The 576716-nt window shown below is 49.1% G+C and overlaps 1 protein-coding gene across 2 annotated transcripts; it reads right to left on the reverse strand.

Moving 5' to 3' along the window:
* Nucleotides 1–14647: 14647 nt before the first annotated feature.
* On the reverse strand, nt 14648–319055 carry TMEM132C (transmembrane protein 132C). 2 transcript variants are annotated; one of them, XM_047697856.1, is made up of 10 exons: nt 318762–318805; nt 228535–228608; nt 213715–214603; nt 118800–118946; nt 76678–76861; nt 40676–40819; nt 25724–25929; nt 24017–24290; nt 22645–22836; nt 14648–17675 (listed from the first exon to the last, which is right to left on the reverse strand). In XM_047697856.1, exons 2-10 carry the CDS (start codon nt 228539–228541, stop codon nt 16527–16529), a joined length of 3192 nt encoding a protein of 1063 aa, XP_047553812.1. In that variant the 5' UTR covers nt 228542–228608; nt 318762–318805; the 3' UTR covers nt 14648–16526. The 2 variants fall into 2 exon arrangements, with proteins under 2 accessions (XP_047553812.1, XP_047553811.1); XM_047697855.1 differs by lacking the exon at nt 228535–228608 and having other exon boundaries at nt 318762–319055.
* Nucleotides 319056–576716: the final 257661 nt, after the last annotated feature.

Genomic DNA, 576716 nt, shown 5'->3' on the forward strand with positions numbered 1-576716 from the left:
GCGATACTGTGTGGTAGATCTCCAGAACCTTATCCTGCTTTGCTGAAGCTTTGTACCGCCTTGACCATCACCCCCATTTCCTCTGAGCCCCAGCCCCCCGCCATCACCCTTCTCTGCTTCAGTCAGTTTTGACTATTTTAGATTGCGTGCAGGAGGGAGATCACTACGGGATTTGTCTTTCTGGGTCTGGCTTATTTCCCTTAGTAGAATGCCCTCTGGGTCCATCCATGCGGTTGCAAACGATCAGGTTGTCTCCTTTTTAAAAAGCGGAATCCTACTGTCTTGAAGGCAAGACCACATTTTCTTTATTCATTTATCTGTCAATGGACATTGAGGTCATCTCCGTGTCTTGCCTGTTGTGACTGAGACGGTAACAAACATGGGGACACAGATAGCTCTTCACGTAGTGATTTCATGGTCTTTGAATACATACCCAGAAGTGGGATTGCCGGGTCACAGGGTAGCTTGCTGTGTTAACTTGCTGGGGGAGTCTCCGTACTGTCTTCCACAGTGGCCGCACCAGTTTGCACGCCCACCAACGGTGGAAGAGGCCTCCCCTCTCTCCACATCCTCTCTAGTACTTGTTTCTCGTCTTGATGAGAGCCATCCTAACAGGTGTGAGACGATAGCTCAGTTTTTTTTTTTTTTTTTTAAATGTGCCATTCCCTGATGCTTAGTGATGTTGAACACCTTTTCCTATAGCTGGTGGCCATTTGTCTGTCTTCTTTGGAGAAATGTCTCTGTGGGTCTTCTGCATGTGATTGTCCGGTTCTCCCAACATTGTTAATTGGAGACCATCCTTCCCCCATTCCTTCATCATGGTGCACTTGTCAAAGATTAGCTGGCTCTCTTCGTGTGCGGTGAGACCACCTGTGTTCTGTTCTCTTGGGTGTACACCCAGGAGCGGACTCTGAGCCAGGGTTTGAGCAGCTCTGTCTATCTGGATGCCTGCTGAGTCTGTGTTTCCAACCAACGACCCTGCTGATACATCGGCAACTGACCATCAATCCATGATCCATGGGTCCAAACCCGCAGAACTATTAACGAAAAGCACTGTTGGTTCGTACCCACCCCAACCATTGTCTGGTCTTCCTCCCCAAGGTGCTGACTTCTACCCATTCCCAATGTGAGCTGTCGGTGAGGATCCCCGTGGTCCCCCATTGTACCCCGTGATTTCTTGTTTTCCCAACCTCAGACATTCCCTAGACGCTCCCAGCGATTTGAGATCCCCCTTTCCTTATTGCATACCACCCCTCCCACCTTCCCCCTCAGGTTGTTGATGGCTCTGTAGGATTTTTCGTTCTTGAGTTGGTTCTCTTTGTAACATGAATAATATACAGCAATCTCTACCTCTTGATACAGCCACGTCAAATTTTATTGTCACGTCCCCATGACGGGACGGGACGCCCGGGTCAGCTCTGCAACTTTGCAGGACCCCCAGCCTCCTTACGGTTCCCATCACTGTCCCCACCGCAGGTCACGTCTTCAGAAATGGGTGCGGCTTGGGGGGCGCTTTCTGTGTGAGGAAATGGCTTCATTTTTCACTCATCCGTGCATGGCTGTTTGCCTCGGCTTGAATGTCAACATCCAAAATAATTTCCACGTAGACCTTTGAAATAATTATTCCACATTTTTGTGGCATTGAGCATTGCTAATGAGCCGTTTACTGCAAACCTGATTCTTAATTCATTTACAGATTTTTTTTTCTCTTTTGGAGCTTCAAGGATTTTCTTTTTGTCTGTCAAGTTCTTTAAATTTCCAAGCACGTCCTACATGTGGGCGTCTTAAAAATGTGCTGTGTCTGCTTGAGGTGAACTCTCTTGTTCTAAAGATTCCTATCTCTCTACTGGGCTGGCAACTTTTCTTTTATTATTTCTCTGATATTTTTCTTCCCTCCAATGTCTGGAGTGTCTCTCGAGCATCTCTTGAGTTCTCTGTAGCTGCTGACTCACTCTGTAGCCTACAAAATCCCTGCGGCGTGTCTTCGAGCCATTCAACTTAATTTGTAACTTCAGCAAGGCTACTTTTAAATCTCAAGAGCACTTTTTTGGGGGCGGGGGTGGTCATTATTGGTTTCTGATGGTTTCTTCACCTTATTCTTGTGCTCCGGGTATGGCTGGTCTGAAAATGTTCAGGCGGGATTCTGGATTTGATCTTCTGTTCTCTGAAATACTTGTTTCCCACACGGCCAGGTGATCGGCTTGCTGGCGGAGCTCGCTTCTCTTGGGCAATCCATTCCCATTTTGAAACAGGTTATCCACATTTGCAAAATTCGCCAGTTGCTCTGCAGATGGTTCTAACATTTCAACCCCTGTCAGCCCGTGGGGTTGCGCTGGTCTGGTCCACGCCCCTCCAGCCCCCGGCTTGGAGCCGCTTCCGTGAGACAATTCAGCAAAAATCATTGCCGCTCCGGAGGAGCGGCCAGATGATGGACTGTTCTGATTGCGATCATGATTGCAATCATGTGGCCATTTTTTAGATGCTCATCGATTCTTTGTGTTTCTTCTTTTTCCAGTTAGGAACCGGTCAATACACGAAAATGACATCCACGTAGGGAAGAGGTCGCTGAGAAGCTGAGAAGAGAAGAAATTCCCCAGCACCTCCGAGTCCGCATTAAATACCGTCCTCTCTCCGCGCCCCCAAGCCTGAACGGGCTGTGGCCCCCTTTTCTCCCTTCCTTCCCCGATAAGTAGCCATCCACGGTGGGGAGTAACTGTTCATCCGGGGAGGGAGACACATTAGTCCAGCCCAACTGTGACTTCCGCGGAGTTGCAAAACATGCTCGGCTAACGGGAACGGAGACCTTGCGGTGGCTCTTCTCATTCGTGTTCTCTGCTCCGTCCGGCCGTTTCTTCAGGAATTTCTACCTTTTCCATTAAAGTGCTCCAAATGAAGGCAATTCACCAAGCCACGGAGCGCCTCTTTGGAAGCCACAAAGCACACAGGCACAGTCTGAATCAGACGAAAAGCCCTCATTACCTGGGCATGCTTAAGATGGTCAGACCCGAGTGCGCGGATTGCGGTCAGCAGCAAACGCGGCGTGTCTGCAGACGCCTGGGTCCACCGTCCGGGGCCCCCACAACTCCGCAGGGGGAAGGCAGATTAATGAGAGAAAAACAACCCAAGTTTATTAACACGTGCGTCCTCCTGATGCACGGGAGAACTCAGTGATGAATAACTCAACGGGGCGGTTAGAACTTGACCATAAAGCGTCTTAACAGAAAGATGACAGTTTTTGCAGAAGGGACAAGACAAAGGGCGGGGACTGCGAGCTTCTGGGGGGCCTCTTGTGGGAAGGCAACTAAGTGAAGGAAAGTGAGGGGGAGATGAGAGTATCTGGGGGGGCGTGTGCTGGCTTCCCTCGGTGCCATCGCTCGGCCGGCGAGAGTCCAAAGCTGTGTCCCGTGAGGAAGATCACCCGGCCTCCCGCTGGAGGAGAGGGCAGAGTTGTTCTTGTGATGGCTTCTTTCCACGTGCCTTCAGCTCAGAGTAATCGGGGTGCCGTACTCTGAGCCCCTTTGCATGCAACTGAGTGCTTGGAATGTGGCGAGTGCAAACCCAGGTGTGCTCTCAGTACTTTCTGTGGATTTACTGTGTTTCTACAGTATTTACTGGATTTTGAAGACTCGGTATAAAAACACAAAATCTCCATTAGTAGATGTTTTTACTGATTGCATTCTAACAGGATACCATTTTAGGTAAACTCGGTTAAATAAAACATACCACAACTAAGTTGTTGTTTTTTGTTGTTGTTTTTTTAATAAGATGTGGCTCCTAGAAAATTGAACATTGCTCGTACAACCTGCATTATGTTTTCATTGGGAAGTGCTAGTCTAAGATCGACGTGGAGTATCTTCTCTGTTCACACATCGGACACATTATCGAGACGCTACTGTGTGCAAAGCACAGGAGACCCAAGAGGCAATAAGAGTGGAGAGAACGACCCTCTCGCCGGCGAGGACCGTCTAGGGAGCACACCGGAGCAGGAAGCCGGCGCGGGCTGGTCTGTGTTTCCGTGCGCGCCAGCGCGGCGTGCCCAACTGTGTTCCGTCCAACCCCGAACGAGCGGAGGGAGCAGCCTGGAACCCAGAGCCATCAACCTCCCCAGCCCTCTCCCAGCTCCGGCCGCAGCAGCCCGGGGCCCCTCACGACGCTGCGGGCAGGCGCGGTCGTCGACTGTCTCGTCAGTCAGTCCAGGAGAAGCTGAGCTCTCCTGAAAGTCCGCCTGTCTTTAAGTAACCAGAGAAAACAGGGGCCCAGCCAGGGCACTGCTGTCCGTGCACAGTGGAACGGGACGCAGGAGGGAGGCCAGCAGCGGGGGCGTACCAGGAGCCAGAGATGGGCACCATCGTCAGGTTCAGCCCCCACTCTTGGCTCTGGGGTTTTCTCAGCGGCAAAGCGGGGCTGTTCCCTGCAGCACTGGAGCAGGGGCCCACCCTGAAGGACCTGCCAGGCCGGGAGAGTGCAGGAAGGCACGGCCCACCGGGTTGGACAGCACCTTCCCCCAAGAGATGCACTTGTGCTCCACGGGGAGGAGAAGTCCGTGACCAGCTGCCTCCTGTCTCTCCCTGATTCAGGAGATCAGAGCAAACGCACAGGGAGCCCACACTTCTGGAACATCCGTCAGGCACCTGGTGCTCAGGACGTAACTTGTTTCTGAGACTGTTCCTGCGTGAGGGGCAGGGAGTGCTGTGGCCAGGACGGACGCCAGCTCGGGGCACAGAGGGGTGACCATCCCTAATCAGCATGGCCCCTCCGGACTCGTTCTCCTCCCTTGCGAAACTGCGTCTGCAGTCACACTGGGACTTCTCTCCTGACGTTTTGGCCTCTGCTCCCATCGTCACATCTTCTCCTGTGTCCCTCGTTCCCTTATCGGGACCCTTGTGAGGCCGGGTACAGCAAGATATTCACAGTGTCTGGGAATGAAATGCAGACACCCCTGGGGAGTTGTTACTGCAGACGATCAGAGGTAGACAGTGCCACTCCGGTTACCCCGGGCTGTCCTTCTGTCTTCCTTAACCGTCCCCGGGAAGGCTTGTGTGGCCTGCAGCCCACCGAGGGGACTGCCCGCGGTCCGACACAGCCGTGCTGTTGCAGAGTTGGTCCGGAGCGGTCCTTCCTTTCAGGACGGGGATGTACATCCTAACCCATTCGAGTGGCTGAATCGCGGTTTTTACCAGGTCTGTCTGGTTCCTGAATCCACACCTTCACCCCCATGCAGGTGGAGAAGGGGTTTTTACGGTCACATGAATGCGGACCAAAAAATTAACAGAGGGCCAGTGACTCACCTGGACTCATTCTCATTTTCTTTTAAAGTTTTTTAAAAAGATTTTGTTTATTTATTTGACAGACAGAGATCACAAGTAGGCAGAGAGGCAGGCAGGGGGAGAGAGAGGAGGAAGCAGGCTCCCTGCTGAGCAGAGAGCCCCATGCGGGGCTCGATCCCAGGACCCTGAGATCATGACCTGAGCCGAAGGCAGAGGCTTAACCCACTGAGCCACCCATCGCCCCATTGCCATGTGCTCATTTTTTAAAAATAAAAAAATTTTAAAATGTTTTTCCCTGGAGGCATTTTAGGTACTGAGTGTAGTGCTGAGAGTATAAATGCCACATTCGTTGGCAGAATCTGTCTTGTCCTTCTACCCATCCCCTCTAACCCTGAGTATTTTGCTCTATAAACAAATGTGCTCCGGTATCTTGCGTGCCCAGTAAATCACATTTCAAACACATCCTCTGTGCCCTTACTTTTTACAGACTCTTCTCGTGGGTCCTTTTGCAAGGCAAAGCTCTGGGGAAGGTGACCAGCCCCGTGCCTTGTTAAAAAATTAAATGGAGCAAATACAAATTTTCATACTTACACTGGAGCCTGTGCGACACATGTCTTAGTTTGTATTCAACAAATTTGATTTCTGCTGGGGTGGACGTCCCTACAAGCCTACATCGGCGAGTCCCCTTACGCTCGAAGTGGTTTGGTCCTAATGGGTGATGCATGCAGAAGTAGCATGGGGGTGGGGAGTGGTTTTAAGCAGCCTCCAGAGGTCTCCTTCAGGCCCCACAGGGGTTGGGAACCCTGGAATGCTCCTGGGAATTCTAGAGCAGCCTGGGAGCAAGTCCTGAGGGTGTTGTGGGGGGTTTAGGAATGGCCCAGCAAGTGCCTGTGTGGATAGACAGGGAGCCTCCCAGATAGGCCCTCCCCTCACATCCTTAGCCCATTAGACCTTAGGTGCATTCCTGGGGAGCAAGGAGGAAAATATGAATTGTTGAAATTAAATTCTTGTTCCTAAAGGTAAAAGACTTCATAAGAAAAATTAATTTCAGTCCTAGCAAAAAACCCCACAAAAAACCACAAAAAAGGAAATTTATGTTTTTTTAACATACCTGAATTTGTGGCTGGAAATAAGTTTTCCTATCTTGAGGTCGTTGAAATTGGAGGCTCGTTTTCTTTTGCTATATTAAGTCATTTATATATCGTGTTGGTTATTTGTTAAAAATCAGAGGATCCTGGGGTGCCTGGGTGGCTCAGTGGGTTAAGCCTCTGCCTTCGGCTCAGGTCATGGTCTCAGGGTCCTGGGATCGAGCCCTGCATCGGGCTCTCTGCTCAGCGGGGAGCCTGCTTCCCCCTCTCTCTCTGCCTGCCTCTCTGCCTACTTGTGATCTCTGTCTGTCGAATAAATAAGTAAAATTTTAAAAAGAAAATCTGAGGACCCTGGAGCCTTCCACGTCTGCCTGAGGCCATGAGCATCCTTCATGCCAACAGCGGGCCGTCCTCAGAGCAGGGGTGAGGAACACCCTCTTAGCTGCTACTTCCGAACTTGACTCTGGGTCATTACAGCTTTCTCGCTCGTGGAATCGATCACCTTCGTTGGAAAGAGCCCGACACGTGTTCGGACACCCCTGTGCATCTCAGTCCTGTCTGTCCCAAAATGTTTTCGTCCCTGGGGAGTCTGCCACAATTGCGTCTCTTCTCCTGGGTGGGAATCTGCTAGCGGGCTCCCCTGGAATAAGGACTTCATCTGCCCCCAGTCGACAAGGTCACAGGGAGAGTGAAGAGAGGAGAGTCATTCTTAGGCAAAACCAGACAAAGTGCCCAACACAAACATGGCCACGCTGCTGGATGGAGGCCGCTTACCCTGCTCCCACACGGGACCGGTGTCCTGCTACGGTCTGGGTGAGGGCCCTTCCCAGAGGTGTTTCTGCAGATGTCACTTGGGGTTGCACTCGTTTTCATCATTCTGTCATGATCTTAGTGCACGGATGGACCGCCTGCCCGTAGGCCCACGTGAAAATCCCAGGCTCTTTGCTTTCTCTTGGCCCTAGGTGTGATGTGTTAGCAAGTCCCGATGGTCTTCTGTCTTAGGAGCAGTGCCCGTGGGAGCAGCGTGCAGGACAGAGCTGGCCTCGGATGACGAAGTTTGTATGTTCTGGGTTGAATTGTGTCCCTCCGAACTCCAGATGGGGTCTCACACAGAAAATGGGTCTTTGCAGATGTGACTGACTGAGAAGACACCAGACTGGGTGAGGACGGGTGCTGGGTCCAAGGACTGGGTCCTGTATCGTAAGAAGAGCAGAGACGCAGACGGGGGCGTGCAGAGAGCAGACAACGTGAAGACAGAGTTAGAGACTGGGATGATGCCACAGTCAGGGAAAGCCTGGAGCCTTCCAGAAGCCAGAAGAGGCAAGAGAGGACCTTACCTGGAACCTCCAGAATGATTTTGGTCTTGCCGACACCTTGATATCCCATTTCTGGCTCTCTGACCCATTGATATCCCATTTCTGGCTCTCTGACCCATAAGACTGTAAATTTCTGTGATTTTTCTCCCTCGTGTAGTTAACATACAGTGTTATCTTGGTTTCAGGCGTACAATATAGTGAGTCAACAAATTCTATATGTTGCTCATGGCAAGTGCATTCCTTAATCCATATCACCTAGTTCCTGCTTCCTCCCACACCATCCTCTGGTGACCATCAGTGCAGCTAACATAGTTAACCATAGTTAACTATACAAAATGCTTTCGGTTTGTTTCTTTTCCTTTGCTCCTTTGTTTCGTTTCTTAAATTCCACAGATGAGTGAGATCATACGGTGTTTGTCTTTCTCTGATTGACTTATTTCACTTACCATAATACTCTCTACTTCCATACCCATCATTGCAAATGGCGATTTCATTCTTTTTCATGGCTGAGCAGTATTCCATTGTATAGATACACAATATCTTCTTTATCCATTCATCCATCAATGGATATCTGGGCTCTTTCCACAGTCTGGCTATTGTGAACATTGCTGCTATGAACATTGGGATGCATGTCTCCCTTTAATTTAGTGTTTTCATATTTTCAGGGTGAATCCCAGTAGTGTGATTACTGGATCGTGGGGTAGCTCTATTTTTAACTTCCTGAGGAACCTCCATACTGTTTTCCAGAATGGCTGCACCAGCTTGCATTCCCACCAACAGTGTGGAAGGGTTTCCCTTTCTCCACACCCTCCCCGACACCTGTTGTTTCCTGACTTGTTCATTCTAGCCACTCTGACTGGTGTGAGGTGGTATCTCACTGTGGTTTTGATTTGCATTTCCCTGAGTGATGTGTATTTCCCAACTGATGTTGGGCACCTTCTCATGTGTCTGTTCTCATGATGTCATCTTTGGAGAAATGTCTGTTCATGTCTTCTGCCCATTTCTTAACAGGATTATTTCCTGCTGAGTTGTGTGTGTTGAGTTGTGTCAGTTCTTTATATATCTTGGGTACTAATCCTTACCAGATATGGATATGTTCCTTGCAGACATCTTCTCCCATTCCCTAGGTTCTCTTTGTGAGAGAGTATGTTTCTGTTGTTTTAAGCCACCCAGTTCATTACAGAACCCCAGGACTCTGACACATGCTGTGTTTCCCCATCTTCATGACATAAACATTCCTGTGATGGCTGATTTCCAGGTACCAACAAGATATCCCCAAATGAGGACTTGGGACAAGAATCCCACAATCAGATTTTCTGAGCTGGTGAAAGTTGGCTGCAGGGCATCCCCGGATGGTGCTCAACATGCCTCAGAGTCATCCTACCCCAAGCACACAGGTGCAACGGTTGGTTATCTCTGGCTGCATGATAGATCACCCTAGAACTCAGTGGCTTACATGGCAGACATGGTCTTACTGGTCCTGTGGGTGAAAGATCCGTGAGCAGTAGAGCCGGGTGTCTCTGGCTTGGGGTCGGGTTGTGCGAGAAGCACTGACAAGGTCTGCAGTGTCCACACTGCAAAATGCATGCCTTTTCCTCTACCTCCCCTGCCTCTGCCTCAGGCTAATACCCCACAGTCTTTCCCCAGGACAGGGGCAAAAAGCCTCTGGATCCACTGCCTTCCTGATGCTCTCTCACAGGGGCATCCCCAGTCCTTTTGGACGATTCAGAGACTATCACCTCCTGCCCCAAGCCTCTGGGGACCTCCCACTCGTGCCCCCCTTACTATACACTGTGCTTTCACCCTTGCCATCTCCTGTAGGGCTCATGGTTTTCCAGCCACACTGGCAATTTCTCCAAGGCAATATCAGCTTGTTCCTGCTACAGGGCCTTTGCACCTACCCTTCTCTGTCTTGAACCTATTACCCAGTTTAACCCTGTCCTGTGACTACAGCATGTGAAGCAGTCCCTTCTGTGAGTGGTGTCCGGTTATCCTTCACCACATCTGCTTGTGTCCTCCATGGTACTATTTTTTTCACAAGCCGATAAAATTGTTGGTTTTGTTAATGCTTGTGTTATGTTCTCCCCATGAGAATCCAAGTTCCAAGTGCAACTTACAGAGTTGCGTTTGGAAGCACAGAGATGCTAGTGCTCCTGTCTCCGGTCATATCCTGGGACAGAGGCTGGCGTCTCCTCCATGGACCAGTCTCTGCACGTGTTTGTTGACGGGTCAGGTCAATGTACTTTCTTCTATGTCTGGGGCCCCTTTATCTGTCCCGTCCCAGTCTAACCCCGTACCGTCCCACTGAACATGATGATGCTCTCTCTCCAGGGCTGACGCCGTGTTCTGAAGGCCAAGCGCTCAGACAGTCCTCCCAGATCACGACGGCCTGGCCTCCCCACCATGCCCTCACGCAGAGGACAGAGAAAATCAGAGAAAATGTAAATCTTGACCCCGAACTTAACCTGCATTTTTAAGATCAATGAAATTTCACAGTCTGGTAATTTCTTTCCACCCAAATGCCCTTTCTGACAGGAAAAAAAGGTTTTCGGACATTCTAGTCGGTGGAATATAAATTGAGAAAAAATGTCCTGATTTGCTTCATTCTTTGAAACATTATCTAATGTTCTCCCTGAAAGAGAAACGGTAATAAGATAACCCGACTTTCTCCTTCTCAGTTCTACTTTATAAACTGGCTCAATCCAAATTTTCAAATGCGTCTCAAAGAACTCTGACGTCAGAGCCCCCTGGGGTTTCCTTTAGTTTGTCTGTGGCGCAAAGGAGTGTGTGAGCCTGTCCCAACAGGCAGACTTGTAGGAAACCCACCCGGGGCCGCCTTTTCCAGCCGGAAATGTCCAGAAAAGCAATGCAAAACCTCAGTATTTGGTCAAAGGTTCAACTGCCTTGGGCTACTCTGAAGGCCGTGGCTCAGATGCGCATTTGGGACGCTGCCATGTCTCGTGCACGTGGCCTGTGGTCCCAGCAGCGCCTTGTGTGAGGAAACTGGCTTTCACTGGTGTGAGCCGGGCCCTGTGCTGGTCACTCCTGGCTCTTTCCTGCCCTGCAGCTCCCGGGACATTGTCCACGTGAGCCAGCAACTCGAACGCACGTCGTGTCCCCGGAGCAGCTTCACTGAGCTCCGTTGCCACCAGAGTGCCCCTGTCAGAGGTTGTCTGGCACCTGCCTCTGTGGACAGGTGTCCCGGGGAATGGTCGGTGTTGGTGATGGATGGCCGGCATGCCTGCCCAACTCCAGAGCTCTGGGTCTCACCCAGGGACTCCCCACTCCCTGCTCTGTCTTAGGGGAACCCCTGCTGCCTACCTGCGTGGAGGCCAAACAGTGTCTGGGGATGTCCACCCTCCCAGGGCAGCCCCCCACCAGAAACATGACTTGTCAGCTGAGACTTCTGCTCTTCTGTGTCTTCAGTTTTGCTTAATTTCTTAGTCATCACTGCGTGCATCTCCAGCACAAGGACCTGCAAAGGTCTTAGGACATGTTACACGCTTCATCAAGGGCTCATGTCTCTGCAAGCCCCTTTTCTAGGGCATCTGGGGCCACAGGTACTTGCTGCCTTCCTAGTCCTGGACGTCACATTCGTCTGTGCCGCCTGGGGACCCTGCTCCGAGTTCTGGCTTTGCCTTTTGGTTCAGTCTCTGAGCTCTGCAGGGTGAACCACTAAGGCCCCAAGCAGAAGTGTAGTGGCAGACAGGGACTCAGTACACGCCCCACCTGCCCGGGGTCTTTGCCCTTCAGGGCCGACCCCTGCGTGGCTCTCCGTTGCCACAAAACAGCTGCTTCTCAGCCTTCGTGCGACTCACGCCGTTATTCTCTATGGAGCGTCAGTCCGATGGAGTGAACCTTTCCTGGGCCACAGAAGCTGAGTCTGGCTGTCACGGTGACCCCCCGCCTCCAGCACCTGTTCTGCCTCTGGGCGCAGAGTGTGGCCCGTAGCCTTCTCCGGGCAGGTGCAGACCACATGCCACACTTGGCAAGCAGATGGTGCTCTTGCCCAAATTAGTACCATCGGTCTCTCCTCCAGGAAGTCGCTCACTGACCAGCAAAGAGGGGGCTGGATTTCCATCCCCAGGTCCCCCCCTCCCCGGTGAAACCCCGCGTTCACCTCCTGGCCTGTGCCACCACCCATGACTTACGTGACCATCCATTTTCCTTGGAAGGCTGCAGAACTTTCTGTGTTCATTATGCTTAAAAATATCAATATTTGCACTTTGATCTCCACTAGGGAAGAAAAGAGAAATCTGAGAGCAAAAACCTGTAAAGCCATATCCAAAGCACCAACACAGGCGAATGCAATCATTTTTATAAATATTTTACTACGCTCGTGGGCTACTAAAATTGAGAAAACAATTTAGAAGTCTGCAATGGTACACTTTCAAATTATAAAGCCAACCAGGCACAATTGTATGTGCTGTAAAACAACAACAACAACAAAACTCAAAACACCAAAAAAACAAGGAAGGGTACAGAAGGCAAGTTGCTAATTTTTATTTCTGGGGGGAATGAGGCTAGAGGTCTTTCCCCCCTTTATTTCTTTTGCTTTTCTTTGTTTTCCAGATTTTGTATACTGAGCCCAAATTGCTACTTAGACAGTTTTATTACATTTTTGATGCCAGAAAATATACATCAAGCTTGTTGGAGTATAATAATTAGGACCATGGTCTTTGGGGATCCGAGCGTGGGTTTGAGGCCCAGCTCGGCTACGCCCCAGCTGTGACCTTGGGAAGGACACACTGAGCCTGTTCCCCACCGCCCCCCGCCCTGTGACATGGAGGTCACGCACCGGCCTCAGAGGGTGGCTTCGAGGGGACAGACCAGGCCTGACTTGTGTGAGGGAGCATGTCACCTTTATGATCATAGTTAGGGTTAATATTTAAAAAGCATTAATGTTAGTAAAAATAGTATCCATCCAGGATTGCCGATATTAATAAAGATGAATGCTAATGCACTCTGATATTCAAGATGTGTCCACATGTGAGCTGGAATGGTTTTGTGTTCTGAGAGGCCGCACGGGGCGGCTGGGGCACGCAGCAGGGAACGGGAGAGCAGGGGTGGGGAGCCCCGGCCCAGCACGCACCAAACCTGTCGCTGCACCTATCCCCCCGCGCCGTGTGTGTCCGCATCTCTGCCCTCTGACTGCGAGCGCTTGGAGGTCCCCTTAATCACTCCGTCCTTTGCACGCTGTCCCAGGCCAGGCACAGAGCAGGTGTCCAACAGGTGTGTGCTACGTGAATAATGGGACCAGCACCTGAGAGACGAGCTACTCTTGTTCTCGCTGATCATTTGGGCAGGAAGCATTACGGCTTGGGTGGCTGAATGGTCTCCCCGCAGCCGCCAGCGGCTCTCCAGGTTCTGACACAGGGCACTGTAAGGAGATGGTGCCTTCCAGGAGACCGTCCTCGCACATCTCCCTGGTGACCTTATTTGCAGGAGGAGCTGACACACAGTCTTGGGGGTACATCAGAGGCCGTGTGTCTACCGACTTGGTCAGTGGGGACGCGGGCTCAACTGTCAGGGGGCGGGTGGGCGGCTTGCAGGGTGGGTGGAGAGCAGGGCGCTCAGGAACGACGCTGGGGAATCCTGGGAATCCTGATGACTGATCCAGTGTGTTTTAGGGTCGGACAAATGGTTTTAAATTACATTTATTTAGCACAGGGACACGTAAAGGAAAAATCGCCCTCTGACCCCGCTCAGCACAAACCTGAGGTCTGTGCACCGGGAAGGGGCTCTGGCTCCAAGGGAGGGGCTGGGATGGTGCAGTCCTGTGTCACCGCCCGTCCGGGGGAGGGCAGGACCGATGTCGTGGCTGGTGGCGGCCCCGGCTGACGACACAGAGTTTACACGGGAGTTGGTGTTGCTCCCACAGACCAGGCCGGCCAGCCAGCCCAGCCTCCCCAGAAAGGCTTCACGGGACATGGGTCTTCTGGTTTATTTTTTTAATTAATTAATTTTTTAATTGAAATGTATTTGGCATAGAACACTGTAAACTTACGGTGTACAGGACGTTGACTTGGAAAATAAAAAAGGTGCTCTGCTTTTAAAACCAGGCCAGCTCCAGGGGACTCGGGAACAGGCTGCCACCCCAGCCTGGCCCTTTAGAAGCCCACCACCAAGGGCAGGTGTTCCTCGAGCCCCTTGCCTGGGGAGGAAGCCTTCCACTGCCTTCGCTGTCTCAGGAGCCCAGAGCCGGTGCAGCCCAGGGGACCGGAGTGGACCAGGGGGCTGTCTGCCCGGGGCAGGTGGCCACGGGGGGTGGGGGTGGGGGTGGCCGGGACGTGGCTTATTCTGATCCGTTTGTAATTTTGGGGCAGAGATTACGCAGCCAGCATTGGAGCCAGCCACAACCCTCCTTCCCGTTCTCTGGAGCCTCCGTCTTTTAAAGAAATGTATGAGCTAGTGAGGTCACTAGCTAGATTCAGAAGTGGACACAGAAGGTCTTGAAGACTGTGCCGGCTCTCCCCCCGCGCCTGACCAGCTGTGTTGAGGCGCGCAGAGATGCCCTGGTGCCTTGATTAGGAAAATGTCACCACGCATGAAACCATCAGCCCCCCATAAGAGCAGCTGTCCCTTGAGAACGTTGTGGGGATGACGATCCCACATGGGGAGTGGTCAGGAGTCTCCCAGGGGGATGAGACAGCAGTGCATCTGGGCAAATTCCACGGAGATGGAGAGGAGACTGGTGGCTGCCTGGAGCTGGGGGTTTCCAAGGACTGGGGAGTGATTCTTCTTGGAACCATGAGAATGTCCTACAGTCAGTATTGTGCCCTTGAAATGGGTAAATGTTACAGCCTGTGAACTGTGTCTTGAGTAAAGCTGTTACTTAAAAAACAAAAAACAAACAAAAAAAGCCAATCCACCACCTTACTTTGTACCCCAAAATGCTCTACCCCCAGCTAACCATCAGCAGCAACAATCCCATGAAAACCTCAAATGACAAGCACAAAGACAATCAAAATCAAAGAAGACCTTTTCCCTGGCTTTCCACCCTCCCCCTCTGGTGGGATCTCAGACCGGCGGCCTCCATGTCGTCCTGGAACTTGGCAGAAAGGCACACTTTTGGCCCCACGTCAGCAATCTGTTTCATTGGCCCTCCTGGCAGTTCTGGGCACGTGCACGTTCGGGAGCTGCGGGTGCCCAGGATGGCGGTCGAGAGATCCCAGGAATTGGGGCGGCTCCATCTCAGAACCGAGAGGAAGAGAGAGAGGTCAGCCGCTCGAGCCCAGCGGACAGGAGGTTTCTCCAGCAGGATGTCCATTTGGCGGGGGAAGAAGAAATGGGCATCAAGGGAGAAAAGAAACACCCCACGAAATACTTGTCAAGCCATGGAAAAGCATTTTAATGACAATCGGCATCACAGGTATAAATAAATATCTTCTCCTTTCCGTCTATAACATGTGCTAGAAATATCTCTTTAAAAGGTCCAGCTAAGGTTATGAGGCTTTCAAGGACCCTTTCTTAGCTACTGATTTTAGTAATTAAAAAAATAAAAACAATGAGCGTCCTGGTAGCCGCGAGTGCGACCTGCCGAGAGCAGGACGAGCCGGCCGCGACCCGAGCCCGGCCGTCTCCCGAGGGCCCGACTCACATCACTGCCTTCTTCTCTGCCGCGCACAGTCGACTTTGGATGAACGCGTTTTGCAATGTGCTGCTACACAATTAGGCTGTTAAAAACCACCGTCGATTGACAATCTAACATAGATTTTAATCTCTCCGGTTCATGCTGGTAGGCTCCGCCCAACAAAGTCAGAGAAACAACTTGAAAACCCTCCAGCAGTTTTCATCTGGGTTCCTTGCTCCGTGGTCAGGAGGTCCCGTGACAGCTCTACCACGGGAGGCTGCGCAGATTATTCCTGGGTACGGCCTCTCCCCATGGAGGGGACCTGACCTTCCCTCATGTGGGGTCTCCTCGCATCCCCAGCGATGGTGGCACTGGGGGCCGGGCCAGCTGTGTCCCCTTGGAACAGCCCCGGGCAGCGTCCCGCCCACTGGCTGTGGCCCTGGGGCCCGGCTGGTGGGGATGGTCGGGGGTGGGGGGTCAAGGCAGCGCCCCCTCCCCCTCTGGTGTTTAGACCCCCGCAAACATCAAGGCTGGAGGGCTACAGAAAAGCATTGAAACTACTACTTCAAGGATGGATTCCTTGAGACTGTTGCTAAGGATTCATCTAACATATAGGAATATAATGTACGTTTAATTTAGGAAAAATATACCATTTGACCCTCGGAAATGAACATTAAATACAAATCAAGTGGACTTGCAGGACACAGAAAGAAAACATGGTGGGGGGTGGGGGAGACAATGTGGGAGCACAGAAGAGTCATGTGAAGATCGAAAACCCTCAGGTTCACCCCGAGAAGGTGCTGGGGCTCTGACCACTCTCCTCCCGCGTCCCCTCCCTCTGGGCTGACGGATCGAGGCTTGTCCTCCCAAGGGGGCACGGAACCAACACGGAAACTGTGCCTCCGCAGGCCCTCGCTGTGCATTTGCTCCTTTATTAGAAATATAAAGAGATGATTGCTTCTGTCTTTTTATTTTGTGTTTTGCATTTTTTAACAAATAATTTTTGGTAGCTTGTCTGTGTTCTGTTCTGACTCATAAAATTGCCTTCCCATGGTGGCCTTGTGCGCAGGCTGGCGTCTTGGTCAGCCACCTGCCCAGAGTTCCTCCGCTGACTCCTGGAGCTCTGCCGTCACCCACCGCTGAAAACCCTCGCTGTCGGGAACCCAGGGCCCTTCCCGGCTCCGGGACCTCCGCAGTCTGTGGCCCCAGCACGGCCTGCTCTGTGTCAGGCGTCCTCAGACCCACTCTGGGACCCAGCGAGGCGCCGGGCGGACGCGGGCACCTACGCCTGGTCTGTGAGCTTCTCTAGGTAGTCTCTGAGGTCCTCGCTGCCGCCCAGGATGGAGTTCACGGCGGGGCAGCCGTCGTCCGGCGGGACGGTGGTGAAGGTGGAGAACTTCACCTTCTTCCTTTTGGAGGTGGGCGAGTGCAGGGGGTCGAGCCTCGGGTCCCTGGCTGGCCTGGCCGCCGCGTCCGGCCGGTGAACCTGCCCTTGCACGTGCTGCTGGACGCCGCCGTTGAGAAGCAGACAGCTGCTCTCCTCGCTGCCGCCCGGCGCGCGGTCCAGGACCGTCGTGTGCTCGTCCTGCGGCGGCGACCCCCCGCCCGCGTGCTCCAGCAGCTCCGCCTCGTTGCCCAGCCACACCCAGTCGTGCGCGTGCGTCACCGAGGCCTGGCCTTCCGGGGGCACCTGCTTGTGCCGGTATCTGAGGGCGAAGGTGGTACAGTTGACGAGGAAGACGAGGATGGCCAAGCAGAAGACTCCCAGCAGCGCGTACATGCCGATCTCCAGGTCGCTCAGGCCCCGCGGCGTCTGCACCAGGTCGCTGGCCCCCAGCCCGCCCCCCGCCCGGGGCAGGTCCACCTGGGCCGGGAAGTTGGTGAAGTCCAGGGGGATGGTCTGCGGCTGGCCCTCCCCCGACGGCCTGCCCGTGTCCGGCTGGCCGCTCTTCACCACCCTGTTGTCCAGCAGCGGCCTGGCCGTGGTGCCGCCTCTCCGGGGGGCCCCTTCCTCGCGCTCCCTGGAGGAGCCGCCGTGGACGGGCCCCTCGGGCTCCTGGCCCTTCGGCCGGCGGTCGCTGGCGTGGTTCTTGATCTCACCCTCGTCGCTGTCCGCGCCGCCACCTCCAGGGCTGGAGTCAGCGTCGTTCCGGCCAAACTTGACCCTGACGCTGCCCACACCCACGGCCAGGACGCTCTTGCGTTTGGACTTTTGGCAGGCCTCCGCGATGGTCATGTCCACTCGGACCAGGGGCCCCTGGCCTTCCCCTTCGGCCATCACCACTGGCCACCTGGGAGAGCGGGCCTGGGGAACGGACACGACGGCCTCGTCCAGAGAGGTGGCGGTCAGAGTGAAGTCCCTGGTGTCGTAGATGTCCAGCGGCGTCACCGAGCCGTCGCTGAGCTGGAGCCAAGTGCTGAGCACGGCTTCCTGCGGGGACAGAGGCCGTTAGGAGGACATAGCGTGGAGGCCCGAGAGGCCTCTCCAGAACCTGCCTGCTCTCCCAGAACAGAACCCAAGGAATCAGGGGCTGGACTCCGGTCCAGACCTGGCGGCTGATGAATCGAGAGAAGACATGCAGGTCTTACATCAGGATCAGAGAATCGCTGTAATTTTATAAGAACAAATGGAGACGTGCTGTGAATGGCCTGCGTCATCCTCACCAGGGACACCCACAGGGACGCCTGGCCGAGACCCTTCCCAGGCTCTGTCCGCCCAGACGCTCCTGCCTTCCTGTGTCGGGGCTCAGCCCGTCACCATGCCTGGATCGTCCGCGGTAACCTCCCTAGCTCGGGACGTCACTCCCGTCTGCAAAACCCCGTCCCTTGAGCAAGGTTACACACGCCTAGGGTCTGGGAGCTGGGACGCGGCCGCTCGGTGCAAGGCTAACCGTGCCTCCTGGGAACCGAGCACGGTCCTCAGTGTCATCTGTGCACGGGCTCCCTTGACCCTCACGGCCACCCCCGAGGCAGATGCTGTGAGCATCACCGCTTCCCATCCTGCAGGCGAGGAGACCGGATCGTGGGGAGGCGGGGAGCCCGACCGAGCTCGCCCAGGCAGGTGGCAGAGCTGCGGTTTGAGCCCAGCGCTCTGGCCTTGAGTCTGGACGACAGCGGCTGCCCTGTCTCCTGCCAATGGGGGCTCTGAGGTCACTGCGCGGGCCCAGGGCTGAAGGAGATGATGTCGGTGGGTCTGGAATTTTCGCCTGTTGTCTAAAACCAGGATTTAGTGATGTGTGTTAGAAGCCCATGCCAGACACCCAGGGGCCTTGGAGAGGCTGCCAGGGCCAGCGGGGGAGAAGGGGCACCCGCGGGTGTGGGCCTTGGCGGGCCGGCAGCCAAGTCTGCGCGGGTCTGAGTGTGCTCGCTTGTGCATGTGATGCGTGGTCGGGGAGCCCTGGCAGGGGAGGAGGGAGGGTGATGGGAGGCCTGGAGGGACGGTGGGGGGGCCCTGGCCATGACAGGGGCCTAGGCTGACCTCCGTGGGACAGTCCTCTGGGGGTGACGGGGGGAGATACAAGGAGCAGAGTGGGGAAGGGAACGGGTGAGGTTTGCCAGGCTGGGAAGAGCAAATGGAGCCCCAGGGGTCTGTTCTGGGAAAGGATCCAGGGTCTCCTCTGGTCCTGGCTTCTGGGCATGACAATGAAGGGCAGCGGATTCAACACAAGTTTTGAAATCGATACACAGACCCACTGCTTCTCCTGGTCCAGTTTTTAAAAATGATCTTTCTGGGCCTACTTCCCTGCCTGAAAGTAGGAATGTGAACACTTTGACCACAGGGTCTGAGATGGACATCTCTGGGGCTTGGCCACTGTCGATCCCTCCTTCCTGGAAGGGACTAGAACACCAGCTTGGGAGAACCCGGTCTTCCCCACTCAGGGCATGTGCTTGTGATGCAGTGGGGCTGCACTGGCCCCTCCAGGCCCGGAGCTGGGCATGCGACAGAGGTCTGGCCCATCGCAACATTCCACCACCCTGTCCACAGTGACTGCTCTGGGCAGGGGTGGAACCAGCCATGCCTGGTTGGATAGAAACCAGCCAATGGGACGGGATCCCTGGGCTTTGGCTGGAAACACAGAGGAGAAGCTCGCATTCCCTGGGCTGCCGAATTGGGATGCAAGCCAGCGGTGCTCGCGGCCTGAGACTTAGGGGGGATCTGCCGGAACTGAGGGTCAGCACAAGGAAAGGAAGAGTTTTGAGATGGAGAGAGAGAGGGAGGGAGGGAGACTGTTAAGAACACGTTCCAACAACAAAGACTGAGGATCAACTATTTAAAAAACTAGGTAAAAATACACAAAAAAAGCAATGCTAATTCCCGAGACTCAGAAACAAAGAGGGAACGCATACCAGAGGGGGGCTTGCAGACCAGTGCTACTGAGGGGGCCTGGCGGCAGGTGTCAGAGCGGCTCAGAAGGCTCGCCAGCCAGTGAGGGGGGGCTACTGATGGTCACCCAGGGACTGTCAAATGGGGATGCCTAAGGCCAGGACTGCGGAGAGGGGGCCATGAGAGAATCCTACCCCCGGGCCAGAAACAACAACGAAGCTCATCTGTGCTCTGAGCATGGCTGGGGAAATGTGTCCCCTGGAAATCCAAACCCCACTGCTTCCCCACATCTGGGTGTGGGGTCTGGGGTTATGTGACCTGTGTGGGGCCATGGGCTCCAGCAAAGAGGGGCCCGTGCAAATGCAGGCCTGCAAAGAATTCCTACCGGGAGAAAAGCAAAGCAGCCACCAGCTCAAGAGGCACTCTGATTAAAAAAGAAAGAAAGAAAATTACACTCCCTGAGAGGGAGGGCTTTGCCATGAGAGGAGACCATAAACAACTCATGTCGATCAGCACACCAAGGATTTTGGACACTAGAACAACTGAAAAAGATGACAAAGTAAGATAAACCAGCAACAAGAACAAAACGGCCCGTGAAATAAAGCCGTTCACGGGACATGGATGGAGAGGAGGGCCAAGCAGAGAAAGAACAGGATGGTGCACCTAGACCTTCTAGACCTTCTAGAAACAAAGAAGGGCTCCACTGGAAATTAATTAGCCGACGGCTGGCTTGCAAAGTGGAGTGGAGTAGACACATCTGGGGAGAGAGTCAGTGCCCGGCAGACAGAGCCAGGGAACTGACCCAAAACACAATCCCAGGATGAAATATACAAAAGACAACTTGGAAGAAATGAGGGACAGGACGAGAACGGCCAAGAGTTTTCGGTGACAAGTTCCAGAAGGGAACCAATGGGGGAAGTCAGGAGTCCACGAAATAGTGGCTGGACATCTTCCAAACTTGAGAACAATTGTGGGTAAGAAACATGAAGCTTTTGGGGGGCACTGAGCAGCTGGATCCAGCTTGACCTGAAGGTACAAATCCCCAGGCACGAACTGATCAATGCTGATGTCTTGGGCCAGCCTCGGTTGGGTCTCTGTCACTGGTACCTGAAAGCCCAGACCGATGCCGATGCCGGCGTCCTGAGAGGGGCAAGTGAGACCACACCTGGAATCTGGGGAGGGCGTGGTGCTCAATGTTGGCACCTGCCCACTCCCCCATGGCCGCTGCCTGCTCAGCTTTCAAGGGTCAGCTCTGCAAGATGGTTTTGCCTGAGGACATTCTCTGGCCTCTGGAACCCAGAAGCGGTCATGCCTGTAGCCAGAAGGGCCAAGGAATTAACACCCTGCAAAGGCAGCCCTCGGCCAGCTCCCTTGCCCCTGGTCAACACTGGCTGGTGGTTTCCCCAGCAGCTGCAGGCTCTGGGAGCCACAGTGGTGGCCGAGTGGGAGACACACTCTACTGACTGTCCTCCATCCCCGGGAGCAGTTTCCGATTCCCTCTGGGGGCTCCCTTCACCACTCGAATTGAGTATTTGAGTATGAGTCTTCATGCCAGGCTCTGCTTCTGGGGGAATCGAAGGTGAGACAGGCAATACGGCTCAGTAATTTTGCTTCCCACCCTCGTCCCCTCTGTCCATGTCTATCGGCAAGACCCCCTTCTAATGCCCAGGCCGAATGCATGAGTGCCCGGGGACTCCTCACTCCACTTCTCTGTCCTGGCTTTCCTACAACAGATGAGGCACAGGGGAGGCATAGGCTGCTGCCCTCATGTTTACGGGTGTAAAAATCTTTCAGCTTTTGTATCTCAGAGTTGAAATGCCAAGAACAAGGTGCCAGCCTTTTGCACACCGAGGGCTGACATAAAACACAGTTCACACGGTCTGCGGGTTCATCTTGGTGGACTTTCCATCCTGAATTAATTTTTCTTCACAAACTCTAGATGGAGAAAGAACTTCACACAGAGCAAGCCCCCGAAAGGCAGACGATCCAAGTCAAGTCCCCCGAACCCTGCAGGCTTGCGAGCTCCGTCTCCATCAACCCTGCCGTGCGGCTGAGAGCAAGTCCCTCCGTTAGCTCGTTACAGTGAAGCCGGGCCACGGGAAAGCCAACGCATTTCCCCAAAGATGAGAAGTTCTGAATGACTTAAAATAACACTTGCCCAGAAATGATTTAGAGCTCCATCCTTTTGAGAATCACGTCTGCAAGTCGAATGAACTACATCCTTAGATCCCCCCTCCCCGAGGCCGTGCTGGGACCTCCAATTACCATGAGCCGATGAAGACGGATGGGAGACAGTGCCTGGGGACTGGGGCCTGCCCCACGCCAGCGAGGCTGCCGTGCCAATCCAACCCTAATGAATTACCCCTGCTTTGTCTCCCCACTCCTCTCCGCTCCCCTTACTTTGCTCTTTAGGAAGCAGAAAAGACCACGCCCCCAGGAGAGAGGAGAGGGAGGCCAGCCATGGGGGCCAACGTGGATGGGAACATGTTCCAGGTCCCTCCAGCTGATGTTCTGGAGCAAAGTCAGCGAGCAGCTGCATGATTTCTAGAATGACCCTGCCGTCATCTTTGGAGCCCGGGGCTATAGGCAGATCTCCTACATGATGCTCTGTTACGCGGCACAGTTGACGGAAAGATAGGGACCTCTGCCTGGATGCTCTGGGTGAGCCCAGGGGAGTCCCGTGAGCCTTTAAAAGCAGGAGATTTCTCGGCTGGCAGCAGAGAGGGGGTCAGAGATGAGAAGCATGAAAGGCCTCCGTGCACACTGCCGGCTTTGAAGATAATGTGGAGAAGGGAACGTGGGTGGCCTTAGGGAGCTCAGCAAGGGCCCCAGGGACAGCCAGCCAAGAAAGAGACACCTGTCACAGAACTGCAGAGAGAAGGACCAGCAGGGAGGCTGATGAGTCCCCAGAACACCCCAAGAAGAAACCCGCCGGCCAACGTTGTCCCGCGGACTTCCGCAGCCCCCATCGCTGTGTTCTGGAACATGGTTTGGCTCCTCTGACCCACTCCTCCCTCCTCCCACCCTCCTTGCCGAGTCCAGCCCAGCAACTTCCCTCCGGCCTCGGGGACCCTACCTGTTTGGGGGTCCGCAATAGCTCCTCAGCTGTGGCCACAGCGGTGATGGCCTTGCTGTTCTCTGTGCTGGGGTGGAGGGTGACCGACAGCCCGGCCACGAGCTGGATGGCCAAATCCGTCACTGACACCTTGTCATCTAACACGGTTACCGTCTTCTCTGCCAGGATAGAGTCGGACAGTGGGGACAACACCTGTGGGATTAACAGGACAGAATATTCCCAAATGTGGGAATCTCCCCCAGCGACACTTCCGCCTTGCCCCGGGCCTGGGTCCAGGATACAGGGCGAAGGGATCACACACCTTCTTCACTATAGATGCACCAGCCCATGCCATGCCGCTTTGCAAGAATCAGATAAAGCCACCCTTCCCCAAGACACTTTATCTCTGTCTGTTGGAAAATTGCAATAAATATTAAAATCCATTCCGCTTTAAAAGAAGATGTCCCCTCCCATTGAGATGCCGTGCTCTTGTACACCACACAACCTGGTTAACTGCACATGGCCATCCTGCTGACTGGGCTCACGAGGAGTCACACACAAATTGAATTTGTGCAACCTGAATCACATTCTAAATGAACTGTGGAACTAACTGGTGAGAGCTGAATTATAAATAATCTACTCCCCCCTCCTCAGACCCCCCCCCCCCCCCCCCCGCACAATGTATCCTCTGCTGAAACCTTACTTTTGGCTGCCTCTCATAAACCAAATGTCACCCTGGAGATCTCCAGGTGAAATGATGGAAACGCCCCATCGTTCCCACATATGGCTGTGGTCTCAGGATCCAGAATGATATCCCCAGAAGGTGCAGTCACGGGGGCACAACTTGAGGGTTTTCGGGAAAAACCATCTGACATGATCTGCCATCTGATCCGAGATCCCACCGTACTATGCATTTCCTTGAACAGAAGGTTAGTAGACTCTGAAGAGAGTTTGTTGGATGAGTCCACGACAGAAAGACTAGAAGCTTTAGGGGAAGAAGGGACGCAGCTTCCCAGGGCCCCGAGCAGGAGCAGCACAGAGGGAAGAGGGAGGTGGCTTCTAGGACATGTAGGAGGTAGAAATGTGGGCGGCGGGATGAAGTGAGGGGAGTCGGAGGCAGGATTGGGAGTGCTGGAAGGTGTCGGGAGTGGAGGATTCAGGAGGTGGGAGAGGGGACATGCGGGGTGCTAAGGCTGTATGGCCACCTCCTTCTCCATTTGGTTTGCAAGAAGATTGGGACTCCCAGAGCTGACCCAGGCTCACATTCTGGTGTCCCGAGGATGCCACTCTGGGGGCCAGGAATTGGGCACAGTGACCTGCCCTTCCTGCGAGCCTCCCCCAGTGCCTGGCAAGGTGTTTGTGGCTGAGCACACAGAAATCCTGGCCTCCCTACCTGGATGGTGGTCATCCCGACCTCCTGCCCGACCAGGACCCTGCTGTCCTGGAGGGTGGCCACGTGGGGTTCCTCCAGCTTCATGAAGTCTGCCACCAGGTGGGTGACGTCGACCTGCCAGTCAGGGCCCAGCATGTAGCTCAGCTGGCCCCACGGGCCGGCACCCTCGGCCACGAACTGGGTGAGGACGCCCACGGTGGCGTGCTGGTACTGCAGGGCACAGCCGCGGCCCCGCCGCTCCTCCTCGTCTTCATCCTCGCTCTCCCGTGTGGGCCTGCGGGGAGCCAGAAGAAGCTCTCAGGCCCTGGGAATGGATTCAGAGACATGCAGGAATCCCAAGCCAGACATGCAGGTGCCTGCCTCCGCCCCCAGGGGACAGCACCCTGGGCGGGAGCCTCAGGACCCCACAGGAACGCCAGGTCCATCACAAGCAGCGCGGAGGGTCGGACATCTCTTTCTTGGACATAGTCATTGACGAAAGACTTAAGAGCCAGCATTGACGAAGTCTACGCTGTCCAGAGAAGAAGTGGCAAACAGCCACGTGTGCCTGTTTCCAACTTAATTTAAGAGAGTAAGAACGAAATCGGGAAAGTTGAAGTTTCCTTGTCACAGAAGCTCTATGGCAAGTGGTTCACAACCACACGTGCTAGTGGCAGCGGACAACGTGGTTCTAGAACATTCCACCACCGCAGCAAGGTCTGGTGAGCAGAGCTGTGCCATGCTCTTGAGATGAGCCCGTCTAGGCTCTCCAGCTATGGGCTCTTCATCTCATAACCCTGTGAGGCAGAACTAGCTGTTGTTATGTTTTGGGGGTGTGTGTGGGGGGGTTAGGGACTGTGGGCAAGCTCACAGAGCTAGGAAGTCTCGGGTCTGCCGTCCCCAGGGACACAGCACACTCGTTCTCTTGCTCCCTCATGACCACATATCAGTCATGACCACATATCAGCTGTCCCTCCACAGTTGGGTCAGATTCTTTCAAGCTCTCCTTGGGGAGAGGGAGGCAGCTTCTTCCCGAACGCATGTTGGCTTGCCCCTTAAAATGAAGACCTCGTGTCTGGGAGACTCCAGGAAACAGCCCCGAGGGTTCACGACGGAAGATCCCAGGCAAGAGAGATAACGGATGTGACATCAACTCATTCGCTGACCGGGGGCGGGGGGCGGGGCACAGGACCGAGGAGACCAGACCCCAGATCCTACATGTGGCAATTCAGAGTCACACGGAATAAATTAGAGCCTTGTTTTGTTTGTTTTGATTTAAGAACAAATAGTAAGACCATGGTCCAGTATAAATGCCATCACATTTTATGCAGGAATCTCTATGCACAGAACTGATCAACTTACGGATATTCATAAAGCACAGAAAAAGAAATCACTGCTTCACTTTGAGAAAAGAACCCCAAACTCAAATCTCCCTGGGGGCTGAGGGGCTAGAAAAATGTATCACTTCTGTGGCTTCCTTCTGGGGGAGTCCTGGTCTACCAGACGCCCAAGTGCAGTGTGCAAATGGTCTGGGGTTGATGAGATCATACCCTGTTTAGACTCTTGCCTGGTTGGTTACTCTGGGCCTTGGTGAGGCTGGAGAGAATGTAGTTTCACGATCATACCAGCATCTACTATGTGCTGGGCCCTGTCCTGGCTCCGGCATAGGGTCAGTAAACAAAACCATTGAGATCATGGCCCTGGTGCATCTCCCCATCCCAGGCTTACCTCTTACTGGCCACAATGGGGACCCTCCAGCCTTTGATCTGGCTCAGCTCTGTGTCAGAGACCTCAATCTGCAGGGGCAGCCGGGGCACCCACACGGTGATATGCAGGGAGGCACTCAGATGCTGGTAGGTGAAGTTCACCACCGCATCCACCTTGCCCTTCATCTCCTTGCCATTGACAAAGATGTAATCACAGCGGTCAGACACCTGCAAAGACAGAAAGCGGGGTGGAGAAGTCCCCGGGCCCTGCAGACCACTCTTCTTCCATTTGTCTTTTTCTCCAGCAAAGCACACATGCTTAATTTAGGGTCCTCCCAAGGCAGAGACTGAGACAAGGATACTGTGCACCTGGTCTCCTTGGGAGATGGCCCCAGGGAAGAGGGGCTAAGGAGCAGACTGAGAGAGACAGAAAAAGAAGATAAGTCAATATAAAATAGATAGGTCAATAGAAAACTACATCTTTATTTTCTTTTACTTTCATTTTTGTCTTTTTTGCTATGGATCAGTTTCTCTGGAACCTCCTGAAAGCCTACAAAATTGTCCCCCTGAAGGATAAGAGGCAGGATATTATCTACCATGTGGTAGATATTATCTACTAGCCTCTATCTCTCAGTACCCCGTGTGTTAACCCCCTGGCACTTCCAGGCTGACACCCTAGCCCCATAGCATCCGAGAAGAACCTGGGATAGAAAACAGTAGTAGCTTGAGCTGGAGTGTGGTCCAGTCACAAAGCGAGCTGCAGCCGAGTCTGCCGTCTCAGGGGGCTCCAGAGGTGTCTGCTCCCCAGGCTGATGTCTGCTCATGAAATGAGCCACATCCCAAGCAACCTCCCAGGACCTGAAGGGCTTGTGCTACCTTCTTCCTCTGCAGCATGAGCACTGATCTCCTCTGATCATGCACAGTCCTGACAGTCTGAGATATCCAGGCCTCTGCATCTGGGGCTCCCTTTGCCTAAGAACACCCTTTCTTCCCTACTGGCCTGGCCAGGCACCTCCCCAGCCCCCGGGATCCTTTATATATTTGTATTATAACTGCTTAGCCTGTGAATAGCCACAGTGCATTAGTGACTACCAACCTATGTCCCCTCCTCCTGCAGTCCTCCCTTTGCTTTCCCCATTCCTACCACATCATTGCCTCAGGAGAGGGTTGAGACAGAGCACAAAGCAGGATAAACACATAGAAAATAAAATAAAAGTCTGCAAGCATTAAGATTTTGTGTTCCAAAGTCTAAACCCTTAGGGAGATGAATCTGTACACAGCCCTGTGGACATTCTCATGTGGGGAAAAAAAAAAAAAAAACCAACGACAACAGGAAGACACCTGTGTCCCCTAGGAGTGGGCTGGAAGAGGCACCATGGACAGGGGTGAGACCATATGCGAGGTAACTCTGGTAACAGATGCTCGTAGGGACTGTAAGCAGAACATCTGGAGACAGAGAGCATCCCCCCCCCATCCCAGGGCCTTGGCAATATTTACATCTTTTGAAAATTAGACTGGGATTATGTTCTGTAGCCCTAATGAATTGAAAACTGAGACTAGAAATCAACTAGTGTTTTCAAGAAATGACATGACTGTCTTGCATATTCAAGTTGATAAAATGTGGTTTACACTGGCCCCATGTGACCAGATCAACCACCAAACTATGAAATCCTTGAAGGAAAGAAGTACATCTTTTAAATCCTTGATCTCTTGGTTCCACACAGCAGATGCTCATAAAACAGGAGCTTAGCAGAGAGACCACTGAATGGACAGATGAATGAATGTATGTATGCACAGACGGATGGGTGGGTAGATGGATGGATGGATGGATGGATGGATGGATGGATGGATAGATGAATTGGTGAAGTATGTATATTTGGGTGTGTGGATGGGTGGGTGGTGGATAGATGGGTTCATGGATGGATGGATGAGTGGATGGATGGATGGGTGAGTGGGTGGATATATGGATGGGTAGATGGATAGATGGGTAGTTGGGTGGGTGGGTGGGTGTATGTATGTATGTATGGATGGATGGATGGATGGATGAGTGGATGGGTGGGCTGATGGTTGAGTGGACAGGTAGGTGGATGAACCAACAGGACCCTTTCTTCACGGAGATGCCTGCTTCAGGACAACCAAACAAGGATCTTGGGGTGAGGGGAGATGTGGTTAGAAACTGAGATATGACAGAGCCAAGAGCAATGGAAATACAAGATATTTATTAAAGGTTTCCAGAAAGTTCTCAAGCAGTGTTTCCTAACCTTTTGGGGGCCACTGACTCCTTCAAGAACACATGTCAAGCTAATTCTTGCTATGGGCATGCATATACATACAGTTTTGCATAACATTTTGGAGTTAATAAAGTCACACATGGAGTCCTCACATAGCACTTACCATACTAAGCCATAATTGCCAACTTGCTCATCTGTCTCTTGTCAGGACTGTGTACTCTAGAAGGAGCAGTGTCTCCTTCCGAGGGTCTGCAGACCCTGTTAAATCACATCAACGCTAAGCAGTGAACTCGTGTGATCACCCTTTCTTTTCTCAGCTTCTGGGAGCCATGGATGGCTACTCTGGGCCCAATTTTCATCTCCCACTCTTGCTTCTGTTTGGAAGGGCAGCTGGTGAGGGCTGGGCTGAGAGGATGTCCCCCATCTGCTGGGGACAGTGGCAGGGGCGGCTGGGAGGGGAACACAGGGAGGGATCTTTTCACTCATGGTCCAGAGTGGTTTAAAAATGTTTACCTACTGATTAAGGGCGGAAACCAATTTTAGCTGCTGTCCCAGACTTGCCATTAGCATGTAAACACTGCCCTGGATCTGGGCAGACATTAGCATAATAGCCGAGCAAGAGTTATATCAGTAATCACTTCTTTAATCAATGTTGTAATTTACAGACCATTGACTTCGCTCATTTATTACCTTCCTGAGCTGCGGTGGGAGGGAACCTGACCGCTCCAGAATATATAAATAATTAAGACGAACGCCAAGGGTATGACGTTGTGGTGCATGATAGAGCCATTGTCACCGCTATTCCTGTAGGTGTCATAAATGTCTGGGGGAAGTCTCGGGATACATTAATCATCTCCTAAGTGGCTGGAAGTGAGAACCACAATATCACAAAATGAGTTGGCTTATCTGCAAGATAGGAACCGAAAAACCCCACAGGACTCTCTTCAGTCCCTTGGCTTCGTTTCTGGGACGCTTTCTCGTCTTTCATGGTGGGCGGGCCGCCCACTGGGAAAGCTGCCTGCTGGCCTCTGCCCACTCGGACATTTAAACTCTCCTGTCCAAATGCACGGTGACCACTGACCCCACCACCAAGTCTGCTCTTAGGACTGGAGGGGCCAGGGTGGGTCTGGTGGAGCGGCACGTGGTCAGTGGACATCTTCTGTTGTCACTCGGGCCTTGGCGACTTCCTTATGACATCGCCCACCTCTTGCCCATGGGGAACCGCTTGGGGAGCACTGTCTGCGGGGAGGGCAAAGCCACCTGCTGGCCAACCATTGACATCCAGTACAACTTCTGCCTAAAACAGCAGCCAAGCAGGTTCCAAACTCAACATCCGAGAGGGCAGGTCAATACACAGACGGTTGGACCCACCCCCAGCGTCTGCGACTGAGCAGGTCTGGGGAGGGGGACCCACGACTGCATTTCTAACAAGGTCCCAGGTGACATGGATGCTCTAGGTCTGGGGACCACATGTGGAGACTCGCTCCTTGAAATAATGCAATCATCCCTCCTCCGTTTCCACGGAATCTTCCGTTTCCGGTCTTAGCGCATTCAGGCTGCTGGAACGGAGTGTGGCAGACTGGGTGCTTCCAGGATGGATGGCGGTTTCTCACATGTCCGGAGGCTGGAAGCCCCAGCAGAGGACGCCAACGGATCCCTCGTCTGGTGAGGACCCGTCCCACCTCACAGATGCCACCTCCTCGCTCTGTCCTCCCGCGGCGGAAGGGGTGAGCGAGCTCTCTGCGGACTCTGTTCTAAGGTCACTGATCCCACCCCACCCACGAGGGCCCCCACCCTCACAACCCGGTCACCTCCCCAGAGCCCCACCTCCTCACACCATCACATTGCAAGTTAGGGTCTCAACCCAGGAATCAGGGGAGGGCACAGAGACATCCAGTCCATAACACTTTCCTTCCATGACTACAATCGTTCCGTTACAATGCTTCCAACCACCTCTGTGCCAATGACTCCCAGAAGGCGACCTCCAGAACCCAGTGACCTAATGCCTTATTCAGCATCTCCCCCCGGATCTCTAATTAGCGTCTCAAACTTAATATGTTTGGAAATCAAACTCCTAGCATAGTTGTTTTGGTTTTGGTTTTTTGTGGGTTGGTTTTTGGGTTTGTTTCTTTGTTTTTTGTCACTTGGGAGCCTGAGGATGGAAATAGAAATTAAATTCAGACACAAAAAAGTCAGATTTACATTTCTTGTACTCCTGAGTTTGTGGCCTCGCTCTGTTCACACAAAATATCGCTCCATCTTGTGCGGCGGCAATGCCTTCTTCCAGAAGAACGTCTGCAAGGTGCTTTCCTCATTTCAGTCCTTTTCCAGAGCTGCAGGCGGCCATCATTTTCCCATTCTGGAGAAGAGGAAGCTGGGGAGCTGCGGCTCGTGGACGGGGGGCTGGCCTCAACAGCCTGAGACTGGGGCCTTGGAAGTCACCCTTGTGCTGCAGTGGGTGTTGGGGTCATCTCCGTTCCTGCCGGCAAGTGAGCGGGGAAAGGAAGGAGCTGAGAGGCCGCTGGCCGGAGAGTCTCGGAGGGATCACATCTGCTTCCTCTCCATAGGCTGCCCTTGCCGTCCGTCCCTTAGCGCATCCCAAACGAGCCCACTTGGACAGGCTGGATCGGTCCAAATCTGGGCCGGAAACAGACGCTACATGCGACCCGGAGGAGAGGGTGACAGAGGCACTCTGGACAAAGCTGTGGTCCCGACTCCGGGAAACTAGCAGGAGACAGCACCGCACGCCAGACAGACGGGGGGGGGGGGTGTTCAAGAGCATCCTCCAAAATCCACGTGCCCCAGAACCTCAGACCGGGAGCTGGTGTGGAAATAGGGTCTTTGCAGGTGTCATCAGCTGAAACGAGGTCATACCAGCTCGGAGGGGGCCAAAGAGGGCTCGTGTCTGCACAGGAAGAGAGGTGGATGTGGAGGCAAGCACCCAGGGGGTGATGTGGGGACATCGGTAGAGATGGAGAGGTGCTGCCACGCACCAGGGAACGGTGAGGACTGCGGCCGCCCGGAGCTGGCAGACCCAAGGCAGGGATCCTCCCCCAGCCCCCTGGAGGCTTCAGAGGGAGCAGGGCCCTGCGCACAGCCTGATTTCAGACGGCTGGCCTCCAGCCCTGGGGGAGAAGAGCCTCGCTTTAAGCGTGACCTTGGCGGAGGGTGCGGCTGCTGTCAACCACAGGCTTGCGGGAGGGGCCCAGAGGGATGAACATGCTGACGTCTCTCCCCCTCCCCGAGTCGGCCGGAGCCTCCCACGGCCTCAGCACGCAGGGAAACCAGGGACGGCTGCACCTGGCAAAGTGACCACAAAGGTCAGCCTCCCAGTGTTCCGGGAGGAGGTGGTACAGGGATCTGAAAGGGTGAATAGGAATTTCCGGCACAGAGACCGCTTCTCCACATTTTCCCATCTTCTTAATCAGGGGCTTTGTGTGAATCACAGAACTCTTTTTAACTCTGACAAAATCCTTCGGGGAGTACGAGCTCTTCCCTGATGCACGCCTGGGATCTCTCCCGAGCATCCTCCATGCACCCCCCCCTCGTGCCCTGTGTCCTTGCTGGTCCTCCCGCTGCAGGACTTTTGCATGTGCTGTTCCTGCTCCCTGAAGGCTCCTCCCCCATTTGCCTGAGCGATTTGTTCCTTGTCTCCTTTAGGTCTTCCACAGAGTGGCTCCCAACCAGGGGCCATTGTGTCCCCTAGGAGACATTTGACAATCCTTGGAGATCTTCTGGGTTGTCACCACTAGGGCAGGGGTTGTCATGGCTGGAAGACAGGTGACTGGTACCTAATGGTTGAGGCCAGAGCTGCTGTTCAACATCCTGCACCATACAGGACAGTTCCCAGCAAAGGTCAGCAGATCCCAAATGTCAGTGTGGCTGAGGCTGGGAAGTGCTGCCTTACCCTCATGTCCACTCCCCAGAGGCCCTGTCTCTGACATCTGTACGTGGATGGCAACTCCAGACCCCTCCCTAGCTTTATTCTTCTCGTTTTTCCTGTATTACTCTCTCATATGCTACGCATTTCAGCCATTTATTGTGGTTATTATTAGTGCTCTATTTCTAGAACATAAACTCTAGGATGACAAAGCTTTTTGATTCCTCTGTTCAATGTTTGTGATTTTTCAGTGCCTAAAATAGTACCTGGTGCTCAGGTATGGGGCTTACCACACCCCTCCTACTGGAGGGGACACTCGGGGCTACCTACGCCCCCCCACTGTGCACAGGTGCACACACACGCAGGTGCATGCATATACAGGTGCACACACACAGGTGCAGGCACAGGTGTACACACACAGGTGCAGACAGGTGCACAAACATGTATGCACATGGGACACGCAGGTGCATGCATTATAGGTACACACAGGCACATACACACATGTATGCACATAGGTGTACACACACAGGTGCACAGCACAGGTGCACACAGGCACAGGTGCACATACAGGTGCCCACACACACAGGTGTTCACACATACAGGTGCACACACAGGTGCCTGCATGCACAGGTGCCCACAAGGAGGCGGGCTTTCACGGGTGATTGCACACTCTGTAACAGCAACAGCAAACATTTGCTGACTGTTTACACTAAGCTAGGAGCCACTCTGACAGGTTCCCATGGATGATGTCACTGAACTCTCGCCATGAACACATGAGACAGAGCTGCCTTATCTTTCGAATCCTATCCATATTTCAAGTGAGGAATCGAAGGCACAGAGAGGTGATGTAACTCGCCCAACATCACACAGCAGGTAGTCAGTGAGCCACACAGGGAGTCGAACCCACACCTCGGCTCTCCATCCCGATGTCCACCAGCTCTGTGACAATGGACCTGTTTGGTTTTGATCCTTCCCTCTTTCCTACTGTGGGCGGACACTATTTCCCTTCCTGCTGATGTGGACCTGGCCCTGTGACGAGCTGGGCCAGGAGAATGTGAACGGAAGGGACAGCGGGCCGGTCCCAGCCAGGCTTTCGGGCGCCACGAGTGTTCGGGCAGGCCTTGTGCGCTCTGCCACGAGCGGCTTTCCCTGACGTCGCTGCTGTCCCTCCGCTGCCCCAGAACGAGACCCGTGGAGCCTGTCCTAGCCCCGCTGCACTGAGGGGTCCACTCGGCTGAGCCCGCAGACCGCTGGACGCCTTCTGTCTCTCCTCCTTGGGAAGCAGAGAGGCTGCTAGAGGGTTGGGAGGAAGAGAAGACGGGGCGCCCTGCTCCCAGGTTTAGGAAGGACACAGTGGATTCGGGAAAACCCCATGGAGTGCCTCTCATTCTAGAGCGGTGGCGTTCGTCTGGACCCAGCTTTGGGATTGGACCCCCGTCCTTTCTCAGTGGCCCGTTCCCCACGGCCCTTCCGGTCTGTGGTCTTCTCCCACGGTGCTCACGGGGAAGTGTCACGTTTCCAGGAGGCCGGGTTCCCTTGTCACTGAAGGTGTCACATGAGCTGTTCCAACTTCTCAAGGAGACAAGGACAGGGGACTGGCAGGGCCTGGGGCCAGCCAGCATTTCCGAGGCGAGGTCTGGGGGCCTCCCTCTTTTCCCTTCCTGTCCCTCACTGTGGAGGCCTAACGGGACTCCCACCGCTGCGGAAATCTTATCACCGATAACCTGCACTTTATCCCGCTGACCTTGAGGAATGCTGCTGAGACTGGGACACACCACGCAGTCTCGGCTCGGGAATCCTGTCCTCTCGGAGGTAGCTATGCTGGGCCAGGCCTGGCTGGGGAGGAGGGAGCATTTACACAGGGTCTGCTGTATACTAGATTCCGTGTTGAGTGTGCACAAACACTTTCCAGGCTAGGACACTGGGGCACAGAGAGGTTGAACAACCCGTCCAAGGTGCCACAGCTAGGTGCCCTCGGCCTTGGATGTGACAACCGTGGTTTTGCCCCAGAAAGGCTCTCTCTCTCTCTTCTTTTTTAATGGTCTTTCCCAGTGCAATTGGTGAAAAGTTATCTCTGTTCTTTCCCTTTGGAATTAAAAAGGACAATGGATTTAAAGACATTGCTTGCAGCCTGTGGTAACACGGTCTTCCTTCCCTGACGTCTCTGAGTCAAGGCGCTCGTGGACTAGAGTCTTAGTAAACCCAGTTTCTTCCCTTCTCTTTTCAGAAGTTGGTCTCATGCCGTCATGTATAGTAACTCATGTAACTTTGAGAGCAGAGTCACAGCTCTGTTCCCTGAGCACGTGGCCCACCATGGACGTTTAGGAGCAATGTAGTTTTCTGAAGGAAAAGAAAGGCTTCTGTGGTATTCTCTGAGACTTAACAGAGATATTTTCGATGTGTCTCAGTTGTTAGTGTTTAAGACGTCCGCCCCAATGCTTTGTGCACGTCCACAGCGTGAGAAGATCGCCGTGGTCCAGCTACGCAGTGTGCACGGGCCGCTGAAACGGTGACATGTCCCATCACAGGTGTGGACGTGTGTGTGCAGAGAAGGTGGAATTCAGTGTCTATCCTGGAGCAAACGCCCAGAGCTCAGCACGGCCCCTTCTGCTGTGCGCAGGCCCCAAGGCGGGGACCGGCCTGTTGCAGAGGAACAGGGCAGCTGGGGGATCCGTGTCCGGGAGCCGGCTGGGGCGTGTGGTACATGGAGACTACGGCAGCTCAGATCTGCCAGGAAGGTCAAATGAGAAATCCTGCAAATGCAGGAATTAGCCCAGTACCTGGTACACGGCGGGCGGGCAGGTCACGCTGGGCCGGGGAGGAGGCATCTGCGGAGGGTCGGGCAGACGGACCACCTTAGCCCCAGAAGTGTCTTTACAGAGGCTCTGGTTGTTCCTGCCTGGAGGAGGGACGTGGAAAGAAGTTTCCAGAGTGACAGCTTTGAACAGATCGGGCCTATCTCTCCAGGAGTTCATGCCGAGTCACCGACACCTCGTCCTGGGGAGCCGTCTGCCTCATTTTCCTCCGGTGATGTCACCTGAGATCCCAAAGTGCCGGGGACCAGGACAGAAGGCCCGGAGCAGTCTGGTGATGATGCGGCTGGGTGCCCCATGGCTTCTCTCTGAACTCCAGGCCTGGCAGAGCTACCCAGGGTGGGGGGTAGCCGCTCCCTGAACATGGGGCTGTCTCTCTGTCACTGGGGGTGAGGAGCAGAGGGTGTAATCGCAGGGGTGTCCAGGCAGCGAGCACGGAAACAGTCCAGCCACATGTTGGATGGGGGCATATCGGGAGGGGTGTCCTGGGCCCGGGGACCAGGCCCCCTGGCTGTGACACCCTTGTCTCCCCTCTGGGAGCTCGGGGGCCAGAGGAAGCTGGGTCCGAGTCTCAGGCAAGCCTGCTGTATTTATCTGGGTGTTTTCCTCTTCTGATTCAGGATCGCCCCACTCAAGCTGTCCACGCGCCAGGCGTCTGCTTCCTTGGCGATTACCCGCTGGTTTCAATAGCCAAACGCAGGGCCATGTCTTCCTGGGACAACCAGGGACACAGGCTTGCCGGGAGACTCCCAGAGAAGTCAGACTCCTCTGCTTCCTCCTGGCCGGTGGCTCCTCTGGGGCACGTCACTGCTCTGACTAATGTCACCAAGAAAAACCAAGGAAGGAAAGTGATTCACGGACCGGGCTGGAGTGGTGCTTTCTCCCGACCCAGGCCACATTAAGAAATGGGAGGAAGGTCCTGGGACAGGGAAAGGCCAGGTGGCAAGGAGTAAGGGTCTGGGAGGGGAGGAGTCCCATTCCAGGCACCTGTTCTCTCTCCTGGCCCAGCCCTTTTCAGTGTCCGCCCATCAGTGGGAGGAGCGCACGGAGCCCCGCCTCTGGCCTCAAGAGTAGGGTCACGGGACCACAACCGGGGCTGCGCATTCCCCTGGCGGCAGTGGCTGACTCGGGTGAACCCAGGAGCTACGCTGGTGCGGACGGAGTCTCGGGCGCTTTGCGGGCTGCACTAAAGGCATTTGTACATTTTTTCTGGGATGTTCTACATGTAAAAATGAGGTTGTGTAGCCACTTGCAGCCATCCCGGGACGGGATGACTTGTCTCAGAATTCAATCAGCACAAAAGAGACAGAAAGTCAAAAATGAAATATTGATTAGTTCCCGTGAGCCCCTGGGTCCAGCCATTGCTCTCGTGCGGGGAGCGTCCTCACTGGGCAGCGGAGACGTAGCAGGAAAGGACGGGGCTGGTGCCGGGCGCCCGGCCCCCTGCGGGCCAGGAAGGCTCTGTGCGCCTGGGTCTGCTTTCACTCCGTGGCTCCTGGGGAGGAAGGTGCTTCTCCCAGCGCCCTCGGGCCTGAGTGCGGGGCCGCTCTTCCCTCCCAGGGAAAGCCTGCCCCACTCTCCCCGGGGCCCAGGGGCACCACCCACAGTGGCCCGGCCTCACAGACAGACCCCCGGGGGCTGCTGCCCAGAACCCAGCTTCCCAAGGACTCAGAGCTTGTGGATCCAAAGCACCTCCAGCAGAGAAGTTGTTTCGGGCCCACGGGGGCAGCGCCCGGAGGAAACTGAGGCCCCTCCCCGAGCGAGAGGACAATGCCCCATCGTTGGCTACAGGACACGTCTTTTTTTCCAACGATGCTGGGGTGTGGACAGATGGGGACAGCCAACACTCCGTGGGGGTCACCAGGGCCCTGGGGCTGCTCAGTCAGGTCCCACATCCCCTCCCTGTTCCTGTTCCTGGAGACTTTGTCCCTGGGAAGCCGCTCTTCCTCCTGCTGGACGGACATCCACGCAGACGCTCCCGGAGCGCTCAGCCTGCCCCCCACTCACACTCGATGCTTGCAAACCCACACTCGGTGCTGAGCGCACCCCAGACCAGACTCTCGGCACCGGCGGCTTCCCTTCCCCAGACGCCCACCGCTCAAGGGCACACCCGGGGGTGCTGCAGGCGGACGAGGGAACAGGCAGAACAGTGTACATGCCGGGGCCTGTCTCGGCACAGGGGGACGGACCGTGCTTCTGTGTGCCTGATCATCCATGGGGAAAAAGGGACAGAAGGAGGGCGGGTAGGTCCACACTGACCCCCGGGGGCTGACGGATATGCAGGGGTGTGTGTGTGTGTGTGTAGATTTGACAGTTACAAAAATTGTGGTGAAGGAAGTTTGTGTTTCGTGATCTCATGTTTCAAAAATTATTTTTCTATATATGAATACGCATCGATGTGTCAAGAGATGTGTAAGAAACGCTCGCTGAGCTGCTTTAATAAGAGACCACATACTGCAGGATTCCATTTCTATGAAATGTCCAAAAAAGGCAAATCTATAGAGACGGAAAGTAGATTAGTGGTTGCCCAGGGCTAGGGGTGGGGACGGGGATTAACGGCAAATTGGGTGACAAAAATATTCTAAAACTGGGTCATGGCAATGGTTACCCAGCCCAGGAAGTTCACTAAGGTATCGCTGAACTATACCCACGAAGCGAGTTGCAATTCTAATTATTTTAGCAACATCGTGCGTAGCACATGGGCCCACAGCCCCCAGTGTCCCTCCCGGGGCTGTCGAGAGGGTGCCTGAGCGAACCGGGCTCAGAGCTAAGCCCTTCCCATGTGTGGGCTACTAGGTCAAGTCCTTTTTGTGATTGATGAAACTTGATAATCGCCGCAGTGGCCTTCTGGACTAGGGACTGTGACGGTCCCCACTTTCCGAAGGAGACCAGGCAGGGGAGAGGATGTATGAATTGCTCAAGACTACAGAGCTCAGGACGGCGAGGTTGCGAAGGCTTTAGAAGATTTCTCCATGGGTCTCTTGCACATCCTATAAGCAAAGCCTCTATTGCCTTTGTCTGAATGCTGTTTTTCAAGGATGTCCAACTAACGAGCAGCCTTGGAAGGCAGAGACAGGGTCCCCTTAAAGAGCACAGGGCAGGCATGCTTGTGGCCAAGCAGGACAGAGACACACTCTCTCCCTCTCTCTGGGGTGAAGGACAGGTGGGCTTTTTGCCTCAGTCCATGGGCTGCTCTGACTGGGTATCTTGGATGTTCCTGGCTCCCATGGTTCTGGAAGGTGGATGTCTCAGATCAAGGGGCCAGCATGGTCCGGTCTGTAGCCTGTTATTAAGGACTTGGGCCCCCAAAGCCCAGGGCTCTTCTCTCACAACCGAGCCTGCATGCACAGGTGTCCCTGGCGTGGCCCCTGGCATGACCCCGTGGGGAGAAGAACTCAGGCATCTAGGGCAGGAGACACAGAAACACTGGCCGCACTCCGTCCCCGACCAGGGGTCGCTTCTTCCAGCAGCAAACTGGGGCATCTTGTTTTGCCCACTTGTGGACACTTGAGGATGTCAGAGCCTTCGGCATCGTCTGTAGAACTCAGCTCGGTCCAAATCCAGACCCTCCTGCACCTGCCACAGGTTCCCTCCCTACCTCCTCCCCACGGCACCCCGAGCTGTGTCCCACTACCTCGGTAAGTATCGCTGACGTCATCAGACCCTGAACCACAGGCTGAGTCTGTGTCCTGGGGACGGAGTCCGAGTCTGCCCAGCCCGCTCCCACATCCCCCCCGGCTTCTGCTGACCTGGGATGACCCGTTGCTTTGTCAGCAGCCCGGGGCAGCGACTCCAAAGTCGTTCCAGGTGGCAATTTTTAGTTCGGATACATTTGTTTCTCTAAAGATACTGATCCCATTCCTGGAAACGCTAGTATATTCCTGGAAATACCAGGAATACTAGCTTTCTCTTTTCCTTTTCTCTAAAACGGTCGTAAGTAATGACTCCACGACAAACTCATTTAAGACGAGCTAAAGGTAGTTACGCCAACAACTACAGTGAAACTTGTTTCTGGGGATTTTGTCGGCTCACAGACTTTTTAACCCCTGTAGAGAAGTTGTCAGTGTGAACGTGTCCTTTCAAAGGGTCACACTTCCTTACCAGGGGTCCTGGCTCTTAGGGGAATTGTAGATTGTTCGTAAAGACCGAGGGTTGCCAAGGATGGGGTGTGTGACTGTGGCTGGGGCAGGGCAGGCTCCGGATCGAACCAACGGGCTCCTCCCCACCTTGGCCTCACCAGGAATGTGGGGTGATTCGGCCACAAGTGGGGTGATGGTCCAGCCAGAAAGAGAACAGGCTTTCCTCAGAGCACTGGTTCTCTAACATACAGACAGCCGCCCAACAAAGAATTACCAGGCACAAAATACCGCCAGAGCCGACATTACAAAATCCTGCCCCCGTGTTGAGATCTTTGTGTCCAGTGGAGGAGCCACTGGCCACGGCGGCCGGGGGGCCCTGGAGTAGAGTTGGGTCGGACACGTGCCCTATGTGCACATACGCAGTGGATTTGAAAGACTGGGTGCCAAAAAGTAACCAAATGCCGCATTCATCATTTTTATATCGATTGCATGGGAAATGATCATGGTTTTCATATGATGGGTTAAATACATGCACTTAAAACAATTAGCTTCACTGTCCTTCCTTTTCTGAGTGGGACCACTGGAGACACTGAAACCACGTGTGTGCCCCACGTGGCTTCTCTTGGACAGTGTGGCTCAGCACTTCATCCCCTCCCCCTCCTCCCGCAGGCCTCTCGGGTCTTCTGTAAGGCACTGTGGGTTTGGGACCGCCATTACTCATCAGTCACTCTCGGGGGAATTAGGAAAAAGCATCTCTTCCTTGAGATGCTGCCTACAATAGTCAGGAAGTGGTGAGAACATCCTGGTGTTGCTGGGGTCCCTTGCCGCCACCGGGAGGTTGTCACGACCCACAGCTTGCATGCCACACTCTGCCCAATGCTCTGAGAGTGATGGGCGGTCGGAGCCGAGTGGGGTTGCGGTCTGCAACCCTAACCCTAACCCCCGCACTCAGTGATTTGTTCTCTTTGACGACACATGCCGCTTTTAACCCCAGAGAAAAGACTCTGATGCTATGTGTCAGACCCCAGTTGAGGGAAAAAACCCATTATCCGCTTGCTTGCCTTGGACCTTTTATGTTTTCTTCTGGGTGTGTTTCCAGGACTACAAAACATATGGAGAAAGACCAGATGGTTCATTTCGGGCTTGGAACAGCCCTTGTGCTCTCTTATTCCTTGAACAAGCATTGTGGGCACATCACAGCGAATATTGGCGGGAAAGACCAAGAATTAGGGTCATTCCACCAAGAAACTTGGTCTCTAGGGCAGGGCTTTTCTAGGGAAATTTTTCCCTGGAAAGGCGAACGAATAGATGTGTTAGTTTTGTAAGTCATCAGGGGACCCTCCTGCAGTTATGCAAAAGCCATCACAGACAATACAGAAATAGGTTTGAATGGCCACATTCCAATAAAACTTTATTTACACAACAGAGGAGGGGGGCTGGATTCGACTCACCGTTCATGATCTGCCCTGTCAGTGGTTCCAACAACTGCCCATGGGCCCAACTCACATTGCAGATGTATTTTTTGCCCATGAATAAAAATTATAATTGGTTGTCCATGGGGGAACACAAGCGATCTTTACATAAAATCCAAATCTGTAGTTTCTTTTGAGAAGACAGCAATACTGACCCGGGTACTCCCAGCCACGACTAGCAGTAGCCGAGGACGGGCCGTCCTTCTAGCCCAGGGCGCATCTGGCTTACCACTGCCCCCCGGGCCATCACCTACTTGCTTCCTCTGCGTATTCAGGGTTTGAACCGCAGCTCAAAGCATACTCGATGAATACCGGGTTGGGAGTGATGCCGATACGGAACATCGAAATAGAAAAATTTAGTGGAGCGACTGAAAGTGTGGTGTACGTAAACCCACCAGCTGAACTGCTCATTTCTGGGCAGGGGGCGAACCTTCCCAGTGAATGAGGTGCTCAGCGGAAGTTCCCATCCGTCCAAGCAGGTGATCAGTGGGGCGCTTACCTTGATGACGTTCTCGTCTGTGGACTTGCACTCCACCGACTCCGAGATATCCGTCACGGCGCTGTTCTCCTCCACGGAGACCACCCTGATGGGCAGGGATACCATCTTCCCTGTGAGTATGGCGGTGTTCAGAATTTCCGTGTCCTGGCGGAGGAAGCAAACGTACCTGGGTCAAGGGAGCTAGTCAGTGCTCTGGGACACTAGCGGGAACCTTCCAAAGTGTTTGCCAGGTGGTCCTTGTCGAGAACCTGATGCCGTAGCCCTCCCCTTGGGCAAAGAAAGGCCATTCTTGGGGATCATTTTCCAAGAACATTTAACAATTTGGTTTTACTTAGGATCATCTTCTTAGGGACCCACTGCAATGGTTATCAGTTACTTTTTTCTTCCTTTGCCGAGACTGAGGGGAAGTGACGTTATCAGTCGGGTTTGGGTTGTAGGCAACAGAAAGGAACTCTGTCTAGTCTGAGCAAGGTGTGGCGGTCGTTTGAGTAACGCGCCTCCCCACCCCAAAGCCCGAGCTCTAATCTCTGGAACTGGAGAGTCTATTCTGTTATGTGATCTAAGGGCCTTTGCAGTTGTGATGAAGGGACGGATCTTGAGACGGGCAGACTGTCCTGGGCAATCTGAGGCAGACCCAACAGAATCATGAGAGTCCTTCATAGGAGGTGACCATGAGGGTCAGAGGAAGAGGGGACAAGGCGGGTAACGAGGCAGGGGCCAGGGGGATAAGATCACGACCTGGGAGATATGGGGGGCCCCCAGGGTCTAGAAAAGGACCAATCCTTGCCTACGGCCTCCAGGCAAGGAATCCAGCCCTTCTGACTCCTTGATTTTAGCTTTGTAAGACTCACTTCTGATTTCTGATGCCCAGAACTGTAATATAATAGGTTGGGATTCATCTGGTATGGAAGTAGGGAACTAACACCGGTTCTTATCAGCTGGGTCCTGGGCAGCTCCCAGGGTCGCAGGAAAAGTTGCAGCAGGCCTTGGAAAAGCAGGCCCCTGACGTGATTCCAGGACATTGAAAACTGGGAAGTCGGGGAGCGGAGTGAACGGCTTCAGCCATTTCTCTTCTGAGTCCCTCTGCTGAGGAGCTACATTCTGGGGGTGAGTGGGGGGGGAGGGCAGTCTGGTTGGTCTCGTGGGGGCTCAGTGCCCATCCCTTGTCCAGGGAAGGATGGCCTCCCTGTGACTCACGCTGACCCAGGAGAAAGGCCACTCTCGGAAGAAGAGGGAGTGAAGAGAGTCCTGGCCAGCAAACCAGAGCCGATGTCTGCTCCAAGATCAGTGAGTCAGTCACTTTTATCCCCCGATGCCCAGGATCGCTAGACCTTGGTGACGGACGCTGGACCGCCGGGTGCCATCTTTCATGCAGACTTTTATGCAAACCAAAGGCTCTTTCTCCACTGTCCGTGGGAGCCCTTTCCATCCCAGCTCTGGGGACTTCGGCTCATTCCGTTCACACCACGATCGTGCAATACAATTAGCATCGCGTCTCCCACCCAGGGAGGGATGTTCAAAGTGATAAGAGAGTCTCTTTTCTGTCTGGAAGCCCTTTGGTCGTTCTTCCCTTTAGGGCCAAATGAAGATTAAAAAAGAAAAAAAGAAAAAAAAAGTCTGTGGCTTTGGGACGTCTGTCCGCGCCTTTTACCTCTGGGTCAATTCATCCCAAAATCTGGCTCCAGAAACACCACTCCTCTTTGAAACTGGAGTTGTAAGGAAAGAGATTTCCTCATTTCTTTCTCCAGGGAAGCAACGGACCCAGAAATGACCCTTTGCATTAAACAGGTGCACATCTGAAGGAGTCATCAGTTAGGAGCAGAGTCCCAGCCTCTCTCTGAGGCTGCTGCCCACCCGCCGGTGGGGACATAGCCCTCTGCTGGGGCTTCTCCTGGGTCCGCAGGATTCCCAGAGCTGGGGCTGCAGCCTGGCGGCTCGCACACTGGCCATTCCCGATGCTAAGAATACCACGGAAATTCCCCAGTCCATTTTCAGGTTCATTACAGGTAATGCACTTGGAGCTCAGTCTTTACATTTTCTCTCTCAGAATGGTCTTTGGCTAATGGCTTCATTAAGCCAGCAAGCTCCCTCGTGGGTTAATTGTGATTAGGTTCCTAATGGTCATTGCAGGTACACACACGCACACACACTCCCCGCCCCCACCCGATAACACTTCCTGGCCCGAAACAGAATCGTGTCCAGATTCAGACTGGGTGGACATAGTAGCGGTCTCCCTGGCCACCCAAAATTCCAGGAGCAGAGAATTAACTGTCACAGAGATTCCAAATGGGTAGAGGAAGTGTTGGGGGGTCAGTGGCTCAGACTGAGTCGAGCGTCTCTGTTTGAACTGAGGATGTGGGGGCATAGGCCCTTGGGCTCGGCTGGAGAGGTGCTGGGGAGGAGTCACATGCTGAGTGTCCTCTGTGGGTCCCTCCAGATCCACTCTGCTCTGTGCTGTGTCCCACAAGGCTGACCCATGTGGACAAAACTACAGGCCCCCTGCCTTCTGGATTCTGGCCACCTTTGGAAGGTATGTTTCACGCACAGAGTCCGTGCGGCTGGCGGGAGCTACATGACTAATTCTGGCTGACACAGCATGGGTCACTGCTGGACAAGGACAGTTACCCACATTCCTCTAGGGACTTTTCCCGAGGCAGAGTGACCAGAAGTATTCCAGACGGCAGCTGCTGCGACAGCCTGGGGCTCTGAGCTATGAGCGGGGACCAGCCCTGGGGGTAGAGTCTGAGCAAGAAATAAGAACAGGGCACCTGGGGGGTCAGTCGGTTGAGTGTCTGACTCTTGGTGTTTGGCTCGGGCCCCCATCTCAGGGCCGCTGGGCTCTGTGCTCAGAAGGAAGTCTGTTGGAAATTCTCTCCCTCTGCTCCTCCCTACTCTACGTGTACTCTCTGTCTCTCAAATAAAGAAATTACACCCCCCTTTTATCAAAGAAGTAAGAGTAAATCTGGAGAACTTGGGCAAGTTTGTCACTGTCATACATCCTCCTTGCTCCCGACACGAAGGGAGACCATCTGATGAAACGGGAGGCACAGCCGGCGGGAGTAAGTTCAGTTGTGAACGTTTTTACTTCAGGCGTCTGGTTACTGCACCTATAACCACAAGGCCAGCATGCAAGGGCACGTTTTGATACTGGTTTTCGCCACCCATGCCCCCCCTTGATGAGCTGATGCTTGTTTTAGTGGTCTAGGTTAGACGTGGGATTTCTGGAGCTTGGGATCTGCGTGTGCTGCGGACTGAATCGTGCCTCTGATCCCAAATCCGTATACTGAAGCCTTAATCCTCAGTGTGACTGTATTTAAAAGTAGGAGGTATCTTGAAAGGGGTAATTAAGGTGCTGTGGGGCTGTAGGGTGACCCCAAGCCAGCAGGACTCATGTTCTTTTAAGAATAAGAAGTGACACCAGGGACGCAGTTGTCTGCAAGTCAAGGAGAGACCTCGGGAGAAACCAAGCCTGCCAACACCTAGATCTTGGACTTCCAGCCTCCGGAACCGTGAACCCTGTTGATGAAGCCCCAGCCTGGGGTCGTGTGTAGCCCTAGAAGCCAGTCCTATGCCTTAGCACAGCCCTGGACATTGAGTTACAAAGCGGGGCCAAGACTTGTCCTCTCCCGGGACCTTGAGAAGCAGTCTGTGCTATGATGAAGAAAGGGTAGAAATCGTGGGATTACAGAAGGCAACAGCAAACGCTGCGGAAGCAGGGAGAACAGAGAGAAACTCAGGCTTGGGCTGGACGCATCAGCCAGGTCTGGCAGGAGACGACATGTGTCTGGCCCCAGCGACCCAGGAGAGGGGGCGTGGGGATGGAGGGAAGCTTTCCTAGAACCAAAGTGTGTGGTATGTGTGTGCATGTGCCTGTGTGCATGTAGGTGTGGTGTGGGCGTGCATGTGTGTGTGCGTGTGCAGTAAGCATGTGCACGCCTATACATGAACTGACACAGCAGGCCCAGAGGGACACATGATGGGTTGTCCTCCCAAATCCCTTTTCAGTCAAGGCTAATTCAGTGTTTAGATGTGATGCCAAGGACACTATTGAAATGCATATGACTGTCCCATTTTCAGAACCTACCCAAGACCCCGACCTGGGACTCAGGGGAGTGTCTCCCTGCAGAGCTGGTGTCCCCTGCTTGCTGGCCCTCGCTGCCCTGAAAGCAGGTCCATCGCCCCGTTTCCCAACCACCCCAGGATGACAGAGGCAAGACTCTGGGAAACATTTCCTCTCTCCAGCTCTGGGGTTTCCCCGTCCTCCATCTCCTTCTACCACAGTCCTGTTCTACTGAAAAGAATCAATAAAGTTGGGGACCTTAAATCACTGTCATTTCAAATTTGAAGAAAGCCCGAGGCTTCGGAGAAAACATGCTTTGTTGTGTGAGGTGCCCTCATAAATGTTAATTGCTTTGGCTGTTTCCTGTATTTTTACAAACTGTATTTTAAATTTTTAAATAAAGACAGATTCTGGAGTGTGAAACAGATGGAGGGGTGTGCACTGATCCGGGCGACGCTCTCGGGAAGGACAAGAGGGGACACATGGATTCACCCAGCGGTGGCCAGCAATGGCCCGCAGACCCATATCAACCATGTGAGGGGACTGAGTACAGGGAGACACATGGAAGGCCACATGGTGCTGGGTCCCATCCATGTGAGATGTCCAGGACAGCAAATCTGTGCAGATGGAAGGTTGCCAGCAGCAGCGGGGGAGGGGAAGGCGCAGTGATGGTTCAAAGGGGAGCAGTCCAGTCTGTAGACGATGGAAACCTTCTGGGACTGGGTAGTGGTTGTGGCATCGTTTTGTGAATGTCCTGGGAACCACGCAATCACGGACCTGCAGACGGCGACTTTGATGGCATGTGATCCGTCTCTCAGCACAGAAGGAGGAAGGAAAGCAGAACCACGGGAAGGCCATGGCCAGGGTCATATCTAGCTTGGCCCCAGGCGAGCCACCAGGCCTCTGAGGAGCACCTGGTCCAACTCACCCACAGGTCACGCACCCAGAAGTGGGATCTGCAGCTCTGAGGCAGGACGCCTGGCCTTGAAGCCAACAGTAAGGGTTCAGGACCACGGACAGACCCCGCTGATTGGTGAGAACTTTCCAGACGGAGCACAAACAACCCCTCTCAAGGCAGATGTCCCTGCAAGCCATGGAGAAGCCTCATTAGTAAAAACCCCAGGTCACTTTTGGGGAGCTCTTGCTATGAGCCAGGGGTCGCTCAACACCGTCATCTCTACCCCCAACGCATGAAGCAGGTAGTCTCACTAGCCCAGGTCTGCAGACGGGGAAACCGAGACCCGGAGCTGATTGAGCGGCTTGTTCGGGGTGTGCAGCACGAAGGGGACCTCAGCAGGTTTGAACCACCTGTTCTGATGGCGTAAGAATCCCAGGAAGGAACGGCCATGAGTCCTGGCTCTGCCCCCTTCCTTACTATTATTTAAATTCTCCAAGCATCTGCTTCTGGGCTGTGAACCTGGGAATAATTAGTATCGTTGTGAAGACTGCCTCTGATAATGTTTATGAGCTGCCTGTCTGGGCTCGGAATAGAGTCCGCGTCAACGGGGAGGGCAGCTGGTCCGCGTGACTGGGAGGGGTGCGGGGCAATCAGCCCACAGAGGCGAGCCCAGCCTCTGCGCCGTGTGTGCGCGGTGTGCGCATGTGTGTAAGGATAGAAGATTACAAATAGGACACGTGTGTCGCATGCATGGAACATGCAAAATCTGGAACAGAACGTTACCGCGTTTTGTGTTCACTTCGTATTTTTCCTTTTGTAAAAGAGAGAAAACAGGGCTTATGACTTTGAAAGCTCTCATTTCCGCCAATCCGGTTTCCAAATATGCTCCCCAGAGGTACCTGCCATCGGGAACTTGACGTCCATCTTTGATGTCTGTGATTTTGAGCTTTTATCAGATTCCCACATACATAAAGAAACTACAGCATCGTTCCCTCCATTCACGTTTTTCGCAAACATGTCTTCTATGCCGTTCACGCCAACGTCTCATATTGGACTTCCCTCTGCTCGCTTCTTCATCTCGCTCATCGCTACGTTTTCCCCATCTACCCGTGTTCACCTGGCTGGACCATAGCTCTAGTCTGAGAGCCACATCTACACGCTGATCTAATTCTGTCTCAGAGAGCAACCGGATGTCCATCATATGCCTTCTCTCTGTTCTACTTTTCCATCCGCCCACCGATGGGAGTTCAGGAAGTTTCACACTCTGCCATGACAACGAGCTCTCTCTCTTCTACGCACGTGTTTGAGATCCCCCAGCACCTCTTTGTACCCGTGGAATTGCTGGGCTGAGCGGCACACACGCTTCCCCTTTCCCCTGCCATACCGCCGCTCATAGTCATGTTCTCCGCTAAACTCTGAGCAACAGTATGTGAGAGCGCCTTCTGAAATTCTTGCCGGAACGTGGGTGGTTGTGTGTCAACATCACCAGGTGACAGTCCCCAGTATTTCATCAGACACTAGTCTAGGTGCGACTGTGCTGGTAACTTAGCAGACGTGATTCATGCCCGTAATCAGTTGACTATCTGGAAAGCAGATTATGTTAGACAATCTGGGTGGGCCTGGTTTAATCAGTTGAAGACCCTTAAATGCAACGTTGAGCCTTCCGGAGGATGAAATTCTGCCTGAGGGTTGTGGCTTCAGTCTGTGTGCCAGAGAGACATCCTGTGGGTCTATGGATCTCCCTCTCTCCAGATAGAAAGATCTATGTATCGTACATGCCACATGTGTGGTTCCTTCCCTCTGTACTGCACTGAAGGTCTAGAAAATGAGTCAGTGGTGGGTTAGCATGGGTGTGATGGACAGGTGGCCCATCTTGCCTTGGACTCCAGAGGACACACTGGATGGGGGCATGAGGATACTTCCCATTTCTATCCAAACCCTGTGCTAGCTTCCAGTAACTCAAACCCAGGCTTCCCTCTTTCTGCCTGTGGCCAGAGAAGCTGTCCACTCCCGTGAAGGGTGGAAGAGGAGCCAGCTGGTCTGAAAGCCACATATCCCCCTCCTGGCTTTGAGGGAGAAGCCGTGGAGGGGAACCTTCCAGCAACACAGATGCCGACAGACCCAGTATGTCTTGCTGGGATCTCCTCCAACTGCGGACTGAGAGTTTCACCTCTTCCCCGAGGAAGGCGGCTCAGAAGGGACTGGATTAACGGGAAGTCTGCTGTTTACTGATTCATCGTCGACGCTGCGGTAGAGATGGCAACCATGTGCTGCTTCTTAGAATGGATTTTTTTAAAATTTATGTAATTAATTTAAACATTTGCAGGAAGGGAAGGTTGCAAATACAACCTCGCACATACATTTCCTAGGACGTTAGATTTTGCAGACCAGTCGACAAGATCAGGGGCCAAACCTCGCCCTCTGTCTGCTTTTATATAGAGTCAAGTGCCAAGAATGGTTATTGAGTTTGTTGAAGCATTAAGAAAATGTAACAGACACTGTATGTGTCCCTATACAGCTTAAACTGCTCGCTGTCTAGCCCTTCCTGGGAAAAAACGATGCCTATCCCTGGACAAGAAGGTCATTTTCCTAAAATGATGAGGCTCTCAGTGCATCTCCTGGGGGCCTCTCCGGTTCCCGTCCAGTTCCTCTGGAGGTCAAGTCCTTCTGCTTCGCTGGACCGATGGGGCCGGCATCCCTGTGGATGGGAACTCCCGTCATCCTGATGGCTTTACTCTGCCTCAGTTGTAACCTGCTGTCCTGCACTGGGTCCCCAGCCAGACGTCAATAGCCATCCCACAGCTTTACCTGCTCTGGACTTGGTAGGTATGCTGTGCAATTGCCAGCACTGGTGCAGGAGTCCTGGGTGCTCTGGACGCTGGAAAGCATTGCACCCAGGGAAGAGCAAGGACTTGTGCTGGGCCCGAAGGACGTTTGAATGACAGCTGTTTTTACAGGTGGATCCAAATTCGCGGTAGTGGTTATTTTTGTGATATTTGCTTCCCTGCATGGTTTTGGCTCTTGCGGGGGGGTGATATGTTTACCCAAATAATAGGAAGATCCTTCATCTGGCCCTTCCAGACATCAGTGTGGAAGACAACATTACAAATGACTGCTCCCAGAGGAAAGATGGAGAAAGAAAGTCAACAATGTCTTTCTCCAGGTCAAATGAAGCGTGGTCCGTTGGTAAAGCACGCCAGGGGGCTACCAGAGGCACCCTCCTGGCAGCCGGATGGCACACTGGCTCAGGCAGTAGACTCTCAGGAGATCAAAGGTCCAAGTCTGGAAATCAAGAAGAAAGTCCAGCTGCCAGCATTTGAGGGGCCGAGACCCTCATTGCTTCCATGAACACAAACTCAGAGCACCCATCTTGCTGTTCGCACACTTGCTGTGTGGCGTTCTAGGTCCTGCCTTCTCTGTGCTTTGTCTCCCTCATCTGTGAAATGGGATAATCCCATTTTCCTCCGGGGACCTCTGAGAATGTGAGAAGGTACGCAATCCCTGTGGTTCAGTGCTCGGTACAAAGATGGCCCCTCCATGAACATTAGCTCCATCCAGGAAACAAAGTCCAGGAGCCGTGACTCTGGATTTCAGTGTTCTATGTCGCCAGATCAGCCCCGAGCTCTCAGCTGTAAGACGGCATGCATTCAGCTGTGACTGAATTGGGAACTAATTTAGCATTGCTTGCAAGTCGATGGAGGACCCGTTTAACTAAGCTTTCAGTTCGATCTGGACAGATCATCAGCAGGACCCCCAGGAGTGGTGGGAATGGGCTTTGCTTACAGGCTGCAGACCCTTGAAGTTGAACCCCAGGGTGCGAGCAAGGGGGAACCTGTGGGTGCTGATCCCTCAGTGTATTTGGGGTCTAGGACTGACCTTCCAGGGAGTGATAAAGCTCCCCCTTCCTGAAGTAAAGAAAAAGATCCCCCCCACCCGGCCACCCCACAATCCATCAGCCTAGCAATGGTGAGGCCAGTTGGCAGGATAATATGTTGAGAGATTCGAATAGTTGAGACATTTGAGCAGGCAACACGGACTCCCCAGATTCCCAAGATAGCAGAGAGTTCGCAAATATTGACAAAGCATCTTGGCCAAAATCAGGAGAGAAAGGGGGTTCCCCCTTGCCCCATCCCTCTGGAGCAGAACGTTCTCTCTTTTGGTGTTTGGATTGTGGGAGAGGGAGCAAGCACCCGGTCCTGGATGGTCCTTCTGGGAAGTGGCAAGATGCTGTCTAGTGTGTCTATGCAGCAACACACACACACACACACACGCACATGCACATGCACACGCACACGCACACACCACCCTCTGAATCCCAGAAGTGGCCCAGAAAAGACAACGGAGACAATAGAGAAATGAATTGATTTGGTTTGGAGGAAATAAACATGAATGACATTGTAGCACAAAGCGGCTGTTTGCCACTTGGCACCCATTCTCCTCTTTTTCTTTACTAGCAGAGCTACAATGTTTTGGCGAGTGGGGTGGGGGAACAGGACCCCACTAACACACTGAACTGCTAGGTCTCCCTTGCAGCAAGGGGTGATCTGGTGACCCAGTCTTAGCACAGACCTTCTCAATGTGTGCTGCCCAGACCAGCAGCTGCAGCATCACCTGGGAACTTTAGAAATGCAGAATCTTGGGTCTCATGCTGCACATACTTAAGTCAAAACTCTTGGGGGGCAGAGCCCATTAGCCTGTGTTTTAACCATCTCTCCAGGTGCTGCTCAAAGCTTGAGAAGACTTTTAGTGTAAATGTAAGTGGAAATATTACGTAGCACTATAGGAATCTGCTTTGTGGGAGCTGGACTCCATTCTTTTTGTCCCTTTTCTAGCTACCTGGAATACAGATACAATGGCGGGCACATGAGCAGCCCTTTTGGACCATGAGGCAAACATGGAAACGACAACCACTCCCTGGGCATGATCGGGTAGAGAGATAGAAGAAGACTCAATGTGCAATAACTAAGGAGTGGCCCTGGCTTAGGTATGTGAGATAAACTTCCTTTTTGTTGTAGCTGTTGCTTTTCAGAGTCCGTAAACTCAGGCAAACCTAAGGCCGCCTCGGGTGGATGTTCTTTGCGCGCTTGAGCCAATGCACAAAGATTGCTGTTTGCCATAGTGGCAGTGGCATTTCTAGTGGGGGAACCATGAGAAGGCCAGGGTGCTAGCTGATGGCCTGCACTGGGAAAGGCAGAGGATGGCGCTATTGTCATTCCTATCAGCCAAGCGAGGCTAAAAGCTGGGCGTCCTGAGAGCCAGCCTCTGGCAGAGACCAACAATTCACCCGCATTTGCAATAGCGAAAAGTAAATAAATAAATAAAAATAAAAGACTCCAAAAGGGTCCTCATTTTCCCAAATCAAGGCATCCTAGTTAAAATGATGCCCCTACCACCTAGGAACCAATTGGTATGCTGATTAGTGAGGGTGCTTGAAAGAAGGTTCTGGATTCAGGGCAGAGGAGTCCAGAGAAGAGCCATCCGATGAACAAACTGACTTTGTTAGGGGCGAGCAGCGATTTACATAATCCTGGTTAAGAATATCTTATGTACACACAAGGGCGTTGCGGGCGGGGGGGGTCTCTCAAATGTGATTTTTCCCTCTCACCAGGCGAGACAGACACTCAGCTCTGCTGCATGGCCGGGTCTCACGAGCTTTCTCTTCAGGAAGGGAAGGGGAACTTTATCCCCCGTGGCTTGTAGGCGGCAGGCCTGATGGCACAGGCCCAGCTGGGACCCGCCGCCTCCTCCCTGTCCATTTCCTAATGAACCGCTCCCCGAGTTCCACATGAAGTTCTGGTAAAATGGATTTTAAGAATCCTCTGGGAGACCCCAGTGGGGAGTGCACAGCTGATGGGGACGTGGACGCTAACACGCTTGCAGCCACTCTGAGTCCTCTGGGAGCAGCCAGGGCCCGGAGGTGGAGGGGCCTAGAGGGGACCTGGGAGTGTCTCCCCCCTGATACAGCAGGAGCTCTGCCCCCTGCAACGTGTCAGCCCTTCATGTGCAGTTGTGCTCAGCTACACTTCCTCCTCTGCCTGGCTTCCACCGCGGTTCCTTCCAGAAATCCTAGCATGCTGCCATGGGGCCCCAAGGAGGGTCTGTGCCCGAGGGCAGGAAGCCTCCCAGCCACCCGCACCCCGTCCCTGGGCAGAGCGCAGAGAGCACGCTGGGGCTGAGCAGGAAGACCCTATAAGGCCGCGGATCCTGTTGGACTATTTATGGGGTGCCTGAGAGGTCGGGGGCACACATTCAGCATCCTGAGAGATTGGGTATAGTCTGGGAGGTTTTAGGGCTGCTGTTTCAAGTGCCACACACGGGGCGCCCGGACCGCAGGAAGGTGCTCTCTGACCAGCCAGTGGTCGAGCAGGGGATCCTGCCTCCCCTCCCACGGCTTTTGGTGCCTCCTGCCGTGTAGACGCCCGGCTTCCGACTCTGCCTCCATGGCCACTTGGGCCCTCCCTGTGCGTGTCTGTGACCAGGTTTCCCTTCCACCCTGCGGACATGGGTCATCATGGACAAGGGCCTCCCAGTGACTTCATCTGGAACTGATGACATCGGCACAGACCCCATTCCAAGGAAGGGCACATTCCAGGGCATCGAGGGTGAGGACCTCCACCATCTCCTTCTGGGGGTATGAATCCCTGGGACGCCGCTCCATCCTCCTCGGAGAACATCTGTGTGGATCTTTGCCACATTTGATCTTCATATGGCAGAGTAGAACACATTACTGTTGCCATGGTGGGGGAAACTGAGGCCCAGAGGACTTACACTCAAATCGTCCTGCCTCCTGACAGCCAAGCCCCCTTCCGTGAGCTACTTCCTTTATGCAAACAGCCCCTCTGGACCCACACTGAGCCTGGATGTTAGTACCGTCATCAGTGGTGAAAACACCAACCCCCCCCCAACGGCCACGTCGTGGTTCGGAGTCTTTCCAGGCTGCTCCTAGCACCTCTGCATGTCCTACTCTAGTCACTCCTCCTGACAACATGGGGAGGCAGGTACTCCGGCGCCCCTGACCTCGGAGGTAGGGCTCCCCAGGGCTGTGGGAAGGGGGATCTGCTGTCCAGGAAGGTATAGCGGGCAGGTGTGCCTCTGGGGGAGAGGTGGCCCCTACCCCCGCCGACACCTGCTCCCTACAAACACTGCGACGTGACTTCGAGAAAGCAAATGCATACATTAAACCTTTCAGGAAAGTATCTTAGAAAACTCTATGACTCATAATAGTATATAAAAATAAATATAAATTATACATGGAGATATGAGTCAGGCACCTGACACCTCTCAGGCCACAGACAGACCATCAGCTGCATCTAGTTCCCGAACATTTCCCTCCTCCCAGAAGAAACCCTGGGTCCCTTCGCCGTCCCTCCCCAGTGCGGGTGGGGTCATCTGTGACCAGCTACTCTCACTGGCCACCACGTTTTCGAGGGGCATCTGTGTTGTAACGCGTGTCAGCACAACACTCCCTTTTGCGCCCATAGCCTCCCAGGGCGCAGACAGAACATGGTTCGTGAATCCCTTTGCCCCCCGACGGACATCAGAGCGGTCACGAGAGGCCACTGCTGGGGACGACTGAAGCACATGGTTTCTGTGGGACGGAGGTTTGCATTTGCACCTGGGGTGGGGGGTGCAAAGCTCCTTCTTAGGACCAGGTGATGGGCCACACTCTTCCCTGGGACTAAGAATCTTTAACTCTTCTGACCTCAAGGAGCCAGCGGGAGCCGGAGGACTTGTGGCTCCCCGTTCCCCTCGGAACCCTTTCCTGAATGCCGTGCGACCCACTTCTCTGGCATCTGGGCAGAGGAAGGTCATTTCAGCGGGTCCCTTGGTCAAGCAGCTGAGGCTGTGGCTGGGCCATGCTCTGGGGCCACGGCTGGGAGGGCAGATGCTGACCAGCCGGTGGGGGCTCACCCCGGGGCGCCCCGTCCCCACCCCGAGAGGCACGCGGGCGGCAGCTCCCTCTTTTGTCCGTGAATGCAGCTTCTTGTGACTCAGAACGCCGTGTCCCGAGCCCGCACGTTCCTAGACGGTGTGTCATTAATTACAGCCCCCGCCTGCGGCTGCCTTTCCAGCTGCATCTTAACGAGCGACCCCTCCTCGCTGACCCTTTGTCAGCACAGGCGTTCTTTGTTGGCGCCCGCGTCCCTTCCGAGTCTTGAAGCGCGGATCAATGGGGTGTTGTGAAGCGGGCTTGTCTCACTTCCCATCTCGGGGGAACAGGAAAGGGTCCTTGTATGTGATGTGCACAGTCTGCTCCTGGCACAGACCCTACCCCACGGCCAACAAGGGCCCCCTTTGATGTGCGGGGAGGATGGCGCTGGCTTCAAGCATTAGCTAACCTATGTGGCTGGGCCATATTTCAAGACAGCCTAGTCTCCGCACAGCACATGGGGGGAGGCCCTTAAAGCTGAATGAGATCATGTCCGTGCTCTGCTCCAACCTCCCCCTGCTTCCCACCTTCTTCAGAGCCAAAGCCAAAGTCCCCGGGACAGATGTGGACCCCTGGCACCTCCTTGCCTCCCTCTTCGTCTTTTCTCCCACCCACGTGCCTTCCAGCCACCACGGCCTCCGCAGTGCCTTGAATGTGACCCAGTCTTCGCATGGGCTGTTCCTTCTGCCCGGCACGCCTTTCCCCTAGATGTTTGCATGGCTCCATCCTTGCCCTTGCAGGGGTCTTTGTTCAAATACAACCTCTCCACACTCCCCCATTCCCTGCTGGGCTCCCCAGGGCTCTGACCAAGAGGGAGTCTGTCTCCCTGAGTCGGCCTCCCAGGGCCCAGGCGTGTGGCTTTTCAATGAGGACAGCTGTGCTAAGCACATCAGTCACTAAAGCTAACAAGGCTCGTTCCCGAGCTACCGCAGGCCCGTGTCCCCGCCAGCACCTACCCGGGGGGAGAAACAGACTCACAATAGTAAACCATTTAGCAGATCAATCCTGGGGAGTAGCAACTTGTCTCCAACAGCAGCAGAGAGCAAATTTCCCTCCCTCCCCGAGGATGCATGCTAACAGCTCCGCGGGCTGGCGGGAACAGACCAATAATTCTGGGTTCTGTCTCTACAGGGAAGCCCGCCTCCCACCTCATTTACTTCCAATTCATTCACGGGGCACCCGGGGATGCTGGCGTCCAACTTCACTTATCCATCAATTTACTTCCAACACAAGATGGAGATTCCATTCCAGAACGCTCATTCAAAACAAGAAAACAATTCAATTTAAGAAGGCACACGTCTCCGGAAGGTCCAGCTCTGTAACCGAGTTATTAAATGGGACTGTCCTTTGGGATGGCACGTGGACTCTGCGGCATCCACCTCCCTGAGAAAGGTCACATTTTTACAATGTAGCTGAGAATGGAGGCAGTTGAGAAACATGGACTATTTCTCCAAAGCTGGAGCGTCTGTTCTCCATATGCTTGCATCAGGTCAGCATGTAGAAACGTTACTGCCATGGGGGGCCAGGGTGTTCTGCCCCAGCAACGTGATGGAGGAGGCGGACGTGGCCGGCAGTCCCGGGGCTCCTTCTGCTCCTACGATCCCCTCTCCTACCAGGAGCCCACACACACCCTGTGTACATCCTTCCCTCCAGCCTCTCCCTTTCCTGAACTCCTGGGAAGAACGTGTGTCCCAGACCCCTTGCAGCCAACACAACGTGAGGGCAAGTGAGGCGTGTGCCTTCTGGGTTGAGCCGGGTAAGAGCGTGCCACTCTCTGCTTTCTCTCTCTCCCTGGTTGGGGTGAGGTCAGATGGCGGGTGGCTTGGGTGGTGTGGGTCAGATCCCTGAGTCACCAGATAGAGGAGAGCACAGGACGGCCCCAGTGGGATTTAGGGGGCTGTGATCGGCAAACTCAGCCCTGTTGACTTGCTGATGCCAGTGCTGTCTGCTGTGGGAGGTAGTGGGACACACGCCGACAGGTCATGCCGAGAAGCCAGGTGCGGTGTGCACGTGGGGACGAGAGAGCTCGCCAGTAGACCCCTCTACATTCAAGCACGGTGGACAGAGCTAAAGGGTCGTCCCCCACCAGCGGTTCTGGGTTTTCAGAAGGAACCACAGACGCAGAAAGTTCCTGCATCCCTGTGCCCCGTTCATTCCACCGACGCTGTTGGCACAGGGGACCGCTTTCCCCTCGAACACGGCCTGGCCACACCCGTCACAAACCCATGAGCCCCACGTGGCCATTGTTACGAATCAACCATGGAGCATCTACAAGGAAATCGTGGAGGAAACCACACCTAGTGGCAGGTTCCGGTGACACACAGTGGCCCAGCATGTGCCGGCGGCTCACGTGGGCACACCGGCCACGGCACACACCGGGCTCCGAGCAGAATGGCGTTTAGTCCCTGGGAACTGTTGACTGCTCCAGGGCCCTGCTCAGGTGAGATGCGTCTACTGTAAAATTTAACCATTTTTACCTGTGCAGTTTGAGGACTTTCAGAGACTTTACCCAGCGAAGAGTCACGGCCACAACAAGCGTTAGCCCATTTCCACCCCCCGAAGGTTCCGTGTGACATTTACAACTACCCTCTGCGCCGACATCAGGCCCCAAGCGAACTGCCTTTTTTAGGAAAGCACACAGCTCCTGTCACGCGTCGGATTTTGATGCTAAGCTTCTTTGCCCCCAGTTTGCGGGCGCACTGCTTGCTACTTTCCCCCTTTTACCACCGGACGGTGTTCTGGTGCCCGGCTCTCCCCACCGCTCAGTCGCGCTTGGTCCAGCTGAGGGAGGTTTTCGTCGACTCCGGTGTCTGGCAGTCACGGATGCCTCTGCATCAGGACACCTGCCTACCGGTCTCCTCGTGGGCACGTGCTTTCCCGTCTGCGGACACCCGGCGTAGAACTGCGGGCTCGTGAGCGTACGAGGGAACTGCCCAGCCGCCCTCCAACAGCCGCTTGGCGTTTCACACCCACATCTCATGCACGCACGCTGCCTCAGTTTCCCCGCATCCACGCCAGCACGGGGCATCCCCCTTGTCTCTGTTTTGGCCGTTCCCCTGAGCGCGAGGCACAATTTCGTCGTGTTTTGTATCCCATTTCCCCGTGACTGGTAACACCGAGTACTGGAACTCTCCTAAGACTTCAGATTAAAATGAACGACTGCGGTTAAGCCTCAGCTCAAATTCATTGGACCGTTGCTCGCTCCGACATTATTAGATGTAATCTTTAGGATGTGGGAAAAAAACAGGTAACAGGACCACAAGGAGGCATGTTGGCCCATCACACACACACACAAAAAAGACAGGAAGGAAGGAAGGAAATGAAAATAGTAACTGGGAGCTCGGTGATGCACACCTAAAAACCCCATTTTATGTGGCCAACCATTTCAATTCATTACCGACATATAGATAATTGGAAGTATCCCACAATGCACTATCTCACGTTTTCTTGTAAAACTGGGATTTCACAAAGATACGTGCCCCTCGTCTACACCCGCGGAGTCAGGGTCTGAATAATGAGATTTTTTAGGGCACTGCGGGCGGCGGGCGGGCGGGCGGGCACGGGCATCACCGCGGCGGCTGGGTGGGCTCTCTGCCCCGCGCTGAGCGGGCTCCGCACTGAGGTTTCATTACCTCCTCCTTAATTGCTCACGAGGGTGTCTGCTCAGGCATCTGGGCGAGTCCCCGGGAACGTGAGGTCCTCATCAAAAGAGCACACCCAGACAGCCACCGCCGAGAGGCTCCCTCGATGCTCCGGATCTCTCAGACGAATGCAAACCTTTTGCAAATGAGTGGAGGAATTTTCCAGTCTCCTCGGCCTCGGCCCAGCTTTGCAGATGTAATTGCGAGCACACACGCAGTAATCTGGTGGTCAGATCCCTCGTCCCACACGGCGCTCCTGACGCAGCGGAATTTTCCAGTCTCCTCGGCCTCGGCCCAGCTTTGCAGATGTAATTGCGAGCACACACGCAGTAATCTGGTGGTCAGATCCCTCGTCCCACACGGCGCTCCTGACGCAGCGGACAGATAGAAGCCCGGGGGGAGAAAAGAGCATCTTGCCTCTCTTTTTTTTTTTTTAAAGATTTTATTTATTTATTTGACAGAGAGAGATCACAAGCAGGCAGAGAGGCAGGTAGAGAGAGAGGAAGAAGCGGGCTCCCCGCTGAGCAGAGAGCCCGATGCAGGGCTCGATCCCAGGACCCTGAGATCATGACCTGAGCCGAAGGCAACAGCTTAACCCACTGAGCCACCCAGGCACCCCATCGTCTTGCCTCTCTTTACGGTGATGAAGGAGAACTAGGTTGTTTCTTGCATGGCTTTTCTGGCAAATTCCAACAAGGAGCCTTCTCCAGGGGTCCGGGAGAGACGATCCCGATACGAAGGACCCGAGTGGCCTTGGGAGATGGGGGAGCGTGCCGCTCCCTGTTTGTAAAGTGCTCTCCAGGATGCAGGTGGGGCTGTGGGGAGGATCACAGCACAGACCCCCGAGTCAAACCCACCCCTGCCACGTACTAGCTGTGTGTCCTTGGCAAATTACTAAACCTCTCTGTGCCTTAGCTTCCTTCTCTTTACACAGGGGAGACACTAGTGTCCGTTGGTTTTCTTGTCTGGGTTTCCTATGGCTGCGGTCACAGAGCCTCACACCCTGGGGGATGGGAAGTCCTCGCTCACAGCTCCAGGGGCTGGAATTCTGACATCAAGGGGTCCGCTGGCCATGCCCCCTCTAAAGACCCTCGGGTGGGACCCTTCCTTCCTCTTCCTCCTCCAGTGCCAGGTGGTAGCCGCGTGCCTGGAGCTTCTTGGTCTGCGATGGTCTCACCGAATCTCTTCCCATCTTCACAAGGGTTTCTTCTCTCTGTGCCTCTGCGCCTTCTCCCTTTCGGTCTCTGATGAGGACATCCTCATGGGTTTAGGGCCCTCCATGCCCACCATGAGCTCATCTTGCCCCTCTTCACTTAACCCTATGGGCAAAGACCCGAGCCTCACAGGGATGCTCAGAGAATATGTCGGCCATTGTTGGCTGACCGTTCCTGAAGGAGCTGCTGGTTTGGATCAGCGAGCACATGATGGGCGGCATGTCTGTGCAGGGACAACGGCTCAAGCAAAGGTCTGGAGGTAGGGGCTGGTCATGTGGGGGCCACCCAGCACGTCAGCCAGGCTGCTGCTAGAATGTGGGAGTGAGCACATGGGGGCCAGTGTGGTCTGCGCGTCCTGGGGTCAGGACAGGTCTCTACAGCCTGCATTCCCACCAGGGACTGTTTCAAGCCTCCCCCAGAGAGCCCTCTGGGTGTTTCTTGTCACCTCTTCACCCTTATCTCAGAGAGGTGTGATATTTGCAGTATTTGAACTAGGCTTTAACACTCTTTTAAAAACCCCGGCATTTTGAGATACAATTCACGTGCCATACTGCTCGTCCCCTTAAAATGCATAATCTAGTGACTGCTAGTAGGTTCACAGGGTGGTGCCTCCATGCTCACAATCAATTTTAGACCATTTCCACCACCCCGAAGGAAACCTGGCATCCCCTGGAGGACACCTCCTCATCCTTGCAGCCCTGGGCAGCCACAGCGTCACTTTCTGTCTCTGCCTTCTCCAGTAAATAATCTCTGCTCAGAAATCAACAAAACAGTCTTAAAATAACTGCAGTAGATGACACACACCCTGTTTGTACCCCCAAAGTCAATTTGGGACGAGAAGTGACCAACTCCTCCTGGTTTACCAGACTACCCCACTTTTAAGACCGAAATTTCTATGTCCTGGGAACGGCCTCCCTCCTAGGCAAACTGGAATGCTTGGCCACCATATTGGACAGCCACAGTCTGTGTTTACGAGGTGCCCGTGTCTGAAATATTGGGGCTGCTCACCCTTGGGAATTACTCTGAGTGGATTTATGGGCACAAGGAAGGAAAGAAATCAATCTCTGTAATTTACTCACACAACCATTTGGATCAAAGAACGGTTTCTCTTTCCCCAACTTCCTCATTCAGCACATGTGACTTTCAGCTGTTTTCAAAGATGATCTCATCACTATTACCGTGACCATCACCCCACTATAACAGGACCACTACCACAATGGCCATCATTACCACCATCATCATCACCACCAGGACCATCATCCCAACGACCATTGCCATCATCATCCTCATCCCCATCCCCATCATCATCATCACCATCATTACCACCAACACCATCATCATGACCACCATGACCATCAACAACATCCTCATCCCCATCACCATCATCACTATAATTATTACCACCATCATCACCACTATCACGATCACCATCAGCAGTAGTACCATCGCCATCATCATCAACATTAATGTCATCTCCATCATCATCATCATCATCATCGTCAACATCACGGTCATCACCATCACCACCACCATGACCATCGTCAGCATCTTCTTCATTGTGAGCGGCCATGATAGCCATGTCCCCAGGCCTCAGCCCCTCCCCCATAAAATACAGACATTATCAGCGCAGCCGGTGTGAGGATTCAGTGAAATGGTCAATGCAAAGCACTTAGCCCAGAGCCTATCGATGCTAATTATTATCATCATGAAGATGAACCTCAAAGTGATTCAGCAGATTTTGAGGTTCTACATTTGCCGAACCAGGGCAGCTCTGATTTCTGGTGGTTCTTGCTAGTTCTTACCTCTGACTCTCCCTGACTGGGCTCCCCAGGGTGACACAGGGTAACACAACCACATTTTCAGGCAGGTCCTGATGATGACTGCCTCTAAGGAGGGCGGACGCCGAAAACATAAAACAAGACCAAATACAGGAGAGCATGATAAACTGTCAAGTGCTGAGCGATGTTGGGGAAGGGGAGTGAGACTCATTGTTTAGGCTCCTGCCACTCCCACGACCAGGAGTGCTGGCCAGTGCCTTGCCCCAACCTCTATGCAGAACTGAGTGCAAAACACCCACAGTCGGGCCTCCCACATGGAACTAGAAGCTTCTAGAGGTTCTGCAGAAAATGAAGAAACTCTCAGGTTTTCCACGGTGTCCCCCTACAGGAAATCCATTTTATAAATAATCTCAATTAAAAGCGTTCCCAACGCTGTAGGTGATATTTTCGCTTGCTTGCTCGGAAGGTCCCAGAGTCCCCACCTAGACACTGAAGACAGAAGAGAAATCAGGTCACAGAGAGGCAAGTAGTCACATTCAACTCGGCTCAGCTCTGTTTCTGGAATTTCCACTGCACCGGCGGTGGGATCCACCGGGGATGTCTGTCTCAGGGGAGGCCCTGTTCTGTTTGCTGCATTTCCCAGAAGCCAGTGGGGAGAGGTGCCGGGGGTGGGGGGGGGGGCAGACGCCCTTTGTAAACGAGGCAGCAAGAATGATGGAGGAAAGGTTGCAGTAAAATAAATATATTTGTGGTTCCACTCCAGCTCGTCTCACAGCCTCCCACGGGTCACTAGGAAGACAAAGGATGTCAAACAGACCGAGCTTCACATCCCACAGCTGTAATTCATAAGCCGCGTGATTTTGGGAGAGTGGCCTCTCCCCTCTGAGCCTCAACTTTGTCATCTGTGAAGTGGGAGCAATGACTCCTACCTTATGGGGTTCTGAAGGGCCTTACGGAGATCCCACATGGAACAAGCTGAGCGTGTGGGAAACACCCCACAACATCATTTCTACCTGCTGTGGGTGAATGCAGAGCATGTGAGGGTTTTTTTTTTTTTTTTAAGATTTTATTTATTTATTTGACAAAGATCACAGGTAGGCAGAGAGGAAGGCAGAAAAAGAGGGGGGAGGCAGAGTCCCTGCTGAGCAGAGAGCCTGATGTGGGGCTCGATCCCAGGACCCTGAGACCATGACCTGAGCTGAAGGCAGAGGCTTTAACCCACTGAGCCACCGAAGCACCCCGCATAGGAAGGTTTTCTAATGACTCTTTGACAAAAGCAACCAAGGGAGGGTGACAAGACCTCAAAAAATCAAAAAAATTAAAAAATAAACAGAATTTCTGTAGGGTTCAGTGATCCCAGCTCTAGGTATAGATACAAAATAATTGAAGTCAGGATTTTGGAGCGATATCTACACCCCCCATGTTCACAGCAGCATCGCTCTCCACGGCCAAGTTCATGCAAATCCCCAAGTCCATCAACAGATAATGGGTAAGGACATGTGTGCGTGTACAGTGGAACCATATTCTGCCTTAAAAAGGAAGGAAATCCTGCCATTTGCAACAACACGGATGATCTTGGAGGACATGACATGACGCTTGGGCACATGAGCCGGTCACACTTCTCGGCAAAGTCTGAAATGGTCACCCTTGCTGGAGCCGAGAGTAGGACGGGGGTTGCCAGGGGCTGGGGGAGGAGGAGGGGCAGGTGCAGGTCATGGGCCAGGAAGCTGAAGCCACGGGGGACAAATTCCGTTCAGAGATGTTCTGGATGCTGCAGTGTCTGTGGTTAACTGTACGCTTTACACTTTGTTAGGAGGGCTGAGCTCACGTTAAGTATTCTTAGGACCAAGGAAACCCAAACCCAAAACTCAGAGACCAGGAAACTTCAGGAGGTGATGGAGATGGTCCTTACCTCAACTGGGGAGGTGGTTTCCCCAGTGTATGCCTGTGTTCCAACTCGTGAAATTTTATACATTCAACAGGTCCTGGCTTTTTTTTTTTTCTTTGTGCATCAATTATATCTTAACAAAGCTGTTATTTTTTTTAAAGGCCGCTGAAAGGGATCTTGAGTATCCCAAGGGCTTGAATCCCCTGGACGAGTGGGAGGACAGAGCTGAGAGGGGAGGTCAGAGAAGGGTGGGGTGTACGGGGCCACAGGGTGGCGGCTGGACCACCTGCTGGGGCTCCGTGGATGCACAAAGTGCAGAACTTGGTGCCTTATCCTCGGCGTTGACCATAGCTACCATACATGGGCAAAGGGAAAAAAAACTCCCACTCGGGGCAGGATTTGGGGCCAGACGGGGAAGGGGGGGATTGTGTGCTGTGTCAGCGGCCCTTGCTTGGTCAGCCATGGCTGCTGGGAAGTTCTTTCTAGATTCAGAAACGGAGCTGCGAGTTGCCAAGGGCTCTCAGCATGTTCAGCTCCAGCAGAGGAGAGATGCTCCCTCCGCCGCAGGTCACCTGTAGTTAACGGTGGGTCTGTTTCAGGCATCTGTGTAGCCTGGTGGCAGGTGGCCCCTCAAAGGGAGAATGAGAACGTTCCCGTATGTGCATCCGGAAGGCAAAAGAAACACTGCTCCAAAAAATAAATGAATGTGCTGATTTTGACCTTTTTCAACTCCATGGCAAAATCCAGACGGAGGCAAAAAACAAAACAAAACAAAACAAAACAAAAAACCCCTCATTTCATGTAGCTGTTCTTATATTAATTTATAAAGCAAAATACCAAGATTAATTCTCATTCAAATCTGCACCCACCTAAGGTTCTTGAAAATGAAATCCCATTAACAATTCTCTTTCATTTTTACTTCCAAGAATTTTCAGCGTGCAGGGACCCGGGCTCTGGTGAATTCCGCACGGGCGCTCAGCGGGGATTCTGTAAGTGCCCTGAAAACTTATTTTTCTCCTCTTCCCATTACAGGACACAATGCAGTCTCTTACAAAGTGTGTTTTTAAGACTCTCTTAACATTATGCAATTGTGTATCTGAGATAATATTCTGAGATTAATTTGTAAATGAGTTTTAAGTCTGATTCTAGGGAGTGGTTTAAAGTACTTGCCCAGAGTAACCGGGTCGCTGACCATGCTTGTGGGCAACATGCACACTCACAAAGAGCATTTGGCGGCAAGCTGAAGACGTGACTATGACCCCCCGACAGTAGTATTTGGAAGAGGAATTATACACGGCTCATGTACTTATTTTCTAATAAATCCTGCCTTTTTGAGGCTCCTTCAGAAGGAAAGGAAGCAAAAGGGACACCACAAATCTCAAGCCACTAATGACAGTCACTTAGGACTCTGGCAAAAAAAGTAAACAAACAAAAACAAGAACAGGAACAAAAACAAAAACGAAAAAGCAGAAATAATGTCCTTGGTTTGGTGCTGAAATCTAAGACGAGAGGACGGGAAAATAACAAAGAAATGAATATTAGGGAGATGGCATCTCTTCCCCTGCAACTAAGGAAAACGGGTTTTACTTGGTCTGCGGGTAAGTGAAGGCACGACTGTCAAGTACAGTCGGGCAGGCTTTGCACTGCACGAGGGCTCCACACTCAGACTGCAGATAGAGTGAATTTCTGATAGAGGGAAGTCAAGTGCCATATGGAAGGGCCCCTCTTTCTAATATGCATCGAGACACTGCTTGGGCCAGTGGTCTGGACCTTCCCTTGGGACATCATGAAATACGACGAAGCAGCACGCAGATATTTCCCGAGCTGTCTTCTAAGACAGAGAAGAACAGTTCCTCAATCTAGCCTTGCCTCTTGACTTTCCAATTTCATTACTGAAGGGCATGTTGATTCATGTCATGTGTAAGTAGAAACCTTGATTATTTTGTTCACGCCTTAAACTCCAAGACCAGAACGCTCACCTGGCACCCTGTGGACACCCAGTAAATGTGTGCTCAGTGAACAAACTGGTAGGTCATCCTCTACCTAAAGCCACTTCTACAGTCAGCTTGACATTCTGCCCTTCACTGCTTTCCCATCACCTTGGGAATACAAGCCATTAGTCATGAATCTGGGGGGCAGGGAAGGTAACACAAAGGAGAGAATGATGAGTGCAGCTGGAAGAGGATTCTAGGTGGAAAGTGTTGGTAAAGAACTGTCCGGTTGGGGGACTAGGTTTCTGTGTGAGAATCTGAGACGCAGCACCACCCTGCCCCTCTCCCAGACACCTGATCAGCCCTCCTCCCTAGCCTGGGAGTTCTCAGACATGTTGGTCTCAGAGCTGGCTCTCAATTCCTGCCCTTCATTGCTATTCGAAGCCACCACATCCTGGGCAAATTGTCAAACATCACTAGCTAGCTCCTGTGGTATGATTATGAAAAGGCTCTCAGGGCCCCCCAGGGGTTTCCATATCCCCTCTGAGAACTACTGCCCAAGGGTGTGCGGAATTTAAGGAGATGCATTCCATATATGCCTGAGGGCAGGGGGAGCACTGGACTGGAAGACAGGCATGGCTGGACACCGAGGCTGCCCTTGTCCCTTCCAGCTGCTCGGCTGTGCACATGCACCTGAGGAGCAAACGTGCTGGCCACTTCCCTTGGGCTCTCTCGGAGCCCAGAGAGTTCTTCCTACTCTCTTGTCTGCTCATTTTCACAGTCTCGGGTCTGGCGCTCCTCTAGTAATGAAGGACGCAGTTCCAGCAGATGTGTTGGGGCAGAATTTGACATAATATTCATGAACTTGGAGTAGGTACTTAAAAAGAACATTAATAAAGTCTGTATGGATCAACAAACATCAGGAATTTGCTCCTGTGTAGCAAACAAGGCATTGTCCTGTGAACGTGGAGCAGAAGCTAATTAATTGTTACTGTTACTACTGCTATCATAAATAATAATGACCAGTATTGATGTAGCATTTACTATGCAACAGGCACTCTCCAAAGGGCTGTGTATATATTTGCTGGTTTTTTTTTTTTTTCAAGTAGGCTCCACGCCGAGTACTTTCACTATGCGCCCACCAATTCTTTGATTCCTTTTGGAACTGGCCTCCTTCTGGGGCACACATGCCATGTCTGGCCAGTCATACTCAGTGCGGTCACCTCAGGAATAGAATGTCAACACAAGCCAGACCCAGGATAAAGCTGGAGACTTTTGCCGCAACTCCTGAAGAAAAGGCAGACTTTCTCTTAAAAATGCTAAATTGCTTGGGTGTGAACCGGGATCTACCTTTGGGAAACCCTGCCTGAGAAGGAGGTCTGCAGACAGAAAAGCAGAGCTGGGCAAGAGAGACAAATGGCTATAAGCATGGACTGAGTACCTGGATCCAACCGTGCCTGAAGCCATGTGGACAATCTAACTACTCTCCCTTTGGAGTTAAGCTGGTTGAGTTTGGTTCGTACCCCCTGCTGGAAAATTGTGCTGATAAGATACAAGGAGTTAAAAGACCCTTCATTATGCCCCCCCTTTTTTTACTGGAACATATCAGATCATAGACAATATGGAAAAAAAGGTAGACATGCCATTGGCAGATCCCACAGGAATGACACTGAAGTGTGGACACATGAATAATGATGAGACGAGACTAACTCACAGCAGAGCTGGGGCAGAACCTGGACTGACACTGACATTTCCCACTTAGCCACCTCATTACCATCACTCTGTTACTATCCCGTCCATGAATGTGGCACTTAGCCATGGATGGCTATTTCCAACAATTAATTAAAATTAGGTGAAGTTAAAAATTAAATTCCTCTGTCACTCTAGCCAATTTTAAGTGCTAGATGACCTCACGTAGCTAGTGACATACTGAACAGTGGAACATTGTTACAGAAAGTATAATATAAAGTGTAACAATTGGGTTAGAAGCCTCAAATAGGAATGTTTCCTTCCCAGACCATAATTGAAACTATGTAACACTTAGGTACACATAGAAGCTATACACATTATTTTAACTCAGTGGTTCAATGTGGATATCTGTTGACCATCCACCAGGTGCCGAGCCCCATTCTAGAAGCTGGGGACACAGCAAGAGGAGCCAGAGCGGTGATGGATGGTGGACAGGTCAACAGAACCACACTTAACATCATGTCTGGTGGTGATGGGGCCACAAGAGGAAAGCCATGCAGGGAAAAGGGGATGATCTGCAGGAGGGCCTCATGGAGGAGGTGGCTTTAAGCAGAGACCTGCATGGAGCAAGGGCACAGCTCAGGAGAAATCCAAGGGTGCCTGCTCTTGATCCTGGATATGCACCTGAATCACCTGAGGAGTGTTGGAACACAGAGGCCTGACTCTCCAGACTTGGGGGTGGGGGTGGCCAGAAGCCTCCCCCTCCCCCACTGCACCCCCAGCCCAGGGGATTCTAATGGGTGATCCAGGCACCACACCCCTGATCCAGGGAAGCGGTCTCCAAGTGCGCCGACAGCCTCTGTGTCGCCTGGACTGGTTAGGGGTTGGTGCAGATTCTTGGCCCAACACACTGAGTAGGAAACCCCGAGTTTGCACCAGCCCTCCAGGGGTCCTGACCTTGCTCAGGTTTGAGAGCCCCGCAAAGAGCCAATTCACTGTCCTCTCTTAGCTACAACTGGCTTTTGAGTTTGCAAGATGATTAATAAAAGAGGAACAAAGGACTCTGTGCGGCCCGTGAACTCTGTTGTCGTCTGAGAAGTGAACGGGTAATGCTGTCAAATGGGGCCAAACATACATAATATTTGTAAGGGAGATCAGGACGACGCCACAGAACCCATTACGTCTACACAGACACACGGTCTCTGTTCCTTCCCCCCAAATATTTCCTTTTCCCTCCTGTTGGACAATTACCTACAGTGAGTTACAAATTCATTCCCAGATCAACACGCTCACATGTTTCCCTCGTGGGTGTAGGCAGTCATGTTGGCCTCAGCATCACGAATCACGCACCAGACAGCAAGAATAATGCACCTGGCCTTTGGCTGGATACACGGGAGCAACAGGTGTTTATGGGCAGCTTTCGTGACCAAGTAATGGAGAAGACAACAGTCCTTTGCCTTAAGGGGATTATACTGCTGGATGGGGAAGACAGACCCGGGTATACATTCACTCACTATCAGCCCCTTATTAAGCGCCTACTGTGTACCAGGCACAGGCATAGATGGTACTGATGGAGTGACCCCTGTTCTCAAGGCACTGAAATCCCCATGGGGAAACTCAGACCAAGTACTTATAAATAAATATATACACAATTTTCATCACCTTGTGAAGGAAAATCAAGATGGTCGAGGCAGAGAGTGACTGAGTTGTGACTTTAGGTAAGAGTCAGCCAGAGAAGATTTAAGCGGGGACATGCCTAGTGCAAGGAAAACCGCAGTATGGAATCTGGGGAGAGGCTCCGGGCACAGGAAACAGCCAGTGCAAAGGCCCTGGGGCTGAGGTGCTCAAGAAAGGGAGGCAGAAATCACTAGCTCAGAGAGTAGCCATGGGCCAGACATTGAGGACCATTGAGGTCCTGGTGAGGCCCATGGCACAGAGCAGGACCCCGCACTCCCTGGATGTGGAGGCCTGACTCCCCGGTGGCTGGGCACCAGGACTTGGATATCAGCCCAGCCCTGCAGTAGGAACATGTCCAAACCATCTGGGGTTAGAGGCATAGGAACAGGAGAACCCGGCACACAGGGGACTTCCAAAGGGAACATCCAGGATGATGTCCAGGAGGCCAGCACACAGGCACGGCGTTTTACACGTGTTCTGTTCTTTCTTTTTCCCCAGCTGGGCGCTCAGCCGGCCTGCAGTGAATAGAGGGCAGAAGGTGGTCGAAGGTAGGGGGGCTCAGGCCACAGAGAAGTGGATTTGAATCCCAGCGGCCACACGGCCCACGTTCTGGGAGGCAGGAGGGCGGTGGAGGCAAGCGGTAAGGAAGAACCAGAGAAGGAGAGTCAGGTAAGGATAAAACAGTAATTTTGTCAGATGTGATGGACCGGAGACAAGGAGCCTCCACAGATGGGATCCCAGCGGGCAGCTGTGAATATCGTCAGGGTCAGGAGGGTCCGAGGAGACCCTCACGCAGTGAGTGAGCTTTGAGCTGAGTGTGGAGTGGTGAGAAGGAGCCTTTGGGGGGGGGTGTGCCCAGCAAGGACAAAGATGCCCCGTGGGGCAGGCACAGCAGCCCCCAAAACACTGCCTATACGCGGTGGGTGCTGAGGAAGAAGAGTTTTGTGCTGGTGCCTCCCTTCTGCCCCCGGGCTGGGTGATGTGGGGGCTGAGGCTTCCCCCAACCCCGGGCTGCGTGTAAATAGTTGAGGGTCCTGGCAGGTGGGGTGACAGAGGCACTGGGGTGAAGTTACTTCTCCATGGCCCCAACTTTTAGCCCATTTTGGGTCACGGGCTCCTCTCACTGGCTGGTGAGATCGAAGAAGCCCTTCCCAGAATGAAGATTTTCAATGGATCCAGTAACAGATAGGCTTACAGAAGGAGCTAATTTCAGGTGTAGTAATCCATGTCCTTCTGCGTTACTGCAAGAAGTAATAAGATCTAGGGTCGAGTGTAAAAATGAGCATAATTTCAAATTAGTGGAGAGTATGAAGGGGACTTGAAGATATCTTTGTCAGCCGTCCTTTGATGAAAGCCCGGAGAGCTCACTCGGTGGCGGCTGCCGCAGCAGGGGGGTTGGAGGGGGGGCCGTGTTCCGTGTTCCCTGGGAGGGAGAACTGGGCTTGGGGCCCAGGTTTGGGACAGAAGGTCCAGCTGTCCCCAGGCAGTTTTCTCAGCCTGTCTGAAGTTCTCTGTGGGTCCCTAGGGGACTGAGGTCCCTATGGGGATCCTGGGTCTTCTCTGTAGGGTCCCTCCCACCCCAGACCCGACTTTCTCACCCTCCAGGCGGAGGGCTGGGGTTCAGCCCTCAGGGGAGAGCATCTGGTGGGTGGGTGGCTGCATCTCCTGGGTGTGTGGGGTCCGGTTCACAGTGGGGGGCGCAGCAGACCTGCTTCTCCAAGTGTGCACCCTCTGCCCCTGCCTCTAGCCGAGATGATTCTAACTGGTGGGCCTGTGAACATTTCTGTAATAACCGCCATGGGTTTCTTGTAAAGTGAACAGAGGGACAGACAGATTGAGTTCCTCATCCAGGGTCACAGCCACTCAGAGGAGGTGCTAGGATTCACATCTGTCTAGTTGGCTCCCGATCCTGATTCTATTCTGAACTCAGAGACAATACTGAAGGAATGACGGATTCTGGGGTGCTGGGCATGGTGCAAAGGGAGAGTCTGGTGGGCAGAGGGCGTGCAGTCAGCCAACACCGTGGGGCTGGACTCCTGGCCTGGGATCTCCTTCCCGCATGTGGGCTCCTGGCGACTGCCCGCGGTCTTCTGCTCATGTTCCTGGGGGGATGTTGGATGATTTTTCCTTTTTTTTTTTTTTCCCTCATTTCTTTGTTGCTTCTATGTTCCCCAACTCTATGTCTTCTCCCCAATGAAGTTATAAAATCCTTTTTTAAAGTACTTATTTATTCATTTTAGAGAGTGGGGATGAGTGTGAGCAGAGGAAGGAGTAGAGGGAGGAGAGAATCTCAAGCAGACTCCCCACTGCATGGGGAGCCCGACTGAGGCTCGATCTCTTGACCCCAGGATCATGACCTGAGCTGAAATCAACAGCCGGATGCTTACCTGACTGAGCCCCCCAGGCACCCCTGAAGTTACAGAATCTTTAACGTTAGAATACACATTTTACTTTCTAAGTAAAGTAAGTAAAATAATGAGAGGGGCGCCTGGGGGGCTTTGTCGTTAAGGATCTGCCTCAGGTCATGACCTCAGGGTCCTGGGATTGAGCCCCGCATCGGGCTCTCTGCTCAGCAGGGAGCCCACTTGTCTCCCTCCTCTTGCTTGTGTGCTCTCTCTCAGTGTCAAATAAATCAATAAAATCTTTAAAAACAAAAGTGAAATAACAGGAGGTCTCAACTTGGACGCGGTCCCAGCATCCCTGCACTCTGTCCCGGGCTTTCCTGCTGGGGAAACCCAGCGGAGCTACTGGCTGTGGCGGGTGAACACCAACGCCGACCACTCCCTTCGTCTGGGAGTGTCCTTTGTGGTGGATAAGGGATCATTCGTCGGACAATTAGCCGGGAATCCCGAAAACATTCCTCCCAAGTCAGAAGCAGCTTCAGATGCGTCACCAACTTGCTTTTTAGACAGAGACTCATACTCAGCTGGAGGGAGGGGTATTTCTAAATTGAATTCCACAGTAAATCTCCAGCTGTGACAAGAAAATACTTCTTCTGCCCGTATAGTTATTTTTCAACACAGCAAACATTTTTCAATTGCCCGAGAGCATTGAAGCCATCCTTAAAACACTCTCGGGGGAGTCAGGATATATAATTTCCAAGTAGGAAAAGGAACATGAATATCAGGGTAGATGTTTCTGGGAAACAATAAAACATTATTTTTCCATTGTCTCTTTAAAAATAATCTTCTCCAATCCCCGTCAAAAGAGATGTCTCTCAGTTCTTTGAAATGCCTGCTGTTGCCTTCTCGAACCCGGATGATATTGCCAACACGCTTCCCCACGGACCCCCAAGCTGAGCGAAGCCATTCATCACTCGCAGATTGACAAGCGGGTCCAAGAGCATCTCGGCAATGCCCCCTGCCTGCTAATGGCCGTTCTGTCCCCACTGTGGGTTCTGTGAACTTAGCAGGGAAAGAATGTCAAAGAAGAGTTGCCCTGGATGCTGTCGGGCAGAACAATCCAACTATGGGGTTCAGAGAGCCCAGGAGATCCCATAACCTGCACTTTCAGTGTTAAGTCTCTATGAAGAGAGGATGAATGTGGTCAGGGCCCCTTCCTGACCATGTCTGCTTCTGAAGACCACAGTGCTGGGTTCCCTGGGAAGAACTAGAAGGGAGCATGGAGTCTGCATTCCTTGGGGTCCTGGCTGGAGACAGGAGGCCCCCTCAAAGGGCTGGGTCAGAGGAAGGGGAATGAAGGGCTCCTGACAGAGCCATGGGCAGGAGTGAAGGAAGTGGCCAGGGATGATGCAGCTGGGAGCTCCTAGGAGCCCCAGATCCAGGGGCAGGTGGAGGCGGCCAGTTCCTGGAGCCCAGAGGGAGAAGAATCTCGGAAAACAGGGATCACCCCCGCCCCTGTAGGATAGGAGCTATAGGCAGAGAAGACCATGCCTCTGGCAGACTTGCACAAGACAGGGAGGGACGAGGACACCAACATAGCTTTTCGGGGTCATAATTCAACCCACAACAGGAGGCTCTGTTTAGTCACCTCTGGCGCCTCCTGCTGGCTGGACCCCACCAGAAGCCAGAGGGCCAGGGAGGCTGGAGGCTGTGGTCCCCAGAGGCCAGCCCTCCCAGAACCGGGAGCTGGGCAGAGCAGGAGGGTGAAATGCTGCCATCTCCCCCCCCCCGCCCCCCTCCCACTGCCGGCCATCCTCTCCTGCCGCACAGACTTGGCCCCGGGGCTTCTGGCATTTCTCAAACCTTAATGAATCTCGGGGACGCCCCGGAGAGGTGGGGATTAAGACCATCATTCTGCAGATGTGAGAACAAGTAGCAATCTCTCCTTTAAACAGCCCTGGCGACAGCCACTTCATTTTAAATTTGATTTTATGCGGAGAGATATGGACACGTTCTAGGAATTTTGAAAGCTTTATATAAGGAAAAAAAAAACAACCAAGTTCCCACCATGTTTCAGGGGTCAAGGAAAATGATTTCATCTTAAAGTCTGCAAAGACAAAAAAGGGCCATTGTTTGAAACTTCAAAATTCGGGGTCAATCTCGCCACCTTGCAGGAAACTCAATCTGGGACTTCGTCAGTCCTGGAGCAAAGGGCCTCTTCCTACACCTGCCTGAATGAGGGATTCCTGTTTACTCCAGAGACTATGCGTTAAATTTAGTTTTTTTTTTTTTTTTTTAAATAAATGCTAGGGAAAAGCACAGAGGCACTAACAGAACGGGAAACACTTACGCTCCACTCCCTTGCCCTGTGTTACTTTTCTTCCCAGCAGCACCTTACCCGGTCCTGTCCTGTGAGCTATCTACCAGTCTGCTGTCTGCTGGGATCCTCAGAGTGTCGGCTCCCTAGACCTTCAGCCTCTCCTAGAGTGAGAGCCCCCCAAAGCATCAGCATCCCCAGAGGGTAGGTACTCCCAGACTGTCGGCATCCCCAGAGTATGCATGCAGAGTGGGCAGGGGCTGGGTGGGGACTGGAGGGACGGGTGTTTGAGGCCACAGAGCTGAGATCTGCGGCTTTCCTGCCTCCAAGCAAAGAAAGGGCCCTTTGGCAAGAGAACAGAAAAAGGGGTCAGCAAATGTGAGCTTTGTGGGTCAGGGCTCACCACACAAAGTCATGCCAAGGGACCGCGTGGCTCAGATACTCTTGCCTCAATGGCTCACTTTACAGGAGAGCTGAATCCCTTCCCCTGTCCCATCTCATCTGCTCCCCAGAAGCTGGAGCCTGCAGCCGAGTGGGACCCAAGGCCACTGATGAGTCGCTGGATCCCCTCCCTTCTCACCTGGATTGAGGAAGGTGTTGGAGAAGGCCTGATTTGAAAGTGAGAACTTTCCCAGTGAGGCGTATTTCCCAGCAAGCAATCCTTTATTTAACCTTTCTGACATTTGTATTTCTATAGAATGAGTGACCGTTGGGGGGACTTGACTGAATTTTTCCCAAGACTTGACCACTTGACTCACCAGCCACAAACAGTAACATATGCGTCTACTTTACTTTTTTTTTTTTAATCTTCTCTTCTCCTAGTCAAGCTTCAGATCTATTTGCTAGTTGCTTCCAATAAAACTTTACATTATGGCTGCTTAAAACTGTACTAAAGTTCATTCTAGGGGGAAAAACAACCCTTTGAAAATACTAAAACTGAGACTAGAAGTTGCTCCAAACTGCCTCACTGACTGGCTGCCTGTCATCAAAGTTCCAAACGTCCCACACCGCTTTGCACAGCTGAGGTCAAACCGTACCTTGCAGAGGACAGAACCTGAGGACACCCCCGGGCCCCAGGCAGCCATGTGAGCCCGTCAGAAGTCGTTCCAAGGAAGCTGGTGCGAATTCACACAGTTACTTGCAAACAATTGGATTCTGTGTACGACCTACGTAGTCACTCCATTTTACCTTAAAAGCATTACAAAAACACAACAACCGCAATAATCACATCTTGTCTGGAAGACGGCTTTCTTGTGGCCCCTTGAAAAGTACGGCAAGATACTATCTCCTATCCTCACCATGATTTCTCTTTTCACGGTATCTGAAAGCCTTCCCTTTTTAAACTAAGTAGGACAGGAGCTAAGCACTTCCAACCCAGAAGTGATGTTGATGTTCTGGGTCACAGGCCTGTTAACTTTCTTCCTAAAGGGCCAGATGGAAAGTACAGCCAAGAGGCAACACTGAGCCTACGAAGAAGCTCCTTATGTAACCACTTCCAATGTAGCGGCTTGGAAACATAGAAACCATTCCCCGATGATGTCACCACGGAAGTTGATTGGCTCGGCTCGTGTCACGTGGCCAGCCTGAGGCCAATCCCGGAAGTCAAAGACCGTGATGATGCTCTAATTGGCGGAGCCTGGGGAGCCTGTCCCCTCCCCCCCCCCCCAGCCTCCCCACCCCACCCCCACCCCCGCCATCGCAGGTGCAGAGTCTAGGAGCTGGGGGGCGTGGTGCATGATGGGAAACTCCCTGGACAGGCACAGGCAGCGCAGCCTCACTGCAGAAGGCATCACCTACCAACGGGAGCTGCTAATGCGTTGAGGTTGGACAATGATTCCTCTTGACTTTACAGGCCCAGGAAGAGGCGTCAACAATCTGCAGCCCGTGGGGCAGGCTCAGTCTGTCTGTTTTCGTCCACCGTGCAAGCCGGGTCCACGCTGCACCTGCAGCCCCGCAGCCCCACCGCCTGGCATCACTCAGGACTTTAAAAACCTGCAGCTCATACCTCCAGAGTGAGACTCTGCGTGCAAGGAGAATCTCCGGGAGGCTAGCTTGAGAACACTATTCTAGACGTCCCAGTCCCGTGAACCGCTGGAAGTCGGGCTGGGGGGGACGTGGGACCGGGGAGCCCCGATGGGCGCGCTTCCTGGAACCGTCCTGTGATGCCGCCCGCGCTCGGTCAAGGTGCTGACAGCGCTCAGGAACCAGCGGCCTTTGAAGACCCAACCCGAGCTTTCCGCTTCTCTGTGTCCAGGTCTGGCTGCCTCGTGGGACCACCCACGGCTGCCTGCTCCCCACGCCCAGGGATCCTCACGGGATTTGTCCGGGTGCGGCCCCGGCAATCATTTCTAAAGCCTCCCAGGCGATTCGCAGGGGCTGGCCAGGCGGGGACAGCACTCTTCCAGGTCTTCTCCAGGAGGACTGGTGCGCTTTCCCCCGAAGGAGCCCTCAGCGCATGCTTCAGCCACGGTGGACCGTCTGGCACCTGCCACGGCTGCTCCTTCTCCCTGTGGCCAGCGGAAGTGGCTACGGACCACTCAGAGCTGGATGGGAGTGGCTGCGGCCCCAAAAACTTGATTCAGGGAGATAAGCAGAGGCTGGGTGTGGTCCCGAGGCTGTTCGCTTCAGAGGCCCGTTTGCAGATGGACTTCGTTATTTGGATAAAAGGCATTTCCACTCCTTGCATCCCAGGTACTGGGAGGAGCCCTGTGTCCATTTGCCGCCCGGTGTCTGTTCTCATGTTTTCTAGCGAAACGAACCCAAAAGCTCTCTGCTCTCAAACTCGTGTGCTTTGTGTGGCTGACCTGTGCCTTGGTTTGGGTTTTCCCAGAAGGATTCCGTCACAAGTGGTTTATTGTGAGGTGCAGGCCCCATCGGTCGGGGACCATAGCAGGTATTACCCCGAAAGCAACCATGGGCTGTGACTGCAGCCTGACGGCTCTGGGGAGGGCGGAGGTGCTGATGTGGAGCTCCCGCCTCAGAGTCAACGCTCAGGTGGGCCTGGGGAGCCGGACTCAGTGTCTGCCCGCTCCCGCGAGCCACGGTGCAGAAAGCGTCCTGGATGGGGGTGTGCTAATCCCTCGGGGCTCGTGTCCTGGACGTGAGACAGAACTCTCAGGTGAAAATGAGCGAGTGCTGGAGGTGGGAGGCAGAAGGCGAGGCGAGGGTATGGAGGGAGGTCCACGCCGTCTGCTGCCACCCGTGCAAACTCTGGGGGTGTAACACCTCTGCCACAGGGACTGCTCAGGGGAGACAGCATGACTGCCAGAGGAGTCCTCGCGGCAGAGAAACCTTTGTTGGGGTTTCGGGGAATGAGCCAGGTGCCCTTCCTGGGCTCGAGGCTTGAACCGTTTGGCAGGAACGACGGCTGCGATCATGAGTTGACGCAGACGGAAGCCAAGAGGCAGGAAAAAAACCAGTTCTGGAGACGGAGCTGAGTCCCGATCAGGCGGATGGGAGGCCAGGATGGATACTGGACTTGGAGTCACACATGCGAGCGGATTCTCACTGGGCTTAAGCCAACGGGGTGGTGTTTTGTAACACGAAACCCAAAGAATCCTAATTGATATATTTCCCAGCTTGGTATCAATGAAGCCTGCTTGTGCCAGAGCTAAGCAGAAATTGGTTTTACAGTTTCCATGCCAGGCTCCACGTGAGGGCAGGCGGATTCTGGCAAGGACACTTGTAGCTGAACATCAAAGGACTCTCCACGTGCCTCTGCCATGCCATTCCCTTGGACCTCCAGGCAGGGTGTCTCCGTGGAGCCAGGCAGGTAGGTGCAGGTGAGCGACCACAGAGCAGAACTGCCGTGTGGCTTCCCACCATTCTCTCTTCCTTGCTCGTTCTCAAGTGGCCACGGCGTCGAGCCACAAGTCCTGGCTGGGTTTGTGCGTACCGTATCTGTGTCGTGGTCCGTGTGGATCAAGGCCATGGTGAAGCACCACAGAATGAGGCACAGACCATGGTGTCCACCCAGCCCTCCCCTTGCACCCTCTGGAGATCTGACGGGGCCACAGGACTCCTTCGGACCAACAGCGTGTGTGTGTGTGTGTGTGTGTGTGTGTGTGTGTGAGAGAGAGAGAGAGAGAGAGAGAGAGAGTCACATGTCCCCTACAGGCCATTGCTTAAGAAAGCACGCGACTCTCCAGCTGCTTCTTCCTCTATCACGGAGACCATGAAGGCCACGTGTTCCTGACATTGGGGCTACAAGACGGCAAAGGGTTCATCCATCAAGGCCCCCGAGACCCTGCATGGAGCAGAGCCCCACCACTTCAGCCGTGCAACGTTCAGCCAGGATCACTGAGGTTGTGCGGAGCACCTGAGCCTCTCGGGTGGTTTGCTGTGGCCTCCCTGCCTAGCTTCTTGGACAAATATACAAAGTGGCCTCTAGTCTCCTTCTAAAAAGGGAACAGGAGGTCAAATAGGACTGGCGTAACTAGAGGAGAAGGAGGTCCATAACAAACTGGGATGCAGTTAGAGCGAGTGTTGGGGGGAAGCAGGAAGGTAACCCAGCTTGACAAATGATACTGCGATGCCCTGAGGTTGGGGGGGTGTCGGCGCCCCCGAGGCCCTGGCGGCTGACATCCTGGGACAGAAGGAAGGCTCCAGGGGCACCGTCGGGCCCACGTGGGTCTTACCGTGGCTAGGGGAACGATGGCGGCCAGGTCCTTCTGGCTGATGAAGATCTCGGACACGGCGGTGTCGGTGGTCCTCTTCCGCGGGTACTCCACCTGCCAGGTGATGGGCTGCGTCCCCGAGAGGCTGCTGAAGCTGGCTATTTCAAAGTTCATCTGCACGACCTCACTGAACAAGCTGCTGCTTCTGGAAAAGGAGTGAAGGAGAATCGTGTTGAGCTTACTTTGCCCCGTGGAAGGGCCCTTCTCTCCCCCTCCCACCACCCCTGCCACAGCGGCACCTAGAGTCCAAGGTAAAGGTCAACACCTTTCCAGGGCAGCACCTGGACAGGGAGTCACCTCCACATGAGGGACAAAGATGCCTGGGACGGAGCAGCACCCACGGGGGAGGAATAGGGCAGAGACTGAGCACCAGGTGTGGAGCGGTGAGACCAACAGGGACCCATCGGCCGCACCCCTGCAGGATGAGCCTGGAGAACTAAATGGACTCCTTGTTAGCTCCGTTCCGCGGCTGTGCCCGATGCTGCAGGCCTAGCGTTTCCTCCGGTTCTCGAGAGGCAGAGAGGCACCGCCGGGCTCTGGGACTCCCCTGCAGCTACAAGCAGGTCAGGCCCCATCCTCGGGGACGCACACTGGGAAGCCAGGGAGGACGCGGCTGCCTCAGGGGGCTTCCGGGCAGGTGTGTGCTCCTGGCTCTTGTGGGGCAGCCGTGGGGGTGGTTTGCGCTCATGGGCCCTCGGGCACCGGGGCCAGGTCGACGGGTCGGCTGTTTCCTTGCGGGAACCTGGCAGAGTCTGCCGGTTTCTTGCCTCTTCCATCCCTGGCTGCCTCGTCCCGGCCCATGCCGGCAGCTCTCCTGGAGACGGTGTAAACCACCTCACATCCTCTAACACACCCCCTTCTGCTTCAAGGGAGGGGCTCGTTAGCTAAGGGGGCTCTCTGGTCCCCAACAGAGGCTTCCAATCAATACCCTAAATCTGGGGGACCCCCCCAGAGCTGTACTTGGAGCAAGCTTGCCCCAGCGATTGTGATGCTTTGGGAACTAACGAAGTTCCAAGCTTCTAATTTTTCAGACAATGAAATTCAGGCCCAGAAGGGGTTTGAAAAAAAAGGCCTGCTCACCACCACACAGAACCAGACGGAAGGCGGCATCTCAGGACCCCTTGTCCCTATCCCATGTTCTCTGCCACAGCAGCTGAAGGTCAAGTGAGGAATCACAGGCAGGACCCCAAGCGAGTGTCTCCTGTCCAGTGGACAGCAAACTGTGGCCTGGGAGCCAAACGGAGCCTGCTGCTCGTTCCCATAAATCGTTTCATTGGAACACGGCCCCGGGCATGTTTACCTTGGTCTCTGGGGTTTTCGTGCAGCAAGAGCGCGGCTGGGCAACAGCATTAAGTAACGCATGGCCAGCAGAGCCCTGAGTCTTTGTTATCTATACCTTTATGGACAGAGTTTGCCAGCCCTCATTTAGGAAGTCAGGAAAGGGGAACTTGGAGAGGTTCTGGGAGCTGCTGAACAGATGAAATCATTACTGGTGGAAAGGAGAAGGAAAGCCTTTCTGGGCACACAGCGGGGTCTGCGGGGTGGACAGGATTCTGGGGAGCTGGGTACTGCTGCGTGGATGGGGGGCAGGTCGCAGCATCTCCTGCTCCATCTGCTGGGAAGGCTACATGGCTTCAGGCGAACTGTAGGGAATTTTCTACAGCACGTCAAGAAGGAAACAAGTATGCTTCAGAATGCCATCCCCGCCGGGTGCGGGTCCCACTCTGAAGGGTGCTGGGGAAGCCCTTCTCTTTGCTGAGGCCATAAGGACACACATGTACCCAGTCTCTGGGGCACTTGCTCAAGAGCCAGAATGCTAATTCTCCACCTCATCACCCTCAGCTCCGCTTGGGGACTGGGGCAGGAGGCGACAAGGAGGTCGCCACACTTCCCAAAGCCCTGGGACTCCTGAATCTGCCTCATGCTTTCTAGGCCAGAAGCGGGCCCCAGACAATCACGATTTATGAGATGCTGGCTAGCACTCTGGGAGGGAACATCAATCCAGCATCTGGTGCATCCATCCATGAGCTGTGCGAGCTCAAGAGTGAGTGACTTGCCTTGGAAAATGAGGGAGAAGTGTCTGGAGTCTGGAGCGTTTCCAAACTAAGAGCCTTGTACTTGGTCTGGCAGCCAAGGCCTGCGGGGATCTGAGCCTCCACAAATCCTTCCCACCAGCTCTGGCCCAGTCTCCCTCTTCCCTAGGTGACAGACATGCTTTTATTTGGGGTGGGGGGCACTGTTAACCTTGCTCTCTTAGCAAGAACACTCGCCTTGGCATCTCCATATCTACAGCAGAGCTGGGCACGGGTTGAAACATTAATGGTTGTTTGACGGCCTCTGCTCAGCAAACTCACTTAGTGATGGGTGAGGCATGAGTCCAGCTGTCTCAAGACCCACTGTGGCCCCACTGGGACACCCAGGAGCTGGCAACACACCTCAGCCTACACCCATCTTCATTTCATTATAAAACTCTTTTTTGACCACTGTGCCTGCTGATGCCACCTTCTGAGGCTCAGTTTTGTCATCTGGACAACCGAGATGATGGGATTCCCATTGTCCAGGGAGGAAACGGGCAGGCAGAAGGGGCCAGCATGACTTACACCCTGGCTGTGTCCTCCTCCATTGTGGTTACGAGAAGGGAGGCAGTCGTGTTGGCAGGAGGAAAGAGAAGCCATGTTTGCCATTCTGACTTAGAAAGATGCTATGTTATATGATTTTTGTGAGAAACAGGGTTGCCTTCCTGGGGTATTCTGCTCAAGGTAATGTAAGAATAAGGACATCAAGTCTTTGTGTAGGAAATGTTCTTTGTGCACCAGGCACTGGACCAGGTTCCATGCATCCATTATTTTAAATCCCAATAAAAACCATTTTGGAGATAATTATGGTTTCTATTTTGCACAAGTGTGAGAGCAGAGACTGTCTCGTGTTCCCACCCCGCAGGGAGGGTATTCACACTACTTGGCTCTCAACCACGGATGGAAGGCGATGACTGGGGAGGTGTCTGTTGGAAAATTACCACAGCCCCTATTCCCCTTCCTACCATGTGTGAGTCAACTAAACTGACTCATGGTTTCAAGATAGAAAAATTTTCAAAAGCCACAATTTGGGGGAAACTCCAGCTTCCTGGGAGTTTCTGGGAAACTCCAGAATCCTGGGTCAGAGGGACATCAGGATGGTGCGGGGGGGCAGAAGTCCGACCCACTCTTGCAGGAGGCTGCCGACCTCAGGCCAGGAGAAGAAGAAACTGTTCTGTGTCCGCAGTGACCTCAAGAATGTGCACGAGTGAGAGAGAGAGAGAGAGAGGCCAGGTGGGAACAGCCCAACAGTGCCACGAACCGTGGGGAGGCCCCTGATGACACATTCTGACTCAAGACAAGGAATTCCTCTGGGAAGAAAGAATCAGCTTCCTTGCTGGTTCACTTCCATCAGTCCTGGCTCTTCCTACTCCCCTCCCCCTACATGGCTTCCAACGGTCTCATCTCCAAACACTGCATAATGGAATATATCCAAATTAAAATGAACTGAGCCATATTTTGAAAGAGAAGACTTCAGCAGCACTAAGGGGAGAACGGGAAATGGCTGCTGTGGTCTATGGCTGCTGTGTGGATTGTGACAGATTTTTTTTTTTTTCCTGGAGTTTCTATATATAAAATCTCTGAATTTTAAAATATAAGAACCTTAACCTTGTAGCCACGATGTGGCTCAAGCAACTGGCTGTCAGTCTGCTCTCCTCTGGCTTTGGAAAGGGGAGGGGGTCCTGCACTCTGAGGCAGCATTTCATAGAAGAACTGCACGTGGATGTGGCAGGTGTTGGCCCCAAAGACGATACAGAGGGTTGATGATTTTCAAACTGTGATCCCAGGACCCTTAGCACACTGAGGCGGTGACGGGGGCAGCCGTGGGACTGGAGGTGGTCCTTAATGCCATTCCCTTATGCCCTTTACTCCTGCAGCATGAAAAGCAAGCCCCGAGCTGAGCTGTTGTAATCCTGGGCCTCCAACAAGTACTGGGTTAGGAGAAGAAGGAAGAAAGAGGGGGAGGGAAAAGGTGGGAAGGAAGGAAATGAGACACAGGGGGAGGGAGGAGGGAACTAGGGGGTTGGAACCAAGACTATAATGTGGGACTTTGCGAAGGAAACATGGCACGTGGTATGATCACACTGTGGGCTTCCAAACAGACTTTCTGAGTTCAAATCCTGGCTTCGCTAGCTGGGTATCAATGCACAACTCAGCCTCCTTTTGTCTATTTGCAAACTGGGGATGTGGCTCCTTCCCATTTCATGGAGTTGACATGAAGGATAAGCAAATGAGTGAAAAAGTACCATGCACTTAGGACAGCAAATACCAATAAATGTGAGCTGTTCTCATTTTTGGCAGGACTTGAAACTATGCTTATTCTCAGGGACTCGATGTCTGACTGTGTGAAGTCACCTTTAAAACATGTCCCCTAGGGCTGGTCCGGGAGCTCTCTGAGAACAAGCCACAGTAGAGATGCTGTTGTCCGCCACTCATTGCAAACTGGGATTCATTCCGATTTACATTTACTCAGTAGCTGTCCCTGTCAGACCCAGTACCGTGGTATGACACATTTCTCTGGAAGATGGAGACCAAGAAAGGAAGAATTTTTCTGCAGTTCCCTCCATGGTCAGTGCTCTCCTGCTATCTCTGAGCTGACGGAAACCTTTGCTAAGCTTCTGTCTTAAAGGGACTAAGAGCCCTTGATGCCTGCCCATCTGGGGCTTGTGATACCATTGGAGTAGTAAAGAGAAGAATTTAAACACTTAAGTGACTCCAGAGAGCGCCCATGAAACACCACTCGCTAAATCAATAGTGTAGATTTATTGCAGTAACTCTTGAAAGAAATTTTCAAAATTGGCTTAAAAAAAAGCTCTGTCTCAAAAACAAATAAATTCCCCCAATAGTCATAATAAAGTTTGGGCCACTGGAAACACAATTTACGAAATCTTTTAGCTATTGAACTCTATCTTGTAAGAAAATGGAGTCTGTGAATGTGTGTGTGTGTGTGTGTGTGTGTGTGTAGAAGCTAGTAGGGTTTTACCTCCCTGCTATGGGGTGTACGAGACTTTATCAACCCCTGTTGACAGCATAATGCCTATAGAGAGAAATGAGGCTAACAAAATGAAGAACTCAAACTTGTAACAGGGAAGCCAGTCCAGGAGAATAGAAATTCAGCCTGGGCTTTTATTTTATTCATTCTAGTTCATGTGAATTTCATGAAGGGAAAGGACACAAACTTCCCCACCAAGAAGACTTTATTAGGTCATCCCGTTGACCCCAAGGTCAGTACCGATGCCCTGCTGCTAACTGGGGGCTCTCTCCATGGTGCTGAAGGATAGCAGTTCAGGATGCGATTTGCAAGCAACAGAGGGCACCCTGGGCAGAGTGACAAAGAAAAGGGAATTTAACAAATGCCTTAAAAGGACTAGAAAGTGTGGGAAAAAAGACATGGAGAGGAGATGGGAGCAGAGGAAAATTACAAAAACCTGGACAAAACCAGTTTTGTCATCAGAACAGATGGTGCCAAAACTAACTGTCCACTGTTTTCGATTCTTGGCATCATACATTCTAGGGTGGTGTGGAGATACCTGACTGGCTGGGGTCACACCCCCTAAAATATGCCAAGACAGTGGGGAAAGATCTGGCCTGCTCTTGAGGGAGTCTCCTCTTTCATTCCTGCTCTTTGCAATTAGCGTGGAGGACAGAATTCAGGATTCAGGTTCGCGGTGAAGGGCAGACAGGAGAGAAAAAACCTTGAAGGTGGCCCTATTTCTAAGCACTCTTGGACTGGATTATGAGCTTGGACTTAAAAAATATTTTACCTTCTCTTTATCTCAGTCCCCAAAGCGTTAAAATGTTACAGGAGCAGGTAAGTGTATGAAGGAATGAGGAAAAAGAGTGTTCTCCTGCAATCACATGGAAACCAATGACATTGCTTCAAAGGAGAATCACAGCCCTCATGGAAATCATCTGAGCCTTCTCGTCCTATAAAGCAGGGCTCTCAGACTTGGCCAAATATTATAATTATCGATAGCTGGGTCTACCCTGGACCAACAGATCAGAATGATAAGAAGTGGCTCTCAGACATTAGTGTTTTCTAGAACTCAGGTGATTTTAAGGTCTGGCCATGGTCAACGATTACTGCCATACACAAAAAGTTTCTCTCTCTGTGATTACCAAGCACTTCACTCCTAAATGGTCATTACTTTTTTGCTTCCTAATGTTTATCCAGCAGTTGTGCTGGGGATACATTTCAACCATGGGCTCTGAAATCAGACACACAGGTTTGAATCCCGACTTCATCCTTTCATGGGTTTGGGAGGGATCCTGGATAAGCTACGTGACCCATTAGTTCCCAGCCTTGGTAGCAATCTCGAATTATTTGGTGGAGGAGCTTTAAAGAGCTGGTGTCTGGGGCTCACCTCTGGGATTTTACTTTCATTCATCTGGAGTGACACCTGGTATTCTTAAGGACTCCCTCAGTGACCCTGATATGCTGCAGGGTTTGAGAACCACTAACTTCACCTCTATAAGCAGTTTCTTGATCTGTGCTACATCGACCTCCTGAGACCACTGCAAGGATCAATGGCATGACATGTGTGTAGAGCTTAGAACATACAAAGCAAGTATCTGCTAAGTGCACGTTGTTACTATGATAATATTTCTGCTGCTCAGTAACCTGGCAGGACCTGCCAACCTTGGTCCTTCTGAGATCAAAAGTCCTGGGATTTGCCGAATGCAGCACGTGGGGGAAATACAGGACCTTACCCAAGCCTCTCAGGTCCTGACCTAACCTTCCCTCTGGGTCAAGTTCACAGTCAGCTGTGCCCCTGAATTTGGCTGGGCCAGATCCTGTCACTTATTTTCCTTGCCACATTATGACAGATGGATGGGAGCCCAGGCTTTGCAGACAAAGCCCTGGGTATAGATTGCATACCTTGCTTCAGATCATTGTTCCTATTACTGATGTCCCCAAACCTCAGTCTCCTCATCTCTGAAATGAGGATCCACACACCCTAGGAGCTTGGTGCACAGACAACTAATCCAATTAGCAAAAGAAACCAGGGTATGTGAGAGAGACACAGGTCAGCTGAACAGAACCATGGAGAAAGCAGAGTCCTTCATAGGTGTGGAGAAGAGCATGGAGGCATCCAGTTCTGCTAGACCCTTCCTGGTGGAAAATTTCCCCACCTCGCCTCCACGGCTCCAGGGATCCCTGGGCCACAAAGTGGCTCCGCTGTGGCCATGCATTCCTGCTAGCTTTTATTTTCCATGCAGCCTACAGTTTCCTAAACCTAATACACCGGAACCTAATATAATTCATTCTCAAGCAGCTAAAATTTTAGCTAAATTAGGTCACACTTCAAGAAGTGCAGTTGCCAAGAGGACATCAGGGGTCTGGGTAGAAGAGACACGAATCCATACCATTTCCTGAAGTTCTTGGGGTTCTTTAGCAACCATGGGGGGTGGTTCCTGGTGCTGCCACGGTGATCTCTACACCCAGGAAAAAGCACTGAGTCCATCCCATCAGATCCTGTTGGGCCATGAGGATTCCCAGATGCAAGACTGTATGGAGGGAGAGAAGACCAGCCATCCTAGCTCCAAGCTCCATAAGAGAGCTTCAGGAAAGCCAACAAAGGGATTGCACATAGAAGTCCTATAGATTGTGAGAAAACATAGTTGTTTGAAGACAGTGAACTTGGGACAGTTTGTTACACAGCAACAGAGAAGGGAATCGGTCCCTGACTGATACAACTCTTTCATGACCTCAGTTTAACCTCTGTGCCTTCCCAGCAGAATATGGCAGAGGTTGAGCAAAATCAGCTTGGGGTGTTGTGGCAGGGAGGACCTGAGAAGCACACCCCACTGCCTGGTCTCCCAAGGCCCTGAGTGGTGCAGGGGAGCCGTAGGATGTTCAGCTAATTCCAGGGAAAGTCACTGAAGTCCGCTGCCAGAGAGAACGGAAGCCGACCCAGACCTGGCCTCCATCTCCCGCAGAGGGGCACCTGGGGTGCACTCAGAGATCAGGGGAAACATGGAAATGTCATGAATGTCAGCCCCAAACAATGATCACACCCAGCACAGGATGGCATCCCTGCGGACGAAGCCAGAAGACAGAATATCTATCTGAAGACCTAACCCCACAGTTCCAAGTCACCTGACTCTTCCCACCTGGGCCAGTCTTGACAGAAACCAGGCAGAGCTCAATAGCCCGATGGGCAGGGTTTAAACACAAAATGTCTTAGCAACCTTGGAATCAACCAGATTAACTTTTTTGCTACCGAGCAGAAGGGGGTTTAAGGCAGGTGTCAAGTGCAATGACAGAGGAAGGAACAGGGCATATATGCTATTTGACATCCCAGAGTTTGCAGACTGGAAACCCACTCAGTACTGTTTTTAGCAGATGTTGAATAAGGCATAACAACTGAGTGACTTCCGGAACCTTGTGTTGGGATTAGCAACTGGGAAGTTGCTTCCATCCCCCACATCTTGATAATGCAATGTCTCCCCCCTCCCCCCCCACTGCTCCTTGTCTACCATTTTTGTCAGTTTTTTTCTGTTCTGGCCTCTGTAGGATGACTCAAAGACTCCAAGCTCCTTTCTACCTCAGTGCCTTTGCAGTTGCTTTCCCCAGACACCACAATGCTCACCCATCACTGCCCTCGCCCTATTATCCACGGCTCACTCGGCCACTTTATCTGTATCAGCACACGACACGTTAGACATTTACATGCATCTGGTCCTTCACCATCTGCCTCCCCCTCTCCAGCATGAGCCCGGTGACAAGGACACTGTGCTGCTCACTGTTACAGCCTCCCGATACACCACAGCACTGACCAGAGGAGGTGCTCTGTAAATATTTGTTGAATGAATAATGAATGAGCGATTGCTCAGGGAGCCAAGTTCACCGATATTCACACTTTTCTTTCCTTCCACTGGTCAGGTTAATATTAATTTCCACTCAAGGAAGGAGGCGGAGTCCCTGCTTAGTGGAGAGACGGGGGATTCAGAAGCATCCTTTGAAGCTATCAGCCTTTCCAGAAGGGTTGAACTCCTTCCAAGACAGAAGCCAAAAGCAGAGCCCATTGGAGACCTTCCAGGAAAGACACGCTCCAAGGTCCACTCCTAAAACTTTGCGTCTTCCAAATATCACAGAAGACAGAAACTGGATCTGCTCCAAAGCACGCTACTGAATTTTATGCCTGCTGAGCTCCGCTAAATACATAATGAGAGCCCGAATTAACTATGCAAAAGTATAATTTACGGTTAATGTTTGTAATTGATGAGCTGAGGGTCTCGGTGGCAGCAAGAAATGCTCAAACCTGAGGAACCAGAGGGGCTGGGGGCAATTTCACTTTTAAAATGGAATGCGTGCTCTGCCCAGCACCAAGCCGCTCATCCGTCCAGTGTTTACCGAACACCTGCCTTGCGCCAGGCAGGGTCCTTTGAGATGCTAGAGACACGGAGGGAAGGCACGGCAGTCCTCAGTGGGTCACAAGCTTCCACGGGGAGCTCCCCCAAACCTGCTGTCAGTTCCCACGCATTTGGCTAAAGGCTCAGCGAGGACACTGACCAGAGTGAGCACAGATGCTGCCGCACATCACGGGGCTGCTCTGCTCCCGTCCCCGGGCCCCTCCTGCCGCTTCAGCTGCCGTGGGATTTTCCGAGCACTCAGGGTCACAGTGGAATGGAGAAAGGAGTCTAATTGTCGCTCTACTATGTCTCTGCATTGAGGGATCTACATTTTCCTCGGGAGAAAGCTACACTACCCATCTCTGCCCTCCTATTGCATATCCTCAGACCCAGCTGCACGATAGAATTACTGGTGAGCTTTTAAAAAAAGCAATGCCTTTTAAAAATACCTCTTCCCCTGTCCCCCTCAGATTCAACGAATCTGCAGCAGCAACAATAGCTCAGACTGAAAGCACCAGAGGGGATAGAACTGTTTCCTTCGGATAAGTCTTCCTAGGGTATCCTTATGTGCAGCCAGGGTGAAAAAGAAATGTTTACTGGCTTATTTTTTGTTGTTGTTTTAAGGGAATAGCTTCAGATATAGAGACCTGGTTCCCACAGGAAATTCAGCTGCAGCGAGACAATGGTCTCATCCAGAGCAGAGACGCGGGGGCTGGCCCAGGTGTCCTGGTGCCCCATCTCTGCTTTGGGCTCCCCAGGGCCATGGGAAGCCCCCACCTAGCCCTGCAAAGGCTCATTGCCAGATGGATGCTTCTTACGCTGTGGTCATCGGTCTGAAAATCGAGCCCCCGCCGGGGAGTTCTGCGAGGGACTTTAACCGTAGTGATAAAGGCTCTGGGAGGGCAGAAAGGACTATCGGGCTGCCAAAGGCCTGGGAGATTATTGATGGGAAGAAGATATTTCTACAAGGGGCCCGGGGAAAAGGTGGAGCCCGCAGGAGCCAGGGCACCGGGGAGAGCTGCAGCCACATCGAGAGCGTCCCCACAGGAACTGGAGCAACAGGGAGGGACCCAGAGCCCGAGACCCCCAAGGGAGCACGGAAGGCACGACATACCCTGACTCCTTCCCTCCATCCGGTGTCTCTCCAGGGCCTCCCACTGACTAACCACAGCCAGACCCGGTTGGCATGGGATCCTGGAAACCGTTCAGTGTGGCGGGGTCACAGAGCGAGGGAAGGGTAGGAAACGGACTGGAGACAGACAGGCAGACAGCTGGCACACATTCCCTCCAAGGCCGCGCCCAAACACCACCCGCTCGGCAGGATGTGCCACTGCATTCCCCGGGAAACCGCTCGGCTCTGCGGCTCGCGACAGCGGAGATCGTTTTCCAGCAGACATTCCGCCCGCTCCTCTGGAGAGCCTGGTGTTGTGCTGGCCGAGCCTGAGCGAGGAAGGCCAGGCTCTTGCCATGACCCTGGTTTGACCGTAGGACCGGAGAGGTGGGCCATCAGAGGGCCGCCCGAGAGGCTTGGAGAAGGCATCCCCGAAACAGTGATGTGTGAGCTGAGGCTGGATGAGTGGGGGGGATGCCAGGGGAACCAGCAAGGGGTATGTGAGGATGTGGAGAGCCTTCCTGGAACCAGGGAAGACCAGCGGGCTGGAGCCAATGAGCACAGGTGTAGACACAGTTCCAAAATGGGGGGAAGCAAGCTCAAGGCAAGGTCAGCACCCTGTTGCTGCCAGGGGTGCAGGTGGTTGTGGGGGGTCACTCGCACCCATTCCCCCAACATTTTAAAATTCACGGTGTTAGTAAGAGCTAGATCCACATTTTATGTTAAAAAAAAAGGGGGGGGGGACGTGGAGAAGGCATCACCCTGGGTATGTGCGCTCAGGGAATGGGCTGTTCTCCTCAGCCAGCCCCCAGCTGGTGTCCAGGAGGGGCAAGAGAGAGTGTGGAGTTTGAGATGGGAGGACAGTCAGGACAAGACCCAGGGGGACGGTGCAGCCTTGAGGGAAGGATGTGCTGGGGCTACTGCTGGGCTTGCACACGAGGTCGATCCCCACGAGCAGAGTGGGCAGCTCAGAGGACAGTGATGGCAGCCGGCACGCAGAGGGGTAAGAGCTCTGCTAGTGCTGGTGATGGAGGGAACGTGTGGGCATGGCTCAGCACGAGGAGCTCTTTCTTTACCACTTATTTGCACACTTGTGTGTGAGTTAAAAAGAGGAACACTCTGCCTGATAGGAAGGGCTCCTGGTTCCTCATTTAGGCTTTGGCTCAAATTCCCATCCTCACTCCCCAGTCTTCCCCAGCACAGGAAGCGACAGCATACCCCCCACCCCCCGACCAAATGTCATCCCTTCCAACATGCCCTGCATCTGTCCACGGCTCTGTGTCCTCCCTGTGACAGCTCTCATCCAGGCCGCCGTCCTCCCTCTCCTGGACCACTGTGGTTGTCCGGGCTCCCAGACTCCAGTCTTGCCTCTCCACAGTCTCTGCTCAGCTCAGGAATCGGAGGCATCTCACAAGGCCATGCACATCCTTGAAAGTCTCTCTGGTTTCCACCCTGGGGAGATAAAACCTAGAGCCCCCTCCTGGACACGTCCTCTCCCGCTGATCTCGTCTCCTGCCTTCTCTGCCTCAGTTGCTGCACTCTGGCCTCTCCGGGACGCTTGCAGCTCCATGGACATGGTGAACTCATTCCCACTTTTGTGTCTGCTGTTCCCTCCAGCTGCTCTAGGCATGGCTGGGTCTGTCTTGTCACTCAGCCTAGAAGCCAGGACCTTCCAATGCCTGCACGCCCAGCTCAAGGACGCGCTCCGGGACCTGCACTCCAGGACCGATCCCGTGGCTAGGTTTTCATTTCTGCGATGGTCCCTGCTGGACACACTGGCGTTCCTTTGTCCCTTTTCCACCTTCCCCGCCACAATGTGAGCTTTTCGAGATGAGAAACTTCATCTGTCTTGGTCTCTGCTGTACCCCCGGGGCCCAGAGTGGCACCTGGTGAGGCAGGAGGAGATGCCTACATCTTTAGCAAGTGAATGAATGAATGGGCTGCTCGGCCGTATCCCTGGCTCCATCATTCCTGGCTCCATCATTCCTGGCTCATGTCACCCTTCCCGTCAGCCATCCCTCCTGGAAACTCCCCATTCTTTCCTAACAACATTTCCCGGGAACGCTGCAGAAGGGCACATCTGACCGGCTGAGCTGATTCAGGGAAGCTAGAGGGAGCGGAAGCCATGGTGGGGGGTGGGGAAGGAAACTCACTTCTGGATGCGGACTGTGGGGAGGAAGTGCTAACTCTGCACGAACCCACACTCTGTCACTGCCCACCGTGGAGATCATATGAGGCCTAGGACCCGAGGGGCGACTCAGCTTCCCTTGTAGACTTCCCATGTGGCTTCCAGAGGCCTGTCCGCATCCCAAAGACAGGCACGGGGCCAAGCCTCCTAACTCAACTAAGTGTGTTTGCACCATGCGGCATGTCCGGCTTCGGAAAAACATTTATTGAGCGTCCCTCAGAGAAACTAGATGAGCTGAGAAGAAGTACACCCTCACAGAGAGGAAGGTCTTCAGTTACGCCAGGGGCTGTTCCTCGGGGAGGACGAAGCCTTTCACTCCGTCAGCGTTACAGACAGCTTCAGCAGGAAGAGCTGGCGAGTGGGGAGGGAAGTTGGGCGGGGCTGTCCTGCTTGGTACGGGGGGAGCATGGGTCCCTCAGGGCTGTGGCTCCCGTCACCCCAGGACCCACATAGAAGCAGCCCAGGTTGACAGGACACTGGGTCAGGAATCAGGACGTGGCTGTGATCCTGGGGGTAGTGGACAGTTCTGAGTCAGAGCTTCTCAGTGTCCATCCGGTTTATACGATTTGATAGCACGGCGTTCCCTTTTGGAGAAGTCCTCCCTCCACGTATACTAAGCTGTGATGGGAGGGTCCCCCACAACCCTTGAAAGATGAAGTGGCTGAGTCCTCCTTTGTCCTCTTCTCTATGGCTGGCCTGGCCTCACCAGCAGGACGCGTCCCACGGGGACCATGCCAACAGGTGTGGCAACAAAGGGACAGCTGAGTGAGCTCATGATTCCAGCCGATGCCGGCTGATCTGCCTCGAAGCCCCCGTTCCCATCACTGTCACTTGGCTTCGGTCTCCCCTTTAGTAAAAGGAGGATGTGGGAAAATGGCCCACTATCCCTGGGCCGTGCTTGCATGCTCAGGCACTGTGGGGCTCACCCCTCAACCGATGTCTGCGCTTCTGGGAGCCAGAGCCGCTGCCTCCCCCGAGCTACCTGCGAGTCGAGTCTCCCTTTCATCTCGAAAGGGTTCCTTGTGTTCCTGCACCGGGGCAGGTGGCGTGACAGGCAGGCAGATGCGAAGAACAAATGCCTCCCCTGTGAGCCTTCATCAGACACAGCAGGAGAACCAGATAACGGGGAAAACGCAGTGGATGGAGAAAGTAACAGAGGATCAAAACCGTGTTTCCCCACCGCGTTCTCGGGGGAGCGGTGTTTGTCTCTGGGCTTGGCGGGGTGCACGGACCCGCCGTAAGGAAGGAATGCGAGCGTGCTGGCGAGTGGCTCTCTCCCTCCTCGGATGAGAGGGAAGAGTCCTGGCGAATCTGGTCTTCCTCGAGCAGCTGCTACCGGGAGCCGGGGAGGGGGTTTTGGGGGACGGTTTTCAAATCAAAGGCACTGAAGCCGGGACCGTTTAGCTGAGGTGATCCAGGAGGACTTGCAATTTAGAAAAAGCCATTCTTAGGTGTCGGCAAGCTGCCCGAAGAGAGAGTAAAGATGCTGAAATGAACCGCGTCCTTTGAGAAATCAGTTTAAAGGCTGCAATTTCATCTTAGAATAAGCTCCTCGGAGCTGGACTCCCTGGACAGACGGCTGCGGGGAATTGCGGGGAACTGAATAATACTGTGTTCACACTGGCAATGGAAACATCATCCTCGCTGAAAAATAATTTCAATCCCGGGGCCCTCATGTGCTCACGCATCAGGAAGCCCCCACGACAGCTGTTTTGCTCACTTGCTGCAGATCTCAGCCTGGCCCGGGAGGGCAGGGGGCTTGGAGCCCTCGAGATGCAGGCGGGAGGTGTCCGGGCCTCTGCCCAAAGCACCATGTGCACCCTTCACCAGAGAGCTACCGCAAGGCCATTTTGTAGGAACGGAACCAGGAACAGAGCACAGCCCCTATTTCTGCTGGAGCTTTCCTTCCCATGCAGGTGCGCTGGGGGCCGTCTGGGGTCCGGGAGGAGGCTGACAGCACACACACCCACAACAGGAGTGCCTGCCTCTGGGGCCGGACAGGGGGGAGTCCAAGTGACCAAAGCTGCCCAGGTAGGTCAGCACTAAAGAGAAGTGCTGTGAGTCCAAGCACCTGCTGCTTGGGTGGGAGCCTGGCGTTCGGGCTCGGCGGGCAGCCGTGACAGTGATGATGGACAATCGGCACCCATGCACCCAGGCAGACCTTGCCGCGTGTCAGACACCATTCTGGGCATTTTACAGGACCGCTTGGTATTCATCAGAGCCCTTTGAGGCAAGTACTGATGTTATCCCTACTTTCCAGATGGGGAAACAGAGGCATGAGACGTTCAGGTATGCCACCTGAGGCTGCACTGGTACCAGGGGGGAGGGACTTGGACCCAGGCTGTCACGTGTTCCCGTGTCAGATAGCTACTCCGAGCTCCGCGGAGTCAGTGTGGGGGAACGCTGCTGCTCCCTCCATGTCGGGAGCCGATTCTGCATTTCTGCACAGCCCGACCAGTCTTCTGTGCTGTGCAAAGTGCCCGGGAAGCTGGAGGCAATGGACAGACTGTTCCCTGGACAAGAAAATGAAGACAGTGTGGCGCTGCATGGTAAGGTCTGGACAGGTGTGTCAGCAGCCCCTGTAAGTGTCAGGGTGTCCTTATAAACTCTGTATTTCTCAGAGACTCCCCCGTGTGCCCTGTTCCACCCAGGACCGCTCTGCATCACCAGCCCCATAGACCGGCAGCTTCTCAGTAACAGGAATGCATTTCCCACAGTCCAGGAGGCTGGAAGTCCAACACCAAGGCACCTGCAGATTCAGCGGTGAGGACCTTCCTCCTGGTTCATGAGGCAGACGGGGCAAGGAGCCCCCGGGGTCTCCAATTCCATGGCAGGTCTCCACCCCCATGACCTGACTCCTCCCCAAGCTCCCACCTCCTCACACCATTAGGATTACACATTAGGGGTTAGGTTTCAGCATCTGAATTTGGGGGGCTACAACATTCAGTCCACACACCCAGCCACCCCAGCCTGGGATCCAGAGGCAGGACGGGGACACTATTGAGAGTGGGAAGCTCCGGCTGCACTATGAGTAATACATTGTCTCAGTCTGTTTGCGTCCATTGTTTCCTTACCAGTTGATTTTGCCGCAGCGTGGCAAGCAAGCCTTAGGTGTTGCTTTCCCATTGCACATTCAGATTCCTGAACTGATGACAAAAATGGGCAACGAATAACAATGCAAATCTATGATGATAAGCTGGGACGAACAGCTAGAACGAGGAGGTACACAGGGAGCTCGTCATAATGGGGTGGGAGATGTGGGGAAGAGCAGCGAAGATCAAGAAAATCCAAACTGCAATCTGGGGAATGAACAGAGGCTTGCTAAAGCACAGCTAGAAGCAGGGACAGCATGTGCAAAGGCCCTAGGTGGGCGGGACAGACGAGAGTGAGGGTGGTTGTGGATGAGGTATAGACAGAGGGATGCATGCTGTAGAAACATCTGGCCTCGATCCTGGGGCAAGGGAGGCCATCTCGGGGTTGGGAGCAGGGGAATTGCCAGGAGATGGTTACTAGGAGAGTCCTAACTCTGTGCTAACTCCCGCTTTCTTTCTTGTGTCTCTTGCCTTTGCGCTTTGCATCAGGAGAGCTGCCCGTGTTTTCTGTCCACCTGGGGAGTCTGTTGACCCCTCTGCATGTAAGGAACGAGCACCCAGCACCCCTTGAGGAGCATGACACCTGTTGACATCCTGTCGGCCATCCAGCACCAGCTGAAGCCCAGCGGGTTACACAGGCCGGCTCCCATTATTCATCCATAACTTGGTAACTAGATCGAGAAGTACACACATACATGTCTGTTTGGAGGGGGATCTTAAGCCATCCATTGCTGGAGCTTTATTTCTCGATCCTCTAGACTCTGGTTCGTTTCTTCATCTTGAAGACGGGACACATTACAGTGTCCACCACACAGGGTCTGAACCTGGATGAAACGGGTCGACATACATCATGAGCCTTGGACAGACTCTGGCCCAGAGCAATCGCTCTCCTGGCGCAAGAGAGCCAGCCGGCTCCACACTGGGGTCCTTCTGTGCAGGTCCCCAAGCTTCAGATTCAGAACACACACCACGGGCATGCCCTTTGGCCAAATCTAGGTACCCTGTGTTCTACTCTTTACTTTGTTTTCTTCCTATAAATGGTCTTGTCTTTTTCTTAAACTTACATTCATGTATTGAACGCCAGCATCAACAGGGAATGTTCTGGAAGGAGGACACATGGAGAAACCAACTCCATTCCCCTTCCTTCTCTGTGGCCTAAAGGATCTGTGAGTCATGCCCTAAGTGAAGAGCAATGAGCACAGACTCAGAATCAGGCTCCCTAGGTCCCTAGCGCTGGATATCCTGTCCCTCCTACTTCCCTTTTCTCCCATGCTGTGATCTCTGCACCCAGAGGCCATGAGCACCTGCCAGGAAAACTCAATCTGTCTCAGAACTCTAGGAGGCTGGTGCCGCAGACAGGTCCCCAGGATGGAAGCTCAATGCAGCGGGGGAGATGCATTCAGGAGGAAGAGAAGCAGGGGCAAAACCAAGAAGCCCATCAGCCCAGCCTGCTTGCCGCGTGGGGGTTTCCCTACAACGTGGGATCAAGTGCCTTCAAACCCGCCATACCCGAGAAACACCCTCCTTCCTGCTTCACTTCGCTTCCTGTCTAACCCTGGCCTCAAGTTTCCTTACACAAAATACATGATTGTTTCTCTTAAAAAGAAAGAAAACAAAACAAAAAAATAAATAAAAAGAGGAAGCTGTGGGGGAAACATCTCCCCCATCATTAAGGAATTCTGACGTCAGGAGACGGTTTGGCGGGTTTATCCGCTTATGTAATAGTGGGAAAATGTGAGTCGGATCCCAGTTCACCCTGGAGCTGATCATCCTTTCTACCCACAACAGAGCAGAATCCTGGTCTGGCAAACTAGGTCAGAGATTGCTAAATATATACCGCTAAGTATATCTTCATAACGTACACGCTGTATTTCTACAAACACAGTATATCCACATAAATACATAATATAAAGTATGTATCAGCATGCCTTATGTATTTATAACATACTTGTGAGGGTATATTTGGCTACTGTAATTATTTACCCTTTTTTGACACCTTGGAAAGATACTGTTAAAGGCAGCAGGTGCACGCGGCAACAAAACATCAAACACCAGCAAACAGAAGATGTTGAAAGGGAGTTTCGCTCCCGTCCCCGACTCTTCATTTCTCAGCCCCCTTCACATTGGCGGATACACATTCATCTCATTTCCACCTTTTAAATGTTTCATTGCAGTTAAATACATGTAACACACCACGTGCCATCTTGCCCACGTTTCGAGCGAAGAACATTTGTGGCCACCACCACCTTCGTCCCCAGGACCCATTTCATCTTGGTAAAGGTAGAGTGTCCCTGTGAAACACTACCTCCCCACCCGCACCCCGGCCCCTGCTGCCCCCCGTGGAGCTTTCCATCTCCGTGACGCCTCATGGACATGGGGCCACACAGTCTGTCTTGCCGCGACTGGTTTCCCTCACTCCGCATCTCGTCCTCTAGGTTCATCCACTAAAACGGATGCTGAAGCAACCTTCACTTTGTTCACCTGCCGTGTTCACATGCCACACCTACGGTGCGGTGCCTTACTTGTTTCACTTAGCAATATTCCCTAGAGAGCTTTCCGGTCAGGGGATACCCACGTAACTCATTTTAAATGGCTGCGTAATATTCCCTTAATGGAGGTGCCAGAATTTATCTGACGGGTCGTTTCCAGCCCATTTCAAAGCACGCCACAAGGAGTGCTGTGCGTACGTGCAAACCTATGCATTCCTACAAGGGGACCTGCTGGGTTGTAGGTTTGGGGCCTTTAACATTTCGTACTATGGGACTGCTGTCCAAAGAGACTGTGCCAAGTTATGATCGCAATAGCGATATCTGAGACCATGCATTTCCCATATCCGTGGTTCCTTGTTTGCAGGAACTCAGGCTTCAGACAAGTGACCAGCCTAACTCACGGTGACAAGCAAGAAGGCAGTCATGAGCCCTGCCTCCTGGATGCAAGCCTGGTTAGCTAGGTACCCCCGAACCTGGGACGGATTTTCCCAAAGAAGACATGGCATGCACGCGCGCACACACACACACACATACATAGTCATGGTAAGAATAATAGTGAGGGAGAAAACTTTGGGAGGTGATGGGTCTGTCTGTCATCTTGGCAGTGGTCATGGTTTCACGAGTGTATTTCAAACTTATCCAGTTGTACACATCATGTGTGTACAGCTTTTCCCGCGTCAGCCAAACCTCAGTAAAGTGGCTTAGAAATGAAGGGAGACATTGTAGCTCCTGCTTTGTGCTCTGGGGAAAGCCAACCCCTGACTCCCCAGGGACCGCTGGGGGGAACCGCCCACTGAGCCACAGGGAGCCTCACAGAGACCTGAGGCCCCTCACCCCTCTCGCCCCAGCAAGCTCTTGGCTCTCAACAGCCAGCCCAGATCAGCCAGCCGTGCGCAGCACGGGCCCGTCTCGGATGCTACAGGTGCTGGGGAGAAAACCGTGCCAATGCCAAAGGGACAGCGTCAGCGGTACCCCCCCCTGAGGTTACCCCAAATACAGAAAAACAGGATCTGGAAATGAAAAGTGGGGCTTCCTGTTGGGTAGCAGTAATTCACAAATCATTCAGAACAGAGTGGAATATGTATCAAAGGCAGAAAAGGGACTCTGACCCCCCGTGGCACCAGCGAACCGGGACACGCTCTCCATGCTTCTTGTCCTTAGCACGTTCTCGCCTCAAGTACTTTTTCAGGGTCTCTGCTCGCCTGACCGATGGCACTACCATTGCTCAAAAGCGATTCGTAATTAGAGACACAAAGTCAAACGTGTTTGGAAGTCAGTAGTATATACTGGTTTAATTAGCTGTTTCCCTGTTGTGGAACATTTGGGTTGTTTGCCGTGTTTTACAAATAAAGCCTCAGGGAGTCATGTCTTGACATCTCCTCTGAATTGCCCAGTGCGACCGCTGGAGAGTAGAATGGTGGCTGCCTACGAGCCGGACACTTACTTCGACACTGGACAGAAAACTCCAAGTTGTTTTCCATGGAGTCTGAGCCCACTTCTAGGCCCACGTGGGGGTGCTGGGAGTCTGTTTTTCCCACACTTCCAAGGGGAGAGATCATTAAAGGCTTGAACTGAACTGAACTGACCTGACCGGCCTGGTGAAAAACAGGACCCTGTGGTTTTGATGTACATGTGCCTGGTTCCCAGAGAAGCTGAGCACGTCCTCTGAACTTTATTGTCCATTTCGATTTCCTTTTCGGCAAATATCCTGTTCCAACTCTGTCCCTGTTTTCCATTGGGTTTTTTCCCTTTTTCTTATTCTTGATATACTACCTCAAGTCTGTTACCTGGGTTGCAAATACCTTCGACCTCTTCTTTACACTCCTGGGTCCCCAGCGAAGCCCTGTGGTCCCTGCGGCCTGGGGTTGGGCCGCTCTAATCCTTGCCCCTCGGAGATCTGGGTCCCCGTGGGCCACATGTCTTCGTGGTCAATGAGCAAGTGAAGGGAGGAGGTGCGTGCTTGGGTCCACTCAGCTTCTGTACCTTTCCTCCGCGCGTACAAACCGTTCTACATCATCCCCCATTCATCTCTTTGGGGGATGTGAATAAAACATCTGGTTTCTCCACTTCCTCCTGACTGTGTCCTTTATGACTTGGCACCACATGGATCGCCCTGAAGCAGAGCCCCCTCGGGCTATCGCAGTAAAAAGAGAAGATGAGAAGCCGGGGAAATTGACATCAGCTGCCTTGCTCTGAAATGCACGCCAGCTGGGTCCCAAATGCGTCTAATATCCTGGCTGGCCCCTAGAACAGCCAACTTTGCATTTTTGAAGACCGGGGAAGAGGTTCAGATCCGAGGAGCCTGGGATTTCTTTTTTCCTAACTGCTCTGGCGAGGGTCACCCCTCTTCAAAAGCAAAGTGAGCTAGGCACCATCCCACAAGCCACTGATGCAGAGTGCCCTTTGCAAACACACGGAAGAGGGACTCCTCTCTCATGGCTGGAAGCAGCAGAAGGTTTCAAGGGGCCCCATCACCCACGCAGGCTGCACAGTTTCTCCAGGACTGGCTGTGTTTTGGAGCGCGTTGTGATTTGCAATTTAAACGTTTCTTTTGTTCCAGAGCAGTTTAAAAAGAAAGAAAACAAACTTCAAGAATGGGGACCCCTACTGCACTGTGATAGAGTCTGCAAGACCCACCCACTGGCCCTGTCCACACTGCTCACTTGCAATGCTTTTTTTTTTTTTTTTTTTAAAGACTTATTTATTTGACAGACAGAGATCACAAGTAGGCAGAGAGGCAGGCTGGGGGGGGGGGTGTGAGCAGGCCCCCCACTGAGCAGAGCAATGCTTTTTATCTGCCCATCGCCCCACCCCTCACCCCTGCCCCATCCCTGATGGCTTCTCCTATTAACTTGACTTCCCTTTACTTCTCAAGAGCACCCTCAGCTTCTGGAGAGTAGAAGGGTGTTTGCTGCAAACTACTGGTTCTCAACCAGGGTTTAGTTTGCCCTCACACCCAGGAAACCACTTGGCGATCTCCGGAGATATTTTGCTGGGTCACAACTGGGGTGGGGAAGTGCTTTCCGCACTCAGTGGTTAGAGGCCAGGGATGCCGCCCCAAAGCCTACAAGACATGTGAAAGCTCCTCATGGCGAAAGAGTATCCTTCCCGACGCGTCAGGAGAGCCGGAGTCCAGAAATGCTACCATTGCGGGTGAATCCCGTGACCGAGCGTGGCAAGGTGCGTGGGTGAGGGGCGACCCTCCTATTGGGAAGGGGGGGCACTCTCAGCCCCTGCCTCCAGCCCAGTGCATCGCTGTCATGTGGGATGCTTCTCTGTCAGGTGGGATGCTTCTCTGTTCTTTCCAACAGACTCCAGAAATCTAGAATTTTTTAAGGCAGAATGTGTTGATTTAAAAACCTTTGGGTGGAATTAATCAAATGCCTGATTCCCCAATCTGGACTGAGAGCTTGGGCTGCTTCTCTCCAGGCTCCGGGGAAGTCAGACAAATCTGGGCCAGGACCTTCACATAGGTGACATCCTTCCCCCAGGCCTCCCCAGTGTTACTCTGTTCTTCAGATGAGCAAGCCGAGGCCTGCGGAGGTCAGTCCTCTGCACATGCCTGCCGGCATCTTTCCTCACTGCTTGGAAGGCAGTGCTTGGTGGTCTCTGCCTGAGCTGTGGCCTTCTGCTGGCCTTCTCCTTCCTCTTCACCGAAATCTAAGCTGCACATCCAGCCCCGAACTAGTTACACTTCCTCCAGGAACCCTTCCCTGACTGTACCCAGGCTGTCCTCATCTCCCCTTGGATTCGTGCAGCCCTGTGGATTGGGACAGGCATCCTGGTTGATTTTGGTCAGTACCATGCCACCTCACCTCCCCATTGACTGAGCCCTTTAAGGCAGGTGCTTGTCTCCTCATCCTTCTCTCCCACCTGCCCCGCATGGAGCGTGGCACAAATAGGGAATGCATCATTTCTCTGAGTGGGCTCTCTGGGTGTCGCTTTGAGCCAGTGATCCTGTCACCCAACACATTTGGGAAGCAAGAAGCTTCCTTGCTACAGGACTTATCAGAGACTTGCGGTGTACTGTGCCCCGGGACGCTCCAAGAAAGGGGGTAAATTGCATGATTTTCCAAACTTCTGTGACTAGCGAACCAGGGGTCAAGGTGTTTGCTTGGAGGAGTGGGTCAGGCAAGAGGATTGTTCACGTCCTCTGTGCCCCAGCATTTTTGCATAAAGTGGCAGTTTTCCAACACATTTTGGAGCAACAGGATGATCGATACATACTGAATGGAAGACATTTGGAATGTTTAATGTAGAAATGTTTTATTAATAAGGTGAGCCAGGGTTTGCAGTGTGGGCAGAGCTGGGGCGGTAGGTGGAGATGTGCAGGGAGGGAGGGGGTCCCTTCCTTGGCACTTGCTCTCCAGCCCACCAGCGGGCAGACCCACTCTGGGGGCTGAGGGAACCCCCCACTGCACCCACCCCCGGTCTTACAAGAAGGTACGCTCACCACCTCCACGCAGGAATGCTTTCCCCTTTGGTAGTGTTTCCCTCCTTACTTCTTTGTTTGCTTGGAGTACCGGCATTCTACTGAAGAGACTCTGGGAAATTGATGTAATTTTTGGAAGGTGGGGTGATACGGGTAATCCCCTAAACATAAAAATCCCCAGTACCTTCCGTTTGGAGTAAAGCTTTTAGTATTTTGTTTTTGCCTTTTGCTTTCCTAATTATAACTGTCTTTATTAGTTGTGTTTGTTTTTTTTTTTTTTTTTTTTTTTTTTAGTAGGCTCCAGGCCCAGCGTGGGGCTCAAACTCATGACCCTGAGATCAAGAATCACATGTTCTACCAACCAAGCCAGCCGGGTGTCCCTGTCTTTATTACTTATTTTTTTAAAAAAACAACTTACATTTCCCATCCAGAGGTAAGCTTAATAGGAGGAAAGGATATACTTGGGAAAGAATTTGCATCTGATAAAATAATCAGATAAGAGGTAGGCTTAGAAGGGAGAGATGACTTTGGATAGTGGGGAACAGAAAGGAGAGGGTGTTCTTGGTGGGGAAGCAGGGTGAGCCAGGTTGTGAGTGGGTACCCAAGAAGGCTGATCGGGTCGGGGACAGGCTAAAGGGAGGGTAAGTATTCATGTTCACTTGTTGGCTGTGGCTGTCTGATGGGGGCCTGGGAGGTCGGGGCAAGACACCGCCATCAGATCGCCCAACACTTCCCACGGTGGGCTGTGCATACTGTACTGAGATGATAGCAAGTGGGACTGTCTAGGGTTGGGAGGTGGGAGGAATGCAGCTTGTCTGGCTTCGAGGCATGACCTACATTCTAATTTCAAATGCATCCTTCTGTTCATACAAAAGAGAAGGATTAAGACGAAAGCTCTCTTGGGGCATCAGCGAGGAGGAGGGAAAGCTTTTAGGATCGCAGGGTTCCACTGGAGTGGGGAGAAGTGGGCTTCAGACCAAGCGTTTAATTGCATTTACTTGTATGTTTTCCTTCTATTTATGGGGAACGGTACCGGGCTTTTCATATCCAGTAATGGCAAAGTTTCCCCTTGAAACAAATTTATTTAAGTAGCAAAAAAGATGAGTTGACTTTAATATAAAACACTAAATAGTCATAGTACTTCTAATCTGTGGATCCGGCAAAAATTGTGAACGGTATTTAGGGAACTCGGCCTCCCGTACCTGGAGGGCCCCCCCTGCCCCCTACCCCTGGACCTGTGTGAGGTCAGCCGGGAGGGAGGCGGGGCTCCGAGGCTTCCAACAAGGCCGTGAGGACTGGCCCCCAGTGCAGAGAGCTGCTCTGCTGGAGGAGGGAGGGCTCATCGCATACCCTAGGGGAAGTCAAGGCAACATTTCTCTTTGTAACCCCGAGATGAGATCATAAAACTTAAAAGATCAACCACTGCTTCAGGGGGGAAAGGCCTGAGTGGAGATCTGAGTTAATAAGAACAGAGTGCAAGGTTCCCGGAGGCGTGGTCCAATCCCTTTATGGGCCAATTACTTTACAAGAGGCCTGTTTCCAGGGCTTGGGAACCCATGCTCATCTAAGAGCTCAGTGCATCATTTCACGGAAACACGGCTTTGGTTCCAACAGACGCCTGGGAGAAACAATGCTGCTGGGGGGTGGGCGTGTCCCCTGGTGTCTCCCATTCCACAGGAGGCCAAGGGCCACAACCTCTGGATAAACATGGCGGTGTACCCCATCTTCATCTGCCAGGTTTTTCTCCCCAAAGTGAAAAGAAGCTGTAAAGAATGGGCTTAGGAGCCCAGGTCTGTGTGGCTGATGGATACAGATGTGACGGTCTGTCTACACTATGGGACATTTCTCGGCTGTGAGAAAGGGGGAAATCCTGCCATTTATGACAACACCAGGACCCGAGGGCCTTACACTAAGGGGTGTAAGTCAGACAGAGGAAGACAAATACTGTATAATACCACTTAGATGTGAAATGTGAGAAAAACAAACAAAAACCTAGAAACAGAGTAGCTTGGTGGTTGCTGGGGGCTGGGCAGGGATGGTGAGACGTGGGTCCCAGGGTACAGACTTCCAGTTCTCAGAAGAATTCATCCTGAGGGCGTGATGTACAGTGTGGTGGGTATGGTTACGAATACCGTGGTGGCAGGTGACTGTCCTCTGTGTCATCCCACATCACGGCTGCCCAGCCCACTGTTTACCCGCTGACCCCCTTGGAAAGGGGCTGTAGGCACAGGTGTCTCCACACTGCAAATGGCTGGGCTTAAAATAATACACAGTGGTAAGGACCACTGGGGAATGCGTCCTCTGCCTGAGCCGGCCAGACCAGAGGGACACACGCGGTCCGGTTTCGGTAGTGTGGTCTGGTTTCTGTTCATGCATCTGCTGAGGCATCCACAAGGGTCACACACGCCCAGAAAGAGAAGGTGACACAGACGGGACTCTGGAAGGAGGTCTTACCCGAGACCCATTCATCGGGGGGCTCTTCCCCAACACACATGTCCAAACAAGAAGTGTGGTCCGTGAAGGTGCTCCCGTGGTGTTATTTGCAAAGGGGACAGACAACAGAAGCACATCGTGAATGGCTGAGCTCCCACATGACCCTGGTGTGTGTGGGTGTGCACCTGTGTGCTCACGCCCGTGTGTCCCCCGTCCTGCACCTTCCTTCTTGGACCTGTCCAGTCCTTGTTGGTGCAAAGGGACCTCACAAGGAGAAAATGACCCCAGCTGGATTCACTCCGGCTTGGGGGCCTTTTTCTGGTTTTTGCCTAAGATGGCCAGGATCTCCCATCCCCGCCTTCGCGCGCATGGGCACAGCCTGAAAACGAGCATGAGCTCGACAGGGAATGTGGTCAACAGGGAATGTGGTGGACGAGGGGCTCCGACGGGTGGCAGCGACGTCACTGTGTCTGAAGTTAGCCTTTGCTTTTACTCAACTTCTTTTTACCCCCCTGGTCTTTCACGATTTTGGCAAAAGACGGCGCGCTATCAAGGTTCTGTGCGAGGCAGCTGTGTAAGCGATCCTCGTTTAATGGGAGACAATGAAAAATTAATCCGAGCCCGACGTGACTAAGTTTTCATGGAAACAATGAGACCCCTTGGATATTATCACCCTCCACAGAAGGTTGCTGACTGTCCTGATTCACCGGATCGCCTGTCAGGTTTTACTACTGTCTGCTCGAGCCGCACCGGGAGTGGGCTCTGTCTGGGGGTCACCCAGCTAATAGAAAACGGGTGGTATAAATGGAAACTGTAACTCGTGCTTCTGTTTTCCTTCCATCCGCCGCCCCCCCCACCCCCACTCTTCCCTTTGCTCCTTGGGTGGAAAACCCTCCATCCTGTTCTTTTTGTGTGTGCGTTCTTGGGAAACAGACATCCATGCCCTCGGGCACCTTTGTTAAGGAAGGTGGAAGCACTTTCTCTTTTCCTCCCCATTTAGGAGGTCATGAGTGTTTCTAGCACCCATCGTTGTGAGACAGGGGCGTAAACGCCATGCTTGAACTGAGTTTTGCTGAGGCGGGGAGGCTGTAAAGGAACCAGGCCCGCAACCCCATGACAGGCTTGTCCTGACTGATGACATCACACATGGTCCCTACTCACCTCTGTGACCTTGACACCCTCCTCCTGTCTGTCCCTCTGCTGGGAACGCTCTTCCCCCACAGGGCCAGGAGGCTCATTCCGGATTCATTGGGGGGTCAGATGTGACCTTATCCAAGGGGACCCGCCTTACTGGCCCGGCCATGCTCTGCCTCAGTATCCCTCATCGTGCCTACCTCCTCCTGGCACAGTTCACACTGACGGTCCTCTCTGCCCTTTCTAGTCCCTCTCCTCTGTCTTCCCTGGACGGTGAACCACCAGAGAGAAAGGTCTCAGTCTCCCTGGTGCATTCCAGCCTGGGGGAGGAAGTGTCTGGTGCAGAGAAGCGTCTGGAAGCATAGGTGATAAAGGGGTTCATGAAATTACCCGCTGTGGCAGTTTGTACGGAGTCACGCCCCAAAGCAATTCCTTCCAGCTCTCCCCTTGACTGTGTTTTCTCAGGCAGACCATCTCCGTGTCTCAGAGAGACTGTGCCTTCGCGTCTCGCAGCTGGGAGACGTGCTGGCCATCTGGGCTGCAGGAAGCCTGAACGGCCCATTGGGCCACTCCCAGCAGAGGTCCCGAGTTACAAAGCATCTGTTTCATGTACTACTCAGTCTCCGGCCTTGACCCCACTTTCTTGCCATCATCGTGCCCCTGTGAGTGTCACCAGTAGGCAAGCACCAGACTGCGGGCTGGGCTGCCTGGGGCTGAAGTCTCCACTCGGGGCTCACCAGCTGTGCAAACCAGGCAGTTTCTTCATCTCTGTGTGCTTTGGGGTCCCGTCTGTGGACCACACATGATCATCACAGCAGCTACCTGGTGGGGACATGGACATTCAAGGATGGTGTATAAAGGATTTGGAGAAATGCCTGGTGTCTGGCAAGCTCCGTCAAAGAGTATGCTAGCCTTATTTGTTAGAGATTTGCCTTGGTTTCCTATAATATTCTACACCACTAAAACCCCTTTGTAGAAGAGAGCGTGAGTGTGAATAATGGAGCTGCTCGGGAGAAGCCAGAAGCCACACCCTGGATGGTTTGTTTTTCTTCCCTTTCATACACGGGGACACGGGAACCACCGCCTTCCACGAACGGTTACACTAAAGGTCTTTGCTGTGACCTGAGAGGCATTTGGTCTGCCACTTCGAAGACTCACTGTTCTCCAGGCTGCAAGATGGCGTTAGTAAGGGATGTGTCTGGAAGGACACAAAGCACCCACACTGCTTAGCAAAGACATCCCCAGCATCACTTTCCCCTAAATCCGACCCCTCCTGAAACGTCCGTGCCTGTGGTCTCAGCCTGGGACTGGCTGTGCGATCGACGGTGGTGCCTGCTTTTTTTACCTTGGGGTTCTTCCCATCCCTGCTGCCCTATGCACGCAATGTAGATGCAGTCCAGAGGTGCAGGGTGTGCGGGACACATCCACAAGGTGCCAAGTTTAGGTCACACACAGGTGCTCAGCCTGGGACCAAAAGGGACCTCGAAGGTTTGGCCTGGCCACTTGAACACAGCTTCTCTCTGCTGCTGGACTGGCCCCTGGGAAGTCCTAAGGCTGAAGGTGACATGGCCGTCGTGTGACAGCATGGAAGCGAGAACGACTCCAGCAGAGGGGAGCGGTAATAAACCCAACACCTTCAAACAGAGGACACTGTTTTCAGTTGACATTGGCCAACTCTCTTGTGTGGACGTGAGTTGACGCCTAGCGTTCTACTTCTCTTTTTCTTTTCTCTTTTTTCTCAATTCAGTTTGGGGTGGCTCTTCCTTCTTGAATACAAAGAACACTTTTGGTAAAGCCAGCTCTGGGTGGGCCATTCCCCGAAGGAGTCGTTACACGGTTCTGATGTGGGGAAGGGTCTCAGAACACGAGTCCCACTTGAGTCTCCCCGAGAAGATCTGGAACAGGGACCGGATGTCCTCTGCAGGGTCAGTGAACCGAATTTGCTCTTCTAATGATGCACCCATCTGCTACGTGCGGAAACAGGAGTCTATTTCCGTTCATCCTCAGAAATCATTTTCTAGTTTTTGTTTGTTTGTGTTTGTTTTGTTTCTGTGGGAACCTGATATGCCCTAGCCCAGGGAAAGCAAAGGTGAGCACTAGCTTTCCAGATCGGTTCCCAGATCAGTGGGTTGCAATCAAGGTTGCAGGTTGCAAGGTACAGGTTGACCCAACCCAACACAGTTAAATAAAATGAGGAATGAGACAATGTGTTCAGGTCCAAAAAGTCAGGAAGTTCCTTAGGAAAAACTGCCCCAAGCAATACGGTTGTCGGAAATACGTGTCAGTCATCGTTCTGGGCACTAGATCCCCGTTCTTACGCAACCTCGTCTCGCAGCCTTTTTTAAACTGAACGCCGACAATGCAGGGTGTCTGAAAGATCAGAGGTGGCTGTCGATTTCTTTAAAACTTTTATCTACTCAACTTATGCTTCATCATTGACCTTCACGTGGTTCTTAGGCGTCAGTCAAATCATGGCCAAAGTTCTGCGCTCAGTTTCGCAAAGAGGAATCCCCAAAGAGGAGATGTGTTTCTCAGAAAGAACAGAGGATTCCGAGGCAGAATATGATTTGCTGCTCTTACCCTGCCGGGTGCTGCTGGACCGATTCCTTCAAATACCTTTGAATCTCAGTTTCTTCCCCTGTAACAAGAAGACGATAGCCAGGACCCTATTCGACCCTCAGTGGTTTGCCGTCACAATCAGATTCAATTTATCCGTCGGGGTGTTGTTGTAAATGATCAGGCTCCAGGAAGTCACGGGAACTTCTAGGTCTTACAATTTACATACTCTTATCCAGTATCATTTTTAATCTTAGCAGTTTGCACAGATAATCTTGGAGTGGATAAAATAACTCCATGTGAGGGATCTACCACCAGGCAAGAAACTAACTCCAAACTCGGTGGCTTACACAGACCTGGGCAGACAGCAGCGGCCTCAGAACCTCAAACACGAGACGGAGGAGAAAACTTCTGTCTTGCTCAGTCAGGGATTGGGGAGGGTCTCTGTCCCAGGCGCAGACCCTTCGGCCTGAGTCGATCCACACCTGCGTGGTGACCACCATCTGTACAGAAATGTGAGAATATTCAGGTGACTTGGCTTCTGTCTTTAACGTGAGCCTCGGCGTTTCCTTGCAAGGTGGAGAATTAAAGGCATGATGGATAAGGTGTCTGTGCCATTTAGCCTAGTTCGTACACTGCTGGCGAGGAAACACTGTACCCGAGATGGAATGAGTAGGGAATAATAAGGACCACTTAGGAAGAATTAATGTGACGTGGGAAACGGACAGGAAAAACGTATTAGGTTGCCCTGGAAAGGCCGGCAGAACAGCCCACAAAAGAGCCTGTCACCGGGTCTTTGGGAAGAGAACCCAGGCAGGGCTCTGAAGGACTCATTTGGAGCGATTAGGATAACCTCTCGGGGCTAAGAGACTGCCTCTCTTCCACACTTTTGTTTTGTTTTGTATTTTTTTCTCCAAGAACTGTTGCTGAATTCCCTCCTGAGCAAAGACCTCAAGTGTCCGGCCGACTGGGGGAGCTGGGCTGCCATTTCTGAAAGCGTGGTGCTCGTGGTGTGGTGGCAGAGGAGAGGGGAGAGGGGTCTGGACATGCGGAGACGCGTGCTGGAAGCCGTTGCTGGCTAATGCATTCCTCTCCCCTCACCTTGGCCTTCTATACTAGCTGCTTGTGTCCTCCCAGACCACCCCACATGGGTTTTCTATATATTCACCGACAATATTGCTTACAGAGACACACTGAAGAGTTTAAAGCCTTCCCGTTATTCTTCAGATACAGAAGGAACCACGTCTCCATGGGTGGACATCCCCGGCCTCCCTTGTGTCCACCTCCCATGGGCTGGGCTGCTGTGTGCTGGGGCCCATCTTACATCCTGCCAGGGAGGGCACCCCCAGTGGTACCGGCGCTGGAGACAAGGGTCCTGGGCTTTCGAAGGCCACGCAGAGCAGAGGCACCCAACCATCCCAGACCCCTCCATGACTGAAAAATACTCTTTAACGTCTGCGGCCTTAAACAAGGTTCCTTATCAAAGCAACTGACCCACAGCCTAAGCGAAACATGGTCCGATTATGAGTCCTCTCATACCACACGCCTCTCCACAGTGTCTGCCAGGGTTGCGACGAGGTATTTCCTGGCATACTTATGGTTGACTCCCTTCTTCAACTTTTCAAGCAGATGGTGAGTCCCTTGAGGTCAGGGTCCATAGTTGTCTGCTGAGCCCTAATATTCTCGGTGCCTGCAGGACCGTCAATAATTATTTGATTGCTGAGTACAAATACATAAAAATTCGGGTTAACACTCGGAGACCCTCCGGTCAGGCTTGGGTAGTCAGAAGCCTCCTTTCCGTGAGAGCTGAACAGGGATTTGGAAGGCAACAGCAGAGGACTCCCTGCTTCCCATGCTTTGGGGGAACAGCTGGAGCCCTCCTGCTCCCCGCAGGTCTCTGAGCTAGAAGATGAAGCCGAATTGTATTTCCTCCTGATCAGCAAGTGTCAGGCTCGGGCAAAGCTATGAAGTTCTTGTCAACTGGAAAGCCATCGCACGAAGATGTCTGTTTGTCCGGCAGTGCTTAGCTCAACACTGGCATGTACAAACGGCTTCATGAATCCCTCACTGGGTGAAAGCTATGTCCCCTGTCCTTTATTCCAGCCCTGGAGAGGATGAGAACCAGAGGGGACGGCAGGCGTGGGGGAAGGAGTATTGGAGCATGATAGTGGCGGGGTCTCCACTGCGCACAGCTCCCAAAGCCTGGGACACCCCGCCCCTGCCCCCGCCGCCACTGGCTCCCAGAACGCTGTCCTTCCAGCACATGCAAGCTCCTTGAACACATGTCTTTGTCTGCTCAATGGGGCAACATAACTCTAACTCAATATAGTGTAACAAGCATCGTTCAATTACCCGGACGTTCAGCAAATAACCTTCACATTCTTAACACAGGACCTTGTGATCATGACTATTCATCCAAACCACAGACAAGACAAGACAACCCCAGTCGACATACAGCTGCAAAGGCCATTCATGTGTTTGGTCACTCAGTATTTCAGACCCTTGTCTGTGCCAGGAACTGATCTAGAAAAGAATACAGAGGTGAAGACTATGGGCAGGTCCCTCACGCTGTCTACATTCTTGTGCAGAGGGACAGATGGTAAACGAACAAGGGCATTTCAAGGCGGGTGAGTTACAGGAGAAAAAGTCACTCAGGTGATTGGTGTGCAAGGTCACGGATTGCCACTCTGAGAATCGATATCTCAGCTAAGACCTAAAGATTAGAATGATCAACTCACACAAAGAGTCCAGTCAGAGGAAATGGCAGGTGCAAAGGCCCTGTGGCAGGACAAGTTTGGCTCATAAGGGACAGGCTTCCCAGAGGCCAGGGTAAAGGGAGATGGTGACTGATGAGAGAAGCATGGGGGTAAGATCAGGGGGTCATGTTCAAGAGCTGGGGTTTTATTCCTGGTGTGGTGGGAAGCCCTGAAGTCTGAGACCAAGAGAGAGCTGCATGATCTGATTATGCTTTAAAGGGAACACAGTACTCGGGCCATTTTGAGAAGAATGGATGGCAAGAGTACCAACAGTGAGCTCAGCTTAGGGGAGAATTTCCAGGGGACCTAACCAGGGTCCTTGCAAGGACCGGGTTTACAAACGGCTGGTGTTCATGGGCAGAGGCACCGCACACCCAAGGGAGATGCTCCAGAAACACCGCAGGTCCCACGGCCACAGATGCCACTCCAGAGCTTCCCAGGAGGGACCGGGGGGACTGAGACCAACCCCCTAAAAGTCCGCAGCATGACTCCCATGTTAAGGGCTGCTTTTGGGCGACTTGCTAGCTATGTCACCTGCGAGGAAACAAAATCAGAGCACCAAGAGGTCCAACGCTTGTCAGCAATGTGTGGGCAAGGGGGATGGCGGCGGGAGTCGGTGCAGGCTAACACGTCAGTGTCCTCATTTACCCACGCCCACGCCATTCTGCTCAGCACATTTCCAGAATTTATCCCACAGACAGAGTCACAAAAGTGCAAGACGGTGTTTGCACACGGTGGATCAAAGTAGCATCTCCAGGCAGAGGACAGAATCTGCTCAAGGCCAGTGAACGGGGGCTGCTTTAGACAATCGATGCTTTATGCCATCATAAGCAAATGCTTTTAAGAGGATGGTGACGGACTGATGTGGAGAAATTACAAGATGTGTGGGTGGCTGGAAGAAAGAAGCAATGCTGTTTAATGTTAAAGGGGGGAAGAAATTGTGTGTGTGTGTGTGTGTGTGTGCGCGCGCGCGCGCGCGTGCATGTGTGTACGTGCGCGTGCATGCACGAGTATGTGTGCGTGCATTTGTGTGCGTGTACGTGTGTGCACGCGTGTGTACGTGTGCGTGCGTGCATGAGTGTGTGCTTTCACATGCCAAGAATGTCTTTGGAAAGGGGATGATAAAGGGCCGATGCTGGTGGGCTGAGGGAAGGGAGCTGGGTAAGTAGAGGGCAGGAGTAGACTTCTGCATGTGGGCCTGTTCACATTTTGAGTTTGGAACTCTGTGAATACATCATCTTCCTTCCCCCACTCCTCCAGAAGAAAATAAATTAAGAGCCAAAAAAATAAAAGCAGAAGGGGAAAATGTGCCTCAGTAAAATGATGAGTTACAAGGAGCCTTCGACCTTTGGGTTGGCGTATACATAGTCAAAGCCAGGAACATTTGCCTCCCACCCCCAGGGGCCTGGAGGTTACCTCTGTCCCTCCAGCATCCATCTCCACCATCCCTTACATGCTCCGGCTGCACTGAGGATGGGAGCAAAGCACAGAGCCAACCAGCTGCCCAAACTCCAGGGAGCAAGTGAGCCCAGAGGACGGGCAGGGGGGCAAGGAGGAAGGGGAGCAGGACCGCTGGTGCAATGTTGGGGACAAAGTCTCGGCCAGCAGGACAGTGTGACTCCATGACTGACCCGTGCCACCAAGGGAAAGAGTTCTGTGCCTTGTCACAATTACAATGCCAGGAAGTCAGAGCCACGGTATGAGAATGTCAGCGAAGCTTCATTCCGTGGGGAACAGGAGAACGAACAGTCTTTCTGGACGTTGGCTATAGACTGACATCTTCAATACCCATGAGCTCAACACCCTAATAAATATTGTTATTTTCCCTCCCATTTTCACATGAGACCCAACTAAACAGACTCATTTGCACAAACCCACACAGGTCCCAAGGAGAAGAGCTGAGACTAGGACCATGTTGCCTGGCGGGCTCCCGAGGCCATGCTATTGCTCCTGGAACCATCTTCCTTCATGGGATGCTTGGACAAAATGTCTCATTTTGCACAAATTGACTCGTTTGCACAAAATGTCCAACACTGCGAAGCCTCTTCCAGGTGCCATGATTTTAACTCCCAGTGTCTCCTCTTTTTCTATAGAAGCTGATTTCCTCTGGGGGGGCTGACTCCCTCCACTGTAGGCAGGCTTGATGGGATGAAAATCCACGGATGCCGGACTCCCCAGCTTTTCACCATGGGATGGAGGAACCCAACGGTCACTGTAGACGTCAGATCAATGTTCAAGGCCAAAGCCAGCCCTTGGGTCTCCAGGAATATGTCCTCTTCTCTCGAGCTTCTCAAAACTTCTTCTCTTCCTGCTCACCCACCCCCAAGGGCTTCCAGCACATTCTCTTGGGAGAGTTCAGTTTCTATAAATGCCAGAACACACCAAGAACCTCAACCACTTGGGCTTTAGCCTTCGGCACAGGCTGAGTGCGGGAGAGAAGGGATCATTCTAAGGAGAGCACACACAGTGTTCACATCAAGAAATTCTCCTGCCACAGTGCTGACGTGAGTCTGTCGGGCCTGTAGAGTGGGCTGTGTGGGGACACGTCTGACATCTTCCTCTGGGGACCCGGACTGCACGCTTATGTCACCGACTGGGATATTTTCATTTGTGGCAATCTGTCTGGTGTATTTTCTGTGGTATCTTCAAATCTCTCTTCAAGGGAAGGCTCGGTCTGGGCAATTTCCTTCAGAGAAAAGCAGATTATCTTGGCGTTCCATTCCCCTAAGCTCGCTGGGACTGTTTATACGAAGCAGAGATGAGAACACTCCTGTTCCAGGACTCTCCAAAAACAAACACCTGAACGTGGTTACAAATACGAGGTCTGCAATCGAGAGTCCGTAGACGAACACCGAGGTGCATTCTAGTCACTGTTTTCTGTGACTTTTGCTTTTTGAAACGCTTCTATCCTTTTATGACCTGCCTGATTGACTTGTGTCCCCTGGGCCTGAGCCGAAGCCCAACGGGCTTGGGGGATGCTCAAGGGATGATGTTCCGGGGAGGGGGCATCAGCTGGTGGTCCAGGGATGTGCACGGACCCAGAGAACGCCGCCAGTGTAGACTAGCTAGAGAATGCCGCTGACCTGCCTCCCTGCAGAACAGAAGCTAGGTGACGAGGGGAGCAGGGATGAGGGACACCTGGCACATGGACAGGTATCCTGCAGGGCTGCCGCCCAAGAGAACTGGCGGTGAACAAGAATAAGGAACCAGAGGACGGACATGTGTCTACAACATCTGCTGGAAACACGGGAGTCTGTGCGCCTTCATCTTCAGGCGGGATCCCGTGGGGAAAATGGGGGAAGCTGAATGTCACAAAGGGTGGGACTCACTTCCACGTCTTTCTAAAAGAAGCAGACCGTCTGGGCCGGGAGGGCTATTTTGCCGCAGGCTTGACCCGTGGAGGTTAGAGACAACCAGCCCCCTAACGCACGCAGGTGTGCTTGCCTCCAACACGGAGTGCGCGACAGGCTCAGACGGGTCCGTCCTGCGCACGACTGGCTTGCTGGTGAGCGACGCTCCTCTACGAGGTTCCTCTTCCAGGATCCGCACGGTGATTTTACGAATCGGAGCCAATGTTTGCAAACTGGGAGATGTCACATGGTAGTCTGGAGTTTCAGCTTTGCTAGAGGTTTCTATAAACCTGGAGACTGGGCAACGCGGGGACTGCCTTTCTGCCCAGAAAGGCTCCAGAGGGAGGAGTGGGCACTCTCAGCAGGCAGGTGCTCTCCATCCTACTCTCCATTCAGCTATCCCCGCACGCAGGGCCACCCCCTCCCTTCACCTGGCTGGCTCCTGCCCGTCTGCAGCCCACGCAGATGCCCCTGACTTTGCTTTGCCATGTGGCCAGCCTCACAGCCTGCAGCGGCTGGACTGAGCACCCAGATCTGCCTATGTTTGTAAGTCTCTAAAGGACCCTGCCATCTCCCAGAAAGTGGGGGGCCCAGGCAGGGGCTGTAGAGACCTAAAGATGGGCACTACTGGTTTATTTCTATGAAAAAGTTAGCAACCACAATGCCCTGTGGCAGCAACTAAGTAAATTAAGATTCTTCACTTAATAACTTGCTAATCAGCCACGTAAATAACCAAGCTTGGGGCAGGAGCTTTGGCAGTGTTACTTTACAGGAGGAGACACACCACAGTCTGGTCCCAGTTGTATACAAATACTTACACACACAATAATGGTGAGCATAAGGTGTGGAATCCGGGTTGACGGAGGCGTTTTGGAACATGTTTTTCCAAGGCTGAAAGGGACATATGGGCATGGAAGAAAGGCTAATCAAAAGAGAAAGAAGCAACATAACGTCTCAGTTTGGAGCTAGTGAGTCTTTAACACCAGCAGAGCGTTTACTTGCCCTTCCCAGCCCCCAAGCAGGCACAGAGATATGGCTGACGCCGACAACACAGTTTGCATGTTGGAACTGTGGCTGTCCACGCTCACTTTAATTCGTGCAACAGACACGAGCATTTTCCATTTATTTATGGACATGCAAATTATTTCAAAACTTTTTTCTCATTTTCACAAATATTCAGTCGGACGCTTCCTCCCTCTGCCTTCATTTCTTTGCTTCACCTGCCCAGTGGCATGCTGACTCGGTTCAAGAAATCACCAGAAAGATTTACTGAAATATACAGTGTGTACAAAGCATTCTGTGAAACAGAAGTACACAGAGTATAGTTTTTATGCTCTCAAGCGTGACGAAGGATACAGAGTATTATGGCTACTTACAGTTTCATTTTTAAGATACTATGTTTGCGTCCTGGGAGACATTAGAACAGCAATATTTTAATAATAAAGCCCAACAGGAAAATTTTAAATGTCCAAGCGAAGCAATTTGAGTGAAGGTGTGCTGTACACACCAGCACGGGGTATGACGCCCCGTGGAGAGTCGCTTAGGTGGGCTTGGGGACCCTCCCCCGGGGAGTCAGCCTCTGGGCCATGGAGGCTCCATCCCCGATGGGAGCTCCCTGCTCACTTAAAAGCATGTCTGCAGTTCAAAGACACACGGACTCTCTGGCATTAGCTGGACTGCAGAGAGGGAGGCTCGGATAAAGCATCAGGTAAATTGCATCTCAGAAAAAAGTGCAGCTTGGGGTTGGGGGGAGTCATGGTCAGCTGAGCCTCCCTCCAGGCAGGGGTCACCTCCCAGCCTGACGAGGTTCTTGCTGGGTCAGACCCCAGCTGCTCATGCCAGCCCCGCTATCCAGGTTTAAATAAAGATTCAGGATGGGGAAGGAGACAGAAAGCCAAGCCAGAGATGCTCCCTCTGGAACATTCACCAAAAGTGCCTTGGAGGGTACCCCTGGGGGGCAGCGGCTGGCCACAGCCTTCACCCTCTTCCTGCGGACAGGACACAGAGGCATTTGCTTCCTGCTCAGTTCACTCAGACTCACGGCCCTGGTGTGGGGGGCTCTGGACAGAACGTGAATGGCTCTGTTGGCCTCACACCCTGTGAGTATGAAGTACGGCCTCAGAGGCCGTTAGCTGAGTTTGCATGATTTCGGAGACGCTCAGGCTGTTGAAATACTAATCTCGGGGTTAGAACGACATGCAACACAATTAGGTGTGCGTGTGGACAGCTGCCAACTCTCTTCCTGGATCTGAGGGTTTACGGACAGATGGCGGCAGGACCCCAAGCCCAGAGCTTCTGGGCTCCGGGGAAAAAGCCCTCCATCGACGTAAAGCCTTGGTGGGCGGCTTTCCTAACAAATTCTTCCTCCAAGTTGTACACGGAAGAGGCCATTCCACCAGGGAAGGAAGCGGGGGCCCTTATGTTTCTGACAATCCCAGACCCTGAGATGTGGCTCCATGTCTAAGTGATTTTTCAGATAAGGGACAGGGAAGACGGAAACCCTCATGTAAGGGAAAGTATATGGTCAGAGAAAGCACCCGCCTGCCCAGATCCCTGGGGAGCTCCGCGGCGTCTATCACAGCTGAGAACCATCTGTGCCAAAGCAGAGGGGGGCAGATTTTATGCTCCGCAACCATCCATCATGTGCAAGGATTGCCTCCCGAAGATGAAAACTCTCTGGCTTTCCCAAGAGTGAACCAAAGCGCCCCGGGGCCCAGGACTGTGCTCTGAAGGACGCAGGTGCAGGGCGTCAGAGCAAAGCCTGCTGCTGGGGACTGACTCTGTCCCCCCATCCGGAATTCATCTCTGGGAGCCCAAACCCTTCACATGATTGTACTCGAAGAGGGGACCGCTAGGGAGATAATGAAGGTTGACTGAGGTCATAAGGGTGGGGTCTGAACCTGATAGGACTGGGGTCCTTGTAAGAAGGGATAGCAGAGCTCTCTTGCTGTCCCTCTCTCCTTTTCTTTCTCTCCCCCCCACCCCAGGGCATGCAGAGGAAAGGCTACGTGTGGACACAGCTGGAAAGCCAGGAAAAGAGGTCTCCACCAAAGCCAGCCCTGAAAACAGCTCCATCTTGGGCGTCCAGCCCCCAGAACTAGGAGAGAATAAATGTCTGTCTTTTAAGCCCCCATCTGTATGTGGCATTTCTTTAGGGCTGCCCAGCTGTCCAGCAGCCCACGCAGGTGCACAGAGGCTGACAGGGGGCTTGAAGGGGGAACCTGCGGGGGTGGAGTGGGCACACAACACACTGGCCCAATTCATTGCCTTTATCCTACTACAACAGGAACATGCACCAATTATACCTCTGTTCTAATCACCGAGGATTATCATTTAAAATAAACCTTACAGTTTAATACTGACTGCAATGCACATTAGGAACAAGCAGACAATACATTGAAGGATATTATCACTAAAAATAAAGGTGAATTTAAGAAACCCAGAGCAATTTAAAGTTGATTCAAAGGAAAACTGACTCGAGCCCTGATCTGAGCGTCCACGAGGAGGTGTGATCCTGGGCAGGCGCCCACCGTGGCTGACAGTCCGTGGGGCTTTCCATTTTCCAAGCTGATTCTGCGGCGTCCCCCACAACATCCCTTGGATGCACTAGTCTCCTGAGCCAATGAACCAGGATCCTCAATTTTTAGTGCAACAAGTCTCGTTAATTGAGGCAGGAACCGTAAACTTCCTTCGGAATGAACTGCATTGAGTCAAATGGAGAGGGCAAGTCGGCTGAAGGAGGACGGTTGATGCTCCGCTAAGGGAAGGCAGGTTTAAGCCCCTGGCCTGGGATCCACATCCCTCTGTTTCGTGGCCCAGCTACTTTCCCGGCATAATTTCTGCAAATCTTTTCTATGTTACCTGCAGCCAGACCACACCCCTCCACCCGTCCTTCCCCCCGTCCTTCGAGGAGAGCTCACAGGCACCACTGCAGAAAGCCCTTGGGGGGCCCGGAAGAGCTGTCAGCCTGACACTCCCAGGGAGCACAACCTCCTGGCACCCACCCTCCCATGCACGCCCCTCTCCAGAGAGCAGCCCAGACTTGATTCCAATGAACAGAATACAGTAGCAGTGTGCGATGCCACCTGTGAGATTAGGTTATGAAATACTCCAACTCCCATTTGCTGGCATTTCTGTTCTCCCAGGACCTTCTCAAAGGCTTAACTTGGTGGAGGAGGGCACCCACCAAAGAATAAGAAACCGAGGCCCACGGCCCTCCAGCCCTCGAGGACCTGAATCCTGCCTGTGACCATGTAAGCCTGGGAGAGGGTGGGCTCTGCCGAGCCTTCCGATGAGACCATGGTTCCCGGAGGACGAGATGCCGACTGCCCCTTAGTGACAGGCCCTGGGGAAGGGGCCCCGGTTAGGATGGCCCAAATCCCTGACCCATGGAGACCACGAGATAGATAATACATGTGTCCCCTTCTGAACTTATAAGCTTGGGGGTGATCGGTCACACAGCAGTAGATAACAAGTGGGCGTGGCCTTTGCTCTATAGGGAGAGGGGAAGAAGCCCTCCTTCCCCCCGGGAGACTTGTACCTTCCATGACAACAAACGCCCTTATTTGAGTTGGGGGTCCTTTGGGTCCCAGGTCTCCACACAGAGTTCAGCTTCCTTGATGGTGGGGGGTGGTCAGGAGCTGACTCAGTGTTTGGTGGACATCCATGCACAGCTCCTCCTCCAAGGGGACCAACCAAGATTTTCCTCGGAGCTCAGTGAGGAAGGCAGCGAGCGTAGGACCCCCATCAGCCGTGTGCAGGGAAACAGGCTTTCCAACAACAAAAAAGAAGCTCCCCTCTCTGCAAACACACATGCGCCCACAGCAGACTTCCCAGAGACTCAGTGCAAACAGGGTCACCTCTGGGACTCCTGAGAATGTGTGACCATAGGGCTCCCCTCCTTCGCTCTGAGACGCCTCCCGACTGGGTCATGAAGAACGACGTACATGCGTACCTTCACCGTTAATGAACACCTTCACTTTTATTTGCCTAATCAACACCAATCTTACGGGTTTGTTAGACTTTATGTGTGTTGGATTCAGGAGACTTAATTTTGCCTCTGATCTCCTGCTAATACCAGGGGGACGCTGGCACACATTTTTCTGGTCCCTTTTTTCACGAGCTGAAACATTTGGACACACAACCCTCACCCCATGTGATGTACTGACATTCCTTCTTTGGGGGAGGATTGGGGGAAAGGTTGGTGTTTGAATCAGGAAGCTGCTGGGACACCAGATGTCTCACTGGCTACACATTAAAGGAAGGACCGTGGAGAGAGGGCTTATGATCAAAGAACTGGGTGTTTCTAAACCAAGAGGAGAATTCGCAGAATTATTTTCTTGGCAGCCGTGCAGCATTCAGTTAAGAAAACGTGTCCGATGATGGGATACGTTTTTCTTTAGTGTTACTCCCTTCAAGAAAATACACGAACAGAATGTATCGAGAGCCCTAAAAGTGATCAGAATTTTTGATTGTAAAGAAACCACCTTAAGCGCAAAGAGAATTGGATAAACCTTTATGAGAAAGACGGTTTACTGCTGCAGTGTTTGTAAAAATAAAAATAAAAAGAACCACCACAACGTCCGAGGACGTGGGCAGGGTTATTCACGCAACGTTAAATCTGCATGACGGAACGCCGCAGGGCCGCTAAGCCATTTCTGAGGACAATTTAATGTCAGGAGGAAATGTGTTTGACAGGAGCGAAAGTGTCTTAAAATCTGTATAGATTACGATACCGGGTTTGTGAGACAAATACGCCGACTGCACGTTTACCGTGTGTATAAAACACGGGAGGGGAATGGACCAACTTGTCAGCCGGGGGTTATCCTTTGCGGACAGAATACTGATGCATTCTTCGACGTTTCTCCCCTCGCTTAACTATGCTTCACAAATACTTTAAAGTGAGACTGTGTTATTTTTACATGCAGTAAATAGTTCTTTTAAATAATAATCCGGGTGTCTGCATAGAATCTCACATAGCGTGTCCTTGTGTCCTATCATCACTGATGGTCACCCCAGGTTTAAATGTCTCCTCACTGCCATTGGGGTCTAATCCTTCACGATTTGGACACCAGCTCCGACGTGGGCATTTCCCTCCACCACCAAGTGGCGCTGCCACACCAGCTGGGGTCCTCCAGTTCAGCGCCATCCTGAGCCGGTCCACCCGGAGAGGGCATGGGATCCCCCAGGGGAGAGGCGGGATCCCTCAGGACTGCTCCCCCACCCACAGGTGACAGTGGCAGGTGCAGGCTGTCCCCTGGGCTAATCATGAGATTAACATAGTATGAATTAATACTGTAGATCCCAGGACTCAGAGAAACCCTTACTGACCAGGGTAAAGGACCTAACTCAGGAGCAGGCAGATGGAGCAGACGCACAGGGCAGGGCGTGGGGAAGGGCACAGGGCTTCACGTCCTCTCTGGGTGCCACACGCCCCGAATCTCCATGGGCTCACCTACCTGCAAGCTCTCTGAGACCCATCCTTTGGGGTTTTTCTGGAGGCCTCATGACAGAGGTAAGATGGATGACATCCTTGGCCATTGATAACTGAAGTCAAACTCCAGGCCCTCTGCCCCTGGGAGATGTTGGGGGTGAGGTTCGGGGAGCCCGGGTGCTTTCCAAAAGTCACCTCATTAACGTAAGAAAAGTCACCTTTGCTGCCTCATCCATAAGGAAACTCTCATGGTTTTAGGAGCCCCATGAGGGGAACAGGGATGAAGCCCAAATACGTATTTCTTATTATAAAGCACGATGTCACACCCTCTGTGCAAAGAGTGAGCACTTGGAAGAAAGCAGCGGCTGCTAGTCCAGGGGGGGCAAGGAGAGGTGACACAGCCCAGGGACCTGAGCCCAGGTGGAGTGCATGCCTGAGGCTGGGAGGCAGAGCCAACCACGCTAACAAGCCTCTGCTCGAAGCCCAAACAGCAGACGCAGAACCAGAGCCGAGCCTGCCCCGCCTGGAGCCACCAGACGGTCCTGCCAGTGACAGAGGTGCCTCCAGATCTCCAGGCCGAGGGGTTCACAGCTCCGCTAAGCAGCGGGTAAATGTGGGCGTCGAGCAAGCCTTCCAGGCGGCGACCCGGTCCCCGGAGCCCGCGTCATCAGGCCTTACCTGTTGCGCGGCCCGGACCCCAGGCGCTGGCACAGCACGGTGGTGGTGGCGTGCTTCCCGCCATTGCCCAGCTCCTGCTTCACGTCCCACTGCCGGGGCTCGCTGGTCCGGGTGCCCAAGATGTTCACCCCCTTCTTCACCTTGGCTCTGCGGGCAGGAAGACAGGCAAGAGAGAGCCACGGCGTTAAAGACCTGGGTTAGCTGAGGGGCCCACGCTCCACGACCCTGCCACCCACCCCGGCTTGCTCCGTCGTCCGCGTTTCCGTGGCCCGTGCGGAGGCGGGTGGAGGGCAGCAGGGGGAAAGGGTCCCTGGGCACCCCCACACCGAGAAGCAGCCTTGTGAGGCATTCAGGGGGAACGTCCGCCTGCCTGGGATGGTCGATCTCATTCGGGGGCACGTGGCCATGTCAGGACACGTTTCTGGTTGTCGCTACCTGGTGGGGGCTGCTGTTTGGTGGGGAGAAACCAAGGACACAGCTAACCCTCCTGCCATGTCCAACCCGGCCCCCGTGACACAGGCCCGTTGGTTGGGGGGGGTGTCAAATCTCCCACCGAGGCTTACACTCTGGTTTCCCCACTCTGTTGCTGTGTGGTCTCAGGACAACTAATAACCTCTCTGGGCCCCAGGTCCCCCTCTGTAAGGGATCTGCTCCCAGAGCTGAATGAAGGTATGCATGCACACACAGAAAGAGATTAAAGCAGTGTGAGGTGTACAACAAGCACTTAATAAACGTGAGTTAGGGCTCCGTTCCCGCATCCTGCTGAGCGTGACCACCGGGCCTCCTCCGGGAAGGCACGGACCCGAAGGCACACAAGTCAGGATGTGGGAAAAACAAAGCTCTCCTTCAGGATCGACGTTCTGGTCGTGGCTCAGCCCCTGTGACCCTCACCGCTCTTGTCAGCAGACCCATGGGACGAACTGTAGGTGGGACACAGATGGCCACATGTCCTCCCTCCCTTACACCTCCCCCCCGAGTCTTGCTCCCGGGAGGACACGAGTGCTGTTTGGAAAGACAAGGTAGGGAGAGGACTTGCACGGCTGCTGCAGATTCTGGAACCTGGGAGAAGATGCAGGAGCAGGACTCCCACATGCAGCTGCCCATGGTCAGCAGGAAGAGGGAGAGCGCATAGGGCTGATGCCACAGTCGCCTGTCCCCAGGATCGGTGGTCCCAGCCCCAATGTGGGAGGAGTAGATGAGGCTAGAACAAGGAGAATTTGCAGAGTCTGCTGATGAAGCAGCTGGATGCAAGCGTTCTCCCCCTTCCCACCCAGCATGGGGAGTACAGAACTCTGCCTCGGGGCTGGGGGACCCCTGGGGTGGGGAGCGTGGGGTTGCTGTGGTGCAAAGAGACAGGCGACGTGACCCTCTATCAACTGATCACTGCAATTCCAAGACTCTGTCTCCAACACTGGACCCTCTCCCTCCAGGAAAAAAGCAAGGTTTGGTGTGGACACTGGCATCGGCACAGGACTCAGGAGTGACCCTGTCCTGGGGGGGGGTGCTCCCTTCCAGTCTGGCTGTCCCCGAGCTGCCCCATGCCACCTGCACATGCATTTATACCTGATGTCCCTGTGCTTTCTCAGCATTTGAAACCCAAACGTGTCCCTCCCTCTTTTCAAAAGGTGCTGGACTTGGGTGTAACACAGGGATGACAACGAGTTCCTTAAAGAAAATCAATGAGGAGAGCAAACTCAGAACACAGAAAGCCTAACTTTTTAAAAAAAATATTTTATTTATTTATTTGACAGACAGAGATCACAAGTAGGCAGAGAGAGAAAGAGAGAGAGAGAGAGAGGGAGGAGGAAGCAGGCTCCCTGATGAGCAGATAGCCCAATGTGGGGCTCGATCCCAGGACTCTGGGATCATGACCAGAGCCGAAAGCAGAGGCTTTAACCCACTGAGCCACCCAGGCGCCCAGAAAGCCTAACTTCTGTCCTCCGATGCATCTGTCTCACAGTGAGCTAGAGTCTGCACGTAACATGCTCTCCCTAGAAGCTTCTAGAAGCCACTGGCACGGCTGCTGCTGGAATGAGCATCTGTGCAGTGTGAGGAGGGGACGTGTGGGGTGGGGGCCGGGTACCACCTGGTCTCTGGCCCTGCAAGGCTGAGTCGGCCAAATCCGATCCGCAGAGTATGTAATAAAGGAAAACGTATAATTACTTGCTATTACGGGCCGGACGTGTACTTCCGTCTAAACCCACATGCCGAACCCCCATCCCCAGGACTGGAGAACATGACCTCACATGCACACAGAGGCAGTCCAGCTCACGGGCAGCTATGGGGTGGTCCTGTGCAAGGACCGGTGACCTCGGGTGCCCCAAGAAGGAGCAGCTGCTAGATGGACGGCATACTGGGACAACGCCACGGAAGGATGAAGCAGCCATCCGTGCATCCTGGAGAGAAGCCTGGGGCCAGGTGCTCCCTCAGAGCCCTCAGATGGGACCTTGATTCTGAACTTCTGGCCTCAAATCCATGAGATGACCCACCTGTCCTTTAAGCCACCACCTGGTACCTTGTTATGGAAGCCGTCGCAAATGGACACAGTTGACAATGTGAAAATAAAATCAAAGTTGGGGGGGGTGCCTGGATGGCTTGGTGGGTAGAACGGGGGACTCTCGATCTTGGGATTGTAGGTTCAAGACCCACGTTGGGTGTAGAGGTGACTTAAAAATAAAATGAAATTAAAAGCTCCCATATAAAATTCTGGATTTCTGCTTTTTAAGCTGCTGGGGTATTTAGTCGTTCAGCAAACACTGAGTGTAGTACATGGTGCCACGTGTCCTGTGCTGCGTTTGGAAGGTGCCCCATGATTCCAACCTCGCATCCCACGAAAGCGAAGCTAGGGGCTGCTCTCAGAGCCTCGTGGACGGCAATTAAAGACCCAGATCAGCCGGCCTCACACTAGGCAGCATGAGGGTTGGCCTGACCTCCTCGCCTCAGCCCTGCGTTAACAGATTTTTCTCTGGCTGGTGGCATGGGGGACTACCAGAGAGGGTCCAGGTGTGACGAGACGTGGCCTGCTGTCACTGCCTTTGAGGAGGGAGTGGCCTGCGTGAGCCCAGGGATGAATGGCAGTCGTTTGAGCTGAATGTGCGCCCCCTCCCCTGACAACCTGCAGGGACACAGGGTCCCCCCCAGTCCTGCCACCACTGGAATTGAGTTCAGCCAACAACAGCCTAAGGGATCTTGGAGGAAGAGTCACCCCAACAACCCCCAGGAAAGAACCCAGCCCTGACAACACCCGATTTCAGCTTCGGGAGACCCCAGCCCAGAATTTGGTTCACAGCACCTTGAGCTCAAACACAGCTGCTCTTTTAACTTGCAAGTCTGTAGCACATCCTGGAAAAGAGCCCAGTGTTGCAGGAGCAGCAATGCACTCAGGAAGGTGGGGGCAGAAAACATGAGAACAGAACCTGCGGGCTAGGAGATGGGGCAGCGTCCCCCATGGAAGTAGGATGTGTGGGTGAGTGTGACTGCTCCATTCAGCCTGCTTGCAACGCTGTTCATGAGCGCCTCCCCTGGTTTCCTTTATTCACTGACATCAGGGTTTCTCGACTCAAGCTCAACTGCTATGTGGGGACAGACATCACTTTGCCACAGGAAGCCGTGCATTGTAGGATGTCTAGCTGCTTCTTCCCAGAAGATGCCAGTAGCACCCTTCCCCGGGTGTGACAATTAGACATGTCTCCAGACACTCCCAAGTGTCTTTGATGGGGGGGGGTCAAACCATCCTTGACTGAGAGCCAGTGATTTTCTGACCCTTCTTGGCACAGAGCGGACCATCCTCACCCCAAGGCATAAACCAAGTGACCTTCAACGAAGAGGTAAACGTAGGGGGCTTGCCCCTCTCTGCCTCAGAGTGGGCGACTCCTATCTCTGACAGCTTCCAGTCCACTGGTACGTCCTCTTGAATCATTCCTAGGTTTTTTGTTATCAGGGCAGCCCTCTGCCTGCCTATGGGAGTGAAGTCCCCAGAAATGAGGCACAGACAGATCCAAGGAGGTGGAGAATGTTCCAGAGGTCATCACTGCAACTTCCTAGAAGGACTTGTGTGTGTGTGAGTGTGCACACGCGCCATGTGGGTCTGTGTGCACGTGCATGTAGGTGTGTGTGTACCTGTCCTCACACGTGTGTGCACACACATGTGTGTGCATGCCGTGTACGTATGCACCCGTGTGTACCTCTGCACGTGTGCACATGTATGTATGTGAGCATACATGTGTGCATGACCACTGAAAACCAGCTCCTCCTCCTCACCCCTAAATGACAAAGACCAGCGCTATGTGGGTCGATGCATATGGTAAATGTTCCCAGCATCCTGCATGCCAACAACCACCTGGTCTCATCGAACCACTCTAGGTGGGGCCTGCCTCTGGACACGAGTGCTAAGGACTCTCCAGGTGCATAGCCCCAGGTCTGGCCCTGCCCCTCGCTCTACTCTGTGCTCCAGGTGGCTGACTCTAGGGACCGTCTACCCTCACTCCAGGGGTGTCTGGCCACTGGGGACACGATACCAGATTGCAGGGCAGGGGAGGGACAAGTGGGGCATCTCCGGGTCTCCGTGCAGCAGCAGGAGCAACCCTGCGTCAGGACAGTCTGCCCCCAAGGCTCCAGGTCTCACCAGGCTCCAACAGCAGTGCTTCCCCACCCCTTCAGGCCTGGGGGTACAAAGCTAGTCCCCCCGTGCCTCAACCTGCCTGCACCTCTATGAACAGTCCTTCCCGTTGCAAACTATTTTCCATTAACCTTGCAGTGTGCTTTTTGTCTGCCGTTGCCCCCCGGTGGGGAGGCTTGGATGCCTTCCGTCCATGGCCCATCGCTTCTCTGGTTCTCTGTTACTCCCTCCCTCATGGCGGTGATGTTCACTCTGTTGTCCACAATGACAAAGAACTTCTACCTATCCCTCAATGACAGCAGATCTCATCATGTCTCCCCCGTTGCTTGGGGCTGGCCTTCACGTCACCATAGAATCTGCATTGTAACAGATCATACACTCTTCCTTGGCATTTTAGGAACACACTTAGGGCCATCTCTTGACTAAGTTTAGTGAACCATTACAGATAAACATAATTCACTGGAACCCAAACAGAAGGAAATACCATGACACATGTCTCTCAGGCTAAAGAAAGAGTTTGGTGCATGCACTTTCTTTGGTAGGTGGTCACATAGCTCTCACTTTACCATGAGAAAAATTTGCATCGTCCCCACCGTTTAGTAGCAACGATTTCAAGCGAATAGCGACAATGTAACACGTATCCCTCAGTCACTTTCAACCGCCATCCATGCACAGCTAACCTCGCTCAGTTTATCCCCTTCAATGATTTCATGCTGAAATATTTCAAACCAAAACCCAGATCCTGCACTGTTTCACTTGTGAATACCTCAAGATTTTTTTTTAAAGCATGATCATGTTCCCATTATCATATCTAATGAAATTAATAAGTTCCTAATGTAAAAATTTTCCTAATTATCTCAAAGATATTACTCGATGTAATTGGTTTGTTCCCATCAGAATCCACACAAGGCCAACTCATGGCTTTGGCTGTTATGTTCTTTTTTTTTTTTTGAAATACCAAGTCATTTGTCTTATTAGATTCACGTGCTGGCTTATCAGTTTGTGTCTTCGCATGGCCGGCCGATCAGTCCCTCCGGCCCCGTATCTCCTTCCAGTCAGTTGTTGGAAGTAGAAGGGGGCTTGCAGATGGATTGGGTGGTTTGGACACGAGCATCGGAAGAGCCCTGCTCTGGGTTTCCTATTGTATCACGGGCCGAGCCCAGATGGGGTCAGCGTGCACTGAACGGTCTTATGTAAGGATTTCTGGGAGGAGTACTGCGGTCATACATCTGTGTTCCCCATGGGGGTCGGGAGGGCAAGACGAGATATTCTTGTTACAAATGCCGGCTGGCCACCAGTTTGCCATGGCTTTGAGAAGAGGTATGGTTCTGGAAAAGGGCGGACATGTAGCTTTGAAACGAGGAGCTGTGCAGGATCCCCACAGTGGAAGGCAATTCTTCCTGAGATGGGGAATCCATCCTTACAGCCCCGCAGGCAAAGGTCTTCCATGCTGTGTATCATGAGGGGTCCCAGCAGCCACCTGCTAGAAACTCTGGGTGCTCCCAGCATCACTCGGAGCGAGGCTCCCAGGAAGAGGGTCTCATTCCGGGGAGAAAGTGGCATCTGCCAGGGAGAATGTTGCTGACCGTCTCCAAGAGGAGATGGTGCAGCCGATGTCTGGGGGGTGGCGGTCAAGAAGGTGCTAAGCATCCCACCATGTGCAGAACAGTCCCCACAACAAAGGAGGCTCTGGCCTTGGCTCTCCAAAGTGACAGATGGAGAAACCCTGTCTTCAGGCCAAGCCCCCAGCTAGCCGTGTGGATCCGGCACCTGGAAGACATCAGAATTGCCCAGAAAAACTCGCGTGTGCTCCCCCAAGACGCTCTATGTGCATCTGCTGCTCTGAGATTACCACACTGTGATCCCACATGTGTGACCGTAGAGAATGTTTATGGTCTCACCTTATCAACTTCAGAGAGGATGCTGGCACAGGGCTAATCTAATTATGGGGGAATCAACCATCGGGAGGGTAGTTCCTGTCCCAGGCCAGGTGAGATGTGATGCGGGGGGGTCGTGGGGAGCCGTGGGGGGGCGAGGACACGAGATCCCAGAGACGGGACTCGCCAGGCTCTGTGGGTATGCTGCCAACACAAAACCCAACCACGTTCCTTCTGCTACCTTAACACACTAGAGTCCGTGGGAGCAGGGACCCAGCCTGGCGCTCAGAGCTCTGCTGTGTGCGCGAGAACACCCAACAGCAGACAGCTGACGCTTACTACTGAAATTCCCAGTATCAGTGAGGCCGTCTGCAAAGTGTTTTTTCCATGCACTACTTAAAAAAAAACAAACAAAAGTCCCTTCCCAGGTCACCAGGGAATGTGCACGTTGAAAGAGCATTGCACGGTCACTATCTACCTATCAAAATGGCCAAAATCCAAAACACAGATGCCACCAGAGGCTGGAAAGGGTGTGGAGTAGTGGGAACCCTCAATCGCCGCTGGTGGCAATGCAGAACGGCACGACCACTCTGCCAGACGGCTTGGCAGCATCCCACAAGACTAAACATTCTCTCACTGTACGATCCAGCGATCACCCTCCTTGGTATTTCCCCGAAGAAGCTGAAGCTCACGTCTGCGTAAAAACCTGAGCACAGATGTTGATAGCAGCTTTCTTTCTAACTGCTCAAAGTTGGAAGCAACCAAGATGTCCTTCAGTAGGTGGATAGAGAAACTGGGACAGATCCAGACCAGGGACCATGACTCATCGCTAAAAAGAAACGAGGAATGCAGCCACGAAAAGACACGGAGGAACCTTAAATGCACATCACTAAGTGAAAGAAGCCAGTCTGGAGAGGCTGTGTATGTGTGATTCCAACTCCGTGACAATCTGGAAAAGGCACAGCTGTGGAGACTGTAGAACGATCAGTGGTTGCCAGGAGTGAGGAAGAGGGAGGAAGGCAGAGGCAGAGCTCAGAGGATCTTTAGGAAATAGTTAGCATGATACCATAAGGATGGATACATGCCATGATACGTTTGTCTGGACCCACAGAATGTGCGTCACCAAGAGCCACCTGTCCTGTCACCCGTGGGCTGTGGGGGGTAATGAGTCAGAGCAGTTTCATCAGTTGGAACAAGTGTCCCAGCTGGTGGGGATGCTGGTCCTGTGGACCCTGTGCAGCGCGGGGCCGGGGTGGGGTGGGGGAGGTGGTAATTTACACACCTTCCTTTCAATTCTTTTGTAAACCTAAAAGCGCTCTCAGACATTATCATCTTAAAACACAAGAAAGGCTTTGTAACCATTCGGCTGAGTGGGGTCCAGGACTATGCTCCTTTTTAAACAGGTGAGAAAAAAGAGATACAGAGCTGCAGAGAAACGAGCTCGGGATCACGCAGGGATCAAAGCCACAGAAGGAGTGTCTGATCTGAGCGGGCAGGCTCCAGGGTGAGAACCACCAGATTGTCCTGCCCCTTGGGGAAGGGGCTGGTGATCCATTGAGGAAGTGTTGGCTTGGAAACATGGTCCCTGATGCCACACTTTTCCCCTGGTGTTAGGCAAAACTGTCCGGGGATCACGTGCACACACGCACGTGTGCACACACACGCCGCTTTTAACTTGATAGGCAACTAGACTGCACGTCTGTCAAGACCCAGTGTGGAAGGATGTATTAATAATAAAACCCAAGAAGGGCAAAAGAGCCTACCCAGCAAGTGTGTCAGGGCTCTTAAGTAACTCCTTGCCAATGTCTGAAGTTTCCTTGAGCCTCGCTGGCCAGGCACGGATGCGCTCGGGCAGGGGAAAAGCAGAGGTGCAGCAGGTCCATCAATATTTCATGAGGCTGACCTACTAACTCGCCCCCGTGGGAGTCCCGCATCTTCCCACAGCTTCGCCTTCCCTGGCAACGCGGTGAAGCCTCCTTCCTACTGGCCGGCCCAGGATGACCCAGAACGCTCAGCCTCCCATGCCCAGGCAGCATCGCCTCCTGGCCGCTGTCTTGACCGCCCCCCTCCAGCACCCTGGGGATTCATCTTCCTTTGGCTCTTCTGTAGGGTGCAAGGTGGGACACGGCGCTCTCGAATCCCCGCACATGCTCGTCCACATTCCCTTCTGCGCTGCAGAAGAGGTTCTCCTCTGAGTAGGAGGACCTCCAGGAGGGGGTGCGGGCTGCGATCTCTCTAGATTGCCAGGAGGTCAGGCGTGAGAGGGGCGTTGAAAGCATGTGCTTTGGGCTCAGCAGCCTGGGTTTGAATCCTGTCTCTGGCCCTTCCTATATGCTCTCTACCCTTGTTTATTTATTCAAGCCCTGCACGGTCCGTTCGCCCACAAGCTCCCATTCACCTATTTCTTGACCTCATTTGTCAACCGTCACTCGCCACAACCCAGCTCTGCCAGGCTCTGGATACTTCTGCCTCTGAGCCTTGTTCTTACTGTTCCCTCCTCCTGCATGCCTTTCCTTCTGATGTCCACATGGCTGCTGTCCCGTCCCTCTTTGCTCCATGTCACATCCCTAGAGCACGGGACCTGCCATATCTTTTCTATCTCCGTATCCCACTCTATTTTCCCCTGTAGTCTTTATCCCCGCCTGACCTATCTAGTTGTTTGCATTTTGTGAATGTGTCTCCCCGACCAGAACGAATGCCTCTTCAGAGCAAGGACTTTGCTCCTTTGTCCTCTGCAGTATTTCCAGGGTATAGAATAGTGCCCGGGACATGACAGGTACTCAAAAATATTTACTGAGCAATTTTAATAAATATTTACTTCTCTAGTGATTGCCCGAAGGCTAACGTTGCACTGGGTTTCTGAAATACACAGATAAGACCCTAATTAAGCCTCTCCGGCAGGCAGCTCTTTCCGGGACATTCCACATTTCGGGTGAGCATCTGTTTTCTGCTCTCAGCGAAGTCACCTGCAGATGCTGGTGTGAGGAACTTGTCACCCTGGATCGTGAGCTCTTAAAAGGGAGCACCGTATTTCGTGGTTCCTCCATGACGTCCAACACAGGCCTTGCTGATGCCAATGGAGCCCTACGTGCCCTGGGCAGCCAGGGACCCCGCTGCACTGAGGACGTCCCAGCAGCCCCACCTGTTATCACGGGAGGCTTTCCCAGGTCCCGGGGGCTAGCTGTGCTGCTCATCGAGCCAGGTTCTGCCTTGTGCCCCCGAGGCACTGGGAAGTTAAAGCATTTGTAGCTGACAAGGGGCAAGACCCTTGGGCTCCAGAATCTACGTTCTTAATTCTTGCACTGCAAGGAATGACACGTCTCTTGAGAGGACGTGGACAGAAGTCAAAGCCTGCATTGACTGTCCTTGACAGAAAACACAGTTTTGGTGTTAGTGATGAGGAAGGCTTTGTGCTGCAAAAAATTAGTGTATGGCATACCTAAGAAAGAAAGAGCTTTAACCATCTCAAAGCACAGGGTGTATGGAGGTCAGCTCCTACGTGGTTGACATCTCCATGATGCTCTTGGGTTTTGTCTCCTTGTTCCAGGATAACTGCCCCAGGTGCTGGGGTCATATGCTTCAACTACCAGCACAAGCAGGACACAGAAGGACCAAGGCATAGGAAGGATGGCAAAAGGCTTTGTCTTTGGAAGACCTTGTCTTGGAGATGCCATAGAAGACTTCTCTTTGTATCCATGGGCCAGAAGACCATCCCAACTGGAACTGGAACTGGGAGAAGGACTAGCTGGGAAAAGAAAGTGGGCTCAGACGACCATGATTCCTCCTGAGAGTCAGCATATCTTCCTGAGATCAGGGAGTGTCCTCCTACAAGCTAAGCACGAGCAGACTCCCAGTCGCGGTGAAGGAAGGGAGATCACTCCTGGGCACTGGGGAGTCCGCCTCATCAGTACCCGGATGGGCTCCTCCAGTTCAAGCTACAACAACTGCCACCGTGGACAGAAGGGAAGGACCGTCTTACGCCCCACTCCTCAAGCAAGGGCGTTCTCATGTTCACGGGGTGCTTTGGGCTGGGGTCTCATGAGCAGTGGTGACCACCAGCATTTGTCATCTGGACAAGTGGGCAGTTTCATTTACAACCTAAGCCCAGATATGCATAGAGACCCGGCATGTCACCTACAGGGAACTCTGCTGCTGCCACATGGGCCCATTCTGTAAGAAACAAAAGAAAAGGAGAGCAAGGAAACCCAGCTTCCTTTCCCTAAAGCCTGCTTCAGAAGGAAGCATCAGCCTGACACCCCACCGTGCCTTTCTTACTGCAACAACTAGGCTTGTTTCCTCCCAACTGACAAATTACTATTTGTAGCCTCGTTTTGGATGAATTCTGCCCTGCAGTTTGTCCTCCAGCACTGGAGGGATGATCTTGGTGGAAAAGAAGGTGAACCAGAAAAGAAAGGAAGGCTATCTGGGGCCATAACTGACCCTGTGTCCATGAGCTATGTACGTCGCCGCAGCAGTGGAAGGGCTCTCTGCAGAAAAGCCACGTTGGATGAGGGACAGCTCCTGTGGCCCACACATGTCACGCAGCAGCACTGAAGTCCTGGGGAGAAGGCTATGCCACCCCAGAGACCTTGAGCATTATAAAGGTGTACTGGGCTAGTATAGTGCCCCACATAGTCCCCCATTGTTTCCAAAAGGTCCCTGATACCAAGGATACAGCTGACCTTGACTAACGTGCCTCTTCCATCCTAACTACAGAACGCCACCATTAACTACCACGTGCCCTGGCCACGGCAGTGAGTCATAACCCAGCCTTGGCCAATCAGAGTTTTTCATAGATTTTTCTGAAAGGGTAACAAGAAAGAAGTTCCCTTTCCAAGGCTCATCAAATTGGGGGTTGTGGGTCTGACACTGTTGGGGGCATCTGGTCTACCTGGTGGAAATCTTCCAAGAAACAGTGAAGGACGCAGAATTCTGACGACACCATTCGAACCCCTTCGTCCAGCTCCATTTGAATCTGGCATCACCTCCAGACTCCTTGGCTAGGAGAGTGAATCAGTTTCCTTGTTTAAAAAATGGTGGCAAAATGCACATAACAACATTCGCCAGCAAAACCATTTAAAACGCACATTTCAGCTGCACTGAGCCCATTCACGGGGCTGTGCAGTCGACGCCACCTTCATCTCCAGCACTTTCTTGTCTTCAGGAACCGAGACTCTGTCCCCATTCAAAAACAACTCCATCCTCCCCCTCCCCCAGCCTCTGGCACCCACCATTCCACTTCCGACCTCAATGAACGTGACTCCTCTAGGTGCTTCGCCCAAGGGGAATCACACAGTATTTGTCCTTCTGCCCCTGGCTTCTTTGACTTTGTAGGATGTCCTCAAGGTCATCCATGCTTATAGCAGGTGTCAGGTTCCCCTTTCCTTTCAAGGCTGAATAATATTCTGGTGTTTGGCTCTATTACATTCTGTTCATTCACCACCGATGGGCAGACTTTCGTGGTCTCCACCTTCTCACTACCATGAATGATGCTTCTGAGAATATCGGCGCACAGATATTTCTTTGAATCCCAGCTTTCAATTATTTTGTCTGTATCACAGGAGTGGGATTTCCTTTTGTTTTTGTTTGAACAGCTCGGGTTGGGGTCCTGCTGCCTGAGACCAAGAATGCCCTGTGGAGTAATACCAACGGTGTCCTGGCATCAGCAGCAAGGAGGGTAACAGCAGCAACGCAACCAGAGATGCGGCCCGGCTTGCCTTTAACAGAGCTCAGGAATCACTTTAGATCGACATCAGATACGTCAGACCTCCGCCGATTTCTCCTAAGCAGAAGCGTGTTTCCAAAACTGCAGGAACTATTCTGACATTTCTGTTTGCCAATGAAATGAGGAACAAGGTATCACCACGTAGATGTATGAGCGCACGAGAGAGTAGAGAAAGGTTCGTTATCCAAACATCGGACACACAAAGGATTCAAACTTCATGGCCTCTGCATGTGCTGGTCCTTTTTTCTAGAATGCTTCCTCACTCAGATCTTTCTGGGATCGGCTTATTCTGGTCATCTGAGTCTCCCAGCGATCACCCCTGATGACCCTTGTTAGCTTCCTCCCAGCACGGGTTACTAACGTTAGACGCCTTATTTATGTCTTTGTTTCTTTTTAAGAGTGTGTCTTCCCAGTCGAATATAAGCAATGAGAACAGGGACCTCGTTTGTCTCCTTCATGACTCTATTTTATTTTATTTTATTTTTTATTTTTTTTAAAGATTTTATTTATTTATTTGACAGAGAGAAATCACAACTAGGCAGAGAGGCAAGCAGAGAGAGAGGAGGAAGCAGGCTCCCTGCCAAGCAGAGAGCCCGATACGGGGCTCGATCCCAGGACCCTGGGATCATGACCTGAGCCGAAGGCAGAGGCTTTAACCCACTGAGCCACCCAGGTGCCCCCATGACTTTATTTTAAAATGGGCATTCCATCAGGACTCGTAGAAGGTGTGAAGGGGCATTCAGCGTGGGAGTAGACACTGTGCTAAGCATTGCTAAGTGTCACACATGAACTGCTGAATTCCCCATGACCAGGATACATTGCAGCTCCCAGCCCGGGGAAGGCGGCAGAGATGGCCCTGCAGACATTAAGGATTTGGGGGACAGAAGGGTGAAACAGCGTGGGTGTCAATGTGTAGGAGACCACAGAGCAGTCAGTGGTCCTTGAAGGTTGCTCTGAGGTGCTCTAAGGCTCCCTAAACCCTCTTGGGAATGTCCATGCAGTCACTCCTCCCCCGGCTACATTCCTCTGTGAGGCCAGAGGTTCAGCCCCAAAACATCCCATCAGCTTGAATGCAGAAGTGGGTGGGAGGAACGAGGTGCCTTTGAACATAGCAGCTTTGCAAACATGGAAGGCCGTGAAACTTCTCACTGAATTCGCTGTAATACTGTGAAATAGTTACTTCTCACAAGATATGTTATTTTGTTAACACGCAACAGGCATATATGGATATGTTGAATAACATATTATTCTTACTGGTTATTATAAAGTCCATTTTTTTTTTTTTTTTTTTTTTTTCCATACAATATTTATTTTTACAGTAGTCACAAACAAAAATGTCAGTAAATTTTGCATAGCAGGAAAAGTACAGGTTGCATTCTTTGGCAACAAAACTTTCAATTAAACAAAAAAAGAACACAACAAAAAAAGAAAACAACCCCTAGTGAAAGCTTATCACAAAATGTGAAAACTCTCTTTACTCTTGTTTTTTTTTTTTTTTTTTTTTTTTTTTTTATTTTTTTCAGCATAACAGTATTCATTATTTTTGCACCACACCCAGTGCTCCATGCAATCCGTGCCCTCTATAATACCCACCACCTGGTGCCCCCAACCTCCCACCCCCCACCCCTTCAAAATTCTCAGATCGTTTTTCAGAGTCGATAGTCTCTCATGGTTTACCTCCCCTTCCAATTTCCCTCAACTCCCTTCTCCTCTCCATCTCCTCTTGTCCTCCATGCTATTTGTTATGCTCCACAAATAAGTGAAACCATATGATAATTGACTCTCTCTGCTTGACTTATTTCACTCAGCATAATCTCTTCCAGTCCCGTCCATGTTGCTACAAAACTTGGGGATTCATCCTTTCTTTCTTTCTTTCTTTTTTTTTTTTTTTTTTTTTTACAGCTTTATAAACATATATTTTTATCCCCAGGGGTACAGGTCTGCGAATCGCCAGGTTTACACACTTCACAACACTCACCATAGCACATACCCTCCCCGATATCCATAACCCCACCCCCTCTCCCAACCCCCTCCCCCCATCAACCCTCAGTTTGTTTTGTGAGATTAAGAGTCACTTATGGTTTGTCTCCCTCCCAATCCCATCTTCTTTCATTTACTCTTCTCCTACCCCCTCGACCCCCCATGTTGCATCTCCTCTCCCTCATATCAGGGAGATCATATGATAGTTGTCTTTCTCCGATTGACTTATTTCGCTAAGCATGATACCCTCTAGTTCCATCCACGTCGTTGCAAATGGCAAGATTTCATTTCTTTTGATGGCTGCATAGTATTCCATTGTGTATATATACCACATCTTCTTTATCCATTCGTCTGTAGATGGACATCTAGGTTCCTTCCATAGTTTGGCTATTGTAGACATTGCTGCTATAAACATTCGGGTGCACGTGCCCCTTCGGATCACTACGTTTGTATCTTTAGGGTAAATACCCAGCAGTGCAATTGCTGGGTCATAGGGTAGTTCTATTTTCAACATTTTGAGGAACCTCCATGCTGTTTTCCAGAGTGGTTGCACCAGCTTGCATTCCCACCAACAGTGTAGGAGGGTTCCCCTTTCTCCGCATCCTCGCCAGCATCTGTCATTTCCTGACTTGTTAATTTTAGCCATTCTGACTGGTGTGAGGTGATATCTCATGGTGGTTTTGATTTGTATTTCCCTGATGCCGAGTGATATGGAGCACTTTTTCATGTGTCTGTTGGCCATCTGGATGTCTTCTTTGCAGAAATGTCTGTTCATGTCCTCTGCCCATTTCTTGATTGGATTATTTGTTCTTTGGGTGTTGAGTTTGCTAAGTTCTTTATAGATTTTGGACACTAGCCCTTTATCTGATATGTCGTTTGCAAATATCTTCTCCCATTCTGTCAGTTGTCTTTTGGTTTTGTTCACTGTTTCCTTTGCTGTGCAAAAGCTTTTGATCTTGATAAAATCCCAAAAGTTCATTTTTGCCCTTGCTTCCCTTGCCTTTGGTGATGTTCCTAGGAAGATGTTGCTGCGGCTGACGTCGAAGAGGTTGCTGCCTGTGTTTTCCTCGAGGATTTTGATGGATTCCTTTCTCACATTGAGATCCTTTATCCATTTTGAGTCTATTTTCGTGTGTGGTGTAAGGAAATGATCCAATTTCATTTTTCTGCATGTGGCTGTCCAATTTTCCCAACACCATTTATTGAAGAGGCTGTCTTTGTTCCATTGGACATTCTTTCCTGCTTTGTCGAAGATGAGTTGACCATAGAGTTGAGGGTCCATTTCTGGGCTCTCTATTCTGTTCCATTGATCTACGTGTCTGTTTTTGTGCCAGTACCATGCTGTCTTGATGATGACAGCTTTGTAATAGAGCTTGAAGTCCGGAATTGTGATGCCACCAACTTTGGCTTTCTTTTTCAATATTCCTTTGGCTATTCGGGGTCTTTTCTGGTTCCATATAAATTTTAGGATTATTTGTTCCATTTCTTTGAAAAAAATGGATGGTATTTTGATAGGAATTGCATTAAATGTGTAGATTGCTTTAGGTAGCATAGACATTTTCACAATATTTATTCTTCCAATCCAGGAGCATGGAACATTTTTCCATTTCTTTGTGTCTTCCTCAATTTCTTTCATGAGTACTTTATAGTTTTCTGAGTATAGATTCTTAGTCTCTTTGGTTAGGTTTATTCCTAGGTATCTTATAGTTTTGGGTGCAATTGTAAATGGGATGGACTCCTTAATTTCTCTTTCTTCTGTCTTGTTGTTGGTGTAGAGAAATGCAACTGATTTCTGTGCATTGATTTTATATCCTGACACTTTACTGAATTCCTGTACAAGTTCTAGCAATTTTGGAGTGGAGTCTTTTGGGTTTTCCACATAGAGTATCATATCATCTGCGAAGAGTGATAGTTTGACTTCTTCTTTGCCGATTTGGATGCCTTTAATTTCCTTTTGTTGTCTGATTGCTGAGGCTAGGACTTCTAGTACTATGTTGAATAGCAGTGGTGATAACGGACATCCCTGCCGTGTTCCTGACCTTAGCGGAAAAGCTTTCAGTTTTTCTCCATTGAGAATGATATTTGCAGTGGGTTTTTCATAGATGGCTTTGATAATATTGAGGTATGTGCCGTCTATCCCTACACTTTGAAGAGTTTTGATCAGGAAGGGATGCTGTACTTTGTCAAATGCTTTTTCAGCATCTATGGAGAGTATCATATGGTTCTTGTTCTTTCTTTTATTAATGTGTTGTATCACATTGATTGATTTGCGGATGTTGAACCAGCCTTGCAGCCCTGGAATAAATCCCACTTGGTCGTGGTGAATAATCCTTTTAACGTACTGTTGAATCCTATTGGCTAGTATTTTGGCGAGAATTTTTGCATCTGTGTTCATCAAGGATATTGGTCTGTAGTTCTCTTTTTTGTTGGGATCCTTGTCTGGTTTTGGGATCAAGGTGATGCTGGCCTCATAAAATGAGTTTGGAAGTTTTCCTTCTATTGCTATTTTTTGGAACAGTTTCAGGAGAATAGGAATTAGTTCTTCTTTAAATGTTTGGTAGAATTCCCCCGGGAAGCCGTCTGGCCCTGGGCTTTTGTTTGTTTGGAGATTTTTGATGACTGTTTCAATCTCCTTACTGGTTATGGGTCTGTTCAGGCTTTCTATTTCTTCCTGGTTCAGTTGTGGTAGTTTATATGTCTCTAGGAATGCATCCATTTCTTCCAGATTGTCAAATTTGTTGGCGTAGAGTTGCTCATAGTATGTTCTTATAATTGTCTGTATTTCTTTGGTGTTTGTTGTGATCTCTCCTCTTTCATTCATGATTTTATTTATTTGGGTCCTCTCTCTTTTCTTTTTGATAAGTCTGGCCAGGGGTTTATCAATCTTATTAATTCTTTCAAAGAACCAGCTCCTAGTTTCGTTGATTTGTTCTATTGTTTTTTTGGTTTCTATTTCATTGATTTCTGCTCTGATCTTTATGATTTCTCTTCTCCTGCTGGGTTTAGGGTTTCTTTCTTGTTCTTTCTCCAGCTCCTTTAGGTGTAGGGTTAGGTTGTGTACCTGAGACCTTTCTTGTTTCTTGAGAAAGGCTTGTACCGCTATATATTTTCCTCTCAGGACTGCCTTTGTTGTGTCCCACAGATTCTGAACTGTTGTGTTTTCATTATCATTTGTTTCCATAATTTTTTTCAATTCTTCTTTGATTTCCTGGTTGACCCATTCATTCTTTAGAAGGATGCTGTTTAGTCTCCATGGATTTGGGTTCTTTCCAAATTTCCTCTTGTTATTGAGTTCTAGCTTTAGAGCATTGTGGTCTGAAAATATGCAGGGAATGATCCCAATCTTTTGATACCGGTTGAGACTTGATTTAGGACCAAGAATGTGATCTATTCTGGAGAACGTTCCATGTGCACTAGAGAAGAATGTGTATTCTGTTGCTTTGGGATGAAATGTTCTGAATATATCTGTGATGTCCATCTGGTCCAGTGTGTCATTTAAGGCCTTGATTTCCTTGTTGATCTTTTGCTTGGATGATCTGTCCATTTCAGTGAGGGGAGTGTTAAAATCCCCTACTATGATTGTATTCTTGTCGATGTGTTTCTTTGATTTTGTTATTAATTGGTTTATATAGTTGGCTGCTCCCACGTTAGGGGCATAGATATTTAAAATTGTTACATCTTCTTGTTGGACAGTTCCTTTGAGTATGATATAGTGTCCTTCCTCATCTCTTATTATAGTCTTTGGCTTAAAATCTAATTGATCTGATATAAGGATTGCCACTCCTGCTTTCTTCTGATGTCCATTAGCATGGTAAATTCTTTTCCACCCCCTCACTTTAAACCTGGAGGTGTCTTCGGGTGTAAGATGAGTTTCTTGTAGGCAACATATAGATGGTTTTTGTTTTTTTATCCATTCTGATACCCTGTGTCTTTTGATTGGGGCATTTAGCCCATTAACATTCAGGGTAAGTATTGAGAGATATGAATTTAGTGCCATTGTATTGCCTGTAAGGTGACTGTTATTGTATATTGTCTCTGTTTCTTTCTGATCTACTACTTTGAGGGTCTCTCTTTGCTTAGAGGACCCCTTTCAATATTTCCTGTAGAGCTGGTTTGGTATTTGCAAATTCTTTCAGTTTTTGTTTGTCCTGGAAGCTTTTAATCTCTCCGTCTATTTTCAATGATAGCCTAGCTGGATATAGTATTCTTGGCTGCATGTTTTTCTCATTTAGTACTCTGAATATATCATGCCAGCTCTTTCTGGCCTGCCAGGTCTCTGTGGATAAGTCTGCTGCCAATCTAATATTTTTACCATTGTACGTTACAGACTTCTTTTCCCGGGCTGCTTTCAGGATCTTTTCTTTGTCACTAAGACTTGTCAATTTTACTATTAGGTGACGGGGTGTAGACCTATTCTTATTGATTTTGAGGGGGGTTCTCTGAACCTCCTGGATTTTGATGCTTGTTCCCTTTGCCATATTGGGGAAATTCTCTCCAATAATTCTCTCCAATATACCTTCTGCTCCCCTCTCTGTTTCCTCTTCTTCTGGAATCCCAATGATTCTAATGTTGTTTCGTCTTATGGTGTCACTTATCTCTCGAATTCTCCCCTCGTGGTCCAGTAGCTGTTTGTCCCTCTTTTGCTCAGCTTCTTTATTCTCTGTCATTTGGTCTTCTATATCGCTAATTCTTTCTTCTGCCTCATTTATCCTAGCAGTGAGAGCCTCCATTTTTGATTGCACCTCATTAATAGCTTTTTTGATTTCCACTTGGTTAGATTTTAGTTCTTTTATTTCTCCAGAAAGGGCTTTTATATCTCCCGAGAGGGTTGCTTTAATATCTTCCATGCCTTTTTCAAGCCCGGCTAGAACCTTGAGAATCATCATTCTGAACTCTATATCTGACATATTACCAATGTCTGTATTGATTAGGTCCCTAGCCTTTGGTACTGCCTCTTGTTCTTTTTTTGGTTGTGAATTTTTCCGCCTTGTCATTTTGTCCAGATAAGAGTTTATGAAGGAGCAAGTAAAATACTAAAAGGGTGGCAACAACCCCAGGAAAATATGCTTTAGCCAAATCAGAAGAGATCCTGAATTGTGAGGGGGGGGAAAGGGGATAAAAAGGGGCTCAGAAAGAAAGAAAAAAAAACTATTAAAAAAAAGAAAGCCGATAAAGAAATAAATATAAAAAAAGGAAAAAAATATATATATATTAGATAAACTATTTAAAAAACGTTAAAAAAAAGAAAATGGTAAAAGTTAAAAAAAATTTAGCAGAAGAAGAGAAAAAGAAAAAAAAATTGAAAAAGAAAAAAAAATTAAATTAACTGCAAGGCTAAAAAATCATGGGGAGAAAGCCATGAGTTCCGTGCTTTGCTTTCTTCTCCGCCGTTCTCCTTGGTAGGTGAACTTGGTCCTGGCTGGGTTTCCCGTAGATCTTCTGGGGGAGGGGCCCGTTGTAGTGATTCTCAAGCGTCTTTGCCCCAGGCGGAGTTGCACCGCCCTTACCCGGGGCCACGCTGAGTCATCCGCTCGGGTTTGCTTTCGGGAGCTTTTGTTCCCTGAGCGCTTTCCGTAGAGTCCGGAGGACGGGAATAAAGATGGCGGCCTCCCGGTCTCCGGCCCGGAGGAGCCGAGAGCCCGGGGCCCCACTCCTCAGTGCGCCCTCAGAGAACAGTGCCAAATGACTCCCGTCACCCTGGCCTCCGGGCGCGCTCCGAGCTGACCGAGCCTGAGACCGGTTCAAGGCGACCCCGAGCTGAGAGTCACTCCTCGGCTCTGTCTCTGCAGCCGGCTTCCCCGTTCTAATACCGGTAAGCTCTGCAACACTCAGACACCCCCGATCCTTCTGCGACCCTGCGGGACCTGAGGCCGCGCTTACCCCGCCTGGGCTTCACCCCAGTTAAGCCTCTGGAGCGATGTCCCTCAGCAGAACAGACTTTTAAAAGTCCTGATTTTGCTCCGTTGCTCCGCCGCTCGCCGGGAGCCGGCCCCTCCCCCCGCGGTCTATCTTCCCGTCGCTTTGGATTCACTTCTCCGCCAGTCCTACCTTGCAGAAAGTGGTTGATTTTCTGTTTCTGGAATTGCTGTTCTTCTTCTCTTCAATCTCCCATTGGATTTGTAGGTGTTTGCAATCTTTAGATAAGCTATTTAGCTGATCTCCCGCTACCCGAAGTAGTCTCAGCCTGCTACTTCTCCGCCATCTTGACTCCTCCCCTCTATAAAGTCCATTTTTAAAAAAAAAAAATTTCCAGGTTTTATTTTGAATACTGTGAGTATTGATGTATGGGACCCACATAAGAAACTGCTTTTTGGGGGGTTCTTAATGATTTTTTTAAAAGATTTTATTTATTTATTTGACAGACAGAGATCACAAGTAGGCAGAGAGGCAGGCAGAGAGAGGAGGAAGCAGGCTCCCCGCTGAGCAGAGAGCCCCATGCGGGGCTCGATCCCAGAACCCTGGGGTCATGACCTGGGCCGAAGGCAGAGGCTTTAACCCACTGAGCCACCCAGGCGCCCCTTCTGAATGATTTTTAAGAGTGTAAGGTGGGTGCCTGGGTGGCTCAGTCGTTTGGCACTGCCTCCGGCTTAGGTCATGATCTCTGGGTCCTGGATCGAGCCCCGCATCGGCCTCCCTGCTCTGCAGGGAATCTGCTCCTCCTTCTCCCTCTGTCCCTCCCCACTGTTCATGTTCTCTCTCTCTCTCTCTCCCTCTCTTTCTTTATATAAAATCTTAAAACAAAAAAAAAAAGAGTATAAAGGGGTCCTGACACCCAGGAGGTCGAGAACAGGGGTGTGAGCCTCTAGTAACAACAGAGGTGTCCTGTGGTCTTAGTGCCACATGCAAGGAAGTAGGACGAATGAATGGATGAAGCAAGGGAGAGGCACGCAGAGACCACAGATGAAGATGGTCTGCAGATGAAACCTAACTGCGGCACGTTTCTGCACCTGAGGTCCAACAGAAAATGGTCAAGAAGATATAGATAAATGGGAAAATGACACGAGCAGGCAGCATTAACCAGGGGCTCCAACAGAAAGGAACCGGCCACAGAGCACTGCACGGCAGCAAGAAGACAGCTCTGCCCCGGGGATGGTGAGCAATCTGGAAAGTTCTCATGGAGGAAGGCCATGTTTGGGGCTGATCTTGTGCTGGTCAGATCTAGAAACTGATTGCTCTTCCCAAAGCCGAGCTGCGGGGCTCCTGCAAGACCTGGAGACATCCAGGGGTGGAACCTGAGCTGGTCGGATGGGCTCCCCACTTGCCGGGTGCATCGCTAATTGCTGTGACAAGCTGTTACAAGAACGGGCATGAAACCGCTACTGGGAGCGTGCACCCTGGAGTTCTTGAGAGCGCGTGGGGCTTAGGGCCCCTCCCCCGTTGTCTGACCATGTGTCAAATCCGTGCGTCCCCGCAGTGTGGGTCTGGAAACAGTCTCCACAGTGCACACAGCACACAGCTCCTATATGATCGGGAAACCACTGATCTGTGTCCTAGCTATAGGTCAGAGCAACGACTCAGTCCTCCGTGAATTATTGATGCCGCTGCCCTTACCTTTCTGGGGAGCCTCGGGCAGGCATGATCCTGGGCTCTAGCCTATAAGGGATTGGGATTTAAAGCTGGCTTTGCCGCTCATCAGCTGTGCAACCTTGGGCAGGTGGCTCAGCCTCTCCGACTGTGTGTGTCAGACTCTGGCTGCCTCACAGAAGGAGCACAGGGACCGATGGAAGCAGCTGGCTGGCAGGCTGGATGGCGTCAAGTAACCGGGAGCTCCTGCCTTTGCTGTCCATACAAGGATCACAATAACAGGGGCTCCCTATGAAAAGACTCAGTTTAGAGGTCACCCCAATTCCTGCCTTCTCGGTGGATTGATTCAGGGTCCAACCCCTGCGCATCAAGAACCGAGTTCCACTTGTGATGAAGACCCAGGTCGTATCTCAGTGGGACTACACCTGAGGAGCGTATTTCCTTTAGCGGGAGGAGAATGACCTCCCTCTGCGGAGAGGGGGGCAAGTGTGGAACCAGCTCGCCTGGGCTCAAACCCTGGCTGTACTCCCTGAGACCTCTCTGCAGACAGGAGCTGGAGCAGGGGTGAGGGCACAGGGTGCTGGGGGTGGGGCGGGGGGGACAGGACAGGAGCCAAGCAGCCAGCCAGGCCTGCCTCTGAGCGCTCAGTGGGTGCACCCAAAGCTATTCCAAGTCACCCTGCCCAGTGGGAGGGGTCTTTGAGGACATGGTCAGGCATTACTGCAGGTGACAATGACATGCTAGCTCTCCCCCCATCACCACCAGGTAGTGGTCGGTGGTCCTTCCTCCGGGGAAACAGAACCCTGGGCTCTAATCAGACAGAGCTGTGCCTCTGGGCCCGGAAACCAAATGGATCCTGTCATTGGACGGAACAGGTGTCAGTCATCTTAGCTGCACCAATGAGCAACAAACGAGAGGGGATGGGGGCAGGCACCCGCAGGAACTTGGGGGAAGGGGAAGACCACCGAGGTAGGGCCAGGCCTGCCGGGGACAGGAAAGGGCCAGAGGCCACAGGGACGCTTAACGTGCCTACCCGACTGCCAACCCCTCATTCTCCCTTACTAGGGGACCCTAATTTTGTGCAAACTTCAGTGACCAATTCCTCCCAGGGAGGTGGGCCCCCCTCCCCCAGCGCTAGAGGAAGGGATGGTGCGGAGCTGTTGCGCACCTGCGAGCCCCCTTCCCTCTCCAGTGACTGGTTTAGAAACAGGGGTGCAGTTTTGGCCAGCGACCGGGAGGCTTGCTCTGCAGGGGCACACGACTTCTGGAAACAATTTCTTCACCCTCGCGAGTCGGGATGCGTTTTTCCTTGAGACCAGGCACGTGTCCTGTGAAGAACCTATGCACGGAGCCCCAGCAGCCGCTGCGGAGGCTGAGGGGCCAGATTTCTAGCAAAAGGCTACCGCATCAGGGTGGAAGAGGTAGACTCCCCCATGCGGGACTTGAACTCACAACCCTGAGATCAAGACCTATGCTGAGAGCAAGAGCTGGACCCTTCAGTGACGGAGCCACCCAGGCACCCCGAGAACCGCGTCCTTGAGAGCACCGGTGAGCCCTGAGCAAGCCACAGGGCACCACACCCTCACACCGCTGGCTCCCTGAGATAATAAACCCACCGGCTGTCAAAGCACTAGTGTTCCCTTTTCTCCTTCCTTTGGCTGGGCGCATGCCACTAGCGAGTCCTGCCAATCCTCGCTAAGGCTTCCCAAACCTCCCTAAAGTGGTGTTCTAAAATCCCACTGTCTGGTTGATCTGTGCAGAAGAGAAAACCTGTGTGCCCCCCTGGCCAAGAAGATGCATGGAAATCTATGGTAATATACGCTCTTTTAAGATTTAATTGATTTTAATTCCACTAGCAACACACGGCATATCTGGTCGTGAACATTCCAGTGTGTAAGCACCCAGACAAAAGACGACGGATTCCCTGTTCACGCTTCTGTTCCTCCGCACTTTGTTTGTTCTTGCTAATAACACTGTGGGTTCGGCGAGGCGGGGGTTATGATACGGCAATGACCGCTGAACAAAATGACGTTCTACCAGCCACAGAGAGGAAAAATGGGCAGAGATAAGGTTTATCACACCAAGCCCAACGCCCTGCCTGGTCCCGGGGAGCTTATGATAGTAGAGGGGACCAGCCTTATCACGCAAGTGCTTGGCAAGCTTTAAGTATCAGGTGTCATAATCGCCCAGCTATGCAAAAAAGAGGAGAGGAGAACGAAGAAAAAGAAAAATATTCACCTTCTCCGTATCAGGGAAATGAACAAGAGAACAAATGTGAGATACCCTTTGTCACCCTTCAAACAAGGAAGCACCGAACTGGAGGGCTGGTGAAGGTATAAGATAACAGGAGGGCTGTTCCTTGGCCGTCCGCGAGAGTTGAGGGTAAGGGGAAGCTGGCTGGGTTACGTAGGAAAGACACAACAGAGGGTTTGTTAAAAATAAAAACTCTGCCCTATGACGGGGTGAGTTTACTTCCCAGGATTTCATGCAGAGAGAAACTCTGAGCACAGGGATGCGTGCATGAACATGCCGCTGCTGCACAGATGGTGACGATCAGGGTGGGGTCACATCTGGTTTTCCCAGGACAGCCTCATTTACACATGCTGTTGCAGAGTAATTATTACTAAAACGTTCTTTCACTCAGAGAAATGCCCCATTTGGACAATAAAATACCAGTTTCTCAAGAGAAGAGCAGAATACCTATACTGTATCCATGGGATGGGTTCTCTGCCCCAGTTAGAGACCCCGAGAGGTCAGTACAGTGTAACACGGAGGGTTCTCCGGGACAGGCTGATGGGGAGGAAAGTCAAGTAAGGCCAAGGGACTGGCAAGACTGTGTCTGGCAGAACAGAACTAACACTGAAACATTTGATGTACAATCCACACATCACATGTAACAAAATATATACCGCATTCTGCTCTCAGCACACAAGACTTTTCCAAATTCTGTAAATACAGGAATACGTGTCACCCTTCCCGGAAAGCTCCCACACGACAGACGGGGAGATGGGGGCTCAGATGATCATACAGTGTGTAGGTCGTTAAGCTGGAATTCAAACCAGACAGTCTTCTGCTTCTGGTTTCTGGAATCCCAGGAATGTGTGGTGTACGCACGCACATGTGGGAGCCTGCGCACACACACACACAGACACCCCAACGGTGACTTCAAGGGTGTGACAGAGGGGATTTTTTTTTTTCTTTTTTGGGAAAAAGGAAAGAAAATTATATGTAACATTTTGAGAAATTTACAACAGTTACCCTCACCTCTTCTGCATCATTAAAAGGTAACAATACATCTAGTTTAAGTGGCTGGAAAGGGGAGGTGGGCTTCAGCAATGGTTCCTACAGACTGGACTCTGGTTCTGCTCACCAGGGGGCTGTGTCCCTCCGAATTCCATCTCTTTCCTGAGCGCCGAGACCCAGTGCTTTACTATGTAAAGTTCCAACATGCAGAGAGAACTTAAGAAACTTACAGGTTTTTTCTGGTCTCCTGAAATGGGAAGGTGGAGACTGCCTACAGGGTGGTCTTGGAGCCCCCTCCACGCGGACACCATCTCCGCCTTCCTGTCTCTTCCTCCCTGTCTGAGCCACAATTGGCCAGACTTGTGGGTTAATTGCAAAACAACCCCAGACCAAAATTAAAGGTTCTCGTAATCTATGCCCAGGTGCTTTCCATTTCAATCTCATTAATAGTCATCACATTATTTCATTTTCTGCACAAATAAATCAGTGGCCCAGAAAATAGAAGCATTATCCACCAAGGGCCCAGAAAGGGCAGGGCTGAGCCTGAGAACTTTCAATGCACATTTGTTTGTGCCACATAAGATGTCGATTCTAATAAAGGAGAGAAGGCTGGAGCTCAGCCATGCTTTCCCCCAAGGGTGAGGACTTCTGGTACCTGAATTTCAATGTCCCTTGCTGAAACTTTCAATGCCGCGTAATCCTGGGGTCGCTGGCTTACAGGTTTATTCTGGTCTTGGAGGCTAAGCTCATTTGGTCACTGACATGCCCCCTTTTGTATCTGTTGGAGACATTCCTCCCTGGCATTGCACGAAGCTTTGCATAAATAGCTCAGTCCCAAGAAATAAACTCCACCCCTGGCTCATCTAGACTCCTAGGTCGGGGTTGCATTTCCAAAAGCTGCATTCCCCAAAGGAAGGATGCTGCTGCCTTCCAAACACGAAACCTTTTATCAGTAGAACTTCCGCCGTGCCTCCATGAAACTCTTCCCTCCAGATTTTACTATGTAAAGTTCCAACATGCAGAGAACTTAAAAGAATTGCACAGTCAGCACTCGTCTACCCACTGCTTAGTTTCTACCACCAACAGCTCACCATGTCTCATATTTCCTCACCCACCGGCCCATCTATCCCTCCCTCGCCATCCACTGGTCACTCTTACTTGGGGATGCATTTCAAAGTAATGCACGACGTTTATAGTGCAACATCCTAAACACGGACTCGTGTGAATTCAGTCTTTGTTAGGTTTTTCTTTCTTTTGAGCCAAAATGTATACATGATGAAATGTACAAACCGTGGCAGTAACATTCTTACTCACCTATGCAGCTTTAACCTGATCCGGGTCCAGAACGTGGCCAGCAAGTCCCTTCAAGCCACCTGCCCAGTAATCCACCACACCGCTCTACATCCAGCCAGAGTTCTGACATTTTCCCCACCATACGTTAGGTCACTGGTTACAGAATGGTTTATACATGGCATCATAGGCGACATGGTCTTGTGTGTGACATCTTTCACTCGGCGTAATGTCTTTGAGATTCCTCCACGTGGCTGCATGAACACGTACAGGGTCCACCCCTTCTCATGGCTGGGTAGGGTCTGATCGTATGAAAATACCACTCTTCATTTTTTCATTCTGTTGAGGGATACCTTTGCTATTTCTGGGTTTGGACTACAGTGAATAAAGCTGTGATGAACATTTCAAACACATCTTTTTGGGGATATCTTGGTATCCACAAAGAGATCGGAGATGTCCTTGTTTTTAAAATATAGCAATTAAATATGCTTTCAACTACAAAAGAAACCGAATCAAAGGAGAGCATCATTGCTCTCTGCTGTTGACTCCGCTCCTTAGTGATCCAGGAACGGGGTGCATTCAGTGCTTGTGTTTGACCATTCTCAATGCCTTGTGCACTCTGGCTTGAATACTCACGCTCACAAAAAAGCTGCCACAGCTCCCGATATATCCTTCTGTTATCCTGGGCATCAGGGGCACAGAACTAGCAATGTAGGAGAGCTATCTGGTTATGTCTCTCTCCTTACGGATTTTCCAGAGGGCACCGATATATTCCAGTGACCAGAAATGGATTATGTGGCTTCCACTCCCATGCAAGGGAAAGCATGTTTGGTAATGGCTGTTGGTTAGCTAATGAAGTCTGCCATGAACATTTACTCGATTTTAACAAAGCACTTGGGCAGCAGGCTAGGGATCAAGTTACACACATGCTGAGACTTATATAGCTTTATATTAGAAGTGCCCAACCTCTGTCTTCATCCTGTAGACACTAGGCAAAGTTGTCCTATTCAAGTAGTTTGTTATTATCTTGTGTTTTATTCTGACAGGACTCAGGATCCACTGACGGTCTGTCCACTCTGTGTTCCCTAGCATGTGACATCTGCTGTGTCCACTATTACATCCCCAGTGCCCGGCACAACTCATAAATACTTGTGTGTTTGCCGCGTGTGATAATCGCACAAGGGCCCTCACGACCATGAATGCCTCGTCTTCCCAAGAAAGGCGGAAAGAGTCCCAGTTCCTGCATCTCATAATTGCTCCTTCCTGCTTTTCACATCATTCTCCCTCCTGCGAATATCCAACACACTGACCTCTTCTTCTGCGTGAAGACTTTGTACCTTTGGAAATCCCGAGAACAATCTCTGTTGTTGTATTCACCTGTCAGGGTCTTCCAGACGTGTGATCCTCAAAACAAGACCAGACCATGCAGTAAGTGTAGGGAGGTCACGTCTGACCATGGATGAAGGACTCTCTCTCCGTGACTCAGTTTCCTTGTCTTGGAGTGGAGAGAGCAAGAGCCGAGAACACAGCACGGGCTTCATGACTGCTCGTTCAGCATAAATTGAAATAAGTTTTCCCCCGTGATTCCCACTTTGATGTCTTCTGAAATATCCAATTATAAAATTCGTTCATAAACATTTCCAGTGCCTGGTGTCCGGGCTTGGATCGGGCTGTTCTCTCCTGCATTAATGGCGTCCCACCCCGCGATCCTGGAAAGAACTGGGATTTGTCTCCCCTGTGTGTCAGACCGCTCCCCCTTGGTCTTTATTCTGCCTGGGAAGCATCTGAGCCTGAAAACATCAGGAAAGGCAAAGCTACACTAGATCACCCAAAGGCAACACTGCCTTCACCGTCTCTCCTGCTGCAAGGGTGAGCGAGGCTTGGATGCCGCCCCTCCGAGTGGCTTTATCTCCATTCCCTTCCGGTCGCGGGCAAGGAAGACGGCTGAGCGATTCTGTGTCCTAGCCTGGCCCCCGCTGGTCATTGTGCATGTGTTGGCTTTGCCAAAGGGAGGCAAGACGATGTCTGCAGGTATTTGTTCTGTTAAAAGAAAAATCCTCCCAGCCCCTAGATGGTTCTACAGAGAAAAGAAATGTCTGCAGGGCCCACATCTCATCTTAATACCCCCTTCTCTCTGCCAATCAGCCCTGCCCTTCCTCCCTGAGGAGCAAAATTTCCATTATAATTGGAGGTGTCCTGGTTGCACCAGAGAAAGTCAGGATGCTTCCCTTTCCCTTCACCAGGGACTCCCTGCATGCTAACGAGGTAAAAATATTGACCGAGATGTCAGAGTCCCAGAGCTGAGAGTCTCTTCCGGAAGGTTCCGTGGTGGCCTTGTAGAAAGCAGTTACTCTACCCTGTTTTCCCCTCCCTGACAAATGCAGAGGAAAAGGAGACACAATATGTAATGAGATTATATCTGAATGTGTGACTCCAAGGCGTTTGAATTCCTGGTGTGGCCTGTTTTTGACCTTTCCCCTGTTTGGGAGCTGGGAGCAGGAGGCAGGGGTGGGGGGAGGCTATTCTATCCTCACTCCTCCCACTATTCCCCTCCACCTCCAGGACATTTCCACCTGCTGTTCCCTCGGCCCCCAACAGTGTCCGGCACTCAACACATGGCTGACGCCCTCCCTGCAAACAGGTGGGTGCAGAGCCATTCCATCCCCGGGGAGCCCACCCGGATAACAGCAGCAGCGCTGCTCACCTCCCCCTGCCTCTGGGACCCTCGGTCCCTCCCAGCACCTCTCACTCCCCACTCATCTTCTGTCTGGTGATAAACCCCTCCCAGGGGAGGGCAGGGCACAAGGAGCTGCTTTATCAACCCCTGCTGGGTGCACACAAGGAGGTCTGGGGGTGGGGTGGGGTGTGAGTGCCTTCTGCACAGGCATGATGGGCAGGTGCACCCCTCAGCCCTGGGGGAACTGCAGGAAGCCCTGAGCCCAAATGCCACGGCCAGGCCTGCAGGTACACAGTGCTCAGGGTGCACGAAACCGCCTCCACGTCTGTCGACCTGTTGAGGGAGGGGCGCTTCAGCAGGACCCGGAAGGGAGCAGCCGTAGGCCGGCAGACACGCAACCTGGAAGTGTTGGAATGCCGAGCGGCTACAGATGGGTCGGCGGGCACAGAGCCTAAATGCCAGGCCTTCCCCGGTCTGGAGGGGGTAGGGGAAGGGGCAGCAAGAGTGGTGTGCACTGACCGGTCCCTGTGCCAGGCGCCGGGCGGGGACGCCCCTCTGCGTGCTCCCCCCAAACCTTGGCATCAGAGGGGCGGGCTGGGGTCCTCAATCCCACCCGGGGCAGACCTCCAGCACACGCAGGATCACGCTGGCTCCCTCCCCAACCTGGCAGCTCAGTGGGAACTGTGGTTTTCCGATGGAAGGAGAACTGAAGCCAGAGAGCCTTGTGTCCGTTGCCAACGGACTCTGGTGGTGCAGAAAATGCACAGTGAGCCTTCTGGACGACAGGCTACCAAACTTGCAGGTGTGGGGGGAAGGGGGAGGGGTGGGCGGTATGCACGGCCAGTCCGGGAGACAGCCTGAAAAACAGGGGCCTGGGAGAAAGAGACCGGCCGATGACCAGTGAATCTTCTTATTTATTTATCTGAAAGCAATTGGGAGGCCTCCCTTGCAGCCAAGCCTGTCTGCCTCTGGGTGCACGGCCGACTTGGAAGGTGATCCCTGCGCCCAGCAGGCTTTACCAGCACCGTTCTGTCCGTTCTGTCCGCTGGAGGTGTAAATGCTTTTATGGGGTGGCTGCTCTCAGGCACATCAACCAAGAGGGATCGCAGATTTCAAAGAAAGAGGAAGTTGCCGCATAAAAGGAAGTCCGTAAATACCCCAAGCAAGCAGAAACCCTGACCCAGGCCCCTGACCACCGTCAGCCTGGAGAGCAGCCCAGAAGCAGCGTCTGAGCCCGGCTTCCAGGCAGGGCGGCTGGCTGGGGCTCGGCCCTTGCTGGGCTCCCTCTGCAGCCTCCCTCCATGCCCTCCTCCGTTCTTCTCTCCTCATGGGGGTAACTGCCTGACTCTTTCCCTGAGTTCTGGTTACACAGGAATTCAATTTCCACAAAATCGAAAGTTGGACACTTAAGATTCATACACATTTCTCTATGTGCATCGTATGACATAAGCATGTGGAGAGAATTTTAGGAAGAAAGCAAGGCCCACATCAGGAATTGAGAGGCTGGTGTTTCTGCTGGGAATAACTTGCACAGGAAGGTCTTGGGACAGACACCCGGTTCACAAAGAAGACAAACGTCCACAATCTCCCATCAGGCTCTGTCCAAGGAACCCCGAAGAGTGCGTTCACGCAAAACCACCCGAGAAGGGGTGAGCCGACCGACCGGACAGATGGGAAGGGAGGTCAGCGTTGCTCTCAGGTGGCCTTGGAGGAGGACGTGATGTGCCCTCCATGCTCATGCTCAGAAACTGGTAGCTGGGGCGGCACATGGACAAAGGGGGGGCGGACAAAGGGGGAAAACTAAGGATAGAGGCTCTGAAGGAGGAAATTCAAGAACAAGGGGGAGCTTGAGAGGGGAAGGGGGGTAGTTAAAAGGGAACTCGACACCAGGATGTCCTCAGGGGGTTCAGTACCCGGCCTTGCTCTTCAGAGGCTGGGGGGTGAGACAGAACATTCCTGCTTCAAGGAAAGAGGCCTTGGAGCGCCCATCCCATCCTTTGCCACCTCTGCAGCTGAGGACCGATGGTCAGAAACCCCCATCTCGAGGGTCATGAGGGCAGTCACTCTAAGACAAAGCGGGGCAGTCAGGGGGGCCCCAGGCAGTCTGAATGAACAGTGCTGTCCCCCCCACCCCCGCCCCCGGTCACCTTCAGCAAGGACCTGGAGAGCAGACGAGATGCCAGCACCTGGTGTACTGGACCGCTGAGAGCTGGCTGGGGATTTTCACCGTCTCCACAGAGAGGTTCCTCATCCCACTTTACAGAACAAGCCTCAGCCTCCCTGCCCCTGAGCCATTTCTTACCATCCACACGTAGGGTCTCTACAGAGCAACTCAGTCTCCGGAAACTCTCTCTCCTTCAAAGAAACGCTTCGAGGACAGTTTGCTTACTTCGCCCAGGACCTGGCGGGACGAGAGTTTTTCACACCTTTCAAAACGTTTAAACAGGGTGATTCCTTAGGGTGACTGGCTGAGCTGGAGGCCTGGGAAAGAAACACACGGTGGCTCCGAGTCACATCCGTGAGAGACGGGGGCCTTTCCGGTGTCTCGCTGACGTTTCTGGAGCTTTTTGGAAAAGACAATCCAAGGAAATGAGGCACACAGACGACACCTCGGGAGAAATCCTGTCCTTTGGATTCTCATCAGAAAGACAAAGCTGCAGGGACCGTTTGGTCTCGGGAAGAGAAACAGCCTGTGCCAGTATTCGCACACAGCCTTCTCCACTCTCTCCATCCGCCGGCCTCGTTATCACATTCCTCTCCAGTGTGGTCCAGTGTTTCTCTTTGCAATTAGGTCGCCCGGTGAAGTAGGGAGTAATGGAACACAAAATAAAAGAGCGTGGGGTGCCCTGGACTGGCTGGGAATTTTTTAACTTGTAAGCATCAGAAGCTCAATGCAGACTGATCTAAGAAAAAAATAAAACAGTAAAAGCAGGAAAGCAAAGGTGCTTCAGGCTCATCCTGGGGTCCCTTGGGCCATCAGTATAAGGACTCCTCTCTCCCTCTTGCTCTGGCTTAGGACATGTATGCCTTTCGGAGACAAACACAGTGGCCACTGGGAATGAGATGTGTCAAAGGGCTGATTCTCTGTCACCCGGTGGCGGGGACAGCAGTCCCTGAGTCACAGGGAGGGGAAGAGGGTGGGGTCCCAGCTGAAGGCGCAGTGTGGAAGCCAGGTGGGCGAGAGCAGCAGACGCCCCCAGAGCCTACAGCCACAGGTGACGGCACCCCATGGTGGCCTCAGTCATCAGACATCACCTTCCGAGTCCTCCCCAAGCCCCCCGCTGCAGTCTCCCTGCTATTTCCAGTAGCCGTCCAGAGCCAGACCATTGTCCAGCAATGGTGAAGGGACCAAGGAAAGGGTATAGAAAGCACGCTGTCCCGTCCTCACCCAGGAAATGTTAGCTATGGCTATTATGGTGGTCCTTTGGTGCACCACGTTAAAATAAAGCCACTGTAAAGGAGATCAGCAACACTGACAGCGAGAGTCAGAAGCTAAGAGTCTGGCCCATTCCCCACTTTATGGGTAGACGTACCACACCCACAGCCATAAACAAATGGTCTGCTGGAAGAAAAACCATGGCTGAACTTGGCAGGAACCAGGTACAGAAGAGGGTCACCAGACTATTCCCATCAAGACCAGAATCCTCCACTTCTTGCCTGCATTCTGAATTCCTTATTGTTTTGAATCAGGAGTGAGAGAATTTTCTTGACTCCAAAAACTGTACGTCAAGCTCTCGTCAGATAAACTCCAAAAGCCTCATGCATAGATAATGCCTCTTCAGATGTGAGAAACTCTGCTGTATTGAGGTCAATGATAGCCTTCAACTTTTCTTCACTTCCTTTAAAAGACATTATTATTTAAAGGTGGAAAGCATCAAAAGTAAGTCCTTGAGAGTTAATGGGACCGTCTGGCTTGATGCCATCACTTCTGAGAACCTGAAAAATGAGACACATTTTACCCTTCATGTCTCAACAATGCTTGAGGTAATGGCACTGCTATTATCCCAGCCTCTGACTGACACAGGCTTCTAAAGTGCTCTGCGACTGGTTAAGTGGGAACGAGTGAGACAGAACAAAGCAGGTGGAAAGTTCTATGGACGTGTGTTTTCTATTCAAAAGAAGGCAGCCTCCCGGGACTAGTGGGGAGCCACCAAACCCTCCACCACAAGTGAGGGATATCTGGATGGGCACCATCCTTTGCTGTATTAGTCAGAGAAACAGAACCAGAGGATAAATATAGATGTGCAAGAAGGGAAGTATTATGGGCACTGGCTCACGTGGTTATGGAGGCTGAGAAAGCCTAGAATCTGCTTCTGCAAGTGGGAGACAGAAGAATTCAGTCCAAAGGCCCAAGGGTGGGGTGGGTTTAATTCCTGGAGTCCGAAGGCCACGAACCCAGAGCTCTGATGTTCAAGGGCAGAAGAAGACGGATGAACCAGCTCAAGAAGAGAGAGGGAGAATCCGTACTTCTCCATCTTTTTGTTTTAATTGAGCCCTCACTGGATTAGATAATACCTAGTCTTATCATGAGGGGTCACCTTCTTTACTCAGGCTACACATTCAATTTCTAATCTCCTCCAGAAACTCCCTACCAGACACCCCCAGAAATAGGGTTTCACCAGTTCTCTGGGCATCCCTTAGCCCGAGTCAAGTTGACATGTAAAATTAACCACCACAACTGGTGCCATCAGAGGACGTGATGAGTCACTGTTCTTTTGCCCGAGGGATACCAGTTGCCACAATATGATGTTGTTTTCCCCATTGAGTTGTCTTGACAGCCTTGTTGAAACCCAATGGACTGTAAACCTATGGATTCATTTCTGGGCTCAATTCTATTCCACTGATCTCTGTAGATGTCCATCTCAGTGCCAGAGTCACTTGGTCTTTGGGTCACAAACTTAATACCCTTTGTAGTAAGTTTTTGAAATCAGGAGGTGTGAGCCCCTCAAATTTGTTCTTCTTCTTTGAGACATCTTTGGTTATTCTGGTTCCCTTGCATTTCCACAATTTTTTTTTAAAGATTTTATTTCTTTGACAGAGAGAGAGAGAGAGAGAGACCACCAGTAGGCAGAGAGGCAAGCAGAGAGAGGGGGGAGGAAACAGGCTCCCCACTGAGCAGAGAGCCGGGGAGGGCTCGATCCCAGGACCCTAAGATCATGACCTGAGCGGAAGGCAGAGGCTTAACCCACTGAGCCATCCAGGTGCCCCTCATTTCCACAAACTTTAGCATCAGCTTGAAAATCTCTGCAAAAGTGACAGCAGGGACATTGACAGGGATTGCATTGAGTCTATATATCAATCTGGGGAGTACTGACATCTTATCCATACAAGTCTTCCAGTCCCAGAACATGGAATGTCTTCACATTTACTCAGGATTTCTTGTTTCTCTCTTAATAATCTTTGGCAGGTTTTCAGAGGGCACACCTTGCCCTTCTTTAAAAAAAAAAAAATTCTAGGGCACCTGGGTGACTCAGTCAGTGAAGGTCTGCCTGTGGCTCTGGTCATAATCCCAGGGTCTTGGGATCGAGCCCCGCATTAGGCTCCCTGCTCAGTGGGGAGCCTCTTCTCCCTCTCCCTCTGCTTGCTACTCCCCTACCTGTGCATGCACATGTGCTCTCTCTGTCTAATAAATAACTAAAATTTTAAAAAATATCCTTAGGTATTTTATTCATTTTGATGCTATTGTCAAAGCAATTGTTGTTCCTTAATTTCATTTACAGATATTCATTGCTAGCATACAGAAATAATTTTTTAGATTGGTGTTTTTTAACTGTTTTACAGGTTCTCATAGTTTTTTTTTTGTTTTGTTTTGTTTTTGTTTTTGTTTTTGTTTTTGTTTTTGTTTTTGGTATAGATAGCTTTGCTCCTTCCTTTCCAATCTGAATGTGCTTTATTTCTTTCTCCTGCCTAGTTGTCTTGGCTGGCAGCTCCACTATGACGTTGAATGGCAATTGTGGGAATGGATATACTTGTCTTGACCCTGATCATCCAGATTCTATGTTATGGATCATAGTAAGCAAAGTACAAACAGTTTTCTGCCTTTATAGAGATCATTGTTATGAAAGGGGACTGTTCAACCAAAGTAACACAATGGGCATTAAGGAGGGCACTGGGTGTTATATGCAACTGATGAATTATTGAACACTGCATCTGAAACTGATGATGTACTACATGTTGGCTATGTGAAGTTAAATTAAAAAAAAACACAACAAATACTTTAGATCTTTGTAGAGCTTGTAAAACCTTGAGAGTTAACTCAAAGACCATAAGGATGATAGGGATAGACTGAGAACCATTGGTCCAGAAGAGTCCATTTGAAACATCCCTTGGAGAGGATTAGTAGAGCCAAAAACTCATTGGCAGGTCGCCAAGAGGAGGACAGCTAGGGTGGGGCTGACTGTAAGGGGAAACCTCAAGGTGACAGCCTGTGACACCAGAACAACCCAAAGTCCTTGAGAAGGAGCCAAGAAAAGGCAGTGCAGGAGACATGATGTCAATAAGCGCTTAAGTCTAAAACACAAGAATGAGCTCGTGGATGAGGCATGGTGGCCAGGGTCAAGCACACCAGGGCCTGAGTTGGAACAGAGCAAGTTGGCTACAAGGTGAAAGGGCCCTGAATGACTTGAGGAAAGCTTCTTGAGAACCTGAACCCCAGGGAGGATACCAGGATGCTCACAATTTAAATCTGAGCCAAAGAGAAGCCACTGATGTGTTTAGGAGCTGATCTCCAGCTGACCCTCCCTCAGCTGATGACCATCAACCCGCTGACCCTCCTGGGCAGGATGTGCTGCTCTGCACAGGACAAGGTGGGGTGGCTCGAAGCTAACCTCATGGACAGGATCAGCTGGCCGTTCCAAACTTATGAAGATGCCCAAATTGTTCAACGGATGCCAAACCCATCAACTTCAAAGTTGTTGCTTTCCAAGAAAAAGAATGGAGGCTCCAGGCAACTGAAGACCCTTATCAGTGATAGCAAGTGTCCCCATGCCAGTGTAGCTGGATTTTGTTGAGCACCTTCAAGGGAACAGCACTGCGGTTAGAAGTGTGGTCTCCAGGGCCAGTCAGTGCTAGGCTGGACACCAGCTCCACGCCTCACTGACTGTGGTCTGGAGACCCTTGAAAGTGAGCCTTGGCTTTTCTCATCTGAAAAGTGGGTATTTTTTAAAAGATTTTATTTATTCATTTGACAGACAGAGTTCACAAGTAGGCAGAGAGGCAGGCAGAGAGAGAGGAGAAAGCAGCCGAGCAGAGAGCCAGATGTGGAGCTTGATCCCAGGAACCTGAGATCATGACCTGAGCTGAAGGCAGAGGCTTTAACTCACTGAGGCACCCAGGCATCCTGAAAAATGGGTATTTTAACTGGAAGAGCTCATATGGTTGTGAACTCAGCGAAGTAAGATGATGAGAGAAGCCGACATACCATAACCACTAAAGAAAGGATAATGACGTTATCAGTGTCAGTGTCACATTATTCCATGAGAAAGGACAGAGACCAGACCTCTTCAACTCAGACTCTGATTCAGCAACTGGGGCTCGGGGAGGTACCTAGGATCGCATCGTACAGGACCAGAGCTAGTTCTGAGACCTCTGCTCTCCTGATGTGTCATCAGTGTTCTTCCCACTCCACTCCTTAGGCTTTTTGCTCTGTGGCTGGCTCCCTATTTAGAACTGATCAGTAGGTATGTCCACGCTAAAACCACTGCAGAGACTTTTATAAAGAGAATTGGTGGTGGTCTGCCATTACTCAACGTGACAGCCACAATTTGCTCCATTGTCCTGCCACCATGGTTCTTCCGGAGCTTACATGGCCCCCATCTGGGTCCACGGAGACCTGAGGCTGCCTCACAAAGCCATTCTCTCTCACTAGGAAGGGGTGTTCACATTGCCTGGGAAGCCATCAAGGGGGCCCAGAGGGTTTCTCTCTGGGGCAAAGTGAGGGGAAGAAAGCTCACCAGATGCCTCAGATCACTGCAGATCAAGGCTGGTTCTTAAAGCACAAGCCAGACACAAGCTGGGATCTAGAACCGTTGTAGAACCCAAGCTAGTTCTTGAGTCAATACTAAGCTCTTGGCTCAAAAGCCAGTTGCTTCCATGGGTATTCAATGTGGGGAACTGAAGGCTGACCAAGATAAGGTGACAGGAGGATGTCCTTTCTCAAATGACCTCCCGTTAGTGTTGCCCTGAGCCCTCCTGCTTCACGCGTAGTCCCCTGCATTGGAACTCAGCTTGAATGGTGTGTTGCAGGAATGAACACCACAAGAACGCTCAAGCCAGACTGGCAGGCGAAGGCCATCAGCCTCTTGAGGTTCACGGCACACATTCAAACACCACGATTTTGGTGGCCTACCAATGGGGACTTCTCGGTTCTTTTGATTGTTTGCTCATAACACATGGCTCGGAATGCTGCAAAAAATTCCAGGAAGCACGCTATTCCCTTGGTGGCCCTTTCCCAGGGGTTTAATCTTTGAGTGCCCCACCTGCCATGCCTTGGATGTCAGCAAAGTGCAGATTTCCCATGTCCTGGTAAACCTTTCATATTTGTTTGGTACCAGCTTGTGTCCCAGGCTGCTCAGCCCACTCGCAGAGACGTCATGGTAGCGGAATAGAGACTTTGCAGCGTCTGTGCCCCAGCAGTTAAGAACCACTGTACACGGTCCATGGTAGGGACCTCGTGTCTCTTGGCTCTTACTCACTGAGCGCCGTGGTCCCAGATACCAGCTCCCTGGATGGGGAACCCAGGAACGTGGCTGTGGGTGCAAGCAGCCAGCCCAGAAGTTGCCTTCCTGGCTCTGGACCTCCTGTGTTTCGACACTGTGTTGCACCTGTCCCTCCCCCATTCTGTCAACCTGCTTTAGGCAGTGAGATCCCAGAGCAGAGCAGGAGCTCACAACCCCAGGAGCATGATTGTTCCTGGACATATTTCCTTTCTTGGATCCACACTAGTACCAGCCATAAAAGTGCTGAACTGTGTGCGTGTGTGTGCACACACATGTGTACGGAAAGTGTCTAAAAATACATTCTTGAGGATCTTGCAATCATTTTGGCAGGTGTTGTAAATTCTACGTTGTAAAGGCTGTGTGGACAATGAGGCGCCATGCTAGCCAGAATACTCCCTGGACTGCCCAAGGGCTGAGGGGCCCTTCCTGCCACAGTCTCCCCTCCCACAGGGTAATTCACTCATCATTGTGTCTTCACAAGTAGGAAGGCTATAAAGAGGCAAGGGAGAAATGAAGAGGGAAGACACGTTGTCAAGGAGACAGAACTCTTCGGGAAGAACGAAGTCTTTTCGAAGTCTTACTGACCCACAGTTTCCACGAGACAGGGATCTGGAGAGTCCATTAGTCTAAAAGCATGCGAGGGAAGGCGTCTTGTTTGTCGGGAGGGAGGACTCTGCTGCTTAACTTGTAGGTACATGTTGGGTCAATTTCCACCCAATTTATTTTCATCCTAGTGTCCAATTTTGTGGGTTCTCTTAATTGCTTTTCTTAAACTTGAGAAATATGAAATTTCTCCAGATCTTGCTAACTCACCATGGTGTCAGCCTTAGAAATGTGCGGACAGGAATACCCAAATAATGCTGTCACTTCTCAAAGTCAGACTGTATCACCCAGGGCGCCCCAGATGAAGGTGACACGCCTCTTCAAAGCAGGAATACTTTGAGATAAGGCTCTGGGAAGCAAAAACCAGAGGGCGTGTTTACAAATGACTCACCACATAGCCAACCTGCCAATATCCTCGTTCCAGAAGGATAGTGGGGTGGAAAGCAACTTTTTTTTTTTTAAAGATTTTATTTATTTATTTGACAGAGAGAGATCACAAGCAGGCAGACAGGCAGGCAGAGAGAGAGGAAGGGAAGCAGGCTCCCCGCTGAGCAGAGAGCCCGATGTGGGACTCGATCCCAGGACCCTGAGATCATGACCTGAGCAGAAGGCAGCAGCTTAACCCACTGAGCCACCCAGGCGCCCGGAAAGCAACTTTTTAACTCTGTCTCTGTGAATTACGCTATTGTCCCATTCCCGAAATGAAATCAGACCACAGTGCGTCAATCTCTGTCCCCTAGTGATGGAGAGGGATCCCTGGGCATCCCCAGGAGAAGCCATTTTTTTTTTTCTTTGACCTGACATCTAGATTCTAACCTTGAAGCGTTATGTGCCACAAAAATGAGACACAGCTATCTGCTGTCCTGTTGGATTTAGTGGCACCATCCCCAGGCCCCACCTACTAGATGCCAGGAGCATTGCCACAACCCAAAACATCTCCAGACCTTCCAGAATTCCCCTGGGTGTGTGTGTGGGGGGGCAGAATCCATCCCCCGACCCTGCTGAGATCCACAGCCGTGGAATCAGAGCCTGGACCCCTTTCCCAGTGTCCTCTTTGGGCGCCCCAAGTCTTGGCAGACGGTGATTTTAGGAGGGAGAAGAGCGTCTACAGTGAGAAGCCCCTTCTTCTCCCGGCAGGCGGGACCCAGGAGGGAGACATGGCGGACACGCAGAACAAATGGAAGGTCCTGAGTGCTGCACCACCTGCATGGTCCACGAGCTCCTGGAAAACCTGCAGCAGCCCCTTTGCCACCTGCCGCCCATGGCTCTGGTTTCTTGTGGGGGGAGGAGAGTTCCTCCCAGCATTTTGCTCTGCGCCCTCTCAGGTTCAAGACTTGGCCAGATCTGTGAGCTGATAAAACCTTTCACACTGAGAAGTTAATGGTGAAATCAGCTTTAAATGTCATTCCCTCAGGGTCTCCGCACCTTAAAGAGGACTGTGGGAGACCAGCGGTGACATCATCCAGGGGTGTGTTGCGAAGAGATGGACAGCCAGCTCTCGGAATGCTGGGAAACCAAGCACATGTTCATGGTGCTTGCAATGTCTGGGGTATAAATGTTCCCAGGATCACTGAGGTTAGGCTGCCACCACGAGGGCTCAGACCCAGGGCCGGGAAGGGACACGGGGCATGTATCATGCACTATCTGCATTATCGGCATGCACAGATGTGAAGATTCTCAAGAGCACAATCACATATTGCTGGGAAGAGAGGTCTTTGATTACTTATGAATTCATAAGTAATTCACAAGTAATCAAATAAAACTTATTTAATGACACTTTCATGGGATTTCCTTCTTAGCAAAGGCTGTGTTACATGACCCGTGCAGATGATTCCAGAACGGTTCACCCTGGGTCCTCACAAGCCAGCACACTGGCTCCCACACACCATTGCTCTGCACCACAGAAACATCTAGCAGAGCTTAATGTGGGCTGCTCTGCTCTGAGTGCTTCCTCTCAGTCCTCACAGCAACTGTGAGGGGTAGTGAGGCACAAGGAGGTGGGGAACCCGCCAACATGCTCATGGTTATTAGGTGATGGAGCACAAATATAAGCCTGGAAACCACATGGTGAGTCCCACAGGCATTATCAGGGATGGAGAGAATTTCCTGGAGGCCTGTGGCTCTCTCAATGAAGACATTATTCCACTCAGTCCTACAACTCTTGAGCAAGCATTATCATTTTTCTGTACCCAGACCCTGTTTGCATGCTCATCCATCTATCCATCCCTCCATCTTCCCATCCATCCATCCATCCATCCATCCTTCCGTCCGTCCATCCATCCACCCATCCATCCATCCATCCATCCCTCCATCTTCCCATCCATCCATCCATCCATCCTTCCGTCCGTCCATCCATCCACCCATCCATCCATCCATCCATCTTCCCATCCATCCATCCATCCATCATTCCATCTGTCCATCCATCCATCCATCTTCCCATCCATCCATCCATCCATCCATCCATCCATCCATCCATCTATCCATCCATCCATCTTCCCATCCATCCATCCTTCCGTCCATCCATCCATCCATCCATCTTCCCATCCATCCATCCATCCTTCCGTCCATCCATCCATCCACCCATCCATCCATCCATCCATCTTCCCATCCATCCATCCATCCATCCTTCCATCCATCCATCTATCCATCCACCCATCTTCCCATCCATCCATCCATCCTTCCTTCCATCCATCCATCTATCCATCCATCCATCCATCCATCCATCCATCCTTCCGTCCGTCCATCCACCCATCCATCCATCCATCCATCCTTCCGTCTGTCCATCCATCCATCCATCCATCCATCCATCCATCTTCCCATCCATCCATCCATCCATCCATCCATCCACTCATATATCCACACTATGCTGAGCTCCTTCTCTGCATAAGGCTCTGTACTATGTGATGAGAGAACCCTCTGCCAAGAAATAAAGGGTCCTGTCTTCAGGATGCCAAAAGAGGCCACTGTGGGGAACTCGGGACTCTCCTTGGGTGGCCTCATCTCCAGAGTCAGGGGAGTCCCAGGAGGAAGAGGCTTCTATAGGTATGCATGGGGTGGGGTTGAGCCTGAAGAAATGGATGGCTGAGAAAAACAGTTCTCACTTGGGATGAGCCCACTATAGGCTCAGGGCTTCTGCCAAGGATTTGCAAGTACCCTGCTTGGGCTCATGTGCTTGAATGCCCATGTACCCATGAGAAAATCAAGCTCCCTCAAACTAAGCAGACTGTCCTAGTAATACAGCCAGCAAGCCAGGAGCCAGACCAGCAAGCCTTCCCACCCTCTCTCTGGGAACACTGTGCCATTCCCGGCAGGTCTGGATGCAGATGGTGAATGTCACACCAAAGGTCGGGGATGTGCCTGGTAAGGAGGCCGGATTCAGGTTCTGGCTCCAGAATCAGATAGACCAGCTTGGGGGTGGGTGGCTTGTGCTCTGCCCCTCACTGCCTGCACGACCTTGGGCCAGGAGCTGCAATGAGTCTCAGTCTTCCCATCTGCAGAGAGGGCACAGGAGGGTGCTCAAAGTCCTAACGAGGTTTCCAGGGGCTCATGCTGGAGAAGATCTCAGTGGGGGGCACAGGGGAGCTCTGCAAATGGCCCCTGCTCTTTGTCAGCATCAGGACAGCAGGCAGGCTAGGCATGGCGACCCTAGAGCCAGCCAGACAGTCGCTGACATCCTGGCGCCTTGCCTTCCGTTGGTGCAACCTTGGGCAAGCTTCCACACCTGCCTTGTGTCTCTATCTAATACAAGTCATTAGGGCTGTTGATAGGATTACTTGACCTTAATGTTGGACTTGCAGGTGGCACCTGGCGAGCCCTGAGTGCCTCTGCTGCTGACATGATTGCTATCCCATGATGCATCCCATTCCTTGTTCTAGCAGTGGCACGGCTGAGAATCCGGATACCCAAAGATAGCAGAAACAACACACACGATCCTGGATCCACTGGCGGGTCACAGGTGCTCCCTGCATTCAGCCGTCCAGCTTCCATTTATTAAACACCTGCTATGTGTCCGGCTCAATGCTGGGAGCAGGGGATAGGACTAAACCGCACAGGCTCAGTGCCCATCCTCTCTGAGCTGATGCAGAGGATAACACACCCTTTCCACGTGGCTGGGTCCTCTCTGACACACTATGTACTGAGCCATGAGGCACACACTTGAACCATTCCTGCTCAGACAGAGTGAACAGAGCCTGCCACAGGCTTATTTTTTCCCACGTGCTCTGGCCCCAAAACGAATGGCATTCTGGAGGCTGTTCAGGGCCATGGTGGTCCTCCTGATTGGAACGACGTATCCGTACCCTAAATGACAACGTGGGGGATGCCTGCGAGTTCCCAGATTCAGCCCTTATGGAGCCCAGGGTGAGCCCTGCCCAACTGCCCCGCCCCTTGCTTACACCTGCCGCTCCCTCGCACCTGCACGGTAGCCGGCGGGGACTCCAGATAGAAATCTGTGAACCACTTCTGATGTACAAGCCAAGGTGCTCATTACAGACAATTTTGGCCCAGAAACGGAGAAGAGATCTGGATCCGGCAAGGGAAACAGAGTCGCAGGAGCTGGCATGTATCCGACGGGCCAGCTTCTGCTGTCTGCGAATGCTGCCAGGAAGGTCAAAAGGAGATTTTGTTCAGAGCCTTTCCCACAAGGGGTGACACCTGGCACCACGTCCCCATTACCGAAAGAATCCTTTTCAAGCATGAAGAACTGTGTTAAGCCCTTCGTATATGCTAGTTCTGTCTTCCCGACTTCTACGTGAGAAGGATGTGATGGTTACCCCACCACTCCTGCCATGCAAATGGGGAGACTGATGCACAGCTGGGCTGAGGAACCTCAAGGTCACACCACAAGTACGTTCGCCGCGCTGGGGCTGGTCCCAGCAAGCCTGGTTCCCGACTCGATGCTCTTAGGCAGGGGTCAGCAAACGTCTCCTGCACAGGGCCAGATGGTGAGAATTCGATGTTTCCCGGGCCATACGGTCTCCACCGCAAGTTCTCGGCTTGGCCCTTGGAGCGCGGAGGCGACCGTAATCGGCACATGACCAACAAGCGTGGCCAAGCGCCAGCAGACTCTGATGCGTGGACACTGAAATTTTAATTTCATCTGATTTTCACTTGTCACAAAAGAGTTCCCTCTTCCAATTTGTTTTCAACCACTTAGACATGTAAACACCATTCTGAGCTCACAGGCTGTACAAAACAAACAAACAAACAAACAAACAAACAAAACCAGGTGGCAGGCCAGATCTGGCCTGGGGACCGTAGTTTGCCAACCCCTACTCTTAGCCAATATGCTAAGCCACCTGTATCGAGACACTGAATGATTTGGATTTGCTCACAGGGCATTCTCATAGTTCAGTGTTAATGCGATCTCTCTCTTAACTTTTTATTAGGAAAAGTCACACACGCACACAGCAGTGGGGAGAACAGCGGGCTACGTCCCCGGTCCCCACCGTCCGCATCACCCAGCTATAATGGGTGCCATTGTGAGACCTTGTAATACAAGCTACGGGTGCTGGGTAGAGGGGCTTCAATGGGTAGGAGCTCATGAGTCGTCACTGAGTCTGATGGGTGTGCAAATAATTTAGGAGACTCCCATGTCCTTGCCTTGACATTGCAATTTAGAGACAAGAGCCCTCCTGGGGTGTGTGGAGGCTAGGGCATAACGTTACCCACCTCCGGTGAGCTACAAGATGGTACCCAGGTCGTCCTGAACGAGGTAGAAGCAGAAGACAGGTGGGAAGCAGGGGCACCAGGCTGGCTTGGTCTGTGGAACATGTGACTCTTGATCTCGCATTATGGGTTCAAGCCCTCCCCCCCCACTGGGTCTAGAGATGATTTAAAAACAAAATCTTTCAAAAAGATATAGAAGAGGGGGTGAGACACACACACTCCATGGTCCAGCCATGGGGTAAAAGGAGAGTCGTGAGGACAGTGACATTTCCGAGTGCTCTTTGGGCCTATGCACAGGATGGAATTCTTCTCTGAAAGACGGCCACCGGGCTTTTCAATCCTGTGTGGATCTTTGCTGGCATCCTCAAGTTAAAGGGAGTGGAAGTAAGCCTTTGCTACTTTGCCACACAATTCATTTCCTTTAAGAACCATAAGTGCTCAGAGATTGAAAAAAAACAAAACAAAACAAAACAGTGTTTTTCAATAAACAGCTGATGGCTAAACTGAGGATGGAAATGCTGTCATAATCATCCCGAATGAGCATTCATTAAGAATCTATCCGCGTGTGCTACTGTGTTCAGGCTTTAAAGGAAATGATGCATTGACCTACTTTTCTCTGGTAGAGATGCCTCACCTGTTTGGGTTTCGGTAGAGTTTGCAAACTGAAACGACTTTGAAAACAAGTCCTCATAAACCCCGAGACTTCTGCCCGTAGGATCAAGAAGCTGGAAGACCGAGCAAGACAGTATCTCAGACTGCACACACCATCATTTCCTTCCCTGGATGAAACTGACCAGTGGCTGGGGACACACAGTCACACTCAACGTCTGTCACGGGTGACCAAGACGGGCTTCCTCTCTAGGACCTCCTTCCACACAGCAGGATAGCAGAGATCACACAGAACCTGCCCCAAGTCTGTACCCCTTCTTGGGGTCCCAACACGCGAGGTGTGGCCTTCGTCCCATGAGTGAGTGGGGAGAAGCTTCTAGCCCAGCCTTCATCTCTGAGCTCAGCCATACGCTTAGATTAAGAAGGTTAACAGATTAGATAAGATTAACAGAAGAAGGTGGGGATGACAGTGTGTCGGGTCCAAGAGACCACGGACTGTTGCACTCTGTTGTGACCATGATACGGACATTCTGAAGCTAGCGTGCTGGCCCCAGGGGGTGGCTGACATTTATAGTGTTTCTTCCACTGGCGCACGAGGGAGGCTAGTGAAGGTAAGCGGTGCCATCAGCAGAATGTCCAGCCCAGGCAGGCTTCACGGTGGAGAATGTTGTTTTAGGCCACTGCATTTCTTTTTGGGAGGGCGTGGTTTGTTACAGAGCAGTAGCTAGCTGATACACTTCACATGAAATGTCGGCAGCCCATAAGCAGGAAACTAATTTTGCTGGGGACAAGGATTGTAATATATTCTCCTCCTACTCATCCTCTTCCTCCTCCCCCTTCTTCTTCTTCTTCCTCTTCTTCCTCCTCTTCTCCCCACCCCCTCCTCCACCTTCTTCTTCTTCTTCTTGAGAATGTGTCACTAGGAAATGATTTTTTTTTAAATTTTTTATCTAAACTCAATCAGCTAACATATAATACATCGTTAGTTTCAGAGGTAGTGTTCCTTCGCGGATCGGTTGTGTTTAACACGCAGTGCTATACATTTTCTAAATCAAAGCCAATGTCAAGCTTTATTTTTTGTACAGGTCTGACCTATCAGGGTTTATGTGGATAATTGAAATTCTGTCCTATAGATTGTGGAAAAGTATGATAAAACTCCCTGCTTGAGGACTGTAGTTGCAAAAGCAACTATGAAATGTTTCTCAACACTTTTGTCAGAAGAGTTGTTGCCTCCCACTGCTCAGGAGTTCACCTGTCTGGGGTGAGGCACGGACACTTTTTACTAAGTTCCCGAAGGGACCGTGTAATGACCTAGATCACCCAATGCTAATGCTGGAGGAGTTCAAGTACGTGAAGGACCTTCAGCCAATTTTGTGGGTTTTTTGGCCAACACTAAGTGGACCTCAAAGTCACTGTCAATGTCAGAGAAGACAGGAGGTTTTCCCTACAGACTGTGTGATGTCTTTATGATGCTTTTAGGCAGGAGGCAGTGGCAAGCCCCACAAGAAATGCTCTTTTTGTCATCCGTTCTATCTCAGAAAAGTCTCCCAGCATCATTAAGCCTCTCTCTGTGGCCCAGCTCGCATTCTGCCTGGGACAATTGTGGAGCTGAGAGGATGATTCCCTGATGCTCTCTCTCTCTCTCTCACTCTCTCTCTGGGCCACCAGGAGTGCTCTGCAATCCCTTCCAGAAACTGCAAGGAATGCTACCCGGCCCTAGGAATGCTGAATCCGTATCTCATGGGCACAGACAACACACTTTGCTGTTTTAGTTCCAAGTAGATTAATGAACCGAGAGCCTTTTCTGGGGGCCCTCTGTGGGTCACAGGGAACTCAGAGAAGAACACTGGGCTTATCAGAGACAGGTTCGAAAGGGGAGTGTGCCCTTTGCTGCCTGCCAAGAGGGAGGAGGGTGCTCCATTGCTAGCTCACATCCTGTGGTCTAGACCGCTGGGTGGAATTATCTCCTGGATGAGGTTAAAGAGCTAGAGTCACCGGGGGTGGGGGGCAGAGGTTTCCACAGGCTCCTGAGTCCCCTGAATGGTATAGATGTGAAAAGGAAAGGGAGCCACCTTCCTTCCAGATGGATGCCATCATGGGGGCTGGCCGGCACTGGGACCCCGGGCAGGCCGTCTAACAGGGTGCCATAGGACCCACCCCTCTGGAAAGACGGGAGGGCCTCAGGGAGGCCCGTATGCACGCCCTGTCTGCCCTCCCTCTGCCTTTGGTCTGCACTTAGTAACTGCTCAACAGACGCTAGTTTCAAAATAAGTACTGGAAAGGGCCGCAAACACGTAAATGAAAAACAAAACAAAACAAAAAACAAACAAAATAAAACGCCCCACAGGATTCGATGCTCTCCCTCTGCATTTTGTGACCTGCTGGATAAAACGGTCTTCAGTGGAGTCACAAGCCTGGATAATTGTTTATGGAGATACACCCCCTCGCTCGTAGAACTCGCCGTCTTAAAGCGGATTCACTGTGCACGCGTGTGTTCACAGAGTCGTATCATCGTCCCCACCGTCTCATTCCCGAACATTCTCATCACCCCAGGACGTGACCTTGTCCCCATCAGCAGGCCCTCCCCACCTCCCTTCCCAGCACCAGCGACCCACTCGTGGACTTTCTGTGGATTCTGACCATTCTAGACATTTTGTAGAATGGGATTATGTATAAACGGGATGGAAATAAGTTCTGTATGTGGCCTCTGGTGTGGAAGCCTGAGTGATTTTTATCAGAAAAAAAGAGAGAGAGCAGGTAAACTTGCCAGATGCCAGAAAAAATGCATGGGGTAGGGGAGGACTGCTGGGAAGTACCCCTGTCCCTTGTCCTCTGGCTGTGTCACCTGCTCCCTCCACCTGCCTGCCGCATGGAATCCCGCAGCGGGCCCCTGGAACTGAACCCCGCCACGTGCTCTCCCCTGCCACTCTGCAGATATGTCGCCTGCTGGCCTTGCCCAACCCCTTTCGAGGCCTCACCCCTGCCCTCCTGCTCGGTGCTAGGAGCACAGACCTTCCCCTGCATTCGAGCGTGTCTGCCAATCGCTCACTCCCAGGAACCCTGTGGCCCTGGGGATTCCCATCACCTAACACCGAGCGGCTGTTTGTAAGAAAGGGGCAGATAAATGCAGAGACGTACTCTTTTGCATTTTGTGTAACTTGCTGCCATGCAGCTTTCAACAGACCGCTGCTCAGAGGAGGGCCAGAGTCATCATTCCTGGACTCAGAGCAGGCACGAGGGATGGCACGGGGTGTCCCAGACAGGCCGTATTGTAATCTCCTAGCCTGAGATGTCAGGATTTTCCCCCTTCAGTGAGCATTCTCACCAGGCATTCTAATTACTATGACGGATATCAAAATATTACCTCTTTGCCACTGTAATCTTACTTAAGAAAATGTGTTAGAAATTAGGAAGTGTTGTTCTGCTCCTTTGCTGTAAAATGAATGTGTCTGTAGGAGGGTGCTGTCTGGCGGTTGGAAGAACGATTCGACGGACCAAGGACCTCCTCAGCGTGACCCTTTTCTGGAGGGTGTGTGCCAAAGGCAGCCAGGCTTTTGGGCAACAACTGAGAGAGTTGGAAACATACCTAGGAACAGGGACCACCAGCAAACTGGGGGTCCACAGTCCGTGTGAGTTCCCTCCTAAAGAAGATCAGTCAGGCCCGTGGTTCTCAAAGCGGGGTCCCTGGAGATCAGCATCACCTGGGAAGGTCATAAAAATGCAAATTCTCAGGTCCCACTCTAGACTTGCCCCATCAGACGCTGCAGAGCAGGGCATAATAATCCAAGTTTTAACCTTGAGTGGGTTAAGCCCCCCAGGAGATGCTGCTTCCCGGCCAAGTTTAGGACTCCGTGCTTTACAGTTTTATAGTAAAATGATTCATCAATGTAAAGAATCAGTGGAAGGATCAGAGACATCAGTCAAGGCTGTTATCAATAGTGTCATCGATTTTCAAGATGGCACAGTGTGTTGTGGTTTGGCTGGTGACCCCCAAAGATACGTCCACCTCCCAGAAACTGCGTAGGTGACTTTATTTGGAAGAAGCATCTTTGCAGATGTAATTAAGTTAATGCCAAGATGAGATCATCCTGGCTTGTCCAGATGAACCCGAGGGCCATCAGCAATTGTCCTTTAAGAGACGCACAGAGGACAGACTAGGAGAGGATGGGGAAGCCATGTGACAGGGAGGCACAGATCAGAGGGCCAGAGGGAAGCAACCACAAGCCAAGGAAAATCTGAAACCGCCAGGAGCTACAAAAGGCAAAGAACAGGTTTTCCTGAATTGCACCAGCTTCACCAGGAGCTTGGGTTCAGGCTTTCAGCCCCCAGAACTGGGGAGAAGACATTTCTGATGTTGGAAGCTACATGGTTATAGGGTCTGTTACAGCAGGTCTCAGGAGTGAACACCTGGCCTGACCTTGTACATGCCGGACGGTCCCAGCCACATGACCAGTAAGAATGGTAACACCGTGAGGCACCATTGCATAATGAAAGGATGTAGGGTGAGAAAAATTCTTTTCAAGGGCATGCACCAAAGGGAGCTTTGCACACTTGCTCCTAGATGAATCAAGGCTCCTACAGACACGATGTCTGTGCCCACCCCCTCCAAATCCATATGATGAAACCCCAGTGTGCTGATTGCCTTTGAGAGGTGATGACGTCAGGGGGGTGGAGCCCCCATTCATGGGATTAGAGCCCTCATGAAAGAGTCCCTAGGGAGCTTTCTGCCCTTCTAACACGTGAGGACACAGAAAAGAGCCGTGTATGTACCGGGATGTGTGGCTCACCAGACAGTGAATCTGCGGGCTTCTTGATCTCGGACTTCCAGCCTTCAGTGCTGTGAGAGATTAGTGTCGGTGTTTAAGCAGTCTGTTGGTGCTCTGTTCTAGCAGTGCAAACAGACTAAAACAAGGGTCAAACCTGACACTTCGATGCCTGTGGTCCTCTGCCCCCGTGCGGTTCACCATCCGTGTGTCAATCATAGACTTTCCTAAGTCCAATACAGATATCACCCCTGCTGAAAAGTCACAGCACGGCCGAGACACCCATCATTAACACGAGGAATATGTTGTCATGAGGACCTGCCTTGACATCATCAAATCTCCCGCCCGCTGCCTCTCTGCACCTGAGTTCTTCCAGACATGGGGAAAGAGCTCTTAATGGTGGCCTTTCCCAAGCCTGGTGACATAAACACGTATTTGATGTAAGATAGGAGACCTCAACCCACAGCTCCCCACAGAGTCCGCATTGTAATGGCCTGCTAGGCTCTGGCGAGTCCGGGAACAGCGAACCCTGTTCCCTTTGGCTAACCTACTATTTCCCAAACTTGGGTGGCTGCAGGACCTTTCTTCTTCCCAAGAAAGGCCGCATCCCACCAAGCACAAGTGTTAGGTGCCACACAGACAGGGTTAGGCGGGCAGCCCGGACGGCGGCACACTTGTCGTCACCCGAGCAGATGCACAGGGCCACGCACAGCCTTTTCATGTGTATTCTCCCCCAGCGCCGAATTCCGACCTCCACACCAGTGTCGTGCATCAGCCCAGAAGCTTGTTAGAAGCCCAGGGTCCCATACTCCTCCCAGACCATCCAAATCAAGGGGCCCTGGACATGCCAGGACCGCCCTAGGGGACACACATGCAAATCTCTCAGGAAATGCCAGGGCTGGTGGAGGATGGGTATTCATTGGCATAACCCGCCCCCCCCCGCCCCCCGAACTACCCCAGCCTGTAACCATATCGAGTATTTCATTTTTAGGGCACTCGGGATCCTGCTTTCCACATCCAAGCAAACATTTCTGAAATTTCCTAAGTCAATGATGCCGGAAATTGGACTTCAAAGTGTCCTCCTTGACTTTGGCTTTTGCGTCATTCATGTGGGCCGACAGACCCTGGTGCGGTGCTTTCTCCAGCCCAGACGCGGTCTGAAGACGTCCCAGTATCACTTCATTCCATCTGCATCACACCCCACGTTCTCGTTCCATAGACGAGACACTGACGTGCACAGAGGTCTAGAGCTAGCCCAGGGTCACACAGCTGGGAAGTGTCGGACTCGGGGCTGCGCGCCGGGTGGCAAGCCCCATGCGAGGCAACGTCCCCTCTCCCTTAAGACTTCCCTCACCTTTTAAATCTGTGTGCAAAAGATAACTTCTAAAATTCTTATCTTCGGTACCGATTTCTCTGCCTCACAGCTGTGCCCGGGGCAGGAGCAGGGCTCAGCACCCCCTCCCATTTGTTCAGAAGACAGGAGACAGAGGAGACTGAGACCAGGATCGGGCTCAACCCGGCAGGCTACAACTGGGGACAGTCTGCACTTCCAAACCCCCAAATTCACGCCTTAGTATCTTGGCCAAAGGGACCGAACACAGGAATTACAGCACGGAAGGAAATGGTGGTCAGAATTTAAGGGAGGACTCCTCAGCCGGGGGTCAGTTTGTCCCCCCCTGGGACTTTTCAATATCTGAAGACGTTTCTGGTTATCTCCACACCGTCAGCTGGGGTTCGGGATGCTGCCAGCACTTAGTGGATAGAAGCCAGCAATCCCGCTAAACACACTGCAAGTCACAGGACAGTCCCCGGGGCGAGGAAGCACGTGGTTCCACACGTCAAGTAGAGGAGAAGCCCTGTTAAAACACCGCCCGCGACGCAGGCTCTTGCAGGTGTAAGCGCGGCAGAGACGCACGGCGGAAGGCGGAGATGGACGAGGCAAGGCTGGCGGGCCAAGCCCGGCCTGCCTACGACCCTTGTCAAGGAGGTCTTCTTGGAATGCCACCTTCCTTTGTTTATGCCGTGTGTGGGGGTGGCAGCCTTGTGACAGAGACCTTCTGGCCTGCCAAAGGTAGAAGTATTTGCCATTTGTCCCTTTAAGAAAAAGTTTGCCTCCCAGATTTCAGGGGCCCATCAGAATTCGAACACGTTTCCTTCTAATAGTCAGTTTGCTCTAACGGGGTCTGGGGTTCCTCCCGAGATGCGCTCCGCTGGGCGCGGCTCAGCCGTCCTCCGGCTCTTCCATACGTGGTCCTTGCTAGTTCGGAGAAGTGCACTGTCCCCTTACACCTGTCCCTCGCTGCCCTGTGTATTTTCCTTCCAAATTAACAACTGTTGGAAAACCAGCCAAGACTGGGAGGGAACGGAGAAGCAGGTGATTAACGAGCCATTGGAAGATCCTTTCGCCACTGCCTGAGCTCAACAAGCAAAGAGAAATCAATTAAGTGTCGCAGAAGCTGGTCCTGGGGATGGCAGGGCGCTGAGACGCACGTTCCTCTGCAGTCCGAGTTCACCGGTTGGAAATGATCCGTCCCAACGGCCAGGACAGAGTGGCGAGTCAGCAAGCCATTCTCTCTCACTCTCTCTGCCTGGGTGGGTGACCCTCCCTCCTCGGTCACCCGGCAAAAATGAAATGAGTGGCCAGCATCCAGTCTGGCCTCCAGCCCATGCACACTCCATGACGGCTTTCCAGAAGCGGGTCCACTTAGAACACGCAACTTTTCAGATCAGGGTTTGCAAACGGCAAGCCTTTCTGGCTTCTGAAATCAGCTGGGTGGCATCTCACAGCATCTCGGGCAGGTGGGAACGGATCGGTTTGTCTCCGAGAGCAAAAGTAAATAATGCTTTTTGAAACTGTTTCCAGTATGAAAACATATGTATAAGCGTGTATGTGTACACGGGGGTTGCATATGTGTGTGTCCATATACGCACAGTTGCACCCGAAATACAAACATACATATTCAAATGTGAAACGGATCCACACATGCACATGTTTCTGTGTATATAAAAAATGGCTGAGAAACCCTGCTTTAAAAGGTCCCGAGATGGTCTGGGATGCTAGAGCTCTTTTATAAACGGTGGAAAGGGCTGGGGCCAGAAGGAAGATGTCAGACAGAAATATTTCCATGCCCTTGAGTCAAGAAACCAGAGTCAGCAACTCCTTTGCTCCCCTTAAGAGTCTGATCTAGCTTCAATTAAGAGGGCGTGTTTGCCTACAAGGGACAAGTTCAATTCTTTGTGTTTCTCAGACCAAAGAAACCCAAGTATTAAAGAGCTAGGAAAAAAAAAAAAAACCTGGGGAAATAATGTCTAACAATTTCCACACTTGGCCTTTTGAGTGTTTTTATGCTTTTTTTTAGAGCCATAACTCACATTCTGTTATTTAATATTTTTGCTGATTTTTACGTTTGGTCCTAAGCAGTAATATCGGGGCAACTGCAGATTTTTATGTAATTGTTCTTTTCCTAATGCACCCACAACCAAATACATAATTACATCAATAAAAGGGTTTATGTGCTGTCGAAGACGGGTGGTACATTTGCTGCGTTTTGGGTAATCTTGACCTTGCCTGATTTGCCCCAGCTGTTCTCCCCTGCAACAGGGAGAAGGATCTTTTTAAAATGCAAATTTGATCCTTCCAGGGCTCAGTGGCTTCCAGGTGCTCCTAGCAGAAGGTCAAGCACTCCCAACCCCGCTCCTGCCTTGGTGGGGTCCCTCACAGGGTTCCAGGCAGTGCCTCTACACGGCCCTCACCCTTGTCACCCCCAGGCTGGTCCTTCTGTCTGGACCGCTGTCTCTCTGCAGTGAACGCCTCACCCTGCGCAGCAAGCACACACCTGAACAGTTGTACCAACTCCCGTGGACCCTCACCACTGACCGGAGATACATCCCTGCCCTGCTCTGGCTCCCTGTGTGGCCAGACCCCCCACCCCCCCGCACTTTCACCCAAGCAACACCTCGCACAGTTCCCTTTGCACACGGCATCCCAGACGGTGCTCACGTCCTCGGGGGGCCCCGCAGACCCATGCCTCTGTCCTCCACTGTCCACAAGGAGCTGGTCCCTGCCCTCCCACCGCACGTTTGTGGAACGAACGACCGGACAGACAGATGGACGGAGAGATGGCCATGTGCACTGTGCAGGTGGAGAAATGGTGGCTGCAGGATGCAGGGGCCTCGAGGTCACAACCCACCACAGCCTCTGACCCTGCTGTCTCGAGCACACCACAGGGGTCTGCGGAAACCTAAAAAGCATTCAGCCACGTGATCCAGGAACGCATTCCAAAAGCCCCAGGCCAGCGCTGGGGAGGTCCCTACTTCATCCGCTGATCCCTACGGCCGTGTCAGGGACCCCAGTTCGAACCTGACCCTGGGGGCCGAGAGGTTTGGAGGGCGGCTCAGAGCCGATTAGTTCCAGTTCACGGAAGAGCGACAACGGGGAAGGAAAGCAAAGGAAAACAAAACTTAGCTCAATTGACTCACAATCAGCTGCGACAATCAGCCTCTGATTAGCCACGACGATAAAATATAAACTAATTTAATTCAATCATTTAAGCAATAGCCCGAGCCGGCCCAGCCATTATCATCAGAAACTCCAGACCGTTCGCTCTCCGCAAGACATGACAATTTGGCGTTTTTATTAAGAATACGAATTTCCTGCTGGTGTGCAGAGGAAAATCTCTGGCAGCTGCTGTCCTCCCATTGTTCCCGCACGCCAAGAGCATCTTTTTTAATTTCCCGAACAAAGTGATTAGGGAAGAAACCACCCAAACACACCCGGAGTCTGAGAGGGGCGTGAGTATAAACAGTTCAGGAGGGGGATTTTCCTTCCAAGCGAGCAGTGCCTCTGAGGCTGGTAACCCCCACATGCAGCAAACCTCCCCGTGCCTGGAGGCTGCAGAGGGCGGTGGGGACAGGGGACGACACGACCTCTGAGTCCCCATGCACCCAGACCTCGGAGTCTCTGCACGACTTGCGTCCTGCCCCTGCAGCCCGCCTCCTTCTTCGCCGTGTTGAAATCCTTAGCTCTCAGCTCTCGGGGACACCCTGTCGCCCCACGCTCCGAACATGCACTGGCGTCACTGTCCAGGTGGGAGGACATGAGGTCCTTTCGGGGGAATCCGGCTCCCCTCCAGGTCCAGGAGACCCCCATGGTTTGGCATCTCTACATGTACACAGAACCCCGAATTTCCAAACGAAAAGTTCAAACGCTGACAACTAGATTACTAGCAAAACAGAGACTTTATATATTTATTTTTTAAATTATTTATTTATTTGACAGACAGAGATCACAAGTAGGCAGAGAGGCAGGCAGAGAGAGAGAGGAGGAAGCAGGTTCTTCGTGGAGCAGAGAGCCCGATGCGGGGCTTGATCCCAGGACCCTGAGATCATGACCTGAGCCAAAGGCAGAGGCTTTAACCCACTGAGCCACCCAGGCGCCCCCAAAACAGAGACTTTAGATAAGCTCAACCGAACACGTCTGCAGAGCAAAGGCAGCTGCTGCGGCCGTCTTCCCTCCGGCCACTGGAGGGGTTTGCTGACACGATGGTGCGGTCCAAGGGCCGCACAGACACTTGGGCCCATGGCTCGCGGAGGAAAGCCCCCTTGTCTCCTCTGTTTCTCTGGTGGTCTCTTTGCACATGAGCAACGATTCTCCATTTGACCCAAGGAGTTGCTGCCTCCTTTTTGGGCTCTTTTCCCCCTGGGAACCCCACCACCCTGTCCTGCCCTGACTTTATTTTAAATGTTGGTATTTCATTATGTTTTTTTTTAAATTGCTTTCAGTTTTTAAAAAATATTGCATGAAAACATTACCTTTATTATTGGGATTTTTGGAGGCCCCCTTAAGTTTGGGTCTGGCCCTGCTCCTGAGATGGGCCCTCCCTTCTCCGCGACTGGCTCTTGTCCGTGGACCCTTCTTGTCCAGACTCACCTTCCCAGAGCCCCGCTGAGCAGGGGGCAGCAGCCGGCTGGTGGACACACGGTGTCCTGCAGTCCCACTGACTCGTGCATTCTGTTGAGTTTTGTGGCTCAACAAAGGGCATGCTCAGTGGGGCCGGTGGGGTACCATTTTGCCCTGAGGCCCCTTTCCAATCCTCACAGCAAATCAGGGTAGATTCGTCCTCCACTGCTCACGAGGGCAGCCCTGCATCAGGGTGCGATCGCACAGAAAGCCCCAACAGTCGTTGACTCTGAGACCCTAGCGGACAGGTTGTGCGGGTCTCAGCTGACAGCACCTTGGCGTCCACCCCGCTGCTCACATACGGAGGCCTTGCAAACATGCGTTCTGGGGATAAGTCAGTGGAGCGCGGTCGGGATGAACAGTACATAGGAGTGGGTTTCCATTCCTGGGGGTTCTAAGGAGGTGCCTGAGTGGGAGATGAGGCATTGGTGCTGTACGGGCATGGCAGGTGTTGGTGGTGCATGATGGAGAAGGCGTACAGAAGCCTGGGGGTGGGGGGAGGCGGGGAGCTGGAAGGTCCCCATGCACCTGTCTTCCTCCTCCCACACCTCCCTCCCTCCTCTGCTGCACTGGAGTCTCAGAAAGGACCCCTCTCGGCTACTCTTCACCTGCACCCTCCTTGGCTCCCCCGAAGGCTGCCTGGGGCCCCTCCCAGATCCCTCATTTCCAGATGCCCTGAGAGCAACTGTGGAGGGCATGGTCCAGTGGGCTGCGCTCCAGAGGCTGGGGGAGGTGGGCTCTCCCTGTGCCTGCAGGTGGCCGCATCGGGCTGTGGGCAGGGCCGAACTTGGGGCACGCAGGTGAGACGGCTGCACCCAAGGCCAACCTTGCTGCACTCGGGCCTGAAGAGGACCTCCCCAAAACTGTGGAACAACCGTCCAGGGTGTGGGCTCCCGCACGTATGAGCTGCGCTCTCCAAGGCCAGCAGTGAGGGGGTGAGGGGTCGTGACAAAATGGAAATGGAGAATCATCAACAGGATCGACACCCAGGGGTGGGGAGGAGTCTGGGGGGGTGTGTACGGCCGGCGTTGCGGGCAGATAACTGGGTGCTATCTGGGACACTTTCCTTGCCCGTTGGTCACTTGTAGCAGCCGGGGGGAAGGTTAGCTTTTGGAACAAGCCATCGAGGTGGCCAAACACAACCCAAGTGGGCTTTCCGCTCACATCACAGCCAAGGCAGGCCCTGTGGCTGGCGGGAGAGTTTTTTGCACATGGTCATTCAGAGACCCAGGCCTCTGCCCTCCTGGAGCATGCCCACCCCCCAGAGCCGCAGTGTCCCCTTTGTGCAGCCCTCTGGGAAGAGAGAGTGGGGATGCGTATGGCCTGAGGCAGTTTGACGTGTGCCCATCCCATGCCCCCTCCCTGTCCGGGGAGCTGGGTGGTGGTCTCTGGGTGGGTGGCCCTCCTGGGGACAGCCTCATACCGAGAAGGAAGCTTGGATTTTTGGTAAAACCCCCTCTGCCGTCATTATAGAAGCTGAGAGGAAGGGGTACTAATTTCTCTTGCTTCTGTGGCCAGTGGATGGGGCCACATGATACAGCTGGGCTCAGTCCCCTGGAAGTGTCCAGAACATCTCTAGGCCAACTTCTGATAAGAGCAAACATCATGGCTGACACTGGCAAGCCTCCCTCCTCCTGCCTGAGATCAGCCTGGTTCCCAGAGCAGCCGCAGGCAGACCCTGCGCACACACTGACCCGCAGCCTCCACACGGAGGAGTACCCAGTGCGGGCGGCCACCACCCCACACATCGTGCCATGAGAAAACTATCCTAGCACCTGCTGAGACTGCTCTCGTGTTTGGGGGATGCCGAAAGCGTTCCAAAGAGACACAACCAAGCCAGGACAGTCGGCCCCCTGCCTTCTCCTCCAGGACAAATACCCCTAGACTCTAATCATGTTTGCAAATAACTGCTTTCTTTGCCAGATGCACACACCCTCGGCCCTTGGACACTTCCGTGCATAGCTACGCATTCGGGAACTCGTCTACAGTCCTAGATGAGATAAATGGAAAAAACAAAATGAGAATAAACAGTAGGGCTCTTCAGCCCTACTATGGGGGTTCTTCAGCAGGACAGCTCCACAGCATGGCCGAGCCCTGGCACATTCTCACCCCCATAAAAGCTCTGCTTCCTGTAAGTGGTTAGCTCTTACCCGTCACCGTACCAACAAGTCTGGGCAAACCAGGAGAAACCACACTAAAGGCACAAGGGAGGACAACGAGTAATCAAACAGGGAGATCTCCAGTGCAATTCCTCCTCCAGGGCTCACTCGGTTGTCTCTTGTAACTTGTCCTTTCCCCTCTGTCACATCTGCTGGGGTCCCCATGACCTGCTTTGCATCCTGCCTTTTACCCACCCTCCCCAAAAGGAATGGTTTAGGATGCTGACGCATGTCACCCAGTTCTGGGGTTCTGCAATACAGAGAATTCTCAGCAGCCCCCCCCCCCCGAATGAAGGACTTTATCTCATGCTCCATGACTTTGTGAAACCACTCACATGCCCAGTGGTGGCTGTCCATCCACGGTGTGCCAGCCCCTGTGTGAGAGGCTGGGCAGGAAGATGGACAGGAGGACAGGAGCTGGTCCCCGACTGTTGGATATTGCACGGTGGGTAGACTCATAGACTCACAGGGAGGATTTCGCGCAAAGTCACAGGCTGAATTCCTGGGGGTCCCATCAAGACCATGGCCACAGAGGGTGGAATTCCTTCGGAAAATCTGCGGCAATGCCATTGACATGTCTGATTCATGGTGTAGAAAAGTCTTCCTGGCTGCTGTGCGGACAAGAGCTTATGGACTGGAGTTGAAGCCAGGGGAATCCAAGGGGAGAAATCCAGTGTGACTCGTGAACTTGGGGCACAGGCAATGGGGTGGACAGTGGTGCCTTGACGTCATCAGCAGAATGGAGATGGAGAATGCAGCATGCACCGTTGTAGAGTTTTCTCTTCGGGGCGGGTGGGATGGCAGTGGGATCCTGTGGGCAATGGGCTAAGGGGTCTGCTTCATCTGTGTGGTCTGAGGTCAACAGAATAGCAATACCAAAAAGGAAACATCAAAGTTGAGGCTGAATTGACAAGCTCAGAGCTCTGCTCCGCACAGTGGACATAATACACACTTCCCACTGAGGCCTGCTGACTTTCTCAGTCTTCTTACACACCCCAGCCACAATTATCTTCCTGTGCGTGGAATATGCCAAGTTGTTTCTGCCCCAGGGCCTTTGCTCTGGCTGTTTTCACCAGCTGGTGCACCCTTTCCCCTCGGTCTTCACATAGTTGGATCCCTCAGGTTATCCACATGCTGCTGGAAGGTCATTTGCTCAGGAAGACCCCCCCCCCCCATTCTGCTTTCTTTTCTTCTAAACACTGATTGGTATCTGAAATTGTCATGTCTGCATTAGTTTACATATTTCTTGTACCCGTCCTGCTAGGAATGTAAGCTCCAGGGAAGCAGGGTTCACAGATGTGTTATCAGAGCATCTGACACACAGTAGGTGCTCAATGAATGTATGGTGAGCAACAGAGAGGCCCACGCCATTATCACAGACACTTTTCTGTATTTAATTCTGCTCTTGTAAACACAGAAGTGAAGCAGAAATGATTTATTCCCAGGGCTCCAAGGAGATTAGACTGCAGAGTGAAGGAGGCTTCCGCCGTCTGCTGAGCACAGAAGCTGGAGCCAGATGCTCAAGTCCAGGCTCTGATTGCCCTTTGATGGTGCACTTGACAGGCAGGGAGACCTCCCGGGTACAGAAGGAGGTGTTATCAAACAGCACAGGATTCCCTAACTCAAAAGCCTTTTTAGGAGTGGGTCGCAGACCAGGAACTATCCCTGGAAAATGGAGCTCAGAAGTATGAGTCTTGGGAAGTGAACCAAGCAAAAGTAGGAGCTTCCTTTGGAGCCTATGGTGGGGGAAGGCAGGCCACCAGCACATCCATTGCCATTGAATGATTACAAAAAAGTTTCCTCTGGGCAGACACGGGCTTTTGGCTTGGTGAGCATTTCAGTGCCCATCATCCCTTCAGCTGAGCCTACTTGAGCAGTGAACAACCTGTGCAACTGTGCCCAGCAGGCCTGGGGTGTGAGGAGGGAGCTCCCTATAATGAGAGGCAGTGAAAACTCTGATTTTCGGGGGGGTCTCTATGAACAGTCTTCAAGCCAAATCATTTTCCAGACCTCTTTCTTTCTTTGGGGAGGGGATGACCTAGATAGAATTTTTAAGTAACTCAAAGTGTTTTACAATGGGGCATGTGCTCACGATCAATTGTCTGTAGATCCTACCACTCCTCTTTGTTAACCGGCTCTTCCCAGGGCACCCTTAGCTCCCTGTCTGGTCTCTTGTGGCCCCTGAATGAAGAGAATCAGGAGGGAAAGAATTTAGAATGCCAATTGCTTTCCCCCTCCCTTCTAATTAACAGCTGCCAGGAGCAAACTTTCTAAGGTAAAACTTTCACACAGAGAAGATAAATGGTTTTTTAATTTGGGTCACAGACGAGGTTACCAATAGAACTATGTTATTGTTATTTCTTTCAAACATACCTTCATTAATTTATTTAAGAAAATACAGTACAAAGAAGTCAGAGATGCTTGATGAACGTACTTCCTCTCCCCGGCTACTCATTATCCAATTAAGTAACTGACGGCAGGCTGAGCCATCAGAAACCAAGGGCTGTCCCTGGCCTGCTTCCCTCTCTCTCTGGTAAGGTCTCTGTCGACCCAAGGAGATGCTAGGCTGTGAAAAACGCCAGTTGTAAGAGCCCAGGGCCCATTGAAGACCCAGAGCAGAGTTCAGGTAGCTTAGGGACAAGAGTGTCCTTGACCTTCCCCCACAGAGTATGAGCCAAATGAAAACAGCTCCTTCCTGGAGACGAGCTTCAGTTGACCAGTGTCTGCTGTGTTGGTTTGGCCAGCATCCACTCTCTCTTTTTCTGATGATGCCTTTTATTTTCTTTCCAGGCCATTACTGCTCAGTATAGGTTAGCTGGGACTGACCCACCCTATTGTTCTGGGGCTGGGCACAACAGTCAAGCCAGACCAAGACAATACACAGTGACTGCTTCAGGCACAGTCTTGTGACCCAATCTGGGCCACTGAGAACCAGCCCCAGGACTCTGGCTGAAATGATCAGACTTGCCAAGGTGGAAGGAGATAGGCCTGGGTGTGCTGGCATCCACCTGGCTACTGTGTGCATACAGGATGCCTGGGGATGGAAGCCAAGAGAGCAGGACGAGGGCTGAACATAAAGGATGTCCTGTACCAATGACATGGTTGTTGGCCTTGATCCAGCCATGCCTGAAGCTTGAACTTTCCTTGTACTTTTCCATTACACAAATCACTATTTCCTGCTCTTCCCTTTTCCTTAAGACAAAGCTTGATTTTGAGCTTCCACCATCACAACTGAAATAGTCTTGACTGTTTATTAAACCCCAAGCAAATCTCTTCTGAGAAATCCAAATTTGTAAGCCAATAATATGGGTCTCAATTACTTCCCAGTCTGCCCTCTCTGAGCTCCAGGCCTTCTTTTTAACACTTACTGGGTGATATTCAGAGATGCCAATAGTACCTCAGATTCAAGTAAATTTAAAAGAGAATCTTCCCCTTTCCCTCAAAACTTGGTCCTCTATCTGTTATTCTTTATTTTAATTAATGGCACTGTTATCATCTAGACTGGAGATGTGGGGTCTTCCTCTGTCCCCCCCATCACTTTTAACCCCAATATCCTAACACTACCTTTTTTTTTTTTCCTAACACTACCTTTTAATGACCAACATCCCAATCCTGAGAAGCCCATCTCCTAATCCTCCCAAAGGCAGTCTCCTCCTGTCTGCCCCAATAGCACTGACCGGTGCCACCCAGCTGGCCTCACTGCCTCCATCCCACACCTCCCATCACTCTACAGAGCTATTAGCACGACTTTCACGAAATGCAATTTTAATCACATGATGGTCCCCTGGCCTCCACAGTTGGGTTTAGCCGAGTCTAAGCTGTGATCAGTGGGACGTTAGAAGAAGTGATGATGTACAACTTTTAGAGGATACTCTTAATTTAGCACTGGGGAGGGGCCTCCCTGGACCAGCCTACACTGTGGGGATCTCTTCTCCAGTGCCCATCCCTGCTGGCCATCCCCAGAGGGACAGCTTTATGCCATGGCAATGGGCAAAAGCCACAAATGAATTCTCCCAGCCCCTTGTCAGATCCTGCTGTCCTGCAGGTACCAGCACGCCACTGCGTTAGCCCCACGGGCATTTCCTCTCCCTCTCTCCTCCTTTCCACAGGTTGGACTTAGTGAGTGGCTACTGGGCCACCTGCCCAACGAGGACAACACTCAAAGATGGCAGAGCAAAGCCTGTGTCCCCACCACAGGGACATGATCGTGTAATCCCACACTGCTCATCCCCTGACAGTAGGTGAGAAAGAAACTAAGAAAATAAATGGATACATTGTTCCCTGGGATACATTGTTCCCCTGATGGTAGGTGAGAAAAAAACTAAGAAAATAAATGGATACATTGATGTTTTCTTGCATATGGTAGGTGGGAGTGTACAAGGGGGTAACCACTTCAGAAAGCTAACAGTGTCTTAAGCAGGGAAAAACAGGCTTCCCTTTAACGGAGCAACTTCCCTTCAAAATGAGTGAGAGCCTACCGCCACGCAGAACCCTGTATGCAAATATTCACAGCACTTTTGTGCCTAACAGCCCACACCAGAAATAAGCAGCCGGACACACAAGTGTCATGTATCTATAGATGGGACTCTATCCGCTGTAACAGGAAACAAGGACCGACACGTGTAGCAACATGCACGAATCTCAACGAAGAAAAAAAAAAAAAAAGCTGAGTGCAAGAAGTCATTGGAAAGTGTATTACTTGAAAATACATTTACATGAAGTTAAAGAGCAGGCAGCCCTAATCGAGGGTGTTAGGAACCAGAACACCGGTTGCTTAGGTGCAGGAGAATGCTGGCTGCCCAGGAAGGGCAAGGAGAGGACTTTCGGGGATGAGGAATCGTGCTGTGTTTTGACAGGGGTGTGGGTCACAAGGGCACATGCATCTGTCCGAAGTAATCAAACCATGTCATTAAGATCTGCACATCTGAACATATGCAAATCACATCAATAAAAACATAGACCAGAAATAGGAAACATACAAAGAACCAGAATGCGGGTGGATTCCATACAGACAGACGGTGCAGCGGGGCAGAAAAAAAAGGGTAATAGTGGGTGTCCACTGCCACATTCTGAGTTCTGACACTAAGGGGTTGGCCCCTGCACGTGCACGTGGCTCGTGGGGGGGCGGCCCCCCTGGTGCACGGCCACTGGCGACCAGCGGAGCCCTCTCTCCGCTGCACTGAGCCACGGCCTCAGCACGCCCCATCCGCACCACACTGCAGCCATCAGGAGACCAGGGCTGCTGTGTTTGCCGTCTTGGATGAGAAGCGTGAGCTCACGGAATCCATCTCAGCTGTCTCCCTTTTACCAACACCAGGCACGATGCACATTGCCAACACAGCTGGTGCACGGGCTGGCTTTACTGGTTCCGCCAAGGAGCACGGTCCAGTCATCCTGGGCCTGGCGAGACCCCCGCGCCCCACTGAGCACAGGTGAGTCTCTGGGTTCCTCCCTAGACCCTGCCTGCCTTCTCTTCCTTTCCTTGCCTTTTATCCCCCGGGGCTGGGTGTTCACGACCTGCTTTGTATAAACACTGATAAAATGAAGATTGTGTTTACTCATTACCCACAGACCAAGGTCTTCTGATTCCACTTTGCTGATTAAAATGACAAGACAGGGGCGCCTGGGTGGCTCAGTGGGTTAAGCCGCTGCCTTCGGCTCAGGTCATGATCCCAGGGTCCTGGGATCGAGCCCCGCATCGGGCTCTCTGCTCAGCAGGGAGCCTGCTTCCTCCTCTCTCTCTGCCTGCCTCTCTGCCTGCTTGTGATTTCTCTCTGTCAAATAAATAAATAAAATCTTTAAAAAAAAAAGGAGCGAGGAGAAGTTCTTTAAAAAAAATAAATAAAATGACAAGACAACAAGACGTGGAAAATCTGCTCCTCGCAATGTAATTAAGGGGCTAGCCAGTTCACAGCATCGCTGCGCGAGAAAGTTACTTTCTCTCACGATGAATGACGAGGGTCCCACATTTCCTACTATGGCTTCCGTGTCATTCTGTGGGACCAGGATGTCACCTCGATGGGTGAGACACACATCATTCGTCCTTGAACCCAAACCGAGGGGCTGAGCCACACAGCATGCAGGCGGCTCGTGTGTTTTCCTGTCTCTTCTTTCTGAAATTGGGCCCTGCCATTCAGGGTGAGAGTCTGGCTGTAGTCCGACAGCAGACCCACTTAATTGGATTTGACAGCCCTGATTTCTTGACTGAGCAGCGTTTCCCTCCAAGCCATAATCACACACCTAAGACTCATCTCCAGCTTACTCCGAGTACCAAAAATTCAGGGTTTTCCTGACACTCTGTAGTCACAGGAGAGGAAGGGGAGGGAAGGAAGCATATCACAAAGGAATCTTAGAAAAAAAAAAAAAAAAAAAAGAACCCCACTACATGGCCTGGAATGTCTGCCTTCCGCGGTTGTCTGGTTATCCGCTTCGAGGGTATGAAGGGAGGGAAATGAGCTTTTACCACCGGTGCCCCACCTCTGAGCAGGCAAGCCTCCCCTCGGGCTATCTGAAGGCCTATTTCAAAGGAGACGGGATCAATCAGCTGCCTTCCTTGGAGGAGCGGGAGACCCCTCCCTCTTGCATCCTCAGGACCCAGCAAGGGCAGGGGAAACACATTTGCCCAGACCACCTTCCGAATATATCTGCACATTGTTGGTTTCTCATCCTATTTGGGGGTTGGGGCTGCCCAAGGGGAGGAGGGCTAATGAGAGAACCAGTGCCCCAAATCACTCGGGCCATGCTGTCTTTGGGGCAAGCCTGAGTGTCCATCCCCACCCCCCAACCCCGTTCTCTCCATTCACTTGCTACTAGATCACACCGAGATGTCACCCAACCAGGTGTGAAATCCGAGATCTGGCTCAGAACCCGGTTCCAGTGTAGGGCTTGGCAAACATCTCTGTGAAGGGCCAGAGGGGACTTGCTTTAGCCCTCGAGGGCCAGGGGGCATGTATGAGGGTGTTGTGTTGGTCCTCATCTAATAAGAGAGGAAATACATTTCCACCAAGGCTTCCTTGACACTGTTTCGGGTTATACCTGCATCACAGCGATTAGCAGGGTCCCAGCAGGGCCCCCGTGGAGGGGGGGGGGTCTCTGCCTATACTCAAGTCCGTCACAGCCGCGTGGAAGCAGCCAAGGGGGATGAAGGCAGGAATGGGCATGTCCGTACCCCAATAACACTTCATTTATGTTCTTGAGAATGACGAATGCTATGTAATTTTCATGCGTCGTGAAGTGTTACTCGTCGGATCTTTGAGTTTGTTAAAAAATGTACAAACCATTTGTAGTTCCTGGGCTTTGTGCTGGTAGGTGTCAGGTGGGATTTTGTCCTCGGGGCGTCAGCTGCGGACCCCAGGAGGATGGAAACCCCGGCTGTGGGATTAGCCACTTTTACTTCAAGCCAGTGTCCTGGGGCTGCCAGACTGTCCTGCTGGGTCAGCTAAGGGACCTTCGAGGAAAGGTCACACATGCACTGAGCTCAGCCTGTTCCTAGCTCTCCCCTTGTCTCCACCAGGGAGGATGGGTGGAGGAGACATGGCTGCATTTTTGGGGTGCTCCTGGTCAAGCGTGATACCAGCCACGTAGGACCTGCAGTAAGAGTTCTCAGGACAAGAGACTGCTTCCCAACGAGGTCTGCTAAGGGCTCAACTACCACTTTGCTGGGGATGAGGGAGCATGATAAAAATGTACAAGTCATTTTAGGTGACACTCCCAATAAATGAGAAAGGACCGTCGAGCCTGCAGTCCCCATCCCAGAAGGGGGAAGGGGGTACACGAGGTCCCAGGGGAATGATGCTAAGGTATGAGACCTGACAAGGGCTCTTGGCTCTTCAACATTCAGTTTCCTGGGACCGCTGGGGGGCACCTGTGCTGTGTTGGGGTGGGGCTCTTTCTCCCCATATCACTTCCATGTGCCCCTAACGCCTCGGGGATCGGAAATGCCAACAATACTGTCCACCCACCCCTCCCAGATAAAGCACCTCATCCAGGGAAGGAATGTCCAGCTTGAGTATCTCCTGGATGAGAAAAGAGATCTTCTGATAAAGATATGATTGCTCAGCACCTGTCTTTCAAGAATGGGTACCACACTGAATACCAAGACCCAGTGAAGACCCTCGTATGGGGTCTCTTGGACACAGCCGCACCTGCCACACTGCTGATAAATGTGGAAAACTTTCACATTTTTATTTGGTGAGGTGGCTCATATTTAATTCAACCAGATGAATCATCCACTTTTAAAATGAATTCTACAAAAGTCAAAAGGTGAAAGGATTCTGTGCGTTCCATTTTATATTCATTTAGCCCCACGTTTAAAATAGAAAACAGTTTCCTCTTAATCACCTTGACCTAATTTTGATTTTCCACCCGGCGATAAATGTATAGTTCCCCGAAATATCATTTAACCCTGGGAGGAAATGCTTGAAAACCTATTATGGCACGTGTCTGTAATGTTTTCCATCCTAAGAGCTCCAGGATGTGGGATGTGGGAAGTATGCAGAAGGCCCTCGGGCATTTTCAGTCATCAAAGCAAAGCGGAGACTGGGGGATAGGGATGGCAAGACGAACAGAGACAGAAGTGGAGGTAGGGAAAGAGGAAGAAGAAGAAAGAATCGGAAGGCACCCAGAAGAAAAGTAATAAGATGCATCTGGTACTTTCAAACAGCAACCTTACTCTTCTTAAGATTTATTTATTTATTTGACAGAGAGAGAGAGAGCATGAGCAGGAGGGCAGCGAGCGAGCGAGCGAGAGAGAATCCCAAGCAGACTCTAAGCTGAGCGTAGAGCCTGACATGAGGCTCGATCTCGAGACCCTGAGATCACGACCCTGAACAGAAATCAGGCATTGGATGCTTAACCAACCGTGCCCCCCAGGTGTGCCATAAAGTTACCAGATTTGATGGAGGTAGTGTGACAGTCCAAAATCCAGAAGCCGGGTCACCAAGGCTGGGCAAAGGCCACACCCGAGGTCTGCAAGGTGCCTATTAGGAAGGAGTGGACCATTTTCTCCCCTTCATCAATGTCAGAAGAGTTAAATATCTAGTGCGTTTGCCAAGGTGGGTATGGTGTACCCTACTCCCACTGGCTTAACCAATCAAGCAATATATTACCTCAAAAGAAGGTAGCTCAGTGGTTTCAGAGCTGGCTACTCCAGACATTTAGTCCATTATCAAGAACTCTACCTCCTTTCTTTTCTCCTACCTGCTACCTCCCCATTGGCTTTATCCTCAAGCTGCCACACAAATGGCAAACTGAATTCTAGGTGTCACATCAGACGCAATGACAGAGAAGGAAAGGGAACTTTCAGGTGACACAAACGGTGACCCACGTCCTTTCCTGAATCAACTCATCGTGAGAGATATGGATTTTCCATGGACCCACTGTGAGAGTTTTAAGATATGGCCTCAAATTCCTTGACATTCCTTTTATCAAGAGCCAGAATCTATGTGCCCTCCCCAGAACTTCAACCGATAGGGAACGTCAAAAAAGGTTGCATATGAGTTCCAAAGCTGGGTCTGAAAAAGATCTCTCAGGATGCTTTCTTGGAGGGAAGCCAGTCACCAAGTCAGAAATCTGACAACCCCGAGGCTGCCATATTGGAGAAGGGCAGCCGGCCACCGACAGCCCCCTACGTTCTCGGCCGACGGCGCCACCTGACCCCGTGGAGGTCCCAGATCGTTTTAGCCCCAAGCAACATCTCTACAACCTCAGGAGAGACCCCAAGGAAGAACCGTCCTGAAAAGCCCTGTCCCAACAAAATCATGAGCAAAACAAAACTGTTGTCTTAAGCTTCTATGTTTTGGGGTAATTTGTGAACAACAACAGTAGGCAGGTAAATAATCATATCAACCGTGGTGCTGGTAAAGGAACCAACCCTCCGAGGCACATGGATGGGTAAGAAGGGTAAACATACGAACTTGAACTGACTCAGGAATCTCTTAGGATAGAGCAAATGGATGATGTGTAGGCACCCAGCAGTAATTTGTACAACTTTGAAAAATTCAGTGCATTAACCTCCTGTGAGCTAATTTGTGCAAAGCATTAACATGGTTTCTGGCATATAATAAAGCCTTGATAAATGATAGTTATTTCTATTATTATTCTATGTGCAAATGTACTTAAGAGTTTCTCATATACCTTCCCAAGGAGTTCTCCAGCAAAATTTGGTTATCTTGTCTACTCCCTTGTTGATCTAGATGGGAAAAAATGCACAGGGGCAAAGACAAATAGATCTTCCTTTCAAATAAAAAGGACCCCCATAGCTAAGTCTCTTTATTGAGTCTTTTGTTTCTCTTTCTCTACCTCCTGATTCTGCACACGTTCTCCCTTGCTTTCTTTCCCAACATTCTTACCAGACTCAAGGAGTAAGATGTAGGATCTTGCCATGCTGCTTGGCCCATCTTTCTCGGCTTCCTTTAGATGGCCAAAGACCCCAACCTCCTCCCCTTCTTTCCTTCTTCCTATCTGAAAAGCTCCGAGCCCTGAGTGCTGCCTTGCTGCCCCTATGACATCCACCGCCATCCACGATCTTCCAAATGCTTCCTAACTTGCTGATGTCCAGCGCGTTTCCAACCCCAGAGGGTGGGTTGTTGTAGACTTTTACCAAAAGTGGCTGCAATACGGCTTTGCAGATCTTCCCACGGACTCACAGCCCCCCTCCTTGATTCTGGCACGCCCAGTGGCTTGCCTTGAACCTGGTGACTTCGACATTTGTTTGCTCGAAGTCCTGAGCTGCCACGTGAAGGAGCCGAGCAAGGATGCTGGAGAGACCACAGGTAGGGAGAGACGCCGGAGGCTGAAAGAGGACGGGAAGAGAGAAACCCCAGCTGGGAGACCAGACGGAGGGTGAGGCGGGAGAAGCCTGCAGCAGCCCAACCTGCAGCTGCGTGGGGAAGCCCAGCCTCTCCTATACCAGCGGAGCCCAGCACACCTGCTGAGCCCCAGCAGATTAGCCCAGGGGGTAATGAGCAAACCCGGACTGCCGTGGAGGCCTGGGTTTTGGGGGTGCATGTCAGGCAGCAACAGAACTCTTGATCCCACTGCAGTGACTGAAGAATCAACAAGGTCCCGTCTTGCATTTGCCCCTCAGGTTATTATTTTTGCCCACATGGCACGACCTCAGCTCACCAGAACAGCCAGGCACATGCAGTGGTCAGCAATGTTCTCATGTCCATACGCAAAAACTTCTGCACGTGACTTAATACTTTTCTTTATGACAACTGGCCTTATTTCCTAATCAATGTACTAGGAAATGAAACTTTATGTTACTATCAAGAATGGAAAACTTGCCTCACTTGATGGGAATGGGAGGGCAACTCACCACTAAAAATGGAGGACGCTGACCCAGGGACCCCCAGCCATGCACGAACTACACTTGGGAACACTGCCTTAAGTCCAGCTGTGGAAACGTCCTGTCCTTCCGTGCTGTGCCTCCTTTCTCTTTTTCAAATCATTTTGGATATTAGACGTGTTGAGAATATGGGAACAAGAGCTCAATTTTTGTTTTAATTTTTTTCTTTGCACCTATCACCATCCTTTTAAGCTACTCCATTTTGTGATCTGATAATTGCCCACCTGTAGGGTGGAAAGATCCATTAGGACACTTTCTGTCCGTTTTGCTCACTTTCCTACCTGTACCAGGATGGAGAGACCGCACTTAGTAGGTGCTTACCACACTAGGTACTGGCTGAAGGAATAAATGAACAAATTAATGATTTATGCCTCAAAGCCTGTAACTCCCCCCACCAATCAAGAGTAAACTTGTTTGATTATAAAGACTCTCCTGGGAATTTTTTCCCCCATAAATCAATACTTTTTCGCCGAAACCCAAAGTGAAATGCTCACTTCCCTTCATATTTTAGTTGCTAGCGCAATACATTTTTGATGGTGTATTTATTTTCTGCCAAGTAACAATGGGTCTGATGAAAAATGGGCAGGCCTGAACCTTGGAATGTGCGAGAAAGAATAATGCATTGATTAATCAACCTCACAAAATATGCAGCCCCCTCTCCTTCAGAGGGTGGCAGGCAGAGACACACACAAACAGAAAGGATGAAGAGAATCAATTTTCTAGGAACTGGAAGGCCAAGGGGGCTGGAGAAAAACTGAAGGCACGTTTTTAGCCTTCGATGCCATTTCATTTCTTCTAGCACTTAGCACAGCTGAGCAACAGAGCATGGCTATCCTGTCTTCCTCTGCTGCTCAAGGATAGACCATGGAAGTCTATACAGATAACTTTTTTTTTCGTGTTTTGTTCCAAAAGGGGGTAACACCTCAGTAGGAAAAAAATAATCTATGTTCTTTGCAAAAATAAACAGCAAATGACCACAAATCTCGGACACGGGTCTTTCAATGGGGGTTTCACTCTCCCACTAGAAAAACCACAAATGGAAAACTTCAGATCCATTTTTGTTTTCAATAAAAATCTTGTTTAACAGCGTCATGAATATTCATGCTTTCGGCTTACTTCCAAATAAAAACAAGAGAAGCTAAATGAAACAAGGAAAAAAAAAGTAGTTCACTCAGCTGCACAAAGGTTTGAAGGACAAGATTTTATGTTTTAAGACATGTGCATCTGTTAAAAAAAAAAAAGGAGAAAAAGAAAGAAGAAACTTAGGATAATCAGAGCACGAAAAGTACCAGCAGCCACATCAGCAGTTCTTAAGAATTCATTGAATCCCTCACTTTCCACATTTGCCTTATCGGAGGACCAATGATGGCATTGTTGATGCGATATTTCTTTTCGGCAGATGAATTCCATCCAACTGATTTGTAAATAATTTAGCCTCAACTCTTGTCTCTGACACTACTACTTTTATGACCTAATTATAATTTCTTATACATATTAACGCAAATGATAATTACGAAATGAAAGAAGCATGCCCAAGCAGTAGCTCAAGTTTGGTATACAGCCAGTGGTCTGCTCACCCTACTTCTGGAACGAATTATCCACCCAAACATTGGGCATTTCATTGGCCTCCATCTTCGTGTGGTCATTAATAGCAGACCCCATCTGCCGAGGGGCTTGGGGACAGAGCTGTGAGAACACTGACTTCAATGGCTCATCCTTCAGTGGAACTCCAACTATAAGAGGAATTGGGCCCACTCTACCATCTATTCTAGACATTGGACACCCAGAAGTGGCGCTGGAGGCCAGGTTCCTGAGTGTCCCACACTATCCAAAATGGTAGCCACATGTGGTTACTTTAGTGAAAATGAATTAAAATTAAATATGATCCCAAATGTAGTGGCCCCCATCTCACCAGCCACATTTCAAGTGATCAATAACCATCCAGCATGAGGGGCTGCTAAACTGTGCAGGACAAACATGCACAGGTCCTCTCCATCACTTGGCAAAGCTCTATCGGCCAGCTGTACTCCAGGAAGCATGGTCCATTCCCTCCACACCCCGGAGCTACTTCTAATAATTTGCTTGTGAAATTCAGGGCCCCACATCCTCTACGGGGAGAGGGGGATCCACCCCCAAATCTTCGTAGGCACTGTGAATATCTCCCTGAAGATTCTGGAACCTTCTGAGAGGTTTTCCTTTTCCCAGAAGTTGCCTCGTCTTGCTTCTGTGTGCCAAATATACCTTCCCCTCCTGGCAAAGTGTCCACATGGAACCTTCCCTAGGAAGCAGCAGCCTGATTCACTTTATTCTCACATGGTAAGACATGTGTCAAAAAAAAAAAAAAAAAAAAAAAAAAGAAAAGAAAACCACTGCTCTATTAGTATCTTGTACTCTGAGGGACACACTGTAATACATACATAGCCAAGCCCTGATAAGACTGCGTCTTCACACGTTACATATTGGAAAACTATTATCACTTCCTCCGTAATGGACTGGTGATAACATCAAACAAGAATGAGGTTACATCTTGGCTTCAGTCCAAATGGAGAAGTCATCCTAATAAACTGGAAACAGACCCAGAGCCCAGAGTAATGAGAAGCTCTCTGGTCTGCCTGTTTCTTGTGGAGGAGTCGGTTAACACAATTAACATGATGAAGCCGAGGACGGAAAGCAGAGCAGCCACAGAAATGCTGAAGTCGGGACAGGGAGTGCAAATGCCTCCAGCGATCAGGAGAGGAATTTAAGTAAGTAAGGAGGCTACGGGGAGGTCCCGGGGGAAAGTGGGGGGCTGTGTTGGAACACGGAACAAAACCCTCCCAGAGCAACCTCGAGTTGTCTCCGAAATCTCGGGAGCAGAAAAACGACCTCAGTTTTCAGATCTTCTGATTTTGTAAAGGGAAAATGGAAAACTGGATTCTTAAATAAAACTTGTTTTTAAAATTCTCTGCATACCCAACAAAACATGTCTGCAAGTCCCCAGACCCTAAGCCATGTACTAAATAACGGTTTGATGAATTGGTTCATCAAGGAGCAACAAAAAGAGTAATTTCCCGATTAGGTGGATCCCTCGAGGTGTATAGCAGAAACAACCATGAGACTTGCCTTCCCCACCTGGGGGGTCCCTTCACAAGGCAACTTGACAGCTCCTCTCCTGCAGAGGTGAGCTTTGTGTCCCCAGCTTAGGATTAGTCACATGCTAATGTCAGGCTGGGGCGCGCTCCCTGGAGCCCAGAGATGGCCATGTGAACAAGCCCAGGTGGGTCCCCCAGCCCCAAGACCCCATTGTCCCAGGCCCCCAGGCAGCCCACTCACAGATGACTGGGGAGGGGGCATTTCAGACAGGAGTGAGCCCAGCCCAGGTCACATAGATTACTGACCCAGAACATCACAAGGTAAGGAAGTTCTTGTGGGTGTAAGCCACTCATTGCTAGGGTGGTTTCTCATGGAAAAGTCTCCCATAGCTCCCCCATGGCTATGGTCTTAGCTCAGTGTCTGTGTCAACGGGGCTCATGCCCACCTCCATCAGACCTTCGCTCTGTGGCTTTGAAATGGTTCAATGTCTCAACTTCCTCCTCAGTACCATGAATGCAATAATAACAATAACAACAACAATAATAATAATAGTCCTCCTCTAGGGGGTCTTTACAAGGATTTAGTGACATAGGACGGTCCACCTGATGCATGGGACTGGAGCCTGACACACTGTAAATTTCCTGATGAATTGTTCCCCCTAACAATTTTGTTCTCTTCAACCCATTTTTAAAAAGGACCTCCAATCCTTTCTTATCAATAACGATTGGAAAAAGAAAAAAATGAAAGAGATCTTCATTTTACCAACTGTTCTCCCTCAGCAGGCAGCTTCTTCCAGAAATCGGGCACATGTGGGGGGGGGGGCTTGTGTTAGGGATTGTGTTTGTATGCTTTTTAGAAAGCAAGAGAAGTAATGACTGGGACCCAGGGGCATGCTGAGCTGGCCCATCCCAGCTCAGGAGCCCACATGGTAAGTGTTCAGGAATTCGATAAGCCAGACGGTCATGTGGATGGAGAGGGTATTTACACCACAGAAACCAGCTGATGTTACAAATACGGGTTGTCTTTCCCCCTTCCCAGAGAACGGTTATCAGGCATCAATCATCAGGCATCGATCGGCATCCCTCTGTGTGTGTCTGTTACACACCCAGACAGGTGTCAAATGCAGTCCCTTCTTTAGTAAGAATCTGGTGGCACTGGATTCCTTTGTAGGATTACCTCTGGTCCCCTCTGGGTAGTCTTAAGGGATTTCACAGAACTAGAGGTAGAAAGAGCCATATGCTCTCCTAGACATTGGAATTTGACATCCCATATATTCTGCATTCATTTATGTATGTAGCTATGGAACCACTTTTAGAAAAGATTAGTGCCAGCGAACCTGGGTGGCTCGGTCAGCTAAGCAACTGCCTTCAGCTCAGGTCACGATCTTAGGGTCCTAGGATCGAGCACCAAGTGGGGCTCCTCGCTCAGCAGGGAGCCTGCTTCTTCCTCTGCCTCTCCCCTGCTTCTGCTCTCTTTCTCTTAAATAAATAAAAATGAAATCTTAAAAAAGAAAGCAGTAGTGAGAATAGTCCCAAGAGGCGAACTGGGAAGGAAGTATCATTTTGATTTTAAGAAGGACATTTCTTGGGGGAAGAAGCAAGATGGCGGAGGAGTAGCAGACTGAGACGACATCGGATCCCAGGAGTTCAGCTAGACAGTTACCAAACCATCCCAACACCTGCAAACTCAACAGGAGATCCAAGGGAAGAGCAGCAGTTCTAGGAACAGAAAAGCGACCACTTTCTGGAAGGCAGGACAGGCGGAGACATGAATCCGAAGTGACGGGAAGACCGTGGGGGGAGGGGCCAGCTCCCAGCAAGTGGCGGAGCAGCGGAGCAGAAAATCCGAACTTTAGAAGTCCGCTCCATGGAGGGACATTGCTCCAGAGGCTGAGCGGGGGTGGAGCCCTTGCGAGGACAGTGTGGTCTCAGGTCCCTGGGGTCACAGAAAGACCAGGGGTGTCTGAGTGGCAGAGCTCACAGGTATCGGACTGGGGAAGCGGGTGACAGAGACAGAGCAGAGGAGTGAGTTCCCAGCTCGGGGTGACCTTAACCCATGATCCACGGCACAGTCGGGACACTGGTCTTCCAGCAGGGACCCCGCAAGCGACGCATCCGCAGAGACTCACCTTCTTTCCCTGAGGCAGGAATCCACTGGGTTTGCAGACTCCAAACAGGGCCGTGCGCCAGAGACAGAAATTCTTGGTCACAGGCCGGGTGAGCTCAGAGCGCGGCCGGAGACAAGGGAGCCGGGAGGGACTGATGGCTTTTCTGGCTTTTCTCCGAGGGCGCACTGAGGAGAAGGGCCCTGAGATCTCCGCTCAGCTGGGCGGAGACTGGGCAGCCACCATCTTCATTCCCGTCCTCCAGTGCTCTACGGAAAGTGCTCAGGGAACAAAGGCTCCAGCGCAACTGTGAGCAGATGACTTATCCTGGCCCCTGGCAAGGGCGGTGCAATTCCATCTCCGGCAAAGACACTTGAGAATCACAGCAACAGGCCCCTCCCCCAGAAGATCAACAAGAACATCCAGCCAAGACCAAGCTCACCGATCAAGGAGAACAGCCGAGCTCCAAAGATAGGGGAAAGCAATGCATGGAATTCATGGCTTTTTTTCCATGATCCTTTAGTCTTTCAAAGTTAAATTTTTTAGAATTTTATTTTTTTCTTGTTCTATTTAATTTTCCTTCTTTCCTCTTTTAACATTTTTAACTATTTTATCTTAACAATACCTTTCTTAAAAAATTTTTACAAATTTTCATTGTTATAGTCATATTTTATCCCTTCATTGTAGTCAACCTTATTTTTTGTATACATATAGGTTTATTTTCCTTTAAAATTTTGGGATACAATTTCTTCTAATAGATCAAAATATACCCTAAATCTAGAACATGGCTTTGTTCTAGTCTCCAGCCCGATCACATTCTCTCCTCTTTTTTATTTTTCCAACCAAATTATCTTATCAATTCCTTTTTAAGAATCTTTTTAAAAAATTTTCATCTTTACAATCATACACCATCCCTTCATCATGTTTACCCTTATTTTGTATATATATATATAAGTTTTTCTTTCTTTAACATTTTGGGAGGTAGTTTCTTTTAAGAGATGAGAATACCCTCAAAATCAAGTGCGTGGCCCTGTTCTATTCACCAGTCTAATATATATAATTTGTTTTATAATTTTTATTTTTTCTTCCTTTCTTCTCCCCCCAGTTTTGGGTCTCTTCTGATTTGGTTAACACATATTTTTCTGGAGTCTTTGCCATCCTTTTAGTATTTTATTCTCTTATTCATATATTCTTATCTGGATAAAATGACAAGGTGGAAAACTCACCACAAAAAAACAAAAAACAAAAAAACAAAACAAAACAAAAAACAAGAGGCAGTACCAACGGCTAGGGACTTAATCAATACAGACATTGGCAATCTGTCAGAACTAGAGTTCAGAATGACAATTCTCAGGGTGCTAGCTGGGCTTGAAAAAGGTATGGGAGATTAGAGAATCCCTTTCTGGAGAAATAAAATCCCTTTCTGGAGAAATAAAAGAACTAAAATCTAACCAAGTTGAAATAAAAAAAGCTATTAATGAGGTGCAACTGATAATGGAGGCTCTTACTGCTAGGAGAAATGAGGCAGAAGAAAAAATTAGTGATACAGAAGACCAAATGATGGAGAATAAAGAAGCTGAGCAAAAGAGAGAGACAAACAACGATGGGACCACAAGGGGAGAATTCGAGAGAGAAATGATACCATAAGATGAAAAACATTAGGATAATTAGGATCCCAAAAGAAGAAGAAAGAGAGAGAGGGCAGAAGTTATATTGGAGCAAATTATAATAGAGAATTTCCCTAACATGGCAAAGGGAACAAGCATCAAAATCCAGCAAGCACAGAGAACACCCCTCAAAATCATTAAAAATAGGTCCACACCCTGTCATCTAATAGTAAAACTTACAAGTCTTAGTGACAAAGAGAAAATCCTGAAAGCAGCTCAGGACAAGACGTCTGTAACATACAATGGTAGAAATATTAGATTGTCAACAGACTTATCCACAGAGCCCTGGCAGGCCAGAAAGAGCTGGCATGATATATTCAGAGTACTAAATGAGAAAAACATGCAGCCAAGAATACTATATCCAACTAGGCTATCAGTGAAAATAGAAGGAGAGATTAAAAAGCTTCCAGGACAAACAAAAATTAAAAGAGTTTGCAAACACCAAACCAGCCCTACAGGAAATATTGAAAGGGGTCCTTTAAGCAAAGAGAGAACCTAAAAGTAGTAGATCAGAAGGGGACAGAGACAATATACAGTTAGTCACTAGATTCATATTTGTCAATAGTTATCCTGGATGTAAATGGGCTAAATACCCCAATCAAAAGACACAGGGTATCAGAATGGATAAAAAAACAAGACCCATCAATATGCTGTCTACAAGAAACTCATATTAGACCCAAAGACACCTCCAGATTTAAAGTGAGGTGGTGGAAAACAATTTACCATGCTAATGGACATCAAAAGAAAGCTGAGGTGGCAATTCTTACATGAGATAAATTAGATTTTAAGCCAAAGATTATAATAAGAGATGAGGAAGGACACTATGTCATACTTAAAGCATCTGTCCAACAAGAAGTTCTAACAATTTTAAATATCTATGCCCCTAACATGGTGGGAACAGCCAACTATATAAAACAATTAATAACAAAGTCAAAGTAACACATCAACAATAATATAATAATAGTAAGGGACTTTAACACCCCTCTCGCTGAAATGGACAGATCATCCAAGCAAAAGATCAACCAGGAAAAAGAGGCCTTAAATGACACACTGGACCAGATGGACATCACAGATATACTCAGAACTTTCCATCCCAAAGCAATAGAATACACATTCTCCTCTAGTGCACATCGAACATTCTCCAGAATAGATCACATCCTGGGTCACAAATCAGGTCTCAACTAGTACCAAAAGAATGGGATCATTCCCTGTCTATTTTCAGACCACAATGCTGTGAAGCTGGAACTCAATCACAAGAGGAAAGTTGGAAAGAACTCAAATACATGGAGGCTAAAGAGCATCCTTCTAGAGAATGAATGGGTCAACCAGGAAATTAAAGAAGAATTGAAAAAAATTCATGTAAACAAATGAAAATGAAAATACAACTGTTCAAAATCTTTGGGACACAGCAAAGGTGGTCCTGAGAGGAAAGTATATAACCATACAAGCCTTTCTCAAGAAACAAGAAAGGTCTCAAGTACACAACCTAACCCTACACCTAAAGGAGCTGGAGAAAGAACAGCAAAGAAAGCCTAAATCCAGCAGGAGAAGAGACATAATAAAGATCAGAGCAGAAATCAATGAAACAGAAACCAAAAGAACAGTAGAACAGATCAACGAAACTAGGAGCTGTTTCTTTGAAAGAATTAATAAGATTGATAAACCTCTGGCCAGACTTATCAATAAGAAAAAAGAAAGGACCCAAATAAATATAATCATGAATGAAAGAGGAGAGATCACAGCCAACACCAAAGAAATACAATTATAAGACATATTATGAGAAACTATATGCCAGCAAATTTCACAATCTAAGAGAAATGGATACATTCCTAGAGACATATAAACTACCACAACTGAACCAAGAAGAAATAGAAAACCTGAACAGACCCATAACCAGTAAGGAAATTGAAGCAGTCATCAAAATCTCCCAACTAACAAGAGCCCAGGGCCAGACATCTTCCAAGGGAAATTCTACCAAACATTTACAGAAGAATTAATACCTATTCTCCTGAAACTGTTCCAAAAAAATAGAAATGGAAGGAAAACGTCAAAACTCATTTTATGAGGCCAGTGTTACCTCGATCCCAAAACCAGACAAAGACCCCATCAAAAAGAATTACAGACCAATACCCTTGATGAACAGGGATGCAAAAATTCTAACCAAAATACTAGCCAATAGGAATCAACAGTACATTAAAAGGATTATTCACCATGACAAAGTGAGATTTATTCCTGGGTTGCAAGGTTGGTTTGACATCTGCAAATCAATCAATGTGACACAATGCATTAATAAAAGAAAGAACAAGAACCATATGATACTCTCAGTAGATGCTGAAAAAGCATTTGACAAAGTACAGCATCCTTTCTTGGTCAAAACTCTTCAAAGTGTAGGGATAGAGAGTACATACCTCAATACCATCAAAGCCATCTATGAAAAACTCACAGCGAATATCATTCTCAGTGGGAAAAAACTGAGAGCTTTTCTCCTAGAATCAGGAACACAACAGGGCTGCCCACTATCACCAGCACTGTGCAACATAGTACTAGGAGTCCTAGCCTCAGCAATCAGACAACAAAAAGAAGTAAAAGGCATCTGGATAGGCAAAGAAGAAGTCAAACTATCACTCTTCGCAGATGATATGATACTTTATGTGGAAAAACCAAAAGACTCCACTCCAAAACTCCTAGAACTCATACAGGAATTCATTAAAGTGTCAGGATATAAAATCTATGTACAGAAATCAGTTGCATTTCTATGCACCAAAAGCAAGACCAAAGAAAGAGAAATTAAAGAGTCAGTCCCATTTATAATTGTATCCAAAATCATAAGTTACTTAGGAATAAACCTAACCAAAGAGGCAAAGAAACTGTACTCAGAAAACTGTAAAGTACTCATGAAAGAACCCTATCAAAATACCATCAATTTTTTTCAAAGAAATGGAACTAATAATGCTAAAATTTATATGGAACCAGAAAAGATCCCAAATAGCCAGAGGAATGTTGAAAAAGAAAGCCAAAGTTGGTGGCATCACAATTCCAAACTTCAAGTTCTATTACAAAGCTGTCATCATCAAGACAGCATGGTACTGGCACAAAAACAGACACATAGATCAATGGAACAGAACAGAGAGCCCAGAAATAGACCCTCAACTCTATGGTCAACTAATCTTTGATAAAGCAGGAAAGAATGTCCAATGGAAAAAAGACAGTCTCTTCAACAAATGGTGTTGGGAAAATTGGACAGCCACAAGCAGAATGAAACTGGACCATTTCCTTACACTACACACAAAATAGACTCAGAATGGATGAAAGACCTCAATGTGAGAAAGAAATCCATCAAAATCCTTGAGGAGAGCACAGGCAGTAACCTCTTCTACCTCAGCCACAGCAATTTCTTCCTAGAAACATCACCAAAGGCAAGGGAAGCAAGGGCAACAATGAACTATTGGGACTTCATTAACATCAAAAGCTCTTGCACAGCAAAGGAAAGAGTTAACAAAACCAAAAGACAACTGATAGAATGGGAGAAGATATTTGCAAATGACAAATCAGATAAAGGGCTAGTATCCAAAATCTGTAAAGAACTTATCAAACTCAACACCCAAAGAACAAATAATCGAATCAAGAAATGGGCAGAGGACATGAACAGACATTTTGCCAAAGAAGACATCCTGATGGCCAACAGACACATGAAAAATTGCTCAGCCTCACTCAGCATCAGGGAAATACAAATCAAAACCACAGAGAGACACCACCTCACACTGGTCAGAATGGCTAAAATTAACAAGTCAGGAAATGACAGATGTTGGAGAGGATGCGGAGAAAGGGAGCCCTCCCACACTGTTGGTGGGAATGCAAGCTGGTGCAACCACTCTGGAAAACAGCATGGAGGTTCCTCAAAAAGTTGAAAATAGAGCTATCCTAAGACCCAGCAATCGCACTACTGGGTATTTACCCTAAAGATATCAATTTAGTGATCTGAAGGGACACGTGCACCCAAATGTTTATAGCAGCAATGTCCACAATAGCTAAACTATGGAAAGAATCTAGATGTCCATCAACAGACGAATGGATAAAGAAGATGTGGTATATATACACAATGGAATACTATGCAGCCATCAAAAGAAATGAAATCTTGCCGTTTGCAATGACAAGGATGGAACTAGAGGGTATTATGCTGAGCGAAATAAGTCAGTCAGAGAAAGAAAATTATCATATGATCTCTTTGATATGAGGAATTTGAGAGGCAAGGCAGGGGCTTTGAGGGTAGGGAAGGAAAGAAATGAAATAAGATGGGATTGGAAGGGAGACAAACCATAAGAGACTCTTAATCTCACAAAACAGACTGAGGGCTGCTGGGGAATGGGGGTTGTGGAAAGGGTGGCTGGGTTGTGGACACTGGGAGGGTATGTTCTATGGTGAGTGCTGTGAAATGTGTAAGCTTGATACCTCACAGACCTGTACCCCTGGGGCAAGTAATATATGTTAATAAAAATAATTTTTAAAAAATGACATCACTTTTTAGGGAAAGAGTGAATGAGATAGAGAATTTCAGATGACGCTAAGAAAATGGTAAGACGGGCGTCCTGTGATCTGAGAAGGCTAGTGCTCCTATATGTGTGGTCTCTAAGGTCAAGTTGCTGGGCTTGACCCCTAGGACAGATGCTCAACACTCATTCCCACATCCATGTCGTGGGTTCCCATCGAGGCTCATCACATCTGCCAGTCACTGTCCCACTAGCTGGCGAGCCTGTGTGCACCCCTCATGGCCCAGGACCCACAGCTTCTCAAGTTGAGACTTGAACTCAGCAAGCCACTTCCCCAGAAGGCCCAAGGAAGGGTGGACCCCGTGAGTCTGATTTCTCCAGGAAGGGCGATGATTTCAACCAGGTACCAGGCAGAATCATGAGCGCCACCTGTTGGACGCGGAAATAACATCTCAGAAGAGACATCAACGGTATCTTAATAGATCTCAGAAGGCAAAAGCTCTTGCCTGGAGGTCTGCATTGGACCATGCAGTCCTCCTACGAAGCTTCTTATTTTTCATAGCATTAGGAAAAAAAAAACTTGATATACACGAATAACTCATTTTATTGCGCTTTGCAGATGTTGCGTTTTTTACAAATTGGAGGTTTGTATCAACCCTGCCTGGAGCAAGTCTATTGGCCGTCATGTTTCCAACAGCAGGAGCTCACTAGCGTCTCTGTATCACATTATGGTAATTCTTGCAATTGTTCAAACGTTTTCGATACTATTGTATTTGTGATGGCGATCTGTGGTCAGGGACTGTGAGTCGCTGAGAGCTCAGATGATAGCATTTCTTAGCAATAAAGTATTTTTAATTAAGGTATGCCCCTTTTTTAGACATAGCGCTCTTGCACACTTAATGGACTACGATATAGTGCAAACATTTTCCTATGCTTTGGGAAACCAAGAAATTCATTTGACTTGATTCACAACGATATTCACTTTTTGTGGTGGTCTGGAACGGGACCTGCCATGTCTCGGTGGCTGGCCTGTGTGGAAAAAAACAGCACTATAAGGTTGCTAGCAGCTCTGAAGATGACGGAGATTAATCCTCTCCCATTCGTTAGGACTCAATTATTATGGCTCTTTACTGTTTTGTGCTCTCTCCTTTCAAATTCTGCAAACAGGCTTGGCTGCCTGTCTGAAGATAGAACATTCTCAAAACCAGAGCAAAGTCCCCGGTGTAATCACTCTTGACTCCATTACAGACAGTTACTTCTTATTCCACACAGACTTTTCAGCCAGTGCCAGACCACGGACAGAGACACTCTAGAGAGTCTGCAAACACCAGGCGCTCATGGCGAGTCCTCCACACTCCAGCCCAGAGAGGGCTTCTCAGCGGCAGCCGCAAGGTGCTCCTGGTGAGACCAGGGACGGGCTGAAGAGCCAGAGAAGAGGGCTTGTCTACGCCAGTGTAATAGGCCAGTTCTTCTGGGGGACACCTGCACCCCACAGCTCCTGGCCTCTCTCGCCGATGCAGAATGCTCTAGGACCAAGACACACCACTCTGAATGTCTTCAACTCCGGTGACATCAGAGAGGTGCGTGGCTCTCCCTGCCCAAAGTCTGCGGAGGGCTCTGAAAGCACAGTGATGTGGCCGAGCTCAGGGGACGTCAAGCAACGAGGGGCACCGATCCTATAAACTGTGCCCTCTCTTTCTACCTGTTTCTTTGTTCTGTTCAATTAGAATGCACACCCCTTCGAACTGTTTCAATTAGATGGCCCAAATGATAGCAATCTGGAGACTAGGAAAAAAGTTGTAGGTATTTATGTAACATTTTAGGCAGGAAAAAAAAAAAGTCAGCCATTTCCATAGCAACAGGCGGGCTGCCGGAGCTTCTGGAGACAATTCAAGAGCCAAGGAAGAATCAGCAATGGCCGATGACTGAATTTCAGGGATTAGTAGAAGACTTTTTCCAGATTCAGGTATCCTGTTGGGGCAGGGTGTGGAAGGATGCAGGGATAGCTGAGCTCGGGCTCCCAGTGAGCAGGAAAGCTACATTCTGCCACTCCCTGGGGTCAAAGAAGCATGGACGTTGTTTCTTCCCGCAAGCACCTGAACAGAGCCCAGCCTGAAAGCCAGAGCCTAAGGTTGTGCACTGCTCCAGCCACATAAACCCTTCCTCCAGGACTGTCATTCACAAGCCAAGGACAGCAAAATCTGAATAATCACTTAATCCACCATGGGACAGGGGGGAATATGGAACGATTAACATCATAAATGTCTGTGTCACTTTCACCTAAATTGACCAAATCTGAAATTTTGCCATGCCTATGTTTGCTTCTCCGTCTGTCTCACTAGATACGCACCTTTAGAATCTCAAGGTGTTGGCAGAATTGGTTTCTTCTGAAGGGTCCTGGTGGTTTGCTGGTGTCTGTGACACAGCTACCCTGGTTTTCCCACGAGATGTCCTGGATTAGGTCCCCCCCCCCCATACTCCAGTATGACCACCCTTCACTGATGACATCAGCAATGACTTGATCCCCAAATGAGGTCGCTTTGTGAGGCACTGAGGGTCACGGCTTCAGTGTGTAGATTCTGCACATAAATGTGAGCAGTAATGCCAGGGAACTGGCTAGAAATATAAATTCTCTGGGGATGCCTGGGTGGCTTCATCACTGGGCGCCTGCCTTCGGCTCAGGTCGTGATGCCGGGGTCTTGGGATAGAGACCCACGTTGGGCTCCCTGCTCAGCGGGGAGTCTGCTTCTCCCTCTCCTTCTGCCTGCTGCTCCCCCTGCTTGTGTTCTCTCAAATAAATGACCAAAATCTTAAAATATATATATGTGTGAATATATATATAAATTCCCTAGCCCAACTCTACATCTACTGAGCCAGAAACTTTAGACATGGAATCTTGTGATTGACATTTTATCAAAACCCAATTATGTACTAGTGTACAGTGGCTAACTGAACACAATTAAAAAATTTTTTAAAAAATCAATAAAGGGCACTCTGGGTGATGTTCATGCCCCGTCTAAGTGGGGAACCACTGGATTAAGCTACTCGTGTCTGAGAGCTGCTCACGGCTGCTGCAAACCCCCAGTGGATGGATGCCCAGCCCAGCGGAGCATCTCCATTCCATGGGGGTTGAGGGCAAGTGGGGCCTGTGGCCCCAGGGGTTGACTAAGAATGGGGAGATAGTCTCTTGACCTCATGAGAGACTCTATAATCTCAGTGGTTAATGAGAAGGAGGCTCTGTTGTCCCCTGACCTGGTAGCCAAGAGCTCAGCTCAGTGAAAATGGTCCCTTCCCACTCTCCATGTTACTGTAGCCGCCTTGTTGGACCCTCGTCTCCCCACCATGCATTTCAGAATGGCGTAATTGGGGTTGTCAGCTGGATGCAATCTTCAGTCCTTCCATCTGAGAAATCCTGACACTGATCTATCAGCTGGGAGAACCAGTCCTGTGCCTAAGAAGCCTGTTCTGGGAAGTGCTCATTAACAGATAATGAAATGAGTGTAATTGAAGTGTGAGGCACTTTCTGCCAACGTGACATCAAGGATGGGCTCTGTCTTTGAATATACATCTCTGATGTTATCAAAGCACCCACCTCCCCTTGCTCCCCCTTTCCCTCCTCCTCCCCCTTCCTCCTCCCCCTCCCCTTCCTCCTCCCCCTCCCCCTCCTTCTTCTAAGGAAATTTAGATACACTTATTGTGACGTATAAACTAGATTAGGTCCTTGCTCTTTGGTAAACATGAAAATTGGCCTTGGTTCGGATGGCTTATTGCTGCATTAACTGTTGCCAACATCTGGGAGGCGTGTTTCAAAGAAACAGAACCTCTTACATTGCCAGACAACATCATTATGTTCCCAACAGATGGTTCTCACCACACGCTCATGGGCACCTACCTTCATGATTCACTGAGGAACACAGCTGGCTTCTAAGCCTGAGAAAAGCGGAGTTAAAACCCATGATCGCAGCCATGCCCTGGGGTACCAACGTTTGTTTTCCTCAGGGTTTTTCAATGCCAGCATCCCTGGTTGGCGTTTTGGGTTGGAAGAGCCTTTGCTGGGGAGGGGCAGGTTGCCCTGTGCATTCTGGGATGCCTCGCATCATTGCTGCACAATAGTGGAGGAAATGCTTTCCCAGCCTGGATAACCACGTATGTCTTGAGGTGTTCTCACATGTCCCCAGGGAGGGGGAGTAACCTGAGCCCTGGTTGAGGACCTCTGGTTTGGCCTGAATGAAAGCAAGGGCGTCCCTCCTCCTAAAGGATGTGGGTGTCACCCTAGAGATGGGAGTTCCTCAGTTAGCACACTTTGGGGTGCTTCTGGTGGCTCTCAACCAAGAGGGGCTGTGATGGGCTCCCTGTGTCACATCAGGAAAAACACACGTGATAAGACAAGAATAAAAATGCAATAATAATAGGCCATATTTATTAGGTGCTTAACTTGTGCCAAGCACAGGTTAAAATTCCATCCCGTCAAAGCCTCGCAATACCCCTACCCGTAGCTGCTATTATGCTTTTCCTCGTAGAGGAACCGAGGAGGAGGAATCCGTCTGCGTTGCCGAGGAGAGAACGGTGGATCTAGGACTTGAACGTGAGCCTGTGTCTCTAGAGCTTAGACCCCATCCCAATGCCACTGGTGGACATCTACTGTTCCTTCCTGCCCAGCAGGTAGACCTGTTGTCTTCTAGCAGCCGTTCCTCCGTTTCCCCTTTGCCAAACACTGTGCCTCTGCTCTCAGTCTACACGTCTTTAGCAAGATTAACCCAGCCCTTGTCACTTGAAGGGTAGCCGAATGAAGGAACCCATGTCATTTGCTGCTTTCTTCAGGAAATCATGTCCAAAGGGATCACAATACCAGGACAGAACGCCAGAGGATGCTGGCACTTTAGGGGAACGCGAGATACGGTCTTTATCTTCTCCTATGCATTGTCTTTGCGAGGGGCCCTGCCCGAGCGACAGCCGCCACCTGAGTCTGAGTGTGCTGGTCTGTCCAGCCCATGCTTCCGAGCTAAAGGGACAGAGGAAGAAAGCCCTAGGTGACACGAGATGGGCTAAAGTAGCAAGGTCAGGCCTTGGGAATAGAGGAAAGAGGGGAAGGGACAACGGGACCCATGGGACCCAACGGGACCATGTGGGATGCGAGGTCACTGGGCTCACCTGCAGAAATGGCTGGTACCGGGCCTGCACAGCCTGCCTCTCCCCCTTCCATCCCCTCCGACACCACGTCCTCCTCTTTGCCTTCACGTCCCCATTCGCAGGACCCCCTCCTTTCTAAATAAAAAAGTACATCACCCTTCTGAAAGTAGACTGGAGCCCAGCTGGCCACGGAGGACTCGTAGATACAAGAAAATAGACCAAACTTGTCTAGGAACACAAGGAATGGGGCAGACACAGCAACGAGGTTCAAAGAAGCTTCCAGATAAGGAACGGTAATGCAATTGGAATGCTTTAGAAATAGGTAAGCCTTGTCTCCCTACCCGAGACTTTAATTCACCCAATAACTCTTGTGGATGGCCCACATTTCCCGTATTAAGGAACCCTGAGGTAACGCCATGACACCACGCAAAATGGCAGCCACTCAACACTTAAAAGCGCCCCAGGGACTTCAGGTGGCTCCATCTATAGAGCCTCTGACACTTGATTTCAGCTCAGATCATGACCTCAGGATCCTGGGATCGAGTCCTGCTTTGGGCTCAGTGCAGAATCTGCTTGTCCCTCTCCCTCTGCCTCCTGCTCCCCCTTCTTGCTCTCCCTCTCCCCCCTTCTCTCCCTCCCTAAAATAAATTTATAAAAATCTTAAGAAAAAAATACACCAGTACGGAGGCTTCTGGCTGGTTCCGTTGGTGGACCGTGTGACTCTTGATCTCCGGGTCATGAGCTCATGCCCCAAGTCGGATGCAGAGATTACTTAAAGATGAAAATCTTAAAAAATGCCCCAGTGTTCTTGGACACTGGAGGATCCCACACTCTCACTGTAATTATTACTCACTCCCAGCCTGTCTCTGCTCTCTGAGAATGCCCAGGTAGACGAGCTTGCCTTGTGCACAGATGGAGCTGTGATCCAGGAAGCTCAAAGAAAATGAAGATGACTTTTATTATTTTTTTAAATTCTTATTTTATCTTATTTTGAAAACTAAGATGACTCTTAAGTCCGTTAAAGAATGTAGCATAAAGGAGGCAGGTCCCGGTCAGGAAGGTTCTGCTTCCTTTCTCTTTTCAGAGAGCTGGAGTCAATTTTATGTGTAAATGTTTTTCCCACAACAGTCAAATGTCTCACCAAAGCCGGGCTGCCTGGCAACGCAGACGTTGTTGTGGGGAGCTGGGGAGGGGGCCCTGGGCAGGAAACATTATTTCTTCACTTCTTCCCAAGCAGAAAGAAAATTGTTCCTTTTCTCTGTTCCAGAAGAATACATTTAAAATGACAAGCTGAACAAAATGAAAACAAACCTTTCCTTCGGAGACATTCAACAGGGAGATGAATTTTAGACAGAGTGTGGGAAAATGAGACTCCAGAATTGTCTGAATTACCTCCAAATTTGCAGTCAGTGCGAACCAGACTGTGTTTTGGGGTCTCCTCCTAATGATGGGTCCGGGACAGTCGGGTTATTCCTGCCCCAGGGGATGGATGCCTCGTTGGAAATGAAGAGCCAAATCATCCAGGGGTGAGCTAGGGATCTGGAAATTTGCCTTTCAGGCTTTTCCGTACCCTTGGACATAAAGGGGATCAAGGACAGAAAAAAAAAGCTCCCCCAAATTCACCTGGCACAGCACGGGTGCTGGCAGTGGTCAGTAATTGGAGGGAGGGTTTGAGAGCAGATGCAGGTGCACTGGGCACAGAAAGGCATGTTCTCCACGTGGTGAAGGCTCAGAGCCCCACTGGGACCTCTGCTCTCCCACCAGCTGGAGGGGCCGAGGGGCACTCGACAGTTCAAGCTTCCCAGGATGACATGGGGTAAGGCCCTGAAATGCATGCCTGTCCTCTCCGGTGTGGGTGGGAGAGTGGGCCTCCCCCACTGCATGTCCATGTGGGACCTCAGAAGGTGGCCTCACTGGGAAACAGGGTCTTTGCGGAATAACTAGTCCCAGATCTCCGGATGGGATCATTGCAAGAAAGGCGAGGGGATCGGAGACATGGACACTGGGGGCCAGAGAGGGGACAGCGTGTGAGGACAGAGGCAGGGCCGGAGCGATGCAGCCAGGAGCCGAAGCACCAGCTGAAGGAGGAAGAGGAGGGAAAGGATCCCTCAGTCCCTGCCCCACCCCACCCCCCGAGCTTCCGGTGGAAGCCTGGCCCTGCCAGCACCCCAATGTCAGGCCTCATCCTCCAGATCTGTGAGATGCCACGATTCCGATGCTTTACACCGCCCTGTTTGGGGTAGTTTGTTACAGAAGCCCGAGGAAAAAAATACACTCTGCTCCTTTGAGCCTTGACTTAGACCAAGAGGGGCATCTCAGCCCGGGGGCACCATCAGCTCCCCAGGCCTGTGCGGTGATGCTGGATGGTGATTCCGTTGTCCCACGGCATAAATTCAGAGACTGCACCGAAAGCCTGTGTTTTTAGCGTCTCGCCAAAATCGGCAACTTGGGAGCCGGAGTTGTGGGTCCCTGGCTTCGTCCCTCAGCATCACGGTTTCAAGACTCACCCACGCCGTGGCCTGGATCACGACCTCAGTCCTTCCTGCGGCTCCGCACTGTCCCAGGACACGGGGAGATTGCGTTTTGTTTACTCGTTTGCCGGTTGACAGACACGGGGGTTGTTTCTACGTTTCGGTCATTGTGGACAATGCTGCTGCGAACGTAGGTGTGTTTGTACATTTGTGTATGTTTGGGGTACAACGAAGTGTGAGGGGGCTGGACCGTGCAGGTCCCCGGTCGGCTTCAGTCAGGACAGACGTGCTCCATGGATCCCGCCAGCCGCCCACCCATGGGGGGACAGCACCGTGCCCTCCGCCCTGGACTGCCGGGAACTGGGTTTACCTATAAAAGGTCCACATTGCAGAATCCTTCTAGAGGAGGGGGCAGCCAGGCCACGATCCCCAGGGGCCCTCCCTCCTCATGCATTGAACTTCTAGGAATGAGTCACCAACAACACATCGCGTCCTGCTTGGAAAAAGAACACCTCTCCCAGCACCCCGTGTGCAAAGTTACTTTAGTTCATCGCTTTAAAAGCCTCTTCCCTGCTTCCGCCCTTTATCCTTTTCATTTATTTATTGGAAGATGCTGGGAACGTGGAGAGGCTGTTAAGGGCACGGACGTTGCATGGATTGGGTTGGGGCAGGGCCGAGGGACGCCGGTTCTTAGCAAGAATGAGCACACATCCACCAGTCCGACCGGGACAGGATGCATGAGTGGGGAGCCCCATGACCGAGCGCTGTCTGTGCCCCGGCGGAGGGTACCCACTTTGCCCCCTTCTTCTGTGATCCTGCCCCTACAATCACGGGCTATTAGAGTAGACACAACATAGAGTGTCCCTCCCCCGATCCCATCTCTTAGGATTTATGCCCTGAAGGCTGCATTACTGGTTCCAGCCACAAAACCTACCCAGGAAAGGGCAGAGCAGCCCTACAAACTGCTGCTTGATTGTCCGGTGTCCCCGAGGAAGCTCACAAGTCCCGGGAGAAGGAACAAAGACGGAGATGGGGAGGTTCCTGTGGGTGCTTCTGTGCGGGGCTGGCTGGTGCAGAGGGCAGCTGCCTTGGGGGACGGCTCGGTGGCCGGTCCTGGGCTGGCGAAACACAGCGGGACCACTCGAGGGCCACGGGAGTCCAGACACATGGGGAACCCCCTAGACCTTCAACTAGGTTGGCAAGCCTCCCATCACACACCGCTCATGTTCTGCTCTCGCTGATGCCTCCCTGGGCACGTGCGCGCAACCACAAAGTCCCTGGTCTTCTGAGAGACCCCGGGGAGCCCCCACCAGACCTCCAGAACACAGGTGTCCGAGAACGCTAAGATCATGACACTGAGCCGGGCGAGAACTTCTCCAGTGGTGACGGGGAACAGGAGGATTCATAAAGCTGCTAACCCAGGTGAGACAAAGCAAGGACTAACTACGGGAGACTGAATGAACGGACGGAGGGATTACAATCTCGGTGACCTCGTTTAAAAACATGGCTGGCTCTTTGATATTTTCTTTTTCCATTGAAAGGACCCTTTTCCTCCTCTCTTTTAAGGCATTTATAATGTACAGCCATTTGCTAAAGCCTATGCCTATAAACACAGATTGAAAACACATCCCCCTTTTCTCCCAACGGGATGTCTCCAGAATTCAGAAACTCTGAATGCAATATTCTCATTCTTCATGACAATAAATGTATTAGAATAAACTCAATGAGACTCTGTTCTCTTTGCAAGGGGACTCCACTGGACAAATCCATAGCCTGGCTTTTTGGCATGAAGGCACTTTAAAGGTGTATCAGAGATTCCTTGTCATTAGACACTTTTTTTTAAAGATTGTATTTATTTATTTGACAGACAGAGATCACAAGTAGGCAGAGAGGCAGGCAGAGAGAGAGAGGAGGAAGCAGGCTCCCCGCTGAGCAGAGAGCCTGATACGGGGCTCAATCCCAGGACCCTGAGATCATGACCTGAGCCAAAGGCAGAGGCTTTAACCCACTTTAACCCACCCAGGCGCCCCCATCAGACACTTTTAAAGAACAGAGGTTGACCTTAGAGAGCCCCTGACACCCCTTGGCTATGACCAGACTTTTTACTGAAAAAATACCATATTTGTGAATAGACATAGCATCAGTATCCTTCCTACACTGACGTCAATAATCCTATTCAATGAGTCTAGACTGATTTTTTTTTACAAACAAATGATATTTACTGTGTCTGTGATAAAAATGAAGTAACTACAAGAATTGTCTTTCAGATGGAAAACTAGGACATGCCCGTGATCAGTCTCTCCCTGTGAATCGTCTCCGAGGCTCCATGAGCTTCGTGTAAACTTCAGGGAAATCGCACGCAGAACATGTCTGGACAACCTTCGTGCCCACTGCTGGGTGGGAACGCCCATGACATCATCAAAGGGTCAAACTGCCAACAGGGGGACCCTCCCCCACACAGGGGACTGAAGCCGCCAACCTCATTCCACCATGTGAAGACGCTTCCAACTCCAGTCTAGAGATTTTCTCGACTGGCTACTGAGAATCCACTCAGATGATCCACCATTGCTTTCCTTACATTTCCAAAGAGATGTCTCTTATTCAATGGTGGCTGGGCTCCCGTCAGACAGAGACCTGGTTTACTCCTGACTTAGGACTGTCTCCTGAAATAAACCATTCTCGTGCACATCGGGCCCTAAATGATCTTGAGGAGAGATGGTTGCTGATACCTCGTGTTGTGGATTGACGTCAGCGGGTAAAACCTGAGTCTGATTATATACACTGGAGTCGCTTCGTTGGTTAGATCTCGCTTTCTAGGAATCTACTTTTGGCCACTTATTTTCTTTAGGTCATCTGACAGACCTCTGTCTCCTCTCAAGGGTTTTAAATGCCCCTTAATGGTCACTCATGCCTCAAATGACATCCATCGGGATCCAACACCTTGGGGAACTCAGTGATCCAACCACTCGTGTGATGGCGATGCACCTGTCGGCGCAAGGGAACCTGGGAGTCCTCAGCCTGGCTGCATTATCAGGGGTAGCGATGGGAACGCCGTACAAGCCTCTCACACTCTTAGTTCACTAGGGGATGGACCCAAAGCAGAGAGGATGTTAAAATCACACGCAAACCACAGAGCCAAGCCTTGAAAATTCCTTGTGCTGACAAACCCAGTTTAGTCATGCAAGCAAAGCTTAATTCAGCTTGTTTGGCAAGACAAGTGAGGCCAACTTGACCTGGGTCATTGCTTGCTTATCCCTTGGAAAATCATGAGCAAGACTTAAATTGTTCTCCTGAGTTGATAGGAGGTCACCCCTAACCCTTTGCCTTTCATTGAAGAAAATTCTCATATTGTAAACAATGTCCAAGAAGAATAGTCAGTCCCTGCCTCTGGGCTCTGGTACCTGCCTGTTTCCTAACACATATGCAAGGACCTCCCCCGCCCCCCACAGAACCCTCAATTCTGAGCCTCATTCCAGGCTTTGCTTCCAGGGTTCCCGGCATGCAAACTTGTCCTTTTGGTGTGTTCACAATAAACTTCAGTGATTCATTGGTTTTACTACTGGTTTTTTTTTTCCCCTGAACTTTGGACACAGCAAAGCCAGCCCATTCTTGAGTGCAGAAGACCCTCAGCCACCCCTCTTTGCCTTGTAGACATCAATTCCGGTTACTCAGTGATGAGGTCAAGACGCAGGGGCCTCCCCAGCTCCCTCCCCTAGTGGCCTGCGAGGTCAGGACCAGCCGAGCTAAAGTGAACATCGGCCCCAAACAGAAGAAGTCATGCAAGCTCCATCTAACGCAGAGCTTTGAAGAAGCAGGGGTCTGGGGCAAGTGCCATCCCCCGCGCCCGGAGGCCTTCATGACGTCCAGGCACGTGGGGGTGGCAATGTGATTTTCTGATTGTCGGTATATTCTGGAAGCCCTTGGAATAGAGAGTCATGCCTCTGCTTGCCGTAAGAATCTCAAGGTTTATTTCAAGAAGCCTCAGTTGGGCACGAAGGGAAACATCTAGGAAAAGGAACGTCTGTGATCTAGCTTTGATAGCGCGAAATCCATAAATATTTGCTGGGTCTTTGCTCCACACCAAGGGGCTTATGCTCATGAGTGAACACACTTCGACGTGTCCATGAAACACATCTGCTTATGCATTTTTCATCTATGTTGGCGATCACGATTTCTTATTTTCTCCCATAGTTTTCCGAAATCGCTATGACTACGGAAAACAAAGCTTCAACTTTCCACACCTTGATGCCCTTGAATTAAAGACATGAAGTCGTGAGCCAAAAGCTGGCTGCTTCCTTGGGCCCGTGGAAGACGGCATCATTTGTGAAAACAATCTTATAAAGGAGGCCTAGGCCAGGCTCCCAAATGGGCTACCGGCCCTATAAAAATCCCTAAAAAGTCCTGGCGGTCTCCAAATATAGCCTTGTCATCAAAGCCACCGTGCAAGGTGACAAGGGAGAATGCCTCTGCATCTCACAGGAGAGGTCTTTGAAGGTCTCCTGCAAGCCCCCCGAATTTCTCGGTAGAAAGGTCCCCACGACGGGAGAGATGGGTTTCCCTGCAGTCCACGCCACGGCCACGGCTGGGGGCCATGGCAGGCACGAAGGTCCCGTGGGCACGCGCCCTCACATAGATTTCGCTGTCTGCCTGCATCTGTGTCCTTCCTCTTATTGCCTATTTTATCCTTGAAACAATTCATTAAAAAGTGAACATTATGTTTAACTAAGTTACAATTAACTATGTTCTCTGGAAGGGAATGGCAGTGGCTTCCTTCTGCCTCCCGTCGTGATCCCACGTCCCTTCCAGCTCTCCCCCAGGACTCGGGTCTGTGGTCGGAACGATCGGGAAGGCAGAAACAGGGTTGCTGCCACTCACGGCCCTGCGCAACACTGACCCCAGAACCACGCCAGCACCGCCCTCTGTGCTCCAAAGTGCTTGTCATTATAAAACAAAACAAAACGGTTTTGCTCTTTAAACAAAATCACGGCGAGGCGGGGATCAATATGGCATTGAGAACAGACCTGGTGGGTATAGTTTTATGCAAGGCACGGAGTCCTTTTACTGTTAAAACAGAATTCAGCGCTTAGGGAAGTAGTGATGGATGTTTAAATACAACCCCTCTTCGTGATATTCAATGTTCACAGACACACTTTCATGGGCCAGGTGATGTCAGAAGCAACTTACAAATAAATAGTGGCCCTTGGGGGCTTCCCCCCTTCAGCAGGAGGTACCATGAGGACATCTGATGTGGGGACAAGGGGACAGAGGTACGTGGAGGTCGGCTGAGCTGCCCACAGCCCCATAGCCAAGGAAGTACAGGAGCCAGGCTCAGAGCAGAGCCAGCCGGTGCGGGAGCTGGTCCTCACCACCGTTCCTGCCCGAGATGATGGCAAATACAGAAAACAGCCCCACCTGTCCAACGAAGCAGATCTGGGGGTTCCCCCAGCAGCTGAAGGTCCATATCTCCTGGGACCCAGGCACCCAGTGACTCACTCAAACCCGCCCCCGGTGGACCACAGAGCCCGCGTTTCCGAAAGCCAAGTTAAGGCTCAGTCCAAGTTTGAAGGGAGAATGTTGACTCGGGAAGCATGACGTGTGGTGGTGGTGCCCTCCTGGTCTTCTGCATCTACTTTCCAAAGTCAGGGCTGTGTATATTTATTGTACAATGAAATGATCGGAAGCCGAGGGTGCCGAGAGACCCAGGGAAACCAAAATTCAAACCTTGTGGATCAGTGTCCTTCCCAGCCAAGGCAGGAGGAAGCAAAACCCGGACCCTCTGATCTGAACATTTGCTCTCCTGGCCCTGTTATAGGTTGATGCTTGCACCAAGCCACTGGCGCCCTGACGGGGAGGGCCGTCCCTCCTCTCACAGTCAGCCGGTGCCTGGCTGGCCACTGAGGCTGAGAGCGCAGACGTCACGGGAGTCCCCGTGGGGCAAACTTTGAATCCTGCAAATGATGGAGGATTTCATGACATCAGGGACCACAACGATGTAGAAGTCCTCGATCCTACCCAGAACACACGGGCGAGGGAGGATCAGGTCCAAGGAGTCCACTTAAAAGTTGAAAGAGTGCATGACAAGGACGGCGACCGGATGCGCATTCTAGAAGAGCACCGTTCGAATGAAGGATGAAGAGACGCTTTGAGAAGCACTGAAACCTTGGAGTGCATTTTGTCAAACAAACACAGACCCTTTAAAGATGACCGTTCTTGACCCTATACAATGGAACTTAAAAAGACATACGCGATAGAATGCTATCATTCTATTTCACAGATATTTTCCCAAGCAACTTACTCAATGTGTGATTAAATGTTTGTTTTAAGAAAGAAAACAAGGCAGAGTTTTAATCATGACCCCAGTCCTTCTACACTAGAATGGGGGGAGGCACATGATTTTTATCATCTTTATCTTTTGAACAAATCCCAAATATTTTCTCCTTATTATGAAATCCTGATCTGCATTTTAAGAGGATTCTCCATACATGGCTTTTCTCCAGTGTTAATAACCCTCGGAAACCAGACGCTCCCGGACCGACCTCAGAAGCATCTCACAACAACGGAGCAGCCCTATTGGAACTCGCGAAGTCTCCTGAGTCAGCAACCGTGATGACAGGTGGGTTATTCTGTCGTTTCAATTTACTTTCTGTTCTTTCTCTTTTTAGGAGAAGGAATACTTCCACGTGATGATTTTCTGTTGGACACACTCCTTTAATCACAGCTACGCCACGCTCAGGAACAGAGGTTCCCCCAGCCCTGACTTGGCAACATTCAACCTCGCCGACTTTTTTTGTTAAAGGGCGCCTCCTTGCCTTTTTTCACACACACACCCAAGGTAAAAATACCATAAATGTCATAAACCCTATGTCTCTTCTTGGGGTCTGCAAAAACAGACTCTCAATCACGCAACAAGTACCCATGAATCTACAGAAGAATTCAAAGCTAGAGAGAAATTGCATCCCTCTCCAAGTTCAAGGACAACTCAAGGTCAAAAGAAAGCGAGAGAGCGATTTGTTTATCCTTGCTTCTTTTGGATGCGGTTTCTGGCCCCCTTCCCCCGTCCCCTAACGCACGATGTGAGAGGCGCTGCTGAGTGCCTGTGGGCAGCTGCAGAGTTGGGCTTCACTGTGAAGCCGGAGGGTCCCCCAAAGGTAGGGAGACCCCAGACATCCGGCCCCACCGCACACGAGGCCCGCGCAGGACTGCCCGGGGCCACCCCAGGCACCTACCTCAGGATGAAGAGGTCCACGGTGGAATTGCTGGCCACGGTGACGTAGGCAGTGACCACGTCTCCTTGTTTGACTGGCCGGGAGGGCAACCAGATGACCACGTTGCTGTCCAGACGCAGCTCGCTGAGCTGGGCCGTGTCCTGGGCCCGGTAGAGGCTCACAGCACCGATCCTCTGCAGGTGGGGCATGGCCTCATCCAGCCCGTCCTTCCCCGGCCGGATGGCGTTGCCTTTCCGGAAGTCGCCGCCCGCGCAGTCCCCACGTGTGTCCCCCGGCTGCACGGAGTAGTAGAGCTCCACGGGGCTCCCCTCGGGCGGCCCGGGCGCCTTCTTCCTCCCGGCCACCACGCTGGGGGGCCCGAACCAGGCGGCCAGCAGCTCCAGCTCGGCCACGCACAGCCCCAGGGCCCCCTGCAGCCGGCAGCCGGCCCGCACCTCCCGGGTCTCGCGGAAGGCAAACAGGCGCAGGCACGGCAGCCTCTCGCCGGGGCTCGGGGCCGCCCAGTCCCGGCCCAGCAGGTGGAACAGCACCTGCACCTTGGGCTGGCTCAGGTACACCTTGTCCCGCAGGATGTGCACCTTCAGCTTCCAGTTGAGACCGAACTTACTGGTTGGACCTAGAAAGTTCGAAGTGACCATCAGCTCCAGAGGCACGATTTTCTGCACGGAGAAGGGCCCGTAGCTGGCGTTGAGGACCGGGGGCCTCTTGGCCTTGTAGGTGAAGAAGGACTCAACCCTGGTGTGCAGGCTGGAGTTGCGCATGACGTCCTGGTGGGCCTCCTTCAGGAAGAAGGAGGTCTCCGCTCCGAGGATGCGGTAGCTCACGGGCAGGAAGGGTGGCAGAGAGGAGAACCGCGGAACGTTGTCTGTGACCCCTCGGCCCTCGATCACTGCAGGGGGCAGAGAAAGAAAAGGAAAGGACAAAGATGGGGTTATTGCTGGACTCCTTGGACAGCAGGTCCATAAGCAATTTAGAAATGAGGAGGAACATTCCAAAGCCCACATGGCCAGAATGTCTATGGTCTCCTGGGATCAGCCAGTAAAGGACCATATGCTAGTTATACACTTGTATTAGGTTGAAGCCAAGAAAATGTAGATTTTCGTATGTTTGGAATGATTTAACAGTGATGATTTCATAATGCCACCGAGCAGAAAGCTGGCAAGATACCCATGAGTGTGGAGTTGGGATGTTTATTAATAATTTGCATGAGTTTAAAGCATTTTGATGGCATGGATACATGGAGAGAAAAACAGACCAATGGAATGGATGAGTCCGTAAATAAACTCACGTGTGCCTGGAAACATAGCATGTGATAAAGATAGCCCCCAAGTCATGAGTCAGAGAGAGAGTTTCTCATAAATGCTACTAGGACAAAGTGCTAGCCACTTGAAACAAAAGATACAACTTAAAAAAAAAAGATACAATTAGATCCATACCTCACACCATACACAAGAATAAACGTCAAGGGAATCAGAGATCTACACATAAGGAAATAAAATTTTTCCAGTACTAAAAGAAGATAAGGGATGAACTCCTTCAGGAGCTGGGTGTAGGGAAACCTTTCTAATGATGACTCAAAACCCAAATGCAATTTAAAAAAAGTGATTAACTTGCCTATGTAAAAAAATTTTTAAAAGTCTTCTGCATAACAACAAATTCATTAAGTCAAAAGGAAACATGGTGCCCTGGGAGATACTACAAACTGCTCGCTTACGGCACACAAACCAGCCTGGGCATGGGCTCTATTTGGTGCATGGTATTTTAGAAGACCGCTAAGAATGGGAACCATCTTGAACAAATGGGAAGTATCTGAGTTTCCAGCTTCTCTTTACACGTCAGAGGACCTGGCAACCTTTAGGCGTCACGTCCACCTGGCGGCAAGGGGAGAAGTCACTTGGAGGCCACGGGGCTCGATTCTGTTACCCGCTTGTATCAGTGCAGGTGCATCCGAGTTCCCCGACTGGAATCCACAGCCTGTGAGCCGTCCTGCCCTGGAGGCTGGAGCTCAGTGCTCAGACAGGCAAGAGCATCACCCCTGCCTTCCTGCCCTCCTCTGTCTATCGCAGACGTGGACAGCCGTACGACCAGCAGGCTCTTTGCCGCTCAAAGGTTCCCTTAGCTTCCTCTTACACTGTGGGAGGCTCACTGAGGACTTGCTACACGCACAGGGCAAAGAGGTTCAAGTGCCCAATGGCTGACTTTGTAAAGCCCCCCAGAGCCCACAGCCATGCCCTTGTCTTTGAAAACCAGCCCAGAAATGCAAGTGGGCCCCCATTCATATAGCTGTCTCTTCTCCAGCAGCTCCACCCTCCCCCACTGGCCTTCAGCCCATCTAGCATATGGGGAGGCCTGTGTGTCTCTCCTCTGGAAGCTCCCCTAATCCTCCTCCCAGCAGGGACACTGGCTAGCAGATCAAAGCTGCCTTCCCTGGTGCTGCGGCCAAACAGGCTTGGGTTGTCAAGATGGCTTTTCAAAGAAACAGCACCCTCCCTTGTTCTCTGCCAGAGGCTTTGTTCTGAGGCCCCCAGGAGCAAGGGTGATCCCCCTCTCTCTCTGAGGGATGTGTCTGCACGTCCATTTTAACCCTCTCCTTCCAGAACCAGGTAAAATCACCCTCCACATCCTCTGCCAAAGCAGAACCTCCCAGAAAGATCACTGGCTCCACATCCATCTAAGCAACTTAGAATATTTTGCAAAAACCAAACTAAATAGCCACATCAGATGTTTTGTTCCTGTGTTCTTGTCCCTCTCCAAAAAAAGCTCTTACACCTTGAAGTGTGGTGATTTAGAGACGGATCTGTTTGGGGATGGGGTTCTGATGGAGCAGGGAAGGATACACTCCATCATGGGAAGCACGACCAACAAGGCTTTTCTCCGTTCTTCACTCTCCCTGTGTGCACAGATTCATTTTTGCTACTACTTTTTTGCTACTTTTGCTACTACCCCCCCCCAAAAAAGCCTAAAATATGAATCTCTTATGTTTTAGTAAATGCTGAGCTTGTTTTCTATAAAATAAAGCTGGAGTGGGCTTGCTTTCCTGCTGTCTCCTTTCTCAGGATTCTCCCTTATTTAAGTGGGTCACTCCTTCTCCTTCTCACAGAGGAAAAAGTGCCTCGGTCTTACTCTCCTGCTGAACCTGGTTCTGAGTTGTTCAGTTCATGAGAGATTGAATGTTAGGAAGAAGAGACAGATAAGGTGAAGAAAGTGGGTCTAGAATGGTGGTTAAGGGCATGAAGCTTGTTCACGGAGGCATTGAGGGTTGACCTACTCAGCCATCATTGGATCTTGACCAAGTTCTTACCTCCTGGGAGTTTCAGTTTCCATGGATGGATGGATGGATGGATGGATGGATGGATAGACGGATGGACAGAGGGGTGGATGGATAGGTGGAAGGATGAATGGGTGGATGGGTAGATGCATGGATGGACACATGGGTGCATGGGTGGATGAAGAGATGGATGGGTGGACAGAAGGGTAGGTGGATGGATGGATGGATGGATGGGTGGATGGATGGGTGGATGGGTGCATAGGTAAATAGATAAATAGGTAGATAGAGTCAAATATATGGGATATAATAGAAGTTGTATAGAGCAATTAAAAACAGCCCCAATTCTCCTTCTGTATCTACACTTTTTGCATGTGGCTCTGTGGTCTTCCGTTCAAGAAGAGTCTATTGGCCTCCTTGAATCTATGCTAGTTTTGTGATTCATTTTGGCCAACGAATATGGCAGAGAGAATTTAAAGGGCAGCGAAAACACTATATGATACTGCAACAGTGGACATGTGTCATTATACATTTGTCCAAACCCAAAGAACCTACAACACCAAGAGTGACCTGTAATGTAGACCACAGACTTTGGATACGTGGGAATCTCTGTGCCTTCCTCTCAATTTTGCTGTGAATCTAAAACTGCTCTAAGAACATGGTCTCCAAAAAATGAGAAGTTATTGAGCACACGCATTTCCATGACACCAAAGAACATCTCGCTCCACACACAAGGCTTCCAAGTGAAGACAGTGTCTCCCCAACACCAGGCATTCAGATGCTACTCTCATGACATCAGCCAGATGTTTATGCATTGATAATCAATCAATGATTTTTTATCAATAATTAATACTTTATTACATACTTGATCAAACACCAGTGAATTAAAATACATGTGTTTATAGAATCGCAGCGTAAATAAAAACACAGGATCCCATGACCCCAATTGTTGCCAGTCTATGGCTCTGTGCCGGACATTTGCCATTTCTTTGTTAAATGGGGGTGGGGGGGCACATTCCTGTGAGGACCTCAAGATACAGTGACACCAAAATGAGACTCCCTCCTTGATGACATTAGAATAATTCAAAGAGAATTGAAAAGGGAATTGCTTTCTCATTTGTAAGACTCGGGTGGCTTCGTGCCACGTCCACACAGCCCCATGAGAATGTCTCCCCCAAGACCTGGGCCCACTGCCACCCTCCCAGGCTGTGAGTCTGTCCATCAGCTCAACTCAACTTCATCCCCTGATCCAGGGGATGAAGGAAGCAGAGGTGATTGCCAGCCGTGCCTGCATTTCTTTCTCTCCTGACACTTTGTCTGCTGATTGCCAGGGAATGATCTCCTGGCTGCTGGGACCAGTAGAGCCCAAATATGCCCCCTCGAATTCTCGTGGATCTGCTCACACTGTCTCTGCAGAAGATAGGATTATTTGGTCATTTTTACTGATCTGAAACAATAACCCTGCGAAAGTGCGATGCCGGTTTCCTAAGGCCACGGGAGAGGGAACGGGGGCGCCGGGGACAGCTGGACCTTTTTATCTAGGTTCCCCATTGACGGCATGTTCATTCGCCATCTGCCCTCCTGTTTATCCATTTTCTTTATCTGTGTCGCCTGTCAGTGCTGGGGAAATTGTGTCCTCTGTCACTTGCTCACTGGAGAACTCTACAGCAGAGCTGCCACCGGAAATTGAGTTTTTGAGATTCTGAGATAGTGAACCTAGGAGAACTCTGTGTCACTTAGCACCCAGACAGAATAATGCTGGGGGAAGTGACCCTGGGGCCTGCGGGACGTGTCACCTTCATTCCGATGCTCACTTGTGGATGTGGTGACGGGGATGGGTTCTTCGGAGCTGGTTCTCTCTGGGCTGGGTGGTGGAGCTTGGCCAGACTGGAGAGAGGACCCTTCCAAGAGAGGGTTGGGGCCTCGGCTTGCGAGGAGCAGGGAGGTGGTCTGCAAGCGTGGGAGGGGGCTGGAGTTTGTTCTGAATGGAGGAAGCCCTGGACGCCCACGAGGGGTTTGGTAAAAATCCAAGCTCCTGCTTTCCTCTTCAACTGGAGAATGTAAAAACCAACATGTGCCTTTCAAAGACAATCAGAGGGGAGGGGTTCACACCGTACTTGGTTCTACAGCCCGCATTTGATTTTAAAGCATTGAGATTAAAAAAAAAAAAAAAGTGCACATATCCGCTCATTTTACAAACAGGAAACCAAACACCTAGGAAAGTTAGTGCATTTGAACTCTACAAAAAAGAAAAAAAAATCACTGGAATCACCCAAATGTATAAGTGGTATTGTTTTAAGCTATGCAAAGGGTCCTCAACTCAGGGCGAATTGGTCCCCGAAAGATGCCTGGTAATGTATGGAAACATTTCTGGTTCTCACAAGCGGGGTTGGGGGAGCTCCTGGCATCCAGAGGCCGGAGCCCAGTGATGCCAACAGGACAGGTCCCTACCACAAAGTCTGTCCAGTCCTAAATGTCACTAGAGCCGAGGCTGAGGAAGCCTGGTCCAACCTGATTCCCGGGCGAGGTGTTCGTAGTGCATCCAAGGTACAGACGAGACAGAGAAAAGATTCTGGCCAAACCCTCTTCCAAGCAGGGAGGGGAAAGGTATCCTTGTGGGTTAAGGGCCTTCCTGATGTCACATGAAATCCAAGGAATCCTGCTCTACCATGTACTAAAGATTTCGTTGCTACTGTTATTTTTTTTTTTCTTTTTTGGCAAATACCTTAAACTTCTGAGCTTCAATATCCTCATTTCTTTCTTTCTTTCTTTTTTTTTTTTAAGATTTTATTTATTTATTTGACAGAGAGAGAGAGTGAGAGAGGGAACATAAGCAGGGGGAGTGGGAGAGGGAGAAGCAGGCCCCCACCGAGCAGGGAGCCCAAAGTGGGACTCGATCCCAGGACCCGGGGAATGTGACCTGAGCCGGAGGCAGACGCTTCACCGACCGAGCCCCCCAGGCGCCCTCAGCATCCTCATAGCACCACGACGTCCCAGAAGGCAATACGCAAAGTACCCCGGACAGAACGGGCCGAGCGCCGGGAAGGGTGCTGCTGCTACGGAATCCTTACCTTCTGAGCATGGTTCCTCTCACCATGGTTTCAGTCATGCTGGAAAGGTAGAGTAGCACGTTTCCAAGGCCACAGAGATGTGGAGAGGAACCGGCACCTTCTGTGCAAGGAAAGAGTCTGGCACCAAGAGTGGCGGGCGGGCCGTTCCACGAGCCCAAGGGCCACGGGCCACGGACACCTCCCACTGACCCACCCAGTGTCAGACCCCCCCCCACCCCACCGCCCCGTCGTAGGACAGAGTCTGCCTGCCCCCATTCACCTCAAGGAAAACCCTGATGGGATTTTCCTTCCAGGTCACCGCTGCTTCCCTGAAACCCAAACCGACCCGAGTGTTCTGAGATTTTTTCCCCCTCTCCTGGTGGGTGATTTATTAACATTCTCCAGACACACACTGTCTCTCTCTGCTAAATATGGCGCATTGTTTCTTTTTTCTTGAAACAAAAGGCACCTTGATAAATGGATTATTTGATTTCAATGCCTCTTCTGAACAACGCCTGAATATCCTTTACTGAAATTACACAGCGTGGTTTGCAATTTTGGAACAGAGAAGCTGTCCTCTAAAAGAGCCGGTACTTATCTCCCCCTCTGGGCCCCTGCCGGGAAACCCCCCCCTTTCCCGGGGAGAACTCTATCATCAGCCTGAGTGTGGCCCCATTGCTACCCCAGCCCCAGGAGAGCAAAAGACTTATGCCTTTCAAAGACAAATTCAGTAAAGGACCTGGAAGCGGGGACTCTTATCAGCATGAGAATAGTGCCTTGGGTATGCACACGCCCTAGAAATGTTTACTAGGAAGAGCCATAGATCTAAAATGCAATGTTTTACCTGCACTGCATGTATACTTCCTGAAGTCAAATTTGGCAAGTAGTGTGGGGTCCCTGTGGCTGCGGTTGGTACCCCCCACCCACGCCGTGCACCACCCCTCTCTGTCCCTGGGTGTGACTTGGACCCCAGCCCCACAGGGGGCTCCAGGGCTCCAGCCAGCCTCCCCCTAAGGCTTCTCCTAAGGGAGGGGCTACCCTGTGAGCTGGTGTATTGGTTCCCCATTGCTGCTGGAATAAATGACACAAACTTCACAGTTTAAAATGATGAGAGATAATTTTTTATGGTTCTACCAGTCAAAAGTCGAGGTGAAGGTGTGGGCAAGGCTGTATTCCTTGCAGCAAGTTCAGGAGAGAGTGTTTTTCCTTGTCTGTTCCACTTTTGAGAGGCACCGGCAGTCTTTGGCTCCTGGTCCCTTCCTCCCTCCTCAAAGCCAGCAGCCCAAAGCTTCAGGTCCCTCTGACCTCCTGCCTCCCTGTCATGGGGACCCCTGTGATTAAATCCCATCTCAAACCACCTCACACCAGTCAGAATGGCTAAAATTAACAAGTCAGGAAATGACAGATGCTGGTGAGGATGCGGAGAAAGGGGAACCCTCCTACACTGTTGGTGGGAATGCAAGCTGGTGCAGCCCCTCTGGAAAACAGCATGGAGGTTCCTCAAAAAGTTGAAAATAGAGCAATCCTAAGACCCAGCAATCGCACTACTGTGTATTTACCCTAAAGATACAAATGTAGCAGCAATGTCCATAATAGCCAAACTATGGAAAGAAACTAGATGTTCATCAACAGATGAATGGATAAAGAAGATGTGGGATATATATATACCATGGAATACTATGCAGCCATCAAAGATGAAATCTTGCCATTTGAGACAATGTAGATGGAACTAGAGGGTATTATGCTAATGAAAATAAGTCAATCAAAGAAAGACAATTATCCTATGATCTCACTGATATGAGGAATTTGAGAAACAAGACAGAGGATCATAGGGAAAGAGAGGAAAAAATAAAACAAGATGAAATCAGAGAGGGAGACAAACGATAAGAGACTCTTAATCATAGGAAACAAAGTGAGGGTTGCTGGAGGGGACAGGTTGCAGGGGAAGTAAGAGGTAATGGGGTGATGGGCATTAAGGAGGTCATGTGAAATCATGGCGCTGGGTATTATGTAAGACTGATGAATCACTGACCTCTACCTCTGAAACCAGTAATACATTATATTTTAATTAATTGAACTTAAATTTAAAATGTTTAATAAAGAAATAAAATAAAGAAATTTTTTAAAAAGAAAAATAAATAAATCCCATCTCAAATCCTCAAATTAATCACACCCGGGAAGTCCTTTTGGTCATATAATGTCACATATTAGTAGGTTCTAGAAGTGGGGGCTCTTCAGCCCAGCACACATGGTATTTGGGGGACCTTGGAGGCATTTCTGGTTATCACAAGGGTTGGAGGAAGGATCCCCATGGGCATGTAGAGAGCGGGGTCCAGCTGTGTGAGACTTCCTACAGGGCAGGAGACAATCCCATGAGATGCACAAGTGTCCAGGCTGGTGCGATATCTGGGGTCCCACTAGATACTCACAAGGGTGGGAAAACTCCTCTGCATACCCGAGCCAATAAGCTATCTCCAACAGCTACAAAAACAGAGAGCAAGGGGCAGGAATTTTGTATATGAATTACAACTACTGGGGCAAAATTGTACTTTGATATGATAGAACTTTAGTGAAGAAGGGTTTCTCCTTTTGGAAAATGTCATCAGCCATGCCCAGTCAGTTTGTGAATGCAAGGGGTCCCAATTTGTCCACAGCAGTGAGGATGCATGGCTGACCCATGCACGGGACTCCAAACACAGGGCTGGTACCTGGCTCCTAACATCTGGTCTTCCCAGACATGTTCAAGATACGATTTTATTACAGATTACTCCGCTCATGTTTTTCCTGTTTAGGACAGGGCACTATGTGGATTTGTTTTTACATGTATGCATAAATAGGCTGTAAGTTTCCAAATCTAGGGGCACTTGGGTGCCTCAGTCAGTTGAGCTTCCAACTCTTGAGTTTGGCTCAGGTAGTGATCACAGGGTCTTGGAATCAAGCCGTGCACCAGGTTCTGTGCTCAGCAGGGAATCTGCATAGGGTTCTCTTTTTCCCTCTCCCTCCTCCCCTCCCTACCATATGCTCTCTCTAATAAATAATAATCAATCTTTTTAAAAAAGTTTACAAATTTAATTTTATGCTGTATACAGGGAAGGGTTGAGACCCCTGGTCTAATCCAGGGGTTGGCAAAAATTCTTTGAAAGGGCCTTTGAGTAAATATTTTGGGTTTTGCAGGCTGAGAGGCAACATCAATATTACACAGGTACTTACAAAGCCATTGACAAATGTGAAAACTATTCTTAGATGTGGGCCCTACAAAAACAGATGAGGGGCCAAATAAAGCCCCTGATGTCATGTTTGCCATAAATCCCTGATTTAAACCAAATGGGTAAATCCAAACCTGTTTCTAGCAATGAGTTCAGTTATGCACCTGTCTACACCAGTGGTTCGCAAATAAGGGGCACTTTTACCAAGAGGGGAGGGGGGTGGTGGTGGCATTCGGCAATGTCTGGGGACATTTTTGTTTGCTGTCTTTGGTGGGGGAGATGTTAGTGCCGTCTCGCGGGTGGAGGCCAGAGATATTGCTCAACATCTCCATGGGCAGGATCATCCCATAACACAGATTCATCTGGCCCCAAAGGTCAACAGTGTTGATGTTGGGGACCCATGTCCTGGACCCATGGGGACCAATGAGCTATGAAGAGGGGTTTGCTGGGGCTTCTGGGAAAGAAATGCCCTCCCTCCTAAGAAAACCAGGAAAGCAAATTCTTTTCTCTCCAAAGGCAAATGAGGGACCAGGTCACCCCATTAATGCTGTCATCCATCCCTGAACTATGGGTGAGATCCCCAGAAACGCCAGCAATAGCGGGCACAGTAGAGGACTGTGGAAGTGGGTCTTTACGACAAAGAGGGAGTCTTGCATGAACACATTGTCCATCTTGATTTCCCGCCACACTCCCCGTTAGGGTGACCAATGAACATCCCCTGTGCCTCATTGTTTTCTTTCTTCAAAAGCTTCTAAAATGGTACCCTTTGGCTTTGTTCAAATGGAACTTACTGGCTTTGGGCGTCATATAAGGAAGAGACGAGCATGCTTTTTCCATCAAGTTCTAGATAGTAATATTTTGGGCTTTATGGGCCAAGTGGTCTCTGCAACCACTCAGCCCTGCTGTTGTATTGTGAAGGCAACCACAGACCAGGGTAAACACACAACTGTGTCCCTGTGCCAATAAAACTTTATTGACAGACACTGAAATGGACATTTCATAGAATTTTCCCATATTAGAAACATTGTTTAAAAAATCTTTCTCGATCTCAAATACACAATGTAACCCTACACCTAAAGGAGCTGGAGAAAGAACAAGAAAGAAACCCTAAACCCAGCAGGAGAAGAGAAATCATAAAGATCAGAGCAGAAATCAATGAAATAGAAACCAAAAAAATGATAGAACAAATCAATGAAACTAGGAGCTAGTTCTTTGAAAGAATTAATAAAATTGATAAACCCCTGGCCAGACTTATCAAAAAGAAAAGAGAAAGGACCCAAATAAATAAAATCATGAATGAAAGAGGAGAGATCACAGCCAACACCAAAGAAATACAAACAATTATAAGAACATACTATGAGCAACTCTATGTCAACAAATTTGACAAACTGGAAGAAATGGATGCATTCCTAGAAACATATAAACTGCAAAACCGAACCAGGAAGAAAGAGAAAACCTGAACAGACGCATAACCAGTAAGGAGATTGAAACAGTCATCAAAAATCTCCAAACAAACAAAAGTCCAGGGCCAGATGGCTTCCCAGGGGAATTCTACCAAACATTTAAAGAAGAATTAATTCCTATTCTCCTGGAACTGTTCCAAAAAAATAGAAATGGAAGGAAAACTTCCAAACTCATTTTATGAGGCCAGCATCACCTTGATCCCAAAACCAGACAAGGATCCCATCAAAAAAGGGAATTACAGACCGATATCCTTGAGAACACAGATGCAAAAATTCTCACCAAAATACTAGCCAATAGGATTCAACAGTACATTAAAAGTATTATTCACCATGACCAAGTGGGATTTATTCCAGGGCTGCAAGGTTGGTTCAACACCGCAAATCAATCAATGTGATACAACACATTAATAAAAGAAAGAACAAGAACCATATGATGCTCTCAATAGATGCTGAAAAAGCATTCGACAAAGTACAGCATCCCTTCTTGATCAAAACTCTTCAAAGTGTAGGGATAGAGGGCACATACCTCAATATTATCAAAGCCATCTATGAAAAACCCACGGCAAATATCATTCTCAATGGAGAAAAACTGAAAGCTTTTCCTCTAAGGTCAGGAACATGGCAGGGATGTCCATTATCACCACTGCTATTCAACATAGTACTAGATGTCCTAGCCTCAGCAATCAGACAACAAAAGGAAATTAAAGGCATCCAAATCAGCAAAGAAGAAGTCAAACTATCACTCTTTGCAGATGATATGATACTATATATGGAAAACCCAAAAGACTCCACTCCAAAACTGCTAGAACTTGTACAGGAATTTAGTAAAGTGTCAGGATATAAAATCAATGCACAGAAATCAGTTGCATTTCTTTACACCAACAACAAGACAGAAGAAAGAGAAATTAAGGAGTCAATCCCATTTACAATTGCACCCAAAACTATAAGATACCTAGGAATAAACCTAACCAAAGAGGCTAAGAATCTATACTCAGAAAACTATAAAGTACTCATGAAAGAAATTGAGGAAGACCCAAAGAAATGGAAAAATATTCCATGCTCCTGGATTGGAAGAATAAATATTGTGCAAATGTCTATGCTACCTAAAACAATCTACACATTTAATGTAATCTCTATCAAAATCCTACCCATTTTTTTCAAAGAAATGGAACAAATAATCCTACAATTTATATGGAACCAGAAAAGACCTCGAATAGCCAAAGGAATATTGAAAAAGAAAGCCAAGGTTGGTGGCATCACAATTCTGGACTTCAAGCTCTATTACAAAGCTGTCATCATCAAGACAGTATGGTACTGGCACAAAAACAGACACATAGATCAATGGAACAGAACAGAGAGCCCAGAAATGGACCCTCAACTCTATGGTCAACTCATCTTCGACAAAGCAGGAAAGAATGTCCAATGGAAAAAAGACAGCCTCTTCAATAAATGGTGTTGGGAAAATTGGACAGCCACATGCAGAAAAATGAAATTGGACCATTTCCTTACACCACACACGAAAATAGACTCAAAATGGATGAAGGACCTCAATGTGAGAAAGGAATCCATCAATATCCTTGAGGAGAACATAGGCAGTAACCTCTTCTACCTCAGCCGCAGCAACTTCTTCCTAGGAACATAATCGCCAAAGGCAACAGAAGCAAGGGCAAAAATGAACTATTGGGATTTCATCAAGATCAAGCTTTTGCACAGCAAAGGAAAGAGTTAACAAAACCAAAAGACAACTGACAGAATGGGAGAAGATATTTGCAAGTGACATATCAGATAAAGGGCTAGTGTCCAAAATCTATAAAGAACTTAGCAAACTCAACACCCAAAGAACAAATAATCCAATCAAGAAATGGGCAGAGGACATGAACAGACATTTCTGCAAAGAAGACATCCAGATGGCCAACAGACACATGAAAAAGTGCTCCATATCACTCGGCATCAGGGAAATACAAATCAAAACCACAATGAGATATCACCTCACACCAGTCAGAATGGCTAAAATTAACAAGTCAGGAAATGACAGATGCTGGCGAGGATGAGGAGAAAGGGGAACCCTCCTACACTGTTGGTGGGAATGCAAGCTGGTGCAACCACTCTGGAAAACAGCATGGAGGTTCCTCAAAATGTTGAAAATAGAACTACCCTATGACCCAGCAATTGCACTGCTGGGTATTTACCCTAAAGATACAAACGTAGTGATCCGAAGGGGCACGTGCACCCGAATGTTTATAGCAGCAATGTCCACAATAGCCAAACTATGGAAAGAACCTAGATGTCCATCAACAGATGAATGGATAAAGAAGATGTGGTATATATACACAATGGAATACTATGCAGCCATCAAAAGAAATGAAATCTTGCCATTTGCGACGACATGGATGGAACTAGAGGGTATCATGCTTAGCGAAATAAGTCAATCGGAGAAAGACAACTATCATATGATCTCCCTGATATGAGGGAGAGGAGATGCAACATGGGGGGTTGAGGGGGTAGGAGAAGAGTAAATGAAACAAGATGGGATTGGGAGGGAGACAAACCATAAGTGACTCTTAATCTCACAATACAAACTGAGGTTGCTGGGGGGAGGGGCGGAGGGAGGAGGGGGTGGGGTTATGGACATTGGGGAGGGTATGTGCCATGGTGAGTGCTGTGAAGTGTGTAAACCTGGCGATGCACAGACCTGTACCCCTGGGGATAAAAATATATTATATGTTTATTAAAAAAAAAAAAGAAAAAAAAAAAGAAAAGAAAAAAGCTTTCTCGACCATTAAATGCATCTTCCCTCGGTGGGCTATCCAAAAACAGGTGGGAGGGCCTGGATTTGGCGTGAGGGCTACGGTTTGTTGACATCCGACATGGACAAAGTCATTCTAAGAGTTGTGTTTCCTGCAGGTGATGGCTTTCTTGGTGTTTTCTTCAGGGCCCTTTGCCATGTGAATTCTACACCAGGTTTAGCTCATTGATCCGAAATGTAAACACGGCGTTTACTACGCCTCCAAAACAGCTTGGAAATTGAAGCAAAACAAAACAAAAAAAATTGATCAAACATCAGAAAGGATTTAGAGTTGCATAATATAAGCCTTTATAGCAGAATTTAAATCGCTGCATTTGCTGCTCATATAGCTTCTGGTTTCAGGATATTTAGCTGTGTCTATTCAAAGAGAGAGGATCTATTTATCGCAGATGGTGGTATTATTTATGATGGAAACTTACATTAATCCTGAGAGTTCCAATTATCTCAATTCATGTCAATAAAAGGGAACAGCATTCCCGTTCTTTAGAAGGTCTTTTTCCTCAAAAAGAAAGAGCTTATTTTTAATATAGCCCACATATTTTCTTTTGCACTAATTATAGATAATTAAAAAAAAAAACAAAACCTCTTCTCTATCCCATTTTTCCCCCACATATGAGTCCCATTTTCCTGCTGGTTAGCATCTGTAGTTTTGTTTGGTTACCCCAGTATTTAGGATGATTATATTAATGAGAAGTCTTAGGACACAAAGTAGAAAATGCTTTCCTGATGGCGAAGTAAATAAAAAAAAAAAGAAAGAAAGAAAGGACACACCAGAAGATGAAAGCGATTTTCTCTTTCATTATACGGTCTTTAACTTTTGTGTCGTGAAAGAGGACGTTTGCACAAAGCCTCCTGAGGAGAATGGAGCATGTATAGCAGAGAATTCTTAAAAGTCAAGGAGAAAAAAAAAAATCCCTAAAACAGAAGATGAAATCTTGGCCTTGTGAAGCCTGCATCATCGTGACCCAGAAGGATGGAAACAATAGCCCCAATCATCAACAGCCTGTGGGTCTGGGTGCTCATCTCCTACCTCTCATACCACGTGCTCCTTTCAACCTTCAATGGCCCCCTTGTGATCCACACTCTTGCCACCTCATTTTATACCTAAGGAGATGGAGGCCCAGAGAGGTTAAGTTTCTTACCCAAGGTTACACAGCTAGGAATCCCAGAATCAGGATTTGAACTCAAGACCCATGTGCTCACCTTTACGCTATCCTGCATGGAATATGGAGTTACGGTGCCAGAGCTTGTTAAAATAATTAAATATTTAAAGTAGTGGTGAGAGTACTCTTCTAAGCACTGCATCAGCCCAGAGATGCTGAATCCCAGCTTGAAAGTCAGGTTCACACTGAGGAAGGAATGACTGAGAGATGGAGCCCCTGGATCCAGCAGTACCTGAAGCTGGATGGTCTCTGGAGGTTTTCCTTCGTGGCTTAAGCCAGTCCAAGATACGCTTCCTTTGAGCTAACCAATGTTCAGCTTCCTGTTCTTTATTGATAAGCCCAGTAGGCTCATGAGAAATGTTCTCATTTAGTATTTCAGGGGCAAGACTCAATCCTGGTCTTAACACTAATCTCCAAAAAAAATCCACTGGGGGATATTACGAGGCACACTTTTCATCAAACAAACATTTGCTGAGAGTCTTTCCCGTGTCCTATGCTGCCTGCTTTTATGGGAAACACACAGGAAAGTAAGCCATGTTTCTCAGGCTCAGTGACTGCAAACTAAGGACAGAGAGCAGCCACAGAAGGGAAGGATGAAGATGGTAGAAATAACTATGCACGAGGACTGTGGCGGGTGGCCAAGGTCGGGACCCAGGTCTCAAGGGAGGTGTCTGCATGGGGCAGGGATGCCAGGGGCGGTAAGGCATGCTACACTGCTGTTGCTTGGTGTGCCATAGTGACAAGGACCAACGTCCACTCAGTGTTGTCCTCGTCAAAGTCCCTACAGCATATGGACACCTCCCCGCCTCCCTGCCCTGGCCATGGTGTCCAGCTGGAGCTGGGTGCTGGACGTCACTGCCATCTACAATGGCTCCAGAGAGATGTACCCTCCCACCTTGGGAAAGGCACAAACTTAACGAGCCACAAACAAGAGAAAGAGAGTGCAGCAATTTGGAAAGGGTACGGCAAAGCCCCATGCAGACCTTCCTTCTCACACTTGGGACAAAGGCCTGATGCCAAAGGGGGAAGGATAGCAGCATGTGCCCTGAAGAACACGGGAGAGCCCAGGGTGCTGGGGGAAGGGGCAGAGACCCACTCTGGACTACTGGCGCTTGCTCCCAGGGCAGGGATTGAGGGGAGAAAGGGGCAGTCACCTCACAAGCAAGAAATGTTGCTGGCAGTCTGTGGGGGGCACCACGTCGGCACCTGCTGGGGTGTACGATGTTCCTTCCACGGACTTGAGACTCTTCCTGGTCAGGAGCTACCCCAGGGACATGCCCATCCATAGGCACAGGTGGACAGGTCCAACGTGTCCACTGTGACCCCCTCCATAATTGTCCTGGATTGCAAATGATGTAAATGCCTATCGAGGGGGTGCTTACACACAGGGGCCACAGAAGAGAACCCTGTGAAGAACCAGGGCAGAGGAAGGGGCCCAGTCAAGAGGCCAGGTCACCCAGTTCTAATCCGGCCTCACTGTGAGGCTGGCTGTGAGGTTTAGCTGCTTCCTCAGCTCATCTGTGCCTCAGTGTTCCCATCCCTATAATGCATGCAATACCAGCGCACACCTCAAGGGAACGTCAGCAGATTAGAGCAACTACTGTGCAAGGTGCTCAGAGCTGTGCCTGGCACCTGGCAGGCGCTCAACACCACGGTCCGTTTATTCCAACCATAATGAGCCAGCAGCTGAACAGGACGACCACAGGCACTAGTGCAGGAACCTCTCCAGGACACAGCACGGGTGACAGTCAAACAAATAAACTAACCACAAGGACTGGCCTGAATCACATTTTGCTGCAGATTATTTTTCCCACAGAATTTTCCAGAAACACTACCCAGGACTTATTCACTGGCTCCACAGATTCATTAAGGACCCAGGATCCCCGCCTCTAATGCAGACCTTCGTGCCCACGGTCACAACAATGCTGCCACCCATCCAGCCATTGCATCTGAGTTCCAGAGAAGAAAAAAAAGGAAGGGAGGGGCGCTTGGGTGGCTCAGTGGGTTAAAGCCTCTGCCTTCGGCTCAGGTCATGATCCCAGAGTCCTGGGATCGAGCCCCATATCTGGCTCTCTGCTCAGCAGGAAGCCTGCTTCCCCCTCTCTCTCTGCCTGCCTCTCTGCCTACTTGTGATCTCTGTCAAATAAATAAATAAAATCTTAAAAAAAAAAAAAGGAAGGGAAAATGTCTCTACAAGGTGAGTATATTACATGATCCTGGTGTTTTTTATTGGCTTTTCTGGAAGACTCCCAGTACACTTCTGCTTATAACTTCTTGCCAACATTGGTTCGTAATTATGCAGCTGTGAGTGAATCTGGAAAGGTGACTATTTTTAACTGGGCACATTGCCACCGCCAGCAAATTAAAAAGAAAGAGGAAGGAAGCATGGATCCTGTACAGACAATCAGCATTATCTCACAATTATTACAGAAGTAGCGCATCCTTTATGCTAAAATAATTATGTTAAAAAATAACCATCGATACTGGTATTTGTAAATACTAAGATGTTTCACATCATTCCGTTAAAACCACAAGAAAAACGCACGCACGCACATGCACACGAGTGTTTTGAAAGTTCTTTTTTCATAATAACCCCACGTTTACAGAAGAGATTACTTGAATAGAATCTTTTAGATGTTCACACAGAAAGCTGGGCTTTGCCGATGCTCTGGCTTACTTTATAAAACAAGAGAGCGGGGACGCCTGGGTGGCTCAGTTGGTTGGACGACTGCCTTCGGCTCAGGTCATGATCCCCGGGTCCCGGGATTGAGTCCCGCATCGGGCTCCCAGCTCCATGGGGAGTCTGCTTCTCCCTCTGACCTTCTCCTCGCTCATGCTCTCTCTCACTGTCTCTCTCTCAAATAAATAAATAAAATCTTTAAAAAAAATTAAAAAAAAAATAAAACAAGAGAGGGTATTTGCATGTTAGTTACGCAAGTAAAATGCTCTAAGCAGCCACCGGGGGTGGGGGGTGGGGGGTGGGGTGGGTGGGGTGGGTGGGCAGGGCTGTGGTTACCTGCTTTGACCGACTCAAACCACAAAACAGGTGGAGCCACAGTCCTACAGGTGCAGGGCTTAAAGACAGGCTGACGTCTCCCCTCCCTGATCTTTGCTCTTTGTTCTTCCTTCTAGTATCTGGCTTCAAAGCAGAGGGAAGGTAAGGGATTACACAGATCTCTGTACATCCCGATGCTTTGGTTTTAGCCTGGAACAAGGAGCAGTTGCTGGATGCTGGGCTACCTGGAGGATTTCCTCGGGAACAGCCCCTATATGGGGGGAGGGGTGTCCATCCAAGCTGCACAGGTGTCTCTGCTGCATTACTTCCCTGGTGTGCCTTCCACACAGCACAGTTTACTGAGCACCTGCTAAGTGCCAGGGCGCTGTTCTAGACAGAGAAGGTACCCAGCGGACGAGACAGTCCCAGGAACACGGGCACTGACACTGCAGGGGGAGAGAGCAGAAAACAATGGGATGCTGGCTGGTGCTGGGAATCTGGAGAAATCTGTGTGTCCAGGAGCTCGGTCCGGACCAGACCACCCCAGCCAAAGCAGCTCTGCCACCGGCTGACCAGCCTGAGCAGGAGCTCTCATTTTACCTAGTCTTCTGGCTCTTCCTCGTCTCTCCCAAAACGATCTTGGTAGACTGGTTAGTTCCTCTGCTTTAGGGTCTCTGTGCTGGAGAGAGTCCCTCCTACCGGCCAGGAAAACCCATGACCCGGAGACCCCAGCTTCTCTCTCCCTGGTGCCCAGCCAGTATCTAGAACTCAGTATCTCCATACATACATTCTGAACAAAGCAATGAGTGAGTGAGTGAGAGAGCGAGTGAACAAAGGGACAGAAGAGATAACTAAGTGTCCTGTGAGCCCAGAGCTGTCCACTCCTGCAGCGGCTGAGCGGATTCCCACGTCCTGCTGGTGTCTCTGGCTTTGGTTCCTCGGGGGACCCTCCTGAGAGAGGCTGGTTGAGGCCACGGAGCTCGGGCCCCGGAGAGCCCTTCTGGAAAGAGGGGGCGGGCCACCAATCCTTTAAAATTAGAGGGAGCACATGCACGTTCATATTCCTAGTTTCTCGTAAAGGACTGCAATTGGGGGCCCTACCAGGCTGGCCTTCCTGCTGGCAGCAAATGGCTGGGGCCAAGAAGGAGTGGTCCCCGTGGGTGTCCAGGTCACCGGAACCCCCAGTAGTGCCCTCTAGATCAGCCACCCCAGCCTCTGATCCCGTGTGCTCAAGCCCACTGATCCCAAAGGAGGGAAGCCAGCCCAGCGGAGCTCTGCCGTCAGAGAGGCCCCTGACCCAGACCTCTGCCTTGGCTCAGGCTCTCTGAAGTGGGGGGGGGGGCGCGCATCGATGCTCTAAAAGACGGGTCCTCTCCCGGGGAGGATCAGGGGAGCCCCAGAGTGGGGGAACATTCCTAAGCTCCACCACCAGCGGGTGTGCTCTGAAGGGCCCAGGGGACGCCAAGGCCACAACCAGGCCAGCCGGGAGCCCCTCAGCAGCCGGTCACCCAAGCTGCTGACGCCCAAGACCCCCCGTCCTGTAGGCACGCAGCGGCCAGCCCCCAGCAGCACCCCACGCTCCCCCCACAAAGCCAGGGCACCTCTCCATGACTCGATCTGCAGCATCTCAGCTCTTGAGGATTTCTGCATGAATCCACCCCAGAGCTCAGAAAACCCCTCAGCTGGCCTGCAGCCCCCAGTCGAGGCTCACGTTTCTCATGCCAGGGTGTGTGAGGTGCCTACGTTTCCTCGAGCAGAAACCCCACATCGGGGACAACCCTGGAGCCCACATTCATTCATGAGCGGCTCGGGCCAGGAGGAAGAAGGCCCCCAGGCCAGGCCAGAGCCACAGAGCCTGTGACTTGTCCTGTGGGTCCTAGAACTGGGTTGGGGAGGGGCACAACTCAGGGCTCGGCCCAGCTTTGTAACCACTTCACTCCCCAACACCCGGCCGTCCATGTCCTCTGTTGCTGGGAACCTTCGGGTACACGGACGGAGAGGCACCGAGGGCCAGAGAAACACAGAGTGCGCTGTGTTGCGTCGAGTGCCGGGGGGCGGCAGAGGCCTGGAGAGGTATCCAGGCAAAAGGGCAGTGGCCCTGGGCCAAAGGCCTGCCTTTCTCTACCAGACACAGTCCTCTGAGCTGTGGGAGAGCAGGAGTGCCTGGTCAACCAGGTCGTCAAGAAGCCAGAAGCCAGTAACAGCTTAACCCAATCCTGCCCCAGAAGGCATCCGAGGGCTTGGGGCTGTGTTACCTTGTTACTGGGCACCCTCCCGCTCCCCTCCCAACCTCTCCTAGCCTTCCCAGCCCCGGATCCACCTGCTACCACTGCTACCACTGAAAGCAGGGCTTGTGCAGGGCTGGGATGAGGATGCAGAGAAACACAAGGAAGGGAGGAGGAGAGAAGTCCCACTTTGGGGGGCTGGCCTTCCATGGGGCCGTGGGGGACTTGGGGACCTCCTGCATCCTGGGGGAGCTCAAATGCAGATCCCCACACTGTCAGGCACCGACCCTCCCTGCCGTCTCGGGGAGGAAACATTCAATGTCGGTTGGAGTGGGAATGAATGGTGCCAGGTTCACCCACAACGCAGACAGAACTGTGTCCAGGAAGGGGCGCCTGGGCTGGGATGGGGACAGAATCCCCACCCCAGCCGATGTGGCCAGCCAGGCTCTGCTCGGTAACATGCCACACAGAAACTGGGGACTACTACCTCGTTCCCCGCCCACGTGCCTGCCAGGTCTGCTTGTCACCCTCCAGCCGGCCAAAGGCCACAGGCTGGGCTCTGGGCTCAGGGATGGCCCTCAGTCCCGGCTCAGAGCCGGGGGTGGGTGTGGAGGACGCAGCTCATGTTCTCGACAGCCTGGTGGGGTGAGGCTCCCCCCTACCCCCGGCGTCCATCTCCCAATCTCAGCAGCAAACCCACTCTCTCTCCTGGTTGCAGGTGCACGCTACGTGGCCGGGCTGCCCACACACGGGCTTTCCCACCTTCAGAGCCGCGTCCCATTCCCCTCCTTGCTGTCCTCCGCAGCAATTAAGGATTGAAATGGTGCAGGCGTGGGTGTTTAAACGCACCCTCTGTTAAGCAGACAAGTGGTTTTCTGCACGACGCAAACAGTACGCAGGCTGGGTCTTCTCTCGTGGGTACTTACCTTAACCGAGAAACCCAAACAAAATTCTAGGGGAAATGCAAACCAGACGGTCACCCCTGGTGCATCAGGTCCAGTGCTAGGAAGTGGGGTGTTTGTGTCAGAGATTTTCTGTCCCCTCCTGTGTCATCAAAATGGGTGGTGCGGCTCCAAAGGTACAAAGTTCCACACAGAAAATAAATAAGTCCTAGGGATGGAACGTACCACACGGCGACGAGAGTTAACCATCCGTCTCATACATTTCGAAGTCGCAAAGAGAGCAGATCTTGAAAGTTCTCACCACCACCAAAAAACATGTGTGACTGCGTTAGTGATGGACGTTAGCTGGACCTCCCAGGGTGATCATTCCACAATATAAACACTGAATCATTATGTTGTACACCTGACACGAATATGATTTGCTATGTCACTTGCATCAATGATATCTCCATAAAACAATTCCTGCTAGGCCTTGCTATGCCCATTGCACACAGATGGGAAGAGTGAGGCTGACAGGTTAACGAAGGTTCCAGCAGAGCTCCGCCCAAATTCCAAACCTAAGCCCTTCTCACTACATTCTCCTACCTGCACCTGCGAAAGTTTGCAGTTGTGGCCCGTGAGGGTTCCAGGCTGTTTCCAGACAAAGCAACAAAAAAATCGAGATGTGAGGCCATGTCCGAGGCTGGACTCAGGGCCTGGATAGGGAGGCATACTGCTTGGGGGGCTTCTGGGGACTCCGGTTGTGCAGCATTGGGTGTGAGGCTGGTAGCCCGCTGGGGCTGGTGAGCGTCACTGGGGAGTGGAGGGAACGCCGCCCCCTCCCCCCCGTGGAGCTGGTCTTTGGTGCCACCACAGTGTGGGGGTGGGCGAGCTGAAGGGACCAAACGTTCACCTGACGAATGACGTCTGCTTACATGAACTCATAGTCCCTCGAAATATGTGAAAAAGTCAGAACTGAACGAGATGCATTCATTAGACGGACCCTCTCCAAACTGGGGGGACCCCAGGGGACTCCGGTGCCACATGGTGACCTCTTGAAGCTGACAGAAAGGCCACCAGATGTTGGGTCACCCAGGTGCCTCACTTGGAATCAGGGAAACTGGTATCTGATCTTTGACCCGTGAGAGGAGAAGCCCTCCCCTTAAATGCTCTTGACCCCTTAAAAGGTCCTTAAATGCTCTTGACCCCCATTGGCCTGATGGCAACCACATCGTAAAGCCCCACCCCCCACAGTCATGGGGCCAGGACCACAGCTGAAGGCAGGCTCCTCGGAGACCCAGCCAGACCCACCACGGAGCTGCCTGCACCCCGAGATGCCCCCCAGCTCTACCACCTGGGCCCGGGTCCAGCACACCCAAAACCAGCAGCCCCAGGGGACCCACCACAGCTTCCCCTCCAAAACCTTCCCTCCTCATCTTCCGAGAAGGAGAAGGCCAGACTTCTGTACCCCCAGTCGTGATTTAGGTCGCTCGCTCATTGGATTTTTCCCTTGGTCCCTTTTCTGGAACCCGACTGCCTCCTTTTATTTTACAGCTTAAATTTTTTTTTTTATTCTCTTTTTTTTTAAACCGATCAGGTTAGCTAAACTCCATACCCGGGATGAACGATTGGCTGGTACAGATGCTAGTTTTCTTAGTTGTTTGAAAAGCCCAGCTACTTAGATAATCCCAAAATGCCCCGGTTTTGAGGGATTTCTCAGTTAAAAAGAGCAGTTACAATACCGAGTTTCCTCGAAGCCTAGCACGGCTTTGCGAGCTGTTAGAAAAGCAAAGTGGCTTAGCCCCCTTTATCCCAGAGCTTCGGATTCCCTCCCGCATTAATTGTGCCTTTCTGGGAAAGTACTCGCCTGGAAAAACTCATTCAAGGGACCTCTGAAAACCCCGATGGTCCCCTGGCCTGCCAAGACAACGGAGGGGAGGGAGCAAATAGAAATCCCCTGGGGCTGGAGGGAGAAATTTGGGGATGATGAAATGATTAGGAGAACAGGGGGGCTTTGTGTCATTAATCTGACCTGACTTAATCTTGCCCTGGGTCCAGGGACACCCAGGGATTCCCAGTCAGGTGTCCCGAGCGTGAGCGCCATGGGAAATGGCCCGAGCATCCATCAGTGTGGAGGGTAGATTTGGGCCTCGTGGTGAGGCGCCCAGATCTGTTCCCGCAGGGTGTCTGTCTCGCGGCTTAGGGGAACGACTGAGCCCGGGGGCCGCTGGCCCTGTGGAGGCAGAAAATGCACCCATCCCGACCCCCTTGTAAGTTTCTGCCCTAGAGAAACACATACACACACTTGCTTGTACACACACGTACACAGGCACACACACATGCACACGCAGACACAGAGACACCGCATAGACAGACAGACACACACACCACATGCATGGAGAGAAACACACAAGGGGGCTCATTTGGGCCTGAGTTTTGATGTCGTTGGCTGTGAGTCTGGGATTAATGAATCAATGACAATCTCTTAAATCAGGGCCTTTACACAGAAGCACGCGTGAAGTCAGGGTATGCGTTTGTGGGCGGACAGAACTGTAGTGGCCAGGAGCTCACAAGGGGCAGCGTGGTTCAGATCGGCTAATCCGGCGTTCACGGCGACTTTTGGGAACACCACAACTGTGGACGAGGCGAATAATGACGATCGACGAATTTCCCTCAGAAAAGATGGGAAGTTCGAACAATGTATTTGGCTACAGCGTTCTTTAACATCCTGCGGCGTGTTTCCTACGGAGAATGGACGATAGCCCAGGCATTACGGATCTTGTGCAGAAAAAGTAACGTACAGCCGTAGGTTACTGTAACTCAGAGAACATGGAGAACCCGAGGGGGGGCGGTGGGAAGCCTCGCCTCGCAGATCACCTTACTTTATACATATTCCTTCATCTGATTCACCCAGACGTCTGCCGACACAGCCCGCCACCCATCCATGCGTCCAACATACCATTCCTGAACGCTTGCTGTGTGTCAGGCACGGGTCGAAGCCCCGAGCTTAAAACAGTGAACACAAAGTGTCCAAAACCTTGTCTTTCTGGCACTTACTTTCCATTGGGAGAAGGACAACTGGAAGGTAAAGAAGCGTGGTGGGCTGTGGGTCAGATTTTGGTAAAGGTTGTTGGGTAGAAGGAGGCCAATCGGGGGCAAGCCTGGTGTCCTTTTGGCATGATGACCAGGGAAGGCCCCACGGAGAAGGTGACAAGGAGAGAAAAGGTTGAAGGGAAGATGATCTCACTGGGAAGGAGCAGGGCATGGGGGAGTGGGGAACGATGTGACTTGCCCAAAGTCCCTTAGCAGAGATGTGGCACCACTTCCTTCTCTTTCCAGCTGTCCTAACGAACTGGTCCCAGGTCCCAGCACAGTGTGTGCTCCTGGGAAGTAATTCTGGAACAGAAGCTGACTCTGACCCCATTAGAATACATGTCCTCCCTCTTCGACTGTATGGTGGGTTGAATCTACGAAGATAGATGCACTTGGAAACCCCCAGTTCCTGCGAAGGTGACCCTATTTCCACGGAAAGGGGTCTTTGTGGATAGAACTAAGGATCCTGAGATAAGAACATCCTGGATTTTGGGTGGGCCTTTTAAGAAACAGAAGAGGAGAAGACGCAGAGAAGAGAAGGCCATGGGGACAAGGAAGACGGACGCAGGCACAAGCCAAGGGATGTTGGGAGCCATCAGACGCTGGGCAGATGGGGAAGGATCCTGCCCCAGAACCTTCGGAGGGAGAGCGCTTAGATGTCTTGCCTTCTTCTAGAACGGCGAGGATACATTTCTGCTGTTTTAAGCCCCCAGCTTGCAATCCTTTGTGGAAATCCAGCTCAGAAAAGCCAACCAGAGCCACCCAGGTCATGGGGGCCGATGGGCCAAAGCAAGACACAGGAGGACAGATGCAGACGTCAGCCAATCCATGCCAACACCACCCGGGACATCAATCTTCTCTCGCTATCCCTACGACCTGCCCCTCCACCCCACATCCTTCCTTCCCTGAACAAGAACCTGACGGTGGTGCGGGACACGTAGCTCCAGCAAAGTGCCCAGCCAGACCTTCTGCACCTTGTAAACCCGTCCTCACCTCCTTGCCGAGCCTGGAGAAATCGGTATCACTGTGACAAACTGTACTGCCGGCGTCGACAGACATCCTAACACTGCCAAAGAGTTCTTTGACGAGGGCAGCCTCGAAACCGTGTTCTCCTTCAAAACCCAGGAGAGGCATCAACCACGTGTCTGTTAAATCTCGATCTCCCCACTGTGTAATGAAGGTGTAAATGAGCAGTTGTCCTTTGATGCTTTTGAAACACTCTGTGCTCTTCTTATATCTCCGGGCCAGCATTTCCCATGGGTAGAGTCACAGACCTGAAACACCAGTCAGATGACTCGGGTTCCCGGGCCCATTCTCAAGGGCGGGTCACCCTGTGCCCGGAGGTGACATGGGCGGGAAGGCGATCCGAGGTACACATGTGGGGACATCAGAAGTCCAGCTTGCCCCACGCCTGTAACGGCCCGACCAAGAGCAAGAACCCACGTGGTTCCAAAGGGAAGGAAATCGATGCCAGAGAAATATGGATGAATCTAAATAGATTTAAATATTACATATATTATATTACATTACATTATATTATATTATATATGTATATATAAATACATAAATTCAGCAAGCCCAAATGCAGGCTTCCTTGTGCAGACCTCTATGTCCTCTGCTCCCCGTTATTCTGTGCCATCCAATTCCACAGCATTCTATGTTATTCTAATTCCTTTTTTTTTTTTTAAATACCTAAACTCTCCGCTCAAATGATCTCACCTCCTTCCAGTGGGTCACCGCGTGCCGTTTGAAAAACACCAGCCAGCCGGTACCTGTTATGACGAGTTCATGAGACAAAAAGGTACAGTCCATGCATCCTTCGGAAAAGTTCTCAGGAAAGCATGACGGTGAAGAACGGGGTAAAACACCTGAGCTCGGCGAGCCCTGCGGCATCTCCCTGCAGCGTCAGGGAAAGAGACGTTTCTGCGGCTGAACGCAGGTGGTATGCCGCTGTGACGTGTGTCTTTGCACAGGTGACTCACATGGTGAGGAGGGCAGAGGGCTGAGCGCAGAGGACGAGGCGGTGGTGGGATCAAGCTCTTCCTCCTCTCTTTCTCTTCTGCTTTCTGTCGTCGGTGCACAATGGGATTAGCACCCCGTCTGCATGATGTTTTCTCATCTGTGCAATAAGCATTCATTCATCCAGCCAGTGTCTTTGAATGAAGCCAAAGTTCTGCTCTGACTTTCAACATCCCCTACATGAACTCACAATTTGATCAGCCTTATCTAGGCTGAACCTCACCTGACCCACAGGATCTGACTGGCTTGTCTACGGCCTCAAGTTATTGAGTGGGTTAGCCTCTGAATTCTATCAGGTCATGGCATGATTCTCTTGGTGTTTATTTTTTTATTTTTTATTTCTTTAGATTTTATTTATTTATTTGACAGACAGAGATCACAAGTAGGCAGAGAGGCAGGCAGAGAGAGGGAAGCAGGCTCCCCGCTGAGCAGAGAGCCCGATGCGGGACTCGATCCCAGGACCCTGAGATCATGACCTGGGTCGAGGCAGAGACTTAACCCACTGAGCCACCCAGGTGCCCCGTCTTTTGGTGTTTAAAGTCAATATTGTGCCCCAGGCGATATTCTGGAGGCTTTTATTTTCCCCCCTCAAGACCTTTGAGCGAGTCATCATAGGAATTTTATCGTGAGACAAGTAGAAAAGTTTCAGATTCCTAGGAAAACACCCCAGAACACATTCTTTTTTTTTTTTTAATTTTTTTAAAGATTTATTTATTTATTTGACAGAGAGAAATCACAAGTAGGCAGAGAGGCAGGCAGAGAGAGAGGAGGAAGCAGGCTCGCTGCTGAGCAGAAAGCCCGATGTGGGGCTTGAACCCAGGACCTGGGATCATGACCTGAGCCGAAGGCAGCGGCTTAACCCACTGAGCCACCCAGGCGCCCCGATTTTTTAAATTTATTTATTTGACAGACAGAGATCACAAGTAGGCAGAGAAGCAGGCAGAGGGGAGGCGGGAAGCAGGCTCCCCGCCGAGCAGAGAGCCCGATGCGGGACTCAATCCCAGGACCCTGAGATCATGACCTGAGCTGAAGGCAGAGGCTTAACCACTGAGCCACCCAGGCGCCCCCCAGAACACATTCTATCAGCACTTTCAAAAGGGAGACTGTGAGACCTTCATAAATCAGAAGACGAAAGCTAATCTCTTCGAAGCACCTGGTTACTTGGAGCCCAGGAGATAATCAGGGCAGGCTACTGTGGTGCTTCTTTCGTTTGCTTCCTCTTAAACATCTCAGCTGGTGATTTCCAACATTCTTGTGGTGTTTACAGCTTGCTGATGGTTAACAGCTGCAACGTCCTCTCTCCTGAAGCCTCCGCCAGAGGAAACACGGAAAATCCGAACAGACCCAGAGCAGCCACGGCTTCAAACCTGGCCGCTCCCCTGGCTCTCAGAATACAACCAAACTTCTTCTTGTGGTCCTGAAGCCTGAGTTTTCCAAACTCACACTCCCAGCCTTCTCCTGACCTGGCCGCCACCATTGTTCCCTGGTACATCATGGTCGTTCGTGCCTCCTGCTTGATCCCTCCTCTCTGCATCCGTGACTCTTTCTGGACTCTCACTCTCTTGCTCTCTGTCTCTCTCTCTCTCACACACACACACATACACTTCTGTACATGCCTCATTCCCATACTTGTCACCTCTGTGGGTAGCATAGTGGTTCGAACTGTGTCCCCCACAAGATACATCCATGTCTTCATCCTTGGTCTGTGCATGTGACCTTGGGGGCAAACAGGGTCTTTGCAGATGTAGTAAGTTCAGGATCTCCGCGGGAGTTATCCTGGACTTAGGGGGGGCCCTACATCCAATGACCGGTTTCCTTGTCAGAGTACGGACAGGGATATTTGAGGCACACAGGCAGAGAGGACAAACAGAGGGAAAGGCCATGCAAACACAGGGCAGAGACTGGAATGATGGGGCCACAAGCCAAGGACTGCTTGCAACCACCTGAAGCCAGAAGGGTTGTGGGAAGAATCCTCCTGAAGAAATGCTAGAAAGAACCAACCCCGCTGACACCTTGGTTTCAGCTTGGTGGCTTCCAGGAACTTCTATTCCTATAAGCCACCAACGGCAATGTAATTTTTAATGGCAGTCCTGGGAAATGAACACAGGGAGACGCCCTTAAACTTTCTAGTGAACTAGCGCCATCCACTTTCAGCCATGCTCCATTCACTCTGTGCTTTCAACCAGGGAGATTTTGTCCTCTAGAGGACGTTTGGCAAGATCAGAAGGCACTTTTGGTTGGAACAACTGGAGGATGCTTCTGGCATCTACTTGGTAGACACCAAGGATGCTATTAAACATCTCATAAGGCCAGAAGGCTCCCCTACAGCAGACTTGGCTGGCCAATGACCAATAGTACTGAGGTTAAGAAGCCTTGTTCTAACCCACTATTTACCTTCACTTGTTTTTATGAGCCTTATCTCTGCAAGATGGGTATCATGTGATTATTCATTTATGGCTTTATTGTGTCTCCTACTCTAGAATGTAAGTTCCAGAAGGACAGAGACTGTGTCTTATTCCACATGATGTCCCCAGTGCCCAAAACATCATCATCATCACCATCATCATCACCACCATCACCATAATCATCATCACCATCACCGCCATCATCATCACCATCATCACCATCTCCACCACCATCACCACCACCACCACCATCATCACCATCACTATCCCCATCATCATCATCACTATTACCACCATCATCACTATCACCATCATCATCACCACCACCATCATCATCATAACCATCATCATCACCATTATCACCATCACCATCATCATCACCATTCATCATCATCACCATCACCACCATCATCACCAACATGACCATTACCATCATCATCACCACCATCACCACCACCTCCAACATCACCAACATCACCATTCATTATCACCACCACCACCACCATCACCACTGCCATCACCACCATCATCATCACCATCACCAACATCACATCATCACCATCATCACCATCACCACCATCTCCACCATCTTCACCATCATCACAATCACTATCACCATCATCACCACCACCATCACAGGCATCCCCATGTGTCCTGGTTTACCACGTGTCAGCCATCACTCTTTATACTTTACCTCAATTAACTCATTATATGGAAGTGATCTCTCTCATTTTCCCCTTCTGAGACGAGAAAAATAAAGCACAAAGAGGGTAGGTGGGGAAAGTGGGATTTCAACCTAGGAATACAGACTCCAGAGCCCATGCTTTTACCTAGTCTACACCTTAAGTCCAGCCACTTGCCCGATTGAAGCATGGAAGTCAGGCTGTGGCTCCAGGAGTGGAACCCACTGAAAACGGAGCATGGAAGGCCACCCACGACCTCCTTCCCAGGCACCTTTCTGGTCTCACCTCCCTGACTCTCATGTTATGGTATATGAATACAGAACTGCTTGAGTGTCTTCTAATACACTGAACAGATTTAGATCTCCCTTCCTTAGCTCATGCCTCTACCTGTTGAGCCTTTTCTGTCTCCCCTCCTCCATTCTCAAGTGATGCTGCACTTACCCTTTAAGATAAACTCAGTAGTCAACAACTTCGGATCTTCCCCAAAGCCCTATGGGGCCAGGTGCCTACCTTCTGTGCCCTGTGACACACCACACATCTCTCTATCTTACGCACAGGATAGAGAAGTCATCTGCCCAGGAACTGTCTGCATTCATCATTTCCCCTTTGGCAAACATTGCTAGCTCCCTCCCCCTCCCCTTCTTCCTCACCAAGTGACACTGATTGTGTTGAGTTCAGCAAGGTGGTGATAAACTGGTCAGACAACCCCCAATCCCATTCCCATTGGACAGTTTCCTCTATTTCCCAGCTGACCTAGAAAGTAGAGGCGATCCAATTCTGCTCATCTATAATTAAGGGCCTATCTGCTTATGGGCAAGGCTTTTCCTATCTTGATAAGAAAAAACCAGAAAGGACTGACCCCCCCCCCCACTTCTTCCTTTCTTGACCAAGGATGTGACACCTCAAGGGAAATAAGTAAATTTTGATCCTGAGGAAAGAAGCTGAAAATCTGAGGAAAGCCAAGTAGAGAGACAGAAAGACCCTGGGTTTCTGAGGACATCTGAGTCACTGAACCACATCTGGAACCCTGCCCCCACCTGCCAGAGCTCTTGGTATTAAAAATAATCATAAGCCTTTGTGTTTTACCATATCATTACTTGCAGCCAGAAAGATTCATGAGTGTCCTAATACCCTTATGGCTGAGCACGTAACATACAGGGCACAGCACAAAGCACCTAGCCTTTCGACCAGATCCAACCCCGTGCTCCCCACGGATGGTGTCATACGCACCCCTAGAAAACTCATTTTAGCTCATTGCACTATGGAGTGGCTCAAGAGAGAAATCCAGCAACGGGTTGGTTTCGTACACTTCTAAACACCTTATTTTAAAAACTAAGCATATTTCTCCCTTAATTGTGGATACTCTAGAGCCTAGAGTTCAACTGTCATCTCAGCCTTTAGTAATTGTTCATGTAAGTCTTCATTTAAGCTTTTGGTTTACTAAGCTTTGAGTTTCTGTGTCCTTCCCAGCCCCCACCTCCTTTTTGCTTCCTCTTTCTTATTTTCCTTTACTTACTCTTCCTGTCTTGTCAGCATCTTTGTAAGTCTCCTTCTTTGTATGAGACAGAATATAAGAAATTAATAAGTAGGCATTCAAATTTTTTTCTGTGCAAAGGAGTAGTAAACACGATGCCAATTTAGCTGAGAATAATTACTTGTCTACATCCCATCCGGCTCTTTGTCACCAGCAAAGCTCACCTGTACTCTCTCTCATACTCATTTCATCTTGCAGTCTCTGTCTCTCTCTCTCCCCCTCTGCAGTATAATTTATAATTTTTTGTGTCTCTCCATGGCTCACCTCAGTCCCTATGCCTTGGTCCAATCTCAGACAAGACCTCTCCTCAGTGTGCCAAGATGGCGGCCAGCTATCCCCAGAGACCAACAAGGCTGGGGTGGGACTCTGGATGAAGGCGAAGGAGATGTCTTACTGCACGAAGGAAACATCTTAAAACTGGGCTCATGGAGATGGTGGCACAGTTGAGTAAAGTTAGTGAAAATCATCAAGTATATACTTAAAAGAGTGAATTTTAGAGTATGTAAATCATATTTCAATAAGGTTGTTTAAAAGAAAAAAAAAGTTAAGAGCAGTTGGAGGCTTACATCCTATCACGTCATTCCCAAAGCAGACATGATGCCTCTCCCTCAGCAGAACCTGTAAGAACCCAGGACCAGTCCCCTTGGCTCTGGTTGGTCTAATTTGTGTTCATGTCTATCTCTGGACCAATCAGTTTGGCCAGACGGAGGGAGGGAGGGATGCTTGGATTGGACAGGCTTGGGTCACATGCCTCTCCTGGAGGCCGGACAAAGTTGACTTCCATTGCCAGTGAGCTAGGTTTTCCTCCCCAAGGAAAGCCTCGGTGCTGCCAACAGAAGAACGAAATAGATCTTCAGGAGGCAAAGCAACAATATCCACACCCCAACCACTTTCTGCCCAACGAGGGGCACGCTGGCATCCTGCTGCTCTCCCAGGAGGCTACCTATGTCAAAGAGGTGTAGGGGAAAATGGCTTACTCCCCCAGAGAGCCCTGAGTGGAATGTCTGGGGCATGGCAGGCTCCTTCTGTGTGTTTGCTGTTCCTCCCATGTTCTGCAGGAGAGGCTCAGCTCTACAAACCTATGGAAGTCAGTTTTAGGAGCCTTCCCACCTCACCTCCATTCATCTCTGCCTTTCTCTGTGTCTTGGGGAGCTGTCCAGCCAATGGGTCATCTGGACTCCTTGCATGCTTGCTCTGAGCAAGGGAGGAGACAGCGTGGAAAGCACACAAGATCGGGATCCCTTTCCATGTCCCTCTTGTCTTCAGTGCTGTCTCTGGCAGGTGCTACTTCCCTCCTGGTTTATGTCTCCATCCTTGGCAGCTCTCAACATCACTGGCTCTAGGAACATGAAGTCCTTTGGGTTCCCCCTGCTGCATGCATCTCCCTGGGTACTGGGAACATCTTTGTTCCCTGACCCCTGCCCCAGCTTGGTCAACAGTCCCTTTGTTCAAAATGCTTCATTTGGTTTCTCTCTCTCTCTCGTTTCCTTTGCTCATTTGTTTTATTTCTTAAGTTCCGCCCATGACTGAAATCACACAGTATTTGTTCTCTGACTGACTTATTTCACTTAGCATAATAGACTCTACTTCCCCCTGTGTTGTTGTCAATGTCAAGTTTTCGTGGCTGAATAATATTCCATTGAATGTATATTCCGTGTCTTTACCCATCTGAAACTAATGACACTGAATGTTAACTATACTGCAATTAAAATGAAAAACTGAACAAGTACAAGATGCTTCATTTGAACCACACTGGGGACATTCTGTTTTTTGCTGGGATGCTGTCCAAGTCAGGAATAATCTCTCTTATGCCGGTATTCACCTGAGGCACCTTTCGCTGGCCTGAACGGTCCAAACTCAGCCCATGCACAGGGGCCAAAGGAAACCATTTCTGCACTGGGACACTGCATGGTGCTCACACACATGTCATAAGACTGGTGGAGAAGGAGTGGGTTCCCCCCTGCACTCCTGGATGGAGCTCTGGCCCGAGGCTCACTGGCTGGGGCATTCGCCAGTCTAAGCCTGGGCCCTGAAGATGTCCGTGGATGCTGAGGGCGGGGACAATGGGGGAAGAAGAGAGGGGGTTTTAAGAAATGGAAACTTGGTCAGCCACAGGGAGCCCAACTCTGGACTTGATACCCAAACTGAGTTTTGGGGTGGAGAGGAAGCCGGGGAAACACTAGGAATAAGTGAGCGGCTATTTCATGACATACGTACTAATTTAGAATCAGGGACAAGAGGATCCCTACAACAAGAACAAGTCGGGAACCCTAATGAGCACACGTAAGGACCGAAGTGCCCACCTCAATTCACCTCCAAGTCAGCACGACTTCAAACCCCAGCCCACCCCACCCGAGGACTGGGTGAAAACCCCCACTGGACGTGGGTCACATGCATTCCAAGGTCTGGACTCGTGAACAGAAACCATGCCCCAGGTGGTCACTCTCCCTGCAAGACGGCCACTGTGAATCCTTTCATTCGAATGGAAGAGCAGGAAGGACAGGGCTGGTGATGGCTGCGCCTTCTGCCTGCTCCATATTCATCCCAGCTTTCTGCTCACTGGTCCTAGAACAGTGTGAGATGAGGCACGGTCACCCCATTTACACACGACAAGATGGAGTCTCCAAGAGTTTGCGGCACCTGCCCAGCCCTGTATCAGGAGTGCAGATCTGAGATTCACATCCAGGGGTCAGCCCCTTGCACAGGGCACTCAGCTGTAAAGGGGGGACTGGGCCGGAAGCTGGGGGTTTGTTTAGAGTGTCCATGAGATAATCTGCTTCAGGTGCTTAAAGTAGCATCTGGGAAAAGGGCTCATCAAACAAGAGCGACCATGATCCCCTCTCACCTCATCATCATCTTTGCACTGTCACAAAAATTGAGTGGCTTTATGAGCATAGCAGTAGCCTAAGAAAGGCAATGTCTAACAACCACCGGGTCGTGCGCCCCTATTGCGAGGCCCCCAGGGAGCCGCAGGGAGCCTGTGTCTGCACGCCACACCCCTGGAGTGCTCTCCCTGTCACCCCTAAATGGCAAGATGTGGCGAGCTCTCTGTAGCTTCAGGGAAAGCTCAGATCCCAAAGCCCGTCTACCTGCCCTTGGTGTGTTCTCCTCTAACTTCACACTCTGACTCGTGGTTTCCATATTCATGCAAGGCACTGACAATGTCTGCTCTGGGAGTGAGAGAATGCATAAACAGTCATCCAAACACGGTAAGCAGGAAACATGGTCTGTACTTTGTAGGATCGCTTTGTGGGGGGACCAAGTAATCCAGACTGAGGGTCCTCCAAAGCCAGAGAGAACTTTCCTCATCAAGCTCATCTGTTCATACTTCATGCCCTGCCCCCAACCCATGGAGCTACCACAAGGACATGTGACATCACGACAGCAGTGGACGGCTACAGAGTAACTGCTCTGTGTCAAGGCTGGACACATGGGAGGGTCATTGATTCCTTCATCAGACCCACAAGGCCCTATTACCATCATTGCTGTTTTACAAGTGAAGAAAGGGAAACTCAGAGAGCTTAAGTAAACCATCTAAGATTAGATGTCTGGCACTTTGTCTTCATAGCTTGACCAGAATTCAGGCGTGTCAAACCCTACAGACAACAGTATTAACCACTAGGCTACCTTGCTTCTAACAAGACTCCCTGGTACCAAACCAAACCGTATTGGTTCTGCCTATACAACGTGGCACAGGAGGCAAATCAGTCCTGGGCTGCTATGGACAGCTGCGCAGGCTGTGAACTGCACAAACCCTCCTGGCCAAGAGGGCCCTGGTGCAGTTTGAAGGATAACCCATGCTTCATTTTCCAAGCCATGCCCTTGACTAGGAACTGGGTCATTTTGGAAAAGGGGGTATTTTCTCTTTTTTATTATGTATAGAGGAAGAAGCTTTTTCTAATTCGCACAAAGCTGCTGTGTATAAAGCCAGCGTTCCAGGAACATCCTACGTAATATTACCTCCTTCCCTTCTCAAGTCCAATGGAAGTGCAGTAAGATTGCTAGACCAGTGCGTTCTCATACAAACACAGCAAACACGCCTCAAACACAGGCCAAAACAGAATTTCCTGGTGCCCATAGTCAAAGGTAAAGAGATACTGGTAAAATGAATAACACATTTTATTTAACCCAACCTACCCAAAATATGGTGGTTTCAATGTGCAATCATCATATAAATTAGCCATGAGATTTTTGTGTTCTTTTTTTGTAGAAAGTCTTCAAAATGCAATGTGTATCTCACACTCACGACACATCTCCATGCAACCCGCCCACTGCGAGGGTTCCACGGTGCCTGTGATTCTGCGGGAAGCCGAGCAGGGTCAGGGTCACCAGCAGATGTCCCTGGAGGTGGGGGAGGGCCCACAGGCCTCTGTAGTGGGACCCGGACTCTCACTTCTAATCACTGAGATTTCTGGTTTTAAAGTCCTGGTGGCCCGACGGCACAGCCAGGATTAGCAGCGGGAAGGGAGGAATTCATATCCATGTTTGGGTAAAATCGCTAAGTTGAAACCCAGAAGATGGAGGGGGATATGGTTTGAAGGCAACACAAGGACTATTTCTAGAGGCTGGAGGCCATTGATTCAAACAAGGCTTCATGAGCTAAGAGGAACAGACAAGTGGACAAAGAAGTAATAAATGGGGGAGAAAACCCAGGATCAATGAGGAAGGAAGATAGGAAGATGCACATTGGGAAAACCTCTCCATCTGCAAACACCAGAGTCATGATTATTTTAGGCAAAAGTCATCAGTGGATGACAAAGTTGGGAGAGCACAGAGGAGTAACGAGACCTTTACCGGTCTTGTGGTATTTCCCTAGGACATACTTACTGGCCATGCAGGGAAGCAGGGGCTTTGTGGAGAAAAAGACCTAGCAGGCGAAGGATCATCGTGCCCAGATGGCCTGCATCGGACCCAGAGGAAACCCAAGGGAAACTGGACAGAGGGGCGTGCTGGGAGACCACTACCTTCCTCATTGCAGGTGCACAGGTGGGGCCGACTGTGACGTCCCAGGGAACCCAAAGGGCCGTTCTGGGCCCACGCAGAGTAAGGGATCCTAGCCACTGAATGCAACATGTCACCCGGGACATGCTTTTGCTAGGAAGGCTGTTTCCGCGACAGCTGGAGAAATCCAAAGAAGGTCTGAAGATGGGTTATAATATTCCATCTGTGTGAACTTCCTGATTTGAATGATCTTGTGATGATGGAAGAGAACGTTGTTGTTTTATGAAATTCAGGGGTGAAAGGACGTCATGTGCTTACTATGCTCTCAAGCATTTCAGAGAAAATGGTGTGGGGTTATATACGTATTACATATATGTATGCATGTTAATATGCACACGCATTGGACGGGGGTATGAAAGAGGTAAAGAAAATATGGTAAAACGTTCACATTTGGACATTGGCGATGGAGAATCTGGGTGAAAGTCATGCCAGATCCATATTATTATTGCAACTTTTCTTAAATCTGGAATTGTATCAGAATATATATATATCTAGATTTCTAATATATATATATATATTTTAAAGGACAAAGACAAATGTCCAGGCAGGAACCGAGGATCAGAACAGAGCAGTGGAGTCAGAAAAAGGAAGGATTCAGGAGAAACCAGACAGGCTGGATCAACAGGGCAGGTGACCCACGGGAGGTGGGATGGGGCAGGCGCGACTCCGAGGTGTCCGGAGGGGCTAACCAGAGAATGTCATTACCTGGGGTGGAAGCGGGGTCTGCCGAGCATTCAGACGATGCTGGAGAGCTCATTGACCCAGGTGGGGGACGTCAAAGGGGGCTGTTGTGAATCCATACGTTATTTTCCAGCCCTTTGGGTCGAAGGTGGGGACTGTGACCAGATCCGCTGCCGAAAACAACTCACTAGCACAGGCAGCTTTCTCCCCTAAAGATGGCCGTTCTGCATATGAGCACAGTACTGAGAGCTCACATACGTCGAATCTGCAGGAACACAGCACTCAGGGGCTGGTCCCAAGAATGGACACAGCTTCGGAAGCCTCTGCTCCCGACACAGACCAGCGTGCTCAGTAAACCCGCAGGAATTGGTCTTGGAGGCCTCCACACCCGTTTACTTACCTTCTAAACCCCGGTCACACTGGTGACCTTTCTGTGGGGCCCAGGAATTTACTTTCCCATGCCCCTGGGCCTTTGCACATTCTGTTTTCAGCCTAGAATGCTCTTCCCACGGCTGGTTCATTCATTTCATTCTAGTGTCCACTCCAGTGTCACCTCTGCAGAAAGTCCCTCTCTGATACAATGGTTCAGGGACCTTCAAATCCACACCCCCTCCCAGGTACCTTCACGCCACCCATTTGGTTTCCTTTCTACCGTGTATGCTTCTCTGAGTTCACATTGATCACTGATGCACTTGCTTACTTTCTGGCTCTGTCCATAGGGATGTCCCGGCTTAGCGTTCCCATTCTGCAACTGGGCAAGCACCCAGCCATGAAAGGAGCTTAATCAATGCACCCCAGACGAATGAATAAAGCTAGAAAGCGTCTTACAGCCCGCCTAGTGCCCTCACCAAATGTCATGGGTGAGGATTCTAAGACCGCCTCAGGGTGCCCCCGGGATGCTCCCAATTTCCCCCACTACCTATCTGTTACACCAGCCAAGCTCAGCCAAGAGGAGGGAGACAAGGGCCACTTCCCTGTCCCGTTTACTAAGACATCAGACAGCGGCCAGAAATCCAGGACACCATCCAAGAGCTCTGTGATCCTGGAGTACGAGGACCCCAGTCTAGCTGGGAAGCTGGGAGGAATGTCACGAGAGGTTCTGCATATTCTAGGGACACATGGGTGCCTTTTTTTTTAAACCCCACCCCACAGGACCTGCCAAGGGGAGTAAGCAAGTTTGCGTTGTGCATTTTTCCACACTGGGAAAACTGCATCAAACAGACCTATTCCTTCCAAGACTGGCAAAGGGGAGGTCGCCCAGTGGAGGCACACGGGCAGGGAAAGCAAAGCCCGCTGATCAGGGGTCCGCAATGTTAGGAGGAGTGCATGGAGACAAGAACGGTGGCCTGGGAGGAGGGGGAGCAAGGCACCCCGCCCTCCTCGGCACACATCTTGTCTCTGTGCGCGGGGCAAAGGGAAGCCCATTCACAGCGCCTTCCCAAACACCATCTCTGCAACAAAGCGGGCAATGTGTTTCATCTTGGCCCTCGGATCCAGCTGAGTTTACAGCAGTGGGTGGCTTTCAAACCTAACATTTGATCAAAATGAAAAAGTGGCCCTTCCTTTCACCCCGTGACAAGCCTTGGCGTATAAATAACAGCCTTCCTGGGGAGGGCTCCTCGGAGCACAGTCCCCCGGGGAAGCCTGGCCCACCTCCGTCCCATCTGGACAAAGGGGGCTGGGGCTTCCCAGGGGGCCCAGGGGGTTTTTTAAAGGCCCCTTGTAAAAACGAAACTCAGACCCCGTTCCAGCGTGACCAAGGGGGCAGGGATGGAAGCCATCCTCCTAGGAGCTTTGCATTTTATTGGCTTTTAGAGCTCAGTGGAAAACACACCCCCTGCCAAAACTGTGCTCTGGAATCCAATGCTACAAAATCAAGCGGAGGACAGACATTTCCAGGCTTCAGAGATTTCTGGGATTTGGATTCTATGAGAAAGGAATTGAGAAGTGCGCCTCTGGTTGGGGAAAAAGAAAAAAAAAAGTGTGAGGATGATCACGATGATTTGAAAAGAAGCCACTTGTCACTTAATAGTTAAGACGTTAGGTTGGCAAATTAATAATAGTGGCGACGGTAAAATTGTAGAATAAGATACATGGTTGCAAAGTAAGGACGACAACAGCAGCAACAAGCAAGAATGTCACCAAGGATTCCCATACAGCTGGCCAGATGTTCAAAGGCTTGAACACCGCTGTCTCCTTAAATCCTTTCTCCCAGCTTTGCGGAGATGTAATCAACGTATCACATTGTATATGATTAAGGCATACAATGTGACAATTTCATACACAGGTCCCGTCCAGGGATAAGCACATTAAGGTTAGCTAACACATGCACTGCCTTGCATAGGTGCCTTTTTCAAAATCTGGGGTGGGGGTGGGGATGAGAACTTTAAAGAACTCCTCTCTTAGCATACAACAGAGCATTGTTCTATGTTCCATGCTGAAGGCTACCTTCCCCAGACTTACTCCTGGAACCTCTCCCATCTTGCTTTGCCCCAGGCCCTGGTAACCACCCCTCTACTCTCCCTTTCTGGGACGTTCAATGCTTTAAAGATTCCACATGTAAGTGAGCTCATAGGGTGTTGGCCTTTCTCTGTATGACTTCTCTCACTCAGCATAATGCCTTCCAGACCCAACCACATTGCAAACGGCTAAAAAATGTCCCATTGTGCATAGACACTAGAGCTTCTCTAGCCATTCGTCTCTTGGTGGATGCTTGGGTTGTTTCTGTCTCTTAGCCATTGTCAAAATTTGGTGGTGAGCATGGGAGAGCAGATATCTCTTGGAGATCATGAGTTCCTGTCCTGTGGAATTGATCAGAAGGAAAGGAATCTTGATCCTTTTAACAATTCTGTGTGGTCACTGGGATCATACCATGGATCGAAGGGACCGCAGGCATTCGTCCACCCAAGGGGCAGACCCAAGACAGGGGCCCACTGGTCTGACTCCATGTGGACCCCACCCCCCAGAGTCCCCACCTTAGAAAGATCACCGGGTGTCCTCTACCTCCCTGTCTCACCAACAAAGCCCTCAGGGGGCTCATTGTAATGTGAGAACTTGCCAGTTCTTAAACCCCATGGTAAGCAGTTGATGTGGGGTGGGATGAGAAGGTTTTACCTGGGGCTTTCTTCTGAAGAGTGAACGCTATGAAAAATATACATTTGCTCTGCCATTTAGCAAAGTGTGGGTTGTAATGAAGATCATGTGCTCACTTTTAGAACAGAGAATGCAACAAATCTTATTTTCGGTGAAGACACGGCAACTTGACTTCTTCCTATAAGACTGAGTGATGGTGCTATCAACATATTTTTTTATCTGACTTTTTGCAGCTCAATCATAAAGCAGGACTTTTTAGGGTTTTTTTGGTTTGGTTGGTTGGTTTTTTTGCAAAGGTTTAGACTGTTCCATTGGCCTTACGAAGGCCCTCTCTTGAGACTTCAATCCTTCCCTTTCCATGCCCTCGTCTTCAGCAGCGGGCGGGCAGGGCCATCCCCACCCCCCATGCCTGACCCCGCCAGGCGTCCCAGGGACCTGTTCACACGGGTTTTGCATATGCTGGGAGCAGTTTCTCTGCACAATCTCTTCAGGAAACCCTGCACCTTCTGCAAGATTGCAGATTCGCTTTGGAAAACACTGCTTTGCCTCACGCGGGGGCGATTTTTCCGGTACCCCCAAATTACAACGGGGCCAAGAAAAGTCTCTCGCCACATGACAGGTGGGACCTCACCTCGCCTCTGAGCTAGTCAAATGCTAAATGCAACCTCCCCTCAGAGGCTGTCACCTGGTCACAGTTCTGGGACAGCAATCCGACCAGGACGCCGGGCTGCTCGGACGCCATGGGACAAGCTGCAAGGGCTCTCGGGCGAAGAGGACCCGCCAGCTCCCCACCTCCAGAACGCCTTCAGTCTCTCGGAATGTCAGGGACACCCCGCTTGCTGTCTGTTGTGACGTCTTCAGAGTCTGGCCATCTTGCATGTGAGAGCGGGGTGCAGGTGACAGGATCCTGGGGGATGGCACAGGGGGCAGGCCTGTAGGGTCTAGAGCAAGGACCCCTCCCTCGAGGATTTGGGGCAGACCACCCCCTCCTTCCTCATCTCCCCTCACTCCGAGCACTGGGTTGCCCACGTTTCCAGCACTGAGGCTGCATGGGCTTGACGTTTCAAACCTCTCTGCGATGTCCCTGTGTCCCCTAATGAGAAAGAAGGAGGCCTCCCATTCCTAAAGAGACCTGCTCTGGGGCCACAGGCACCGAGAACACCGAGAACAGTAGGTGCATGACAAGCGCCTTTGTCAGTGCATCCTCTGGAGAGCAGAGTCCTCTGGAATTGGAAGCACGTGGCCTGCGTCTCTTGCCCCGGGGCACAGGGGGGCACAGAGATGTAAGAGAAAGAGCACTTGGGAGAACAACATTTCGGTTTCTGGCAAGCCCAAGGGGCCCGGAAGCAGTTAAGCAGTTACCCATCACGCACCCCTGTCCCCAGGCATTGGCTACTCCCCATCACTCGCTGCTGCAAGACCACCAATGGAGACGTTTACTCTCTGGGGAAGCCCAGACTTCAGAAGGCCCGTCTTGCTGAGGGTGAGGGGGCGGCATGGACCAGACAGGTGCCTTGGTGCCTTGGTGCCCACGGGTGGGAGATTCCCCACACAGATGCCCAGGCACTTTGGGGTCCTCTGGCCAAGCACGTGGGGCATGCACACAGAGTCCTTGTAACTTTGCTCCTCCTTCCCTGGTGAAGACCCCAGAAGTTCCAGGAAACACGCTGAGCCAGAGTCCTGGCTTATAAGCAGTGGAAAACAGCTTTGGCTCATGCACCCAGAGAAAGGACTGACCGGGGCACCCTCGGCACTGGGGTGCACCTGGAGGACTGTCAGGAATACGCAAGAAGGAGGGGAAAGGAGAGCTCCTGTAAGCTAAAGGCTTGCATCGGTTGATGATCGGTCTTTTTTGGGTATCAGCCCCGAGCTAGTCAGCTCCCAAAGCTTGCTAAAGATTCCCACGCCTGGAAGAGAGCATCCCGTCAACTCATCTCTTCATGCACTCACTGCAGCCGAGTCAGGCACTCCGTGCTGCCCCGGTCCAGGCCTGTGATGTGCACTCTCCCCTGGAGTTAGCGGTGAGATCAGCTTCTCGAGACGACCCGGGGCGAGCGTGGGGGAGGTGGGAATGTCCCTCGGGAACGTCGGGGAGTGACCAGCAGGCGTGCGCCTGTGACAAGCATCAAACTAAAATGTCTATTTCAGGTTTATCCACATCTGATTCTTCTCTTAGACCCTTCAGTCCCCAGAGCTGGCATGGCGTTGTTCTTAGGGACTGCTATGTGTCTGGTACCCCGATCAGACGCTGGGTAAACACCAGCCCAACAAAGACAGGAGTGACATTTGAGCCCGCTGCAATGATTATCATTCTCCATGCAGTTTAACAGAAATCACCAAAAAATTAAATCATCCTTCATCACCAGTCCTCCTGGGTTCCAAATTGATATTTTGCCTTCTCTGCTGTAAGCCGTCACTCTCATTAGCTTGCTTCTAATTAGCTTTATCTCACTATAAAGATTCATTAGCCGCTATCTTTGATAGCACCAATCCAGGTCCTGTCAAGGGGTGTCTCTGATGAGCAAAACTCACGTGACCAGCGAAGGAAAAGCACGCGGTGTTCTTGAGGTGTTGGAGGTCTGCCGGGCTTCCACCTGGGAGGTGCTGGAGACTACATGTCATTGGTGGGGGGAGAGGGGTCTGCAAGATGAAAACATGCTCAGAAAACCCCAACAGAAGTACAAATCTTGGTCATCACTTGCTTTTTAGAACAGGGTCAGGGGAAAGTTGCCTTCAGAAGGAGTGAGTGGCTTTGCTTCTGATGTCGCAAAAGAAAATGACAAGCAGAAGATCTTAGGAGCTCTTCAAAAAGACCCGGAGGTAGAAGGACATCGTGGTTAGAGGTGAATCTAGACTCTGTCCCTGTGATGCCTCCGAGATCTCACGTGTGTCCTGGGTCCTCTTTGAACCTCAGTTTTGCCATCTGAGAAATGGGAATGCTGTTACGTCCCTTGCTGTGGGAGGGATGCGATGGGCTTATGCACAGCAGAGCCTCCAGTCCAGAGACCGGCCATGTAAACACTTGCCCTGGGCTTGCTGTGGCCACGTTAGTGGCTTGTACCCGTTGGTGTGTAATCTCTTCCTTTGCTGATTGGAAGGAGAGCGAATGAACTCAAGTATCATCATTGAGTGACTTGGTTTTCTTGCCCCACATCTCAGAAGGCTTTGTGCACAACTCAAGCTTGTATGTGTTTCTTTGAGTCTCCTCAGGTGTGTTTGCTGCATGAATCCAATATGAAGTCCCTCTGTGGGTACCCTGAGGGCTCTGGGGTCCCTGGGAGCACATGCAGTCTTCACCCCAAGGCACACGCTCTTGTCCCCTGGCCCCGGGGGTGACATGACTGGTCCTGGCCCTGTTACAGTGTCTTGGGGGGTGGAGATAGGTACCACACTCTCATACCTGGGACCGGTTCAACGGGGGACACACACACACACACACACACAATTTTAAAAGCGGTCATGATATTCTTCTATCATTTCATGGCGCTCACAACCAGTGTTTTCTGTGAAAAAAAAAAAAATCCACATCTCATATTAGAGAATGTGAATCAGCACCACCATTGGTTTTGCCTCTGAAGGACGCTCGTCAGTACAGAAGGCACCCATCCAGCAGCTCTTCTCCGACTATGCGGAGCTGGATTAGCAGACTTGAAAGTGTCCGAGCAGCACGCTGGGGAGACCTCCGGGGCTTGGTTCCTTACCAGAGATTCTGTAAACCTCCTTTCTCTGCACCGTCCTGACCGGCGGCACAGCACTCCCTCCGCCCCGGTTCTGTATGGTCTCCAGCCTTCCACCCTGGGAAAACTCACCCCTGGGAGGGGAGCCTGCTCGCTCCGGGCCTCTCCGCCCAGGGCACAGGCTTGGCTGCTGGGGCCCCCAGGAACCAGACTGCTCACGAGAATCATTCCTGCACATGGGGACCCGAGACCCAGAGAAGCAGCAGCATCAGAAGTAAGTCCTGCATACGGAGCACATGGTGACCCTGGGCGGGGGGGCAGTCCCCTTGGGCCCTGCAGCTCCCTAAGGGGACTGAACTGGGGAGGTAGGGAAGGGGAGGGAAGCCCTGGGGAGCAGGGAGGAGGGAGAACAGAAGCAACACACAGCAGCGCAGAACTCCAGCCGCCTTGCCCTTGGAGGCGGGGCACCTTCTAGATCTCTCTTAATTGAGTGATCTGACCGCGTGGGAACAGAGAACACACACGGGTATGGGGGGAGGTGGTGACGGAGCTGGTGGGGGAGTGTTCTGGGGTGGCCTTGGCCCGGGTCAAGCTAGAGCTGCATGGACACAGACACTGCAGGAATCCTGCAACCACGGGGGTGGGGGGCAGGCTAAGGGTCTGTGTTCTGCCCCACAGGAACTCAACTCCCCTTCTCACACCCATGGATCCAAGTTGGATGCAGGGACCCCAAACCCCTATTCCATTTGAGGGAAGGGCGTACTGCTGTTCTGTCTGCTACTTGGTGGTTCTCTCAGTTAATGTATGGAGATGCTTAAGGTGTGTATGTGTGTATGTGTTACACATGTGTGGAGTGGGAGGAGGCAGAGAGAGGGGGGGGGAGAGAGGGAAGGAGGTACAGAGGGAGGGAGAGGGAGAAAGAGAAGGAGAGAAAGGGAAGGAAGGACAGAGAAGGAGGGAGAGGGAGAGAGAGGGAGAGACAGGAGAGGAGAGGGAGGGAGGGAAGGACAAAAGGGGAGGGGGGAGGGAGGGAGAGAGGACTTTTATATAAACTTTAAATATAAATGAGATTTCTATCTCCTATATTTATCTTGGGTGAGTTGTAGGATCCATCTCTATTTTAGGTGGAGATAAGCACATTTTTAGTAGGAGAACAAAAGCAGCCTCCCCAGAAAGGCGAACCACAGAGCCGACAAGACTCAGCCGACAAGACTCATTACAAGGCCAGACGTGGCGTGGGGTCTCCGGAGTGGGCAGGAGGCTGTAACATTAACACACGGTTCATTACAGCCGAATTAGAGGCTGGTTACTCAGCGCTCCAGAAATTAGGGACGGTCAGCCACAACCTGATTTTCCCAGGAAAGCAGGAAGCACCCTGTTCAATGCCGGAAAATCACTAATTATTGCTGCGAGGCCGTGTGAATGCTCAGGCGTCCCAGCATCGGTGTCCCACTTTAGCTCCGTTCTCTCTGGGTGGACACAGCCTCTTCCCTTGGGAGCTGGTGTCCCTCTGAGAGTCATTTACTTCCTCGTAACGGAGCAGGCAAGCAAGCAACTGTGTTCCAAGGGCACGTTTCCGTGGGTGTGTGGGCACGCCTACAGCGGGGTCACCGAGGGCTGTGTACGAAGATGCTACCATCCAGAAAGGGAACGGTTCGGGGTGTCATTCATGCTGCCACCGCTCGCTCAGCACCATGACCGTGTGCCCGGAGGAGCTCTGAGATGTGTGACCTGGACCTGTACTGACCCGCTGGAGGACAGGTCCTTGGCTTCTTTCCACACCCAGTCTCCCCCTCCGCCCGCTGCTTGGTCCTCCTCTTCTTTCAAGACACAGGTTTTGCCCAACTTCATTCAACATGACCCCGAAATATAAGCTAACTATTTCTTTGGAAGCGCCAGCAGAGAGAAAGCCATCAATCCCAAGAGTAGAGAAAAAAAAAAAATCAAATTTTCAAGCCCTAAGGATTTTTGAGGGGAATTCCTATATGCTATCATTCATTTCCTCATCCACTCTCCCAATACGGATCTGTTGAGTGCCTGTTGGATGTCTGACACTGTTCTGGGGGCCGAGGGTATAGCAGAGAAAGAACAAGCCAGAGTTCCTCCCCAGGCAGAGATGATCTGCTTCTGGTTGAAAAACAAACACCAAGTAAGATAAAGTAAATAAAATATACACCAGACGAGCTGGAGACAAGAGAAGAAGGAGAAAGGAGTCTGGGGAGACAGTTGTAAACAACACGGTGCCCTGGGAAGCCTCACTGATCAGATGAGATTTAAGAAACACTCCAGAAGAGGCAAAATAGAGTGCACAGAGTTTTATTGGCAATGGAGAGAGCACGTGCAAAGGTCCTGAGGTAGGAGCTTGCCGGGAGCATTTGAGGACTGGCCAGGAGGCCAGGGAGAAGGAGGGGAGGGGATAAGGAGAAGAGTCTGTGTGGATCATGCCTTGGAAGTGACTCTACAGATCACGGGGGTGTTGGGCAGGGCAGGGGGCAGAGCTGACCTGGGACAGAAGAGGATCACTTGGGCTGCGTGTGGAGTGAATGGAGGTGAGTGTAGATGCAGGAAACCAGTCTGGAGGCTCTTGCAATGGTCCAGGTGAGAGACCATGGTGGTTTCCCTGCTGCATCTACTTCCCCAGGACCATAAAACTCAGCCTCCCAGAAGATGCCCCTCCACGGGTCACTCATCACGGTCACCGCAGGCTACAGCCTCATCGGGCCACCTCTCTCCTCTGTGGACCATCTACGCTTGTACAAAACCGCATCAGAGCATCCAACTTTTTAATACCTCGATGTGTCAAATGCCTGACTCTGTTCAGGTAGCTCAGAGTAACGACATGTTCATTATAAAGGAAAAGCAGGTTCTGGGCAATAATGAAGTCACTGTCCCAGCATGTCTCTTCTGCAGCCTGACTTAATCCTCAGGCTGTCCCTAGGGGGCAAGCAAGGGGAAAGGCAGGGCTGGGGAGCTCGAGGTTCTAGGTTCTAGAGTCCAGCAGAGGCAGGGCACAGACCCAGAGGGCCCACTGTGTGCTCTGCAAAAAGGTAAGTTTCCTCCTTCAGTGGCACCATTCACAGGAAGCACATGCCCCAGTGACAGCCTCAAGGGGAGGAGGAACTAAGGAAAAGAAGACCCTTAACTTGCATGACTTTCTCTGGGCTGCCCTCTGTTGCCATGCCCTGGGCTTTTGTCCTGGAGCAGACACCCCGGGGCACAACCGTCCAGAGAGGCAGGCCACCGGGGCCTCAGATGGCAGCTGGGTGGGCTCCTATGTTCTGTAAGAGACTCCCCACTCCAAGCCTGGCTCAGGGAAACCTTGCTGCCACTGTGTTGTGGAGCCTGTCCCCTTGGAATGGGAAGAATCACAGATTTCATTACATTTCCCTTTTCACTTGGGCTGCTAGGAAACCTCTTACTAAAGCACATTAAAAATGAGTGGAATGCTTCAACTGCTTCCTAGACCACAGAACAAGGTCCACCATGAGGTCAAGAGTGCACCAACCTTCTGAAAGAGGTTACTTGGAACAGAATAGAGTTACTTTTTATCTAAAGAGCAAGAAAGTAGCTCCGTCTCAAATCCTTAAACTGCTAGATTGCCTGAAACTTCTCCAGCCACCACCTGGCGTCATCTGTCACCCTAAATTTCTCCCTGGGGACAGCACAGGGACCCTGCTTACTTTGCACAGTAAACAAGAGGTCCAGACCCTCCCAAGACTGCAAAGAAGGCTGCCCTTCTTTAACCTCCTCTCACTGGTGCCGTCAGTGTGCATGCACACGGGCTGGCCAGAGCTGACCCACCATGCACACGATGGGAAAAAGGAAGGGGGGGACGCTCCCTCCCTGCTAATGGAAACCATCTCCAGGCAGGAGGCGCCCCATGGCCGAGGAGAGCAGCAGGCAGGAGAACTCCCATCTCTGCCATCCCTGGGAAGGATCAAAGCAGGATGAAACGAAACCCATCTGGTCTGGAGAGGAGCCTTGGCTCATGGAGTGTTCTTGGGTGTAAAGGCTTCTCAACACTTAGCATGCTCTAGGGAACAGAAGGAAGGAGGGAATGGCAGCAGGTGATCAAACTCCCTGAGAGTGACGAGTGACACTGCAGGCAGGGGATCTGCCCCCAGCAGGGGCCCGGCCCCTTTCTCTGCTTCACACCAGTCTGGAGGAGCCTCTGCCTTACGCCATCAGGATAATGCACTCCTGGCCTGATACTTCCATGGCAGGGTAGTTAGAAAGGTGTTCTGACAAAGAACTGAGCCCTGAGGGATCCTTTCATTTTCTTCCTTCTTCTTACCAAACAACCTCAAAGGAGCATGGTCAGGTGAGCTTTTTACAAGGGGATTGGTGTTGACTATAGTACTGGGATCTGAGAGAGATGGAATATAAACACGCATGTGTCGGTTAGGATAACTCAAAGGACCAGTTGTTTATAAAGTGGACAGACATTTCTTTCCTTCTCACTTATGTCCAAAGAAGTGAAGTAGTCTGAGGCTGGTTAGATAATGCCACTCTGTAAGAGACTCTGGAACTCACGTGACCTTCTTTGTGATGTCTACCTCATGACCCAAGATGGCTGCACAGTTCTAGCCATCGTGTCTACATTCTAGCCAGCAGCAAGAAGAAGAGAGGAGACACCTGCCCCAGTCCTTTCAAAGAAATTTCTTAAAAGGTGCACACTCGGGGCCGCTGGATGGCTTAGACGGTTGAGCGTCCGACACTTGGTAACTGCTCAGGGCATGATCTCAGGGTCCTGGGATCGAGTCCCACGTCAGGTTATGAGGTCAGCACGGAGACTGCTTAGGATTCTCTCTCTTTCTCCCTGTCTCTCTCTGTCAAATAAATAATTTCTTTTAAAGGTGCACATTCCACGTCTGTTTATACCTGTTCTATGGATAAGTTAGGTCCACCAAACCTGGGGTGGGGAGGTGGTGAGTAATGTCATCTTTTTTCCTAAACTATGCATGTTTGCCTGAGTCCAAAACGTGTGGGTGATAATCGGGCTGAAATATTTTGAAGTCCTTTGGACTAAAAATAAAACATCTTAGGGGGTAAATGGTTGGTAATGACAGTCATTTCTCTTTCACATAAACAGACTACTTCTATCTTCCTTTATGACTCCAAATTAAAATATCCACTGAGAATTCTCCTGACCACCAGTAAAGAGAACAAACGTGGTCTGATTGTCTTTCCATCCTAAACTTCCAGTGAACAAATGAAAAGCAACACGGAATCCAGTCGGAGCTTCGTCAGCGGAGACCAGGAGAGAGTCCGGGGAAGCGCGATGGCGAGCTGTATGCCTCCCCTCAAAGTGTACGCTCCGTCCTGTGCTCCCAGAACCCCCTTCCAGCACACGGGTGATAGCCTGGCTCCGTGAGGAATGCAGTCAGATGAATGGATTCACTCATTCCGTTACCATCCTGGGTCCCTGTGGTCTATCCACGCCCCTGCCTTTCCCCTACTGGGCCACTCAGATTCTTTATTGATTCGTAACAGCTCTTTACATAGTAAAAATAAAATGCGTCTGTCATCCTGTTGAAATCAATGTAAGCTTTCATAAAACAATGGGTCTTGAAGGAAAACTCAGAATGAAGAACCACCATTTGGGTTTTCAAGCTATTGAACAGAATTAGGCAGAAAGCTTTTTTGACCTACAGAGTTGAGATGATGATTTCCGGACCAGGCACACGTGAGAAAACCAAACACACTTTCCGTGTGATCTTCCCCCGACCAAAGTTTTTATACTGTTCTTAGATGGTTAAGACTTCTGTACTCCTAAACTCTGCAGACCCTTGGTGCCTCCCCGTACTTCCAACAGAGTGACTCTTCCAAGGACAAAGCAGACAAAGGAACAGCTGCTGAAAGTCATCTGAAGAAGCCGCCGTGCCCCACCTGGGTATGGGAAGGTATTGTGGAAGCAGTCTATAAACTCAAGAGAGACATTCAAATGTTCTTCTTCTCTGTGCTTTCCCACTGTCTGCACAAAGACCAGCCTCCCAAGACCATGTTTGTACTGCAGGAACAGGAAGGGGGAGTAGCTCAGACCATCCTCCAGAGGGGACCTGCTTGGACACAGTTCAGCCAGGATCCAGCGCATGGAGACCCTGAACCGCATCCCGGAGCTGCCCAGCAGCAGGGGGAGCGACTTGACAATTTCCCTCTGCCCTGCTTGGGGTCCACGTTCTCAGAGGCCCAGAGCACAAGACCACGCTGCACCAGTTTCTTTGGAAGTACTGGTGTTTGCTGCTGGGTAGTGGAGAGACCCCAGTGGGGCTCATGGAGGGAAGACCCCCTCTCTGCAGCCCCATCTTTGTGGGAAGACAATATACAACACCAAGACCACAGTCCCCGATGTCGGGGACCACCCGAGGTCCCCCTGCACATGATCACTTTCCTTTCCTCCTCTCTTGACCATGGGACAGGGAGAAAAGGGACCTCTCAGCCTGATCCAAGCAGGACACGTACCTTCTGTGAACCTGAGGGCCTCTGAGCCAGAGCCCTTGATAGGCAAGGGCAATGAAAATAGGGGACCCCTCCTTGGACCCCTCCAGATGACCCAGCAAAGGCAAGATTAGACCTAGAGAGGCAGACCTCCACCCCCGGGGCTGACACCCAGATGCACTTAAAAGGCGAAACTTGGTAACTTGATCCCATCCAGCTCTGAGAGCTGGAAGTCTCCGCACAGACCACATGCCTGCAGGGCCCGCTGACCTCCAGTGCTTTGAAGGGGGAACCTCCCCCAACAGGGACACACACTCAAACACAGCTCGGAGAAAAATAAGCACAGGGGAAGGAGAGGGGCTGGAGTCCTTTTTAAGTTTGCCTTCCCAGATGCGAAAACCCAGACAACCTGGGAGGGGCCCTCAGGGGGCCACGAAAAGCCTTATCCGCCTTAAGTTAAATCCCCCTTAAGGATCTCTTGCTAATCATGTAAGCCAACCCATATCTTTACAAAATCAAGGGAATTACCCAAAGCCCCCTGGGCAGGGCACTTCTAAGTGGAGATGGAGCTCGCCTAGTCCCCTGACATCCTGGGAGAGGGATCAGGGAACAGTGAAGAAACCGTAAGACCTTGAGAGATGGATTTCATCTTTGGGGCAGAAAACAAGAATAAAAGGAAAATGTGTATATATTTAGTGTCAAGAAGAAAACTAGGAGCAGGATGTAGGTGCAGTCAGCTATAGCCGGGGGGAGGGGGCCGCCAGAGGCTTCGGCAGGGGTGGAGGGTGTGTGGACTCCCCTCGCTTTCTAGAGCTCGTCCCCACGCCTTTCCCTCCACCCATCTACCGAGCGATATTTACTAGCCGTCCACCATGTGCATTTTTAGGTTTATGGAAACATCGGATGGAAAGTACAGAGAAGTCCCACGTATCTCCTCTCCCCTTACACACACACACATACTTTTCCCTATTATCAGTATTCTTCCTCAACGGGGCACCCGTGTTAAAACCGATAATCCATACGGATACATCGCTACTGAAGTCCACCATTGGCTTTGGGCTCATTCACGGTGCTGTAGAGACCCGTACGTTTTGTCAAACGCCTCATGTCACATAGCCACCACTCCAGTGTCCTAGAGAATGTTCTCCTGCCCTGAGAGCCCTCCGTGCTGCATCTGCTCCCCTCCCCTCCCCCTCCCAGTCCCTGACAACCACGGGGCTTTCCACTGGCCCCATAGTTGTGCCTTTTCTAGAATGTCCTAGAGTTGGAATCATACAGAAGGCAGCCGTCCCAGAGTGCCTGCTCTCACTTAACTAATACGCACTTAAGCTTCCTTTGTGTCTTTTCAAGGCTTGACAGCTCCTTTCTTTTTACCAGTGAATAATATTCCATTGTCTGGAAGAAGCACGGCTTGTTTATCCCTTCGCCCACTGAAGGACGTCTGTCTTGGTTGCTTCAAAGTTTCCACAGTTATGAACAGCGCTGCCATAAACATTTGTGGGCAAGTTTTGTGTGGACATCCCTTTTCAGCTCCCTTGCGTAAAACCAAGGAACGGGATTGCAGAATAAGGTGATAAGCCTGTGTTTGGCCTCGCAGGAACCCACCAAACCATCTTCCCAAGCGGCTGTACCATTTTACGCTCCCACCAGGCAGGGGCGAGCCCTCCCGCTGCTCCAGGTCCTCGCCTGCACTGGGTGTCGTCGGCGTTCCGGACGGGAGCCCTTCCGAAAGCTGTGCACCCGTTGCAGGTTGCAGTTTTAACCCAGATGACTTCCGGGAAGGTGACACTGATCAGACACTTGGTGGGCAGGAAGGAGGGAGCCGTACAGACGTCGGGACATCTGATTCTGCAGACCGGTGACTGTTTTCTTTGTACATAGGTTGGATGAAGTGGGAATGTTGCATGTTTGGAGTGCGGGGAGGGTAGGACCCTCACAATGGAAACAAACAGGTATACCTAGAATGTTGTGAAGTGACAATGCTTCCCAAACCCAGGAGTGATCTCCTGGGACCCTTCTGGGAGAAAGCCAGTGAGCTGTTGATTTGCCGGTCCCTTTGGGTTTACCCCTGTCCCGTCCTATCAAGAGCCAACCTGCATTTCTACCCACAGCCTTCTGAGGAACACACCTTATTTCCTTCCACACAAGGGCCTGTTGTGAACTCTGTGGTCATAGGGGACCTCAGCAGATCAGGGCTGTCACCATACATTTCCACTCTAAACGGCTTTATCTTTTAATTTGCTTTCCACATTTTTACCCAAGAAACGCTCCCTCTGGAACTTCAGGTTACTGCCAGCATACCCTAAGAAGACCACATGTGTCTATAGTGGCACGTTGTGAAATCAGCTGTCTCTACGCAGAGGCTAGTCCCAAGCATTAACAAGAGAAACAGACAAAAGGTCTGAGCATCCGAAAGTTCTCCTTAAAGAGCATCGGGCTTGATTTCTGAAAGGAACACCTAGGAACAGAGGTCCCAGTCTTTCTTCATTCTTACTTCTCTCAAGCCCTTCTACCTAGCTTGGTCATTTGTCTTTTCATGGGCAAAATTAAAATGGGGTGATTAGGGCTGAAAAAGCCATCATGCCCGTGAGGCTCCATAAGAACAGGGGTGGGAGGTAATGGATACCAGCAGAAGGGGTTGGAGATGCAGACGAGGTCTCGGACGCTCACAACCCATGTGCCGTGAGGTCATTCCTTACAACGAGAAACAGATCGGCCACCATCAACAGGTTCTATTTATTTATTTTTAAAGATTTTATTTATTTATTTGACAGACAGAGATCACAAGTAGGCAGAGCAGCAGGCAGAGAGAGGGGGGGGGGGAGGCAGGCTCCCTGCTGAGCAGAGAGCCCGATTCGGGGCTCGATCCCAGGACTCTGGAATCATGACCTGAGCCGAAGGCAGAGGCTTTAACCCACTGAGCCACCCAGGTGCCCCCATCAACAGGTTTTAATAAGAGGACCAGACTGCCGTTCAATTCACTAACACCAAACCGGAATAGAACTGGCCCCAAAGGCGTTACAACCTTCATCTTCCCTGGAAGCCATTGGAGAAGTCTGTGTCTCTCGGGTGTGGAGACTGAAGCCTGAGACCTCCGTGGGCCGGCATGCACGCACGTCCCTGTGATTCCAACGATTCCCCGGGTGCAAGTGCTGTCTCCCCGTCGCTATCATCTAAACGATGCTATGTGCAAGCCCAACCAGCTGCTCATGTCACTGGTCTAAGGCACCAAAGAGAAAACCCTTGAACAAATGGGTCACACGGCTTCTGGGAACTTCTCCGGGCAGCAGGTAAAAATGGAAGGCGAGAAAGGCAGGCATCAGAGTGCAAGGCGTCCAGAGCAGAGGAAAGGAGTAGGAAGCTGGGGTCGCGCAGGCTCTCGAGCTCCTGGTTACTTCAGCTGACCTCCCCTGGGGTACTCCGATTTCTTCAGTGTTACTATGGCACATGTTTGTGAACTGGGATGAAAAAATTAAAAAAAAAATCTACCTTCAAGTTAATGCATCCACTTCGAGAGCTCCACAAGGAAAGAATTAAGCAGACAGGAAATCATCCAAACAGGAGGATAAAAGTCCAGCAGAGAGCTTTTGAAATAGGAGAAGGGGTCCAGCGAACTCACCCAAAGAGCAGGAACAGCAGAGAGGCTTCTCTAATTGCCAAGGGCTGCAGGAACAGGGCAAAGAACATCCAGACCCGAGACCCTCTGTCTGTCTGCAGCAGAAACTGGGCTTCCAGAAAGCTCTGTGCAGAGACTAATCTGGGTTCCATCAGCAGTAAGATTCTTAGTTTTTTTGCTCCATCCCAGGAAGGGCATGCGGCTCCAGGACGTCCCACATCCAGGGCTTTCCAGCCCGAGAAACCAGAAGGAGGTGGAAATGTGACGGGAAGCCCACCTTGGGTCCACCTTGGGTCCGACTTTTCTGAAGCCTCACCGTGATTTAGCTTCAGCTACGGGCGAGGCGGAGCTCTGAATACAGCGTGAGGGTCTGGGAACAATGGAAAAATATAATCGAGGAGCCAAGCCCCAGCACTGTGATAATTATTGTTATCTTGTCATTCATTCCCTGTTGAACATAATGAACCAGACGCTATAATCTTCAGGCAAAATGTTGCAGAAACAGCTGTAGCAATGAAAGGACATGCTAACAAGATCAGAGACCATCGAACACAGATGAGAGGAGGAAGAAGAGGAGGAAACTGAGACGGTCCCAGCCCATCCCTTCCTGAAGCTCTCCACCTTCACGCTCTGGGGCTTGTTCCTTTAGCTTTCTCGAAGCATCGTCCCCTAGGCCGTTCTCAGTTTCCATGGCTGTAGACTCAAGTTCGTCATGCCAACTTGGAAAGAGGCCAGACCGTGGATGGATTGGAAACGTCCAACTTTGGAGCAATACAGACTCAGAGCAGCAGCTCCCCAAATGCCCAGAGGAGAGGTGAGCCCACACCTCGCTCTGCCACCTCCTCCAGGAGGTCCCACCGGACTTAAGGGTGATTGGGCCACGAGGTGCTCTTTCTAGACCAGCGGAAGGGAAAGAAAGACCAGGGCAGAGACGCAGGCTTCTGAAAGATGCTGGCAACGAGCTGCATCCTGGGGACTTTGGCATAATAAACGGTCCGTCACCTAGTGTCTCTCTCCCGCTGCTCGAGAGAGGAAATGCCACCACAGCCTGGGGACAGACAGATGGCTCACCAAGAAGGCTTCTCATCACGGCTGGCTTATTTTGCCCAGTAGCATAGTAAGAGCAGTAGTAGACCCTGCGGATAAATGCTTGCCTATTTGGGAAAAATGATGCCTACGTGGTATTTAAATCGTAGAGCCAAACAAAAGGAATGACTTATCAACCTTTCCAAAGAATGGTCTGGCTGCAAATAGTCACTCGATTTTAAACACGGAGTTGCAGCTGGGATGTCTTCATCGTATAATTAGGGAACCGGAGACACGCCGTTACGAGACGGGCGCCCGAGTCAGCGCCGTCCCCCCTCCCACAGAACCACAGCCTGCCGAGGGAATGCTCGTTCTCACAAAGCCCTCTAATGACCATGTACATAAATAAGTAAGCATCTGTTTACATATGCACATATTTAAATGTAGTAATAGAGGCACACATGTATTTTTATAAATTCCACTTCTTCCCATCTAATGAACAGACTCAAAAACAATTCTATTTTATCCAGGGCAATGGGATGAGTAGTAATTACACCAAAATCACTTAAACCTTTATTGCCCAATATTAGACAAATGTTTTCACAATGAAGCCGGTTCTATTTATTTAAAACACAAAATTATAATGGAAAATTACCCTGATCACTTAAACTCCAATACTAGAGAGGCAAAATAACACTTTCTCCCCCCACCCCCCATTGATCTAATTTAATGAGCTGGGATAAAGCACCGGATAATTAAGGATCCGATCTAGGAGAGGATCCAACTCTGCGTTTCCCACCGTGTGATTCCGGGACAGGCTGTTGGGAGTGACAGTGAGAACACACGGGGTGGGGGATCCTCGAGTTCTGGGGTTCAGAGCTGCAGCTATGCAACTAGATTGCTCCCCACCCCCTGCCCAGTCACTTGCTGGGTATCCTGGGACAAGTAACTCACCCTCTCTGTGCCACCCTATTCCCATCTGTAGAATGGGATCATGCAAGTACTCACTCAGTGGGGCCAGAGGGAGCCCCCGCGGGTTAAACCTGGCTTTAGCAGTCACGGAGTAAGCCAGTTATTTTTTTCTGTTTTGCTTCCATTTTCCTCTTCTGTAAAATTCGAATAACCACTGGTCCTTCTTCACAGGCCACCGTGATAGCTGGAGGACAATCTGTAGGCGTGAGTACCGCTGAATTGTCGCAAGCCTTTGAACCAACGTTGGCTATGACTGATCTTCCTTGACCTCACTGGATACACCGATGGAAAGTCAAAATACATCCGCGATTGCCAATCTCAGTAGCTGAGATTTTTTTCACAAATCAAATGCCAACATACACAATATTTTAAAGGGCATTACGCGTGTATTACAACAAACTCCAATGGATACAATGTTTTATTATAGCACGCATCGAGGAGAAAGAGGAGGGTATTTTAGAGGACAGATATACCTATACGTGAAGCTCCTTTGCCACAGTTAAAAAGTCAGATTTGCTCCAAAAGTCATGAAATTATCCTGCTGTCACTCTATTACCGAAGGCATAGTCATCATTCACCCATCGGCGGTATCCAGGCTGAAGATACGGAAAGGGGATACTTTTAAAAAAGAACATGCTTTTCAAAAAATTTCTGGTCCAGCCCTACAGCTTCAGCAATCACGACGCACCCAAATAGCCCTTGAGGGAAACAAGCCATAATCTGATGGAAACCTCGACCCTCTAGGGCTAAAAGGAGGGAGCGTGGAGAGGCTCCGCCAGGCAGTGAGACGGGAACGTCTCTGGCCTTAGAGGTGTGTATGTAATAGATGAAGAACGGCAATAAACGAACAATGCTTAATTTCAAGAAATGAAGAATGATAAAAGGGTTTGGTAACGACACGGGAAGTATGTGTTTATGTATCTGCAGACCGCCGGGCACTTCTGTGGAACGCAGTTGGAAACCATTAAGTGCCACGGGGAGATAGAAAATACTAAACACGTGTTGGGCTTGACCACTGGCCCCAGAGCTGGAGTGGGTCCTGGGCCCAGAGGGACTCCACACCATGAATCTGGGGACAGGGGTGGGCACGGTGGCCCTAGGAGAGGCTGGGCTGACACGGAGAAGGGGGCTTCGGGCTATTTTTGCACGACTGGCCCTTTTGTACAGCTGAATGTGTGCTGAAACTAGATGGTCTTTGTCACTCCTTCCAGCCTTTCCTGAAATCCAGAACTTACCGATTTTTATTGAGTTGGGGTGAGCAGGAGGCAATCATGAAAACCAGCGGGAAGAGGGGGGCAATTTCCTTCCCCCACCTCATTCCTCCCAAATGTGTGCACAACACACACTGCTCACACACACATGCAGCCCACACATGTGCACACATGCACAGTTCACACACCCATGCACACATCAACATGCTCCTCACACACATGCACACAGCACACACATGTACACGCACCACTCACACATGCACACAACACACACAACTCACGCGTATACACAGTGCACAGCACACACATATACACATGCAGCTCAAGCACACGTCACATATGCTGCTCACACACATGCAGCACACACAGCTTGCACATGTACACACACCACTCACACATGCACACAGCAGTCACAGCACACACATGTATACACATAGCTCACACATATTCATACTGCACACACAGCTCACATACACACAACACACATAGCTCACACATGCACACACAGCTCACATACATGCACACACACGTACAATAACCAGGAGACCTTTAAACCTAACATTTCAAAGCCTAACAGGATCCAGGCGTCTCGCCGTGTTTCCTAACGCCGGCCTCCAAGACCCACAATTTCCGCAGCGGATTCTGCGCTGTCTAGAGGGTGGAGGCCTCCGCAGAGCCACTGGGCTGATTTCCAAAATCCCAGGCCACTTGGCAAGCCTTGCAGAGGCTCCGACAACTGCAGCCCTTTGAAGAAGAAAGACGATCTCAGCGCCGACCGGGAACCACCCGCTCCCCCTCCTGCAGGAGACAGAGGGCCCTGGGACACAGCCACTGGCCTCGGCCATGGACAGCCTGGGGCCACTGCACCCTATAGCACAGGACGCAGAGCCTGTCCCTGTGGCATCCCATCAGCAGATGCACCGGGGAGCCGCTGCCGGGCCGCTGCTGACGGGGTCATGGCCTCCTATTTTTAATCCTTCAGGAAAATCAGAGGCAGTGCTGGAGGGTCTGGGCTCAGAACCTTGACATGTGAGAATTATATGGTCTATCACTTCCAAGAAACCACTGTGGCTCTCAGCAGAGAGGGAATGAGGGAGAGAAAAGACTTGTTCGGGGAAGAGCTGTTAACAATCGTGAAACACAAGATAGCAAACTGACGTGGTTCTTAATATTAATATTTCCAGATGACAGCCCCAGGGCTGGGTGCAGAAACAGCTCTTCTAGCAACAGAGAAAAGGACAGCAGAGCAGCAAAGAGGCCGACCTTCCTCGAGCAAATCACCTTGCATAGGGTGATAAGCCCCTGCATGGGGCTTATGTGTCTTGGAGACATTCTGAAAACATCCAAAGTGGTCCCCCCAAGGACCTCATCCTGTCCCCATGTGGGTACGCCATGCGGGGCGCCGTTAAACGCCTTCAGGGCACACCGGGCCTAAGCTGCATGCCTGTCTGTAAGGAGCTGCTTGCGAGCACAAGGTAACGCCAGGCAGTGGGGTCAAAGCCAAGAGCAGAGACACGTGGCCTTGACTCAGGGCGGGAGCGTGAACTCATCACTTTGGGGGAACAAAGCACACGGAGAAAGATACACGGGGACAGTCTGTTCACCCAGTTCCAAAACAAGCTGAACAACTTCACTTTCAGATATGCCCATATGAGGAAAGGTTCAAAGTTAAGGACCGAGAGAGGGATTCAGGATTCACGGAGACAGCGGGATGGAGATGGAGGGAGGGACGGCGGCCACGCTGTGGGGAAGGTATGAACAGGAATTCCCACCTTACCAGTTCTACCCCATCTACTCCTTGTGACTGAAGATCTGAAGCAAACAGGCGACAGGGCTAGCGTCTGCCAGTCGGTGATGAATGATAGCTGTATCATTCTCTGTGCCCTTGTGTCTTCCTTAATGGCCACTTTTTTTAAGGCCTCCTTTTCATTTTCCTAACAGGGATTAACGGTCATGCATATGGAAATCTGATGTTTCTAACAGCTCCCTCTCAAACTCTTCCTCCCTAACTGAAAACCCACGGGTGGTATTTTCCACTCGGAGCGAGTGAGTGATTTTCCGCTGGGGATCCAGCGTGAGAGCACCAGTCAGGAGTGAGGACAGCCATGTGCACGTGGTCACAAAGGAAGACAGAGGGATGCTAATTAGAAAGAGCGGTCGGAAAACCATCTATAGCATGAACAGCTTCCCCTCCACAAACATACGAGAGACCTGAAGGCCTGTGTGAGCGTAACGTGCTCAGGGTTAGTTCTGGGGGCCGCGTCTATGGGTGCAATCGGATTGTTTGCCTTGGCAATGGAAGGTGGGAGGAGCCCCGTGTGGGCGGCTCTGCCGAGCTCCCCAGCGGCATCAGCCCGGGCATCCACCCACGAGTTACGTTACACATCACGCATGTGTGTGCTCTAGTGCACCTGTGCTTGCTCTAGTGCACCTGTGCTTACACACCTGGACCGGCCCCCGTGAACAGCGGCTACTCCGCTGTGGCTGCTGTCCCCCCAGAGGACCCAGCTGAAGTCAGGCCCTTTCCTTAGGGCTTGACACGCAGGGCAGGCCAGAGCGAGACTGCGTTCGACCATGCACCGACGTAATCCCCCGCCTCTCTGCGGTGATGCCCGGACACGCCCCGGACAGAAGAGGCCCCCCAGCCCTACCTGCAGGCGAGCGAACAGTTCAGTGCCGTGCGGACCGTAAAGAAACCCATGCACCCAGCCCCCGCGCCGCCAGCCTGCCCGTCACAAGCTCCCATCCAACGTGATAAATCAAACCTCGGCACCTTTAATGAGGGTGATCTTTACCAAATATTTGGCTCTATATATCCGAGGGACATTTTCCCTTATTAGCATTTAGTTGCCCAGACTTCTTGGGACCAGCTTAATGGCCTCCACATGCCTTCTCCACGGGGTCCGGCTCTGGGCCCCCTTCCCTCCAACGTCGCTGCCTCTCCATTACAGGAACAGCGGGAGGCTGCGAGAGCTCCAAGTCCCCAGAGCTGCCAGACCTCTGCATACCATCTGAAGATCAAGGGGCATCCATCTGCGGGAGGATAATTTAAACCATCTCCCTGTCTCTAAACGCAGAGAAGAAAAGAACAGCGGGATCGGCTCCTCTGTAGATCCGAGGCAGGAAAAACACAACTTCGTTCAACTTCTCTCGAGACTGGTATTTGCACAAACCCATAAAAGTTAGTCCTCTTGCTAGAGAGCTGCCCTGGCCCCATACTCTGGGCCAGACTCAAATGGCCGGAGGCTCTACGGCCCTGGGTCCTTAAAGAATTCATCTCAGTCTTCCCACTCCCTGATAGGGTACTGAGATCAGGGTATTAAAAAAAAAAAAAGTTTAAACAGAAAGGAAAAAAAAAAACAAACCCATAACTATGCTAATAGAATAGAGTTTTCATCTCCTAAATAATCCCAAAGTTCAACCGTGTTGGGTTCCTTCAGGGCGAAATGCAGAATCACTTTAACAAAACAGGTAGAAAAGCTTTTCAAATCCGTGGGTAACCAGAGCGTTTTTCTCGGCTAGGGAGGACTACCAGGGGTCTGTCGCTGGAAGCAGGGCTGCTCCTTCCCTTGTGAAACCCCAGGGCCCAAGACAGAAGTCTCTGACTCAGATCAGCCCTGGGGGTTCCCATGGAAACCAGCGGAGGGAAGTAGGAATAAGAGCAGAGAGCAGGAAGGACAGCAAGAAATGGAAACCTGTCCCCAGATCCTGGTCCCTTCCCTGGGTGTGGAGCGGATCTGCGTTGCAGGAGTCCGAGTCCCGACAGCTCTGGCTGGTCTGTGTTTGGCTTAAATCCCAGAGCTGTTCTTGGTTCCCCCAGCCTCCATAGACAGCGAGCACCTGTGTGCCCCCAGATGACCCCCAGATGACCCAAATCCCAATCTGACCCTATCCATATGGGAACAGTCATGTTCCCCTGACTCCCCCCCTCCCCCATCAACTCATGTAAAAACTCAGCCTTGTTCTCAATCACAGGATATTAATGCTTCGACGAGCTAATTAGTTTGAAATATTTCAGCTGAAAAATCATTTTAAAGGCATGGCCACCCAATCCCACCCTCTCTGGAGGAAAGGAAACCCTTTCCTCATTTACTTTTTATCACCTCTGATGCTTCCTTGACCATCTACTTGTTCATGTGCAGCTGTCTCCCTCCCTGCCCAGGGGCGGCAGGCCACCCAGGAAGGAGCGGTCTCCTGGTGCTTTGTTTCCTCCCCCGCCCCGCCCCGGCTACCGTTTCAGTTCCAGATCGTGGATATACCTGAGGTGCCCAAAACACAGGAGGCTCAGGAGGATGGAAAAGCAAGGTCCCTCTGCATGTCGGGGGTAATTTGTGAGTCTGCGTTTGGAAGACAAGTGACATCCGCCAAAGGCAAAGATGTATTTGTGTTTGTAATAGTTTCTAGCAGACCTGGCTGCTTGGGAAAGTGCAGCCCGGCCAGATTAGACTAAACATCTGAGTCCAGTCCTTTCCAGAGACTCAGACAAGGGAGGTCGGAGGAGGCAGCAGGGATGAACAGAGACCTAAGACCAAGAGAGAGGTTTGCCTTGATGCTTTCTTTGGAGTTTGGTAAGCAATGAACTTCCGTGTATCAAAAATATCACACAATGTTACAGGTGATGTTTTTCCACCTAACCAATCCAGGTAATACTCATCTTTGAAAACACACCCATTCATTCATCCGTTCACTCATTTTATTCATCCCCTTACTCCATGGTGACTGGCAATGTGTCCCCAAGCCTGGAGTCTACAGGCATGCTAGGAGGGACCACCCCTGTCCCATCCCTATGGGGCCACAAGGCCAGGAATCAGGATCTGAAGATAGAGAAAAACTTTAGTAGCCCAGCAACCCACAGTGGGGCTGGCCAGCACCTTCTCCAGAATGCTTTCCTTCCTAGGAGGGTCCGCCGGGTGGTCAGGCTGCTGGGGACAGAGCACGCCCAGAGCCCTCCAGGTTACCAAATGGGGACTAACGGGATGGTACGGGGGGCACAACAGGTCCCTGTTAGTCCTGCTTCAAGCTAGAAATAACCACGATTTGTTCAGCCAATGATGCTAAGACCGTGTGGGAAGTACACGTCCCAGTGAAAACTTCTCCAAAGCATATTGAAAACCATGGCAAAGACGAAGTACCACTTAAGGAAATGACACGCGGACGTAGGCATGTTCTTTTAGGCGTCCGTTCACATCGCTAGACGGCATTCTGCTAAGGGTGCCGTGTGGGGAGCGTGTCTGCGATGCCAGAGGGATTCGGTTCGCATGTCCCTTTCTGCCACGGTCCAGCATTTGCACCAGAGGCAGACACGGGTGGGGATGGGGGTACTTCACATGCCCCAGAAGATTATGTGGGCATGGAACTGAGGGGCTACTTTCGGCTCATCTCTTTGGATTCTCTGTCAAAGGCACAACAGCGAGAGCAGCCACAGGAAGACAAGAGGGTGCACGCAAGAGAGGCAGGAGTGCTCCCGGGCCGCGGGCCGCATTGCTCCTGCAGCGTCACCGGGCCCCTCCACACGGCAGCTTGGATGGCTGAACCCTTGTCTCGACTCCAGCTCAGTTACTGTGCCGCTAAGGATTTGGTTTCCGGAACCGACTTTTAGGGATTTATAATGATGGGCTTAAACAAACAAACAAACAAACAAACACCAACTAACAGTGTTTATGGGGTATGATCACAGCGAAAAACTGGAAATAATTCAAGCATCTGTTCATGCGATTGAATATAAGACATGATCATTGACATCTTCCTCTCAAAGACGATTTCTGGAAGGAAGGAAATGCTCACAAAAATGACATGAAGTGGCCAAAAAATTCTGCAAGAAGGACCCGGAAGTACCATCTGGTTTTAACTTTGCAAACAAACCGTGCATTTATGTACACGAACACACACATGTGGACAGAGTAAGCAAGTGAGCACTGGATTAAGGAAGAGAGCAGGACATATGTAAAAGCGGCCAATGTCATTGCGTGGGGACAACTCTTGGTTTTTAGTTTATTTTTTATGGTCCTTTTAGTTCTATAATCTGAAAAACCCGGAGTGTAAAAACGGCCATTCCATCTCAGCCTTGGTCCGGAGTCTGCCTGGGGGTCCTTGTCCGCACCTGGCCCTCCAGTCACAGGGAAGGTACGTGGAGGACGTTGGCCGGCCTGCGGAGGGCCTGCAGACACTGCGGGAGCTTGGCACCTGGGCTTGCCAGAGAGCCTCCTTGCGGCTCCAGGCGGGTGTGGGCAAATGCGTACGCGATCTACCGCCTCCGTTTAAAGTTCCGCACTGTAACCAAGGTTTTTACGGCAGCTTTTCTCAAAGCACGGTTCAGCAGGTGCTTCTGCCTTAAAACACGCATGTGGACTCCCTCCCTGCCTTCCCATCCTTCTCTCTCCCCCTCCCTCCCTCCCTTCCCTCCTTCCTTCCTTCTTCCCTTCCCTCCTTCCTTCCTTCCTTCTTGCTCTCTTTCTCTCTCCCTCTCCCCGCCTCAGTGACAGCTGCGCCCCTGCATAGGGTATCCTCACTGCACACAGGCACCGAGGCTTCCCGGGGCAGTGGCACACAGGCCGCGGGCTGCCATTGGCCGAGCTGCCTCCCCAGCTCCCTCCAGGACGGCCTCTTGCAAGGGAATTACATTCTCTCAGAGGCGACCGGCCCCCCGCTGGCCCACGATTCCCCGCTCTGTCACTGTGCTTATTGGCAAAGCCGGCAGATCCTATCTGGCGCCCGGGGAGGTGCCGAGGCGCGTCTATCAGTAATCTAATTCCACACGCCCGGTGAAAGGAGCCAATATTATCACAGCAAAGACTCGTCTCTTGCTATATTGATTTTTATATTAACAATAAAGGACAGCCGGTCCCCCAACAAGCAAAGCTGGGAAGAGAAGATGCACACCCTGCACACCCCCGCTTCCCTCCCGCTCTGCAATTTGTGAATATTCTCCGGCTGAAATTCCTGCTTCGTCACGCCCGACAATCTCGCCTTGTAGGCCGGTGGGCTCTCCATTCCCGTGGCTCCGGGCCAATCTGCGGCTGATGGACCTAACACTTTGTCCTCCACGTTCCCAATCAGCCCAGGCTTGGGAAACACGGCCGCTCCTAACTGATAGAGTTCTTCTGGGTTCCTGTTTCATTTGCCCACACGGAGCCAGGACCTCACGGAAGGATTCCTCCCAGAGTTCGCGTCCGAGTTCTGCATTTTTGCAGAAGTTTTCTTCCCCGAGGCTCTCCGGTGCTTCACCGAAGGATGACGGGGAGGAGCTGGTTTGCGTGTCTGTGTGTTTCAGTCTCTCTTACCAGGATACGGGACCCCGTCCAACGTGCTTACGGGTGTATCTGTTGTCCCAGACAGTGTAGGCACTTGAAAATATATGCTTAATGAATGGACGAGTTCTGCTTTATTTTGCATAATAATATCGCATATTGAACCTTCCCCGAGACTATTCCTGCGTATCATTTTAATGGATATCTCTCGCTCAATATGGACGGAGCAGCCGGGTGGAACTGGCAGTCCAGGTGGGAGTCAGGAAACCTTCAAGAAAATGGTTTTTTCAGGGCACCTGGGTGGCTCAGTGGATTAAGCCGCTGCCTTCGGCTCAGGTCATGATCTCAGGGTCCTGGGATCGAGTCCCGCATCGGGCTCTCTGCTCAGCAGGGTGCCTGCTTCCCTCTCTCTCTCTCTGCCTGCCTCTCCGTCTACTTGTGATCTCTCTCTGTCAAATAAATAAATAAAATCTTTAAAAAAAAAAAGAAAATGGTTTTTTCAGCAGAAGATTATTCAACGCTCGCATGTAATTGATGTCCCAAATAGTTGAAATGCTTCAAAAAGATCTTGGGCAGTTTCCTGGTCTGACTTCTTCTGGCCACTGGTGTCTTCCCAACTCCCCCGAGACCCGAGGTGAGCTCTCACCAGTGACCGGTGCGGGAAGAGAGGACATCAGTCCTATGTTGGTTCTCGCGTTACCCCCAGCAGGGAGTTTCCACTTTCCCACCCTGTGCTCTGTTTCCAGAGAAGGTGGTCTGCTTCCTCATTTCTGTTACAGACCATCCCCCAAATTTTTGGCTTAAAACGACCACTTTTGCTCACGAATCCATCATTGGGCAGGGCTCTGCTGCGACACCTTGCCTTGTCTCCACGTGATGTGGGTCGGAGAGGCTCAAATGCTGGGGGTTAGACTCACCCTCACACTCACTCACGTGTCTGGCCTTTGCCCCTGCTGTCAGGGGGACCACCAGCCAGGACACACACACGTGGCCTCTCCACATGGACTGGGCTTTTGCACAACAGGTGGGTCCCCAGGACAAGTGACCCAAGAGATGGAAGGGAGGCTGGCAGGTGTCACGACACCTGCTACGGTCTGGTCTTGACACCCCATGGCATCACCAGCATGTTGATCTGTTCTAGAAATCACAAGGCTGCCCAGGTTCAAGGGGAAGGGAAATCGTTCCCACCTCTTCATGTGGCACATGGCAAGGTTCTGGAAGAGTCACCCTGAGGAGATGTATTTGCCACATTAAATGAGGGAAGGTCCCGGCTTCTGGCTACAAGCTACATGTGTCTGATGGACCTTCCCCCAACACCCTCAACTCCATCCTGTTGGGGAAGGCAATCAGCCAAACGTGCACTCCCGCCTAGAATGCCTTTCCCACGTGGATATTTTTATTGAGAGAATTATGGATGTACATGCAGTTGTAAGAAGTAATGCAGCGAGATCGTGGGTGCTACCCGGTTTCCCCCAATGGCATCATCTTGCAAAACAACACAATGACACGGTCGCTACCCGGTTTCCCCCAATGGCATCATCTTGCAAAACAACACAATGACACGGTCGCATTCAGATGTCCCCTGTTCGGTCATTTCTGTCCGTCGGTACTTAGCTCTGCACGCTGTTACCACACATCGGGGTTTGCGTATCCCCCATCAGTCAGGGTGCAGAGCTCCAGTCCCGGGCTGCCTCCCGCTGCCCTTTACAACCATACCCACCTCCCCTACTCCAGCCCCTGGCAGTCACCAAAGCAATCGCCATTTCCAAAACCGGTCTTTCCAGCAGCGTCATTTAAATGGAAGAACGTGGTAGGTAGAATGCGAGAATGGCTCCTTATCACTCCTCCTCCTGCCTTGGCAGTTCGTCCAAACTGTGGCTTGGAGTCATCGTTTGCCCCTCTTTGCTGCTGTATAGTATTCTGTGGAGTAGACGGACCACAGTTGGTCTAACCTTAACCATTTCCCTGTCGAAGGACACATCTCAGAATTTTAAATTATAAACCACAACCTAAGTGCCAAAGAAACAGCTGGGGCCGGTTGTCCGGTTTTCAGGAATGGCGCCCAGAGTGCCCCTACCCACTGCAATCATGGCGGCCGTGCCCTTTGTCTGTCCTGGTTTCCACGCCAGCTTCTAGGAGTCCCTGTCAGGTGTTGGATGGGTTTTCTTCTGCTTCCACGACCCCAAACCAGTTCCTGATGCAGGCTACCCAAGAACTACCCTTGATACACCCCTACATGCAAGCGCTTTCCATCAGCGGTCCAAGAAATGGACACTGAGAACAGCCTCCAATTTCTTGGGAACTTATTTTAAAAAACTGTATTATCTTATCCTTCATGAGATCTTTACCTTCTGGATGTGTCACAGCCAACTGACCTTAAAAGACAGGTGAGAGGGGCGCCTGGGTGGCTCAGTCAGTTAAGTGTTTGCCTGTGGCTCGGGTCATGATCTCAGGTTCCTGGGTCGAGCCCTGTGTTGGGCTCCCTGCTCCGCGGGGAGTCTGCTTCTCCCTCTGCCCCTTCCCCAACTTGGCGTGCTCTCTTTCTTTTTCAAATGCATGAATAAGCTGTTAGTCTTAAAAAAAAAAAATTAAAGTCAGCTGAGAATCAGCACAAGAACAGAAAGAAAAGAGGTACAGATCCTGAATCATTGGCACAACAAATAATTCAAGGTAAAGTTGCGCTCTCAAATCAACCAAAGCCAACAAAAACAAAACTGACTTGCACAATGCTCCAAAGAAGATTTACAGGCACTCGAAATGCGAAAACCAAACAAAGAGAGGAAAGAAAAAAGTTACAGGTAGAATCCCACTCTCTCACATTTCATTGCATCTTGATGAGTGAAATAAAATGAGTCCATTTTATTTCAAGGGCAATTCACCTGAGGAAAACACACTTAGATAAAATGGCCCACAAGAGCAAAAACCGAAGTGCTTTTAACAATAATTTGGGGGGTTTTAGGTTGAGTCTTATTAGACTACTGGGCAAGATAATCAAATAAGTCCTTTTTTTTTTTTCTTTTTAAATGTCCCTGAGATCCACCATCTTTACGCTTTTCCAAACACTGATGCTAATGTTCTCATCTTCTGAAAATGTCCAGGATCTTAGGCAGAGTGGAGATGTTTCTCAGACAGACGTCAGATGTGTCCCTTACGTGTTTGCAAAGGTCTGAGGTGGGAAAGGACAGTGAGGTTTGTCCATTTGGGCTGTCCAGAATTCAGTCTTCCTGCTTTCGATCACCACGTCGCCATTTCTAATCATGGTTAAGTGCCCCTCCTGTGCTGTGTGAGATTGGACAGGACTGTCACAGGCACATCCTGTCCCCCCTCATCGAGACACAGCCTGTGAGCCCCGCCTGACCCAACAGCCCTTCCGGACAGATTCTGAAGCTTGACTGGAGTGAAGGTAGAGACAGAAATCATGCAGGGAGACTGTGTTCCATTAGCAACGCCCTGATAGGGCTGTTGGGCTTCTGTTAACCAGATCAGTGGCATATCTGGCTTTTGCTAATGCGGGTCATCCTACTGTCTTTTCCAAAATTCCTTCTCTGTTAGGTTATCATGCGGTTTCTGTTGCGGACCAACCAGGAACTCTACTCCATGAAGGATAGCGACTCGGGATCCTAAGCACCTTGTCTTATCACCGGCTTCGTATCTACCCACCCGAACTGGGGCATCTTACCCGAAGTGACCAGGGTAGGATATCTGAGTCCAAAGGGATTTTTAAGACCTACCCAACACTCATTCTTGAGATGGAAACACTTCAGCCCTAGAGGGGAGGTGGTATGCTTCAAAAATCCAGCCAGGCTTAGAACCCCTCATTTCTCCTCCCGGTTACCCCTTTTCTTCCGGCAACCTTGCCTCTCACAGGGCAACAGCTCATTTCAATACAGGTCTCCTTCCTAAATTTCATGCGAGCACCTTCCCAGTCCAACATCTGAAGGCTGCTGTGCTAGAATGTAACTCATCGCTCCGTGATCATTTAAAAATGTTCAATCCATCAACAACCCCCCACCCCAGTTAAGTGTCTCCTGTCAATTAATTAAAGCATAGACAAATGAAATACTGGTTTTTACTTAAAGTTTGGTTAAAAAATGGCACGCAATTAGCTGGCAACAGACGTGATCTCAGCAGGGTTTCAATTATGTTATGGATGATAGTTCCCTAATTCAATACGAAGCTGTAATTAAGAATGCAATTAACTCCTGAGGTCGCACAGGTGTCAGCCACCACCAGGACTCATAACAACCCTTGTTCCTGTACCAAATCCTCTGGCAAGTCAACTATTTGTCCGGACGAGTGTGTGTTTCTACTTAGCATTTAAGTACATAAAATAATTTCAAACGGGCACTTGGCTGATAGGTTGGTTACATTTACGATGCCAGGGAAATGCAAGACATAACTTTTCAGGCACCTGCTCTCCGGGACGCAGTGAGTGAGAAACTCAGAGTTCTTTCTCATTACAGATAAAGAGCCCTTTGTGGTACCATGCACCGGAAGAGGAAACTCCAAAGTGGCCCCTGTAGGAATTTACCTTCAAACACAAGTCAAGTTCAATATCCCTTCCAAACTTCCGTTTTTGATGCATCGGTGGCAAGCGGCAGGGCTGGGACCACGTCTGTTTTATTCACAGTGCCCTCAAGGTCAAGCCCAGTGTGGCATCTTGCAGTCGCCACTACGTATTTCCTACATGTGTGACCTCACACCCGTCCCGCATGTGCCTGTAAGAGATTTCTGATATCACAGCCGAGATCCTAGAATAGCTAGCACTGACTTGCTTCTAAAATCTCTACAATTCTCCACGATTTATAGCCCCACTTCTAGAGAGCACTGCTTTTCTAGAAGCACCTAAGGGAGTTACGGAAAAGGAAACAGAAGAGAAGCATAGAGTACGTCCAACTTCCTTTTGGGCTTCCTGACTCCTCTTTTCCTTGTTGGTTTGCTGCTCCGTATGGGTTTATCTATTTTTAACCCTCTCGTGTATTATCATCTGGTCTTTGAGCACTTAGTACCATGATCTGGATGCTCACAACACGTTAGATGCATTTCTGGCTTGAAGAGGTAAACTTATGAGTGGTTGAGTTTACTAAGTATCTGTTCTTGCTTTTGGTTATTGTACCAGCACAGGGTAAGCTGCTCCCCCCAGCTTTGTGCCTCGGAGAACCCAGTTAAAAAAGGAGGAAGTTCTGCTCAGGAAAAAAAAAAAAATGTGTCCAGAAGTACATTTGGTACAGGTCAGTAGAGGAGAGTCTACCCAGAAGACGATGGAGAATTATTTGCTTTTGAACATGGAAAACTCCTACCCGCGAATTACAGATGCGTGTGAAACAGATTTGGTTACTGAGCAAACTGAAAGATTCAAGCCTTCAGAGTATTTATCTGGCTGCCTTTTTTTAAATGCGTGTGGGTGACAGCTATTCAAAAAAATGCCTGTTAAGTGGATATATATCAAGGTCCCAGATTTGGTCATGAGCTTGCCGGTGCTTATCATGTTATTTATACATAATTAATTAAATAACTATATAAATACAGGTGAGTTACACAGGGTGCAGAGAAGGAAGTGTGTCATGTCACGAGGAAGCCAGGTCTCCACCTGAGGCCAAAAAGTAATCATAAAAATAAGACAAAAAATTAAACCACGATGATGTCACATTAAAATGTTAAAAAACAAGACGGAAACAAAAAAATGGGCAAATGAGAAATGGTTAACAATTATGGAGCAGAGACAGCTGCTTTTTCCCTCTGCCACAGGGGTTCACGGGAACGTCTCGTTTTAATTTGCGTCCTGGTCATCCCGATTCTGTGACCTCAGGAGACACAAAGCATGCCTCCCTGGCTTTCTCAAGCTGCATTTCCAAATGCAAAGCCCGGCTTCCTTCAGAGATGGCACTCACTTAACTCGGGTCTTTCTAATGACAGTGGGTGGGTCCTGACTGCCCTCCCTTCCCTAGAATGGAAAAGGCGTGTCTCCAAAATCAAGGAAAACCCTCCAGCAGGTCTGATGGGAGAGGACAACAAGAAAACCTAGGAAGGAAGGGGAGGGCAAAGCTGCCCCAGCGCTTTCCCTGTGGAATCAGGATGGACAGATCCCCCTACGCCCAGCGCTGTCCTGACAGTGTGGGCAGGGCCACGGGGCTTCCTGGTGACCCAGGTCACTGAATCAGTGACAAAGGGAGAAATGAGGCTCTTTCTGCATGCCTCCCCCACCCCACAATACACCGCATGCCCCCGCTTGGATCTCTCATTTTCTTCCTACAACACACCCCTGTTCCCTGGAGGAGGGCGACCTCACCGCCCACTGGGCTGCTGTCCCGGGACCGCAGGAACAAAGGGCCACAACGTGTGAGGCTTGAAACAGCAGGAATTGCCTCTTGCACAGATCTGGACACCAGATGTCCAAGATCAGGGTGTCGGCAGGACCGCTCTCCCTGGGAAGGCGCTGGCGGAGACTGCGAAGGTCTGGCATCCCTGATGGTCCTCGGCCATTCTGGGCTCATGGACACAGCATCCCCCACCTATGCCCGCATCCTCACCTTCCTCCTCTTCTGCGTGTGTGTGTATGTGTGTGTGTGTGTGTGTGTGTGTGTGTGAGAGAGAGAGAGAGTCCAGTAGTGTGTGTATGTGTGTGTATGAGAGAGTCCAGTAGAACCTCATTTTAATTTCACTCACTGCATCTGTGGAGTCTCTGCTTCCAAACAGAGCCACATTCTGAAGCTCTGGGCGGACGTGGCACTGGGGGGAATACTATTCATCCCACTCTACCCCCGAGTTTCCCCAAAGAGGGGCAGCACATAGTAGGTTCTCAGTTAAATACTGAGGGATTAACGAGTGAGCTTTCTGCCAATGACATATTCTATTTTTTAAAAAAAGATTTTGTTTATTTATGAGATAGAGAGAGCATGAGCAGGAGGAAGGGCAGAGGCAGAGGGAGAAGCAGACTCCCCATTGAGCAGGGAGCCTGACATGGGGCTCGGTCCCAGGACCCTGGGATCATGACCTGAGCCGAAGGCAGACGCTCAACCAACTGAGCCCCCCAGGCGCCCCAATCCCCTCACCAATGACATACTCTAAACTCTAACTTTGAACAGCCCAGACAGGAGGTACGAAAGTTCGCTATTAATTCGTGCCTTTGCCAATTACATTTTTTTTTCCCTTATAAAACTCAGAAATCTCCTAAAAAGCAACCCCTTGGATTCATCATCAAGAGTGAAATGGACAACACATTTCTTCCTCTTTTCCCACTCTGGGGATATTTTTGGCTCAAACAATAAGTGATTGAAGTAACAGATTTCTCTGCTGAGCAAGATAAAAGTCCTTTGATCTCTGGGAGACTCTCGTTTGCTTTCCATGCCAACAGTTATTAAATACATTCTAAGTTCAAGTGTCTCCAAGGGACCCCAGCCATTTGTGGGGTTTCCCACCCCTTTCTTCTCTGCCGTGAGTGATGGATTTAATCAACTTCTCAGACAGCTTGCAGTATAAAGAGAGTATCTAGCCTCAAACAAGGAGGGAGGCAGGTCTTTCTTCTTTGTGGGAACTCAAAGATTCTCCTAGGAGAAGAAATATAATAAAGTAAATTAATCCCCATACGCTCAGCCAGCCCTGCACCCCCCTGTTATAACTCACTTGGTCCATACGCTGTGTTTTCTCTGTAATTCTGTGCACAGCACCCATGGCAGGAAATCACCTTGTGGGTTACAAATACCCAAAGACTGTGGCCACCCTCCCTGAAGAATCCTGGTTTGATCACTTAATCTACTCCACTCTGGAGGCCCCATCTATGGTCCCAGGGACTGCGTCCTAATTGACCTGTTAATCATAGTAAAAAGACACCCTTGGTCCTCCAGGGCCTCATAAAAAGGAAATCTCTGTGTCTGTTTGCCGCAGGTAATCCACAATCCTGCTATCAGAAATGTGCCAGGTTCACTATTCAGAACGATGGGAAAAGCTTGTCATGATGTCGGGCAATTCCGGACTCTGGGAAAAGAATCCCCCTTTTTTGGGCCTGTGATCCACGTCAGGGAGACTGTGGGCAGGAGTCCTGGCACGGACAGGGGGCCCGGTGCTGAGGCAGGATCTGGATTTAAAGTCACTGTGTGACCCTGAGCAAGTCACAGCTTCTCTGTGCTCCGATCATGGATATGAAATGGTGGGATATCAACCACACGGCAGTGACCACGTGGATCTCTGGACCCTCGCCATCTCCCCGCAGGGGCTGAGCCTGCCCGCCTGGCCCAGGAGGCAGGTAGTGAGTCCCTGGGCAGCTGAAGCATCACCAGCTCTCCTGGGTGAGAAATGGCAGTGAATGAAGGCCGTGACTCTCCCAGGGCTGCTGTAACAAAGGACAGAGCAAAAGCCTACTGCCTCACTGTTCTGGGGGGCCATAAGCCCCAAAGCAAGGTGTAGGCAGGGCCAGGCTCTCCAGGACGCCCTGGGGGAGGGTCTGAGCCTGTCTCCCTGCTCTGGTGGCTCCCGCCATCCTTGGCGTCTTGGGCATGTGGCCACATCACTGTAGTGTCTGACCCCCGTGGTCACGTGGCATCACTCCTGTGTGTCCATGAATCCAAATCCCTCCCTCCTTTCCCTTCCAAGGATCCCAGTCACGGGACTCCAGGCCCACCCTACTCCAGCAGGACCTCTGCAAACATCGTCTTTCCAAGTAAGGTCTCACCACGAAGTTGCAGGAAGCGTGGATTTGGGGAGACACAGCTCCTACCACCACGGAGGGCAGCTCAGAGGAAAGCGGGACCCGGAGAGGGAGGGAGGAAGACTTGGGAAGGTATCCGCTGAGAGCCAGGTGCCTGAGATGCTCTCCATGGCTGGGCTGTGTTCATGGTGGGTCAAGCAGGTCCCGTGGATCCCGTCAGTGCCACCCTCTGAAGCTGGGCTCGCGTCCCCATCACTCAGGATCTTGATGCACTCAGTGGGAGGTAAGCTTAGAAAGAGGCCAGGGGTTCCACTCCCCTCTGAGCCCGAGTCCCCTCTGGAAAGGAGGCAGCTGTAGCCGCTGGGACAGAGCGAGGATGCTGGGGTGGGGGGGCAGGGGCCTTGCGGGAGCCTGCTGTATGGGAAGGCTGAATCTGGGGAGACGAGGGCGTGTCCTGCTGTCCGATCACCTACAGGGGATGCACGGAAGGGGCTGTGTCTGGGCAGCGCCCCTAAAGCACGTGCTGCCACTGTGGCCCTCAAGGACCCGTCCCTAAAGTGGTGCCAGCGAGGAGCTCGCCACTGAGCAAATCCGATGAACTCCGTCACTCCGTTGGTGTTTGGTGGAAGCTCAGTCAAAACTGGAGGCGTTTTCCAACTTTTTCCTTCAGGAAACCGAAGTAGAGAGGAGGGGCCAGAGACCCGGGCCCCTCTGATTGGCCTGCGCTGTGGTTTGTGGGCGGGGCCAGAGGAGAAGCCGCCCAGCATCTGCCCCACTGAGTCACAGGCGTCACAGGCGGAACGCAAGGAGGAGAGCCCACTCTGCGTGCGGCCTTTGCGCGGAGCGTGGCGAGGCCACAGCTGCATAGTGGGGACCTGACCTTACCAGACAGAGCGCTGGAGACCACGGGTCTGCACCATCCGGGAATGGGGAGCACGGCCGGGGTGAGCACCCCCAGGGCCTCGGCTGGACTGAAGGTCCCTGCCGGCCGCCACCCGTGGTGCGTCATTACAAGCAGGACCGACATGATTATATTAGCAAGAGAGGTTTTCCAGAGTTCGTGTGAATATGGTTAATGATGCTATTGGGCAGCTATCAATTACACAGTACTTAATTATTCTGTATTTATATAAATTACTAATAATAACGTTCACCGTCGTTAAAAGGCACATCCTTGCCCACGAACACTCACAGCAGCCCAAAGTGTGCTAGCTGGACGGTGGAAACAACCCAGAGGCCCACCAACCCATGGAGGGCTACACGGCGCTGGACATCGGTACGGGGACAGTGGAATGAAGATGGCCATGTGCCACCACACATATGGGCCTCCGGGATGTCCCACTACGTAAAGGAACCATTCGTAAAGGACAGGTATTCCATGACACCCAGAAAAGGGAAATGCACAGAGACAGGAAGTTGATGGGGGCTTGCAGGGCGGGGGGCGAGGGCCGCGGGTACCTGTGTTCTCTGGGGTGATGAAGATATTTTGACAGTTACAGAGAGGTGAGGTTTGTGTGGCACCGTGAACGCACTCGCCGCCCTTGGGTGGTGCACTTGAACTAGGTTAATCGTATCTTCTGAGAATTTCGGCTCTACAAGAAAACGCAAGCACGGGTACCTGTGGCATGCTCTGCATTAGGAGTTTACAGAGAAAACCTGAACACCAGAAGGCAGGTAGTTTGCCCAATTGCATGAGGGAAGAAGACAAAAATCAAGACGGGCATCCTTGTCCTTCCCGGCTTTCCCGGCCCTGGGCACGACTGGCAAACACAAGCAACCAGCTTGGCTCTGAATCCGGACAGCCATGCCCACTGGGTCTTGGGGAGGGAGGCACTGGCCCCGTGGGACGTTATTGAAAGGACTCTCTCTTTGCTTGGGTGAGAACAGGGATGCCTCTCCGGTGTCTCCTGGGTCTTTTGTCCTCACCAACACACCAAACATTTCCCGAGGCTGGCCTCAACCCAGCACAGAGATGACAATTATCCGTGTCATCACAGCAGGGGTGTGAAATGCTTTCCATCACCTTTTAAAAATGCCATTTCCTTCTACGGGGACCAAGGGAGACCAGGTAATTGAACCTGAGAGCTAATTAGTTCACATGAAGGAAGAATCTTGGCCCATGAAGATGAGACCGAAAGGTTTCTAACATCTCCTCTGGGGTCCACGGGAAGCCACAGAAGAGTCCAGGGGAGCAAGCACTCCAGCACGTGCACGCAGCACTCACCAGGTGTTTGCTGAAGGTCAGCTGCTGCAGCGGGTGGGGACGGCAGGGAAAGCGCGGGGTCACCCACCCGCCCTGTCCATCGTCCTCCCAGAGAGATGGCAGCCCTCTGATACTTAGAGTTCTTTCCCCTTCTTCCATTCATTCTATAAAACTGGCGTGAGTGCCAAGGACCTGCCCAACTTTTGGACACTGGTCCCTGTGTTCCCTTGGACTACCTTCCTCAGGACCATCTGCTGTCCGAAGCCGTGTGTTTCTAGAATATGATAAAGGGAACAAATCTGATCACCAGAACTAAGAGGAAACGGGACGGTGTGTTTGCTAAGTCTCAGTATCACAAAAAAGCAACGAAACTCACTGAGGTTTGAGATCCCAAGAGGGCAACTTATGGGTTCCTGTGATTGAGAAGTCTCAGGGGGATGCCTTGGTCCAAAAGATGCTGGATCTAAGAACTCAGATGATGTCCGGACAGCCTCTAGGCTGTGTCTACATGCAGGATGGCTACCAGCAGCTCCAGGAGGTAAAACCCAGCTCAAAAAAAAAAAAAAGTCTAATTGTTGCAGCCAAAGTCCCAGGAAGTGCCACTCACTGCCTTTGATGGGTCTCACTTTGAAAATCTGCCAATTCCTGAACCAGACACTAACTCCCATGAAAAACACGGCTCTCACAGGGCCTGGGTCGGGTGACCACCTCTGGAGCCTGGGGGCTGGTACCCCACTCTAGGGCACTGGGGGCAAGGAGGGCACTTCCCCTAAAAGTGAGCCAACAGCCCCTTGTAAACGAGGGCAATGCCCGCAGTGAAGGGACTGAAAGGGACATTCACAGGTGACAGCTGGGCCCGGACCCCAAGGGCACGCAAGTCCCAGAACAGAGAGATCTAGAGTTCTTGAGAATCCTGACATCATAAGAAAGGCACCGGGAACATTTATTCCAAAAAGAAACGAAAAAGTCAAAATGCCATTAAGAGATAATACAGTTTTTGCTTTCCTTAATTATTAATAGACATCAAGGAATAATTTAGAGTTATATTAAAACTGGATGAAGGAATTCATAATACATTTGGGTCACAGGAGATTATGGAAATATCTGGCCTCATTTTCATGTCACCTGATAGAAATTTATCCTGCAAAACAATTGTGAAACGTAATAATGTACGTTAAAATATGGGCCCTTGATAATAGCTTCACTGGTTTTTTTTTTTTTTTTTTTAATTCTGAGAGCGGAGGCTTATAGTTTTATGTGCTGATGATTTTGATCATCTTTACTCAAACATTCCTAAATTTCTAAGCCACATTTTTGCTCTTGGTTGGGGTGAATATTTGCACATTTTAACAACTGTCTCCCTCCCAGATACCACCCTGATTTCAAAGGACATCAGGGGGATGTGATACTACTTCTCTAAGACTTGTCCAATCTAAGTAGAAAAGGAAGTCCTTAAAGCTGGCGAGGTCCCTGGAAGATGCCATATACCCTGCAGTGGTGGGTGACCCAACTGTGGCCAACAGAATTCCAGCCAAAGACAGATTCTTGAGGATGCCAGAAAGACGGGTTTGAGTGGTTCCTCCCCTTGATCCCTGTTGTAATAATCAGGGTGTTCAAGCAGCACCTCAACCCCAGGGCCGAGCCTCTACCCTCAGGGCTCACCATACCCAGAGCCAGGGCACCCACACTTTCCCAGCCTAATGCCAGGTGACCCGCTTTGGGGGGCAGGAGTACCAGCCAAGACAGACAACACCCGTCTCCCATTCCTGCAGTGATCTAACTTTCCTTAGTCCATTAGGGGCTGCTATCACAAAATCCTACAGCCTGGGGGGCTTAGAGACAACAGATACTTATCCTTCATGGTGGGGGGTGGCAGGAGGAGGCTGGAAGTCCCATGTTGGGCACCCACGGGGTTGCAGTGCAGTGAGAATTGTCTCCAGGTGGTAGACGGTGGGCCAGCCCCTCCCTGCGTCCTCCATGGTGGGAGGGCTGAGAGGGCTTTCTGTGGTCTCCTTTAGGAGGGCACCAACCCCACTCATGAAGGCCCCACCTTCCCAAAGGCCCTGCCTCCTCACACATCACCTTGGAGGGTGGGATTTCAACATGGAGTTTGGGGGGACACAGACATTCAGACCAGAGCAGCCCTTGTTAAGTCATTTTCCCTAGCCATAACCCATTGGGCAGATGGGGAAACTGAGCCTAGACAGAAGCAGACAAGGGCTCCTTCTTCTCTTTCAACGCCCTTCCTGAAACCTTCAAAAACCAGAACAGTAAAATAACAGCTCCACAGGGCTACAGAGATCCTGCTGTCGCATCCACAGTGCCCCTCACGCAATTGTCAGCCTCTCCCTCCAGCCTTTCTAAAAATAACATGACAAGGGAAAAAGCATAAACTGCCAAATTGCACAACAGAATTTCTTCACGAGGCAGAGGGGTGCGCTCTGAGCAGCAATCTTTACTTTGTAAACATTTCAAATTGAAGTCAAGAGAGGAGCTCGGGGCCGGTGGTCGCCAGTGGCCAGCACGCTTGGGGAGGGGGTGGGGTGGAGACCCAGACAGACCCCGGGACCTGCACACCGTCTATGGTTCTGAGTACCTGAAAGAAGTCTCAGGGAGACTCTGAAAACGGATTTCTGGCTCCTTGTGATAATGTCCAAAAGACGCATCACGTCATAATTATAGACAACACCTACTACCTACGTCTGTCTATACCAGGCACTGTCTACACCAGCAAACACCAAACCTTCAGGGTCACACGAGAAACGTCTGCCAAAAACCAACATAGTTCTTCCAAAACCCAGAGGTGGAGGATACCGGCGTTCCCTTTGCTTTGAAAGACGGAGTAATAGGCATGTGGGGGGTGGGGGGGGTTTCTTAAAACAGGTCGTTTGCAAAAGACAACTCTTTGGATGGCTGTGGGGAGTTCCTGCTCTTAATCACCAGCTAGCTCTTCCATTAAGGCCTCAGGTAATGATGTTCAAATGTCATCTGATACCCACTGTGTAACAGCTGTGGTTTCGTCATTCCAGATAGCTTAATTATGAGTAATAACGATGAACGAGGAAAAGCCACAAAACCACAACACGAGTTGCAGGAGCGGCTAGAGCACGGGGCACACTTTCCGTGTGGAGAATGTATTTCATTTTCAGGGTTGATAGCAATTTCGGGATTCAGGACTTCCAGGGGCGGGGGGGTGGGCTTTGGGTAATTTGGGAGACAGGAGGACCCCCACGATGGGGATGGTATGCAAACCACTGAAATAGTCTCTTTTTCTATAAGGGACATCCTCGCTCTTGGGACCAGCAAATCGCGAGCAAAGCCTCTGAGGAGGTCCTGGTTGGAGGCACGCCACGTGGGCGCACCCTGTTCCCTATCTCTCCCCACCCCGAACCTGCTGGCCGTCAGCCTCTCGTATTGGTCTGAGCCAGCACAGCTCGGGGCTGGGGACCCTGCTTCATGCCCTGGCCCCCCTGCCTGCCTCTCTTCCCAGCCGCCCTGTCCTGTTCCCGGAGCCTTTCCTGTCTGCACTGGCCAGACTCCCCTTTCTCCACTCCCAACCCTCAAAGCTACAGGAGCCTTGTGTGGAAACCAGGGAGGCAAGACTTCCGAAATTGGGCCCTAAATTTCCCATGTTTGTTTCACGTGTGCTGACGCTTTCTGTTTGAGTAGTTTATATCCAGTGCTTCCAGAAGGTTCTTCCAACGCTCAAGAAGCATGCACGCCATCACTGAGGTTCCTGATTTCAGCAAACGCCGCTTCTGAATGCCCAACGAGGCTCGCCCCCCGCCCCCCGTTCACAGGCCCAGAGAAAAGGATAAAATGCATTTATTTACAAAAAGTAAAGGAAGAAGGATGTGTTTATGCCCTCAACCCTACTTCTTAGTAATCTAATTACTTGTTGCTCACAACTGCTGGGGACACTCAGTGTATCAGTCAGTTTTGGCGTGCAACAAACCATCCCAGTACTTGGTCAGCCTAAAACAACAACCCGACAACCAAGCATTTAGCTCTAAGTTCGGGGCTCTGCTGGGTTCACACACCTGTGCCTGCAGGGACGGTCAGGCCGGTGGAGACTGGCTGGCCGAGAATGACCAGAGCTGGGAAGACTCTTCCTGGGGTGGGGGGCTAGGGGTGTATCGTGGCCTCTTCCAGCAGATTCTCCTAAGCTTGTTAATATGGCAACTCCTGTTCCAAGAGGGACACAGAAGTGTACAAAGTCTCCGGAGGCCTCGGCTCCCAACTGACTGGCACAATGTCACTCCCACCACGTTCCGTTGGCCAACACAATCGCAAGGACAGCTGACTTCAAGACACAGGGAGGTAAGCTCCCCTGGTTGGGGGAGCTCGCTTCCCAGTGTGCTGCATCCCCAAAGGGAAGGGGAATGGCGGCCATTTCTGTGATCAGTTATTACATTACACCGCGGGCCCACCTGCCCACCGCCGCTGATGCCGATGCGTCCGGACCTCTTGGCCCAGCCTTTCCTGCTTACGAGGAATGGGATGAACGACCCTATTATTGGCTGGGACAGACCAATGACTAGGTGGCCAGGAGTTATTCGGAGAGAAAGGCTTGAAATTCGGCAAAAACTATTAAGACAATCCCTCAATCTCTCTCCCCGCATGAAGCAAAGGTCGGGACTCGGGGTCAGGAACAAAGGACCCCTGTGCTGCTTTATTATCAGAACATCTGCCAACACATTGCCCCCGTGAATGGTCTGGGGGGGGATGCTGGAGACAGCAGGCCTCGCAGGGCTTGAGCAGAGATGGTGCTGGAACCACTAAGAGGTTGGACCCGTTTTTACAGATACATCTTGTTGTGCGCTCTCATCGGAACCTCTTGTTGGGAGAATAACTACTTTCCTTTTGCTTCAACAACAGAAGACAGAATGATGACTTTTTGTCTCGATGCCCATTAGCAGAAGCTCAAAGCTACATGGTCTGGTCAGATAATAAGATTTGGACTTTACCAATATCCTTGTGGGCAGGAAGGAGCAGGGATGGTATGGTCTTGGAAGGAAATCTGTGGCCTCTTCTGCTACGTTCCTCATCATTTCCTGCTCTCGTGGGAGACCGGTGTGGGTAAGGGGCACTGCCTTATGGACCCACAGAGGCTTCCCAAGCTGTAGGCTAAGGCACATTATTGGGGACGGATTTATAAACTGATACAGGAAGGTGCCCCCAAATGTCCACAAATCAAGGTCTGAGAGATGTTCCTGGAATAGATCATCTGGGTTAATCCTTCTCCACTAGGAACCACCATTCAGCCCACATGTCTTCAAAGCATATAAATCATTTCATGTTGACCGAGATCCGAGCTCTGACACTTTGACACTGTGTCCGTGATGCCCCTGGTGACCCCCACTTACAAGCTTCCCAAGGGAGCTTCATAGCTGTCCCCGAAAAGTCCCTTCCCCCTTAGCGCCATGAAGGAATCAGCCCATGGCAGATGCCTGGCACGTCTCATTAGCAAATCTGCGGCATGATAAGGGGCAGGCCACTTCTTGACGTGGCTGGGCTACAGTACCTACGGCTCCTTCTGGCCAAAGTCAGTGCCCCAAGTGGCACTCCAGGGCAGACGGAGACAGCCAGTCGGAGGAACCCCTATGAAGGAACCCCTATGAGTCACCCCTATGCAAAACCTGGTTTTGTATACTTTGCCCCACTGTCCTACGGAACACAGCCACGGCCATTCCTTCTGAGAGTGACAGTGATACCACCAGACGCTTGCCTCGTGTCCACTTGCCAAGTGGACGTCACTCGCCAGCTGACATGAGAGTGTTTGGCGTTAATGGCACAATAAAAAATAAGCACGAGGTTCTCTCCCAGGCTCCACTCCCTGATACCGGTCTCACCCAGCATATGCATGCCAGGGCCAACGCGCAGTGACTATGCAATGGTCATTCACACAAGGCTTTGTGATGATGGGGTACCCTCTGTTGGGCCCTAGTTTGCCAAATCAATGCAAATGAAATGCATCCCTTTCCTCCAGTCCTTGGGAAACTTCCTGTTTGGTGGTGATGGTGGTAGGGGGAATCAAAATTAACTAATTTAATAATTTAAAATAGTAATATTACCATCCTATAAGACAGAGCTGATTCTTCAGAAACAAGGCAAATGCCCAGGCATGGGAAGAGACGTAGTTCCAGGTGATGCTGGGGTCACAGGGAGAGAGGGCATTCTTGGCTGGTCCCCCATGGGCAGGGTAAAAGGTGGTTGCCCCACAGCCCCTGAGTTTTGGGATTAGCTCAGCTCCTCCCACAGATGGAGCCTGGTATCCAACCAAATCCCAAATCCCAAATTTCTAAGAGAGAATCACGTTCTGACCCTCCCACCCCCGGCACAGGGGGTGTCCACTCCTTTGAATAAAGCTGAGGCCTAGGGAGGGAGTAGGGCTGGGGTTGGGGGGTGGGGGTGTGGCACTGGGTGGGACCAGAGCTCACAGGCAATCTGGAGTGATGGCCCAGCAAGGAGAGCCCCAGGCGGGGTACCCACGGTGAGGACTGGTGTTTATGGCTTTCTCTGGTAGCATCCAGAACAGAGCTCTGGGCAGAAGGGCCTACCCGAGAGCTGCTGAGAAGGTAAATGGGAGGAAAATCTGAAAAGCTCTGTGACCTCTCGAGGCATACTTGCAGCTAAAGCAGCACTCAGGTGCCCTCTGGGCAATGAGAGCCCACATAGGTACAAGGGGACCCTGACATGAAGGGAGTTTTAGGGGGTGGTTTCCAAAACATTTGATAACCAAAGTCAGAATTGTGAGAAAATAAGGATTTTGTCGGTCTCCCTTCCACATGCCCTATAGCTAAGCACTGTTTTAACTGTGGACTGCAGACGGTCAGAGGGGACTGTGACATTGCTTTCCGTTATGGGATCTCGGGGGTTTGATCAGACCCTGGGGAAAGGATGAGGTTTTATTTTTCTCTCTGCTTTATTGAGGTCTACTGGACATACAATGCCGTGTGGGTTTAAGGAGCTCAACATGAGGATTTGATGCAGAAACATATTGCAAAGTGATGTCCACGGTACAGCTAGTTAGCACGCCCGTCACGTCACGTAACTACTGTTTGCAGGGAGAACATTTAAGAGGTACTCTCAGTGGGGCGCCTGGGGGGGCTCAGTCAGTGAAGCATCTGCCTTCAGCTCAGGTGATGATCCCCGTGTCCTGGGATCGAGCCCCGCATCGGGCTCCCTGCTCAGTGGGGAGCCTGCTTCTTCCTCTCCCTCTGCCCCTCTCCCCCCTGCTCTCTCTCTCTCAAATAAATATATTAAAAATCTTAAAAAAGGAAAAGACCTAGTCTCAGTGACTTCCAAGTACACAACATAGTATTAACTGTGGTTACTGTGTTATCCATGAGACCCCCCCCCCCAGAGGGGCCCCATCTAATAACTGGCAATGGGTACCCTTTGACTGACTCCCCCCCAAATATTTCTCCCACCCTCAACCCCCAGTATCCAAAGACCATTCCATTCTCTGTTTACAGATCATGCTTTAAAGTTCTACCCCGAGAATTTTCCCTTAAAATCACTGGGTGTCTGGAGGGAAAGGTCCGGCTGAGACAATGAACCATAAAAAAAGAAAACACACACACACACACACACGCAACGTGCCAACTGGTAGCTATTTCTATGCGCTCAGAAGGGACAGAGAGAATTAAAGTTGCACCTTCTGAGTTCAAGTCCACAGCAGCTTTGAAGCCAACATCCACAGGCCCCAGGGCAACGTGAATCCAGTGCAGGAGGAACACAAAGGGGGAGACTCAACCTTAACTAAGGCAAGACCCTCACTGATCCCAACCCCGGGAGGCGGAGCTTAGTAGAGACTCACAGCCATGCTCGGGGCCATAAATCACTCAGAGGCAGGACCGGCGGCTAATCCAATAATCCATTTATGACTTTAAATAAATCTGGCTCCACGGCTAGAGCCCTTCTGTGCTTACAAAGCTATAACACCCCCTGCCAGCCAGCCCGCACAGGTGGGGGGGCCACCGGACCCAGCCCTGCGACCGCACAGTGTTCATCGCACAGAAAATTAACCAGAGGCAAGCAGTCAATACCACATTATCTCCCACACTGAACTTATTTATTGTTTGCTGCTCTTCATTCCGAGCCAGGGCCAGGGGAAAGTGGGTGCGTCTCACCCCCGAAAGCATCCTCTTGACTCCCTCTGTCGAGTCATAAAAGTTTAAAGAGACAAAAACTAATATATGTCACGGCAAGTAGGAGAAAAACATCTCCTAATGACAGCTGTGTCCCCCACGTCCCAAGTTCCACCCAAAATCATAGGATGAGTTTTGGTGGAGGCGGCGGGAGGGGAGGTCTCATCCAAATCAGTTGATTCCCAAAATGGCACGCAGAATATAGGTTTTATTTTTATTATTATGTTCCTATTTCAATACTTATTATACTTATAATACATATTATTACATACTTATTTCGATGCCTATTAAAAGAAATGATTACAAGTATATTAGACCCTGAGATTTAAAAAAAATATATATATTTATATTTATATAGATAGATTTCTTGTTGTTGGTAAGTTAAAGAAATGAGTCAGTTTCATGAAAAACATTAATTCCCAGCATACTCCTGATTTTATTCAAACCTCTGCGTCCTCACCGTCCAAGCCAGGAACCTAGCAGCCCTGGGCCAACTTCATTCTCAGCCCCAGACCTTGGTTCTGATCTGACTGAGGCTAATCCAGCTTCCTTCCCTGTGACTGGTGGAAAGAGCAGCTAGGAGTCTTAAATATAATGAACACAACAAGAAGAGGGAACTTTCAGGATGGTTCTCCCCATCCTTGAAAGAAAGTCCTGAAAACCTAGCCTACCCCTCCATAAAAAAATAAATTGTGGACCCCAAATGGCACAGGCAGCTGTCCTGTGACCATGAGGACAACCAGCTTCCAGATGAGGCCAGCCCTGAGGATGATCCGGGAGAGACAGAACGATGTTGACCATGAAGCCAACGGCAAGCATCAATGACCATGGGACAACCCTACTTCTGGAGCATGAGCTGAAACGTGACTGACTTGCTAGGACTTGTAGGTCAAAGCACTGTATTTAGGATGCCTGAATGGCCAGAGATTGGGACACTCTGGTTTAAATATTGGATCGGCCCCGAGGATGTGCTCCTGGGTTCAGGTTTCTGGCCATGAGCTTTGTAGACCAAATCAGCAAATATTCCCGGAAACACTGTGCTCCTGTCGTAAATACAGCAGGACCAAGACAAAGACACATGGACACCAAGAAGGAAGAGGGGCCCTAAGAAGCCCCCAGGAACATGAAGTTGGTTCATTCTTTCAAGCAGCATCTCACTCTTACCTTCTGGATACTCCAAAACATCCAGAAAACACAAGGGGCAAAGTCCATGTCTTCAAGAAATCACAGGGTGGGGATGATTGGATCACAGAGGAATGGATGACTTGCCGTGATCTAGAAAATGCACCCCTCCAGACAGACAAGGAAGGAAGATCAGGGGAGTGACAACGGTACAAGCCGGCTGGTGCTCACAGCTGAGCCACCCTTCTGGGCTGATCAAGGAGGAGTTTATGGAAGGCTTTGTGTGTTCTCTTCCTTTTCGGGTTGCATCCTCCTTGAAGGAATTGAAAGGCACATGGCAGGAAAAGCCTGAGAAGCTGTGTGAAGGGCAGGCTGGAAGGGGGACCAGACAGCTGCATGGAGGGTCATCATTGCTTCCCTGAGACTCAGTGTTCCCCTCTGTGAAATGGGAAGGGGAGCTTGCCTTGCTCTCAGGCAGGTCTGAGGTGGAGATGGAATTATACACATGAAAGGTCTTTCGAAATACCCATATGATATATTTATGATGGAGTCACAGCAAATCAAGGATGGGGGAACTGAGGCGCTGACATAACGTAGATGAACTCTGACTACAGTATCAATCACAAGACATCCAGTCCAATGCCTTCCCATGCTCGGGATGCCACCCCATTTCCCCACCTGCCTGCATTCTATAGTCCTTCGAGAATGGTGGCGGCAGCTAGCAGAACCCTGAGTCCTCAGCAAAGCCACCTTGCTATCAGGAATCACAGGGAGGGGCTCCACTGTTGCTGAGTGTTGGGTGGTTCTGGATAAAGGGAGACACTGGCAGGTCCCAGTCTCTGTAAGAAGCTCTGTGGAACAGGAGCCATGTGCCCTTCCTCCCATGTCTTGCTGTCCCAAGAGAGCCTTCTAGCAAGACACCTTTGAGTAGGTGTACTGAGAGATGCTCAACGGGGAGCCTCTAACACACTCCGTGAAGTGGATTCCATTCCCTTCACTTCTCCTCACTACGCCTCCCAGTCCCATTCCGAGAGGCGAACACCTGACCTTTCTACTGCTCAGCAAAACCCAAGATGGGTCGCCATTTTGTCTCACTCTGATTCCCCAGGAGACCCGATCATCTGATTCCCCTCTGGAAATATTCTGTGCCAAATGAAACCTGAGCGAGGTCATTAATTATGAAAATTCACAATGCATAATTATAATAATTACTCTGATCACATAAACATTATACCACCATGAATAATTTAATAGGAATCGTGCTTTTCAAGAGAACGGCAATTAAAATAAAACCCAGGGTGGTGACAGGGAAGATGCATGCTCTGGTTTGTTCCGAGGGATGCTGGACTGTCCCCAGAACGTTCCTTCCTTGTCGTAAAGAATTACCCCAGACCTTAGCAGGTGGAGGAACAAAGAAGACAGTGACGGGCTGGTTCATGAGTAGTTCCACTTGGGAAAGTAGAAGTCAGGATCCCAAACAATGGGTTTTCCCCCTGACTATAACAAGTCCCAGCTTCTGTCTTCACCCACCAGCTAGAAGAAGAAATGAATCCTGTTTTATCCTACGAAGAGATGGAGAATTCAACCACCTCCCAGTGCCTGAAAATTCTGTATGGAGCCGGGGCTAGAAAGAGATACCCGTATTCTGCAACCCCCACCCCCGCCAATATATCCAATTAAGCAAAAGTTCAAGGAGAAGGGAGTGATACTTTGTATCAAAGGCAAGACCGCAAACCCACAGTAGCCTTTGTGTCAAAGGCAAGACCGCAAAAACCCAAAGTTTTTGTTTCTCATGCCTTTTTTAGTTTGTAAGCAAGCCACAATTTCTATATATTATCCCAAGATTAGAGATTTAAGTCTTTTGGAATGGCTGGAAAAGAGAGTTACCCTACAGGAAGGTGCCAGATGAGGGCAGAGAGGTGGGCGGGACTTAAGAGGAATGCTCTAGGCTCATGGAGAATTCCAGAGACACCACACACTCAGACTCACACAACTCCTTACCAGCCACAGAGAGCGGAGCCTGTTATCCTGCTTGCTGAGTCTTCCACACTTTTTAATCAAGCTCTATTGTCAGCAAAGTGGTTTACAATGCAAGCCAGCACGCGTGCACACATGCACACAGAACACCGCGACCTATCATGCAAAATGTGCTCTGAGAGTTTCCATTCCATTTATTAAAAAGGAACGCTAGTAGAGATCCATTATATGGATCTCGCTGCATTCTTACCTAAGTATTCGTTCCAGGGGTATTTATGAAGTCCCTACTGTGTGCCTAGCACCGCCCTACAAGCCTTACATTTCAGAAGAGCCAAAGGAGACATCATCCTTGCTCTTGGGCAACTTACCTTCTAGTGGTGAGACTTAGGAAAACACTGACAGCTCCACTTCCCACATGTACCCTGTATGGGAGGTGGGCAGGGATTCTGAACCTCCTTTTGACAAATACAGGCCAGAGCGGGGCTGGGGGAGAATGTGAGGGAGGCAGGCTCGTGACTAAGGGTCTCCATCTAAGTATGTTTCTTTGCACCCTTTTTGGTCAGAAGTCTTTGGACTGCAAGAAGCACAAAGCAAACTTGAACATGCATGGGGAGGGGATCCGGGTGGAAAACACACTGTTGGGGTCATCTTGACACTAGGGTTTGAATGCAGGGATTCAAGTACATGGGGAGACAAGAGCTAAGAAGCCAAATATGGACAGTGAGACCCCCAGACACCAGCCACTGTAGGAGCCTCTGCTGAGGGCTGGAAGGACAGTGTGGGGAGGCAGTGCTTCCTGAGGTCAGGGCCAACTGTGGGGAACAGAATGGGACCCTGAGGGAGGGGGCAGCTTGCTGGCATCAGAGCCATGGAGAAGAGCCCACCCCAGCCCCAGGCAGCACAGGGAGCAAAGCAAAGGGGAAGAGGCCCCGTGATTCAATGTCCCTTCAGTCTTGTGTCTGGCCCTCGGATGGCACTCAGGCATCTGAGAACCGAGGGCAAGGGAACCCAGAGGTGCAGCCGCCGGACACAGCAGAGAGAGCACAGGGGACCAGTGATGGACCTCTGGGCAGTCCCCCGTGCTATGGAAGGACGGCAGGCCCAAGCCCAGGTACAGCACCAGGAGAGGCTTGGGGAGACGAGAAGCAAACCAGGGCCTCAGACCCTTCTAGAGCCTCTTTGCCTTCCCCTGTCTTTGCACCACTGGCATCCTGTCTCCAGTCCCCCCACACTTCCGGGGGCTAGGCTCAGAGCCACGCTGGCAGCACTCCCCGCCCCCAGAGGCAGGGGAGGGTGTTCTGGTCCCTCCCAACTTGGGGAGACGGTTCTGGTTGTCCCATCTGGGAGAGGGGTGCTCCTGGTAACTAGTGTGTGAAGGTGGAAACCCTGAAGGACAGGATTCAAGTTCCCAGACCACAGAAGCAGGGCTAGCTTCCCGAGCTTCCTGCACACAAGACAGCTGTGGCTTTTCCTGCACCCCGGATTGACTCGTCCTTGACTGTGCTGGTGAGGAATTCAGGGACTTCGCTGGGGGTGTCCCAATTTCCTCTGGGTCCTCCCTTTCCTCCCTGGTGAGTTGGCTGCAGTGCTAGGCCTCACCAGGAGGGTGGTGCCCTCAGCTTGGAGCACCCAGGTAAGCCAAACTCTTGCAGGGAATGAAGGGTGCTTCCCTTCAAGGCAGGGATTCTCAGCTGGGGGTGGAGTGTGAGCATGTCAGGATCCTGGGGCTATACTCAGCATTCAACATGCTATTCCATATTTCTGAATAGTAAATTGAAAAACAAGGTGTGTTTTATGTTAGCTGAACCTCAGAAGGCAAAGCTCAAATACGCTTGCCAAAGACAGAGCAGGGTGCTTAAGGACCAGTCCAACCCTCTGGGAGAAGGAGCAGAGAAAAATCCTCCAGATACTTAAAATTACTTGAAAAAAGCATGTTTAGAGCTGGGAAATGCTGCCTTAGATATTGGTTTATTGACTAGAGCCTGGGGCTGTCCTGATCTGCAAAATTCCAACATCCAGCTAAGGAGGTAGAAGGTCCGATGACCTCCGGTTGGACTCATCACTCGTGATTTGCAGAGTCCTTTTCTCACAGGCCACACCGGGCTTCCAGGACTGCAAAGAACCTTCCTTCTTTGTCTTTACATTCACTCTTTCAGGATTCGGGGAATCCACTCGTCCACTTTTTCCAAAGGTTCCCGGTTCTGTGACAGAGGATGCAATCAGGACACTCAGCCATGGATGGAGGAGAAAGTGGCTCCCGTGGGCTCTGCCTACCGCCATCTGCCGCCATGCCTCGGGCCGGTGTTTGTCTACGTGCGGGGTGGGAGACGGTTTGGGGCAAAACGCAGAAAGGCTTTTAAGCATGTTATCAGTTATGGGTTTATCTTAATATTTTGGGGGGAGAAATGCAATTAGCATGTAAAACAGTGACTTTCATGGTGAGTCTTGCTTTGGGCGAAGCTTAGATTAAAGAAAATATTTGAAATAGGGAAAAGCTGTTTTTAAGTAAATGGAAATGCAGATGAGCCTAATATACGGCAAAAATTATTGAGTCACATCGGACAGACTGCAAATGAGGAAATACTAATTTCAAAGTCACGTGCCATTTTCTGTTTTTGAAAATGGGGACTCAAATACATCTCTTGGGCATGCTTTCAGAAAATCCTCCAAAATGGGTTGTATAGGTGTGTGTGGGTCCACTGGGGGAACTGGACCCCTGCAAACCACATACCCCATGTTCTTGGAGATGCTGTTAAGTCTCTACAAACCTGGTAAAGATGTTCAGTGTGTTGTTTGCTCCCGTAAATGGATCTTCTAACAGGACTAAGCCCCGAAGAGAGGGACTTTTTTTTTTTTTTTACAACTAAATATGGATTTAGAGTCCCTGGTCCCTAGAAACTAATGTCTAGACCTGAGGGTATGAGTGCCCACGTGTGTGTAAGCACTTTCTCCAGGAGCATGAAAGCCCAGAAGAGCTGGTTACGCCAGGGGCAGGAAGAAGCAAGGAGATGTGATTTTTCCTGCGACTATCATCAAAGAGACAGCTTACATAACAGGGGACGCTCCAGGACAGTGGTTGTGTTGGGTTTCAGGGCGTGAGTGGGGTTCGACCCATGGGTGATTCAAAACAACTGCCTCCAGATGGTCCCCTGTTGTCCCCTCGCCCTTCAGAACCTCCAGTTAAAATTCGCATGCTGGTCTCCATTGTGCTGGGGAAGGTCCAGTGGGGGCACGGGGCAGGCTTGTGGGGACTTCTGCCACATGAACTGGGGTTTGGAAGGGGAAGAGTGGGCCCTGCAGGGATCCCAGGACATGGGCGACACTACGCTTACACCAAATACAATTACCCGAACTCAAACTTCATGTCCAGAAGGACCAGGTCAATCCAAAATGAACAGAGCTACTGCATAGCAATCAGTATTGACCAAATTGAGGGTCATTCCACCAAAAAGCTGGCCTGTAATCTTCAGGGTTATACAAGACACAGTGGTCCTGTTGTTTCTGATTCTAAAGACTTAAAGGAATTTTACAACTGAATAGCATGCAGTCCTGGATGGGATTGTGAACCACGAAAAGCTTTATTTTGTTACAAATGATATTAAAGGAACAATTGGCAACATTTTATAAAGTCTGTCACTAGGTTGCACTGCTGTAACAGTATAATATGTTGATTTTGATCTCTATCATGTGGAATACCTAGGAGAATGCCCTTGTTTTAAGGAAACACACACTGAAGGAGGGTCGTATGTGCAATTTACGTATAATTAGTTCAGAAAAAAATATATGCATATGTAAATAAAAGAGAGAGAGACACACAGGGAAAAAATGCTTCAAGCAAATATAATGAAATCTGATTTGGGGGGAATCTAGGTGAAAAGTATATGGGATTCTTTGTACTCATTTTGCAACTTTTCTTAAAGTCTGAAATTCTTTTCAAGGAAGTGTTTTAAAAACATTATGATGCAAGACATACTTGATACATGGCAGGCATTATTCAAACAAGTGTTTCTCGGGGCACCTGGGTGGCACAGTGGGTTAAGCCTCTGCCTTCAGCTCAGGTCATGATCTCAGGGTCCTGGGATCGAGCCCCGCATCAGGCTCTCTGCTCAGTGGAAAGCCTGCTTCCCCCTCTCTCTCTGTCTGCCTCTCTGCCTACTTGTGATCTCTGTCTGTCAAATAGATAAATAAAATCTTTAAAAACAAACAAACAACAAACAAACAAAGTGTTTCTCAATCAGGAGATACTTGGCGAGGTCTGCACACATTTTTCGGTTGTCCTAACTGGGGGAGGGGTGTGGTGCCTTGATGTAAGTACTTACAGAAGAAGCAAGCTTCTTCACGACATTCTCCTTCTGAGCCTTGACTCTCTCTCTCTCCTGTGTCTGTCTCTTGTCCAGCATCTCAGCTCACTCCATCCTACCTCTTACCAAGTCCAGATGACCTTGTTCCAGTAGACCTTGCTTTGGTCTACTAGCATCACTCCTCTCTCTTCTTCCAGGACCAACAGCCCCGCTCTGGGGAAGCAACGTTCTCCTGGCCCCAACCATGCAGATTGGATGCAAACTTCAATATTTGCGTGGATCTTGCTGCTGTGCAGACATGTCTCTGCCAACATTGGTGCTGGTAGCTCTCTACCAAAGCAGAGTAATCAGAAACAGGGTTGAGAGACGGGCTGTCCTGAGCCTGTCATCTGGACTGTTGGTCCCACAAAGCATTTACTATATTTTGGACTTGTTGCCACAACTTGAAAACAGGGCCATTTCACATTCTTAAAAGTCCTGATTTCTTGGTTTACTTGTATCATTAAGACTTCAGGGTAACAACTGTACCCATCTCCTGGGGTCTTTGTGAAGAATAATTATATATATATATATAAATGTGGGTATCTGTCACAAAGAAGAAAATCTTTTGGGACTACAACATACATGTTTGAAGGGGAAAAAAGGTATTTAGATACATAAAAAAAATACTTTTCTTTTTCTCAGGTACTGCAGCAAAACTGTTGACATTGACTTAATTTAGAATCTCCCACACCTGGTACATCTTGGTAATCACTGATGGGTACAGGTACAAGGGAACCTTAAAGTGGCATCACACACTCTTTCATCCTGTGGACAAGGAGTTTCTGAAACAAGACAGCTGCTCAGTGTGGTAGGGTCTATGGCCATGTCTGGTCAGAGGGCTCACTTGCCCTGAAAAGGAGGACACCTTGACAGAGACAAGTTGCAGCCTATCCCTTTGATTTGAGACATACAGACATTGTCTAAGGAGATAATATAGTGAAATTCATGCAAATAAGAACACAGATCTTCCCCCTTTTGGAAGAGCTCAGTGCTACTGGAGGGGGCTAGCATGGTGGATGGCAGATGCTGGGTATCAGAGGTGGGGCAGCTGGAAGAGCAGCCACCTGGGATGGAAACCTCGGGCACCACAGACTTGATGGGGGAAGGAGGGCAGCCAGCAAGAGGTGCTAGAACCTGAGGGGACTGGGAAGGGGGCACACAGGGGAACAGCCCGGTATGGAGATGGGGGAAGGGAGTGACAGACAGAAGAGGAGAAACCTAAAATAAGCTCTGTGATTCTGAATTAGAATTTGAGCTATCAGTGTGAATTCAAGAGTAAGCAGAGGTGGGGACGTGTGTACACTTCCCGACTCTGTCCACTGAGAGGACTGGAGCACCCAAAGTGCAATGAGAACATCAAGACCCTTGATTTTGGTTTCTAAATACTACGCCCTACTAGAAGGAACTCAGCTTGATTCTGAGCCCCAGGACAAGGAAACTGCAAGGTATGCCTGGAAGGTCTTATACCCAAAAAGGAAGGACAAGCTTAAAGGACAAGGAAGACATGTCAGAGGACACAGAATATGGTAAGACAGCTCCCCACTGGCCAAATGAAAGATATTCTGAGCATCAAAATAGTGACAGGAATGAAATAGATGCCATAGATGGAAGAAATCCAGGAGTCCATTCTGTTAATAAATTCCTGGACAAAACATTGGAATTCTAAGGAGGAACAGGTTATTTACACCATCTCTAAATGTCTTTCCACGAAATGTTTATTAACTGCTAAGAGAACAAGAGTGACTTGGCAGTAGAGAAGTCTGCCCCAAGCTGCCTTAATCAAGCTATCAAAGTGACCAGCATTCACATGGTGATAAATTTAAATCATGAGCCACCTGACAAAAGGCAACAAGACGAACAGAACCTCCCTTCTGAGACACTCCTGCCCTAGGTGCATAATCAGAATCTAATCATGAAGAAACATCAGATGAACCCAAATGGGGAGACGGCCATCTGCCATCTTCAGAAGTGTCATGATCATGAAATGCAAGAAAAGACTTGAAGGAAAGAAAGAAGCGTGACATGAAAGAGATTATCCAGACAGGGGAGACTAAGCTGGGGTCTGAAAGTGGAAAGACATCCATGTTCATTCCCTCATTTGGAGGTTGTGTTATTGCTTTGCAAGAGAATGTGTTTGTTAGTGAGAAAGCACCCACCAGACATTCTGGGGTGCTGAGCCTCTATATTGACAGTTACTCAGATATAAGCTAGGCAGGCAAATGTTCTAGGCACTTGTCCTTGAAGCTTTTCCTGGATGTCTAAGCTTGCTTAAACACAAAAACAAGACACCTCCCACTATTCTCCACCATGTGTAAGTTTCATTTGTATATGTGTCCATCTCGGGAGGAAGGAGAACTGAACTCAGGGTGTTGGCATGCTTTGAAGGGGGCACTACTCATGGAGAAAGTGTGCATCATGGGAAACAGTGGAACACAGTCACCATCTGAGGGGGCAAGAGAAGGAAGTGTTACTGAGCCCAGTGAGAGTGGGTGTCTTAGGCAGGGGCCCCCCGACAGGAGTTCCAGTCATGGGGCGGGGCGGGGAGCAAGTAAGGCATAAGTACTCCAACCCCCCTCTTCTCCTGCTCTCCAGCTCCTCCCAGGGTCCTGTTGGCCAACCCCAGATGGACTCCAGCAGACACAGGAACTACCCTCTGCAAGGGTCAGCCTCCCAGGGCCCAGAGGAGGATGGAGAGAAAAGACATTCTATCTGGAATGTGGAAAAATATACAATAACCCACTGGTCCCTTTATGGTCACTCTGAGCCCCATTGCACAGATCCAGAAACTGAGGCTTTGTGGGATCAAGCAGTGTGCCCATATCTACACAATGGAGCAGGGATTTCACCCAGGCAGATATGCCCCCCAAGCCTTACTCTTGCCGCCCAGCAGGTGAGGCGGAGGCCGAGGCCGAGGCCCTCCCTTGCTTAAACAAAAGCTCTTTCTGGATCTTGCCTTTGTCTCGCGGAACACCTCTTGCATCTGATTTCGCCTGATGGTGGAGAGTGCTGGCTTGACAGGCGAGTGATAAACGATGTTTGCTCATCCCCAGTTCAGGCAAGTCTGACACAAACTCAATTAGTCAAACGCATCCTCGTGCTGCCTCCCGTTCATCCACACTGACTCAGGTAGATTTCTGAGCAGCAAAGAGATACAACTTGTTTGCATGCCTTTTCTCAGTCTCTTCTCCCTTGCCGCTCATACTCTTGAATGTGGAAATGTAGGAATATTGATTTTTGTTTTGTTCCCAGTTGCTCACATTTTTCATCATGGTACCACCCAAATTTTCCTCTGCACCTCACTTTGAGCCCTCAAAAACTCCTCACCCAGGACCCAGAACCAAACCAGAGCCAATGAGACACAGTATGGCCTTTCCTGGGTGCATTGGGTGCCTCACCTCAGGAAGGGGGAGAACCTGGAACTGCCAAGAGCCACCACATAGAACTTAAAAACGAAGCCCACACCATAATGGGCAAAGAGAAGAACTACAACAAACAAACAAACAAAAACCACAAACTGATGTCATATTTGAACACCTGGATCAAGCCGTATCTGATGACTAATTTTAGTGTAATTTCATCATCCCCCAAAAGATATCTTGTATCCATGTGCAATCACTTGCCATTATTTCAGTAATCCACTCAGTTGTTCAGAGAAAGTCCTAATCAAGGATGTTTTTCACTGTTTACGCTGAAATTCTGGTCTCTGTTTTAAGTTGATTCCTTTCATGTGGCCATCTCTGGGAAGCATTATCTGTAAAGGAGCCCCTCTCAAATCACACCAGAAAGGAAGAAGCAGAGACGTGCAGAAAAGGAGGCCATGTAGAAAGAAAGTCGGTGACTTGAAAGATGTCGCCTCTGGCCAGCACATCAGAGCATCACACTCCTGCATGAACTTGTTCACCTCAAATCCAACATGGACACTTCTCAGGAGTGACTGATGGGGAGAAGGAATAATGGCAGGTTCTGTGCTCAGTAGAGACCATTGATAAAATGTTGGCCATCTAGAGATGTCTAGTACATAAAAAAAAATAACAACTACAAAAAAACCCCACACCTCCCCGTTTTTCTGACCTTTACCCAGATCTAAGAGATTCTCTCCATGTAAAAGACACTATGGGGAGCAAAAGATAGAATTAAGTCATTCATTCACCAAGCAGCAGAGCCTCCTATGTGCCAGACACAGAGGCTGCTAAGCAAAACAGATATAGACAACAGTGAATGAGACAGAAAACACTTTCTGTTCTCACACAGCTTAAATTCTAGGGGAGAGGAAGATGGATAAACAAGTGAGTCCAATCTGTGGATTATCAGGTGGTGATAAGTCAAAGGAAAACAACAAAATAGGGAATGGGCACAGAAAGTGCCGTAATGGGAAGAGCAGATGGCACAGACAAAGGGGGACCTCTCTATGAGAAGATGACCTGTGATCAGAGACCTGAGTGGTCTTAGTGTCTTAGTGGATATCTGGATGTTAACCCACAGCAGTCATGTGCAAAGGCCCTGAGGTCAGGGGGTGGTGAGCACCAGCAAGGAAGCCAATGGGACTGGAACAGAGTATGTATGTGAGAGTATGGGGGTTGAGATAAGGCCAGAAGAGTGTCTCTGTAGGATTCTGAACAGAGGACACTGTGGTCTCACTGCCTATCAAGAAGAGTTTAAAGGAGGCCGTTACAACCAAGACACAGCTGCTGTGTGTTGAGGGTGCTAGACATTTTGGCCTTCCTTCAGAGTTATTAAAGTGAAGTTGTCTCTACAGGACTAGCGGTGATTGAATAAGAAAGTGACACGACCAAATCATTACCAACATATGTGCTTGGAGAACAGGAGGTTAAGACATCTGAGAGCAAAAAAAAAAAAAATCCTGACCAAGAAATCCCAGACCCTTGAGGGGTGGTAAGAAGCTAGGGTCTACAGACTTCCTGCTGTGGCTGAGAAAGTGAGCCCCCGGAACCAACAGTCCACCTCCCCGACAAAGCCACTGCTGGCGGACCCACAGTATGGACGGTGGGGGTGGGGTGTCCAAGGGCCACACCATGGCCAGGGAGAGGGCTGAGCAGAGAATGACAGACTCCAGCAAGAAAATGGCATTCTGTTGTTAGGACATCTGCACCACAGATGAAAATGCTGTTTCAAGACAAAATATAGAGTCTTCTCTTGGAGTCAAGTCATTGCTTACGATTAAAAAAAGGCAAAAGTAGAGAAAATGGTCACCCGAGGCTGTGTACTGACCCAAGAGATATATAAAAATTGAAGAAAAGAGCTCTCACTACTTAGGAAGCAGGAAAGAGGAAACAGAGCTGAAACAGAACAAATTGCCCCAAAATGGAGACTTCTCCTGGATTTTTTTTTCTCATAAATGAGGATGCCACAGCAGGAAGCCTTAGGGTTGCCCTCCATGGCTGACGCGGTAGAGGCTGGTGGCAGGATGTAGGAACCCAGCCCAGAACCCCTTCAAGTCCTGGGTGGGCACCTCTCGGGGGGATAAAGACCCCTAGTCTGCGAGGAGAGCCGCTGGGTGCCCGGTCCATGGCCAGCCTCATAGGAAAGTCTGTTGGAGGGAGAAGTCAATGAAAAATGGAGAGCCAAAGCAAACACAAAAGAAGAGGAGGCCACTCTGCATTGCAGGTGCCTGGGGAAGTGGGCAGGCTGTGACGCCCTATGCTTGGTGGTGTGTGCCTACAGCTGGAACAACACAGTGACAGTCTGGGGGTCAGCTGCTCCTTGGACTCTGACTATACCTGGGGCAGGCAGCCGTGCAAATGACCTGTGGTTTCCTTCATGTCATTCATTTGGTTGCTTGGCTAGATTCTTGCCTGCCCCATGTCTGTTCCCCATGTCAGATTCCACCCAGACTGTCTCTGGGCCACGAGGCCCTCTGTACTCTCTGTCCTCATCACTGGGGTGGAGGTGATCTTGGGCTCCCAAGACCAGTGTATCTCAGGCTTCATCAATCCTCAGCTCCATGCTCTCTGGTCACAGTGACAGGTTTATAGTTGGGCCAGGAACCCCAGTGAGGGACATGAGATAGACTCCATCAACTCTACAATCATTAGGGAAGTCACTTTCTTTTTGCTGGGTGTGCTGTGTCAACGGAAGGTAAAGCTGGGGCTTCTAGTGACAATGACAGCCACCAGAAAATGCAGTCAACACAGAGGGCACAGGAGAGAAGAGATGGGGAGAAGCAATGCCTTGTGGCACTGACTGACACCTGGATCCAGCAGTGACTGAAGCCCACCCAGGCTTTTCAGTTACCTGACCAACTACATTTTTTCTACCCACCTTTTTCAGTTTTTTTCTTTTCTTTTTTTTCATTGTGTGGCTTTCATACCATTTGCTTACTGCTGGGTTTTTCGCCATTTCCATGAAAGGAGTCAGGGACTAATAAATTGAGTTCTTTGGTGCATCTCTGAAGACCACTTTCCTCAGGGAAGTGGGGAAAACTTGCTCCAGGGTTTCAAACACAACCTCATTGTTTCCAATGGAGACAAAAACCTGTCCCCGGGTCACATCCTGTTTATGGTGTGAGGCTTGGGGACAGGTGGCTTCAAATCCTCACTAAACTGGAACCCCAAGGTAAGAGCAGAAATATCCTTCAGTTCCCTGTGTGTGGTGGGGGTGGGGCTTACTGCTTTTCAAATTCCTTTGTTTATTTGAGAATAAGAGAATCTTTTATCGCCTCCAAGAGCCGCTGATGGACCACCATAGGCCAATGCAGGTCATGTTAGACCCACATGTCTATGCATCAGGGTCCACAGAGACAGTGAGGAAACAGGGCGGAAAGCAGACATTATAATGAAAGGGCCAGAGGGGCGCCCGAACAAGAAAGATGAAAAGTCAGTGGCAGAGCTGGGTGAAAAAATTAACCTCGGAAAGATGAGACAGCTGCTTCGGTTGGTCCTGAGGCTCTGCAAACCCCGGGGAGGGGGAGAAGGGCTGCCTCACAAGTATTAGGAAACTAAGCCAGAAGGAGTTAGGTCTAAGCTGCGTGTAAGCATGACGTACGTCAAGGGATGTCTCAGGATATCAACCACCACTGGCTCTCTGTTTAGGCTGATCATAAATGACACCCTTGCATGTGGCCCAGACTTTCCTATTCCCTGCTACTGTCACGTCCACTGTGCGTCTTTGTCTTTCTTTTATGTGATGCTCCGTTATTAAAAAAATATCCATGTGTAGTTTCTATTGGGTCATATTGTGTGATTCTTCTCCATGGCTTTGATAAGTAGGCATAGGAGAAGAGCTAGGAGTTACTGAACTTCTATGTGCCTAATCTTACCGTGTGCCATAGGTAGAATGGAGGCCACCAAGAGACACGTCCACTTAGAACCTGTGGACGTGACCTGATTTGGAAAACAGGTCCTTCTGGCATAAGTCAGTCAAAGATCTAGGGATGACATCACCCTGGGCTGGGGCGGCGAGGCACCCAAATCAGTGACAGGTGTCCTTCTAAGACGGAAGGGAAAAGGCAGGCTGTGTGAGCCACCCAGAAGCTCCTGGAGACAAGGAAGCCAAAAGAACAAAGAAGGAGCCTCCCCCAGAGTCTTCAGAGGAGGCACCCACATTTGAGTTTTGACCTTTGGCTCCAGGACGGAGAGAGAAGGGGTTTCTGTTGTATGGAGCTGCCCCAGCTGTGGTCATCTGTGAGGGCAGCCTCAGGACACTAACCCCCACCCATGCTCTTCATGCAACATTCTCGATAATCCTATAAAGCGGGTATTATTATTTCCACATAATAAAACCGAGGCTGCTGGGGACGTGGATGGTACTGTCGGCTGGGGGTTCCGGCTCTCAATTTCACATCAGGTCATGATCTCACGGTCATGGGACTGAAGTTCTCTCTCCGGTTCCCTCTGCCCCTCCCACTTGTGCTCACTCTCTTTCTTTCTGTTAAATAAATAAATCTTTTTTTGGGGCACCTGGGTGGCTCAGTGGGTTAAGCCTCTGCCTTCAGCTCAGGTCATGATCTCAGGGTCCTGGGATCGAGCCCCACATCGGGTTCTCTGCTCAGCAGGGAGTCTGCTTCCCCCTCTCTCTCTGCCTGCTTCTCTGCCTACTTGTGATCTCTGTCAAATAAATACATAAAATCTTTAAAGAAAAAAATAAATCTTTTTTTTTTTTAAAGACTTTATTTGACAGAGAGACAGTGAGAGAGGGAACACAGGCAGGGGGAGTAGGAGAGGGAGAAGCAGGCTTCCCACTGAGCAGGGAGCCCCATGCGGGGCTCGATCCCAGGACCGCGGGATCATGACCTGAGCCGAAGGCAGCCGCTCAATGACTGAGCCCCGCAGGCGCCCCAAATCTTAAAAATAAATAAGCAAATAAATAAACTTGAGGCCAATGAACATTTGTTGATTCTGCATCCAAAACCTGTCCCACCATCTTTCGTAGCAGCTCTTCAGTGTCTCTCTGGGAGAAATGCCCTCTCCCCTTGAATACAAAATGGTAGAAATGCCCATCGGACTGCCTTAAACTGTTCTAGACAGAGAAGGGCCTAGGTAGACAATCTCTTCTGATTCCTGGATACAGTAGAAATGCCAGAAGAGCTTCTAAACAATAAAGATGATCAACCTTGCCTCTCTGCCCACCTCTTCTGCCACTAGTGGAAGATCCTGCTTCAATCAGCTTGGGGCAGGGCCTGGGCGGGGGGGGGTTTGAAAGCTTCCCAGGTAATTGTAGGGTTCAGGCAGGGTTCTGGGCCTCTTTGTCCCTGGAATCTAAAACATGAGCCTAGAAATAAAAACAAATAAAATGGTTGGAACACCCTGAAGCAAGGCATCAACTGTAACAACAGACACTCTTGAACAGGCAACTTCTGAGCCCCAGGAAGCCTGGTCTCCCTCCTTCAGGATCATGAGCTCCAGATTCCCTATTTTGCAGCTGGCCCTCCTACATTTCTGCAGCTAACAGTGGCTTCTGACCAATGCATCTATGGGATGGCAGAACGCAGGCTCAAATTTAAGCTCCTGCTTCTCTAATGCTAAGCCTCCCTAACTAATCCAGAAGTGAGAGCTCTGCACGTTGCTGACAAAGCGAAGGGTGCTGAGGAAGAAAGAAAAGGCATTTTATGTTAAGAAAACATGGTCTTCTATATGGAGCCTTTGAGTGGCCTCAGCATCTCAGACATTTCCAAGTGTGAACCTAACATGCCTCTCCTACCACTTAATCAGTAAAAAAGAAATGTACACACTGCAGAAGACAAGGAATCAGTCACTCTGGGAGAGTATCAAGAACCATTGTCCTGGAAATTTTGCTAAATCAGACTTGGCTGCATTGCATTTCACCTTTGTTCTCTCCTTAAAGCAGTTGACTTCTAAATCCCTGAGGTGTCTGAACACTTTTGTTCAGCTCAGCACACACACGGGAGAGAGAACAAGGTCTTGCAGAGAAAACTGTTTCAAGGGTACCAGAAGTACCCACCCAGAAACCAAGGCAAGCCAAGGAAATGTAATTTTTATCCTTCCTTGAAATATATATAAAAAAAAAATCTCTAATTAGAAATTCTCTTAGCCATATCTAGGGGGGTGAGATGCTTACACTTGAAAAGGATTATATGTGGGGGGGAAGTATTAGAGATACAGGGTTTTAAGTCTCTTAACACAACAAAAAAGCAGCATAACATTTTGAAAGTAGGCTTTGATTAATTAAAGATGTATAATGTAAACCTGAGAGCACTAATATTTAAAGAGGTATAAACAGTGAGCAAATATGGAGATAGATGGATTCATAAAACATATATCCAATATTAAAAACATGCAGAAAAAGAAGAAAAAAAGGTAAAGACTAGGTATAATATAATGAAAACAAAGAACAAAGTGGTAGATTTCCACACAGACATATCAATAATCACATTAACTATAAATGGTCGAAACATAATGGTTAAAAGACAGAGACTATTAGATTGAATAAACAGACAAAACCCAACTATATGCTGTCTTCAAACAATGCAGGAAGAAAAAGCTTACAGAATTTTAATGAAAAATTGACAAATGCAAAACTTAGTTGGAGATCTCAACACTCCTCTGAGTAATGGACAGAAGGAAAAAATAAAAAATCAGCAGGAATATGAAGTACCCCAACAGCACTGTAAGCATTTGAAGAATCCTCGTGACCTTGGGCTAGGCAAATACTTCTTCCATGCGACACAATATTACTAAGAGAAAAATTAATACATCAAACTTCATTAAAACTAAATACCTTTGCTCTTCCAAAGACACAGACTGGGAGAAAATCTCTGGTAAACATGTATCTGATAAAGGACTCACATCCATACTATATAAAGTACACTCAAAGGTCAATAATGGGAAAATAACAACATATTTTTAAAAAGGCAAAGATTTGAAAAAGTCACTTTGCAGAAGATGACAGAAGATGGCAAAGAAACACAAAAAAAGAATGCTCAACATCATTAGTCCTAGGGTGAAAACTAAAATCTCAAAGAAATACCACGGCCCCCTATGAAAACTGTTAAAATCAAAGAAAAAAAGGGGTTAACCAGTAAGCAGTGTTAGAGATAATAATCAGCTGGAACTCTTATAACTTGCTGGTAGGAATGCAAAATGTCAGTAGGTGTGAAAAGAGTTTGCAGTCTGATAAAGTTAGGCACACAGTTTCCATATCACCTAGCAATCCCAGCTCTCAGCATTTACCCAAAGGAATTAAAAAACTGTGTCCACATGGAAACGCGTTTATGAATAGTTAGAGTGACATTTCTCCTAATTACCAAAAGCTAGAAGTAGTCCAAATGTCCCTCAACTAGGAAACGAATGAACAAGTGTGACACAGTCATTTGATGGAATGTCATGCCTCATTAAAAAGGAACAATCTGCTGCATTGTATATAGGTGAATATTTATTAAATGCGTTGTGATAAGCAAAAGGTAGCAGATTCAAAAGCTGCACACTGCAGGATCCCATTTTTATGGAATTAGGAAAAATCAAAACTACAAGGACAGAAGAAAGGTCAGGGGTTGCCAGGGGCCATGGGGAGGCTACGCGGAGGCCCAGAAGAATTTTGGGGAGTGATGGAAATGTTCTCTACCTTAACTGTGGTGGTGTTTGCATGACTACATGCATTTGTCAAAACATACAATTGTACTCCAAAGGGTGAATTTTACTGTATGCAAATTATATCTTAATAAATCTGACTTTTAAACAAAGTAGACTGCTATAAAAAAATTCTATCAATCAGACTCCCCATTTATTCCATTAATTCAGTAATACTCCCTTTCACTCCAATTAATATACCAAAGGCTCATTTTTATTAACCTTGCTTCTCATGACTATGGATGTATGAAATATCTAATACATGCAGAGGTTTTGTTTTAACCTCTGTTCATGGAGGTGCTAACTGCTAATGTAATTGAGAGTTCTGAGTTCTCTGCCTGACGCTAGCCACTCTTGTCAGTAAGCTAACAGTGAGCAGCCAAATGAAGGAAGAAGAGCCAGAGGCCCAAGTGGCGAGGGGGGCCCAGCAAGGAGGGAAAGACAGGTGAATAAACACCCCCCCCAGGGGGGACTCCCACATTCAGCTTTGGTGCTGTGTAGTCATATGAAGAGATGTGCCCAAGGTTGAAAGAGAACCCACACTCTTAAGGGGAGTTGGAAATCCTGCTTTCTATTTGAATTCTCCCTGTTTGGGGGAGCTTAATCACTTAGAAAAAAGAAAAAACATGGGCAAAACAGTGTCTGTCTGTGTCTGCAGGTTATGAAGCTCGCAAGGACAAGTCAAGTGCTTGGGTATAGAGGAAAGAATTAAGACAAGCCCAGAGTCAGGTGGTTTAACAGAATGGCTTCTAAGAAACTGAAATCACTTATTTCTAGGAAGCTTCAATGCAGCAGAGTGTTAGCTTGAGGGACGGGCATGGACATAAGGCACACTGTGTCTACCGAGTGTGTGCATGTGATCTAAGTGTAGGAAGGACACATTCTCCAGCGTCATCCTGCACCCTGTGTCATCTCTCCACCCAGACCACCTTCTACTCAGGAAATCTGCCAAACCCTTTCTCAGAAACTCAGCATCCCAAAAGGTTTGTTTGTTTGGTCTTAATGCACTTGGTGGCCAATGCTGATCTCAAGAAAAGTGAAGCTGTTTGGGGGGTCTTAACTGCCTTTACGTACTTATACAGTCAGTACAGAATGACCAATGTGTGTGATGACGGGTGTGACCACGCCCAGCTTGGGATATTACACAATAGATGTATACAAGCCTGTGCTTCTAGCTAGCTAGCTCTTCAAAGATCTCCATAATTCTGAATCTGGAAGCATATCTGCCCCCAAAGACTTCAGAATAGGTTGTGGTCCCGTGTGACCTTCCCAGGGGTCCCATATGTGACCAACGACCATTAGAACATGCTGATAGCCTCTCAGCCCACCCAGACCCTCCCACCGCTCCGTATGGGGTCAATACCTCAACCTCTAACTGAAAGACACTTCACCTCACCTACCCAAGCCTTAAATCTTGGGTCTTAAATCTTAAATCTTTCAATGCGCTGGCTATTTATAGAACCTCCCAGGAACAATGACTCCGCTGGTACCCTTGCAGAATCGCAGAGCCTTAAATCCAACAGTTGAGAATAAACATACAATTGGTACTAAAAATTGATCAGCGGTTTTGAGGATTCTAGAAATCAGCACTTAAATCCTTGGGCAGGAAGAGTCAGAGATGGCTCTTCCTTTTTTTCCTTTTTTTTTTTTTAAAGACAGCACAAATTTAAATGAGGGTCAGGAAACTTTCCTCTCTATAAGAAATCTCACGGAGCACACATTTTCTTGGAGGAATCAGAGGAGAAATGCAGTGCTGTTACTGGTCCTGGGAAACAATGAAAAATATTTGGCAGAGGATGAATTGGGGATCACAGGCCCCCAGACCACAGTAGGGAAATTGTCGAGCCAAAGCAAGGAGAGGAAACTCAAGGTTGCACTAAGCCAGGAAGGGGTGGCTTTGGGGGTAGGGGTGGGACATCTCCATGCCCACAATCTTCATCACCCCCAACCTTGCTGTGTAAATAGCATCTTTAAAACAAAATTCCCAGTTCCACTTTCCAACCAAATTGCTGGCCTTAGTCTCTTCTACGTGGACCTTTGTAATGGCTACTCCTAAATTACAGCTCAAATCCTCTAGATAGGGAAAAAAAAAAGGAATTTAATTAAGAGAAGCCCACAACTTACTTTAAAAAGGACATTCAACATTCAGAGTTCTGGGCTGAGTAAATCCTCCCCAGGTGGGGGGAAAACCTGATCCGGGACTCTCACCCCTTGCCCGGTTTAAAATGACACCACCTTCCCCTACAAAGCCCTTTCCATCCATCAAGTCTCTTTACCACCCAGAAGTCCCTGGCAAGTATTTGGAGGAAGGGATTTTTCTTTTTTGAGTGGCCACTTTACATTTTGGGAAACTGAGTCTTCTAAATGCTAGAACGCAGAGCTAGCGGCCGAATTAAAGCTTTGGATACTGCATGTTTGCTCTTTCGGTCCAGTTCTAAACCAAAGTCTCCCCATTTCTACCAGCGCCGTGCGGGTGTGTACACACACACACACACTCTGCTGTCTACCTGGGGCTCTCCGGAGAGAGAACACTATTTCAAACAGCGATTTTCGCCCAGCTGGTGTGCCTGAGAACCTGCAGCCTCAAGGAAAGCCAATTTCTCTGGGATTTCAGGCGCTGCATAAGGACTTTTAAAAAAGCAAATGCTACTTTTTAACCTCAATTGGTAACTTGTCTCTCTCTACGCATTTGTAGCCCAGCCCTCAGAGCTTCGGGCAGGAGACAGCCGGGATTCTCGACGGGCTGCACTTGCCTGGGCCCGAGCCGCGGCGCCGCGCGAAGGCGCACCGACGCCTGTACCCCCGCGGTCTCACCCAGTGGACCTGGGAACCCCGACCCGAGCGAAGCGGGCGGCAGCGAAGCGTCTCTCTCATTTTCCGCCCCGGGCCGAGCAGCCCGCACTCCGCACCGCTGTGTGCGTGCCGCCCGCCCCGCCTGCCCGCAGCCCGGGCGCCCAAGTCCCACCGAGCCCCGCGGGGCAGGGAGCTCCCCTGCCGGGGCCCCGCTCTCAGCGCGGCTCGCGCTGGCGGTCCCCGCACACACCCCACGACCGCCACAGCAGCAGCCGCCGCGACCCTCCGTGAGCCTTCTGCGCGGCGGGCTTTCGCTCGCCTCACCTCACCTACCCAAGCCTTAAATCTTGGGACCCAGCCTAGGGCAGGGTCGCGGTCGTCCCCATCGCCGAGATGAGGAGACTGAAGCGCGCGGCCTCCCGGGACCGCGCTGCCGGGAAGCCCAGGGCCAGGGCCGCCACCGCGCCCACCAGGCACACCGCACGCCCCAGGCACACCGGACCGCAGCTGGGCTCCGGCGGGGCCCTCGCGAGCTGCGCTGTGAGCGCACGTTCCTCCTGCGACCAAGGTCGCTTCTCCGGACCCCACGCCCCGGGCGCAAACCCGGTCTGCCCTCCCGGATCTCCAGTCCCAGTCTGACTGACCCGGGGATTGGGGGCTCAAAGCTAGGAGGAAAGGGGGCAAAGAAGCCGGTCCCCCCACTCCACACTGGGACTGCTGGGGCTGGGTTAGGTCCGCACGGAACTCGGGCGTGGGGGACAGTGTCCCCCAGCCACGCCCCCAGACCCCTGGAAAGTACCCCGAATCCGGAGGTGTCGGACCAGCCGAATCTGCCCAGCTCCTAAGTCCTCCCGGCTAGGGTAGGGCCTCTCGGCGCCCGGCACTCGGGCGCTCCTGGCGGGACCGGCGGCCTCCCCCAGGTTCCCGCGACACCCCCGCCTTCCGGCTCCCCCCGCCCCGGCTCATCCTGACCGGGGAACTTCCCGAGCGCCGGCGAGACAGACGCCCGCCCTGCCTTACCTCTGCCCAGCAGTGCGCCCAGCACCAGGCTCAGCGCCCCGCACAGCGGCGCCACCCGCCCGGGGGCCGCGCCCTCGGAGCGCATCCTGCGTCCCGGCAGCTCAGGCCGCCCTCCGCCCGCCTGGGGCGCAGCGCCGGCCCGCGGTCCCCGCTGGCTGTCCCATGCCCCGGGGCGACCCCCAGCTGCGAGTCGGCCGGCCCGGCTGCAGATCCGGTGGTCTCGCCTGCCCCCGCCGTGGCGCCGCGGCGGTTCTGGATCCCGCGGCAGCGCGCGCTCTGGCCAGGACAACTTTTCTCCAGCCGCCGCCGCAGCCGCCGCCCGCCCCGCCCCGCCCCCCGGGCCCGCCCACCCCGGTCCGCCTCCGGCCCCGCCCCCGGCCCCGCCCAGGGCCAGAGCGGAGCCTGGAGAGCCGGGAGGGGCGCGGGGGCGCGATCCCTGGGGGCGGAAGAGGTTGGGGAGCCGGGAAAACGCGGTTCGGGCCGCACCCGGGGTCCGCTCCGTCCGTTTGCGGCCTCCCGCCCCCGCGCCCTGCGGCTCGCGTCCCGGAGACTTCTGCGCAGGGACCCGCGACTCAAGATGGAGCTGGACCCTTCCCCTCGCCACCCTCCCGCGGCCGCGGCGGGGCGAGGGGGAGTCCCTCCCCGCTCTTCAATTGCAGGTCATCCCCCGATTTTTTGCCTTGAGAGCTGGGGACATCTGGAATTGAAAGTCCCGTGCATCAGCTGCGGAAAGCTCTGGACGGATCATTCCGTGGGGAAAGCAGCGTGCGGAACAGCCTACCGAGGGACGCGGGTGGAGGGAGGCGTGTGCACATCTGTGCATCTGTGTGTGTAGCAGAAGATCGCAGCGGCATCTCGGGGGGGTGGGGTGGGGACTGGAACGCGGCGGTGGAGAAAAGGTTCATTTTTCACTGCGGATCCTTTTATATTGTTGGGGCTCGTCCCCACTCCCCATGTGTTTTTACTAACTCTTCAGGGAGGAAATACGCCCCCCCCCCCCCCCCCCCCACAGCCAGACCTGCTTCTGCAACAACTAGTAACCTGCAGTCAGGCCGGAAAGATGTGCACGCGCCGCGTCACCCCACTTCGCGACGCTGCCAGAGCTGCCCTCCTTCCTCGCGGGGACCCCAGCTGCTTGCCTGGGCGGTTACTGACGCTCCGGCCTCACGGGGGTGGGGGAGGAGGCCTGAACAATCCGAAGGGGGGAACCCCAACTCCCTCTCCTGCCTGTGAGTGAGAGGTGGTGCACCGGGAGCCCAGAAGCTTCTCTGGGAGGCCCAGCCCACCCCAGGCACGCCAGACGCTCCCCTGGGGTTGGCGTCTGGGCTCCTGGAAGGCAGGGTCCAGCTGCCCAGCTCTCACCAGAGCCGCAAAGCCTCGGGGAAAGGCAGCCAGGCCACTTCTCAAGGGAGGCCTGCCTGGGTGGCAGAGATTTTCAGGTTTTAAGTGGATTATGGTGATAATTGCACAATCCTTCAGTTGATTCAGCTAGTGCAGACACACCTCGGGAAGCAGTCGTAAAGGAGACTCGGGCTCCTAAAATGGAAAACACATTTCCTTCTCATTTTTATTTGTTAGCCTAAAGTCACTGGAGAAGAAATATTTTTCATGTAAATGTTTCTACCCTTAGTGAGAAATGCGACCTATCTGTTATTCCTGAGGGAGGGGTTCAGATCGGCTTCAACCGCCCCCCTCCCCCGTCTGATGATGGAAACAAAAAGCCCCTAGTGATGCCCTCCATACCCCTGCCCTTCTCCTTTGTAAGTTTATAATTTGCAACCCACCCTCTCTCCCCCATGCATACACATAATTTCTTTCCTTTTGGCACAGAATACTGCTTCCCACTGCAAAGCCAAAGGCAGATGGTGGTCTGGGACTCCACGGTGCAAATCATCAAGAAGCAAAAAACAGAACGAACCACAGAAATATGCATAACAGGTAAAGATGAGAAGAAAAACAAGAGATCCTCGGCCAGGTAAACCCGCTTCACGTTACCCTTAGGTGTTCTGAATCTCGCCAGCTCCTTCAGACTGATTCTCCAAGCGTGGGTGGCAACAGCCTCCCTCCTGCTCCTTCAGGGGTGGACACAAGGAGACCCAGGTAATGGGTGCTTCTTTTCTGCAAATCTGTTTAGGATCCCATTTAATCTACCCGGTGACCTTCTAGGTATCAAACGTGTGCAAAACCAAATAGAAGGGAGGATGTGGTCGAGTTATCTTTTTAAGAACCCCCCCCCCCATGGAGGTGAGAACTTAAGAGATTCATGGGCTAACAGTTTCCTGTATTTATTTTTTTTAAGGCATGTATTATTTAACCCCCAAATCATTAATTCCTTAACTTAAATTACTTCCAGATGCTTTTCTGAATTTCATAACAAACTTCAGAGACCACTAATCCCCTCAAAGGCTTTTTCGAAACTCCCCGTGGGCTGTGGGCACATGGAGACAATTAACATGATTTATAGGACACAAGAGCTATTGGAAAGAGGAAACCTACTGCCTCCACATGTGCCTGAGTTCCTAAGTCAAAGAGATGATTTCAGACTATGTTGTTGTTCGTGCCTACATTCCAAATTTTTAATGCCGTTGTAAAATGAGGGATGGAGCTCGCCAAGGTAGCTCAAGCGTTTCTCATGAGATGTGCCTCTGGGCGGGACCTATAGGCATATATTACCAAGGACAAGGAAAATAAAGGCTATGTGTTGGCCTTACAAGACAGCTATAGTTGTCTTGCAGATGTAATGTCAAGTTCTTGGTGTTAGAAGAAGGAAGGAAGGAAGATTGGAAGGAAGGAAAGAAGGAAAAGGGGAGGGAGGAAAGGAGGAAAAAGGAGGGGAGGCAGGGAGGGAAGGAGGGGAGGTAGGGAGGGAAGGAAGGAATGGCAGGAGGGAGGGAGAGAGGGAGGGAAGAAGGAAGAAAGGGAAGGAGAGAAGGAAGGAGGAAGGAAGACATGTCTTTAGCAATCTGGGCTGGCATTTTTCTCAATGTTTATAGACCTCATCCCATTTAAGCTTCACCAGAGCCTTAACGGGAGAACTGTCACTGTCCTTTGACATTTCCTTCATTCACTCAGCAAATATTTCTCTATTGGTCACCATTTGTCAGGCCCAGATATGGGGTTCTAGCATTGAACAAAACAGATGGAAGTCCTATACTCACGGACCTCACATTCCAGGAGACAGACTCGAAAGAAAGCCATCCTACAAGACAGCAGATTCCGGGAGAAGAGCTTTTCAGGCTGAGGCACCCAAAGTGCAAAGGCCAGGAGGTGGAAGATCCAAGGGTACCATTTTTCCTTCAGAAGGGTCATGTGGCCTTTTGGAGGACCCCAGTGGCAGAGGAAGCCTGGTGTTCATTAAGTCGGCTGATGGCCGGCAGGAGTGCTGGGGGCTGGCATTGGAAGGTGGGCATGGAGGCCTGCTGTGGAGGTGGAGACCCATGAATGCTGCTGGCTGCTGGTGGAGGCAGAGAGCCTGCGGATGGATGGTGGGGCCGTGGGAGAGCATCAGTAGTCCAGGGTTTTGGCCCAAGCCACTGGGTGCCAAATATACCCTTCAGGGAGCAAGGAAAAGACCAGGAGTGGGCAGTCTTGGGGGTACATTAGCACAGAAAGCTGCTGAGGCTCAGATGGGAGTTGAAGCCAGATGCTAGAAGATGGCAGTGGTGGCGATCAAGGTGAGCCCTCCACCTGCTCCAGAAATGGCATAGTTCATAGCCCCCAGCTCTGAGTTAATATTGGCTTTGACCTTGGTAAGATCCGTAAGCTTTGGGTTCTCTCTTCTTCTGGCAAACTCCAGGAGCTGTGCCTGGCTAACACGGAACAGGGTGGGGAAGTAGAATGGAGAAACAGAGTGTCCTTCCTCCCTTCCCACTGCCACACCTGCCACGCCTGGATCAAGAGTCCAGCCTCGTGGCATCCAGTAAGAAAGGAAGCACTGAGGCAACCCTGGGGGCTATTCACCGTTGACTCTTGCTCACTCACATGTGTATTTGCTGATGTCTATCTGCAGCCTCCCCCAGTCCATGTCAGCTCCGTGGGGGAGGTCTGGCCTGCTCAGCCCTGTGTTCTTAGCCCGGCCACAAATGTGTGCATAAAGATGAAGCCTGTCCGGGGAGTAGCTATCATGAAGCTACAGATTACTAGCCCCGCCTTACCAACCAGGAAGCTGAGCTCCACACATTTTTACCTTGAGCTCACTTGGCCAGGAGCAGTGAAACAGTGATGATCCCAGTAATGGCAGTAACATGTATTAGATGCTTGCTAATTGCCAAACAACTGTTCACAGCCTACGGATATGTACCTTATTAGCCCATTGTACAGACAAGGAAGCTGATGTCCAGGTGGTTACGTGGCTTGTTCAGGGTCATCCAGCTGGGATGTGGTCAAACAGGGTTGAATTGAGGCCATCTGTGACCACTCATTACACTTACCTGTTCGAGGTGCATGCTTATGTCTGCCCATTCTCTACACGAGGTGTCTTGGTAACTTGTGTTAGGTCTCACTTGCTAGACCTTTCTATTTTGAACAAACACTGAAAAATTATTCCTTTGTCATTTCCACTTAGCCTAACAGACAAGCTCCCCAGTGTCTTGTGCTGCTCTGGGATCTCTGCCTGAACCTGGCCTCTGTGGAGATTAATTTCCTCTGGCAGGAACACAGGCTCAGCTACCCCAGCTAAAAGGCGAGATGTAAGTAACTTTTGGCCTGTTAGGATGGCTTTTTTTAATTAATTATTTTTATTAACATGTAACGTATTATTTGCCCCAGGGGTACCGGTCTGTGAATCGTCAGGCTTACGTACTTCACAGCACTTGTGAAGATGATTTTTAAAACTGATGCTTGAGGGGCGCCTGGGTGGCTCAGTGGGTTAAAGCCTCTGCCTTCGGCTCAGGTCATGATCCCAGGGTCCTGGGATCGAGCCCCGCATCGGGCTCTCTGCTCTGCAGGGAGCCTGCTTCCTCCTCTCTCTCTCTCTGCCTGCCTCTCTGCCTACTTGTGATCTCTGTCTGTCAAATAAATAAATAAAATCTTAAAAAAAAAAAAACAAAAAAAACCTGATGCTTGAAATGCCCACGCTGATGCTTGTCCTGTCAGATGACCTGCAGGCTTGTTAGCCTCTTGGTACCTGCTGCCTTCCCAGGCTTTGGGTAAAGACCCACAGGGCAGATTTTCTACCCATCACCTTTCTCCTCAGGGATCAAGGTCAGCAAATGGTCCTTTTAGTATAGGAGCTGAGTAATAATGCTTCAGATTAAGTGATAAATGAAGTAATCACACTGACATCATCTTAACGGCATCTGTTTCCTGATCATCATCATCACCACCACCACCATCATCATCATCACTGCCATCATCATGTTCACCATAACCATCATCACCATCTCCGCCATCATCATCATCAGTGCCACCATCTCCATCATAAGCATCACCATCACCACAATCATCACCATCATTGCCATCATCGTGTCCACCATAACCATCAACACCATCTCCACCATAAGCATCACCATCCACCATCATGACCATCACCACCATCACCATTACCATCATCACCATCATTGCCATCATGTCCACCATAACCATCATCACCATCGTTGACATTATGACTACCATCACCATTACCACCACAGTCACTGTCTTCATCTCTAACACTTACAGACTTCTTATTTCATGCTAGGCACTATTTTAAATACTGTGACAAGTATTTGACTCATTTACAACTTGAACTAATTTAATCCTCACAATGATCTTATGACGTTAATATTGTCATTAACCCCATTTACAAACAAATCGAGACACAGAGTTTAGGCAACTTATTCAATATCACAGAGCTAGTAGTTGGCAGCCCTGGGATTTGAATCCAATTAGTCTGGCTAGAGAATCCCTGTAAACAATTGTCAGGCCTTACTGTGCTTACACAGCAACATTGGGAAGGTGTTAAAACGTTGATTCTAATTCAGTAGATCAGGATGGGGGGCGGGGGGGGCTTACAACAGTTTTCCTAACAAGCCTGCAGGTCATCTCGAGGCTCTGTGTCAGGGGACCAGCTTTTGGGGAGCAATTCCCTAAATCATTACTCCATTATACTCCCTACGTAATTATCCAAAGTCATTATTCCAACTATTTTTATCTGAAAATGTCACCAAAGTGAAACTCTTACTTGGGTCTCAACAAAAAGTAGGCATGCGCATACTCAGTGCATTGCATCATTCCAGAAGAAGCATGAGGTTGGACAATTTATCATGGAGTCAGTTAAGGATGGTTGCTTAACACACATCTCACTGAACTCCATATTCAGAGAGGATGGACGTGGGGATGGGCTTTGGTCAAAGTGGCCCCTGCTCTATCACTTGGGTCCCTGAATGACCTCAGTGAGCAGAGTTCCCTGCCAACCAGCAGTGGTCACCAAAACATTGAGTGACACATGGGTGTTCACTGTTTTAAGCCATTGACATTTTGGGCCTGTTTGATGTTGTACCATAACATCGACCAACCTCACTGAGACACCCAACATTCAATGCCACACTTGACTAGCTCAGCAGTGCCCTTGTTCCTTGTGGATTATCAGATCTTGGTACAGGAGGAAAACAATCTCCATGTTTCATCCATCTTTGATCCTATGAGTAATTGTTGAGTGATTACTATGGGTGGGCACTGGGCTAGGACCCTGTCCTCAGAGAGTGTACTAGGGGAGATAATACACAAACACAGATGTCTCGAATGACCATCAGAAAACAGGCACAAATGAAATGTTACAAGAGCCCAAGGTCAGGAGTTCTCATCGCCTACTTATCTTCCATCTACACGGATTTTACTTCTGTTCCCTACACATGCTCTACTCATTCTCCCTTCAGAGACTTCATACTCGATGTTTTCTCCCCCCTGAGAGCCTCTGAATAACTTCCCTCTCCTTTTAAATGTCCCACTTCAGCCAGGTCTTTCTCCACATAGCCACTCCCCTTGAACCCAGAGAGGAACCAGAATCTGCTGGCCCGAATTTGTTGAACACATTTCAAGCCATAGCTTTGAGGGAGTGATGTTCTATCACTAGCTTCAGGGATGACGAGAGATGAAGTGTGGGGGACGGGTGGGAAGCCTGGCTGGCTCTGTCTGGAAGGTGTGTGACCCTTGATCTCAAGGTTGTGAGTTCGAGCCCTTTGTTGGGTGTAGAGATTACTTGAAAATAAAATCTTAAAAAAAAAAAAAAGAGTGGAGATGGGCAAGACAGGAGGGCAGAGTCTTTGCGGAAAGAACAGGACAGGAACACAGGACAGCCCATAAACAGGTATAGAAATAGTCACTTCCATTCAGTCCCATCACTGCTGGCCAGAAGAAACAGACTAAGTCCATTCCAAAGTCATTGGCCCTGAGATGTGATGGGTCCAGCCATTCTACTGACTGCATCCTCTCTACCCCTAAGTCTTCGGTTTTGTTTTGTTTTTCAATTTTATAGTCATTACTTGGTAGGAACTAAACATTGAATTGTTAATAGGGAATAATTCATTTCAAACTCGACCAACCACTGTGAGAGGCAACCCAGCATGTAACGCTGATATTACTCTCCCTTTTAAAGCCCCTCCCAGCCGCCCCGTGATCAGCATCTTAAGCCAAGGATTCATGACTGTCCTGGCTGCCTTCAACCACCTCTCCCAGGTTCAGACAATCCGGGTAACTTCAGAAGCTTTGCAGCTAGACCCACTGCATTGTTCTTGACTCCCCTTAAAAGTCTCTGATGGCCTGTTAAAAAAGATTGAGCTTCGAATGGAAAACTGCCAAAATTGTGTTGTTTTGACAGTTGGAACAATGCAGTGCCAATTCGGTGAATTTATGGGAGGCATAGCTCTGCTCCCTCCCCAGGTGCCGGCTTCAGATGGTTCTAGAGTCAGCAGTGCCCCCTGGTGGCGCTGAGAGGCATTTTCTGCAGGCCCAGTGGAAAAGGAGAAATGCTCCAATTTGGGGGCTGAGCAAAGGGGCAGATGGATCATTAGTGCCATTAAACCCAGCAGCGTTTCACACAAAGGGATGTCTTTCTTCTCAAGAGACCCCTACCTCTCAGTACAGTTTCCTTGCCTCTGACTTGTGAATACAAGATGGGATGCTTCCCTGCCCACCATCTGTGGGACCTCAGGAGCCCATGCTTCCCCACATAGCCATTGTCCTCATAGAGTTCAGGCAACTGGCATTTGGTCTTTGTCGAGAGCTCAAGAGATGAAAGGTCGGGCCAGGCAGAACCAGAAACGAGGCTGGCCAGGGGACGGGAGTGGGACCCTCTCCCTGTGGGACTGCTGCAGAAGGCATGGCCAAAATCAGGTAGATGGCCCTTGTATTTGCTGATGGAGCTCAGGGGCCACAATTCATCAAGGTGGGACTAGAGGATCTCAACTACTATGAATGGGGAACTTAGTTCAGGAAAGAGACCTTATATAATTGTGGGAGAAGCTAGGTGAAGAAAAATCCAGAAGGGGGAGTCGGAGGATAAGCAAAAGTCAGTAACCGGCTTTCCTAAGCGCTGGTGTGATTCAGGGAGAACTGAGTTATCTACCTGTTTCAGGGGGATGGATTGGATCTTACAGAAGGACCAGAGAGGCAGGGGTGTCCAGCTTCCAGAGCAAGACAATTCAGGGGGAACTTTTCGAAGAGGCCATGGAGGAGTTTAGCCTCAGCTGTGGTGGGTAAGTAATGCCTACTAGATAGACAGTCACACAGCTTACAGCTCCAGATTCTGAATAAAATAAAATACAAAACCAAAACAGAAGCATGAACAAATGACCCAAACAAACTTCCGGAAGGCTCTGAAGAGTGAAGGGAGGCAAGGAGGCAGATTCCAAAAGGAAGCCAACACTTGGAAGAAGGAAAAGGGGTGAAGAAAATTGCCCGTTTCTGTGGCTCTTCCCCCTAAGGACAGGTCACTGTCACTGCTGCTTAGGAACAATGGATTCTCCTGTAGAAACCACTCCTTGTGGGCTGAAGAACCAGAGGACAGAGTCTGGAACAATCACAGTCACTGAAAGTAGAGAGGAGTGGTCTAACAACAGACAAGACCAGAGAGGAGCATCCCCAAATTTGGGGTATCAATTCTGCCCACATTTTTGGAAGACTGGTGGACCACATAGGCATGGGGAGTAAAAGAACTGAAATAATTTAAGCTGCAGCCCAGGACATAGCTTTCTAACTGGACCAAGTTGCTTGCCAGCCAAAGCTAAAAAGTTAACACTTTCTGGAGGAATGTAACAGAACCCAGAATCACCACAGAATTCAGAATTCTCACAGAATCTTCTTGCAGAAGATAATCCATAATTATTTGACATCCAGAAGCCAGGAAAATGTGGAAACAGAGCCTAAAACCTCCTCCTTTGGCCATCCTGATGATTTTTCTTGGTGCTCATTCCTCTGTTAGATAACTATGTTTGAAGGATTTACAGTAGCTCCTGTTTCTTGCTTTGTTCCTTGGCCAAACAAGGGCAGCTAGTAGGTATTTTGAATTCCTATAACCAAGAGAAAGTGATCATAGGACCCAGAGGAAAAACTGCAGGGTACATGCTTTCATATAGAGGGATAGTACATGTTTTTAAGGCTCATAGAGGCAAGTGAACTTCAGTGAAAACCTTGCCTTTCCGTCTCTTCACTGTAAAGGATCTTCTTTCTTTCCTTTTCTCCATGTTCCCTCCTTCTCATCTCTGCTGAATGCGAGTACCAAGTGTTCATGGAGCCCTAGGTAAGTGACTTAACTGCTCAGCCTCTTTTTTTTTTTTTTTTTTTTTTTTTTTTTTTGCTTGCCAAAATAGGGAAAATTACACTTACCTTTCAAGTTGGTTTTGTTAGTGAGAGTGAGAACTCTTCTCAGTATGTTAAAGCAGAATGGAACATTAATTAACTTCCACAAATGGAAAATTCAGGGATACATGCAACTTCAGGTATGGCTGAATCCAGGGTCGATGAAAGAATCATATATCTAACTTATCTCTATCTGGTCATCTACTGACTTTGTTTCTTTTTGTATGTTAGTATCACTTGTCCTAAAAATTACTTAGTCTCCCAGAGCCACAATTTGCTCATCTGTACCATAGAATATTAATAACATTATCACCATAGACTGGTAGTATGGACTATGACATTGTATGTGTGACCAGTGCATAGTAAGTGGTCAAAATCTTATTAGTGGGGGCTTCATCTTAATACTATAGTAGTGGGAGTAGCAATTATATTCCAATAGAAGTGTGGACGTCAAGGTAAACAGGTGTCTATTGCATCAGTAACAAACATTCATGCAGCCTTTTTAATGATCCAGTGGAACTTAGAAGCTGCTAATGATGGGGGAAGAAAAAGAAGAACACTTCACTGGGAGAGCAGCTGGATGGCCCAGAGAAGGTGGGGAGGCCTACCTCAACTGCTGCCATCGTGCCAGGATAGGGAAACCGAGAGATGCTTCTGGAAGTCTGGATGTGGACCCCGGAACCGGTCGGGAAAGATGGCCTGCACCTAAAGGAGGAAAGAGAAACCAGACTGCCCAGCGGCTTCCAGCGAGGCTGACCACAGAGTCAGAAGACAACACAGAGGCTCCTTAGCTCTGTCCCCCACTCAAGGTAGGGCCTAGAAGCTGTGCTCACCCCCAGGCCCACGTGGTGGCTTCTGTGAGCTTGAACCACGTGAGCTCCGAGAAGCAGACCATAGAGTGACGGCTCCTGGGCTAACAGGTGTATGTCTCACCAGCTTGACCACCTCAGTAGAGAAGATCTCTCTCCCTCCTTGTTGCTGAAACCCCAGGCCCAAATAGGGCTGCTGTTAACAGAAGGAAAAAGAATCCCAGGTGAGCAAAATCATCATCCAAAGGTTTTCCTATGACAGTGGTGCCTGTATTTCTTGTTCTTTTTTTTTTTTTTGCAAATTAATAGATTTTAAATATTCAGCAAACTATAAATTGTAATCCGTGGTGGCTATAATTTCATATATGAAAGAATCTTCTGGTTTTTAGAAGGCTGGGCAGGACAGAATGGAAGAAGAAGTCACAGGCTCGCAGAGGTGGCAGGGGAGGGGAATGGTATCCCGCCACATGGTGTCTATGCCTTGTGTCTCCTCCTGCTCCGGTGGGAGCTCTCTCGGGCTCTGGGTGGAGATGGCAGTCTGCACAGCACTGCCTTTTGACAGGCTGCCCCTGAACGGTCAGCACCCAGGAGACCTGCAGGCGTCTTCTTTCATCTAGAGGCGTGCGGAGATATTTATCACAGTGCTATGGCAAGATTTCTCCATTAATAAACTGGGCAGCCTCCTGTGACTTGCAGGACAAGATGAAGGTGGTCACTCATGCATTCCTTTATTGCAAAAATGGTTATTAATCACTTCCCTTTCTGCATTTGTCAGGCCACTTGGTTGAAATTGGCAGAAACCCACAAAAATGGGAAAAAAATTCTCCTACATTATCAACCTTCGGAAGAGCCCTGTGGTCCCTTTCTCCTCCTCCCTCTCTCTTCCTTCTTTCTCCCCCCACATCTCGCTTGGCAGCAACCATCTTCTCTTAGCCTTCCTGTTCTCCAAGAACCTGGGGCCAGGAGTGCCAATAAGGGTTCATGGTCTTCCATTGTGACTTTAGAAGTCCCGGGAAGGGGTTCTGATTAGCACAGTGGGTCAGAAGTCCAGGCTTTCCTCCAATCCTGTCATCAGAAAGGCCATGTTGCATGAATGAATGGTATTGGTACCTCGAGCCACAGAAGTGTGTGTATGGGGGGTGGGGGGCAGCGGTCTAGAACATTGCGCTCCAAAGAAGAAGTCTGCATTTCCGTAAGAGAGAGGAAACGTCTAGGAGGTTTGTGAAACAGTGCCATGTGCTGGGGGTGGGAATAGACCAGGGCATCACACATGCTCTTTATTTGGGTAATTTGTACATACCTGGGTGCTGACTATGCCCACGGGGGGGGCACATGGAAATTGTGGGGCACTTAATGCAATGTCCAGGGGCCAGAGGGGACCACCCACGGAGTGCATGAATGTCCCCATGGAGAGGAGGTCCTACCAGATGCTATTTGGGTCTTTGCTGAGAGGCACAGTCTTCCTGGAAGGGGACAGACACATACCCAAATGACAAATGGCACCTCTTCCTACATTTGAGACCCCAGCTGAAACACTTGTCAAGATCTAAGTGAGCTTTCCTCTGGCTCTGCAAATAAAATGCCTTTGAAAGCAACAAGTCTATAACCCTTCGATATGACATGGTTTATTAGGCCTTTACCCCAGAGAAGCCGATGATGGTGGTGGCTACAGATGAATGGGACTTCTGAGCGTTGTGGAAAGGAGGGGGTGGTGGGGCTTCAAAGAAAATCAGAATCACAGTCGGCACCATCCCCAGACGGTGGGAGGAACGCCATGCAGGGGAGTAAGATGGCTCCCGATGCCTGGTGGGCGTCCCTCCATCCCCTCCTCCTGGGGCTCAAAGTGTCCCTGGCTGGGCCCTGTCTCACCCGAGACCGACCCCAGGATGACCCAATCCCAACCCCTTCCCTTAGAGCAAAGCAAGAAATGGCGTCTCCTTTCTCCTAAAATTGCTCATTTAAATTTCAAATGTGCCTGCAAAGTCACTCACAGGACAAGTGGCCCTGGGGGTCAGATGACCCAGCCACCCCAGCCCACAGGGCACCCCCACTCCCTGGGACTGGCCTGGAAAAAAATCTGCAGACCCAAACATGGCCGTTGGAATGAATTGGAGCATTTTGTGATACTTTTCAAAAGAAAAGCCTTTTCGATCTCCTTACAGCTATGAATGTTTGCCTGACATTAGGATAAACTGTTCGGGCTTTGTTTGGGTAAAAATATGCTGTTTTTAGTGGGTGGGAAAGCTCCTGGCTCTGGGAGACCATTGCATTACCTCTCCTCCTCGACGGAGGGAGGGCCTTCTAACTTTTCCTAATGTGCTTGCTGTATGCACTTTATTTGACTGTGGCTTAGAAACTCTCTGTGTTGCCTTTTCTTTTCTTTTTTTTTCTTTCTACTAAAACCAAATCCCGGGTCCTGTCTTGGGACTAGGAGCTCCATAAATAGGGTGAAGCGTAGGCAAAGGTTATGTTTGGATCTCATGATCCAGGGGACCGCTCCACATCCCTCGTGATTCCCTTCAGCATCCCTGTTCCGGTGCTCTTTTGCAACGATCCTGGATGACTCTTCTTCCTATGGGTGTGGCGGTGAGTGGAGGGGACATCTTGAATGTGTCATGGTAACAGAGGCAGCCTGAAGACAAAGCCGGCATCGTGGATGGCAGAGCCCAATTAGGGCGAGGTGTCACTGACATCAATTAGCCAGCCCTGGCTCGGATGCCCTTTTATTAATGAGATAATAAATTCCATTGTCTCCGGAGTCATATCAGGTGAGTTCTCTGCAGCCATACATGGCACAGGGAAGGATGCAGGTCCTTTTACTCCTGCACGCCGTTCCTTGCCCTGCACACGACCGGCAGTGACCTTGAAGTGACATCTCTTAATTTATTTAGCTGGCATCTGTGAGTGAGACCATCTCACAGACTTGTGCCCCTGAAATACAATTTCTAGTGCTTTCGTTTATTTAGGCCTCAAGGATTGGAGAGGTAGCTCTTCCCAGCAGCAAGACCAGGATGGCAGCCACCTAGAGGGAGGAAAGGGAGAAGGGTCTCCAGCTCCTGTATGAGCTGAGCCCTCTATTGTATTTAATTTTTTAAAAAAATATTTTATTTATTTATTAGAGAGAGAGAGAGAGAGAGAGCCCATGCACAAACAGAGAGAGGAGGAGAAGCAGACTCCCTGCAGAGCAGGGAGCCCAGTGCAGGGCTCGATCCCAGGACCCTGAGATCATGACCAGAGCAGAAGGCAGCCGCTTAACCAGCTGAGCCACCCAGGCGTCCCTGTGCTGAGCCCTTTAAATGAGAAGAGACTCACTTAATCCAGCACGGAAGTCCCACCCCACGAGATTACTCATTCCAGTTTATGGTTGATAGGACCAAGGCCCAGAGACGGTTACTCACTTGCCCAAGATCACACAGCTGGACCCTCACTGCCTAAATGTCAGTGTTACCTACTGGGGTTCTGGGGTCCACACCAGAATCCAGCCCAGACACCCTCTCCCCAGCCCCCTAAAAGGGACCGGCTAAGGTATCACTGGGGCCACAGCTCAAGCCAATGGGGGAGATAGCCCAGAGTAGCTGGGCTGGGCTGGCCTCTCTCTGTAGATGTGACATCTTGCTTAAGTAGAGAAACCATCCGGTTCCCACTCTGTCCAATATGCTAATAATGGGAGGGTTAAAAAATGCCTCCTGATTGGTCGGAGGGCCTTGTCCTGATTGGTTGATAATGGCAGGTACCTGTTTTTTTTTTTTTTAAACATTGATTTTTTTTAAATTTAATTTCTTTTCAGTGTAACAGAATTCGTTGTTTATGCACCACACAATGCTCCATGTGCTCCATGCAGTCCGTGTCCTCCATAACACCCACCACCAGGCACCCCCAACCCCCCACCCTCCTCCCGTCCAAAACCCTCAGATTGTTTCTCAGAGTCCACAGTCTCTCATGGTTCATCTCCCCCTCCAATTTCCCTCAACTCCCTTCTCCTCTCCATCTCCCCATGTCCTCCATGTTATTTCGTATGCTCCACAGATAAGTGAAACCATATGATAACTGATTCTCTCTGCTTGACTTACTTCACTCAGCATAATCTCTTCCAGACCCGTCCATGTTGCTACAAAAGTTGGGTTTTCACCCTTTCTGATGGAGGCATCATACTCCATAGTGTATATGGACCACATCTTCCTTATCCATTCGTCCATTGAAGGGCATGTTGGTTCTTCCCACAGTTTGGCGACTGTGGCCATTGCTGCTATGAACATTGGGGTACAGGTGGCCCTTCTTTTCACTACATCTGTATCTTTGGGGTCAATACCCAGTAGTGCAATTGCAAGGTCATAGGGAAGCTCTATCTTTAATTTCTTGAGGAATCTCCACACTGTTCTCCAAAGTGGCTGCACCAACTTGCATTCCCACCAACAGTGTAAGAAGGTTCCCCTTTCTCCACATCCCCTCCAACACACGTTGTTTCCTGTCTTGCTTTGGCCATTCTAACTGGTGTAAGGTGGTATCTCAGTGTGGTTTTAATTCGAATCTCCCTGATGACTAGTGATGATGAACATTTTTTCATGTGTCTGATAGCCATTTGTATGTCTTCATTGGAGAAGTGTCTGTTCATGTCTTCTGCCCATTTTGGTGCCTGTTTTAAACCCACCTTGGCCCTGGGCCCAACCTGGCTGTAAGGGACCTGGTTTAACAGCAACCTCCAGCAGATAGTGGCTCAGCTGGGCCTTGTTTTTCACATGGGCCTTGCTCCCATGGTCTCTAAGTGTCTCACCAGTGCCTGGGATTTTGCTGGTTCCCTCTGCCAGGGTGGGGGTGGGGTGTTGAGGAAGAGGAATCACCCTCTCTCCCACCTCCACGGGAGAAAGTTTTACACACAGCAGACATTTTCACATTTAATTGCACTGTTGTGCACTGTTTCCCCACATCTGGATGCCACCACCCAAGCAAGATGTTTGGGGTGAACAAAGAATTACACCAGCGGAGACTTCGGCGTCTGGCCAGGCTCCTTCCGGCTGCCCAGTCGAGCTCATGTTCTGCAGGAAGCCCACTGAGTCCCTGCACCTGGAGCCGGCCACCAGGGAAGCAGACACCCCTCCCCGGCTCAGGGTCCCCGGCCCCTTTCTCTCATCAGCACTGGACTTAGGTCGTTCTGCGGTCCGGCCAGTGATGCTAGACGGCACAGTTCATCAGCCAGAGGAATTCGACTCATGGCTCTGCGAGCTGGATCCGGTGAACAAAAGCTAGTTTCCTGGTGGTTTTCAACTGGGCTTCCCTGCCTTTTTCCTCGTAATTAAAAGCGTCCTTCAATGCAAGCGCCCCAGCAGTTACAGGCGTGGGTTGGACGCGTCTGGATCTTCGATTCAGTCTCTGTTTTCTCAGTTCCCGTGAATAAGGACCAAAACACCTTGCAGAAGGTCCAGCTGGGCAAGACCACGTGGCGATCAGGACAGCCCTCGAAGACGGCTGATCCCACACCCCGCCATGGGGGTTCATCTCGGGGCTATGGGACATTGGGTAGATTCTGTTCTCCTAGGCAGAGGAGAGCCACTCAAAAACTCCAACCGCTCCAAAACTGGAATTTCCCCTGACACTGCAGGATGGAGCAAGTGCTTGAGGCAAAAGGTCAGAGGCTCCGTCAAGACCAAAGATTCCTATTTTATTACGCAAACAGACCCAAAGGTGAAAGTGCTTGCTCCAGTGAAAAGAGAAGTTCTTGTCGAGCCACTGTGCTGAGGCTGCTTTATGTAATAAAGATCAGATCAAGCTCTGATTTACTCAGATAGCTCCGGAGCGTGGGAGAATTACATTACCTGTCTGACCTCGTTAGGCTCTGGGCTAGCAAAGGGATCGAACAAGAAGATGCAATTTGCTCTGTAAGGCAGTGCTCTGAATTCAGACGTGCAGTCAGAGGGCAGACGAGGAGAGCACAGCATGAGTCCGGAACGTGGGCTAGACCCCAGCCTTAGCAGCAGGGGAAGGAACGTCTTTTCTGTTCTCCAGGCTGTGTGCGCCGTAGCTGAGAACGTGGAGCCCGGGAGGAACAAAGAAACAGGTCTGGTAGTTGCTGTCACCGCCTGTTCCACCCCTTCCCAAGAAAACACGCCTGAGCTTGGGATGGCGAAGGTCACCTGTGGAAAGCAGAGAGGGCCAGCCCTGGTGTATCACATAGGATGGTGTCTGAGAGGATGAACATGACACTTAGCTTGTTGTAGCTTCAGAGAACGAGTTTATTTGAAGTATTTTGTAGAGATTGCAGACTGCGCGGTAGCTTCATTTTGTCTCAGAGATCGGGTCCTATCGTTCAGCCATAGTCCTCAATGCTTGGCGGCTTCATGGTTGCAAAATGGTTGCTGCGGTTCCAGGTTTCACGCCTGCATTCTAGATGGGATGAAAGAGGAAGGGGGAGAAAAGCAGAAGGCCTTCTGTGGTAGGCGGCATTCTGAGATGCTCCCCCAAGATTTTCTGTCCTAATCCCAGACACTGTCAGTGTAATATCTGCCTGTGGTTATAATTACAGGGTAAAAGGAATTTTGCAGAAGTAAGCAAGGTTACTCGTCATTTTGCATTAATCAAAAGGAGTTTATCTTGGCAGGCCAGGTGTAATCCAGTCTGGGCCACCTCTAGGGGCTGAGAGTGGGTGGCCCTGGGAGGAGAACCCAGTCCCCGACCACACACCCCTGGATCCCAGTGACCTGAGTGACCTTGGAAGCTGGTAATTCTCCGGAGCCTCCAGATGAGACTCCAGCCCGACTGACAGCTTGAGCTCAGCCGTGTAGGGCCGTCAGTACGGGACCTAGTGGAGCCCACATGTGACCCCCCCAGAGCCAGGAGCTGGCTGTCGTGATGTTCTAAACTGCTGTGTTTGTGGTATATGCTGTGGCTACAATAGAAAATACACCTTCTGAGGAGGGCTGGACTTTCTTCGGGGCAGGGAGCACCCCCCGGCAGATTCTGGGTCCCAGGCCTAGCAGTGGTTACATTCGGGGGGGAAGCCCACGTGATGTCTCAGTGGGCTTCCTTTCTCAGACTTCGCACAACCCGGGAGATCGGATGGACACGGGTCTTTGCTGAACCCTCTGCCTGGCATGCAGAGGACTGGTGTGCTGCTTTGCAAGCGCAGCTTCTGAGAGGGTGTGGGAAGGAGGGGGTCTCAGAGCAGAGCCAGGTGAGAGAGAAAGGAAGAGGAATTCTCCTTCTCTCCCACCTCCTGCTGGGCAGATGCTCACGTCCTGTGTGTGAAGTCTTGCACTCCTGGGTGTGCACGTGTGCGTGCTGGGGGGTCCTCACTCAGCATCTGGCTCCTGGGGGCAGCAGGTGTGGCCCCCGCCAGAGGGGAGCCAAGCGGTGAGCAGGTGGCACCGCCAGATGAGGTAGGTCAGTTTCCACCCACAAGAAGTCAGACGGGACTGGGACGGAAGATTCCAGATGTGTGCTGGCAGGGTGGCTCTTTTGTCCCCAAAGACGGGGCAAGAGCAGGGCTTGCGGGGCGGTGGGAGGGGAGAGGGTTGGCAGAGGCTGGAAGGGAAGAAAGGAAGGGTGTGGGCAGGGTTGCCAGGAGGCGGGAGGACAGGACAGGCAGCAACGCAGGGGCTGCACAGCAGGGACCGAGTGCGGACGGCCTCCTGCATGTGCCCCAGCCAGACACAAGCAAACACAGGGAGCAGAAGGACAGGGTTTGGACTATCTGGGGGTGGTGGGGGTGGGAAGAGAAAACCCCATCCTCTGACCGAAGTGGACATTCTGTCTGAGCGTGGACAGCGGTGGCCACGCCCCCACGCTCACGTCCACACCCCCTGGGGGCGTTCCACCTGCTCCCAGCAAGGGTGATGTCAGTTCCCGTGGCAATTTCACAGGCTGTTTTGAAGATCCTGCTGAAAAAGAAACATCAAAGTTCTCAGCAAAGGTACAAACACTCTTCAAACAGAAGATCTCCAGGAGGGAAGCTCTTTTCAGAACGGCTTTGTTTTTCCATAATGATGGCAATAGTTACGGGGCTGGAGGTCTTGGAGGGGACATGAACCTGGAGACCCGAGGGACCTTGGGAGGCCCCTCACGCTCCTGTCCTTGAGATGGGGTTCTGCCTGCAGTTCTCACGACGGGAGTGGGTTTCCAGCCAACCGTTGAGGGGTATGTGGCTCTATGACCGTGTGGACGGTGCAGGGACCCTGCTGAGGCCTCTCCATGAACCCCAAGGTGCGGGCGGGTGGGCTGAGAGCCTCCTGCTGAAGACCAGCCCTCCGGATAGGGCCGGTTTCAGATTTTACTCCAAGGCTCCTAAGGTTTCTACATAGAGTGGGCGTTGGAAGGCCCGGGTGATGAACATAAAAAACAACAACAAAACCCCGAAACAGTCTCCTAATTAAAGCAACCATGGATTAACCCTAAAACGGGTTATTTTCTCAAATACAGAAATGCTATCTTCCCCGGTGAGGAGCTTCTGTGAGGAACCCTCACAGTGAACAAAAGAGTTGATGTTGAGTTCCTGCAGGTTGGGGAAGGAATCTTAACCAGATGAGAATTTTCATTAGTGACAAGGTCAAAACTTGCATCCTTTTTTGGGATAGATCATCTGTCAGCTGGAGTCACGAGAAGTCCAGAAGGTACAGGACGATGCTGGGAATTCAGGCAGGTGATTCAACATTCCTGAGACCAGTGAGAACCTCAAATACAACCGTAATCCCACTATTAACCTCCCAGCCTGAGTGCAGCTTTGTACCTTGTACGCTGGGGAGTGAACATTATACACAGCAAATCCTATTGGGCAAGTCCTAAATCTTGGAGATGACATAGCAGGTGTTTGGTTTTGTCCCCTTGTCCCATAATGCTAGGACCATGGTTGTCGACTTATATCCAAGTCCCCAAGGAAGGGACCATGCCTGTGTTGTGCACTGTTGCATTCCTAGGACTCAACGGTGTTTGGCTGGACTTAGTGCTCCGTAAGGACTTGTAAGTAAGATGTCTCTGCCTCGGAGACTGGGAACTCAGATCTAGAGAGACCTGCTAAGCTGAGTCACATAGAGCAGGCATCAGACAGTTGGGAGAAGTGGGGACTGTGGCAAATTGTCATGCACCATCTGGGTTAAAAGGCAAGATTTTTATATATTTATTTGAGAGAGAGAGAGAAAGGACCAGGGGGGAGGTGGAGCAGAGGGAGAGGGGGAAGCAGACTCCTCGCTGAGCAGGGAGCCCAATGTGGGGTTCAATCCCAGGACCCTGAGATCTTGGCCTGAGCCAAAGGCAAATGCTTAACCCACTGAACCACCCGGAGCCCCTCAAATGCGAACCATTAAAAACAACAACAGCAACAACAACAACAACAACAAAAAGACTTGTGGTCTATGAGTTTCTCTGGCTCCTACCTTGTGATTTCCATCCTAGAGAAGCAAGCAAAACCCCAAGGGAAATCTCTGCATTAACATCGCCCAGAGAGCACGAGGCCTAACACCGTGAGCAGCCTTGGCCCCACAGCAAACAAACTCATGGACTCTCAGAAGCACCACAGTGGCCACAAACATCGTGAAGTTGGAGGATGATGCGTGGGTTCGGGCTCTGGAAGGAACCTGGGCCTCCTGAGACTTTCATATAAACGAAGAGCAGACAGAAGGACACTTTGGAGTCGGGGGCACCAGGGACAGAGACTGGGGGCTCCACGCAGACGTGGTCTCGATAGCGGCCATGCTATGCCCCCTGCCGGGCTGGGCCGCGCCGGACGGGAGGCTGCAGTCACCTTGCAGAAGAGCAGGTGCCATGGAAAAAGCCCATCTCTTGGGAGCTTATCACCTAAGTGTCCCTGAACAAGTGGGGTGCTCGTCATCGGGGTCACCAAGGGGGGGAAGGGATTTTGGTATGTTTTGTGGAAGTTCCAGAAGCTGTCCCACGAGATGTCAGATGTCACTCATCCGTTAGGTTGTGTGTCAGTGTCCTCAGGCTGCTCTAACAGAACACCAAACTGGGGGGCTTAGAACACAGCAACAGGCCCTCCCATAGCCCTGCAGGCCACACTCCCCAAGTGAAGCTGTCGGCGGGCCTCGTTCTTCAGAGGAGGACTCTTCCTGCCTCTCCTTGCTTCTGGGGGTCCCGAATGTTCCTTGGTCATAGACACCTCTCCAGTCCCTCCCTTTGTCTTCATGGGGCCTCTTGCCCTGAGTGTTCTGTCCTGTCTGTGATCAGGACACTTTCACTGGGTTTAGGGTGCACCCCAAGCCACAACGAGCTCATAATCTCCATCCTTCCCTTAATCACACCTGCAAAGACCCTGTTTCCAAATAAGGCCATATTCTGAGGTTTCAGGAGGGCATATGGATTTGGGGGCATAAGTTGACCCACCGGAGGACCCGAAGGCAGGGTCAGGGGATGGGGAGGGAGAGGATTCATTATATCTTTGTTTCTCTGGTCACAAAGATATTAGGCCTTGAGATAGCAGGTATGGCAGGGAGATGGGGCCCGGCCAGGAAGACCTGGGAGGGAGGGAGGGATAACGCTGAGCCTGCTCCTATCCCTCATTCTCATGGCCCAGCTGCACGCAGAGGACAGGGAGCCCAGATGCCCCGTCCCTGGGACAGAGAGGGGAGGATTAGTGGGGACAACAGAGGACACCAGTTCACCCTCCCCATTTGGAATCAGCTGAGAAGGAGATCCAGGAGCCAGAAGGATGGGGAAAAAATCTCTGTGCTCTGTTACTGCAAGAGCTGGCCTAGAGAGTGCAACAGACCTGAGGCCTCAGGGCAGACTCAGGTCCTCCCCTTTCCTCCTGTGGGAACCATGCCACCTGGAATGCCGCTGACAGAAGGGGAGGGCACAGGGCTCTGAAGACGAGTGGGCTAGGGCTGAGCTCCATGGCTCTGTCCTTCCGGTCGGTCTCACCCATCAGAGAAGTCACTCTTTCTCAGTGGACAGGAGTCAGTGAGGGGCAAGGAGCAAAGTGCATGGCAGCTCCCAGCCCTCCTGGTGTGTGGGGGCTGAGAGGGACCTTCACACACCCTCCGTAGAAAGGGGAGCTGTCTAGGGTAAACAGCCTCCCTGTGAAGACAAATCCATTAATTGTATATAGCAGGAGTTGGCACATACAGACAGTGGACCAAACCTGGCCCCTTACCTGTTTTTTTAAATAAAGTTTTATTGGAACATAGCCATGCCTATCATTTAACATATTACCCACGGCTCTTTTCCTACTACAATGGCAAGGCTGAGGAGCTGTGGCAGTAACCTTGTGTCCCACAAAGTAAAAATACCACCTGGCCCTTGGAAACATTTTTCCAACACCTATTGTACGAAATTTGAAAACTCGTTTCAATTCCTCCCTAAATACAGTGTAAAGAGCAGAGGAAGTGGGTTACTGATTTATGAAAGGCTCTCTGGAGATCGGTGGGGATCTCCAGAGGGGCCAGGAGAGCCCCCCTCCCACCCTCACCCTGGGCTCAGAGAGAGGGCCCTTATTATTTAAATGGTCTTTTTCTGTCTCTCTCTCTCTCTCCCTCTTAGCAGAGAGGATATTGTCTAATTTGTGCAAGCTAAATGGGCATCCGATGCAAATCTACTTTTTGTTAAAACTTTGTGAGATTTCACTGGAAGGGAACAGTCAAGATAGCCATTCGGAAAGTATGAGTGAGTCAGAATGAATGAGGAAGAGGAGGGAGAGGGCCGAGGTCCTGACAAACCCTGGGTGGGCCCCGCCCCCACTCACCTCCCCACCCACCTCCCTGCTCCCTTAGGGCTCACGAACCTGTGGTCTACGTCATCATGGCTGGGTTGTGGTCAAACAGAAAGAGATAAATTCTCACCATGGGCCCCACTTGAATACCTATATGTAAAATGATATGAAACAGGCTATCAGTAAATATACACAGAGAACAATACCAGAAAAAGAAAAAAATAGTAAAAATGTGACAAGTGGCTAGAGCGTGGGTGTTTTTTTCTTTTTAATCTCTCTCCCAGGTTCTTCATGTTGAACATGTATTTATTCTATAATCCAAAAAAGGAGGAAGAAAGGGAATTGTGTGTAATTAAACATCATTTGTCCACCAGTAAAGCTAGCTGTTCCCTGGGAGGTCTGCCCTCATGGTGGGTGTTTTGAGGGCGGTCCTGCCTTCTCCTAGGAAGTGTCCTCTCCAGAGAGCTGCACCTGATGAAACGAGGTCTCCAGGGACGATTTAGTAAGTGAGTGGGGAGGGTCAACGCCACTTCCCTGAGAACTCTGGAAAGATCCAAATGGGCTGATGTCCCGGCTGTGCAACGGCAACGCTTAACAATTTGGCATTTTTTTTTCTTTTATTTTCCAACTCGATGCAGTCAAGTTTGGTTGTTTTCAAAATGTCTAATTATTCCCTGCCTGGCTGTGATAGAGACTGAGAATTTCAGCCCAGGACGTCCCTGCTTGGAAGATGGCCATGGGTCTCTCCTTACAGCAGGGTCTGAGGGATGCAAGCAGTTTAGAGAAGAAGTCTCTCCCTTTAAAAAAGGGAAGCAAGACCCGGATGCATCTACTTTCTCATTCACAGGATTACTGTGCTCCTGTGATGCCATTGTCACGCCTCATCGTCTGAGGCGGCCAGGTGTCTGGGCTTGTGTTGCCCCAGGATCTGTCCCTTCATTTTTAAACACTGTGTTGTGACCCGTTAGGAGGTCATAGCATTGATCAGATGTGTCGCTGCCGGCATTTAAAGCAGGACGTAGAACTGAGCGAGGTAAGAAGTTCCTGGGAGGGTGGTCCACGGTGCCCGTTGCCGACAGGAGGCAGGTGACAGCAGCCACAGGTGCACAGGGTCTGAGCTCCAGCCCCTAGCTGTGGCCAGATCCCGAAGGGGCCTCAGGGATGTCAGTGACCCCCTCCCCCCAGCACACGGTCGCTCCTCAAGGCCCACACGGGGTGGGTAAGAAGAAGACGTTTCGGTAGGTGCCACTGGGCAGAAAGTGGTCCGGACTGGTGCCCACAGTGCACGCCCTTGAGCACTGCGGAGTGTGTGAGCTGATTTCTGCGGGCTGGATGGAAAACACACGCACAGGCTCCTGATATGACAGCCGAGAGCCCAGCGGAGGGAGAATCCCCACGGAAGCCTCATGGGCCTGGTGTGGGGCACTGGCCACTAGGGAACCCATTGCTATGGCTGGGGCTGTGGGTCACGTGCGTGCCTGGATCTGGGTCACCTTCAGCCTCCCCAGCCTCACAAACGGACTATGGAGTGGGTCAGGGTCCCAGAGGAAGGCGGTGGACAGACAGCCCAGCAGGTGTCAGTGAGGCCGTCAGGGCAGGATGTACCTCCAGCCATAGCCCAGATCCTCTCCTATTCCAGGGACGGAGCAGACAACTGAGCTCTGCAGGAGTGCAGTGGGGACAGCGGCTAGGTCCCTGAGGAGACCATGAGAAGCAGGACTGCCGTCTTCCGGGCGTTGGCTTCTGCTGAGAGTGGCTTCCTTCCTTCCCTGCACCTTCAGCTATGCACACACGCAGGAGAGGGTCGTGTGTGCATTAACAGACAAGAATAAATAGCTTTTGCATCATTATTGTTAAAGCATTCCTGCCGTGGTGCTGTTTGGAGCTGCCTTTACATGGGGAGCCACAGCTGCAGGGCACCCAGAAGAAGCTGGTAATCAGCTAACAAGGAGAAGTGATTTTTAGCTCCCTCCTCCTCCTGGTCTGTTCTTCCCCTAACCAAGCTTTATCGTCCCTTATTAAAGAAAAAGGATATGCACATTCATCCAAGTGAAGGGAGATAATGAAAGGAAGGGAGGAGGAGGAGGAAAGGCGGAGGGCATGGAGGGCTCATGGTGGGACTCTGGCCAAGACCATTGGGGGTCTGAGCGCCATCTTGTTCTTGGACACCAACACGCTTGGACAGCTGCCTTTGTTTCTGTGAGCCTCAGTTTTCCCTTCTGTAAAATGGGGATGGTCGCAATTCTGACGTCAGAAACTTGCAGTGAGGATTAATTGGCTTATAAATGGAGAGTCCTAATGGCCAGCAAACAATGGTAACCATGAGATTGGGAAGAAGAGACAGAAAGGAGGGGAGAGAGGAGGAGAGGTGGTCTGGGGCAGGGGAGGGGCTGGAGGGAGGACTCCAGTGAGGCTGAAATGTCAGGAGCCCCTGCTTTCCCCCTGGCGTTATCTGGCCATTTGCTTTTGGAGCCCAGAGCATGTCAGAGGCATTATTCGGTGAGTAGGAAATGTAACAGCTGTTGCAGCTGCTGGTTTCTGCTGGGAAGCATGGAGAGGCCCATCGTGCCCCCGGGCGTTTTGTCTGCACTCTAGGGGTCGAGGACTGGCCAGGAGGAGGCAGGATGGCAGGGCGATTCAGAGGGTGACTCTTGCAGCCACTCTGTGGGACCCGGACCAAACCCTGGGTGGGACTTGTGCAACCTCCAAGTGAAGGAAGGCGGGGCTCTGGCTCTCCCTGCCAGGGTGAGGACTGAGAGGCTCCCCACAGGACCACCAATGGCACAGCTCCAGGGAGCACCCTGTGCAGAGGACACCCCAGGCAAAGCACCACTGCGGCACACAGGCAAATTCTTCTCCACCCTTGTGGGGACAGGTGCACACTTGCCTTCCCAGCCTATGTGCTGGGAACCTTGTCTCTGGCAGACACTCCTTCGCTTCAGCACGAAGCGCCAGGGCAAAGTGTCCCCGTGTCCCTGTGTGATGGGTGCCGTAAATGAGAGGCTAGTATGCTGGGGGCCATCCAACGTCACTGAGCCCAGATTCCCTGCAGGAGAGCCATTCTTTGGGGTTCAAATGCATTTCCAAAGGGGATTATATAAATAAGTGCATTTGGCATGAGAGGGAAGCTGTAGTTTCAACCCGTCCACCCGGGGGTCCTGCCTGGAGTCCCCTGGCAGCCATAGTGTGCACACACACACACACACACACACACGCAGCTCTCTTAGACTCTCCTGGTTGCATCCCCTCTGAGCACTACGCACTCCCCGAGATTCCCACTTTATTCTGACTTTACCATCTGTCGGGGCTGCGTCCCGGGTCTGGAAGGGCGCCTGGCACAGACGGGGTGCCTTGCCCACTGACCAGCTCTGTGAGGGGGTGCGGACCCATCTTTGCTCAAAGAGGCTGCGACTCTTTTTAGCACCTGACGTTTTATTTATTTTACGGTAGTCGAATACCCATAACATAAAATCTACCATTTTCATCATTTTAAAGTGAACGATTCGGTGACGTTAGGTACCCTCAAAGGACCTGGAACTGTTGCCTCCCGTCTCGTTCCAGAACCTTCCGTCGCCTCCAAAGGAAACCCTGTGCCTGTTAAGCAGTTACTTTCTGTCCTAAACAGAGACATGCCTTCGACTATGACAGCTTTGCTAAATGAAAAAGTTTAACAAATATTTTCAGGTGTACGCCTTCCCTTTCCCGAACACTGGCCATCTATCCTAATATTGTTACCGCACGGCGCTAAGCCTCTTCCGAGACAGAGCTGCACAGACTGGGTATCTAGATGTGGAAATTACACCAGCTGCATCATAAAACTTGCTGAAAGACGGTCTTAAGTAGGTTTCTCAAGTATTTCAAAATCCCTGGGGTTTCAGACCGAAGACTTTGTCATTTAAAATCAAACCACGAGACACTTTGTATTTACTGTTTGAACGCTCAAGAAGCCAGATTGGGGATTGGAAAGGCAGAGTCTCTGTGATCCCATAACAGCCCCGGTTTCTTGGCTGTGAGATTTCCCCCACCCCCTACCCCAAGTGGAGGAGACACAAGGGCACGGAGGGCAGCTCCTGCCTTTAGGATCTATACCATCTAGGACCTGGAAAGTCGGGGGTGATCCTATGTGGGTAAGGCCAGCAGGTGCATGATCTGCGACTCTGGGTCTCAAGTTCACGGTGGGTGGCTTCCTCACAGCTGAGATCAAGGCAGAGTGTAGTGGGGGAGACTCTGTGATGATAGAGGAGTTTCTAGCTGGTTCTGTGGGGCTTCAGAAAAGCCAGGCAGACTCCGTGGCTCACTCCTTTGTCCATCTAGTGAGGATGAAGCTGTCCCCCCACTTTTCCCGCATGCCCCAGGGGCCCCTCCCGGGTTAGTCTGCTGGAGGAGCATTCCTGACACCCAAAGGACCCCAGTGCGTGCTCTGAAGGGACGCCTCCTCTCTGTGTTGCCAGCGGGGCCAGCTGCCGGCAACACAGACCAACTCTGATGTCGGATGCCGCCATTTGTCATAACCTAGTGGAGCAAGGCAGGGATTTGACACCTTGTCTTCTGTTATGGCCCCAGAGCCTACATTAGCCCTGACACAGACAGGGGCTCAGAAGTCACGAGCTACGTGAAGGAGGCTGGTCCCTACCTAAGCCGCAGCAGCGTCCCCTGCTGAGTGTTGCCCTGTGGGAAGTTGGCTCTACAGGACGGGCAAACCCAGATTTTGCTTTTTATGACAATGAAAAAAATTAAAACACTGTGTAGGAAAACCAGACCAGAGCAAAGCTGCCATGCCACTCGGGTATGGATGGGCAGCTCCTGGGTGCTTCGGGGGACAAACAAAAACAGGAGGAAGGGACCAAGAGAATTTAAGAGTTGGAGAAAAGGGATTCTGGGGACAGAAAAGGAACCTGGAGATCTAGGAAGGGAAGCCGGCTGAGAAGACCTCTCTCCCTTTCATCCACGGGTTTGTTGACTCTGGGGTCTTCAGGAAGAATCTCGAAAACGGGGGCCTTCTAGCTGCTTTGGTGGAAGGAAGCGGCTTTTTTGAGGTTTCACATACACGCACACTCCCACGCACACACGCACTTGGGAGACTACGGGGAGATGACTGAATATGTCCAGAAGGAAAAACAGTAAGAAACGCAAATACAGGGGTGCCTGGGTGGCTCAGTGGGTTAAGCCTCTGCCTTTGGCTCAGGTCATGATCTCAGAATCCTGGGATTGAGCCCCACATCGGGCTCTCTGCTCAGCAGGGAGCCTGCTTCCCCCTCTCTCTCTGCCTGCCTCTCTGCCTCCTTGTGATCTCTGTCTGTCAAATAAATAAATAAAATCTTAAAAAAAAAAAGAGAGATGCAAACACAGCTAAAACTTCAGCATCTGGAGGCGCCTGGGTGGCTCAGTCATTAAGCATCTGCCTTCGGCTTAGCTCATGGTCTCAGGGTCCTGGGATCGAGCCCCACATTGGGCTCCCTCCTCAGCGGGGAACCTGCGTCTCCCTCTCCCTCTGCCTGCTGCTCCCCTGCTTGTCTCTCTTGTTCTCAAATAAATAAATAAAATCTTTAAAAAAATAAAAATAACAAAATAAGATCTCAGCATCAAAGCCTCTTCATGGGAACTAGAAATCTAGAGAAGACACTGCAGGTTCCTCCCTCCCCCGACCCCGGGGGTGTGCATGGGAGACGTGTTGGGGCACAGGTTCCCAGAGACCATACTGCCCACCAGACTCGTCCCCCAGGAAGGTGATGGCTCCATCCACGTTAGAACTGCAAGGAGGGCGCCTGGGTGGCTCAGTGGGTTAAGCTGCTGCCTTCGGCTCAGGTCATGATCTCAGGGTCCTGGGATCGAGTCCCGCATTGGGCTCTCTGCTCAGCAGGGAGCCTGCTTCCCTCTCTTTCTCTCTCTCTCTCTGCCTGCCTCTCCATCTACTTGTGATCTCTCTCTGTCAAATAAATAAATAAAATCTTAAAAAAATTAAAAAAAAAAAAAAGAACTGCAAGGAATAGCCGGGGTCGAGAGAGAGTGGCCAGGTGTGGAGACTGCTCTCCGGGCTGCAGGAACAGGATGATCAAGCCTCCCACGCGACATGGTGTCCCGAGCCGTGTCGGGGCTGCGTGAGCCTTGGACAGAGCTGGGACTACGGGCAGGTAGGTTTGGGTCCTGCTCCACCCCTTCCCATCCCTCTGACAGCCTCAAGACCCCATGGCTCTCCCTTGGCAAGGGAACTCAAATCTCAGTCTGGGAAGTCCAAATTCCAAGGTCACAGTCCAGCACCTCCTGTCTCCCTGACATCCCTGGGAAAAGCCCCCGGTGTTTGGATTCTCTGAGAAAAGGAACCTCAGCCTGGATGTTGTTCTGCTTTGAGAGGGACCAGTGAGAGCTCCAGCGGCTGTGAGGGGCGGGGTCCAGAGCTGTCCACACCCCGGTAAGCCCGCCAGAGACTGAGCCCCAAGAGCCCGCGGGGTGGCTGTGTGTTAGGAGCTGGGATGAAGGTTCTGCTCCCGCCCCACGGCAAGATCCCCCGCTTGGCTGCGGGAGCAGAGTCATAGTGTGGTGTGGGCTCTCACTGTAACTCAAAGCCTTGCACCCTTCCGCCCCGGGAGGGAGATCAATACTCTCACTTCATCACCTGGCAATGCTGAGCAAGCTGATTCTTCAACTCCAGGCCGCAGGGCTCCCGAGGGCTGGAGGATAACTAATGGGCTCGGTGCTCAGAGGGAAGGCTCGTGCCAGAAGGAAGGTGGCGTGACAAACTGGCGCTGATGTTGGAGGACAGCTAGGAAAGTCGATGTTGGGCGTCAAGAAACACATTGTTTGTGATGAGCCCTCCAGCGGGGGACACGGACTCCCCATGCACCGTGGTGGTGGCCCAGGGAAGAGGGCCATCCTTCAGAGGGAAGGGGGTTACCCTGTATCCTTCTATGTGTTCCCAGGGCTGCGCACAGGACATAGGGCCCAGGGCTGCCCTCGATGTCCCAAACTCTTTGCTCCAAGTGGGAGCTACCTCTTTGGAGGGACACGGAGCTTCCGCAGAAGAGACAAGTTCTTTCCCCCATTGCTGGTCCGGCGAGAAGAGCTTTCTTCACTCCTTTGTCCTGGGTTCTCAAGCCTCAGGCCTGGGCACGGAGCAGAGATGGGTCTCCCGGGCCCCGGGAGGGTTGTGTCCCCTCCCAGCACGTTCATGTACCACACGCTCCACCAGGCCTTGAGCCAATGTTCCAAAAACCCAAACTCAGATCCGTTTCCCTCTCTAAGTCCGTCAGGGGACTTGGACCTTCTCTGTTGGATGAGCAAGGCTCCAATCACGCGGGAACTCGGGCAGGGCTGGTGGCAGAGCCCTCGTCTCCCCAGTCAGGTGGCAAAAGGCGCCCCCTCGGGTCCTACCTCCACGGAGACTCTCTGAACTTCTCGTGGACCCGGCCCTTCTGCAGGCGTCTCTCAGTGCCCCCACTGTGCTCTCTGGCTGTGCCCAGCCCTCAGTCTCTGGGGCAGGACATCGAGCACATGGAGAGCATGGGTCACTCCGTATTGATGGAAACAGGCTGGAACGGAGGTGTCTGGTGTGTGCATGCGGGGCAGTGGGCAAAAGGAAGACCAGAACACCGGGGTGTCACGAGGTACGTACTGGAATTTATGACACCTGATCAAAGAGTCTTTCCTTCGGCTCCTCCCCTTGGAATTTCTCAGCAAATTCAGAAGAGCTCAATGATGTTTTGTAAAATAGGTTGTTGGGAAGGGCATGATCGATTAACTCGGGTTAAGACCATCGTGGAACAGGGACTCTGATCGGGGCCTGACCTGTATTACTGTGTGAAACCAACCACCAGCCCAGACCTGGGAGCTCTTACCTGCGGAGGGAGAAGGCCTGAGCTCGCAGCCACTGTCTTGGTGGCGTTGGAGCTGGTGTACTGGTTCCCTATTGCTGTCGTGCCAGTTACCCAAGCCTAGGAGCTAACCAACCCAAACCTACTCTCTTCCACATCTGCAGGCCAGAATTCTAAACCCAACGCACTGGCATGGATGTGTTCCTTCTGCGGATTCCTGGAGAGAAACTGTTTTCTTGCCGTTCCCAGCTTCTAGAGGCTGCCCACGTGCTGGCTCTGGGCCCCTTCCTCCAACTCCAGAGTGTGTCCCCGTAATCTCAGCTTCTGCGGTCACATCTCCTGTGTGACCTTCCTGCCTCCCTCCCACAGGGACCTTTGTGGCTACACGGGGCCCACCAGATAACACAGGATAATCTCTCCATCTTGAGATCCTCAACATAATGCCATTTGCCAAGTCCCTTTTGCCGTGTAACATACATGTTCATGGGTTCTGAAGATCAGGTCATGGACATCTTCGGGTGAGGGGGAAGGTCATTACCCATTCTAACAGAGCTGGGACCCAACCAGGTGTTCTAGCCCCAGAGCCCTCACCCAACTGGCCCCCTGTCATCATCCGGGGACAAGAGACACGCTGAGTCATAGTGACAATTGGTGGGTGTGAATGACAAGCTGTCGTCAGAGGGCGGACATTTGGGGCACATTCTGCATTCAGTGAAGGAAGGAGTTAGTGGTTAGTTAACTGGATGGGAGGACTTTCTTCCTCCGTGTTGTGTTAGTGCAGGTGCTTGTCACAAGTAGGTGTCTCTGAACTACGGTGGGCTCCGCGGCAGCCAGCCAAGAGCCTTTCTGTTTAAAGATGGTGCAGAGTTTCAGTAAACATCCATCCAGAAACACTGACTCAACGTAGCGAAATGACAAGGAAAATCTCCAGAAGCCCTAAGGTGTGGAGGTTCCAACAGAGGTTAGTTTATAATAGCTCAAAGTAGTGTTTCTTCTTGTCTCTCTGCTTCTGGGTCTTCAACTTCAAGCTCGGGTCTCAAGCTGGTTCCCCTCACTTTGCAAGATGGCAGCTGAAGCTCCAGGCATTCTATCATGATCTGGCGGCACCCTGCGTGTCCCCTCCCTCAGCAAGGGACCTTTTCCAGGGACTTCCCAGCACATTGGTCAGAATTTTCCTAAACCAACCACTGGCAAGGGAAGGGATGCCAGGACTGGCTTAGACCATTCTGGGTTTACCGCTGAGCTGGGTTGGACGCACCTGCTCTGAGGGGTGAGGCGGTGGTGGGGAGGAAACCAACACCCTGTGCCCCCCATAGGAACAAATTGCCTGAAACGGTGGGTGGAGGCTCGGTGCCTTCCCTCCAGCCCATCGCCCCATCTGTCACTAACACAGTCCCCGGGACACACACTGCGTTCCTTGGCTTCACTCGCCATCTGGTCCCTGTGCATGATGGATTGCTGGGGGCCCCAGGGAGAGCTCAAAAGTTGGACGAATCACTTCTTCTAGACCATCTCCACTTTGGAAGGGGAGAAATGTATTCTGTACATCTTCAACAGCAACTTTTTTATTATTAATTTTTTTATTAACATATAATGTATTATTAGCCCCAGGGGTACAGGTCTGTGAATTGCCAGGTTTACTCACTTCACAGCACTCACCATAGCACATACCCTCCCCAATGTCCATAACCCCACCCCCTGTCCCTACCCCCCTGCCCCCGGCCACCCTCAGTTTGTTTTGTGAGATTAAGAGTCTCTTATAGTTTGTCTCCCTCCCAATCCCATCAGGTTTCATTTATTCTTTTCCTACCCCCCAAACCCCCCATGTTGCATCTCCACTTCCTCATATCAGGGAGATCATATGATAGTTGTCTTTCTCCTTCAACAGCAACTTTTAAAAAGAGACTTAACAGGAACATTTCAAAGTATCATTTGACAGGTGCTCAAAAACACCATGATGGCTTCTGATACCGTGAGTGGGCCCGGAATGACATCACTGGGGGAAGGCGAGAACATTCATGTTTTTAACATTGGGGTTTTTTTCAGTCGAGTGAAACGTCTGTCCGCGTCTACGGTAGACGAGAGGCACAACTCTGCCCCCTTACGCTGCGTGTCGGTTCGGGGTTTTGAGAAAACAGACTTGAACTCGAGAGATGGTGACAAAACAGGGTCTGGGCAGAGGCGGTTTTCTGACCGTGGCTCTTAAGGAAGGAGGAAGGAAGTTGTAACAGGATCACCGATAATTGGCTCCTGGTGTCCCGAGGGGATCGTCATCTTCCGACGAGGATCAATGAGAAGAGACACCTCTAAAGTAGGAAGCCAGCAGGAAGGGTGTTGAGGAACCCGGTTTGAAGTCTCAAGATGTTCCCCATGAGAGCAAGGCTCAGATGCGACATCACTATGATCCTTCTTGGTTTGGTATTGTTGTCAGCGAAGGTCTGCAATCCGTGGAGAAACCCCTCCAGGCACTGGATATGCCTTCCCTACTCTGGATTCTGCACCTTCTAGCAAGTCCCCAGCATCCATCTGGAATTGTCCTGGGCCTCGGGTATCACGGCGTTGTGGGGTGAGCAGATCTGCTGTGTGATGGACCCCCCTCAGCTGGACGCAAGGGTCGGAAGAGCCTAAGTTGGAGAGTGAATCAATTCGGGACTGGCTACTTATATTCCGGAAAGGATCCTTCCCTTTCTTTAAATGCCAGCCCGTCAGAACCATCCCCTTATAGTCGTTTATAGGTCCTGAGCTATAAAAGTTCAGCCGGAGGCTCTACTCGTACATTTGAGTAGAGTGGAATTAAGAGACTGGACAGGCATGAGACATTGAGAAACAAAAGTTAGGTTTATATGGACAATTAGAGAAGGAGAGGAAGGTTTTTTGTTTGTTTGTTTTTTTTCTTTTTTTCCGACAGCTTAATGTATATTAATGGGGAAAGCAGAGTGTGATTCATCCAAATTTAGTGCCAAGGGTTTATCACTGACATAAAATGGTCTTTTTTGGAAGGAGGCTGGGAATAAATGGGAGCGTGTCCTCAGGGACCTTCTGTCCCTCAGCTCCAGGGAAAGCTGGGTCGGGGTCCCCATCAGCCCCCGGACAAGGCTCCCTCCCCGGCCTTGTCCACTCACCCTACACCCCCCCAAAGGCCATCCTTGAAAATCACCACCTCCCCCGCTGGTAGCAGTAATCCTGACCTGACCGAGCCCAGAAGTCTCAGGCTGTTCCTGGTCCTGCCTTTGCCTGGGTCTCGGGTGCGTCACCGGGCAGGTGGGCCTCAGTTTCCCTGTCGTGATGATCAGGGGAGGACAAGGATGATCCCCAGGCCGGTTTCTGCTGTGAACGTTCCATGATCTCAGTTGATAAAGAAATAATTGGAACACCTCATGAAGTGAAGCTAAAATGTCTATTTTATAATATTCCTTGGGTCATGATCCGAGAGACTGACAATGGCCTTGTTTTAAGATATGAGCCCCCAAATCTTGGGGTGCCTGGGTGGCTTAGTTGTGAAGTGACTGCCTTCAGCTCAGATCATGATCTCAGGGTCCTGGGATCAAGCCCTGCATTGGGCTCCCTGCTCAGTGGGGAGCCTGATTCTCCCTCTCCCACTCCCCCTGCTTGTGTTCCCTCTCTTGCTGTGTCTCTCTCTGTCAAATAAATAAATAAAATCTTAAAAGAAATAAGATCTGAACCCCCAAATCTCTATTTGGGGATTTTAGGCCTCCCTTTCCCCACCATTCTGTGGCATCTTTTTTCCTTAGTTCCTGGGATTAAGGGCAATAAAGAGGGATGGATGGAAACGGGGGTCCCCCTGGGGTTGCCAGAATGGCTGTTACTCTGATGGACAAGGGTCACCAAGTCTGTGAACATCCCTGTTGAGGTCAAGACCACCAGGTCAAACTACAGACCCAACTTGCCCATGACTAGGCAGAGGTGTGCTTTCCTCATCATGGGTCCTGCCTCTTTGCACCCACAAAAAGAGCTCCAGAGGCTAGTGGCCCTTCTCCAAAGCCACGTGCTGCCTCCTGAGGGGCACTGGGGCCAGGGTCAGAGGCCACGGTCAGAGAGCCGAGCGCCACCTCTCAAGTCCCGTGCACGACCTCAGCTCCCCTAAGATGGGCGTGATGACCCAGCCCCTGGGACCCCTGTCCGTGTCTGGGACCTCTGCTGGCCCAGTAGAGAAACCCCAAGGAGGCATGGGACAGAAACCACGTCAACAACAACAAAAAAATGTGAAGGGGTTGGGGTGCTGCTGGATTCGAGTAGGTGGTGAGGAAACACAGAAGCTGGGATGTCTCAGGGTAGAAAATGCTTTCTCTCTTTCATCTGCCCGGGGAGAGACAGCACAACAATGCAAATTCTGCTTTAAAATCACAAGGCGAGCTGAATCGTGTAGAAACTTTGAAGGGGAAACAGACCCCTTTCGCTTTAATTACTGACATTAACTGCTTCCACGTAGGAGGGAAGTCCTTTTCATGTTTGCCTGAATTGTGTCACCTCGGCTAGAGCAGACCGGGACTTATGAAAAATTCAAAAAAAGCCAGCTCTCCCCGATGACATGCTTACTGCCACCTGTCAGAGGAGACAGTCCCGCAACACCAAGCTTGTTAGAACAAGAAACTTCACAGTCACGGGGGAGACGTTTTCTGAGAATAAATAACCTTATTTTATCAACACTGAGATTCCTTCTATTGTAAGATGTTTCAATATTTTGCAGACCACTCTTTACGAATGCTTCCAGGGACAATCGGCCGGTGCCATTGTTTTAAATGGGTCCCAGGGAAAGGAGGGTTCATGGGTGGAGAAATGTGTATCCTGGAATTGGGGACAGGGGAGCAGACAAATACGTAATGTTGGTGGTAGATGCTGATCCGTTGGATGGGGTGGGTGTGGGGGGGAGCACGCCGAGCCCCACTGGCTTCTAGAATCTAGAATCACCGTTCTTGCATTTTTCTAGAGCTTCTTGATTCTACAAACTCCTTCCGAAGACAAGCTTTGAGTGCCTGTCCTGCAGAACAAATAAAGGTCACAAGGGAAACAGAGCCATTTCCCTTCGTCTGGGAGCTTCAGGTGACAGACCCTCAGCTTGAAGAATGAGGAAGTGGGAGCGTCCACAGCACCACCCCTGCCAGCTCTGTGCCCTTGGCCACGACCCTGGGTCTCCCCTTCCTTGGTTCTGCAAACAGCAATGGCAACAACACACACCTGAGTGGGCGCTCAGGTTCCAGGGCCCACCGGGAGGACTCAGGATGTCACACATGGTCACACTCATGGCTGTGATGACTTGTTATAGCAAGAGGATACAAAGCAAAATCAGCAAAGGCAAAAGCATGTGGGGTGAAGTCTGGGGAAACCCAGAACAAGGTTCCAGAGCTTTTTTCTAGTGGAGAGTCCCACTAGAGACCAACACCTAGGGTCTTTATGGGAGGCTGGTCACACAGGCACTCTGGCTGGCACGTACCCAAATTCCAGGTCCTACAGGAAAGCAGGGGTCAGAATGCCTAGGCAACCGTACATACAGTTTAGGTGCAGTGAGACTTTTCATTTCGGGTAAGTTTTAATCACCAGTAAAGTCTCAGATGTCAGCTCGGGGCCAACCTTGCAAGCAGACCTTTCTGAGAACGGCACTCTGACCTCTTTCCTCCATGCCATCCTCAGGGTTGTTGGAGGAACACATATTCCATGTAAAACTCTGTGCTCAATAAATGCTACTTAGACTCCTTTCCTTCGGAGTCTCCTGCAGAGGAAACCCACGGTTCCTCCAAGACATGCTCACTTAGACAAGCCAGAGTATGAAACACATTCTCTTTCACCAGGAGGTTTTTTGGGCAGGAGAATTAGAAGATCTAAATACTTTTCATCATATTGACATTGGAAGTGATTTTCAAGTGAGCTTATGAGGAAAGATACAGATTTTATTTTATTTTTTATTTTTTTTTGCCTGTGTAAATCCAACATACTTCGTATTGGGATGTGATAGGGAGCAGTTTGGGGGGACAGTCCTTTGGCCCTGGAAAAGATGTATAAAGCCACCTAGCTAAAAGAAGCAGAGGAGATGTATCACAAGTGGGGTGGTAAATGGTGTCTCGTGCCTTCTCCCTTCTGTTGTGAGAGTAAATGACCAAATGATATTGTCATAATGCCGAGAACGCTGGTGACAAACCAAGTCCCAACAAGAAATGCTGGAAATTAGAATGAGTTCCTTGACTCTACTCGTAGGCACAGCCTAACAATCATGATAACAACAAAAATCCCCATAAATTTGATGGAATTCTCACCCAGGCTGACCCAGGGTATGTAGACAAATCAATATTTCAGTAAAAAGCAATAAAAACATACAGGGGAAAGATTAAAAAAAAGAAGCCCAATCTCATGAATGCAGTGAAAACAAGTATTTCTTGGACTATTGGTAGACCAGGAAGTAGGTGATAAAAAACAGAAGACAATGAGTAGATTCTAACTGAAACTAGCAGAAGCCCCACATTCAAGAACATCCTAGAGCTTCCATTTTTCTTTGAGCTATGGGTTGTACCTTTAAGAAATTTAAGTCTAAAATGTTAGTACCTGAACATCCACCTCTAATTATCTGGTTATCAAGGACCTCTCTCAGATGGAGGCCCCATGAGGGCAGGCACTGGATCTGCCTCGTGTACCTCTGTATCCTCAGTGCCTAGAACAGCGGTGGGCTCAGAGAAGGCACGCAGTTAAAAACAGATTGCCTCACTACACACTTACTAAAATGACCAAGATCCAGAATGTTGACAACACCAAACGGTGGTAAGGATGTGGAATGATAGGAATGCTCTTTCATCGCTGGTGGGAATCAACACAGGGCAGCCATTTCTAAAGATAGCCTGGTGGTTTCTTCCAAAACTACACATAAAAGGACCATAGATCCAGCAATCGTGCTCTTTAGCATTTACCCCCAAAGAGCTGAGGACTTACAGCTACACAAAAACCTGCCCACGGATGTTTATAGCAGATGTGTTCATAATCACCCAAACTTAGTAGTAACCAAGATGTCCTTCAATAGTTGAGTCATTGAAACATAAACACACAACGGACTATTATTCAGAACTGAAAAGAAATGAGCTATCAAGCCATGAAAAGACACAGAAGAACCTGAAATGCATATGATTACATGATAGAAACCAGTCTGAAAAGGTTACAGACTGTATGATTCCAACTACATGACCTTCTGGAAAAGACACAACGATGGACAGAGTGAAAAGACCAGTGAGTGACAGGGCTGGAAGGGTAGAGATGAATGGAAAGGCAGAGCACAGAGGATCATTTGGGCAGTGAAAACCCTGTGTATGTTATTATCCATGGATATGTATATATTGTGCATTTTGTCCAAACCCATAGAACATCCAACACCAAGAGTGAAACTGAAGGTACAGTTTGGACTTGGGTAATTATGATGTGTCATTCCAAGTTCATCAATTGTGACAAATGAGATAATTTGTGTTTTCAAGAACTGGTCTGCTTCATCTGAGTTGTCACATTTATGTGTACAGAGTAGTTGGTAGCATTTCCTTATTATCCTTTGGATTTCTGCAGTGTCTGTTGTGATAGCTCCTGTTTCATTCCAGATAATAGTCATTAATATCCATTTGTTTCTTCTCTAATTTTTTTCTTTGTTAATATGATTGATTCCCCCCTCTCCAAGAACCAGTTCTTTGTTTCTTTGATTTCTCTGTATTTTTCTGTTTTCCATCTTTTTGATTCCTGCTGTTTACTGTTCGAACCTTCTGTTCGCCTTGAGTTTCTTTCGATTTTCCTTTTTTAGGTTCTGGAGGTGGAAGCTTAGATTTTTGATTTGAGACTCTCTCTTCTCCAATCTCTGTATTTAAAACAATAGATTTCTCTCACAGCACTGTTTGGGCTGCATCCCACCGATTTTGGTATATTTTATCCTCTGGTTCATTTAGTTCAACGTCCTGTTTGAGACATGAGACTTCTTCTTTGTCTATGGATTACTCAGAAGCATGTTATTTCATTTCCAAATGTTTGGAGGGTTTCCTGTTATCTTTCTATTACTGATTTCCAGTTGAAGTCCAGAGTGGCTGGAGACATGTTCTGTATGATTTCCAGACGTAAAGCCACGTAGTGTTGCCAGGGTCTGGGGGATGCCCTGCTTACTTGAGATAGGGTTTTATTTTGGTGTAATGGAAATGATTTGAAAGCAGACTGAAGAGGCATCACAAAACTTTGCAGCCATACTAAATGCTACTGAATCATGCACTCTAAGATGGTTAATTTTAAGTTATGTGAATTTCATGTCAATATGAAAATGGGTCAGCAAGGAGATGGGGGAAAAAAGAAAGCTGCTTAGCAATGATCTAGATACATAATAAAAGCCAGATAAATGATGACTAGGTTTTGCTTTTTCATCTCTTTCTCTTCTCCCTGTCTCTTCCAGGCCCGAACTTCTTTGTCTACCTCTGTTCTCTTGCCATGCTCTACATCAGTCAGCATCCTAGTGGGAAGCAGATGGTGCCCTTGGATTTGAGGAAAGCTCATTAAAGGAATGATTTGCAAGGGAGTGGGCAGGATGTTGGGAAAAGGAGGTGTCCCTGTACCCGTACTTGGTAATAGCAAGGAGTCCTCACCCTCATGTCAGAAGGGGAGAGAGAGCCTCTTGGAGGTGACACCAAAGGACTAAAGAAAATAAGATCCTTCTCTCTGCTCTCCTGCAGGGGCTGCTCCTTGACTGAATCCCACTGAAAGCCAGAGTCCAGGTTCCCTGCACGGTGGTGGTCCAGTCCCCATCGTGGGAGGAGCAGGGAACATTTTTGGGATTCTTACACTGACAGACATGCCCAGAGTGCTGAGGGGACTCCAAGGACAAGTCTCTGTTCAGTATGGTAAAGCAATTCTCATCAACAGGGGAGTGATGACCTGGGCTTTGGTGAGGCCATCCATGACTGATGACATGTGGCTTTGATCTCACCCGCTTGCCTCCCTGTCCACACCACGGGTCAGTTGAGTCAGCTGGGATCACTTATACCGCCGACCTCAATGGCTGCTATCATCTGGCACTCGTGGGGGATTGTTCTCCATTATTAATCTTCTTGGCCACCTCTAGTTCAAAGTCGACGGGTCTAATCAAATTTAGACAGATGTGAATTGACGACTTCGGGTGCTTGACTGTATCTGAGGGTCTGAAGTCTCTCTTCCCAGTCAGGCTTCCAGGAGATCATTTCTCCTGAGTATCCTGCAGCCTCACGGAGCCAGGGCACGGCCGAGGGAGGTCTGCCAGTTGTCAGAAAACCACTCTGTTAATCTCTGCACCATCGTTCCCCGGGGGCCCAGTAGGAATCAGGTGGAATGTTCAGGAATTTCGGAGCCTGGTGTCTCATCTCTGGAACTCAGAAACATTTCATAATGTCAGTGAGAACCAGCAAGAGGATGTTTCTAGGACTGTCGTTGGATCCTTAGGTGGGTCGCTGAGATCTGTGATGCTGATGCTCTTTCATTTTGCGTATTTACCATTTGTCATCTTCATCAAAATGACCCAGTTATTTTGTCAATTTGTCACCTGCTGAAGGCACTTCGGTCTTTGGGATAGACGCAGGACCTCCATGCCTCTGAGAGTGACTCAGGCACGCATCCTGCATCTGGCCTCTGCCCCGTCTCTGTGTGCCTTGCACCAGCTCTCCCGTCTGCCTCCCCGCATGTGCAGGAATTAGATGCCCTCTCCGGCTCCCCTGCTGCATCCATCACCCTTGTCCTCGGCTCTGGGAGGACTGATCCTGGGTGTCGGATTCTTTTTGCTTTCTACACAGTTCAGGGATTTTCTCCAAAGGTGGTCCAGAAACAACGTCCCTTAGACTCAGAGGTGGAGGCTAATGACAGCCACCGTCCACGTCCATTAATCACCATGGGAACGTGTCTGATGCACAAGGACTCCTGACCCCAGGCTGCTGAGGGGCAGGTGTTCCCAGATGCGCTGCTGGACGGGGCTGATGGTCCTCGTGGTGTATCCAAACACACCACTTTCCTTGATGACCAAAGTCTGGGGAGCTGCCCACTGCATTTCTCTATCTAGGTGGTTTTAATTTCCCCAAGCTTTAAGAAGAAACCACAACCATTTACAATGGCTGTTAGAATTCAGAGACAATGGCTGCATTTAATTCTACCTGCAGACAGAGCCGTTGAAAGCCAAAATCAAGTGAAACCCAGAATATATCAATATCAGAGATGGCACGGGTCAGATAGGGCACCTGCCTGACCTTCTCAAGGATGTAATTATCTCCAGTGCTGCAAAAGGTCTGAGAACATGATTCTGGAAAAGAGATTACTGGGAGATGGAGGGTTTATGAACAGGGAGTAAGGTTGCATTTTGTGTTGGACAAATCCGTAGTCAGGACAAGAGAAGGCACTTGTCACAGGGCAAACAGGTAGGAGGGGGAGACAGTGTGGCACCCAGCAGGGGCGAACCACCCCGCTTTCTCTTGAGAAATATGAACCTGGACACGCCCCAGACCCCAGGCCACTCTGTCCACATCACTGGCTGCGAGCAGCTTTTCCAGCCAGAAAGCAGGTGCCTCTTGCCTTTCTGGGGAAATGGCTGATCAGCTCAGGGACATGAGCTTCTGTCCTGTCCCTGTTGTCCACGTTGGTTCCCCAGAGCAAGGGCTGTGGATGACCATGGGGAGTTCACCCTGTTGGGCTGGACTGGGACCCAGTTCTTCCCTCCCAGGGTTGGGAGCCTCCTGCTGGCCACAGCTATATCCACCCTCAACCTGAGATAGGCTCCTGCAATGAGCGGTCAGCAGTCCCTCGGATGACGGGTGTGATCAGACAGCAGCCAGGCAAACAGGAGGGCACAGAGGATGTGGCCACACGGACACGGATTGACCGAGGGACCAGGCTTCGCTGGTGAGAAATGTCACTTCCACGGTTTCTTCCTGAATTAAAGGAACCCATTTGTCTGACTGGTCACCGGGCAGAGATGTGACAACAGGTTCTGGGGCTCCGTCTAGTCTGGTCCACCTGGACACAACCAGGAACACTATCTAGGGATACATTTCCCTAGTCAGAGCTTTCTTTCCCCAGTCTTGAATCTGTAATTATTCTATTAATGAGTTTCCTTACTTTTTGAATTGAGAAATTGTAATCGATTGTAGAAACTCAAAATGCAACTCATATGGTAAATTGCCCCACCTTAAAATTGTCAGAGGTCACGAGCACAAGTACCCCCAGGCGTGAGGGGATGATGTTACATGTGAAGGGGAAGAAGCAAGGCCTGGAGCTCCTGGGGGACAAGACTGTCCTGGGGGGCATCTTAGGCTGGTGGGGGCCCTGCAGGAAAGTGGCTGGGAGGTCTGGTCCCCCACCTTGAGGGACAAGGCTGTACTATTGGGGTGTCCAATAGGAGCATCCCTCCTGTCTGCCTGGCAAGGTGCTGGGCTTTGGGGGCCGCCAACAAGGCCTGCCTGCACTGACATTGGGGCTCACCGGGGTGCACAGTCATGGTGGCCCATGCAGATCTATTCCCATCCCTTCTCCTCACTTCCAAGTCCTTCTCCCTCCTTGCACAGAGGCTGAAGATGCCAGATGCACAACACTGCAGCTTCTTTTGGAGCCGGAACTTGGAAGCACCTCTACTTCTGGTGGGTGGGGCGGGGAGGAAGCCTCTGGGGAGCTCCTGGGAGTTACTGTCATCCCCAGGAGAGAGAGAGAGAAATGTGTGGCAGACATCCTCTCCCTTAGTTCTGCTCTGCGTGATGCTGCTTGAAGACTAGATGGCTGGAGCTGTGGCAGCCCTCTTGGCACCACTAGGAAAGCCCTAGACCATCCCAGAGAGGCCCATCCAGAGCTCTGATATCACAAATCATCAAACCATCTCTGGAACTAAGCGCTTCCTTTTGGGTTGAAAAACAGTGGCCTCCTTTAGCCAGCCATTCTATGGTCTGAAATCAAATGCTGGGTTTTGACCATTATGCAGACTCTTCTGTGTGCTGCTGTCTGATCTTCTAATCAGTTTGGGAGACTCCTCTGAGCTACCACTTCTGCAGGCTTGAAGCCATCCCTCCTCCACAGTGTCTGGGGCGCCACAGGAAGCCATCGCCCTTTGCTTGGAGTCCTAGAAAGACCCAAATCCTCTGTCATTCTGAACACATGGCTTAGAATCTCTGGGGCCATGGCCTGGGCCTCCTTCTCCAGTGTCGACATCCTCAAGATCCTTCCAGAAGTCAGTGTGCAGAAAGCCATCCCTGGGGGAGGGGGAGGGCCAGGTGAGCATGGGTGGAGAGTCCTCCTTCCTGCTCCTGGTGATGCGGGAGAGGGGGGAAGTGCACGGTGACTCAGGCAGAAGCCAGCTTCTCAGACTAATTACCGTGTGTCCATAAATGTCAAGGTTCTAAAAGTCTCAGTCCAAGGGGATATGTCAGAGACGGATTACTTGACATTCTGAACATGCTTGTCCACGCGGGAGGCTGTGGGAATGTCTCTCAGAGACTCTTAATCAGGGCAGGCATTTAGGCAGTGAAAGTAAGGGCTGGCAGGATGCAGGTGTCAGCTGGCGGATGGGGCGGTGGGATGCAGGTCTCGGCCAGTGGACGGGGTGGCATCCGAGCGCACTGACCCCCTGAGTAAAACACCGCAGGGCACCGGGCAACCTCACTGAGTGGGATCTTTCCATGTGGTTCCCTGCAGGACCCCTCCTGCTCAGTGTCTAGTCTCCTCTTTCTTCTGGGCCTGAAGGGCTCTCAGAGACGCACCCAGGTCCCCAGCCTGCTCAGCAGGTGAAGCGCAGGGGGCTGCCTGCATGGGGGGCTGCGGACACTCCCTGTTTGGCCAGGAGGCTGCCCTGCAAACCCTTTCTGGGTGGCGCCCTCAGCCTCACCTGGGCCTGGACATGGAGACCAGAGCCCCTGATTCTTGGTCCCCATGGAGTCAGCTCCAGTCCTGCACTGGGGAGCCAGTGGGGACCCTGCCTGGCCTGGGGGCAGCAGGAGCAAGGGGCTTGGGGTCCAAGCCCTCAGGGGGCACCTGTTTCAGGGCATTATGCTCTGTGTTTTAGGGACCCCGGGCCAGGCTGGGTGTCGGCTTCCCTGGGTAGGCAGCTGTTGTTCACCTACTTTCCAATTCCCCACGTCCTTATGCTCACATCTCCTTCCCTGTTTGCTCTGTCCTTGGGATTGGTGTCCCTGTCCCCCTCTAGTCATCCCTGTAGGGTCCTCATTTTGGGGGACGGCAGGAAGGAGTAAGGTAGTCATGTGTGCACACCTGACTTAACCTCACTTCTGGGTTACGTTGAGGGAGCTCATGGTAACAGGGGCTTTTCTCCCCAAATATGTGCTCGACAGCCGCTCAAAGGGCAGCACCATGAGCATTTGGGGCCTCATCTCCAGAAACAAGATGTCTAGGTCAGAGCCTCCCTCCACCCTTCCCTGGCTGTGGGACACTGGGTACGTTTCTGACCCGCTCCGTGTCTGTGTTTCTCAGCTCTAAGAGGCACGATGACGGAATCACTTCCTCACAGATCTTTCTGAGAATTAAAGCGTGAAGGCGGGACATGGACACATGAGTCTTCTTATTGTCCCTGGCCTCCAGGTGAGAGGAAGGGTCCTTGCCCGCAGTTCGAAAGGTGCCTCTCACTTGTCCATCACCAGCAGCAAACGGGTGGCAGACCTCTCAGGAGACCCAGCCAGCTTCCTACTTTCCTCCTTTTTCCTTCTTTTCTCAGCCAGGAGCCCCACCCTGTAGCCAAAGGAGTTAGGGGTACAGCATCGTGATGTTTGTGGGCTGGTCTTCCTCGGGTGCTGTCCCGCTCTGACATCAAATGTGCATCCTGGCCTTGGGAACTCCGCCCCGCGGACCTTGAACACCCCTGTGGATGGATGAGCAGACGGACCAGGTGAGAAGCCCCCTCCCAGCTGCTCCTGAGGAAGAAGACAGGAGCCCCTGACATCAGTCAAAAGGGCCATGCGCATCTCCTTTCTTTTAGAGATATGTCAGCTGCTCTGTTCCCCATGCTGGGCATTTTGGGTGTGACATCACTTCCTGTCCTGCTGGCTTGCCTGAAACCCCACCTAGGAGTGACCAGGGAGGGCCCCTCAGCGGCTCCAAGGATGAAGCCTTCCTGGGATGTTTGAAAGGCTCTGGGATCTGCTGCTGGGACCTGGGGTCGGAAGCTCAGATGTTTGCTGAAATTCAAGCCAACTAGTTAAAGTTCAGAAAGTGTTCTGAGGACTTAGGATGAACCGTTCTCTCTCGCACCCTCTGTCCACCCTCTCTGAGTCCTTCTCTCTTCCCTCCACTGCTACTGTCCCTGTTGCTCGAGTCCGGACGGTCGCCTCCTCTTTCGGGACGCACCCTCCGACTGTGTGTTCAGTTGCGGCTGCGGCCGTGAAGCAGACACAGTCCTGTCTGTAGGAGCTCGGTGTGTGCAGGGCTGGGAGCACAGAGGACGGCCTTCCTGCAGGGAAGCCAGGTGGAGATGGGTGTAACAGGGGCAAACGGGCAGCCGGAGGTGTGAACCCCAAGGAGAAGTCAGGATGTCCATTCAGGAGGGTCGGGGACCCCACTCGGTGGCGTGAGGCAGGAGGAGAGGGGGTGCCCACACAGGAGGAGCAGGGAACTCAGGGGAAAGTGAAGTGATGGGGAAATGGGGCTGTGGTGCCCACGGATGGGTCCCAGGATGACGGGGACGGAGATGGAGGGAGGCCCTCTTGGAGGGGTGGGTCCCAATGACCGGCAGCCCCGGGAGCAGCTCAGAGCCTCGCGGGCAGCAGGGGTACGCCTGTGCGGGATGACACCGGAGACCGAGGCGCATGGCCGTCTGTCCGTCCCGTGTGAAGCTGGGCACCAAGATGGCAAAGCAGAAATGTCCAGTGGGCCACTAGCTCATGGCTGCTTGGCACATTCCCCCAGAGACCCAACGGAACCGGAGGAAAACAAGACGCGGGGCCTCCCGTATTCATGCTCTTGGGCTCCTTCTGTGTCTGGGACCAACACTGTGACCCTGAAATGTGCGTCTGAACTTGAAGTCCTACCAAACAATCACTGGGCATCTCCACAGGCCTGATCTCTTCCGGGGTCGGGGTCCAGCAGCACCCTCCTGTCCCCTCCCATCCCCTCCTGTCCCTGGACACTGTGTCACTGTTGGGCAAATACCCCAGTCCCCCTCCACTGTCAGGCCTGGGGTCGTCAGAATAAGGCCGTAGGCCCAGGATGCCCGAGTCCTAACCCCAGGAGCGGTCAGTGTGCTCTTAGGAGGCCGGAGGGGGTCTGCAGGTGCGAGTAATCGAGGGAGCGGCCGTGGAGTGTTCTGGAAGACGCAGGTGCATCCACTGTAATCACTAGCGTCCTCAGAAGAGGGAGGGGGGCCGCTCAGGTCTAGGAGGAGCTGTGGGCTGGTGCCTGGGAAGCCGGGAGTCCGGGCGCCTCTGGCAGCGGAAGGAGGTCGGGAAACGGCCTCTCGGGAAGCCAGAGGGACGCGGGCGTTGATTTTTAACCTCCAAGACATTCAACTTTCTGAATTTCAGAGCCTTAAGGTAGAAACTTGGGTTATTTGAAGCTGGGAAGTCCGGGGAGCTCCCAGCAGCCCCAGCGCCCTTGCCCGGGGACCTGGGTGGGCAGAGTCACCCCTGGGAGCTAAGGGCCCGCTCGTCCAGGAGAAGGAGCCATTTGTCCCACGTCAGGCCGCCACTCGCCCAAGTGCAAGTGCTGGAGAGATTACAGTTCTGCTTCAGAGCTACTAGAAAAGGTAACTCTGGAAGGGGAGCCTGACGCTGACCCGACCCCTAAATGATGCCCACGCCGCTGTCCTGGCTGATGGCCACAGGGGACGGACACGGGCTGGGAGGACTTCCGCTTGGCTGTGACAAGGGGACCTGCATCTGGGGCCCAGAGGCGGGAGAGGGAGGAGGCCCCACTGGTGGGTGAGGGGCTGGCTGGAGGGGAGGCCCTGCCTGAAGGGACCCGTGACATGTCCCAGGGGGTCATTCCTGCTGCTTCGTCTGCACGTCCCTGCTGCGTGTTCTGGAGCCCCAAACGCCCACGGAGCTCCGTGTTTTGGAGAAGCTGCGGTTTCTGTGGAGAACTGCGAATTTCCACTGGCCTGGCAGCGGGGGTAGAAAGGCTGGGGTGGGTTCTGAACATGCTTCTGAGGGTGGAATTCCTCATGTCCACGGTGAGGGTGACTTGGGCGTGTCCCCTAAACTGGGGCACAGACCCTTCTCCCCAGAGGGCAGTGGTCTGGTCCTGCCTGTCAGGGTCTCCGGGCTCTCCTGGGACTCCCCTGATGGGGAAAGTGCTGGGCGGGTGTGGGGTTGAGTGAGGGCTGAGCAGGTGGGCTTGCACCTGCCTGGGGCACCTGCTGGCCTCTGTGGGACTTGGGGTTCAAGTCCCGAGGGTTCTCTGAGTTCCCGCTTGTGACTTTGGGCCAACAACCGTGTGCAGCAGCTGGCGGCGTGGGTGCTGACTGAGCACGGGCAGAGCGGGAGAGGGCCCTGGGCAGGGCCTGGGGGACATTAGGAGGTCCCCGTCATGTTAGCACCACTATCTGCAGGCTCAGGGTTGGGGGGGGGCTGCTGTCAGGGCTCCCTGAATGCCGACAGTTCTTAGTGTCCCAGAGACACTCCTGAGGGAGAGGGAGACGCGAACTGGGTAGTGGGTGAAGGCTGGATCCCAGTTGGACCCGTGTGGTGCCCCTTGTCTCCTCCTGTGTGACTCGGGGTAAGTTACTCAAATTCTCTGTGCCTCCACGTTCTGGAAAAAGGGGACACTAGGAGTCACTGCAGTGGGCCGCTGTGGAGACGACCCTAGGGGCTCTCAGAAAGCCCCCACATAGGAGGGGAATAACATGGTCCTCCTTGCTGTGGGTGAAACCTCAGATGCTGTGTGTGGGCTCCAAAGCCAGACGGTCTGGCTTCCCATCCTTGCCCTAAACCAGGCTTGCTGTGTGGACCCAGGCAAGCGGCTGCCGTTCTGTGTCTCGCTGCTCCATCCGCAGAACGAAGGACAGTCGTCCTATCTCCCTGTAGTCCTCCATTCCTCCTTCATGACCTGCCCCACGCTTGGGGGCCCAGACAACCCTGTTGTCGCTAGTTCTGGGGGTGGGAAGCTTGGTGAGTGTGTGGCAGCCTGTCTGTGCAGCAGGTCCCGGGGGGGGGGCAGGGATCAAGGGGGCGGCTGCTGGATGTCCCCCTATTGGGGATGGAGGATGAACCTGCTTCAGAGGACAAGGTTGGCCGAGCTCCAATCCTGCACTTGCAGACCTGAGCCCTGTCCCTCTGCTAGCCCTCCCTCCCTGACCCCTTGCTCAGCCTGGGGTCCCCTCAGCTTCCAGAGGTCCCTGCACTTCCCTGGCTGGCGGCCGCCTCGGACACGGGCGTTGGGAGGGGTGGTCCCGCTGATGTCTAACCTGTGGGTCTCCTGGTAACTACACAAAATCTCCAGAAGTTATCCACAGAACCCCACACTTAGGGTTTCCTAGGACACAGCTGTGCAGCCATGCCCTGCTTAGTGCTGGAACATTCTTTCTATAATGAACCTGGAACCCCCTGATGGGACTCTAGGGCTCACCTGTGTCACCTTGTGGCTTATGTTCATTATTGAGGAAGGACTTCATGGGCAAGTCCCTTCCCAGTGGTCTAGAAGTCCTGGAATAATCAAGTGATGGGAGGGGGTCAGTATTGGGCCTCACCTGCCCGACAGGCGGCTGGGATCCCTAACCAAGCTGGTGCATGGAGGACACGCAGAACCGATGCTGTGCAGACTGCCCGGATGCTGGCGGGGAATGTGCTGGGGAGAGGAGCCCCGGAGCCCTACAGGGTGCTGAGCAGTGGACACACCCTCATCCCTAACAGCCCAACCAGGTGGGGTTCCTAGAGCTCATCCTACAGGGGAGGGGACGCAGCCACCCCGAGACCCACGTGTCCATGGGGCAAACTTCGCCTGCTTTGTCTTTGGCCTAATGTCCTCTAATTAGGACCCATCACAGGAGCCTGTTTGCAAAGCGCCGAGCCCTCCCTGTCCTCAGCGGCTCGCACCTGCTGTGTGACTTCCTACAGCCCTCCTGGGCGGGCAGCACGTGGGGGTTAGGTTACCTGTGTCTGTAGCTCTCCCTCCAGAACAAGGGCTGGCAAACAGGCAGCCACACTCCACGGACCGTTGTTTTGCAAGCTTCCTAAAGAACGTCGCTGCACTTGTAAATAGGATTGAGACAAAGCTACAGGTGCGACTTGCTCAAAGCCTGAAGTATTTACGGTGCGGCCCCCGAGAGCGGGAACTCGCTCTTTGAAGAACATGGGCTTCGTGAGAGCAGACCGGTGTCCTCTCTCCTCCCAGAACTCTGAGTATATGGTCCCTGAGTGTGGAGGGACGCTGGGCAGGGGCAGGTCTGGGGCTTGGGCCTGGAAAGCACAGGGTAAGGAAGGAGCGTCACACATTCATTTCACTGCGCCTGTGGTCCTCAAATGTGGTGCGTGGAGACACGTGGAGAGCTGCAGAGCACGTGCCCAACGTTCCTCCTGCTCCGGGGAGCCAGGTCCTGTCCCCCATCTAGGGACCCATGGCAAGGCACACCTGCCCCATTCTGACCCCCTGGGCTTCACAGGGCAGTGTGGGTCCCGTGATTGGCAGAGTAATAGGGCCATGCCCCAATCTGTTGAATCTGGGATCTTGGCAGTCAGGGTTTAAGGTCAAGATGAAGGTGGCCCTTCAAACAGGGAGAGAGGATCCTGGGTCTCCAGATGAGCCCTTGAAAGCAGACAGCATGCACTGGTTGCAGGAGAGGCCGGAGCCGGAAAGACGGAGAAGGAGGGGAACTTGGAGACCTGAAGCAGGATGGGGACCCAGTCCCCTGGGGTTGGGGGGCATGGGGGCTCCATGCACAACTGGAACTGCAACATGGGCAGTTCTGGTTGCAAAGGAGGCCTCTGGCAGGCAGCAGGCTTTCACTCCTGGGACCGTAAAGAGCTGAACTCAGCCAACACCCTTCACCAGCGTGGAAACAGACCCCCACAACCTGCAGGAAAGAGCATAGCCCAGCAGAGGGGGCCTTCCTGAGACCAGGGACCCCACTGAGCCCCTAGACTTCTGGTTAAGGAATAGAGGTAGGAGGTGGGTACTCCCCTGAGCATTGAGGTGTCTTAGGGATAGAAATCCTACAGCCTAGAGAACCTGACAGGGATAAGGGGGACCAATCGCTGCTGCACTGCCTCTCCTGGAACAGATGGGACTGGGTGAGGCTGTGGGGGCTATGGGGCTGGATGGGGGTGGAGGGAATGTTGGGCAGAGTGGTCATTGTGGAGCTTGGCCAGGGCAGGTGCTAGGGATGCAGCAGCCGGTGAGGCCGTGTTGGGGGCTGATAGTGATGGTGGGGACAGTGTGGCTGGGGGCTCTTTGCTTGCTCAGTACCGAATGGTGCCTGCAGGCAGGGAACTCCTTCCATGGCCAGAGAACAGAGCAGGTGCGCTTGTCTCTGAGGGCACCTGGTCCTTATTAGGTCTCAAGGTCAGGGCTCTTGGGGTGAGGGAGGAAGGGGCGTGAGCAAACTGACCTGGGGGACTTTTTGAGGAGGAGCCTTCTCTGAATCAGTGCCACCTCTTTTCTTTCCTTAAATGGGCGCAGTGGGGCACAGCAGGGTCTGGTAGGTGTGTGACTACGATTAGATGGTAATGACCCTGCAGTCTGCTGGGGGGTAGTACAGCGTCTTTAGGAAGCTGGTCAAAAACTGGGTCATGGGGGCTGTTTGGGAGCTTGTGGCTTCTGGCGTCGGCCTTAGTTTCCGGTGGCCAGTAGCACCTGGAAGCAGAGATGGAAAACAGGGCTCTGGTGGACCCGGTCCCAGTGCAGTGTGGGGCTGAGACTCCCGGGCACCACAGCAGCAGAACCAATGGGGGTGCGTGGACAGGTGCATCTTGGAGGCTGATGACAAGGTGCCAGCTCATGTGATTGTGGAGGCTGAGGGGTCCCAGGCTCTACATCCTGCCTAGGGAGACCCCGGGGAGCTAGAGCAGCTCCAAGCCTGGAGAGCCGGGGAGCAATGGTGTCAGTTCCACTCTGTGTTCGAAGGTCTGACCCTGAGGGCAGGACGAGATCCGTGTCCTGGCTCAGCCAGGCAGGGAATCTTTCCAACCCATACCTTCTTGTTCTGTCCAGTCTCTGGCCTAGGAAAGAAAGCCCACCCACCTTGGGGAGGGCCATCTGGTTTACTGGGCTCTCCAGTGCAAGTCTGAATTTCTTCCACAGACACACCCGGAGTTAAAGTCTAATAAGTTAGCAGCCGCCCAGCGCTCCAGCCAAGTTGGCACGGAACACTGGTCATCCCAGGCTGTGTCTCAGGGACACCTGCCGGGCCTTCCTCTCTGGTGCCCTGATAGCCCTTCTGAGCAGACTGTGTTCCCTCCCCGGGATGCCTCCCCTCTGCATGAATGATGCCCAGGTTCCGTCCACACTGGTCTCCTGGGTGTCACAGAGCCATCCTGATTGAGTTCTCAGGGCAATGCCTGGCAGGGAGCAGTGGAGGGACTTAGTCTCTGGGAGGGGGTCATGATCTCGGGGCAGAGGAGGAAGATGGGCAGCTGCTGGCTTAACCCAACCCCCACCCCCAGCCCGGGTTCCCAGGAGGAGTTCCAGACTTGGCCTGACCTCACGATGCTGCTGATTGCTGGGCCCCTCCCACCTGTTAATGCACCTGTCCCCCGGGGTAAAGCCTGGCATGTGCTGCGTTAGCGATGCCCTCCAGCCGTTCCTCTCCCGGGATGATGGCGCAGATGTACCTGGTTCTGAGTCTACAGAGGTGAGCTGCTTATCAAGCCAATTTCCCTGGGTTTTGTTGAAGGTACAAACCAATCAGCCTTCTCTTCCGTGAGTGTTAACCTTCTGAAAGATCAGTTCCCCTTTACCTGACCCATGACAGAGACTAGACCCTCCGTCTGCTCCTCACCTGTCCCCATGTGGGGCTGCACAAGAGGTTTGGGGAGACCAGAGAAGCAGGGTCCGAATGCAGGGGTTCCTCGGTCTCTCCCACAGTGGGACAGAGCTGACGGTCCCTCACATTGCAGGAAGTGACTTCTAGAACTCGAGGTCCTCCACTGAGTTGGGCTCTGGTGTCTGCCCGCTCCTCAGTGGGAGGCACCCAAGGTGAAATCAGAAAAGCCCCGCCTCCGCCCCGCCGGGCCTCTAGGATTGGGGTCCTGGGAGACCACATAGACCAGAGTCTGTCTTAAGGGAATCCTATGGGTTCTTAGACCTCCCCTGCGTCGGAAATGACTGCAGGTTCAACAACATGACATCCCCTTGGTGGGGACGGGAGCTTTCTGCAGACTTCGACACTCCAATTAGCCAGCTTAATTCCTGCCCTTTCACCCCCGCCAGTCCAGAAGCCACGAACAACCCTGCCAGGTTGGGAATAAGCATGGAAAAAGCCCTTTTCACCCTCCCCTGGCTCAGACTGGGGTTTAGAAGCCGCTGTGGTGAGGGAGCCCCAGCCGCTGTACTCACTGGGCAGGAATGTCCAGTCCTAGGTCCCTGGCCCCTCAGCGCTGCTAGGGGAGAAAGCCAGGAACAGGGCAGTGTGCTGAAGCTCCCCTAGGATGCCCGCTGTTTCTGTGCAGGAAGGAAGCTGATCTCCAAGGGAGACTAGATTCTTAAGGAGTGAGGTTGACACAATGTTATTTATGTTAGGGCGGCTGCTCGGTTGTACACACTGTGCATGTTTGTCACAATCAGTGTGGGCTCCCGGTTCCACACTGTCCTGGCATTGCCTGTGTTCTGAGACTTAGAGCTGGAGTTTGGACCTCTTGGTCCTGGTCCCCTAACACGTGTACCCCTCTCCCCTCTGGCAGCCACCAGTTCTCTGTATTTCATTTTAACCCCACCATAGTTAACATAAAGTGGTGTTTCAGCGAACAGTATTGTGACTTGACAATTCAATACGTGACTCAGTGCTCCTCATGACTGGTGTCCTCTCAGTCCCCTCCACCTGTTTCCCTCCCCACACCCTCTACCACCCTCTGGTAACCGTGGGTTTGTTCTCTACCGTTGACAGTCTCTTTCCTGGTTTCTTTGTCCTTTGCTCGTGTTCTTAAATTCCACCTATGTGTGAAATCATCAGGTAATTGTCTGACTTATTTTTCTTAGCATTGTATCTTCTAGGTCCATTCATGTTGCAAATGGCAAGACTTCTTTCTTTTTTTTTTATGGCTGGGTAATATTCTGTTGTATGTGTAATTGCCTCTAATGCCTTCCTCAGTCGGTGGACCCATGGGCTTCCCTAATGTGACTATTATAAATAACGCTGCTGTAAACATCGGGATGCATGCATCCCTTTACAATTCCCTTTTTTTTTTTTTTTTTTTTTTTTTTTTTGGTGGTGGTGGGGTATGTAAATACCCAGGAGTGTGATTACAGATCATAGGGTAGATCTATTTTTTTTAATTTTAATTATTTTTATTTCTTTTCAGCGTAACAGTATTCATTGTTTTTTCATCACACCCAGTGCTCCATGCAATCCGTGCCCTCCCTAATACCCACCACCTGGTTCCCCCAACCTCCTACCCCTCCCCTTCAAAACCCTCAGATTGTTTTTCAGAGGGATAGATCTATTTTTTGAGGAACCTCCTAAGGTTTGCCACAATGGCTGTACCAGTTTGCATTCCCACCCACAGTGCAAAAGTTTTCCCCTTTCTCTGCATCTCACCAACACCTGCTTGTCTTGTAGATTTTAGCCATTCTGACATGTGTAAGGCGATAATCTCATTGTGGTTTTGATGTGTTTCCCTGATGAGTGATGAGACTTTGCAGGTCTTTGGAGAAATGTTAGTTCACGTTTTCTGCCTATTTTTAATTGGGTTATTTGGGTTTTGGTGTTGAGTGTCTCAATTCATGTATATTTTGGACATGTCATTTGCAAGTACTTCTCTAATTCAGTAGGGTTTTTTTTTTTTTTTTAAGTTGTTTCCTTTGCTGTGCAGAAGCTTTTATTTTGATGTAATCTGGTAGTTTTTGTTACCTTTGCTTCAGGTGATGTATCTGGAAAGAAGTTGCTATGGCTGATGTCAGAGAAATTACTGCCTGTGCTCTCTTCTGGGATCTTTATGGTTTCAAGTCTCCCATTTAGGTCTTTAATCCATTTTGAGATTATTTTAGTATATGGTTAAGAAAGTTCTCCTGTTTTGTTCTTTTATGTGTAGCTGTCTAGCTTTTCCAAGACCATTTACCAAAGAGACCTTTCCCCATGGCACATTTTTCCTCCTTTACCGGAGATTGACCATAAAATTGTGGGTTTGTGTCTGGGTTTTCTAATCCATCGATTTGTGTGTCTGTTTCTGGGACAGTGCCATACTTTTCTGATTACTACAGCTTTGTAGTGTGACTTGAAATCTTGAAGTGTAATACCTCCATCTTTGTCTTCTTTAAGATTGTTTTGGGCATTCAAGGTCTTTTTTGATTCCATACTGATCTTAGGATTGCTCAGTGAAAAATGCTGTTGTTTTGATAGGGGTTGTATTAAATCTGTAGATTGCTTTGGGTACTATGGACATTTTAACAATATTCTAATTTACGAGCATGGAATGTCTCTCATTTATGTTACCTTGAATTTCTTTTGTCAATGTTCTATAATTTCAAAATTCAGGTCTCTTACCTCCTTAGTTAGTTCCTAGGTAATTGATTTTGGTGCAGTTGTAAATGGCTTTGATGCCTTAATTTCTCTTCCTGTTTCATTATTACTGTATAGAAATGCTTGGATCTCTGCATGTTGATTTTGTATCCCGTGGCCTTACTAAAATAAATTCATTTATCAGTTCTAGTGGTTTTTGGTGGAGTCTTTATGGTTTTCTGCACATAGCAAATCATCAGCAAATTGTGGAAGTTTTACTTCTTGCCAATTTGGATGCCCTTTATTCCTTGTCTCATTGCTGTGGCTAGGCCTTCCAGCAATATGTTGAATGAAACCGGTGATCTTAGACATCCTTGCCTTGGTGCCTATCTAGAGGGAAAGCAGCTTTTCCCCCGTTGAGTATGGTGTTTGTTCATATTCGACCTTTATTATATTGAGGTAGGTTTCCTCTATCCTGCTTCAAGGGTTTTTATTGTTAATGGAGGTTTTGCTTTGTTGAATGATTTTCCCGATTCTATTTTAATGAGCCTGTGGTTTTCATCCTTTCTTTTACTGATGGGATGCACCGCATGGATTCGGGAATATTGAACCATACTTGCGTCCTGGGAGTAAATCCTGTGATTGTGGATGATTTTTAAAGTATTGTGGATTTGGTGTTCTACTATTCTGTTCAGGATTTTAGCATCTATGTTCATCAGGGATGTAGGCCTCTAGTTGTCTTCTTTCATGGTGTCTTTATCTGGTTTTGGTATCAGGGGTATGCTGGACACATAGGGTGAATTTGGGGCTTCCTTTCTCCATTTTTCAGAATAGTTTGAGAAGGATAGGTATTAATTCTTTAAATGTTGGACAGAATTCACCTGTGAAGCCACCTGGTCCTAGACTTTTGGGAGTTTGGTTACTGATTTCGTTTCACTGCTGGTAATTGATCCGCTCGCATTTTCTCTCTCTTCACAGTTCACTTTTGGATGGTTATGCCTCTAGGAATTGATCCATTTCTTCTAGGTTGTCCAATTTATTGGCATATGATTTCTCATAATACTAAAATCCTTGGGTCACCAGAGTGGCCCAGTCAGTTGACGTCCAACTCTTAGTTTCTGGTCAGGTCATGAGCTCAGGTCCAGGGATCGAGCCCCGTGCTGGGCTCTGGGCATGGAGTCAACCTGAGATTCTCTCTCTCCTTTTCCCCGCTCATGCACCTGCACTTTTTCTCAAAAAACATTTTAAAAAATTCTTCTGTGAGACATGTTACTTCTGATTGTTTTAAATTATTTATTTATTTAGTCTGGTTAGGTATTTATTAATTTTGTTGACCTTTTCAAAGAACTAGTTCCTGGTTTCATTGATCTATTTGTTTTCTATTTTATTTCTGCTCTAACATTTTTTCTTTCTACTGGTTTGGAGTCTTGTTCTTTTTTTCTAGCTCCTTCTGGTGTAATGTTGTTGGTTTACTTGAAATTTTTCTCGAGGTAGAAATGCATTGCTATAAACTTCTTTCTTCAAATAGCATTTTGCTGAATTCTGAAAGTATTGGACCAGTTTGTTTTCATTTTCATTTGTCTCCATGTATTTTTTTAATTTCCTCTGATTTCTCGGTTGACCCATTCATTGTTTAATAACATGTTATTTAACCTTCATGTATCTGGTCTTCCCAGATTGTTTTTTCTTGTGGTTGATTTCCAGTTTCACTGTGTTGTGGTCAGAATAGATGTATGGAATGACTTAGATCTTTGAATTTGTTGACTTGTTTTGTGGCTTATGTGATTTATTCTGGAGAATGTTCTCTGTACACGTGAAAAGAGTGTGTATTCTTTGAGGATGGGATGTTGTAAAAATGTCTGAGTCCTTCTGGTTCAGTGTCATTCAAAGTCACTGTGTCCTTGTTGAGTTTGATTTTAAGTGATCAGTCCATTGCTGTAAGTGAGGTGTTAAAGTCCCCAACTGTTGTATTCTCTAGTAGTTTTTGTTATTAAAGGCTTTAAGTTTCAGTGCTCCCATGTTGGTACATAAATATTTACAATTGTTAGGCTGTCCTCTTGATTGTCCCCTTAGTGATCATACAGTTCCTCCTTTCTCTTATTAGTCTTTTTAAAATTTAATTTTATTTTATTTTCAGTGTTCCAGAATTCATTGTTATGCACCACACCCAGTGCAATACGTGCCCTCCTTGATACCCACCACCGGGCTTACCCAACCCTCTTCCCCACTCCTCCAAAAGCCTCAGTTTGTTTCTCAGTGTCCACAGTCTCTCATGGTTTGTCTCCCCGTCTGATTTCCCCCAATTCCCTTCTCCTCTCCATATCCCCACATCCTCCATCTTATTCTTTATGCTCCACAAGTAAATGAAACCATATGATAATTGACTCTCTCTGCTTGACTTATTTCACTCAGCATAATCTCCTTCGGTCCTGTCCATGTTGATACAAAAGTTGGGTTTTCATCCTTTCTGATGGCTGCATAATATTCCACTGTATATATGGACCACATCTCCTTTATCCATTCATTTGTTGAAGTGCATCATGATTCTTTCCACAGCTTGGCTACTGTGGCCATTGCTGCTATGAACATTGGGGTACCGATGGCCCTTCTTTTCACTGCATCTGTATCTTTGTGGTAAATACCCTATTGGGCAATTGCAGGGTCATAGGGAAGCTCTATTTTAAATTTCTTAAGGAATCCACACACTGTTTCCAAAGTGGCTGCATCAACTTGCTTTCCCACCAACAGTGTAAGAGGGTTCCCCTTTCTCCACATCCCCTCCAACACATGTTGTTTCCTGTCTTGCTAATTTTGGCCATTCTAAGTGGTGTAAGGTGGTATCTCAATGTGGTTTTAATTTGAATCTCCCTGATGGCTAGTGATGATGAACATTTTTTCATGTGTCTGATAGCCATTTATATGTCTTCATTGGAGAAGTGTCTGTTCATATCTTCTGCCCATTTTTTGATATGATTGTCTGCTTTGTGTGTGTTGAGTTTGAGGAGTTCTTTATAGATCCTGGATATCAACCTTTTGTCTGTACTGCCATTTGCAAATATTTTCTCCCATTCCATGGTTTGCCTCTTTATTTTGTTGACTGTTTCCTTTGCTGTGCAGAAGCTTTTGATTTTGATGAAGTCCCAAAAGTTCATTTTCGCTTTTGTTTCCTTTGCCTTTGGAGACATATCTTGAAAGAAGTTGCTGTGGCTGATATCGAAGAGGTTACTGCCTATATTCTCCTCTAGGATTCTGATGGATTCCTGTCTCACATTGAGGTCTTTTATCCATTTTGAGTTTATCTTTGTGTACAGTGTAAGAGAATGGTCGAGTTTCATTCTTCTACATATAGCTGCCCAGTTTTCCCAGCACCATTTATTGAAGAGACTGTCTTTTTTCCATTGTATATTTTTTCCTGTTTTGTTGAAGATTATTTGACCATAGAGTTGAGGGTCCATATCTGGGCTCCCTACTCTGTTCCACTGGTCTATGTGTCTGTTTTTATGCCAGTACCATGCTGTCTTGGTGTGACCCTGCAATTGCACTACTGGGTATTTACCCCAAAGATACAGATGTAGTGAAAAGAAGGGCCATCTGTACCCCAATGTTTATAGCAGCAATGGCCATGGTCGCCAAACTGTGGAAAGAACCAAGATGCCCTTCAATGGATGAATGGATAAGGAAGATGTGGTCCATATACACTATGGAGTATTATGCCTCCATCAGAAAGGATGAATACACAACTTTTATAGCAACATGGACGGGACTGGAAGAGATTATGCTGAGTGAAATAAGTCAAGTAGAGAGAGTCAATTATCATATGGTTTCACTTATTTGTGGAGCATAACAAATAGCATGGAGGACAAGGGGAGTTAGAGAGGAGAAGGGAGTTGAGGGAAATTGGAAGGGGAGGTGAACCATGAGAGACTATGGACTTTGAAAAACAATCTGAGGGTTTTGAAGGGGCGGGGGGGTGGGAGGTTGGGGGAACCAGGTGGTGGGTATTGGAGAGGGCATGGATTGCATGGAGCACTGGGTGTGGTGCAAAAACAATGAATACTGTTACACTGAAAATAAAACAAAAATTAAAAAAAAATGCCGGTGGAATTTTGATCAGGATGACATTGAAAGTATAGATTGCTCTAGGCACTATAGACATTTTGACAAAGTTTATTTTTCTGATCTATGAGCATGGAATGGTCTTCCATCTTTTTGTGTCATCTTCAATTTATTTTGTAAGTGTTCTGTAGTTCCTCGAGTACAGATCCTTTACCTCTTTGGTTAGGTTTATTCCCAGGTATCTTATGGTTCTTGGTGCTATAGTAAATGGAATCGATTCTTTAATTTCCCTTTCTGTATTTTCATTGTTAGTGTATAAGAAAGCAACTGATTTCTGTACATGGATTTTGTATCCTGCCCCATTACTGAACTGCTGTATGAGTTCTAGTAGTTTGGGGTAGAGTCTTTTGGGTTTTCCATATAATGTATCATGTCATCTGCGAAGAGAGAGAGTTTGACTTCTTCATTGTCAATTCGAATACCTTTTATTTCTCTTTGTTTATGGTTTCTGTTGCTAGGACATCTAGTACTATGTTGAATAACATTGGTGAGAGTGGGGCATCCTTGTGTCCCTGATCTCAAATGGAAGGCTGTCAGCTTTTCTCCATTGAGAATGATATTTGCTGTGGGGTTTTCATAGATAGATTTTATGAAGTTGAGGAATATTCCTTCTATCCCTGTACTTTGAAGTGTTTTAATCAGGAATGGGTGATGTATCTTGTCAAATGCTTTTTCTGTGTCAACTGAGAGAACCATCTTCTCTCTTCTCTTAACGATTTGTTCTCTCACATTGATTGATTTGCAAATGTTGAACCACCCTTGCTTCCCATGGATAAATCCCACCTGGTCATGGTGGATAATCTTTTTAATGTACTGTTGGATCCTATTAGCTAGGATCTTGTTGAGAATCTTGGCATCCATATTCATCAGGGATATTGGTCTGAAATTCTCCTTTTTGGTGGGGTCTTTGGCTGGTTTGGGGATCAGGGTAATGCTGGCTTCATAGAAAGAGTCTGGGAGTTTTCCTTCTGTTTCTATCTTTTGAAACAGCTTCAGGAGAATAGGTATTATTTCTTCTTTGAATGTTTGGTAGAATTCTCCAGGGAATCTGTCAGGTCCTAGGCTCTTGTGTTTTGGGAGGTTTTTGATCACTGCTTCAATCTCATTACTAGATATTGGTCTATTCAGGTTGTCAGTTTCCTCCTGATTCAGTTTTGGAAGTTTTCCTATTAGCCTTAAAGCCTATTTTGTCCAATATTATTTTCACATTTCAGCTTTTCACATCTATTTGCATGATAAATATTTCTCCGTCCCTTCACTATGAATCTTCAGGTAGCTTTAGGTCTGAGATGAGTCTCCTGTAGGCAGCATAAAGATGGGTCTTTCTTTCTTTTTTTCTTTTTTCTTTTTTTAATCTGCCACCTTATGTCTTTAGATTGGAGCATTTAGTTCATTTACATTCAAAGTAATTATTGACACACCTGTATTGCCATTTTGTTTTATGTTCCTTATTCTTTTGATTAGTTGGCTTTCTTTAGTGATCTACTTGCATTTCCCTTATTTTTTGCATATCTTCTAGTGGGATTTGGTTCATGATTACCCTGTGGTTTGTATATAAGATTTCTTGAATATAGCAGTCTATATTTAGTTGATGGTCCTTAATTTGAACTCATTCTTTACCCCTCTCTTGCCCATGTTTTGGGTATATGGTGTACTACTTTACATCCTTTTGTTTTGTGTGTCCCTCAACTGTTTTTTTTTTTGTTGTTTGTTTGTTTTGTTTGCTTGTTTACAGATCTTATATTTGCTGCTTTTGTGTTTCCTACTTTGAATGGAAAAGAAGGAATGTAAGAATAACAAAGACTCCCCTTTAACATGTTTTTGTAGGGCTTGTGTAGTAGTCTCAGAATTCCTTTGTCTGGGATATTCTCTTTCCTTATCTTGTGAATGATCAGCTTTATGGGTAAAGTAATCTTGCTGCAGATTTTTTCCAGCACTTTGACTATATCCTGCCACTGCTTTTTGGCCTGCGCAGTTTCTGTTGAGAAATCAGCTTATGGGGTTCCCCTGTATGTAACTGGTTTCTTTTCTCTTGGTGCTTTTAAAATTCTCTGTCACTACCTCTTTGCCATCGTAATTACCGTGTGTTGTGCTACCAACCTCCTTACCTTGATTTGTTTGGGGAGCTCTCTGCCTTCTGGATCTGATCCGTTTCCATCTCTGAACTAGGAAAGTTTAAAGCTCTTATGTAATTATTATGTATGTATTCAAATATCTTTTCATGTATGTTCAAATAACTTTTCTGTTCCCCTTTTTCTCCATATGTGACTATTATTACACTTGGTGCTGCTGAGTTTCCTAAGTCTATCCTCATGTTGCAGGATACTTCTCACCTGTTCAACTTATCTTCTATTACTCTGTCCTCTAGATCTGATTTGTTCCTCTGCTTCATCCATTCTAGCTAGTGTATTTTTAATTTCATGTGTGTGTGTGTGTGTGTGTGTGTGTGTGTGTGTGTGTGTTCTTCATCTCTGGTTTTTCTCTTCTAGGGTCTCACTGGGGTCCTCCACCCTTCTATAAAGTCTCGTGAGCGTCTTCATGATCATGACTTTCCATCCTTCAGCAGGCATATTCTATCCATTTCACTGATGTCTCTTGCTGAAATATTCATCCTGTTCTTTCATTGGGGAAAGTTCTCCATCTCATTCACTCTCAGTTTCTGTGTGTTAGGAAAATCAGCTATTTCTCCTGCTCCTGCAGGTGGTGGCTTTATGAAGAAAAGGTCCTGCCATGCAGTGTTCCCTGTTCCTGGTGACTGGTGCTTCAAGGAGTGTCTGTGTATCATGTAAACCTGGCTATCCTTTCCTGGCCACTTCTGTCTTCTATCCTTGGCAATGGCTCTCCTGGGCTATTGTGGGCAGGCTTTAGTCCCTGTGGTGTTAGTGGGCCAGTCTGGGGACACCTTGGGTTTCCCCTTGGGTTTCCCGCTGAGTCTGTCCAGGCATTTGCCAGAGCTGCAGTAACACCAAACTACAGGGTGCATTCCCGGAGGTGTCTCCTAAGAAGCTTGGGGGCAGGGGTACAGTCGAGCAGGCCACTTCTGGGGCCTCTGTGTGTGGGGGGTGGATATCTTTCTCTCTTGGGCAAGAGTCCCTTTGGGGTGTGGTCAGTAAGCCTTGTGCATCTCCCCCCACCCCACCACTGTAGGAGGGGTCCTATAGTGCCCAGAGGGGGATGGGAGTCTGGAGGGGTAGATAGGTGGAAGTGTATCACAGGGGTTAGGGGAGGGCAGTGCTAGCAAGTTAGGGAGCTAGTCCTGCAGGTGGCCCTGTGTTGATGCAGGGGGCAAGCGAAGGAAAGGGCTCCTGCCAGTTCCTTTGTTCCTGGAGGAGTTTCCCAGCAACTGCTGTCCCTCCAGGACCTGCTCTGAGGTTAGTGAGGACCCTCCCTCCCCTGTGTCTGAGGCTTCTTCCAAACTGCTGCTTCCGTACTCTACCTCCAGGGGCTGGTGTGCAGTCCCTGTAAGGGCAGGGAGCCAGTTTCCTTGCCCAGCTGCTCTCCCAGAGTGGAGCCTGCTGATTTTTTTTTTTTTTTTAAATTCCAGGTTTTTAAAAAAATTCCTGCTGTTTGTAAGCACTCATGAAATTCTGCCTCTCTGCCTTTCAAAGTCAAATGTTAGTGGATCTGTCTTCCCCATGCAGGTTCCCCAGTGTAGGGGTCTGCTTCTGATGCCTCTTTGTGCACAAAACTTCCCTCCTATGGACACTGCCACGAGTCCTACTAGTTCCCAACCAGGTCTCCCCCCTTCCTGGCTTCTTTCCTATGGCCTCTTGTCTACGCTGAGGGATGGAGTGCATTCTGTCACTCTCTGGGTCATTTTCTAGGTCTTTTCACTGATGTGAGTGTTACGGAGGTGTTGTCCTGGGATGAGGAGAGCCTAGGGTCCTCCTCCACTGTCTTCCCTGGAAGTCCTTGTTTTTATTTCTTAGATTGTATGTGAATGAAATTGTCCTTCCACTATTTCCCTCAGTAAATTCACTCTCTAGGACCACCCATGTTGTCCCAGATGGCAACACTCCCTTTATGGCTGAGCAACACTCCATTGTGTGCAGACCCCATTTTATCTGCTTGTCTGCCATGGACACTTGAGTTGCTCCCACATCCTGGCTATCATAGATGCTGCAGTAAACACCCAGCTGCGTATCTCATGTTTGGATTCACGTTTCTGTTTTCCTTGGGCCAATACCCAGTAGTGGAATTACTGGGTCAATTGGCATTTCTATCTTTAATTTCTGTTGAACTTCCTTGCTCTTCTCCACAGCGGCTACACCAGCTTAGATTCCCACCAACAGGGCTCCTGTTTCTCCGCATCCTCACCCAGACTTACCGTCCTTCTGATTGTAGCCATTGCCTGGTGTAAGGCGATACAGCTCATTATGGTTTTAATTTGCATTTTCCTGATCAGTGAGTTGAGCATCTTTTCACCGGTCTGGCCATCTGTGTGTCCTCTTCGGAGAAATGTTCATGTTCCCTGCCCATTTTCTAATCACAATTTTTGGTGTTGTGGAAGTTCTCCACGTATTTTGAATCTTAGTCTCTTATTGAATACGTCCTTTGTGAAGGTCTTCTCCTGTTCAGTGGGTGGTCTCTGTTGGTTTCCTTCATGAAAAATGCTTTTGTCCTGAGGTAGTCTCAGCAAACTATTTTGCTTTGGGGTCTCTTGTCTAAGGAGAAACCTCTAGAAAAATGCTGCTAAGGCTGCTGTAAGAGCTTACTGCCTGCTGCCTAGGAGTTCTCTGGACTTAGGTATTCAATCCCTTTTGAGTTCAGTTTTGTGTAAGAGAGTGGTCTGCTTTCCTCCGTTCACACGTAGCGGCCTAGTTCTCCCCACATCTTTCACTGAAGAGACGGCCTTTTCCCTGCTGGATAGTCTTGCCTCCTCTGTGGGCTATTTCCCAGACACTCGTCTCTTAGTTGGCGTCTATTTTGGTCTCAGCATCACAGTACCTTGATTACTACGGCTTTGTGTATCTTAATTTGTAATCATGGTCACTCCAGCTTTCTTTTAAGATGACTTTGACTCTTTGGAAATTCTGTGGTTGCATAAAAATTTTGGTGTTCTAATTTGTGCGTAATGCTATTTGGAAAAGGATGCTGTGGATATTATGGACTTTTAAACCGTATTCTTCTACCCATGTGCTTGGACCGTCTTTCCATTTGCATCGTTTTTAATGTCGTCCGTGTTCTGTTACAGGTCTTTTATCTCCATGGTGCGCATTCTCGTTCTGAGGTGTTTTTGGTGAACTGCAAATGGATTTAATTGTATTCATTACTAGCGTAAGGAAACACAAATGACTTCTGTGTGCTTTGTAGGCTGTAACTGTACTGAGTTCCTCTAGTCCAGTAGGTTTTGGTGGAGTTACGTTTTTCCAAGTATAGTATCATGTCACTTGTACATAAAAGTTTAAGTTCTCCATTTGGATGTCTTATTCCGATGGCTGTGGCTCGGACTTCCAGTGTGATTTAAATAACAGTGGTGAGCGTGGACATCCTTGTCCTGTTCCTGATCTCTGAAGAGAGAGCTGTGTTTCCACTGTGGAGTTGAGGTTAGCTGTGGGTTTGTCACTTGGGGTATTTAGTATGTTGAGGTATGTTCCCCTTAACCCATTTTGGTGCCAGTTTTAATCATGAACAACTGCTGAATTTGGTCAAATCCTGCTTCTGCATCCAGGGATTGTAATTTTTAATCTTTCATTTTGTTAACGCATATTATGTTGATTTGCGAATTCTGACCCATCCTCACATCACAGGCATAAATCCCACTTGGTCGTGATGAATGATCATTTTAATGTGTTGTTGACTGCAGTTGGCTAACATTTTCTTGAGTATTTTTGTATCTGGATTTATCTGGATTATTGATCTTGGGTGGGTTGGTTTATAATGCCTCTGCTTTCGGTATCAAGATAATGCTGGCCTCACAGAATGCGACTGAAGCACTCTTCCCTCTTCAATTACTTGGAATAGGTGATGACTCTTCTTGATCATTTGTGAATTCATTTGTGAATCCATGTGTTTTTGGACTTTGGAGAGTTTTTTTTTAAAAGCACCCATTTAACTTTCTTACCTGTGATTGGTCTGTTCTGATTTTGTTTCTTCCTGATTCTGTCTTGGAAGACACATTCCTAGGAATTGATCCATTTCTTCTAGGCTGTTCAGTTTGTATAAACTGTCATAATCTCATAATCTTCAGTATCTCTCTGGTGTCTGTTCTTTTTATTTTATTTGGGTTCTCTTTAATGACGGGTTAAAGGTTTATCAATTGTATCTTTCCAAAGAACCAGCTCTCGGTTTCACCCCCCCCACCATTTTTATTCTCTCTCATTTCTGTTCTGATCTTTATTTCCTTCTAGCTTTGTATTTCATTCATTTTTTTCTATTTCCTATAGATGTAACATTGTATTCTTTGAGATTTCTGCTTTGCTGCTGACACCCCTCTTAGACCAGCTTTCTTTTTCCGATTTTAGAGGATTGTTTTCCTTTTCTTTTGTGTCTTTCATATTTCATTCCCATCTATTTCCTCTTCGATTTCTCCAACTCATTGGTTTAACAGTATGCTTAGCCTCTGTGTGTGTGTTGGGTTGTTTTTTGTTTTTGTTTTGTTTTGTTTACAATTTTCTTCCCGTTTCATACCCCTTGTGGTGTGAAAAGACACTTGAAATGGTTTTGGGCTTCCAGTATTGACACTTGTTTTGTGGCCTGACATGGTCTCTCCTAGAAAATGTCCCACGTGTCCTTGATAAGGTGTCTCCTGGTTGGTGGTGGAATGTTCTGTGTTTATCTGTTCAATTCATTTGGTATCATGTCGAAGATCTTGACTTGTGGATCTGCAAAAATGAACTCTCCGTCCATGTAAGTGTGTGCTGTGGTGTCCCTCCTTTCATTACGTCAGTGTCTCCCTTCAGAGGGGTCAGTGCTCACTTTCTGCATTGCAATGCTCTATTTTGGGTGCATAGCTGTTTATAATTGTTACAAGGATGCTAACTTTTGTGGTATCTGAATGAAAATACAGAGGTGGTGCGTTTTCTGTAGGATAGTTATTGGACTGCTGGTTACATGTCAATATTTCGTAATGTTTTGTGTTTATTTTTACTTTTGCTCTTATTTCCTGGCTTCAGAAGACGTGTCTAGAAAAACCCTGCTACGGCCAACGTCAGAGACATCGCTGCTTGTGCAGTCTTGGGGGATTTTTATGGTTCCAGGTCTCATTTAGAACTTCGTCCATTTGAGATTATTTTTGTGTACGGTGTAAGAAAGTGCTCCGGTTCCATTCTTTTGCATGTAGCTGCCCAGTTTTCCCAACACCATATGTTTGACCTGCTTCCTGTTGGATATACTTTCCTCCCTTCGAATTGGCCATACAGTTGGTGGGTGGGCTTACTTCTGTTCTACTGGCTCTCTTCTGTTCCATTAGTGATGGTCTCCCAATCGCAGAACATGGAATGTCTTTCCATTTATATTGTCTTCAATTTCTTTTGTCGGTGTGTTGCAGTTTTCAGAGTACAGGTCTTTAACGTCTGTGGTTTACTTATGCCTACGTATGTTTTTGGTTTGGGTGCAATTGTAAGTAGGACTGATTTCTTAATGTCTTTCTGTTCCATTATTAGTGTATTGATAAGCAATGGATTTCTGTATGGTGATCTGGTATCCTATGATAATTCATTTTCATAATTCATTTCATAGTTCACAATTCATTTGTCACTTCTAGCAGTTTTTAGGCGGAGTCTTAAGGGTTTTCTATGTCTTATCCCATTAGCTGCTTAAGCATTGTGCTTACAGTTTGGATGCCTTTGGTTTCCTGTCCGATTGCTGTGGCTCAGACTTCCAGAACTATATTGAACAACAGTGGTTAGAACCGACATCTTTGTCTTGTGTCTAACCTTAGAGGAAAAGCTGTTTTTCACCATTGAGTAGGATAGGAGCTGTGGGGTTTTCATATATCACCTTTATTATATTCCCTATTCCCAACTAAGTTGGGGGATTTTTATCATGAATGGATATTACACTCTTTCAAATGCTTTTTCTGCATCTATAGAAATGTTCATATGGCTTTTCGCCTTTCTCTTACTAACATGATGTATCACACAGATTTTGTAAATATTGAATCACCATCTGGGAGTAAATCCCATGTGATTATGGGGAATGATTTTTTAAAAATGTACTTTTGGATTCAGCTTGGTAATATTTTGTTGAGGGTTTTTGCTCTATGTTCATCAGAGATATTGGCCTGTAATTCTTCTTTGCAGTGTCTTTCTCTGGTTTTGGTGTCCAGGTAATGCTGGCCTCATAGAATGAAATTTCAAGTTTCCGGTACTCTATTTTTCCTTTGAATAGTTTGAGAAGAATAGGTATTCACTCTTCAAATGTTTAGTAGAATTCACCTGTGATGTCATCTGGTCCTGGGCTTTTATTTTTTGCGAGTTTTTTCAATTACTGTTTCAATTTCATTGCTGGTAATTGGTCTGTCAAATTTTTTACTTCTTCCTGATGCAGTTTGGGGAAGTTATATGTTTCTAGGAATTTATCCTCTTCTAGGTTGCTCAATTCCTTGACATGTTTCATAATCTTACAATCCTTTGTGTTTGTGTTATTTCTTTCATTTCAGACTTTGCGCCCTTTTCTGATGAGTCTGGCCTAGAGGTTTATCAATTTGTTGAACTTCTCAGAGAGCTGGATTCTGGTGTCATTGACCTATTTTTTTTAGTTTGTATTTATTTCTACTCTAATCTTTATTTCCTTCCTCTTATCTCGGGTTCTTTCTCCTTTAGATGTAAAAAAATTGTTCATTTTGAGATTTTTCTTGCTTCTTGAGGTTGGCTGGTCTTGTTATAAACTTTTCTCTAAGAATAGTTTTTGGCTGCAATGCAGAGATTTTGCACCATTGTGTTCTCATTTACATTTGACTCCATGTATGTTATGTGATTCTAATTTTATTTTATTTATTTGACTCCATGTACTTTATTTTATTCTTTTTCTTTATTTTATTTTCTTATTTATTTGACTCCATGTCTTCCTTTTTTTTTTTTTAAAGATTTTATTTATTTATTGACAAGGACAGAGAGATCACAAGTAGACAAAGAGGCAGGCAGAGAGAGAGGGGGAGGCAGGCTCCCTGCCAAGCAGAGAGCCCAAAGCGGGGCTCAATCCCAGGACCTGAGATCATGACCTGAGCTGAAGGCAGAGGCTTAACCCACTGAGCCACCCAGGCGCCCCGACTCCATGTCTTTCATTTCCTCTTTTATTTCTCCTTTGACCCATTCGTGGCTTAGTAGCATGTTACTTAACATCCATGTATTTGTGGTCCTTCCTGATTTTTGTCTTGACTTCTAGTTTCATGTTTTTTTCCAGAAAAGATTCATGGTGTGACTGATCTTTTAGAATTTGCTGAGGCTTATTTTGTGACCTAATACGTGATCTACCCTGGAGAATGTTCTGCATTCACTTGAGAAGAATGTTCTTTAGGATGGAAGGTTCTGAATATGTTTAATCCGTCTGATCCAATGTATTCTAGTCCCTGTTGGCTTGTTTTTCTGCTTGGGTGATCTATCATTGATGGAAGTGGCTGTTCAAGGCCCCTATCACTGTATTACTATTGATTAGTTCCTTTCTATTTATTAACTGCTTTAAGTAGTTGGTGCTACCATGCTGGGTGCATAAATACTCAATTGTTAATCTTGATTGTCCACTTAGTGGTTACACTGTATCCTTCGTGTCTTGTTATAGTCTGTTTTATAGTCTACTTTGTCCAATAGAAGCATTGCTACGCGGGCGTACTCTTGACCTCTATCTGCATCACTCTCCACCTCCTCACTCTCAACCCGCAGCTGTCTTCAGGTCTAAGGTGAGTCCCTTGCAGGCAGCCTGTAGGTGAGTCGTGGTTCTTTTGTCTACACCGTCACTCTGTCCTTCAGTTAGAGAACGTAGTCCATTTGCTGTGTTCAAATTAACTATTGACAGGTATGTATTTATTGCCACTTTGCTTTAGGGTTTTTGTAGGTTTTGTGTCCTCTCTCACTCTTTTTGTTGGCTGTCTTTGGTGCTATGCTTGGATTCTGTATTGTTTGCATGTCTAGTGGGTTTTGACTGGCAGCTCCCCTTAGGTTTACATGTATCTTCTGCGTGTTGCAGTCTCTATGAATGAATGGCTGCTTCAGTTTGAGCCCGTTCATTATTCCTCCCCATCTCTCAGGTATAAGGGGTCGTATTTGACAATCTTATATTTTGAGTGTGCCTTGACTTTTTCACAGAAATATTTCTTCATGCTTTGGTGCTTCCTACTCTCCCTACTCTTGCTCATGGTCTCTCCTTTCCAGACTCCCTTTACCGTTCCCTGTAGAGCTGGATCAGTGGTCATGAATTCCTTAACTTGTTTGTCTGGGAAACTTTCTTCTTCCTTCTACTCTGAATGCTAGCGTTGCTGGATAGAGTGCTCTTGACTGTAGATTTTTCCTTTCAGCAATTTGAACACACCATGCCACTGCTTTCTGGTCTGCCAAGTTTCTGCTGAAAAGTCAGCTTGTAGCCTTACGGGGTTTTCCTTGTATGTAACTGCTTTCCTTCTATTGCTACTTTTAAATGTCTCTTTCCCTACTTTTTGCCATCTTAATTACTACTTGTCTTGGTGTGGACCTCCTTGGATTGCTTTTGTTGGGGATCTTCATGCCTCCTGGCTCTGTTTTCTGCCCCAGCTTTAGGAATTGTTCAGCTCTTCTTCAAATTCACTGCTTCCTTTTTTCTCTCTGGGCTTCCTATAATGTGAGTATTATACTTGGCATCACTGAGTTCCCTAAGCCTATTGTCCTTCTGCATAATTTTTTCTCCCCTCAGGTTGATTACTTAAATTCTCTCCTCCATATCTGATTTGTTCATCTAGTCTATTCCATCTACTGTATTTTAAATTTCATTTATGTTCTTCTTCTGATGGGCTCTTTTTATCTTTTTGTTCAGGGTCTCACTGATGTCCTCCAACCTTTTATGAAGTCCAGTGAATATCTTTATGATCACTATTTTAAATTATCAGGTGTATTACTTGTATCCATTTCACTTAGATTTCTTACTGTGAGTTTGTCCTATTAATTTGCAACACATTATGGTCTCATTTGGTCTCGTCTCTGTGTGTGTCTATCCATCTGTGTGTTGGTGTGTCTCTGTGTGTGTCAGTGTGTCTGTGTGTGTGTGTGTCATTGTATCTCTGTGTCAGTGTGTCTGTGCCATTTGTGTTGTCTGTTTGTATGTGTTGGTGTATCTGTGTGTCTGTGTGTGTCTCTGTGTCTGTGTGTGTCTCTGTGTCTATGTGTGTCTGTCTGCGTGTGTGTCTGTATGTGTTCTGTGTGTGTCTGTGTGTCCGTGTCTGGAATGTCTTCTAGCTCCTGCTCTTGAAAGCATGACCATAGAAAGAAAAGTTCCCATAATGCTGTGTCCCCTGTTCATCAGAACCTGGTGCCCCAGGGCTATCTCCCATGTGTGTCTTGTGTGCCCTAGTCACTTTTTTCTTCAGTTGTCTGTGATGGGTCTTTGCTGGTTCAGGGCAATGGTTGGTCCCCATGGTGTTAGTAGGCCATTGCGGGGACCCCTTGGGGCTCAGTTGAGTCCAAGCAGGCATTTGACAGAGAGGCAGGAGGACCAAACTGGAAGGGACTTTGCCTGTGTGGTCTCCTGAGAAGTTTTGATTGGTGCACAGAGGCTGCAGTCAGACCCAGTTGTCTGCCCCCAACCCACCGCTGTGGCCTCCCTTTCAGGGAGCGTGGTTATCATTCCCTTTCTCCAGAATAGGTGTCCCTGGGGAGTGGTGCTGGCCACTATAGGGACTGTGTGTGGACAGCCAGGTCTGAGGCACTGCTCTAGAAAGGCTCTGGCCCAGAGCTCATTGGAGAGGGTGGGTCCCCCAAAGTGCAGCCCGTGAGATGGAGCAGGGGGCATTGGCTCTAGCCTACTCTGTGCCCCTGGGGCCCCTGCAGGAGGGGCTCTGCAGTGCCTGGACTAAGATTGGCTATCTGGGCAGGGGCAGGGGTGGGTTGTGGAAGCACAGCATGGGGGAGGGGCAGTACTAGTACCTTAGGTAGGGGACCTGCAGGTGGCCTTGTGTTGATGCTGGGGGCCAGCAAACAAAGGGCTCCTTCTAGTTTCTCTGTTCCTGGAGGCGTTCCCCAGCAACTGCTGGCCCTCCCAGACCTGCTCTGGGATCAGTAAAGACCCTCCCTCCCCTGTGCCTGAGGCTTCTTCCAAACTGCTGCTTCCAGCTCTATCTCCAGAGGCTGGTGTGTGGTTCCTACAAGGCAGGGACCTCCTGCTCTTCCAGAGCTGAACCCGGATTTTTTTAAATGCAGGTTTGAAGTCCTGCCGGTTGTAAGCACTCAGGAGATTCTGCCTCTCTGCCTCTGAAAGCCCCATGTTGAGGATGCGTCTTCCCCACGCAGGCTCCCCAGGGCCTGGGAGTCTGTTTCTTTCCCCTCCCCGTGCCCACAGCATCCCTCCCGCCGACAAGGCCATGAGTCCTTTCAGTTCCCAACCATGTCTCCAGCCTCCCTGCCCGTAGACATGTGGCCACTTGTCTACGTTTAGTTGTGGAGTTCATTTCCCACTCTCCAGGTCATTTTCTGGGGCATTTGCAGGAATGTGGGTGTTACCTAGGTGTATGCCTGGGAATGAGCTGAGCCTAGGGTCTGCTGCCTCCATCTTCCCTGGAAATCCTTGTGTCTGTTCCTTAGATGCCATGTCAATGAATGTCCCATGCTTTTCTCTGACCCCTTTCAGCATATTTACCATCTAGGTCCATCCATGTTGCACACATCAGGATCTCATTCTTATTTATGGCCGGAGAAGATTCCATTATGTATATATCACCGTTTACCCATTCGTCTACCCGTGGACACAGAGTTGCTCCCCTGTCTTGGCAGTCGAATGCTGAGTAAACACACAGGTGCACACATCTTTCTGAACTGGTGTTTCTATTTTTGAGGGCATATACACAATAGTGAAATTACTGGATCATATACTGTTTGTTTTTAATTTTTAAAGGAATCTGCACACTGTTTGCCACAGTGACTACACCAGGTTATATTCCCACCAACAGCGTGCAAGCATTCCTTTCTCTGCACATGCTCCCAGAGACGTGTCTTTTTTAACTTAGCTGTTCTCCCTGGTGTAAACTGATTATTCTGGTTTTAATCTGCATTTCTCTGATCAGTGAGGTTGAGCACCTTTTCACATGTCCATCAGTATGCCTGTCATCTTTGGAAAAAATGTATATTCATGATCTCCATTTTCTAATCAGATTTTTTTTTTTTTTTGGTGTTATGGGAGTTCTATATTTTCTATGTTTTTAACAATAACCCCTTATCAGATATGTCATTTACAATAGTTCCTTCCATTCAGTAGGTTGTCTTTTCATTGAAGGTTTCCTTTGTGCAAAAGCTTTTAATTTCGATGTCTCAACAGATCATTCTTGCTTTTGGTTCTCTTGTCTGAGAAGACCCATCTAGAAAAATGGTACAGCTAGTGTTAGAGAGCTTACTACCTGTTTCCTAGCAGTCTTATGGATTTAGCTGTTGAATCTGTTTCCAGTTAAATTTTGTGTATGGTATAAGAAAGTCCTCCATTCTCATTTTGTCACAGGTAGCCATCCAGTTTTCCCAGCACCATTTGTTAAAGAGGCCGTCCTTTTCCCATTATATATTCTTTCCTCCTCTGTGGGATCTTTTCTGGATTCTCTGTACCATTGGTCTGTGTCCGTTTCTGGAGCTCCACACTACTGTTTGATTCGAGCTTTGTGCAGTGTACCTTAATCTGGGATCGCTAGAACTCAGCTCTGTTGTTCTCACCATTATTCTGGTTAGTTGTTCCCTACAAATTTTAATATTGCAGATCATAAAAAAAAACTATTATTTTGATGAGGATGCCTTGGGAATGGACTTTCAAACCATATTCTTCCATCCCACATACATGGGATATCCTTTCCATTTGCTGTTTTCAATTTCTTCCATGTTTCCTAGTTTTCAGTGTACAGGTCTTTCATCTTCTTGTTGGTTATCCTTGTTCCTAGGTATTTTATTTTATTTTATTATTATTATTTTTTTTTGGTTCTTTGTAAATGGACTTAAGTTTTCTTATATTTCATTAGTGTATAGAAACAACTGATTTCTGTCTAAGTTTTATAGCTTGTAACTGTACTGAATTCATCTATTTCCAATACTTTTTTTTTTTTTTTTGGTAGGGCACATAGGGTTTTCTATATATAGAATCATGTCATCTGCAAACAGAAAAGTTTTACTTTTCAGTTTGGATGCCTTCTATTTCTTGTCTGATGGCTGTAGCTAGGACCTCACTACGTTGAATAAAAGTGATGAGAATGGACCTCATTGTCCTATTCCTGATTTCTGAAAACACCCCATGTATGTGTGTGTGTATGTGTGTGTGTGTTTACACGTGCACACATGTGTGTGTCACTATTGAGCATGGTATTAGCTGTGGGTTTGTCACACAGCCTTCATTATGTGGAGTATGTTCCTTCTAGACTCATCTTGTTGAAGTTTTTATGAATGTCTGCCTTCACCAGACGCTTTTCCTGTGTATACTGATAATTTTTACCCTTCATTTTGTTATTGGGTATTATGTTGACTTGCAAATAACTGACCCATCCTCTCATCCCTGGACTAGATCCCACTTAGTCATGAATGATTCTTTTAATATAGTGCTAAATGCAGTTTGCTAGCATTTGCTTGTGGATTTTCTGCACCTATGATCATCAAGTATGTTGACCTGTGTTCGGTTGTTGGTTGGTTTCTTTTGTAGTGTCTTTGGTTTTGGAATCAGCGTGATGCTGGCCTCCTAGAACGTATTTGAAAGCATTCTTTCCTCTTCAGTTACTTGGAATACATAAAACCTCTCCTTAAATGTTTGGTATAATTCTTTTGTAAATATATCTGGTCTCTGGTCCTGGACTTCTGTTGAACAGTTTTTTAAATACTAAATGAAATTTGTTGTTTGCATGGGATTGGCACGTTCAGATTTTCTACTTCTTCCTGATTCGGTTGTGGAAGATACATGGCTGGGAATTGATTCATTTCCTCTAGGTTGTCCAGTTTCTTGTAAAAATTGTCATCATGTCTTATAATCTTTTTAATTCTGTGGTGTCAGTTCTAGTTTTGGGGGGGTTCTCTTGAATGACTGGTTAAAGGTTTATCAATTGTATCTTTCCAAAGAACCAGCTCTTGGTTTCATTGATCTTGTCTATTTTTAGTCTCTATCATTTCTGCTCTGGTCTTTGTTTCCTTTTAGCTTTGTGCTTTGGTTTTTCTAATTCCTGTAGGTACAACATTAGATTCCTTGAGATTTTTATTTCTTGAGATAGGCCTGCACTGCTCGTGATGCCCTCCTCAGAGCAGCTTTCCCTGGGTCAGATTTTGGACCATTATTTTCATTTTCCTTTGTATCTTTCATATTGCATTTCTATGTATTTCCTTTTTAGTCTGAGCCCATTGGTTTAGCAGCATGGTTCGCTTCCATGTGTTTGATTTTTACAATTGTAATTTCTAGTTTCATACCATTGTGGTGGGAAAAGTGCTTGATATGGCTTCTGTCTTCAATTTATTGAGCCTTGAATTGTGGCCCAATGCAATCTCTCCTGGAAAATGTTCCCCATGCACTTGAGATGTGTCCTCTGGTATTGGATGGAGTGTTCTGTATACATCTGTTAAGTCCATTTGGTCTAATGGGTATTCAAAGGCACTGTGTCATTATTGATTTCTTGCATAAATGGACTATCCATCGATGTTTGTGAGGTGCTCAGCTCCCCTACTATTATGGTCCATTTCTCCCTTTATGTCCCTTAATATTTGCTTCATACTGAAGGGTCTGTATTGGGTGCACGGATCTTTACAGCTGCTACAAGGACACTGAATTCTGTGGTATCTGAAGGAACATACAGTGGTACATTTTCTCAGAGGATCGTTACTGGCCTTAAGGTGACAGGTCAACAATTCCTAGTATTTCCTGCTTCAGGGATGTGAACATGCTTTCAGCGTCCAAAGACATTTACTCCTTTCAAGTTGTGTGGGCCTGCACGGATCCATGTTTGTCCTGTTGTAATCCTTGCATCTGGGGCTAGTTAAGTCACTCAGAGAAGCGTGTGATGAAATTGAGATGCCCCTGTCCCGCCTGTGCCTCTACCCACACTTCTGAAGCATTGTAAGCGTGGAGGACCTGGATTCTGCGGCTACGTTCCCCCAGGACGCACTGACAGCATCACACGTGTATTTCTGCACTTGTCCGCTGAAGCTCATGTTTCTCCTCTGTGAAAGAGAATCTCCCCATTCACCTGCTTCCCCTCCAGCTCCACCAGATCCATAGGAAGACGGTCTCTGGACTGCTCCCTCTGTTCTCTGTAAGTGTTCTGTCAAGTCCCGTCAGTGACTTGAGTTCCAGAAAGTCCCACTTCCCAGCAGCTTCCTCCTTTCCATCCTTACTGGGACCTCCTCCCGCCTTCTACCTGCCATGTTACCATCAAGATGACTAACGCTTCTGTTCCGTTCCATAAATAGAACCACAGCCTCAGCACTTTGTCCGTCGATGGATTCCCAGGGCAGGAAAACTTCCCAGTGTCCACGGTAGGAGCTTTGCTGTGCACCTTGCAGGGTCACGAGGACTAAGGGACACCGTGGGTCTGGAGTGCAGACCGTGTTCTCCCCCTACATCATGCACATGCCTCAGCTGAACACACATTCAGCCACACTGTCAGGTTGCAGACTACGCCTGAGTAAGTTGGGGCTGAAGCAAACGCACAATGGAAATGTTCTTTGTCTGACACGAGAAGGAAGCAGGGACAGTTACAGCTCTGGGGCCACAGACTGGACTTGACCTGCTGTACCCTCTCGGCTGCCCGAGCCAGGCCTTAGTTGGAGGCTGTGTAATGAGATGGGGAAGACGGTATCTTCAGGCAGGCTCTAGAATCCCTCCATAGGGGGAATGAAACAGCACATCGATCAATGGTGGGAGAAAATAGAACTTTTATTTTCAAATAACTCAATCATTTTATGTGGCTATTGTGCAGAATGGTAGGAAAATGGTAGTGAATGTAGATTTCCCCATGTTCCCTACGTCAGCTTGTGTCTGTTTGTCCATTTTCCCCCACTGACTGGTCACTGCAGAGGAGGGAAAGGTGCCCCAGGGGCTTTAAATGGGAGGACCTCACCCCCAGCTGCATCATTTCTCCCAGTCCCGCTGCACAGGCCAGAAGCCACGTGGTCCCTACCTACCCAGCCACAGGGGACACAGGGATATGCCATGGAGGAGGAGAGCTGGGAACCACTGGGGACCAGCTCTAGGGGCCCATGGGCTGTGCAGCGTCTCAGCCTTACCTGAAAGGCAGTGCAGGGTGACCTGATAGAGGCTGGCAGGAAAAGAGGAAGCAAATGACCAGGGAAGCATCCGTACACAGTGATGGGAGCTGGCTCCGTGATCCACATTTGCAACACAGTCTCCCAAAAAAGACTCCGCATGATGTCAGATTAATTTTCTCGTGGCAGCCCACAGCCAGGCTGATTTCGGCACCCTGAATGACGTGGTCCCAGTGCCCACGTGGACACTGCTGGCAGCATGGGCTCTCCTGCTGCTTCCCCAGAACTGCCTTTGCCTCTCACAGACCCACGTTCATCGCACAAGTGGAGACGGGTTCCTGGGAGCTGGGGGAGGGGGTGGTTCTCGGCATCTTCCCATCTGTTCCAGCAGCTTCCTGCGCAGCCCGAGCAGACCCCACGGGTTCCCCAAACCAAACCAGCAGGGGCTCCTTCCACAGACTCTTCTGGGGGAGGTCCTCCACGGGAACCCTCCAGCAGCCCGGAAGTGTCTAACCACACGGCGTCGGGAATTTGTCCCCAACCAATTCTACCCTGACATCTGTGGTCGGTTTTCACCCATTGAAAGACATATGTGTTTTAGCTCAGGGACCTTTGTGATGGTGCATTGATGGGTCCCCACCAGAGGTTTTTGGTCTTTTCGTTGGGGGAAGGGTGCTCCATACCTCAGAGTGTGATCCCTTCCTGAGACCTAAAGGGAAATGGTATTTGCGAAAAGACCATTCTGTAGAGGCAAACCTCCAAGCTCGGGGAGAGATTCATGGCATAAACACTGGGCCTGGAAAAGACTGAAGCCAACCAGACCAACGTGTACTGGTCAAACCCTCAGAAGGAAAGAGATGACCTGGGGAGAGACACTGTAAGTCGTCCTTGAACTAGGACATTGGTGGAGAAGGCTCGAGGGGCTCGGGGAGAGCATGAAGCACCTAGAGCTTGTACTGTGGGCAGTCCTTCCCTCCCCCAGGCCAGGAGAAGCATGTGGGGAGCAGGTGGACCCCAGTGCCCTGGTGGGGGGAGGTACAGGTCTGGGAAGGGCAGCCTGGCAGCTCCGTGACCTTGTCTGGGACCCAGAACATGCCGAAGTATGGCATCTGAAGTGGACTTTGGGCAGAAAGACGCTGACCCAACTCTATCTTCTCTGATGTGCCCCTGCTGAGGTCAGAGACTCTTAGAGACACGAGCTGAGAGGACAAGGGAGCCTGTGTGGTGAGTGTAGCCACTTGGGCTATGGAACAGTGTCACTGGCCTTGATGAAACTGGAGCACGAGGCCTGGCCTGAAGTAGGGGGGAGTCACACGGTAACATGGAAAGGTCACTGTGTATGCCCCAGGTCTGGGGACTGGAGGATGGTGGGCCCCTGTAGGCTGGGCTTCTCTGCACAGACTTTATGCAGGAAGAAACCACTCTCCTGGGCTGGACCAACCGAACTTTCCTGGTCCCCTCCTGTCTTCTCCTGATGGAGATGGAGCTTAACCTTCACACCACGTACAGGATCTGTGGTCAACAACTCCTCTAGGCTCCCAAACTGAAAACGAGCCAGCATGTCTTGGTGGACCACACACCCAAGCCACCTCCGTCCAGCCGTACTCAACACACACGTGATCTGGCCATGGAACATGGTTCTTGGCTTCCACCATCTCCTCCTCCTTCACCCTTAGTTCCTCAGGGATAGGACAGTTTTCTAAAAGACTGTTTCATCTCTGCTCCCTGTGGCAATGTTGGCCCATTACTGGACAAGAGTGAGGTTCAATAGTGAGATTTGCTCCTGGGACTGCTGGTCAAGCTTTAGGACTCATTTACCCACAAACCAGCCCATACGATCCAGCACGTACCCTATGCCCCCACCCCCCAATCTGCCCTGTGCCCCGCTTTGCAGAACCTCCCAGGACTGTGATTTTCTTAATGGTCTGGAGACTCACGAGCCTGTTTCTGCGCCGATAGTTCCACACCAGCGCTCTGGGATCCACTGCCCAGTGTGGAATCCAAGCTCGCCATGCTGGCCGGGTGATCAGAGTTACTGAATCCTTCCCAGGCTGAACTACTCCTCGGACGAAGGGGAACTATGGGGCACAGTCACAGGGCTGCTGTGCGGGTGAATTGATGCAGTGTGGGGAGGGGTCCGGGAAGCACTCAGTACGTGGGAGGTAGTTAAGTGGGCATCACGTCTGCATGCTTAGAAATGCCCTTGGAGTTGGCTTCTGTGCAAATCCCTCCCCGATGCCGGAGTCCTGTCTCTGCTCCTGTGCTCTTGCCTCATCTCCCACCAAAGATGTCCTGACAGGTGGCTGGTAGATGATAGCTTTGGGTCTGTCCCTTTGGTAGACATCTGCTGGCTCTATGAAGGCAGGTACTTAGTCATTCTCCTTTCGTCCCTCGGTGCCTGGGGAAGGACCCACCCGCTGTAAATGCTAACACATGGTGGCTCTGGACAGAGGTGGGTTGTGCTGAATCTTGTGACTGAGGGGTTTTGAGGGGTGAAAATAGCATGTGCTCGTTCAGCATCTTGGAACTCAGGAGATGGGCAGGAGCTTGGCCAGATGCTGACTTTGTAGGTAAATCTACTGATCTTCAAGTCCCAGAGAAGGAACATGGTGGTTGAGATGGGTGGTCTAGCCTCAGGAGTAGGACATCTTGAAGGCACTGAGGAAATCGGGATTCGAATTTCAGACAGGCCTGGGTTGGCATCGGCACAACCCCCTTATTTGCTTGGGACGCTGGGCAAGTGACTTGACCTCCAAGCTTCCTTGCCTGCTTCAGGGGATAGTTGTGTTATGAGGTAAGGGTTCAGTATCGTGCTTGGTAAATGGAAAGTACTCAGTAGACATTGACTTTGTGAGCTGGGAGGAGGACCTCTGCTCTGGGAGGGGAAGGGAGGAGTCAGGACCAGACAAGGCATGGAGAACCCCATTCTGGAATACCAGATGAGCAGTTTGGACTCCTGTCTTGGGGAGTGGCCCCCAAATGACCTGCACTTGAGCTTTGCCAAGTGCCCATGCTGGCACCCTACTCTGAACCTTGCAAAGGGAGCCTCTTGATGGGGCCACAGGACCTGGCAAACCTGACAAGCTTTCCTGGCCATTTTTGGGAGGTGTTGTAACTGAAGAGCCATTGCTAAAAGCCTTGAACCTCACTGACCGTTGAAATGGAGGAAGGCGTTCATGAGAATGGGCTGGGAACCCAGCCACATGCTCTAGGTCTCAAAATGAAGTTGTCCCCCAGGATGGACCAAACTTCTGATGGTGAAGCTGAAACCTGACTCCCAAGACTCTAGGGGAAGCGGGGCTGCTTCACGTACCAGAGCAGCTGGGCCTCTTCCTGTCACCTTGGGTCTCACCTGCTCAGGGAGATGTGTCCCGCACCTGGCTCTCAATGAACAGCACGCCCTCCCCCACCTCCCCCTCCCAGAGCTTCGACTGACCTGCAGAGAAGCCACCTCTGTCCAGCCGTACTCATCACACTCCTGATCAGCCTTTGTCCCACTTAGTCTCTGGTAATCGTTCTCTATCCTTCTTGATGATGGACTTGTGCCTTGTGTCTTTGTCTGTAAGAGTGCTGGCTGGCTGGCCCAGAGCTCCTGGGATTTAAGAACTCCATGAGTATGTTCCCTCCTGCCTTCCTCACTCTCCAAGGTGAGAGCTACTGGAGGCCACTCCTGGGGCTCTGGGCTGAACTTTGCACATCACAGCGAGCTAGCAATCTGGGGACATGTGACTTCAAGGGAGCACTTCCTGTAGAAAGCAAGGTCTCTCTGCTCCATGAAACGTGTACATAAGGTTAACTGTGTCGTGGTCTAAATTACAGTTGGAATGATGAATTTCTGAGAATCTGAAAAATTGGTAAATGACTGTCCAGAGCTTACATGATCTACCTTGACCATGCAATTGCCTTCGGTAAATCTAGTTCTTTCTTCCAATGTTTAAAGTTCGGGTAATTTTAGTCAACGTAACATTAAGACTGCTCTTGATTTACTTCAAAAACCCCTAAAGTGAGAAAACTCGAAGGGGGACAGGGTGTCCTGGAGCTTCTAAACAGGATGGGAAGCCACGTGTGTCAAGACACGTGGGGAGGTCTGTGGTCGTGCAGTGGGCTGGAGGGGTGTCCGAATGAGTCTGAAACCCCGGGCAGGAACAAGGAGCACTCGTGGTCTGACTCTGAGGGGGCTCCCTTCTTCAAATGCGGGGACGTCTTCCTGCCTCGGGTGGGGTAGGCACGTAAGAATGATGACCTATCCCGTAGGATCTGTATCTTGTGAATTCCAGCATTGTTCTGTGTCTGCTGCATCTTCCTGCTGCCCCCATCTCCCCCGAGTGGAGAGTCTCCTGTGAGGATAGGGTTCCTATTTGGCGGGAGGTGACCTGCGTGTTTCTCCCTGAAGTTGGAGGGTCGGCATCCCCAGTGTAGGAACCCCAGGCTCAGAAGTCACCAGAAGGTGACGTATGAAGAACATGTACTTGTGGTGAAATTGTATTTTGATATATTGAGAGATTTTTCTCTCTTACTCCCCATACCCCCAAGCCACCGCAGGGTCCTTTATTTTTTTTTAGAGAATTATTTTTATATGCTCTTTAATGTTTTTGAATTCCAGTTAAGCTACAGTGTTAGGTTAGTTCCAGGTGTATAATAAATGTAGTGACTGACACTTCCCAATGACCCCGGTGATCATCATGACAAATATGCTCCTTACTGCCCGTCACCTGTTCCCTCCGTCTCCCGGCCCCTGCCCTCTGCTGACCATCAGCTCTGAACCATTGAGAGTCTGCTCCTTGCTCTCCCTCGTCCCCCACCCCCTGCCCCATTTGCTCCTTGTTTTGTTAAATTCCACATGAGTGAAATCATAGGGTATTTGCCTTTTTTTCTTCTTTTTGGCTTAGGATTCTCTTCTCTACGTGCACCCGTTTTGCCAATGGCAGGATTCCTTTCTTTATATGGCTGATATTCTGTGTGTGTCTGTTAGACGCCCGTCTTCACCAATCAGCAGACACTTGCCCTGTTTTCCTAATCTGGCTCTTGTCTGTAGTGTTGCCATAAACAGCAGGGTGCGTGCACATCTTTGGTTTAGTATTTCTGCATTCTCTGTGTAAGTAACCGGTAGTGGGGTTGTTGGACGGTAGGGTAGCTCTGTTTTTAACTTTCTGGAGAAACTCTGTCCTGTCTGCCATGGTGGCTTTCCCGCCAACGGTGCAAGCGGGTCCCCTTCTCTGCATCCTCACTGACACCTGTTGTTTCTCGTGGTGTCGGTGTTAGCCCCTCTGACAGGTGTGAGGTGGTCTCTCATGGCTCTGATTTGTGTTTCCCTCTTGATGAGTGACGTTGAGCATCCTCTCGCGTGTCTGTGGGACATCTGAAGTCATCTTTAGGAAAGTGTCATTCATGACATCTGCCCACTGAGTTATTCATCTGGTGATGCTTTATAAGGTCTTTATATAGTTTGGATATAAATCCGTATCTGGTAAATTACTTGCAAATATTTTCTCACATGCCGAGGTTGCCTTTTAGTTTGTTGATTATTTTCTTCATTGTGAAATTTTTAATTTTGATGTAGTTCTGAGAGTTTATTTTGTGTTTGCTTTGCCTCAGGAAAGGTCTAGGAAAATACTGCTGTGGCTGATGTCAGAGAAATTCCCGCCTGTGCTGTGTTCTGGGATTTTTATGGTTTCGGGTCCCACGTTTGGGTCTTTCATCCATTTTGAGATTGTCTTTGTGTACGGTGTGAAAAAGTCGTCCCGTTTCATTCTTTTGCATGATTCTGTCCAGTTCTCCCAACACTGTTTCATGAAGAGAATTGTTTCCTCTATTGGATAGTTTGTCATCCCTTGTCTGAGATTAACTGAGCACCTATTACTGGGTTTTCTGTTCTGTCATCCGTGGGCCTGTTTTTGTGCCGGGACCACACCATTGTGATGACTGCAGCTCTGTAATGTATGTAGTCTGAAGTCCAGACTGAGGCCTCCAGCTTTGATTCTCTTCGTCATGACCGCTTTGGATATCCGGGTGTTCTGTGGTTGCAGACACATGTTAGGATTGTTCGTTCCAGCTCTGAAAAATGACGCTGGTATTTCGACAGTGACTGCATTAAATCTGTAGATTGCTTCGGGAATGATAGACAATTTCAGAACGCGCTTCCCATCCACGAGCATGGAAGGTCTTTCCATTTCTTTGTGTCCTCTTCAGCTTCCTCCATCAGTGTCCTGTCATTTTTGGAGGAGAGGATTTTCACCTCCTTGGCTAGGTTTATTCCTAGAAATTTTATTGTTTTTGGTGCAATTGCAACTGGGATTGATTCCTTCATTTTTCTGTCTGCTGGTTTGTTTTTGGGGCATAGAAATGCAACAGATTTCTGTACACTGATATTGTACCCTCTGATATCACTCCATTTCAGTTTCCCCAGTTTTTTGGTCCAGTCTCTAGGGTTTTCTACATACAGAACCGTGTCATCAGCTGATAGTGAAAGTTTTACTTTGTCCTCACTGATTCGGATTCCTTTCATTTTTGTTGTCTTATTGCTGTGGCCAGGACTTCCAGTATTAGGTGAATAAAGGTGGTGACAGTGTGATCCCAGGGTCCTGGGATCAAGTCCCATGTTGGGCTCCCACAGTGAGCCTGCTTCTCCCTCTCCCTCTCCCTGTCCCCCCCCCAACCCCCACCCCAGTCTTGTGCACAGTAGCTCACTCTTTCACTCTAATAAATCTTAAAAAAAAAAAAAAGGTGACAGGGACATCCCTCTTGTGTTTCTGACTGTAGAGTAAAAAGTCTGGTTTTGCCTCCTTTAGAGGATAATAATTATGGTTTTTCATATACGGACTTTATTATGTGGAGGTGAGTTCCCTCTAAACCTCCTTTGTTGAGGGTTTTTATCATGAATGGAGGTTGGACTTCAACCACGGCATTTTTGCTATCCAATGAGATCATGTGTGTTTTCCTTTCTCCTACTGATGTGACGTATCATGTCGATTGCTTAGCAACTGTCCAACCGCCCTTGCATCCCAGGAATAAATCCCACTCGATCATTGTGAATGAATACATTGGGAATGTACTATTAAGTTGGTTTGCTAATATGTTGGGAATTTTGCATCTGTGTTCATCAGGGATATTGGCTTGTAGTTCCTTCTTAGTTCTGTCTTTATCTACTTTGGGTATCAGGGTAGTTTTGGCCTCCTAGGATGAATCTGTAAATTTTCCCCTTTCTATTTTTAGACGAGTTTGAGAAAAACACGTGTTAACTCTTTTTAAACGTTTGGTAGAAGTCACCTGTGATAGCGTGTGGTTCTGGACTTCTGTTTGTTGGGCTTTTTTATTATTGATTCAATTTCATTACTGGTAATTGGGCTGTTCAAATTTTCTTATTTCTTCCTGGTTTAATTTTGGGAGATCCTATGTTTCTAGGAATTTATCCATTTCTCTTAGGTTGTCCAATCTGTTGGCATATGATTTTTCATGATGTTATAATCTTTTGTACTTCTATGGTGTTGGTAGTTCTAGATCTGATTTTTAGACCCTTCCCCCTTGTTTTAATCTGGCTAGATGGTTACTGATTTTCTTCTTTTCTAAGAATGAGCACTGGGTTTCATTGACCTGTTCTATTGTTTTTTTTTAGTTACTATATCATTTATTTCTGTGTTAATCTTTATTATTTCCTTCCTTATACTGGCCTTAGGAGTAATTTTTTTTTGCTCTTTTTTTGTTTTGTTGTTGTTGGTGGTGGTTTTTTTTTTTCTTTCTTTTTCTTTTTTTTTTTTTTTTTAGCTCTGTTAGGTATAAGGTTAGGTTGTTTCTTTGGGACTTTTCTCCCTGATATCGACCTATATTACTATATATACTTCCTCTTAGGACTATTTTTTGCTGCATCCAGATATTTTGTTTTCATTTTCCCCTGTATTTTATTTTATTTTGTTAATTATTTATTTGAAAAAGAGCATGAGCAGGGCGAGAGGGAGAAAAAGACTCCCCAGCTGAGCAGGGATCCTGATGTGGGGCTTAATCACAGACCCCTGGGATCATGGCCTGAGCCACTTACGCACCCCTTCCACATATCTTTAAATTTCTTCTTGGATTTTTTGGTTGACCATTTTGTTTAGTAGCATGTTGTTTAACTTTCATGGATTTGTGATCTTTCCAGACTTTTCCCTGTGGTTAGCATCTAGTTTCCTGCCTTGTGGTCAGAAAAGGTACATGGTAGGATTTCAGGTTTTTGTATTTGCTGAGGCTTGTTTTGTGATCTCGTATGTGGCCTATTCTGGAGAATGTCCCATGTGCACTCGAATGTGTATCCTGCTGTTTTAGGGTGCAATGTTTTGAATATGTCAAGGCCATCTGGTCCAGGGTGTCATTCAGAGTCACTGTTTCCTTGTTTATTTTCTGTTTGGTCTTTCCATTGATGTAAGTGGGGTGTTAGAATCACCTAATATTCTTGTATTCTCATCAATTAGTTCCTTTACGTTTGTTACCATTTGTTTTGTATATTTGGGTGCTCCAATGTTGGGTGCCAAAATATTTATAGTTGTTCTATCCTCTTGTTGGATGGTTTTTTATCTCTTGTTATAGGCTTTGTTTCAAAGTCCAGTTTCTCAATACAAGTTTTAGTATTCTGGCTTTCTTTTGTCCTCCATTTGCATGATAAATTTTCCTCCATTGCCTGAGTATCACTGGGCATGTGTCTTTAGGTCAAGAATGAGTGTCTTGTAGGCAGCATATGGATGTGTCTTGCTTCTTTAATCCATTCTCACATCCTATGTCTTTTGATCAGAGCGTGTTTAGTCCATTAACATTCAAAGTAATTATTGATATATATACATTTATAGCCATTTTATTACTTGTTCTGTGGTGTTTTCTGGAGATTTTCTCTGGTTCATTTTGTCTTTCATGTTTCACGGGTTTTCTTTAATGATACATTTGGATTTCTTTTAATTTTTTGCAGGTTTATTGGTGGTTTTGATATGTTTGCTATTAGGTTCGTATATAACCTTTTCTAGAAATAGCCGTCTATATTTTATTGATGGCTATTCAAGTTTGAACCCATCTTTTCTTCTTCCCACATTTCAGGTATATGTTATTATATTTGTCCTTTTGTGTTGGTGATTTCCTTGGCTGATTTTTACAGAAATATTTGTTTTTACTGCATTTGTGTTCCCTGCTTTAAACTGTCACTTTTGATGTCCTCCATGTCCTTAGAGACCACTTTAATATTTCCTGCAGGTCTGCTTTAGTGGCCATGAACTCCTTTAGTTTTTGTTTGGGGAGCTCTTTGTCTCTCCTTGTATTCTGAATGACAGCCTTGTTGGATAGAGCATTTTTGGCTGCAGATTTCCCCCCATTTAGCACTTTGAGTAGATCACGTCGCTTGCTACTGGCCTGCCAAGTTTCTGCTAAAGAATCTACAGCTAGCCATGTGGGGTTTCCCTTGTAAGTTAATGACTTCTTGCTTTGCTTCTTTTAAATTTTTCCTTTATCACTATACTTTGCAAATGTAATTGTAATATGTCCTGGTGTTGGCCTGCTTTTGTTGCATTTGATGGGAGTTTTCTGTGCCTCCTGGATCTGGATGTCTGTTTCTTTCCCTAGTTTCATCTATTATTCTATCAAATAAATTTTCTACTCCCTTTGATCTCCTCTTCTTCTGGAACTCCTAAAATAATAGTAATATATATATTACTATTATATTATATTTATATATTTATATATATATAATATATATTATATTTATATATTTATATATATATAAATAAAATATAGCAACAAATGTTATTACTTTTGATGGAGTCACTGAGTTCCCTAAGTCTAGTCTTATGGTACACAGTTCTTTATCTTGTTGAGCTTTTTCTTTCCCATACTTTGTCATTGATTCATTCCTCTGCTGCTTCCAGCCTAATGTTCATTGCATCAAGCCTGTTTCTAATCTCATTTTTTGCATTTTTCACCTCTGATTCTTTTTATTTTTTTTAACTTTGCTTTCAATGGTTTTATATATTTGGGTGATCCTATGTTGGGTGCATGAATATTTATAATTGTTCTATCTTGTTGGATTGTCCCCTTTATTACAGTGTTGTTACTTGTCTCTTGATACAGGCTTTGTTTTTTTTTTTTTTTTTTTTTTTAAGATTTTATTTTTTTATTTGACAGAGAGAAATCACAAGCAGGCAGAGAGGCAGGCAGAGAGCGAGGAGGAAGCAGGCTCCCTGCTGAGCAGAAAGCCCGATGTGGGGCTCGAACCCAGGACCTGGGATCATGACCTGAGCCGAAGGCAGCGGCCTAACCCACTGAGCCACCCAGGCGCCCCCAGGCTTTGTTTTAAAGTCTATTTTTCCAAATTCAGTACTGCTACTCTGGCTTTCTTTTGACCATCACTTTCATGATAAATATTTCTCCACTCCCTGAGTATCACTGTGCAGGTGATTTTAGGTCTAAAATGAGTCTCTTGTAGGAAGCAGACAAACAGGTCTTCTTCATGTCCCCCCCCCCACCCAGGGCACCCTATGTCTTTTTGATTGCAATGTTTTGTCTATGTATAAAGGAATTATTGATACATGTATACTTATAGCCATTTTATTGTTTTGTGGTTGTTTCTGGAGCTTTTCTCTGGTCCTTTCTCTGTTTTGCTGATACTTTTTAGTGATATATTTCGATTTCTTTATTCTTTGCATGTCTTTTAGAGGTTTTAGATAGATGGTTGCCATTAGGTTTGTGTGTAACCTCTTCTATAAATAACTGTCTGTATTAAGTTGATGGTCATTCAAGTTTGAACCTATTCAAACGTGGGGAGAAAACTCCTCACCATGTTTAGGTGCAGGTTATATTTTATATCCTCATGTGAGTGTGTGTGTGTGTGTGTGTGTGTGTGTGTGTGTGTGAGTCCCTTGACTGTTTTTAACAGAAATAGTCACTTTTAATGCTTTTGTTTCCTGCCTTTATACTGTCCCTTTTGATGTCTCCATTCTCCTCAAAGAGACCCCTTTAATATTTCGTGCTGGGCTGCTTTAGTGATCACAAATTTCTTAAGTTTTTGTTGGTTGGGAGAAACTCAACATCCTTCCATTCTGAATGACAGCCTTGCTGGATAGAGTATTCTTGGCTACAGATCTTTCCTTTCAGCACTTTGACTTGATCTAACCACTCCCTTCTGGCTCGTACAGTTCCTGCTGACAAATCCCCAGCTGGCCTTCCCTTGTAAGTTAAAGACTTCTTTTGTTTTGCTGCTTTTAATTTTTTTCTTTTTCTTTTTTTTTTTTTTTTTTTTTTTTTTTTTTTTTGCTATACTTTGATAATTTACACTATGTCCTGGGGCTGGCCTGCTTTTCTTGATTTGGGTGGGAGTTCTTTGGGCCTCCTGGATCTGAATGTTTCCTTCTCCAGATTAGGGAAGTTTTCAGCTATGAGTCCCTCAAGTTTTCCTGTCCCGTTTTCTAATATGATTCCTAATATGAATGGTATTACATTACATTATTACATTTGATGGAATAACTGGGAACCCTTAGTCTATTCTTAAGTTGCATAATTCTTTCTGTTTCATTCAGCTGTATTTCTTTCCATTATTTGGTCTTCCAGGTCATTACTTCATTGCTCTGCTTCCCCAGACTGATGTTCATTGCATCAGGCCTGGTTCTGATCTCATCAATTCCATTCTTTATCTTTGATTCTTTCACTCTCAACTCTGTGGTACTCCTTTATCTGAGACCACAGCTCCTTCCCAGCCAGAGAGGCTGCCATCTTTTCCTCTCCCAAGCCACGTCTACATACTTCTTTCTTCAATGTGGCTTCTCCTCTCCCTCTACCTGTGGGGTTTGCTCCATCCATCTTCAGGCAGATTTCTGGGGAATATTTAGGATGATTTGATAGTTACCTAGTTGTGTTCATGGTAGAGCCTGGGGTCTGCCTTCTCCACCATCATCTTCCTGCTCCTCTTTGTCCTTAATTTTATCATTTTTCATTCAGGAGCGAGGAGTCAGGAGAAAGTGGAAAGCCAACCATGGTGTGCTGGGGCTGGCTTGTGTGGTCTTCCTAGACACAGGATTACATTTTCAGGGAATCTGCAAGCCAGTGAGGTTTTTGGTAGCTTGAAATCAGCCATTGGGGAGAACTTCTACCTTGATGATGGGCAAATGCTGAACTCAGGGGATGACACTGGAAGAGGATGGTCTGCCTAACTTGCAGATTTCAGAAGTTTAGGTCTCAGTACAATGGAAAGGACTCTTGCACAGAAAATGCAGTAGAACATTTCCTAGATGAAGGAAAGGAAACCAGGACCTTTGGAGCTGGTGGGTCCCCAAGGGAGGACACTCTATCTTTCCCACACTGAGGGCAGAAATCCAAGTCTCAGGGGCTTATGAATCTGAGAAGATATATCCGTCTTTTCCTGTATATAAAGCATTGCAGGTGCAGCATCTCCGGGACAACATGGCTGTGTGGTGTTAGGTGGGTTAGGCAGTTCTCTAAGCCCTGGCGTGATTGGGAGCAGTGGGAGCTGTTAACCAGACTCATGGCCTTGGACAAATAGGAGTTCTATCAGGGTGACCTCCAAAGAAGTCCTATTGATCCAGGAGCTAATGTTACACCTGGTGTGGAATGTCAGGAAATCACCAGGATAGAGCAGGAACCTGGGCAGGTCACTGTGGAGCTGCCATCTCCCCTCTCCCCTAGCCAGAGGGTCAAGGACAGGGAGAGACCATCAGAACCTGAGGGGTGAAAGGCCCCCTTGAGAGGAGTGGTGAACTCTGGGAGACATGGCCAACCCAAAGGAGCCTTGTAGAGAAAGCCAGAGGAAGAATTATCCAGAATTTCTTCTTCCTTCCTTCCTTCCCTCCAGTCAAGGCTTCTCATTGACCAAATCCAACAAATTATGAGGTCTGTTTATAAAATCCTATTGTTTAGTCTAGAGAACGTTTTCTGGAAGGGTAAACTCTTTTCTTTAATAGAAATGATTTTAAAAAATCAAGGTCTCTGCAAACTTTAAAAATACTGTATGTGTTTTCTTTTCCCATATTCTTACCTTCTCCCTCTACTATTTAATCCACAAATGTAAGCATTTACAAGATTTCACAAACAACAGTAATCACAGTAATGTACTATACCCAAAGCACTGATTTCTAAGCAAAATAGTTACCTTGATATGTAGTGTTTTTTGGAATATTTAACTATTTCAATTAATCTTCATTTTAATGGTTATTGAATACATATTCTAGGCCTAGAATGTAGCAACCCTACCAGTGAACAGAGTACATGATAAATACTTTCTACACCGAATTTTACATTTTTCATATAAAAGAACCTGGATTGTTTTTCTGAAGTACTTTACATTTTACCATAGCCAAATTTCTTCTACTCTTCCTTTGATCTTAAAATATGCCTAGAAGAGTTTCCCATAGCCCACAGTGGTATGTGGGTACCAGCATGAATTCCTGTGTTCTCAGAAACAGAGGGAACCATTATTGGGCAGGTAGGACCTTTCAGAAAAGAACAAGAGCTACATAGACCAGGGCTCTAAAGAGAACCTTCTGGGACAGGGATCGTCTCTGGCCATGCCATCCAATATGGCAGCCACATGCCTCATGTTACTCTGGAGAGGAGGCATTGAGCTTGAAATGTACTTAATTTTAAGAGCTACAGGTGGCTGGTGTATTTGCAGACATAGAGAAGCCTGCATGCCCTCACTTACCTGGAGGTCACAGTGCAAGCCAATGTTGGCACAGCCTGGATGTCTGTTTGACAACCAAATGGCCAGGGTCCTAACCAATTGTCTCAAACTCGGACCCATCTAAGAGCAGAGAAGACCCCAAAGGAACAATGACCCAACAGGAAACATGTGCAATCTTGCAAATTCTTGCCCATATGGGTTTCTACAATCCTATTGACCCCCGAGTGTGCGTGGTGTTATCCCGAAGTCAAAGCTGAGGAAACAGTCTTGGGGAAGTAACTTGACTAAGGCTCCCCAAGCCTGCAGAGACAGAAAGGGGCTCAAAACAGAGACAGGAATTCTCTAAGAGCAGTTCTATGCTGTGACCATATGAGCAGGGGCCTGTGGTCTGTTCTGGCCGCAGGAGGACCCTGGTTTCTCCACTCACGCCTTCCCTGCAGGGATGCTCAGACCTCAAAGGTACCATGGGATCCAGTTCCCTCTGTGGGCGGCTGTCAGTCTCGCTGGTGTGACAGATGGGCCCCCCCACAACGTGGCCTTAGGCCTGAAACAAAGTGGGCTCCCTCTGACAGACAGATGGACCATCAGGTGAGAACTGAAATGCTGGTAGCTGCCCCAGTGCTCTGCCCCCTGGTGGTGCATTGAGGAAATGCTGGCCAATCCTCTGCCTCTGGGGGAGGTTTCTAAGGGAGTAGAAGTTTGTACACCCTGACTTGGGGTCCTGGCCTCAGCACGCTGTAGACCAGCTTTACAATCTAGAACACATGAGCATCTCTGAGCCTCTGTTTTCCCCTTGGGTTAGGGGGCTAGCAGTTCTTCCCAGGGCCATCAAGAGGCTGGGAGCTCTTTGGGGGGAATATTTAATAGGTAGTAGTTAAGGAAATGAGGCCGCGTACTTTGTCTGGAAGCTGGTTATAGTCTTAGGTGGTGGCTGCATCCCCCACGATGTTCCTTGATGTGGTCCCATCCTCCCTCTTAGTTTCTGTGATCCTAGGGGGCAGGAGGTAGGGCGACACCATGGACCCTGCCTGGGCTTTGGGATCCAGATGTCCCAGGTTGGGATCTGGGCCCCAGTCGTCCACTTGGGTCCCTATGCACCTGTGTCCTCGGGCACTGGGCGTGAATCCCGCAGGAATCAGTAGATGACCTTGTAGCCACAGGAGAGCTGGTGGGACCTCCCTCTACCCCACCTCCCTGAAACAAATTGTGGATTCACGATGCAATCCTGCTGGTTTCGGGTCCCACAGCGGTGAACAGCTGCCTCGTTCATATGCATGGACATAAATGCCACAGCTGGCAGGGAGGAGGAGGGCTCTTTTCTCTCCCCAGCTGGAAAGGCAGGAGCATCTTGATGGAACTTGACTGTGGGCAGAGACGTCCTCTCTGATCCTTGCTTTCTGGGGTGTGACAGTGACTGTGGGCTGGTGTTGGGGTTAAGGGCCATTGTGGGAGTCTCTGGAGGCTCCCCCAGAATTGTCTCTCAGCCAGGTGGAGTTTCTGGTACAGCTCTGGTATGGCCCTCTGAATGAGGTAGAAGGGGGATCTATCCTTTTCCAGGTGGGGGGTTGCAACAGAGCAGTCCTGATTCTGAAAGGGGGGGGTGACAGGGAATCCAGTGGCTGTGGTAGGTTTGACTCTGTATGAACATGGTGTCCTTCCCACAGCAAGGACGCCTTTCTGCTCAGCAGCGTGATCAGAAGACGTGTGATCACAGACATCGGCGATATCTTCCATGTTTCTGCTTCCCGTCGAAGGGAAAGCAAAGAGAACACTGATTTTCCTTTTTTGTGGCTGAATTAGTACTGCTGCCTCGAGACTGAAGACTTCATTCAAATTAGGACTTGAATCCTTTTTACTCACTCGATTCAGCATCAGGGTTAGGCTGGAAAATAGGTGAACTGTCATAGGATGGTATTTGCCCGTGTTCTATTCCTTTCAGGAGGTACGCACACATGGAGCTTAGTGTGTGTGCATGAAATGAGTTTCCTGGACATTGAGTGGAGGTTTTCAAGTGCACTGTTGGCTCTGATTTTTCCCCCAGAGGCTACGCTCAGAACTCCCTCTCAGGAATCAGGATGCCTGTGCTTCAAGGAGAACTGTAGACCAGAGATGCCGAATCCCATCTTGAAACATTCTGTAGACTTTCTAATCTAGAGAAGTTCTGGCAAAAATGTCGAGATAAGAAATATTTTACTTACAATTTTAGGATTGTTTGAGACTTAGTGTCACAGTCAAGCAGAAGGAAAAATCCAGCCTCAGAATCCTGTGTGACACGTTCTGATCTGCCCTGAATGACCGCCTGCCTCCCCTCCCCAGGGGCGGACAGCAGTACGGACAGATATGGGTTTCCGTCCTCTGTGGACACTGGTGCTCAACGCTTCCTCTAACGAGCCCAGTGCCCTGTGTGGATTGTCCGTCACTTGGGTCTTGGCTGGAAAGTCCTGTCCGCAACCCCTGTATTTCTCGTCTGTCGGCTGGTATCCCAGTGAGTGTTGGGTGAAGTGCTGGGTGCTTCCCTCTGCTTCTCCATGGGAGTCTGTCTAGTCGAAAGGGTCAAAACAGGTTCTACTGGGTCTCCAGTGCACCCATCCCCTCTCACGTGCTGTAACCATTTCCAGGGGCGCAGGAAGAATGGTTTCATGGAGATAGAAGAGACCATGACTTTTGTGTTTGGAAGAAGTGGGTTCGCGACCAGGTAGACTCTTTCTAGCTGTGCGGCCCTGCAATGTTACATGAACTGTGCTCTGTTGTTTTCATTAGCAGAGTGGGGAAAATGTAACACCAGAGAGCTCAGTTCGGGACTGAAGGAGTGCATCCCTGCCAGGCCTGTGTCCAGGGGTGGAGTCTGACGTTCAGGGGAAGAGCTCCGCGGCCACAGGAGGGAGACCCCAGCACACCGTGACGTGAGGTCAGTGTGACAGCAACAGTTCCTCCCTCCTGAGAGGCCAGGGGCAGGCGTGTGGTCTTGTGTGGATAAGTGTGTCTTCCCTGATGTCCTCCCACAGGGAGCAGACTACTCTCTGGTGCTCGTGTCCCAGGTGGTTTGTCCTCACTCTGTAGATGGAAGTGACACACTTGTCACAGCGAGACCTGGACGTTGTTGCTGCCCAAGGCCAAGACCAAAGGAGCTGGTGATCTCGGCTGCACGTCTAGCTGCAGAGGGGCTGGAGGATGGGTTCTTACTCTGGAGACCCACTGGTCTGGAGCAGGAAGGAGGCATGCGGGGGCCTGAGTATGTGGGCTGCGCGGGATTCTCGCCCGGCTCCCCTCACGCTGAGGCCTCCCTCTCTCTCCTGCATCATCAGCCAGAAGTGCCCGGGGATCTAGTGACGTCATCACGCAGGCTCCTGCACATCCTCTTACTGTATGTGTGTGGACTCGCTTTTGCCCTCTGTAAGTCATAACCACAGATTCTGCTCCCCAAACACTTGAAATTTCGTTGCAGATTCATTCCTGTGCAGATTTTGTAAATATGGGGAAGGAAATTGAGAAAGTGAAGACTGACAGTGAATGATTGGTAAAACCTGTCTTGGCACAGGTTGGGGACACAGTGCTGACCGTGTCTGGGGTACGGGTACTGGGCGCCGGTGGCACAAACACTCTAGGCCACTCCTAGTATGTGTGGAGACCATTTAACACCCCTTTGGAGTGGCTGTTACCAAAGAATGCCGTCAGCTATGTGCTGGTGAGTCGGGCAGGTTTCTGCCACGCTTAGGGTCGTTCTGGTCACACTACGTCTTTGAGACCCGAGGCAGCCCCGAGATGAACGTTACCTGCCTTACCTTCACTCTTCAGAAACCAGCCCTGGGCATGAGCACATGCTGGGAAGGCCTGAGAGGTCCTGGAGAACCTTTGCCCAAAACCAGCCAGCACACAGGTGACCACTGTGGACAGACCTCTGTAGTCAGACCCCAGACCCTGCACTGAGCCGATGGGTCTTTGCAGAAGGAACTGAGGACACACACCATCCTCAGACCCAGTGCAGTCATTTGGCTCTTGCTGGGAATAAACACACTTCCAGTGACCTGAGACCTGGATCCCCACCCCCACGATCCACCTGAACTATGAACACGTGAGTTTTAGAGATTCCTGAAAATGGGGTGGACCGAGTCCCTAACCACAGCACAATCTGACTTTGATCGATGTTTTTCAAAACCGTCGCTGAAGGTGAGGTGCAGCCTAGCAAAGCCTGATCCAAGGGACGACGAACACAAGTGGGTCCCACTGCAGCCCTGACACTCCCTGGAAGCTTCCGACAAACTTGCTGATGAGCCACGTGAGTCACAAAAGAATCCGCGGCTTTTCCGGTTTATCCCTTGCTGTAGATAATGAAGGTGAGGGAGCCGTTTCTTGCTGGAACAGAACTGATTCTGACTGGGGTTCTCAGTCATGTTTTTTAGGCACCACATTAAGGAAGTCGCGAATGTATTTATTTTCCTGCAGCCTTAGGGAAACGCGCAGAATACAGTTTAGGGGTGTTTTTTGCTGTAAGTGACACAAGGACTAAGGTGTTTCACAAAAGTGACGATTCTCACAGGACACACTCTGCAGACGGAGGCAGTGTTGTTTTGGCCACTCGACGACAGGACCCTGGGTAAATATCTCCACATTCTCTAGGACTTTCCTCACGGTCACAAGATGGCTGCAATGGCTCCATGAATCCCATGCTCACACGACAGTGTCCAAAGAGAAGATGGCTACCTTTCACCCTGGACGCTTTTGGTGGGGAGTAAACTGTGAGCAACATGAAACTGTCAAGCACACTTTCCCTTCCAGGCCCCTGGTGTGGGTCGAGTCCTGTCCTCACCCCACTGCCTGGGAGGGTGAAAAAATGAGCATCTGGGAAGGGAAAGGGTATTGCTGTGGGTGTGAGAGCAACTGCATCTGTCCCCTGAGGCCCTGGCACATTTGAATCAAAACCAGGTCCTGCAAGCCTGGGGGAAAGGAGATGGCTATGGAAGGTAAGTTCTGCCACAAAAATTATTCTGGGTAAGAAACGAGTCCAAGGGAAAGGAGATTCTGAATCGGATCCTGATAAGCCTTACCCTTCCTTCTTCAGAGTGAGGGACTTTGTAGACACTCAGGTTCACTGTGGAAGGTGCATGAGCAAGCACAGCCCATAACCCAGATGACACAGTAAATGTTGCACGTCCCCTTGATCCGTGTGTGTCCCCGCGGTCACTGGACAGCTCAGCCGCCACCACTAAGTGGTTCATGAGCCGCTGAAAACCCGAGGCCACTCAACTCATTCGCATTACACATGGGTGTCCACTAACGAAGTCTCCATCTTCAACAACATTCTGAGATTACGTCCAGAGCTCTTCACAACGGAGCCAAGATCCCAGCAGAGACCCTCTGGCTTCTACCTTCTCCTCAGTCTGTACTTTCTTGCCCTCCACCCTCTGACACCGTCCGCTCTCCCCCTCGTCCCCCTGTGGCTGGCTCTGATTCTGTCCTGCTCAGACCCAACTCATCTTCACATGCGTCCATTCAGATTCTTCTTGTCTGGAAAGCTCTGCACTCCCCACTGTCAAAGTAAAAACCCCGTCTCCCACCCGTTTTCAAGAATTCGGTTTATCATGAATCATGGGTGCTGCTCCTGGCCTGGGGTTCAAACACGGGCTCCAGGAAGTTTGGACGCTGGCCCCCTGTCAGTCTGTTTTCCCTTCCCGGTGGTGGTCCTCTGCTATTGCCGGTGTATCCCCATCTGACCTCTCCCCTGCCTTCAGGTCCATGTCTCCATCCAGCGCAGAGGTTGGCCGTCTCTCATGAGTGGACCCCACAGGAAGCTGGGCTCGGTGCCATATAGTCTGACCTGGGGGCTGTGTGAGTGAATGATCAGATGGGGTCACGAATCCTGGGGCATCTTCCGGAGGGAGGGAGCAGGTGGTCTGAGGCCAGCAGGAACAGCCAAGGGAAGGGTGTCTGTTCAGGGGAGCTGTTCTGCACAGTGGGGGCAGGATTCTGGGACCACGGAGGCCCCTGAGAGCCCATCAGAAGGCTGGAGGCCAGGGCTTCCACGGGGCTCCCGGCTGTGGTTGGTGGAGCTGCTCCTGGGGGTTCTGGTCCTTCCCCCTCCAGGCTGCCCTCTGCCCTGGCCGACCCCGCAGTGGTGGCTCAGCAGGGTTGCTGACCTGGGGCTGGGGGCCAGGGAAGCCTGAGCTCACAGGCAGGAGGACCTCGTGGTGGCCCCTGGCCTCAGAAGTGTGGCAGGGAGACATCTGTGCTGCTCTCCACATGTCACGAGGAGCCTGTCTCCCCAAGGTGAGGACTTCCTGCACCTGTGAACCACTCCCCTGTGGTCTGCATCCTGATCCAGATGGACGGTGGGGGTCCGTGTGGGCTCAAGGTGATCGCTAGATGACCCTGTGGATAATAGACTTTCCTCAACCTGAGCCAGGTGGGGCCAGTTGCTCCTGGGACCGTCCCCAGGGTCCCCCAGCTGCAGACCTGCCTGGAGGAGGAGGCTCCGTACCCGCAGGCCTTCCCGAGTCGTCCACCACTGGGTGGGTCCCATGGGCTGCCCTTCATGGGAGGAGACTCCTCAAGCCCAAGTCCAGGGAAAATAGGATCAGATTCCCACAGCAGCGGCAGCAGCAGGAGGGGACAGCGGGCCTCCGAGGGGTTGTGAGGCCCTGGGTGTGTCCCTACGAAGCCGGGATTGTGCCCTGACTAGCCCGGCCCCAGGTGGTGGCTACTAGTGGAGGGAAAGGGACCTTGTTCCAGGGAAGGGTGAAGGATGCTGGGGAACCGGGCCTGTGAACCTCTGGGGGTGTGAGTGTGAGGGGGGCGTCTGCACGTGGAGGGGAGGCGGCAAACGTGTGCTACAGGAAGACCATGTACAGAATTGTCACAATGCTTAAGAGCTCTGAACCCGTGCCAAACTACTGCTGGTTTCAGAATCGCCCAGGGCTCTTGGCAGACACAGCCCTCATGCATCTGACTCAGGAAGTCCAGGGCTGGGACCAAGGATCTGGGGTTTTGAACAATTTTCCAGAGGATGCTGGTGCCACACGGACCACACTTGGAGGGTCTGTGGTCACCCTCACTCACCCATGGGAGGGGTTTTCCCCTTGGGTCTGTCAGAACCAAACCCGACTTGATAAAATGAAGCAGAAATAAGAGTTCTTACAGCTCTGACCCTGCAAGTCATGAAACTCGGGGCTTCTAGAAAGGATGAGTTGTACGTTCCTTCCCGACTGTGGGAGTTTTATGGGGAAAATAGGGAGGTTGTTTGGGTTTTTGGATGATGGGTTGTCTTCTGGTCCTCTTTCTTACCTGGGTCGGGGTTGGGAAGGGGCGGGTGGGAATCAGGAAAACGGCAAGCCCAGCGATGGCCTGGGCAGACTCGGTGTTTGGGGATTGGCTGGTGTCCTCTGACCTTGGGAAGAGCTGTGCATTCCCATAAGGTAAGTCTGTTTCCTTTATGCACTTGCTTTGACCCTCTGCACGTGTCCTTGACAGAAGTGACGCCATTATTAGTTCTGTTCTACGGGGGCTACACCATGGTTTGGTTTAGGGAGAGCAAATACCTGGTCCTTGAGGTTGATTGTTCTCATGCAGCCCCTGAGGATGTAAAACCCACTCACTCACCAACAGAGATGGGAAGCAGACCGGTGGGGCCAGTGGCTGGAGGGGGGCGATGGAAGGGAAGAGACACCTTAATAGGTATGACAGAGACCCCATTCTGGACCATGGTCTTGGCCATGACCTTGGGCATGCTCATTGGCCCACTAAGTCCAGTTTTAGCAAGAATCCCACTGGGGCAGCTCAGAATTCTTCCACCCCTGGTATCTGCTCCCCCACGGCATCGTCCCACCCGGCCTGCCGCAGTTAGAGTCCTTGGAAGTCAACGGGGCCCAACCCCACGCCCTCAGCACTGATGTGTCCTGATTCTTCATCCCTTGGGCCCTGCTCCTTGGCTATGACCCCCAGTTGAGCCCCTCCTCGGCTGAGTCCAACCTCTCTCCCGTGCTGGAAACCTCTTTGTTACTGAAAATGTCTTCCCATCATTAACAGATGTCGTGAACCTCTTTCTCACAGGGAAGAACTTGCTTTTGGAGTGTAGACTGTGTTTTGAAACTAGAGGGTCATTGCATATGATCATGAATATATGGATGTCACTGAAATGTTCTCCTTAAACTAGCTAACTCTGATGTGAATTTCACCTGAATTAGGAAATAGACACATTAAAATGCACAAAGATTTCCTCTTCCTCCTGATCTGTAGGTTGACTCTTGTCGGGGATAGTTCTGCTCCACACCACACTGCTGGGTTCAACCAAGAGCTTGCCTGGGGCCAGCCACCCAGTCACTGTCTCCCCTTCCTGCCTTAGACCAGCAACCACAGCGGCCTGGGGGGACCTGCCAACGGTCAGGGTTAGGTCACCACATGCCCGTGGGGACAAAGTCAGCACAAGAGCCTGTGGGACAGTGTAGACGGAGAGTGCTGTGAGATTGGGTTTCTGCTCCCACAGAGGCTCCCACCTCTCCACCCACCGATGAGGGCCCGGCCTGCCTGGGGTCCCCTGGGTCATCAGCACAGGAGTTCTGAGAGGATGGGTTCCCACCCAGGCTGGCCGATCCCACTTAGCCAACACACAGGTTCCAGGTCCCAGGTCCCAGGAGCTGCGGGTGTTGGTCCTGAGCTCAGAGAGGGCCCGGGTGCACGGTGCAGCCCCGCCGGGACTGGCTGGGCCTGGGGTGCGGACCGTGTGCCCGGTCGGCCGGCAGACACCACAGCCAGACCTGCAGCCTGTTCCCAGAATTTATCACGTGTTCACCCCCAAACACGCACGGTCGATGATGTGCGCGGACGCTTGGGCCCATGCTGCTGGCTTATTGCTCGAGCATCAGAGGTTTGAGACGTCTGTGGGGAGAACGGTGCTGCCTTCAAAGTTCTGTTCTCAGAAGTCATTCACCTGGTTTGTCCCCTGGGAATGGGCTCCTGGGTCTGGGTTCCAGGGTGTCCTGCACTGGAGTTTTGGGACCTGCTCCGTTTGTACACGAAGATGAAAGCTTTAGTTCCCGTGTTAATCTTACACAGAACGAGTATCTTTGGACTCTTGTCTGTGTCCAAAGCCACATCAGGGACCTGTCACCTGGGGAAGAACAGGGTTGACACAGTGCCTGGGGGAGCCTCCTGGAAGCGAGGGAGAAGGGCAGACCTTAAACCCCTCCCTTCATGATTGTTCACATCTTTGCAAGTGTCACTGGGCAGAGGGATCGGGTGATGGAGAACATAAACGTGGGTAGGGCGATTACAGCGTGTGTGTCTCCAGAATATTGGGGGGAAGGCGTACCCACCTGGGGTGTCCTGCAGAAAGGACAGGTGTCTAATGGTACCTGAGTGAGAGCAAACAGCCTATTTATTTGGGGTTTGCTGCCCCAGCCGGGGCCGTCCTCCTCCCTTGAGATTGGCAAAGACACATGGGTGGGGAGGCTCAGGTGTGCTCGGGTGGCAGGTGGTCCGTGAGGGGAAGCTGGAGGACGATGAACAAGAAGGGGATGTCCTGGGTGATGGCTGTGAGGTACATGATGGGCTTCTCTGGGCCTGAGGAGGAGGGGAGGACAGTAGCCAGGGAAGCTGGTCCCTGTGGAGTCCTGGCCTGCCTGGCTGGTGGCTGCAGAGGTTAGCGGTCACTCCTGTGGTCTTCTCTGGCCAGGACACACAGTTTGTGTTGCTGCCTACCCAGTTTGGCAGAAAAGCCAAATAATGGCTTCAGTCCCTAGGTGTGGAGGGGAGCAGAGCGTGGGGTCGGAAGCTCTGGGCTGTCGTGACCAAGGTTCCCCGTGTTCCTGGCTCCCCGCGGCTTCCTCTCTGGGTGTGCACGGTCACAGAGCCCACAGCCGCCTGAGCAGGTGGGGGAGGGTCAGGCGGAAAGGAAGCTGCTTCCCCCAACACCTAGAAAGCCCCAGCAAGTGCCCTATTCACCCACTCCACGACTGAGGAGGGGCAGAGAGAAAGCGGGTTCCCGTGACCGCTTTATAGCAATCCTGTATTTTACAGCTTCAGGAGGGACCCGCCTTGGATAATGCCCGTGGGGGTCAGACTGGCGTTTTGACACACAGGACGATAGGAGTGTGAATCCCGGCTGTACAGACACAGGAGAGATTTGAGACCCTTTCCTCTGTTTGGACAGCTCACAACAGCATTGTTGTGAGTCCCTGTCCCTCACCATGGAAGCTGGGAGGGCTGGCTACCTTCTCAGATGCCCTTGCAGCTGCCCCAGGAGCCTGCGACCTCTGCTCCATCCTCACGGGCACCCCGGTGGGTGGGGTCCTCCAACCGAGCTGTTGTGTGAGGCCCTGGATCTGCAGGTCGGGACGAGTGCATGGGGCACCTCCATTTCCCAGGGCGGTGGAGGGACAACTTGGGGAGCGGCGTCCTGTGTCCAGACTCCATGGCTTCCGGGGCTCAAGATGGAGGCTGGTAAGCAGGGAGGCCACTGGAGTGTCTGCCGGGCCAGTTCTTCGGCAAGACTGGGGTTTCGTTTCCTGCTTTCCCTTCCTCTCCTTGTTTACCAAGTTGGAGCATAGATGGTGTACGATATTAGCTGCAAGTCTACAGTGTTGGGATCCACATTTGGTGGGTGTGTACACATGTGTCTACACTAGGAAGCAATGACAATAAACCAGTTACCATCTGTCCCTGCAGGAAAGGATGATATGAACACGGTGCTGTGCCCATCTTCCTAGTGTCTGTCAGTCCCCTCACGAACACTTGCCCTCCCCCCGCGGCTGCCCTCACCACTCTGCCACAGGACTGTACTCGGGGTCTGTCTGTTCCTGTTCTGGTCTGTTGGGTTTTAGATTCCACACATAAATGGAATCGTAGCGTTCGTCTTTGTCTTCTTCCACAGAACAGAACAGCTTTAGGTCCATCCATGTTGTCACCATGGTAAGATGTCATCCCTTCCCATGGCTGAGGAATAGCGTGGGTGGCTGTGAATGGACAGATGTCCCTACCCATCTATCTGCTGAAGGATACGTGGGCGGCCCCAGGTCTAGGCTGGTGTCCGTGATACTCTAGCAAACACACATGTGCATGTGTCTCTTTGATTGAGAGTTTTCCTTGGATAAATACCCAGAAGAAATGGTGGGATCATACAGTAGTTCTCTTTTCAGATTTGTTAGGAATCTGTCCTGTTTCCCACAGTGGCCGCCCCATTTTGCATCTCTACCAACAGTGCATGAGGATTTCCTTTATTCCGCGTCCTTCAGTGACACTTTGTGTTTCTTTCTAGTAACAGCAGTTGGCAGGTGTGAGGTAATCTCGTTGTCGTGTTGATTTACTTTTCCTCATGATTGGGGACATTCAACCTCTTTTCCTGTGTCAGCCATCTGTACATCGTCTTTGGAGAAAAACTCTGTTCAGGACCTCTGCTCGTTTTCTTTGCTATTTTATTTTATTTATTTATTTTTTTAAAGATTTTATTTATTTATTTGACAGAGAGAGATCACAAGTAGAGAGGCAGGCGGAGATAGAGGAGGGAGCAGGCTCCGTGCTGAGCAGAGAACCCGATGCGGGACTCGATCCCAGGACCCTGAGATCATGACCTGAGCCGAAGGCAGCAGCTTAACCCACTGAGCCACCCAGGCGCCCCTTCTTTGCTATTTTAAATTGGACTTTTTAAAGAAGTGAATTGTGAGAATTCTTTATATATTTGGGGTACTAATCCCTCATGGGATGTACCCTTTGAAAATACCTTCTCCCTTTCTATAAGTTGCCTTTTTGCTTTGCGATGGTTTCATTCAATGAGGCAAAACCGTTTCACTTTGGAGGAATCCTGTTTATTTTTCCTTTTGTTGCTCTTGCATGAGGAGATTCAAACAAATATCACTAAGTCCAGCACCCACATGCTTACTGCCTCTGTTTTCTTCCAGGAGTTTTACAGTTCCCAGTCCTTCGTGGAAGTCTCTAATCCACGTTGAGTTCTGAGTCTGGGAGGAGAATGATCCGCTTTCATGCATGAGGTTGTCCAGGTCTCCCAACATTTGGTGAATAGATTTTGACCCACTGTGTGTTCTTGCCTCTTTGTCAATGACCAACTCACCATATCAACATGGCTTATGTGTAGACTCTCTTGTTCCTTTCATCTCTGTGTATTTCTGTGTCCGTATCACACTGTTGTGATTGTGATAAGCTCGTAGTGTTGATTGGAATCAGGGGTGAGATAACTCTAGCTTCATTCTTTGTAAAATTGCCTTTGCTATTTGGGGGCTTTTGTGTGAAAATTTTAGGGTTCCTTGGTTCCTTGCTGTACCTCTATGAAGAGACACTGTGATGTTTGGATGGGGATTGCATTGATTCTAGATGGTTTTGAGTAGTGGGATATTTTAATAATAGTCTTCCAACCCATGGGCATGTGTTACGTTTCCATTCATCTGTGTGATGTTCACTTTTTCATCCATATTTTATGGTCTTCAGTGGATAGGCCTTTTACTGCAGTTAAATTTCTTTCTAGGTTTTTTTTTTTTTTAAGATTTTATTTATTTATTTGACAGAGTACAAGCAGAGGGACCACAAGAGAGAGGGAGAAGCAGGCTCCTGCTGAGCAGAGAAGCCAACATGGGCCTCGATCCCGGGATCCTGGGATCATGACCTGAGCTGAAGTCACAGGCTTAACTGACCGAGCCACCCAGATACACCACTAGGTATTATTTTTAATGCAAGTATGGATGGGGCTATTTTCTTAATTTATTTTCTTGATATTTCATTATTCGGGCATAGAAATGCTGTAGTCTCTTCTATATTTTGTATCTGGCAACTTTACTGAATTCCTTCCTTTGTTAGAGTGACCCCTTGGTGGATTCCTAGGGTTTTCTATATAGTATCCCATGTCTACCAATAGGAACAGTTTGCCCTTTCCAATTTGGATGCCTCTTACCTCTTGTAGACTGGCTGGGAGAGCCAGCACCGTGCGTAATGAAGGTGGCCGAGTGGGCATCCTGGCGCTTGAACTCTCAGCTCTTCGCTGTTGAGTACAATGTAAGCTGTGGGTTTGCCATATATGGACCTTGTTCTGAAGTATGTTTCCTCTATACTGACTTCGACAGTTGTTCCAAATGAATGTTGAATTTTGTCAAGTGCTTTCTCTGTCCCTATCACATGCTTTTATTCCTCTGTTCATGTGTTGTATCATGTCTATTTACAGACATTGAACCATCCTTGCCTCCCTGGAATAATCCCACTTGATCATGGTGTGTGGTCTCTTTAATGTCGAATTTAGTTTACTCCTATTTTTTGGAAGTGATTACATCTATTTCCTCGGGGATCTTGGCCTGTGATTTCTGAGGCAGTGTCTGGTTTTGGTATCAGGGTATTGCTGGATCAGTAGAATGAGCCCCTTTCTCTTTGTTTTTCTTATACTTTTTCTTTTCTTAATAGTTTGAGAAAAAGTGTTAATTCTTCTTCAAATGTTTAGTAGGCTTCCCCTATGAATCCCTCTGCTACGAGATATGGGGGAGTTTTTAAAATAAATTCCATTAATCAAGGTATGGCATATCATTAGTTTCTGATATAATGTTCAGCGTTCAGTGCTTAGTTGAGCATAACACCCAGTGCTCATCATATCACATGCCTTCCTTATTGCCCATCACCCCATTACCCCCCACCTCCTTTTTCACAACCTTCAGTGTGTTTTCTGGATTTAAGAGTCTCCTATGGTGTGTCTCCCGCTCTGACTGCTTCCCATTCCATTTTCCCTCCTTTCCCCTGTGATCCATTGTGCTATTTCTGACATTCCACATATGAGTGAAACTATATGATAATCGTTTCTCTGACTTATTTCACTTAGCTTAATACCCTTCAGTTCCAACCATGTTGGTGTAAATGGTAGATAGTCCTCCTTTCTGGTGGCTGAGTAATATTCCACTGTATATATGAACCACATTTTGGGGGGAGTTTTTTGATTACTGATGTAATTGCATTATTAGAAATCTGCCTATTAAGATTTTCTGTTTCTCCTTCAGTCATGGAATATTGTATATTTTCAAGAATTTGTCCACTTCTAAGTTGTCACTTTTCTTGGCACCTGACTGTCCATAGTAGTCCATTATCCTCAGTGCTGCTGTGGCATGGGTAGTAAGTGCTCTTTTGTGCCTGACATCATTTGGGCTGTATTTTTTCTTGGTGAGTGTGGCTAAAGGTTAATCCAGTTTCTTTAGAAAGAAGGAGCTATTTAGTTTCATTGATTTTTTTCTTCTCTCCTTAGTTTGGATTTTCTCCCAACCTTGATCTTTATTTCCTTCTTTCTCTAACTTACTTTGGCTTTGGTGGTTCTTTTTTTAGTTCCTCTAAACAGAATTTTAGGTTACTTACTGTTTGGCTATAAACTGCCCAGTTAGAACTGCTTTTGATCCCTCCCATAGATATTGGGCTGGTGTTTCTTTCTTTCTTCCTTCTTTTTTTTTGTCTCAAGGTATATTTTGAGCAGGTGTAGCCTGTGCATGTGTTGTTTTACATGTTTTGTAAATGATTTCTAGTTTCATACCATTGGGGTTGGAAAAGATGCTGAATATAATTTCAGTCTTCTAAACTTTGAGACTCGTTTTGTGACCTAACATGCAATCTGTCCTGGAGAATATCCAAGTGCATTTTAGAAGAATGGTATGAAGCAGTTTAGGGATGGAAAGTTCTGTATATAAAGTCCATCTGGTCTAATCTATCATTCGAGGCCAATGATCTCTTTTTGATGCTGTCTGGATTATCTAGGCATTGATGTCAGTGGGATGTTAAATTCCCTACTACTGTATTCCATCCGTTTCTCTCAATTACTAATTATTTTATAAGTACTTAGGGGATCCTATGTTGGGTGCATAAATATTAACAATTGTTACATCCTCCTTTGGGTAGTTCTCCTTATCATTTAATGCCTTTCTTCTTGGTTTTTTTTTTTTTTTTTGGTTAGATTTTTATTTTAAATTAAAATTTAAATTCAATTAACCAACAGGTAGTACATCATTTTTTGATGTACTGTTCAATGATTCATCAGTTGCATGTAACACCCTTCTAACACGTGCCTTCCTTAATGCCCATGACCCAGTTACCCCATCCCCCCACCCACCTCCCTTTTGACAACTCTGTTTCCTAGAGTCAAGAGTCTCTCATCGTTTGTCTCCCTCTCTGATTTCTTCCCAGTTTTCCCTCCCTTCCCCTATGATCTGCTGCACTATTTCTTATATTCCACAAATGAATGAAACCATTCTTCTGATTGACTTATTTCACTCAGCCTAATATCCTCCAGTTCCATCCATATCTATGCAAATGGTGGGTATTCATCTTTCTGATGGATGAGTACTCTTCCATTGTATATCTGAACCACATCTTTATCCATTCGTCTGCTGACGGACAGCTCAGCTCCTGCCACAGTTTGGCCATCGTGGACACTGCAGCTGTGAACGTTGGGTGCAGGTGCCCCTTTTCATTCCATCTGTATTTTGGGGTCCATTACAAACATCCATTTTGTCTGACACAGGATGGCTCCCTCAACTTTTGGGGGGCCCCATTTCTATGGACTGTCTTCTTCCATCCCTTCACTCTCAGTCTTCAGATGAAGCAAATCTCTAGTAGGAATCAGATTGATGAGTCTGGTTCTTTATTCACTTAACCACCCTGTGTCTTGTAGAGCATTTAGTCCACTTACGTTTAAAGTAATTACTGATACGTAGTTACTGTCTTTTAAAAACTTTCTGGGTATTGTTGTTCCTGTTCCCTTCTTTTCCTTCTGATTCAGTGACTTCAGTGTTATGTGTGGATTCCTGAATTGTTTCTGTGTCTACCGCAGGGACCGATTTTGTGGTTAACATGAAGACCCTCTGTAACATCCTAGTGATACAGCGTCTATGTACAGTTGCTCCCTTGAGTTCTAGTGTGTTGTAAATCACTGAATTTCTATTCCACCCCATCCTGTTGGGTTTTGGCATATTTTACATCTTATTTTGTGTATCTGTTGACTAATGATTGAAGATCTAGAAGACTCGACTGTATTGGTCTTCTATCCCTCGTGCTAGTTGTGTGGGGATTGAGCCAGTACCTTCCCTAGGTTTACTTTTTTCTTGATCTCTAGTTACAAACTCCTATTTTTCCACTTATAGTCCCTTCAGCATTTCTTGAAAGGCTGGTATAGTGGGGCTGAACTCCTTCTTTTTATTAACCACAGTAAGTGTTCTCTTCAATCCCATCACCTCTATCATCCATCTCCCCACCACTTCCCCATCTGGTAACCATCAGTTTGTTCTCTGCACATTTTTTTCTTTTTTTAACTTATCATTATACTTTTTCCACCCATCCATGTGGTTGCAAATGGCAAGATTTCACTTTATCTTACAGCTGAAAAATATTCCATTATATATGTATGGAGATGTGTGTGTATGTGTGTATATATATATACACACACATATATATATATATATATATATATATATTTATATATATATATATATAAAATGGAATATGGATTTTTCCATTATATCTATTTTTAACTTTTTGAGGAACCTCTGTTCTGTTTTCCACAGTGGCTGCACCCATTTGCATTCCCACCAACAGTGCCCAAGGGCTCCTTTTTCTCCACATCCTCATGGATACCTGATGTTTTTTGTGTTGTTAATTTTAACCATTCTGATGGGTGTGAGATGATTTCTCATTATAGTTGTGATTTGCATTTCCCTGATGAGTGATGTGGAGCATCTTTCCATGTGTCTGTTGGCCATCTGGATGTCTTTGGAGAAATGTCTGTTCATGTCTTCTCACTTTTAAGATGATCTCTTTGGGTGTTGGGTTTTCTAAGTTCTTTACATATTTTGTGATACTCGTTATTGGATATGTCATTTGCAAGTACTTTCTCCCTTTCAGTAGGTTGCCTTATTTAGCTTACCTGATTGTTGCCTCTACGTGCAGAAGCTTTTGATTTTGATGTAGTTCCAATGGCTGACTCTTGTTCTCCTTTCCCTTGCCTCAGGAGACCTATCTAGAAATCTGTTGCTATGGCTGAGTCAGAGAGATTACTGCCCGAATTCTCTTCAGGACCTTTGTGGTTTCAAGTCTCACAATTAGGTCTTTGATCCATTTTGAGTTTAATTTTGTGTGTGTGTAAGAAAGTGGTCTAGTTTCATTCTTCAGGTTTCTGTCCAGTTTTCTCAGCACCATCTTTTGGAGAGACAGTCTTTTATCCGTCAGATAGACTTATCCTTTGCTGAAGACTAATTAATGATATAATTGGGGGTTATTTCTGGGTTTTCTAGTTTTGTGGGCTTTTGTGCCAGTACCATACTGTTTTGGTGACGACAACTTTGTAATATATTTTGAAGTCCAGGACTGTGATGCCTCCAGCTTTGTTCCCTTTCAAAATTGCTTTGGCTATTTGGGGTCCTTGGGGTTTCCATACAAACTTTTAGAATTAGCCTAGTTCTACAAAAAATGCTGTTGGTATTTTGATAGGGGTTTCATTAAATCTGTAGATTGTGTTGGGTTATATGAACATTTTAACAATCTTGCAGACTTGAGCATGGAATGTCTTTCCATTTCTTTGTGCCATCTTCCATTTCTTTCATCATGTCATATAGTTTGTAGAGTGTGGGTCTTGGTCTCTTTGGTTATGGTTATACTTGGATATTTCATTGTTTTTGGTGCAATTGTAAGTGGGATTGTTTTCTTAATTTCACTTCTGCCGCTTCATTATTAGTGGATGGGAATGAAGCAGATTTTTGTACATGACTTTGTATTGTGTGATGCTGTGGAATTCATCTCTTTTTTTTTTTTTTTTAAAGATTTTATTTATTTATTTGAGAGAGAGACAGTGAGAGAGAGCATGAGCGAGGAGAAGGTCAGAGAGAGAAGCAGACTCCCCATGGAGCTGGGAGCCCGATGCGGGACTCGATCCCGGGACTCTCAGGATCATGCCCTGAGCCGAAGGCAGTCGTCCAACCAACTGAGCCACCCAGGCGTCCCTGGAATTCATCTCTTGATCGTAGTAGTGTTTTGGTGGACCTTAGGGTTTTCTATGTATAGTATCATGCCCCCTGCAAATAGTGAAACTACACTTCTTCCTTACCAATTTGGATGGCTTTTATTTCTTTCTGTTGTCTGATTGCTGAGCCTAGGACTTCCAGCACTATGTTGAACAACAGTGGTGGAGTGGATATCCCTGTCTTGTTCCACACCATAGAGGAAAAGTTCTAAGGCTCTCCCCATTAAGGGTGATGGGGTTTACATTTAAGGTCTTCATTAAGTTGAGGTATGTTCCCTTTACTCCAACACTGAGTGTTTTTAAAATCATGAAAGGATATTGTACTTTGTCTAAGTCCTTTTCTGCATCCATCTAAATGATCATATGCTTTTTATCCTTTTCCTTACTGAAGTAATAGATGATATTCATTTATTTATAAATGTCAGACCACACTTGCATCCCAGAAATAAAGCTACTTCATCACGGGGAATGATTTTTTTAATGGATTGTCAGATTCAGGTTGCTAGTATTTTATTGGGATTTTTGCATCAATGGTCATCAGAGATATTGGCCTGCAGTTCATTCTTCATGGTGTCTTTATCTGGTTTGGGTCTCAGGGTAATGCCTCATAGAGTGAATTTCGAAACTTATGTTCCTATTCTGTTTTTTTTTTCCTTTTTTTTTTTTTTTTGAATAGTGTGGGAAGAATTAAGTATTAACTCTTTTAAGTGTTTGGTGGAAATCCCTTGTGCAGGCATCTGGTCCTGGACTTCGGTTTGTTGGGAAGTTGTTGATTTGAATCTGTTTCATGGCTGGTATTTGGTTTGATCAAATTTTCTACTTCTTCCTGCTTCAGTTTTGATAGTTTATAGACTTCTAGGATTTTATCCATTTCTTCTTAGTTGCTCAATTTGTTGGCATATAGCTTTCCATGTCATTCTCCTACAAGCCTTTGTACTTCTGTGATGTTATTTCACCTCTTTCATTGGTGATTTGGGGTCCTTTTATCAATTTCGTGGATGTTTTCCACGATGTTTTCCAAATGGCAGTATTTGGGGTGGTCTGCTTGCAAAATGAGACCTGGCCCTGTCACCATAATGGAGGTAGCACAAGGTAGCACAAGAACCAGCTTCTGGTTTTATTGATCTGTTCTCTTTTTCAGTTTCTATATCATTGATTTCTGCTTTAATCTTTATTTTTCCTTTCCTTCCTGCTGCTGTTTTTGGGTTTTGCTTCTTCTAGCTCCTTTAGGTGAAAGGTGTTGTAGGGATTCTTCTTCCTTCTTGAGCTAGGCCTGTATTGCAATTTTTGTTCCATCCCAAAGATTTTGCACCAGGGTTTTCTCATTTTCCTTTTTTCACAGGTAGTTTATTTCTTTGATTCCCTTGTCCACCTCATTTAGTGGCATGTCATCTAACCTCCCCGTATTTTGTGCTCTTTCTAGTCTGTTCCTTGTGATCAATTTCTAGTTTCATAATGTTGTGGTCAGAAAAGATGTATGGAATGACTCTAATCCTTGAATTTATTGAAATTTGTGGCCTCACATGTGATCTACTTTGGAGAACGTTCCATGTGCTTATGGAAAGAATGTGTATTCTGCTGTGTTAGGATGGAATGTTCTGAGTGTATCTACTAAATCCATCTGGTTTCGTGTGTCCTTCAAAGCCACTGATTCCTTGTTTTTCTGTTTGGATGATCTGTCCATCGCTATAAGTGAGGTGTTCACATCCCCTACCATTGTTTTATTACTATTGATTGCAGGTTTTGTTTGCTATTAACTGTTTTTATGAATTTGGGTGTTCCCATAAGGGATGCATAAATATTGACAACATTCGAGGCACCTGGGTGGCTCAGTGGGTTAAAGCCTCTGCCTTCAGCTCAGGTCATGATCCCGGGGTCCTGGGATGGAGCCCCGCAATGGGCTCTCTGCTCTGCAGGGAGTCTGCTTTCCCCTCTCCCTCTCTGCCTGCCTCTCTGCCTACTTGTGATCTCTGTTAAATAAATAAATAAAATCTTTAAAAAAGTACTGACAATATTCATATTCTCTTGTTGGATTCTCAGCTTTATTATGATGTAGTGTCCTTATTTGTTTCATTATAGGTTTTTTTTTAAATTTTTTATTTCTTTTCAGCATTACAGTATTCATTGTTTTTGCACCGCACCCAGTGCTCCATGCATCTGTGCCCTCCCTAATACACACCACCTGGTTCCCCCAACCTCCCACCTCCCCCTTCAAAACCCTCAGATTTTTTTTCGGAGTCCATAGTCTCTCATGGTTCACCTCCCCTTCCAATTTCCCTCAACTCCCTTCTCCTCTTCATCTCCCCTTGTCCTCCATGTTATTTCTTATGCTCCACAAGTAAGTGAAACCATATGATAATTGACTCTCTCTGCTTGACTTCTTTCACTCAGCATAATCTCTTCCAGTCCCGTACATGTTGCTCCAAAAGTTGGGTATTCATCCTTTCTGATTCATCCTTTCCTCCATCCATTCTGATGGAGGCATAATACTCCATAGTGTATATGGACCACATCTTCCTTATCCATCATCCGTTGAGGGGCATCTTGGTTCTTTCCACAGTTTGGCGTCCATGGCCATTGCTGCTATAAACATTGGGGGTACAGATGGCCCTTCTTTTCACTACATCTGTATCTTTGGGGTAAGTACCCAGTAGTGTTTTGTTTTAAATCTATTTTGTCCAATATAAGTATTGTTACCCTGGTGGTGTTGTGATATCCTTTTGTAGAATAGTTTCCTCATCCCCTCACTTTCAATCTGCAGGTGTCTTTATGTCTGAAATGAGTCTCCTCTATGCCACGTATTGATGGATCTTGTTTTTTTTTAATCCACTCTTTTGATTGGAGCATTTAGTCCATGTACATTCAAAATAATTATCAGTACATACTTATTGCCGTTTTGTTACTTTTTGTTATCTGGTAGTTTTTCTCTGATCCTTGTTTTCTTTCATGGGTTGTTGGCTTATAGTGATAATCTTGGATTTCATTTTATCTTTGCATATAGATAGCTGGTTTTTGACCTGTGGTTACCATTAGGTTTGTACAGAACATCTGCATGTGGCAGTCTATATAAAGTTGATGGTCACTTCATTTTAAATCCATTCTTTACACCTCTGCTCACCACACATTACAGGTATCTGGTATCCTATTTCATATCCTTTTATTTTATGATTCCCTTGACTACTTTTTACAGAAATCTTTATTTTTGCTCCTCTTGTGTTTCCTATCTTCATACTGTCCTTTGTCTTTTCATTCTCAAAGCGTCCCCTTTAGTATTTCCTGTTGGGCTCATTTAGTGGTCATGAATTCCTTTGGTATGGGTTGGAGAAACTCTTCATCTCTCCTTTTATTCTGAGTGACAACCTCACTGGATAGAGCATTCTTGGCTGCAGGTTTTCCTTTAAGTACTCTGAATACATCATGCCACTGCCTTCTGGCCTGCCAAGTTTCCACTGAGAAATCAGCTGATGGCCTTATGGTGTTTCCCTCGTATGGCACGGTCTTCTTTTCTCTTGCTGCTTTTGATGTTTTTGGTCTTTATTGCTTTTTCCATTTTAATTATTATGTGTCTTGGGGTGTACCTCCTTGATTGATTTTGTTGGGCTATCTCCATGCCTCCCGGATTAGATACCTGTTTCCTTCCCCAGATTAGGGAAATTTTCAACTATTATTTCTTCTCATAAATTTGTAGGGGGGACTCCACCCTTTCTCTTCTCCTTCTGGAATCCCCATAATGCAAATATCACTATGATTGATGGAGTCACTGCGTTCCTTGTATCTATTCTCACTTTGTGTAATGCTTTTTTTCTCTCATTCGCTCATCTCAATTTCCTTTCCTCTGCTTGCTCTAGCCCACTGTTTGTTCCATTAAATGTATTTTTAATTTCGTTTATTGTGTTCATCATCTCTGATTGGTGTTTTCCTCTTTGTTAATGGTCTCATTGACGTCCTCCAGTCTTTTCTCAAGTTCAGTGAGTATCTTTATGATCATTACTTTAAATTCTCCATAGAGCCTATGAATTCTGTGTCACTGAGGTCTCTTGCTGTGGATTTAATCTGCTCTTTCATTTGGGACCTATTTTTGTCTCCTCATTGGAAGTCTCTGTGTCTGTTTCTGTGTATTCGGAAAGTCCACTACATTTCCTGCTCTTGAAGGTAATGCTGTTATGAAGTCCTGTACTTCCCTGCTGTGTCCCCTGTCCCCCAGGGCCTGGCACCACACGCTTGTCTCTTATGTTTGCTACCTGTGCTCTGCTTGAGTCTTGGCCTTTTTCTTTCAGTTTTCTTCAGAGGCTTGCTTTGCCTTTTGATGGGAGCACATTCCCCATTTAGCAGCATTTGGGGTGGTCTGCTTGCAAAATGAGACCTGCCCCTGTCACTATAATGGAGGTAGCACAAGATGCTCTTTTCGGGGAACATGGTATTGGCATGGCTTTTCCCCATGCTCTGTGGGAGGGCTCCACAGGACCAGGGCTAAGGCCAGTGTGAATGGGAAGGATGGACTGTGGAAGCATAGGGATATGGGTGCTGTGGTAAACAAGTTTGGGAACCAGTATCGATGTCCCCACTGGTTCCTGCCAGTGGCCTTTGGTTATGCAGGAGGGTGGTCAGGGAAATGGCACCTGCCAGTTCCTTTAGCCCTGATGGTGCCTCCCTGCCATCCCTGCCACTCTGGTCACACTCTGAGATGAGCAAATCACGCTCTCTCCTATGGGCCACTGGTGTTTCCCAACTGGGGCTCAGCTGCATCTCCATGGACTGTGGGTCATGCTGTCTCTTTAAGGTAGGACCCTGCTTCCCAACATCAGAGCTAAGCCCATCAACTGTTTGATTTTCATGCTTTAAGCCTGACTGGTCATAAAAACTCATGAAATTCAGTCTCTCATGTGAGAGGCAAATCCTCCTATTTGGATTGGAGGATGAGAGATCCATTCTCCTATTTGTGAGCTCTTCTGTGGGAATGTCTGTTTGTTTCCCTTCTCTGTGCCCACTAGTTCCCTCTGCACCATAGAGGGCTGTGGTCCACTTTGCCCTTCCTACCTCCTTTGATGGAGCCTCTTCTCTACGTTGAGCTGTAGAGTTTGTTCTGTCAGCCTTCAGATCATTTTCTGGCTCATTTAGGCTGATGTGGTATTTACTTGTGTCCCCGGGGCGGGGGAGTGAACTTAAGGTCCTCCTACTCCACAGGTTTCCCAACCTCCTGGTGAAGAAAACCCCTTTAGCTTTTGCTGGTCTCCTTATCTCCAATTTTGAGTGATGACCTTTCTGGGAAGAATATTCTTGAGTACGGCTTTTCCCTTCAGCACTTTGAACATATCCTGCCCCTGTTTCTGGACTGCAAAATGTCTATCTAAAAATTCTGCTGATAGTCTCATGGGTGGTGAGTTTTCTCTCACTGCTTTTAAGATTTCCTTTGTTGTTGTAGTGTCTCCATGTGTATGTCTTTGGGTTCATCTATTTGCAACTCTTTGCCAGGGCATGTGGAGGACTTTCCCTCACAGGTAAAGGTTTTCAGCCACATTTCTTCAAAGAGGTTTTATTTCCCTTTCTCTCTTCTCCTTCTGGGACCCCTGTAATGTGAGTGTTAGTATACTCGATGTTGTCCCACATCCCTTCAACTATTACGTTTGAAAATGTTTTGCCATTCTACATGGTGATTTCCGTGAGCTGGTCTTCCAGATCACTGATTTGTTCTTCTGTATCATCTAACCTGTTGGTTCTTTATATTTTGTTGAAGTTCTCACAGAGTTTATTGAGTTCAGTGAGCATCTTTGTGACCATTAGTTTGAATTTTATTGGGAGATGGAGCTCCGTTTCATTTAGTTCTTTATCGGACGTGTTGACTTCTAAACATATTCTTTTTCTCCTCATTTTGCCTGTTTCTATTTAGTATGTAGATCAGTTACATCTCCAGGTCTTGAAAAAGTGGGTTTATGCAGAAGGTGTCCTGGGAGGCCCAGGAGTACAGCCCTCCACAGCCCCCATCTCCCAAGCCTGGGGTTCCAGGGATGTCCCCTGAATGGCCTTCATGCACCCCCTGTTGTGGATGGGCCATGATTGCTGCAGACTCACGGGCATGGGGCTCTATCCTGTGGCATGGCTGCAATAGGTGCAGGGAAGCTGGGGGTGAGGCAGTCCTCCAGTGCAGCTGGCTGGGAGGTCCAGCTGGGATTGTTGCAGGGACTCTAGTATGTGGGGCTGGCTCCCTGGGCAGAGGGTGCTGATGCCAAATGAGGCTGCCTCCCAGAGTAGGTGGGGGACCAGTAGGGTCCCTCTAGCATTCCATGCATCCATGAAGGATGTTCTGTGAGGTCCCCAGGGACACTTGAATTTGTTCTCAGCCTATCAGTCAGGGCTCAACTGGAGAAAGAGATCTATGTTCGGATACTTTGGGCAAGTAAGGAGCTCACCCGATGGTAGAGGGTGTGGCAGGCCCCTGTGACATCCTGGGGCAGGATGGCAGGAAGAGCATGCACTGTGGCTGCTCATCACAGGAAGAGGTTCTTTGTTCTTCAGGGAGGTCAGCTATCTGCTTAGGCACCGTTTTAGCTCCGAACCCAGACTGCTACCCATGACATCTACCAGGGCTCTGGATCTCTCCTGGGCAGGGAAAGGCCACCCTGAAGCCATGCAGACTGAGAAATGCAAGGGCCACATCCTCATGGGAGCACATTCCCCATTTAGCTTGCATCTCACGTGCTCCTGGACGCCACGCTCTGCTCACTCTCAGGAAATGCAGTGAGGGACAGTGATCAGAGGAGGTGGAGGGAGCAATGGGGCAACAACCCTTTTCCTGCCTTGAATTTCACTTCTGCCAAAAAAGATGGGGAGGAAGCTTTTCTGAACCCCAATTCCTAGATCTGTAGATGGTGGGTGTTCGTACCTGCATCCAAGGTTGCTCCTTTATCACATCTGCCTCTTGTCCCCTATTGTAAACTGTGTTCTCTACACTCTGAAGGTCATACTGCCACTATCTACTATCCCTTGAATGCGGGGACATCCTTCTCACCTCTGTAATTTTGCATATTGCTGCCACTTTTGCCTATACCATGAGGTCCCTCTCCCTTTCCTGGCCAATTCCTTCTTGGCTTATACACAGTCTGGACCTATTTCTCTAGCTCCTTGTTCAGTGATGAACGCCCCCCATGTTCTGCAGGATCCTGCCCGAACCCCCAATGGATGTTACAGACCATGCACACTGCGGGTGCTGGGACCACATTGTGTGTTGGGGACCTAGTGCTCAAAGGACAGGAATGGATTCTTATTCTGAGGGGCTTATTGTCCTGCTCCCTCTCCAGGCTTTGCCTCTTTCCCCATCAATCCTTTTAGCTGCACTGTGAAAGACTGCCAGAAGCTTGCTCTGTTCCAGGTTATCAGCCCTTGAACTGTCTATGTGGGACAGTAAGAGCTCTACTCAGATGTGTAGTTTGAGGCTTTCCCCCTGCAGTGAGGACTGGGTGGGAAGCTCGCAGCTCGCCCTCCATCAGATTGTTTTCTGAGTCCTGGTCTTAGAAAAGAGATCCATTTCCAGGAGCTAGAGAATTCTGTGTGGGTTCTTCAGTAAGGTAAACATGAGATGACACACAAGGCTGCCAGTCCACTCTGGGGTCTACGTCACCGAGAACTGGAGGCAAGTGTGGGTACTTGCGCGTGAGTGTTCAGTACTCGTCCCAGAAGCCATGGGGAGCAGGAGCTCCAGTGCCATCGGGAGAGGGATAGATAAACAGCACTTGGTCCATGCATTCCAGGGAAGAGAATTCAGCCTCAAACCATGAACTATTGGCTCACAGTGTTTGGGGAAAATGCAAGATGTGACAGGGCACAGATTGCAGGATTCTGTTTACCCGAAATGTCCAGAAGAGGCCGATCCATAGAAAGAGAAAAGGTTTTCAGGGCCTGGGAAGAGCAGAAATGTGGAGTCAGTGCTTGCTGCTACAGGGTTCTTGTTAGGGTGAAGAGAATATTCTGGAGCTGGATGGGGAGGATGATGGTTGTACAATGTTGTGAATCCTGTGTTGGGTGTGCTGTGCCCCCGGTGATGGGGCCGCTGTTCTGCCCTAGGGCACCAGGCTTTCGGGTCCTGAGTATCACGGAAGCATGGGCTGGAGGTGTGGAACGTCCCTGTGCTCACCTGCCCCACGTGATTGGACAGTTTCTGAAAGGTTATGTAGGACTACCTGATATTCTAGCTAGAGTATCTGAAAATCCTACTTTCCCATTTCCCGGGTTTTAGTCCCTAAATACAAATCTCAGCCCTTCTCCTAGTTTGCTCAAACACCCTCCACATGTTTATGTCTCACAGTTCTAGGGCTGCAGGCCCAGAGCACGGTGTCTGAGAGCTCGGTCATGGGAGGATTTTCTGCCTGGTTCTGAGGCAGTTCTGTTCTCGCTGTGACATTGCAGGGAGAGAAGCTCTCCCTCACCCTGGGGGCACTTCTCCTTCCCCCTCCTGATCCAGTTCTCTCCCCAAGGCCCTGACTCCTCATACCTCAGCCTTGGGGCTTAAGCTTCATATGGACTTGGGGCAGGGAGCAGGGCACAGTCCAGGCCCCCAGGCTCGGAAACCGCACCACTTACAGGTTTTCTCCCCTGTGTTTCATGTTCAAGCACAGACTCTCTGGCAGGAGTTGAATTTGCTCACACAAAGTTGTGAGTGACTCCACAGAGGGACACTCCAGGATCCTTATTTCCTGCCTGGGGTGATGTGGGGAGCCCGGTGTGTGTTCTGAATTCCCCTGAGATAGAGCACAAATGGAAGGAGGCAGATTCATGCTTGAATTTGAAAGTCTGTGTTTATACTTTAGATGTGACATTGTTTTCAGGATGGTCTTGTTGTTGGTCTTTACCTTTTTAAATTTTATTATTAGGATATGTTAGTCACCATGCAGGACATCCTTTGTTTTAGATGTAGCGTTCCATGATTCATTGTGCATAACACCCAGTGCTCATGCAATCTATCCTTAATACCCACCACTAGGCTCACCCATTCCACCACCCCCTCCCCTCTAAAACCCTCAGTTTCCCTGAGTCCACAGTCTCTCATGGTTCTTCCCCCCATCTGATTTCCACCCCTCTTCATTTTTCTCTTCCTTCTCTTAATGTCCCTATATTATTCCTTATGTGCCACAATAAGTGAAACCATATGATAATTGACTTTTTCTGCTCGACTTATTTCACTCAGCATAATCTCTTCCAGTGCCATAGGCTTTGATGCAAAAGTTGGGTCTTCATCCTTTCTGATGGAGGCATAACACTCCATTGTGTATATGGACCACATCTTCCTTATCCATTTGTCTGTTGAAGGGTCTCTCGGCTCTTTCCACAGTTTGGCGACTGTGGCCATTGCTGTTATGAACATTGGGGTACAGATGGCCATTCTTTTCACTACATCTGTATCTTTGGGGTAAATACCCAGTAGTGCAATTGCAGGGTCATAGGGAAGCTCTATTTTTAATTTCTTAAGGAATCTCCATAGTGTTCTCCAGAGTAGTTGCACCAACTCGCATAACCATCAACAGTCTAGGAGGGCTCCCCTTTCTCCACAGCCTCTCCAAAATTTGTTGTTTCCTGCCTTGTCAGTTTTTGCCATTCTAACTGGTGTAAGGTGGTATCTCAATGTGGTTTTGATTTGAATTTCCCTGATGGCTAATGGTGTTGCCTATTTCTTCATGTGTCTGTTGGCCATTTGATGTCTTCTTTGAAGCGTCTGTTCATGTCTTCTGCCATTTTTTGACATGATTATTTGTTTTTTGGGTGTTGACTTTGAGAAGTTCTTTATAGATCTTGTATATCAGCCCTTTGTCTGTAGTGTCATTTGCAAATATCATCTCCCATTCTGTGGGTTTCTTCATTATTTTGTTAACTTTTTCCTTTGCTATGAAGAAGTTTTTTATTTTGATGAAGTCCCAGAAGTTCATTTTCACTTTTGTTTCCCTTGCCTTTGGAGATGTGTCTTGAAAGAAGTTGTTGTGGCCGATGTCCAAGAGGTTACTGCCTATGTTCTCCTCTAGGATTTTGATAGATTCCTGCCTCACATTGAGGTCTTTCATCCATTTTGAGTTTAAGTTTTAACTTTTGCTGTATGAGTTCTAGTAGTTTGGGGGTGGAGTCTTTTGGGTTTTCCATATAACATATTCTGTCATCTGTGAAGAGAGACTTTGGCTTCTTTTGCCTATCTAAATACATTTTATTTATTTTTGGTATCTGATTGTTATTGCTAAGACTTCTAGGACTATGTTGAACAAGAGTGGCCAGAGTGGGCATCCTTGTGTTCCTGATCTTAAGGGAAAGGCTGTCATCTTTTCCCCATTGAGAATGATATTTGCTGTGGGTTTTTCATAGATGGATTTTATGAAATTGAGGAATGTTCCCTCTATCCCTATACTTTGAAGCGTTTTAATCAGGAATGGATGCTATGTCTTGTCAAACACTTTTTCTGCATCAATTGAGAGGACCATGTGGCTCTTCTCTCTTTTCTTATTGATTTGTTCTATCACACTGATGGATTTGTGAATGTTGAACCATCCTTGCATCCCAGGAATAAATCCCACCAGGTCATGGTGGATAATCCATTTAATGTACTGTTGGATCCTATTAGCTAGCATCTTGTTGAGAATCTTGGCATCCATGTTCATCAGGGATATTGACCTGAAATTCTCCTTTTTGGTGGGGTCTTTGCCTGGTTTGGGGATCATGGTAATGCTGGCTTCATAGAAAGAGTCTGGGAGTTTTCCTTCGGTTTCTATTTTTTGAAACAGCTTCAGGAGAAAAGGTATTATTTCTTCTTTGAAAGTTTGGTAGATTCCCCAGGGAATCCATCAGGTCTTGGACTCTTGTGTTTTGGGAGGTTGTTGATCACTGCTTCACTCTCGTTACTGGTTGTTGGTTGACTCAGGTTGTCAACGTCTTCCTGTTTCAGTCTTGGTGATTTTTAGGTGTCCAGGAACACATCCATTTCTTCTAGGTCCTGCAATTATCCTCTCTCACACAGCAAAGTAACTGCCTGTGATGGGAACCCGAGCCATCACATTACTGAACCCTATAACATGCCACATGTTGAGGAGAGGCAGCTCTTACCCAAAAAAGAACTCCCTTAGCCTGGTCCCAGCAGCACCGTGAGGATGGCAGGAACTCTGCCACCTTCTGTTTGCCCACTGATGGGAGGCGGGTCATGAAATCAGCTTGTGCACTGGCTTGTAACTTCAGTGCCTCTCCCAGTACCTTAGAATCCCAAGGTCTTTTGAAAATCAGAGGGAATGTTTATGCTTTGTTGTCAGAATGAGAGCAGACCCCGATCTGAACTACTAGGGGGCTATGATGGGCTTTATCCCACTTGGAGTGAGTGTGCCCACATCTCACTCCACGCTACATCTAAAGGTTTAAGGTGGAGTTCAGGGATGCTGCCCCAGACCTCTCAGTAGCCATGAAGGAATACAGAGCCTACACCCCTTTCTAAATTCCAAGCCATTCTTGGATTTTGAAAGGTGTGACCTGAAAGCTTTGGAAGGAGGACTGCAGGTCTCTACTATGGAGCAGTGCTGGTTTTGAGGCGTGGAGGTTACAAACTTCACACGCTGCTGCTAGCAGTCTGGGGCCACATGTCTCTGTGCCCAAAAGTCCTTAGGAATGAAGCGTGATATTTAGTATGTGCTTGATGCTCTGACCTCCCACCTCAGCTGGGGATTCCTCTGTGAGTTCACACGGGCACTTTGCACCTAGAGCCAGGGGCACCTGAGGCCCCATTTCACTCACCATCCTGGTGCCCACAGAGCCCACCCGCAGTAACACACCTCATGAGGTGGAGCTTTAATCCTCAGGTTTTCCCAGTCTCTCCCTCCCCTATTTTCCTCTCAGAATGCCTGTCTCTATCACAGGCCCATTTATGGACTGCTGAAATCCCTGCAGGAAATGCAGGAGCCCCAGGAAGGACTGTCTTCCTCTTCACAGTTGCCAGGAGGAGCCCTTCCCAGCCTCTGAAAGCCTTTTCAGCAACACTGTATCTTTTTAAGCCAAGAGCTCAAAGGACTGAGTAGCAGAATGGAATGCTATAAGTTACTCAACAAAAACTGTTAAAGCACTTTTTCATGTGTCTGTTGGCCATCTGGATGTCTTCTTTGCAGAAATGTCTGTTCATGTCTTCTGCCCATTTCTTGATTGGATTATTTGTTCTTTGGGTGTTGAGTTTGCTATGTTCTTTATAGATTTTGGACACTAACCCTTTATCTGATATGTCATTTGCAAATATCTTCTCCCATTCTGTCAGTTGCTGGGTATTTACCCTCAAGATACAAACGTAGTGATCCGAAGGGGCACGTGCACCCGAATGTTTATAGCAGCAATGTCTACAATAGCCAAACTATGGAAAGAACCTAGATGTCCATCAACAGACGAATGGATAAAGAAGATGTGGTATATATACACAATGGAATACTATGCAGCCATCAGAAGAAATGAAATCTTGCCATTTGCGACGACGTGGATGGAACTAGAGGGTATCATGCTTAGCGAAATAAGTCAATCAGAGAAAGACAACTATCATATGATCTCCCTGATATGAGGGAGAGGAGATGCAACATGGGGGGTTAAGGGGGTAGGAGAAGAGTAAATGAAATAAGATGGGATTGGGAGGGAGACAAACCATAAGTGACTCTTAATCTTACAAAACAAACTGAGGGTTGATGGGGGGAGGGGGGTTGGGGGGGGCTGGAGTTATGGACATTGGGGAGGGTATGTGCTATGGTGAGTGCTGTGAAGTGTGTAAACCTGGTGATTCGCAGACCTGTACCCCTGGGGATAAAAATATATGTTTATAAAAAAATTAAAAAAAATAAGTAAAAAAGAATAAAATAAAAAAAAAACTGTTAAAGCAATGCATAGTGTATGAACAAGGAGGTAATTTTCTTGTGCTGATCAAAATAAATGGAAACACATCTCTGATGAGGGCATTCTGCTTTCCACTGGACAAGCGAGCCACCGAGCCCATGTGAGCTGCCTGTTGCCCAGCCCGAGGAGTCACTGTCAAGATCCTCTTGTAGAAAGGGAGGAGGCTAGCTAGCAAATGTTGGTACTTGCGTGGGGGGAAACCCAGAGGATGAAAGCCACAAAACCATCTGCTGTGCAAGAAATCTACAAGCCCATTGCTAACCCCTGCAGGACAGCCGCTGGCGCAGGGCAGGGGCCAAGTTGGAGTCCCATACTCTCCCTTCTCTACTCCATCTCCCCATCCCCCCCCTTCGGAATCCAAGAATCTAGGAGGAACACCAGGCAGCACCTTGGAACCTTATTTTCCCTTTGGTTTATATCCCAACCACATTCCTAAACCACAGAAATCTAGCCCAACTGGATATTGCTGCTTTTCCCCCAGCAGCATGGTTAAAAATAAGGCAAACTTTCTTCATATAGCCATTCTCTGGCAGACCATGGTTCTGCATGGACCGAAGTGTTATATCATTCCTTTTCTGTGGACTTCAACGATTTGGCTAGTCTGTGTTATATGCTTGTCTTCCAGGGGGACCCTTAAGTACAGTTAAAACTGAGACAATCAGTAAAACCCAGGAGATGCTGAGGGAGTGGAGAATTTGTGAACAGAAGCCCTTCACGTAGGTGGAATTTTGCCGGTCATTCCAGGGGATGTTGGAAGATCCAGCCCGTTTGATTTGCTTCTGTGAGGCTGGTGTGTATTTTTAAGTCGAACATTTAATTAAGAAAGGATCAGCACATATTCTGTGTAATGTGGGGAGGGAAAAGATTGCAATTGAGAATTGCTCTTTGTGGTTTTATGTAGAACAAAGAAATATGTCTGAAAACTTTCCTTTTAGGACTGCATTTTCTGAAACTGCTTTCGGAAAGACCTCACTATCTTATCAGGACTTCATTAATGTAAGGTTTATGAAATAGGCGATATTTCAAAATTGTAAAACATAAAATAGGCTCAGGCACCTGACATTTGCATATAAATAGAAAAGAATTCAGATCCACATTACTAGGGAAAAGTGATTTTTCTACACTTTCATATAACTCACTAAATGAGACTTTAAAAATGTCCTTGTCATGTCGATTTTTTTTACTTCCCTTTTAAACAATGAAAATCGAACTCTTTTCTCAAAGAAATAGCTGCATGAGGCATTTGAACTCACGAGAACCTCCATTTACTAAAGTCTAGACAAATGAAGGGAAACCCGTGCAATGATGGTTTTTCCTGTGTTACTCATAGATCGCTTCCCTCTCTGAGTGTCTCCTCAGCCAACAGGAGCATTGGGGGGCCACTGCCCCTCTCCTTGTTCAAGATGACTCGATGCTTCTGGAAAGCTTTGTCGTTCCAGCATCTGCATCTCTTAGGGCTGAAACGTTGTCCAAAGACTGTCTCTTGGTTTATCACATGCCTTGGTAGGAGGGTTCAGCCTGTTCCCTCTCCTCGTGGTTTGTCACTGTAAATCTTGGTCGTTTTCCCCTGCCCTGGTGTCTGGTTTCAGCCTTCATGTAATGACAGGGGCGTGGATTTGTGCTGTCGGCTCTGGGCGCCCCAAGTCCAGCGGGGGCCTCTTGCCTGCTCTGCACACCTGGAGGCTCTGGGAGGGAATTCCTTCCTGGCACTAGCTCAGGTTGGGGCAGACAGCAGTTCTGCAGGGCTAGGGCCCTCCTTTCTCCATGAGCTGCCTGGCAGGTACATTTTTTGTCTGTTCACGTTCAAACCCAGGGCGAGGACCTGCTTTGAATCTGACTTCTGCCTCTGTTCTGCTTCAGCCAAAGAAAGTTCTCTGCTTCCCAGGGCTCATGGGGTTCAATTGATCTCATGTGGATAATCAGGTACTCTCCCATCTTCTCAAGGTCTGGACCACTAATCCTATCTGTAAAGCCCCTCCCTTTTTGGTGGCGGGGTGGAGGGGGGTAATTCTGCCTCTCACTCTCTACAAATCGTCTGATATTATGTCAAACCCAGTTCTGATCTGCACTCGAGGGTACCTCACCACACCTCTTTCTAAATGTATTCATCACTCTGCTTCTGCCATGGTGGTTGGCAGGACGGCCTGGGTAGCTGGGAGCGCGTCCTTCCTCCTGTGGGATTCTCAGGCACACTCGACATTTACGTGTTCCCTGCAGTCGAGGTGACCCCTGATGCTCCATCCCTGGCCCGCAGGGCTGCTCAGACAGCCCACCCCATCCTTTCCTGCCATGAGGATGAGCCCAGATGTCTCTCTCCAATGCAATTCTCAACCCCAGGGGCCATCACGAGCAGAGGGGAGCGTGTACAATGCCCTCTGTCCACGTGCACCTGGAGGGGGAGGAGGACCTCCGCAGGTGGCGCCTAGGGCTTCCGAAGAAGTTCAAGCTAAAGAAGTTCTCGGGGCTGAGGACCACTGTCCAGCAGCATGTGGCCTTGCTACTCAAGGTGGGCATTATACAGGTGCTTAAGGAGGGGCTTTGCAGACTGCTGTCTGATCTTTGGGGCTGGGTTCCAACCAGATCATGGTCTGAGACCTGGAAATACTTGGGGAAAGATCCTAATAGACGAGATAATGTTGCTAGTGGTGGTTTGCACAGAAGAGCAGCCTGGTGGTCCTAACCGTATGGGAGTGTGGGAGCTGTGCTTTGCTATTACTGGCGCTGGTGGTAATGGGGTGAGGGAGCTGTGCCCTGGGAGTGGCAGCACCCCTGCTCCCAAAGGCTCTTCCGTCCTGGCTCCTGCACTCAGACTGTGTGATCTGAGGTCGTATGGCTTTGGAGCCTCCATTTCTCCATCTGTAACATGGGTTTCACCATCACGTCTTCATTCCCATGAATAGCAAAACCATTAGCCTTGGTGAGGGGCTTAGAACAATGCTTGTAGCAGGGCAGGAACTTTAAAACTAGATTTGCTAGAGTAACCAAAGACTGGCCTATGGTTCTCAGAATTGGCTTTGTTACTGAAACCTGCAAAAACCTATCTTAGTTTTGAGAGTGAAAATCTAGCCCACAGTCATGCGTTGAGCCAGGATTCTGGATGTGTGCGGAGTGATGTGTGTCACTGGATGTGTGTCACTGGGTTGGGGGGCGGTGGGAGGGGAATATGGCCATCCAACATGGTAGCAGTTTTCGTTCAGAGTCTGGGAATATTTGGGGGTCACAAATGATGATAGGATCTCTGCTAGAGGCTGCCTGGTCAAGCTCTGCTCCACACCTGTGTCCCCTAACTTATCCGAGAAACACAACCTTGTGGAATGGATGCCTAGAAGACACTTGGACAGATGGAAGATGCTGGATGTGGGTAACGGGACCCCCTGTGGACACTGGTCTCCTTCATTGCCTGGCATCCTTTTCTAAAATAATTATAGAATGTTTACCTTAAAAAACAAAAACCCTCAATTTCAATATTTTCATCGCATGCAGATGCTTATAATGCGAATTCAGCAGGAAAGGAACAGACGGGATTCTATTCATAGTGCCCTCTATGTAAGCCAATGAGGCAGAAGTGGGCCAAGGCTCGAGAGTGTGGTGGTCTCAGAAGGTAAGAGCTCAGGATGCCGTGTCTGCTTGCTTTTGCATGTTCTGCTCTCCCCACACACAGCGGACGCGAATTTCCTAACCTGTATGGTTTGCCTTTTTTTTTTTTTTTTTAAGGTAGAGATCTCTGAGTGTCCTTCATCCCAGGTTCCCTAGATCTCCCCCTCCCAGTGTGTGCTGAGCAGGAAGGTTCCTAGCCTGGCAGAAAGCCCCCCGCCCAATGCCGCAGCAGGTGTTTCTTCCCTCCTGTACCAAATCCCCTTTCCTCGTTCCGGGATGGAACTTTTCTATTCCAGGATGGAGGAGAACTCAACAACTATGTCTCACCACCCCCTACCCAATGCCAAGTCCCCCCCACCCCCAAGAGAAAAGACCTTGAACACAGCACCTGTGTGTCTGTCCATGTATCCTAAATTCAGTTGCTGAAGCCTGTGGGGTAGGGCAGAGTCAGCTTTCTGACTCACTGATGCTAATCTTGGGGGGTCAGGAGTTCTCCCAGCTCAGGGTCTTGTGAGACATCTTATCTTCTGTTCGCTTCCCTGAGGTCTAGTGGATGAGCTGTGTAGGTTGGGCGTACAGCGTGGCTTGGCAGACACCTGCTGTGCACTGATCACACCCCTCACCTCCTGACGGCACTAGCTTCTCTCTCTGTGGTTTGAACTGGCCTAATTCTGTGTTCTCTGCTTGATATTGGTTCTCATCACTGCCCTGTACACTCGATCTCCAGATCGTCCTTGTAACTGGAAGTTTGTTCCCTTTCGTTAATAGCTCCTTATTTCCCCCAGACCCTGAGGACCACGGTTCTGTGTCAAGGAGCTCGTTTTAGTTTTTGTTTTTCTGGCTTGTTGTTGGTGTTGCTGTCTTGGATTCCACCTATAAGTGAGGTCCTGGTACCTGTCGTCCCCCATCTGGCTAACTTCAGTCTGCTTCCTGTCCTCTGGGTTCACCCACATTGTTGCATCTGGCAGGATTTCCTTCTGTTTTCATGCTGGAAGAATATTCCATTACCCCTATATGCCACAGCTTCTTTATCCGTGCACCTGTCGGCAGACCCTTAGGTGGTTTCCATGTCTTGGCTGTTGTGGTTGAGGCTGCTATGAATGCGGGGGCTGCAGACTCGAGGGGAACCGAAAAATCTTGTTGGACAAGTGATGTCAACACAATGGCCGCGCATTCGCGTGTTAAGCCTGTTTGTACCTAGTGTGCAGTTTTGAGTCGTTATCCCCATAAAAGAACACTAATTATGTTTTTAGGCTGTGGTTAACGTGGACATTTCAATACACTAGAAAGCTGTCTTCAGTTCATTTCCTCTTTATCTGGCAATGCCCATGTCTATCTTTGCTTACTAATGAATAATGATTTGTTTTGAGGAAAATCGATTAAGACTTCCCCATAATGAGAAATTCTACATAAAGACTCCGGAAAGGACCAAAGCGAAATATGGAGTCTAGCTTTCCTGTGCTCCTGCACAGGTCCACACTCTAGCTCCAAGTGCACACACATCTTGTCATGTGTGTTTGAAGTTGCGTTGGAAGGGGGTAAACTGAATTAGTGTTTGTTGAGCCTGGGGACTTCTGGCATGAATTATCATCATCCACGTAAGCTATGAAAGCTAAAAGTACAAATAAGTAAATGTCACATCTGAGTTCTCAAAGAGCACTCTGATGTGGAGTGTACTATGGACATGAATACTGTGACCATTTTAAATGTCAAAGAATGCAAAACTCACCCTCCATACATACAAATTTCTCTTTCCCTCCCTCTGTGGGATCTCCATGCAATATTCATGAAGACCAGCATTAGTGAACTAATTTAGAAAACTCAGTGATTTTGTCCCATGATGTCTAAATGAGAGTAATCCATTTTGTGGCCATGACTTAGGTACTAAATCGCGACCTACCGGCACTGCAGGAAAAGGTGGTGTGTTTGTTATGTCTACAATGGACCGTCAGGACCTACCGTAATAAACTAGTTTCATACAAGGCTTACTTAAATGTGAATTCTAAGTCTTTGGTTTTGCTGGGGATTCTGGAGTGAAAAAAATCCCAATATTCGGGAGGTTTTTATTGTCCTCGGTGTAATCCTCAAAAGGTCATGCCATGACTTCTCTATTTTCCCTCAGGATTGCTCTCCCAATGGAATGGCGCTGGAAACAATGTAAGAAGATGGTAGAGACAGGCAAGGGAGCTGGTGAATTTCAGAGGGCAGATTTGAAAAACTAAGAGGGAAGCAGATCCCTGCCAAGAGATGGTCGTGTCCCAGACCTACAGGTGCCTGCAAACCTGGCCGTGGATGGGTTGTTCTAGTAGCAAGGTCTCTCTTAAGGAATCCTGTCCACCTAAGCATTTGTAATGGCAGGGGGAAGGCCATGCTCTGGGATTGAGCCTCAAAGTTAATCCCAACCTTTGCTTTTCCGTTCAGTGAGCTACTGATTACTTGTGTGATACAAGCCACGGTGTCTGCACTGCGGTTGAGGCAACAAGATGCATTAAACGATCTCTTCCCCCACTCCCACCCCCAAACCCATGCCTTCCCACGTAGCTTCACTACTTACAAAAACCCATTATGGATCTTGATTTTTGGCTGTGAGGGAAGGGTGTGGTGGGGCAGACTGCGTGTGTTTGTGGGGAAAGAAGCATTGGTCTGTTTTCTTAAGTGGAGAAATTCAACAGAATGAGAATCCGTTTGGATCAGATTCTTAGAATGTCCCTCCGTATTCTCCTGTGACTACACGCTCAGCATCTCCTCTCGAGTCCCACTGAGACTTCTCACAAAGCCCACTCTAGTGGGGCCTGGCTCGCCCCTTTTCTCTAAAGCCCCGGACACTTTCAGTCTGAACTACATTTAATAATGAGGTTGGGTCACTTGCTTGTTCCGCGTGGGTCTGGCTGCCCCAATCACCAGACGACCGATTTGAGTAGAAGGAACATTTCCTACCTTCCTGGACTTCCTTCACCATCCGAGGATTTAGGAGATGCTGGGAAAATGGACAGAGGGGACTCAGATACCCCAATCCGACCCAGGTGCAGCCTGCCCTAATCAGTTGAGGAGGATCTGAGAAATCTGTCTAGGGAGGTCACATGGTCTGACCCGCCGGGTTTGCAGAGAGTCAAGACCTTCACTCGGGGCTGAGCAGAGGGGTGTGGACAAAGCCCACGGCCCCTTCTGACCCACCATGACCCTGTGGGTTCATTATGAGCAAAGGGCCTCACCTAAGCCAAGGTCTGAGTAAGGGGAGGACATTGGTGTTACGATTTGATGGAAGAGTTGAGTCCGAAAATCCAACTTTAGCCTTGAGATCGAAGACGTTGGCTGGTGATGGGAGGGTCAGCCTTGCTCTTCCTCTGTTAACTCTCAAGGGCTCTGCCCTCCCTCCCAGTAAATCCATTATGTTCATTCCCTTCTCTTCTTCCTCTGCCCCTGCCTGACATCTCTCTCTTTCTCTCTGTTTGGAGGTGATAGTAAATTTATTTTTTGTAGCTGAATCTCTACTCCACGGGACGTCCACTGGTTTAGTGTTTGGCTCTGTTTGGACCTACATACATTGTTGTGTAACCACTGCCACAGTCAGGAACTAGAAAAGCCCCATCCTCTCTGCCAGTTCCCTGCCGCACCCTCCTGGACGTCTAGCCCTGGCACCCGGTGGCTTCTTGGGGTCTTCCTAGTTGAACCTCAGCCAGAGGTGAGTGAGACGTCAATTCTAGGCTATGGAGCCTTGAGTCTCATTTGCATTCAGAGCATTTGGTCTGATTTTCTGTGTGTTCCTCTTTGTAAATGAGGGACAGTCCATTTTCTGGACACAGCACTGTCCGGGTGGTTTCTAGTCCTGCGTGATTCTGAAGAAAGCCGTTACAAACTTTCACCTCGGGGTTTCTGGATACCCGCAAGCTTCCATTTCTCTTGGTTAAACACCAAAAGTAGAAGGGCTGGATTAGAGGGCAGGTGCTTGTTTAGCTTCATAGGAAATTGCCAATTTGTTTTCCAAAGTGGGGGTACCATCGTGCACACACACCAGCAATGGGGGGGACAGCTGCCCTGTGTGCACTCCCCCCCAGCACATTTTTTTCTCAATAACGAAACTTCTAGGTGTGAGGTATTGTCTCACAGCTTTGACTTGAGCTCCTATTCACTAAGATTAATATTTTTCCTGCACTGTTTGCAGCTTCCTTACTAGAGTGCAAAGAGTTTGCCCTTCTTATTAGGATGTTGGTTTTCCTCTTGAGTTTTGAGCACCTTTCATGTGCTAGATACAAGCCCTTCTTCAAACACAATTTTGCTATTGTTTTCTCAAGTCTGAGTCCTGTCTGTTCATAATTGCTAAGACTCAGGTTTTTATTACAATGAAATTTAGCAAATCTTGTTAATGAATCATGTCTTATCTATGAGATCTCCCCCATACTAGGGTCAAAAGGTTTTAGGTTTAGATTTTATGTTTGGTGAGGAAACCAGACAGACCTAAAACAGTAAGGTCCTAAAAGAAATCTTGTGTTGAGAACACATCACCTGTATTCCATTTCTTTTTAAAGATTATTTGACAGAGCATGAGCAGGGGGAGAGGGAGAAGCAGACTCTCCGCCAAGCAGGGAACCCAGTGTGGGACTCGATCCCAGGACCGCGGGCATCATGACCTGAGACAAAGGCAGACCCTTCACCAGTGGCGCCCCCCAGGGGCCCTATCTGTATCCCATTCTTCCCAGAGTTTGGTAAAGGTGGTTCTTTTGGATTGGGGCACCAAGGAAGGCCAGAGGGCAGGTAAGTGACAGATCTATGTGCATCCCCACACTGTTGCCTGGCGGGAAACGGTCTTCCCTCTCCTAACCTGATGATGTCCAGCCCATGCTCCCTCTTGCTTGCGCTCGACTGAGTTCATTCTGGTGAATAACGCTTAACATCTATCCAGTGCTACAGTCCCTTTTCAGAATCCAAGGAATTAGGGGCACCTGGGTGGCTCAGTGAGTTAAAGCCTCTGCCTTCGGCTCAGGTCATGATCTTAGGGTCCGGGGATCGAGTCCCGCATCAGGCTCTCTGCTCAGCAGGGAACCTGCTCTCCCCCCCACCCCTACCGCCTGCCTCTCTGCCAACTTGTGATCTCTCTGTTAAATAAATAAATCTTTGAAAAAAAAAACCCAAGGAATAAGGCAACCTAAAATTTGCAGAATTGTTTATAGAGAGTATTCCTACATTACTTAATATAAAAAAAAGAACTTTAAATGTATCTGAAATTTTAAAAATATTTTTAAGGGATGCACTGTCTCTTTGCAAAGCCTGTCACCAAGTGAAGAGGGTGGAAGGATCTATTTTGAGGGGGACCTCCCATTCACAATTGTCTGAAGATTTAGACGAGGTGTGATTGACACATAATTATACGCTCAGCTCGGGGGCGCAGTAACAGGACTGACAGAAACCATCCCAGACAAATACTTATACCCGTATCTAACCACGGATTGGGGTGTACTCTAACTTCTTCCAACGTTTTAATTGTTTGGGGAATTTCACAATTGGAGAGCATCTTTTTTTTTATTATTGGTTAAATCTAAACATTCAAACAATGTCCTACTTTCATAACTCTGGCAAGTCTTCTTATCTAATGCTCCAGGATCTTGGAGGAAAGGCTCCCAGTTTGGCGCATTTGGATGGATAGATGGATGTTTAAAAATAGTGTTACTTTGGCTCAGCGTTTGTTCCAATATTTAGAGACACTCATCAGTAACATTAAATTAAAAAAAAGCCCATCTTCTAAGAAGAGGCATTTTGGTATTGTTCTCAGGTGATCCAATTAAATGGAAACCACGGGACTATTTCCAGCTTTTTGGTTCTGTCTTGCTATCTCACCCCTTATGTCTCTGGTCTGCACAGGTCGGGTGAGCATGTCTTTCCTTGCGCGCAAGGTACGGTTTTGCCGGCCCGGCTCACGTAGCGTGATGCGCTTCTTTTTTTTTTTTTTAATTTTTTTATTTTTTTTCAGCATAACAGTATTCATTATTTTTGCACCACACCCAGTGCTCCATGCAATCCGTGCCCTCTACAATACCCACCACCTGGTGCCCCCAACCTCCCACCCCCCACCCCTTCAAAATTCTCAGATCGTTTTTCAGAGTCCATAGTCTCTCATGGTTCACCTCCCCTTCCAATTTCCCTCAACTCCCTTCTCCTCTCCATCTCCCCTTGTCCTCCATGCTATTTGTTATGCTCCACAAATAAGTGAAACCATATGATAATTGACTCTCTCTGCTTGACTTATTTCACTCAGCATAATCTCTTCCAGTCCCGTCCATGTTGCTACAAAACTTGGGGATTCATCCTTTCTTTCTTTTTTTTTTTTTTTTTTTTTTTACAGCTTTATAAACATATATTTTTAATCCCCAGGGGTACAGGTCTGCGAATCGCCAGGTTTACACACTTCACAACACTCACCATAGCACATACCCTCCCCGATATCCATAACCCCACCCCCTCTCACAACCCCCTCCCCCCATCAACCCTCAGTTTGTTTTGTGAGATTAAGAGTCACTTATGGTTTGTCTCCCTCCCAATCCCATCTTGTTTCATTTACTCTTCTCCTACCCCCTCGACCCCCCATGTTGCATCTCCTCTCCCTCATATCAGGGAGATCATATGATAGTTGTCTTTCTCCGATTGACTTATTTCGCTAAGCATGATACCCTCTAGTTCCATCCACGTCATCGCAAATGGCAAGATTTCATTTCTTTTGATGGCTGCATAGTATTCCATTGTGTATATATACCACATCTTCTTTATCCATTCGTCTGTAGATGGACATCTAGGTTCTTTCCATAGTTTGGCTATTGTAGACATTGCTGCTATAAACATTCGGGTGCATGTGCCCCTTCGGATCACTATGCTTGTATCTTTAGGGTAAATACCCAGCAGTGCAATTGCAGGGTCATAGGGTAGTTCTATTTTCAACATTTTGAGGAACCTCCATGCTGTTTTCCAGAGTGGTTGCACCAGCTTGCATTCCCACCAACAGTGTAGGAGGGTTCCCCTTTCGCGTGATGCGCTTCTAAAGCCATGCTTACTTCCCTGTGTTTAACCTCAGGGTAACGGTTGGCCATGAGAACCCACCAGTGTGTTTGCACTGAGATCTGTCTGTACATTTTCTATCACATGTCAGTGTTCACGGGCTCTCCGTCCACCAAGCCCGGAGCTGTCGGTAAGTGGACAGGCCCAGGGTTTGGAGATGGTGTTGGGGGAAACTCCCTGTGGACTTCCGGGTCTCCTGGTGTGGCTCGGTCCCCTGATCTGAGCACAGAGTGTGTGCTGTCTGCCCACCTTGGGGCGCTGTCCCAGGGCTGGCAGACCGATGGTGACCAAGAAAGAAATGGATGAGCCCCACCCATCCCCACTGTTCACACGATGTGTGACTTGGATGATGATGTCCAATCCCTTTGTGCTTTTCGTTCCTTAAAAATCAGGGATAAACGTGGATCACTGAGCGTTTGGGTGGGGATCGATGACCTCACGTGTAGCAGGGCTGGCGCTTTGTCAATGACAATTTCTGCACCCCTGTGAACCACAATTCCTCCTAGGATAGATGTTCCCTCACCCAACCCGCAGAATGGTCGCCTCTAATCGAGGCTTTGGGACCCTTCTTATACCCCGGTTAGGATTCATTTCATCAAAGAGAGAACAGAGACTGGAAAAGCTTAGCTGCAGCATGCTCATTGCACTGATGGATAAATGACTTAAAAACAGGAAGTTCAGAGTCTGATGTGGAGTCCTGCCTCTGTGCACAGAGCTGTTTACCTCTCATGGGAGACCTGAAGCTCAGGAATTAATCAGGAAGAGGTAGCCTCTGATTCCAGTGCCCTTTGTCTTGAAGTTACAGGGTTTTGTGTACAGTTGGGTATAATACTCAACCTACTTAACACTTGGCCTAGCCTGGGTCCTGGCCAGATAGGACAGTCCCAGCTGAGGAGGAGGAAGGGAAGGAGGACAATGTCTGTCTACTGCAGGGTGGCTGCCCTGGTGTGTTCTGTGGCGTTATGCTTTGGCTGCTGGAGATAGGTCTAATGGAACTTACGGTTCTCATCTTCTCCTTTCTCTGCAGAATCACTTGGTACAAATAGTCCACAATCAAGCAACTGCCCTTCATAACAGGCAGACAAGCCAATAACAAGACCAACAGCTATTGTAGAACACAGAGGTGGTCTGTGGGGTTTGGACGCACCTATGCTGGACGGTCTCCAGCCCAGTCCTGTGGGGAGTGGACACCTCAGGGTCTCTTCCACTTGGCCCTGTTAGCCTCGGCCACCGCCTCCTGAAGGTTTAGCCCCATCGTCTTCTCCGCGGGGCTGCTGCTGTCCCCAGACTCTCCTGGGGGTGGAAACCCAGCTCTTAAGCACCGCTTGGATTCCTACTCTCCCAAAGCCTTTGAAATGGTTCGACTTTGTTGAACATTTTGGACATTGGAGAACTGGCCCTTCTCCACCCTCTACCAACACAAAACGGGATATTTGGCAGCCCGATCTTGAAAGGCCCCTCAGCCCCCTCTGTGTAGCATGTTTGGCTTGCTGTGCCCTCTGCACACTTTTCCTACTTGCTGACCCCACCCTGAGCCCCAAGCCAACCCTACCCTCCAGTAAAATGCACCTGTTCCCTCTGCAGAGATGGCCGTTCCTTTCTCCTCTGCTGTTGTGAAATTCATCACAATGCCCTGGCCTGAGCCTTGGCCGTCAGAATCCAATTGTGGAAATTAATTAGTGTAGGAGTTTACTGAATTCCCAAGCATAAGTGTTTTCTCCAGTCTCTGCTCATGGTTGGAGAAGTGACTTTTTTTTCTTCCCCCTCCAGATAGGTTTTTAAAAATGCGGACTAGTTGGGTGACCGTGTTCTAACTTAGAGGTCAGCAGAGGACAGTCCTCGGGTTGAAGCCCGTCATGTGGCTGTTCGGTAGGTGAAGGGCCCTCAGACATGGCCGTGGCCCATCCATGGTGCTGTCTGGCTGCCGAAGGGATGGCGGTGGGGTGACCTGGTGATAGCTCGGTCTGGCATGCAAAGCCGAGAATACAACCTTCTGGCTCTTCCTAGAATAAGCCTGTCGGGTCTGCTGTGATCTGTGGGTCTGAGGCTCTCATGGGTGGGCGGCTGACCCAGAAGACCAAGGCGGTCCAGCTCATGGAGACCAAAGCATTCGCCTATGTGCCGCATGTCAGCCATCGTGAAATCGCTTTGGACCAATCCCAGTTCCAATGCTCCGATTCCCTTGACCCACAAAGATGCTAGATGCAGAAGGTCCAGGGCTGCATAAGCTGGGTGGGTCGTGTCCTGGAATCTCAGGATTTCACTTTGGACTAGAATCCACCACCCCCAGTCCTGACCTCTTCCCAAAATTTGGTCTCCCCTCCTCAAAATTAACATTCAGTTCGCCGATCTCATCCCACCAGCTGGTTTAGCACCCCGTGCCTTTCTTCTCCAAGAGCTGCTCACTCAGAATGGCCGTGGTGGCATCCACTCTCGGCTGCACACAGAAATGGGTGCATTTACTACAAACTGTGTGTGTAACTGCCCTGAGGTGAGGACTGTGGCCTCTAGCTCAGATGTTGTACTTTTAAGTTATTTTGCTGTAGTTATAACTGCCTGGAGAAAGTATTTTTGGAGGACTTGCACTTTTATTGCACTAGGAGGGGGAAAAAAAAAAAACCCTCCATGTGACCATGTGACCTCCATGTGACCTTGAGCACTTTGTGTGTCTGTCCTGAATGCAAAACCTTCGACTCATTGAAGATTGTGCCACATGGCGAAATCGGGGGAGACATGGTGGGTGGTTGCCTTTTCTGCTCTGATTCAGAGAAATGCAGCTAACTCGTACACAGAACACACAACCCCAGGGAAAGCTGTGAGAATGGGTGTTCTGAACAGCAAAGTGGGTGACAGGAGCAGCAGTGGAGGCGGGGACCCGGTCGGGCTCTCTTCCAGCCTGGCTGCTCTGGACACCAGGCATCGAAGGGGAGGAGACTCAGAGCAGGGAGCACTCAGGCTGACAGCAGGTGCCTGGAGTCCGGGCAGTAGGAGTGGGGGCACCCCTGGCGTGGGGCGCTCTGTCTTCTGGGAGCTCAGGAGGAATGGGTGTTGGGTCCCTGCTTTGACTCAGCCTCAGGGCATGGAGGAGGGTTCTGGCTGTTGGCTGCCTCCCCTTCCAAGGTCAAGGTGATGAGCGTGGCCTCCTTGTGCACACCTGTCAAGCACTGCATCAGGTACATGGCCCATCGATCCCCATTTTCTCATTTGAGGAACTCAGTCCACAGAGCTGAAAGACATTGCCCCAGACACCATTGCTTGTTTGAGACCTCAGGCTTTAATTTCGGTAGAAGATGCAGGAAACTGGGAGTCTGCCTCAGGAGCTGATTTTTCTACCTGTGGGGAGCCTGTGGGTGTTGCAGGAGCAAGGACGGGGTCTGTTTGAATCCTAGCTCTGCCTCTTAGCCGCCTGTGACCATGGGAGTTAGGCACTTTGTGTCTTGAGTGCCCTACTGGGGCACGAACGGGGATGCTTGTGCAGGGCTGGTTGGTGGTTGTCCCCACCTAGAAGACCCGCAGCTCTTCCCTGTACGTGGTCTTCATTATTCAAGCCCATAGCCCACTCAGGGCCCAGAAATGAGCCCCCACACAATGCTTTTGTGATGGAGCTAGGTTCCCATCTTGACCTGGGGTTATGGTTTCAGATCAGACCCTGCGTTCATGGAGGGCATCCTTGCCTGTCATTTTTTGTGGGATGGAATCCAAGACCTCAACCCTCTGAGGAATTCCATGGAAATGTCACAGTCATCCTTAATTTATGAGAGCTGTGGGAGAGGCTGGAATGTTACTCCTTGATACAGACTGAGGATCTTGGAAGCTGAAAGTTTTTGTGGATGTCAGGGATGTGAAGTTCTGGGGGAGGAGACTCTGCCCCAGGCCACACTGTGTCTTCTGTGTTCACAGGACTCTGGGCAGGTGGGTGCCGTCCATTCCTTCATGGACAGTGTGTGGGGGTGGGTGAATGGAGTGTTCAGGGCTGCGATCTGCAGCTGGGCTGGCCAAAGGCACAGCTGGACTCCCCAGGTCTGTGGGGAGCCCCAAACAGGCTCCCAACTGGGGTGTCCCAAGGCCTTGTAGACGAAGCAAACACACAAACACACATATGCCACACCCTTAGACATATACACCATGTGCATATACACATACATGTACATGTGTGTACAACACACCACACATAATACAAACATACCTGTGCATACCCCACATCCAAATACATACATGTACACAGCCCACACCGGAGCACATACCCACAGACCACACCCTCACAAACACTCGTGCTCCGCCCATGTTAGACACCTGCAAATTAACACATGCATGTGCTAACGCCGCACATAGCTCCCAGGTGCATGTCACACACTTGCAAACCACACACACCAGCAACCACGTGGGTTTCCCCTCATGTACATTCTCAAAATGGAAACATGCTCTCCTCCAGGTAAGCGAAGGCATGGGAGCCTACTCTGTGCACTAAGAGGTATGGGGGGGGGGTAGGGGTTCAAAACCTTCTTCGCATGAGATTGACATGGAGCACTGAGCCAGGTCGTGTTCCCCTCCTGCATCCCTATCCCGGAGGTGAGTGAATCGGGGCTTAGGGTTGGCTGGTATCTGGCCCAAACCCCCAGCTAGGAAGCCGCACAATAAGGAATCTTCTCCGCATCCCCAGCCACATGATGGCCTTAGTCGCTGGGGGTCTCAGGGTGACATGCAGGTGATGTTCTGAGGTCTCTGCTCTTGACCCTAAGACACCACGCTGTAGCCCCGGGGCCTCGCAGGCAGCTTGCTCCCAGTGCACTTATGTGGGGAACTAAGGAGGCGTCGTTCATCTCGACGGTAGGGAACCACCTTTCTGACATCGGGAGGAGCCTCTGGGATGTGCCAAGCCGGGGCAGACAGCATTAGAACCTTGGAGGAGGGGTGACAGGGGACAGGTGACCAAGGCCATTTGGCCTGAATTTCCTACTTACAAGACTTTTGGAGGAGTGCAGCTCGGCAAGGGGACAGATTGGGAGAAGCTGGACAGACGTTTCCGACCCCTGCACCTCGTGGCTCATCCCTAGTCCTGGCCATGTGGACAGGTGACCTAACCCCAGCATAGGAATCTACTCCCTCCATTGCTGTACCTTGTGGGAGTGTGGCTGTGTGTCCGTCTGTTAAATGCATGTACGGAAACACACAGTGTTAAAAGCTGGGAATGCCTTCGTTAAGAGAAATAGTCACCTGGAGCCTTAAGAAGATGGTAGAGGATCCAGCCATGGTCTCAAAGGAGTCAAGCTCAGGCATTCACAAAACCTGTGCACGACTCCTAGCTCACGACATCTGGAAGCAACCCAGATGTCCTCCAGGGGGCACATAAATGTGGAACCCCCAGATGGGCGGATCTCATTCTGGGCTGAACAGGAATGAGCTTATCAAGCCACAAGAAGCCAGAGCAACTTTAAACGCCCATTATTCCAGGAAAGCAGCCCGTTCCAAGAGGCTGCAGAGTGCGCGATTATGGTGATAGGACGTTCTGGGAAAGACATGACTGTGGACACGGTGAAAAGACCAGCGGTTGCCGGGCGAGGGTGTGTGTGGGGGGGGGCGGAGAGGTGAGCACGGGATTCTGAACACCGTGCAACCACTCTGTATGAGGTCTGTAATGGTGGGTACCTGTCATTGTAAGTTCATCCAGACCCACAGGAGGGACACCCCCAAGAGCGATCCCTGATGTAAACCTCAGAGTCTGGGTGATGACGTGTCTATGTAGGTCTGTCAGTTTCAACAGACGTCCCAGCCGATGGGCATGTTGACTGTGGGGACGGCTATGCGTGTGTGGGATTGGAAAGTATATGGGCGATATCTGGACCTTTCCCTTGGTTTTGCTGTGAACCTAAAACTCTTTTTTTTTTTTTTTTTTAATTGGTGAGCCCTGTGCTCAGACGCTATGGCTGGCTGACCACAGAGCTTGGTGCAGTGGAGGGGACACCAGCACTGGACAAAGCAGTGACCGGCTAACATCCATCCTTTCTTGCTCCCAGTGGCTGCGGCTCCTGGAAATGAGCCAATGGTGGAAACAAGGTGACTGTGGACATAGGGTCTCATGCAAGGAGTTCTTAGTTGTCAGCTAGTGACCAGGAACAAGAGGGCTGTGCCTTAGCTAACTTTTGGGGCCAATAGCAACCACTTTGGTCTTTTTACCGGGCTCTAGAATGTTCCTTTTATATTTTCCATTTTGGAGAACCACCCCCCACCCAGGCCCCCAGCCCGTATGAGGCAGAGCGGAATTGATTCATGGACCTCAAACCTGTATGAACAGCCCAAATTAGAGCTCCTCTCTGCACTCCTGTGGACCAACACATGAGAAAGAAAATCTTAAAGTGGGAAACTGGATGCACTTAGGAATGTCTGCTTTTTGGTTCACTCAGTCATTTCCCCCGCATTCTGCTGGTGGCTGCTCCACTTTCCCTGGAGAACCGGGCCCCTCTCCTTCCCAGTCTGTCTTCCCTCACCCACCCCTCTCCGGGATTCAAGCCTGGTCACCCTCCCAGAACTTCCTTCCCCAGCTGCTCCCTCTCCTCCTCCTGCTTTGGGTTTGCAATGAGTGGAAGCTTCAGTCCTGGGCCTCCTGCTGCTGCTGCTGCTGACCAGGGCACCCCAGGGGATGCTGAGCGGGAAGGCACAGCTGAGGCGCCAGAGCTTGGAGCCAGCCCAGGCGAGCCCAGCAGAGGCGGGGAGACCAACACGGGATTCTGTAGATTCAGCCCCTGGGTCTACCGGATCCCGAAGCCAGATCTGCCCCCTCCCCCGTTCCCCCGCCCAACCTTGAGCCAGGGGCACCCTGAGCCAGGCTGAGTGGGTAGCCCCTTATGCCGCATCTTTAACGATCGGAAATATTTCGAGGAAGCGTTACTCATGAAAAGCCGACTCCAAAAACTATTTTGTAACCTTTCTGTGCAAGACTTCTGGGTCTATTTGTATGCAACGTCAGTCGCGGTTATCTGCCTTTTTGCACAGCAGCTGCAGGCAATCCAGCAGAAGGGCACGTTGCTCAAGGGGATCTTGGAGCAAAGAGGGGTGGGAGCTTGCGGGGATTTGTGGAGCCATGAACACAGAAGTGAGGTGCACACCAGGGGGAGATGGTCTCGGGCTGCGGGCCCCGGCTTGCAGGGGAGCCCGGGGAGCAGGGACCAAGTGGCCATGGGCCTTCCCCGCTCTGTCCTCACACCTCGTGTGGTGTCTCTAAGGGGGTCATCCAGGACTCCTGTTTCTATGAAATCCCTGAGATGGTTAGAAACCTCAGCTCCTGGAATCGGCCCTCTGGCTTCCGGCACTTTGGAGGTGAGACCTCAGGCTGTCCTTGGTCTTCCTGCCCTTTGTCTCCACAGCGCGGCAGCCTCAAGTCCTGGAAGCCCTGTTTCTAACTCAGGATCCATGCTTTGAGACCTCCTTTAACCCTAAAAGGTTATTTCTTTACTCGAGGATTGAGGATTGTGGTACGTGTAGGACTAAGGTGAGGAGTCCCTCCGCACCTTCTGAAACCCCAGGCAGTTTTCTCCCTGCGGGATGTAGGGAAATCGGACCTGACCCCAAGCCTTCACCCCACGGGAGCTGCGGATGCCACTACCCCTCTCCCGTGTTCTGGGGCAAAGCAAAGGCGCTGGCTGGCACCCCGTGTGCTCTCTGCTTGTGCTTCCACGTGGCTTAGGGATTAAGGACACCCCTGCACATTTTTTCCTTCGGGATGGGGAGATCCTGAAGGGGACCTCGTGAAAGGACTCTGGCTCCCTTTGGGGGACATAGCAGGGCTGATGGCAGCCAGCCATGAAAACTCCCTGTTTCTCCTACACAGACCCCGGGAGGGCCAGGTGGTGGAATGGCACGGGGGAGCACAAGGGTCGCCGTCCGCACATGGGGCTGGTTGGACTGCTTCTCCACTGCTGGTGGCTGCCAACCTCGGTCCCCTGGTGCTGCTGTCAGCGTCCGTAAGTAGCCAGGGACCTCGATCAGCCATGGGCTGCTGCTGGCGTCTCCCTTCCCAGGCTAACCTGGGGGAGCGTTCGGGCACGAGGCTCCTGGAAGCCACACTGTCCTGGTGTGGTGGGGGAGGCTGGGGATGGGACAGGTGGGGATAGGTAGGGGGACATGCGACCAGGTTCACAGAGATCCCACACGCGGAGAACTGTTCTAGACCAGACACAAATCCAGTTCCCTGGTCAGGTTTCTATAAAAGACCATAAGCACCCTCGGGGGCAACCCACTGGGGACCCTGCTCACTCCGGAGAGCCTGCCTTTTCTGTTCTCACGTTCGCTTACTAAACCTACACTCCACTTCACCCTTTGGTGTCCACAAGATTCATTCGTGGACTCCATGAGACGAGAACCCCAATACAGGGTCTGGGGGCAACTGAGAAATCCCTTGAGAGCCTTGTTTTCCCTCTGCAGGGCGAGGAGGGTTCCAGGGAGACAGGGAGACAGAGATGAAGAAAAACGGGCTGACGTAAGCTTCCCAGACTCCTTCTGTGAGATTGGATATGGCTGCGGGTGTCCACAGGAATAGAAAAGACGGAAGAGCTGTGAGAAGCTCTAGGACTCCCTCTGTCCTTTGGGTAGGCTTCCCTGGGAAGGAGGGGACTCCACAGCCATCTCTTTGAGGAGGGAGCTGGACGAGGGGACGCCTCCAGGGCACTCCCTGCTCCCCCCAGAGGGGCTGGGGTGTCCCTGGTTCCCTCAAGGCCATGCATGCACCAACACTTCTGATGTGAGTAGCAGCTGGGGGTCAGTGGGGGAGGGAAGAAGGAGAAAAGAGCAGTAAAACACTGGTCTTCAGGATCCATGTTTAGAAAACATTTTTTATTGTGAACGTAATTTGCTATTTCTACCATTCTTAAGTGTAGAGTTCATTGCATTAGTACAGCTTCGTCATCATTGTGCAACACGTCCCCTACCTGCATCCGAAATATTTTATTTTCCTCACTTTCAACTCTGTCCCTATTAAATACTAACGCAGCCCCTCCCACCCTTCATCCTTCCGTCCGTCTCAGTTGGAGCATAATGTCCTCAAGGTTTATCTACTTTGTAACGTGTATCCATTTCCCTCCTTTTTTAAGGCTGAATCCTCTTTCATCGTCTGTGTAAATGACAGTAAACCTTAATTTTTGAAAGCGGTGTTAGGGTTACAGAGAAACTGAGCAGATGGTAGCGAATCCCCGTATCCTCTCCCTCCCTGTTCTTGTTAACCTCCTGCTTCGGTGTAGACATCTGCGACAGCCGGTGAGCCAGTGTTGATACGGTGCTGCCTGGGGTCCAAGGATTATGTCGGGGCTCACCCGGGTGCTGCCTGTTCTGTGGCTTCTGCCAAACAGATCACCTGGAACAGTTTCCAGGCCCTGGAACCCCCCTGCCCTGCATCTCCTCTCTCTTGCCTCCCAGACCCTGGCGGCTGCTTTCATGGTTTTTAGTTTTACTCTTTCCAGAATGTCCTATAGTTGGATTCCTATGGAACGTAGCCTCCTTAAGCTGGCTTTGGTCCCCTAACAAGACCTATCTATCTTTTTTCCAAGTGGGTTCCCACCCAGCCCGGACTCCGATGCAAGACTTGAACTCACAACCCTGACATCAAGACCTGAGCTGGTATCAAGAGTTGGGCATTTAATGGATGAATCCACCCAGAGGCCCCTATGATACACATTTAAGTTTTCCCCCGTTGGTGATCTGACAGCTCATTTTTATTGCTGAGTAATCCATTGTCCGGACGCACCACAGGGCGTGGTCACATCTGTTTTTAAAGGCAATGCTAGCTTAAATTAGGATAACAGATGGAGCGGATGGGTCCCCGACGTGGCAGCAGAGAGAACCGTTTAGAGCTCTTCAGAGTGGTCCAGGCAAGAGAAGACAATGGCTTGCCCCTAGGGAGAGAGAAGATGAGCAGTTTCCAAAAGTAAGAAGGTAAGTTAATGACTCTGGAATTTAACAGTCTACCTTTGGAAGCAAGACGACCTGAATTCTCCTCTCCGTGGAGAACCTCGTCCCTAAAGCAGAAGCGTCCCTCTTGGCACTTGAACAATGACCTCTGATGTCACCAATGGTAGAGACAGGGAGCCTTGAGGATGCCACGTGGGGAAGAAGGCTGCAGACAGCAGTGGGGTCAGGAGAATGGAGTCCCAGGCCAGCTCTGCCACCATCCGCGTGACGCTTTCAGTCCTGGTGGCAATCGGAAGCAGACCTTTAGAGTTCTGGTGTCATGCTTTCCACCTCTCAAATTCTGCTGCTGTCCCCCAGGTGACTCTCGAGAACGTTTCTGGAGAACAGGAGTCCCATGGAGTTTCGGGCTAAACAGCTGGTGTGACCAGGTCACACCACTTGGTCCTGACCAAGTCAGGAAGGAGCTGACTTTACATAGTTTGGGTGAGATGAGATCAAAAATATGTTCGAAATTTAAATGGGATTCTGTAGCACTTTTTTTCAGGGGGGTCCTTATATTGCTAAAAAAGATTCCTTTGGTCGCAAGTGATATTAACCAGCTAGAATGGCTTAAGTGAATAAAGAGGGTTTTAATCAAAAGGCTGTGTTTAGGGGATACCTAAGACAGGCACACAGCCTGCTCCAGAAAAGAACTGGAATCAGATTAAGGGGCTGGCTCGCCCCACCTCCCCTCTCTGCTCTCTCTGCACAAGGTAGAGAATGGCTGCTCAAAGAGTGGTGGTCAGTCGTTCCTCAGTTACCGTCCTCAGCAGCCCCCAGCTGGCTCTCCCTGATCCCCGACACTCAACCCTGCTGGAGTTAAGTTCACTTACCCACCTATGGCCATGGGATTGCAGGGGGCATAGGCACATAGTGAAAAGATAACTAAAATTCATGGCATGTCAGGTGACCCCAAGTCCCAACTGGGGCAACATAGGAGAACGGGACCCCTGGAGATGGATGGTGGTGTGGTGCTGAATTTTATAACTGGAAAGACAATATTCTTTAAGTTCCATGCAATAATGGGGCTCAAGTTACACTGGAGAAGAAGTCATTGTTCAATTAAAATTCAAAATTAACTGGGGTCTTGTGTTTTTTTTTACTTGTTGACCTTGGAAAAACTTTTTAATTAAAAAAAAATTTGCAGTAGAAAAACTCCATGGACTATTTTATTAGTTTCAAGGGTACATCATAGTGATTCAATTTTTCATTCAAGTAAAATTAACATACAGTGTTCTGTTAGTTTCAGGTGTACAATATATGTATATATGATACAGTGTATTACAATATAATGCATTACTCAGTGCTCATTATGGCAAGTGTACTCTTTTTTTAAAAAAAAGATTTTATTTATTTATTTGACAGAGAGACAGCAAGAGAGGGAACACAAGCCGAGGGAGTTGGACAGGGAGAAGCAGGCTTCCCATCAAGCAGGGAGCCCGATGTGGGGCTCAATCCCAGGACCCTGGGATCATGACCTGAGCCTAATGACTAACTGTAAGTGTACTCTTAATCCCCTTCACCTTGTTCTCCCATTCCTTCTCCACCAGAACCCACCAGTTCTCTATGGGAATCTTTTTTTTGGGGGGGGGGGGTCCGTTTTCTTAAATTCCACATATAAATGAAATCATATGGTATCTGTTTTCCTCTGATGGCACTTTGTATTGTATCCTCTAGATCCATCCATGTTGCAAATAACGATTTGGTTTTCATGGCTAGGAAATGTTCCATCATGTGTATACACACCCACCTACCCCACGTTTTCTTTGTTCATCTGTCGATGGACACCAGGCTGCTTCCTAATCATGGCTACTGTCAATACTGCTCCAGTAAACATAGGGGTGTAGGACTCTTCCAGTTAGCATTTTCTTTGGGTACATACCTAGATCACTGGGTAGTTCTATTTTAAATTTTTTGAGCCCCTCCATACTGTCTTCCACCAACAGTGCACGAGGGCTCCTCTTTCTCCACATCCTCGCTAATGCTTGTCTCTTGAGTTTTGATTTTGGGCATTCTGACGGTTGTGAGGTGATGGCTCATTGTGGTTTTTATTTGCATTCCCCTGGAGAGGAAGGATGTTGACCATCTTTTTTAATATGTCTACCATTTGTAGGTCATCTTTGGAAAAATGTCTACTCGGGTCCTCTGCTTATTTTTAATCGGATTATATTTTTTGGAGTTATATAATTTCTTTATACATTTTAGATATCAACCATTTAATGGATGTATTATTTGCAAATATCTTCTCCCCTTCAGTAAGTCGCCTTTGCTGATGGTCTCCCTCACTCTGAATAACTTTTTATTTCAGCATTGTCCCAGTAGTTTAATTTTGCCTTTGTTTTCTCTGCCTCAGGAGACATACCTAGAAAAATGTTTCTATAACTGATCTTAAATTACTCCCTGCACTCTCTTCTAGGTTTCTTATGGTTTCAGGTCTCACATTTAATTCTTTAATCCACTTTGAGTCATTTTTTGCATGCTGTAAGAAAGTGGTCCAGTTTTCCCAGCACCATTTGTTAAAGGAACTTTTCCCGTTGTATGTTCTTGCCTCCTTTGTCATAGGTTAATTGACCATAAAAGCACAAGTTTAAAAAAAAAAAAACAACATGAGTTTATTTCTGGGCTCTCTGTTCCCTTGATTTAGGTGTCTGTCTGTGTTCTGTACCATACTGTTTTGATTATTACAGCTTTGTGCAGTCTAAAATCTGGAGTTGTGATACCTCCAATTTTGTTCCCTGTCAACATTGCTATGGCTATTTGGGGTCTTTTGGGGTTCCGTAGAAATTTTAGAGGTACTCTAATTCTGTGAAATGTGTCATTGGTATTTTGACAGGGATTGTCCTTAATCTATGAATTGCTTTGGGCAGTATGGACTCTTTCAACAGTATTGGTTTTCCAAATCCATGGGCAAGGAATATGTTTCCATTTGTGTCACCTTGAATTTCTGTCCTCACACCACTTCATCAATCTTTACAGAGAACAGCTGTTTCACTTCCTTGTTTTTTTTTCCCCCGAGATATTTTATTATGTTTGGTGCAATTGCAAATGGGGCTTTTTTTTTTTTTTTTTTGTATTATTGCCAGAATATAGAAGCGCAACATATTTTGTGTCCTGAAAAGTTACTGATTTATTACTTCTAGTAGTTTTTTGGTGGAGTCTTTCAGGTTTTCTATACATAGAACCATGTCATCGGCAAATAGTGGAAGTTTTGCTTCTTCCTTACCAATTTGGATGCCTTTTCTTATCTGACTGCTGTGGCTAGGACTTCCACAGTACTGTGTTGAAGAAAAGTGGTGAGGGTGGCCATCCTTGTCTTGTTGCTGATCTTAGGAGGAAAGCTCTCAGTTTTTTCCCTTTGAGTCTGATATTACCTGTGGGCTTCCCCCCCGCCCCCGCACATGACTGTTATTTTGTTGAACTATGTTCTCTTTAAACTTATACTGTTGAGCGTTTTTATCATGAATGGATGGTGTCCTTTGTCAAATTCTTTTTCTATATCTATTAAAATGATTTTTTCATCATTTCTCCTGCTAACGTCATGTATCACATTGAATGTTTCCTGAATATTGAGTGACATTTGCATTTGCATCCCTGGGATAAATCCCACTTGATTGTGGTGAATGCTTTTTAAATGTATGTGGGAATTGCTAATATTTTAGTTTGCTAATATTTTGTTGAGGATTTTTACATCTTTGTTCATTAGAGTTACTGGCCTGAGGTCTTCCCCCCCCTGGTGTCTTTATCTGGTAACAATGACTTCATAGAATGAATTTAGAATATTTCCTTCCTCTTCTGTTTTTTTGGAAAAGCTTGAGTAAAATAGGTATTAACTCTTTTAATGTTTGGTAGAACTGATCTGTGAAGCCACCTGGTCCTGGACTTTTGTTTTGGGGAGTTTTTGGGTTGAATTTCATTGCTAGTCATCAGTCTGTTCAAACTTTGTATCCCTGATTCAGTTACCAGTTTATCCATTTCTTCTAGGTTGTCCAACTTGTTTGTATATAATTTTTTTACAGTATTCTCTTAAATCCTTCATACTTTTGTGGTTTTGGAATTTCTCCACTTCTCACTTAGTTTCCCTTCTCTGCCAGGCACTTTAAAAAGTTTTGTTGATCTTGTTAGAGAAGCAGATCTTAGATTCACTGATCTAATCAATTGCTTTTTAAGTCTTTTATATTTCTGCCCTAATATTTATCCCAGCTCTAGACTTTTTCTAACTCCTTTAGCTGTAAGGTTAGGTTGTTTGAAATCTTTCTCCTTGAGATCTGTATGGCTACAGATTTCCCTCTTACAACAGCTTTTGCTGCATCTCAAGGATTTTGGATGATTGTGTTTTCATTTTCGTTTGTTTCCATGTATTCTTTTTTGGATTTCCTCTTTGATTTCTTGGTTGATTTATTGTTTAGTAGAATGTTATTTAGCCTCCATGTATTTGTGGTCTTTCCAGATTTTTTCTTGTGATTCCTAGTTTCATACAGTTGTGACTGGAGAAGGCGTATGATAGGATTTCAGTCTTTTAGAGTTTGGTGGGACTGATTTTGTGGCCTAACGTGTGGTCTCTTCTAGAGGACATTTAATGTGCACTTGAATGCATTCTGTTGTTTTTGGATGGAATATTCTGAATATATGTGTTAAACCCATCTTTTCCAGTGGGTGACCATTGGTTGATTTTCTGTCTAGATGATCTGTCCATCGATATAAGTGGGGGTGTTAAATTCCCATACTATTATTACATTACTATCAGTTCTTCCTTTATGTCTGTTAATAGTTACTTTAAGTATTTGGGTGCTCCCATATTGTGCATAAATATTTACAGTTGTTGGATTTCCTTGATGGATTGTCTATCATTATGTAGTGTTCTTCTTTGTCTTTTGCTATGGTCTTGAAGTCTATTTTGTCTGATGTAAGTATTGCTACCCCAGCTTTTTCTCCTCCCTTCCATTTGCAGAAGTGTGTTTCCCTTCACTTTCAATCTGCAGGAGTCATTAGGTCTAGAGGGTCTCTTGTAGGCAGCGTATAGATGGGCCTTGCTTTTGATTGGAATGTTTGGCTCCCCTACATTCAAAGTAATCACTGACAGGTATGTAACCATTACCATTTTGTTACCTGTTTTATGGTTTTTATAGTTCTCTTCCTTCTCTTGCTCTCTTCCCTTGTGGTTTGATGGCTTTCTTTAGTGACTAGATTCCTTCTCTTCATTCATTCATTCATTCATTCATTCATTTATTTATTTATGCATATCACAAGTTTTTGACTTGTGGTTCCCATTAAGTTGATGTATAACATCCTATGAATATAGCAGTCTATATGAAGTTGATGATCACTTAAGCTGGAGCCCATTCTAAAAGCACTAAGTTTGTATTCCCTATTTTATGTGTATGATATCCTATTTTATATCCTTTTATTTTGTAAATAACTTTTTAAAGATTTTGAGAGTGAGTGAGTGAGCATGAGCAGGGGGAGAGGCATAAGGAGAGGGAGAAGCCAACCCTCCACTGAGCAGGGGCCCCAATGTGGAGCTCAATCCCAGGATCCTGAGATCATGACCTGAACCAAGGACAGATGCTTAACTCACTGAGCCACCCAGGCATCCCTTTGTGAATAATTTTTATAGATACAATTGATTTTACTGTTTTTGTGCTTTACCATTGATGTTGGTTTTATAAGTGGTTAATCTATTAGTTTCATTGTTTATATTAACCTACAACTCTTTTTTCCTTTCCTAATTTTCTTACTCCTGATTATGGCCTTTCTTCTCAAAGAATTCCCTTTAGTTTCTGGTAGGGCTGGTTTAGTGATGATGAACACCTTCAGTTTTTGAATGGGAAAGTCAATCTCATATCTGAATGAGTAGATAGCATATCCTTGATTACAGGTTTTCCCCTTTCATTACTTTGAATACATTATGCCACTGTCCTATGGCCTGCCAAGTTTCTGCTGAAAACTCCACTGATAGACTTATGCGGTTTCCATTGTATGAGTCCTCTTTCTTCTTGGTGCTTTTAAAATTCTCTTTATCACTGACTTTTTTTTTTTTTTTTTTTTTGGCCACTTTAATTACACTATGTCTTGGTGTGGACCTCGTTTGGTTGATTTTGTTGGAGGCTTTCTGTGCCTCTGGAATCACAATGTCTATTTCCTTCCCCAGGTCAAGGAAATTTTCAGTTATTACTTCTTCAAATAAATTTCCTGCTCCCTTTTCTCTCCTTCTCCTCCTAGGATCCCTGTATGCTTGATTCATAGAGCTGTCTTAAATTCCTATTTTTCCTTTTGCTGTTCAGCTTGGTTGCTTCCTATTACTGTCTTCAGCTCGCCGATCTCTTCTTATGCCTCCTCTGGTCTATTACTGATTCCCTCTAGTGTATTTTTCATTCTAATTATTGAGTTCTACATATTTTCTGGGGGCACCTGGGTGGCTCAGTGGGTTAAGCCTCTGCCTTTGGCTCAGGTCATGATCCCAGGGTCCTGGGATCGAGCCCCGCATTGGGCTCTCTGCTCAGCAGGGAGCCTGCTTACCCCCCTCTCTCTCTGCCTGCCTCTCTGCCTACTTGTGATCTCTGTCTGTCAAATAAATAAATAAAATCTTAATGTATAAATAATAAATAAAATCTTAAATGTAGGGCATGTGCCCTACAGTTGTGGCTGAGCCATGTTTGCCTTCATCCAGTTGGCTGTAATGGCCCCCTTTGCTGATAGCAGGCTTTGGTTCCTATACTGTCAAGGGGCCAGACTGGGGTCAACTTGGACTTGCAGTTGGGTAAGGCCTGATGTTTGCCCTCAGCCCATTTTCAAGGGCTGCATTTGTCCCTGAGAGGCCCTTTTTGGTGGGCAGGACCTGCCATCAGAGGACATGCCTGCCTCAGTCTGGATGTTGGGGTTGCAATGACCCCAAACTACAGAGCCCTCTTTGTGCTATATCCCATGAGGTTTTCGTTGGTGTGTGTGGTGGGGAGGGGAGCAGTCGTACCAGACATATGCCCCCAGCCCAGTGTGGGGGCTGTCATGGAACTGGTGTACATGGCTACCTTACCCTCTCCCCAGGAGCACAAGAATCACTTTGGAAGGCTGGCTACTGTCAGGGGTCACTGTCCTTCCACTATCAAGGCTATTTGCAGAATGAGACATGTCAGGTGCCACTTTGGAGGGACTCCTGCGAATGGGGGGGCATGTTGGATGGGGTGGATTTGCAGGAGAACGTGGGGGAAGGAGGCATTAGCAAGCTAGGTGGCCAGGGTTCCTGCTGGTTCCTGCAGCCATCCAGGTATCTAGGCTGGAGCTGGGGGAGAGAAGTGGTGCCTGACAGCTCCTTTGTTTTGGACACGTCTCTCAAAGCTCCCCACCCCTCCGGCACATGTTCGGAGATCAGTAAATAAAGTTTTCCCTTCTCTGCCAGGCACTTTTAAAACTGCTTCTCCTATGCTGCTTCACAGTGGGATTTTGTTATGCTCTCTAAGAGCGAGGACTCTGTCTCCTATCACTCTCTGGTTCTCCCAATGCTGAGACTTCTAATCTTTAAAATACCTTAGAGTTAAGTCCCACTGGCTGTAAATAGGGGTGAATTTAAGCCCCTCTGGTGTTTGAAGCCAAATGTGATGAGGACTTATTTTCCTAGTACAGGTTTCAAAGTCTGGTACCTCCCGGTGTGTAGTCTGCTTCTCCGTGCTCACGATGTCTCTCCCATTTCTGGTTAGTCTCCCCAGGAGTATGGTTTCTGATGGCATCTTCACCCCTCCTACACTTTTTAATGTGGCCTCCTCTCTTTGGTTAACTGTGCCTGTTCTGCCAGGGTGAGGTCACTTTCTAGGTTAGTTGCACTGAGGTGAGGCTGTTATCTAGGTATGTCCATGGGACAACATGAGTTTAGGGTCCTCCTACTCTACCATTTTCCCTGGCTCCCCTCATGATGATATTTTTATACATTACAAAATGATTCTGGCAATAAGTTTAGTTACCATCTGTCACCAGAAAAAGTTGGATCCTTGTTTTTTCTTTATGGCTGAATATGTCAGTGTGTGTGTGTACGTATGTACGCACGTACGTACATCTACAGATACCACATCAGCTTCTATGGATGGGCATCCAGGTTGCTTCCATATCTTTGCTATTGTTAAGAATACTGCCATGAACATAGGATTGCATAGATCTCTTCAAACTGATGTTCTCATTTTCTTTAGATGAATATCCAGAAGTGGAATTGCTGGATTGTATGAGAACTCTCTTTTTACATTTTTGAGAGACTTCTATAACTGTTTTCCATAGTAGATGCAATAGTTTACATTCCCACCAATGGTGCACAAGAGTTTCCTTTTCTTCACATCCTCACCAACATGTTTGTCTTTTTGATGCTAACCATCTGACCAGTGTGCAGTGATAGCTCATTGTGGTTTTGATTTGTAGTATTTGATTGTGGTATTTCCCGATGAGTGATGTTGGATGTGGAGCATCTTTTCATGTGTCTCTTGGCCATCTGGACAGAGAAATCTGTCTTTTGCCCATTTTTATTGTTGATTTTGTAGGTGCTGAGTTGTAGCCATTCTTTATTTATTTTGGATACTAATCCTTTATCAGATACACCATTTGCAAATATCTTCTCCCATCCAGTACTTTGCCTTTTACTTCTGTTGATTGTTTCCTTCACTGTGCAGAAACTTTTTATTTTGATGTAGTCCTAATAGTTTTTGCTTTCATTTTCCTTGCCTCAGGAGGCATCTAGGAAAATGTTTCTATAGCTAATGTTGAAGAAATTACTGCTTGTGCTTTCTTCTAGGATTCTCATGGTTTCAGGTCTCACATTTAGGTCTTGAACCCATTTTTTAAAATTCTTGTATATGATGTTGGAAAGTGGTTTTGTTCTTTTGCATGTAGCTGTCCAGTGTTTGCAGCACTTTGTTGAAGAGACTCTCATCCCCCATTGGATATTCTTTCCTCCATTGTTCAAGATTAATTGAGCATATAATTCTGGGTTTATTTCTGGGTTTTCTGTTCCATTGATCTATGTGTCTGTTTTTGTGCCAGTACCATACTGTTCTAGTCACTACAGCTTTGGAACATAACTTGAAGTCTGGAATTCTGATACCTCCAGTTTTGCTTTTCTTTTTCAAGACTGTGTTGTTACTCAAGGTCTTTTGTGGTTCCATACATACTTAGAAGTGTTTGTTCTGCTTCTGTGAAAAACACTTGGTATTTTTTAAAATTTTATTTTTTCTGTGTTCCAAGATTCAATGTTTGTGCACCACACCACAATGGCCACAGTTGCCAAACTGTGGAAAGAGCTGAGATGCCCTTCAACAGACGAATGGATAAAGAAGATATGGCCCATATATACAATGGAGTATTATGCCTCCATCAAAAAGGATGAATACCTAACTTTTGTATCAACACTGTTGGTATTTTGATAGAGATTGCATTAAATCTGTAGATTGTTTTGGATAGTATAGACATTAACAATATTTCTTCTTCCAACCCATGAGCATGGAACATTTTCCTTTTTTTTTTTTTTTTTTTGTCATACTCAGTTTCTTCCATCAATGTTTGATAGTTTTCAGAGTATAGGTTTTACACCTTTTTAATTTATTCCTAGGTATTTTTATTTGTTGCAATTATAAATACAGTTCTTTTCTTATTCTTCTGTACTTAGTGCATGGAAGTGCAACAGATTTCAGTACCTTGATCTTGTATCCTGTGACTTTACTGAATTTACCAATTAGTTCTAGTACTTTTTTTGGTGGAATCTTTAGGGTTTTCCATATATAATACTATGTCATCTGCAAATAGTGGGAGTTTAACTTCTTTCTTACCAATTTGGATGCCTTTTCTTTTTGCTATCTGATTGCTGTGGCTAGGACTTCTACTACTATGTTGAATAAAAATGGTGAGAGTAGACATCCCTGTCTTGTTCCTGGCCTTAGGGGAATCCTCTGTTGAGTATGATGTTAACTGAGGGTTATTCCTATATGGACTTTATTACACTGAAATATGTTCCCTCTAGACCTACTTTGTGGAGGGCTTTTTTAAACTTATATCATGAATGGATGTTGTACTTTGTCAGATGCTTTTTCTGAATCTATTGAAATGATCATGTGATTTTTATCCTCTTGTTGATGTGATGTATCATGTTGATTTTGTGAATTTTGAACCACCCTTGTATCCCAGGAATAAATCCCATGTGATCATGGTGAAATTTTTTTTAAAATTTATTCTTGGATTCAGTTTGCTAGCATTTGGTGGAGGATTTTTGCATCCCTGTTTATCCAAGATTGTGCCTTGTAGTTCTTTTAGTGTGGTTGTGTGGTTGTTCTTTGTGTGGTGTTCTAGTTTTGGCATCAAATTCTTTCTATTAAATAGTTTGAGAATAATAGGTCTTAATTCTTTAGATGTTTGGTAGAATTCACCTCTGAAGTTATTTGCTCCCGGACTTCTGTTGGTTGGGGATTTTAGTGATCCGATTTCATGGCTGGTAATTGGGTTGTTCAAATTGTCTGTTTCTTCCTGCTTCAATTTTGGTAGGTTATATGTTTCTAGGAAATTATCCATTTAATCTCAGTGGTCCAATTTGTTGGCATATAATTTTTCACAATATTTTTCAATTATTTCTGTTTCTGCATATTGGCTCTTAATTCTCCTCTTTGATTTCTGATTTCATTTCAGTCCTCTTTTTTATGAGTCTGGTTAGAAGTGTATCAATATTGTTGATCTTTTCAAAGAATCAACTCCTGGTTTCATTGATCTGTTCTATTGTTTTTCAGTTTATCATTTATTTCTTTCCTCTTGCTGGGTTTGGAGTTTGGTGGTTCTTTTCCTATCTCCTTTAAGTGTAAGTAGGTTGTTTGAGATTTTTCTTCTTGAGATAAGCCTGAATTGCTATAAATGTCCCTCTTAGCACAGCTTTTGATGCATCCCAAAGATTTTAGACTGTTGTTTCCATTTTCAGTGTTTTCTGTGTAATTTTGTTGTGATTGTTGTTTTTGGCAGAGATATATTTTATTACAGATGGAATTATAGGCAGCTGAGTGACAATGAGCTCTGCCGATAGTTGCAAGGAGAAAAGTCAAATGTTTTAACAACATTGCTTTGGGCAAGAGATTAAAGCTACCATCTTTTATTTACAGCAGCTAGTAACTATATTAAAATGAACATGGTCTTTAGATAAGTCTAGTCCTGAGCTCTCCCTTTACCATTTGTTAACTGTGTGAACATGGGATGGCTTTTGACATTTCTGAGCTTCTGTTTCTATCCTGGAGAGTGGGAATAGCTAGTTCACAAGAGTGTTATAAAAATTAAATAGCTATACACGAAAAGGTCCCTCTTCTCATGAACTACTTTCCATATCCTCAGACCCGTGACTTTATCAAGTTAACCATTACCTTTTCAAACCCTAGAGTCATAGTTTGGGTGACACAGTGATCAGCACAACATAAGTAGTGATGGTTTTCGGCAGGTGCCCTGAGCCCCTTCCTTCACCTCTCCCCTATATAGCAGCAGGAGGCATGAGAACAGAAGGTCAGAGATACTAAATTGCTCATATGTCCCAGAGACATTGCTCTGAGCTATAAAAAGTATATATACACAACACCTAAGAAGGCCATATTAATAACAGAGTTCAGCTTGGTTAAACATTCAGCTGTCATGTGACAGGGACTTTAGGTGCAGTGAATCAAAAAAATAATGTCAGCACCTCAGACTATATATACTAATGGCAGATATTTCAACGTGAATCATGAGTCCTTTATTAATAAAGAGAGCATTCCATGCTGGCAGATGAGATTGGCATGCTACTCCATTAGCCTTGCCATTCCTTGCTGTTCTATTATCTTTTTGGAAGGCCATTGGCAATATGCATCACGATCTTTAAATGTTCCAGGTTTTAGCTCTAAATTCTCTTTATCCATATAGCCTTAATATATGTTAAAAAGCATCTACATATAAAAAGACTAAATGAAAAATATATATGAAAGAATGATCTCATCTGTGGGTGATGGGAATTGAATTTTTATGCATTTTGAAGATGTTCTATTAAATATATACATAGCGCTTAAGATTTCTAGATTATACAGACATTGAGATCCAAGTCACACTCATTACTGAGGGTGTGATTTTGGGCAAGTTTCTTACATGTTTCCTCACATGTAAAATAGTCCCAAGTGATGGGATTGCTATATTTGGTAATACATGCACAGAGCTTGACTATTTTTATTCTATTTGGAAAAAAAGGTAATTTGAAAAAACAAACATCATCGACTTGTGGACTGCAAGGTGCCTTAACTACATCCCACAAAGAGGTTTTTAAAATACAACATCCTGCCACCATTCTGATGGATATCTTTTACTTCACTTACATGTCTACTTTTAGTAGCAATCCCAAAAGAAGAGGCTATTTTTAGCAACATGTTTAACTGAAAACTCATTTTTTTTTCATTTATGTTTAGGGTAAAGGAAAATGAAACAATATGATGGTGATTAGGCTTTGAAAGTGTGTGGAGCCCCTGATGTTCAATGTGCGGACCACTGTGCTCATGTTTGCTGTTTCATGGGGACTTTGGCCCAAAGGCTCCTTTCTCCCCTGGAAGTTACAGTTTTTCAATTCCTGAATCCGGTCAAGAGATGGCAGCCCCACGATCCATAAAATTGGAAGGGGGTGGCTCCAGATTAGGGCCACTTCTTGGTGGCATTGAGATGGTCGAGCTTGTCTTCCCACAAATCCGGGGTGGCAGGGGAGAAGAACTTGGATACGTTGGCCCCATCAATGGCCTTGAAGGCATCACCACACCACGTGATTGGTGGTGAGGCCATATTCTTGTTCTGCCATGAGGGAGGGTGTACCCAGCCAGTAGCGGTCCTCTGCCTCTGTCCCCAGGCTACAGATTGTGTTCTGCTGCACACTGAAAGACACAGTTCGTGACACAGGTGCTTCCCAATCCAGTATCTGCCTGGAGTGTGGCTGTGTCAGTGGTGGGCCGTCAGGAACACTGTACCAGCCATGTCCCTTAGGATGCCCCAGGCCTTCTGTACTGGCGGACATGACCCCAGAAGCACATGTAATTTTTTATTCTTTGATTTCTTGGTTGACCTGTTCATAGTTTTCAGTAGCATGTTACTTAACCTCCATGTGTTGGTGATCTTTCCGTGTTTTTTCTCGTAGTTGATTTCTAGTTTCATAGCACTGTGTTCAGAGAACACAGTGGTATGACTTCAAGCTCTTTGAATTTCTTGAGACCTGTTTTATGGCCACATATGTGCTGTGTTCTGGAGAGAGTTCCCTGTGCACTTGAAAAGAATCCGTAATTCTGTTCTTTAAGGATGTAATGCTCTGAATATATCTGTCACATCCACCTGGTCCAGTTTGTCATTTGAAGCTGCTGGTTTCCTGCTGTTTTCCTGCTCAGATGATTTGTCTGTTGATGTAGGTGGGGTGTGACAGTCCCCTACCATTATTGTATTAACTGTCAGTTATTTATGTTGATTATATTATTTATATTATGTTTATATTATGTTGTCAATTATTTATTAAACATAAATAATTGACACTTAGGGGCTGTAGTTGGGGGCTCCTACATCGGGTGCATAAATATTTACAATTGTTACATCCTCTTGTTGGATTGTCACCTTTATTATTATATCTTGTCCTTCTTTGTCTCTTGTTAGAGGTTTGCTCTAAAGTCCATCTTGTCCAATATATTGCTACCAGTGGCTTTCTTTTCACATCTATTATTTCTCCATCCACTCATGTTCCCTCTGTAGGTGCCCCTGCGTGTGAAAGGAGCCTCTTGTAAGCAGCATATACCTGGGTCATATTTATCCTTTACATCACCCTATATCTTTTGATTAGAATATTTAGTCCCTTTACATTCAGAGTAACTATTGATATGTATTTGTTGCCATTTTGTTACTTTCTTTGCGGTGTTATTGTAGTTTTTCCCTGACCCTTACCTTGCTCTCTTTCATGGTTTGTTGGCTTTCTGTAGTGATATACTTTGATTCCTTTATTTTTTAAATTTTTTTTTATTTTTTGCATATCGGGGTTTTGAGTCATTGTTATCATCCAGCTCATATCGAACATCTTCTTCTGCATACAACCGTCTATGTGAAGTTGATGGTCACTTCATTTTAAACCCATTCTGTAAACCTCCCCCACCACACATTTTAGGTATAATTTGTCCTATTTTACATTCTTTCATTTTATGAATCCCATGACTGATTTTTATGGATATACTAATTTTTACTGCTTTTATGCTTCCTACTTTTCACGCTCCCAATTATGGGCTTTCTTTTCTACTGAAAGAGTCATGTTTAATATTTTCTGTAGTGCTGGGTTAGCGGTCATGAACACCTTTAGTGTTTGAAAAACTCTCTCCTCCTATTCTGAATGATAGCCTTGCGGGATAGAGGATTCTTGGCTACAGATTTTTCCCTTCAGCACTTTGAGCACATCACGCCACTCTCTTCTGGCTAAGTTTCCGCTGAAATATCCGATCTACTTATGGGGTTTCCCTTGTACATAACCGTCCTCTTTCCTCTTACTGGTTTGAAATTTTCTTAACCACTTTTTGCCACCTTAATTACTATGGGTCTTGGTGTGAACTTCCTTGAGATGATTTTCTTTGGGGGAGGGTCTCTGTGCCTCCTAGATCTAAACACATACATGCTTCCTTCCTCAGATTAGGGAAATTTTCAGCTATTTCTTCAAATTTTCTTCCCCTTTTCTCTCATGTCTTCTTTGGGGATCCCTATAATGTGAGTATACTTGATGGAGTCACTGAGTTCCTTATTCTCATTTTGTGTAATTCCTTTTTGTCTCACTTGCTTAATTTCCATTACTCTGTCCTCCAGGTCATTAATTCATTCCCGTGCTTCCTCTACCTTGCTATTTATTCCATCAGGTGTATTTAAAAAACATTTTTTTTTCCAGTGTTCCAGAACTCATTGTGTATGCACCACACCCAGTGCTCCATGCAATATGTGCCCTTCTTAATACCCACCACCCGGCTCAACCAATCTCCACCCCCTCCCCTCCCAAGACCCTCGATTAGTTACTCAGAGTCCGCAGTCTCTCACGGTTCATCTCCCCCAGTGAGTATCTTTATGATCTTTAAATTCTCCATCCAGCATATTCTATCCATTTTGCTTAGGTCTCTTGTATGGTTTGGTCTTGTTGTTTCATTTGAGAGATTCCTCTGTCTCCTCCTTTTGTCTAAGTCCCTGTTTTGTATTAGGAAGGTCAGCTATGTCTCCTGCTCTTAAAAATAGTGGCTTTGTGGAGAAGAGGTCATGTAGTCCCGTAATGCCCTGCAGGGCAGTATCCCCTGTTCCCTAGGACCTGGTGCTTCAGGGACTGTCTTCTGTGTGTGTTGAATGTGTCCTGTCATTGAATCCTGGCCTCTTTTCCCTTCAATTGTCTACAGAGTTCCTCCTCGCCTGTTGGAGACAGTTTTTGACCCCGAACTGTGTGGGACATGTTTTCAGAAGGTATATGCTGGTCTGCTTGTGCAAGGTGATCTGCTGCCTAGAACCGAGTTCCCACAAAACACATGGGTCAGGACACAAGGTGTTGGTCCACTTCATGCCAGTCCCTTGGGCGAGGAGGCCTACTGCACTGGGACTGAGAGAAGGGTGACTGGGAAGGGCGACTCCCCCAAGTGCACATTGAAGGGCAGGTGTTGGAATAAGCAAGTGTCAGCACATGCTAATTCCCAGGGTGGCTGTGTTTAGCAGGGGATGGAGGAGGGGAAATGGTGCCTGCCAGCTCCTCTGTTCCTGGAGGTATTTCCCCATAATCCCTGCCTCTCCAGGCCATAATCTGAGGTGAGTAAATTACTCTACATTCTGGATGTCCCTGACATTCATGTTGAGCTTAGCGTACTGTTTGTAGTGTCTCTTTAGTGGGGGGACTCTGCTTCCTAATATCCTCTGGGGTCTACCAGAGTAGAGCTGGCTCTACCAGGGAGGGGGGGTGCTGATTTTTAAAATTGATTTTTTTTTAATTCCAGGTTTTAAGTCTACTGGTTATAAGAACTCAGGAAGGTCAGCCCCCCTCTCTTTCAAAGCCAAGTGTAATGGGGATTTGTCATCCTTTCAAAGACTCCCTGGTATGGGGTCTGTCTCTTCCTGTATCCTCTGATGTGGCCTCTTCTCTACTTTTACTTGTGGAATTCTGCCAGTGTTTGGGTCATATTCTGGATTATTTAAGCTGAGGTGTTGCCTGGTTGTATCTGTGGGAAGAGGCAAGCTCAAGGTCCTCCTACTCACCAGCTCCCCAACTTCCCTCAAGTTGTGTAAGTTCTTTGTTTTGGGCATAACCCCTTATAAGGTGAAAGATTTGCAAAAATCTACTGAGTAGGTTGCCTTTTAGTTTTGTCGATGGTTACCTTCATTGTGCAAAAGCTTTTTAGATATAATCCCATTTACTTATTTTAGCTTTTGTTGCCCTTACCTGAGGAAACTGGGCCAAAAAAGTGTTGCCAGGACTGAGGTCAAAGAGCTTACTCCTTTAAGTATTTAATCCGTTTTGAACTGACTTCTGCTAATGGTGGTTAAAAAGTGGTCCCATAAGTGACTCTTAATCTCACAAAACAAACTGAGGGTTGATGGGGGGAGGGACGTTGGGGTTATGGACATTGGGGAGGGTATGTGCTATGGTGAGTGCTGTGAAGTGTGTAAACCTGGCGATTCACAGACCTGTACCCCTGGGGATAAAAATATATGTTTATAAAAAATAAAAAAAAAAAAAAGTGGTCCAGGTTTTCCAAAACCACTTACTGACCAGAAGGCCTTTTCCTTATTGTATATTTTTGCCTCCTTTTGTCATTGAATGACTGACCACACATGCATTGGTTTATTACTGAGCACTCCTTTGTTCTGTGTATTTTTGTGCAAGTACCATACTATTTTGATTACAACTTCTAGCATAGATATATTGTTTTGGCTATTTGGGGTCTTTTGTGGTTTTATAAAAATTTTAGGATTCTTAGTTGTCTGAAAAATGCCAGTGGGATTTTGATGGAGGTGACATAGAAGCTGCAGGTTGCTTTGGGTAGTAGACATTTTGATATTCTCCCAATCCATGAACACAGGATGCTTTATTGCTTATTTGTGTCATCTTTATTTCTGGGTCTTGGGATTTCAGACTATAGGTCTTTCACCTTGATTAAAATTTAATCCTATTTTATTCTTTTGGAGGTAATTGTAAATGGGATTGTTAATTTCTGATACTTCATTAGTACAACCAATTTTTGTGTTAATTTGACATCTTTTATGACTTTGATGCCTTTATTGTAGTTTTTGGGGTCTTTAGGGTTTCCTATATAAAGCAGGTCATCTGTGAATAGTGAGTTTTAGTTCTTCCTTTCCAACTTGGATGCCTTTTATTTCTTGGCTCTTGACTAGGGCTAGGACTTCAAATACTGCCTTCTAATCTTTCTCATAAACTGTGGAGTATGATATTAGCTGTGGGTTTGTCATTTATGGCTTTTATGTTGAGGTATATTCCCTCTGTACTGACTATAGAAACATTTTATAAATGGATATTGGTTTTTGTTAAATGCATCCACTGAGCTGATCAGAGTATTTTTATCCTTTTGTTTGAGGCATATCATACTGATTTGTGGATATTGAACCATCCTTGCAACCCTGAAATAAGTCACACTTGATCATGGTGTATAATCGTTTAAATATATTGACTATGGTATGCTAACATTTTGTTGAGGATTATTTCAAAGATATTGACTCTGGTGTGTGTATGGTTCTGGTATCAAGCTAATGCTGGCCTCATAAAATGAGTTTGGAAGCATTCCTTCTCAATTTTTTTGAAAAGTCAAGGATGATCGATATTAAGTTTGGTAGGCTTCACTGTGAAGCTCTTTGGTTCTGGACTTTTTAAAAACTATTTACAGTGTGTTTCTAGGAATTTATCCATTTCTTTTAGGTTTTCCCATTTGTGGGTATATAATTGTTCATAGTGTGATCTCATGATCCTTTCTTGGTGTTTCTGGGGTATTAGCTATATGTGCTGTTTCATTTCTAATTGCATTTTTGGGCCCTTGGAGCCTGAATAGAGGTTTATCTTTACAAAGAATCAGCTTTTAGTTCTATTAATCTTCATTATTTCCTTTTTCTAGTCTTTAGGTATGAAGGTATATTTGGGGTTTTAAATATTCTCAAGGTAGACCTATACCACTGAACCTCATGGTGTCCCACTGATTTTGGAAAGTTGTTTCCATTTTCATTAATTTCCTCTTATTTCTTCAAATTTAGGCTGGTTGAGGCCTCACTGAGAATGTTGAGGCAAATGAAGGAGTCATGGGGGTGTCCAGGGGAGAGAGGAACATTCATGAATAATGTAGACACCCTGGAGCAGATTCCTATGTAGTGTATTTGAGGAAGAAAAAGGAGACCAGTTACTGAAGACAGTTTGATATAAAGTCAGAGGGATACCTGTGGGCCAACAAGGGTTAGGGATCTCTAAGGACCTGCTGGACTCTGGTAAACTGGGGGCCAGGAGAGGGTGTGAGCAGAGCAGGAATATATCTGACTTGTGGGACACCAGCAGGCTGCTGGTTGAGATTAAACCAGAGAGCTCCTGAAGGATCCACAGGCCAGAGGGTGGGGGGCAGGAACTGGGAGGCAGTAGATGCAAGGCTGAGATGTTGTCAGAGCCTAGATATGCTTGCTGCTAAAGTCCAGGGACCAGCTATGTAATTTGCAAGGCCCCAGGTTCCAAAATAATTTCAAGCTAGCAACAGCAGAGCACGAAACAGTTATTAAGCCAGAGTCCCTCTGTGACGGCACTGTCCCTGTGGTTCTGGGACAGTGAGACAATGCGAGGGTGGAATGGAGGAGGGGCGGGACCCCAGACACCCTTCTCCACTCCAGATAATTTAAATTTATTCACTGTAATGTTAACTCAGTTTTATTATCCTCCAACACCTTGCAAAGTGGAGATGAGCTAGAAGCAGTAAGTGGGAAATCTGTACCCAAGTGGAATATGGAGATGTACCACTGTCCAAGAAACGTGATTTAAAAAAAAAAAAATTGCAATGTTGCCGTTTCCAAAATCAGAGATTGGAAGACCTCGCTAACTCCCGGTGTGCTTTATTGAAATGTCCACATGTAGGCTAGCTCCTAATAAATACAAGCTCCCACTTGTGCACAGATGTCACAGAACTGGGCTTGTGACACGAGGGCTATGGGTGGGGGGGGAGGCCTGCTTGGGGAGTGGGCTTCGGGCTGCCAGTCTCAGACGGCAAGGTGGGGTTTAAAATAAGAGAAGGGTTGGGGCGCCTGGGTGGCTTAGTGGGTTAAACCCTCTGCCTTTGGCTCAGGTCATGATCCCAGCGTCCTGGGATCAAGCCCTGAGCTGGGCTCTCTGCTCAGCGGGAGCCTGCTTCCTCCTCTCTCTCTGCTTGCTGCTCTGCCTACTTGTGATCTCTGTCTGTCAAATAAATACATAAAATCTTTAAAAAATTAGTAAAAAAAAATAACAGAAGGGAGTTGAGGGAAATTGGAAGGGGAGATGAACCATGAGAGACTATGGACTCTGTAAAACAATCTGAGGGTTTTGAAGGGACGGGGGTGTGGGAGGTTGGGGGAACCAGGTGGTGGGTCTTAGGGAGGGCACATATTGCATGGAGCACTGGGTGTAGTGCATAAACAATGAATTCTGGAACACTGAAAAGAAATTAAATTTTAAAAAAGATTAAAAAAATAAGTCTTTAATGAGAATGAAAACGTGTAGGTTCAAATGATGCCTGAGCTTTGCAAGGGATACTTTTCCTAAATAAAATGTGATTTACAGTAGGCTTTTCTGGAAGTATACACAAATTACTGCTAAAGGAGAATATTTTATAGGAAGCTGGTAATTTTTAATTTAAAGTTTTTAATGCTAACATTTTAGTAGATTCTCTGGGGTTCATCATCGGCAACTAAAAACCTTGCTTCTTCTTATCTAAGATTTCTCTTCCTTTTGCAGTCAAGTGTAATGGGAGAAATACAACAGCCACAAAGGTCCTGAAGAATAAAATGGAGAGTCTTAACTGCATGGTGAGAAGCCCTGTGCAGAGACTGATTAAACATCATGGATTCGCCCCCAGCCTTAATCTGCATGAATACAGCTGGAGACGGGGCAGGCCCTTCGCTTGCAGCCTCTGAATAAAACACCTGCCCCGTAGAGGGCTTGGACAGAGTGTCCCTGCCCAGTGCTTGCTCCTAGTTTCTGGAGAGGAACCGTGACCTTCCGAGTCCCTCCATGAGGCTATTTTCCATCCTAAGAGGTAAAGTAAAATCAGTCCCTTTGGAAGGACCCCCTCCAGAGCAGGACACAAGATTCTTGTCCTCAGGATTACAGCTGCCATGAAAAATAGCCTTTTTTTTTCTTTTTTTTTTTTTTACATAAAAAGAGCTCAATAGTGGTGGTGGGGTTTTGCAAGAAGCCACGAGGAGCCGTCTTCAATCAGCTCTAGTATTTGTGAACTAGGAGTCATGACCTCTTTGTTGTCAAAGTCTTTTCTGTCCCTGAACATAAAATCATCCTCACCTCGTCCCGTGTCTCCCCAAGGTCCCCTCACCAGTCTGTCAGGATGCCGTGTTGATGGAATGGACTGGAGACCAGGTGCGTAATTCAGCCTCTATTCCATTTATAGGTCCTTTATGACCGGCCGCACACTCAGAAGTTGTAAAAGGAAGACTGCTTCCTTGTCCTTACCTGAGAGAAGTCTTGCCTTTTCCTCCTGCACCGTTTCCAGACCTTCCGTCTCACACAGTCTACCAGCGGCATTCGTGGCGGGAACGGGTTAACCCTTGGGGTACCTGCGAGGACTTCTGGAAGAAAAAGGAGCCACAGGAGACCGTTAAAAGGTTGGAAATTAGAGCAGCAGGGGCACCAGTGGGAGGGGGGCAGGATGTCTCACCTGCGTGCCTGGGGGCAGTCGGGCCAGGAGAAGTCTCCAGCAGGCCCATCAGCCTCCTGAGCCCGATGTGGGGACCTCTTCAGCAGGTCAGCAAATGAAAGCATATGCAGGAGCATCCCAAAGCAGTCTGGGACCTCGGGGATTCTTCTGGGTTTAGAATCTCTGGTTTTGAAAACTGTAACGCTGCAAAGGGCTGGGGGGTCTCACAAATTATATAGCCCCACCTCTGAGGCCCGAACCTGTGCGAGGTAGAGAAGACACCTGAAATTAGTATCCCTAATACTAGTAGTATGTTACAAGCATTGGGTCATTAAAAAATAAAGGTGGGGGGTAAGATTCTGGAATTCATTGGTGTGGCAGGGCACAGATTGGCCAGGATGTCCAGGTACAGCTTGTGGAAGAGTTCCAAGACCTGGACTCACTACACATTCCTATATATTTGGGGGTTTAGTAAATGAAGGGGAAGACACTGTAAGCATCTGCTCATCAATAACAACACACACACCCTGGTCCCCTCCTACAGCGTGTAGATACAAATCTGTCCTTTAAGCAATCTCAGAAAAACCTTAAATGGTGTTGCTTGCAAGTATATGTGCATTCTAGACAGCTTTTGTTGTCCCTCCCCCTCAAACAGATATGAAAACCTCATCTCTGAGGACTCACATCATCCAATGGGCTACTTAATTTTAACCCCACAACGCAAACCATCGGGGACTCCCTTAAAGGGAACACCCCCTCCCCAAACATACTTGGTTCTTACCTTTCTCTAGATGCTTACTGACTACAATGTGGCTGTCACTTTAGGGCCCGGCCGTTTTCATCTCCTGGGGAAGTTAAGGTCTTCCCGGCTGCAGCAATTCTGAGTGAAGCTCCTGATGGCAGAATCTTTCCATCCTACACCCCTGCACGAGGATCCAGTCCCTGTAAGTCATTAGAATTATAAGGTTTTTTTTTTTTTTTTTTTTTTTACACCTCCAAGCAAGGAGACATGGGGACAAATGCCCATGAGAGCAGGAAGCAGGTACAGAAGAGACTACTGACCTTCATCCTTAAGAATAATGAGGATAAAAATCCAGCTTTGGGGGTGGGAAATAAGACCATCTAGAAAAACAAAAGGAAACTCCCTGGTCTGAGGCAAGGATTGAAAGTTTCCCTAAGCTTCAGGCCAAACACTTCCCCCCGAACCCCTCCCCATGGGGGTGGGGGGAACAAAGGAGAGAGAACCGCTATCAGGGAGGGAGGGTTGTCTGCAAAATTAGTAAAGACCACTTTAAGGTTTGCTTGCATGAGAATTTCTATTTTCAGGAGCCCCAAGAGAATGTTCGCCTTGGAAAAAGGCCTTGGAGGATTGTCTTGGTCCAGTGACATGTTGTAATCACAGGCTGATGACTGAGGGAGGCTTGCTTACTCCTGACATCCCCCTCCTTTGGAAAAGGGGGTTTATGAGCCTTGCACACTGCTCCTTGGGGGCAGGGACCTTAGTCGTTGTCTTATCTCTCGAGTTCAGTGTGACCAGAACCTGGTTTCAGGGCACCTGCATGGCTCAGTCTGTTGGGTGTCCACATCTGCCCTCAGGTCACACCCCCAGTGGCAGGGGAAGCTCCATATCCAGCTCTGTGCTTAGGAGGAAACCAGCTTGAGAGTCTATCCCTACCCCTACTGCCCCTCCCATGTGCTCTAAAATAATAAATCTTTAGAAAAACCCCAAACCTGGTCTTGAGCAGATGTCTGGTGACCGGAGAAGCAGGTGGGGCTCTCCAGTGGCTCCCCAGCCCCAACCCTTGGGGCTTAGGAATGGACTTGTAGATTTCCTGTTCATAGATCTGGTATTGATGTAGGTTTCTTCCTCTTGGATCCAGGTGCCCAAGTACCAACCGTACTTCTTCCAAGACAATCTTGAGGGGACACCTGCAAGGTAAGGGACAACCAGGCAGCTCCCCTGGGCTTACTGGCTCACCCTCACACAGCTGAGCACACAATGACTTCAAGGGGAAGTAGATCTTGATTGACAACAAAATCGCCTCCCTTGTAAATACACTATGCACGGGCCTAACAGCTTTTGAGTGACACACAGCTTTCCACTCTCTAGGTACTCTGAGCTCTTGCCTTAACAGGCAGTTACTGAAAAGGCTCCCGGAGGCTGGGAAGGGCTCCTTCTGGCAACTATACGAAAGACCAGTCTTTCCTGGGGCTCCCACTGTTCTTGCAGGGATTTCAGCAGTCCATAAATGGACGTGGGATCGAGGCAGGCATTCTGAGAGTAAAATAGGGTAGGAGGGAGAGACTGGGAAAACCCGAGGATTAAAGCACTACATGCAAGGCGCACAAGTTAGCTCCCTGAGGAAGTGCTCCTTGGACGCCCAGCCCAGGTAGGAGGTCAGAGCATCAGGCACATACTAAATATCACGCTTCATTCCTAAGGACTTTTTGGCACAGAGACGTGCGGCCCCAGACTGCTAGCAGCAGTGCGTGTGAAGTTTGTAACCTCCACACCTCAAAACCAGCACTGCTCCATAGTAGAGACCTGCAGTCCTCCTTCCAAAGCTTTTGGGTCAGACCATTCAAAATCCAAGAATGGCTTGCAATTTAGAAAGGGGTGTAGGCTCTGCATTCCTTCATGGCTACTGCGAGGTCTAGGGCAGCACCTCTGAACTCCACCTTGAACCTTTCTATAGGAAAACGAGGGCACACTCACTCCAAGTAGGATAAAGCCCATCATAGCCCACTAGTAGTTCAGATCTCATTCTGACAACAAAGCATAAAGTGCTGGGTGAGGCACTGCAGTTACAAGCACGAGCTGTAATTTCATGACCCGCCTCCCAGTGGGCAAACAGAAGGTGGCAGAGTTCCTGCCATCCTCACGGTGCTGTGGGGACCAGGCTAAGGGAGGTCTTTTCTGGGTAAGAGCCGCCTCTCCTCAACGCGTGGCATGTTATAGGGTTCAGTAATGTGATGGCTCGGGTTCCCATCACAGAGTTACTTTGCTATGTGAGAGAGGATAATTGCAGGACCTAGAAGAAATGGATGTGTTCCTGGACACCTAAAAAACACCAAGACTGAAATGGGAAGACATTGATAACCTGAATCGATCAATATCTAGTAATGAGATTGAACTAGTGATTAAAAACCTCCCAAGACCCAAGAGTCCAAGACCTGAGAGATTCTCTGGAGAATTCTACCAAACATTCAAAGAAGAAGAAATACCTATCCTCCTGAAGCTGTTTCAAAAAATAGAAACCGAAGGAAAACTCCCAGACTCTTTCTATGAAACGAGCATTACCTTGATCCCCAAACCAGCCAAAGACCCCATCAAAAAGGAGAATTTCAGACCAATATCCCTGATGAACATGGATGCCAAGATTCTCAACAAGATCCTAGCTAATAGGATCTAACAGTACATTAAAATGATTATCCACTATGACCAGGTGGGATTCATCCCTGGGTTAGAAGGATGGTTCAACATTCACAAATCAACATGATAGAACAAATCAATAAGAGAAAAGAACCACATGGTCCTCTCAATTGATGCAGAAAAAGCATTTGACAAGATACAGCATCCGTTCCTGATTAAAACGCTTCCAAGTATAGGGATAGAGGGAACATTCCTCTACTTCATAAAATTTATGAAAAACCCACAGCGAATATCATCCTCAAGGGAAAAAGCTGACAGCCTTCCCTTCGAGATCAGGAACACGACAAGGATGCCCACTCTCACCACTCTTGTTCAACATAGTATTAGAAGTCCTAGCAACAACAATCAGAAATAGAAGGTATCAAATTGGCAAAGAAGAAGCCAAACTCTCTTCGCAGATGACGTGATACTTTATATAGAAAACCCAAAAGACCCACATCCAAACTACTCATAGAACTAATATAGGAATTCAGTAATGTGGCAGGATACAAAAAATCAATGTACAGAAATCAGTTGCTTTCTTATACACTAACAATGAAAATACAGAAAGGGAAATTAGAGAATTGATTCTATTCACTATAACACCAAGAACCACAAGATACCTGGGAATAAACCTAACCAAAGAGGTAAAGGATCTGTACTCGAGGAACTACAGAACACTCATGAAAGAAATTGAAGAAGACACAAAAAGATGGAAGACCATTCCATGCTCATGGATCAGAAAAATAAACATTGTTAAAATGTCTATGCCACCCAGAGCAATCTACACTCTCAACGCCATTCCGAATAAAATACCAACAGCATTTTTCAAAGTGATCAAACAATCCTGAAAATTTGTATGGAAACTGAAAAAAACCTGAATCCCCAAGGAAATGTTGAAAAAGACAAACAGAGCTGGGGGCAACACATTGCCCAATTTCAAGCTGTACTACAAAGTTGTGATCACCAAGACAGCATGGTCCTGGCACAAAAACAGGCACATAGATCAATGGAACAGAGTAGAGACCCCAGATATGGGCCTGCAACTCTATGGTCAACTAATTTTGACAAAGCAGGAAAAAGTATCCCGTGGAAAAAGGTGTCTTCAATAAAAGGTGCTCGGAAAACTGGACAGCTATCTACAGAAGAATGAGACTCGCCCATTCTCTCACACCACACACAAAGATAAACTCTAAATGGATGAAAGACCTGGATGTGAAACAGGAATCCATCAAAATCCTAGAGGAGAACATAGGCAGTAACCTCTTTGACATGGGCCACAACAACTTCTTTTAAGACATGTCTCCAAAAGCAAGGGAAAAAAAAGTGAAAATTCTGGGACTTCATCAAGATCAAAACTTCTTCATAGCAAAGGGAAGAGTCAAAGAGGCAACCCACAGAATGGGAGAGGATATTTCCAAATGACACTACAAAGGGATGATATTCAAGATCTATAAAGAACTTCTCAAACTCAACACCCAAAAAGCAAATAATCACATCAAAAAATGGGCAGAAAACATGAACAGACACTTTTTCAAAGATGACATACAAATGGCCAACAGACATGCAAAAATGTTCATCATTAGCCATCAGGGAAATTCAAATCAAAACCACATTAACATACCAGCTTACACCAGTTGGAATGGCAAAAATTAACAAGACAGTATATAACATCTGTTGGAGAGGATGTAGAGAAAGGGGAACCCTCTAACACTATTGGTGGGAGTGCAAGCTGGTGCAGCCACTTTGGAGAACAGTGCAGAGACTCCTCAAAAAATTAAAAATAGAGCTACCTTATGACACTGCAATTGCCCTACTGGGCATTTACCCCAAAGATCCAGATGTAGTGAAAAGAAGGAACATCTGTACCCCAATGTTCATAGCAGCAATAGCCACAGTTGCCAAACTGTGGAAGGAGCTGAGAGGCCCTTCAACAGACGGATGCATAAGGATAGATGTGGTCCATATATACAATGGAGTATTATGCCTCCATCAGAAAGGATGAATACCCAACTTTTTCATCGAAGTATATGGGACTGGAGGAGATTATGCTGAGTGAAATTAGTCAGGCAGAGAAAGACCATTATCATATGGTTTCACTTCTTTGTGGAGAATAAGTAATAACACAGGGACATTAAGAGAAGGAAGGGAAAAACGAAGGTGGGGAAATCAGAGGGGGAGACAAAGCATGAGAGACTATGGACTCTGGGAAACAAACTGAGGGTTTCAGAGGGGAAAGGGTGGGGATAGATGAGCCTGGTAGTGGTTATTAAGGAGGGCCTGGATTGATGGAGCACCAGGTGTTACATGGAAACGATGAATAATGGAACGCTACATCAAAAACTAATGTACTATATGGTGACTAACATAACCTAGTAATAAAATTTAAAAAGTTAAAGACCAACAACAAGACGATCCTGAAAACAACGTCACATCTAAAATGTAAACACGGACTCTCAAATTCAAGAATGGAGCTGCCTCACCCCATTTGTGCTCTATCTCAGGGGAATTCAGAACACACACCGGGCTCCCCACATCACCCCAGGCAGGAAATAAGGATCCTGGAGTGTCCCACTGGGGAGTCACTCACACCTTTGTGAGAGCAAATTCATGACTCCTGCCAGAGAGTCTGTGCTTGAACATGAAACACAGGGAGAAAACCTGTAAGTGGTGGGGTTTCCGAGCCTGGGGGCCTGGACTGTGCCCCTGCTCCCTGCCCCAAGTCCATATAAACTTAAGCCCCAAGGCAGAGGTATGAGGAGGTGGGGACTTGGGGAAATAAATAGATCAGGAGAGGGAAGAAGTAGTGCCCCCAGGGTGCAGGAGAACCACTTTCCCTACAAAGTCACAGCGAGAAGGTGGCCGCCTAAGAACCAGGTAGAAAACCCTCTCACGAACTGAGTTCTCTGACACCATGCTCCGGACCTGCAGCCCCAGAACCGTGAGACAGAAAGGAGTGGAGGGCTTTGGGATACAACCATGGAGCAAACTAGGAGAAGGGCTGAGATTTGTATTTATGAACTAAAACCCTGGGAAACAGGAAAGTAGGATTTTCAGATACTCTAGCTAGAATATCAGGTAGTCCTACATAACCTTTCAGAAACTGTCCAATCACACGGGGCAGGTGAGCACAGGGACTTTCCACACCTCCAGCCCGTGCTTCCATGACACTCAGGGCCTGAAAGCACGGTGCCCTAGGGCAGGACAATGGCCCCATCACCGGGGGCACAGCACACCCAACACAGGATTCACAGGGATGTCAGTGTGTTCACAACATTGTACAACCATCATCCTCCCCAACCAGCTCCAGAATATTCTCTTCACCCTAACAAGAACCCTGTAGCAGCAAGCACTGACTCCATAGGCCCTGAAAACCTTTTCTGCTCCTCCCAGGCCCTGAAAACCTTTTCTCTTTCTATGGATCGGCCTCTTCTGGACATTTCAGGTAAACAGAATCCTGCAATCTGTGCCCTGTCACATCTTGCATTTTCCCCAAACACCGTGAGCCAATAGTTCAGTTTGCGGCTGAATCCTCTTCCCTGGAATGATTGGACCACGTGCTGTTTATCTAACCCTCTTCTGCTCCCCATGGCTGCTGGGACAAGTGCTGCTCTGAACACTCACATGCAAGTACCCACACTTGCCTCCAGTTCTCGGTGACGTAGACCCCAGAGTGGACTGGCAGCCTCGTGTGTCCTCTCATGTTTACCTTATTGAAGAACCCACACAGAATTCTCTAACTCTTGGAAACAGATCTCTTTCCTAAGACCAGGACTCAGAAAACAATCTGATGGAGGGCGAGCTGTGAGCTTCCCACCCAGTCCCACTGTGGGGGGAAATCCTCAAACTACACATCTGAGTAGAGCTCTTACTGTCCTACATAGACAGTTCAAGGGCTGATGACCTGGAACAGAGCAAGCTTCTGGCAGTCTTTCACAGTACAGCTGAAAGGATTGATGGGGAAAGAGGCAAAGCCTGGAGAGGGAGCTAGACAATGAGCCCCTTGGAGTAAGAATTCATTCCCCACCTTTGATCACGGTTTCCCCAGCACACGGCATGGTCCTGGCATCTGCATTGTGCATGGTCTATAACACCCACTGGTGTTTGGGCTTGGGCAGAATGCTGCAGAACCTGTGTGTAGGGGGGTCATAACTCAACAACAAACTAGAGAAATAGGTCCAGACTGTGTATAAACCAAGAAGGAACTGGCCAGGAAAGGGAGGGGGACCTGATGGTACAGGCAAAAGTGGCAGCAATATGCAAAATTACAGAGGTGAGAAGGATGTCCCCACATTCAGGGGACAGTAGATGGTGGCAATATGTCCTAGAGAGTGTAGAGAACACAGTTTATAATAGGGGACAAGAGGCAGATGTGATAAAGGCGCAACCTTGGATGCAGGTATGAACACCCACCATCTACAGATCTAGGAATTGGGGTTCAGAGAAGATCCCTCCCCAACCTTTTTGGCAGAAGTGAAATTCAAGGCAGGAGAAGAACTGTTGCCCCATTGTGATCACTGTCCCTGCACTGCATTTCCTGAGACTGGGCAGAGTGTGGCATCTAGGAGAATGTGAGATGCAAGCTAAATGGGACTGTGCCCCCATGAGGATGGCTCTTGCATTTCTCAGTCTGCATAGCTTCAGGGTGGCCTTTCCCTGCCCAAGAGAGATCCAGAGCCCTGGTAGACGTCATGGGTAGCAGTCCGGGTTTGCAGCTAAAACGGTGCCTAAGCAAACAGCTGACTTCCCTGAAGAACAAGAACAACTTCCTGTCATAAGCAGCCACACTTCACACCCTGCCTGCAATCCTACCCCAAGATGTCACAGGGGCCTGCCACACCCTCTACCATCGGGTGAGCTCCTTACTTGCCCAAAGTGTCCGAACATAGATCTCTTTCTCCAGTTGAGCCCTGACTGATAGGCTGAGAACAAATTCAAGTGTCCCTGGGGACCTCACAGAACATCCTTCATGGATGCATGGAATGCTAGAGGGACCCTACTGGTCCCCCACCTACTCTGGGAGGCAGCCTCATTTGGCATCAGCACCCTCTGCCCAGGGAGCCAGCCCCACATACTAGAGTCCCTGCAACAATCCCAGCTGGACCTCCCAGCCAGCTGCACTGGAGGACTGCCTCACCCCCAGCTTCCCTGCACCTATTGCAGCCATGCCACAGGATAGAGCCCCATGCCCGTGAGTCTGCAGCAATCATGGCCCATCCACAACAGGGGGTGCATGAAGGCCATTCAGGGGACATCCCTGGAACCCCAGGCTTGGGAGATGGGGGCTGTGGAGGGCTGTACTCCTGGGCCTCCCAGGACACCTTCTGCATAAACCCACTTTTTCAAGACCTGGAGATGTAACTGATCTACATACTAAATAGAAACAGGCAAAATGAGGAGAAAAAGAATATGTTTAGAAGTCAACACGTCCGATAAAGAACTAAATGAAACGGAGCTCCATCTCCCAATAAAATTCAAACTAATGGTCACAAAGATGCTCACTGGACTCAATAAACTCTGTGAGAACTTCAACAAAATATAAAGAATCAACAGGTTAGATGATACAGAAGAACAGATCAGTGATCTGGAAGAGCAGCTCACGGAAATCACCATGTAGAATGGCAAAACATTTTCAAACGTAATAGTTGAATGGATGTGGGACAACCTCGAGTATACTAACACTCACAGGGGTCCCAGAAGGAGAAGAGAGAAAGGGAAATAAAACCCCTTTGAAGAAATGTGGCTGAAAACCTTTACCTGTGAGGGAAAGTCCTCCACATGCCCTGGCAAAGAGTTGCAAATAGATGAACACAAGGACATCCACATGGAGACACTACAAAGTGTCAACAAAGGAAATCTTAAAAGCAGGGAGAGAAAACGCACCACCCATGAGACTATCAGTGGAATTTTTTAGATAGACATTTTGCAGTCCAGAAAGAGGGGCAGGATATATTCAAAGTGCTGAAAGGAAAACCTATACTCAAGAATATTCTTCCCAGAAAGGTCATCACTCAAAATTGGAGATAAGGAGACCAGCAAAAGCTAAAGAGTTTTCATCACCAGGAAGTTGAGAAGCCTGTGGAGTAGGAGGACCTTAAGTTCACCCCCTCCCAGGGAAACAAGTAAATACCACATCAGCCTAAATGAGCCAGAAAATGATCTGAAGGCTGACAGAACAAACTCTACAGCTCAACTCTACAGCTCAACGTAGGGAAGAGGCTCTATCAAAGGAGGTAGGAAGGACAAAGTGGACCACAGCCCTCCACAGTGCAGAGGGAGCTGATGGGCACAGAGAAGGGAAACAAACAGACATTCACATAGAGGACCCAACAAATACGAGGATGGATCTCTGTGTACTTGCCTCTCAACATGAAAGAGACTGAATTTCATGAGTTTTTATGACCAGTCAGGCTTAAAGCATGAAAATCAAACAGTTGATGGGCTTAGCTCTGATGTTGGGAAGCAGGGTCCTACCTTAAAGAGACAGCATGACCCACAGTCCAAGGAGATGCAGCTGAGCCCCAGTTTGGGAAACACCAGTGGCCCACGGGAGAGAGCGTGATTTGCTCATCTCAGAGTGTGACCAGAGAGGCAGGGATGGCTGGGAAGCACCATCAGGGCTAAAGGAACTGGCAGGTGCCATTTCCCTGACCACCCTCCTGCATAACCAAAGGCCACTGGCAGGAACCAGTGGGGACATCGACATTGGTTCCCAAACTTGTTTACCCCAGCCCCCATGTCCCGATGCTTCCACAGTCCGTCCTTCCCATTCACACTGGCCTTAGCCCTGGTCCTGTGGAGCCCTCCCACAGAGCATGGGGAAAAACCATGCCAATACCATGTTCCCTGAAAAGAGCATCTTGTGCTACCTCCATTATAGTGACAGGGGCAGGTCGCGTTTTGCAAGCAGGTCTCGTTTTGCAAGCAGACCACCCCAAATGCTGCCATCAAAAGGCACAGCAAGCCTCTGAAGAAAACTGAAAGAAAAAGGCCAAGACTCAATAGCAGAGCACAGGTAGCACACATAAGAGACAAGCATGTGGTGCCAGGCCCTGGGGGAAAGGGGACACTGCAGGGAAGTACAGGACTTCATAACAGCATTACCTTCAAGAACAGGAAATGTAGTGGGCTTTGCTAATACACAGAGACTTCCAATGAGGAGACAGAGAAATGGGTCCCAAAAGAAAGAGCAGGTTAAATACACAACAAGAGACCTCAGTGACACAGAATTCATAGGCTCTATGGAGAATTTAAAGTAATGATCATAAAGATACTCCCTGAACTTGAGAAAAGACTGGAGGACGTCAATGAGACCATTAACAAAGAGGAAAACACCAATCAGAGATGATGAACACAATAAACGAAATTAAAAATACATTTAATGGAACAAACAGTGGGCTAGAGCAAGCAGAGGAAAGGAAATTGAGATGAGCGAATGAGAGAAAAAAAAACATTACACAAAGTGAGAATAGATACAAGGAACGCAGTGACTCCATCAATCATAGTGACATTTGCATTATGGGGATTCCAGAAGGAGAAGAGAAAGGGTGGAGTCCCCCCTACAAATTTATGAGAAGAAATAATAGTTGAAAATTTCCCTAATCTGGGGAAGGAAACAGGTATCTAATCCGGGAGGCATGGAGATAGCCCAACAAAATCAATCAAGGAGGTACACCCCAAGACACATAATAATTAAAATGGAAAAAGCAATAAAGACCAAAACCATCAAAAGCAGCAAGAGAAAAGAAGACCGTGCCATACGGGGGAAACCCCATAAGGCCATCAGCTGATTTCTCAGTGGAAACTTGGCAGGCCAGAAGGCAGTGGCATGATGTATTCAGAGTACTTAAAGGAAAACCTGCAGCCAAGAATGCTCTATCCAGTGAGGTTGTCACTCAGAATAAAAGGAGAGATGAAGAGTTTCTCCAACCCATACCAAAGGAATTCATGACCACTAAATGAGCCCAACAGGAAATACTAAAGGGGACGCTTTGAGAATGAAAAGACAAAGGACAGTATGAAGATAGGAAACACAAAAGCACCAAAAATAAAGATTTCTGTAAAAAGTAGTCAAGGAAATCATAAAATAAAAGGATATGAAATAGGATACCAGAAACCTGTAATGTGTGCTGAGCAGAGGTGTAAAGAATGGATTTAAAATGAAGTAACCATCAACTATATAGACTGCCACATGCAGATGTTCTGTACAAACCTAATGGTAACCACGGGTCAAAAACCAGCTATCTATATGCAAAGATAAAACGAAATCAAAGATTATCACTATAAGCCAACAACCCATGAAAGAAAACAAGAATCAGAGAAAAACTACCAGATAACAAAACGGCAATAAGTATGTACTGATAATTATTTTGAATGTACATGGACTAAATGCTCCAATCAAAAGAGTGGATTAAAAAAAAAAAGATCCATCAATACGTGGCATAGAGGAGACTCATTTCAGACATAAAGACACCTGCAGATTGAAAGTGAGGGGATGAGGAAACTATTCTACAAAAGGATATCACAACACCACCAGGGTAACAATACTTATATTGGACAAAATAGATTTAAAACAAAACACTACTGGGTACTTACCCCAAAGATACAGATGTAGTGAAAAGAAGGGCCATCTGTACCCCCAATGTTTATAGCAGCAATGGCCATGGACGCCAAACTGTGGAAAGAACCAAGATGCCCTTCAACGGACGATGGATAAGGAAGATGTGGTCCATATACACTATGGAGTATTATGCCTCCATCAGAATGGATGGAGGAAAGGATGAATCAGAAAGGATGAATACCCAACTTTTGGAGCAACATGTACGGGACTGGAAGAGATTATGCTGAGTGAAAGAAGTCAAGCAGAGAGAGTCAATTATCATATGGTTTCACTTACTTGTGGAGCATAAGAAATAACATGGAGGACAAGGGGAGATGAAGAGGAGAAGGGAGTTGAGGGAAATTGGAAGGGGAGGTGAACCATGAGAGACTATGGACTCCGAAAAAAAATCTGAGGGTTTTGAAGGGGGAGGTGGGAGGTTGGGGGAACCAGGTGGTGTGTATTAGGGAGGGCACAGATGCATGGAGCACTGGGTGCGGTGCAAAAACAATGAATACTGTAATGCTGAAAAGAAATAAAAAATTTAAAAAAAAACCTATAATGAAACAAATAAGGACACTACATCATAATAAAGCTGAGAATCCAACAAGAGAATATGAATATTGTCAGTACTTTTTTAAAGATTTTATTTATTTATTTAACAGAGATCACAAGTAGGCAGAGAGGCAGGCAGAGAGGGAGAGGGGAAAGCAGACTCCCTGCAGAGCAGAGAGCCCATTGCGGGGCTCCATCCCAGGACCCCGGGATCATGACCTGAGCTGAAGGCAGAGGCTTTAACCCACTGAGCCACCCAGGTGCCTCGAATGTTGTCAATATTTATGCATCCCTTATGGGAACACCCAAATTCATAAAAACAGTTAATAGCAAACAAAACCTGCAATCAATAGTAATAAAACAATGGTAGGGGATGTGAACACCTCACTTATAGCGATGGACAGATCATCCAAACAGAAAAACAAGGAATCAGTGGCTTTGAAGGACACACGAAACCAGATGGATTTAGTAGATACACTCAGAACATTCCATCCTAACACAGCAGAATACACATTCTTTCCATAAGCACATGGAACGTTCTCCAAAGTAGATCACATGTGAGGCCACAAATTTCAATAAATTCAAGGATTAGAGTCATTCCATACATCTTTTCTGACCACAACATTATGAAACTAGAAATTGATCACAAGGAACAGACTAGAAAGAGCACAAAATACGGGGAGGTTAGAGGACATGCCACTAAATGAGGTGGACCAGGGAATCAAAGAAATAAACTACCTGTGAAAAAAGGAAAATGAGATAACCCTGGTGCAAAATCTTTGGGATGGAACAAAAATTGCAATACAGGCCTAGCTCAAGAAGGAAGAAGAATCCCTACAACACCTTTCACCTAAAGGAGCTAGAAGAAGCAAAACCCAAAAACAGCAGCAGGAAGGAAAGGAAAAATAAAGATTAAAGCAGAAATCAATGATATAGAAACTGAAAAAGAGAACAGATCAATAAAACCAGAAGCTGGTTCTTGTGCTACCTTGTGCTACCTCCATTATGGTGACAGGGGCAGGTCTCATTTTGCAAGCAGACCACCCCAAATGCTGCCATTTGGAAAACATCGTGGAAAACATCCACGAAATTGATAAAAGGACCCCAAATCACCAATGAAAGAGGTGAAATAACATCACAGAAGTACAAAGGCTTGTAGGAGAATGACATGGAAAGCTATATGCCAACAAATTGAGCAACTAAGAAGAAATGGATAAAATCCTAGAAGTCTATAAACTATCAAAACTGAAGCAGGAAGAAGTAGAAAATTCGAACAAACCAAATACCAGCCATGAAACAGATTCAAATCAACAACTTCCCAACAAACCGAAGTCCAGGACCAGATGCCTGCACAGGGGATTTCCATCAAACACTTAAAGAGTTAATACTTAATTCTTCCCACACTATTCAAAAAAAAAAAAAAAAAAGGAAAAATAAACCAGAATAGGAACATAAGCTTCGAAATTCACTCTATGAGGCATTACCCTGAGACCCAAACCAGATAAAGACACCATGAAGAATGAACTGCAGGCCAATATCTCTGATGACCATTGATGCAAAAATCCCGATAAAATACTAGCAACCTGAATCTGACAATCCATTAAAAAAATCATTCCCCGTGATGAAGTAGCTTTATTTCTGGGATGCAAGTGTGGTCTGACATTTATAAATAAATGAATATCATCTATTACTTCAGTAAGGAAAAGGATAAAAAGCATATGATCATTTAGATGGATGCAGAAAAGGTTTAGACAAAGTACAATATCCTTTCATGATTTTTTTTTTTATTTATTTGACAGAGATCACAAGTAGGCAGAGAGGCAGACAGACAGAGAGAGAGGTGGAAGCAGGCTCCCTGAAGAGCACAGAGCCCGATGTGGGGCTCGATCCCAGGACACTGGGACCATGACCTGAGCCGAAGGCAGAGGCTTTAACCCACTGAGCCACCCAGGTGCCCCTCCTTTCATGATTTTTTTTTTGACTATTAAATTTTTTTATTTTTTTCAGCATAACAGTATTCATTATTTTTGCACCACACCCAGTGCTCCATGCAATCCATGCCCCCTACAATACCCACCACCTGGTGCCCCCAACCTCCCACCCCCCACCCTTCAAAATTCTCAGATCGTTTTTCAGAGTCCATAGTCTCTCATGGTTCACCTCCCCTTCCAATTTCCCTCAACTCCCTTCTCCTCTCCATCTCCCCTTGTCCTCCATGCTATTTGTTATGCTCCACAAATAAGTGAAACCATATGATAATTGACTCTCTCTGCTTGACTTATTTCACTCAGCATAATCTCTTCCAGTCCCGTCCATGTTGCTACAAAACTTGGGGATTCATCCTTTCTTTCTTTCTTTCTTTTTTTTTTTTTTTTTACATCTTTATAAACATATATTTTTATCCCCAGGGGTACAGGTCTGCGAATCGCCAGGCTTACACACCTCACAACACTCACCACAGCACACACCCTCCCCGATTTCCACAACCCCACCCCCTCTCCCAACCCCCTCCCCCCATCAACCCTCAGTTTGTTTTGTGAGATTAAGAGTCACTTATGGTTTGTCTCCCTCCCAATCCCATCTTGTTTCATTACTCTTCTCCTACCCCCTCGACCCCCCATGTTGCATCTCCTCTCCCTCATATCAGGGAGATCATATGATAGTTGTCTTTCTCCGATTGACTTATTTCGCTAAGCATGATACCCTCTAGTTCCATCCACGTCGTCGCAAATGGCAAGATTTCATTTCTTTTGATGGCTGCATAGTATTCCATTGTGTATATATACCACATCTTCTTTATCCATTTGTCTGTAGATGGACATCTAGGTTCTTTCCATAGTTTGGCTATTGTAGACATTGCTGCCATAAACATTCGGGTGCATGTGCCCCTTCGGATCACTATGTTTGTATCTTTAGGGTAAATACCCAGCAGTGCAATTCCCGGGTCATAGGGTAGTTCTATTTTCAACATTTTGAGGAACCTCCATGCTGTTTTCCAGAGTGGTTGCACCAGCTTGCATTCCCACCAACAGTGTGGGAGGGTTCCCCTTTCTCCGCATCCTCGCCAGCATCTGTCATTTCCTGACTTGTTAATTTTAGCCATTCTGACTAGTGTGAGGTGATATCTCATGGTGGTTTTGATTTGTATTTCCCTGATGCCGAGTGATATGGAGCACTTTTTCATGTGTCTGTTGGCCATCTGGATGTCTTCTTTGCAGAAATGTCTGTTCATGTCCTCTGCCCATTTCTTGATTGGATTATTTGTTCTTTGGGTGTTGAGTTTGCTAAGTTCTTTATAGATTTTGGACACTAGCCCTTTATCTGATATGTCATTTGCAAATATCTTCTCCCATTCTGTCAGTTGTCTTTTGGTTTTGTTCACTGTTTCCTTTGCTGTGCAAAAGCTTTTGATCTTGATAAAATCCCAAAAGTTCATTTTTGCCCTTGCTTCCCTTGCCTTTGGTGATGTTCCTAGGAAGATGTTGCTGCGGCTGACGTCGAAGAGGTTGCTGCCTGTGTTCTCCTCAAGGATTTTGATGGATTCCTTTCTCACATTGAGATCCTTCATCCATTTTGAGTCTATTTTCGTGTGTGGTGTAAGGAAATGATCCAATTTCATTTTTCTGCATGTGGCTGTCCAATTTTCCCAACACCATTTATTGAAGAGGCTGTCTTTGTTCCATTGGACATTCTTTCCTGCTTTGTCGAAGATGAGTTGACCATAGAGTTGAGGGTCCATTTCTGGGCTCTCTATTCTGTTCCATTGATCTATGTGTCTGTTTTTGTGCCAGTACCATGCTGTCTTGATGATGACAGCTTTGTAATAGAGCTTGAAGCCCGGAATTGTGATGCCACCGACTTTGGCTTTCTTTTTCAATATTCCTTTGGCTATTCGAGGTCTTTTCTGGTTCCATATAAATTTTAGGATTATTTGTTCCATTTCTTTGAAAAAAATGGATGGTACTTTGATAGGAATTGCATTAAATGTGTAGATTGCTTTAGGTAGCATAGACATTTTCACAATATTTATTCTTCCAATCCAGGAGCATGGAACATTTTTCCATTTCTTTGTGTCTTCCTCAATTTCTTTCATGAGTACTTTATAGTTTTCTGTGTATAGATTCTTAGTCTCTTTGGTTAGGTTTATTCCTAGGTATCTTATAGTTTTGGGTGCAATTGTAAATGGGATGGACTCCTTAATTTCTCTTTCTTCTGTCTTGTTGTTGGTGTAGAGAAATGCAACTGATTTCTGTGCATTGATTTTATATCCTGACACTTTACTGAATTCCTGGACAAGTTCTAGCAGTTTTGGAGTGGAGTCTTTTGGGTTTTCCACATAGAGTATCATATCATCTGCGAAGAGTGATAGTTTGACTTCTTCTTTGCCGATTTGGATGCCTTGAATTTCCTTTTGTTGTCTGATTGCTGAGGCTAGGACTTCTAGTACTATGTTGAATAGCAGTGGTGATAACGGACATCCCTGCCGTGTTCCTGACCTTAGCAGAAAAGCTTTCAGTTTTTCTCCATTGAGAATGATATTTGCGGTGGGTTTTTCATAGATGGCTTTGATAATATTGAGGTATGTGCCGTCTATCCCTACACTTTGAAGAGTTTTGATCAGGAAGGGATGCTGTACTTTGTCAAATGCTTTTTCAGCATCTATGGAGAGTATCATATGGTTCTTGTTCTTTCTTTTATTAATGTGTTGTATCACATTGATTGATTTGCGGATGTTGAACCAGCCTTGCAGCCCTGGAATAAATCCCACTTGGTCGTGGTGAATAATCCTTTTAATGTAGTGTTGAATCCTATTGGCTAGTATTTTGGCGAGAATTTTTGCATCTGTGTTCATCAAGGATATTGGTCTGTAGTTCTCTTTTTTGTTGGGATCCTTGTCTGGTTTTGGGATCAAGGTGATGCTGGCCTCATAAAATGAGTTTGGAAGTTTTCCTTCTATTTCTATTTTTGGGAACAGTTTCAGGAGAATAGGAATTAGTTCTTCTTTAAATGTTTGGTAGAATTCCCCCAGGAAGCCGTCTGGCCCTGGGCTTTTGTTTGTTTGGAGATTTTTGATGACTTTTTCAATCTCCTTACTGGTTATGGGTCTGTTCAGGCTTTCTATTTCTTCCTGGTTCAGTTGTGGTAGTTTATATGTCTCTAGGAATGCATCCATTTCTTCCAGATTGTCAAATTAGTTGGCGTAGAGTTGCTCATAGTATGTTCTTATTATTGTCTGTATTTCTTTGGTGTTCGTTGTGATCTCTCCTCTTTCATTCATGATTTTATTTATTTGGGTCCTCTCTCTTTTCTTTTTGATAAGTCTGGCCAGGGGTTTATCAATCTTATTAATTCTTTCAAAGAACCAGCTCCTAGTTTCGTTGATTTGTTCTATTGTTTTTTTTGGTTTCTATTTCATTGATTTCTGCTCTGATCTTTATGATTTCTCTTCTCCTGCTGGGTTTAGGGTTTCTTTCTTGTTCTTTCTCCAGCTCCTTTAGGTGTAGGGTTAGGTTGTGTACCTGAGACCTTTCTTGTTTCTTGAGAAAGGCTTGTACCGCTATATATTTTCCTCTCAGGACTGCCTTTGTTGTGTCCCACAGATTCTGAACTGTTGTGTTTTCATTATCATTTGTTTTCATAAATTTTTTCAATTCTTCTTTGATTTCCTGGTTGACCCATTCATTCTTTAGAAGGATGCTGTTTAGTCTCCATGTATTTGGGTTCTTTCCAAATTTCCTCTTGTTATTGAGTTCTAGCTTTAGAGCATTGTGGTCTGAAAATATGCAGGGAATGATCCCAATCTTTTGATACCAGTTGAGACTTGATTTAGGACCAAGAATGTGATCTATTCTGGAGAACGTTCCATGTGCACTAGAGAAGAATGTGTATTCTGTTGCTTTGGGATGAAATGTTCTGAATATATCTGTGATGTCCATCTGGTCCAGTGTGTCATTTAAGGCCTTGATTTCCTTGTTGATCTTTTGCTTGGATGATCTGTCCATTTCAGTGAGGGGAGTGTTAAAATCCCCTACTATTATTGTATTCTTGTCGATGTGTTTCTTTGATTTTGTTATTAATTGGTTTATATAGTTGGCTGCTCCCACGTTAGGGGCATAGATATTTAAAATTGTTAGATCTTCTTGTTGGACAGGTCCTTTGAGTATGATATAGTGTCCTTCCTCATCTCTTATTATAGTCTTTGGCTTAAAATCTAATTGATCTGATATAAGGATTGCCACTCCTGCTTTCTTCTGATGTCCATTAGCATGGTAAATTCTTTTCCACCCCCTCACTTTAAACCTGGAGGTGTCTTCGGGTTTAAGATGAGTTTCTTGTAGGCAACATATAGATGGGTTTTGTTTTTTTATCCATTCTGATACCCTGTGTCTCTTGATTGGGGCATTTAGCCCATTAACATTCAGGGTAAGTATTGAGAGATATGAATTTAGTGCCATTGTATTGCCTGTAAGGTGACTGTTATTGTATATTGTCTCTGTTTCTTTCTGATCTACTACTTTGAGGGTCTCTCTTTGCTTAGAGGACCCCTTTCAATATTTCCTGTAGAGCTGGTTTGGTATTTGCAAATTCTTTCAGTTTTTGTTTGTCCTGGAAGCTTTTAATCTCTCCTTCTATTTTCAATGATAGCCTAGCTGGATATAGTATTCTTGGCTGCATGTTTTTCTCATTTAGTACTCTGAATATATCATGCCAGCTCTTTCTGGCCTGCCAGGTCTCTGTGGATAAGTCTGCTGCCAATCTAATATTTTTACCATTGTACATTACAGACTTCTTTTCCCGGGCTGCTTTCAGGATCTTTTCTTTGTCACTAAGACTTGTCAATTTTACTATTAGGTGACGGGGTGTAGACCTATTCTTATTGATTTTGAGGGGGGGTTCTCTGAACCTCCTGGATTTTGATGCTTGTTCCCTTTGCCTTATTGGGGAAATTCTCTCCAATAATTCTCTCCAATATACCTTCTGCTCCCCTCTCCGTTTCCTCTTCTTCTGGAATCCCAATTATTCTAATGTTGTTTCGTCTTATGGTGTCACTTATCTCTCGAATTCTCCCCTCGTGGTCCAGTAGCTGTTTGTCCCTCTTTTGCTCAGCTTCTTTATTCTCTGTCATTTGGTCTTCTATATCACTAATTCTTTCTTCTGCCTCATTTATCCTAGCAGTGAGAGCCTCCATTTTTGATTGCACCTCATTAATAGCTTTTTTGATTTCAACTTGGTTAGATTTTAGTTCTTTTATTTCTCCAGAAAGGGCTTTTATATCTCCCGAGAGGGTTGCTTTAATATCTTCCATGCCTTTTTCAAGCCCGGCTAGAACCTTGAGAATCATCATTCTGAACTCTATATCTGACATATTACCAATGTCTGTATTGATTATGTCCCTAGCCTTTGGTATTGCCTCTTGTTCTTTTTTTTGTTGTGAATTTTTCCGCCTTGTCTTTTTGTCCAGATAAGAGTTTATGAAGGAGCAAGTAAAATACTAAAAGGGTGGCAACAACCCCAGGAAAATATGCTTTAGCCAAATCAGAAGAGATCCTGAATTGTGAGGGGGGAGAAAGGGGATAAAAAGGGGTTCAGAATGAAAGAAAAAAAAAAACTATTAAAAAAAAGAAAGCCGGTAAAGAAAAAATATAAAAAGAGGAAAAAATATATATATATTAGATAAACTATTTAAAAAACGTTAAAAAAAAGGAAACGGTAAAAGTTAAAAAAAATTTATCAGAAGAAGAGAAAAAGAAAAAAAAATTAAATTAACTGCAAGGCTAAAAAATCATGGGGAGAAAGCCATGAGTCCCGTGCTTTGCTTTCTTCTCCTCTGGAATTCCGCCGTTCTCCTTGGTAGGTGAACTTGGTCCTGGCTGGGTTTCCCGTAGATCTTCTGGGGGAGGGGCCCGTTGTAGTGATTCTCAAGCGTCTTTGCCCCAGGCGGAGTTGCACCGCCCTTACCCGGGGCCGCGCTGAGTCATCTGCTCGGGTTTCGGGAGCTTTTGTTCCCTGAGCGCTTTCCGTAGAGTCCGGAGGACGGGAATAAAGATGGCGGCCTCCCGGTCTCCGGCCCGGAGGAGCCGAGAGCCCGGGGTCCCACTCCTCAGTGCGCCCTCAGAGAACAGCGCCAAATGACTCCCGTCACCCTGGCCTCCGGCCGTGCTCTGAGCTGACCGAGCCTGCGACCGGTTCAAGGCAACCCTGAGCTGAGAGTCACTCCTCGGCTCTGTCTCTGCAGCCGGCTTCCCCGTTCTAATACCGGTAAGCTCTGTGACACTCAGACACCCCCGATCCTTCTGCGACCCTGCGGGACCTGAGGCCGCGCTTACCCCGCCTGGGCTTCACCCCAGTTAAGCCTCTGGAGCGATGTCCCTCAGCAGAACAGACTTTTAAAAGTCCTGATTTTGCTCCGTTGCTCCGCCGCTCGCCGGGAGCCGGCCCCTCCCCCCGCGGTCTATCTTCCCGTCGCTTTGGATTCACTTCTCCGCCAGTCCTACCTTGCAGAAAGTGGTTGATTTTCTGTTTCTGGAATTGCTGTTCTTCTTCTCTTCAATCTCCCGTTGGATTTGTAGGTGTTTGCAATCTTTAGATAAGCTATTTAGCTGATCTCCCGCTACCCGAAGTAGTCTCAGCCTGCTACTTCTCCGCCATCTTGACTCCTCCTTCTCCTTTCATGATTTTAAAAACACTCAGAGTAGGAGTAAAGTGAACATACCTCAACTTAATGAAGACCTTAAATGTAAACCCCACAGCTAACATCACCCTTAACGGGGAGAGCCTTAGAAATTTTCCTCTATGGTATGGAACAAGACAGGGATATCCACTCTCACCACTGTTGTTCAACATAGTGCTAGAAGTCCTAGGCTCAGCAATCAGACAACAGAAAGAAATAAAAGCCATCCAAATTGGTAAGGAAGAAGTGTAGTTTCACTATTTGCAGGGGGCATGATACCATACATAGAAAACCCTAAGGTCCACCAAAACACTACTACGATTGAGAGATGAATTCCACAATGTCACACAATACAAAGTCATGTACAAAAATCTGCTTCATTCCCATCCACTAATAATGAAGCGGCAGAAGTGAAATTAAGAAAACAATCTCACAATTGCACCAAAAACAATGAAATATCCAAGTATAACCATAACCAAAGAGACCAAGACCCACACTCTACAATCTATCTGACATGATGAAAGAAATGGAAGATGGCACAAAGAAACGGGAAGACATTCCAACTCAAGACTGCAAGATTGTTAAAATGTTCATATAACCCAACACAATCTACAGATTTAATGAAACCCCTATCAAAATACCAACAGCATTTCTTGTAGAACTAGGCTAATTCTAAAAGTTTGTATGGAAACCCCAAGGACCCCAAATAGTCAAAGCAATTTTGAAAGGGAACAAAGCTGGAGGCATCACAGTCCTGGACTTCAAATTATATTACAAAGTTGTCGTCGCCAAAACAGTATGGTACTGGCACAAAAGCCCACAAAACTAGAAAACCCAGAAATAACCCCCAATTATATCATTAATTAGTCTTCAGCAAAGGATAAATCTATCTGACGGATAAAAGACTGTCTCTCCAAAAGATGGTGCTGAGAAAACTGGACAGAAACCTGAAGAATGAAACTAGACCACTTTCTTACACACACACAAAATTAAACTCAAAATGGATCAAAGACCTAATTGTGAGACTTGAAACCACAAAAGTCCTGAAGAGAATTCGGGCAGTAATCTCTCTGACTCAGCCATAGCAACAGATTTCTAGATAGGTCTCCTGAGGCAAGGGAAAGGAGAACAAAAGTCAGCCATTGGAACTACATCAAAATCAAAAGCTTCTGCACGTAGAAGCAACAATCAGGTAAGCTAAATAAGGTAACCGCCTGCATGGCAGAAGATACTTGCAAATCCAATAACGAGTATCACAAAATATGTAAAGAACTTAGAAAACCCAACACCCAAAGAGATCATCTTAAAAGTGAGAAGACATGAACAGACATTTCTCCAAAGACATCCAGATGGCCAACAGACACATGGAAAGATGCTCCACATCACTCATCAGGGAAATGCAAATCACAACTATAATGAGAAATCATCTCACACCCATCAGAATGGTTAAAATTAACAACACAAAAAACATCAGGTATCCATGAGGAAGTGGAGAAAAAGGAGCCCTTGGGCACTGTTGGTGGGAATGCAAATGGGGCAGCCACTGTGGAAAACAGAACAGAGGTTCCTCAAAAAGTTAAAAATAGATATAATGGAAAAATCCATATTCTATTATATATTTATATATATATACATACACACACACACACACACATCTCCATACATATATAATGGAATATTTTTCAGCTGTAAGAAAAAGTGAAATCTTGCCATTTGCAACCACAAGAATGGGTGGAGAAAGTATAATGATAAATTAAAAAAAGAAAAAAAAATGTGCAGAGAACAAACTGATGGTTACCAGATGGGGAAATGGTGGGGAGATGGATGACAGAGGTGATGGGATTGAAGAGAACACTTACTGTGATTAATAAAACGAAGGAGTTCAGCCCCACTATACCAGCCTTGCAAGAAATGCTGAAGGGACTATAAGTGGAAAAATAGGAGTTTGTAACTAGAGATCAAGAAAAAAGTAAACCTAGGGAAGGTACTGGCTCAATCCCCACACAGCTAGCAAGAGGGATAGAAGACCAATACAGTAGAGTCTTCTAGATCTTCAATCATTAGTCAACGGATACACAAAATAAGATGTAAAATATGCCAAAGACCAACAGGATGGGGTGGAATAGAAATTCCATCATTTACAACACACTAGAACTCAAGGGAGCAACTGTACATAGACGCTGTATCACTAGGATGTTACAGAGGGTCTTCATGTTAACCACAAAATCTGTCCCTGGGGTAGACACAGAAACAATTCAGGAATCCACACATAACACTGAAGTCACTGAATCAGAAGAAAGTTTTTAAAAGACAGTAACTACGTATCAGTAATTACTTTAAATGTAAGTGGACTCAATGCTCTACAAGACACAGGGTGGTTAAGTGAATAAAGAACCAGACTCATCAATCTGATTCCTACTAGAGATTTGCTTCATCTGAAGACTGAGAGTGAAGGGATGGAAGAAGACAGTCCATAGAAATGGGGCCCCCCAAATGTTGAGGGAGCCATCCTGTGTCAGACAAAATGGATGTTTGTAATGGACCCCAAAATACAGATGGAATGAAAAGGGGCACCTGCACCCAACGTTCACAGCTGCAGTGTCCACGATGGCCAAACTGTGGCAGGAGCTGAGCTGTCCGTCAGCAGACGAATGGATAAAGATGTGGTTCAGATATACAATGGAAGAGTACTCATCCATCAGAAAGATGAATACCCACCATTTGCATAGATATGGATGGAACTGGAGGATATTAGGCTGAGTGAAATAAGTCAATCAGAAGAATGGTTTCATTCATTTGTGGAATATAAGAAATAGTGCAGCAGATCATAGGGGAAGGGAGGGAAAACTGGGAAGAAATCAGAGAGGGAGACAAATGATGAGAGACTCTTGACTCTGGGAAACAGAGTTGTCAAAAGGGAGGTGGGTGGGGGGATGGGGTAACCGGGTCATGGGCATTAAGGAAGGCACGTGTTAGAAGGGTGTTACATGCAACTGATGAATCATAGAACAGTACATCAAAAAATGATGTACTACCTGTTGGTTAATTGAATTTAAATTTAAATTTAAAATAAAATAAAAATCTAACAACAACAACAAAAAAAACCAAAAACAAAAAGAAAGGCATTACATGGTAAGGAGAACTACCCAAAGGAGGATGTAAAAATTGTTAAAATTTATGCACCCAACATAGGATCACCTAAGTACTTATAAAATAATTAGTAATTGAGAGAAATGGATGGAATGCAGTAGTAGGGAATTTAACATCCCATTGACATCATTGCCTAGGTAATCCAGACAGCATCAACAAGAGAACATTGGCCTTGAATGATAGATTAGACCAGATGGACTTTATATACAGAACTTTCTATCCCTAAACCGCTTCATACCATTCTTCTAAAATGTACTGGGATATTCTCCAGGACAGATTGCATGTTAGGTCACAAAACGAGTCTCACAGTTTAGAAGACTGAAATTATATTCAGCATCTTTTCCAACCCCAATGGTATGAAACTAGAAATCATTTACAAAACATGTAAAACAACACACGCACAAGCTACACCTGCTCAAAATATACCTTGAAACAAAAAAAGAAGGAAGAAAGAAAGAAACACCAGCTCAATATCTATGGGAGGGATCAAAAGCAGTTCTAACTGGGCAGTTTATAGCCAAACAGTAAGTAACCTAAAATTCTGTTTAGAGGAACTAAAAAAAGAACCACCAAAGCCAAAGTAAGTTAGAGAAAGAAGGAAATAAAGATCAAGGTTGGGAGAAAATCCAAACTAAGGAGAGAAGAAAAAAAATCAATGAAACTAAATAGCTCCTTCTTTCTAAAGAAACTGGATTAACCTTTAGCCACACTCACCAAGAAAAAATACAGCCCAAATGATGTCAGGCACAAAAGAGCACTTACTACCCATGCCACAGCAGCACTGAGGATAATGGACTACTATGGACAGTCAGGTGCCAAGAAAAGTGACAACTTAGAAGTGGACAAATTCTTGAAAATATACAATATTCCATGACTGAAGGAGAAACAGAAAATCTTAATAGGCAGATTTCTAATAATGCAATTACATCAGTAATCAAAAAACTCCCCCCAAAATGTGGTTCATATATACAGTGGAATATTACTCAGCCACCAGAAAGGAGGACTATCTACCATTTACACCAACATGGTTGGAACTGAAGGGTATTAAGCTAACTGAAATAAGTCAGAGAAACGATTATCATATGGTTTCACTCATATGTGGAATGTCAGAAATAGCACAGTGGATCACAGGGGAAAGGAGGGAAAACGGAATGGGAAGCAATCAGAGGTGGAGACACACCATAGGAGACTCTTAAATCCAGAAAACACACTGAAGGTTGTGAAAAAGGAGGTGGGGGGTAATGGGGTGATGGGCAATAAGGAAGGCACGTGATATGATGAGCACTGGGTGTTATGCTCAACTAAGCACTGAACACTGAACATTATATCAGAAACTAATGATATGCCATACCTTGATTAATGGAATTTATTTTAAAAAGTCCCCCATATCTCGTAGCAGAGGGATTCATAGGGGAAGCCTACTAAACATTTGAAGAAGAATTAACACTTTTTTTTTCTCAAACTATTAAGAAAAAGTATAAGAAATACAAAGAGAAAGGGGCTCATTCTGCTGAGCCAGCAGTACCCTGATACCAAAACCAGACACCGCCTCAGAAATCACAGGCCAAGATCCCCGAGGAAATAGATGTAATCACCTCCAACAAAATAGGAGCAAACCGAATTCGACATTAAAGAGACCACACACCATGATCAAGTGGGATTATTCCAGGGAGGCGAGGACGGTTCAATGTCTGTAAATAGACATGATACAACACATGAACAGAGGAATAAAAGCATGTGATAGGGACAGAGAAAGCACTTGACAAAATTCAACATTCATTTGGAACAACTGTCAAAGTCAGTATAGAGGAAACATACTTCAGAACAAGGTCCATATATGGCAAACCACAGCTGACATTGTACTTGACAGCGAAGAGCTGAGAGTTCAAGCGCCAGGATGCCCACTTGGCCACCTTCATTGCGCATGGTGCTGGCTGTCACAGCCAATCCCACAAGAGGTAAGAGGCATCCAAATTGGAAAGGGCAAACTGTTCCTATTGGTAGACATGGGATACTATATAGAAAACCCTAGGAATCCACCAAGGGATCACTCTAACAAAGGAAGGAATTCAGTAAAGTTGCCAGATACAAAATATAGAAGAGACTACAGCATTTCTATGCCCGAATAATGAAATATCAAGAAAATAAATTAAGAAAATAGCCCCATCCATACTTGCATTAAAAATAATACCTAGGGGTGTACCTGGGTGGCTCGGTTGGTTAAGCCTGTGACTTCAGCTCAGGTCATGACCCCAGGGTCCTGGGACGGAGACCCACATTGGGTTCTCTGCTCAGCAGGAGCCTGCTTCTCCCTCTCTCTCATGCTCCCTCTGCTTGTACTCTGTCAAATAAATAAATAAAATCTTTTAAAAAAAATACCTAGAAATAGTGATCAGACTGGGGCGGTATTTAAGTGCGGTGAAAGGCCTATCCACTGAAGACCATAAGACCTGAATGAAAGTGAACATCACACAGATAAATGGAAACGTAACACATGCCCATAGGTTGGAAGACTATTGTTAAAATATCCCACTACTCAAAGCCATCTAGAATCAATGCAATCCCCATCCAAACATCATGGTGTCTCTTCATAGAGGTACAGCAAGGAACCAAAGGAACCCTAAAATCTTCAAACAAAAGCCCCCAAATAGCAAAGGCAATTTTACAAAGAATGAAGCTAGAGCTATCTCACCCCTGATTCCAATCAACACTATGAGCTTATCACAATCACAACAGTGTGATACGGACACAAAAATACAGAGAGATCAAAGGAACAAGAGAGTCTACACATAAGCCATGTTGATATGGTGAGTTGGTCATTGACAAAGAGGCAAGAACACACAGTGGGTCAAAATCTATTCACCAAATGTTGGGAGACCTGGACAACCTCATGCATGAAAGCGGATCATTCTCCTCCCAGACTCAGAACTCAACATGGATTAGAGCTTCCACGTAGGACTGGGAACTGTAAAACTCCTGGAAGAAAACACAGGCAGTAAGCATGTGGGTGCTGGACTTAGTGATATTTTTTTGAATCTCCTCATGCAAGAGCAACAAAAGGAAAAATAAACAGGATTCCTCCAAAGTGAAACGGTTTTGCCTCAATGAAACCATCGCAAAGCAAAAAGGCAACTTATAGAAAGGGAGAAGATATTTTCAAAGGGTACATCCCATTAGGGATTAGTACCCCAAATATATAAAGAATTCTCACAATTCACTTCTTTAAAAAGTCCAATTTAAAATAGCAAAGAAAACAAAACGAGCAGAGGTCCTGAACAGAGTTTTTCTCCAAAGACGATGTACAGATGGCTGACACAGGAAAAGAGGTTGAATGTCCCCAATCATGAGGAAAAGTAAATCAACACGACAACGAGATTACCTCACACCTGCCAACTGCTGTTACTAGAAAGAAACACAAAGTGTCACTGAAGGACGAGGAATAAAGGAAATCCTCGTGCACTGTTGGTGGAGATGCAAAATGGGGCGGCCACTGTGGGAAACAGGACAGATTCCTAACAAATCTGAAAAGAGAACTACTGTATGATCCCACCATTTCTTCTGGGTATTTATCCAAGGAAAACTCTCAATCAAAGAGACACATGCACATGTGTGTTTGCTAGAACATCATGGAAACCAACCTAGACCTGGGGCCGCCCACGTGTCCTTCAGCAGGTAGATGGGTAAGGACATCTGTCCATTCACAGCCACCCACGCTATTCCTCAGCCATGGGAAGGGATGACATCTTACCATGGTGACAACATGGATGGACCTAAAGCTGTTCTGTTCTGTGGAAGAAGACAAAGACGAACGCTACGATTTCATTTATGTGTGGAATCTAAAACCCAACAGACCAGAACAGGAACAGACAGACCCCGAGTACATTCCTGTGGCAGAGTGGTGAGGGCAGCCGGGGGGGGAGGGCAAGTGTACGTGAGGGGACTGACAGACACTAGGAAGATGGGCACAGCACCGTGTTCATATCATCCTTTCCTGCAGGGACAGATGGTAACTGGTTTATTGTCATTGCTTCCTAGTGTAGACACATGTGTACACACCCACCAAATGTGGATCCCAACACTGTAGACTTGCAGCTAATATCGTACACCATCTATGCTCCAACTTGGTAAACAAGGAGAGGAAGGGAAAGCAGGAAACGAAACCCCAGTCTTGCCGAAGAACTGGCCCGGCAGACACTCCAGTGGCCTCCCTGCTTACCAGCCTCCATCTTGAGCCCCGGAAGCCATGGAGTCTGGACACAGGACGCTGCTCCCCAAGTTGTCCCTCCACCGCCCTGGGAAATGGAGGTGCCCCATGCACTCATCCCGACCTGCAGATCCAGGGCCTCACACAACGGCTCGGTTGGTGGACCCCACCCACCGGGGTGCCCATGAGGATGGAGCAGAGGTCGCAGGCTCCTGGGGCAGCTGCAAGGGCATCTGAGAAGGTAGCCAGCCCTCCCAGCTTCCATGGTGAGGGACAGGGACTCACAACAATGCTGTTGTGAGCTGTCCAAACAGAGGAAAGGGTCTCAAATCTCTCCTGTGTCTGTACAGCCGAGAGTCACACTCCTATCGTCCTGTGTGTCAAAACGCCAGTCTGACCCCCACGGGCAGTATCCAAGGCGGGTCCCTCCTGAAGGTGTAAAATACAGGATTGCTCTAAAGCGGTCACGGGAACCCGCTTTCTCTCTGCCCCTCCTCAGTCGTGGAGTGGGTGAATAGGGCTCTTGCTGGGGCTTTCTAGGTGTTGGGGGAAGCAGCTTCCTTTCCGCCTGACCCTCCCCCACCTGCTCAGGCGGCTGTGGGCTCTGTGACCGTGCACACCCAGAGAGGAAGCCGCGGGGAGCCAGGAACACAGGGAACCTTGGTCACGACAGCCCAGAGCTTCCGACCCCACGCTCTGCTCCCCTCCACATCTAGGGACTGAAGCCATTATTTGGCTTTTCTGCCAAACTGGGTAGGCAGCAACACAAACTGTGTGTCCTGGCCAGAGAAGACCACAGGAGTGACCGCTAACCTCTGCAGCCACCAGCCAGGCAGGCCAGGACTCCACAGGGACCAGCTTCCCTGGCTACTGTCCTCCCCTCCTCCTCAGGCCCAGAGAAGCCCATCATGTACCTCACAGCCATCACCCAGGACATCCCTTTCTTGTTCATTGTCCTCCAGCTTCCCCTCACGGACCACCTGCCACCTGAGCACACCTGAGCCTCCCCACCCGTGTGTCTTTGCCAATCTCAAGGGAGGAGGACGGCCCCGGCTGGGGCAGCAAACCCCAAATAAATAGGCTGTTTGCTCTCACTCAGGTGCCATTAGACACCTGTCCTTTCTGCAGGACACCCCAGGTGGGTACGCCTTCCCCCCAATATTCTGGAGACACACACGCTGTAATCGCCCTACCCACGTTTATGTTCTCCATCACCCGATCCCTCTGCCCGGTGACACTTGCAAGGATGTGAACAATCATGAAGGGAGGGGTTTAAGGTCTGCCCTTCTCCCTCGCTTCCAGGAGGCTCCCCCAGGCACTGTGCCAACCCTGTTCTTCCCCAGGTGACAGGTCCCTGATGTGGCTTTGGACACAGACAAGAGTCCAAAGATACTCGTTCTGTGTAAGATGAACACGGGAACTAAAGCTTTCATCTTCGTGTACAAACGGAGCAGGTCCCAAAACTCCAGTGCAGGACACCCTGGAACCCAGACCCAGGAGCCCATTCCCAGGGGACAAACCAGGTGAATGACTTCTGAGAACAGAACTTTGAAGGCAGCACCGTTCTCCCCACAGACGTCTCAAACCTCTGATGCTCAAGCAATAAGCCAGCAGCATGGGCCCAAGCGTTCGCGCACATCATCGACCGTGCATGTTTGGGGGTGAACACGTGATAAATTCTGGGAACAGGCTGCAGGTCTGGCTGTGGTGTCTGCCGGCCGACCGGGCACACGGTCCGCACCCCAGGCCCAGCCAGTCCCGGCGGGGCTGCACCGTGCACCCGGGCCCTCTCTGAGCTCAGGACCAACACCCGCAGCTCCTGGGACCTGGGACCTGGAACCTGTGTGTTGGCTAAGTGGGATCGGCCAGCCTGGGTGGGAACCCATCCTCTCAGAACTCCTGTGCTGATGACCCAGGGGACCCCAGGCAGGCCGGGCCCTCATCGGTGGGTGGAGAGGTGGGAGCCTCTGCGGGAGCAGAAACCCAATCTCACAGCACTCTCCGTCTACACTGTCCCACAGGCTCTTGTGCTGACTTTGTCCCCACGGGCATGTGGTGACCTAACCCTGACCGTTGGCAGGTCCCCCCAGGCCTCTGTGGTTGCTGGTCTAAGGCAGGAAGGGGAGACAGTGACTGGGTGGCCGGCCCCAGGCAAGCTCTTGGTTGAACCCAGCAGTGTGGTGTGGAGCAGAACTATCCCCGACAAGAGTCAACCTACAGATCAGGAGGAAGAGGAAATCTTTGTGCATTTTAATGTGTCTATTTCCTAATTCAGGTGAAATTCACATCAGAGTTAGCTAGTTTAAGGAGAACATTTCAGTGACATCCATATATTCATGATCATATGCAATGACCCTCTAGTTTCAAAACACAGTCTACACTCCAAAAGCAAGTTCTTCCCTGTGAGAAAGAGGTTCATGACATCTGTTAATGATGGGAAGACATTTTCAGTAACAAAGAGGTTTCCAGCACGGGAGAGAGGTTGGACTCAGCCGAGGAGGGGCTCAACTGGGGGTCACAGCCAAGGAGCAGGGCCCAAGGGATGAAGAATCAGGACACATCAGTGCTGAGGGCGTGGGGTTGGGCCCCGTTGACTTCCCAGGACCCTAACTGCGGCAGGCCGGGTGGGACGATGCCGTGGGGGAGCAGATACCACGGGTGGAAGAATTCTGAGCTGCCCCAGTGGGATTCTTGCTAAAAGTGGACTTAGTGGGCCAATGAGCATGCCCAAGGTCATGGCCAAGACCATGGTCCAGAATGGGGTCTCTGTCATACCTATTAAGGTGTCTCTTCCCTTCCATCGCCCCCCTCCAGCCACTGGCCCCACCGGTCTGCTTCCCATCTCTGTTGGTGAGTGAGTGGGTTTTACATCCTCAGGGGCTGCATGAGAACAATCAACCTCAAGGACCAGGTATTTGCTCTCCCTAAACCAAACCATGGTGTAGCCCCCGTAGAACAGAACTAATAATGGCGTCACTTCTGTCAAGGACACGTGCAGAGGGTCAAAGCAAGTGCATAAAGGAAACAGACTTACCTTATGGGAATGCACAGCTCTTCCCACAGGTCAGAGGACACCAGCCAATCCCCAAACACCGAGTCTGCCCAGGCCATCGCTGGGCTTGCCGTTTTCCTGATTCCCACCCGCCCCTTCCCAACCCCGACCCAGGTAAGAAAGAGGACCAGAAGACAACCCATCATCCAAAAACCCAAACAACCTCCCTATTTTCCCCATAAAACTCCCACAGTCGGGAAGGAACGTACAACTCATCCTTTCTAGAAGCCCCGAGTTTCATGACTTGCAGGGTCAGAGCTGTAAGAACTCTTATTTCTGCTTCATTTTATCAAGTCGGGTTTGGTTCTGACAGACCCAAGGGGCAAACCCCTCCCATGGGTGAGTGAGGGTGACCACAGACCCTCCAAGTGTGGTCCGTGTGGCACCAGCATCCTCTGGAAAATTGTTCAAAACCCCAGATCCTTGGTCCCAGCCCTGGACTTCCTGAGTCAGATGCATGAGGGCTGTGTCTGCCAAGAGCCCTGGGCGATTCTGAAACCAGCAGTAGTTTTGCACGGGTTCAGAGCTCTTAAGCATTGTGACAATTCTGTACATGGTCTTCCTGTAGCACACGTTTGCCGCCTCCCCTCCACGTGCAGACGCCCCCCTCACACTCACACCCTCAGTTTGTTTTGTGAGATTAAGAGTCACTTATGGTTTGTCTCCCTCCCAATCCCATCTTGTTTCATTTACTCTTCTCCTACCCCCTTAACCCCCCATGTTGTATCTCCTCTCCCTCTTATCAGGGAGATCATATGATAGTTGTCTTTCTCCGATTGACTTATTTTGCTAAGCATGATACCCTCTAGTTCCATCCACGTCATCGCAAATGGCAAGATTTCCTTTCTTTTGATGGCTGCATAGTATTCCATTGTGTATATATACCACATCTTCTTTATCCATTCGTCTGTAGATGGACATCTAGGTCTTTCCATAGTTTGGCTATTGTAGACATTGCTGCTCTAAATATTCGGGTGCACGTGCCCCTTCGGATCACTACGTTTGTATCTTTAGGGTAAATACCCAGCAGTGCAATTCCCAGGTCATAGGGTAGTTCTATTTTCAACATTTTGAGGAACCTCCATGCTGTTTTCCAGAGTGGTTGCACTAGCTTGCATTCCCACCAACAGTGTAGGAGGGTTCCCCTTTCTCCACATCCTCGCCAGCATCTGTCATTTCCTGACTTGTTAATTTTAGCCATTCTGACTAGTGTGAGGTGATATCTCATGGTGGTTTTGATTTGTATTTCCCTGATGCCGAGTGATATGGAGCACTTTTTCATGTGTCTGTTGGCCATCTGGATGTCTTCTTTGCAGAAATGTCTGTTCATGTCCTCTGCCCATTTCTTGATTGGATTATTTGTTCTTTGGGTGTTGAGTTTGCTAAGTTCTTTATAGATTTTGGACACTAGCCCTTTATCTGATATGTCATTTGCAAATATCTTCTCCCATTCTGTCAGTTGTCTTTTGGTTTTGTTCACTGTTTCCTTTGCTGTGCAGAAGCTTTTGATCTTGATAAAATCCCAAAAGTTCATTTTTGCCCTTGCTTCCCTTGCCTTTGGTGATGTTCCTAGGAAGATGTTGCTGCGGCTGAGGTCGAAGAGGTTGCTGCCTGTGTTCTCCTCAAGGATTTTGATGGATTCCTTTCTCACATTGAGATCCTTCATCCATTTTGAGTCTATTTTCGTGTGTGGTGTAAGGAAATGATCCAATTTCATTTTTCTGCATGTGGCTGTCCAATTTTCCCAACACCATTTATTGAAGAGGCTGTCTTTTTTCCATTGGACATTCTTTCCTGCTTTGTCGAAGATGAGTTGACCATAGAGTTGAGGGTCCATTTCTGGGCTCTCTATTCTGTTCCATTGATCTATGTGTCTGTTTTTGTGCCAGTACCATGCTGTCTTGATGATGACAGCTTTGTAATAGAGCTTGAAGTCCGGAATTGTGATGCCACCGACTTTGGCTTTCTTTTTCAATATTCCTTTGGCTATTCGAGGTCTTTTCTGGTTCCATATAAATTTTAGGATTATTTGTTCCATTTTGATGAAAAAAATGGATGGTACTTTGATAGGAATTGCATTAAATGTGTAGATTGCTTTAGGTAGCATAGACATTTTCACAATATTTATTCTTCCAATCCAGGAGCATGGAACATTTTTCCATTTCTTTGTGTCTTCCTCAATTTCTTTCATGAGTACTTTATAGTTTTCTGTGTATAGATTCTTAGTCTCTTTGGTTAGGTTTATTCCTAGGTATCTTATAGTTTTGGGTGCAATTGTAAATGGGATGGACTCCTTAATTTCTCTTTCTTCTGTCTTGTTGTTGGTGTAGAGAAATGCAACTGATTTCTGTGCATTGATTTTATATCCTGACACTTTACTGAATTCCTGGACAAGTTCTAGCAGTTTTGGAGTGGAGTCTTTTGGGTTTTCCACATAGAGTATCATATCATCTGCGAAGAGTGATAGTTTGACTTCTTCTTTGCCGATTTGGATGCCTTGAATTTCCTTTTGTTGTCTGATTGCTGAGGCTAGGACTTCTAGTACTATGTTGAATAGCAGTGGTGATAACGGACATCCCTGTCGTGTTCCTGACCTTAGCAGAAAAGCTTTCAGTTTTTCTCCATTGAGAATGATATTTGCAGTGGGTTTTTCATGGATGGCTTTGATAATATAGAGATATGTGCCGTCTATCCCTACACTTTGAAGAGTTTTGATCAGGAAGGGATGCTGTACTTTGTCAAATGCTTTTTCAGCATCTATGGAGAGGATCATATGATTCTTGTTCTTTCTTTTATTAATGTGTTGTATCACATTGATTGATTTGCGGATGTTGAACCAGCCTTGCAGCCCTGGAATAAATCCCACTTGGTCGTGGTGAATAATCCTTTTAATGTAGTGTTGAATCCTATTGGCTAGTATTTTGGCGAGAATTTTTGCATCTGTGTTCATCAATGATATTGGTCTGTAGTTCTGTTTTTGATGGGATCCTTGTCTGGTTTTGGGATCAAGGTGATGCTGGCCTCATAAAATGAGTTTGGAAGTTTTCCTTCTATTTCTATTTTTTGGAACAGTTTCAGGAGAATAGGAATTAGTTCTTCTTTAAATGTTTGGTAGATTTCCCCCGGGAAGCCGTCTGGCCCTGGGCTTTTGTTTGTTTGGAGATTTTTGATGACTGTTTCAATCTCCTTACTGGTTATGGGTCTGTTCAGGCTTTCTATTTCTTCCTGGTTCAGTTGTGGTAGTTTATATGTCTCTAGGAATGCATCCATTTCTTCCAGATTGTCAAATTTGTTGGCGTAGAGTTGCTCATAGTATGTTCTTATAATTGTCTGTATTTCTTTGGTGTGCATTGTGATCTCTCCTCTTTCATTCATGATTTTATTTATTTGGGTCCTTTCTCTTTTCTTTTTGATAAGTCTGGCCAGAGGTTTATCAATCTTATTAATTCTTTCAAAGAACCAGCTCCTAGTTTCGTTGATTTGTTCTATTGTTTTTTTGGTTTCTATTTCATTGATTTCTGCTCTGATCTTTATGATTTCTCTTCTCCTGCTGGGTTTAGGCTTTCTTTCTTGTTCTTTCTCCAGCTCCTTTAGGTGTCGGGTTAGGTTGTGTACCTGAGACCTTTCTTGTTTCTTGAGAAAGGCTTGTACCGCTATATATTTTCCTCTCAGGACTGCCTTTGTTGTGTCCCACAGATTCTGAACCGTTGTGTTTTCATTATCATTTGTTTCCATAAATTTTTTCAATTCTTCTTAAATTTCCTGGTTGACCCATTCATTCTTTAGAAGGATGCTGTTTAGTCTCCATGTATTTGGGTTCTTTCCAAATTTCCTCTTGTGATTGAGTTCTAGCTTTAGAGCATTGTGGTCTGAAAATATGCAGGGAATGATCCCAATCTTTTGATACTGGGTGAGACTTGATTTAGGACCAAGAATGTGATCTATTCTGGAGAATGTTCCATGTGCACTAGAGAAGAATGTGTATTCTGTTGCTTTGGGATGAAATGTTCTGAATATGTCTGTGATGTCCATCTGGTCCAGTGTGTCATTTAAGGCGTTTATTTCCTTGTTGATCTTTTGCTTGGATGATCTGTCCATTTCAGTGAGGGGAGTGTTAAGATCCCCTACTATTATTGTATTATTGTCGATGTGTTTCTTTGATTTTGTTATTAATTGGTTTATATAGTTGGCTGCTCCCACGTTAGGGGCATAGATATTTAAAATTGTTAGATCTTCTTGTTGGACAGGTCCTTTGAGTATGATATAGTGTCCTTCCTCATCTCTTATTATAGTCTTTGGCTTAAAATCTAATTGATCTGATATAAGGATTGCCACTCCTGCTTTCTTCTGATGTCCATTAGCATGGTAAATTCTTTTCCACCCCCTCACTTTAAACCTGGAGGTGTCTTCGGGTTTAAGATGAGTTTCTTGTAGGCAACATATAGATGGGTTTTGTTTTTTTATCCATTCTGATACCCTGTGTCTCTTGATTGGGGCATTTAGCCCATTAACATTCAGGGTAAGTATTGAGAGATATGAATTTAGTGCCATTGTATTGCCTGTAAGGTGACTGTTATTGTATATTGTCTCTGTTTCTTTCTGATCTACTACTTTGAGGGTCTCTCTTTGCTTAGAGGACCCCTTTCAATATTTCCTGTAGAGCTGGTTTGGTGTTTGCAAATTCTTTCAGTTTTTGTTTGTCCTGGAAGCTTTTAATCTCTCCTTCTATTTTCAATGAGAGCCTAGCTGGATATAGTATTCTTGGCTCCATGTTTTTCTCATTTAGTACTCTGAATATATCATGCCAGCTCTTTCTGGCCTGCCAGGTCTCTGTGGATAAGTCTGCTGCCAATCTAATATTTTTACCATTGTACGTTACAGACTTCTTTTCCCGGGCTGCTTTCAGGATCTTTTCTTTGTCACTAAGACTTGTCAATTTTACTATTAGGTGACGGGGTGTGGACCTATTCTTATGGATTTTGAGGGGGGTTCTCTGAACCTCCTGGATTTTGATGCTTGTTCCCTTTGCCATATTGGGGAAATTCTCTCCAATAATTCTCTCCAACATACCTTCTGCTCCCCTCTCTGTTTCCTCTTCTTCTGGAATCCCAATTATTATTCTAATGTTGTTTCGTCTTATGGTGTCACTGATCTCTCGAATTCTCCCCTCGTGGTCCAGTAGCTGTTTGTCCCTCTTTTGCTCAGCTTCTTTATTCTCTGTCATTTGGTCTTCTATATCGCTAATTCTTTCTTCTGCCTCATTTATCCTAGCAGTGAGAGCCTCCATTTTTGATTGCACCTCATTAATAGCTTTTTTGATTTCAACTTGGTTAGATTTTAGTTCTTTTATTTCTCCAGAAAGGGCTTTTATATCTCCCGAGAGGGTTGCTTTAATATCTTCCATGTCTTTTTCAAGCCCGGCTAGAACCTTGAGAATCGTCATTCTGAACTCTATATCTGACATATTACCAATGTCTGTATTGATTAGGTCCCTAGCCTTTGGTACTGCTTCTTGTTTTTTTGTTGTGAATTTTTCCGCCTTGTCATTTTGTCCAGATAAGAGTATATGAAGGAGCAAGTAAAATACTAAAAGGGTGGCAACAACCCCAGGAAGATATGCTTTAGCCAAATCAGAAGAGATCCCAAATCGTGAGGGGGGACAAAGGGGATAAAAAGGCGTTCAGAAGAAGGAAAAAAAAAAGAAACTATTAAAAAAAGTAAGCTGATAAAAAATATAAAAAGGAAAAAATATATATATATTAGATAAACTATTTAAAAAATGTTAAAAAAAGAAAACGGTAAAAGTTAAAAAAATTTAGAAGAAGAGAAAAAAAATTGAAAAAGAAGAAAAAATCAAATTAACTGCAAGGCTAAAGAATTATGGGGAGAAAGCCATGAGTTCCGTGCTTTGCTTTCTTCTCCTCTGGAATTCTGCCGCTCTCCTTGATATTGAAACTGCACTCCTTGGTAGGTGAACTTGGTCCTGGCTGGGTTTCTCGTTGATCTTCTGGGGGAGGGGCCTGTTGTAGTGATTCTCAAGCGTCTTTGCCCCAGGCGGAGTTACACCGCCCTTACCGGGGCCGGGCTGAGTCATCCGCTCGGGTTTGCTGGGTTTGCTTTCGGGAGCTTTTGTTCCCTGAACGCTTTCCGTAGAGTTCTGGAAGACCGGAATGAAGATGGCGGCCTTCCGTTCTCCGGCCCGGAGGAGCTGAGAGCCCGGGGCCCCACTCCTCAGTGCGCCCTCAGAGAACAGCGCCCAATGACTCCCATCACCCTGCCTCCGGCCACGCTCCGAGCTGACTGAGCCTGCGACCGGTTCAAGGTAACCCCAAGTTTAGAGCTCACTCCTCCGCTCTGTCTCTGTAGCCAGCTTCCCTGTTCTAATACCTGTGAGCTCTGCGACACTCAGACACCCCCGATCCTTCTGTGACCCTGTGGGACCTGAGGCCGCGCTGACCCCACCTGGGCTTCACCCCGGTTAAGCCTCTGGAGTGATGTCCCTCAGCGGAACAGACTTTTAAAAGTCCCGATTTTGTGCTCTGTTGCTCCGCCGCTCGCCGGGAGCCGGCCCCTCCCCCCGCAGTCTGTCTTCCAGTCGCTTTGGATTCACTTCTCCGCCAGTCCTACCTTTCAGATAGTGGTTGATTTTCTGTTTCTAGAATTGCTGTTCTTCTTCTCTTCAATCTCCCGTTGGATTTGTAGGTGTTTGTAATCTTTAGATAAGCTATTTAGCTGATCTCCTGCTACCTGAAGTAGTCTCAGCCTGCTACTTCTCTGCCATCTTTACTCCTCCCTCTCAAGTCCTAATTTGAATGATGTCTTCAGTCTCAAGGCAGCAGTCCTAATTCAGCCACAAAAAAGGAAAATCAGTATTCTCTTTGCTTTCCCTTCGACGGGAAGGGAAAGACATGGAAGAGAGACATGGAAGACATCGCCGATGTCTGTGATCACACGTCTTCTGATCACGCTGCTTAGCTGAAAAGCCTCCTTGCTGTGGGAAGGACACCATGTTCATACAGAGTCAAACCTACCACAGCCACTGGATTGCCTGTCAACCTCCCCCCCCCTTCAGAATAAGGACTGCTCAGTTGCAAACCCCCACCTGGAAAAGGATTGATCCCCCTTCTGCCTCATTCAGAGGGCTATACCAGAGCTGTACCAGAAACTCCACCTGGCTGAGTCAATTCTGGGGGAGCCTCCAGAGACTCCCACAATGGCCCTTAACCCCAACACCACCCCATAGTCACTGTCACACCCCGGAAAGCAAGGATCAGAGAGGACATCTCAGCCCACAGTCCAGTTCCATCAAGACGCTCCAGCCTTTGCAGCTGGGGGTAGAAAAGAGCCCTCCTCCTCCCTGCCAGCTGTGGCATTTATGTCCATGCAGATGGACGAGGCAGCTGTTCACCACTGTGGGACCCAAAACCAGCTGGAATGCATCGTGAAACAAATCCACAATTTGTTTCAGGGAGGTGGGATACAGGGAGGTCCCAACCAGCTCTCCCGTGGCTGCGAGGTCATCTACTGGTTCCTGTGGGATTCACGCCCAGTGCCCGAGGACACAGGTGCACAGGGACCCAAGTGGACGACTGGGGCCCAGATCCCAACCTGGGACATCTGGATCCCAGAGCCCAGGCAGGGGCCATGGTGTCGCCCCACCTCCTGCCCCCTAGGATAACAGAAACTAAAGAGGGAGGATGGGACCACATGAGGATCAAGGAACAGCATGGGGGATGCAGCCACCACCTAAGACTATAACCAGCTTCCAGACAAAGTACGCGGCCTCATTTCCTTAACTACTACCTATTAAATATTACCCCCAAAGAGCTCTCAGCCTCTTGATGGCCCTGGGAAGAACTGCTAGCCCCCCACCTCAAGGGGGAAACAGAGGCTCAGAGATGCTCATGTGTTTCAGATTGTAAAGCTGGTCTACAGCGTGCTGAGGCCAGGACCCCAGGTCAGGGTGTAAAAACTTCTACTCCCCTAGAAACCTCCCCCAGAGGCAGAGGAACGGCCAGCATTTCCTCAACGCACCACCAGGGGGCAGAGCACTGGGGCTTCTACCAGCATTTCAGTTCTCACCCTATGGTCCATCTGTCAGAGGGAGCCCACTTTGCTTCAGGCCTAAGGCCACTTTGTGGGGGGCCCATCTGTCACACCAACGAGACTGTTGGCCGCCCAAAGAGGGAACTGGATCCCATGGTACCTTTGGGGTCTGAGCATCCCTGCAGGGAAGGCGTGAGTGGAGAAACCAGGGTCCTCCTGGGGCCGGAACAGACCACAGGTCCCTGCTCATACGGTCACAGCATAGAACTTCTCTTAGAGAATTCCTGTCTCTGTTTTGAGCCCCTTTCTGTCTCTGTAGGCTTGGGGGGCCTTAGTCAAGTGACTTCCCCTAAGACTATTTCCTCAGCTTTGACTTCGGGATAACACCACGCACACTGGGGGGTCAGCAGGATTGTAGAAACCCATATGGGCAAGGATTTGCAAGATTGCACAACGTATTTCCTGTTGGGTCATTGTTCCTTTAGGGTCTTCTCTGCTCTTAGATGGGTCCGAGTTTGAGACAATAGGTTAGGACCCCGGCCATGGGGTTGTCACCTGGACATCCAGGCTGTGCCAACATAGTCACATGTGTGCTGTGACCTCCAGGTAAGTGAGGGCACGCAGGCTTCTTTATGTCTGCAAATACACCAGCCACCTGTAGCTCTTAAAATTAAGTACATTTCAAGCTCAATGCCTCCTCTCCAGAGTAACATGAGGCATGTGGCTGCCATATTGGATGGCATGGCCAGAGACGATCTCTGTCCCAGAAGGTTCTCTTTAGAGCTCTGGTCTATGTAGCTCTTGTTCTTTTCTGAAATGCCCTACTTGCCCAGTAATGGTTCCCTCTGTTTCTGAGAACACAGGGATTCATGCTGGTACCCACTTACCACTGTGGGCTATGGGAAACTCTTCTAGGCAAATTCTAAGATCAAAGGAAGAGTAGAAGAAATTTGGCTATGGTAAAATGTAAAGTACTTGAGAAAAACAATCCAGGTTCTTTTATATGAAAAATGTAAAATTCAGTGTAGAAAGTATTTATCATGTACTCTGTTCACTGGTAGAGTTGCTACATTCTAGGCCTAGAATATGTATTCAATAACCATTACAATGAAGATTAATTGAAATAGTTAAATATTCCAAAAAACACTACATATCAAGGTAACTATTTTGCTTAGAAATCATTGCTTTGGATACATTACTGTGATTACTCTTGTTTGTGAAATCTTGTAAATGCTTACATTCGTGGATTGAATAGTAGAGGGAGAAGGTAAGAATAAGGGAAAAGAAAAGATGTATTTTTAAAGTTTGCAGAGACCTTGGTTTTTTAAAATCATTTCTATTAAAGAAAAGAGTTTACCCTTCCAGAAAACTTTCTCTAGACTAAACAATAGGATTTCATAAACAGACCTCATAATTTGTTGGATTTGGTCAATGAAAAGCCTTGACTGGAGGAGGGAAGGAAGGAGAAGAAATTCTGGATAGTTCTTCCTCTGGCTTTCTCTACAAGGCTCCTTTGGGTTAGCCATGTCTCCCAGAGTACACCACTCCTCTCAAGGGGGTCTTTCTCCCCTCAGGTTCTGATGGTCTCTCCCTGTCCTTGACCCTCTGGCTGGGGGAGGGGGGAAAGAGCAGCTCCACAGTGACCTGCTCAGGTTCCTGCTCTATCCTGGTGATTTCCTGACATTCCACACCAGGTGTAACATTAGCTCCTGGATCAATAGGACTTCTTTGGAGGTCACCCTGATAGAACTCCTATTTGTCCAAGGCCATGAGTCTGGTTAACAGCTCCCACTGCTCCCAACCATGCCAGGGCTTAGAGAACTGCCTGACCCACCTGCCTAACACCACACAGCCATGTTGTCCCGGAGATGCTGCACATGCAATGCTTTATATGCAGGAAAAGACGGATATATCTTCTCAGATTCATAAGCCCCTGAGACTTGGATTTCTGCCCTCAGTGTGGGAAAGATAAAGTGTCCTCCCTTGGGGACCCACCAGCTCCAAAGGTCCTGGTTTCCTTTCCTTCATCTAGGAAATGTTCTACTGCATTTTCTGTGCAAGAGTCCTTTCCATTGTACTGAGACCTAAATTTCTGAAATCTGCAAGTTAGGCAGACCATCCTCTTCCAGTGTCATCCCCTGAGTTCAGCATTTGCCCATCATTAAGGTAGAAGTACTCCCCAATGGCTGATTTCAAGCTACCAAAAGCCTCACTGGCTTGCAGATTCCCTGAAAATGTAATCCTGTGTCTAGTAAGACCACACAAGCCAGCCCCAGCACACCATGGTTGGCTTTCCACTTTCTCCTGACTCCTCGCTCCTGAATGAAAAATGATAAAATTAAGGACAAAGAGGAGCAGGAAGATGATGGTGGAGAAGGCAGACCCCAGGCTCTACCATGAACACAACTAGGTAACTATCAAATCATCCTAAATATTCCCCGGAAATCTACCTGAAGATGGATGGAGCAAACCCCACAGGTAGAGGGAGAGGAGAAGCCACATTGAAGAAAGAAGTATGTAGACTTGGCTTGGGAGAGGAAAGGATGGCAGCCTCTCTGGCTGGGAAGGAGCTGTGGTCTCAGATAAAGGAGTAAGTGTGGGCAAGTGAGAGGGGAATACACAGAAGAATGTACAAGCCCATTTCTCCAAATGATTTGCAAAATGAGATGGGCCAAATTTCATAAGTTCTTGCAACCAGCAGGACTTAAAGCTGGAGTTTTAAAAGTCAGCAGACTTGACTGGGAAAGAGCCTGGAGGGCATTGGCCTGCTCATGGAGAGAAGGCAGGCAAACAACCCGGGGCAAGAGAGCATGGAAACAGTGTTCAAAGTGTACCTGGGACAAAGAGGGGTGGGAGAGAGGAGATAATATTTGTTCTTGGAATGTGTCCTGAGAGGAAGTGTTCAGAGACAGTTCTCTGGGAACCAAGGAGCTGCCTGGCACCATTTCCCTCCCTGAGCATAAGCAAGGAGCCCCCTGTAGGAAGGGGCGCAGTACCCACATGGGCAAGTCTGAACTTGCTCACACCCCCTCCCACCTGCCCCCTGGTGAAACTGCCCTTTGCAGTCATGATTGCCTCAGGCCCAGAGCAGGAGCCTCTCCTCCAGAAGACCAGCACAAAACCCTGCCTACATCCCATCTCCTGCCAGAGACTTCTGCAGTTCAGTGTAGGTGGTGACAGGTCTCATTTCACAAGCAGACCAGAGCACAGATAGCTGAAATTCCATATTCGGGCTGGAGACCGAACACTGCTCACAGCAGGCCAGGAGAGCCTCTGCAGACACTGGCCTGAAGGGCACAGTAGCCAGAACAGACTGGCATAGCACAGTCAGTGCACACTGGAGACAATCCCTGAAGCGTCAGGCCCTGGGCACGACATGACCTCTTCAAGTTATTACTTTCAGGAATAGGAGACAGAACTGTCTTTTCTAACACAAAAATCAGAGACTTGAGCAAAATGTGCAGATAGATTAATTTATCCCAAAATAGACTGTAAGACAACAGCCAGGGATCTAAGACAGACAGACAGAAGTCATAGGCTATGGCAGAATTTAAAGCAACCATCACAAAGCTACCCATGGGCTCAAGAAATGACCAACTCAGAGAGACTCTTACCACAAAGTTAAGAATGAAAGAAACAGAGATAAAGAATGCAATTAATGAGATGAGAACCAGGCCTGATGCAATGAACATCAGTCTGGAGGAAGCAGAGCAATGAAGTAATGACCTGGAAGACCAAATAATGGAAAGAAATACAGCTGAATGAAAGAGAAAGAATTATGTAACTTAAGAATAGACCTAGGGATCCCAGTGACTCCATCAAATGTAATACCATTCATATTAGGAATCCCAGGAGAAGAGAAAACAGGACAGGAAAACTTGAGGAACTCATAGCTGAAAACTTCCCTAACCTGGAAAAGGAAACATTCAGATCCAGGAGGCCCAAAGAACTCCCACCCAAATCAAGAAAAGTACGCCAATATCAGGACATAGTGTAAATAATTAAAGTATAGCAAAAAAAAAAAATTAAAAGCAGCAAAACAAAAGAAGTCCTTAACTTACAAGGGAAGGCCAGCTGGGGATTTGTCAGCAGGAACTGTACAAGCCAGAAGGGAGTGGTTAGATCAAGTCAAAGTGCTGAAAGGGAAAGATCTGTAGCCAAGAATACTCTATCCAGCAAGGCTGTCATTCAGAATGGAAGGATGTTGAGTTTCTCCCAACCAACAAAAACTAAATTTGTGATCACTAAAGCAGCTCTGTAGGAAATATTAAAGGGGTCTCTTTGAGGAGAATGGAATCACCAAAAGAGACAGGATATAGGCAGGAAACAAAAGAGTAAAAGTGACTATTTCTGTTAAAAATACTCAAGGGCGAAAAAAAAATACTCAAGGGAGGGGCACCTGGGTGGCTCAGTGGGTTAAAGCCTCTGCCTTCAGCTCTGGTCATGATCCCAGGGTCCTGGGATCGAGCCCCACATCGGGCTCTCCACTCAGGGGGAAGCCTGCTCCCACCCCCCGCCTATCTCTCTGCCTACTTGTGATCTCTGTCTGTCAAATAAATTAAAAAAAAATACTCAAGGGACTCTCTCTCTCTCTCTCTCTCTCTCTCACACACACACACACACACACACACGAGGATATAAAATATAACATACACCTAAACATGGTGAGGAGTTTTCTCCCCACATTTGAATAGGTTCAAACTTGAATGACCATCAACTTAATATAGACAGCTATTTATGGAAGAAGTTATATACAAACCTAATGGCAACCATGTATCTAAAACCTCTAATAGACATGCAAAGAAGAAAGAAATTCAAATGCATCACTAAAAAGTATCAGCAAAACAGAAAAAATCAGAGAAAAGCTCCAGAAACAACCACAAAACAATAAAATGGCTATAAATATACATGTATCAATAATTCCTTTGTACATAGACAAAACATTGCAATCAAAAGACATAGGGTGCTAGAAAAAAAAAAAAAAGAAGACCTATCTGTATGCTGCCTACCACAGACTCTTTTAGACCTAAAAATCACCTCCACAATGATACTTAGGGGGCTGGAGAAATATTTGTCTTGCAAATGATGGTCAAAAGAAAGCCAGAGTAGCAGTACTGAATTTGGGAAAATAGAATTTTAAACAAAGCCTGTAACAAGAGACACATAATGACACTATAATAAAGGGACAATCCAACTAGAACAATTATAAATATTTATGCACCCAACACAGGAGCACCCAAATATATAAAACTGTTGAAAACAAAGTTTAAAAAAAAAAAAGGAATCAGAGGTGAAGAATGCAAAAAATAAGATTAGAAACAGGCTTGATTCAAAGAACATTAGGCTGGTAGTAGCATGGGAATCAATGACAAAAGTGTGGGAAAGTAAAAAGCTCAACAAGATAAAGAACTGTGTACCATAGACTAGACTTTGGGAACTCAGTGACTCCATCAAAAGTAATAACATTTGTTATTATATTATTATATATATTATATATAATTATTATTACTGTTGTTATTGTTATAGGAGTTCCAGAAGAAGAAGAGATCAAAGGGAGCAGAAAATATCTTTGAGGTAATAATAGCTGAAACTTGGGAAGGAAACAGATATCCAGATCCAGGTGGAAGAGAGATTTCCCATCAAAATCAGCAAAAGGAGGCCAACACCATGACATATTACAATTACATTTGCAGAGTATAGTGATAAAGGAAAAATTTAAAAGAAGCAAGGCAAAAGAAGTTATTAACTAACAAGGGAAACCCCACAAGGCTAGCTGTAGATTCTTTAGCAGAAACTTGGCAGGCCAGTAGCAAATGACATGATCTACTCAAAGTGCTAAATGGGGAAAATCTGCAGCCAAAAATACTCTATCCAACAAGGCTGTCATTCAGAATACAAGGAAAGAGAAAGAGCTCCCCAAACAAAAACTAAAGGAGTTCATGGCCACTAAACCAGCCCTGTAGGAAATATTAAAGTGGTCTCTGAGGACCTGGGGGACACCAAAAGTGACAGCATGGAGGTAATAAACACAAACGCAGTAAAAATGAATATCTCCGTAAAAATCAGCCAAGGAAATCACCAACACAGAAGGACAAACATATTAACATATACCTGACATGTGGGGAAAAGAAAAGATGGGTTCAAACTTGAATAGCCATCAATGAAATATAGATGGGTATTTTTAGAAAAGGTTATATACAAACCTAATGTCAAACATATCAAAACCACTAATAAACATGCAAAAAATTAAAAGAAATCCAAATGGACCACTAAAGAAGATCTGTGAAACATGAAAGACAAAATGAGCCAGGGAAGATCTCCAGAAACCACCAAAGAACAAGTAATAAAATGGCTATAAGTGTATATATATCAATAATTACTTTGAATGTTAATGGACTAAACACGCTCTGATCAAAAGACATAGGATGTCAAAATGGATTAAAGAAGCAAGACACATCCATATGCTGCCTACAAGACACTCATTCTTGACCTAAAGACACATGCCCAGTGATACTCAGGCAATGGAGGAAAATTTATCATGCAAATGGAGGACAAAAGAAAGCCAGAATACTAAAACTTGTATTGAGAAACTGGACTTTGAAACAAAGCCTATAACAAGAGATAAGAAACCATCCAACAAGAGGATAGAACAACTATAAATATTTTGGCACCCAACATTGGAGCACCCAAATATACAAAACAAATGGTAACAAACGTAAAGGAACTAATTGATGAGAATACAAGAATATTAGGTGATTCTAACACCCCACTTACATCAATGGAAAGACCAAACAGAAAATAAACAAGGAAACAGTGACTCTGAATGACACCCTGGACCAGATGGCCTTGACATATTCACAACATTGCACCCTAAAACAGCAGGATACACATTCGAGTACACATGGGACATTCTCCAGAATAGGTCACATACGAGATCACAAAACAAGCCTCAGCAAATACAAAAGCCTGAAGTCCTACCGTATACCTTTTCTGACCACAAGGCAGGAAACTAGAAGTTAACCACAGGAAAAAGTCTGGAAAGATCACAAATCCATGAAAGTTAAACAACATGCTACTAAACAAAATAGTCAACCAAGGAAATCCAAGAAGAAAATTTAAAGATATGTAGAAGGGGCACCTAAGTGGCTCAGGCCATGATCCCAGGGGTCTGGGATTAAGCCCCACATCAGGATCCCTACTCAGCTGGGGAGTCTTTTTCTCCCTCACGCCCTGCTCATGCTCTTTTTCAAATAAATAATAAAAAAATAAAATACAGGGGAAAATGAAAAAACAATGGTCCAAAATTTCTGAGATGCAGCAAAAATAGTCCTAAGAGGAAGTATATATAGTAATATAGGCCTACATCAGGGAGAAAAGTCCCAAAGAAACAACCTAACCTTATACCTAACGGAGCTAAAAAAAACAAACAAAACAAAGAAAACAAACAAACAAAAAAAACAAAAAAGAACAAAAAAAAATTACTCCTAAAGCCAGTATAAGGAAGGAAATAATAAAGATTAACACAGAAATAAATGATATAGTAACTAAAAAAAACCCAATAGAACAGGTCAATGAAACCCAGTGCTCATTCTTAGAAAAGAAGAAAATCAGTAACCATCTAGCCAGATTTTAAAAAGGGGGAGGGGTCTAAAAATCAGATCTAGAACTACCAACACCATAGAAGTACAAAAGATTATAACATCATGAAAAATCATATGCCAACAGATTGGACAACCTAAGAGAAATGGATAAATTCCTAGAAACATAGGATCTCCCAAAATTAAACCAGGAAGAAATAGAAAATTTGAACAGCTCAATTACCAGTAATGAAATTGAACCAGTAACAAAAAAGCCCAACAAACTGAAGTCCAGAACCACACGCCATTACAGGTGACTTCTACCAAATGTTTAAAGAAGAGTTAACACCTATTTTTCTCAAACTCTTCTAAAAATAGAAAGGGAAAATTTACAGATTCATCCTAGGAGGCCAAAACTACCCTGATGAACAAGGATGCAAAATTCCCAACATATTAGCAAACCAATTCAACAATACATTCCAAATGTATTAATTCATGATGATCGAATGGGATTTATTCCTGGGATGCAAGGGTGGTTGGACAGTTGCTAAGCAATCGACAGGATAGGTCACATCAGTAGGAGAAAGGAAAACACACATGATCATCTCATTGGATGGCAAAAATGCTGTGGACGAAGTCCAACCTCCATTCGTGATAAAACCCTCAACAAAGGAGGTTTAGAGGGAACTCACCTCCACATAATAAAGTCCGTATATGAAAAACCATAATTATTATCCTCTAAAGGAGGCAAAACCAGACTTTTTACTCTACAGTCAGAAACACAAGAAGGATGTCCCTGTCACTTTTTTTTTTTTTTAAGATTTATTAGAGTGAAAGAGTGAGCTACGGTACACAAGCCTGGGGCGGGGGTTGGGGGAGGATGGGGAGAGAGAGAGGGAGAAGCAGGTTCTCTGTGTGAGCCCAACATGGGAATCGATCCCAGGACCCTAGGATCACACTGTCACCACCTTTATTCACTTAGTACTGGAAGTCCTGGCCACAGCAATAAGACAACAAAAATGAAAGGAATCCGAATCAGTGAGGACAAAGTAAAACTTTCACTATCAGCTGATGACATGGTTCTCTATGTAGAAAACCCTAGAGACTGGACCAAAAAACTGGGGGAACTGAAATGAATGGAGTGATGTCAGAGGGTACAAAATCAGTGTACAGAAATCTGTTGCATTTCTATGCCCCAAAAACAAACCAGCAGAAGGAAAAACAAAGGGATCAATCCCAGTTGCAATTGCACCAAAAACAATAAAATTTCTAGGAATAAACCTAGCCAAGGAGGTGAAAATCCTCTCCTCCAAAAATGACAGGACACTGATGAAGGAAGCTGAAGAGGACACAAAGAAATGGAAAGACCTTCCATGCTCATGGACGGAAAGCACGTTCCGAAATTGTCTGTCATACCCGAAGCAATCTACAGATTTAATGCAGTCACTGTCGAAATACCAGCGTCATTTTTCAGAGCTGGAACGAACAATCCTAACGAGTGTCTGCAACCACAGAACACCCGGATATCCAAAGCGGTCATGACGAAGAGAATCAAAGCTGGAGGCCTCAGTCTGGACTTCAGACTACATACATTACAGAGCTGCAGTCATCACAATGGTGTGGTCCCGGCACAAAAACAGGCCCACGGATGACAGAACAGAAAACCCAGTAATAGGTGCTCAGTTAATCTCAGACAAGGGATGACAAACTATCCAATAGAGGAAACAGTTCTCTTCATGAAACAGTGTTGGGAGAACTGGACAGAATCATGCAAAAGAATGAAACGGGACGACTTTCTCACACCGTACACAAAGACAATCTCAAAATGGATGAAAGACCCAAACGTGGGACCCGAAACCATAAAAATCCCAGAACACAGCACAGGTGGGAATTTCTCTGACATCAGCCACAGCAGCATTTTCCTAGACCTTTCCTGAGGCAAAGCAAACACAAAATAAACTCTCAGAACTACAACAAAATTAAAAATTTCACAATGAAGAAAATAATCAACAAACTAAAAGGCAACCTCGGCATGTGAGAAAATATTTGCAAATAATTTACCAGATACGGATTTATATCCAAACTATATAAAGACCTTATAAAGCGTCACCAGATGAATAACTCAGTGGGCAGATGTCATGAATGACACTTTCCTAAAGATGACTTCAGATGTCCCACAGACACGCGAGAGGATGCTCAACGTCACTCATCAAGAGGGAAACACAAATCAGAGCCATGAGAGACCACCTCACACCTGTCAGAGCGGCTAACACCGACACCACGAGAAACAACAGGTGTCAGTGAGGATGCAGAGATGGGGACCCGCTTGCACCGTTGGCGGGAAAGCTACCATGGCAGACAGGATGGAGTTTCTCCAGAAAGTTAAAAACAGAGCTACCCTACCGTCCAACAACCCCACTACCGGTTACTTACACAGAGAATGCAGAAATACTAAACCAAAGACGTGCACGCACCCTGCTGTTTATGGCAACACTACAGACAAGAGCCAGATTAGGAAAACAGGGCAAGTGTCTGCTGATTGGTGAAGACGGGCGTCACACAGACACACACAGAATATCAGCCATATAAAGAAAGGAATCCTGCCATTGGCAAAACGGGTGCACGTAGAGAAGAGAATGCTAAGCCAAAAGAAGAAAAAAAGGCAAATACCCTATGATTTCACTCATGTGGAATTTAACAAAACAAGGAGCAAATGGGGCAGGGGGTGGGGGACGAGGGAGAGCAAGGAGCAGACTCTCAATGGTTCAGAGCTGATGGTCAGCAGAGGGCAGGGGCCGGGAGACGGAGGGAACAGGTGATAGGCAGTAAGGAGCATATTTGTCATGATGATCACCGGGGTCATTGGGAAGTGTCAGTCACTACATTTATTATACACCTGGAACTAACCTAACACTGTAGCTTAACTGGAATTCAAAAACATTAAAGAGCACATAAAAATAATTCTCTAAAAAAAAATAAAGGACCCTGCGGTGGCTTGGGGGTGTGGGGAGTAAGAGAGAAAAATCTCTCAATATATCAAAATACAATTTCACCACAAGTACATGTTCTTCATACGTCACCTTCTGGTGACTTCTGAGCCTGGGGTTCCTACACTGGGGATGCCGACCCTCCAACTTCAGGGAGAAACACGCAGGTCACCTCCCGCCAAATAGGAACCCTATCCTCACAGGAGACTCTCCACTCGGGGGAGATGGGGGCAGCAGGAAGATGCAGCAGACACAGAACAATGCTGGAATTCACAAGATACAGATCCTACGGGATAGGTCATCATTCTTATGTGCCTACCCCACCCGAGGCAGGAAGACGTCCCCGCATTTGAAGAAGGGAGCCCCCTCAGAGTCAGACCACGAGTGCTTCTTGTTCCTGCCCGGGGTTTCAGACTCATTCGGACACCCCTCCAGCCCGCTGCACGACCACAGACCTCCCCACATGTCTTTGACACACGTGGCTTCCCATCCTGTTTAGAAGCTCCAGGACGCCCTGTCCCCCTTCGAGTTTTCTCACTTTATATCTCCGTAAAGGGTTTTTTTTTTTTTTTTAAGATTTTATTTATTTATTTATTTGACAGAGAGATCACAAGCAGGCAGAGAGGCAGGCAGAGAGAGAGGAGGAAGCAGGCTCCCTGCTGAGCAGAGAGCCCGATGCGGGGCTCGATCCCAGGACTCTGAGATCACGACCTGAGCCGAAGGCAGCGGCTTAACCCACTAAGCCACCCAGGCGCCCCTCTCCGTAAAGGGTTTTTTGAAGTAAATCAAGAGCAGTCTTAATGTTACATTGACTAAAATTACCCAAACTTTAAACATTGGAAGAAAAAACTAGATTTACCGAAGGTGATTGCATGGTCAAGGTAGATCATATAAGCTCTGGACAGTCATTTACCGATTTTTCAGATTCTCAGAAATTCATCGTTCCAACTGTATTTTGGACCACAACACAGTTAACCTTACTTACATATTTTACGGAGCAGAGAGACCTTGCTTTCTATAGGAAGTGCTCCCTTGAAGTCACATGTCCCCAAATTTCTAGCTCGCTGTGATGTGCGAAGTTCAGTCCAGAGCCCCAGGAGTGGCCTCTAGTAGCTCTCACCTTGGAGAGCAAGGGAGGCAGGAAGGAACATGCTCGTGGAGTTCTTAAATCCCAGGAGCTCTGGGCCAGCCAGCCAGTGTGCTTACAGACAAATACACGAGGCTCAAGTCCATCATCATGAAGAATGGAGAACGATTACCAGAGACAAAGTGGGACAGAGGCTGATCATGAGTGTGGGGAGTGTGGCTGGATGGAGGTGGCTTCTCTGTAGGTCAGTCGCACTTCTGGGGGGGCAGGCTGCTGTTCGTTGAGAGCCAGGTGCGGGACACACCTCCCTGAGCAGGTGGGACCCAAGGCGACAGGAAGAGACCCAGCCGCTCTGGTACATGAAGCAGCCCCGCTTCCCCTAGAGTCTTGGGAGTCGGGTTTCAGCTTCACCATCAGGAGTTTGGTCCATCCTGGGGGCCAAGTTCATTCTGAGACCTAGAGCACATGGTTGGGTTCCCAGCCCATTCCCATGAACACCTTCCTCCATTTCAACAGTCAGTGAGGTTCAAGGCTTTCAGCAACGGCTCTTCAGTTACAACACCTCCCGAAAATGGCCAGGAAAGCTCGTCAGGTTTGCCAGGTCCTGTGGCTTCATCCAGAAGCTCCTGTTTGCAAGGCTCAGTGTAGGGTGCCAGTGTGGGCACCTGGCAAAGCTTTGGCACAGGTCATTTGGGGGCCACCCCTCCAAGACGGGAATCCAAACTGCTCATCTGGTGTTCCAGAACGGGATTCTCCATGCCTTGTCTGGTCCTGACTCCCCCCTTCCGCTCCCAGAGCAGAGGTCCTCCTCCCAGCTCACAAAGTCAATGTCTACTGAGTACTTTCCGTTTGCTAAGCACCACACTGAAGTCATACCTCATAACACAACTATCCCCTGAAGTAGGCAGGGAAGCTTGGAGGTCAAGTCACTTGCCCAGCGTCCCAAGCAAACCAGGGGGTTGTGCCGATGCCAACTCAGGCCTGTCTAAATTCCGAATCCCAATTTCCTCAGTGCCTCCAAGACGTCCTACCCTGAGGCTAGTCTGCCCATCTCCACTACCACACCCTATCTCTGGGACTTTAAGATCAGTATATTTACCTACAAAGTCAGCATCTGGCCAAGCTCCTGCCCATCTCCTGAGTTCCAAGATGCTGAACGAGCACATGCTATTTTCACCCCTCAAAACCCCTCAGCCATGAGATTCAGCACAACCCACCTCTGTCCAGAGCCACCACGTGTTAGCATTTACAGCGGGTGGGTCCTTCCCCAGGCACTGAGGGACGAAAGGAGAATGACTAAGTACCTGCCTTCATAGAGCCAGCAGACATCTACCAAAGGGACAGACCCGATGCCATCGTCTACCAGCGACCCGTCAGGACAGCATCAGTGGGAGATGAGGCAGGAGCATAGGAGCAGAGACAGGACTCCGGCATCGGGGAGGAATTTGCACAGAAGCCAACACTAAGGGCGTTTCTAAGCATGCAGACGTGATGCCCACTTAACTACCTCCCACGTACTGAGTGCTTCCCAGACCCCCTCCCCACACTGCGTCATTCACCCGCACAGCAGCCCTGTGCTGTGACTGTGCCCCATAGTCCCCCTTCGTCCGAGGAGTAGTTCAGCCTGGGAAGGATTCAGTAACTCTGATCACCCAGCCTGCATGGCCAGCTTGGATTCCACACTGGGCAGTGGATCCCAGAGTGCTGGTGTGAAACTATCTGCGCAGAAACAGGCTCATGAGTCTCCAGACCACTAAGAAAATTACAGTCCTGGGAGGCTCTGCAAAGAGGGGGCACAGGACAGATCTTGGGGGGGGGGCATGGGGTATATGCTGGACCGTACGGGCTGGTTTGTGGGTAAATGAGTTCTAAAGCTTGACCAGCAGCCCCAGGAGCCGATCTCACTATTGAACCTCACTCTTGTCATCCAGTAATGAGCCAACATGGTGACAGGGAGCAGAGACAAAATGGTCTTTTAGAAAACTGTCCTATCCCTGAGGAACTAAGGGTGAAAAAGGGGGAGATGGTGGAAGCCGAGAACCATGTTCTATGGCCGGTTGGGTGTGTGGTCCACCAAGACATGCTGGCTCGTTTTCAGTTTGGGAGCCTAGAGGAGTTGGTGACCACAGATCCTGTACGTGATGTGAAGGTTAAGCTCCATCTCCATCAGGAGAAGACAGGAGGGGACCAGGAAGGTTCAGTTGGTCTGAAAGGAAAACGTGCAGCCCAGGAGAGTGGTTTCTTCCTGCATAAAGTCTGTGCAGAGAAGCCCAGCCTACAGGGGCCCACCATCCCCCAGTTTTTGGACCTGGGGCATACACAGTGGCCCTCGCATGTTACCGTGAGACTCCCCCCTACTTCAGGCTTAGGCTCGTCCTCCGGTTTCATCAAGGCCAGTGACACTGTTCCATACCCCAAGTGGCTACACTCACCACACAGGCTTCCTTGTCGTCTCAGCTCGTGTCTCTAAGAGTCTCTGACCTCAGCAGGGGCACATCAGAGAAGGTAGAGCTGGGTCAGCGTCTTTCTGCCCAACATCCACCTCAGATCCCCTACTTTGACATGTTCTGGGTCTCAGACAAGTTCACGGAGCTGCCAGGCTGCCCTTCCCAGACCTGTACCTCCCCCCACCAGGGCACTGGGGTCCACCTGCTCCCCACATGCTTCTCCTGGCCTGGGGGAGGGAAGGACTGCCCACAGTGCAAGCTCTGGGTGCTTCATGCTCTCCCTGAGCCCCTCGAGGCTTCTCCACCAAGGTTCTAGTTCAAGGACGACTTACAGTGTCTCTCCACGGGTCATCTCTGTCCTGAGGGTCTGACCAGTACACGTTGGTCTGGTTGGCTTCAGTCTTTTCCAGGCCCAGTGTTTATGCCATGAATCTCTCCCCGAGCCTGGAGGTTTGCCTCTACAGAATGGTCTTTTCTCAAATACCATTTCCCTTTAGCGTCTCAGGAGAGAATCACACTGGGGTAAGGAGCACCCTTCCCCCAACAAGAAGACCAAAACCTCTGGTGGGGACCCATCCACACACCATCACAAAGGTCCCTGAGCTGAAACACATGCGTCTTTGTGTCTTTCAATGGGTGAAAACCGACCACAGATGTCAGGGAAGAATTGGTTGGGGACAAATTCCTGATGCCGTGCAGTTAGACACTTATGGGCTGCTGGAGGGTTCCCGTGGAGGACCTCCCCCAGAAGAGTCTGTGGAAGGAGCCCCTGCTGGGTTGGTTTGGGGAACCCGAGGGGTCTGCTCGGGCTGCGCAGGAAGCTGCTGGAACAGATGGGAAGATGCCGAGAACCACCCCCTCCCCCAGCTCCCAGGAACCCGTCTCCACTTGTGCGATGAACGTGGGTCTGTGAGAGGCAAAGGCAGTTTCGGGGAAGCAGCAGGAGAGCCCATGCTTCCAGCAGTGTCCACGTGGGCTGCCATTGCCTGGGACCACGTCATTCAGGGTGCCGAAATCAGCCTGGCTGCGGGCTGCCATGAGAAAATTAATCTGACATCATGTGGAGTCTTTTTTAGGAGACTGTGTTGCAAATGTGGATCACGGAGCCAGCTCCCATCACTGTGTATGGACGCTTCCCTGGCCATTTGCTTCCTCCTCATCTGCCAGCCTCTCTCAGGTCCCCCTGCACCTCCTTTCAGGTAAGGCCAAGACACTGCACAGCCTACGGGCCCCTGGAGCTGGTCCCAGCTGTTCCCAGCTCTCCTCCTCTGTGGTGTATCCCTGCGTCCCCATTGGCTGGGTAGGTAGGGACCACGTGGCCACTGGCCTGTGCAGCGGGACTGGCAGAGATGCTGCAGCTGGGGGTGAGGTCCTCCCATTTAAGGCCCCTGGGGCACCTTTCCCTCCTCTGCAGTGACCAGTCAGTGGGGGAAGATGGACAGACACAAGCTGACGTAGGGAACATGGGGAAGTCCTACGTTCACTACCATTTTCCTACCATTGTGCACAACAGCAGCTTAAAATCAACATTGAGTTATTTGAAAATGAAGGTTCTACTTTCTCCCACTGTTGATTGATGTGTTGGTTCAGTCCCCCTACGGAGGGATTCTAGGGCCCGCCTGAAGATACCGTCTTCCCCATTTCATTACACAGCCTCCAACTAAGGCCTGGCTCAGGCAGCCGAGAGGGTATAGCAGGTCAAGTCCAGTCTGTGGCCCCAGAGCCGTAAGGGTCCCTGGATCCTTCTCGTGGCAGACAAAGGCTGTTTCCGTTGTGTATTTGCTTCAGCCCCTACTTACTCAGGCGTAGTCTGCAGCCTGAGAGTGGAGCAGAACTTGGCTCCTGAGGCGTGTGCATGATGTACGGGGAGAACACGGTCTCCGCACTCCAGACCCATGGTGTTCTTAGCCCTCGTGACCCTGTAAGGTGCACAGCAAAGCTCCTCCTGTGGACACTGGGATGTTTCCCTCCCCTGGGAGTCCATCAACGGACAAAGTGCTGAGGCTGTGGTTCTATTTATGGAACAGAACAGAAGCGTTAGTCATCTTGATGGTAATGTGGCAGGTAGGAGGCGGGAGGAGGTCCCGCTGTGGATGGAAAGGAGGAAGCCGCTGGGATGCCGGACTTTCTGGAACTCAAGTCACTGACGGAACTTGACAGAACACTTACAGAGAACAGAGGGAGCAGTCCAGAGACCGTCTTCCTATGGACCTGGCAGAGCTGGAGGGAGAGCAGCTGAATGGGGAGATTCTCTTTCACAGAGGAGAAACATGAGCTTTAGCGGACAAGTGCAGAAATACATATGTGATGCTGTCAGAGTGTCCTGGGGGAACGTAGCAGCAGAATCCACGTCCTCCATGCTTACGACGATGCTTCAGAAGTGTGGGTAGAGGGGCGCCTGGGTGGCTCAGTGGGTTTAGCCTCTGCCTTCGGCTCCGGTCATGATCCCAAGGTCCTGGGATCGAGCCCCGCATTGGGCTCTCTGCTCAGCAGGGAGCCTGCTTACCCCCCTCTCTCTGCCTGCCCCTCTGCCTACTTGTGATCTCCATCTGTCAAATAAATAAATAAAATCTTAAAAAAAAAGAAGTGTGGGTAGAGGCACGAGCAGGACAGGGGCTTCTCAATTTTATCACACGCTTCTCTGAGTGACTTAACTAGCCCCAGATGCAAGGATTACAACAGGACAAATATGGATCCGTGCAGGCCCACACAACTTGAAAGGAGTAAATGTCTTTGGACGCTGAAAGCATGTTCACATCCCTGAAGCAGGAAATACTAGGAATTGTTGACCTGTCACCTTAAGGCCAGTAACGATCCTCTGAGAAAATGTACCACTGTATGTTCCTTCAGATACCACAGAATTCAGTGTCCTTGTAGCAGCTGTAAAGATCCGTGCACCCAATACAGACCCTTCAGTATGAAGCAAATATTAAGGGACATAAAGGGAGAAATGGACCATAATAGTAGGGGAGCTGAGCACCTCACAAACATCGATGGATAGTCCATTTATGCAAGAAATCAATAATGACACAGTGCCTTTGAATACCCATTAGACCAAATGGACTTAACAGATGTATACAGAACACTCCATCCAATACCAGAGGACACATCTCAAGTGCACGGGGAACATTTTCCAGGAGAGATTGCATTGGGCCACAATTCAAGGCTCAATAAATTGAAGACAGAAGCTGTATCAAGCACTTTTCCCACCACAATGGTATGAAACTAGAAATTACAATTGTAAAAATCAAACACATGGAAGTGAACCATGCTGCTAAACCAATGGGCTCAGACAAAAAAAGGAAATACATAGAAATGCAATATGAAAGATACAAAGGAAAATGAAAATAATGGTCCAAAATCTGACCCAGGGAAAGCTGCTCTGAGGAGGGCATCACGAGCAGTGCAGGCCTATCTCAAGAAATAAAAATCTCAAGGAATCTAATGTTGTACCTACAGGAATTAGAAAAACCCAAAGCACAAAGCTAAAAGGAAACAAAGACCAGAGCAGAAATGATAGAGACTAAAAATAGACAAGATCAATGAAACCAAGAGCTGGTTCTTTGGAAAGATACAATTGATGAACCTTTAACCAGTCATTCAAGAGAACCCCCCCAAAACTAGAACTGACACCACAGAATTAAAAAGATTATAAGACATGATGACAATTTTTACAAGAAACTGGACAACCTAGAGGAAATGAATCAATTCCCAGCCATGTATCTTCCACAACCGAATCAGGAAGAAGTAGAAAATCTGAACATGCCAATCCCATGCAAACAACAAATTTCATTTAGTATTTAAAAAACTATTCAACAGAAGTCCAGGACCAGAGACCAGATATATTTACAAAAGAATTATACCAAACATTTAAGGAGAGGTTTTATGTATTCCAAGTAACTGAAGAGGAAAGAATGCTTTCAAATATGTTCTAGGAGGCCAGCATCATGCTGATTCCAAAACCAAAGACACTACAAAAGAAACCAACCAACAACCGAATACAGGTCAACATCCTTGATGAGCATAGATGTAAAAATTCCACAAGCAAAAGCTAGCAAACTGCATTTAGCACTATATTAAAAGAATCATTCATGACTAAGTGGGATCTAGTCCAGGGATGAGAGGATGGGTCAGTTATTTGCAAGTCAACATAATACCCAATAACAAAATGAAGGGTAAAAATTATCAGTATACACAGGAAAAGCGTCTGGTGAAGGTAGACATTCATAAAAACTTCAACAAGATGAGTCTAGAAGGAACATACTCCACATAATGAAGGCTGTGTGACAAACCCACAGCTAATATCATGCTCAATGGTGACACACACATGTGTGTACGTGTAAACACACACACATACACACACACATACAGGGGGTGTTTTCAGAAATCAGGAATAGGACAATGAGGTCCATTCTCATCACTTTTATTCAACGTAGTGAAGTCCTAGCTACAGCCATCAGACAAGAAATAGAAGGCATCCAAATTGTAAAGTAAAACTTTCTATTTGCAGATGACATGATTCTATACATAGAAAACCCTAAGTACTCTACCAAAAAAAAAAAAAAGTATTGGAAATAGATGAATTCAGTACAGTTACAGTTACAGCTGTAAAATTTAGAAATCAGTTTTTTAAGACTATTTATTCAACAGACAAAGATCACAAGTAGGCAGAGAGGCAGGCAGAGTGGGGAGGAAGCAGGCTCCCTGTGGAGCAGAGATCCTGATGCAGGGCTTGAGCCCAGGACCTGGGATCATGACCTGAGCCAAAAGCAGAGGCTTTAACCCACTGAGCCACCAAGGCGCCCCCAGTTGTTTCTACACACTAATGAAATATAAGAAAACTTAAGTCCATTTACGATGAACCAAAATAAAATAAAATAAAATAAAATAAAATACCTTGGAACAGGGGTAACCAACAAGAAGATGAAAGACCTGTACACTGAAAACTAGGAAACATGGAAGAAATTAAAAACAGCAAATGGAAAGGATATTCCATGCACGTGGGATGGAAGAATATGGCTTGAAAATCCATTCCTAAGGCATCCTCATCAAAATAATAGTTTTGTTTTGTTTACAATCTGCAATATTAAAATTTGTAGGGAACAACAAAAGATCCTAACTAGCCAGAGTCATGGTGAGAACAACGGAGCTGAGTTCTAGCGATCCCAGATTAAGGTACACTGCACAAAGCTCGAATCAAACAGTAGTGTGGAGCTCCAGAAACGGACACAGACCAATGGTACGGAGAATCCAGAAAAGATCCCACAGAGGAGGAAAGAATATATAATGGGAAAAGGACGGCCTGTTTGACAAATGGTGCTGGGGAAACTGGACGGCTACGTGTGACAGAATGAGAATGGAGGACTTTCCTACACCATATGCAAAATTTAACTGGAAACAGATTCAACAGCTAAATCCATAAGACTGCTAGGAAACAGGTAGTAAGCTCTCTAACACTAGCTGTACCATTTTTCTAGATGGGTCTCCTGAGACAAGAGAACCAAAAGCAAGAATGATTTGTTGAGACATTGAAATTAAAAGCTTTTGCACAAAGGAAACCATCAATGGAAAGACAACGTACTGAATGGAAGGAACTATTGTAAATGACATATCTGATAAGGGATTATTGTTAAAAACATAGAAAATATAGAACTCCCATAACACCAAAAAAACTGATTAGAAAATGGACAGAGATCATGAATATACATTTTTTCCAAAGATGACAGGCATTCTGATGGACATGCGAAAAGGTGCTCAACCTCACTGATTGGAGAAATGCAGATTAAAACCAGAATAATCAGTTTACACCAGGGAGAACAGCTAAGTTAAAAAAGACACGTCTCTGGGAGCATGTGCAGAGAAAGGAATGCTTGCACGCTGTTGGTGGGAATATAACCTGGTGTAGTCACTGTGGCAAACAGTGTGCAGATTCCTTTAAAAATTAAAAACAAACAGTGTATGATCCAGTAATTTCACTATTGTGTATACGCCCTCAAAAATAGAAACACCAGTTCAGAAAGATGTGTGCACCTGTGTGTTTACTCAGCATTCGACTGCCAAGACATGGGAGCAACTCTGTGTCCACGGGTAGACGAATGGGTAAACAGGGATATATTCTCCAGGCATAAATAAGAATGAGATCTTGATGTGTGCCACAACATGGATGGACCTAGATGGTAAATATGCTGAATGAAAGGGGTCAGAGAAAAACATGGGACATTCATTGACATGGTGTCTAAGGAACAGAAACAAGGATTTCCAGGGAAGATGGAGGCAGTAGACCCTATGCTCAGCTCATTTCCAGGCATACACCTAGGTAACACCCACATCAGTGTAAATACCCCAGAAAATGACCTGGAGAGTGGAAAATGAACTCCACAACTAAACGTAGACAAGTGGCCACATGTCTACGGGCAGGGAGGGTGGAGACACGGTTGGGAACTGAAAGGACTCATGGCCCTGTTGGTGGGAGGGATGCTGTGGGCACAGGGAGGGGAGAGAAACAGACTCCCAGGCCCTGGAGAGCCTGTATGGGGAAGACGAATCCTCAACATGGGGCTTTCAGAGGCAGAGAGTTAGAATCTCCTGAGTGCTTACAACCAGCAGGACTTCAAACCTGCATTTAAAAAAAATCCGGGTTCAGCTCTGGGAAAGCAGGAGGTCCCTGCCTTGCAGGAACCACACACCAGCCCCTGGAGATGGAGCTGGAAGCAGCAGTTTGGAAGAAGCCTCAGGCACGGGGAGAGAGGGTCTTTACTGATCCCAGAGCAGGTCCTAGAGGGGCAGCAGTTGCTGGTGAATGCCTCCAGGAACAAAGGAACTGGAAGGATCAGCAGCATCAACACAAGGTCACCTGCAGGTCCCCTACCTAACCTGCTAGCGCTGCCCCTCCCCCATGCTGTGCTTCCACAAACCCACCCCTCCAGATAGCCCACCTCAGTCCAGGCACTGCAGAGCCCCTCCTGCTAGGGCCCTGAGGGTGCAGAGCTGGCTAGAGCCAATGCCCTGCTGCTCTACCTCATGCACTGTGCTTTGGGGGACCTGCCCTCTCCAATAAGCTCTGGGCCAGAGTCTTTCTATAGTGATACCTCCAACCTGGCAGTCTGCACACAGTCTCTACAGCGGCCAGCACCACTCTTCAAGGACACCTGCTCTGGAAAGAGGGAACGATAACCACGCCCCCTCAGAGGGAGGCCACAGCGGTGGGCTGGGGGCAGACAACTGGGTCTGACTGCGGCCTCTGTGCATCAATCAAAGCTTCTCAGGAGACCACACAGGCAAAATGCCCTCCAGTTTGGTGCTCCTGCCTCTTTGTCAAATGCCTGCTTGGACTCAACTGAGCCCCGAGGGGTCCTCACAATGGCCTACTAAAACCATGCAGACCAACCATTGCCCTGAACCAGCAAAGAGCCATCACAGACAACTGGACCGAAAAAAAAAGTGACCAGGGCACACAAGACACACATGGGAGATAGCCCTGGGGCACCAGGTTCTGGTGAACAGGGGACACTGCATTATGGGACCTTTTCTTCCTAAGGCCATGCTTTCAAGAGCAGGAGCTAGAAGACATTCCAGACACAGACACACAGACACAACAACACAGACAGATACACACAAACACACACACAAACACACACAGACACATACAGAGACACACACAGACACAGAGACACACACACACAGACACACTGACACACACCAACACACACACAGACACCAACACACACACGGATAGACACAGAAACACACAGACAAGACCAAATGAGACCGTAATGTGTTGCGAATTAATAGGACAAACTCACAGTAAGAAATCTAAGTGAAATGGATACAATACACCTGATAATTTAAAATAGTGATCATAAAGATATTCACTGGACTTCATAAAAGGTTGGAAGATGGAATAGACTAGATGAACAAATCAGATATGGAGGAGAGAATTTAAGTAATCAACCTGAGGGGAGAAAAAATTATGCAGAAGGACAATAGGCTTAGGGAACTCAGTGACACCAAGTATAATACTCACATTATAGGAAGCCCAGAGAGAAAAAAGGAAGCAGTGAATTTGAAGAAGAGCCGAACAATTCCTAAAACTGGGGCAGGAAACAGAGCCAGGAGGCACGAAGATCCCCAACAAAAGCAACCCAAGGAGGTCCACACCAAGACAGGTAGTAATTAAGATGGCAAAAAGTAGGGAACGAGACATTTAAAAGTAGCAAGAGAAGGAAAGCAGTTACATACAAGGAAAACCCCGTAAGGCTACAAGCTGACTTTTCAGCAGAAACTTGGCAGACCAGAAAGCAGTGGCATGGTGTGTTCAAATTGCTGAAAGGGAAAAATCTACAGTCAAGAGCACTCTATCCAGCAATGCTAGCATTCAGAATAGAAGGAAGAAGAAAGTTTCCCAGACAAACAAGTTAAGGAATTCATGACCACTGATCCAGCTCTACAGGGAATGGTAAAGGGAGTCTGGAAAGGAGAGACCATGAGCAAGAGTAGGGAGAGTAGGAAGCACCAAAGCATGAAGAAATATTTCTGTGAAAAAGTCAAGGCACACTCAAAATATAAGATTGTCAAATACGACCCCTTATACCTGAGAGATGGGGAGGAGTAATGAACAGGCTCAAACTGAAGCAGCCATTCATTCATAGAGACTGCAACGCGCAGAAGTTACACGTAAGCCTAAGGGGAGCCGCCAGTCAAAACCCACTAGACATGCAAACAATACAGAATCCAAGCATAGCACCAAAGACAGCCAACAAAAAGAGCGAGAGAGAACACAAAACCTACAAAAACCCTAAAGCAAAGTGGCAATAAATACATACCTGTCAATAGTTAATTTGAACACAGCAAATGGACTACGTTCTCTAACTGAAGGACAGAGTGACGGTGTAGATAAAAGAACCACGACTCACCTACAGGCTGCCTGCAAGGGACTCACTTTAGACCTGAAGACAGCTGCGGGTTGAGAGTGAGGAGGTGGAGAGTGATGCAGATAGAGGTCAAGAGTACGCCCGCGTAGCAATGCTTCTATTGGACAAAGTAGACTATAAAACAGACTATAACAAGACACGAAGGATACAGTGTAACCACTAAGTGGACAATCAAGATTAACAATTGAGTATTTATGCACCCAGCATGGTAGCACCAACTACTTAAAGCAGTTAATAAACAGAAAGGAACTAATCAATAGTAATACAGTGATAGGGGCCTTGAACAGCCACTTCCATCAATGATAGATCACCCAAGCAGAAAAGCAAGCCAACAGGGACTATGAATACATTGCATCAGATGGATTTAACATATTCAGAACCTTCCATCCTAAAAAAACATTCTTTTCAAGTGAACGCAGAACATTCTCCAGGGTAGATCACATATTACACATAGTAGGTCACAAAATAAGCCTCAAATTCTAAAAGATCAGTCACACCATGAATATTTTCTGAAAAAAAAAAAAATCTGGAAGGACCACAAATACATGGATGTTAAGTAACATGCTACTAAGCCACGAATGGGTCAAAGGAGAAATGAAAGAGGAAATGAAAGACATGGAGTCAAATAAATAAAAAAAATAAAATAAATAAAATAAAATATAAAATAAAATACATGGAGTCAAATAAAATAAAACAGAATAATGTGACATACATGGAGGAAAATGAAAACACAATGGTTGAAAATCTCTGGGTTACAGCCAAAAACTATTCTAAGAGGAAAGTTTATAACAAGACCAGCCAACCTCAAGAAGCAAGAAAAATCTCAAATAAACAATTTCTTACATCTAAAGGAGCTAGAGAAAGAACCCCAAGGTCAGTGGAAGGAAATAAGATTAGAGCAGAAATAAATAAAAACTAAAAAAATAGGTCAATGACACCAGAATCCAGGTCTCTAAGAAGTTCAAAATTGATAAACCTCTAGGCCAGACTCATCAAAAAAGGATGCAAAATCAGAAATGAAAGAAATAACACAAACACAAAGGATTGTAAGATTATGAAACATGTCAAGGAATTGAGCAACCTAGAAGAGAATAAATTCCTAGAAACATATAACTTCCCAAAATTGCATCAGGAAGAAGTAAAAAGTTTGAACAGACCAATTACCAGCAATGAAATTGAAACAGTAATTGGAAAAATTCCCAACAAACAAAAGCCCAGGACCAGATGGAGGTCACAGGTGAATATTACCAAACATTTGAAGAGTGAATATCTATTCTTCTCAAACTATTAAAAAAAAATGATAGAGTACAGCAAACTTGCAAATTCATTCTATGAGGCCAGCATTACCTGGATACCAAAACCAGAGAAAGACACTGCAAAGAAAGAATTACAGGCCAATATCTCTGATGAACATAGAGCAAAAATCCTCAAGAAAATGTTACCAAACTGAATCCAATAGTACATTTAAAAAAAAATTGTTCTCCACAATCACATGGGATTTATTCCCAGATGCAAGGGTGGTTCAATATCTACAAAATCCGTGTGATACATCACATTAGAAAGAGAAAGGCTAAAAGCCATATGAACATTTCAATAGGTGCAGAAAAAGCATTTGAAAGAGTATAACATCCATTCATGATAAAAATCCCTCAATATAGTTGGGAATAGGGAATATAGTAAAGGCCATATATGAAAAACCCACAGCTCCTATCCTACCCAATGGTGAAAACAGCTTTTCCTCTAAGGTCAGGCACAAGACAAAGATGTCAGTTCTAACCACTGTTGTTCAACATAATCCTGGAAGTCCGACGCACAGCAATCGGACAGGAAACCAAAGGCATCCAAATTGGTAAGCACAATGCTTATGCAGCTAATGGGATAAGGGATAAGACATAGAAAACCTTAAAGACTCCACCTAAAAACTGCTAGAAGTGACAAATGAATTCTGTAAGCACACAGGATACCAGATCACCATACAGAAATCCATTGCTTATCTATACACTAACAATGCAGACATTAAGAAATCAGTCCTACTTACTATTACACCCAAACCAAAGACTTACGTAGGCATAAGTAAACCACAGACGTTAAAGACCTGTACTCTGAAAACTGCAACACACCGACAAAAGAAATTGAAGACAATATAAATGGAAAGACATTCCATGTTCTGCGATTGGGAGACCATCACTAATGGAACAGAAGAGAGCCAGTAGAACAGAAGTAAGCCCACCCACCAACTGTACGGCCAATTCAAAGGGAGGAAAGTATATCCAACAGGAAGCAGGTCAAACATATGGTGTTGGGAAAACTGGGCAGCTACATGCAAAAGAATGGAACCGGAGCACTTTCTTACACCGTACACAAAAATAATCTCAAAATGGACGAAGTTCTAAATGAGACCTGGAACCATAAAAATCCCCCAAGACTGCACAAGCAGCAGATGTCTCTGACGTTGGCCATAGCAGGGTTTTTCTAGACACGTCTTCTGAAGCCAAGAAATAAGAGCAAAAGTAAACAAAAATAAACACGAAACGTTATGAAATATTGACATGTAACCAGCAGTCCAATAACTATCCTACAGAAAACGCACCACCTCTGTATTTTCATTCAGATACCACAAAAGTTAGCGTCCTTGTAACAATTATAAACAGCTATGCACCCAAAATATAGCATCGCAATGCAGAAAGTGAGCACTGACCCCTCTGAAGGGAGACACTGACGTAATGAAAGGAGGGACACCACAGCACCCACTTACATGGACAGAGAGTTCATTTTTGCAGAAGATCCACAAGTCAAGATCTTCGACATGATACCAAATGAATTGAACAGATAAACACAGAACATTCCACCCCCAACCAGGAGACACCTTATCAAGGACATTTTCTAGGATAAACCATGTCAGACCACAAAACAAATGTCAATACCGGAAGCCCAAAACCACAACAAATGTCAATACCGGAAGCCCAAAACCACTTCAAGTGTCTTTTGATACCACACATGGTATGAGACGGGAAGAAAATTGTAAACAAAACAAAAACAAAAAACAACCTACCCCCCCCCCACACACACACACAGAGGCTGAGCATACTGCTAAACCAATGGGTTGGAAAAATCGAAGAGGAAATAGATGGGAATGAAATATGAAAGACACAAAGGAAAAGGAAAACAATGGTCTACAGACCATTCTCTGGGCACAGAGAAAGCTGGTTTAAGAGGAGCATCAGCAGCAAAGCAGGCGAATCTCAAAAATCTCAAAGAATCCAATGTTACATCTATAGGAACTAGAAAAAAGTGAACGAAACACAAAGCTAAAAGAAAATAAAGATCAGAACAGAAATGAGAGAGACTAAAAATGGGGAGCGGGGGGATGAAACCCACAGCTGGTTCTTTGGAAAGATACAATTGATAAACCTTTAACCCGTCATTAAAGAGAACCCAAATAAAATAAAAAGAACAGACACCAGAGAGATACCGAAGATTATGAGATTATGACAGTTTATACAAACTGAACAGCTGAGAAGAAATGGGTCAGTTCCTAGTAATGTGTCTTCCAAGATGGAATCAGGAAAAACAAAATCAGAACAGACTAACCACAGGTAACAAAGTTAAACTGGTGTTTTATTTATTTTTTTATTTTCAAAAATTTTAAAGTATTTTTTTAAAGATTTTATTTATTTGATAGAGAGAGAGATCGCAAGTAGGCAGAGAGGCAGGCAGAGAGAGAGGTGGCGAGGCAGGCCCCACTGAGCAGACAGCTTGATGTGGGGCTCGATCCCGTGACCCTGAGATCATGACCTGAGCTGAAGGCAGAGGCTTTAACCCACTGAGCCACCCAGGTGCCCCTAAACTGCTGTTTTAAAAAAACTCTCCAACCAAAGTCCAGGAACACATGGATTCACAAATGAATTCTACCAAACATTTAAAGAAGAGTTATCACCTATTCGAAGTAATGGAAGAGGGAAGAGTGCTAACGGCGCATTCTGTGAGGCCAGCATTATCCTGATACCAAAAGCAGAGGCATTACAAACCAATCCACCCAAGATCAATACTCCGGACAAACCCAGATACAAAAATACTCAAGAAAATGTTAGCCAACTGCAGTCAACAACACATTAAAATGATTATTCATCATGACCAAGTGGGATTTATGCCTGTGATGTGAGGATGGGTCAGAATTTGCAAATCAACATAATATGCGTTAACAAAATGAAAGATTAAAAATTACAATCCCTGGATGCAGAATCAGGATTTGACCAAATTCAGCAGCTGTTCGTGATGAAAACTGGCACCAAAATGGGTTAAGGGGAATGTACTCAACATACTAAATGCCCAGTGACAAACCCACAGCTAACCTCAACTCCACGGCGGAAACACAGGTCTCTTCGGAGATCAGGAGCAGGACAAGGATGTCCACGCTCACCACTGTTATTTAAATCACACTGGAAGTCCGAGCCACAGCCATCGGAATAAGACATCCAAATGGAGAACTTAAACTTTTATGTACAAGTGACATGATACTATACTTGGAAAAACGTAACTCCACCAAAACCTACTGGACTAGAGGAACTCAGTACAGTTACAGCCTACAAAGCACACAGAAGTCATTTGTGTTTCCTTACACTAGTAATGAATACAATTAAATCCATTTGCAGTTCACCGAAAACACCTCAGAACGAGAATGCGCACCATGGAGATAAAAGACCTGTAACAGAACACGGACGACATTAAAAACGATGCAAATGGAAAGACGGTCCAAGCACATGGGTAGAAGAATACGGTTTAAAAGTCCATAATATCCACAGCATCCTTTTCCCAATAGCATTACGCACAAATTAGAACACCAAAATTTTTATGCAACCACAGAATTTCCAAAGAGTCAAAGTCATCTTAAAAGAAAGCTGGAGTGACCATGATCACAAATTAAGATACACAAAGCCGTAGTAATCAAGGTACTGTGATGCTGAGACCAAAATAGACGCCAACTAAGAGACGAGTGTCTGGGAAATAGCCCACAGAGGAGGCAAGACTATCCAGCAGGGAAAAGGCCGTCTCTTCAGTGAAAGGTGCGGGGAGAACTAGGCCGCTACGTGTGAACGGAGGAAAGCAGACCACTCTCTTACACAAAACTGAACTCAAAAGGGATTGAATACCTAAGTCCAGAGAACTCCTAGGCAGCAGGCAGTAAGCTCTTACAGCAGCCTTAGCAGCATTTTTCTAGAGGTTTCTCCTTAGGCAAGAGACCCCAAAGCAAAATAGTTTGCTGAGACTACCTCAGGACAAAAGCATTTTTCATGAAGGAAACCAACAGAGACCACCCACTGAACAGGAGAAGACCTTCGCAAAGGACGTATTCAATAAGAGACTAAGATTCAAAATACGTGGAGAACTTCCGCAGCACCAAAAATTGTGATTAGAAAATGGGCAGGGAACATGAACATTTCTCCGAAGAGGACACACAGATGGCCAGACCGGTGAAAAGATGCTCAACTCACTGATCAGGAAAATGCAAATTAAAACCATAATGAGCTGTATCGCCTTACACCAGGCAATGGCTACAATCAGAAGGACGGTAAGTCTGGGTGAGGATACGGAGAAACAGGAGCCCTGTTGGTGGGAATCTAAGCTGGTGTAGCCGCTGTGGAGAAGAGCAAGGAAGTTCAACAGAAATTAAAAATAGAAATGCCAATTGACCCAGTAATTCCACTACTGGGTATTGGCCCAAGGAAAACAGAAACGTGAATCCAAACATGAGATACGCAGCTGGGTGTTTACTGCAGCATCTATGATAGCCAGGATGTGGGAGCAACTCAAGTGTCCGGGGCAGACGAGCAGATAAAATGGGGTCTGCACACAATGGAGTGTTGCTCAGCCATAAAGGGAGTGTTGCCATCTGGGACAACATGGGTGGACCTTGAGGGTGAACTTACTGAGGGAAATAGTGGAAGGACAATTTCATTGACATACAATCTAAGGAATAAAAACAAGGACTTGCAGGGAAGACGGTGGAGGAGGACGCTAGGCTCTCCTCATCCCAGGACGACACCTCTGTGAGATGTTGTGAAAATGACCCGGAGAGTGACAGAATGAACTCCATCCCTCAGCGTAGACAAGAGGCCACAGGGAAGAGACCAGGAAGGGGGGAAACATGGTTGGGAACTAGTAGGACTCGTGGCAGTGTGCGCGGGAGGGAGGCTGTGGGCACAAAGAGGGAACAGAAGCAGACCCCCACACTGGGGAACCTGTGTGGGGAAGACGGATCCACAGACATTTGGCTTTGAAAGGCAGAATTTCATGAGTGCTTATAAACAGCAGGGAATATTTTAAAAACCTGGAATGTTTTAAAAAGTCAGCAGGCCTAACTCTGGAGAGCAGTTGGGTGAGGAAACTGGGTCCCTGCCCTTGCAGGAACCACATACCAGCCCCTGGAGATAGAGCTGGAAGCAGCAGTTTGAAAGAAGCCTCAGGCACAGGGGAGAGAGGGTCTTCACTAACCTCAGAGCCTGTCCTGGAGGGACAGCAGTGGCTGGGAAACTCCTCCAGGAACAAAGGAACTGGCGGGAGCCCTTTCCTTCGCTTGCCCCCAGCATCAACACAGGGCCACCTGCAGGACTAGCTCCCTAACTTGCTAGCACTGCCCTCCCCTAACCCCTGTGATACGCTTCCACCCATCCACCCCTCCGGACTCCCATCCCCGTCTAGGGACTACAGGACCCCTCCCTCAGTGGCCAGGTAGGGGGATGTACAAGGCTTACTGGCCACACCCCAAAGGGACTCTTGCCCAAGAGGGAATGATAACCACCCCCTCCCACAGACACACACAGAGGCCCCAGAAGTGGGCTGGAGGCAGACAACTGCTTGACTGTACCTCTGCCCCCAAAACTTCTCAGGACACACCCCCGGGAATGCACCCTGTAGTCTGGTGTTACTGCAGCTCTGGCAAATGACTGGACAGACTCAGCAGAAATCCAAGGTGTCCCCAGACTGACCCACTAACACCACAGGGGCTGAAGCCCGCCCACAATAAGCCAGAGGAGCCATTGCCGAGGACGGAAGACAGAAGTGACCGGGACACCATAGCCGGGTTTACATGACACACAGACACTCCTTGAAGCACCAGTTTGTGGGAACAGGGGACACTGCATGGCAGGACCTTTTCTTCATAAGGCCACCACCTATAGGAGCAGGAGATGTAGCTGAATTTCCAAACACACCGAAACTGAAAACTAATGAGATGGAGAACTTTCCCCAATGAAAGAACAGATGAATATTTCAGCAAGAAACAGCAGTGAAATGGATAGAATACGCCTGCTGGAAGATTGAAAGTCATGATCATGAAGACACTCATGAGACTTTATAGAAGGGTGGAGGACCCCAGTGAGACCCTAGAAGAGAAAAACCAGCGACGAAGAACACACACACACACACACAAAATTCAAAATACACTAGCTAGAATGGATGAAGCAGAGGAACAAATCAGATCTAGAAGACAGAGTAATAGAAGCTAAGTCGAGCAGGTGGGAAGTATCCTGCAACATGAGGATAGACTTAGGAAACTCAGCAACACCAAGTGTAATAACATTCACATATGGAGAGAAAGGAAGGAAGAAAAGTTATGTGAATACATACATAATACACACATAATAATTACATAATACCTGTAAACTTTCCTAGTGCAGGGAAGGAAACGGATCAGATCCAGAAGGCAGAGAGCTCCCCCAACAAATCAAGCTAAGGAGGCTGGTAGCACAACACACGGTAATTACGATGGCAAAGAGGTAGTGACAGAGAATTTTTAAAGCACCAAGAGAAAAGAAACCAGTTACATACAGGGGAACCCCAGAAGGTCATAAGCTGATTTCTTAGTAGAAACTGCACAGACCAAAAAGCAGTGGCAGGATATAGTCAAAGTGCTGGAAAACATCTGCAGCAAGATTACTTTACTCATAAAGCTGATCATTCACAAGGTAAGGAAAGATAGAGTATCCCAGACAAAGGAATTCTAGGACTACTACACAAGCCCTACAAAAACATGTTAAGGGGGAGTCTTTGTTATTCTTACATTCGTTCTTTTCCATCCAAAGTAGGAGACACAAAAGCAACAAATATAAGATCTGTAAACAAATAAACAAAAATAGTTGAGGGACACACAAAATTAAAGGGTGTAAAGTAGAACATCATATACCTAAAACAGACAGGAGAGGGGTAAAGGAGTTCAAATAAAGGACCGTCAACTAAATATAGATGGCTGTGTTCAGGAAATGTTATGTACAAACCACAGGGTAATCACGAACCAAATCCCACTAAAAGATATGCAAAAAAAATAAGGGAAATGCAAGTAGATCATTAGAGAAAGCCAACTAATCAAAAGAACAAGAAAGGAACAGAAAAAAACCATAAACCAAAATGGCAATGCATGTGTCAATAATTACTTTGAATGTAAATGGACTAAATGCTCCAATCTAAAGACATAGGATGGCAGAGTAGAGCACCCCCACCCCCACCCCCACCTCAAGACCCATCTATATGCTGCCTGCAGGAGACTCATTTCAGACCTAAAACTACCTGACGATTCAGGGATGATGGGATGGAGAAATATTTATCATGCAAATCGATCTGAGAAGCTGGGGTAGTAATATTGGACAAAATAGGTTTTAAAATAGACTGTAGTAAGAGAAAGGAGGAACTATAGGATCACTAAGGGGACCATCAAGAGGACAGCCTAACAATTGTAAATATTTATGTACCAACATGGGAGCACTGAAACTTAAAGCCTTTAATAACAAAAACTACTACAACAGTTGGGGACTTTAACACCTCACTTACAGCAATGGACCGATCACTTAAAATCAAACTCAACAAGGACACAGTGACCTTGAAGGACACTGAACCAGAGGGACTCAGACATATTCACAACATCCCATCCTCAAACAGAATACACACTCTTTTCACGTGTACACAGAACATTCTCCAGAATAAATCACATAAGCCACAAAACAAGTCAACAAATTCAAAGATCTAAGTCATTCCATACCTCTATTCTGACCACAACACGGTGAAACTGGAAATCAACCACAAGAAAAAAAATCTGGGAGGACCAGATACATGGAGGTTAAATAACATGTTATTAAACAATGAATGGATCAACCGAGCAATCAGAGGAAATTAAAAAATACATGGAGACAAATGAAAATGAAAACTCGACACTTCTGGAATTCAGCAAAATGCTATTCGAAGATGGACGTTTATAACAATGCACAACTACCTCGAGAAAAATTTCAAGTAAACCAACAACATTACACCAGAAGGAGCTAGAAAAAAAGAACAAGACTCCAAACCAGTAGAAAGAAAAAATGTTAGAGCAGAAATAAAATAGAAAACAAATAGGTGAATGAAACCAGGAACTAGTTCTTTGTCAACAAAATTGATAAATACCTAACTAGATTTAAAAAAAAAAAAAGTTAAAACAATCAGAAATAATGTGCACCACAGAAGAAGGTTTTTTTTGTTTGTTTTTGTTTTGTTTTTGTTTTTTGAGAAAAAGCATAGGTGCATGAGGAGGGGAAAAGGAGAGAGAATCTCAGGTTGACTCCATGCCCAGAGCCCAGCACAGGGCTCAATCCCTGGACCTGAGCAGAATTGGACCAGCATCAAGAGGTCCAAACCTCCAGCTCTAAGTCCCAGAACACAGGCAACACCAGGACAGTGTGGAACCGGGAGCCCACACTGCATGTGACGAACATGCACAGCGTGTACAACCGTGCAGCCGGCCCTAAAGTAACATTACATCAATGACACTCCGTAAGAATCACACCTCCCCTGGAGATCAGCTTCCTTCCTGCACAGAAACAGCGGGTGTCTTGGGGGAGCCTCAGCACACCACCCTGCTCCTGGCTTTCTCCCAGGGCAGCGCTGAAGGGCCAGGGACCCAGGAATGGACATTCCTGCCCAGTGAGTGCAGCGGCTGGGGCTCCCTCACCACAGCGGCTTCTAAACACCAGTCTGAGCCAAGGGAGGGTGAAAAGGGCTTTTTCCATGCTTATTCCCAACCTGGCAGGGTTGTTCGTGGCCCCTGGCCCAGGGAAAAATTAAGCTGGCTGATTAGAGCATCCAAGTTTACAGAATGCTTCCGCCCCCACCAAGGGCAGGGAGGGAGGCCCAGCTGTCACACTGTTGAACCTGCAGTCATTTCAGGCACAGGTACGGGGAGGGGAGGGTTCAGGAAGCTGAAGAATTCCCCTAAGACAGACGCTGGTCTATGTGGTCTCCCAGGACCCCAACCCTAGAGGCCTGGCTGGGCGGAGGCAGGGCTTTTCTGATTTCACCTTGGGTGCCTCCCACTGAGGAGCGGGCAGACACCAGAGCCCAACTCAGTGGAGGACCTCGAGTTCTAGAAGTCACTTCCTGCAATGTGAGGGACCGTCAGCTCTGTCCCACTGTGGGACACCGAGGAACCCCTGCATTCGGACCCTGCTTCTCTGGTCTCCCCAAACCTCTTGTGCAGCCCCACATGGGGACAGGTGAGGAGCAGACGGAGGGTCTAGTCTTTGTCATGGGTCAGGTGAGGGGAAACTGATCTTTCAGAAGGTTAACACTCACGGAAGAGAAGGCTGATTGGTTTGTACCTTCAACAAAACCCAGGGAAATTGGCTTGATAAGCAGCTCACCTCTGTAGACTCAGAACCGGGTACATCTGCGCCATCATCCCGGGAGAGGAACGGCTGGAGGGCATCGCTAACGCAGCAAATGCCAGGCTTTACCCCGGGGGACAGGTGCATTAACAGGTGGGAGGGGCCCAGCAATCAGCAGCATCGTGAGGTCAGGCCAAGTCTGGAACTCCTCCTGGGAACCCGGGCTGGAGTGGGGGTGTGGGGTAAGCCAGCAGCTGCCCATCTTCCTCCTCTGCCTCGAGATCACGACCCCCTCCCAGAGGCTAAGTCCCTCCACTGCTCCCTGCCAGGCATTGCCCTGAGAACACAATCAGGATGGCTCTGTGACACCCAGGAGACCAGTGTGGACGGACTCTGGGCATCGTTCATACAGAGAGGAGGCGTACTGGAGAGGGAACACAGTCTGCTCAGAAGGGCTCCGTGGGACCAGAGAGGAAGGCACGGCAGGTGTCCCTGAGACACAGCGCGGGATGGCTAGTGATCTGTGCCAACTTGGCTGGAGCGCTGGGTGGCCGCTAACTTGCTAGACTTTAACTCCGGGTGTGTCTGTGGAAGAAATTCAGACTTGCACTGGAGAGCCCAGTAAACCAGATGGCCGTCCCCAAGGTGGGTGGGCTTCCTTTCCTAGGCCAGAGACTGGACAGAACAAGAAGGTATGGGTTGGAAAGATTCCCTGCCTGGCTGAGCCAGGACACGGATCTCGTCCTGCCCTCAGGGTCAGACCTTCGAACACAGAGTGGAACCGACACCCTTGCTCCCCGGCTCTCCAGGCTTGGAGCTGCTCTAGCTCCCCGGGGTCTCCCTGGGCAGGATGTAGAGCCTGGGACCCCTCAGCCTCCAGAATCACATGAGCCAGCGCCTTGTCATCAGCCTCCAAGATGCACCTGTCCACGCACCCCCATTGGTTCTGCTGCTGTGGTGCCCGGGAGTCTCAGCCCCGCACTGCACTGGGACCGGGTCCACCAGAGCCCTGTTTTCCATCTCTGCTTCCAGGTGCTACTGGCCACCGGAAACTAAGGCCGACGCCAGAAGCCACAAGCTCCCAACCAGCCCCCATGACCCAGTTTTTGACCAGCTTCCTAAAGACTCTGTACTACCCCCCAGCAGACCGCAGGGTCATTACCATCTAATCGTAGTCACACACCTACCAGACCCTGCTGTGCCCCACTGCGCCCATTTAAGGAAAGAAAAGAGGTGGCACTGATTCAGAGAAGGCTCCTCCTCAAAAAGTCTCTCAGGTCAGCTTGCTCACGCCCCTTCCTCCCTCACCCCAGAAGCCCTGACCTTGAGACCTAATGAGGATGAGGTGCCCTCAGAGACGAGCACACCTGCTCTGTTCTCTGGCCATGGAAGGAGTTCCCTGCCTGCAGGCACCATTCGGTACTGAGCAAGGAAAGAGCCCCCAGCCCCACTGTCCCCACCATCACTATCAGCCCCCAACACGGCCTCACCGGCTGCTGTGTCCCTAGCACCAGCCCTGGCCAAGCTCCACAGTGACTGCCCAACATTCCCTCCACCCCCGTCCAGCCTCCGGCCCCCACAGCCTCACCCAGTCCCATCTGTTCCAGGAGAGGCAGTGCAGCAGCGATCGGTCCCCCTTATCCCTGTCAGGTTCTCTGGGCTATAGGATATCTATCCCTACGACACCTCAATGCTCAGTGGAGCACACATGTCCTACCTCTATTCCTTAACCAGAAGTCTAGGGGCTCAGTGGGGTCCCCGGTCTCAGGAAGGCCCCCCTCCGCCAGGCTATGCTCTTTCCTGCAGGCTCTGGGGGTCTGTTTCCACGATGGTGGAGGGTGTTGGCTGACTTCAGCTCTTTACTGTCCCAGGAGTGAAAGCCTGCTGCCTGCCAGGGGCCTCCTTTGTAACCAGAACTGCCCATGTTGCAGTTCCAGTTGTTCATGGACCCCCCGTCCCCCCCAGCCCCAGAGGACTGGGTCCCCATCCTGCTTCAGGTATCCAAGTGCCCCTCCTGCTCTGGCCTCTCCTGCAACCAGTGCATGCTGTCTGCTTTCAAGGGCTCACCTGAGAACCTGGGGCTCACCTGGAGACCCAGGATCCTCTCCCTGTTTGAAGGGCCACCTTCATCTTGACCTTAAACCCTGACTGCCAAGGTCCCAGGTTCAACGGATTAGGGTGTGGCCCTCCCATTATTCTGCCAATCACAGGAACTGCCCAGGCCTGCAGAGCCCAGGGGGTTGAATGGGGCAGGTGTGCCGGCTCCCGGAGCAGGAGGAATGTTGGGCCCATGTTCTGCAGCTCTCCACGTGTCCCCACGTACCACATTTGAAGACCATGGGCACAGTGAAATGAATGTGTGACACTCCTTCCTTTCCCCGGTGCTTTCTGGGCCCAAGACCCAGGCCTGCCCCTGCCCAGCGTCCCTCCACACTCAGGGACCGTACACTCAAGTTCTGGGAGGAGAGAGGACACCGGTCTGCTCTCACGCAGCCCATTGTCTTCAAAGAGGGAGTTCCCCCTCTCGGGGGCCGCACGGTAAATACTTCAGGCTTTGAGCAAGTCGCACCTGTAGCTTTGTCTCAATCCTGTTTACAAGTGCAGGGAGGACAAAGGGAGTTAGAGAGGAGAAGGGAGTTGGGGGAAATTGGAAGGGGAGGTGAACCGTGAGAGACTATGGACTCTGAAAAACAATCTGAGGGGTTTGAAGGGGCGGGGGGTGGGAGGTTGGGGGAACCAGGTGGTGGGGATTAGAGAGCGCACGGGTTGCATGGAGCACTGGGTGTGGTGAAAAACAAAGAATACTGTTACACTGAAAATAAATAAATAAATAAATAAAAAGTAAAAAAAAAAAAAACAAAAGTGCAGGGACGTTCTTTAGGAAGCTTGCAAAACAACGGTCCGTGGAGTGTGGCTGCCTGTTTGCCAGCCCTTGTTCTGGAGGGAGAGCTACAGACACAGTTAACCTAACCCCCACGTGCTGCCCGCCCAGGAGGGCTGTAGGAAGTCACACAGCAGGTGCGAGCCGCTGAGGACAGGGAGGGCTCGGCGCTTTGCAAACAGGCTCCTGTGATGGGTCCTAATTAGAGGACATTAGGCCAAAGACAAAGCAGGCGAAGTTTGCCCCATGGACACGTGGGTCTCGGGGTGGCTGCGTCCCCTCCCCTGTAGGATGAGCTCTAGGAACCCCACCTGGTTGGGCTGTTAGGGATGAGGGTGTGTCCACTGCTCAGTGCCCTGTAGGGCTCCGGGGCTCCTCTCCCCAGCACGTTCCCCCCCAGCACCGGGGCAGTCTGCACAGCACGGTTCTTCGTGTCCTCCATGCACCAGCTTGGTTAGGGATCCCAGCCGCCTGTCGGGCAGGTGAAGCCCGATACTCACCCCCTCCCATCACCTGATTATTCCAGGACTTCTAGACCACTGGGAAGGGACTTGCCCATGAAGTCCTTCCTCAATAACGAACATAAGCCACAAGGTGACACAGGTGAGCCCTGGAGTCCCATCAGGGGGTTCCAGGTTCGTTATAGAAAGAATGTTCCAGCACTAAGCTGGGCATGGCTGCACAGCTGTGTCCTAGGAGACCCTGAGTGTGGGGTTCTGTGGATAACTTCTGGAGATTTTGTGTAGTTACCAGGAGACCCACAGGTTAGACATCAGCGGGACCACCCCTCCCAGCACCCCTGTCCAAGGCGGCCGCCAGCCAGGGAACGGCAGGAGCTCTGGAAGCAGAGGGGACCTCAGGCTGACACTACTGGGGGGACAGGGCTCAGGTCTGCAAGTGCAGGATTGGAGCTCGGCCAGCCGTATTCTCTGAAGCTGGTTCATCCTCCATCCCCAGTAGGGGGACATCCAGCAGCCGCCCCCTTGATCCCTGCCCCTCTCCCGGGACCTGCTGCACAGACAGGCTGCCACACACTCACCAAGCTTCCCACCCCCAGAACTAGCGACAACAGGGTTGTCTGGGCCCCCAAGCGTGGGGCAGGTCATGAAGGAGGAATGGAGGACTACAGGGAGATAGGACGACTGTCCTTCGTTCTGCGGATGGAGCAGCGAGACACAGAACGGCAGCCGCTTGCCTGGGTCCACACAGCAAGCCTGGTTTAGGGCAAGGATGGGAAGCCAGACCGTCTGGCTTTGGAGCCCACACACGGCGACTGAGGCTTCGCCCACAGCAAGGAGGACCATGTTATTCCCCTCGTATGTGGGGGTTTTCTGAGAGTCCCTAGGGTCGTCTCCACAGAGGCCCACTGCAGTGACTCCTAGTGTCCCCTTTTCCCAGAACGTGGAGGCACAGAGAATTCGAGTAACTTGTCCCGAGTCACACAGGAGGAGACAAGGGGCACCACATGGGTCCAGCTGGGATCCAGCCTTCACCCACTACCCAGTTCGCATCTCCCTCTCCCTCAGGAGTGTCTCTGGGACACTAAGAGCTGTCGGCATTCAGGGAGCCCTGACAGCAGCCCCTCCCCAACCCTGAGCCTGCAGACAGTGCTGCTAACACGACGGGGACCTCCTGTAGCGTCCCCCAGGCCCTGCCCAGGGCCCTCTCCCGCTCTGCCCGTGCTCAGTCAGCACCCACACCCCCAGCTGCTGCACACGTTTGTTGGCCCAATGTCACAGGTGGGAATCCAGAGGAACCCTCGGGACAGGAGCCCCAAGTCCCACAGAGGCCAGCAGGTGCCCCAGGCAAGTGCAAGCCCACCTGCTCAGCCCTCACTCAACCCCACACCTGCCCAGCACTTTCCCCATCAGGGGAGCCCCAGGCGAGCCTGGAGACACTGACAGGACCGGAGTACTCCCCTCTGGGGAGAAGGGTCTGTGCCCCAGTTTAGGGGACACGCCCAAGTCACCCTCATGGCACACATGAGGAATTCCACCCCCAGAAGCCTGTTCAGGACCCACCCCAGCCTCTCTGCACCAGCTGCCAGGCCAGTGGAAATTCGCAGTTCTCCACAGAAACCGCAGCTCCTCCAAAACACGGAGCTCCGTGGGCGTTGAGGGCTCCAGAACACGCAGCAGGGACGTGCAGACGAAGCAGCAGGAACGACCCCCTGGGACATGTCACGGGTCCCTTCGGGCAGGGCCTCCCCTCCAGCCAGCCCCTCACCCGCCCGCGGGGCCTCCTCTCTCCTCCCTCTCCCGCCTCTGGGCCGCCTCTCATCACAGCTGAGCAGAAGTCCTCCCAGCCCGTGTCCGTTCCCTGCGGCCACCAGCCAGGACAGCGTCGTGGGCACCATTTAGGGGTCGGGTCAGCATCAGGCTCCCCTTCCAGAGTCACGTTTTCTAGAAGCTCTGAAGCAGAACTGTAATCTCTCCAGCACTTGGGCGAGTGGCGGCCTGACGCGGGACAAACGGCTCCTTCTCCTGGACGAGCGGGCCCTTAGCTCCCGGGGGTGATGCTGCCCACCCAGGTCCCCGGGCCAGGGCGCTGGGGCTGCTGGGAGCTCCCCGGACTTCCGGGCCTCAAATAACCCAAGTTTTTACCTTAAGTCTCTGAAATTCAGAAAGTTGAAAGTCTTGGAGGTTAAAATCAACGCCCACGTCCCTCTGGCTTCCCGGGAGAGGCCGTTTCCCGACCTCCTTCCGCTGCCAGAGGCGCCCGGACTCCCGGCTTCCCAGGCACCAGCCCACAGCTCCTCCTAGACCTGAGCGGCCCCCCTCCCTCTTCTGAGGACGCTAGTGATTACAGTGGATGCACCTGCGTCATCCAGAACACTCCACGGCCGCTCCCTCGATTACTCACACTTGCGTACCCCCTCCAGCCTCCTAAGAGCACACTGACCGCTCCTGGGGTTAGGACTTGGGCCTCCTGGGCAGACAGCCTTATTCTGACGATCCCAGGCCTGACAGTGGAGGGGGACTGGGGTATTTGCCCAACAGTGACACAGTGTCCAGGGACAGGAGGGGACGAGAGGGGACAGGAGGGTGCTGCTGGACCCCAACCCCGGAAGAGATCAGGTCTGTGGAGGTGCCGTGATTGTTTGGTAGGACTTCGAGTTCAGACGCACATTTCAGGGCCACAGTGTTGGTCCCAGACACAGAAGGAGCCCAAGAGCATGAATACGGGAGGCCCCGCGTCTTGTTTTCCTCTTCCGTTGGGTCTCTAGGGGAACGTGCCAAGCAGCCATGAGCTAGTGGCCCACTGGACATTTCTGCTTTGCCATTTGGTGTCCAGCTTCACACGGGACAGACAGACGGCCGTGCGCCTCGGTCTCCAGTGTCATCCCGCACAGGCGTACCCCTCTTGCCGGCGAGGCTCTGAGCTGCTTCTGGGGCTGCCTGTCGTTGGGACCCACCCCTCCAGCAGGGCTTCCCTCCAGCCCCGTCCCCGTCATCCTGGGACCCACCTGTGGGCACCACAGCCCCATTTCCCCATCACTTCACCTTCCCCCCAAGTTCCCTGCTCCTCCTGTGTGGGCACCCCCTCTCCTCCTGCCTCACGCCACAGAGTGGGGTCCCCGACCCTCCTGAACGGACGTCCTGACTTCTCCTTGGGGTTCACACCTCCGGCTGCCCGTTTGCACCCGTTACGCCCATCTCCACCTGCTTCCCTGCAGGAGGGCCATCCTCTGTGCTCCCAGCCCTGCACACACCGAGCTCCTACAGACAGGACTGTGTCTGCTTCACGGCTGCAGCCACAACTGAACACACAGTCGGAGGGTGCGTCCCGAAAGAGGAGGCGACCGTCCGGACTCGAGCAACAGGGACAGTAGCAGTGGAGGAAAGAGAGAAGGACTCAGGGAGGGTGGACAGAGGGTGTGAGAGAGAACAGTTCATCCTAAGTCCTCAGAACACTTTCTGAACTTTAACTAGTTGGCTTGAATTTCAGCAAACATCTGAGCTTCCGACCCCAGGTCCCAGCAGCAGATCCAAGAGCCTTTCAAACATCCCAGGAAGGCTTCATCCTTGGAGCCGCTGAGGGGCCCTCCCTGGTCACTCCTAGGTGGGGTTTCAGGCAAGCCAGCAGGACAGGAAGTGATGTCACACCCAAAATGCCCAGCATGGGGAACAGAGCAGCTGACATATCTCTAAAAGAAAGGAGATGCGCATGGCCCTTTTGACTGATGTCAGGGGCTCCTGTCTTCTTCCTCAGGAGCAGCTGGGAGGGGGCTTCTCACCTGGTCCGTCTGCTCATCCATCCACAGGGGTGTTCAAGGTCCACGGGGTGGAGTTCCCAAGGCCAGGATGCACATTTGATGTCAGAGCGGGACAGCACCCGAGGAAGACCAGCCCACAAACATCATGATGCTGCACCCCTAACTCCTGTGGCTACAGGGCGGGGCTCCGTGGCTGAGAAAAGAAGGAAAAAGGAGGAAAGTAGAAAGCTGGCTGGGTCTCCCGAGAGGTCTGCCACCCGTTTGCTGCTGGTGATGGACAAGTGAGAGACACCTTTCGAACTGTGGGCAAGGACCCTTCCTCTCACCTGGAGGCCAAGGACAATAAGGAGGCTCGTGTGTCCGTGTCCCGCCTTCACGCTTTAATTCTCAGATCTGTGAGGAACTGATTCCGTCATCGTGCCTCTTAGAGCTGAGAAACGCAGGAACAGAGAGGGTCAGAAATGTACCCAGTGTCCCACAGCCAGGGAAGGGTGAAGGGAGGCTCTGACCTAGACATCCTGTTTCTGGAGATGAGGCCCCCAACTGCTCACGGTGCTGCCCTTTGAGCGGCTGTGGAGCACAGATTTGGGGAGAAAAGCCCCTGTTACCATGAGCTCCCTCAACGTAACCCAGAAGTGAGGTTAAGTCAGATGTGCACATGTGACTACCTTACTCCTTCCTGCCGTCCCCCAAAATGAGGACCCTACAGGGATGACTAGAGGGGACAGGGACACCAATCCCAAGGACAGAGCAAAAAGGGAGGAAGATGTAAGCATAAGGACGTGGGGAATTAGAAAGTGGTCGAACAGCAGCTGCCTACCCAGGGAAGCCGACACCCAGCCTGGCCCGGGGCCCCTAAAACACAGAGCATAATGCCCTGAAATGGGTGCCCCCTGAGGGCTTGGACCCCAAGCCCCTTGCTCCTGCTTCCCCCAGGCCAGGCAGGGTCCCCGCTGGTTCTCTGGTGCAGGACTGGAGCTGACTGCATGGGCACAAAGAACCAGGGGATCCGGGCTCTGTGTCCAGGCCCAGGTGAGGCTGAGGGCGCCACCCAGAAAGGGTTTGCAGGGCAGCCTCCTGGCCGAACAGGGAGTGTCCCCAGCCCCCCATGCAGGCAGCCCCCTGCGCTTCACCTGCTGGGCAGGTTGGGGACCTGGGTGCATCTCTGAGAGCCCTTCGGGCCCAGAAGTAAGAGGAAACTAGATGCTGACTGAGCAGGAGGGGGTCCTGCAGGGAACCGCATGGAAAGATTCCACTCAGTGAGGCTGGCCAGGTGCCCTGTGGTGTTTTACTCAGGGAGGTCAGTGCACTCGGATACCACGCCATCCACTGGCTGAGGCCTACATCCCACCGGCCCTCACCTTTGCTTCCAAAATGCCTGCCCTGATTAAGAGTCTCTGAGAGACATTTCCACACCCTCCCTCGTGTACAAGCATGTTCAGAATGTCAAGTAATCCATCTTTGACATACACCCTTGGACTGAGATTTTAAAGAAACTTGACATTTATGGACACACAGTAATTAGTCTGAGAAGCTGGCTTCTGCCTGAGTCACCGTGCACGTCCCCCCTCCCCTGCATCACCAGGAGCAGGAAGGCAGACCCTTCACCCGTGCTGACCTGGCCCTCTCCCTCCCCCAGGGATGACTCTCTGTACACTGGCTTCTGGAAGGATCTTGAGGATGTCGACACTGGAGAAGGAGACCCAGGCCATGGCCCTGGAGATTCCAAACCGTGCGTTCAGAACGTCAGAGATTTTGGGTCTTTCTGGGACTCTGAGCAAAGGGCCATGGCTTCCTGCGGCGCCCCGGACACTGTAGAGGAGGGATGGCTTCAAGCCTGCAGAAGTGGTAGCTCAGAGTAGTCTCCCAAACTGATTAGAAGATCAGACAGCAGCACAAGGAAGAGTCTATGTAATGGCTCAAAACCCAGCGTTTGATGTCAGACCACAGAATGGCCAGCTAAAGGAGGCCACTGTTTTCAACCCAACTGGAAGCACTTGGTTCTGGGGTCGGTTTGGTGACTCGTGATCTCAAAGCTCTGGATGGGCCTTTCTGGAACGTCTAGGGCTTTCCCTCATGGTGCCATAGGGTTGCCACAGCTCCAGCCATCTAGTCTTCAAGCAGCCTCACGCAGAGCAGAACTAAGGGAGAGGACCTCGGCCACACATTTCTCTCTCTCCTGGGGACGACAGTAACTCCCAGGAGCTCCCCAGAGGCTTCCTACCCCTCCCACCAACCAGAAGTGGAGGTGCTTCTGAGTCCCGGCTCCAAAAAAAGCTGCAGTGTTGTGCATCTGGCATCTTCAGCCTCTGTGCAAGGAGGGAGGACTTGGAAGTGAGGAGAAAGGCTGGGAATAGCCCTGGTGGGCCACCATGACTGTGCACCCCAGTGAGCCCCAATGTCAGTGCAGGCAGGCCTTGTTGGCGGCCCCCCAAAACCCAGCACCTTGTTGAGAAGACAGGAAGGATGCAGGGAGGACACTCCAATAGTTCGGCCCTGTCCCTCAAGAAGGGGACCAGACCCCTCGGGTCCACTTCCCTGCAGGGCCCCTGCCAGCCTGAGATGCCCCCCGGGACGGTCTTGGCCCCCAGGAGCTCCAGGCCTTGCTTCTTCCCCTTCACATGCAACATCATCCCCTCATGCCTGGGGGTACTTGTGCTCGTGACCTCTGACAAATTATAAGGTGGGGAAATTTTCTGTATGAGTTGCATTTGGATTTCTAAATAGATTACAATTTCTCAATTCAAAAGTAAGGAAACTCATTAATAGAAAAATTACGGACCCAAGTCTGGGGAAAGAAAGCTCTGACTGGGGAAATGCATCCCCAGATAGTGTCCCTGGTTGTGTCCAGGTGCACCAGACTAGATGGAGCCCCAGAACCTGTTGTCACATCTCTGCCCAGTGATCAGGTCGGACAATGGGTTCCTTTAATTGAGGAAGAAACTGCGGAAGTGACATTTGTCACCAGCAAAGCCTGGTCCCTCAGTCAGTCCGTGTCCATGTGGCCACATGCTCTGTGCCCTCCTGTTTGCCTGGCTGCTGTCTGATCACACCCGTCACCCGAGGGACTGCTGACCGCTCATTGCAGGAGCCCATCTTGGGTTGAGGGTGGATATAGCTATGGCTGGCAGGAGGCTCCCGACCCTGGGAGGGTAGAACTGGGCCCCAGTCCAGCCCAGCAGGGTGACCTCCCCATGGTCATCCACAGTCCTCACTCTGGGGAACAATGTGGGCAACAGGGACAGGACAGAAGCTCATGTTCCTGAGCTGATCAGCCAGTTTCCCCCAGAAAGGCAAGAGGCACCTGCTTTCTGGCTGGAAGAGCTGCTCGAAGCCAGAGTGGATGTGGACAGAGTGGCCTGGGGTCTGGGGCGTGACCAGCTCATAATTCTCAAAACAACAGGGTCCCTGTATATTGTGTTTCGTACACATATGTACTACTGTGTACATGTTGCGTATACAAGTTGGGGGTGTGGGCTACAGTGTCAAATTTTGCCTTAGATTTTAGAAAGACCCCAAGCGCAGACAATGGCAACCAAGCCTTGTCCTCAGCGTTGAAGGGTCCTTGAGAGCAGACGCTGGCTGGTTTTTTTGTTTGTTTGTTTTTGTTTTTTACCTAGCACATCAATCACTTGTTCCCACTTTCTACCAATTCTGAGAAATAGGTAACCAGAGAAAGAGGTGGTTCCATATCTTTAAGGGACACCACGACCACTGGAGACCTTGGTTCGTGTCAGCTACGGACCCTGTGAACAGATCGAACCGTGTTGGCGTGAGTGGGAGCTACCTCGCGGGGCTATTCCGTCCGTGTCCGACCCTGGCATGTCGACAGGATTCTCATCAAAAAGTGATTGGGCACCTACATTGTCCAGGAACAGCTCATCAACCCTTTGAGAATAATTTTTGATGTGTTCCCTAAGGAAGAGGTCTTCCTTCTCTTACTGTTAAGGCATCTGTGGAACGAGCTTGATTAATCATGTCTCACCGCAGTTGCAAGATAGACCGTAATCAAAGGGCCGGCCGATGAGTAAAAGTGGCAGGATTAGGTGATCGGGATGGTATTAGGAAGAAACGCCCCATGTCTGCTTCAACCCCGTAGACATACAAAGCCCAGCATTGCTTCTGTTGTAAGAACCGAGAACACATCCCCCCACCCCACACACACACAAGAGCCCCCAGACGCACCTCAAGACATCTGGACTCATTTGCAGGGACTTTTCTCAAGAATTGCTTCATCTGTTTCAATTTCTGATTTTGCACCAAGGAGAGCGATAAAAGGTATCAACTCTTGGGCCAAAAAATCCCTTTGGGGAAATTCCTTTCTGTGCACGCAGACTGGCTCCCCAGCCTGGCTGATTGGAGAGGAAGGTCGCTGGACCACAGTGAAAGCGCCGCCCCCCGGGCTGCCCACTCCCTCCACACACACCCCCAACAGGAACATGTTCCCCTGTTTCCATAACTAAAAAAGCGGTTTGGTATGTGCGCATGGAGGGTGGACACGTCCTCAGGCGGCTTTGTCGTGAGTGATGGAAACAGTACTCTGAGGTTTCTGTTTGTTGTGTTTTCTCTTTACCGGCACCCGTTTCAAGCCGAGACAGTCCTCCATAAATTGTCTTGGACAGTGTGGGGCAGAGAGGAACCCGGGGTGACTAATTCTTGCTGGCTCCTGTTAGAGACTCTGAGCCTTGCCATGGAGCATGTGGGCACAGCTCTCCTGCCTTTATGACTCTCCAGACCCGCACACCAACCTGATGATTACGTACTATTATTATGTGAGGTTACATGAGACCCTTTAGGTGGGACAACCACAGCCTATAAACCAGGAGCTTTCTCTACCCAGGGTGTCGGTGGCTGCCCTTCACATAGGCTAGAGACTCAGAGGCAGGCTGGCAAGTGGGACGCTTTGTTGTTGAGAAAAGGGAGACTCTGGGGTGATCAGATTGGAGGGGACGCTGTTGCTGGGCGAAGCGGGGTGTCCTCTGTATCCTGAAAGTGCCACCCAGAATGTAGGGATTGGAAAAAAGAGAGGCTGATCCTCATGGCCCTGGTCCTGATGGTCCCAGGCTGACGGCTACACCAGCTGGGTTCGGGGTCCTGGTCACTGCAGGGAAGACGGGTCGGAGCTCTGTCGGCATCTGCGGTCTCACAGTTGTCTGTTTTTCAGTTCTGCCTCTCGCTGTCATCCCTGGTTGGGGGAATACAGGTGTCCCTGTTTGGGAAGCTGGGAGCTGCCCAGCTAGCTAGGTTCGGAACCCAGGCGGTTCTGCGCTGAAATCTTAGTTCCTCGCCGCTGCACTGCCCCTAACTTTATGGTGTGGGCGAGGGCGATGGGTGGGCGCCCACTCTGTTCATCCATCAGTGGCCAGCCTACTCCTGGCAGAGAGCTTTGGCTAGGGACCTGGAAGCATCCTGGCCAGACCGGGATCTCTGCGTTCCGAGGGCATCAGAGCTCTGTCTGTGCGTTTGCTAAATAAGTGGCTTCCCTCTTGGCTAAGCCCAGATTTACATACCCAAAAATTCAACAATGCGCATACAGAAGCATTGGAACGGCACAAAAGTAGCCTTCAGGCTTTCGTCAGGCTCAGCCACATTTGTATAATGCTGCTTTCAGTGAAGGAGCGGGGCCTTACTTGAGCTGTGCGTTTTTAAGTTTGTTGACATCAAAGGAGTTTTAAAGGCAATTCTTCATATTCTCTTGCTCTCTGCATTTATTTGCCTCAGTCGAATCTTCCCACTGCATCAATAAACATGGAAACCTTCCAACAAGGCCACTTAATTACCAGCCGCACGGACTGGAAAGTCTCCCTTATCAGCACGGAAGCTGCTTTCTTTGTGCGGCGGGGAAGGTCCCTGAAAAGGCTCCTGCTGGGGCGTTCAGTACCATTCAGAACCCATGCTCGGCGAGCACAATCATTTCCTTCCGAGGGTTTGCTTGTCATTGTGGCTGGATTATCTCAGCGTTAAACCACTGTCGCCCGCAGCCTGTCCACCCTCCAGAGAGGCTGTGCTGGGGACTCGGGCAGTAAACAAGTGAGCGGCTCTGTGAGTGTTAGGGAAGCGGGTACGCGGGGCTTCTGACCACAGCTCCACCCCGAGGCACCTGCTGGCTCATCACGCCCGCAGCGGCTGGAGCTCACAGCCCAGAACCCCCAGGAACACAGCACCATCTGACCCGCCAAGCCCCCAGAAGGTCACATGGGATGTTAAGCATCTGAGGTCACTGCGAGTGTTTGATTTCTCTAAACTGGGGCTGGGAGACCTGGAGGGGTTGGGGGAGAGAGACCCCAAAAACTCAGGCCCTCTGGAGCTCTGCCCTAGGAAAGGAAGTTAGAAGCGAAGTCTGAAGGTTCAAGAGCAAAACAAAGAAAACATCCTGTCCCCAGGTTGCCCATGACGAATTGTTTTGTTCTCCCCTTGTTTTTGTGTTTTTCAGCGGTTTGGCAACAAGCATGAATTATTCGGTTAAAACAGAGGAGGAAACTCGGCCGGTATTATCCCTTCCAGTTCTTCTCGCTTTTGGCCACTCTCTTGTGTTTTGTGTGTTGGTTCCTCATCCTCGGGGCTGATGCATGTGGGTCCCCGCCCACCACGTCCCCACAAGTGTGTCACAAACAAGACAGAACAGTGAGAAGAAGAAAAACATAGACTTTTCTGTGGTCGGGTTTTTTCCCCAAAGCCGCCTGGCAGAATTTGCGGTCCGTCCCCTTAGGTCCCGTGACCACCTTAGCTGTGAAGGAAACCTTGGTCTGCCAAGGAAGGGAGGCTGAGCACCGAGATGCATTGTCAGACCTCCCGCGGGGCTGCTGTGCACGGAGCAGGAAGGAGGGAGGCTATAGCTGACCCAGCCAGCCTGTGCTGGCCATCGCCTTCACCCTCCCTTTGTCCAGGTTCCCTTGCCCCAGTGTGGACCCCATCCTCTGTCCCCTGTGCATACCTGCAGGGGCAGGAGAGCCTTCTGCTTCTGATCCCATCTCCTCCAGTTCTGGACACCTCGTCCCCAAATGCTGCATAGATGACTCTGGAAAGACTCCCAAGTTTACTGAATTATTATTTTTAATGAGCCACCCTTTGGTGGACCCATGGGTTTTTAGACAGATGCCCCCTCTCTCCTTGGCTGACTCCTCTGTTTGGTGGGGGGGGGGGGGTTGGAGGCACCCCGAGTCCCCACCTTCTGGGACCACACAGAGCTTGTCCAGCACGGGAGCCAGGGATGAGTGATGATGGCTGGTTCATCTTTGCTAAGGGTTCCCACAGTGCACCCCTCTTTGCTGAATCCCTTTCCGCCAGCAGCTCCTGGCATGCCATAGCTTTAGCTGCTGGCGGGGTAAATATGAACAAAATAGTAAGAACTCTCCCCTGATGCCAGAAGGGAAAGGGCACACCCCCTTTCTGTATTTCCCTCAGAAAGCTTGGATTTGTCCATCCTTTCCCCATCTTCCCGAGACTTGCATAAACCCTTTAAAAAGATTTGGAAGCAAATCTTCTCAACAAGTCTCTTGCTGGGTTTTCCTCCCGGGAATGTCCTTCTAGGAGTCATCCCTTGGGAATGTGAATGTCAGGGAGGTTGGTTGTGGCCTCTCCATCTCCCCCTATCCGTGGGAGACTTCACCGGGGGCCAATCCTGCAAAAATCCCAGTGGCTGTACATTTCCTTCAGATAAAGACAGTTACCATATGTGTAATGTCTCGTATCTGCCTGACTCCCTAAAAGGGAGAGATTTCCTGCCTTTATGTCTCTTTCGTGGATTGTCAGGGATGCGCCTCCCAGTCGGGCTTGACGTCCTGCACCTGCTTCGGGGAAGGTGGAGCTGGGGACGTGGGACAGGGATGTGCTCTCGATCACAGGGTCCCTGCTCCATCTGCCAAGCGTAGCTCACATTCCTCGTGGCCCCTTCCTCCATCTCAAAGCGAGCATTTGCCCACCTCTGTGCCTTTCTCCCACAGGCACGCCTCCCTGCTAGCCCATCTCTCGGCTCTCTTTTCCGCTTGAGGACACCGGTGGACCCATGTCCACCGCTGGGGGGAGACAGGATGATCTCCGTAGGGTAAAGTCAGCTCTTCAGCAACCTTAATCCCTCCTGGGGAGTCCTAAGTCCCACCCTCCATGTAACCAAACCGATTCCAAGGTTTCACCCCATCTGGTCTGGACCATCCCACCGTGTCCTGTGACAGCCAAGAGCTCAACCATGACTCGTGATAGTTAACAATGACCTTCCAGACCCTGTCCGGAAAGGTGGACCTGCCGGATGAACCCAGCACAGAGCTCTGAGAGCGGGGACTGCGTCTCATTCCCATCATTGTTCGGAGGATGCTGCCGAAGTTTGAATCTCGGATCCTGCAAAGGGAAGGAGGGAGAGAATTTCCTGATTAAATAAACAAAACCAACATGCTTCTTGTTCTGCTGGAGACAATGGCGGCAGATAAACAAAGTGCGATGCCAATCATGGCTTACTTCCCCAAAGCAGGACTTTGTTTTTAGCTCTAGTCAAAAATAGATTCCCATTTACAAGTACTTTACTGTCAATAAAAATCCATTTTCAGCACGCATTTGCCTCTGTCCCAATTCAACACGTGGTTTCTAAGGAGAAAAGAATGTTCTACTTAAAAATAGCAGCTCCTTTTGTCTGTTCTTCTCTTTTCTTCCCTCTGCCCTGCCGCATTTTCCGTTCGCAGGCATGTTCCCTCCTTGTGCCTTCTCTTTGAGCAAAGCTCATTGGCTGGGGTGAGGAGGGGGCTTCGTTCATGGTACCGACAAGCTCTCCGGCTCCACAGAAGCTGCACGACGTGCCAAATGTTCTGGTGCTTTAGATGCCGATCAAAGCAAGGAAGCCCAACAGGACAGTGATGTACGGGTGCTCTTGGGGTGTCCAAGCAGGACAAACCCACCAGAACCTTCCAGTGCCAAGAACAGAAGCAAGAAATTGGGCCTAGAGGCAAAGTGGGAAACACACACACACACACACACACACACACACACACACACACTTTTATTCTGCACAAGGACGCCACGTTCTGAAAGTCTCACACATTCCCAGATCAGTCCAAAGGCAAGGTTGGAGCCTGATCTGCTTCCTGGATGATGGGAGACAAGTCTGGTCCCTTCTTCCTCCAGGACTTAGGAGGCTCTCTTGAAGTTCCTGCACAGGGTATTTTCCCACTTGTCATTAGTAATGGGTTTCAGGACGAGTCTATATTATCTCCAAATCTCAAGGAATATATATGCAAGACAAGATGTATTTTTGCAAACAGAATTGCAAAAAACAATATCACATCTTTTGGGGAGGGGACGGCATGCAAAGGCAATAGGTATTACCTGGGGCTTGGGAGAGAACAAGTCCAGAGACTGGCAGTTTCATAGAGGTTGATGGGAGCCCTCCATGTTGAAGGATTCTTGGGCTCTTCGTGAAGGCTGAAGTATGGAGGGAGGGTCAGATGGCAGGAAAGAGACCAGTGGCACAGTGTCCCTAAGGGAAGCTCAACATTTGGATGAAATTTCAGTCCATCAACACCAGAAAGTCAGAGCAGCAGAAGAAAAGGGTGGAGAAGGCAGTTGGGGCAAGACTGTGGTTAGCTTGGAGATGTGGAATCTGGAGATTTCATTTTTTTTTTAAAGATTTTACTTATTTATTTGACAGACAGAGATCACAAGTAGGCAGAGAGGCAGGCAGAGAGAGGGGAGGAAGCAGGCTCCCCACCGAGCAGAGAGCCAGATGCGGGGCTCAATCCCAGGACTCTGAGATCATGACCTGAGCTGAAGGCAGAGGCTTTAACCCACTGAGTCACTCAGGTGCCCCTGGGGATTTCATTTTTGAAGCCACAGGTTATAGTATCTCTAATTCACCCAGAATGTAAATGTCTTGTGTGCTTGATAAGCTCCGCTCCTGAATTGTGTTTATAAATTGTTTGCCATTCTCACCAGCGACCCCTGTTTAAGGGGAGTCCCCTTCTCAACGCGGTAATTAGGCATCTAAAGAAGCCAGCAGGGCCCATGGTGACCCCACTGCTGACTCTTCAGTCCTGACTCGTTGCTCCTACGCTTCTACAAATATTCTGAGCAGCAGCCCTCCTCATGACATGCCACAGTTCCCATGACAGCTGAGCGAACCCACAGAGACACCTAACCCAATTAGAACAGATAGGGTAAATATAAGGCATTTTTATTATTAATAGGAAACCCCTTATGATTTCACTCAACAATCGTTTATTAAACATTCACCATATTCCCAAGCCCTGTAAGGAAGAGGAGGTAGAAAAGGCAATGTATTCAGACTGAGGCTACCTTGTCCCAGGTTTTCCCTCCCATAGGCATCTGGAGAGATGGTTTAGGGAAGAAGAAGTCAAATTCCCTCCTTGAGGTCTTCTGAGCTTAGGCACTTAGCCTGAGAATCCAGACCTTCCTTTCATGAAATACTTTCATTGTGGAGTGCTAGGACAATTAACTGATTCTCTCTCTCTCTCTCTTAAGTTCATAATTGGGGATGAAGCAATGATGAGGCTGGTTTCCCTTGGAGAGAGCAAACATCCATGGTATAGTACGCTGCCACCAGGTGGCAATCAATGCCTTCATCACAGAGCTCGAAGGATCAGCCCTCCCTGGTATTAGTTCCATTCTTATTAGGAATATCAAAACTATTAGGAATATTTTATTAATCTATTGCAACCTGTAAGGGTGCCTTGTGGAGGTTTTCCATGTCACAGTTGTTCTTAAACATATTATTCCTTTTAATCTTCGCAACTGCCTGAAATGGCCCCCTTATCTCCATTTTGCAAGCCAGGGAAGGGAGGTTGAGGTTGATTGAGTTTCCTGAGGCCATATGAATCTTAAGTAGCGGAGCCAAGGTCTAAAACAACTCAACCCAATCAGATCTCTCATTCTGCATATTCAGACTTTTCGGAGTGTTCCTAAATTCCAAAATTTTAATTAGCATAATCCCTTATTTAAGTAACTGAACTTAATGCCCTGAAGCTGTATGTTCAAGATTGCCTAGAGAAAAAACTTTGCAGAGAAGAGATATATGCCTAAGGGGATGAACTGTGTCCCTCCCCACCTCCCCCCCCCCACCCCGCCCCAGAAAAAGGTGTTGAAGTCCTAATCCCCATTGCCTCTGAAAGTGAGTGACCTGATGTGGGAAGAGAGTGACTGTAGATGGTCAAGTTGAGATGGAGTCATTAGGGTGGACCTTACCCAGGATGACTGGTGTCCTTGTAAGAAGGGGAGTTGGGGTGCAGGGACAGGTACATCCCCAGGAGGGGCCTGTGGGAAGATGGGATTCAGCTGTCACTAGCAAGTGAATTCCTAGAAGCCAGCAGGGCGGTCTAGGACTTCTCCTCCCCCCCCCTCAGGGAAGCCTTGAGGCTCTACTTCTGGGTTTTCACACAGGAGAGAGAATAAGTGTCTGTTTTTCAGACCGTCTTTGTCACTGCCACCCTAGGACCTCCCCCAGCACCTTCTCCTTCCTCTTCTCTTCTGTTTTCTGTTACGGCTTCAATGAGAGACTCACTCATGTCTGGGCTTTGGTGGTCCCCTTGATTCCCCCATGTCTACCTGGTCGGTGCATACTTTGAGCCGTCCTGTAAATATGGGCCCACAGACCTGGGAGAAGTGAGATATGGTGGCTTCAGTCCCACTAGGCTCCTGGCTGGCCGAGGAGATGCTGCTCTTCCCCAGGGTTGGGGATCTCTGGGATCTGGGCTTCTGTGGCTGGAAAGGTGGTCGGGGTGAGGAGAAGGGAAACCTGGCTCCCTAACACCTTCTCCCATGTCCCACCCAACTTCTCCGCAAATGCAGGCAGAGCCAGAGCAAAGAAGCTAATGACGCTGAGAACCCGGGTGCCCTCGGGGATCGATGCTTTTAGAGACAGAAAGAGGGCAACTCCCTCTGCGTTCTTGGAGGATAAAGAACTTCTCTCCATCTAGTCAGTGTCCGATGGCATGACCGTTGGATATTAATTGATATTTAAATATGATGGCCCCACTTCAGATGTTCTAGCAAACCTCTCAATCCACCTGTGTTAGCTTCCTGGGGCCACCACAAACTGGGGGGTTGAAAGTGACAGAACTGTGCTCTCTCCTGGTTCTGGAGGCCAAAAGTCCCGAATCAAGATGCTGGTAGGTCACTCTCTCTCTGACGGATCTAGAGAAGAATCCTTCTTTTCCAGCCTCTCGTGGCCCCGTCGTTCCCTGGTTGGTGGCCACATCCCTCCAGCCTCTGCCTCCACCGTCACACGCCCGTCCTCCCTCTAGGTCTGCATCTGTGCATCTTCTCCTTTTCTTACAAGGACCCCAGCACTGGATCTAGACCCCCACAGAACCCAGTATGACCTCAGGTTCATTCCTTGCATCAGCAAAGACCCTGTTTCCCAGCAGGCTCCCATTCTGACATCCCCAGAGGCGTGAATGTTGGGGGAGCCCTGCTCCGCTCAGCACACTGATGACATAATGCAGAGTCACAGCCCTGGCCCCAGCAAGAGGCTCTTGTAGGGTGTCTTTAAGGGTCTTCAACACCCTTGAACTTGAAAGTATTAAAGAAGCTCCCATGAAATACCTTTGATTTAATTTAAAGTAATTTAAATTTCCTGGCTATTATCCACATATTTATCTAGACCCCTCCTGGCCTATTTCTAATTTTAGTGGCATCGATTAAAGACAATGAGTTCCATATAATTGCTATACCCAGGAGAGAGTCGTTTGTTGCTTTTATCTTTACTCTCTGCTAAAGGCACTAAAATAGTCCCTTAATAGATCATCCAAAGAATTTTTCTTCTTTAGCTTCCTCCTTTCCCCCGCCCTCCCTTCCCTCCCTCCTTCCTTCCTTCTTTCCTTCCAACAGGGTCTCCTTCTTTCTCCTTTTCTTTGTTTAAGCCACGGAGAGGCAGGTAACTTGGCAGAGCCAGATGGAATTTCTGTCTTCACAGCCTTCTCGTTCCTGTTTTCTGTTCCCCTTGGGTTGTATAAACAAATAATTTCTTTCAAGTTGGTATTTTGCCTATTTGGAAGGAAAGATGGAACATATTTTTCTACTTGTCAAAAATATCATTCTAAATGTCTAGGCAGCTAGAGAATAAATATCACTTGGGATGAATAACTAATCATGTCTGAAAAGAGAGCCTAGTGTAGTCTTCTGAATCAGTTCTGAATCCTAAATGTTTATTGCCATGATATGTGAAACACCTCCCCCCCTTTGGTTTTTGGCAAATGTAAAATCATGTATTCTTTTTCTTGGTCCCTTTGACCTAAACACACCAGTTGCTGAAAGGCTAGCTATTTGTGGGAGATTTTATTCAAGAACACAACCTTTTCTCCCAAGCTCTATATCTAGTTAAGGATGTTGTTCCTTCAAAGCCTATTAAGGGGGATATTTTGATTTGAATGATTTCATCTAAGACCCAGTTGTCTCTCTGCAAAATAGATAGAGATCTGCCAGATGCTTATTCTATGCTACAGAGTAAGTCAGGTAGGAGATAAGGGCTCAGAGGTGAATAGGAGCCAACCCATGCCCGCGCATTACACTAATATTATATTACCATGCATTACATTACAGAATAACAGGGACGTAGTGATCGCACAGTGTGTGAGGACAGGATAAAATATGCTCAGGGTGCCATGGAAATGCAAAGGAGGGGCCCATCTTCAGCTGGGTAGAGCTGTGCTCAGACAGATTCAGGTGAAAGAGCGAGAGGCTTGGCGTGGGTGGGAATTCCAGGGAGCAGGGGATTAGAATGAGCAACAGAGAGCATCTTCCTCTGTTAGTTCTCAGTATAGACTATGTTTCGAGGACAGAAAATTTAACCCAGAAATGGACTGCAATGAGGTACACCTGTTAGACTTCTGTCAGTTCCTGGTTTGAAGTGGTACTAGAGGTATAGCAGATGAAACCATTGGGAGTGCCAGGGAAGAAAAAATTTCCTTTATCTTTCAAGTTTCTCCTGCCTACTCTAAGGATTAAATTGACAGGAGACAGATTAAGAGGAAAAATCAAATTTAAATACATACCTACAGGAATCCCATATACATGAGAGGTTCCAAAAACAGTCAGGCAAAATGAGGTACATGTGTCATCCTAAACTAAGAAGACAGTACAGGCCTGGGTTTTCAAAGGGAAAGAAAGGAAAACAATTTGCAGGAAGATGAGAATGAGTCCACAAATCTTTGGACACCCTTCCCATCCAGAGGTGGCACCTATGTTGAGGAATAACAAATACGGTTTGTAAAGGGGGACATTGCATAAGAACATCTTGGTCCCCTGGGAGGTAGGCATGGGAGGAAGAAGCTACAAGCACACATGTATTTGGGATTGCCTCTGACATTTAAGGAGAGATGAAACATGGAGGAATGGGAGAAGCAGCAGAATCCAAGTGGGAAGAAACTCGATATTGGAGCAGGGAGAATAAGGCAAGAATTCAGAACAGGTTGGAAGAATAAATACATCAGTTAAATTCAATCAGCGTCATGAATCAACCTGGATGGAGTGCTCAGACTCATATGGAATAAGAGAAGACCTCCGTTTGGGGGGAGGGCAGACGTGGAGACCCTCACTCTCATGGATATTCTAGACAAATCCTGGACAAGATCATCTGGGTGGTCAGAGCAATCAGCCAGGTGTTTTGGGGGCTCCACACCTACTGTGCCAGCCAAAATATTTGTCAACAAGCAATTTTGGCCCACTGGGAAGAAAATCCTAATTATTATGAGAAGATAAAACTCCATTTATTTGGGACTGTAACCTCAATTTGCAGGAGAGGTTAATCCAGAAAGGTTAATAATTAAAAATAGTGATGATAAAGGAAATTGGGCCTGTTTACTAATACTTTTGTGTTCAGGGTAAATATTAATGAGAATTATTATTTTGTATGCAAAGTGCTTATGATATTTAAGATAACTTGTCACATTACATAAGAGGTTAGCCTTGTGATTCCAACTAAAACAAAGAGTTTGGAAATTAATTTTAGAATTGCAATTTTAAGTTGAAAAGTATAAGATAATTTACCTAAGCACAGACAAGATAGGACTGTCTAAGAGAACTTGAGCTTTCTCTGTAAGTTTATTTATTAGATTTACTGGGGCTCTTTAAGTATTTAAGAGAGCTTTCCATATTAATGAGGCATATACATTGCTTAAAAAGAAACCAACTACCTTAAATTTATGAACATATTTTGAAATATTTAAAGGAATTTAATTTACTAACTTATTAAAACTTCCTCTTAAAATGTTATAAGATACTAGAGATTTATAAATCGGATATTAAAAATTTCCAGTTGAACTTCAAGGCTTTTGCAAAAATACAGTTTTGCCGTGTTTACTTTAATAAGTAGAATATTAAAAAGAACAAAAATGAAACAAGTAGCTATGCATAGTCTTCCCTCTGCATGGAGGAAACCTTTATAGCATCAGAAACTCAGTGTCCTGAACCATTAACAAAAGACCAGGCATTTTGTGTTGTTTGGGTGGGGACACGTTTGGTAGGCCAGGACTCATCAGTTGAAACAGGCAAAAGAAATGAATTCAAGGAGCTGATAGGAGTCTGGGGGGCTCTTCAGAACAGAGTCCTGAGTATGAAAATGGAATCACAACATGACATGGAGTGAACACTACCTAAACAGCATCACTGCATTCTCTCCAAGTAGACAGTGGAAGGTATTCCTGAAAAATCCATCAGAAAGGGGTCTCAGATGGGGAGGAGGTGATGGGGCTGGGAATTATAATGAGGGAAAGGATTGCAAGATAGAGAGCTGGGGTGGTCCCTCCAGTCGAGGAGGATGTGAAGGTGGGCAGTGACCTAGACTCCTTGACACTTGACTTAAAAAACAAAACAAGAAGGTTAAACAAATGAACAAATTCAAATTTTGATTTGAATGATTTCAGCTAAGACCCCAGTTGTCTCTCTGCAAAATAGAGATCTGGGGCGCCTGGGTGTCTCAGTGGGTTAAGCCTCTGTGTTCAGCTCAGGTCATGATCCCAGGGTCCTGGGAGTGAGCCCCACATCGGACTCTCTGCTCAGCAGGGAGCCTGCTTCCCCCTGTCTCTCTGTGCCTACTTGTGATCTAGTCTGTCAAATAAATAAATAAAATCTTTAGAACAAAATAGATAGAGATCTGCCAGATGCTTATTCTATGCCACATAATATGTCTGGTGGGAGATAGGAGATAGGGGCTTCCCGGGATGTAGGATTCCAATCTGATTCGATCGATCTGGGACCTGATACAGCTTTCCTATTGAAAATGGCCAAATAGTTGGTGTGAAAATCCCTGGAATCATCCGGTTCAAAAGGAGATTGATCATATTCCTGGGTAGTTGTGATTCTAAATGGAACTATTTCCTGGACCTATGCTTTTTATCGGCATCTGACGAACACGGGGCCGTGGCAATAATTACCAGAAGAGACATGGGACTTCTTCATTTTCTGGTCTTTCTGTAGATTAGACTTAATTTTCCGTTTTAAAAATGTGATTGCTTTCTCCCCCGAACAGAAGTCTGAAGTTGAACGAAGGACAGTGGCTCTCCCCTCGTTAACTTTAGCAATTAATCCTCTGAT

This window comes from Lutra lutra, chromosome 12, assembly GCF_902655055.1.
Source record: "Lutra lutra chromosome 12, mLutLut1.2, whole genome shotgun sequence".
In the NCBI taxonomy this organism is placed as follows: Eukaryota; Metazoa; Chordata; class Mammalia; order Carnivora; family Mustelidae; genus Lutra; species Lutra lutra.

Bases quoted from the DNA above. Each gene is read 5' to 3' on its own strand.
- TMEM132C (XM_047697855.1), bottom strand. From the start codon at position 318,846: ATGCGCTCCGAGGGCGCGGCCCCCGGGCGGGTGGCGCCGCTGTGCGGG. The intron at 118,947-213,714 runs GTAGGTGCCTGG...TCCTGCCCGCAG, and splicing joins GTGGACCTCTTCATCCTGAG to AGCCAAGGTGAAGAAGGGGG. The intron at 17,676-22,644 runs GTAGGGTCCCCG...CTGTCCCCGCAG, and splicing joins TATTGCGGACCCCCAAACAG to GAAGCCGTGCTCAGCACTTG.